The sequence below is a fragment of the Stenella coeruleoalba genome, assembly GCF_951394435.1.
Source record: "Stenella coeruleoalba genome assembly, chromosome: 17".
In the NCBI taxonomy this organism is placed as follows: domain Eukaryota; kingdom Metazoa; phylum Chordata; class Mammalia; order Artiodactyla; family Delphinidae; genus Stenella; species Stenella coeruleoalba.
In genome coordinates this window covers 44,433,145-45,009,860 of record NC_137163.1, presented here as the reverse complement: position 1 = coordinate 45,009,860, position 576,716 = coordinate 44,433,145, and the positions used below count along the sequence as shown (strand labels likewise).

The following is a 576,716-nucleotide window of genomic DNA, read 5'->3' as shown; positions in this document are numbered from 1 at the left end:
AAGGATTGCTCTCTCACTTTTAATGCTACAAAGGCAGACCTAATACTCCAGTGGGCACTAGTGGAAATGGAAAGAATGCCAAACAAGAGAACACTGTAGCTCTCCTAGGTATTGCTGAAGTTAACTTACTGTGCTCCAAACCTAGGGAGAGGGAGAAGGGGGAGAGGACAGACGCAAAGTGCTCCCCCACACCACTTTGCCCTGTCCTGCAAAAGAGGAGAGAGCCCTGTGGTGACGTGTAGTTTCTTGGAAAACTTTGACTCTTGAAAAAAGCAGCTTAATCAATATCCTATGATATTACTCTCCTCCTTAAAGGGACAAAAAGAGTATGAATGTGGAATGCCGTTCTACACCAAAGGAGCAACAAAATTATTTCAAGTATTTGAGTACATTTCCTGAAGAAAGCAACATATTGTTGTCTTCCTCTTTTCTGTTAGATCTTTGATACAAAGAGGTTTTGGAGGGACCCTCAATTCCCTGAAAAATCAACCATCTTCTTATTCCTTGGGGACCAGCGGAAAAGTCTAAGCACACACACGCATTCTTTACAATAAGTCTCTGTCTTTAACCCAGAGCCCTAATGAGCAAGGCTGAGTCATGGAGTTCTACAAGGACTCCTTTTGTGCTGTTGACCTAACAGCCTAAATGAAAAGAAAGCACAGAGACCTCTTTGACTCCTCTTTCCTGGGCCTATACCTGAATTTTTGCTTTCAGACTTTCTACTTCAATTATAAGAAGGGAGAAAAGGCAATTTTAAGAAAAGTAGCAGCAAAGGTAAAAGAGTTTTTCTACTTTATGCTTAGAACTTTAGAACTGATCTTACCTGAGTTACGAAGTCCTAGGCCACTGAACACTGGAGGTTGTGTATGTTGGGGAGCATTTTAATACAAAAATCACATGAAAGAACACACTGTGTATGAGACAAAGAGAAGCGAAATTGAGATCCTCACAGAACCCTAAAGATGCCAAAGTCAAAGCTGTTTACCTACCTACAAATCTCTTGGAAACCTTCAGCCAATGGCTGACTGGCTTTACTTCTTCATTATATTCCCCTTAGCTCCTCCTCTTGAGACATTTATCACATTTCATTATTCTTTAACAGCCATCTTTTTCCTAGACTGGAATCTTCTCAAGGGCTGAGACATATTTGTCTTCTTATTCTCTAGCACTTAGCAGGCACTCAATAGATTTTTTTACGGTTGAATGACATTTAATTGTGCCGCTGACTATAACCTCTTTTCAGAACACCACTGGGGAAGGTATTTTGGGGAATAGCTTCTTCACCTCCCCCAAAGCATAGACTGTTTAACCAACATTAGCTCTAGAAGTGTTATTATTTGAATAATTGGTGATTTTAAGAAAATTAAATCTCATACATTTTTTTAAAAATTGCTAACCCCTCAGGTTAGGTTTTATGTGTTCTATTCCCATGGACATCCTCCTTTCATACACTCACTTGCAGTTTCTTGATAAAATCTGCATTTCACCTAAGCTGTAAAGTACAGGAGTAAAGGAGACTGTGTCTAATTTGCCCACTGTTGGATTCCTAGTGCCCATCACTTGGGATAGCATACATTAGGTGTTCAATTGCATTCGTTGAATGAATGGAACATTTAGTCATTTCTTTTGTAGATACGGATCATTAAGTATAAAGTTACTTTGCTCATTTGATCACTTCCATGTTTTTAGTCCATTGGAAGACTAATGTGTATGCTACCTATTAGAGTTACTGCAGACATCCATGTTCAAGACAGTTTTAGTCTTATGCTTCAGCAATTCTTATATTTCATTTGAAAGACAAAGGGATAAGAAATGTTCTATCTACTATAGCTGAAATAAATTTTAGAAGAGCTCTGAAACTCAACTCTAAAACATATACCTCTAATTCTTAACATTATAAATTGGTGCACAGATCCATATATTTCTGGCACTATAATATAGTTTTTACTGCATAAAAATCTATATATATATTTATATATAACTAAATTTTTAGTGATAGATAAAACCCACTTTTGTATTTACATGTGGCCACAAATAACTCTTGGCTCAAAATGGTATTTCTGTTTTAGATAATCCTCACAGTTCCACTTATTTAAGGTACCTTATATCTTTATCAACACTTTTCAGTATTTAACCTAAACATACGTACCCCAAATGGCTATTAATTTCTTGAATCATTGAATTTCCAGAATATTATACCTTACGTTTAATCAAAAATGATAATAGAACTTGAAAAGTCAATTATAAAGCCAATTGCTGCCTCACAAAAAGTTTTCTATTTCTTTAATTTGGAAAATGGAGAGAGCAGAAGATATTGGTAAAATCATATTTAGAAACTATGTGTTTTCTTAAAAAAATTACTTACTGTATTTCATGTTAAGTATGTTTTAATTAACACTGTCAAATTAATAAAACCCTCAGAAGTCAAAGCAATACAGAAAGATTTTTCTTCTGAGAAAAAGTTGTTAATGTAGACATGTTGTTAATATTTAGTCCAGGAAAACTCAACTTTATTCAATAAAAATTTAAGCAGAATTTATTTCCATAATAAGAACAGCTGTGTGGAGGAGAAATGATAAGCAAAAGACAGGAAAAAAGGAACGTACAAAACAAAAATAGTGAATTTCACACAGAAGAAAAGGAGCAGAGGGTGAATAACTGAGATTTGAGTAAAATACTCTTGTCATATCTTGTTAGTCACTTGAGCTGTAATATCCAGCCTGTGACACAATTTGCCATACTTTTTGAAGTACTAATTACATGATTAAGTACTCTTAACCTTGACCCTGGGAGTTCCATGAGCTTTTCATTTATTATTCATTAATGGAGCTCAGACTCTTGGTATCTGAAGATATAAGGATGACTCTTTGCCTTCAAGGAATATGCAACAAGTTAGAGGAGACAGACAAGTAATTAAAGGATGCTAATATAGTTTAATATATACTATAATACTGGAAATGCTATATTTTTTGTGGCAAAAACATGCTAGGAAAATGGTCCAAAACTCTTTCTCAGGTTTTTGTATGTCAGATCCTAAAATGGCAATCAGATCCATTTTTTTAAACTGGTGTTAGTTGCACTTATAATAAAATATGCATTCTCTGGCAATGATACTTAAAATTATTTTTTATATCTCCCCATATAAAAAAATTAATACTGTTTTAGTCAGATTTTATTTCAAGTTAGTGTAAAACTTTTTTCTTCTCCCAGAACTAAAATGTGACCAGACTGTTTCATACCTGACATCTCAGAGTAAATGCAGAAGAAAACTGGGAAGCAATGAATTTAGCATTTAATATCTTGCTTTAGAGTATAGTTATAGTTAGAATATAGTTAAATAGTAACTCCTTTGAAGTTGCCTCCAGCTTTTTGTCTGTGGTGTTGAGTATGTATGTGGTTCTATCGGAGATGGAGCAGTGTTGCTGAAGGGAACCATAGGTAACACTGAACACCATTTTTGTACTTTTATTTATGTGATTGATCATGATGATCACTTTGATCTAAAGTTAGGTAAAAGTCTGGGTTCTTCAAAGGTGTCATTTCATTATCTAAATTTGACTGAGCAAAGAGTCTGTGCCAAGGCTACTCCAAGTAGTTTCTTGCAGAGGATACAGTTTGGTAGTTTACAGTTGGGGAATACCCAGGGAAAGCCAGAGACAGATGCAGGTACAAAATTTTGAAGGACATTCTATGTCATGTGAAGGAGCTTAGACTTTATTGTGAAGATAAAGTATTCTCTGTCCTGATGATATTTCAGTATCTAGTAAAGATTTAGACAGGGTCTTGCCGCCTAATTAATCTCATTAAGTATACATTAGTATTAATTACTCCAAAAGAAAAATCTCAGTTTGGGCCGACATCATCTCCTTTCCTCTGAAGGAGGCTGTATTACTTGCCAAAGATGAGGTGCAAGGTGATTATGTCAGGAACCTGAGGAAAGTATTAAAGATTCCCAGTGGATGTTGTGGGTAAAAGGTGAGGAGAGAACAGAGAACGATTGCTGAAATGAGGTCATGAATTTGTAAGAAAGTCAATCCATATTGCATGATTTTTCTCCAGGAGACCTCAGCAACATAGGAGAAGAGAAGGCAAATTTTCAAAAGGTTAGGATTTTGCTACAAAATGTAGCTGAGGTATCAGAGACAAAAGGCATTGGAAAGAGCAGTTATCTTATGATTTTTAATTTATATTTATAATATTTAAGATTTAAATAATAGTTGAGTGGTAAGAAAGATCCTTATTCCTGCCAGAGTAGAAAGACTAGAGTCCAAAGCGGGTAAACATGTATGAAGTCTGGACTGCTAAGATAATGATGGCAGAGATGAAGAACGGATTGATTTGAGTATAATTTTTATATAGAATTGAATGAGAGGTTTGAAGACGTGGGAAAAATGGGAGATAATTTCAGGTTCTTGACCAGGATGAATGGAAGATGTTAATATCCAGGTTTAAGGTGGAAGTTGATGAATTTAGTTTTGGACATGCTGAATTTCAGAGGCATCCATGGGAAGATATCAAGTAGATAGTTGGATATTTGGATATGATGGTTAGGAGAAAAATCTAGGTTAGATTTGGGAATCATTGTGTGCTGGTGATTTAGTATATTGGTGATTTAGGTTTAGATGTGTATCCAAGGAGATTATGTATAATTGGGAAAGAAAGGATCAAGGATGAATTCTAGGGGAATACCAATATTTATAGAGGAGATGAAGACACTTTTTAAGGAAGTAAAAAAGAAACAAATGGTTCTCATGGAAACCTCGGGAGGAAAGACTTTCAAAAATATAGAGTGGTGAAAACTATTATTCACTGTGAGTGTTCACGTGACATAAGGACTGACTAAAATCCATTGAATTTGGAAATTAGTTAAGAAGGGTTTCAGTTAATGGTGGAAGCAGATGTCGGATTTCAGTGGCTTGAGGAAAGAACAAATAATTAATAAGTGAATTCAGATTGTTCTTTCAAGGGGTATGTGATTATGAAGGTCAGAGCAGAGAATATACTATTGCTAGAAGAGAGTTCAGAGCCAAAGGAAGTTTTTCTTTAAAATGGGAAAGATAAATATATTTATTTGTGGAGGAGAAGTCAGTGGAGAAAAAAAAGAATCTTAAAGCAAGAGTGCAAAATTAACACTGCAGAAATTAGTATGAGCAGAGTTTTGAGGATTGGTGAAGGGATTAGCATTAGACTGAAGGGTAAGGGCTGGTGGAGAATTGGGGATTTTAGAAAATATCTTGTTTGGTTTGATTGCAGACACATGTGTGATTCCCTTATTTCTTACTCTTAGGAGGGAATGCATGCCAGGCTGTTTCCACTCCTTCACACACACCACCTTAGGGGAGGTGGAAATAATGATATATTTAATAAATTTGATTAGAATAACTGAGCATTAGGATCCTTGGCTGAACTCTAGCCATCCTTCCCTTTGGGAACAATCTACCTCCAGAGAGCATATGTTCTCCTGCTCCTCCAAAGGCAAGCTCTTCCCCAACACACAGGAGGACTTGCCTTTTTTCAGTGCCTTGAACTTGGTTACGTCTGACTCATTCAGAGATTCAGCATTATAAAACTCCTGTGGCTAACAGACATAAAGCCATATCCTCTAACCTGCCCTCTATATGTAATAAAGATGATATTTTACTCTCTTATTCCTTTCTTGTGTTTCTCAATTAGATCAGTATTGGGTGGGAGAGAAGAGTGTTATCTTGTATGCCAATTAATTGTTTACTCATCAAATATAGCATTGACTACATGACCATGGCAGACTGCTAGTGGTCCCCACGCTCTTCCACTTTTAATTGGAAATAGATGCCCAGCTTCTAAAGTAAGTTGCTGCTAAGTCCAATCAATATTGTGAACTGTCAAAAAAGTCTTCTGCAGCTGCTTGGCCCTGGTGAGTCTTAAAGCTATAGACAGCTCACAGATGGGAGAGATTTTGATTTTAGCTGAACCAATGTGCTGGAAGAAATAAAATTAAAAAATTGGCAAGAGATGGGTGCCTTCTTATTGGCACAGAGATGAGGTACCAGGGAATTGGAACAGATGTATATGACCTAAAAGAGCATCCTAAAATGAGTAGTAGATTGTTTCTTTTTCCTTGCAGAGCTAATCCCCACCCCCTTTAATCTTTATACCTGATGCAAGCTAGACTGACTCCTTTAGATACAAGAGTCCTTCTATGGTGGGTCCTCAGGTAACACCAGAGATAGAGTAGGGAGCAAACTGGAGATCCTTTCCTCATAATTCTGAAAGAGATACTACCTACCACCACCACCCCAACCTAGATAACCTCAGTCCAAGGAAAAATTGCTTTTGTGTGCGGGCATTCTCTCAAATGACAAACCCTGTACATCTGCTCCAACTAAGAGCTTCAATTTGGTGATCCCACTGTGTGTGTGTATGTGTGTGTGTGTGTGTGTGTGTGTGTGTGTGTGTGACTGAAAGCAAAGTTATCTGTTGAGAATAAGGGTGGTAAAAAATAAAAGGGACTTTGAAAACAGTAGTAGGTTGAGTAGGTGGTTGAAAAAGCTGCTATAAAGCGTTGGAGACAGAGCTGACTGAGACACTAAAGAACTGTGAGGAGGCCATGAGGGCCCAGGTGAGGTGATGTTGCAACAAAAATAGAAATGAGGTTTTTTCCTCTCCTGATAACCAGGAAAATAAAGGGAACAGTGAACAGGTTAGAGAAGAAACATAACTGGCCTTAGTTAATCAATCCTAGTTTTATTTTAACTGTTACTAATAGGTAGTGTCTTTAGTTAGATTTGTCCTTCACAAAGCTAACATGTCACCCCTAATCATGTGTAATTTAGGTAGTTTACATCCTGCACATGGTATTTACTCTTTACTCTCCCTATAATCTCCTGTAGCAAATCACCCCTTGTAGATGTTTGCATTTCAGAAATGAGGTTGCAGATTGATAACCCAGAGACTAATGGACCCAATTACTGGGCTGCCAGACCCAATTACCAGGTGGCCTGACTCCAGCGGTGACTGTTTCAAAATAATGCAAGAAGAAGAATGCAAGACCTTCACCATTTTGATCCTTATCACTCATTTCGGACTGTAAATTCCCCTATAAGAATCCCTTTAATTCCCCAGGAAGGGGAGGGGGCACGGTTCTTGAGGCACTAGCCTACTGTGTCTTCGCTTTGCCTGGCAAAGAAATAAAAAGACTCTCTATTTCTTATATTCCAAATTTCTGTTTCTGTATTATTTATTTATTTATTTTGCGGTACACGGACCTCTCACTGTTGTGACCTCTCCCGTTGCAGAGCACAGGCTCCGGACGTGCAGGCTCAGCGGCCATGGCTCACGTGCCCAGCCGCTCCGCGGCATGTGGGAACTTCCCGGACCGGGGCACGAACCCGTGTCCCCTGCATCGGCAGACGGACTCTCAACCACTGCACCACCAGGGAAGCCCTGTCTCTGTATTTTTATTTGGAATCGGAGCATAGGGAGCCAGATTTTGGCAACAGTGAGAGAAAACAAAAACATTGAGACATAACTGCACAATTATATGGTTTTTTCAAACAGCACTGCACTCTTGAAAAAGGGAAGAAAAAGCATATGGTTTTACAGAGCATGGGTGAAGGTTTTCCAGGAGAGTGGAGCAGAAGGACCAGAGTTCAAGTTGACTGGTGACCATGTGTTGGACCAATGAAGAAGGCAACATAGGCTGGACTGGGATGAAATCAGGGAACAGCAGGTATAATGTGATTTCTCTCAAGGAATTCATGAAACCAAAGAGTGAATGAAGTGAGAGCAAGACAGAGGGATGTCAAAGAATAATAGTAGTCCTTTGGCTGGGATACATCCTCATTCACTCAAGCAACATTATCCAGAGTCTAACCTCTAAAAGGGTGTTTTTCCTCCTCTTTGTTAGTTGAATAATCAGAAAGTTGATATCCTACCACACCACCCTAAGTGTCTTAGTTAGTTCAGGCTGCTATAACAGAATACAATAGATTGGGTGGCTTATAAACAACAGAAATTTATTTCTCACAGTTCTGAAGGCTGGGGAGTCCAAGATTAAGGTGCCAGGTGATTCAGTGTCTGGTGAGGGCCCACTTTCTATGTATGTTCTCATGTGGCAGAAGAGGATCTAGAGAGATGTGTGAAGTATCTTTTATAAGGGTACTAATCTCATTCATGAGGTGACTTAATTACCTCCCAAAGGCCCCACCTCCTAACACCATCATGGTTATGTATTACAACCTATGAATTTGTTGGTTTATGGTTTCAACATATGAATTTTGGGGGGACACAAACATTCAGTCCATACCACCATGCCAACGTTTACTGAAAGCTTACCATTTGGCAGTGACTTTTGAGGCTTTTACAAACATTCCCTCATTTGCTCTTCACAACTCAATGTGTGGGTTTTACATACCTTGCACAGAGTCACATAAACTGAGTGACAGAACTGGGATTCATACCTGGGCAGAACCCTGGCAGACCCCCTCTTAAGCATGGAAACCCCATGCTTGACCATTACTCAAAAGTGCCATCTTATCATGGGATGGAACTATGGAATATTGTTAACAAAAGTTGGATGGTTTGAAAATTATTATGGACTCATTCATAGATAATTTATGAACTTGGCAATAATATGTGAATCACATTAGTTGATTCATTTCTTTCTTAACAACCTTATGTTAAGCACCTATAATGTGTCAGGCAGCATACACCACAGACCCTGACACAACATAAATTATGAATTAGTATTTCCATCATCAGTTGAAATACCATATATTCAGTAGGGAGGAAATATTTTTTAGAATAGTGCATGTAACCTTATTAGAATAATGTAACTCTGGACCTTACAATTCAGATGATTCTGCTTGGCCATGAAAGTTTTTAAAGGGAAAAAGAGAAATAATCCCAGTTAATTATTGAGATGGTGGTCAGGGTCATCGCCATTTCACCCATTGTGTGTAGGCTTTTTTGTAGGCTTGTTGACTTCTTGTGATTTTTCTTTAGATGCTATCTTGTTCACACAGTTTGTTCACAAGATTACTGAGGGAGAAGCTAGGGAAGAAAACTTGTAACTGAGCAGGACCCTGTGAGGCCTTCCCAGGACAGGTCTTTCCCCCATATCCTCTGCTTTAGCTCCTCTCTGAAGTACCTAGATAACAGTATTTGATGCTCATTTCCTGAGTTGCTTTACAGATGTGAAAACCCCCCACCAAATGGAAGATGTTAACTACTTGATAACCATGAACACATAGCCCCAGGTCTCCTGGAGCCTGAGGACTGATAATATTAACTCCTGTGACACCACCCTGTTCCCTCACCATCAGCTAATCAGAGACTTGTGCACAAGCTGATCACATACCCTGTGACCACCCCCTCCCTCACCTGGCTTCTAAAAATGCTTTGATGAAACCCTTTGGGGAGCTTAACATTTTTTAGGGCATAAGCCACCCGTCTTCTTGCAGGGCCCTGCAATAAACCTTTCTCTGCTTCAAACTCTGACGTTTTGGTTTGTTTGGCTTCACTGTGCATTGGGCACACAAACTTGCACTAACAATTAACAGCTAACATCTGTTAATTACTTATTCTTCATTTCTGCTACTTTGATCTATGGAAAGAACCAACAAAAGATTTGAAAGGCATGCTAGGGCTAGAGATGAGTAGAGCATGGGTGTGCCTGATTTAAGGTTAGTGACAAAAGGGGGACCCCTGTAGAGAGCTCTTTCTGCCAAGAGCTCTTTCCTGCCAAAAGCTGCTTATAAATCACCACTTGTCAGAACATTATTCATTTCTATGGGATTATGGGCTAAGGTTGGTCTTCTGTAACTACTTCATGCTGACATAGGACACCGTATTCTTTTTTCTTTTTTGCGGTACGAGGGCCTCTCACTGTTGTGGCCTCTCCCGTTGCGGAGCACAGGCTCCGGACACGCAGGCTCAGTGGCCATGGCTCACGGGCCCAGCCGCTCCGCGGCGTGTGGGATCCTCCTGGACTGGGGCACGAACCCGTGTCCCCTGCATCGGCAGGCGGACTCTCAACCACTGCGCCACCAGGGAAGCCCAGGGCACTGTATTCTTAGAGTGGAAGTTGACGACTTGTAACATCTCTTTGCTGACAGTTGTAATTGTCTGTTTACATATACGGGCAGAACAAGCTACCATTATTTTGATGCCCACAAAGATATAGATTATTATGAGCAGTAGTGTGCTAACCAAAGATTCAGTATTGCTCAAGATGGAGCAATTTATGTCATGGCTGCAGTCTGGTCATCATGCAGTTAGCTTTTTCCCTTTGGTGGCAGTAACAGTATCTGTAAAACAACTCAGGAATGTGCATCAGACACTGTCTGTGACTCTACTGTCCTAATCATTAGCTGCCTGAGCCTGTTCTTTTGTGACTCAGGGAGACCTGGGAGACTTCAGCTTTCCTATAAATAAGAGGCAGGAGACATGAAGGGTCCTTTGTACTTGGGTGGGGGCAGGATTTTGCTTGGCTTCATTTATAAATGGATTTTAAAATAACTTAGTATAAATGGTAGCTTTGAAAGCCTGATTTTCAATTGCAAGACAAAGTTACTTACCTTTTTGAATTTAGAACTTGAAATTTTCTCTGTGTGTGTGTGTGTATGAGTATGTGTTTAATGAAAGTAGATTAATTATAAGATTATAAGTTTACAACTGTGCAGAAATGGAAGGACTTGTATGAAGTTCAGCTATAGACCAAAATTTTTAAAAGGTATATTTCTACACAAGAATGCCAGTGACTAAATTTTGACCTGCATAAATCAAAATGATAAAGGACAGTATGGCCTCCCCCTCCACTAGAGGTCACTTAGTTTAGTGGAGGACAGTGATTCCAAAACTAACAGCAAAGTAAACGGAGTAGAAAGCAAAAGTAACTCTGGAACTAAATTACACAGTAGATGCATATAGAGGCACAAAAAACTCTCTCCCTTGTTTCCCTAAACCCCACCTCCAAGTCACCTGCACTAGACCAACAGGAACTTTGAAAAGAGGAAGACAGGGTGAGGTCTTGCTACTCCAGGAATAGGGGCTGTTAGGTCAACACACTTGGATTTGGAAGTGTTGACTAAAGAAATGCATAACCTAAAAGTTGAGAATTACATTTATTCAGTGGACTTTCTGAGGACTTCAGGCCCGGGAGGCAGCCTCTCAGATAGCTCTGAAAGACTGCTCTGAAGAGGTAATGGAGGATCCAGGATATATAGGAGTTTTGCAACAAAAACCAGGGAGTCAGAACATCAAAAGATTACCATTAATTAAAGAAAACCAGACATTTCAGGTTAATGAATTTAGCGCTTTTCTGTGTGTGGAAAGATGCAAGAGTCTGGGCTCACTGAAATCATTCCTTTGATATGCACCTTAACCATCTAGAGCCAGTATCCTGTTCTTTCCCATCCTGAGATCCCTCAGGGTGCACTTTTGAGGGTGGCTGCAATGGCTTGATGGCTGCCACATCCCGTTTACTGATATGGCAGGCAACATTTTTCATTCACAGAGGGTATGGAAAAGAATGACATGCTTATGGGGCTTCCCTGGTGGCACAGTGGTTAAAAATCCACCTGCCAATGCAGGGGACAAGGGTTCAAGCCCTGGTACAGGAAGATCTCACATGCCAAGGAGCAACTAAGCCCGTGCTCCACAACTACTGAACCTGCTCTCTAGAGCCCGTGAACCACAACTACAGAAGCCCGCTTGCCTAGAGCCCGTGCTCTGCAACAAGAGAAGCCCGTGCACCACAATGAAGAGTAGCCCCCACTCGCCGCAACTAGAGAAAGCTGCACACAGCAACGAAGAACAAAAGCGGCCAAAAAAAAAAAAAAAGAATGACATGCTTATTTGTTTCTTTTTTAACTTAACAAATGCACTAAGAGAGTTTTAACACAAAACTATTAATGGCTGCATAATAATATCATTTTTTATTAAGGACAATATTGATATTTCAATGAACATGTAAACAACATATCTTATTCTTCCAAGATGCCTACAATGTGTATGTCTTTTTTTTTTTACATTTTTGCAATTATTGACTGTAAACTCTCCTATATTTGCTATTTCCACCAACCACTACATAATTAAGAATTCTCAATATTCCTCCTTTTATTTCAAAAAGAAATAATATTCTATTATGTTTATGTGACAAAATTTGTTAGAAACATTACCTAATGAAACATTCATATTGTTTTTCTTTCTTACTGGGAGTAGGGGTGGAATCCAGTGTAGAACTAGTATATATAATCTTTTGCTTTGAGAAATGGAATATTTCCTGCTATATCAGTAAACAAAGGATGTCACAGTCATCAGCGCTTGCAGCCCTCCAATGTGAGCTGGTGAGCCCTGAGGAAACTCAGGAAGGGAAGAATACCTAACATCTAGCAGCCATCAGACTGCAGCCACTCCCTAAGGTGAGCCCGGATGAAACACAGGATGTGAAAATATAGGATACTGGCCCCAGATAGCTGAGGTGCATATCAAAGGAATGATTTCAGTGAACCCAGACTCTTGCATTATCCCGTACATAGAAAAGCTCTAAATTCCTTAACTTGATATACCTGGTTTTCCTTTAATTAACAATAATCTTTTGACGTTCAGACTACCTGCCCTTTGTTGCAAAACTTCTATATAACCTGGCTTTCCCCCTCACCACCTCAGAGCAGTTCTCTCAGGGTTACTTGAGATGCTGCCTCCTTAGCTTGAAGTCCTAAAAATTCCCGTCAAATAAAATATAACTCTCAACTTCTAGGTTGTGAATAGTTTTTTTAGTCCACAACTTCTATTAAATTATTTCCTTTAAGTTTATTATTCTTTGAACTGACTGGGGTTGTAGGTGGTTGGCTTGCTTCCATTCCCAACATTCAATTGACTATAATAACAATTAACTTTTAAAAAAGAAGATAAAACTTTGATTCGCCATTTCGACAGCAACAGAATTCTCTTTAGCCAATAATTAAACAAAAAAGAACAAAATTTGAGAATAGAGCTGCACCAACATATTTTTTGTCATTTTTAAACAAACTTTTAGCTTTAGAACACTATTAGATTTACAGAAAAGTTGTGAAAATTATACAGAGAATTCCCTTATACCCTTCATCCAGTTTCCCCTTTTGTTAACATCTTATGTTAGCATGGCAGTCACAACTAATGAACCAATGATGATATATTATTGTTAACTAAAGTCCATACTTTATTCACATTTCCTTCCTTTTAGAGTATTTGTTTGAACCATTGTTATATATTTCTTTTTACAATAGGTATTTTAATTATATGAAAAATTGACTTTAAGAAATCAATTCATGCTAATACAAATGGATGCTCTGAATTAGCCATAGAAGACATGGGGGAAAAGAGGTTATCAAAAATCCTTTCTAACTTATCACACTATATCTAGGCAGGTGTCTTGTAGATAAAAAATAAAAGAGGAAAGTTCAATTCTTCGATTTCACCTTTCTTCTTCCTCTGGTCCCAATGTAGGACATTTCAACAGATGAGCATTTTCTGCTGGGACACTGTGAGGGGCAATGGTAGCCACAGTAATGACAGCTTTTAAATACTGGTAAGTCCTTTGAATTTCCACTATATGCCTGAGGGGTTGAGATGGATCTTAACACATTACTGGTGAAAGCAAGCTCTGCAAACATGAGAGCATTTTGACTACTGTGGTACATCTTCTCAAGTATTATAGATCTCCCTTATCTCATCCTGACCTCAGTCCCTAGGCATGGGGTTTATTCTGTCACAATGTGACCTGCTTCTTAGAATGATATGCTTCTCTTACATCAGAAGTATGGGCTTATTTCCCATTGGCTTAATTGATACTAAAACTCAATAAAAGAAGCAGATGGGGCCCATTTGGTTTCCTTTACTCTGAAAGCCAAAATTAATCCTGAGCATAAAAATTAAAACAGTATTATTGTAATGGGGAAGAACAAAATCTGACTCCATGTTGGATCTATTTCTTTTACTTTAACCTTTGCTCTGTGTTGCTTTTTGTTACTATAATCACTAAAATTATGTTGTCTATAGCTATTGGCATACATAATGACCTCCCTCAGGGAACCCTGCCCCTCTGCCTAAATGTTAATCTAAAGTGCCTTTGTTCAGCTCACAAGGAAACATTCTGACCCTGCCCACCTGTGAACGGCTGTAAGAGAGAAGAAAGTAACACATCCCCACCTGGCCAAACCAGGCAATGTTTTGCAAGACTTATGACCTTTTTACTTTACTTCCTCACATCCTCCCCCTCTCTGTTCTATAAAAGAAACTGGCATCCAGATCCTGATAAAATGGTATTCTGGGACGCTAGTCTGCCATCTTCTCGAACACCTGGCTTTCCAAATAAAGTTGTTATTCCTTGCCTCAACACCTCATCTCCTGATTATTGGCCTGTCATGCGGCAAGCAGACTGAGCTTGGATTTGGTAACGTTATGTCCAGTTTATGCTGACAATTGCAATGTTATCTCTAGATCATTAAAAATAGCTGACATGGGCCCATCACTAAAGCATTTTACACAGATTATTTTATTTAATCCTCTCAACAACCTTTGGGAGCTACTATGATTATGTTCATTTTACAGGTGAGGAAATGGAGGCATAGATGGTTCAATACCTAGCCAGAGTCAGTCACATATTTAGTGACTGGCAGAATTAGGATCCAAACCCAACCCTGTGATTTTAGTCATAAAATTTTCCCCTAGTTTTTGGGGTATAGTAAAGTCAATAAATATTTTATAAATGAGTGAGTGAATAAATAATGAATAAAATATTTTGGTAGTGTATCCCTGAGTGAGGCATGTCTTGTATGGGTTCAGTTTAGGGATTATTTAGTTTATCCTCATGTTTACCTTAGCTAAGTTATTCAGGACAGACTTCCTGAAGATATACAAGAATATTTTTGTGCAATTTTGAGTTTTGAATAGGAAGACTGACTTAAAACGTATAAAAGAGTAAATTAGTCTGTATGTAAAGGACAACATGAAAAAGTCATAGAGAAGAAAATAGAGAGAAGGGAAAATAGAACTAAACATTCCTTTGATTGAATTGAAAGTGCCACATGGGAATGGAAAACATTAAAGACCTTTGTCGGTATAAGTTATTTGAATGTGTGCAAAAAGCAATAAGGAATCATCTAAATTCAGTCATTGTTGAATGTTTTTATTGTTTGGCTACAGTCTTTTGTATTGATCAGGATGTAGAGAGAGACTGAAGGCAGGAAATGGGGAACAGAGGAGGCTTCATTCATTGGCAGCCTAGATAAATGACCATAGACACAATGCCAAAGGAAACATTTGAGGAGCTAATCCAGAGGGAGGAGACATGTTCCTCAATAGAAAATCATTTTGAATATGAAAGGAATAGCAGCATAATTTTTCTCTTCCTGACTTCTAAGATATTCCTTTTTTCTTTTCTTTCTTTAATTGTAAGTCAGAATTTTATATTAATTTTCCCAGTGAATATGAGGCTTAAAATTTTTTAAATGTGTATACTGTTAAGTCTAAATTATTTATGTTATGTAAGAAACAGTAACATAGAAAGTCTAAAACCATGCTTTTTTTTAAACTTCAATATTGCATTCAGTGTTTTGGAGTATACAAGGACAGATCATTCTAATTTCATTTTGCTAGGATTGATAGTGAAGTAGTTTTACATTCTCACAAAACACAAAACAGGCAATGAAGAAATAGTCTAAGAAGGAGTTTCAGAAATATTGTGTTTTCAGGGGAATACTGTTCTTGAGCCCAATTCATTGAGGCCAAACAAACCAAAGCATCAGAGTTTGGAGCAGAGAAAGGTTTGCTGTAAGGGCCATGCAAGGAGAATGGGGCAGCTCATGCTCAAAAGACCCAAACTCCCCAGTGGGTTTCAGGGATGCATTTTTAAAGGCAAGGTGAGGGAGAGGAGTCACAGAGTGTGTGATCTCTGATTGGTTGATGGTGAGGTATCAGGGTGGTATCACAGGGGTTAACACTATCAATCTTTAGGCTCCGGTAGATCTGCTATGTGCTTATGGTCACCAAGTAGTTAACTTCTTCCATTTGGTGGTGATTTCGGGTGCTCGCAGCAGTAAGTGGCAGCTTGCAGCGAGCAATATCTGGAAGCAAGTCTTTAGTTCCCAGACCGGGGGTCCTAACCACTAAACCACAGGGACCAGCAGCTAGGGCCTAGATCCCTAGTTCTTGCCTGCCTTGTCAAGAATGAATTCAGGTGAGGAGGCAGAAGATAAAGAGAAAGGTAAAAAGTTTATTGGAAAAGCAAAGTACATGCGGAAAGACGTGTGGGGGAACTCAGAGGGAGAGTCACGCCTTTAAGAAGTTTATATTCTTTTTAAAGGGGCAGTTTTCAGGGTCTTTGTCTTCCTTCTAGCCATTTATCTCGTTTTGTCCCCGCCCTGGCTAATATGTCTCAGAACCCTCCCCTTAGGTGCACACGCATCTCTCAGCCAAGATGGATCCCGATGTGAAGGTGTCTGGGAGAAGCAAGAATAACCATGGCCTGGAGTTGTCCCCGGACTTTTGACCCTCAAGGAGCCTTTCTGCGCATGTGTAGTGTCTCCCTTGCCCCAGGAAGTGGGGAAGCAGAGATCCCTTGATCCTTTTTTCAAACAAGGTTTTGCCACTCTGTTCTCACCATGACTGTTATCTTAAGGCATCCATAAGGGACAAAGCTTGGCTATTTACTCTGTTTCTGTTGTTACTTCCATTTCAGAGAGCAAACAGGAGACTGATTGTAAATGCCTAACTTGGAGCCCACCTATCTCCTGTCTCAGGAAATGCAAACAGGAGGCTAGCTGTTAAGTGCCCAGCCTGAAGCCCACTTCTTTCTGCTTCATGAAATGTAAATGGAAGGCCAGGTGTAAATGTCTAACCTGAGGCCCATCTATCTCCTGCCTCAGTGGGGGTTTTTAGTATCTGTAAAACACCTCATGAAATGTGAATCTAGGAGAAACTAAAGATTCTGTGGCTGTCATATGGCTGATTTACTATTTAAATTCTTACCAGTTCTCCAGGCCCAACTGCTATTTTTGTCACTACATGTTCACAACCTTTCAATCATTCATTCTTGAGACAGGCTTTTGTGACTCAGAGGAGGCCTGGGAGACAACAGCTTTTCTGAGGCAGGCAGAGGACATGGAGGGAGGGGTCTGTCCTGGGATGCCCTCATAAGGTCCTGCTCAGTTACAACATCAAACGGAAATTTTAAACTTTTTCTGAAAAATAAACTTAAGAATTAAGTGCCAAACAATAATATAAATGTAAAATAATTTTAAAATATTTAGGAGCCCTATCCCACTTATAGTTACTTTCCAAATATAAATTTTACTGGGTAACTTTGACTCCAGAAAATAAATTAGGCACATGAGAACGTAAAAGGACAAAGGTTAAAATTGTGCCATGTTAGGGGATAATTATAAAGTCACTGTTGCAAGTATGGAGGTAGCAGTGACTAAAACGATTAAATTTCTAACAAAGGTTACCCACCTCTTGGGGGACTTTTAACTGTATACACTTCTCTAACGTTTGAAATTTCGACAATGGACATACATTATGTAGGGAAAAATAATACAGTAATAATACAATACAATGAACATTGAGCCTTTTGCTTGATGATGTGTCCTTAAATTAATGTGGCTTATCTGAGCTATGTAAATATTGAATGACTGTTTAAGGAATTACTTTGAACACCATAAGGTACTCTATGATTTTCTATTAAGGACTCAGCTATTCTTTACACTAAAGAGAAATTGTATTGAAAAATTAAATGGAAGAATGACATGATTCCTATTTTCAGCAATATAATCCTCAAGGTCCTCTCTCACTCAGCACTCATCTTATATCCTTCTTCTCCCACACACATACAAATACAACTCTGAAATTTTCAGTAGGGAACTCTGATAGAGGGGAGAGTTCAATCATATAGCACATAGCAAAGCTTCTTTAAAATCTTTCTTTTCCCATTATTCCACTCTTTATGGAAGATATAATGTATTTCTTTTCTCTCTTCTAGAAAAATCCTTTTGGCTTTGCCAGTAAGTTTCCTGCCACTTACTTCCCTTACTTTACAAAAGTTTGTACAAAGTTCAAAATGTGCTTGCATAGCAGAATTAGCTAGACAAAAACACAACAAAACAGGACCAAGCCAAATCCACAGCCATTTATTATCACTCTAAACATGTCACTGAGGAAGCTCATTTTATCGTATCATATAATTTATAAATAATAATATAGCTGAAAGTAAGTTTCTTTTTCAGGTATAAGAACAAAGTGAAGCTTTCTCCTTCTTTATCCTAGTCCTATGTTGTAACTGCTATTTCTTTCCTAGTGATACTCATTTCACTCTTCATGGATAGGCAGAAGGTCACATACTAGTCCATCTGCAACACTTCTTTTTATGTGGGAAAATATTAAGCCACCAGCTGAGTCATTTACAGAAGAAGCATTTTTAACAGATACTGTGGAAAACTGAGACCCTAAATTTATAGGTCAGAGTTCTAGGAACTTGTTTAACTAAGAGATGATGTGTGCATAAGCCAGTCTTTAAAAAAAATTATTATTTTAAATTAAAGTATTAAATTTTAAATTGGCTGATGGTGAGGAGATACTTCAGCAACAGCTGTTAACCGGGGCAAGGAAGCTGCTTTGGAGAAAGTGGTAGTGAGTAGTGTTTTGGGATACAAGAGGAAAGGAAGCCATCTAGTTTCATGTTGGGCCAGGTGATCTGATATCCCAGGCACTATTACAATATTTTGCACAGTCCATAAAGCCAGAAATGAAAGAGAGAGAGAGAGTGCGGGAGAGAGAGAGAGAGAGACAGAGAGAGAGAGAGAGAGAGAATATGTGTGTGTATGTGAGTAAGAGGAGTATTTAGGTGCTTCAACTATCCTCCTCATTGCTACTCCAGCACAGCATTTGCATCCTTAGGTAATGAACATCAAGGGCATAACAAAAACAACATTGAACCATACCAGATGCAAAGTAAAAAATTCAACAATGATTAGTGGTTAGGTTAAGAGGGGAAGAATTTTTTACTTCTATGTAGACAGATGAATTGATGAAACAACATAATGTACATTACTGAAAAGTTATTATAGATGCTTTCTTGTCCTGATGGTTTAAGATATGGTTCCTATGATGAGATACAGCTCTCACTAGACTGTAAGCACAAGGAGGACGAGAACTAATTTACCATGTTTACCATGGAAACTAATTTATCATGGTAAATTAGTTTTCATTTACCATGTTACCACAATGTCTCCAGTGCCTGACATGCAACAAGCAACATAATAAACATTTGTTGGAAAAAATAATGATGTGAGGGTACATCATAGATCCATACATCATCTCTGATCTGAAAGACCTTTTAATAACATGGTGATGATGATGTTAATGATAAATAATAGTTATGATTTTTTGAATTCCTTCTTTGTGCCAGGGACTGCACCATCAATTTACACATAATATTTCACATTTCATTTAATCCTAGGAAGTATGTATTATTATCACCATTTTGCAAATGAGAAACCTGAATTACAGAGATAGGACTAAACCCCACCCAAATCAGCCTACATCAGGATCTGATCTTTTTGCTGTATGTCTTTGAACAAACACATTCTATACCCACATTATGAACATAGAACTAAGTTAAGGACAACAAATTGAAGGTAGCATATACTCTTTGCTCTTAAGGAGGCAGTATAAGGTACATAACAACACTGGAGGCATTGCAAGGCCAATTTGCCAGATAATCGGTACAGTAGGTCAGTGCAACAATTTCAAAGAGGAAGAATTTGCTGTGTCCTGAAGAGTTCAGAAAGTGCTTCATGGGAGAAGGAAGCTTGGACAGGATGTTGAAATAAGAATAGAATTTAAACAGGGAGAAAATAAGGGGAAGAATATGAACCAAGTTGAGAAGAAGGAACACACAATGTGTCTTTAGAAAACAATGAGGAGACTAATGTGGCTGGAGCAGACTTCTTTGGGGACAGTGCTCACTTAGAGAAGTGTTTGAAGATATAGTTGTTGGGACACCAGAAGTGGGTAGCACAAATACTCAGCTAAGAAGTTTGAAATTTATCCCATGATGACCCAAAATGTTTGAGATAGTATCTCATGGAAAACAATTATTTTGTTTTCATTAAAATTGTTTGCTCTCCATTAACATTTTGCTCTTATTCCTCCCAGTCTTAGTTCCATGGAGGTATCTTATAAATGGGGATCATTTTCTACAAACAGTTTGAAATGAAATACATCAAAATTATAATCGAGTCTGTATCCTGGCCAGAGAGGTGTCTCTTGCTGTTGCACCAAGGTGCGGGGGCTGAACTCTGGTGCTGGCAGGACATGGGTTCATAAGTAAACTACCCACGTGGCTTGAAGTTGTGTGCTTCTGTGAATGCTCTACAGTCATGATTTTTGTGAATGTGTTCTTAGAATTGTCGGGCTTCTGAGCTGTATCATGGACTACTGCAGATAAGAGGTAGGGACAGTGAGAACCTGCTGTCCTTTTTCAACCACTGCAACTCCTCCCCTAAATGTTTGTTAAGTTAGAGTTATATCTACATTTTTATTTGAAAGATAAATTCTACTGATAAAATATGTTTGAAAATTCTACTCCTTAACAAGCACCGACCCAGTCCCATCATTGCAGCCTCTGGAGCAGGAGCTCTTTAGAGATAAACAATACCATATTTAAGGTAAATTCTTTCAGTTTGTCAATTGGCTTAAAGGTTGCTTGTGATTTTTTGACATCTTAAATTTTTGAAATACTATGTTGTTAAATTTGATGTTTCCTTTGTGATTTCTTTCATAAGTTTTATTTGGAGAAAATGCTCTCATCATACAAGGGAACAGCTGCCTATATTTCTCCTAGGTTTTATGTGGTTTCTTCTTTTTCCTTCTAATTTCAATTTAGAAAATTTGGAAAATTTGAAATGTGATATGAGGATTTATCTAGTTAGTTATTTTATAAACAGCCATTTTACTAATTCCATTTATTGAATAATTTTTACATCACCATTAATGTAAATAATTCACACACAAAGGCTTTTTTATACAGTACCAATTATGTTTTATTACTTTTTGTCATTGCTTATTTTGTTCTGGGGAGTATCTGCAGTATCTGGCCCTATGACTGACTCAGAAAATAACTAGCTGTTTCAATTTATCTTTTCTTTTCCCAGATGAATTTGAGTCATTTTAAAGTTTCTCAACCCTTATCTTCACCCCCATTAACAAATGCATCCCCCAAATTGTGTTTAGAGTGATGATGAATAATTTTGGCAGTCTCATATAAGTTAGATCATTGTGAGCAAAATCTAGAGCAGTATTTCTCAAAGGGTTTTCCCGGAGTACTTTTTCAGAGTTAGTAAATCAGCACCTCTGGAGGGGGACCCAGGAATCTAAATTTCAAGTAAGCTTTCCATGGTTGAGAGCATCTGGTGTGGAGACGCAGGTACACATGAAGAGGATCCCACACAGCCTAGGCATGAAGTGATAAGGTCTAAATAAAAGTGGTGGTGATGATATAAAAAGGGACATGTATCTATTTCAAGGTAAGAGTTGATAGCATTTGTTTTGAGCATTTGAGTCTATTGAGTTTGAGTTGGGTGACTGTTAAAATGTAAAATGATATGCCACTGATAGAAGTAGTGAGTTGAGGAAGGATGTTTACCTTTTGGGGGAAGATGATTAATTCATTTGTAGACATGTCAAGTTTGATTAGATGTTAAGATTTCTAATCATTAAATAAGTTAAAATGTAGATTGACACATGTAATTTGTCTCAGACAAGAGAGGGCTCTGAGCAAAAGATGGATAGGGGTTAAAGCATGGGCTTTGGGAGTAGTGATGCATTCAGTTTTGCCACTTAAGGCTCCATGACCTGGAGCAGATTACCTAACTTCTCAAAGTCTCAGTTTTGATACATGCTCACAAATGGGAAGTGGATGCAATGATTGTCTACAGAGAGAAGATGATTGTGAAGAGAAAGTACAGTTAGAAAGAAAAAACTCTCTCTAGTCTCCTCATATTTCTCTGTTCCATGACAGACTTGGTTGGCCTGTGATTTCCATTCTGTTTTGTTAGCAGCAGGACTCTTGCTTTAAATGGCATCTGTGGACAAAGTCCAGTATGTAAGTCCAGTGTGTAAAGCAAGCAATGCTCTGTCTAAAGTGGGACTGGAGGCATGAGACGTAAGCATTGATCTCTATTGGCCTGAGCAACCAGAGCCTCCAGACATCTGCTTAGAAGCTTGAATGCCAGGGTGTGGGACAGTTGTAGCTGGGAGAACTACACTCTCTCTGCCTACAGAGTAGCAAGCTAAACCCTAGTATATCTAAAACTACAGGAAAAACATGATGTTTGGTATGTAAAAGTACTGACTGAGTACTGACCTTGAAGAATACAAGGTTTGAAGTCACAGCTTTGTCTATGCATGAAAGTGTTGTCATCTACATCCACTTTACTGCAGTCTCCCAGCAGTCCAGAAATGAGTTCTCCTTAGAACATTTATATCTTTTTGGTTCTATCCCCTTCTTGATATTTGTGTTATTTAATTTAAAATTATTATTCTTAGTTTAACAGACACTTGATAATAAAGGTGCTAGAAATAAATACAAGGAGGGCAGATGATTATAGATAAGCATGCAGGAAGTTCATGGGCATTTATCTTTTTATTTATTTCTGTATTAATTTTAACATCTTTATTGAGTATAATTGCTTTACAATGATGTGTTAGTTTCTGTTTATAACAAACTGAATCAGCTATACATATACATATATCCCAATATCCCCTCTCTCTTGCATTTCCCTCCCACCTTCCCTATCCCACCCCTCTAGGTGGTCACAAAGCACTGAGCTGATTTTCCTGTGCTATGTGGCTGCTTCCCACTAGCTAGCTATTCTACATTTGGTAGTGTATATATGTCCATGTCACTCTCTCACTTTGTCCGAGCTTAACCTTCCCCCTCCCGTGTCCGCAAGTCCATTCTCTACGTGTGCGCCTTTATTCCTGTCATGGCCCTAGGTCCTTCAGAAGCTTTTACTTTTTTGCACATTCCATATATATGTGTTAGCATACGGTATTTTTTTTTCTCTTTCTGACTTACTTCACTCTGTATGACAGACTCTAGGTCCATCCACCTCACTGCAAATAATTCAATTTCATTTCTTTTTATGGCTGAGTAATATTCAATTACATATATGTGCCACATCTTCTTTATCCATTCATCTGTCGATGGACACTTAGGTTGCTTCCATGTCCTGGCTATTGTAAATAGAGCTGCAATGAACAGTGGTACATGTCTCTTTTGGAATTATGGCTTTCACAGCCAAGTAGTGAGATTGCTGGGTTATATGGTAGTTCTGTTTTTAGTTTTTTAAGGACCTCCATACTGTTCTCTATAGTGGCTTTATCAATTTTCATTCCAACCAACAGTTAAAGAGGGTTCCCTTTTCTCCACACCCTCTCCAGCATTTATTGTTTATAGATTTTGTTTTGTTTTGGTTTGGGTATTTTTTGCGGTACGCGGGCCTCTCACTGTTGTGGCCTCTCCCGTTGCGGAGCACAGGCTCCGGACACGCAGGCTCAGCGGCCATGGCTCACGGGCCCAGCTGCTCTGCGGCATGTGGGATCTTCCCGGACCGGGGCACGAACCCGCATCCCCTGCATTGGCAGGCGGACTCTCAACCACAGCGCCACCAGGGATGCCCTGTTTATAGATTTTTTGATGATGGCCATTCTGACCTGTGTAAGGTGATACCTCTTTGTAGTTTTCATTTGCATTTCTCTAATGATTAGTGATGTTGAACATCCTTTCATGTGCTTGATGGAAATCTGTGTATCTTCTTTGGAGAAATGTCTACTTAGGTCTTCTGCCCATTTTTGGATTGCATTGTTTGTTTTTTTGATATTGAGCTGCATGAGCTGATTGATTTTGGAGATTAATCCTTTGTCAATTTCTTCATTTGCAAATATTTTCTCCCATTCTGAGGGTTGTTTTTTCATCTTGTTTATGGTTTCTTTTGCTGTGCAAAAGCTTTTAAGTTTCATTAGGTCCCATTTGTTTATTTTTGTTTTTATTTCCATTTCTCTAGGAGGTGGGTCAAAAAGGATCTTGCTGTGATTTATGTCATAGAGTGTTCTGCCTATGTTTTCCTCTAAGAGTTTGATAGTGTCTGGCCTTACATATAGGTCTTTAATTCATTTTGAGTTTATTTTTGTGTATGGTGTTAGGGAGTGTTCTAAGTACATTCTTTCACATGTAGCTGTCCAGTTTTCCCAGCACCAATTATTGAAGAGGCTGTCTTTTCTCCACTGTATATTCTTGCCTCCTGTATCAAAAATAAGGTGACCATATGTGCGTGGGTTTATCTCTGGACTTTCTATCCTGTTCCATTGATCTATATTTCTGTTTTCCTGCCAATACCATACTGTTTTGATTAATGTAGCTTTGTAGTATAGTCTAAAGTCTGGGCGCCTCATTCCACCAGCTCTGTTTTTCTTTCTCAATATTGCTTTGGCTATTCAGGGTCTTTTGTGTTTTCATACAAACTGTGAAATTTCTTGTTCTAATTTGGTGAAAAATGCCATTGGTAGTTTGACAGGGATTGCATAGAATCTGTAGATTGCTTTGGGTAGTATAGGCATTTTCACAATGTTGATTCTTCCAATCCAAGAACATGGCATATCTCTCCATCTGTTGGTATCAGCACTAATTTCTTTCATCAGTGTCTTATAGTTTTCAGCATACAGGTCTATTTTCTCCTTAGGTAGGTTTATTCCTAGATATTTTATTCCACTTGTTGCAATGGTAAATGGGAGTGTTTCCTTAATTTCTGTTACAGATATTTCATCATTAGTGTATAGGAATGCAAGAGATTTCTGTGCATTAATTTTGGTTCCTGCTACTTTACCAAATTTGTTGATTAGTTCCAGTCGTTTTCTGCTGGCATCTTTAGGATTCTCTATGTAGAGTATCATGTCATCTGCAAACAGTGACAGCTTTACTTCTTTTTTTCTGATTTGGATTCCTCTTATTTCTTTTTCTACTCTGATTGCTGTGGCTAAAACTTCCAAAACTATGTTGATTAATAGTGTTGAGAGTGGACAACCTAGTCTTCTTCCTGATCTTAGAGGAAATGGTTTCAGTTTTTCACCACTGAGAAAGATGTTAACTGTGTGTTTGTCACATATGGCCTTTATTATGTTGAGGTAAGTTCTCTCTATGTTTACTTTCTGCAGGGTTTTTATGATAAATGGCTATTGAATTTTGTCAACAGGTTTTTCTGCATCTATTGAGTTGATCATATGGTTTTTCTCCTTCAATTTGTTAATATGGTGTATTACATTGATTGATTTGTGTATATTGAAGAATTCTTGCATTCCTGGGATAAACCCCACTTGATCATAGTGTATGATCCTTTTAATGTGCTGTTGGATTTTGTTTGCTTGTATTTTGTTCAGGATTTTTGCATCTATGTCCATCAGTGATATTCACCTGTAGCTTTCTTTCTTTGTGAAATCTTTGTCTGGTTTTGGTATCAGTGTGATGTTGGCCTTGTAGAATGAGTTTGCAAGTGTTCCTCCCTCTGCCACATTTTGGAAGAGTTTGAGAAGGATAGGTGTTAGCTCTTCTCTAAATGTTTGATGGAAGTCACCTGTGAAGCCATCTGGTCCTTGGCTTTTGTTTGTTGGAAGATTTTTAATCACAGTCTCAATTTCAGTGCTTGTGATTTGTCGGTTTATATTTTCTATTTCTTCCTGTTTCAGTATCAGAAGGTTGTGCTTTTCTAAGAATTTGTCCATTTCTTCCAGGTTGTCCATTTTATTGACATATAGTTGCTTGTAGTAATTTCTCATGATCCTTTGTAATTCTTCAGTCTCAGCTGTTACTTCTCCTTTTTCATTTCTAATTCTATTGATTTGAGTCTTCTCCCTTTTTTTCTTGATGAATCTGGCTAATGGTTTATCAATTTTGTTTATCTTACCAAAGAAACAGCTTTTAGTTTTATTGATCTTTGCTATTGTTTGTTTTATTTCTTTTTCATTTATTTCTCATCTGATGTTTATGATTTCTTTCCTTCTTCTAACTTTGGGTGTTTTTTGTTCTTCTTTCTCTAATTGCTTTAGGTGTAAGGTTAGGTTGTTTATTAGAGATGTTTCTTGAGGTAGGATTTTATTGTTATAAACTTCCCTCTTAGAACTGCTTTTGCTGTATCCCATAGGTTTTCAGTCACCGTGTTTTGATTGTCATTTTTCTTCTAGGTATTTTTTGGTTTCCTCTTTGATTTTTCAGTAACCTCTTGGTTATTTAGTAATGTATTGTTTAGCCTTCATGTTTTTCTTTTTCTTTTTTTTTTTTTTACAGATTTTATTCCTTTAATTGATATCTAGTCTTATAGCATTGTGGTCAGAAAAGATACTTGATACAATTCCAATTTTAAATTTACCAAGGCTTGATTTGCTACCCAAGGTATGATCTGTCCTCGAAAATATTCTATGAGCACTTGAGAAGAAACTGTATTCTGTTGTTTTTGGATGGAATGTCCTATAAATAGCAATTAAGTCCATCTTGTTTAATGTATCACTTAAAGTTTGTGTTTCCTTATTTTCATTTTGGATGATCTGTCCATTGGTGAAAGTGGGGTGTTAAAGTCCCCTACTATGACTGTGTTACTGTCAATTTCCCCTTTTATGGCTGTTAGCATTTGCCTTTTGTATTGAGGTACTCCTATGTTGGGTGCATAAATATTTATAATTGTTATATGTTCTTCTTGGATTTATCCCTTGATCATTATGTAGTGTCGTTCTTTGTCTCTTGTAATAGTCTTTAGTTAAAGTCGATTTTATCTGATAGGAGAATTGTTACTCCAGCTTTCTTTTGATTTCCATATGCATGGAATATCATTTTCCATCCCCTCACTTTCAGTGTGTATGTGTCCTTAGGTCTGATGTGGGTTTGTTGTAGACAGCATATATACGGGTCTTGTTTTTTTATCCATTCAGCCATTCTGTGTCTTTTGGTTGGAGCATTTAATCCATTTACATTTAAGGTAGCTATCAATATTTATGTTCCTATTACCATTTTCTAAATGGTTTTGGACTTGTTATTGTTGGTCTTTTCCTTCCTCTTTTTTCCTTCCTTTAACATTTGTTGTGAAGCTGGTTTGGTGGTACTGAATTCTCTTAGTTTTGCTTGTCTGTAAAGGTTTTGATTTCTCCATCAAATCTGAATGAGATCTTTGCTGGGTAGATTAGTCTTGGTTGTAGGTTTTTCCGTTTCATCACTTTAAATATGTCCTGCCACTCCCTTCTGGCTTGCAGAGTTTCTACTGAAAGATCAGCTGTTTTCCTTATTGGGATTCCCTTGTATGTTATTTGTTGTTTTTCCCTTGCTGTTTTTAATACATTTTCTTTGTATTTAATGTTTGGTAGTTTGATTAATATGTGTCTTGGCTTGTTTCTCCTTGAATTTATCCTTTATGGGACTCTCTGTACTTCCTGGACTTGATTAACTATTTCCTTTCCCATATTAGGGAAGTTTTCAACTATAATCTTTTCAAATATTTTCTCAGTCCTGTTCCTTTTCTCTTCTTCTTCTGGGACCCCTATTCCTCAAATGTTGGTGCTTTTAATGTTGTCCCAGAGGTCTCTGATACTGTCCTCAATTCTTTTCATTCTTTTTTCTTTATTCTGCTCTGCAGTAGTTATTTCAACTATTTTATCTTCCCGGTCACTTATCCTTTCTTCTGCTTCAGTTTTTCTGCTATTGATTCCTTCTAGAGAATTTTTAATTTCATTTATTGTGTTGTTCATCATTGTTTGTTTGCTCTCTGGTTCTTATAGGTCCTTGTTAAACGTTTCTTGTATTTTCTCCATTCTATTTCCAAGATTTGGGATCATCTTTACTATCATTACTCTGAACTCTTTTTCAGGTCGATTGCCTATTTCCTCTTCATTTGTTTGGTCTGGTTGGTTTTTACCTTGCTCCTTCATGTATTGTGTGTTTCTCTGTCTTCTCATTTTGCTTAACTTACTGTGTTCGGTGTCTCCTTTCACAGGCTGCAGGTTCTTAGTTCCTGTTGATTTTGGTGTCTGCCCCCAGTGGCTAAGGTTGTTTTAGTGCATTTTGTAGCCTTCCTGGTGGAAGGGACTGGTACCTGTGTTCTGGTGGATGAAGGGACTGGTACCTGTGTTCTGGTGGATGAAGGGACTGGTACCTGGTCTTGTCTTTCTGGTGGGCAGGACCATGTCTGGTAGTATGTTTTGTGGTGTCAGTGACCTTATTACGATTTTAGGAAGCGTCTCTGCTAATTGGTGGGGTTGTGTTCCTGGTTTGCTAGTTGTGTGATGTAGGGTGTCCAACACTGTATCTTGTTGGTCATTGAGTGGAGCTGGTTTTTAGCATTGAGATGGAGATCTTTGGGAGAGCTTTCACTGTTTGATATTATGTGGAGCCAGGAGGTCTCTGGTGGACCAATGTCCTGAACTTGGCTCTCCCACCTCAGAGGTACAGGCCTGACACCTGGCCATAGCACCAGGCACATGGCTCAGAAGAAAACAGAGAACAAAGAAAGAAAGAAGGAAAAAAAAATAAAGTTATTAAAATAAAAAATCAAAAGCTTATTAAAAATAAAAAAAATTTGAAAGTTATTTAAAAAAAAGGAATAAAGAAGAGAGCAATCGAACCAAAAAACAAATCCACTGATGATAGCAAGTGCTAAAAACTATAGAAACACAAACAAACAAAAAAACATTGATAGGCAGAACCCTAGGATAAGTGGTAAAAGCAGAGCTATACAGAGAAAATCACACAAAGGCCTTCACCTCAATTTTGGGATGATTCGTTGTCTGTTCAGGTATTCCAGAGATGCAGGCTACATTAAGTTTATTGTGGAGGTTTAATCTGCTGCTCCTGAGGCTGACTGGGAGAAATTTCCCTTTCTCTTCTTTGTTCGCACAGCTCCTGGAATTCAGTTTTGGATTTGGCCCTACCTCTGCATGTAGGTTGCCTGAGGCATCTGTTCTTCACTCAGACAGGATGGGGTTAAAGTAGCAGCTGATTAGTGGGCTCTGGCTCACTCCACTGGGGAGAGGGAGGGCATAGAATGCAGGGCAAGCCTGTGGTAGCAGAGGCCGACATGACATTGCAACTTCCTGAGGCATGCTGTGTGTTCTCCTTGGGAAGTTGTCCCTGGAGCTCCAGACCTTGGCAGTGGTGGGCTGCACAGGCTCCCAGGAGGGCAGGTGTGGATAGTGACCTGTGCTTGCACACAGGTTTCTTGGTGGCTGCAGGAGCAGTCTTAGCATTTCATGCCCGTCTCTGGTGTCCACGCTGATAGGTGCAGATCGCGCCCATCTCTGGAGCTTGTTTAGGCAGTGCTCTGAATCATGTCTCTTCACACACCCTGAAACAATGGTCTCTTGCCTCTTAAGCAGTTCCAGACTTTTTCCCGGACTCCATCCCAGCTAGCTGTGGTGCAGTAGCCCCCTTCAGGCTGTGTTCATGCAGCCAATCCCGAAGTCCTCTCCCTAGGATCTGAGCTCCGAAGCCAGAGCCTCAGCTCCGATCCCCCACCCTCCCGGCAGGTAAGCAGACAAGCCTCTCAGGCTGGTGCATGCTGGTCGGCACTGATCTTCTGTGTGGGAATCTCTCCACTTTGCCCTCTGTACCCCTGTTGCTGCGCTCTTCTCCTTGGCTCCGAAGCTTCCCTGCTGCCACCCCCTGCCTCCACCAGTGAAGGGGCTTCCTAGTGTGTGGAAACTTTTCCTCCTTCACAGCTCCTTCCCCGAGGGGCAGGTCCCATCCCTATTCTTTTGTCTCTGTTTCTTCTTTTTTCTTTTGCCCTACCCAGGTGTGTTGGGAGTTTCTTGCTTTTTGGGAAGTATGAGGTCTTCTGCCAGCATTCAGTCTTTAGGAGTTGTTCCACATGTAGATGTATTTCTGATGTATTTGTGGAGAGGAAGGTGATCTCCACATCTTACTCCTCTGCCATCTTGAAGGTCTCCGCATTTATTTTTATGATCCATTATATCTTGTTCACTTTTTTATTGCCTTGTAAATAAATTCAGAATTTGCCTAATGTATATTTTAAATATCTGTCAACATAATTCTTATATCTATTGTGAATATTAACCTTACTTGTTACTCTGGCTCTGTAGGGCTACTAGTATTATATATTCCACTTAATAAACTCTTTGCCCTCTGTTGAGAACAATAACAATGCAACCAACTAATTTCCTTTATAAGACTGATTCTGGATTTTATAGTCTGGTCTTTTGGAAACTAAAATTAGACCACAAATTGTTTTAATAAAAAACACAAAATTCTGCTAGGCAATAGCAACTTCGTGTAATTTTCTGAGATTTAGGGATCACATTGCTGAGTTGACATAGACGTTCAAATCTTTTCCTGGAAAATTGGATCCATTTATAACTTACAACACTTGGGGAGTAATTTGGCTAAATCACTGAGTTGCAGTTGTCACATTTTTGTATGGATAGCAACCACTCAGTCTACTAAGTAAAACCCAAATTCCCAGGTTCCACTTTCTGATATTTTGATTTCAGTAGGTCTGAGGTAGGAACCAGGGCTCAGCCTTTTGAAGTATTACATAGGTGGTCCATAGATTGTACCTTGAGAAATTCTGGAGTATAGAGTAAGTTCACGTCAGGAAAATCTTTTAAGGGAAGAGTATGATGTTTTGTAAGAGTGGCTAAACCACAGAGAATTCCCGCTTCACCTAACACTCCTCTGTTTACATCAGTGCAGAGCTGCCAGGTAGTGAGTGGGTGTAAGTAACTCCATTTAAACATGGAGATGAGGAAGTAAATAATCAGCAATACTGTGGTTCCATTATAGTTATTCCAATTGTGTTGTTGTTTATGTTTTGGAAACTCCACAAGCTCCTCTGATATCTTAAATAACTTTCAGAAGACACACTTGTTTTTCCTTGAGTTTTGTAAGCCTTTTTAAAAAATATGAGTATTGGGCTTCCCTGGCGGCGCGGTGGTTGAGAGTCCGCCTGCCGATGCAGGGAACACGGGTTCATGTCCCGGTCCGGGAAGATCCCACATGCTGCGGAGCGGCTGGGCCTGTGAGCCATGGCTGCTGAGCCTGCGCGTCCGGAGCCTGTGCTCCGCAACAGGAGAGGCCACAGCAGTGAGAGGCCCGCGTACCAAAAAAAAAAAAAAAAAAAAATGAGTATCAAGCTCTGAAAATCCAACTGATCAGAAATTACCTTGACAATCATGTTTCCTATTTTAATTATGTGAAACTTGAAAGAAACTTTGTTTATTTTTATTATGTTTTTCCCTCAATATAACATCACATATTAGAATTTCCCTTCCAAAGACACTGAAGAAAACATAATCAAGTTGTTTGAGCTTGAAGCAGTTTTCTGAATTATAAAAGATTTGTCCTTGTAAGACACACACAAGTATAGACTCATTCATGGAAAAGGAAATTGTGTAAAGAGAATATTATTATCCTATAGGTTTCAACGATAACTGGGTGAGAGGGAAGGGTTACTGTCTCTTGTGTTGATCTTCAACTGTTAGTAGCTCTACACACTAGTCATTAGACAGGTGGTGAAGTAGTGCTGGAAGAACACCAGATGGTATTAGGAAGTGCAGACTTGAGATCTGGCTCCAATAACTCCCAACCATGACACCTTAGTAAATAAAGTTTACCACTTTCTCTCCCTTAGTTATAGATATTATCCCATCTTCACTCATATTTTTAGTCATTCAGTACATTTTATTTTCTACCTACAGTGTTCCACGTTCAGTGTTTTATACTAGGGATGTACTGATAGTACTTTAGAAGGGTGATGATTGCAGTGAAGATGGAGATAAGCAGATGAACTCACTGTGCTGTTCTAAAGTTTCCAATGAGATAATGCAAGCAAGCATTATTTAGAGATATAGAGTGCTACACAAATGTAAATTATTAGTATTTTGTTTCTTATTCCTTAGCTCTGTGTGCCCCTATAATTCCAGTGTCCTTAACAGCCCCGTAAATATAGATCTCCACTGAACACTGTATATAATATTTAAAGATTAGAAATAACCAAAATATATATCAAGGGGGAACTGATTAAATAAATTATGGTACTTCTATACATAGGAATATATAATAATAAATAATGACAATAAATAACCTTTTTGAGCACTTACTGGGTGCCAAAGATGGTTCTAAATTCTTTGTTTATAAATTAAATTACTTAATTATTGTAACACCACTATGAAGAAACTGAAGAACATGGAAGTTAATTTGCCCAAGGTTTCAGAGATAATAAGTGATAGAATTGGAATTTGAACACAGGTGGTTTGGGTCTTACTCTCCATACTTAACACTAGTCTTTTCAAGAGTCAGAATAAACAAAGCAGCTCTACATGTAGAAGAAAGGAAAGCTTTCTAAGATATACTATGAAGTGCAGAATGCATACTATTTTCTGGAAGAAAGGAAGGAAAGAAAGGGAAATTCAAATAAAAAACAAACATGCATGTGTATAGAATATCTCTGGAAGGATATATAAGAAAATGGTAAATGTGGTTGTTTTCTCAAAGGGCTTCTGGGTAGCTGAAGAACAAGGATTGAAGACTCAATCTTTAAACCTCTCTGGTGTCTTTTGATTTTTATGCTGTGTGCATACATTACCAATTTAAAAAGTAAATAGATTAAAAAATTGTAAAGTTCTCATAATGAATCCTCCTGAAGCACGTAACAACCTTGTAATGTACATCTTATCACCGAGTTGATATAGTCTGAAATCATAAGTTCATATTTGTGGTACCTAGAAGACTTCACTGCAGGATAACGATATCAGATTATTTCTGTGACTTGTATCAGCATGCAGTTAGAAAGCAACCAACGTTAAAAGGAACTAGTCTCAACCAGCCTGCTTACTGACAGATTTCCCCCAGCAGCCCAACCCAGGCTACCCAGAAGTCCTCTCTCTCTGGGGCCTCTTAGTCCAGGCCAGCACATTAAGGCTTAGGAAGCCTGAAAGAGCAGAGGGGAAGAGATTATCCAGTGATAGGCATATAGAGGTTGTCTAATACATTGTTTTGAATGAATAAGCCAAAAAGAGAAAAAAGGGAATAAAGAAGAAAAGGTAGTTCTATAAAGTTATATGCCCTATGTCTATACAGTGTGAGATTGATTTTTCACCTGCATCTAATAAAATGGCTTAAAAGAAGTTCCCAGAATGATTTGAGCAAGAGCCATTAGCTTAAAAGTCATCAGTGATACAAAGAATTCTGCTTAACTTACCTTTTCCCTTGGGAGTGGGTAGGTGGATGTGAATATGGGAATAAGATTTTAACTTTATCAGCATAACTTGTACCATTTATCAGTCCATAAAAAACTTTGAAAATAATAAAAGCAAAACATGCTGTTCCACTTAGGATTATAATTTTAAATAGGGGCTTATAGCACCTGAAATTGAGACAGAAAAAATTTTTAGTTGTGGTTTCAAGATCAGTTTGTCTACCAGGCAAGCCAGGTAGATATCCAGATTGGATTCATGCATTTAAAGGTGTTAGAGCCCAAATTAAGTCCCTGGTTCTGATGAGATGACACTTTAAGAAATCAGAGACATTCTACTTTTAAACCAAGAATATATCATAAATTGTATTATTCCCAAATTTTCTGTGTCCTCCTTGTGCATTGTCATGGAACTTGAAGTAGACCTTCTATTTGGAAGAATATCCTTCCCCACTACAAGTATTTCATGCTTGAGTATGTGACTAGTTTTGGTCAGTGGAATGTGAATGGAAGAAACATATGAGATGTATCAGTAGAAGTTAAGAGCTATCACATAGCTCTGCCATCTCTCTCTTTTCCCTCTGTCCCTAGGATGGCATGTACCAGAAAAACACTGCTCCTTCAGCCTAGATTCTGGAATAAAGAAGACATTTGGAGCAGACTCTGAGACAATCCCTAGCTGTTTTGTAACATAAGCAAGAAGTTAATATTTGTTTTAGTAAGTGCTAAGATTTAGGAGTTCTTTCTTACTGCAGAATAACCTACAGAAAACTGACTAATACAGAGTGATGACTTGAATAGCCATGCTTGCTATAGGAAAATTTTAAATGGTGAAAAAGAAGGCAGTAAAACATAAATATCTATACCAGCATCTTTACACCCTCAGGCTGGGTGGATGATGAGCCTTGCAGTGGGGTTGGCTCCTGGTGTGGCATGCCCAGGTCAGTGCTAAATGGAGGGATTACCTGGGCATCTGAGCTCCAGGCTGGACTACTCTCTGCCTTTGGCCTCTGGACTTGCATAGATGAGCATTTGGAGCTCAGAGAATGTACTTAGCCATCTATGGGACTCAGTCATCAAAGCTGCTGTGAGAAAATATTTGAATCCATGAATGCTGTGTAGGGGAAGTAAATGTTTTAAAGGAGATTTTTGATGGTCTTGGTGAGTTTAACAGGCACTTGGCCATCTTCTCAGTATCAGTTGGGGATTGCCCACTCTTGTGAAAGTGGTGAGACTTCAGATTGGAGGAAATAGTAGGTCTTTGACATACATCAAAGAACACATGTAAAGGGCCAGGTAATGAATATTTTATGCTGTCACAACTACTCAACTCTACCATTATCCTGTGAAAGCAGAAATTCACAGTAGGTAGTGAATAATTGTGGCTGTGTTCTAATGAAACTTTATATACAAAGGCAGGTGACTGGCCAGATTTGGCCTATAGGCTTTACTTTGCTGACCCTTGATGTAGTAGAAAAGAAAATGGAACTTTTTTCCACTAATATCACACTCAGAAATTTGGTGTTAGTTAAAGAGAGGTTCTTGTACACACCTCATCCATAGAAACTTGAAATGTTCTCGCTCAGTCAAGAAACCATCAAAACCATGAAGGGAATAATTCCCATGAAGGGAATTACCCTGGGGAACTATTTTGAAAGTTTAATGACAAATTCTATGTCATCAAACACAATGAAAGGTACAGATGCCTTGGTATGAGTGGCATCCACAGCCTTACCACAGTTTGAGGACCTAGAAGCACTAACCTATGATAGTGCATGAAACATACAGGAGCAATCAGGCAAATACAGGTTATGAGAGAATAAAATAAATACAGAAAAAATACAGAAGCAAGTGTTAACAGGAATTCATTATTCCACCTTGTATCACTGTGAAGTGTGCATACTCATTTTACATTTGGTTTGTCAGAAAGAACATTGGCTCTTAGCACATCTCAGGAGAGTAGTTATTAGTTGATTTAGGAAAAAAACACTAGAATAGAGATTTATTTGCTGTATCTTGGCCTTTTTTTGTTACTTTTCTTGAGATAAGAAATATTTTATGTCCCAAGAAAGAGTTTTTGTTTTGTTTGTTTGCTAAACAAAAAATGAATTTAAGTATTTGATATAGTTTCTTCAAAGTCCAAAACATTGAAGTATAAGTTTCCTTGGGAGTTTTGATCATCGTTTGTTGCATTCCTGGACAGAACATTCCCCTTGGCTTCTTCAGAAAGAATGGTATTCTCAGAGCCATACTATTACCTTTTAGAGACCTAAGGATAACCTGAGGAGTTTTTAGCTTTTGAAATTTGCAGCTTTATGGGCTTCAGAGATTCTATGAGTTCTATTACTTATCCCCAATGGGAGATGGCCCCTCAATGGATCCTTTGCCCTGAGTCACAAAAGCCAATCAAATGAAACCAGGTTAAGTATAGCAGAACAGAAACTTTATTCATTGGCTAAGGAATGGAGAAGGGAGAGTTTGTGCTCTAAAAACATCTTCTCCCTGAAGGGAGGAGAGTAATGGAATTTTAAGGGTTAGGAAGTAGACATGTCATTAGGGCTTTAGGAAAGGGGTGGAGATTTCCAGGGGTATCTGGGGGCAGATGGGGCATGTGCAGTCGTCTTCTATGCTTCTTTGCACAGTGCACAAATTGTTTAGCAGAGCCTTCCCATCACCACCACTTTGGGTGGAGATCTTAGCATGGTAATGTAGCAAAGGTAACTTTTGGACACCTCCAGGTCTCATCTGTGCAGGTGTGTTCCTGTGGTCAAGTCAGAGCCAGTTCGGGGCAGTTGACTACTGCATATCTCTTAAAGCACAGCAGCAAAACATCTCTGTCAAACACCAGGTGCTTTTGAAACAAACACAGAGGTAAATCAAGGCCAGGACTCTTTAGCTTTCAGATTTCAGGGGCTTGTATGGGTGACAGTTCTGGAGTATGGTTCCTTAATATGAACTTTGCCAAAATGCAGGTGATAGTGGTATAGGTGGTCACCAGATCATGCTGTGAGAAACACAGGAACACAAAAAGAAACACTTTTTGACTGTATCCAGGGTACAAGAATGTCCTCCTTCCTGTGTTGCTGCTATAGTTCTGGGACAAAATCCTACCTGCCAAGGCTGAAGTTGAGGTTCTACAAATGCTACGACCACATACAACATGTTTATTTACTAGTTTATTTACTGGATTTTATCTCCCACTGATCAGAGGTCTTACATTTAATTTAAGAAATGTTTAGTAGGTGATTTTAATTACATGTATATAACAAGTAGCACAAGATATATCTATGTCATTTTATTTTCTGAATATAAAATAAGATCTATATTTCCTAGTTTATGTTGTAACCAAACCAAACATTTTTGTTGTTTCAGAGGAAATGCAGGAAGAAAAAAGTTATTTCCTAATGTCATATTTTTGTCTGAGGTGTTATTTTATGTAAAAAATAATTTTGACAGAAGCATAGAAATAAAACCTGAATTCTGCAATGTTTCTTATGTTCTTAATTTCCAATGTTACATCTTTGTTAGTGTAGCCTTTGAATAGAACACAAATAAAGACTTTGTATAGTGGGATATAATACCATAAATTTGAATATATTAAGAAAAGATGCGGCCTGGGGTCGTATATAATTTAAATACAACTATATTCAAATTAACAATGGGTTCCATATAAATAACAGATATTTTTGGTACAATATACTGATATTTAATTTATAGTTAATTCGTGATGCTTTGGGTTATTTATATAAAAGTTATATCTCTTGTTCAGGAATGTAAAATCCAATTGTAACAGCGTTCCAAGGAGAAAATCAGTTACATGTGGAAACATAGCGAAACGATGATCAGAAGACTTGGAATCAGATAGATACAGGTCTGCTTGTTGGTTTTGCCATTCACAGTCTATTGACATTTCTCAGGTTAATTAACCTCTCTGACATTCATTCTCCTCTTGTATAAAGTAGGAAGAAAAATATCCACCTCTAAAGTTGCTATAAGAATTAAATAAGGCAATGTTTATAAAATATTGAGTTCAAGTGCCCATTGAGAAAATGGTGATTCCAATTCCTTTATACAGTTTAACTCATAGCATTTATGAACTCTGAACAGAAATACGTTTATTTTCCTATAAGAATTTAAGTATTCTATATTCCTTTTTATATCACTTCCCTCTACACCATGCATTTATTTCTGATATATTTCTTTTATAATACCAAAAATGTATGGATAGAGAGAAAAGTCATATTCATTAAATAAAATTTCATCTCTAATTCAAGTCTTAACAATGTAATGCTAATGCGCATTGCTTTTGGGTCACTGAATATTTAATCCAAATTATTCTGTATTTTTTACATTATCTTTAAAGGTTATCTTTAAATATTGCTTTACTTTATGAATCCTAGAAATGAAAAGCATAACTCATCTTGAATCCTGTAGCATAAGCCAATCCAAGCTATTATTTTATTTTTTTAAATTTTGATTTAAATACTGTGTGTACATTGTAGAAGGAATAGAAAATGTGGATTTAAAAGAGAAAAAAATACACACTGTCCATAAATCTATGAATCAGAGATAATCACTTATTACAATACATATATATAAAATATAATATTGTAAATATTTTGTCACTGTAAACTAAATGATGACCATCTCTCTCGGTCAAATATACTTCTATAATATAATTATTTTGCTGCATCATATTTAGTTGATTGCATATATTATAATTTAGGTAACAAATTCTTATTTTTGAGTATTTAATTACTTTTATTATGAAAATGCTGCCATTAGTATCTATCTTTTTTTTTTTTTTTTTGGCTGTACCACGTGGCATGTGGGATCTTAATTCCCTGACCAAGGATGGAACCCACACGCCCCTGCTTTGGAAGTGAAGAGTCCTAACTATTGGACCACCAGGAAAGTCCCTATTAGTGTCTATCTTTATAAAACTATTTCCTTGTTTGAATCCCTATGTGTAGAACTATTGCCTAAATTCAGACAGATTTAAAATTCAACATAAATTTTCATGTAGAGTCTCATAGCTAATTTCTCCACTAGAGGCTACTTTCTTTGTTTCTAAAATGTCATCTATGTAGATGTTAATTTACTGTAACTAGCATTGCAGACATGCAGTTCGTAAATTCTTTTTTGAACTGTTAGTGTTTCATAACATCCACCCTCCAATTAATACTTTCAAGGTTCTTTTTTTAAAACAATAGTAGTTTTCCCCAAATCAAGTTTTTTCCCTCCTTTGAATTTTTACGCTCTTTTATTTTCAGTAGTTATTCCAGTTATTTCAATATGTTTTTAATTTAGTACACTCTATTTTAAATTAATATTACAGTATTTCTCTGTAATGTAAGAACCTTCTAAATAATACTTTGATATATACTCTCCCTGTACTTTGTGCTGTTATTGTCATATATTGTTATTATTTGTACTTTAGTCTGTGTCTGAAATTTTACTATCTGGATAGTCTGTGAATATGTTATATTGTCTATTGTTTTGGGTTTTTTGGTTTCAGACACGTGCTTTTGTCTCTGTGTGCCTGATCTTTTAAATTCAGTGCCATTTGTTGTTTTTGAAAAATTATAGAGATAATTTGATGCCTAAGGTAGTTATTTTCATCCCAAATAAGATTTATATTTGTTTCTGGCAAATAGCATTACCAGATCCCCTTAATCCCAACAAGGATTGAAATGATGCAAATTGAGCTTCGGTCCTTGTAAGGGCTGGGCTATTTTAGCTTACCCTAACTCTTTAGGTGCAGCCCTTGGGGGTCCCAGTCTTAAATCTGGGGATTTGCCAGGACCTCCCTCTCCTTGCCAGGCTCTACATTTCAGTTTTTATCTTCTCTAATTCACAAGGCTATTTTAAGTACAGTTTAGCTTCTTAGTCTCTGGAGGAAAGTGATCCAAATGCCAGGCTTATCTTTCTAGATTTTCTTCTTCTCTTTACTTTTGGTCCAAGGATCCATCTCTGCCTTTGTAGCTCTTCAATGCTTTTAAATTTAAAAAAGAATACTTTGTCCAACCTTTGTTTAGGGTTATACCTATAATTATTTTGATACCTTCCTATGCTTTCAGTAATACTAGTTCTGAAAAACTTTAAATTGTGAAATATAATACATTTAGAAAAACAAATCAATAAAGGGACAACTTAACTAATTATTATAAAGTGAATATTCAATGAAACTAACACTGAGGTTATGACTTTTAATTTTGAGCAAAACTATTTGACTCTAGAAAGTTTACTGGTATTCACAACAATGATTGTTATAACCCAATAGAATATAGTAATCTTAATTAGAATGATAAGCACATAGAAACTAAAGGTTACAAGTAATACTTACATAGAAATGATAAATTTACCTCAAGAAATGTATTAGTTCTAAAATAGAGTGTACATTTTTCTTAACTGGGGAAAAATAAGGATATTCTGAAGCTAGTTCACTAATTAAGGTTTAAAGAAAACACACGTCATGGATAATTCAAAGAAGTAGGAAATTGATTACAGTTGACCCTTGAACAACATGAGTTTGAACTGCACAGGTCCACCTGCACATGGATTTCTTTAATAAATACTAGAGTACTACACGATCCATGATTGGTTGAATCAGTGGGTGTGGATCCTGGATGTGGAAGGCTGACTGTAAAGTTAGACACAGGTTTTCTACTGCACAGGGGTCAGTGTCCTTAACTCTTGCATTGTTCAAGAGTCAACTATATTATTGTTCATAACACTCTTTCTACCAGAATTAGCATAAGGATATTTGATTTGAATATACAAAAATGGGGCATTCTGATTTGAGAGAATAACTCAATATCATTTATTAATTTCACACCTTTTAAAAGTAACTACCTTACAATGGCCAGTGGCCAAAGCGGAGGATATAGTGCATCTGTGTAAATTTTGTAAAGATGGCCTTGTCCTCTCTCAAACTGATACTTTCAGGGTTAGGGTCAAGCATGGGATGACTGGAGAGAAAGTGAGATTTTATCTACTGAGGTGAGACACCGCAATGTCCTGACCTTTGTGGGAGAACAACACCCCTGACAACTGTGGAGGACATTCAACCTCAGGTATTGCAGGAAGAGGGTGAGAGCAATAAATTCTCTCTTTCATTTCAATATCTAACTCTACACCCATGTAAAACAATCACACCATATGTCTGGGTCATCAAGCAACATTTGCTGCTGGTGACATGGTCTCCCTTTGGGTTTGTCATCCAACCTAAGTGCTTGAAAGTGAAAAACTCATGTGACTCTGGCTGGTCCTGATAATGTGCACTGCTTGATGCCATCACTGGAAGTTCCCCATTGCTGCAGCTATGCCAGTAGCCATGAAAACTTTGTATGTTTTGTGAAATACCTTTTTATCTCATATTGAAAATGTAGCTTTTAAGTGGGTGTAGGATTGCTATAAGAAAGACATACATATAGATTCTAATATGATTCAAAATAAATCATTATATGACAACTTAACTCAAAAGGAAGGTGAAGGATCTAAAGTTGGAGAATTTAATGCCAGTAAAAATGGTTTGATAATTATAGAAAGAGGTTTGGCTTAAAAAAATGTTAAGTTAACAGGAAAAGCAATTTCTGCTGACCAAGAGTCAGTACACAACTTCCCAGAAGTCATTAAGAAAGACCTTGAGGGGAGATCAAGATGGCAGAATAAAAGGAACAAATACAACAAAAATACATCTACATGTGGAAAAATTCTCAGAGAAAACCTACTGAGTGCTGGCAGAAGATCTCATACAAACAACGCTACAAGAAAGATCTTACATAACAGTGTAGGACAAAAGAATAAAAAAGGAATTGGGATGGGACCTGCACCCCTGGGAGGGAGCTGTGAAAGAGGAAATATTCACTCACCTGCTGTTGCATGTTGGGGCTGGGTGCTGAAACTTGGACTTCAGCTGACAGACTCAGGGAAAGGAATGCATGGAGACAGTCCAAAGTGAATGGAATGTGGTCTGGGCCTCAAAAAGTGGTGCATGCAGGACAGACCTGGGTCTTAACAGAAGCCCCATTGTTAACTTGTGCATGAAGGGAGGGATGGGGCCTTGCCATAACAGCCTCATTCTTGGCTTACTCACAGCAGGTTTGGCTCCACCTCTACAAGCTCCAGGAGAACACAAGCCCCAATTGGTTGCCCACACACAGAGGTGGAACTGAAATCTGAGATGATCCCTGGTGGTTCTGCAACTTCAGTGGATTTATGCCACCAGTGATTTTGTAAGCTTGATGCATGCAGGACAACAGAGTGGATTACTGGGGTTCCCATGGCTGGAGCAGGTCAAAGGTTAGTAGTTCCAGGCTTTGAGGACATGTGCATGTGGAGGCAGGGCCAGGGTCTGGACTGATTCTGTAGCTCCCATGTCAGGTCCAGGTGCATAAGTATTCTGGGTGCCAGGGCCAGACTTTTGTGGATCTATGCCAGTGGCTTTGTGAGCACAGTGCTTGATGAACATCTGAACTGATTGCCTGGGTTCACATGGCTGAGGTGGGGTTAGGGCAGTGCCAACAACAGGGTACATTGTAAGCCTGTGCAACAGGTGACAGATGATGCCACCGAGCTGACTTCCCAGTGGACAGTCCTTGTGGAAGAATAATCAGTGACTTCTATACTAGTGTGAGTGCTCCAGTCCTGCCTACCTCTCACCACAACTTAGACCACATCTGGGGGCTTCCATTCCAAAAACTGGGGAGCAGACCCTGCCACTGACAGGGCTGTGACAACCACAGAGCAAAAAGGAGACCCACTCAACATCCACTGCAGGCTCTGATCACCACAACACCAATCACACCCCCTATTAAGGGAATAATTGTCATCACATACTGAGGAAAGACATGGAAGTCATCCATACAAAAAACAGCCCTTGCACCACAAATATTAGACTCACACAGGCTACACAGAGAGACTCCCACATAAAAAAAAAAAAAAAAAAAACCTTCAAGACCACACTAGATAACAGTTTCTCCTAAATGAATAGAGTCAGACAAAGGTAAGTACAATGAAGAAGCAGAGGAACCACTCCTAATTAAAAGAACAAGAGAATTCCCTTGAAAGAACAAACAATGAAACAACCCTGTCCAGTCTACTAGACGCTGAGTTCAAAAAGGAGGTAATAAAAATATTGAAAGAATTAAAAAACTATCAATAGAAATGCAGATCACTGTAACAAGGAACTAGAAACTGAAGAGGAGCCAATCAAAATTAGAAAGCTCATTTGCTGAGACATAAATTGAGCAAAAGGCAATAAATAGCAAACTAAATAATGCAGAAGAATGAATAAGTGATCTGGAAGATAGAATAATGGAAATCATGCAGTCAGAAGGGCAGACAGAAAGACAAATTAAAAAAAAGTGAAAGCAATAGACGAGATCTGTGGAATAATATAAAGTGAGCCAATCTACACATAATAGGGATCCCCAAAGGAGAAGAAAGAGAATAGGGGATCAAAAATGTATTCAAAGATTATGGCTGACAAATTCCCAAACCTAAAGAAGAAAACAGATATCCAGTTACAGGAAGCATAGAGGATCCTAAGCAAGATGAACCCAAATAGACCTACACCTAGACATATTATAATTAAATTGGCAAAAGTTAAATATAAAGAGAGGATTCTAAAGGCAGCAAGAGAAAAACAAAGGGTTAGTTACAAGGGAACCCCCCTAAGGCTATCAGTTGATTTCTCTACAGAAATGTTGCAAATCAGAAGGGAGTAGCAAGATATATTCAGTCATGAAAGGGAAAATCCTGCAATCTAGGATACTCTACCCAACAAGATTATAATTTAGAATAGAAGGAGAGATAAAGAATTTCTCAGAGAAGAAAAAACTAAAAAAATACAGCAGTATTAAAAATATCCTAAAATAAATATTGAAAGGTCTTCTCTAAATAGAAAAGAAGCAAGAATCTATAGGGAAAATAAAAATCACAATAGGAAAGTAAATCACTTAAATAGGTCAGTACATAGCTAAAAAAAATTAAAAATTTTCGTGAAAGCAATAATAACTAAAATGAACAGCAAAAGAATAACTTGAAGATGTAAAAGAGAACATCAAAATAATAAAATGTGGGGGAGGGGAGTAAGAAAATGTAGATTTTTTAAAAAGAATGTGTTTGAGCTTATATGACAACCAGTCTAAAGCAAGTAGATACAGTAATAGGATAACATACTTGAAAACCAGGGTAACTACAAATCAAAAACATGCGATAGATTCACAAAAAATAAAAAGAAGAGAACTCAAGCATAACACAAAAGAAAACCATCAAACTACAAAAGGAAAAAGAAAAAGAAAGGAACAAAGAAGAAATACAAAATCAACTGGAAAACAAGGTTTAAAATGGCAGTAAATACATATCTATCAATAATTACCTTAAATGAACTAAATGTTCCAGTTAAAAACAGAGTGGCAGATTGGATAATAAAACCTGAGTCTACAAGGCAGCTTATGCTGCCTATAAGGGACCCATTTTAGGGGGAAGGACACATATAGATTTAAAGTAAGGAGATGGAAAAAGATATTTCATACAAACAGAAATGACAAGAGAGTGGGGGTCATAATACTCATAACATACAAAATAGACTTTAAAAGAAAGACCATAAAGAAAGATAAAGAAGGACACTATACAATGATAAAAAGATCAATAAAAGAAGAGGATATTACACTTGTTAACATATATGCACCCAGTTAAGAGCACATAAATACATAAGACAAATACTAACCGACATAAAAGAAGAAATTGACAGGAACAAAATAAGAGTAGGAGACTTCAACATGCCACTTACATCAATGAACAGATCTTCCAGACAGAAAATCAGTAAGGCAACAGAGATCCTAAATGATACAATTGAACAGTTAGACTTGATATTTTCAGGACATTACATCCAAGAAAACAAAACAGAATACACATTCTTTTCAAGCACACATGGAACATTCTCTAGGATAGACCACATACTAGGACACAAAACAAGCCTCAACAAATCTAAGAGGATAGAAATTATTTCAAGCATCTTTTCTGACCACAATGGCATGAAGCCAGAAATCAACACAAAAAGAGAAACAAGAAAAAATAATTACATGGAGACTAAACAACATGCTACTAAAAGACTGATGGGTCAATGATGAAATCAAAGGGTAAATTAAAAAGTACCTTGAGACAGCACAATCATACAAAATCTATGGGATGCAGCAAAAGCAGTTCTGAATGAAATTCATACCAATGCAAACCTCCCTCAAAAAAACAAGAAAAATCTCAAATAAACAACCACCACCACCTAAGTGAATTAGAAAAAGAACAAACAAAACCTAAAGTCAGCAGAAGGAAGGAAATAATAAAGATCAGAGAGGAAATAAATAAAATCAAGATGAAAGAAACAATAGAAAAAGTAAATAAAAGCAAGAGGTGGTATTTTGAAAGGATAAACAAAATTGAGAAGCCTCTGGCCAGGTTCATCAAGAAGAAAAGAGAGAGAACCCAAATAAACAAAATAAGAAATGAAAGAGGAAAAATAGTAACTGATACCACAGAAATACAAAAACACATAAGAGAAGACTATGAACAATTACACACCAACAAACTGGACAATCTAGAAGAAATGGACAAGTTTCTAGAAACATACAGCCCACAAAAACTGAATCAAGAAGAAATAGATAATTTGAACAGAGCAATAAGTAGAAGTGAAATAGAATCTGCAATAAAAAAGAAACTTCCAGCAAACAAAAGTCTAGGATTGGATAGCATCACTGGGGGAATTCCACCAAACATACAAAGAAGAAGTTATACCAATCCTTCCTAAACTCTTCCAAAAGATTGAAGAGGAGGGAACACCCCCAAAGTCATTTTATGAAGCTACTGTCATCCTGATACCAAAACCAGACAAAGACAGTACTAAAAAAGAATTATTATTATTATTATTATTATTATTATTATTATTATTATTACAGGCCAATATCTTTGATGAATATGGACGCAAAAAACATCCAAAAAATGTTAGCAAACAGAATCCAACAACCTATAAAAAAGATCATACACTGTGATCAAGTAGGATTCATCCCAGGGTCACAAGGATGTTTCAACTTATGTGAGTCAATCAATGTGATACACCACATCAACAAAAGAAAAGACAAACACGATATGATTATCTCAATAGACGTAGACAAAGCATTTGATAAAGTTAAACATTTGTTCATGATAAAAACTCTTAACAAAGTTGGTATAGAGTGAACATATCTCAACATAATAAGCTATTTGTGACAAACCCACAGCCAGCCTAATACTCAATGGTGAAAAGCTGAAAGAGTTCCCACTAAAATCTGGAACAAGACAGTGATGTCACTCTCACCACTTCTATTTGATATAGTATTGGAAGTCCTAGCCACAGCAATCAGACAAGAAAAAGAAATAAAAAGTATCCAAATTGGAAGGGAAGATGTAAAATTGTCACTGTATGCAGAAGACATGATACTATATGTAGAAAACCCTAAGAACCCCTCACAAAAACTACTAGGTCTAATAAATGAATTCAGCAAAGTAGCAGAATACAAAATTAATATACAGAATTCTGTTACATTCCTTTACATTAACAATGAAATATCAGAAAGAGAAAGTAAAAAAAAAATCCCTTTTAAAATTACATCAAAACAAACAAACAAAAAAACCTAGGAATAAACCTAACCAGGAAGGTGAAAGACTTATAGGCTGAGAACTATAAAACATTGATAAAGAAAATTCAAGATAATTCAAAGAAATAGAAAGATATCCCATGATCCCATATTGGAAGAACTAATATCATTAAAATGGCCACAATATCCAAAGCAATCTACAGATTTAATATCAACCTTATCAAATTACCCATGAGATTTTTCATAGAACTAGAGCAAATAATCCTAAAATTTATATGGAACCACAGAAGACCCAGAATTGCAAAACAATCCTGAGGAAAAAAACAAAGCTGGAGGCAAAACCTTCCGAGACTTCAGACAATACTACAAAGTTACACTAATTATAACAGTGTGGCATTGACACAAAAACAGACAGAAAAATCAAAGGAATAGAATACACAGCCCAGAAATAAACCTACACACCCACAATTAATCTTTGACACAGGAGGAAGGAATATACAATGGAGAAGACAGTCTCTTCAGCAAGTAGTGTTGGGAAAGCTAGACAGCCACATGTAAATCAATGAAGTTAGAATACTCCCTCACTCCATATAAAAGAATAAATTAAATGGCTTAAAGACTTAAATATAAGACATGACACCATAAAACTCCTAGAACATGGACAAAACATTCTCTGACATATATTACAGAAATGGTCTCCTAGGTCAGTCTCCCAGGGCAATAGAAATAAAAGCAAAAATAAACAAATGGAACCTAATCACACTTCAAAGCTTTTGTACAGCAGAGGAAACCATAAACAAAACAAAGAGACAACCTTCAGACTGGGAGAAAGTATTTGCGAAGGATGCAACCAACAAGTGCTTAATATCCAAAATATACAAACAGCTCATACAGCTCAATAGAAAAGAAATGCAACCCAATCAAAAAAATGGGCAGAAGACCTAAATAGATATTTCTCCAAAGAAAACATACAGATGGCTAACATGGACATGAAAAGATAAACATCACTAGTTATTAGAAAAATGCAAATCAAAACTACAATGAGGTATCACCTCATGCCAGTCAGAATGGCCATCATCAAAAAGTCTACAAATAATAAATGCTGGAGAGGGTGTGGAGAAAAAGGAACCCTCCTACACTGTTGGTGGGAAAGAAAATTGGTGCTGTCACTATGGAAAACAGTGTGAAGATTTCTTTAAAAATTAAACATAAAGTTACCATAGGAGCCAGCAATCCCACTCCAGGGGCTATATCTGGAAAAGATGAAAATTCTAATTTGAAAAGATAGATGCACCCCAATGTTCATAGCAGCACTGTTTACAATAGCCAAGACATGGAATCAACCTAAATGTCCATTGACAGATGAATGGATAAAGAAGATGAGCACCAGAAGGTAATGCAGAAAGGGATAGTTTATCTCTACTGTTTTGTGCAAATGCAATTGGGTTTATGATTAGGACTGTCCTTCCCTGTATAGCTGTTAACTCCTGAGCCTTGAAGGGAAAAGTTAAACACCAGCTGTCAGTCTTTTGGTTGTACAGCAAAAAGGCCTGGGCAATGAGAATCCTTTTTCTGGATTGGTCTTATTGATGCTTTGTCCCCGAAGTCAAGAAGTATGTTGTCAGTAAGTCACTGCCTTTTAAAGTTCTTTTGATATTGGACAATATCATTGGTCACCCAGAACCCCATTCCTACACTGTTGGTAGGAATGTAAATTGGTACAACAATTATGGAGAACAGTTTGGAGGTTCCTTATAAACTTAAAATAGAGCTACTATATGAACCTGCAATGCCGCTCCTGGGCATATATCTGGAGAAAACCATAATTTGAAAATATACATGCACCCCAATATTCATAGCAGCACTATTTACAATAGCCAGGACATGGAAACAACCTAAATGTCCATCAAAAGAGGAATGGATAAAGAAGATGTGGCACATATATACAATGGAATATTACTCAGCCATTAAAAAGAATGAGATAATGTCATTTGCAGCAACATGGATGGACCTAAAGATTGTCATATTGAGTGAAGTAAGACAGACAGAGAGACAAATATCACATGACACTGTTTATATGTGGAATTTAAAAAATTGGTACATATGAACTTATTTACAAAGCAGAAATAGAGTCACAGATGTAGAAAACTAACTTATGGTTACATGGGGGGAAAGTGGGAGGAGGGATAAATTGGGAGATTGAGATTGACATATACACACTATTATATATAAAATCAATAACTAATAAGGACCTACTGTATAGCACAGGGAACACTTCCCAAAACTCTGTAATGACCTATATGGGAAAAGAATCTAAAAGAGAGTATATCTGATATACATTGCTGTACAGCAGAAACAACACAATATTTTAAATCAACTATACACCAATGAATTTTTTAAAAATATTTTTATTGGAGTATAATTGCATTACAATGTTGTGTTAGTTTCTGCTGTACCACAAAGTGAATCAGTTATATATATATATATATATATATATATATATATATATATATATATATATATACACATATCTCCTCCCTCTTGCATCTCCCTCCCACCCTCCCTATCCCAGTCCTCTAGGTCATCACAAAGCATCGAGCTGAGCCCCCTGTGCTATGCAGCAGCTTCCCACTAGCCATCCATTTTATATTTGGTAGTGTATATATGTCATTGCTACTCTCTCACTTCGTCCCAGCTTTCCCTTCCCTACTGTGTCATCAAGTCCATTCTCTGCATCTGCGTTTTTATTCCTGCCCTGCCACTAGGTTCATCAATACCATTTTTTTTTGATTCCACACATGTGTGTTAGCATACGGTATTTGATTTTCTCTTTCTGACCTACTTCACTCTGTATGACAGACCCTAGGTCCATCCAACTCATTAAAAATAACTCAATTTCATTCCTTTTTATGGCTGAGTAATATTCCATTGTATATATGTGCCACATCTTCTTTATCCATTCATCTATCAATGGACTTTTAGGTTGCTTCCATGTCCTTGCTATTGTAAATAGAGCTGCAATGAACATTTTGGTACATGACTCTTTTTGAATTATGGTTTTCTCAGGGTACATGCTCAGTAGTGGGATTGCTGGGTCATATGGTAGTTCTATTATTAGTTTTCTAAGGAACCTTCATACTGTTCTATATAGTGGTTGTATCAATTTACATTCCCACCAACAGTGCAAGAGGGTTCCCTTTTCTCCACACCTTCTCCAGCATTAATTTTTTCTAGGTTTTGTGATGATGGCCATTCTGACTGGTGTGAGGTGATACATCATTGTGGTTTTAATTTTCATTTCTTTAATGATTGGTGATGTTGAACATCTTTTCATGTGTTTGTTGGCAATCTGTATGTCTACTTTGGAGAAATGTCTATTTAGGTCTTCCATCCATTTTTGGATTGGGTTGTTTGCTTTTTAGATATTGAGCTGCATGAGCTGCTTGTAAATTTTAGATATTAATTCTTGTTCATTTCTTCATTTGCAAATGTTTTCTATTCTGAGGGTTGTCTTTTTGTCTTGTTTATGTTTTTCTTTGCTGTGCAAAAGCTTTTAAGTTTCATTAGGTCCCTTTTGTTTAGTGCTGTTTCTATTTCCATTTCTCTAGGAGGTGGGTCAAAAAGAATCTTGCTGTGATTTATGTCATAGAGTGTTCTGCTTATGTTTTCCTCTAAGAGTTTGATAATGTCTGGCCTCATATTTAGGTCTTTAATCCATTTTGAGTTTATTTTTGTGTATGGTGTTAGGAAGTGTTCTAATTTCATTCTTTTACATGTAGTTGTCCAGTTTTCCCAGCACAACTTATTGAAGAGGCTGTCTTTTCTCCACTGTATATTCTTGCCTCCTTTATCAAAGATAAGGTGACCATATGTGTGTGGGTTTATCTCTGGGCTTTTTATCCTGTTCCTTTAATCTATATTTCTGTTTTTGCACCTGTACCATACGGTCTTGATTACTGTAGCTTTGTAGTGTAGCCTGAAGTCAGGGAGACTGATACTTCCAGCTCTGTTTTTCTTTCTCAGAATTGCTTTGGCTATTCGGGGTCTTTTGTGTTTCCATACAAATTGTAAAATTTTTTGTTCTAGTACTGTGAGAAATGCCATTGGTCATTTGATAGGGATTGCATTAAGTCTGTAGATTGCTTTGAGTAATATAGTCATTTTCACAATGTTGAGTCTTCCAATCCAAGAACATGTTATATCTTTCCATCTGTTTATATTGTCTTTGATTTCTTTCATCAGTGTCTTATAGTTTTCTGCATACAGGTCTTTTGCCTCCTTTTGGTAAGTTTATTCCTAGGTATTTTATTCTTTTTGTTGCAATGGTAAATGGGCATGTTTCCTTAATTCCTCTTTCAGATTTTTTGTTGTTAGTGTATAGGAATGCAAGAGACTTCTGTGCATTAATTTTGTACCCTGCTACTTTACCAAATTCATTCATTACCTCTAGTAATTTTCTGGTGGCATCTTTAGGATTTTCTATGTATAGTATCATGTTACCTGCAAACAGTGACCGTTTTACTTCTTCTTTTCCAATTTGGATTCCTTTTATTTCTTTTTCTTTTCTGATTGCTGTGGCTAAAACTTCCAAAACTATGTTGAATAATAGTGGTGAGAGTAGCCACCCTTGTCTTGTTCCTGATCTTGGAGGAAATGCTTTCAGTTTTTCATCATTGAGAATGATGTTGGTTGTGGGTTTGCCATATATGGCTTTTATTATGTTGAGATATCCAATAAAAATTAAAAACAAAACAAACATTCTTCTATAAAAAATAGGGCTTCATTTAGCAAATTAATAAGACTTAATAAAAATTCTCACCTAGACACAAACAAAAAATAAAAATAAATAAATTTAAAATTAAAGTTCTTGTGATATTGAGCAATTTCACTGGCCACCAGAAACCATATGCATTCAACACCCAAGGTTGAACTTGCCCCCCCAAACACAATATCTCTAATTCAGCCTCTAGATTAGGGAGTCATAAAGACCTTTAAGCTTTATTACACATGGTACTCTATGGAAAAGATTGTGTATGCTATGAAGAGAAACCTAAGAGAACATCATAAAGGTCTCGAAGGATTACATTATTGAAGATGCCATTGTTGTTATAGAAAAATCCAAGAAAGCCATCAAACCCCAAGAATACATTCCTGGCGAAAACTGTCCAGATATTATGCATGACTTCATGGAATTTACAGCAGAGCCAATCAAGGAAATCATGAAAGAGATTTAGATATGGCAAGAAAGGTGGGGGATGAAGGGTTTCAATATGTGGATGTTAGAGGAATTCAAGAGCTAATAGACACCACACCAGAGGAATTAACAGAAAATTACTTGATGGAGGTGAATGATTCTGAACTAGTGCCAGATGATGAGGACAGAGATGTAGTGACATAAAACAAACTGACATTTGCATTCTGCCATAATTCAAAGCAGTTTTGTCTTCTTTTACGACATGAACCCTTCTATGATATGGGAACTGAAACTAAAGCAAACAATTAAAGAAGGACTTACCATATAGAAACATTTTTAGAGAAATGAAAAACCAAAAAAGTCAGACAGAAATTTTGATGTATTTCCACAACGTTGCACAGAGTATGCCTGTCTCTCCTGGCTCCTCTTCCATGTCCTCCACCTCTGCCACCCTCTGTTTCCTCCTCTTCCTTAGCCTGCTCAATGTGAAGATGGTGAGAATGAAGTCCTTTAAAATGATCCACTTCCACCAAATGGATAGTAAATAATCATAATGCCATACAATTGATAAACTTATTTGTTGTGTCTTCATGTGAAAATCTAATAACTGTAAGGCAGGATCTGTATGAGACCTTTTTGTCATCATCATCATCACCTTAGTATTCATTGTGGCAAGGCTTTTATTGAGTGAATAGTTTATTCTTACATAGGCATAAGGTAAATAATAGTTAATACATAATTAGAAAGTGCTGGTTTTCTTGCTGTTTTATAATTTGCTTTCAAGGAATTACAATATTGTACATTATACCTCTCTCTCTCATAATTAGATAAACTGCGTATCAGCATATCTTCACAGGTAAGTGGGTTTATCTTAATGTAACATTTGTAATATTGTATTATGAATATGACTATAATACTGTATACCATAAAAATGTTATAATGATTCATTCATTAGTGTATATGCTAGGTTACCATGAAGCAGTTTTATTGATTATCAGGCTACCATAAAATAATCATATTGCTGCTCCTTTATCAATGCATGAATCATTATACCTGTGAATAAATATGAATTTTTCACATTATCTTTTCATTGTTGATGTCTAGTAATACATATAGTATTACATAGTTAGTAATACATATAACATCTACAGTGTTTTGTATCATATAAGACAAAATTCATGTAGTACTAACAAACAGAGAATTCATCTAGTAAACAGATGACATAAATTTATGGTATCAATAAGTACAATGCAGTACTGTAAATGCATTTTCTCTTCCTTATGATTTTCTTAATAATGTTTCCTTTTCCCTTGCTTACTTTATTGTAAGAATACAGTATGCAATACATATTACATATAAAATAGGTTAATTGGCAGTTCATGTTATCAGTAAGGCTTCTAGTCAATAGTAGGCTGTTAATAGTAACGTTTTGGGGGAGTCAAAAGTTATATGCAGATTTTTTTTTTCCTGCGGTACATGGGCCTCTCACTGCTGTGGCCTCTCCCACTGCAGAGCACAGGCTCTGGACGCGCAGGCCCAGTGGCCATGGCTCACGGGCCCAGCCGCTCCACGGCATGTGGGATCTTCCCGGACCGGGGCATGAACCCGTGTCCCCTGCATCGGCAGGCAGACTCTCAAACACTGCGCCACCAGGGAAGCCCTATATGCAGATTTTTGACTGCATGTGGAGGTTGGTGTCCCTAATGTTCAGGGGTCATTGCTCAAGGGTCAACTGTAACTAGCAGAAAACTTCAACACAAAGCAGTAAGTGGGGTTTACAATGTAAACTACAGTATGTTGTGTGAATGCAGAGGAAATATGCCACCTCTTCCTGCCAAGTTTTCTGATATTGTCTTATATGTTAAATTAATTATGAATATAAACAAGAAAGATGGTACAAAAATATATAATCAATAGTGACTGAAACCAGAGAATAATTCATACCTCATATGGAGGACCAAGATGAGATAAGTGCTTTACTTTGCCAGTTCTCCACAAACAGCTGCTATACTAAGAGGCAGTATGATTTCACTGGAATATTTTAAAATAGAAATGAGGATAGCCAGAGTGGGAAGGGTATATTTAGGTTCTGAAGGGCAATGATTTTCCAAATGGCAGCTTAGAAGATAGACTTTCCTATCCAAAATCATAGAGCAACTATATTATCCCTCCCTTCTAACATGTAGAGAGGGAAGTCAATTCTTGTTTAGGTAAAAAGTGATGTTAACTGCTAACATCTGCTAAAACCATCTGATAATAACATGATGTTATTCAGAATCTGTGTATACAGTGAGAATGAGCAAGAAATATAAAGCAGCAATTGTTATGAGTAATTCACAGTTAAGGGTAGAAAAACTTTGTCTTACAACAATTAGTCACTGCGTAATGAACCCATAGTTTATGGTTCCCAGAAAGAAACACATGAAACTTAAAAACAAACAAACGAAAATGTTCAAAAAGCTCTGTACAGAGAGGACAATGCAAAAGAAAATCATGAGGATAAACTAAAGTCATTCAATCGTTGGGATACATTACTTGGCTATCTTGCTAGTTAGCTAAAACATCTAAAATAGTTAACTAAATCTATTTAGCCATACAGTCTGCCATTTGATTCTTGACACTTTTCCCCTCTGATATCTCAGTAAAGAATGTATTTAGGTACTGTGAAAATAAAGTTACCTGAATCCAGGTGGTATAGAGCCTTGCTCCTCAAAGAGTGGTTCACAGAGTAACAGTATCATTATTTTCTGAGAATTTTCCACTCTCCTTCCATATTGACTGAATTAGGATTTGCATTTCAACAAGATCTCCAGGTAATTTGTATGCCTCTCAAAATTTTAAAAGTATTGGCAGGAGTTTATTATTCTGGTGCCTTGTCAAGAACTTCCTTACCTCATATCTGCCAAGTTACTTATTATAAGTTTCAGGGGGAAAAATTCTTTACAGTGAAATGTTGATTTCTTTATAGAGTTAGATTTCTCCTCTGCATTTTTTCCTATGGCACAGCAATTTTGTTTTGCGCACTTAGACTCTTTCATAATAGATAATTTATATAGGTATAATATAAAATTAAAAAGTTGGAGAGTGACATCAGCAAAATGGTAGCATAGGAATTTCCAGTACTTTTCCCCTCCTAGAAATATCAATTTGTGCAACACAAAATACTTTAACAAGAGCCAAGGATTCCAAGTCAGGGATTATAGCACCTGGGTGAAGCACAGAAATTTAAAAGAATGTGAATTGAGAAGAGAAGAAAAAATAGATTCACATTATCCCTCCCCAAGCCCAGGGAGCTCAATTCAGAGAGAGACACCCTCCCCATTGGAAAAGAAGAGTGAACTGAGCTCCTGACTTCACTGTGTGCTGCAGAGCCAGCCTGTCCCAGCATAGGCTGACTGATTCTCTAGGTGGCTCCCTGTAGGACCCCAAAAATCCAGGCCTTTGGGTCACTTGATGCATCCAGTGGCCCAGGTGACTCCTACAGCCCCAAGCAGATTCCATGGCAGCAGGCTGCAGCAGGCTCCCATGAACCCAGGCTCTTGGCATATCCCAGCACTAGCTCCGAATCAGCCTTCATGAATTCGGGCTCCAGGCAGGCATCCATGAATCCTGGCTCCTGGTTGAGCCCAGCACCAGGCCAAATAACAAGAACCTAGGCTTTCACCCACCTCACCACAAGGCTTGTTTCCATGGACAAAGACTCACAACCCCCTAGCACCAGGCTTTCCCCCCACCATTGATCTAGACTCCAGACCAATTCCCACAGACCCAGGATTCTGGACTCCCCCAGCAACAGGCCAGCCCCTGCAGTCCTAAGTTTGAGACTGACTTCCAAGGACTGAGGTTCCCAGCCTGCTCCGGCCCTACACCAACCTCTCCAGACCCCACCTCCAGACTGGCCCCTCTGAGACCTCAGGTTAAAACTGACTCCCACAGTCCCAGGCTTCAAGATTATTGTAGTTCAAGGCCAGCTCCCATGACCCCTGCCTCCAGTCCAGCTCTTGCAAAATCAGACTCACAGCTCATCCCAGTACAGGAAGAGTCCCTGCAATCCAGAAGCCAGACTCCCCCAATGGTCCCTGCTGCCTTGTTAAACCCTGTGGGCCCAGGATACAGGTATGTACATGAAGACCTAAGGCCCAGGCTTACCACCACAGACTCAAGTGCCAGGACCACCCCAGTGAACCCAGGCTCCCCAGCCCACCTCAGTGGACACAGGTACCAGACCAGCCCATCTGCAAACTCAGGCACTAGATGTGCCAACCTAAGGACTCCAGCTGCAAGCTTACCTGTGGACACCACCAGATGACCCACTCAGAATCTCTGGATGGGTTCACTGGTGAAGGGTTTTGCCTGTCAAAGCCAATCTGTAGAAATTGGAAAAGATGTGTATTTCCTCAAATGCACTGACACCAACTCAAGGCCACACAAATCATCAGTAATCGAGGAAACATAACACCACCAAAGGAAACTAACAAAACTCCAGTGACTGACCCTAAAGAAATGGAGATCTATGAATTGTCTGACAAAGAATTCAAAATAATTCTCTTAAAGATAGGAACTACAAGAAAACATATATAGACAATTAAATGAAATTAGGAAAACAATACATGAATAAAACGAGATGTTCAACAAGAAATAAAAACAATATTTGAAACCTAAACTGATCCTGGAGTTGAATAAAATGACTGCATTAAAGAATACAAAAAGGAGCTTCAACATCAGACTTGATAAAGCAGAAGAAAGAATTAATGAACTAGGGGATAGATCATGTGAAATCATCCAGGTAGAGGAGTAAAAAGAAAAAAGAATGAAGAAACGCTGCATAAATTATGGGATATCATTAAAAGAAATAATATATGTATTATTGAAGTCTCAGAAAGTAAATAGAGATAGAAAGGAGCAGAAAGCTTACTTAACTTAAAGAGATTTTTGACATCCTAATTCAAAACGTCACCCCAAAACTTCAACCCAAAACAATCTTCTCTAAGACACATTATAATAAAACTGTCTAAAATAAAAAAGAGAAAATTTAAAAAGCAGCAAGAGGAAAAATTTCTCACATAGAAGGGAAACCTCATGAGGCTTTTAGCAGATTTCTCAACAGAAACCTTACAGGCCAGGACGGAGTGGGATGATATATTCAAAGTGCAACAAGAAAAAATCCTGCCAACCAAGAATGCTTTACTTGGCAAAGTTGTTTTTAAGAAATGAAAGAGAAAATACTTTCTCAAAAAACAAAAAAAAAAAAACAAAAAAAAAGCTGAGGGAGTTTATCACAACTAGATCTGCCTTACAAGAAATGCTGAAAGGAGTTCTTCAAGCTGAAAGGAAGGGACCCTGATTAATAACATGAAAAGATATGAAAATATAAACTATACCAGTAAAGGTAAATAAAGTCAAATTAAGAATATTCTACATCAAACTGTAATATGATGGTGTGTTAATCACTTAACTCTAGTATAAAGGTTTAAAGGACAGAATTATTTAAAAAAAACCCATAGCTACAATAATTTGTTAATGAATACACATTATAAAAAGGTAAATTTTAATATTAAAAACTTAAAATGTGGAGGAGACAGTAAAAGGGTAGATTTGTATGTGATTGAAGTTAAGTTATATATGTTATTATTATATATTGATATGCTATAAGATATTTTATGTAAGCATCATGGTGACTACAGAGAAAAACCTACAGTAGATACAAAAAAGATAAAAGAGAATCAAAGCATACCACTACAGAAAATAATCAATTTACAAAAAAAGTCAGCAAAAGAGAAAGGTAGGAACAGGGAAGCTCTAAAATAGCCAGAAAACAATTAATATGATAAATGGCATTAGTAAGTCTTTACCTATCAATTACTTTAAATATAAATAGATTAATTTCTCCAATCAAAAGACACAGAGTAGGGCTTCGCTGGTGGCAAGGTGGTTGAAAGTCTGCCTGCTGATGCATGGGACACAGGTTCATGCCCCAGTCCGGGAAGATCCCACATGCCACAGAGTGGCTGGGCCCGTGAGCCATGGCCGCTGAGCCTGCGTGTCCAGAGCCTGTGCTCTGCAACAGGAGAGGCCACAACAATGAGAGGCCCTCGTACTGCCAAAAAAAAAAAAAAAAAAGAAAAGACACAGAGTAGATGAATGGATAAAAAACAAGACCCAACTATATGCTGCCTATAAGAGACATCAGCTTTAAAGACACATATTGAAGGTATGCAAAAGATATTTTATGCAAATGGAAACCAAAAGACAGCAGGGATGACTACATTAATATCAGACAAAACAGATTTTAAGTCAAAACTGTAACAAGAGACAAGGTCATTAAGGTCAATTCATCAAGAAATTATAACAATTGTAAATATATGTACATCCAACATTGGAGCACTTAAATATATTAAACTAATACTAACAGATCAAGGGAGAACATGAAAAAACACATAAAAGTAGGGGACTTCAGTACCTCACTTTCAATAAGGGAGATAATTTCTATACAAAAAAATCAGTAAGAAACATTGGATTTGAACTGTACCTTAGACCAAATGAACCCAACTGAAATATACAGAACATTACACCCAACAGCAGCAGAATACACATTCTTCTCATTAACACACAGAATGTTCCTCAGGATAAATTATATGATGGGTCACAAAACAAAACTTAACAAATGTAAGAGGGTTGAAATTATACCAAGTAACTTTTTGAACAACACTGGTATGAACGTAGAAATCAGTAATAGCAGGAAAACTGAAAAATTCACAGATGTGTGGAATTAAACAACATATTCCTAAACAATTAGGTAAAAGAAAAATTCAAAATTATCTTTAAAAAAGCAAAAATGGAAACTAAAAATCCAAAATTTATAAGATGCATCAAAGGTAGCTCTAAAATGAAAGTTTATAGGATAAACACCTACATTAAGAAAAAAGAAAGATCACAAACAATCGAACTTCACCCCTCAAGAACTAGAAAAAGCAGAATAAACTAAGCCCAAAGTTAGTATAAGAAAGGAAATAACAAAGATCATAGCAGAAATAAACAAAATAAAGACCAGAAAAATAATAGAAAAAAATCAATAAAGCTAAGAGCTGGTGTTTTAAAAAGATATGCACAATAGACAGGCATTTAGCTCAACTCACTAAGAAAAAAAAGAGAGGACTCAAGTAAATAAAATCAGAAATTTAGGAGGAGATGTTAAAATTGACACCATAAAACTACAAAGGATCATAAGAGATTGGTATGAACAATTATATGCCAGAAAATGGACAACCTAGAAAAAAAATGGATAAATTCCTAGAAACATATAACCTACAAAGACTGAATCATGAAGAAATAAACAATTTAAAGAGATAAATGAGTATGAGACTAAATCAGTAATCAAAAACCTCCCAAAAGAGAAAAGCCCAGGACAAGATGGTTTTACTGGTGAATTCTACCAAACATTTAAAGAATTAACACTAATCCTTCTCAAACTCTTCCAGAAAATTGAAGAAGAGGGAACACTCTTAAATCCACTTTATGAGGCCAGCATTACCTTGATACCAAAGCCAAATAAGGACACCCACAATACAAGAAAACTAGAGGTCAATATCCTTGATCTGTATAGACGTAAAAATTCTCAACTAACAAATTGAGAACTAACTAACTAAACTAACTAACTAACTAAAATACTAACAAACCAAACTCAACAGCACATTAAAAGAATCATCATACATAAAGATCAAGTGAGATTTATCCCTGGGGTGTAAGGATGGATCAACAAATGCAAATCAATAAGTGTGAAATATCATATCAATAGAATGAAAGGTAAAAATCATATGATCATCTCAGATACAGAAGAAGAATTTGACAAAATTTGACATTTATTTATGATAAAGACTGAACAATTTGAGTATAGAAGGAATGTACTTCAACAAATAAAGGCTATATATGACAGACCTACAGCTAATATTATGGTCAATGATGAAAGGTTGAAAGCTTACCCACTACAATCAGGAACAAGACAAATATGTCTACTCTCACAGTTCCTATTCAGCATAGTACTGAAAGTCCTAACCAGAGCAATTAGGCAAGAAAAAGAAATAAAAGTCATCTAAATTGGAAAGGAAATAGTAAAATTTTCTCTGTTTGTAAATGAAATTATCTCATATACAGAAAATTCTAAAGACTCTACCAAAAAAAAAAAAAAACTGTTAAAACTAAATAACAAATTTGGTAAAGTTGCAGGATATGAAATTAACATACTTCTGTATGTTGCATTTCCATACACTAATAGCAAATTATCTGAAAAAGAAATAAAGAAAACAATCCCATTTATAATAGTATTAAAATAATAAAATACTTATTAATGAATTTAATCAAGGAGGTGAAATATCTGTACACTGAAAATTACAATACATTGATGAAAGAAATTGAGAAGACACAAATAAATGGAAAGGTATTCCACCTTCATGGATTAGAAGAATTAATATTGTTAAAATGTTTACACAACCCCAAATCATCTATAGATTCAATGCATCTCTATCAAAATTCCTATGGCACTTTTCACATAAATAGCAAAACAATCCTAAAATTGGTATGGAACCACAAAAGACTCTGGTTAGCCAAAGCAATCCTGAGAAATAGGAACAAAGCTGGAGGCATCACAATTACTGATTTTAAACTTTGTTACAAAACTATAGCAATAAAAAATTATGGTATTGACATAAAAACAGACACATAGACCAATGGAACATCATCAAAATCTCAGAAACATACCCACACATATACAGTCAACTAATTTTTTGAAAAGGGAGCCAAGAATATTCAATGGGGGAAAGATAGACTCTTCAATAAATAGTGTTGGAAAAACTGGATGCTTATATCTTAGGGAGTGAAATTGGACCCCTATCTTATACCACTCACAAAAATTTACTCAAAACGGATTGAACACTTAAATGTGAGACTCCAACTGAAAACTACTACAAGAAAACATAAATAAAAAGTTCCTTGACATTGTTCTTGGCAACGATATTTTGAATATGACACCAAAAGCACAAGTATCAAAAGCAAAATAAACAAGTGAGACTACAGCAAAATAAAAAAATTGTAGACAGCAAAAGAAAAGATCAACAAAATGAAGAGGCAATCCACAAAGTGGGACAAAATATTTGCAAAAAATTGATATGAAGTTATTGTCCAAAATATAAAAGAAACTCATATAACATAGCAAAGTCATCATCATCATCATCATCATCATCATCATTATCTGATTTAAAAATGGGCAAAGGACCTGAATAGACATTTTTCCAAAGAAGGTATGCAAATGTTCTTTAGGCATATGAAAAAGTGCTCAACATTACTAATCATCAGGGGCAAGCAAATTGAAATCACAATGAGATATCACCTCAAATCTGTTAGAATGGTCATTATCAAAAAGACAAGGGTTGGTGAGGTCGTGGAGGAAAGAGAATCCTTGTACACTGTTGGTGGGAATGTAAAATAGTATGTAAGTTCCTCAAAAATTAAAAATAGAACTACCATGTGACCCTGCAATTTCACTTCTGGGTATTTATCTGAAGGAAATGGAATCACTTTCAAATAGATATCTGTACACCCATGCTCATTGCAGCAATATTTACAATATCCAAGACATGGAAACAACCTGTTTCCATAGATGGATGAATGGATAAAGAAAATGTGGTGTACGTGTATTTATATGTGGATGGAATATTCTTCTGCCATAAAAAAGAAGGAAATCCTGCATTTTACAACAACGTGTATGGACCTTGAGGGCATTATGCTAAGTGAAATAAGTCAGACAGAGAAAGACAAATACTACATAATTTCACTTGTATCTGGAAACTACAAAAGCTAAACTCATAAATATAGAGAGTAGAATAGAGATTGCCAGAGGCTGAGGGGTGGGGAAAGTGGGGAGATGTTGACCAAAGGTATAAACTGCCAGCTGTAAGATGAATAGATTGTGCATATCTAACATAGAGCATGGTGACAACAACTTACATTACTGTATTATCTACTTGAAAGTTGAATAGTTCTTGCTTGTTACAGCCACAAAAAGATGGTAATTATGTGAGGGGCTAGTACTCACTGTTGTAATAACTTCACAATATATACTTTCATCAAATCATCATGTTGTACAACTTAAACTTATATATGTTATATGTCTATAATTTCTCAATAAATCTGGAGGAAAAAAACACAAAAATGAAATAAAGTAAAAAGGTATTCACAATTCCTTTATGTTTATTCTTGAAAAGTTTGTAAAAGGGGAGCTGCATTAGAATTTTAATCAGGATCCCATTTTAAATAAAACTCTCCATGCATCAGAGTTACATTGTGTTTTGTGATGATTGTAAGTAATTACTTCAGTGTCTACCTTGATTATGAATCCTACAATCCATACAAAGTAACCTTTTTCTAGCAATTACTTTTATCCAAATAATTGATCTACCTTGATGTCAAACAAAAATAAATTAATTTAACTTTTTTTAACATCTTTATTGGAGTATAATTGCTTTAAAACATTGTGTTAGTTTCTCCTGTATAACAAAATGAATCAGGTCTATATATACGTATATCACCATATCCCCTCCCTCTTGTATCTCGCTCAAATATTCTCTATCTCACCCGTCTAGGTGGTCACAAAGCACTGAGCCGATCATCCTGTGCTATGCAGTTGCTTCCCACTAGCTTTCTGTTTTGCATTTGGTAGTGCATATATGCCAATGCCACTCTCTCACTTCGTCCCAGCTTACCCTTCCCCCTCCCCGTGCCCTCAAGTCCATTCTCTATATCTGCATCTTTATTCCTGTCCTGCCCCTAGGTTCTTCAGACATTATTTTTTTTTTGGAATCCATATATATGTGTTATCATATGTTATTTGTTTCTCTCTTTCTGACTTACTTCACTCTGTAGGACAGACTCTAGGTTTGTCCACCTCACTACAAATAATTCAATTTCATTTCTTTTTATGGTTAATATTACATGGGAATATTATATAGCTGATATTCCATTAGCCATATAATATTCCATATGTGCCACATCTTCTTTATCCATTCATCTGTTGATGGACACTTAGGTTGTTTCCATGTCCTGGCTATTATTAATAGTGCTGCAATGAACATTGTAGTACATGACTCTTTATGAATTATGGTTTTCTCAGGGTGTATGCCCAGTAGTGAGATTGCTGGGTCATATGGTAATTCTATTTTTAGTTTTTTTAAGGAGCCTCCCTACTGTTCTCCATAGTGGCTTTATCAATTTTCATTCCAACCAACAGTGCAAGAGGGTTCTCTTTTCTCCACACCCTCTCCAACATTTATTGTTTGTAGACTTTTAGATGATGGTTATTCTGACTGGTGTGAGGTGACAGCTCATTGTAGTTTTGACTTGCATTTGTCTAATAATTAATAATGTTGAGCATCCCTTCATGTGTTTGCTGGTAATCTGTATATCTTCTTTGGAGAAATGTCAATTTAGACCTTCTGCCCATATTTGGATTGAGGTGTTTGTTGTTTTGATATTGAGCTGCATAAGCTGCTTGTATATTTTGGATATTAATCCTTTGTCAATTTCTTCATTGCAAATATTTTCTCCCATTCTGAGTATTTTCTTTTCATCTTGTTTATGGTTTCCTTTGCTGTGCAAAAGCTTTTAAGTTTCATTAGGTCCCATTTGTTTATTTTTGCTTTATTTCCATTTCTCTAGGAGGTGGGTCAAAAAAGATCTTGCCATGATTTATGTCATAGAGTGTTCTGCCTATGTTTTCCTCTAAGAGCTTCATGGTGTCCAGTCTTATATTTAGGTCTCAAATCCATTTTGCATTTGTTTTTGTGTATGGTGTTAGACAGTGTTCTAATTTCATTCTTTTACATATAGCTGCATAGTTTTCCCAGCACCACTTATTGAAGAGGCTCTCTGTCCTCCATTGTATATTCTTGCTTCCTTTATCAAAGATAAAGTGACTATAAGTGTGGGTTTATCTCTGGCCTTTCTATCCTGTTCCATTGATCTATATTTCAGTTTTTGTGCCAGTACCATACTGTCTTGATTGCTATAATTTTGTAGTATAGTCTGAAGTCAAGGAGCCTGATTCCTCAAGCTCCGTTTTTCTTTCTCAAGATTATTTTGGCTCTTAGGGATCTTTTGTGTTTCCATACAAATTGTAAAATTTTTTGTTCCTGTTCTGCGAAAAATGCCATTGGTAGTTTGGTAGGGATTGCATTGAATCTGTAGATTGCTTTGGGTAGTATAGTCATTTTCACAACGTTGAGTCTTCCAATCCAAGACCATGGTATATCTCTCCATCTGTTGGTATCATCTATAATTTCTTTCATCAGTGTCTTATAGTTTTCAGCATACAGGTCTTTTGTCTCCTTAGGTAAGTTTATTCCTAGGTATTTTATTATTTTTGCTACAATGGTAAATGGGAGTGTTTCCTTAATTTCTATTTCAGATTTTTCATCATTAGTGTATAGGAATGCAAAAGATTTTGGTTCCTGCTACTTTACCAAATTTGTTGATTAGTTCCTGTAGTTTTCTGCTGGCATCTTTAGGATTCTCTATGTGTAGTATTATGTCATCCGCAAACCATGACAGTTTTAGTTCTTATTTTCCAATTTGGATTCCCCTTATTTCTTTTTCTACTCTGATTGCTGTGGCTAAAACTTCCAAAGCTATGTTGAATAATAGTGGTGAGAGTGGACAACCTAATCTTCTTCCTGATCTTAGAGGAAATGGTTGCAGTTTTTCACCACTGAGAAAGATGTTGACTGTGCATTTGTCATATATGGCCTTTATTATGTTGAGGTAAGTTCCCACTATGTGTACTTTTTGGGTCTGTTTGCTAGTATTTTGTTGATGATTTTTGCATCTATGTTCATCAATGATATTGGCCTTCAGATTTTTTTTGTGACATCTGTGTCTGTTTTTTTGTATCAGGGTGGTGGTGGTCTTTAGAATGAGTTTGGAGGTGTTCCTCCCTCTGTTATATTTGGAAGCTTTTGAGAAGCACAGGTGTTAGCTCTTCTCTAAACGTTCAATAAAATTCACTTGTGAATTCACTTGGTCCTGGGCTTTTGTTTGTTAGAAGATTTTAAATCACAGCCTTGATTTCAGTGCTTGTGATTGGTCTGTTTATGTTTTCTCTTTCTTCCTGGTTCAGTCTCGGAAGGTTGTGCTTTCTAAGAATATTTCTATTACTTCCAGGTTGTCCATTTTATTGGCATATAGTTGCTTGTAGTAATCTCTCATGATCCTTTATATTTCTGTATTGTCAGTTTTTACTTCTTTTCATTTCTAATTCTGTTGATTTGAGTATTCTCTCCTTTTTTCTTAATGAGTCTGATTAATGGTTTATCAATTTTGTTTATACTCTCAAAGAATCAGCTTTTATTTTTATTGATCCCTGCTATTGTTTCCCTCATTTCTTATCCATGTATTTCTGATCTGATTTTTATGATTTCTTTTCTTCTGCTAACTTTGTTACTTTTTTCTTCTTCTTTTTCTAATTGGTTTAAGTGTAAGGTTAGGTTCTTTATTTGAGATTTTTCATTTTTCTTGAGGTACGATTGTATTCCTATAAACTCTCTTAGAACTGCTTTAGCTGTATCCCATAGGATTTGGGTCATTGTGCTTTCACTGTCATCTGTTTTTGGGTATTTTTTGATTTCCTCTTTGATTTCTTCAGAGTTCTCTTGGTTATTTAGTAGCATATTGTTTAGCCTCCATGTGTTTGTATTTTTTACAGTTTTTTCACTTGTAACTGATATCTAGTCTCATAGCATTGTGGTCAGAAAAGATACTTGATATGACTTCAATTGTCTTAAATTTACCAATGCTTTGTGACCCAAGATATGATCTAAGGCCGGAGAATGCCCCATGAGTACTTGAGAAGAAAGTATATTCTGTTGTTTTTGAATGGAATGTCCTAAAAATATCAATTAAGTCCATCTTGTCTAATGTGTCATTTAAAGCTTGAATTTCCTTTTTTATTTTCATTTTAGATAATCTGTCCTTTCGTGAAAGTGGGATGTTAAAGTCTCTTACTTTTATTGTGTTACTGTGGATTTCCACTTTTATGGCTATTAGCATTTACCTTATGAGGTGCTCCTATGTTTGGTGCATAAATATTTACAATTGTTATATCTTCTTCTTGGATTGATCCCTTGATCATTATGTAGTGTCCTTCTTTGTCTCTTGTAATCATCTTTATTTTAAAATCTATGTCTATTTTGTCTGATATGAGTACTGCTACTCTAGCTTTCTTATGATTTCCATATGCATGGAATATCTTTTTCCATCCCCTCACTTTCAGTCTGTATGTGTCCCTAGGTCTGAAGCGGGTCTCTTGTAGACAGAATTTATACGGATCTTGTTTTTGTATCCATTCAGCCAGTCTATGTCTTTTGGTTGGGGCATTTAATCCATTTACATTTAAGGTAATTATCAATATGTATGTTCCTATTACCATTTTCTTTGTTGTTTTGGGTTTGTTATTGCAGGTCTTTTCCTTCTCTTGTGTTTCCTCCCCAGAAAAGTTCCTTTAGCATTTGTTATAAAGCCGGTTTGGTGGTGCTGAATTCTCTTAGGTTTTGCTTGTCTGTAATCTTTTAATTTCTCCATCAAAACTGAATGAGATCCTTGCTGGGTAGAGTAATCTTCATTGTAGGTTTTTCCATTTCATTACTTTAAACATGGCCTGCCACTCCCTTCTGGCTTGCAGAGTTTCTGCTGAAAGATCAGCTGTTAACCTTCTGTAGATTCCCTTTTATGTTATTTGTTGCTTTTCCTTTGCTGCTCTTTATAGTTTTTTTCTGTATTTATTTTTTGATAGTTTGATTAATATGTGTCTTGTTGTGTTTCTCCTTGGATTTATCCTGTATGGGACTCTCTGCATTCTGGAGTTGATTGACTATTTCCTTTCCCATATTAGGGAAGTGTTCAACTATAATCTCTTCAAATATTTTTTTAGTCCTTTACTTTTTCTATTCTTCTTCTGGAACCTTAAAATTCGAATGTTGGTGCATTTAATGTTGTCCCAGATGTCTCAGAGTCTGCCCTCAATTCTTCTCATTCTTTCTTTCTTTATTCTGCTCTGCGGTAGTTATTTCCCCTTTTTTATCTTCCAGGTCACTTATCTGTTCTTCTGCCTCCATTATTCTGCAATTGATTCCTTCTAGAGAATATTTAATTTCATTTATTATTTTGTTCATTATTGTTTGTTTGCTCTTTAGTTCTTCTAGATCCTTGTTATATGTTTCTTGTATATTCTCCATTCTTTTTCCACAACTTTGGATCATCTTTACTATCATTACTCTGAATTCTTTTCCAGTTACACTGCCTATTTCATCTTCATTTGTTTGGTCTGGTGGGTTTTTACTTTTCTATTTCATCTTCTGTGTATTTCTTGGTCTTCTCATTTTGCTTAACTTACTGTGTTTGGGATCTATTTTTCTCAGGCTTCAGGTTGATAGTTGCCTCTGTTTTTGGTGTCTGCCCCTAGTGGGTAAGGTTTGTTGTGGGTTGTGTAGGCTTCCTGGTGGAGGGGACTGGTCCCTCTGTTTTGCTGGATGAGCCTGGATCTTGTCTTTCTGGTGGTCAGGACCATGTCCAGTGGTGTGTTTTGGGGTGTCTGTGAACTTATTATGATTTTAGGCAGCCTCTCTGCTAATGGGTGGTGATGTGTTCCTGTCTTGCTAGTTGTTTGGCATGGGGTGTCCAGCACCAGAGTTTGCTGGTCATTGAGTGGAGCTGAGTCATAACATTGAGATGGAGATCTCTGGGATCTCTCTCCATGGAGAGCTTTTGCTGTTTGATATTATGTGGAGCCAGGAGGTCTCTGGTGGACCAATATCCTGAACTGAGCTCTCTGACTTCAGAAGCACAGGCCTGACACCTGGCCAGAGCACCAAAACCCTGTCAGGCACAGGGCTCAGAAAAAAGGAAGAAAAAAAAAGAAATTAAATAAAATAGAGTTATTAAAATAAAAAATTATTTAAGAAATTTAAGGAGTAATAAAAAAAGAAGAGAGCAACCAAACCAATAAACAAATCCACCAATGATAAAAGCACTAAAAACTATGCTAAGATAAACATAGAAATCAGAAACTAGTCAGTCACATATAACAAACCCCAAGTCTACATTTGCTCCCAACTTCTACCACCTCAATTTTGGGATGATTCATTTTCTAGTCAGGTATTCATAGATGAAATGTTATCAAGTTGATTGTCAAGATTCAATCCACTGCTCCTGAGGCTTCACAGAGAACTTTTCCTTTCTCTTCTTTGTTTGCACAGCTCTTGATGTTCAGCTTTGAATTTGACCCCACCTCTGCATATAGGTTGCCCCCTGACAACTGTTCTTCACCCAGACAGGAGGGGGTTAAAGAAGCGGCTGATTAGGGGGCTCTCACTCACTCAGGCAGAAGGGAGAGAGGTGTATTGAATGTGGGGTGAACCTGCAGTGGCACAGACCAGCATGATATTGAAACAGCCTGAGACATGCCATGTATTCTCCCAGGAAAGTTGTCCCTGGATCAGAGGTCCCTGGCAGGGGCAGAATGCACAGGCTCCCAGGAGTGTGTGAATAGTGACCTGTGCTTGCATACAAGCTTCATGGTGGCTGCAACAGCAGCCTTAACATTTCATGCTGTCTCTGGTGTCCATGCTGTTAAATACTGTGCCCACCTGTCTCTGAAGCATGTTTAGGCAGTGTTATGAATTTCCTCTCCTCACACACCTTGTAGCAATTTTCTCTTGACTCTTAGGCAGTTCCAGACTTAGTACAGTTCTTAGTTTCAGACTCTTAGTACAGTTCCTGTACTTCGTCCCATTTAGCTGTGGAGCACTAGCTCCCTTCAGGCTGTGTTCATGCAGCCAACCCCAATCCTCTCCCTGGGATCTCACCTCCAAAGCCCGAACCTCATCTCCCAGCCTCCACTCAACTCAGTAGGTAAGCAGACGAGCCTCTAAGGCTGGTGGGTGCTGGTTGACACCGATCTCCTGTGTGGGAATCTCTCCGCTTTGCCCTCTGCACCTCTGTTGCTGTACTCTCTTCCATGGCTCCAAAGATTCCCCCCAGCCCACCCCCCATATCCATCAGTGAAGGGGCTTCCAAGTGTGTGGAAACTTTTCCTCCTTCACAGCTCCCTCCCAGAGGTGCAGATCCTGTCCCTATTCTTTTGTCTCTTTTCTTTTTTGTTTTGCTCTACCCAGGTACATAGGGAGTTTCTTGACTTTTGGGAGGTCTTAGGTCTTCTGCCAGTATTCAGTTGGTGTTTTGTAGGAGTTTTGTCCACAGGTAGATGTATTTTTGATGTATCTGTGGAGAGGAAGGTGATCTCTACATCTTACTCTTTAGCCATCTTGAAATTCCTCCTAACTTTCTTTTTATTTTAAAATATCTAAGCAATTTTAAAGTCATATATGTGAAAGCTCCATAAAAATCTTCATGATTGTTATGTAGGTTTTAATATGCTTGAAGGTAGGAAGATTTTATTTATGAGACATAGAAAATATCTAATCTCTTTACATCTTAAATAAATCCAACTGTTCATAGAAATATGCAAAAAAATAAATATGACAGCATAATGACTAAACAATCAGGGGTCAGCAAAGTATGGCCAAAGACCAAATCTAGCACACTGCCCATTTTTGTAAACAAAGTTTTATTGGAATACAGTTATGTTCATATTTTTATGAATTGTCTATGATTGCATATACACTACAAGGGTTGTGGAGTTGAATAATTAATACCAATACTTTATGGCTTACACAGCCTAAATATTTTTACTCTAAGACCTTTTATGAAAAAGTTTGCTCATCCCTGAAATGTATCATCAAAACTACCTAGACAGCAAGATTTTACATTTGTACAATATGGTATTATCCTTTGCCATTATGGTTAATTAAAATAAAAATAATGGAAGATTAATGTTGGAAGAATCTTTACAATTATATAATATGTAAAACTTTGTCCTGGACAAGATAAAAGACTTGCAAGTGACAGTTCTAGGATGTAAACCACAGCCATAATTTTTTAATAAGGGAAATCTCCTATATGATACTTTTTCCTAAGTACTTTGATCTCATACTTTTAAATATAGAGACAAACCTTGAGGAAGATACATACAAAGTAGGATAAATTTACCAGAATGATAACATCAATCTATGTGAAAATTATTAAGAAAGATAATGACAAAAGTGAAAGTAGATTTTTGGATTTTGGTAATGGAGAACTAGAATCTATTATATCATCTTTTCCTGTTAACAGCTCTACACTCTTGGCAAAATATGTTAAAAAGAAAAAAGACACTACCTTAAGTATTGAAGGGCAAATAAAAGCAGGCAGAAATGGGAGATGAAACTACATTTGGAGCTAACTGCTGAACAGCTGTCAACAAAGGAACACTGGAACCTACCAAAAAAGATACCTTACATCTAAGGACAAAGGAGAAGCCATGGCAAGATGGTATGAAGGGTGCATTTGTGATAGAATTAAGTCCCATACCTGCTGGGTGGGTGAACCACAGATGGCAGAACAATTGTACCACAGAAGTTATCTCACTGGAGTGAAAGTTCTGAGCCCCACATCAGGCTTCCTAGCCTGGGGGTCCAGAAATGGGAGGAGGAGTCCCCAGAGAGTCTGGCTTTGAAGGCCAGTGAGATTTGACTACAGGACTTCCACAGGACTGAAGGAAACAGGAACTCCACTCCAGAGGGCACACAAAGGGTCTTGTGTGCACCAGGATGCATGGGAAAAAAGCAGTATCACCATAGGAGAATGGGCCAGACCTGCCTGCTGGCATTGGAGGGTCTCCTGCAGAGGTGGCTGGTGGCTGTGGATCACTGTGTGGATGAAGACACTGGCAACAGAAGTTCTGGGAAGTACTCATTGGCTTGAGCCCTCCCAGAGGCTGCCATTAACCACACCATTAGCCTGTAGGCTCCAGTGCTGGGATGCCTCATGCCAAACAACCAACAGGGAGGGAACACAGCCCCACCCATTAGCAGACAAGTGGATTAAAGTTTTATTGAGCACATCCTTGCCCACAAGAGGGACAAGACCCATCCCAACCCACCACCAGACCCTCCCATCAGGAAGCTTGCATAAACATCTTAAATAGCTTCATCCACTAGAGGGAAGACAGCAGAAGCAAGAAGAACTACTATCCTGAAGCCTGTGGAATGAAAACGACAATCACAGAAAGTTAGATGAAATGAAAAGGCAGAGGATTATGTCCCCGATGAAGGAACAAGATAAAACCCCAGAAAAACAACTAACTGAAATGTAGATAGGCAACCTTCCAGAAAAAGAATTCAGAATAATGATAATGAAGATGATCCAGAATATCAGAAAAAGAATGGAAGAAAAGATCGAGAAGATACAAGAAATATTTAACAAAGACTTAGAAGAACTAAAGAGCAAACAAACAGAGATGAACGGTACAATAACTGAAATGAAAAATACACTAGAAGGAATCAATAGCAGAATAACTGAGGCAGAAGAATGGATAAGTGACCTGGAAGACAGAAAGGTGGAAATCACTGCCACAGAACAGAATAAGGAAAAAAGAATGAAAAGAAATAAGACAGTCTAAGAGACCTCTGGGACAACATTAAATGCACTAAGATTCACATTATAGGGACCCTAGATGGAAAAGAGACCTCTTTTAAGGACTACTCTTCAAAGAAAATATGCGAAGAGATAATAGCTGAAAACTTCCCTAACATGAGAAAGGAAATAGTCACCCAAGTCCAGAAAGCACAGAGAGCCCCAGGCAGGATAAATCCAAGGAGGAACATGCCAAGACACACAGTAATCAAATTGACAAAGATTAAATACTAAGAAAAATTATTAAAAGCAACAAGGGAAAAGCGACAATGAAAGACAAAGGAACTCCCAAAATGTTATCAGCAGATTTCTCAGCAGAAACTCTGAAGGCCAGTAGGGAACAGCATGATATATTTAAAGTGAGGAAAGGGAAGAACCTATAACCAAGAATACTCTACCCAGCAAGGCTCTCATTCGGATTTTACAGAGAAATCAAAAGCTTACAGACAAGCAAAAGCTAAGAGAATTCAGCACCACTAGACTGGCTTTGCAACAAATGCTAAAAGAACCTCTCTGGGCAGGAAAGAGACAAGCAACTTAAAACAACATTGTACATATATAGAATGCTGTATCAAAACCTCATTGGTATAGCAAATCCAAAAACTATGGTAGACACACACACAAAAGAAAAAGCAACCCAAACACAACACTAAAGATAGCCATCAAACCACAAGAGAAGAGAAAAAGAGAGGAAGGGAAGAAAAAATACCTACAAAAACAAACCCAAAACAAGTAAGAAAGTGGCAATAGGAACATACATATTAAGAATTACTTTTAACGTAAGTGGACTAAATGCCCCAACCAAAAGACATAGACTGGCTGAATAGATACAAAAACAAAACCAGTACATATGCTGTCTACAAGAGACCCACTTCAGACATAAGGAAACATACAGACTGGAAGTGAAGGGATAGAAGAGGTATTCCATGCAAATGGAAATCAAAAGAAAGCTGGAGTAGCAATACTCATATCAGATGAAATAGAGTTTAAAATCGAGACTGTTATAAGAGACAAAGAAGGACACTACATAATTATCAAGGGGTCAACCCAAGAAGAAGATATAACAATTGTAAATATATATGCACCCAACATAGGAGAAACTCAATATATAAGGCAAATACTAACAGCCATAAAGGGAGAAATCTACAGTAATACAATAATAGTGTTACTTTCATTAGTGGAGAAATTATCCTGACAGAAAATCAGTAAGGAAACATAGGCCTTAAATTACCAGATGGACTTAATTGATATTTATAGAACATTCTATCCAAAAGCAGCAGAATACACATTATTCTCAAGTGCACACAGAACATTCTCCAGGATTGACCACATGCTGGGCCACAGATTGAGCCTCTGTAAATTTAAGAAAATTGAAATCATATCAAGCATCTTTTCTGAGCATAATACTATGAGATCAGAAATATACTACAAGAAAAAAAAACTGTAAAGGTCTTCCCTGGTGGCACAGTGGTTAAGAATCTGCCTGTCAATGCAAGGGACGTGGGTTCAAGCCATGGTCCAGGAAGATCCCACATGCCATGGAGCAACTAAGCTCATGTGTCACAACTACTTAGTCTGTGCTCTAGAGCCCATGAGCCACAACTACTGAGACCATGTGTCACAACTACTGAACCTGTATGCCACAAATACTGAAGCCCATGTGCCTAGAGCCTGTGCTCTGTAACAAGAGAAGCCACCACAATGAGAAACCCGCACACTACAACAAAGAGTAGCCTTCACTCATCGCAACTAGAGAAAGACCACATGCAGCAATGAAGACCCAATGCAGCCAAAAGAAAAAAGGAACAAAAAACTGTAAAAAACACAAACACATGGAGATCAAACAGTATACTTCCAAACAACCAATGGATCACTGAAGAAATCAAAGAGGAAATCAAAAAATACCTAGAAGCAAATGACAATGAAAACATGATAACCCAAAACCTATGGGATGCTGCAAAAGAAGTTCTAAAAGGGAAGTTTATAGCAATACGGAAAGCAAGAAATATCTCAAAGAAACAACCTAACTTTACACCTAAAGCAACTAGAGAAAGAAGAAGAAACAAAACCTAAAATTAGTAGAAGGAAAGAAATCATAAAGATCAGAGCAGAAATAAATGAAATAGAGACAAAGAAAACAATAGCAAAGATCAATGAAACTAAGAGCTCGTTCTTTGACAAGATAAACAAAATTGATAAACCTTTAGCCAGACTCATCAAGAAAAAAGGGAGAGGATTTAAATTAATAAAATTATTAATGAAAATGGAGAAGTTACAATGGACACCACAGAAATACAAAGGATCATAAGAGACTACTACAAACAACTGTATGCCAATAAAATGGATAACCTGCAAGAAATGAACAAATTCTTAGAAATGTACAACATTCCCATACTGGACAAGGAAGAAATAGAAAATATGAACAGAACAATCACAAGAAATTGAAACTGTGATTTAAAAATTCCCAACAAACAAAAGTCCAGGACCTGATGGCTTTAGAATAGCCAACATCTATCCTTCTGAAACTGTTCTAAAAAATTTCAGAGGAAGGAAAACTCCCAAACTTATTCTATGAGGTCATCATCACCCTGATACCAAAATCAGACAAAAATATCACAAAAAAATGGAAAATTACAGACCAATATCACTGATGAACATAAATGCAAAAATAGTCAACAAAATGCTAGGAAACAAAATCCAACAGCATATTAAAAGGATTATACACCATGATCAAGTGGGATTTATCCCAGTGATGCAAAGATTTTTCAATATCCATAAATCAATCACTGTGATACAGCACATCAACAAATTGAAGAATAAAAACCATATGATCATCTCAATAGAAGCAGAAAATATTTTGAAAAATTCGACACCAATTTATGAAAAAACTCTCCAGAAAGTAGGCATAGAGGGAAATTACCTCAACATAATAAAGGCCATATATGACAAACCTACCACTAACATCATACTCAATGGTGAAAAACTAAAAGTATTTCCTCTATGTTCATGAATAAGGCAAGGATTTCCACTCTTGCCAGTCTTATTCAACATCGTTTTGGAAGTCCTAGCTATGATGATCAGAGAAGAAAAAGAAATAAAAATAATCCAAATTGGAAAAAGAAGTTAAATTGTCACTGTTTGTAAATGACATTATAATATACATAGAAAATCCTAAAGGTGTTACCAGAAAATTACTAGTGCTCATCAATGAATTTAAGTTGCAGGTTACAAAATTAATAAACAAATCTGTTGCATTTCTACACACTAACAACAAAGATCAGAAAGAGAATTCAAGAAGCAATTCCATTTATTAATACCATCACATCAAAATGAATAAAATACCTAGGAATAAACCTACCTAAGGAGACAAAAGACCTGTACTCTGAAAAATATGATATGCTGGTGAAAGAAATCAAAGACTACACAAACAGATGGAAAGATATACCATGTTCTTGGATTGGAAATCAATATTGTCAAGAGGACTATACTACCCAAGGCAGTCTACAGATTCAATGTAATGCCTTTCAAATTACCAATGGCATTTTTCACATAATTAGAACAAAACGTTTTAAAATTTGTATGAAAACACAAAAGATGACCAATAGCCAAAACAATCTTGAGGAAGAAAAATGGAGCTGGAGGTATCATGCTCCCTGACTTCAGACTATAGTACAAAGCTACAGTCATCAAAACTGTATAGTACTGGCACAAAAACAGAAATATAGATCAATAGAACAGGATAGAGAGCCCCAAAATAAACCCACACACACATGGTCTATTAATCTACTACAAAGGAAGCAAGACTACACAATGGAGGAAAGACAGTCTGTTCAATAAATGGTGCTGGGAAAACTGGACAGCTACATTAAAAAAATGAAATTAGGCCATTCTTTAACACCATACACAAAAATAAACTGAAAAGGGATTAAAGACCTAAATGTGAGACTGGAAAAAATAAAACTCTTAGAGGAGAACATAGGCAGGACACTCTCTAACATAAGTCACAGCAATATCTTTTTCATCCATCTCCCAGAGTAATGGAAATAAAAACAAAAATAAACAAATGAGACCTAATTAAACTTAAAAGCTTTTGCACAACAAAGGAAACCATAAACAACAAAAAAAAAGACAACCCACAGAATGGGAGAATATATTTGCAAATGATGTGACTGACAAGGGATTAGTCTCCAATATTTACAAACAGCTCATGCAGCTTAATATCATCAAAACAAACAACCCAATCAAAAAATGGACAGAAGACCTAAATAGACATTTCTCCAAACAAGCCATACAGACAGTCAAGAAGCACATATAAAGATGTTCAACACTGCTAAATATCAGAGAAATGTAATTCAAAACTACAATGAGATATCACCTCACACCAGTCAAAATGGCTATCATTAAAAAACTCCACAAATAGCAATTGCTGGAGTGGGTGTGGAGAGGAGGGAACCCTCATGCACTTTTGATGGGAATGTAAATTGGTACAGCTACTGTGGAGAACAGTATGGAAGTTCCTTAAAAAAACTAAAAATAAAGCTACCATACAATCTTGCAATACCATTCCTGGGCATACATCCAGAGAAAAATATGGTCTGAAAAGATACATACACCCCAATGTTCACTGCAGCACTGTTTACAATAGCCAAGACATGTAAGCAACCTAAATGTCTGAAAGAGGAATGGATAAAGAAGATGTGGTACATATATACAATGGAATATTACTCAACCATTAAAAAGAATGAAATAATGCCATTTGCAGCAACATGGATGGACCTAGAGATTGTCATACTGAATGAAATAAGTCAGACAGAGAAAGAGAAATATCATATATTGCTTATATGCGGGATCTACAAATAAATGTTACAAATGAACTTGTTTTACAAAACAGAAACAGGCTCACAGATGTAGAGAATGAACTTATGGTTACCAGGGGGGAAGAGTAGGGAGAAGTGATAGTTAAGGAGTGTGGGATTGACATGTACACACTGCTATATATAAAAGGGATAACTACGTCTCATTTTGAATTATGGTTTTCTCAGGGTATATGCCCAACTATGTTGTCCATAGTTGTTGTATCAATTTACATTCCCACCAACAGTGCAGGAGGGTTCCCTTTTCACCACACCCTCTCCAGCATTTATCATTTCTAGATTTTTTGATAATGACAATTCTGACCAATGTGAGGTGATACCTCATTGTAGTTTTGATTTGCATTTCTCTTAAAATTAGTGATGTTGAGCACCTTTTCATGTGCCTCTTGGCCATCTGTATATCTTCTTTGGTGAAAAGTCTCTTCATTTTTTAATTGGGTTTAGTTTTTTGATATTGAACTCCATGAGCTGTTTGTATATTTTGGAGATTAATCCTTTGTCCATTGTTTCATTTGCAAATATTTCCTCCCATTCTTAGGGTTGTCTTTTTGTTTTGTTTATGGTTTCCTTTTCTGTGCAAACGCATTTAAGTTTAATTAGGTTCCATTTGTTTATTTTTGTTTTTATTTTCATGACTCTAGGGAGTGGGTCAAAAAAGATCTTGCTGTGGTTTATGTCAAAGAATGTTTTTCCTATGTTTTCCTCTAAGAGGTTAGCACTATTTACAATAGCTATGGAAGCAGCCTGTCCATCAACAGATGAATGGATAAAGAAGATGTGGCACATATATGCAATGGAATATTAGTCATAAAAAGAAATGAAATTGAGTTATTTGTAGTGAGGTGGATGGACCTAGAGTCTGTCAATCAGAGTGAAGTAAGTCAGAAAGAGTAAAACAAATACCATATGCTAACACATATATATGGAATCTAAAAACAAATGGTGCTAATGAACCTAGTGGCAGGGAAGGAATAAAGACATAGACATAGAGAATGGACTTGAGGACACGGAGGGGGAGGGGGAAGCTGGGGCAAAGTGAGAGTAGCATTGACATATATACACCACCAAATGTAAAATAGACAGCTAGCGGGAAGCAGCAGCATAGCACAGGGAGATAAGCTTGGTGCTTTGCAGTGACCTAGAGGGGTGGGATAGGGAGGGTGGGAGGGAGGTTCAAGAGGGAGGGGACATGGGGATATATGTATGCATATGGCTGATTCACTTTGTTGTACAACAGAAACTAACACAACATTGTAAAACAATTATACTCCAATAAAGATGTATAAAAAATAAATAAAAGTAACTCTTGACAGGAAAATTAAATAAATAAAAAGTAAATAAAATGTATAATCAGCAAGGACCTACTGTATAACCCAGGAAACTCTTCTCAGTATTATGTAACAGCCTAAATGGAAATATGATTTGAAAAAAAATAGATACTTGTATATGTATAACTGAATCACTTTTCTTTACACCTGAAACTTTCACAATATTGTTAGTCAATTATAGTCTAATATATAACAAAAAGTTGAAAAAAGGGGAACTTGAAGAAGGGGAACAAAATAGCATTGCATGAATTTTTCATTTTTATTTGTTTTATTTAAAATTTTTGTATATTTATTTTTGCCTGAGGGCACACTCCATTCAACTCCAAGCAAGGTGGCTAAAATTTGGATGAAAAACTTGCAGTCTTTCTAGCTGAGGGACATAGAAGTCAGAATTTTCTGTGACCATAGCAACTGGAAAATGAGGAAGGATTTCTGAAACAGAGAGAGAGACACACAGGGGAGAGGCTCTAAGTTCTGTATGTAAAGTCTACCCAAATTATGGCTGACTCCTGCAACTTCAATTGTTACCCATGCGGGAATTACAGAGTTTGGAGATTTAGTTCAGCCATGTTAACGGCTTGTTGAAACAACAACAACAAAATGAATACTATTCAGAGGGATAAAACAAAAATTCAGAGTCTTTTCAAATCAAAATATCCACAATACAATCTAAAATTATTAGTCATATAAATGAGAATATGCGATCCATACTCAAGAGAAAATATAATCAGTAAATTTGGAGATAAGTATACCCAGATAATAAAATCTGCAAAGATTTTAAAGCAGGTATGCTCAAAGACATTAAGGAGAATATACTTATAATAAACACATTTTAAGTTTAAGCAGAGAAATAGAATATATTAAAAATAACAAAGGTAAATTCTAGAACCAATAACACACTGTATAATGTGAAAAAAATTACTGGTTGGACTTAATAGCAGATTACAGAAGAAAGAGTTAATAAACTACTATAAATTTATCCAATCAGAAGAACAAAGAGAAAAAAATTTGAACACTGCCTCAGAGATATGTCAGATAATAGGAATTCTAGAATAAAAGGAGAGAGATACTGGAGCATAAAAATTATTTAAAAATAATATCCAAGTTAGTTTTGCTTCTGTTTAGCAGGTAGAAAGTTACAAGAGCATATGGTCCCTATCTAACAATGAGTAATACTGGAAAATCTACAAAATCATAACTTTTCTTGTTTGCTAACAACTATTATAACTCTGAACTCTTCATGTTTTTCAAAATCAGTATAACCAAAATTCCCTGGGATGCACAGATGCAACATATGTGAAAGAAGCAAAATCAACATCACTTCTGTAGAGAGGGTCTTTGCCATAGAAACTCTGACACTAGAATTTCACCGGCCACGGAAGCTGTCCATGGGAACTAACAGTTCTCCCATTTGGATGAGTATAAAGTAGCAGATTCACTTTTTTACAGATTAATCTCCTCTTTTCTTCCCTCCAAGATGTGGGAAGTTGGGCACATCTTTGTTTTAAAATACAGTATGAAAATTAAATAATTCTTTTGGGTCCAGCTGGAATAATAATGGCCAATATTTATTAAGTGCTTACAACGTACCATGTTCTTTTAGTTGTTATTACACTTAATCCTCCTACTAAACCTATTAAGTAGTTACTATTATCATCCCCACTTCACAGATGAGGAAACTCATTCCCTGAGAGCGCGCGTCCCCAACCCCTGGGCCGCGGACTGATATATCGGTCCACAGCCTGTTAGGAACTGGGCCACACAGCAGGAGGTGAGCAGCGGGTGAGCGAGCAAAGCTTCATCTGCTGCTCTGTATAGTTCACATTACTGCCTGAACCATACCCCCTCCGCCCCCGCCCACCCCATCCGTGGAAAAGTTGTCTTCCACAAAACCAGTGCCAAAAAGGTTGGGGACAGCTGCCTGAGAGGACTTTCTTTCCTAAAGTCACAGAGCTACTAAATGGTGGTGCTAATATTAAGACCCGGGCGATCTTTGTGCTGAATCCACATTGTTAATTAACTTTGTGCTATGCTCTCTTCCCTCTAGAACAGAAAGTGTACAAGTCTAAAGCATTAGCTTATTGGATAGCAGTTTAGAAAGTTGGAAAAGTTAAGTAGGTAAGAGGTAGGAAAGAAATATCGGTCTCAATCATGTTTAGTGACTCAGCATACTTTAATGGCTTCAATATGCTTATATATCTCTTATACAATTTTGACTTTAAAAGACCCTATAAACATATTTAACTGTACTGGGCATCTTTATTTTGCTCAGTTGCTCAGAATATGTTGCTGTTCATACTCACTGATCATATGAAGTGTTAAAATATTACTGTCATTCCCCACAATTACTTAGTTAAAACTCCTATTATTATAATATTGTGGTTTTCAAAAAGAAAAAATATGCTACAGACCTAAAAGATTTAAAAAACAGTATAATTATCTTTACTGTCATTTCAGTAGTTTTAAAAATTGTGACTCCATTCAGATAAATATTGCCTTGCTTCTTTATTCTTTGATGTCTTTTAAATAGAAAGTAAACTGTGACATGAAATAAATAAAAATAAAACATAGAGACCTTGGCCTTGCTATAAGTGACAGACAAATTGAAGAACAAGGTGAAGATTAAACTCTAGCTTCATTTCTTCTTTATCATCTGCTCTCTATAGAGCCCTTCAAATCTTCTGCCCATATGGGCTGTCTCCATGTTCAGTACTTTCCTTGATCTTTGCCTTGGCATCTCTTATAATGATACTCCAGTTCACTGAGCAGATTGCTAGATTGTTCAGCCAACTTGGCATTGGCACCTGGAAGGTACTTGATTACGTGGCTCCCACTCTGTCCAACTTCTGGGTTTGTCTGTATAAAATAAGACTGAATTCAGCAGTGCAGCTATTCACTTACATTTGAGATGTATGAGTGTTCCATTTAATTGGAATTGAAAGCAAAAAATTAAAAGGATTAAGAAAAAGTTAAAAATCAGCAAAAGGAAACTGGGATCATTTTTCTGTGTGACGTCTTTGAGCTTCTCAATCAGAGGAAGATTATCAACATAGCAAATATAAGTGGAAAAAATAATTGAGAATCTTGTATAATAATCATAGCATTCAAGTAGAGAGAATACTAAAAATTATGCATTGAATTATGAACAGAGTTCCTCATTAACTAATACTATGTTGATTCAATAATTTGGTGTCTCTAACATTTCTTTGGGTGATATAATTTTATAGGCATGGAAGGAATCTCAGCAGTGCATATAAACATCCAAAAGAGACCAGGGGAAATGTTAGTGAAAGAGTTTGGGGGTTTTCAGGGTTCTATGTTTAAGTGCCAGACAGAATTAATTTTTATGTATTCCCCAGTGATCTAGTGATGGAATTAAAATAAAACATTCAATCAGAAGGGGAAAAATATTTATCTATTCATATGAATATATGCTATATAGAAATAAATCCATATTTCTAGAGTTACATACTCTTATTCATAAAATATATATACATATATTTATATTTCTAGAGTTAAGGAATATTAAAATTTTTAAATGAATTTTATTTTTTGAAGACATATTCACATTATTCAATATATTCCACAGTTATAAAAAATGGAATGATGTCCATTCATCTTGTCCTCAGATGTTACTGATTGCTTATGTATGCTTGCACAGCTATTCTGTACATGTACTAGAAAGTAAATATATAAACTTAAATATTTTCCCTTTTTACTCAATGGTATTTTACTACATGCAGCAATCTGCATCTTTGGAGGATTTTTTAAGTTTATAAACATATGTTTATGTATATTTATTTCATCAAGCTTCTTTATTAATTTTTTTAATGACTGAATATGGGTGAATCTTAATTAAACTAATTTTTCATTCAGCTTCTGCCAATGTGGCCATGAGGGAATGTGGATCCAAAGTGGTAAAATCTTACAATTCTCTAAAAGAAGCCAATGGTTAAAATTTTTATGGTAACTCTCCCACATTTTAAATGCAGGTACTAATTTAAATGTTTTTTTAGAAAACTAAGCAATGTATATAAATTACGTCTGCAAGTTAAATCTGACAAGTGGGTCAGTCACTGTCTACTTAAAAAAAAAATCTTTGCATTGTTAAATTTGAAAAATCAGTGGATGAAGAAGCATATGTGTAATATCCACTCTATATAAATGTGGACACAATACCCTATTGATCTTCTTTCATAAAAATAATTTAAATATGTGATATTATCACTGAACATAAATATTTTATTTTGAAACTAAACAAGTTACCAAATTGGGCCAGCAAGCAGGAGAAAAGCATACTGTTGTCTCTTTCTATAAGATGCTACCTTAGCAGCATATATAATAAAAGTTGTTTTTTCTTATTTTTCCAATTAATTTTAATTGTTAGCTTTATTTTCTCAAAAGTTACACATATGCATACTTTAAAAGGTAAAATGTTTCTATGATTCTTTTAATTTTGAAAAAGCTATTTCCTTTCCCATCCTACAGACACTCAGTTCTTATTCTTAGGAGGCAGCCACTTCAATTCCTTTGCTATTTTTTTCTAGTATTTGCCTTCTTTTCTCACAAAAAGCTTATACTAATACTTCTTGATTGTCTAAATTTTAGATATTACTTACTGACTTCCTATTTTGAATAATTATAATTTAGCTTGACACACACTTCCTTCATCCCTATTTTCCCAATTTCTCAATCATAATTTTTGGTGAGATCAGAGTTTGGTATTTACCATATCACCACTGAACTCTATAGTATACTATGATTGCCTATCCTTTCTTACCTTGCTTTTTGTTTTCTCAGGAGATTATTATCAGCTTTTTTTTCCCCAGCTGTTTACTGCTATGTATCTATTACTAATTTGTTTCTCTACCTCTCAAAGTAGTCAAACCTTTGGTCATCAATGAGTTTCTTCCTCTTTCTTTCCTATTTCTTTTTCTTTTCTCTCTCTTTGTCTTAGACATTCTCTCTGGAGCCTTCACTTCTGCTCCTGATGAACTGTTCTTTGGCTTGTTGTAAACCATCTCATCACTGGCACTTAATGTCTAGGTTGCTTGAAGCCTCTACTGCTTCTTCATGAAGTATCTGCTTTTGTAAGCCTTTGTCACTGACAAGGGAGTTTTCAGTTGTTCTGGTATCATGGAAAATGTCAGAGTAGAGAAATAAACCACCACGGGTATGGTGATTGGTTAGAAGACAGATATGGAGAAGAAATTTTGAGAATTTGAGAAGTTAGGTCAAGCTGACCTAAGGGAAGATAATAAAATACCTCAAATAACTTCACTCATCCTCTTTTGTCTTTATGTCTAGAACACTATTTTCCCTCTCTGCACAATGTCCCTTATTTTGTTTTCTTATTTTAAATCTTCACCAGTCTTGTGACATGGTTTTTAAAAATAGAAACACTTTATTTCTTTGAATGAAAGGAATGAGACTGCATTGGTATCAACAGATAACTTCTTTAAAGGCAATTTTATATGTTCTCTGACATAGAGAGGCAAATCAAAATAATGTTATTTTAAGCCAATTTCCCTCATATATTTTGGCTAAAAGACAGAAGAATATTTTCTGGTAAACTACCAGTGTAATGTTCTTATTAGAAAGGTATTTGGCAATGGATGAAGGGGAACACCTCTTATCTATACAATATAATACTTTAAAAAGAGAATAATAATATAAAAAATACTTGCTATCGAAAAATGGGATATATTTATATGTTATAAAATAGAAATAGAGTATCAGCTACTCTGTTTTCAAAAATGTCTTTTTGAAAAGAAAATTTCCATGAAGGCATAAATGTAAACAATTCTAAAAGTTAAATCTAAAATTGTGTAGATTATTTTCATTATGATAAATCTAAGGATACTTATATGTAATATATAAATGAATTATCACTAATATATAAGACAAAACACCCAAATAAGATTATACAACTAGTAACAAGTAAAAATTATATTGAAATATTTGTATGAGAGCACCAGATTTTGGAAACTTCTTAAAAAATAAAGTTTACCACAGTTTATCAGAAACTTATTCATAAGAAATTGAAGGTCATTTGGGTCACTCTATTTCTGAAGCCGATTTATCTCATTTAGCTGCTGACTATATCAGTCTGATCAAGTGGAAAAGAGCCTCTACTCCACCAGCATCAATCCCAGATGAATCATATTGACTTGCTTTTAAAGACATAATGGAAATGGCACAGGATACTACCACCTCAGGCTAGAGTTGAGAGTCTTGAAATGTCTTGGCGATTGGTCAAACACTCAATCAGTTCAGTAAAGTATCCCAATTAATATGTGTGAATTAAATACTTATTTTAGCCAAACAATCAGTTAGTAGAGCTGATGTCAACTTTTTGACACAATGATGACTAAGTCACTACTTTCCTCTCTATATAAAAATTTATAGGGCAAAAGTGTAGTGATTGATACAATATAGTAAGGAAGTGAATTGTTCCAAATCAGTTTTTAGACAAAAAGCTGAAGGTTAGTAGTTGAACATTTCTATTGACTATCTCATATAAGATTTTTTACACACCGTCCTGCCATAGGAGACAGAATATGGATTCCAGAATAAATGTTTCTTGATAACTGAGTGTTGCCATCATGACTGTATTTATTGGAATGCCACAGCCATAATTGTATAAGAAGAAGTGGATGTTGTGAAATTGTTGTCCATTACTTACCAGGGACACAACAGATCTCAAGTAATTGCTTTCTTAAATTTAGCTGATGAACATGTTACTTTAATAACTGTGTATTTCTAAGGTATTTGAGAAAAAGAAGAGTGTGCCCATGTAATGCTTATTTTTAAAAGCACATACACAGAACATTCTGGGAGCAAGTAAGCCAATATTATGAGGAATAATTTTACCCCTAGTGGGTAGTAATTATTATACTATTTTTTGTAACTTTTATACTTTTAAATTTCCACTAGGAAAAAGTTACTTGTTTTTTAAAAGAAAAATCCCCTTATTTCAGGCATAAAAGCAGAGTGAGACAAAGTATTTGCAGTAACATGGCCATGATGAAGACATAATATGAACCAAATGCAGAAACTCTTTTCTCCTCCTTATCTTCTTTCATTTTGTTTTGCTTTATTCTTTGTATTTATTCAGTCATAGACTTAAAAGTATTCATTAAGTATCTACTATGTTCCAAACACTGTCCTAGGTTCTCGGATTTTAATGATGATGAACCAAAACATGGGTTCCTCTTCTTATGCTGACAAATAAAGATGGTATTTGGACTAGTGGACAGATATTAATCAATTATGACACATACTCCAAAATAAATGTAGAATGACAGCTGTGATCCTATCTGAGGAAACAGGAAATGCTGTGAGCAAGGGGATAAACCATTCTATAGTCAATAGGAGAAAGCAGGGGTCTAAATTGAGTAGGAGGTAAGAATTACTTAGCAGATATTCTAGACTTCTCTTTTTGGACAAGACAGAGAGATGCTGGGAGCTGTCAGCTTTTGCACTTAAAGGGTTTTGGGTTGAAAGTCATCATCAGGAAATGAGATGATCTTTAATTCTGATTAGTGAGCCTAAACTTCAACATTATATCTTCTGAGTTCTCCACATCCATCTTTCAATCAATTTTGGTACTCAGAGTTTTATTCTCTCTGAGTCTGTGAAAATCCCTCACATGTGCTATGAGGGTGTCATTTTACTAACTCTCATCCCTTGTCTTAGCACATGCTCAGCACAGTTTTTTTTTTAAGCTCTAGAATATAAACTCTAGAATATTAAACAACTCCAAACAGCTACATTTTTTCTATCCTGGATATATTGGTTTTATCTTTCTCTGAACTAGATCTTTTATTATGTCCCTAGTGTGCAGACAACAATACATACTAATTTATAGGAATGTAGAAGTTCAAAAATAAGGAAGAAGGGTTAGAGGCAGTTGGGAAAGGTAGATATACAATGGAATATTACTCAACCATAAAAAGAAACAAAATTGAGTTATTTGTAGTGAGGTGTATGGACCTAGAGTCTGTCATACAGAGTGAATTAGGTCAGAAAGAGAAAAACAAATACCGTATGCTAAAACATATATATGGAATCCAAAAAAAAAAAAAAAAAAGGTTCTGAAGAATCTAGGGGCAGGACAGGAATAAAGATGCAGACATAGAGAATGGATTTGAGGACACCAGGAGGGGGAAGAGTAAGCTGGGACGAAATGAGAGAGTGGCATGGACATATGTACACTACCAAATGTAAAATAGCTAGTGGGAAGCAGCCGCATAGCACAGGGAGATCAACTCCGTGCTTTGTGACCACCTAGAGGGGTGGGATAGGGAGGGTGGGAGGCAGATGCAAGAGGGAGGAAATATCGGGATATATGTATATGTATAGCTGATTCACTTCGTTATAAAGCAGAAACTTACACACCATTGTAAAGCAATTATACTCCAATAAAGATGTTAAAAAAAGGAAAGGTAGATATTATTGTCTTTCCTTATTTAACAGGGATGAAATTAGGTAAATGAGAAGTTAAGTGAGTTTATAAAGATTACCTAAAAAATTAGTGGCAGAGATGACATTCAAAACTAGGCTTTTTGACTCCAAATCCTATGCTGAATAGAAATACATAATATAATTCTATAGTGTATCTAAATTAATATTTAAGATTACATTAATGTTATATTTTAGGTTTACATAGATTTATTCAAGAATGTATTTATTTCACTCTGTCTCTGAAGTTACATTTTGACAAAATTTTTCAATGTTCTCTTTCTGCTACATTAAACTTGCTTTATTTTATCATAGATTTTTAAGTTGTTGGCTTAAAATTTTACACTTGATATGTATATAGATATTAGACTCATAAGCAGGCTGAGTGAAGTATCTGAAATAACATTAAGGTACTAACCACTGATGCTAGACATTCCCAAATAGTTGGATTATATTTATACCAGAAGATGGCATAAGAGCTATAGCAATGGAAAATTACACACAACAGACCATGGACTTCTTAAAGGATTGCATTATAAACCAGTATGTAAATTATATAATTCTCTTCTTTTCTGATAAAAAGCATTCTTTTCCCTGTGAAAAATTCCCCTTCTTTTAAAATTATGTAATGATTATAGAATAATATAACACACACATACACAAAAATTAAAATTAAAACCACTCAAATTTCACAGTCCATAAACAGCTATCACCAACACATTACACATGTGGAGGGTCAATGTACATGATTAGAGGGCTAGGTTTAATGCCTAAAGGTCCAAGTTCTATGCCTTTAAGGTCAGGTGTCCCAGGGTGAACCAGATTGTATGCCTAGAAAAGCAAGATCCACATCTAGAAGACTTAAATCAATCCTGAAGGTACACATTTCACACACAGAGTGCATGTATAGCCAGGTTCCATGCTAGGAGATTGGTATTCCATATATGGAGTTTCCATTTCTATGTCAAGGAGGCCAGATTCCATTCTTGGTGAAGATATTCCACATACGGAGTGACAGATTCCATAGTTGTAGGGCCAGGTTCCATGCTTGGTGACTGAGATCCCATACATGGAGTACCAGGTTCCAGGTCCAGGAGACCAGGCTCCATGTTTTAGAGTGACATGGAGGGGGTTAGTTTGAAGGATTTGGGGCTGATCAGGAAAACGATATGACCACAAGAGGCAATGACACACAACAAGATTTATTGTGCAGTGTTTGGACAGGGTTGCATAAGAGGGGAAGTTCCTCACAGCATAAGTTCAGTCAGAGGCTTATGGTAAGTGGGCTAGCCCCAGAAGGGGAAAAGGGCAAGAGAACTTCTGGGGTAGAGGGAGATAGAAGTGGGAGCCTATGTGTCTAGGTGACGTCAATCAGTAGAATGGGGAAATCACTGGGTCAGAGAGCTCTAAAGGGCAGCAGCAGCTTGGAGTCTTATAACAACAAGCTTCTATCTTTTCATTGGCCAGGAGATACCAAGGATTGTGTTGGTCAAAAAGTTCTTGTTACATGTTATGGAAAATCCCGAACGAATTCTTTGGCCAAGCCAATATTTCACAAGATATACAAAGCAGGCATGGTCTAAGTGGCTAAAATTTGGCTTGTTTGGGCTATTTTAAAAATAACTGGATATGTACAAATTTAAGTGTGATGCTAGTGGGGTTTTGAGCTAACAGTTTATTTCTGCAGTGAAGAAATAAACAACTTAGGCATCAATACAAAGAGGTCATCTTTCTCTAATTTACATAGCACAACGTCTGTAATGAAAATTCAGGAACTACTCCTGGATTGACAGTTTCCACATTTGTAAGAACATTTTCTATGTTTGAAGAGTGAGATTCTGGACATAGAAAACCAGGTTCTTTGTTTGTAATGCCAGAATCCATATCTAGTAGAGCCTACTAAGACTGAACTGCTTGGTATCTTATATGGCGTGTCAGGTTCCACAATTTTAAGGTCATGTTACATGTTTAGAGATTGAGTTTCCACACACAAAGTGCCATATTTCATGTATGTAGGGTCCCCTAACATGGGTGGAATTTGAGACACCACACCGCAAGGGCCAGGTTCCATGTGTGTAGAGTTCTGTATTTGGAGACTGAGATGCCATATATAGAATGTCATGTTCCGTGCTTGGAGGGACACAAGTTTATTAATTAACTAATTAATTATTTTTTGTCAAAGTATAATTGACCTACAAAACTGTGTTAGTTCCATGTGCATGAACTACTGTTTCTATATTTCTATACATTACAAAAAGATCACCAAAATCTAGTTACCATCTGTCACAAAGTTATTTCATTATTATTATTATTATTATTAACATCGTTATTAGAGCATAATTGCTTTACAATGGTGTGTTAGTTTCTGCTTTATAGCAAAGTGAATCAGCTATAAATATACATATAACCCCATATCTATTCCCTCTTGCATCTCCCTCCTTCCTACCCTCCATATCACACCTATCTAGGTGGTCACAAAGCACTGAGCTGATCTCCCTGTGCTATGCAGCTGCTTCCCACTAGCTATCGATTTTATATTTGGTAATGTATATATGTCCATGCCACTCTCTCACTTTGTCCCAGTTCACCCTTCCCCCTCCCTGTGTCCTCAAGTCCATTCTCTAGTAGGTCTGCGTCTTTATTCTTGTCCCGCCCCTAGGTTCTTCAGGAGTTTTTTTTTTTTTTTTTTTAGATTCCATATATATGTGTTACCATACGATACTTGTTTTTCTCTTTCTGACTTACTTCACTCTATATGACAGACTCTAGGTCCATCCACCTCACTACAAATAACTCAACTTTTTTTCTTTTTATGACTAATATTCCATTGTATATATGTGCCACATCTTCTTTATTGTTCATCTGTCGATGGACACTTAGGTTGCTTCCATGTCCTGGCTATTGTAAATAGAGCTGCAGTGAAAACTGTGGTACATGATGCTTTTTGAATTATGGTTTTCTCAGGGTATATGCCCAGAAATGAGATTGCTGGGTCGTATGGTAGTTCTACTTTTAGTTTTTTAAGGAACCTCCATATTGTTCTCCATAGTGGCTGTATCAATTTACATTCCCACCAACAGTGCAAGAGTGTTCCATTTCCTCCACACCCTCTCCAGCATTTATTGTTTCTAGATTTTTTGATGATGGCCATTCTGACTGGTGTGAGATGATATCTCATTGTAGTTTTGACTTGCATTTCTCTAATGATTAATGATGTTGAGCATTCTTTCATGTGTTTGTTGGCAATCTGTTTTTCTTCTTTGGAGAAATGTGTATATATGTCTTCTGCCAATTTTTTGATTGGGTTGTTTGTTTTTTGATATTGAGCTGCATTACCTGCTTATAAATTTTGGAGATTAATCCTTTGTCAGTTGTTACATTTGCAAATATTTTCTCCCATTCTGAGGGTTGTCTTTTCATCTTGTTTATGGTTTCCTTTGCTGTGCAAAAGCTTTTGAGTTTCATTAGGTCTGGTTTGTTTATTTTTGTTCTTATTTCCATTTCTCTAGGAATTGGGACAAAAAGGATCTTGCTGTGATTTGTGTTATAGAGTGCTCTGCCTATGTTTTCCTCTAAGACTTCTATAGTGTCTGGCCTTACACTTAGGTCTTTAATCCATTTTGAGTTTATTTTTGTGTATGGTGTTAGGGACTGTTCTACTTTCATTCTTTTACATGTACCTGTCCAGTTTTCCCAAAACCAAAAGAAAAGGCTGTCTTTTTGCCATTGTGTATTCTTGCCTCCCTTATCAAAAATAAGGTGACCAATGTGCGTGGGTTTATCTCTGGGCTTTCTATCCTGTTCCACTGATCTATATTTCTGTTTTTGTGCCAGTACCATACTGTCTTGATTACTGTAGCTTTGTAGTATAGTCTGAAGTCAGGGAACATGATTCTTCCAGCTCCATCTTTCTTTTACAAGATTGCTTTTGCTATATGGGGTCTTTTGTGTTTTCATGCAAATTGTGAAATTTTTAGTTCTAGTTCTGTGAAAAATGCCAGTGGTAGTTTGATAGGGATTGCATTGAATCTTTATATTGCTTTGGGTAGTAGAGTCATTTTCACAATGTTGATTCTTCCAATTGAAGAACATGGTATATCTCTCCATCTTTTTGTATCATCTTTAATTTCTTTCATCAGTGTCTTATAGTTTTCTGCATACAGGTCTTTGTCTCCTTAGGTAGGTTTATTCCTAGGTATTTTATTCTTTTTGTTGCAATAGTAAATGAGAATGTTTCCTTAATTTCTCTTCCAGATATTTCATCATTAGTGTATAGGAATGCAAGAAATTTCTGTGCATTAATTTTGTACCCTGCTACTTTATCAAATTCATTGTTTAGCTCTAGTAGTTTTCTGGTAGCATATTTAGGATTCTCTATGTATAGTATAATGCCACCTGCAAACAGTGACAGCTTCACTTTTTCTTTTCCAGTTTGGATTCCTATTATTTCTTTTTCTTATGTGATTGCTGTGGCTTAAACTTCCAAAACAATGTTGAATAATAGTGGTGAGACTGGGCACCTTGTCTTCTTCCTGATCTTAGAGGAAATGGTTCATTTTTCACCATTGAGGATGGTGTTGGCTATGGGTTTGTCATGTATGACCTTTATTATGTGGAGGTAAGTTCCCTCTATGCCTACTTTCTGGAGGATTTTCATCATAAATCGGTGTTGAATTTTTTCAAAAGCTTTCTCTGCATCTATTGAGATGATTATATGGTTTTTATTCTTCAATTTGTTAATATGGTGTATCACATTGATTGATTTGCTTATATTGAAGAATCCTTGCATTCCTGGGATAAACTCCACTTGATCATGGTGTATGATCCCTTTAATGTGTTGTTGGATTCTGTTTGCTAGTATTTGGTTGAGGAATTTTGTATCTATATTCATCATGATATACGGCCTGTAGTTTCCTTTCTTTGTGACATCTTTGTCTGGTTTTGATATCAGGGTGATGCTGGCCTCATGGAATGAGTTTGGGAGTTTTCCTCCCCCTGCTATATTTTGGCAGACTTTGAGAAGGATAGGTGTTAGTTTTTCTCTAAATGTTTGATAGAATTCGCCTGTGAAGCCATCTGGTCTTGCACTTTTGTTTGTTGGGAGATTTTTAATCACAGTTTCAATTTCAGTGCTTGTGTTTGGTCTGTTTATATTTTCTATTTCTTCCTGGTTCAGTCTCAGAATGTTGTGCTTTTCTACAAATTTATCCCTTTCTTCCAGGTTGTCCATTTTCCTGGCATAGAGTTGCTTGTAGTAGTCTCTTATGATGCTTTGTATTTCTGTGGTGCCCATTGTAACTTCTCCTTTTTCATTTTTAATTCTATTGATTTGAGTCTTCTCCCTTTTTTTCTTGATGAGTCTGGCTAATGGTTTATCAGTTTTGTTTATCGTCTCAAAGAGCCAGCTTTTAGTTTTATTGATCTTTGCTATTGTTTTCTTCATTTCATTTTCATTTATTTCTGATCTGATTTTTATGTTTCTTTCCTTAAGCTAACTTTGGGTTTTTTTTTGTTCTTCTTTCTCTAATTTCTTTAGGTGTAAGGTTAGGTTGTTTATTTAGATGTTTCTTGTTTCTTAAGGTATGATTGTATGGCTAAAACTTCCCTCTTAGAACTGCTTTTTCTGCATCCCTTAGGTTTTGGGTCACCGTGTTTTCATTGTCATTTGTTTCTAGGTATTTTTTGATTTCCTCTTTGATTTCTTCAGTGATGTCTTGGGTATTAAGTAGTGTATTGTTTATCTTCCATGTGTTTCTATTTTTTTACAGAACTTTTCTTGTAATTGATATCTAGTCTCAAAGCATTTTGGTCACAAAAGACTTTTGATACATTTTCAATTTTCTTAATTTTACCAAGGCTTGATTTGTGACCAAAGATATGATCTATCTGGAAAATATTCCATGAGCACTTGAAAAGAAAGTGTATTCTGTTATTTTTGGATGGAATGTCCTATAAATATTAAGTCCATCTTGTTTAATGTATCATTTAAAACTTGTGTTTCCTTATTTATTTTCATTTTGGATGATCTGTCCTTTGGCAAAAGTGTGGTGTTAAAGTCTTCTACTATGATTGTGTTACTGTCAATTTCCCCTCTTACGGCTGTCAGCATTTGTCTTATGTATTGAGGTGCTCCTATGTTGGGTGCATATATATCTACAATTGTTACATCTTCTTCTTGGATTGATCACTTTTTCCTTATGTAGTGTCCTTCTTGTCTCTTATAATAGTCCTTGTTTTAAACTTCATTTTGTCTGATATGAGAATTACTACTCCAGCTTTCTTTTGATTTCAATTTGCATGGAATATCTTCTTTCATTCCTTTACTGTCAATCTGTATGTGTCCTTAAATCTGAAGTGGGTCTGCTGTAGACAGCATATATATAGGTTTTGTTTTTGTATCCATTCAGCCAGTCTATGTCTTTTGGTTGAAGAATTTAATCCATTTACATTTAAGTTAGTTATCGATATGTATGTTCCTATTACCATTTTCATAATTGCTTTGGGTTTGTTACTTTAGGTCTTTTCCTTCTTGTGTTTCCTGACTAGAGAAGTTCCTTCAGCGTTTGTTGTAAAACTGGTTTGGTGGTGCTGAATTCTCTTAGATTTTTCCTGTCTGTAAAGTTTTTAATTTCTCCATTGAATCTGAATAGATCCTTGATGGGTAGATTAATCTTGGTTGTAAGTTTTTCCCTTTCATCACTTTAAATATGTCCTGCCACTCCCTTCTGGCTTGCAGAGGGTCTGCTGAAAGATCAGCTGTTAACCTTAGGGTTTCCCTTGTGTGTTATTTGTTGTTTTTCCCTTGCTGCTTTTAATATTTTTTCTTTATATTTATTTTTGATAGTTTGATTAATATATGTCTTGGCTTGTTTCTCCTTGGATTTATCCTGTATGGGACTCTCTGCTCTTCCTGGAGTTGATTGACTATTTCCTTTCCCATATTAGGGAATTTTTAAACTATAATCTCTTCAAATATTTTCTCAGTCTCTTTCTTTTTCTCTTTTCCTGGGACCCCTATTATTTGGATGCTAGTGTGTTTAATGTTGTCCCATAAGTCTGTGAAACTGTCCTCAATGCTTTTCATTCTTTTTTCTTTATTCTACTCTGTAGTAGTTATTTCCACTACTTTATCTTCCAGGTCACTTATCTGTTCTTCTGCCTCAGTTATTCTGCTATTGATTCCTTCTAGAGAATTTTTAATTTAATTTATTGTGTTTTTCATCCTTGTTTGGTTGCTCTTTATTTCTTCTAGATCCTTGTTAAACATTTCTTGTTATTTCTCCATTCTTTTTCAAAGATTTTAGATCATCTTTACTATCATTACTCTGAATTCTTTTTCAGTTAGACTGCCTATTTTCTCTTCATTTGTTTGATCTGGTGGGTTTTTACTTTAATCCTTCATCTGCTGTGTGTTTCTCTGTCTTCTCATTTTGCTTACTTGCTGTGTTTGTTGTCTCCTTTACACAGGCTGCAGGTTCATAGTTCGTGTTGTTTCTGGTTTTCCCCCAGTGGGTAAGGTTGGTTCAGTACGTTGTGTAGGTTTCCTGGTGGAGGGTTCTGGTGCCTGTGTTCTGGTGGATGAGTCTGGGTCTTGTCTTTCTGGTGGGCAGAACCAAGTTCAGTTGTTTGTTTTGGGATGTCTGTGATCTTATTATTATTTTAGGCAGCCTCTCTGCTAATGGGTGGGGATGTTTCCCTCTCTTCCTAGTTGTTTGGCATAGGGTGTCCAGCACTGTAATTTGCCAGTCATTGAGTGGAGCTGGGTCTTAGCGTTGAGATGGAGACCTCTTGGAGAGCTTTCACCATTTAATATTACATTGAGCTGGGATGTCTCTGGTCAACCAATGTCTGACCTTGGCTCTCCCACCTTGAGGCACAGCCCTGACAACTGACCAGAGCACCAAGACCCTCTCAGCCACATGGCTCAGAAGAAAAGGGAGAAAAAAAAGAAAGAAAGAAAAAACTAAAATGAAGTTATTAAAAAAGTAAAAAAAATATTAAAAATCAAATAAAATTGGGCTTCCCTGGTGGTGCAGTAGTTGAGAGTCCACCTGCCGATGCAGGGGACACAGGTTTGTGCCCCGGTCTGGGAAGATCCCACATGCCACAGAGCGGCTGAGCCCGTGAGCGATGGCTGCTGAGTGTGCACGTTCAGAGCCTGTGCTCCACAATGGGAGAGGTCACAACAGTGAGAGGCCCATGTACTGCAAAAAAAAAAAAAAAAATTAAAAGTAATAAAAAGAAAGAAAGAAAGAAAGAAAGAAAGAAGAGAGCAACCAAACCAAACAACAACTCCACCAATAATAGCAAGCGTTAAAAACTATACAAAAAACAAACAAAAATAACCAGACAGACAGAACTCTAGAACAAATGGTGAAAGCAAATCTATACAGGCAAAATCACACAAAATCCACTGCCTCAATTTTGGGGTGATTCATTATCTATTCAGGTATTCCACAGATGCAGTGTACATCAAGTTGATTGTGGAGATTTAAGCTGCTGCTCCTGAGGCTGCTGGGAGAGATTTCCTTTTCTCTTCTTTGTTCACACTGTTCCTGGGGTTCAGCTTTGGATTTGGCCCCACCTATGCTCGTAGGTCACTTGAGGGCGTATGTTCTTCTCTCAGACAGGATGGGGTTAAAGTAGCAGCTGATTAGGGGGCTCTGACTCACTCAGGCTGGAGGGAGGGAGTTGTGCAGAATGCGGGGTGAGCCTGCAGTGGCAGAGGCCAGCATGATGTTGCAACAACCTGAGGTGCACTGTATGCTCTCCCAGGGAAATTGTCCCTGGATAATGGGACCCTGGCAGTGGTGGGCTGCACAGTTTCCCACGAGGGGATGTATGGATTGTGACCTGTGCTTGCACACAAAGTCTTGGTGACTGCAGCAGCAACTTTAGCATTTCATGCTCATCTCTGGTGTCTGCACTGATAACAGCAGCTTGTGCCCTTCTCTGGAGCTCGTTTAGGCAGTGCTCTGAATCCCCTCCCCTCGTGCACCCCAAAACAATGGTCTCTTGCCTTAGGCAGTTTCAGACCTTTTCCCAGACTCCATCCCAGCTAGCTGTGGTGCACTAGCCCCCTTCAGGCTGTGTTCACACAGCCAACCCCAGTCCTCTCCCTGGGATCTGACCTCCAAAGCCGGAGCCTCAGCTCCCATCCCCCACCCTGCCCGGCAGGTGAGCCAACAATCCTCTCAGGCTGGTGCATGCTGACCAGCACCGAACCTCTGTTTGGGAATCTCTCCACTTTGCCCTCTGCATCCCTGTTGCTGTGCTCTCTTCTGTGGCTCTGAAGCTTCCCCACTGCCACACCCCTGTCTCCACCCATGAAGGGGCTTCTTAGTGTGTGTAAACTTTTCCTCCTTCAGAGCTCCCTCCCATAGGTGCAGGTTCCATCCCTATTCTTTTGTCTCTGATTTTTCTTTTTACTGTTTCCCTGTGCAGTTACATGAGGAGTTCCTTACCTTTTGGGAAGTCTGAGGTCTTCTGCCAGCATTCAGTAGGTGTTCTGTAGGAGTTGTTCCACATGTAGATATATTTCTGATATATATGTGAGGAGGAAGGTTATCTCCATGTCTTATTCCTCTGCCATCTTGATAGTCTTCCCCCTGAATTCCTTTTATTTCTTTCTTTTTTTGTCTGAATGCTGTGGGTAGGACTTCCAACACTATGTTGAATAAAAATGGTGAGAGTGACCATCCTTGTTTTGTTCCTGATCTTAGGGGAAATGCTTTCAGCTTTCCACCAATGAATATGAGGTTAGCTGTGAGCTTGTCATATATGGCCTTTATTGTCATGAGGTATGTTCCCTCTATACCCACTCTGTTTAGAGTTTTTATCATAAATCAGTGTTGAATTTTATGTGGCACATGTATACAATGGAATATTACACAGCCATTAAAAGAAATGAAATTGAGTTATCTGTAGTTAGGTGGATGGACCTAGAATCTGTCATACAGAGTGAATTAAGTCAGAAAGAAAAAAACAAATACTGTATGCTAACAAATATGTGTATATATATATATATATATATATATATATATATATATATATATATATATATATATAATCTAAAAAAAAAAAAAGGTTCTGAAGAACCTAGCAGCAGTACAGGAATAAAGATGTAGATGTAGAGAATGGACTTGAGGACACAGGGAGGGGGAAATGTAAGCTGGGACAAAGTGAGAGAGTGGCATTGGCATATATACACTACCAAATGCAAAATAGATAGCTAGTGGGAAGCAGCTGCACAGCACAGCAAGATCAGCTTGGTGCTTTGTGACCACCTAGAGGGGTGGGATAGGGAGGATGGGAGAGAGATGCAAGAGGGAGGGGAAATGGGGATATATGTATACATATAGTTGATTCACTTTGTTACACAGCAGAAACTAACCCAACATTGTAAAGCATTTTTACTCCAAAAAAGATGTTATTAAAAAGAAAAAACCTATCCCATTTCCCCCCTAAGAAAGCAAAACAAAACAACAAAACAAAAACAACAACAGAAAAAGCTTTTTCTGCATCTATCAAGGTGATCATATGATTTTTATTTTTCACTTTGTTAATGTGGGGTATAACATGGATTGATTTGTGAGATATTGAACCATCCTTGTATCTCTAGGTTAAATTCCACCTGATCAGGGTGTACAATCCTTTCATTGTATTTCTGAATTCAGTTTACTAATATTTTGTTGAGGATTTTTGCACCTATGTTCACAAGTGATATTGATGTGTAATTTTCTTTTTTTGAGGTGTGTTTGTCTGGTTTTTGTATCAGGGTGATGGTGGCCTCATAGAATGAATTCAGAAACATTTTTCCTCTTCAATTTTTTGGAATAGTTTGAGAAAGATAAGTGTTAATTCTTAATATTTGAGAGAAATCACCTGTGAAGCTATCTGCCCTGAACTTTGGTTCACTGGGAGTTTTTTAAATTATTGATTCAATTTCATTAGTGGTAATTGGTCTGTTCATATTTTCTCTTTCTTCCTGATTTAGTTTTGGGAGATTGTACATTTCTAGGAACTTGTTTATTTCTTCTAGGTTGTCCATTTTATTGGTGTATAATTGTTTCTAGTACCCTCTTATGATCCTTGGCATTTCTGTGATATGGGTTGTAATTTCTCTTTGATTTCTAATTTTATCATTATGGGCCATTTTCTCTTGATGAGTCTGGTTAAAGTTTTATCAATTTTGTTTACCTTTTCAAAGAACTAGCTGTTAGTCTCATTGACCTTTTCTATTTGTTTTAGTCTTTATTTTATTTATTTCTGCCCTGAAATTTATTATTGGTACTTCTACTAACTTTGGGATTTGCTGGTTCTTATATTTATGTTTCCTTCAGGTGTAAGGTTAGGTTGTTTACTTAAAATTTTTCTTGTTTCCTGAGGTAAACTTGTATCATTATAAACTTCTCTTTTAGAACTGTTTTTGCTGTATCTCTTGATTTTGAAAAACTGGGTTTGTATTTTCAATTTGTTTCAGGTATTTTTTGATTTCCTCTTTGATTTTTTCAGTGACTCATTCATTTTTTAGTAGCATATTGCTTAACCTCCATGTGTTTTTTGTTTTTTGTAGTTTTTTCTCATAGTTGATTTCTAGTCTCACACAGTTGTGGTTGGAAGAGATGATTGATATGATTAAATTCTTCTTAAATTTATTGAGACTTGTTTTGTGGCCTAGCATGTGATATCTCCTGGAGAATGTTCTATGTGCACTTGAAAGAATATGTATTCTGATGCTTTTGGATAGAATATTGTATAATTACCTGTTAAATCCATCTTGTATAATGTGCTGTTTAAAGCAAATATTTCCTTATGGATTTACTATCTGGATGATCTGTTCCTTGATGTAAGTGGGGTGTTAATGTCTCCTAATATTATTGTGTTACTGTCTATTCTTTCATTTATCTCTCTTAATATTTGCTTTATGTATTTAGGTGCTCCTTTGTTAGGTGCATATATATTTACAATTATTATATTCTTGTTGGATTGACCCCTTGATCATTATGTAATATCTTTCTTTGTCTCTTGTTATAGTCTTCATTTTAAAGTCTTCTTTGTCTGATATAAGTATTGCTACCCTAGCTTTTTATTCTTTCCATTTGCATGGAATACATTTTTCCATCCCCACTTTTAGTCTGTGTGTGTCTTTAGATCTGAAGTGAGTCTCTTGTAGGCAGCATATATATTGTTTTTTATCCATTCAGCAACTCTCTGTCTTTTGATTGGAGCATTTAGTCCATTTACGTTTAAAGTAAATATTGATAGGTATGTACTTATAGCCATTTTGTTAATTGTTTGGGGGTTGTTTCTATAGCTCTTTTTTGTTCCTTTCTTCTTTTGCTTTCTTCCATTGTGACTTAATGGCTATCTTTAGAGTTATGTTTGGATTCCTTTCTCTGTTTTGTGTGTGTATCTGTGACAGATTTTTGATTTGCAGTTACCATGACTTTTAAATATAACAACCTGTGTATATCTGTGATTATTTAAAGTTGTTGATCTCATAAGTTGAAGCACATTCTAACAACTTTGCCTTTTTACTCTCTCACCCTATGTTTAATGTTTTTTATTTCATATTTTACATTTTTCTTTTGTGTGTCCCTTAACTGCTTATTGTCAATGTAAATTATTTTACTATTTTTTTATTTTAACCTTCCTACTACCCTTATGAGTGGTTGATTTACTGTTTTTACTGTATACTTGGCTTTACTAATGAGATTTTTCCCTTTGTAATTTTCATATTTTTAATGTGGTCTTTTCTTTTACACTTAGAGAAGTCCCTTTAACATTACTTGTAGGGAGGGTGGGAGGGAGGGAGACACAAGAGGGAAGAGATATGGGAACATATGTATATGTATAACTGATTCACTTTGTTATAAAGCAGAAACTAACACACCATTGTAAAGTAATTATATCCCAATAAAGATGTTAAAAAAAAAAACACATTACTTGTAAAGCCAGTTTAGTGGGGATGAGCTCTTTCAGCTTTTACTTGTTTGTAAAATTCTTTATCTGTTCTTAAAATCCAAATGATAGTCTTACTGTGTGGAGTATTCTTGATTGTAGATTATTTTCTTCATCACTTTGAATATATCATGTTTCTCCCTTCTGTCCTGTAAGGTTATGCTGGAAAGTCAGCTGATAGGTTTATGGGAGTTCCCCATAATTGGTTACTTTTCTCTTGATGCTTTTAAGATTCTCTTTTTATTTTTAACTGTGGACATTTTAATTTTTTTATTGAAGTTATAGCTGATTTACAATGTTGTGTTAGTTTCAAGTGTACAACAAAGTGATGAGTATATGTATATGTGTGTATATATATATATTAAATATTCTTTTTCAGATTCTTTTCCCTTATAAGTTATTACAAAATATTGAGTATATTTCTCTGTGCTATACAGTAGGTCGTTGTTGGTTATCAATTTTATATATAGTAGTCTGTATACGTTAATCCCAAACTCCCAATTTATCCCTCCCCTGCTTTCCCCTTTGGTAACCATAAGTTAGTTTTCTATGTCTGTGGGTCTCTTTCTGTTTTGTATATAAGCTCATTTGTATCATTTTTTAATAGCTTTCACATATGAGTGATATCATATGATATTTGTCTTTCTCTACCTGGCTTACTTCACTTAGTATGATAATCTCTAGGTCCATCTGACATTTTAATTTTAATGTGTTAGTGAGGATATTTTGGTTTCATCTTGTCAGGGATTCTCTGTACTTCCTAGACCCAGATATCTGTTTCCTTTCCCTGGTTAGGGAAGTTTTCGGCCTTTATGTCTTTATTTTATTTTATTTCTTTTTTAACATCTTTATTGGAGTATAATTACTCTACAATGATGTGTTAGTTTCTGCTTTATAACAAAGTGAATCAGTTATACATATACATATGTCCCCATATCTCTTCCCTCTTGCTTCTCCCTCCCTCCCACCCTACCTATCCCACCCCACTAGGTGGTCACAAAGCACTGAGCTGATCTCCCTGTGCTATGCAACTGCTTCCCACTAGCTATCTATTTTACGTTTGGTAGTGTATATATGTCCATACCACTCTCTCACTTTGTCCCAGCTTACCCTTCCCCCTCCCCATATCCTCAAGTCCATTCTCTAGTAGGTCTGCATCTTTATTCCCATCTTGCCCCAGGTTCTTCATGACCATTTTTTTGTTTTTTTTTTTTTTAAATTCCATATATATGTGTTAGCATATGGTATTTGTTTTTCTCTTTCTGACTTACTTCACTCTGTATGACAGTCTCTAGGTCTATCCATCTCACTACAAATAACTCAGTTTCATTCCTTTTATCGCTGAGTAATATTCCATGGTATATATGTGCCATATCTTCTTTATCCATTCATCCAATGATGGACACTTCAGTTGTTTCCATGTCCTGGCTATTGTAAATAGAGCTGCAATGAACATTTTGGTACATGACTCTTTTTGAATTATGGTTTTCTCAGAGTACTTTGTGTCTTTAAATAAATTCCCTTCCCTCTCTCTTTCTAAGGCCCTTAGAATGTGAATGTTAGTATACTTGATGTTGCTCCCAAGGTCTCTTAAGCTGGGCTATTTCTTTTTATCTTTTTTTTCTGTTCAGATTGAGTGATTTTCACTACTCTGTTCTGGATGGCTGATCTATTCCTCTCTATCATCTACTGTTGATTCCTTATGATGATTTTTTTTATTTCAGTTATTACATTCTTCAGCTCTGTTTGGTTCTTCTCTATATTTTCTAATTCTTGGTAAAATTCTCACTGTGCTCATCCAATCTTCTCTTTAGTTATTCGAGCATCTTTATGATTAGTACCTTGAAATATTTATTGGGTAGATTGATTATCTCCACTTTGTTTAGTTCTTTTCTGAGGTTTTGTCTTGTTCCTTTGTTAGTCTGTGTCTTCATTTTGTTTAATTCTCTATGTTTATTTCTATGTATTATGGTTGGTTATGTTTCCTAATCTTGGAGAAGTGGCCTTAAGTAGGAGATGTCCTATGGAGGCCAGCAGCACACTCCTCTCTGGTCACCAGAGCTATATGCTTTAGGGGTGCCCCCTATGTTGGCAGTGTGAGCCCTCCTGTTGTAATTGAATCAACTCCTGTGGACATGCTCATTTGTAGGACTGGCCCCAGGTGTGTTGGCTACCATGCTCTGTCTTGTGTGGAGGCTGCTAGGATGGTCAATGCCAGTCCTGGATGACTGGCTGCACAACTGAAGGTCCTGGTGCTGGTGCTGTCCTGCTTTTGGGTGAAGCCACATCCCAGAGCACCTGACTGTGGGGCCCTGGGAGTTCTGGTGCTGGTACTGGCCCACTAGTGGCAGGGCTTGGTCTTCATGAGGCAGGCTGCTCAGCCTGGGGGAGGCGTCCTAGGACTGGTTCTCACCGGCTCATAGGTGGGTAAGCTCACAACACTAACAGGCTCTAGGGAGGACTCCAAAATGGCTCTTGCCAGCACCAGTGTCCTTGTGGTAAAATAAGCTCCCCCAGATTGCTGCTCTCAGCATCCTTATCCCCATGGGGAGTCCAAGCTGCCTCCTGCTTCTCTGGGAGCCTCTCCAGGATCAACAATGGGGTCTAACCTAGGCTCCTTTCAAATTACAGCTAGTGTGTTGGGTCTTGGAGCATGTGAGATTTTGCATAAGCCCTTTAAGCGTGAAGTCTCCATTTTCTACAGCCCACCAGCTCACCTGTATGCAAGCTGCACTGACCTTTGAAGCCAGAATTTCTAAGGGTTCATCTTCCTGTTTCAGAACCCCTGGGCTGGAGATTGCAATGTGGTGCTTGTGTTCTTGGACAGCAGTGAGTGGTGGCTTGAAGCAAGATTGTATTTCCCTGCCCAGGAATTGAACCTAAGTATCCTGGATGAAAACCAGGAGTCTTAGGTTCCAGTCCACCAGGGGCTAGAGATTAGCAGCAAAGTAGCTCTGGCTCTTGCCCCCTTGTAATGAGAATGTTTCAAGGAGGCAAAAACTGCAAAAACAGGTGCAAAGTTTATTATTAGAGACACAGCACAATGTGTGGGATAGCACACAGAGAAACAGTTTATTTAAGACAAAGACAAGGCAGAAATACCCAGAGAGAAAGGGTGTGGGCATCCTCCCTAATGAGGAGGAGTTCAGTAAACAGGCAGTTAAATCATTTATATAAGAGCAGTTCTTCTGAGTCTTTGTTCTTCACTGGCCAATTATTTCACTTCTTTTTTCCACATCTGACCTGCCTTAGGGCTCTCTCCAGTATGTGTGTGCATTTTTTTTTTTTGCCAAGATAGATTCCAGAGCAGATGTTAATAGGAGGTTTGACAACACCTATTATGGGATGACACCCCCTCCCATTTTGACCCCCAGGAGCCTTTCTGCAAGTGTGCAGTCAGGGAAGTTTCCTTGACCTGAGGAGTGATAGATGTGGTAGTCTTATCTCTTTACTCTAGCAGAGCTCAGCTCCCACAATTAACTTTGTCCTTGGAGTGTCTAGGGAAAACAAACTTCCAATTTACTCTGCCTGACAAACTCCAGCTGCTCAGCCCAGGGGACCATCTACCTCCTACCTCACTTGGACCCATCTTGCCTTGGAGAGAACTCTGCAATTGTGATTATCCTCCCATTTGTGGGTTGTCTACCTGAGAGTGTGGGTCTTAACTATAGTGTGTCTCCACCCCTATTGCCCATCTTGTTGTGGTTCTTTCTTTACACCTTTAGTTGTGAAAAATCTTTTCTGCTTGTGTTCAGGTGGTTCTCATCGATAACTGCTCTGTAAATTGTTGTAATCTTGGCATGCAGGGGTGGAAGTGAGTTCAGGGTCTTCCTACTTGGCCATCTTGGCCACACCTTGGGTGGGGGCAAGTTTTATAAATAGAGCTAAGTTCAATGCTTAGCGCTTTTCACACTCAGAAATCCAGGTTTTACCCTTTGATATCCAGTTACAACCACGGAGAATCAGATTCCATATCTAAAATTAAGTGTCAAGACTGAAAAGACTTGTTTTTTTACTAAGAAACCCAGATTCAGTATTTCATACCTATACGAACTGATTCCACAGTTGATGGATTAGATATGACCATCCCTTTAGGCTTAAGTTTCACTCTCAGAAGGCTGTGTTGCAAGCCTGGAAAAGGAGATATCATACAGTCATGATTTTTCTGGAAGGCTTAGTTCCATGGCTAGAGGGCCCTGATCCACATATAGAAGCCCAAATTCTAGACCTAGAGGGAATGACTCCATGTCTGGAAAGGCAGGGTCCACATTTGGATTAACTTTTCATGCCTATAAAGTCAAATTCCATTTTGGATGGTCAGGATCCAATTTTAAATAGCTATATCAAAGCTTAAATGGCCAATATTCATCTTTTGAGGGGTAAGTTCCACCCCCAGAAACTTCAGACTCCAAGACTGTAAGGCTGAGTCTCATGTGCAGAACCAACTTTTATGCCTGGAAATGCAGAATTTACACCTAGAAATAAATTAATGACTGAAAGTCTAGATTTCACACAGAGGCAGCAGGTTCCAAGCCTGGGAGAACTAGGTCCTTGAAGTGTCAACTACTATGTCTCAAACCCTGGGTACAAAGTCTGGATTGCCATGTACCATGCTTGTAAGACCATGTTTCATGCGTGGGAAATCAGATTCCACACAGGGATCATGAAGTTCCATTCTTGTAAGGCCAGGCTTAATGCTTGGAGCTGGAGACTTCAAAGATGGAGTACCAAGTTTGCTGCCCAGAAATTCAGTTTCCATGTCTTGGGGAGCCAATATGATATCAAATTCTATGTATAAAGTGCCAGGTTTGTCACATTAAGGCAGTGTTCCATGCTTGGACTTTCAAACATGGAATATCAGAATTGATGCTTGTAAGACTGAGTTCCATTCTTAGAGATTGAGATTTCACATATGCAGTGTCACATTCCATGTTTAAAGGGTTAGGTTCTATGCTTAGAGACAGAGTTTCCACGCATGGGATGCCACGTTCCTTGTTTGTATGACAAATATCTGTGCTTAGGATTTGAAGTTCTACATATGAATTGTCAGCTTCCTTGCTCATAGAGTTGGGTTCTATGCCTGGAGATCGAGATTCCATACATGGTGTGATAGGTCACTTAGGAAATCAGATTTTGTGACGTGACAAGCTGAGTCTTTGATTAAAATACAAAGTTCCATTGTAAGGATGATAAGGCCAAGTTCCATATTGGGAGATTGAAATTCTAACATCATGCACATATTGCATGATGGATTTAGTGTTTCCTTATAGGGAATGAGTGTCCATGACTGTTCAGTTTCCATTTTTGAAGACTGAGATTTCACACATATAGAATCAGATTCTCTGCTTGTAGTTCCAGGTTTCATGCTTGGAGATTAAATGCCACAAGTGGAATGCAGTTTCCATGCTTTCAGGTTCAGGTTCATGCTTAAAGATGGATATTTCAAGTGTGGTGTTCCAGGTCTTATGTATTTAGAGCTAGGCTCCATGCACAGAGATTGAAATTCCACAAATGGAGGGTCAGATTCCACGGAGATTGAGATTCCATATGTGGTGTGCCAGGTATGATGTCTGAAAATCTATGTTCTATCTTTGGTAGAGGCAAGGTCTGTGATTAAATACCAGTTCCGATGACTGGAGTTCCAGTTTACACACATATCAAGTCTTGTTATATGCTTGTAGTTTGAGATTCCACACATTAATATCCAGTTTCCCTGTTTGAATCACAGAGAGCATGGAAATTCCACACTTGATGTGTCCAATCTCCATGCTTGGAGATTGAGATCTTATGTCAATGAGTGACAAGCAACTTTCTATGCCTAGATGCCATAATCTACACTTCTTTGGACAAGTTTTATATCTGGAGATTTAAAATACATACATGGCGTGCCATGCACCATCATTGTTGGTCCACATTCCATATGTGAATTTTATATTCCACACCTAGTGAGAAAGATTCCATACTCATAGTGAGGTAGGAGATAGATGGACCCCTGGCTGAACAGTTTCTCCCCTGTAGACAGAAACTCCATAAAAGCTGGGCCCTGCCCAGATAAGAGATAAAAGACCACATATACTTCATTCTTGAAGTCAAGGAGACCTCCCCAACTACACATGCACAGAAAGGCTCCTTGGAGGTCAAAAAAGGAGGGTGCCCTACCCCATAGTAAGTGATGTTAACTACCCATAGGCGTCTTCACTAGAATCCATCTTGGCTAAGAGATGCACATGGACCCAGGGGAGGATCCTGAGATATACCAAATACAGACTCAGAACCAGGTAAAGCAAGATGATTGGCCAAAGGGAAGAAATACTCCATAAAGGTGATTCAAATTATGGTAAGGGTGTGACTCTCTCTCTGAGTCTACCTGTGCGTCTATACACACATACTCTTTTTCCTTCTAATAAACACTTTACTTGCTTCACTACTTTCTATCTCTACATGGAAATTCATTTCTACACAGCTGATGGGCCAGGACCTTGTCACTGGCCATTGGTCCCTGGTGGTCTAGTGGCTAGGATTCAGTGCTCTCAGTGCTGTTGCCTGACCTCAGTCTCTGGCTGGGAACCAAAAGCCTGCTTCAAGCTAATACAGGATGAGACCACCTGAGATCAATAAGTCTATATTCCATCTAAAGACCTACATCTTTAGAATCCATTTGGGTAGTACCAAGTTCCATGCTTGAGACAAGTTTGCATATCTTGGAAAGCCAAATTCTAATAGCAAAATCCTATGTTCTTTGTCTGGACTGACAGATTTCAAACATAGGAAGGCAAGTTAAATGTTTGCAGGTAAAGATTCCAAACATGGTATGCCAAGTTGAATGCTTTTAGGGACAGATTCTAGCTTGAAGATTGAAATTTCTCACATGGAATGCCAGGTTCCATTGTTTTGGGGACCAGATTCCATGTCTAGTGATTGATAGTCCATATGTGAGGTTCCAGCTTCCATGTTTGTAAGGTCACATTCCATGTTTGGTGATTGAAATTCTACATACAAAATGTTATTTTTCCTGTTTTTAGGGCAAAATTCATGTTTGGATATTGAGAATACATATGTGTATTTAATGTTCCATGCCTGGGAGTGAAGGTTCCTTGTCTTAGAAAGCCAACAGCTATAACTCACATCAATGTCCAGTACCTAGAGTGCCAGGTTTCACCCATATTAGGTATGTTCCATGCTTTTAGCCTGAGATTATATATACTGAGTACCTGGCTCCACACTATTGCAACCAGGTGAAATTCTTGTAGATATAGTTTCCTTATATAAAATGCTAGTTTCCATTCTAATTGGACAAATTTCCATGCATAGAATTTGAGATTTCAGACATGGAATTCCAGGCAGCACACATATGGAGCCTAGTTCTTGCTTGGAGATTGAGATTCCTCACATAGTTTGTCAGTACCATGCTTATAGGGTCTGGTGTCATGTTTAATGATTGAGATTCCACACTTGAAGAGCCAGGTTGCATGATTTTAAGGTTAGGTTACACACTTGGAGATTAAAAATTCACACATGGAATAACAGGTTTAATTCTCATTGGGCCAGAATCCATGTGTAAAGATTGAGATTCCACATATGGTGGGAGGTGCTAAGCTTGTAGAGCCAATCTAAATGTTGGAAATTGAGATATTATATATGTACTGTGTAGAGGAGCAGAATTTGTCACCCTAAAATATGTCTCTTTGGCATATTCTTTTAAGCTGTTTATTTTCTAAGAAATAGCAGACATGGGAAAAACTCTGAAAACCAAATAGGATTTACACTTTTGTAAGAAACATTTGCATTTATAATGGAAATCTTCATTTGTAAGGACGTCTCCCTCCTTGTACCAGGAAGAAGAGGATGAGCAAATCTCTAGAAACTCTTATCAGTGGAGAAGACAATGATTTAAATATGCATAAAAACCTTACCTTTGTTTGCTGTGTTTTTCCTCGTAGCCTCCGCAACAGACTCTCCCCACCCTCAACATCCTCTTTTGTCTTTAGTTAAGGATGGTATTTAAGGTGAGGGCTTCAGCCGTTCTAGCAAGATACTCAGTTATCCTGGGTCTCTCCGATGTATACATGCTATTAAACTTTTGCTTGATTTGCTCCTGTTAATCTGTCATGTCAATTTAATTCTTAGGCAAGCCAGAAGAATCTAAATGGATAGAGGATAATTTCTTCCTCCCCGACACTACAAATATTATGCATAGTTTCACGTATTGTAGAGCCAGTCTCTATGACCTACACATCAGGTTCCATATCTTCAGGACAAGGTTCAGTACATTCAAGGCTGTGCTGTGTCTCATGCACAGAGATTGAGATTCCACACATGGAATGCTAGGTTCCATGCTTGGGGGTCCATGTTTGATCCCTGAATTTGAGATTCCACTTTGAGAAGCTGGAGTACCAGTTTCCATGTTCATAAGTCCAGGTTCCATGCTCAGAGACTGAGATTCCTCAGGTCCTTTGTAGTGTCAGGTTTCATGCTCAGAGATTCAAATTACATAAATAGTGTAGTGTGCCAAGTTCTATGCTTATAGTGTGGAGATTTAAATTCCTTATGGTGTACGTCTGTTTGGGTTGCCATAATAAAATACCATAGACTGAGTGGCTTAAACAACAGAAAAGTATTTTCTCATAGTTCTGGAGGCTAGAAGTCTAAGATCAACATGCCAAAAATTCACATTCTGGTGAGAGCTTTCTCCCTGGCTTGCAAATAGCCACCTTCTCACTGTATCTTCACATAATCTTTCCTCTGTACACACAGAGAAAGAGAATGAACTCTGGAGTCTCTTCTTCTTATAAGGACATCAGTCCTATAGGATTAGGACCTCATCATTATGACCTTGTTTAACCTTAATTACCTCCTTAAAGTCCTATCTCCAAAACCAATCACATTGGGAATTAGGACTTCAAAATATGAATTTGCAGGGGATAAAATTCAGTCAGTAACACATGGTGTGGCAGGTTTGGTACCTCAAAAAATAGTTTCCACTTTAGGAGAGCCAAAGCTTATGACTCAAATGCCAATTTCCTATGTCTGAAATGAGAGGTTTTAGACATGCCTAGTCATATTTCTTTTTTATAGTCCACACCTGGAATCCATGCCAAGTTCCATGCTTGTAGGTCCAGGCTCCACACTTGGAAATTGAGATTCCATAGATGGAATGCCAGTTTCTGTACTTAGAGTGCCATGCTCCATCCCTGGATGTTGAGATTTCATACATGAAGTTCTAGTTTCCTTGCCAGGAAGGTCAAATTCCATATGTGGTAAGCCAAAATCTATGAAAGAAATACAGGTTTCTATATATTGGATATCAAGATTCACACCCTGAAGGGGTCCAAGTTTGGAGATTGAGAATCCACACATGTGGTGCCATTATCCATGATTATAAGGCTAGGACCCTTGCTAGGACATTGAGATTACATACATGGAGTTCTAGATCCATTACTAACAGACCAGTTTCCAAGTTTTGGCAAGCCCATGTGTATGACTAAAATATAATGCTATATAGCTGTAGCATGCTCCACACTTGAGCCAAGTTCCATGCTTTGAGATTGATATTCCATACATGAAATGCCAAATTCCAAAACTTAAAGCCTAGTTTTTATACATGGAATTCGCAAGTCTATACATAGCAGATTAGATTTTATGCTTGTTGCATCAGTTTTCATGTTTGGTTGTTGAGCATGCATGCATGGAAAGTGAAGTTCCACACCAGCGAGACATGGGACCATGTCTTGCTAGGACAACGTCTGTGACTCAGATGCCAGATTCCAAGTCTGGGATACCACATTCACCATGGTAAGTCCAGGGAGATTCAGATTACACACATGGAATGCCATACGGCATGTTTCTAAGGCCAGGTACCATAATGGGAGATTGCATTTCTACATATGGAATGGCAGGTCCATGTTGTAGAGCTAACTTGCATATATATATATATATATATATTACAACTTTATTGGAGTATAATTGCTTTACAATGGTGTGTTAGTTTCTGCTTTATAACAACGTGAGTCAGTTATACATATACATATGTTCCCATATCTTTTCCCTCTTGTGTTTCCCTCCCTCCCACCTTCCTTATACCACCCCTCTGGTGGTCACAAAGCACCGAGCTGATCTCCCTGTGTTATGCAGCTGCTTCCCAATAGCTATTTTACATTTGGTAGTGTATATATGTCCATGCCACTCTCTCACTTTGTCACAGCTTACCCTTCCCCCTCCCCATATCCTCAAGTCCATTCTCTAGTAGGTCTGTGTATTTATTCCTGTCTTAACCCTAGGTGCTTCATGACATTTTTTTTTCTTAAATTCCATATATATGTGTTAGCATACAGTATTTGTCTTTCATTTTCTGACTTACTTCACTCTGTATGACAGACTCTAGGTCCATCCACCTCATTACAAATAGCTCAATTTTGTTTCTTTTTATGGCTGAGTAATATTCCATTGTATAAATGTGCCACATCTTCTTTATCCATTCATCCAATGATGGACACATAGGTTGTTTCCATCTCCTGGCTATTGGAAATAGAGCTGCAATGAACATTTTGGTACATGACTATTTTTGAACTATGGTTTTCTCAGGGTATATGCCCAGTAGAGGGATTGCTGTGTCATATGGTAGTTCTATTTGTAGTTTTTTAAGAAGCCTCCAAACTGTTCTCCATAGTGGCTGTACCAATTCACATTCCCACCAGCAGGGCAACAGTGTTATCTTTTATCCATACCCTCTCCAGCATTTATTGCTTCTAGATTTTTTGATGATGGCCATTCTGACTGGTGTGAGATGATATCTCATTGTAGTTTTTTTTTTTTTTTTGTATTTTTTTAAAAATCTTTATTGGGGTATAATTGCTTTACAATGGTGTGTTAGTTTCTGCCCCGTAACAAATTGAATCAGTTATACATATACATATGTTCCCATATCTCTTCCCTCTTGCGTCTCCCTCCCTCCCACCCTCCCTATCGCAGCCCTCCAGGCTGTCACAAAGCACTGAGCCAATATCCCTGTGCCATGTGGCTGCTTCCCACTAGCTATCTACCTTACTACGTTTGTTAGTGTGTATTTTTCCATGACTCTCTCTCGCCCTGTCACAGCTCACCCTTCCCCCTCCCCATATCCTCAAGTCCGTTCTCCAGTAGGTCTGCATCTTTATTCCTGTCTTACCCCTAGGTTCTTCATGACATTTTTTTTTCTTAAATTCCATATATATGTGTTAGCATATGGTATTTGTCTTTCTCTTTCTGACTTACTTCACTCTGTATGACAGACTCTAGGTCTATCCACCTCATTACAAATAGCTCAATTTCATTTCTTTTTATGGCTGAGTAATATTCCATTGTATATATGTGCCACATCTTCTTTATCCATTCATCTGATGATGGGCACTTAGGTTGTTTCCATCTCTGGGCTATTGGAAATAGAGCTGCAATGAACATTTTGGTACATGACTCTTTTTGAATTTTGGTTTTCTTAGGATATATGCCCAGTAGTGGGATTGCTGGGTCATATGGTAGTTCTATTTGTAGTTTTTTAAGGAAGCTCCATATTGTTCCCCATAGTGGCTGAACCAATTCACATTCCCACCAGCAGTGCAAGAGTGTTCCCTTTTCTCCACACCCTCTCCAGCATTTATTGTTTCTAGGTTTTTTGATGATGGCCATTCTGACTGGTGTGAGATGATATCTCATTGTAGTTTTGATTTGCATTTCTCTAATGATTAATGATGTTGAGCATTCTTTCATGTGTTTATTGGTAGTCTGTAAGTCTTCTTTGGAGAAATGTCTATTTAGGTCTTCTGCCCATTTTTGGATTGGGTAGTTTGTTTTTTTGATATTGAGCTCCATGAGCTGCTTGTAAATTTTGGAGATTAATCCTTTCCAGTTTCTTCATTTGCAAATATTTTCTCCCATTCTGAGGGTTGTCTTTTGGTCTTGTTTATGGTTTCCTTTGCTGTGCAAAAGCTTTGAAGTTTCATTAGGCCTCATTTCTTTATTTTTGTTTTAATTTCCATTTCTCTAGGAGGTGGGTCAGAAAGGATCTTGCTGTGATTTATGTCATAGAGTGTTCTGCCTATGTTTTCCTCTAAGAGTTTGATAGTTTCTGGCCTTACATTTAGGCCTTTAATCCATTTTGAGCTTATTTTTCTGTATGGTGTTAGGGAGTGATGTAATCTCACACTTTGACATGTACCTGTAGAGTTTTCCCAGCAGCAATTATTGAAGAGGCTGTCCTTCCTCCACTGTACAATCCTGCCTCCTTAATCAAAGATAAGGTGACCATACATGCATGGGTTTATCTCTGGGCTTTCTATCCTCTTCCATTGATCTACATTTCTGGTTTTGTGCCAGTACCATACTGTCTTGATTACTGTAGCTTTGTAGTATAGTCTGAAGTCAGGGAGCCTGATTCCTACAGCTCCGTTTTTCGTTCTCAAGATTGCTTTGGTTATTTGGGGTCTTTTGTGTTTCCACACAAATTGTGAAATTTTTAGTTCTAGTTCTGTGAAAAATGCCAGTGGTAGTTTGATAGGGATTGCATTGAATCTGTAGATTACTTTGGGTAGTAGAGTCATTTTCACAATGTTGATTCTTCCAATCCAAGAACATGGTATATATCTCCATCTTTTTGTATCATCTTTAATTTCTTTCATCAGTGTCTTATAATTTTCTGCATACAGGTCTTTTGTCTCCTTAGGTAGGTGTATTCCTAGATATTTTATTCTTTTTGTTGCAATGGTAAATGGGACTGTTTTCTTGATTTCACTTTCAGATTTTTCATCATTAGTGTATAGGAATGCCAGAGATTTCTGTGCATTAATTTTGTATCCTGCTACTTTACCTAATTCATTGATTAGCTCTAGTAGTTTTCTGGTAGCATCTTTAGGATTCTCTATATAATATATCATCTGCACACAGTGACAGCTTTACTTCTTCTTTTCTGAGTTGTATTCCTTTTATTTCCTTTTCTTCTCTGATTGCTGTGGCTAAAACTTCCAAAACTATGTTGAATTAGAGTGGTGAGATTGGGCAACCTTGTCTTTTTTCTGATCTTAGTGGAAATGCTCTCAGTTTTTCACCACTGCGGACAATGTTGGCTGTGGGTTTGTCATATATGGTCTTTATTTTATTGAGGAAAGTTCCCTCTATGCCTACTTTATGCAGGGTTTTTATCATAAATGGGTGTTGAATTTTGTTGAAAGCTTTCTCTGAATTTATTGAGATGACCATATGGTTTTTCTCCTTCAATTTGTTACTATGTTTAATCACATTGATTGATTTGCATATATTGAAGAATCCTTGCATTCCTGGAATAAACCCCACTTGATCATGGTGTATGATCCTTTTTATGTGCTGTTGGATTCCGTTTGCTGGTGTTTTGTTGAGGATTTTTGCATCTATGTTCATCAGTGATATTGACCTGTAGTTTTCTTTCTTTGTGACATCCTTGTCTGGTTTTGGTATCAGGGTGATGGTGGCCTCCTAGAATACATTTGGGAGTGTTCCTCCCTCTGCTATATTCTGGAAGAGTTTGAGAAGGATAGTTGTTAGCTCTTCTCTAAATGTTTGATAGAATTCGCCTGTAAAGCCGTCTGGTCCTGTGCTTTTGTTTGTTGGAAGATTTTGAATCACAGTTTCAATTTAAGTTCTTGTGATTGGTCTGTTCATATTTTCTATTTCTTCCTGATTCAGTCTTGGCACGTTGTGCATTTCTAAGAATTTGTCCATTTCTTCCAGGTTGTCCATTTTATTGGCATAGAATTGCTTGTAGTAATCTCTCATGATCTTTTGTATTTCTGCAGTGTCAGTTGTTACTTCTCCTTTTTCATTTCTAATTCTATTGACTTGAGTCTTCTCCCTTTTTTTCTTGATGAGTCTGGCTAATGGTTTATCAATTTTGTTTATCTTCCCAAAGAACCAGCTTTTAGTTTTATTGATCTTTGCTATCATTTCTTTCATTTATTTTTCATTTATTTCTGAGCTGATATTTATGATTTCTTTCCTTCTACTAACTTTGGGTTTTCTTTGTTCTTCTTTCTCTTATTGCTTTAAGTGCAAGGTTAGGTTGTTTATTAGAGATGTTTCCTGTTTCTTAAGGTAGGATTGTATCGCTATAAACTTCCCTCTTAGTACTGCTTTTGCTACATCTCATAGGTTTTGGGTCATTTTGTCTCTATTGTCATTTGTTTCTAGGTATTTTTAAATTTCCTCTTTGATTTCTTCAGTTATCACTTCGTTATTAAGTAGTGTATTGTTTAGCTTCCATGTGTTCGTATTTTTTACAGGTCTTTTCCTGTAATTGATACCTAGTCTCATAGCGTTGTGGTCAGAAAACATACTTGATACAATTTCAATTTTCATAAATTTACCAAGGTTTGATTTGTGACCCAAGGTATGATCTATCCTGGAGAATGTTCCGTGAGCATTTGAGAAAATGTGTATTCTGTTGTTTTTTGATGGAATGTCCTATGAATATCAATTAAATCCATCTTATTTAATGTATCATTTAAAGCTTGTGTTTCCTTATTTATTTTCATTTTTGATGATCTGTCCATTGGTGAAAGTGGGATGTTTAAGTCCCCTACTATAAATGTGTTACTGTTGATTTCCCCTTTTATGGCAGTTAGCATTTGTCTTATGTATTGAGGTTCTCCTATGTTGGGTGCATAAATATTTACAATTGTTATATCTACTTCTTGGATCAATCCCTTGATCATTATGTAGTGTCCTTCTTTGTCTCTTTCTAATAGTCTTTATTTTATAGTCTATTTTGTCTGATATGAGAATTGCTCCTCCGGCTTTGTTTTGCTTTCCAGTTGCATAGAATAACTTTTTCCATTCCCTCACTTTCAGTCTGTATGTGTCCCTAGGTCTGAAGTGGGTCTCTTGTAGACAGCATATATATGGGTCTTGTTTTTTTATCCATTCAGCCAGTCTGTGTCTTTTGGTGGGAACATTTAAGCCATTTACATTTAAGGTAATTATCGATATGTATGTTCCTATTCCCATTTTCTCAATTGTTTTGGGTTTGTTATTGTAGGTCTTTTCCTTCTCTTGTGTTTCTTCCCTAGAGAAGCTCCTTTAGCGTTTGTTGTAAAGCTGGTTTGGTGGTGCTGAACTCTCTCAGCTTTTGCTTGTCTGTAAAGGTTTCAATTTCTCCATCAAATCTGAATGAGATCCTTGCTGGGTAAAGTAATCTTGATTGTAGGTTTTTCTCCTTCATCACTTTAAATATGTCCTGCTACTCCCTTCTGGCTTGCAGAGTTTCTGCTGAAAGATCAGTTGTTAACCTTATGGGGATTCCCTTGTGTGTTATTTGTTGTTTTTCCCTTGCTGCTTTTAATATGTTTTCTTTGTATTTAAATTTTGACAGTTTGATTAATATGTGTCTTGACATGTTTCTCCTTGGATTTATCCTGTATGGCCCTCTCTGTGCCTCCTGGACTTGATTAACTATTTCCTTTTCCATATTAGGCAAGTTTTCAACTATAATCTCTACAAATATTTTCTCAGTCCCTTTCTTTTTCTCTTCTTCTTCTGGAACCCCTATAATTCGAATATTGGTGCATTTAATGTTGTCCCTGAGGTCTCTGAGACTGTCCTCAGTTCTTTTCATTCTTTTTTCTTTATTCTGCTCTGCGGTAGTTTTTTTCCACTATTTTATCTTCCAGGTCACTTATCCATTCTTCTGCTTCAGTTATTCTGCTATTGATCCCTTCTATAGTATTTTTAATTTCATTTATTGTGTTGTTCATAGTTGCTTGTTTCATCTTTAGTTCTTCTAGTTCCTTGTTAAATGTTTCTTGCAGTTTCTCTACTCTATATCCAAGTTTTTGGATCACATTTACTATCATTATTCTGAATTCTGTTTCAGGTAGACTGCCTATTTCCTCTTCATTTGGTAGGTCTGGTGGGTTTTTATCTTGCTCCTTTATCTGCTGTGTGTTTTTCTGTCTTCTCATTTTGCTTATCTTACTGTGTTTGGGGTCTCCTTTTTGCAGGCTTCAGGTTCGTAGTTCCCATTGTTTTTGGTGTCTGTCCCCCATGGCTAAAGTTGGTTCATGGGTTGTGTAGGTTTCCTGGTGGAGGGGGCTAGTGCTTGTGTTCTGGTGGATGAGGCTGGATCTTTTTTTTCTGGTGGGCAGCTCCACGTCTGCTGGTGTGTTTTGGGGTGTCTGTGGACTTATCTGCTAATGGGTGGGGTTGTGTTCCTGTCTTGCTAGTTGTTTGGCATAGGGTGTCCAGCACTGTAGCTTGCTGGTCGTTGAGTGAAGCTGGGTGCTGGTGTTGAGATGGATATCTATGGGAGATTTTCGCCAATTGATATTACATGGACCTGGGAGGTCTCTTGTGGACCAGTGTCCTGAAGTTGGCTCTCCCACCTCAGAGGCACAGCACTGACTCCTGGCTGCAGCACCAAGAGACTTTCATCCACACAGCTCAGAATAAAAGGGAGAAAACGTAGAAAGAAAGAAAGAAAGATGATTAAGGAAAATAAAATAAAGTAAGATAAAATAAAGTTATTATAATAAAAGAATAATTATTAAGAAAAAAAATTTTTTAAGTAAAAAAAAAAAAAAATGGACGGATAGAGCCCTAGGACAAATAGTGAAAGCAAAGCTATACAGACAAAAATCTCACACAGAAGCATACACATACACACTCACAAAAAGAGGAAAAGGGGAAAAAATAATAAATCTTGCTATCAAAATCCACCTCCTCCATTTGGGATGATTTTTTGTCTATCCAGGTATTCCACAGATGCAGGGTACATCAAGTTGATTGTCGAGATTTAATCCGCTGCTCCTGAGGCTGCTGGGAGAGATTTCCGTTTCTCTTCTTTGTTCGCACAGCTCCCGGGGTTCCACTTTGGATTTGGCCCCGCCTCTGCATGTAGGTCGCCGGAGGGCATCTGTTCTTCACTCAGACAGGACAGGGTTAAAGGAGCTGCTGATTCAGGGGCTCCAGCTCACTCAGGCCTTGGGAAGGGAGAGGTACGGAGTGCAGGGCAAGCCTGCAGCGGCAGAGACCGGCACGACATCGTTGCACCAGCCTGAGGTGCGCCGTGCATTCTCCTGGGGAAGTTGTCCGTGGATCCCGGGACCCTGGCTGTGGTGGGCTGCACAGGCTCCCCGGAAGTGGGGTGTGGATTGTGACCTGTGCTTGCACACAGGCTTCTTGGTGGCGGCAGTAGCAGCCTGAGTCTCATGCCCGACTCTGGGGTCTGCACTGTAGGCTGCGGGTCGCGCCCGTCTCTGGAGCTCCTTTAAGCAGCACTCTTAATCCCCTCTCCTTGCGCCCCAGGAAATAAAAAGGGAAGAAAAAGTCTCTTGCCTCTTCGGCAGTTAGATACTTTTTCCCGGACTCCCTCCCAGCTAGCCGTGGTGCACTAACCCCTTCAGGCTGTGTTCACTCCGCCAGTCCTCTCCCTGCACTCCGACCGAAGCCCGAGCCTCAGCTCCCAGCCCTGCCTGCCCCGGCGGGTGAGCAGACAAGCCTCTCGGGCTAGTGAGTGCTGGTCGTCACCGATCCTCTGTATGGGAATCTCTCCGCTTTGCCCTCCGCACCCCCGTTGCTATGCTCTTCTCCGCAGTTCCGAAGCTTTCCCCCTCCACCACCCGCAGTCTCCGCCTGTGAAGGGGCTTCCAGTGTGTGGAAACCTTTCCTCCTTCACGGCTCCCTCCCACTGGTTCAGGTCCCGTCCCTATCCTTTTGTCTCTGTTTATTCTTTTTTCTTTTCCCCTACTCAGGTACGTGGGGAGTTTCTTGCCTTTTGGGAGGTCCGAAGTCTTCTGCCAGCGTTCAGTAGGTGTTCTGTAGGAGTTGTTCCACATGAAGATGTATTTCTGATGTATCTGTGGGGAGGAAGGTGATCTCTGCATCTTACTCTTCCGCCATATTCCCCTCTAAGTTTCATATTTTGAGATTGAGATTCCATGCATGAGTATCAGTTTTCATGTTTGTAGTGCAAAATTCCACATTTGGAAATTGAGATTATACATGTGTTGCAAAGTTCCATGACAGGGTGACAAGTATTATTGTATTGAGTAGTCAACATCTATTCCATACCTACATGTCCAGTAGCGACATGTAGAAGTCAAGGTTCCACACCTAGAGGATCAAATTCTATGCCTAGAGAGTCAGGAGTCACATTTTAAACTAGTTTCCATGTCTGCAAAGTCAAATTCCATAGTTTATGTTCCATGATTAAAGGGCCATATTCTATACCTGGAGAGAGACGTTTCATGCTTAGGGGGCTAGTTTCCAGTCCTGGAGATCTAAGTTCATACCTGTTAGGCTGGGCCTCATTTTAAAAACCACGATTTATGCCTGGAAAAGCAGAATTAACATCTAAAAGTTTTAAATCAATGTCTGAAAGATCAGATTCCATAATTGGTTGGTCAGATTCCATTTCTCTGGGCTCATGTTGTACACAGAAAGTCCTAATGTCTTTATTTATTGGGTCCAATTCTATGTTTAGCGTAAGGTTCTACAGCTCGACTGTGAGGTTTCATGCCTGATGGCCAAGTTTTACAACTGGATAATTGTGCTTCATGCCAGGTAGTTTGGGTTATGTGTTTGGAAGTACAGGTTCCATGCCTGGTGTGCCAAGTTCCATAATGTACTATAGTTCCATGGTACAGGTTACATGGCTGTAGCAGCTGAAGTGCTTCTTTCCATGTCTGAAAGGCCGGATTTCATGCTGAAAGGACAGAATTCATGCCTGTAGGGGTTGAAGCCCTGTGTGGAAGATGTTCCATGACTGCATGCAACTCACCATGCTTAGAGAGTTCATTTCCACACTGGAGAGTCACATTCAATGCATGGGGCCAGGTTTCATACCTGGAGGTGAAGGGGAGGGAAGGTCTATTCCATGTCTGCAGAACCAGGTTCCTATGAGTGGGAGACTATTTCCAGGCCTAAAGGACCAGGTCTGGAGCCTGGGTTGCTTAGTTTCATAACTGGAACTTCAGAGTCCATGTGCCAAAAGCAGGTAGTGCAGACACAGCTGTGCTTTAGCGAGGAAAGATTTACCTTCAAATTTATTATTCCAGAAATGACCTAGATTGCCAAATTGAAGCTGTGTTGTGATATGTTACCCAAGAATAAACAGAAAAATTATAAAACTTGCCAGGCGTTTTATTTAGTGACACAGTAAAACAAAAACAAACAAACAAAAAACAACAACAAAATAAATAATGCTTCTACTGAATAAATTTATTTGAAGGGGACAGTGGTAGACACAAATCAAATATTGTGGTTACACACAATAGTTGTGACTGTTCAACTTAGTAGTGACACCAGAAATTACTGAGCACTATTTAAGTCTATACCTGCATTGCTAAGTCTATAACAGAGCTGTATCTTTTAAGTCCATAGGATATGTCCTACCTATTATCTGACAGATAAGAAAACTTTGGCACAGAGAGGTTTACTGAATTTCCCGAAGTCTCCTAAATGGTATACAGTAGAAGGAGAATATGAACTCTGCTAAATTTTATGTATTTTAAATGATAATTGTGTATGTCTGAAGTCTTGAATCAACCCAAAATGAGAAGTAGTTAGTGCTAATTCCCTGGCTGCACAACAAGACTCAGCTCTCCCTGTGGTATGAGGCACAAAATCTACATTTTGAACTAAAAAATAATTTTGCATAGTATAAGAAAAAAATGGTATATCAAGTCCAAAAACTCTTTCTTATAACAATAAAAAACAAATTCCATTCAACTTTAGAGGTGTGAATTTATGGCATGCGCATGGTGTGATTGTCATAATTAATTTTTATGAAGCAATTTTCATCCCTGAAGCATTTTATAAAATTAAGTAATTCATCTTCACCATATCTTTTAGAGAGAGATAATTGTACTCTGTCTGCAAAGAACCTCTGTCATGGGACTCAAAATACTTTATGAATATTATGTATAGTGAAGAGCAGACTTCAAGCACTTCAGATACATACAAGCTGACACTGAGGATATTAGAACTCATTCATTCACTAAGCAAATGTTTATTTAGTGTCATCACTAGAAATCTATAACTGTGTGGCTGATGTCCCCAGGAGGTACGACATTGTCTGCCTGGCTGAATGCAGTGGAGATTATAAGGGTGGGGTGTTCTCTTTAGAAAAGACAACAAATCCCTCTTGACTTCTTTGCCCCAGATAAAGAACTGATATCATGAGGGCAGTTCACCAAATGGCATAGTCTTCCCCTTCCTTCTGTTCACATTTCCCAACCTGTAGAGTTTATTTCTGAATTGGCTAAAGATTATGGATTGCCTCAAACTTGTAGCACAGACTCCCAATGTTTTCATTCCTCTACTCATCATAACTAGCAACATTTCCCACTGCCACATGTCCCCCTTTATTTTCAACCCTGTGTAAGTCTCTAACACCACTCTGAACTATAGTCTGAAAGAATTTCTAGCCCATTAATCTGAGGTTTAGTGAAAATTCAATCATCTTTTATTCTAGTAACACTTTTTGAAAGCTAGGCTTTTGTCTTATCTTAGGTGAGATTCCCTAGAAACAGAGTCTAATAGTGGATATTTGTGCAAGTGAATTATATGGGAGAAACCAGAGAGTGAAAAAATCAGTATATCAGAAAATCACAAATTCCCCAAGAAGTTCACTGAAAGTGATGGTGATTGGGGCCATTTCTGCTTCTGCACCTTAGTTTGCAGACCCATGTGTTCTATCTGTTGGGGACACAATACCATGTAATTGATGTTAATAGAGGGCATATACTGCATCCTTAAGAAAAATGCCCCCAAATCACAGATCCTTTGTATTTGTAAGATAGTATGTTGTAGGAGCAGCGGATCTCATCATCATGTACCCAACGCTATATCTACTTTTCTATAAAGTGAGTCTCTTGTCCCAAGACAATGTTATATATGATCCCATAAAGAAAAATCCATTACTCTGATTATGGTACTAGTTCAGACACTGTGGGAAGCAAAAGTAAATCCCTACTGCTACCTCAGGAAGAATTGCTGTCTTTCCTAGGGTAGAAGAGGTCCATATAATTAACTTGCATTATGGTCTCTGTTTGCAATTGAGTATCATTTTCAAGCAGGATTTGTTCCTGTCACAAGAAATGATAAATTTGTATATTTGGAACTGCAAATCTATTTGTTCATGCTTTATGTAAGCAAATTAAATTCTTCTTTGAGATTATTAGCAATTTTTAATACTATGAATTCTACTGAGATTTGAAGAAGAATTTAAATGATTACAATAAGTTATATAATGGGTTCATTGATCAGAAGACATTACCAAGAAGAGGTAACACAAGAACTGAGACTTGAAGGATGACTTCAAGTTCCCCAGGTGGAGATATGGGATTGGGGAGAGCAGATAGTTGGATATGTTGGAGCAAAGGTGTGGAAAAGGGAAAGAACAAGGTTAGTGTGAGGAATACCTACTGTCTAGTTTGACACAGTTGAAACAATAGCTATAAAGATAGTATGGTGACACATCTATAGAAGTACATGAATAGAATACTGGGTTTCAGAGTTGAATCTTCATTAAATGAATTCGTATATGATAATAATATCATAAGTGATGATACTGGTTATTGATATACATACCAAACCTTTTGAAGTTAGAGTCACAGTAGACCTACCAGGGCATGGCAGACTCAGAATAGAAATTCTTCTGTTCTTATTTATCATGAATGCCAGGGTATTATTATTTAAACATTTCTCTTAATATGAACTGTCTAAAAACTATAAATAACTTTGCAATATTTCTGATTATTGGATCTATAAATTGGATCTATATAGATGCATGCTGTATATTTTTCATAGCATGATTATAATAATATACAGTCATTATAGATTTTTAAATATAAGAAAATATTGTCACTTGAACTCTTATTATCCAGATAAAATAGCCAATAATATTTTGTATTTTGGTAACCTTTCTTCCCAATGTCTCTGGGTTTACACAGACACATGCACACCCACAGTCTCACTCTCTTTACATGCTTGCATACATTATATCATACATTAAATATCTTTTAAAAACTGATTTGATGCAGTTTTGAATATATCAAAATTGATTGGACCAATCCTCTGTTCATGAACATTTAGGGGGACATGATCTACATGGTGGAGTAGTAGGACGTGAAACTCACCTCCTCCCACAAATGCATCAGAAATACATCTACCTGGGGAACGACTCTCACAGAATATCTACTGAATGCTGGCAGAAGACCTCAGACGTCTGAAAAGCCAAGAAAATCTCCACATAAACAGGCAGGACAAAAGAAAAAAGAAGAAAACAAAGTGAGAAAGGAATCAGGGTCGTACCTGCACCCCTGGGAGGGAGCTGTGAAAGAAGAAATGTTCCCACACCCTGGGAAGTCCCCTCACCAGTGAGGAGGTCAGGTGGGACAAAGGGGGAGCTTCAGAACTTTGGAGGAGAATGCAGCAACAGTATTGCAGCAGCCAGAATAGAGACAGACCTGCACAAATGGTCAGTGCCACCATCCTGCACTCCTCAGCCTGACATGCATGTCCACTGGTGTGTGCAGGGGGCTGGATCCTGAAGCTCAAGCTTCAGATATCAGACCCAGAGAGAGGGCTGGGGTTGGCTGCACAGAAACAGGATGTGCAGGGGCTGGAGTCTGGTGTGACTTCAACTGAGGGTGTATATGGGGGAAGCCTGAGCCGCCTTAGAGGCCAGGTGCCATTGTTTGGAGGGGTTGCATGAGTGAGGGAGCAGGATCTGCCATTGCATCCTCTTTCCCTGTGCATGCTCTCATGTAGCAGGACACCGCGTACACAAGCCCCAGGAGCATTTGTGAGCCACTGACGCTACCCTCACAGACTCCAGGAGTGGTTGCAAGCCACCTCCACTCCCATCACATGCTCCAGGGGTGTGTGTGAGCCACCACTGTCACTGAAAACTCCAGGACCAGGCACCAACCAGTGCATCTGCCTACCCCTTATCAAGGGGATAACAACCAGCACATGCTGAGGAAAGAGGCAACAGGAATCTATACAAAACAGCCCTCACACCAAAAATTTTAAACCTACACAAGTGACACAGGGCTGCTTCCACATATAAATAGCCCTCAAAGACCACAGTAAATAATTGTTTCTTCTAAATCACAGACTATGAGAAATGTAGGTAAAATGAAGCAGAGGACCCACTCCCAGTTAAAAGACCAAGAGCATTCCCCTGAGAAAACAATGAAACAGACAACTTCAGTCTAATAGGCACTGATTTCTAAAAGGAGATAATGAGAATACTGAAGGAATTAAGAAAGGTTTTCAACAGAAATGCAGAGTACTATAAAAAGAAACTAGAAAATATAAAGAAGAACCAAGAAAAATTAGAAAACACATTTGCTGAGAAGATAGCTGAGCCAAAGGCAATAAATAGCATAATGAATAATGAATAAGTGAGCTGGAAGATAGAATAATGGAAATCACCCAATCAGGACAGAAGTTGGAAAGCCAAATGAAAAGAATATAAGAGACTTATGTGATAATATAAATATGAAGCCAAATGAAAAGCCAAATGAAAAGAATATAAGAGACTTATGTGATAATATAAATCATGCCAATATACACATAATAGGGATTCCAGAAGGGAAGAAGGAGAAAAGGGGATCAAAAATGTATTTCAAGAAATTATGGCTGAAAACTTCTCAAACCTAAAGAAGGAAACAGATATCCAGGTACAGGAAGCACAGAGGTTCCCAAATAAGATAAATCCAAACAGACCTACACCAAGACATCTTATAATAAAAATGGTAAAAGTTAAAGATAAAGAGAGGATTTTAAAGGCAGCAAGATAAAACAAAGAGTTCATTACAAGGAACCCCTATAAGGCTATCAGCTGATTTCTCTACAGAAACGTTGCAGACCCAAGGGAGTGAGAAGATATATTCGAAGCCCTGAAAAGGAAAAATCTGCAACCTAGGACACTCTACCCAGCAACATTATCATTTAGAATAGGAGAGAGAAAGAATTTCTCAGAGAAACAAAAGCTAAAAGAATACAGCAATACTAAACTTATCCTAAAGTAAATATTGAAAGGTCTTCTCTAAATAGAAAAGAAGTAAGAATCTATAGAGAAAAGAAAAATCACAATTGGGAAATAAATCACTTAAGCTAGTACACAGATTTTAAAGAAACCAAAAAAGTTTTCTGTGAAAGTGATGATTACCAAAATGAACAGCAAAAGGATGAACATGCCGATGTAAAAGAGGACATCAAAATCATAAAGTGTCAGGGAGTAGAGTAAGAAAATGTGTATTTTTTTCCTAGAATGTGGTTAAGCCTATATGACTACCAGTCTGAGGAAAGTAGATATAGGAAGGGGTTAATATGCTTGAAAAACAAGGTAACCACAAATTAAAAACATACAATAGATCCACAAAAACCAAAAAGAAGAGAACATAAGTATAACACAAAAGAAAATAACCAAACTACAAAAGGAAAAACAAAAAGAAAGGGACAAAGAAGAAATATCAATGGGTAAACAAGGTTTAAACTGGCAATAAATACATATCTGTCAATAATTAACTTAAATGTTAATGGACTAAATGCTCCAATAAAAAGACACAGAGTGGCAGACTGGATGAAAAACAAGAATGTACAATATGATGCCTACAAGAGACCCACTTTAGGGCAAAGAACACACATAGATTGAAAGTGAGGGTATGGAAAAAGATGTTTCATGCACATGGAAATGACAAAAAAGTGGAGGTCGCAATACTGACAAAATAGACTTTAAAACAAAGGTAATAAAGAGAGATAAGAAGGACACTGTATGATGATAAAAGGATCAACACAAGATGAGGATTTTATTCTCATCAAAATATATACACCTAATATAGGGGCACCCAAATACATAAAGCAAATACTAAGAGACATAGAGGGAGAAATTGACAGGAATACAGTAATAGTAGGAAACTTCAACACCCCACTCACATCAATGGGCAGACTTTTCTAGACAGAAAATCAATAAGGCAACAGAGATCCTAAACGATACAATAGAACAGTTAGACTTAATTGATATTTTCACAACATTACATCCAAAAAAACCCCCAAGAATACACATTCTTTTTAAGTACACATGGAACATTCTGTAGGATTGACCACATACTAGGGTACAAGAGAAGCCTCAACAAATTTAAGACTATAGAAATTATCTCAAGCATCTTTTCTGACCACAACAGCATGAAACTAGAAATCAACCACAGAAAGAGAAACAAGAAAAAACTATTACATGGAGACAAAATGACATGCTACTAAAAAACCAATGGGTCAATGATGAAATCAAAGGGGAAATTTAAAAATACCTTGAAACAAATGACAGTGAAAACAGAACCATACAAAATATATGCGATACAGCAAAAGCAGTTATTAGAGGGAAGTTTATATAGAGGGTGGGGGTGAAGTGGGGAGGCAAACTGATGAGGGACATACAAAAGATGGAAAGGAGATGATAGATGAATTTGCCACCCCCCTTCCTCTGTCCCAGGAGAGTTCCCAGGTACAGTGGGTCTACACAGCCAGACAAGAGAAATCTGGCATGAGCCAGTGACTAGGTGTATTTTCTTGTGAAACTGTGGCCACCTCACTAAGTATAATTTTTTTTCTTTCTCCTTCCTTTCCTGCCTGGCTTCCCTTTTCCATCACTTTTGCTGCCTGAGTATTGTAGCTGCCAAAAAAGTTTTCCCAAGTAAACTTTGCCTCAGACTCTATTATTAGACAATCTGTGCTAAGACATATTCTTTATGATGTTGTCTGCTCCTTAGAGGGAAGTGCCTAGAAGTAAAAGTACTGGGCTAAAGGGATCAACATTTTAACTTTAATACAAATTGCATAACTACCTTCCACAGAAGTTGAATTAGTTTACCCACCTCATGAAATTAATGCTGATTTCTTTTTGAGGCTGAAAATGATGGACTGTGAAATGAATTCTCTTTTCTCACCTTTAATCTTTTTTGTCTTTTCCTAAAATTAACACTAAAGTCATACTGTTTCTGAAAGAAAATAAGTTCAATAAGTTCAAAAGTTCAATAACTTTAATATGCAGTTCAGCCTGGGGAAAAGTGTTCCATGGTAAACTGCAACATTTTACTTGTTTACCAGTTGTCCTCATGCATTTTTCCCATGAAAGAAACTGATATATAACTCATCTAATTTAAATATTCCTTTTTATATGAGGTACTGATTTGCTGAATTTACTTATTAATTTAATTTATTTATTTCACCAATATCCCATTTTATTTAGTATTCATAACCATTTTCTCTTTTCAAGGTTTGTGTGTTTTCATCAGGTATATATATATATATATATATATATGAATGAACATGGCAGTTTTTCATGTAATAGATTTTTTCAATAATACTTGCTAAGGCACTATGAAGTGCTGGGTGCTTAATACACAGTGGAAATAAAGCAAGGTAACAGACCTCTGTCTTTTTTGAGTTTACAATCCACAGACACAACAACAGACAGGTTGCACGGTTTGAGTGTCTGCACTGGAAAAGTATTGAGTCATTGAAAGGCTGCCTAAAGCTTCCCAAGGGAAGTGAGCTCTAAACTGAAACCTAAAGAATGAATAGGAGTTGAGGAGGCAAAAGCATGGAAGTGAGGAACTGAAGCAAACTTGTGTGTTTGTGTGTGCACACAAATACATGTGCATGTGTGTGTCTGTAAATGCATGTATAAGTGCATGTGTCTAGAAGGTGGGCTCCTAGGGAGAGATGAAACTGGATTTTTCAGGATCTTGAGAATATCACAAAGGCCACAAATATTGAATCCTAAGGTTAATGGTGGTCACTGAATATTTGTGAGCAGGGAAAAAATTAAGATCATATAATCCAGGATCATTGCTCTGACATTGGTTGAAGCATTAATAGGTGAAGGAAATATGAGAGGTATGGAGTTCCAGAAAGAGGCTCTAGCTCCAGAGGGAGGATGTCCCTGGGGCAAGTTGGGACAGAAATGTATACAAATGTAGGGCTATAGATTCCAGAACTCTTTATGTGTTAGAATTCATAAGCCCTGGTGAATGCCTGGATTTCTGAGGGGTTAGGGAAGGCAAAGATGATTCCCATTCTTCTTTAAAAAGATTAATATTTTCCATCAAAGTGTGTCCTGTTCTTTTGGTTGTACTAACAGGAGCCATGAAGAGATTTATGTAACTGCTTGTTACTTAAATCAATGATTAACTTTTGTTGAGCAACTATTTTGAGCCAGGTATGGGATATTTCATTTAGTCCTCATAATTTTCCATGAGGTAAGTGCTATTATCAGTCCACCTTCAGATGAAGAAAATAGGCTAAATAATTTGCCTAAAGTCACACAGGTCAAAAGTGGAAAAGCCTGTGCATGACCCAGCCTTCTCTACCTCTCTCTCTCTCTCTCTGTCTCAATACCTCACATTATTATGATGACTTCTATTAGCAAAACTGAAAGAGAACCCAATAAAATTAGAAAAATATTTTAAACCTAAAGCAAGTTTTCCCATTGGAAGATGGGTAGTTCATTCAAAAGAATGTTAAAGGCCCAATATCTTAGAAATTGTCAATTAATGTAAGTAGGGCAGAACTTTACAATTACATATCAGTTTTTGTTTTTTCTTCTTTTTGAAGTGTGACTGAAATTGCCAATTTTTAAAGTGTCATTCCTTTAAGCCAAATCCTTCCCATTCCATATTTTTTCTAACAGACAAATTTGAAGCTGGGAAGGAAATTTGAAGGAGGAAGTCACTGCTGTTGTTAAGCTCTGAGAATTTTCCCAAGTATAATTCAGTTTGTAAATTGCTTTCGTAAATTAGACTGTTTTAAAAAATTTTCCTGATATAAATAAAATGGTGTATTTTATATGTTATTTAATAGGATTGAATCTACTTACCTCAAGGATGTACTACAGTCCAAAAGGACTAGTTTTCTTCATAAAAAGTTATAAGAGTTGTATGTTGTGGATTCTGAAACATGTACAAGAAGAATAGCTGTATGATTGGAATATGGTTTCCAACTTTTCCACAGTGAAAAGTAGTTTAATAATTTAAAAATCACTTTCAAACAATTGTTATTGTTTCAAACAACCTTGGCTCATCTACAAACTAGGTAACATATTTCAGTTTGTGGGGCTCTGTTTTGAAGAAATTGTTGAGTAATCAGTCTGTTTTTACATATTTCCTTAATTAGAGGCTAATCTATTTTTAAGGGGAAACGTCAAATGCATTTTGGAAGCTGCTATCATATAAGGGAGCAACAAAGAGGTGAAAATGCTAAAAAGTGTGAAACCGAGCACTTTTCATCCTCTACATGATTGTGGGCATATGATTACTAGGACAGTGCTTACAAGGTGAAGAGTGGGTACATTCACAGTGTTCACATTCTCTCTTTACACCTCTTTGAGGTTAGTAAAATTCACAGTGTTGCACACTTAATGAAGACCCTACTGTCTGCTGGTTACTGGCTTACTCAACCAGTATGACTGATCACTCTTTTGCTTCAAGAACAATGCTAAGTGCCGGGAACACAGTGATGAGTAAAAAATTCAGGGTGTGCCCACAAAGTGCTCACAGCCAGATTTATGTCCATTCTCATTAAGCCCACAAAAATCTTACAAAATGGCCATTAAGATTCAGACAGATTAAGTGCCTTGCTCATGACTCCAGAGTTGGATTTGGATCCCCCATTCCCACCCCTACTGCACTACCTAATACTGGTTCCTATGGGTTTAGTGACACATCACCAGGAATTCATTGTGAGATCCCGAAATGTCCACACTTGTAGAGTCTGAATCACAAGGGGATGAAGCCTGTTTCTAGGGCCTGGATAAAACCTTTGGGGCATCTACACAGAGTTGTCAAGTCCTCTTTCCCACGTCCCTACACGCCTGAATTTTTAAAATGTATAGATGCTTATTAAAATTATAATTTCCTATATTTTCTGATTGTGAAATGGTAGATAAATTGATCAACGTTTAACCTTTCTCTTTTTGGGGGGTTAAGGTGCCCCTGCTGTGTTTCCCTAAGCACACTCTTAGTCGGCCACTGATGACCCAGCACCAGTCCTGCCCAGATTTAGCAGCTTATGCTTACAAGGTTTCCTTCAGATATTGAGGCCCTTCTGCTTTGCCTCTGTATGTTTTTATCATCAACTCATGTGATTGGATATTATGACAAGGAAGCAACTAAGATCCTTCATTCTTTTAATCTGATTCCTATATTCAGTGTAAGAATCATTTCATCTTTCTTTCTTTTGTTCATTCATTTCACTTTTATTGAGTGCCTGCCATCTGTTTAGCAATTTGCCAGATATAAGATATAAATGAAAAATGCAATTCTTACTCTCTAGCATCTCAGAGTTTAGACAGGCAGGTAGAGAGGATACTAAAAAAAAATATTTTTTAAAAAATATAAGAGACATGAAAAGTATATATAAGAGTGCTATGGAAAGGAGGAGGGAAAACCAATCCAGCCCTGGGGATTGCTGGGGGCATTGGGAGAGGGAGACTCTTCTGGAGAGGAAATGATGTCTTCTTAAAACCCAGTGTTAGTGGGAATGTAAATTGATACATCCACTATGGAGAACAGTATGGAAGTTCCTTAAAAAACTAAAACTAGAACTACCATATGACCCAGCAATCCCACTACTGGGCATATACCCTGAGAAAAACATAATTCCAAAAGAGACATGTACCACAATGTTCACTGCAGCAGTATTTACAATACCCAGAACATGGTAACAACCTAAATGTCCATTGACAGATGAATGGATAAAGAAGAAGTGGCACATATATACAGTGGAATATTACTCATCCATAAAAAGAAACAAAACTGAACTATTTTTAGTGAGGTAGATGGACCTAGAGTCTGTCATACAGAGTTAAGTAAGTCAGAAAGAGTTAAAAAACACCATATGCTAACACACAAAATAAGGTTCCGAAGAACCTAAGGGCAGGACAGGAATAAAAATTCAGTCGTAGAGAATGGACTTGAGGACACGGGGAGGGGGAAGGGTAAGCTGGGACAAAGTGAGAGAGTAGCATTGACATATATACACTACCAAACGTAAAATAGGTAGCTAGTGGGAAGCAGCTGAATCACACAGGGAGATCAACTCCGTGGTTCTTTGTGACCACCTAGAGGGGTGGGTGAGGGAGGGTGGGAGGGGGATGCAAGAGGGAGGGAATATGGGGATATATGTATACATATAGCTGATTCACTTTGTTATACAGCAGAAACTAACACAACATTGTTATACTCCAATTATACTCCAATAACGGTGTTAAAAAAGAAAAACCCATTAAGTAATGAACAGGCCAGTTAAGGAAAACTGTATTCTAGGCAGAGAATGCCAAGGCAACAGCCCAGGAGCATAGGGTAATGGCTATTTTTTGGCCCAATGGCACTTACTACTCTCAAGTCCTAATTTTGTGATCTACAGTTACATAAATGGTCATGCAGAATAGGGGCTAATGGGGAGCTGTGCCATCCTCTGTCTTCTCTCAGCATTTACTGCAAGCCTCTGGTGATACTCTTGTCTCACTGTATTAAAGTTATCTATTAAAATAGTGTCTCTTTAAGTCACACATGTTCTGCAAGAGCGAGGACCAGTCTTTTTCATCATTTCCTCAGCTATGCGTGTCAGTTGGTGGCATGAAGCAGACACTTAACAGATATCCAAATAGAATTAATTTTTCTAACAAATTTTTTCCCCAATGACTTACCAAACCGTTCTCTTTAACAAGAAAAATTTAGATTGAACTTATCAGAGTTAAAGCATCAAAAACTAACTCTCACTAACTTTTCAGAGTTTTCTAACTAACTTTTCCATGGTGTAGCTACCACAAAAAATGGAGGTTCCTGTAAAAATTAAAAATAGAACTACCATATGATCTAGCCATCCGACTTCTGGGTATATATCCAAAGAAATGAAAACAGGATCTTGAAGAGATACTTTCATCCACATGCCCATTGCAGCATTATTCACAATAGCCAAGATATGGAAACAGCCTAAGTGTCCACTGATGGAAGAATGAATAAAGAAGATGTGGTTTATATATATAATTTAATATTATTCAGCCATGAGAAAGAAGGAAATCCTGCTGCTTGTGACAATATAAATGGACCTTGAGGGCATTATGCTGAGTGAAATAAGCCAAACAGAGAAAGATAAATATTCTGTATTTTGGATGGATACCAAGTCACTCAGAAAGTTGATAGGAAGGCTGGAGATTAAGCTTGGAGGACAAGACTGCTGAAATCACAGCCAAAGATCCCCTATTATACCAGTTAACTTGTCTTCGGGGGCTCCATTGGCTTTGTGGCCATTTGACACTACACTGCTTTTGCTCACTGATACTGTTTCCTTTCATGTACCTTGATACAGATTTAAAGTCCAAAGTGAAACATCCTAGATCTCAGACTCTGCTCCAGCTGCCAGCGGAAAGGGAGAGGGACCATCTTCCCTCCTTGGAAGAGGTGAGTCCTGCCCCTGAACAGGATCCATACCATGGAACAGGTGCCTAGATGAGGACGACGGTTTGATCTTAGGCTGCCTAAGCAACAAAAATGTCCACCAATCTGACTGAAAGGTTTCTGAGTCATCGTTCCAAAGGATGGCCTTCTGTAAAATTTTTAAAATATAAATAAGATAGATTCCTGGCTGTCTGAAATGGTTTAGATAATAGTTCCTCCATGAAGCAGAGACAGATTGAAATACAATACATCCTCACATGGATGGCTATCATCTCCTGAAATGCTAGAAATACCTTTGTGTCAAAGTCTTATTAGAAGCCCAAGAGCTGGAATTTAGAATGACATTCCTCTCCACCCACTCTGCCCCGCCAACCCCCCAACCATGATTTTGCTACAAGAAGTTGGTCAGAAGATGCATTTCCTCTCTCAAGTTGGTTGTCTTTTGTTTGTGACTGATACTATACACAGTGAAGCATCTGTGTTTCACAAAAATAATGTGTGAAAACAGTTTTCAAAAATGCACACTGTGTGTATAAAAAGAAAACCAAAAGTATGGTTACAACTTTGTAGTGCCTATTGAATTTGTCGGTGAATGGAAATCTAATTTCTACTGAAGCCTTCTATGAACATTACATTTCCATTAAATAGAGAACTCAGGTATAGCAATATGGTGTTCATGTTGAAATAGTAAAAATCATTACTGACTAGTTGTTTAAAAATTTATACTTCCTCTTGACAAATGGTTAGAGGAAATAACAGAAAATATCATTCATGTCAGCAAAGGTAAAAGGAACATATTTTCTGAAATGTTACAAATAGCTCCCTGGTTTTGAATGATGACTACAAATTATTCTCCTATTCTTCATTTATAATCACAGAAACTCTTCTTCAACACCTGCTGTTATTACCATGGGATTGGCATAAAAATATTATCACTTGCAGGGCTGAATTTATTATTTATTATCACTTGCAGGGCTGAGGGACCCACAGCTTGGGTTAGAGGGATCAGACCTAAACTGCACTTGTTGCAGAAAAATCTATTCAACACTCCATCCAACGGCAAGAACAAATAATATTGTATTTTTATAAACTTGGTAACAATGTTCATGATTAGTTCCCCTCCTCCTTCTCCTTCTGGTTTTTCTTCTTCAGTGATGTGAATGACCAGTATCCTTTTGATGAGTTGGTCAGTCGGTTTTTTAATGATTTTGTATTTTCTTTTGATGAATATTTGTCAAAAGAAAGGAGCAGTTCAGATAATGAGATTTACAGTTAATAAGCTAAAATCACAAAATGATGTTAGATTAATATTTCTAAAGTACAGCTCTAATCAATATCTGCCCTTAGTCTAAAGTCTTTCACGTCTCTATCTAATTAAGTGTAGAGTTCTGGACTTCAAATGTCTTCAAGCCTGTCTTCTGAAATTTTATTCTGTCCTGTATGTATAGTGCAGATCAGTTCAGTGGTTCTTAATCTTGGCTGTACATCATAATCACCTGGGAAGCTTTTCTTTTTCAAACACTGATGCCCAGGTGCAGCTGCGTGCTAATTGAATATGAACCTGGAGATGAAGCTCAGGCATCAATTTGTTTTTTCTGTTTTTTTTTTAAGGCTCCTTATTTTTGTTATCTATTGTCACAAAACAAACCCATATCAAGACTTATTTGTATAAAACAGTAACCATTTTATTATGCTCTTGAATTCTGAGGGTTAAGAATTTAGATAAGGCATGGCACTGATGGTGTGTCTCTGCTCTACGATATTTGAGATCCTGGCTGAGACAACAAAAATGGCTAGGTGTGTCTCAAACAGCTATGTGCTGGAATCATCTAGAGGCTTCTTTATTCACTTTTCTGCCACTTAGGCTGAGATGACTCAAAGGCTGAGTTCAGATAGTACTGTCAGTCAGGGTGTCTACTCTGTTCCTCCATACAGCTTGGGCTTCCTCAAAGCATGGTGGCTCAAGGTAGTTGGATTTCCTATAGGAATCCCAGGACTCCAGGAGCAAATATTCCACTGAAAAAGGTGGCATTGTGATGCTTTCTATATACCTAGACTCAGAAAGCATAGAATCACTTTTGCTGCATTTTATTCATTGAAGCAGTCACAATCCTTCAGATTCAAGGGGAGGGGACTTACGTCTCTACAGGAAGAGTGTCAATGAAATTGTGGCCATAACAAAAGTTGCCATACACCCCCTGGTAATTCCAATGTACAGCCAAAGTTGAGAAGAGCTGGATCCATTTCTTGCAAATACTGATCTACAGAGCAGGGCTGGGACTTGGGTGAGGCGAATGAGATACCTAGGGTGCAAAGGCAGTCACTCTCAGGATCATGCAAGTGCAGGGTAACACCTCCTTACATTTTGTGCCCAAGGCCATTTATCGGTCTCACACTAGTCTTGCCCCTGCTACAGAGCACCAGTGTATGAATCATGGGTGAAAGAAGGACTTAGATTCTTGGGTCTCATACTTTGATATTCTGATTCAGGAAGCCTGTGATGTAGACTGGGATTCTGTATGTTTTCAGAGATTCCAGTAGACTAATTACAGATTTCCATGTACTTTCCTGGGTGTCATGCCTTTGCTCATGCTGTTCCCTCTACCTGGAATGACCTTTCCTTCTATTTCTATCAACTATAGAATATCTACCAATTTTTAAGATTTAAGATCAGGAGTATTTCAAATACTACCTCTTTTATCGGGCCTCTCTTGGTCCCATAAGCTAAATTATAAACTGTTCCTCCTAAGAAACCCGTAGCACTTTTTTATATGCCTTAAGGAACTCACATTTTGTCCTGGTAGTTTGTGAACTTGTCTTATAGAAAAAACATGTTCTCTTTTCTTGGAGGCCACCAAACGGAGATCTGGATCCACCCCATCAATTCTCACAGGCAGAGTCTTGTTTGAAAAAAAGTGCTATTTTCTTTGACTCATCTTGCTCTGAGACAGTTCAACTTTGTAACCCACACAGCAACTGGTATGTACTGTGCACATTTTAGAAGCACAGTGGATATCTATCCTGATGGAAGGTGAGATTACCATTTTTGCAGACCTCAAATGTTGAATAATTGCCCTCGTTTACATTCTTAAGCATAGATAGGTATTGCATCCTTTATTGTGACTTCACCTTTGGAAAACTTGCTTGAACATTACCTGACAATCTTTTCCCCATAGAGAACTTTTTTTTTTTTTTTTTGATGCTCACTGTATGCAGAGTCCATACCCTTGACCATGGCACTACCACATTTAAGCCACAGAACCCTTTGAGGTAAGCACTGCTATTGTGATTCATTTTCCTGATGAGGAAAACCGAGGCTAAATGATTTAGTAACTTGCTAGATCACAAAATGACAAATTAACCAGGGCAGGTTCTGAACCTGGGCATCCAAGATTCCAAAAATGTGTGATTTTATCCTCACACTAATCCAGCCCCTCTTTGGTTGGTGGTATCCATTTACCGGTCTTTAGGGAGGGTAGGAAAGACAGGTGCACTTGTTCAAAAGCAAAGTTGGCAAAACCTCTTGGAATCTCTCAACTCATACGGTTTCTACCCGGGGTGAGCTTAGGGTCGTCCTTACTTTGTGCTCTTGCTTCTCAAGACACCTTTCCATCTGTTCCCCCTCTCTGTCTGGGCTACCTCCTTTCTCGCTGCATGTGGGACTGTTATGGAGTGGGCAGATACCTCAGTGTTACATTCAGCCAAGGCCAAGGGCGGCGCAGGAAGCGGGGGACGGTCATAGTCCACTCCCCCACAAAGTGGAGCAGCGCTTTGCTACGTGCAGGGATGAGACTGATCCAGTCGCTGCAGCCAAGGGAAGTGGGGGAGGCGCGAGTCAGAGCGCGTGGGAGCGCTGGGGGACAGAGGTAAGGAGGGGGAGAGCGAGCCAGAGAGAGACAGGAGTGAGGCTCGCCGGGAAGCGAACACCAGCTCCGGATCCCGAGCCCAGCAGCAGGCGGGGCAGAGACGGCAGTGCGGCATCCTTTGCCTGAGTCTGTGCAGCCGCCGAGCTCCACTCCCGCTCCCGGCCATCAGGGCTCCCAAGAATGGAGGATTCCCGGGAGACGTCGCCGTCCTCCAACAACTCCTCGGAAGAGCTCAGCTCTGAGCTGCAGCTGTCAAAGGGCATGTCGATCTTCCTCGAAGTAAGTACAGAGGGAAGGTGTTAGATCAGTGCCCCTCCCCGCCCCCACCCACCGCCATCGTCTTTTTTCTTACTCGGGAGGAGGCGTGTCGGCCCAGGAGCTGATCAGCCAGTGTTTTGCCCCCAGAACACCGGAGAGAACTACCTTCTACTTCGCTTCCCTCTCTCCCTGGTAAACCACCCAGTTAAATGCTGGAGAAATGACCACCACTCAACTTGTAAAAACGGCTGTCCCAGACCTAAAACCTGGGGCTTAACAACCCTTAATAAATTCCCAAAGTTAAATTTCTCAACAGCCTGGATTCCAATAGGGACTAGGTTTGTAAATACAACGGTCTCCATAGGGGTGGGGGGAGTTGTCCCAACTCATCTCTAGTGTGCTCTGTTTGCAGCACCCACCTCGCAGATTCTCTGTGGTGACCAAGGGAATCGGTAGAAGTGGCAATGCCTCACCTCCTCCTCCAGCCCCCTAGAAAACACTTTGAAAACATATTTGTTTTTCATTTTTACCAGCGGTGGCCAAGATCTCTTTCATAATGATCCTTTTTTCACTGCCATATCCTATTTTTCCATTTTCCTGCTCTGTTATTGGCCTTCTGTACCTCTCCAAGTTGTAATTACTGTCATTATCTTCATCAGTTCAAGCATTTAGCTGTTCTTCTTTTGGTCCTCTCCCTGGTTTCGGTATTGATTCTCTTCCTCCATTTCTCTGCTGTTGATCAGTTTTGTTCATTCTTTATTTCCCTTTCTCTGATATTTTTCTGCCTTCATGCTATGGTTTCTATCTCTATAGCAGTTTTATTTCTTATTTGTTTCTCGATTTTGCTTTACTCTCCTTCCTGCTGGTCTCTATATTTCTCACCCTTTTGTTCAGCTCTTTTCTCTGCCTTTAGGTTTTGTGGTTTTCCTATCCCTCAGTTTCCTGCGGGGCACCCAGCTCTCTCAGCGCCTCAGTTGTCACATTCATGCTGTCCCCTGAGGTAGTTTCTGGCTCAGTGGGGACAATTCTGGCATGATAAAAGATGGGCAAAGGGCATTGAAGAGTGATTCGTGCTCTTTCCTCTAACCTTCTCTGAGTTATCATTTCTTATTAAAATCAAGGTGGGGGGGCCAGAGGCCAAATACATTTATTTATTTGTAGAGCAATGAAAATATGAGGAAACCAAATTATTAGTATCATGATGGTGAAGCAGAAATGATGAATATAAGGGAGAGGAGGCAAGGAGCCCTCCCAAGTTTATTTTGAATGGATTAGCTTGAATTTTTTAATTGGGAGAGAAACCCCTATCAATAATTAAACCTAGTGTAAGGCAAAAATATAGATAAGGTTCAACTTTGTTGAACCTAGCAGCCTTCTCTTCTAATCACCATGCAACTGCAATTGGGGATACAGGCATTCTGGGCAGGCCATCTTCTTCCCACCAATACACATGTGGGATTCCAATTTCTTCCACTCAATAAGGTTGTTAATACCTCATTCTTAATGAGGTATTAACAATACTAATGAGCACTCATCTCTGCTTAGTTTGGGTCAATCAGATGATGTTATTGGTGCTAATGGTTAAACTGGCTGATATTATTCCTTTTAAGTCTTGCCATTCAAGGCAAAAAAGCCTCTGAGGAACTAAGCAGGTAGAAGGAGGAGGCACACAGCACACCAGAGAAGGAAATCCTCAGGGCCAGAGAGTCAGGACCCCTGAAAATCATCTCAGTTATAAGTTTGATGGCTAAACTGCCATGAAGTTGATTCAGAGAGAGAAAGAGGGGCTTCCATTCATTCTGAGCTGATCTTCAGCCTGTCCCCAAAGGATAACAAGTGCTTCCCTAAGACTTTTTTATTTTTCTGGAAAAAAGTGTATTTAATTTATTTAATTAATTTATTTATTATTTATTTATTTTTCTTCCAGTTTTATTGAGATATTATTGACTTACAGCACTATATAAGTTTAAGGTGTACAGCATAATGTACACCTTAATATATCCATAATGTGCACTTACGTACATCATGAAATGATTACCTCAATAAGTTTAGTGAACATCCATCATCTCGTATAGATACAAAATTTTAAAAATAGAAAGAAATTTTTCCTTGTGATGAAAACTCTTAGGATTTACTCTTTTAACAACTTTCACATATAACATGTTGATTATATTTATCATGTTGTTCATCATATTCCTAGTACTTATGTATCTTATAACTGGAAATTTGTACCTTTTGACCACCTCTTCCAATTTCTTCTCCTCCACCCCTGCCTCTGGTGACCACAAATGTGACCTCTTTTTCTATGAATTTGTTTGTTTGTCTGTTTTTTAATATAGTTGACTTATACCACTATGTTAGTTCCTATTTAACAACACAGTGAACTGACATTTCCATACATTTCAAAATGATCACCATGATAAGTCTAGTTAAGATCTGTCATACAAAGATATTACATAGTTATTGACTATTTCCCCACATTGTAGATTTCATACCTGTGACTCATTTATTTTGCAACTGAACGTTTGTACCTCTTAAACTCCCTTAGTTATTTTTCTTTCCCCCACCCCTCTCTCCTCTGTCAATCACCTTTTTGTTCTCTGTATCTATAACTGTTTCTCTTTTGTTATGATTGATCGTTTTGTTTTATAGATTCTACATATAAGTGATATCATACAGCATTAATCTTTCTCTGCCTGACATATTTCACTTAGCATAATACCCTCTAGGTCCATCCACTTGTCACAAATGGCAAGATTTCATTCTTTTTTTATGGCATATGTTTTTATATTGCATATATATACTACTTCTTCTTTATCTATTCATCTATTAATGGCCACTTAGGTTGGTTCCACATGTTGGCTATTGTAAATAATGCTGCAATGAACATAAGGGGGCATATATCTTTTCTAATTAGTGTTTTCTTTTTCTTCAGATAAATACACAGGAGTAGAATTTCTGGATCATACGATAGTTCTATTTTTAATTTTTTGAGGAATCTTCATACTGTTTTCCATAGTGGCTGCACCAATTTACATTGTCACCAATAGTGCATGAGGGTTCCCTTTTCTCCACATCCTCTCCAATACTTGTATTTGTTGTCTTTTTTGATAATAGCCATCCTAACAGGTGTGAGGTGATATTTCATGGTGGTATTGATTTGCATTTCCCTGATGATGAGTGATGTTAAGCATCTTTCCATGTGCCTGTTGATCATCTATATGTCTTCCTCGGAAAAAAGTCTATTAAGATCTCCTGCCCAGTTTTTAATTGGGTAATTGGTTTTTTGGTGTTGAGTTGTACAACTTCCTTGTATATTTTGCATATTAACCCCTTATCAGATATGTCATTTGCAAATATCTTCTCCCATTCAGTAGATGGAGCTTTTGTTTTGTCGATAGTTTCCTTCACAGTGCAAAAGCTTTTAAGTGTGTAGTACCATTTGTTTACTTTTGCTTTTGTTTCCCTTTACTGAGTAGACATATTCAAAAAAATATTACTAATAGTGATGTTAAAGTGTGTACTGCCTATATTATCTTCTAGAATTTATATAGTTTCAGTCTTACATTTAAGCCTTTAATTCATTTTGAATTTATTTTTGTGCATGATATGAAAGAATAGTCCAGTTTGATTCTTTTGTATGTAGCTGTTCAGTTTTCTCAACACTATTTTTTTTTTTTTTTGGCCGCATCATGCAGCTTGTGGGATCTTATTTCCCTGACCAGGGATCAAACCCGGGCCCCAGAAGTGAAAGAACTGAGTTTTAACCACTAGACCACCAGGGAATTCCCTTCAACACCATTTATTGAATAGGCTTTTTCCTCATATATATTCTTGCCTCCTTTGTGGTAGATTAATTGGCCATATAAGTGTGGGTTTATTTCTAGACTCTATTCTTTCCATTGATCTATGTGTTTGTTTTTGTGCCAGTACAATACTGTTTTGATTACTGTGCCTTTGCAGTATAGTTTAAAATCAGGAAGCATGATACCTCCAGCTTTGTTCTTTCTCAAGATTGTTTTGGTTATTTGTGGTCTTTTATGTTTCCATACAAATTTTAGAATTATTGTTTCTAGTTCCGTGAATGCCATTGGTATTTTGATAGGGATTACACTGAATCTGTAGATTACCTTTGGTTTTAACAATATTAATTGTTAATATTGTTAATATTAATTGTTAACATTTTAACAATATTAATTTTCTAATCCATAAACATGGTATATCTTTTCATTTGTTTATGTTGTCCTCAATTTCTTTTATCAGTGTTTTATAGTTTTCTGAGTACAGGTTTCTTACCTCCTTAGGTTTATTCCTAGGTAATTTATTCTTTTTGATGTCATTGTAAATGGGACTGTTTTCTTACCTTCTCTTTTAGATAGTTCACTGTTAGTGTATAGATATGCAACAGATTTCTATATATTAATTTTGTATCCTGGAACTTTGCCAAACCCATAATGAGTTCTAGTAGTTTTTTTGTGATATACTTAGGATTTCCTATATATAATATCATGTCATCTGTGAACAATGACAATTTTACTTCTTCCTTTTTTGTGTCAGCCTGCTGGTGGGCAGGGCCAGGGCCCAGGGTGTCCTGGGGTTGGTGCTAGCCTGCTGGTGCATGGGGTTGGTGGACACTTAGGTCACTTCCATATCTTGGGGATTGTAAATAATGCTTCTATGAACATTGAGCTGCATGTATCTTTTTTAATTAGTGTTTTTGTTTTTTTCAGATATATACCCAGGAGTGGAATTGCTGGGTTATATGGTAGTTCTACTTTTAGTTTTTTGAGAAATCTCCATTACTATTTTCCACAGTGGCTGCACCAATTAATATTCCCACCAACAGTATACAAGTGTTCCCTTTTCTCCATATCCTTGCTAGTATTTTTTATTTGTGTCCTTTTGCATAATAGCCATTCTGATCGGTGATATCTCATTGTAGTTTTGATTTGCATTTCCTTGATGATTAACAATGTTGAGTATTTTTTCATGTGCCTGTTGGCCATCTGCATTTCCTCTTTGGAATAATGTCTATTCAGCTCTTCTGCCCATTTTTAATTTTTTTTTTTTGATGTTGAGTTGTATGAGCTGTTTATATATATTGGTATAAATCTTTTATCAGTCATATCATTTGCAAATATTTTCTCCCAGTGAGTATTGTCTTTGCAATATGGTAAAGGGACATTTTCTTTGGTACTGTGTATAACATAGCTGTGTATTATATTATCCAGATTTTTTTTCTAGCAGTATACAGTATCATTTAGGGCTAATTTGATTGCTGTTAACAGAAAAAAATAACCCAAACTATTTTAAGATTTAAAAAAATAACAATTTATTGACTCTTGTAATGAAAAGCAGAAATCATCTTTTCAGGGTGGCTTGATCAGGGGCTCAGAGAGTGTCATCAAGATCCAGTTTCTCTCAGCCTCTGGATACTCCTTTCTTGAATGTTAGTTATTTCCAGGTTGTATATTATATTAACTTCCTAGGGCTTTTATAATAAAGTACTAAACAAATGGTGGTTTAAACAACAAAATTTACTCTCTCAGTTCTGGATGTTAGAGGGGTGAAATCAAGGTGTGGGTAGGACCATACTCCCTTTGAAGGCTCTAGGGGAGAATCTGTTCCATGCCTGTCTCCTAGCTTCTAGTGGTGACCATCAGCCCTTGGCATTCCTTGGCTTGCAGCTGTATCACTCCAATATCTGCCCCTGTTATCACATAGCCTTCTTCTTTGTGTCTCTGCATCTTTGAATTGCTCTCCTTATAAAGTCACCAACCATTGGATTTAGGGTCCAATCCAGTAAGGTCTTAGTTTGATTACAACAAAGACTGTATTTCCAAACAAGGTCACATTCACAGTTACTAGGGATTAGGACTTCAACATTTGTTTTGGGGCAATACAGTTCAACCCGTGACATATACAATTATAACAAAGCAGCTCCTTACCTATATTTTCCTAGGTTCAAAGTCAACAGAAGATAAAGTGTTTCTCTCTTGACAACTCAAGGAAATCCATGGCTTCATTGGCTTTATTGTGCTAATGCCTGAGTAATCACTGTAGCCAGAGGAGTATGACACTCTGTTTACTAGGCTTGAGTACTCTGCCCAACCCTGGAACACATGGTCCAAGACTGGAGGAAAGATTGGTTTCCCAGAAGAAAATTAGAAATCTTTACTAAAGATACTGGATGGTCAAGCAGTTCATATTTATCAAAGACAATTTAAGATAGTCTCAGATAATAAATTAACTCATAAAAGTAAGATATACTATAGACGCAAGAGCTCTTATTTATCCACAATTTATTATTTTTGTTCCTGTTTATTCCCCGTGTTATTATATGATTGACTTATATTAAATAGCACATATTTAAAGTGAAAGGTTGATGCATTTTCACATATTTATATATATGTGAAACTTTTACCACAATCAAGAAAATAAATATATCTACCATCCTAAAAAGTTTCCTCATGCCCTCTTGCAATCCAGCCCTCTCTGCCCTTGCATTCCTACACAACCCTTAATCTGCTTTCTGTTACTATTTGTATTTTCTAGAATTTTATATAAATGGAATAATATATCTTCTTTTGTGTCTAGGTTTTTTACTCAGCATAATTACTTTGAGATCTATCCAAGTTATTGTATGCATCAAGAGCTCATTCCTTTTTATTGCTCAGGAGTATTCATTGTATGGATACACCATGACTTGTTTGTCCATTCACTTGTTTATGGACATTAGGATATTTTTAATTTTTTACTATTGTAAAGAAATATTTCAACTAGGAAAACTTTATTTTAAATTGGAATTTCTTTCATTTAATAATGGTAAATTATGTGGGAGTATAATGTTTCCTGCAATACTTACAAAAATGGTGATAAAATGTTTACTTTTTCTTTTCCAGATACTGAGGAGAGCAGACAAAAATGGTAAGAGCAAAAGTCTACAGTTTTTACTTATTAATCTCTTACTGTTTAGATCACTTTATATAGAATAATATGGAAGAGAGAGGGGAACACAAGAAATTGACACATAAAATGTCAGTTTCTTGTACCAGTAAGAGTTTAAGAAGAGTTCATGGCTCCAGTTTAGGCGAGTTCATCAGAAGTTGACAGAGGTATCTGCATTTGACAGGAAGATGGAATTTATGCCTTTGAAGTGAGGAGCCATCATACTTGGGCTCTAGCTTTCCCTTTTGTGTTGTGCTTTAAACTAATTTTAAAGTAATAATAGCTTCTATTTGTTGAGTATCTACTGGGGTAAGTGCTTTGCATTCATTGTTTCTTAGAGTTATCAAATATAGATCTGAGACTTGAACTTTAGTCTGTGTGACACCAAAGTCCAGGCTCTCAACATTGAATTTTATAGTGGACTTGGGGCTAATACACTCTAAGATGGTTACCTGGAACTATGTATTACAGACTTATCTCTACTCCATGGCTCTTGAGCATAGCTCTCCTAGTCGAATTGTATGCACTGTGAGTGATAATCTATAGAGGCAGACAAGTAGCAGAAACCAGAAGGAAAAATTGTTTTGTCAAAAGAACTAAAGTTGAAATGACGCCTGCACAAAGTCCAATTATAAGCTGTCATAAACAATATCTTTTGAATCCTTCATTCCACTATAAATTTTGTTCCACAGAATACCAAATCAGAGATTATTGAATTTATTCTGCTGCTGTAGTATAAGTACATAACAGAGCTATACTCTTGACAAGAGTTTCTTGACAAATTTAGGGTTCAAAAAGTCCTTTTCTTGAATCCAGTTCTTATATATGGGGAGAAATTACAGGCAGAATCTAGATCTGACAGACATGTGTTGTAGTCTAGTTGCCCATTAAGCTGCCAGATCAAGGAAAGCTTGACTGGCACTCAACACCTTGCCACACAACAGAAAAGATATAAATCTAAGGAGCAATAAAATAGTGCCCCAAATCCTGATAATATTTAATTGTGCCTACCCAATTAAATGTTTTCTCAAACTATGTTGCAGTCAAAGGGGTTTTTTTTTTTCACTTGAACCACTTGATTAATTTTTAAGACAGACATAATGATGCTATCATCTTGTCTCCTCATTCTACTCATTGGCCTATGCTTGATATCTAGCTCCAGTGATGCTGAAAGCACAACTGAGTAGTCCATTTGTCTCCATGCTACCTGCCTCTACTTTGGCAGCCATTTTCAACTCAGAAATACCTTGTCTCCCTCTCTACCTAAGATCCTAATTCTCTCGAGGCTACACTTTCCTTTCCTTGGACCCCAGTGCTCTGATAGAGGGTCAGTATTACCTTTGTACCTATCACTTTTCTTTCCATCAAAACTTACCTCCTTGGCAGCCCACTATCATAACCCATGATATGGGTTATGCACACAATTTAACATAATTTCATATGTTATGCCATGTAGAGTGGTCATTGGCACTGGCAACCCCATGTGGTCCCATTCAGTTCCATGTTTCCTCACCTGTCTCATCCCCCCCATATGATACCTCTACCCTTCTTGTTCCCTTTCCTAGTGCCCAATCCCAATGTGTTGTCAAAGCTACCTGTCCTTCTGCTCTTGTTCCCACAATCTTCACCATGCATCCTCCTCTGCAGCCCTCTGAAGCACTTGGGGCTCCACGTGCCACACTTCTGTGGTGTTGTCCCTGCTTTCATCTCCACCTGCTCTGGCCTTTCAACCCTTAGTCAGCTTGAGAACTCTGAGGTATTTCTTACATTCCTGGTCAAAGGCACTTTATCTGGGAAGCACTCATCAACTCCACCAGAGAGAGCCCCACCCTCTCTCTCCATACTTTGGCATGTATTGATTATTGCCCTTTGTGAGGACTAAAATTGTTTGTTGGTGATTCTACTTCTGTAAACCAAACATGCCTTTCTATGGTAAGGAACTTGTCTTATGAGTAGACACTATGCCTAGGCAATACTAGGTGCTCAATGGATATTTGTTTAATGAATTAATAATAAAGTACATTCTACTCCATTATCCATCTCCCTTCCTGCTGTCCACTCTTCCCTCTGCCTTTCATCCCACTTACTCTTCTCCCTCATTCTCAGTGTAAAGTGAGGGGAGGACAGGGTCAGGCAGGTATGGGTTTAAATCACAGCTATGCCACCTAGTAGCTGTGTGACTTTGGGTAAGTAACAAACTCTGTACCCTCAGCTTTCTCATCTACAAAATAGAGATAATGACATCTACCTATGTCATGGAGTTTTAAACAATAAATGAGATAACATATGAAAATTTCCCAGGGCAGTGCATAACATATAGTAAGAATTTATACCTGCTCATTTTTCTGGTATTATTAGGATTAATGTGATCAGTATACTACTGAAAGCCTGAGTTGTTTTTGTGTTGTGGTGCTTTGGAGACACTTGGTGACATTCTAGTCATTTTTATTTCAGTGGAGTTTAGTTGGAAAAGCAGACTATTTACCATACAAGCAGAATTGAAAAACAGGAAAAGGATAGGGATAATCTAATGTAAATGAGAGGATATTAGCATAAAAAATCTTTCTGTACCATGTGCTCATCACATTCTGTATTGGCAAATAAACAGGTGCTACATGTACTTCTCACATGATAGAATACCTTATGGACTGCATAATTGGTGATGGAATAACACAGGGAATAAGGGACTATAAGCAGTATGATAGATAGCATGCCACAGTACAGATTTAATTTTGGAATCTATCTCACATGAAAGGGAAGCTTCTGGAGAAATTGGAAAAAAATAATACATGATTAGAGAGATCTTGGCGGGGGGTTGGTTGTTGTTTTTAAATCATAGACTAGGGTCCTAGACATAAAGATAGACCTTAAAATAGTATTGTATAACAGAGACACAAGTGCTTTGATCTAAAGAGCCTAAAATTAAACACAGAAATGCAAAACTTACTTCTATGCAGGTCGAATGAAAATGGAAATGATAACATGGGCATTTGTAAAATATACAAAAAGAATTTTTTTAACATTCTCAAAGGGCAAAATAAAAAGGCTCATTGTAATGAAAAATATCATCTAATTCCTCTTGTAGATGTGCATTTGCTAAGATCTGCTGCCATCCTTGATCTGCCTTTCTTGGTCAGCAAATAGGCAGGCTGTATGAATGACACTTTTGATCCCAATGTAATGAATGATCTCTTTAAGAGATCATTATAGTTCTCCTCAGTGGCCTTTAGACCACTCCAATAACCTGTACATTGTAAATCTGTGAGGGTAGAGACCATGCCTATTACACATAGCACTAGGCCCACAGTGGTGAGCCAAATGCCTGTCACAACATAGGTGCTCAATAAATATTTGTAACTTTATTTGTAAGAAGTGCATTACCAACAATTTGACCTTGAAAACTGAAGAAACTTAATCATATATATCAGTTAATCAAACTAAGCACTGTTATTGTTTATCTGTTGTTTATTAATCAATAGTATTTGTAAAATTTATTGAGGATATATTATGGGCTACACCCTACACTAGATGCTTTGTATATATTGTCTTCAGTTATTATGAAAAGTCTACAGAATAGCCAGTTTAGATCGGTGGTAAGAACACAGGTTTTAGTTTTATGACTTTGAGCAAGTTACTCAACTTCCCCTTGCCTCAGTTTCCTCATCTGTGAAAGAGGGGTAATATTATTTCTCTTATGCCTCTAAAACTCTTAGTCTTGATCTTGCATATAGTAGTAATTGTACAATATTTTTAGCTATTTTTAATATTTCTCCTTTTTTTAGGTGAAGCTCAGAGAGTTTAAATAATTTTCTGGGTTATATTGTATGTTAACAGCAGAATTTTGAACTCAGGTTTATCTGACTCCAAATTTGGTGATCTTTTCACTTTACTGTATATGGCACATATATATGTACTTCAGTCTACAAATATATAAATATAATTATAACCTGAATTTGCAAAGAGCTTGAATATGATATTCTGATTTCCCAATGCACTAGTTTTCTTGACTTAATGCACTAATTTTCTTGGTAATATGAAAGAATTATGACTCTTTGAATGACTAATCTACTTCAAGAAAATAATGCTGGCATTAAAACCCCTGGTCTAAGAACAGTTGTTGTATATGTGTGTTTAGAAATATTTTGAAGCTTTCATTGGATCATTATATAACTAATGTTATTAGATTAAATAAGAATTTCTAAGAGTCTTTTAATTTGGTTACCCAAAGTTTGGTTTATTCAGTTAAAATGTAAGAATATGACCTCAAGTAGAGGGGTGAAACAAAGGTTCTGGTAAGTAGGAATATTTTTTGAAGACAGAAACTTTCAGAGTACCATCGAGAGGCCAGATTCTGTTTCCTGTGTATTAATAACAAGGCTGTCCTTTGACAAGAGCTACTTAGTCAAGTTTCACTGGCCCCCCCACTGGATGCCACAGTCCCTCTGATCTTCTAATAAGGGATATGAGACACAAATAAAGATGACAAGATTAAGGACTGGGTGCTGTAAACTAGGATTACTGGCATAAGGCTGATTTTCATTTCGTAATGCCTCACTATTTCTCAAACATTTTGGTGAAAATTAGTGAAACTGAGAATCAGATAGCTTATTACAGAGGAGGGTTCTCAGAGAGCTCTAGATTCATGTTTGCTTTCAGGCATAGGCAAACTTGCAAACTCTTCCTTCACATCTGCCAGCTTGAAAGTCAAAGAAAAGTCTAATAAGAGTGATTCATTAAACAAACAAGCAAACAAGCATACAACAAACACCTCATACCCTAACAATGACCCTACTGGGAGAAGTGATTCATCAAGGAGTTCAATATGTGGGAGCGCACGAGTGAAAGTCCTGACTGTAATGATTTGTTTTAAATTAAAAAAAAATTTATTGAAGTATAGTTGATTGACAGTATCGTTCAGTTATACACATATATGTATATATATATATATTCTTTTTTTTTTTTTTTTGCGGTATGCGGGCCTCTCACTGCTGTGGCCCCTCCCCTTGTGGAGCACAGGCTCCGGACATGCAGGCTCAGCGGCCATGGCTCACAGGCCCAGCCGCTCGGCGGCACGTGGGATCCTCCTGAACCGGGGCACGAACCTGTGTCCCCTGCATTGGCAGGCGGACTCCCAACCACTGCGCCACCAGGGAAGCCCTATATATATTCTTTTTCAGATTCTTTTCACATATAGTTTATACATAATACTGTGTATAGTTCCCTGTGCTACATTGTAGATCCTTGTTGGTTATCTGTTTTATACATAGTAGTGTTATATTAATACATAGTAGTAAGGTTAATCCCAGCCTCCTAATTTATCCCTCCTCCCACCCATCTTTCCCCTTTGGTAACCATAAATTTGTTTTCTATGTCTGTGAGTCTCTTTCTATTTTGGAATTAAGTTCATCTGTGTCTTTTTTTTCTTTTAGATTCCATATATAAGCAATGTCATATGATATTTGTCTTTGTTTAGCTTACTTCACTTTGCATGATAATTTCTAGGTCTATCCATTTTGCTGAAATGGCATTATTTTATTCTTTTTTATGGTTGAGTAATACTTCATTTTGTGTGTGTGTGTGTGTGTATGTGTATATATATATATATATATATATATATATATATATATATATATATACACCACATCTTCTTTATCCATTCATCTATCAATGGACATTTAGTTTGCTTCCATGTCTCCACTATCATAAATAGGGCTGAAATGAACATTGGGGTGCATGTATCTTTTTAAAATATGGTTTTCTCTGGATATATGCCCAGGAGTGGGATTGTAAGATCATATGGTAGCTCTATTTTTAGTTTTTTAAGGAACTTCCATACTGTTCTCCATAGTGGCTGTACCAGTTTACATTCCCACCAACAGTGTAGGAGGGTTCCTTTTTCTCCACACACTCTCCAGCATTTACTGTTTGTAGACTTTTTGATGATGGCCATTCTGACCGGTGTGAGGTGATACCTCATTGTAGTTTTGATTTGCATTTCTCTAATAATTAGTGATGTTGAGCATCTTTTCATGTGCCTTTTGGCCATCTGTATGTCTTCTTTGGAGAAATGTCTATTTAGATCTTCTGCCCATTTTTGATTGGGTTGTTTGTTTTTGTGATATTGAGCTGCATGAGTTGTCTGTATATTTTGGAGATTTATTCCTTGTCGGTTGTATGATTTGCAAATATTTTCTCCCATTCTGTGTGTTGTCTTTTCGTTTTGCTTATGGTTTCCTTTGCTGTGCAAAAACTTTTAAGTTTAATAGGTCCCACTTTTTAATTTTTGATTTTATTTCCATTACTCTAGGAGGTGGATCCATAAAGATATTGCTGCAATTTATGTCAGAGAGTGTTCTGCCTATGTTTTCCTCTAAGAGTTTCATAGTAAACAGCCTTACATTTAGGTCTTTAATACATTTTGAGTTTATTTTTGCATATGTTGTTAGAGAATGTTCTACTTTCATTCTTTTACATGTAGCTGTACAGTTTTCCCAGCACCACTTACTGAAGAGACTGTCCTTGCCCCATTGTATACTCTTGCCTTCTTTGTCATAGATTAATTGACCATAGGTGCCTGAGTTTATTTCTGGGCTTTCTATCCACCTCCATTAATCTTAATTTCTGTTTTTGTGCCAATACCATACTGTTTTGATGACTGTAGGTTTGTAGTATAATCTGAAGTCAGGGAGCCTGATTCCTCCAGCTCCGTTTTTCCTTCTCAAGATTGCTTTGGCTATTTGGAGTCTTTTGTGTTTCCATACAAATTAAAATTTTTTTGCTCTAGTTCTGTGAACAATGCCATTGGTAATTTGATAGGGATTGCATTGGATCTCTAGATAGCATTGGATCTGTAGATTGTCTTGGATAGTGGAGTCATTTTGACAATATTGATTCTTTAAATCCAAGAACATGGTATATCTTTCCAGCTGTTTATGTCTTCTTTGATTTCTTTCATCAGCATCTTATAGTTTTTAGAGTACTGATCTTTTGTCACCTTAGGTAGGTTTATTCTTAGGTATTTTATTCTTTTTGATGTAATGGTAAATGGGATTGTTTCCTTAATTTCTTTCTGATCTTTCATTGTTAGTGTATAAAAATACAAGAGATTTCTCTTTATTAGTTTTGTATCCTGCCACCTTACTGAGTTTGATGAGCTCTCATAGTTTTCTGGTAACATCTTTAGGATTTTCTATGTAGAGTAAGTCCACTACATAAGAATGAGTTCCACTCCGAGAGTGTGTTTGTATGTCCAATTTGTTCATAACTCCAACGAAGTTAGCCTAGGTACTCAACTAATACAATCAGCTATATAGTACTGTACTGTAATAGGTTTATAATACTTTTAACACAAATAATACACAACAAACAAACACAAAAAATACAGAAAACATTTTTATTCTTACAGTACAGTACCTTGAAAAGTACAGTAGTATAGTACAACAGCTGGCATACAGGGGCTGGCATCATCAAATGAAGAGGCAAGAAGAGTTACTGACTGAAGGAGGGAGAGGAGGTGGGAGATGGTAGAGCTGAAGGATCGTCAGCAATAGGAGACGGAGTGCAAGCTACAATGTCACTCAGGCCTGACATTGATGGAATGCATGTTTGCATCTTTGGAAGTTCACAACTTGAAGGTTCGTATGTAGCAGACTTACTTATAGTATCATGTCATCTGCAAACAGTGACAGTTTTACTTCTTTTCCAATTTGGATCCCTTTTATTTCTTTTCTTTGATTGCCATGGCTAGGACTTCCAAAACTATGTTGAATTAAAGTGGTAAGAGAGGACATCCTTGTCTTGTTTCCAATATTAGAGGAAATGCTTTCAGCTTTTCACCATTGAGTGTGATGTTAGCTGTGGGTTTGTCATATGTTGAGGTATGTTCCCCCTATGAACATTGTCTGTAGAATTTTTATTATAAATGGATGTCGAACTTTATCAAAAGGTTTTTTTGCATCTATTGACATGATCATATGGTTTTTATTCTTCAGTTTGTTAATGTGGTGTATCACACTGATTGATTTGCAGATATTGAAAAATCCTTGCATCCCTGGGATAAATTCCACTTGATCATGGTATATGATCCTTTTAATGTATTGTTGGATTCGGTTTGCTAGTATTTTGTTGAGGATTTTTGTGTCTATATTCATCAGTGATATTGGCCTATAATTTTCATTTTTGTGGTATTGTTGTCTGGTTTTTTTGTCGGTGTGATGGTGGCCTCATAGAATGAGTTTGGAAGTGTTCATTCCTCTGCAATATTTTGGAATAGTTTTTGAAGGATAGGTGTTAACTCTTCTTTAAATGTTTGATAGAATTCATCTGTGAAACCATCTGGTCCTGGCCTTTTGTTTGTTGGGAGTTTTTAAATCACAGATTAAATTTCAGTACATATAATTGGTCTCATTTTTTGAGGGGTTTTGGTATTAAAGCCAGATTTATTTAGAGTAAATATATGACAGGTATCATTATTTTCTCAAATAGCAATCTCAGGATATCTCACCTATGAAGAAAAGTGATTATGTCATTTCCATAACTTCTGGAGGTTTAGTAACAGTTCTCTCCCCAATCTGATCATACTGACATTGATTCTAAATCAAGGCCAATATGGAAAGGCAAAGAAGATAGCTTGGTTTAGCCAGACAGACAACCTACAATAACAGGAAAAGACACTGTAAGTTACAGTGACCCTATCTCTGCAAAGGTATGAATTTAGACTACACAAGCAGCAACATCTGTAAATATTGAATATGCCCACAATGAGACACCTTTGAACAAGAGCAGCAAGAAATTCCATTGAGTGACCTTCACATTTTTCCTACAGCTCTGGTCCTACGACAACTTCAAAGTTAAGAATGTGGGAGTGAGAAGACATGCATTTTTACTCTGATCCTACCTCCTTGCAAAAATTCACAAGGTTTCCGGGCCTCAGTTTCCCCATCTGTAAAATGATTGTATTGGATTCATTCTAGTGTTACAATTTTGGAAGAAAATCCAGTTATCCAACTCATAGTTTCCAATTCAATTTGCTGTGACACTCTGTTGAACCAGCCATTTTTTATTCCTTTCAACATGTCCATGCTTTCAAAGTTCAGGTTCAACCATCATTTTTATTTTATTTTTTTAATTTTGATTTAAAGGATAATTTTAATAGTTAAAATGATCGAGTATCCTGTATATGTCAAGATTGCTCTGCATTTTTTTCTTTTTATAATCTCGACAAATCCATAAAGCACATTTTTATAAGACACATTATTGTTATCCCTATCTATATTAGTTTCCTAGGGCTGCTGTAATAAAATTATCACAAATGGTGTGGCTTAAAACAACAGAAATTTATTCTCTCACAGTTATGGATGACCAAAGTCCAAAGTCATGTTGTCGGCATAGCCATACTCCGGAGGCTCTAGGGGAGAATCCTTCCTTGCTTCTTCCAGTTTATGGTGGCTGTGAGGCCACCATAAACTTGGTCTGAGGCCACATCACTGTAATCTTTACCTTTGTCTTCACATTGCCTTCCCTTTATACCTGTGTCTTCTCTTTTTCTGTCTCTTTTTATTTTTTGAATTTTATTATATTTATTTAATTTTTATACAGCAGGTTCTTAATAGTTATCTATTTAATACATATTAGTATATATATGTCAATCCCAATCTCCCAAATCACCCCACCACAACCATCAACCCCCACCCTCACTTACCCCCCTGGTGTCCATACATTTGTTCTCTACATCTGTGTGTCTATTTCTGCCTTGCAAACTGGTTCATCTGAACCATTTTTCTATATTGCACATATATGCATTACTATACAATATTTGTTCCTCTCTTTCTGACTTACTTCACTCTGTGTGACAGACTCCAGGTCCACCAATGTCTCTATAAATGGCCGAATTTCATTCCTTTTTGTGGCTGAGTTATATTCCATTGTGTATATGTGCCACATCTTCTTTATCCATTCATCTGTTGATGGACACTAAGGTTGCTTCTATGTCCTGGCTATTGTAAATAGTGCTGCAATGAACATTGTGGTACATGAGTCTTTTTGAATTATGGTTTTCTCTGGGTATATGCCCAGTAGTGGGATTGCTGGGTCATATGGTAGTTCTATTTTTAGTTTTTGAAGGAACCTCCATACTGTTCTCCATAGTGGCTGTATCAATTTACATTCCCACCAACAGTGCAAGAGGGTTCTCTTTTCTCCACACCCTCTCCAGCATTTACTGTTTGTAGATTTTTTGGTGATGGCCATTCTGACTGGTGTGAGGTGATATCTCATTGTAGTTTTGACTTGCATTTCTCTAATAATTAGTGATGTTGAGCAGCTTTTCATGTGCCTCTTGGCCAACTGTATGTCTTCTTTGGAGAGATGTCTATTTAGGTCTTCTGCCCTTTTTTGGATTGGGTTGTATTTTTTTAAAATATTGAGCTGCTTGAGCTCTTTATATATTTTGGAGATTAATCCTTTGTCTGTTGATCTGTTTGCAAATATTTTCTCCCATTCTGAGGGCTGCCTTTTCATCTTGTTTATAGTTTCCTTTGCTGTGCAAAAGCTTTTAAGTTTAATTAGGTTCCTTTTTTTTATTTTTGCTTTTATTTCCATTACTCTAGGAGGTGCGTCAAAAAAGACCTTGCTGTGATTTATGTTAAAGAATGTTCTTCCTATGTTTTCCTTTAAAAGTTTTATAGTGTCCCATCTTACATTTAGCTCTTTAATCCATTTTGAGTTTAATTTTGTGTGTAGTGTTAGGGAGTGTTCTCGTTTCATTCTTTTGCTTGTAGCTGTCCAGCTTTCCTAGTCCCACTTATTGAAGAGACTGTCTTCTCCATTGTATATTGTTGCCTCCTTTGTCACAGATTCGTTGACCATAGGTGCATGGGTTTATCTCTGGGATTTCTATCCTGTTCCATTGATCTATATTTCTGTTTTTGTGCCAGTACCATATTGTCTTGATTACTGTAGCTTTGAGTATAGTCTGAAGTCAGGGAGTCTGATTCCTCCAACTCTGTTTTTTTCCCTCAAGATTGCTTTGGCTATTTGGTGTATTTTGTGTCTCCATACAAATTTTAAGATTTTTGTTCTAGTTCTGTAAACCATTGGTAATTTGATAGTGATTCCATTGAATCTGTATATTGCTTTGGGTAATATACTCACTTTCACAATATTGATTCTTCCAATCCAAGAACATGGTATATCTCTCCATCTGTTTGTGTCATCTTTGATTTCTTTCATCAGTGTCTTATAGTTTTCTGAGTAGAGGTCTTTTACCTCCTTATGTAGGTTTATTCCTAGTTATTTTATTCTATTAATTTTTTGCAGTGGTGAATGGGATTGTTTCCTTATTTTCTCTTTCTGATCTTTTGTTGTTAGTGTACAGAAATGTAAGAGATTTCTGTGCATTAATTTTGTATCCTGCAAATTTACCAGATTCACTGATTAGCTCTAGTAGTTTTCTGGTGGCATCTTTAGGATTACCTATGTATAGTACCATGTCATCTGCAAACAGTGACAGTTTTACTTCTTTTCCAACTTTTATTCCTTTTATTTATTTTTCTTCCCTGATTGTTGTGGCTAAGACTTCCAACACTATGTTGAATAATAGTGGTGAGAGTGTACATCCTTGTCTGGTTCCTGATCTTAGAGGAAATGCTTTCAGTTTTTCACCATTGAGAATGATGTTTGCTGTGGGTTTTGTCATATATGGCTTTTATTGTGTTGAGGTAGGTTCCTTCTGTGCCCACTTTCTGGCAAGTTTTTAATCATAAATCAATGTTGAGTTTTGTCAGAAGCTTTTTCTGCATCTATTGAGATGATCATATGGTTTTTCTCCTTCAATTTGTTAATATGGGGTGTCACATTGATTGATTTATGTATATTGAAGAATCCTTGCATCCCTGGGATAAATCCCACTTGATCATGGTGTATGATCCTTTTAATGTGTTGTTGGATTCTGTTTGCTAGTATCTTCTTGAGGATTTTTGTATGTATATTCATCAGTTATATTGGTCTGTAATTTTCTTTTTTTGTAGTATCTGTCTGGGTTTGGTATGAGGGTGATGGTGGCCTCGTAGAATGAGTTTGGGAGTGTTCCTTCCTCTGAAATTTGTTGGAAGAGTTTGAGAAGGATAGATGTTAGCTCTTCTCTAAATGTTTGATAGATTTCACCTGTGAAGCCATCTCGTCCTGGACTTTTGTTTGTTGTAAGATTTTTAATCACAGTTTCAGTTTCATTACTTGTGATTGGTCTGTTCATATTTTCTATTTTATCCTGGTTCAGTCATGGGAGGTTATACCTTTCTAAGAATTTGTCCATTTCTTCCAGGTTGTCCATTTTATTGGGATAGAGCTGCTTGTAGTAGTCTCTTACGATTCTTTGTATTTCTGTGGTGTCCACTGTAACTTCTCCTTTTTCATTTCTAATTTTATTCATTTGAGTAGTCTCCCTCTTTTTCTTGCTGAGTCTCACTAAAGGTTTATCTGTTTTGTTTATCTTCTTAAAGGACCAGCTTTTAGTTTTATTGATCTTTGCTATTGTTTCTAATTTATTTATTTCTTCTCTGATCTTTATGATATCTTTCCTTCTACTAACTTTGGGTTTTGTTTGTTCTTCTTTCTGTAGTTCCTTTAGGTGTAAGGTTAGATTGTTTATTTGAGATTTTTCTTGTTTCTTGAGGTAGCATTGTATTGCTATAAACTTTCCTCTTAGAATTGCTTTTGCTGGGTCCCATAGGTTTTGGATTGTTGTGTTTTCATTTTCTTTTGTCTCTAGGTATTTTTTGATTTCCTCTTTGAATTCTTCAGTGACCCATTGGTTGTTTAGTAGCATATTGTTTAGCCTCCATGTGTTTGTGGGGTTTTATGTGGTTTTTTTCCTGGTTGTTGATTTCTCATTTCAGAGTGTTGTCAATGGAAAAGATGCTTGATATTATTTCAATCTTCTTAAAATTACTCAGATTTTCTTTGTGGCTCAGCATTTGATCTATTCTGCAGAATATACCATGTGCACTTGAAAAGAATGTGTATTCTGCTGCTTTTAAATGGAATGCTCTATAAATATCAATTAAGCCAAGCTGGTTTAATGTGTCATTCAAGGCCTATGTTTCCTTATTGATTTTCTGTCTGGATGATCTGTCTATCGATGTAAGTGGAGTGTTAAAGTCCCCCACGCTTATTGTGTTACTGTCAATTTCTCCTTATGTCTGTTAACATTTGCCTTACACATTGAGACCCTCCTGTGTTGGGTGCATATATGTTTACAATTTTTTAATCTTCTTCTTGGATTGATGGCTTGATCATTATGTAGTGCCCTTCCTTGTCTCTTGTAGCATTCTTTATTTTAAAGTCTATTTTATTGATATGAGTTTTGCTACTCCAGCTTTCTTTTGATTTCTCTTTGCATGGAATATCTATTCATCCCCCTCACTTTCATTCTGTAATTGTCTCTAGAACTGAAGTGGGTCCCTTGTAGACAACATGTATATGGGTCTTGTTTTGTATTCATTCAGCCAGTCTATGCCTTTTGGTTGGAGCATTTAATCCATTACTTTTAATTATCAATGTATATGTTGTTGTTGCCATTTTGTTAATTGTTTTGGATTTGTTTTCGTAGATCTTTTTTCTTCCTTTCATCTTTTGTTCTCTTCTCTTGGGATTTTATTACCATCTTTAGTGTTGTGTTTGGATTCTTTTTCTTTTTGTGTGTATATCTATTATAGATTTTTCGTTTGTTGTTACCATGAGGTTTTGAATGATCAGTCTATATGTACACATGATTATTTTATAAAGTTGCTGATTTCTTAATTTCAAATGCATTTCAAATATCTTGCATGTGTACTCCTCTCCTCTTACATTTACTGATTTTGATATAATATTTTTGTGTGGATGATTTCCTACCTTTACTGTATGTTTTTTTTTACCAGTGAGCTTTCCCACTTTGTAATTTTCCTTTATCTAGTTGTGACCTTTTCTTTTCTGCTTATAGAAGTTTCTTTAGCATTTGTGTAATTCTGGTTTGGTGGTGTGAATTCTTTTAGTTTTTGTTGGTCTGTAAAGCTTCTTATTTCTCCATCAAATCTGAACAAGAGCCTTGTGGGTAGAGTATTTTTGGTTTTAGGTTTTTCCCTTTCAACATTTTAAATATATTGTGCCACTCCCTTTTGGCCTGTAGAGTTTCTGCTGAAAAATCAGCTGATAGTCTTATGGGGTTCCCTTCTATGTTATTTGTTGATTTTCCCTTGTTGCTTTTAATATTTTCTCTTTGTCTTTAATTTTTGAGAATTTTATTACTATGTATCTCTGCATGCTCCACCTTGAGTTTATCCTGCCTTGGGACTCTCTGTGCTTCCTGGACTCAGGTGACTGTTTCCCTTCTCATGTTAGGGATATTTTCAGCTATTATCTCTTCAAATATTTTCTCAAGTCCTTTCTCTCCCTCTTCTCCTTCTGGGACCCCTATAATGTGAATGTTGGTGTGTTTGACATTGTCCCAGAGGTCTCTTAAACTGTCCTCATTTCTTTTCATTCTTTTTTCTTTATTCTATTCTATGGCAGTGATTTCCACCACTCTGAATTCCAGCTCACTGATTAATTCTTCTGCCTCATTTATTCTGCTATAGTTTCATTCTAGTGTGTTTTTCATTTCAGCTATTGTATTCGTTTACTCTGTTTGGTTGTTACTTATATTTTCTATCTCTTTGCTGAGAACTTCCTGTAACTTCCTGATCTGTGCATCCATTCTTTTCCCGAGTTCTTGGATCATCCTTACAATCATTACTTGGATCTCTTTCTTGAGTAGATTTCCTATCTCTACTTCACTTAGTTGTTCTTCTGGGGTTTTATCTTGTTTCTTCATCTGAAACATATTCCTTTTCCATCTCAATTTGTCTAAATTTCTATTTTTATGTATGTAGTAGCTTAGTTACATTTCTCAGCCTTGGAGAAGTGGCCTTCTGTAGGGGATGTCCAATGTGCTTCAGCAGTACACTCCTCTCTCTTCACCCAAGCGCCAGGGACCAGCTGGTCCCAGGGTAGTTTCTGACCTGCATTTGCAGACTCAGTTCCACAGGCTGCAGGATTGTAGTTTCCTTCTTTTTGGTTTCTGCCCCTTGGTGGGGGAGGATGGTCTAGAGGCTTGTGCAGGCTTCCTGGCTGAAGGGGCTGGTGCCTGTCCATTGGTGGGTGGAGCTGGATCTTGGCCCTCTTGTGGGTAGGGTGGTGGCAATGGACATGTATAGAGGTGGCTGTTGGCTCAGGAAGTTTTAGTTAGGCTGTCTCATGATATGTGGGGTTGTGTTCCTGCCCTGTTGGCTGTTTGGCCTGAGGCATCCTGGCAGTAGAGCTTACAGGCTGTTCGGTTGGGCCAGGTCTCCATGCCAAGGATCCAAAATGTCTGCCTCCAGCCAGAGGTCACATAGGTGGCTGCTATGTCCACCACCAGCTTTTATGACCCCAGAGAGAACCACAGCTGTGCCTCGCCTCCCCAGGTGACCCTACAAGACCATCAGATAGGTCTGGCCCACACCCCTATGAAGTCACTACTTTTGCCATGGGTTTTGAAGTGCACGAGACCTTGTGTGCATCCTCCAAGAGTGGAGTTTCTGTTTCCCCTAGTCCTGTGGCTCTCCTGCAAACAAGCCCCACTTGCTTTCAAAGCCAGCTGCTATGGGGACTCATCATCCTGATGCCAGAACCCTAGGCTGGGGAACATGGCATGAGGCTCAGAGCTCTCACTCCTGTAGGAGAACTTCCACCGTATAATTATTCTCTAGTTTGTGTGTCGCCCACACAGGTCTTATGGGATTTGATTATATAATGAGTTCGCTCTTCCTCCCTTATCATGGTTTAGTCTTTAAGTCTTTGGATATAGAATATAGTTTCTTGGTATATTCCAGTCCTTTTGTTCAGCAGTTAGTTGTGATTTTGGTGTGCCTGTGAGAGGAGGTGAGCTCAATGTCCTTTTATTCTGCCATATTGTTGAAACTCCCCTGCTGAAACCTGTGATTCTCCAGTTTTAGATGCTCATTAACAAAGCCAGATGAAGAGATATGTAGGGTGAGGTCCTGAACAAAGTAGCTTCTGTGGTTATGGAGTTTAGGGACCTGCACAATGGCATGTGGAAGCATTCTGGTTCCCCAACCTGGAAGCTTGATTTATTTATTTTGTCTACAAAGTAAGAGAAAACAAATTTTCTATTTTCATAGTATATATATATATTAGTATATAGTATATACTAGTATATAGTATATACTAGTATATAGTATATACTAGTATATAGTATATATATATAAATGTAAAACAGTTTCACACTCATAATTATTTTTTTCTACAAAGTAGGGGGAAAAAATTTTCCATTTCTGTAGTATAGTTTTTTTCTAAAATGTAAAGCAGTTTCACACTCATAAATGTGTTACTTTTCTGCCAAAAGCAGAAAACTGTTAAAATTTTTATCTTCATGTAGCTGGGCTTATCAGTTGTCACAGAAACAAGTAGAAAATTTAGATTCAAATTACTGAGCTCATCATATGACTGTCATGGGCAGCCAAAAGCTGTGAAGTCAGACCCTGCTCCAATAACAGATCTTGAAGTATATAAAGCACAATGTCTACCCTAAAATGTGACTTCTTCCTTAAGCACTTTCTGTAATCCAGATCTATGGATTGGTAGCTCAACATTCCTTTCCCTTTCTGTTTTGAAATGTAATCATTTCCTGTACACCATCTATATCCAGGAGGCCTGTAGCATTGTAGTTAAACTTATGACTTTGCAGTCACATTTCCTGGGTTCAAATTCCTGTTCCACTTACTCTGTGAACTGGGCAAGTTATTTAACTTTCTCATCTGTAAAATGGAGATAAAGACAGTGCCTCTCTCACAGGCTTGTTGAAAGATTAAATGAGATAACACACAAATTTCTTGGAAAGGTGCTTGACCCTTAAGAAATTCTTAATAAGTGTTATCTATTTCCAGTTTTTATCTTAATGCTTATTCTTATTTGGTGGGACTGTCAATCATAGTGTCCTTCCCACCCTGCCAGTGGTGCTGAATTATTCACCTAACAGTGCCCAGATGTTCTGTCCCTGATAACCTTACTAAGCCCCCCGAGCTGCCCTGGTGCTTTTCCTACCTTTGTCCTGCTCATTCAGGTTTTCCTATTGTTTGCAATACAATAGTCTTAATATAATTTCTATCTGTGCTTGGAGATGCCCTATATGCATAAGACAGCCTTTGAGTTCTATACTCTACACTCCAAACTGAAGAAACTCATTTCATCTTTATTTATGGTTTTTAAATAAAATAAAGAAGTGAGAAAAAATCAAATATATGTGATACATTCAGTATATAAGGCTCTCCTTGACATTAAAAATATTGCAGTGCCGGATTATGTTGGCTATGTCTTCATGGTGTCAAAATAACCAGTGGATCAGTGTATTTCTTTAAGAGTAGAAATTTTTATTTTTCACGTAGTAGCTCAACTGATCATTACTTACACAGTGGATTTTTTTGTTGTTGTTTGTTTGTTTGTTTGTTTGCGGTACACGAGCCTCTCACTGTCGTGGCCTCTCCCGCTGCAGAGCAGAGGCTCCGGACGCACAGGCTCAGTGACCATGGCTCACGGACCCAGCCGCTCCACGCAGCATGTGGGATCCTCCCGGACCGGGGCACGAACCCGTGTCCCCTGCATCGGCAGGCGGACTCTCAACCACTGAGCCAGCAGGGAAGCCCCTAAACAGTGTTTTTAAATGTTTTATTAAATCTAATGAGAACTATGCATAGAAATGATAGTGTAAGATTTGGAGTTAGAAGGTCTTAAGTTTTAGCCTCAGCTCTCCCTCTTTTCCTCTACCTTTCCTTAATTCATTCAATCGTTACTAGGCAATGGTCTTATTTGCCAGATCCTATTTTGGGGACTAAAGATAGAAAATAAATAAGGCTTAATTAAGTCAGTACTATACACACACACACACACACACAGACACACACACACACACACACACACGCAGAATACAGGGAATGGAATGGAGTTCAGTTAAATTAAAGTTCATATTCTAGAGGGGGAGATAAACATGAATTAGAAAATAATAATATACGCTAATAAATGTTGTGATGTAAGTTTATATTAGGTTCTATATTGGAGTAATCTTCCTGTAGTATAAATCTGATTCAATCACTTATATGTTCAAAATCCTTAATTTGTTACCTATTGCCTGCAGGATAAAATCCAGACTCCTGAGCATAGTATTACCTGTCCAGCTTCCTCTTACCCTGTTACCTCTGAAGGATACTGCTTCTAACTCCCCCAGCCCTCTGTTAGGAATGGCTTTCATCTCTCTTGTTTCAACCCAAATTTATCCCTCCTATGAAGCCTCTTCTGAATTTGGTTTGGCAGAGAAATATCAAAGCAGTAGGCATTGATTTTTAAAGTAGTTCTGTCATATGCAAGTTTTATAACTTTGGGTAGGTATTTATACCTTTATGCTTGGCTTATAGGGTTGTTGTGATAATTAATTAAATCACACAATTAAAGTACCTTACATGTGACAAATACATAACCAATAAATATTTTGCCTGAGTACACACCACTCTCTCCACTTACCACATTATACTGAATAGTTTGTGGGTATGCTCCCCTACCTTCTATGAGATTGTAAGCTCTTTGAGGTCAGGGACTATACATCTTTACATAACTAGCGATTAATGCTTGATTCATGGTTAGCATTTCGTAAACATTACTAAATTCCTATGGGGAAATAGAGGAAGATAAGTCTAATTCTACCTGGGATGTTGTGGAAACCTCCAGTTGAGTTGTAATTCATTCGAGTAAGTGTGGGTTAGGTGGGGGACAGGTAATTCCAGGTAAAGGGAAAAGCAAGTACAAAGGCACACAACTTGAAAAAATTCTTGGGAATTTGTTACTGAACACAATTTCAAAATTTGTAAAAATATATATTGAATACCTACCATACTCATATCTCAAATTACACTCTTAATCCCAACTGCTTGACTTACTCCTTCAGCAGCATCCTCCATCACAGGAAACGGCACCACCATTCAGCAATTTCTCCAGCCAAATAGTTTCAGAGGCTTCCATGGTTATTCTCTTTCTCTGATAACTCCACATCTAATCCCTTTTGTCTTCTCTGTTAAAGTATCTTCAAACTCTAATCACTTTTCAGTACTTCCACATCTCCACCCTATTAAAGCCTCCATAATCTTGCATCTGGACTACTGCAAAACCCTCCATATTAGAGCTATTGAAAGCTTCAATAAAGTCATGATAAAGGTAAAAACCAAAGTTGATATTATTGGATGTATAATTAGCAAAAACTTGGAAAGTAATTGGAAATATTTAATGAATAAGATGAAGGTATTTAATGGCATGCATTTGAATGGGGAGGAGGGAGTCAGATTTCTAGTTTCTGGCTTGGGTAACTGCATGAGTAATGAGACTGTTAAATTCTTTATGTTGAGAGTGTTTTATGTATTAAAAACTTATTTTTTTTGTAATATTGGGGTCACTTTTAGTTATGAGAACTTGCTTATGAATATCTGTTGCTCTGGTGACATTTGTGTCTTTTCCCTTAATATTCTAAATCACTCCTAAATTGTTAAAAATATAATAGCTTGTACATTACCAAGACTTATATGGCTGTGAGAAAATTGATTTAGACTTCAAAAGAAAATAATATTATAGTAATAAGAGTAAATAACCCTAGAAAAGGATTACAATATACCAGATGCTATACTAGGCATACTTTCATTTAATCTCCATAATAATCTTTCAAGAGAGATGATATCATTATCTCAATTTTATCAATGAATAATTTGAGACATAAGTAACTTGTTCAGTGACCTAGAGTAAGTAAATAGAATTTATGTCTAGATTCCACTCTAACCCCAAAGTCCTAGTACTTAGCCCAGGATGCTTCATTTATTGAGTCTCATCTCTGTAGTAGGGTTATGCTGTTGAAATCTAGAAATATCAGTCTTTCCACATAAATAACACTAAGTGATTCAATGTAATTTAAAAACAAAAGGCAAAAATATGTGGAAATGTTTTGGCTATGATCCAGTTTGAAGGAAGCACGGCATAATGGAGATTTGAAACCAAAAAAGACAATCTTTAATCTTAGCTCTACCATTCATTATTTCATTTATTCATTTGCCTAGTATTTTATAAGTGCCTTTTTTATGCCAGACACTGTGTTAGGTGGAGAGATTAAAAAATAAAAATTAAAAAAACAGCTTCCTTTGTGGTGCAGTGGATAAGAATCTGCCTGCCAATGCAGGGGACATGGGTTCGATCCCTGGTCCGGGAAGATCCACATGCCACGGAGCAACTAAACCCATGCACCACAGCTACTGAGCCTGCACTCTAGAGCCTATGAGCCAGAACTACTGAAGCCTACGCACCTAGAGCCCGTGCTCCACAACAAGAGAAGCCACTGCAATGAGAAGCCCATGCACTACAATGAAGAGTAGCCCCCATTCGCCGCAACTAGAGAAAGCTTGTGTGCAGCAACAAAGACCCAACACAGCCAAAAATAAATAAATTAAAATTAAAATTAAAAAAAATTAGTATACATTGATTAGGATGTGATCTTGGACAAATTAACCTCTCTGAGCTTATTTTCTCATTTTTAAAGTAGGAATAATAAGACTAAATTAACACGATAGGTGAGGATTAAGCAAGGTAAATATATATAAAGCCCCAAGGACTTTGTTTAGTATATTATGAATATTCAAAACATACCAGTTCCATTTTGCCTTTATTAATTTCGTACAGGTTCTAAAGATATGATTTCTTCACTTGTGGATCAATTATGGAAGGCTGACTGAAAACTGTGAGCCCTTACAATGCTTTGTGTTACTAGGACAAATTATATGTTTGTGTAATGAAAGTAACTACCCTTAGATTTTGGACATAGATCTGGAGAACACTTAATTGATCACCTCTAAACTCTTAGGAACCTGAGGTGGGGAAGAGATATAGGACATGTTGTCCTCTGAGAGCTTAGCATCTTATTGATAAACGAGTGGTAAACACAGAGAAAATTGAATGATAATGTCATCAACAATGCAAAAGGTATCACTATGTTGAATGGTAAATAACCAATGTATAAGAGTTCAGAGAAAGAGGTCTCTGGGCTTTGGATGGCCTAGGTAATCTTATGGAATAATTGTCCTCAACTAAATCTCTGAAGGTGAGTGAAAATTGAGATAGCTATAAAAAAAGAAAGATGGTTATCATTCAAGACCAATTCACTTTAAAGTGACAAAACTCCAATTCAGATTAGTTTAAGTAAAGTTGGGAGTTTGCTGGCTCTTGTAATTGAAATACTCAGGAAATGGTATAGCTTCAGGCCCAGCTATATCTGGGTGTTCAAGAATCACTCTTTCCCTGTCTCCCTCCCTCTTTCTCCATCTCCTTTTTGGTTTTCCTCTGGTTGGTTTTACTTTCAGGTAGGTTTTCTTACTAGGAGTGACAAGATGGCTCCTGGAGTGGCTCCTACCAATTCAACAAGTCAGAATAGAGAGAGAGCATCTCTTTTAAAATGATTTTTGCAAAAATCTCAAGATTTTCTCCGAGTGATCATCTAGAGTCATATGCTTATCCTTGAAGCAATAACTGAGAGATGGAATGAACTGATTTTCCAGGCTTGGATTACATACACCCCCAGAGTAGGATGGGGTGCATAAATCCCCACATAAAATACTTAGAGTGAGAGAGAGGGAAGGTGATATCTCAAGTGAAAATCAAAGTATTTTAAGGGAAATTAGATGTTGATCAGGCAGAAAAAACAGATAATCTTATTTTGGAAGTTAAATTAACTTGGAAAGCAGTGATTACCCACTGGGAATGAAGGTATGGAGGAGGGGAAAAGAAAGCAATTCAGTTATGTATTGTATTCCTTTTTCTATATCTAACACCTGTATTAAAACATTTAATTTTTTATTTTGTAGCAAAATTTGCCTACAAATGGAGTATTCTTTACATTGCTAATTTTGAATCTACATTCTCTATAAATGACTAAAATTTCCTCCAACAAACGTTTCCTCTGTCATTCTACGAAGAGACTGAGTAAAGGGGGGTATGTTTTCTTGTTGCCTTTCTCCCAGTCTCGCATAAAATATTATTGTTAACTCTCCATGGAAGTGACATTAAACATATTTTTTTTTACTAAGTTAGAAGCACGTCCTTTCTAGTCATGAAAAACTAATAAACACTCATTTCATCAAGGTGAAGACAGGTTTTTTCATATTCAGAGCAAAATTCTGAGTGACAAAACTATTTTGATGAAAGAAATAAGCCTTCCTGATAAACCATCTAAATATTTGGTATCAAGTCAGTGAAAAGCCAGACATTTGACTCAATTATTTGATTTTTTACCCAATTTCTGGGTACTTGGTATATTTTAAACTGAAGGCAGCTTTAACGATCAGCTTCCAGAAATGTGTCACAGGAATGTGCTTTCAGGGACCATGTTTAACCTTGTATTTGTTTTCTTATGCTCCTAAAAAGAAAAGTTAGAATATGAAACTACTTCAGGAAATTATTGTGGTGAATATAGTCAATAAAATTTAGAGTAAAATTCTTTTCAAGATAACAGGTCAACATTTTTTACTCATATAACTCTGATACATAAAGCACAATTTATTCCCCCAAATAGTCTGTAGAAAACATGGCAGCCACAGTAGGATGTCTAGAGTTCGGAAAATTAAACTGTTGAGTTGATTATTGAGTTAAATGTGTTAGATTTCAAGATGTAATATGAATAAACATAACTGATTTTATCATGTTGATAACATGGCAAGTCAGTTTTTAATAAAGTATTTTAATTCTATATAACATATTCTATCATATATATATATTTAAATAAACTTTTTATTTTAGAATAGTTTTATATTTATAGAGAAACAGGGAAGCTAGCATAGAGAATTATTATATATCTGACATCCAGTTTCCCTTATTATTATAACATTTTATGTTAGTGTGGTACCTTTGTTGCAATCAATGTACCAATATTGATACATTAACTAAAGTCCATACTTTATTAGATTCCCTTTGCTTTTACCTAATGTCCTTTTTTCTGTTTCAGGATCCCATCCAGGTTGCCACATTACATTTAGTAGCCATATCTCCTTAGATTCCTCTTGGTTGAAACAGTTTCTCAGACTTTCCTTGTTCTTGAGATATTGACAATTTTAAGGAGTAGTAGTCTGGCATTTTGTAGAATGTCTCTTGATTGGGGTTTGTCTCATGTTTTTCTCATGATTAGACTGGGGATATGTGTTGTAGGGAGGAAGGTCACAGAGATAAAGTGCCATTACATCATATCAAAAGTATATACTATCAACATGATTTATGATCACTTAGGTGAGGTAGTGTTTGTCAGTTTTCTCCACTGTAGAGTTTACTCTTTCCTCCCCATTCCATGACTTGACTCTTTGAAAGGAAGTAATTTTGGGCAGCCCACATATAGGGAGTGCATAGTTGTGCTCTACCTCCTTGAAGACTTAGCATCTTCATGAATTATTTAGAATTCTGCATGGGGTTTTGTCTATTTTTTCTATTTATTGATTGATTAAATATTTATTTATAACATTATGGACATATGGATTTTTATTATGAACATTGTATTGTAATCCAATACTACTCAAATTATTTTGTTGTTCAAATATTTCCTATATTGGCCATTGGGAGCTATTTCAGTTGACTCCTATGTGCCTTTGACATACCATCATAATTGTGAGTGTTTTTTTAGCACTTCCTTACTTTCTGGAATTGTAAGAAGCTCCAGACTCATCTTTTGTAAGTCCTGCCCCAGTCCTAGAATCAGCCACTCTCCCAGGAGCTCTTATCTTTTTTATTGGAGAATGGCATTAGAAACCAAGATCTGAGTGATAGATGTGCTCATTGTTACTGAGGTGCTTCTAAGCTCTCTCAGCTGATGGAGCAAAGAAATATATGTATATACTTAACCCATATATATGTACATTTCTGTAAATATTTCCATTGGACCCATATACCCGTATGTATCTATATTAAGGTAAACCTGAGCTCATGTCAATATCTCAGACTCCAAATGATTACCACATGAATTATTCTAGCCTCCTCCTTTTGCTTATGAGTAACGTCTCACTCCAACAGTGAGAACACTGACTCCCCTATTCAACCATATATTTACATGATTATTCAACTCCAGTATATATGTATAACAATATCAGAATGTTTAACTTGTACTCCCACAGGAAACGATTTTATCAGCTGTAATATAGTGTGTATGAACAGTTTCTTTTGCCTTTAGCTTATAGATTCTACTCATTTCCAAAGTTACCCAGGTCAGAACATCTTTCCCTTTCCCTTACTCCCTTCAGTGAGGTTGTTTCTTACATTTCTGACACAGCTAAATTGTTTTGTCACATTCTTTATTCCATTCTGGGATGTCCTGAACTTAAATAATTGTTTAAGAATTTGCATACATTAAAATTCATTCTTTACACTGTAAATTTCTATGAGTTTCGACAAACGCATAATGCCACGTGTTCATCATACCATGTCACACAAAACAGTTTTCCTACCCTAAAAATATCCCCTGTTTTTGTCCTTTTCAACCCTCCCTCCTTGCCCTGAAATCCCAGCAATGACTGATCTTTTAAGTGTCTTTACAAATTTGTCTTTTCATAATGTCATAAAATTGGAATCATACTACATAACCTTTCAGACTGGCTTTTTTCAGTTAGCAATACACATTTAAGATTCAGTCTTTTTTTTTTTTTTTTTTTTGGCTACATTAGGTCTTTGTTGCTGCACACAGGCTTTCTCTAGTTGCAGCAAGTGGAAGCTACTCTTCGTTGCAGTGCACAGGCTTCTCATTGCGGTGGCTTCTCTCATTGTGGAGCACAGGCTCTAGGCACGTGCGCTTCAGTAGTTGCAGCATGCAGCCTCAGTAGTTGCGGCATGCAGGCCCTAGAGCACACGGGTTTCAGTAGTTGTGGCACGTGGACTCAGTAGTTGCGGCATGCAGGCTCTAGGGCACACAGTCAGCCATTTCTTTCCATGGCTTGATAGCTCATTTTTCCTTTTTAATTTTTATTCAAGTACAGTTAATTTACAATGCTGTGTTAGTTTCAGGTGTACAGCAGTGAATCAGTTATACATATACATATAACAACTCTATTTTAGATTCTTTTCCCATATAGGCCATTACAGAATATTGAGTAGAATTCCCTGTGCTAATAGGTCCCTATTAGTTATCTATTTTATATATAGTAGTGTGTATATGTCCATCCCAGTCTCTCAATTTATCCTCCCCCCCCACTTATCCCATGGTAACCATAAGTTTATTTTCTACATCTGTAACTCTATTTCTGTTTTGTAGATAAATTCATTTGTACCCTTTTTCTAGATTCCACATGGAAGAGATATTATATGATGTTTGTCTTTCTGTGTCTGTCTTACTTCACTCAGTACAACAATCTCTACATCCATCCATGTTGCTGCAAATGACATTATTTCATTCTCTTTAATGGCTGAGTAGTATTCCATTGTATTGGTTAGGCCAAAGAGTTCATTCAGTTAATGAACACGTTGTTCAATAAAGTTCTTTGTGAAAATGAAAAATGTGTCTTTTATTTTTACTTAAAACCAAATGACCTTTTTGTCCAACCCAATATATATGTACAACATCTTCTCTATCCATTCCCTTGTTGATAGACGTTTAGGTTGTTTCTGTGTCCTGGCTGTTGTAAATAGTACTGCAGTAAACAATGGAGTGCATGTATCTTTTTGAATTATGGATTTCTCCAGATATATGACCAGGAGAGGCATTGCTGAATCATATGGTAGCTCTATTTTTAGTTTTTTAAGGAAACTCCATACTCCATAGTGGCTGACCAATTTACATTCCCACCAACAGTGCAGGAGGGTTCCCTTTCTCCATACCCTCTCATGCATTCATTGTTTGTAGATTTTTTGATGATGGCTATTCTGATCTCATTTTGGTTTTGATTTGCATTTCTCTAATAATTAGTGATATTGAGCATCTTTTCATGTGACTCTTGGCCATCTGTATGTCTTCTTTGGAGAAATGTCTATTTAGATCTTCTGCTCATGTTTTGATTGGGTTGTTATTTATTTATTTATTTTGATATTGAACTTCATGAGCTGTGTGTATATTTTGGAGATTAATCCCTCATTGGTTGCTCAATTTGCAAATATATTCTCCTATTCCAAGGGTTGTCTTCTTGTTTTGTTTATGGTTCCCTTTGCTGTGCAAAAGCTTTTAAGTTTCATTAGGTCCCATTTGTTTATTTCTGTTTTTATTTTCATTACTCTGGGAGACAGATGAAAAAGATATTGCTGCAACTTATGTCAGAGAGTGTTCTGCCAATGTTCTCCTCCAAGAGTTTTATGGTAACTGACCTTACATTTAGGTCTTTAATCCATTTTGAGTTTACTTTCATATATGGTGTTAAGGAGTGTTCTAATTTCATTCTTTTACATGTAGCTGTCCAGTTTTCCCAGCACCATTTATTGAAGAGACTGTCTTTTCTCCATTGTATATTGCTGCCTCCTTTGTCATAGATTTGGTGACCATAGGTGCATAGGTTTATCTCCGGACTTTCTACCCTGTTCCATTGATCTATATTTCTGTTTTTGTGCCAGTACTATACAGTTTTGATGACTGTACGTTTGTAGTATAGTCTGAAGTTAGGGAGTCTGATTCCTCCAGCTCCATTTTTCTTTCTCAAGATTTATTTGGCTATTTGTGGTCTTTTGTGTTTCTGTACAAATTGGAAAATATTTTCTTCTAATTATGTGAAAAATGCCATTGGTAATTTCATAGGGATAGCACTGAACCTGTAGATTGCTTTGGGTAGTATAGTCATTTTCACAATATTTATTCTTCCAATCCAAGAGCATGGTATATCTCTCCATCTGTTTGTGTCATCTTTGATTTCTTTCATCAGTATCTTATAGTTTAGTCAGTATAGGTCATTTGCCTCCTTAGGTAGGTTTATTCCTAGCTATTTTATTCTTTTTGATGCAATGGTAAATGGGATTGTTTTTTATAATTTCTCTTTATGATCATTTGTTGTTAGTTTATAGGAATGGAAGAGATTTCTGTGTATTAATTTTTTATCCTGCAATTTTACCATATTCATTGATAAGCTCTAGTAGTTTTCCGGTAGCATCTTTAGGATTTTCTATGTATAGTATCATGTCATCTGCAAAGAGAGACAGATTTACTTCTTTTCCAATTTAGATTCCCTTTATTTCTTTTTCTTCTCTGATTGCCATGGCTAGGACTTCCAAAACTACATTAAATAAAAGTGGTGAGAGTGGACATCTTTGTCTTCCTCCTGATTTTGGAGGAAATGATTTCAGCTCTTCACCATTGAAAATGAGGTTTGCTGTGGGTTTGTTGTATATGGTCTATATTATTTTGAGGTAGGTTCCCTCTATGTCCACTTTCAGGAGATTTTTTATGACAAATGGGTGTTGAATTTTGTCAAAAGCTTTTTCTGCATGTATTGAAGATGATCATGTAGTTTTTATTCTTCAATTTGTTAATATGGTGTATCATATTGATTGATTTACATATATTGAAGAATCCTTGCATCCCTGGAATAAATCCCAGTTGTTCATGGTGCATGATCCTTTTAATGTGTTGTTGGATTCTGTTTGCTAGTATTTTCTTAAGGATATTTGCATCTCTGTTCATTAGTAATATTGGCCTGTAGTTTTCTTTATTGTTATATCTTTGTCTGGTTTTGGTATCAGGGTAATGATGCCCTTGTTGAATGAGCTTGGGCATATTCCTTCCTCTGCAATTTTTTGGAAGAGTTTCAGAAGGGTAGGTTTAACTCTTCTATTAATGTTTGATAGAATTCTCCTGTGAAGCCATCTGGTCCTGGATTGTTGTTTTTTGGAAGATTTTTAATCACAGTTTCCATTTCAGTCCTTGTTCACATTTTCTATTTTTTCCTGGTTCAGTTTTGGAAGGTTGTACCTTTCTAAGAATTTGTCCATTTCTTCCAGGTTGTCCATTTTATTGGCATAACATTACTTGTAGTAGATTTTTATGATCCTTTGTATATCTGTGGTTTCAGGTGTAACTTCTTTTTCATGTCTAATTTTATTGATTTGAGCCCTCTCCCTTTTTTTCTTAATAAGTCTGGCTAAAGATTTATCAATTTTGTTTATCTTTTGAAAGAACCAGCTTTAGTTTCATTGATCTTTTCTATTGTTTTCTTCATCTCTATTTCATTTATTTTTGCTCTGATATTTATTACTTTCTTCTAATAACTTTGGGTTTTATTTGTTCTACTTTTGTTAGTTCCTTTAGGTGTAATGTTAGGTTGTTTATTTGAATTTTTTCTTGTTTCTTGAGGTAAGATTGTATTGCTATAAACTTCCCTCTTAGAACTGCTTTTGCTGCATCCCAAAGGGTTGGATCATTGTATTTTCATTGTCATTTTTCTCTAGAAATTTTTTGATTTCCTCTTTGAGTTCTTCAGTGATCTCTTGATTATTTAGTGACGTATTGTTTAGCTTCCACGTGTTTGTGCTTTTTACCTTTTCTCCCCTGTAATTTATTTCTAATCTCATTGTGTTATGGTCAGAAAAGATGCTTGATAAGATTTCAATTTTCTAAATTTACCAAGGCTTGATTTGTGACCCAAGATGTGATCTATCCTGGAGAATGTTCTGTGTGCTCTTGAGAAGAAAGTGTATTCTGCTGCTTTCAGATCCATGCTCTATAAATATAAATTAAGTCTATCTGGTCTAATGTGTCATTAAGCTTTGTGTTTCCTTATTAATTTTCTGTCTGGATGATCTGTCCATTGGTGTAAGTGGGGTGTTAAAGTCCCCCATTATTATTGTGTTACTGTCAATTTTCCCTTTTATGACTGTTAACATTTGCCTAATATATTGTGGTGCATATATATTTACAATTGTTATATCTTCTTCTTCCTTGATCATTATATAGTGTCCTTCCTTGTCTCTTGTAACAGTCTTTAATTTAAAGTCTATTTTGTCTGATGTGAGTATTGCTACTCAAGCTTTCATCTGCTTTCCATTTTCATGGAATATCTTTTTCCATCCCCTCACTTTCAGTCTGTATGTGTCACTAGGTCTGAAGTGGGTCTCTTGTAAACAGCATATATACTGGCCTTGTTTTTGTATCCATTCTGCCCGTCTATGTCTTTTGATTGGCTCATTTATTCTATTTACATTTAAAGTAATTATTGATATGTATGTTCCTATTGCCATTTTCTTAACTGTTTTATGTTTGTTTTTGTAGGTATTTTTTCTGCCCTTCCTATTTTATTCTCTGCTCTTGCTGTTTGATGACCATCTTTAGTGTTGTGTTTAGGTTGCTTTTTCTTTTTTTGAGTGTGTATCTATTGTAGTTTATTTGTTTGCATTTCCCATGAGCTTTTGATAAAGCAGCATATATATACAAGGTTGTTTTAAGTTGCTGGTCTCTTAATTTCAAATGCAATCCCCATTTCCTGCATTTGTACTCTCCTCTTCTCATGGTCGCTTGTTTTGATATCATATTTGTGTATGGATGATTTCCTGCTTTTACTGTTTCATTGATCTTTTTTACCTTTACCAGTGAGCTTTCCCTTTAGTGATTTTGTTTCTAGTTGTGTCCCCTTTTTTTCCCTCTTCCTAGAGAAGTTCCTTTAACATTTGCTGTAAATCTGGTTTGGTGATGCTGAATTCTCTTAGCTTTTGCTCATCTGTAAAGCTTTTGATTTTCCATCAAATCCGAATGACAGCCTTGCTGGGTAGGGTATTCTTAGTTGCAGGTTTTTCCCTTTCATCACTTTAAATATATCCTGTCACTCCCTTCTGGCTTGCAGAGTTTCTGCTGAAAAATCAGCTGATAACCTTATAGGGATTCCCTTGTATGTTTTTTTTTTTCCCTTGTTGCTTTTAATATTTTTTCTTAGTATTTAATTTTTTGTAATTTTGATTAATATATGTCTTGGCATGTTCCTCCTTGGTTTATCCTGCCTGGGACTCTCTGTGCTTCCTGGATTTGGGTGACTATTTCCTTTCCCATGTTAGGGAATTTTTTGACTATAATCTCTTCAAATATTTTCTCAGGCCCTTTCTCTTTCTCTTCTTCTTCTGGGACCCCTATAATTCAAATGTTGGTGCATTTAATGTTGTACCAGAGGTTTCTGTGACTATCCTCATTTCCTTCTTTTTTCTATATTCTGTTCCATGATAGTGATTTCCACCATTCAGTCTTCCAGGTCACTTATGCATTCTTCTGCCTCAGTAATTCTGTTATTGATTCCTTCTAGTGTATTTTTCATTTCAGTTATTGTATTGTTGATCTGTTTGTTTGTTCTTTAGTTCTTCTATGTCTTTGTTAAACATTCCTTCTATCTTCTCAATCCATACCTCCATTCTTTTTCTGAGATCTTGGATCATCTTTACTATCATTACTCTGAATTCTTATTCAGGTAGACTGCTTATCTCCTACATTTAGTTGTTCTTGTAGGATTTTATCTTGCTCCTTCATTCACAACATATTTCTCTGTCCTCTCATTTTCCTTAACTTACTGTTTTTGTCATCTCCTTTACACAGGCTGTAGGACTGTAGTTCCTCTGGCTTCTGGTGTCTGCCCACAGTTGGTGAGGTTGGTCCAGAGGCTTGTGCCATTATCACCTTGATAGGGGATTTGACTGGTGTTTTGTTGACCAAAACCTGCCCTGTATAGTGAGCCAGGCCTCCCCTTTGCTCTGTGGTTGTCACTGCTCTGTCAGGGGTGGGGTCTGCTCCTTCATTTTTGGAGTAGAGTCCCCCAGATATGTTTCTTAGCTGTGCTTCTGATCTGTGATGTAATGTAGGCAGGATTGGAACAATCTCACTGGGAGAGAAGCCCCTGAGTATTCCTCCTCTTGAGCTGTTTACCTGTGACTGTGCTCTGTTGCGCCCCCTTTCTCCTGTTGTGCAGGCTCACAAAGTACACTATTGTTGGTGCTTAGCCCCACCTTAACTATGAGTATGCCAGCAGTTGGCCCTGGTAATTCTCAGGCATTGTTTTCACCAGGCCACCAGTGCAGATCCACTGAGGTCAGGTCCCAAGACAGCAGTAGTCATGCACCAGACTCTGGCATGGCCCAACCTCCGTGTGTACATGCCCACAAATCCACAGCTGCTAAAGCCAGATGCACCTCAACTGCAAGAGCACTTATTATCTGTACAGATGTTCTTCAGGCACTGAAGAATTTAGGAAGCCATCAGCAGAGGTGTAACTCCACAGTTCATGCAGCTGTGAGGAGAGATTTCAGCTTTTCTTCCTTAGTCACAGCTCAGCTGAGCTCAGCTGTGGTTTCAACCTCACTTCTGCATGTGTTCCTCTCACCGGAGTCTGCTCCAGAGGTTGCTGGGACACATGATCTCATCAGGTGGGAGGGGGCTAAGGTGGTGATCAGAGCGAATGGGCTGCCCAGACAGTAGCATACGGGAGTGGTGATCTGGACATGCTTGCCCTTTAGGAGGGAAGAAGCCAAAGTGGGGATTGGGGTAAGCAGGTCGCCCAGGCAGGGATGGGTGCAGAGGAGGCATTGGTGGTGTTGCATGAGCTGGCTCCAGCCTGAGCTCTTTCTAGTGCCCAAGGAGGCTGCAGCCAGTGTGTGAGGAGAGAGGCTGCAATGGCGGCCCCACCCTTTGTGTGCCACTCAACAGAGGTGCTTCATTTCTATGGAGGTCTGCGCTTCTGCCATGAGCTTTCCCAGTTGCAGAGCTCTTCACTCCCATCCCCCTCAGGCTGTCTGCTCACAGCCAACAGCAGTCCCCTCCCTGGGTATGCTTTCCAAACCCCATGTTCCAGCACCCAGTCCCCATGCACATTGGCAGACAGCCGTTTCAGGCTGCTGCATACAGAACTGGGGCATGGGCCATCTGTGTAGGTCTCAGTCTGTCCTACCTGCTACTGACAAGTTGCTGCACTCTCTTCTGAGCCCCTGAAGCTCCCCTTCTGTCCCAGCTGATCTTCCTGTCAGTAAGGGGGCTTCCCCAGAGCAGGAACCTCTCCTCACCTTCAACTCCCCACCAACGGGTCTCATCCCACTTCCTCTCCTCTTTCTTCTTCCTTCTTCCTTCTTTCATCCTACCTGGCTATATGGGGATCTTTCTTGTCCTTTTAGGTTTCTGAAGTCCTTTGCTACTGTTCAGCAAGTGCTCTGTAAGAACTGTTCCGTTAGTAGATGTATTCTTGAGCCGTTTGTGGGAGAGATGAGCTCCACATCTTCCTACTCCACCATCTTGAGAATCTCTTCTTTCAAATTTAATAAGCCATTTTTATTTGGGTGTGTTTCAGGGAGGACACATCCAAGGTCTTGTCTGAAGCAAGGTTTAATTCCAATTTTCACAAAATAGAGAGGTTGAGTGAGCTGATCCCATGCCCCCACTGGAAGAGCCTCAGGAGCTGGAACAGCCCTGGGCTTTCAGGAGCTCAGTTGCAGGGAGTTGAGGGAGAAAATGAAGTCAGAGAATCTGTGGTGGTAAAACAGCTACACTTCTCCCCCCCACCCTTTTTTAAAACTAGCTTTTCTTTTCTTTTTATGATATGGTAAAAGTTTCCATCTCCTTGATAGCTCATTTTTAAAAATCACTGAATAATATTCCATTATGTGGATGTGCCCAAATTACTTTTTCCATGTGCCTAATTAAGGATATCTTGGTTACTTCCATTTTTGGTGATTATGAATGAAGTTGTTTAAACACTCATATGATGGTTTTTGTATGGTCATAAGTTTTTAATCATTTGGGTAAGCGTGATTGCTGTATAAGAAAATGCCAAAATGTCTTCCAAAGCAGCTGTACCATTTTATTTTCCCACCAGCAATGAATGATTTTCCTGTTGCTCTAGATCCTAGCCAGGAATTGGTGTAGTCAATTTTGTTTTGGGTGAGAAGGGGTGAATTTTAACTATTACAAGGGGTATGTACTGGTATCTCATTAAAATTTAAATTATTAACTCCCTATGACAAGCTATTAAAAATATTTTCAAATGATTATTTAACATCTGTATATCATCTTTTTTTTATATTCACTAGTTTGTTGTACCTTTTAGATTCCACATATAAGTGATATCATACAGTATTTCTCATACATATGCACATCTTTATCCATTCATGTCTTGATGGCACTTATGTTGCTTCCATATATTGGCTATTATAAATAATTCTAACATTGGGATGCACAAATGTTTCTGAATTAGTGTTTTCATTGTCTTTGGATATATAACCAGGAGGTAGGTTGTCTTTCATTTTCTCAATGGTTTCCTTTGCTGTGCAAAAGTTTTTAAGTTTAATTAGGTCCCATTTGTTTATTTTTTGCTGTTGTTTCCTTTGGCTTAGGAGACAGATCCAAAAATTATTGCTATGATATATGTCAGAGAGTGTTCCACCTATGTTTTCTTCTAGGAGTATTATTCAAGAGACTGTCTTTTCTCCATTATATATTCTTGCATGTTTTGTTGTAGATTAATTGATCATAAATGCGTGGATTTATTTCTGAGCTCTCTATTCTGTTCCATTGATCTATGTGTCTGCTTTTGTGCCAGTACTATGCTGTTTTAATTACTGTACCTGTAGCTTTGTAGTTTAGTCTGAAGTCAGGGAGCATGGTACCTCCATCTCTGTTCTGCTTTCTCAAGGTAGTTTCAGCTATTCAGCCTTCTCTGTTTCCATAAATAAAATAATTCCAAAAATTATTTCTTCTAATTCTGTGAAAAATGCCACTGATATTTTGATGGGGATTGCATTGAGTCTGTAGATTGCCTTGTGTAGTATGGTCATTTAAAAATTTTTAATTATTTTAATCCACAAACCTTTCCATCTGTTTGTGTGGTCATCAATTTCTTTCATCAGTGTCTTATAGTTTTCTGAGTACAGGTCTTTTACCTCCTTAGATATGTTTATTATTAACTATTTTATACTTTTTGATGCAATTGTAAATGAGATTGTTTCATTAATTTCTGTTTCTGATAGTTTGTTGTTAGCATATAGAAATGTAACAGAATTTTGTGTATTAATTTTGTATCCTGCAGGTTTACCAAATTTATTGATGAGATCTAGTAGTTTTTTGGTAGCATCTTTAGGATCTTCTATGTATAGTGTCATGTCATCTGCAAGCAGGGATGTTTTAATTCTTTATTTCCAATTTGAATTCCTTCTATTTCTTTTTCTTGTCTGATTGCTGTGGCTAGGACTTCCAAAACTATGTTGAATGGTGAGAATGGGCATCCTTGTCTTGTTCCTGATTTTAGAGGAAATGGTTTCAGCTTTTCACCATTAAGTATAATGCTAGTTGTGGGCTTGTCATATATAATCTTTATTATCATGAGGTTTGTTCCCTCTGTACCCCCTTTGTTGGGAGTTTTTATCACAAATTGATGTTGACTTTTGTCAAAAGCTTTTTCTGCATCTATCAAGATGATCATATGGCTTTTATTATTCAGTTTGTTAATGTGGTGTATCACATGGATTTATTTGTGGACAATGAACCATCCTTGTATCCATGGGATAAACCCAACTTAATTTTGATATATTCTTCTTTTAATGTACTGTTGGTTTCCTAACATTTCATTGAGGATTTTTGCTTCTTTGTTTATTAGTGGTATTGGCCTGTAATGTTTTGTGTGTGTGATATCTTTGTCTCATTTTGGTATCAGGGTGATGGTGACCTCATTGAATGAGCTTGGGAGAATTCCTTCCTCTGCAATTTTCTGGAAGAGTTTCAGAAGTGTAGGTGTTAACTCTTCTTTCAATGTTTGATAGAATTATCAATGTTTGATAGAATGTTTGATAGAATTATCCTGTGAAGCCATCTGGTCCTGGGCTGTTATTTGTTGGTAGACTTTAATTACTGATTAAGTTTCATTAGTGATAATCGGTCTGTTCATATTTTCTGTTTCTTCCTAGTTCAATCTTAGGACATTGTACATTTCTAGAAATCTCTCTTTAAGGTTTTCGATTTTATTGGCAGGTGTTCATAGTAATGTCTTATGATCCTTTGTATTTCTTCAGTGTCTGTTGTAACTTCTCCTCTTCCACTTCTGAGTTTATTAATTTGGGCCCTCTCTCCTTTTTTCTTCATGAGTCTCACTAAACATTTTTCAATTTTGTTAAATTCTTTTTGAAGAACCAGCTCTTAGTCTCATTAATCTTTTCTATTGTTTTTATAGTCTCTATTTCTTTTATTTCTGCTCTGATATTTATGACTTCTTTCCTTCTACTAACTTTGGATTTTTTTTTGCTCTCCTTTTTCTAGTTTCTTTAGGTGTTAGGCTATGTTGTTTTTTTTGAGCTTTTTCTTGTTTCCTGACATAGGCTTGTGTTGCTATAAACTTCCCTCTTGGACCTGCTTTTGCTGTAGGCCCTAGATTTTGGATTATTGTGCTTTCATTTTCTTTTATCTCAAGGTATTTTAAAACTTTATTTCTGATTTCTTCAGTGACCCATTGGTTGTTTAGTAGCATATTACTTAACCTCCATGTGTTTTTGTTATTTTAGTTTTTTTTTTCTTGTAGTTGGTTTCCAGTCTCATAGTGTTGTTGTTGGAAAAGATACTTGATATGATATATTTTTTACATCTTTATTAGAGTATAATTGTTTTACAATGGTGTGTCAGTTTCTGCTTTATACCAAAGTGAATCAGTTATACATAGACATATGTCCCCATATTGCTTCCCTCTTGCATCTCTCTCCCTCCCACACTCCCTATCCCACCACTCTAGGTGGTCACAAAGCACCGAGCTGACCTCCCTGTGCTATACAGCTACTTACCACTAGCTATCTATTTTACGTTTGGTAGCATATATATGTCCATGCCACTCTCTCACTTTCTCCCAGTTTACCCTTCCCCCTCCCCATATCCTCAAGTCCATTCTCTAGTAGGTTTCCATCTTTATTCCCATCTTGCCCCAGGTTCTTCTCACCATTTTCTTTTTTATTCTTTTTTTCTTTAGATTCCATATATATGTGTTAGCAAACGGTATTTGTATTTCTCTTTCTGACTTACTTCACTCTGTATGACAGTCTCTAGGTCCAGCCACCTCACTAAAAATAACTCAGTTTCATTCCTTTATATAGCTGAGTAATATTCCATTGTATATATTGCATCTTCTTTATCCATTCATCTGTTCATGGGCACTTAGGTTGCTTCCAAGTCCTGGCTATTGTAAACAGAGCTGCAATAAATATTTTGGTACATGACACTTTATGAATGATGGTTTTCTCAGGGTATGCAGAGTAGTGGGATTTCTGGGTCATATGGTAGTTCTATTATAGTGATTTTAAGGAACCTCCACACTATTCTCCATAGTGGCTGTATCAATTTACATTCCCACCAACAGTGCAGTTCTCTTTTCTCCACACCCTCTCCAGCATTTTTTGTTTGTAGATATTTTGACGATGGCCATTCTGATTGGTATGAGATGATATCTCATTGTAGCTTGGATTTGCATTTCTCTAATGATTAATGATGTTGAGCATTCTTTCATGTATTTCTTGGCAATCTGTATATCTTCTTTGGAAAAATGTCTGTTTAGGTCTTCTGCCCAGTTTTGGATTACATTTTTTGTATTTTTGATATTGAGCTGCATGAGTTGCTTGTATGTTTTGAAGATTAATCCTTTGTCAGCTGCTTCATTTGCAAATATTTTCTCCCATTCTAAGGGTTGTCTTTTTGTCCTGTTTATGGTTTCCTTTGCTGTGCAAAAACTTTTAAGTTTCATTAGGTCCCATTTGTTTATTTTTGTTTTTATTTCCTTTCTTTAGGAGGTGGATCAAAAAGGATCTTGTGATTTATGTCACAGAGGGTTCTGCCTATGATTTCTGCTAAGAGTTTGATGGAGTCTGGCCTTACATTTAGGGCTTTAATACATTTTGAGTTTATTTTTGTGTATAGTGTTAAGGAATGTTCTAATTTCATTCTTTTACCTGTAGCTGTCCAGTTTTCCTAACACCACTTATTGAATAGGCTGTCTTTTCTCCACTGTATATTCTTGTCTCCTTTATCAAAGATAAGGTGACTATGTGTGCATGGGTTTATCTCTGGGCTTTCTATCCTGTTCCATTGATCTACATTTCTGTTTTTGTGCCAGTACCATACTGTCTTGATTGCTGTAGCTTTGTAGTATAGTCTGAAGTCAGGGAGCCTGATTCCTCCAGCTCCATTTTTCTTTCTCAGGATTGCTTTGGCTATTCGGGGTCTTTTGTGTTGCCATACAAATCGTGAAATTCTTTGTTCTAGTTCTGTGAAAAATGCCAGTGGTAGTTTGATATGGATTGTATTGAATCTGTAGATTGCTTTGGGTAGTAGAGTCATTTTCACATTGTTGATTCTTCCAATCCAAGACCATGGTATATCTCTCCATCTATTTGTATCATCTTTAATTTCTTTCATCAGTGTCCTATAATTTTCTGCATACAGGTCTTTTGTCTACTTAAGTTGGTTTATTCCTACATATTTTATTCTTTTTGTTACAATGGTAAATAGGAGTGTTTTCTTAATTTCACTTTCACATTTTTCATCCTTAGTATGTAGGAATGCAAGAGACTTCTGTGCATTAATTTTGTATCCTGCTACTTTACCAAATTCCTTGATTAGCTCTAGTAGTTTTCTGGTAGCATCTTTAGGAATCTCTATATATAGTATCATGTCATCTGCAAACAATCACAGCTTTCTTTTCCAGTTTGGATTACTTTTAGTTCTTTTTCTTCTCTGATTGTTGTGGCTAAAACTTCCAAAACTATGTTGAATAATAGTGGTGAGAGTGGACAACCTTGTCTTGTTCCTGATCTTAGTGGAAATGATTTCAGGTTTTCACCATTGAGAACGATGTTTGCTGTGGGTTTGTCATATATGGCCTTTATTATATTGAGGAAAGTTCCCTCTGTGCCTACTTTCTGGAGGGTTTTTATCATAAATGGGTGTTGAATTTTGTCAAAAGCTTTCTCTGCATCTATTGAGATGATCATATGGTTATTCTTCAATTTGTTAATATGGTGTATCAGGTTGATTGATTTGCATATATTGAAGAATCCTTGCATTCCTGAGATAAACCCCACTTGATCATGGTATATGATCCTTTTAAGGTGTTGTTGGATTCTTTTTACTAGTATTTTGTTGAGGATTTTTGCCTCTATGTTTATCAGTGCTATTGGTTTGTAGCTTTCTCTTTGTGACATCTTTGTCTGGTTTTGGTATCAGAGTGACAGTGGCCTCGTAGAATCTGTTTGGGAGTGTTCCTCGCTCTGGTATATTTTGGAAGAGTTTGAGAAGCATAGGTGTTAGCTCTTCTCTAAATGTTTGATAGAATTCGCCTGTGAAGCCAAGTTGTCCTGGGCTTTTCTTTGTTGGAAGATGTTTAGTCACAGTTTCAATTTCAGTGTTTGTCATTGGTCTGTTCATATTTTCTATTTCTTCCTGGTTCAGTCTCAAAAGGTTGTGCATTTCTAAGAATTTGCCCATGTCTTCCAGGTTGTCCATTTTATTGGCATATAGTTGCTTGTAGTAATCTCTCATGATCCTTTGTATTTCTGCAGTGTCAGTTGTTACTTCTCCTTTTTCATTTCTAATTCTAGTGATTTGAGCCTTCTCCCTTTTTTTCTTGATAAGTTTGGCTAATGGTTTATCAATTTTGTTTATCTTCTCAAAGAACCAGCTTTTAGTTTTATTGATCTTTGCTATCATTTCCTTCATTTCTTTTTCATTTATTTCTGATCTGATCTTTATGATTTCTTTCCTTCTTCTAACTTTTGGGTTTTTTTGTTCTTCTTTCTCTAATTGCCTTAGATGTACGGGTAGGTTGTTCATTTGAGATGTTTCGTGTTTCTTAAGGTAGGCTTGTATAGCTATAAACTTCTCTTTTAGTACTGCGTTTCCTGCATCCTAAAGGGGATGGTTTTGGGTCATTGTGTTTTAGTTGTCATTTGTTTCTAGGTATTTTTTGATTTCCTGTTTGATTTCTTCAGTGATCTCTTGGTTATTAAGTAGTGTGTTGTTTAGCCTCCACGTGTTTGTATTTCTTACAGATTTTTCCTGTTATTGATATCTAGTCTCATAGCATTGTGGTCAGAAAAGATACTTGATATGATTTCAATTTTCTTAAATTTACCCAGGCTTGATTTTTGACCCAAGTTATAATCTATCCTGGAGAATGTTTCATGAGCACTTGAGAAGAATATGTACTCTGTTCTTTTGGATGGAATGTCCTATAAATATCAGTTAAGTCCATCTTGTTTAATGTATCATTTAGAGCTTGTGTGTCCTTATTTATTTTCATTTTGGATGATCTGTCCATTGGTGAAAGTGTGTTGTTAAAGTTCCCTACTATGATTGTGTTACTGTCAATTTCCCCTTTTATGGCTGTTAGTATTTGCCTTAACTATTGACGTGCTCCTATGTTGGGTGCATAAATATTTACAGTTGTTATATCTTCTTCTTGGATTGATCCCTTGATCGTTATGTAATGTCCTTCTTTGTCTCTTGTAATAGTCTTTACTTTAAAATTTATTTTTTCTGATATGAGTATTGCTACTCCATTTAGCTGTTTAGCACTAGCCCCCTTCAGGCTGTGTTCACGCAGTCAACCCCAGTCCTCTCCCTGGGATCTGCCCAAAGCCCGAGCCTCAGCTCCCAGCTCCCACCTGTCTCAGCGGGTGAGCGGACAAGCCTCTCTGGCTGGTGAGTGCTGGTCAGCACTGATCCTCTGTGCGGGAATCTTCCCACTTTGCCTTCCGCACCCCTGTTGTTGCACTCTCTTCCATGGCTCTTAAGCTCCCCACCTCAGCCAAAAGCAGTCTCTGCCCACAAAGGGGCTTCCTAGTGTATGGAAAGTTTTCCTCCTTCACAGCTCCCTCCCACTGGTGTAGGTCCCATTCCTATTCTTTGTCTCTGTTTTTTCTTTTACTCTCCCCAGGTATGTGGGGAGTTTCTTGCCTTTTGGGAGGTCTGAGGTCTTCTGCCAGCATTCAGTAGGTGATCTGTAGGAGTTGTTCCACATGTAGATGTATTTCTGATATGTTTGCGGGGAGTAAGGTGATCTCTGCTTCTTACTCTTCCACCGTCTTGAAGCTCCTCTCACTTGTTATGATTTTAATTTTCTTAAATTTACTGAAGCTTGTTTTATGGCCCAGCATCTTGGTGAATGTTCCATGTGCACTTGAAAAGAATGTGTATTCTGCTGCTTTTGGATGGAATGTAGTACAGACATATTCAGTCCATCTGGAATTTAATGTCTGTTTCCTTTCCCAGGTTAGGGAATTTTCCAGCTATTATTTCTTCAAATATGTTTTCTGCCTCTTCCTCTCTCCCTTCTTCTGCTGGGACCTCTATAAAGTGAATGTTAGTATATTTGATGTTGTCCCAGATTTCTCTTAAACTGTCCTCATTTCTTTTTATTATTTTTTTCTGTTCAGCTTTAGTGATTTCCACTACTGTCTTCCAACTTGCTGATTCATTCCTCTGTATCATTTAATCTACTGTTGATTTCTTCTAGTGTAGTTTTCATTTCAGTTATTGTATTCTTCATCTGTTTGGTTGTTCTTTATATTTTATAACTCTCTGTTAAAAACATCTAACTTCTCATTCTCTTCTTCCATTCTTCTCTCAAGTTCTTTGATCATCATTACAATCATTACCTTGTACTCTTTCTTGGATAGATTGGCTCTCTCCACTTCATTTAGTTCTTCTGGATTATATCTTGCTCCTTCACTTGGAACATATTCCTTTGTCTCTTCATTTTGCCTAACTTGCTATTTTTATTTTTGTGTATCTGGTATGTTGGTTACATTTCCTGACCTTGGAGAAGTGGCCTTTTGTAGGAGACCTCTTGTGTGTCTCAGCAGTGCACTCCCCTCTGGTTGCTAGAGATTTATGTTGTAGAGGTTCCACGTATTTCAGCTGCTTGTGTCCTTCTGATTATTGTGGGTCCAGGCTGATTATTGTGAACACTCTTTTAGGCTTGGCTGGCCCCTGGTCTGGTTGCTTGCTGGGCCCAGCCTTGTGGGGAGGCTGCAAGTCACTGCTTGGGGGTGCTGGGTCACAAGGCAGCTGGCTGCAGAACTCCAGAGGTAGAGCTGGCTAATTGGCAGGGAAAGCTGTGTCCTGGGATTTGGATGCAGGGCCGAGGGGTACAAGAGCTTGTCACTTCTGGCTGCAGGGTCTGGGGTTCTCAAAATTTCTGTTGGTCTGCTGGTGGGCAGGGCTGGTGTCCAGCCAGTCCCAGGGCTGGTGCTGCCCTGCTGGTGATTAGACTGGATTTTCAGGCTGTAAAGCTGTGATTTTCCTGGGGCTGGGGTCTGCCTGCTGGTGGTTGGATCTGAGTCCTGGGGTCTCTGGCTGCAGAGCCCTGAGGGTCCTGCATCTAGTTCCTGCACACTGATATGTGGGGTCTGGGCCTGGGCCCTCTAGTGGGCAGGGCTGTGTCCAGGGGTGGATGGTGGCTCAGGTCATCTTAAGGTAACCTGTCTGCTGGTGGGTGAGGGCTGAGTCCATGTCCAGTTAGTTGTTTGGCCTGAGGTATCCCAGTACTCATACCTACAAGCTGGTGGGCATGGGTGGGGCTGGGACCTGAGGCTAGTAAACTAGAAGGAGGCTTCCAAAATGACACTTGCCAGCACCAGAGTCCACATGGTAGAACAAGCTCCCTCAAATGGCTGCCACTAGTGTCTGTGTTCCCAAGGGTGAGCTCTAATTGCCCCCTGCCTCTCTGGGAGACTTCCAAGATCAGCAGGTACATCTGACCCAGACTCCTTTCAAATTACTGCTTCTTCCATGGGTCCTGCAGCATGTGAGATTTTGTGTGCTCTTTAAGAATGGAGACTATTTCCCATGGCTCTCTGGCTTTTCTGAAATTAAGCTCCTCTGGCTTTCAAAGCCAAACATTCTGCAGGCTTGTCTTCCTGGTGCAGGACCCCCATGCTGGGGATCATGATGTGGAGCTCAGATCCCTCACTCTGTGGGCAGAACCCCTCTAATTGGAATTATTCTTCCATTTGTGGGTCACCCAAATGGGGGTATGGGTCTTGACTATACTGTGACTCTCCCCCTTCCACCTGACTGATGGTTTCTTCTTATTATTTTTAGTTGTAGATCTTTTCTGGTGGGTTCTGGTCTTTTCATTGATAGGTGTTCTGTAAATTGTAATTTTGGTGTGCCTGTGAAAGGAGGTGGGCTCAGGGTTTTTCTACTTCATGATCTTGGCCCATCAGTGTATATCTTCTTTAAAGTAGTGTCTATTCAGACTTTTTCCCTCTTCTTAATTGGCTATTTTTTTCCTTGTTGTTGAGTTTTAGGAGTTCTTTGTATATTAGGGCTATAATTCCTTAATTATATACATGTTTTGCAAATATTTTCTTCCACTGTGTGACTTCTTTTGAATTCTTTTAAAGGTAATTTTTTCCCACAGAGAAATTTTTAAAAATTTTAATAAAGTCCACTTATCAATTTTTTTTCTTTCATGGATTATAATTTTGGTGTTATATCTAAAAAGTTGTTATCCAACTGAAAGCAACATAGATTTTCTCTTTCTTTGCATTTTACACTTAGGTCTATATTCTATTTTGCGTTAATTTTTATTATTTCAAAAGATCAAGGTCTGTATGTAGGTTTATATTTTTGCATATGGGCAGGCAATAATTCCTGTGCCATATTTTTGAAATGACTAGTCTTTCTCCATTTAATTGCCTCTGCTCCTTTGTCAAAGATCTTGACTCTATTTGTGTGGGTATCTTTCTGGGTTCTTCATTCTGTTTCACTGATGTATACATGTATTCTTTTGCTAATGCAATACTGACTTAATCACTGTATTTATAGTAAGCCTTGAAATTCGGTAGTGTATGTCTTTTGTTTATCCTCTAAATTATTGTTTCTGTTATCAAGGTCTTTTGTCTTTCATATAAAAGCAAGATACTGCAAAGTATCTTGCTTAGATTTTGATTGATATTGCATTAATAAACAAAGATGGAATGAACTGACATCTTAATATTGAGTCTTCCAATCCATGAACATGGAATCTCACTTCATTTATAAATAAATCTTAGAGCCAAAATTCAAGATAGCAGAGGAGTAAGATGTGGAGATCACCTTCTTCCCGACAAATACATCAGAAATACATCTACAGGTGGGAAAATCTCCTACAGAACACCTACTGAAAGCTGGCAGAAGACCTCAGACATCCCTAAAGGCAATAAACTCCTCACATACTGGGTAGGGCAAAAGGAAAAAGAAAAAACAGAGACAAAAAATAAGGATAAGACCTGCACCTCCGGGAGGAAGCTGTGAAGGAGGAAAAGTTTCCACATTCTAAGAAATCTCTGCACTGGCAGAGACAGGGGATGGTTGTGGGGAAACTTCACAGCCATGGAGGAGAGTGCAGCAATAGGGGTGCATAAGGCAAAGTGAAGATATTCCTGCACAGAGGACTGGTGCTGACCAACACTCACCAGCCTGAGAGGGTTGTCTGCTCACCTGTCTGGGCGGGTGGGGGCTAGGAGCTGAGGCTCTGGCTTCGGAAGTCAGATCCCAGGGAGAGGACTGAGGTTGGCTGCCTAAACACAGCCTTAAGGGGGCTAGAGTGCTACAGCTAGCTGGGAGGGAGTCCAGGGAAAAGTCTGGAACTGCCTAAGAGGCAAGAGACAATTGTTTCATGGGGCATGAGGACAGGGGATTCAGAGCACCGCCTAAATGAGCTCCAGAGATGGGCATGAGCCACAGCTATTAGCGCAGACACAAGAGACAGACCTGAAATGCTAAGGCTGCTGCTGCAGCCACCAAGAAGCTTGTGTGCAAGCACAGGTCACTATGCACACTTCCACTCCTGGGAGCCTGTGCAGCCCACCACTGTCAGGGTCCCATAATCCAGGGACAATTTCCCTGTAAGAACACACTGTGTGCTTCAGGCTGTTGCAACATCATGTTGGCCTCTGCTGCCACAGGCTTGCTCCCCATTCTGCACCCCTCCTCCCACCACGGCCTGAGTGAGCCAGGGCCCCGTAATCAGCTGCTCCTTTAACCCTGTCCTGTCTGAGAGAAGAATAGATGCCTTCAGGTGACCTACACAAGAGGTGGGGCCAAATCAAAAGCTGAACCCCAGGAGCTGTGCAAGCAAAGAAGAGAAAGGGTTATCTCTCCCATTAGCCTCAGGAGCAGTGGATTAAATCTCCACAATCAACTTTATGTACACTGCATGTCTGGAATACCTGAATAGACAACAAATCATCCCAAAATTGAGACAGTGGACTTTGGGAGCAACTGTAGACTTGGGGTTTGCTTTTTGCATCTAAGTTGTTTCTGGTTTTATGTTTTATCTTATTTTGGAATTTAGAGTTTATTATCATTGTTAGATTTGTTTGTTGATTTGGTTGCTCTCTTCCTTTTATTTATAAATAGGTATATATTTTTATTCATTTTTCTCTTTTTATCAGTGTGTATGTGTATGCTTCTTTCTTTGATATTGTCTGTATAGCTTTGCTTTTACCATTTGCCCTAGGGTTTTGCCTGTCCATTTTTTGTTTGTTTCTTTTTTAGTATAGTGTTTAGTGTTTCTTACCATTGTTGGATTTGTCTTTTGGTTTGGTTGCTCTCTTATTTCTTTCCTTTTATAAATTACTTTTTAAAAAATAATTTAAAAAATTTATTTTGTAATAACTTTATTTTATTTATTTTTTCTTTCTTTTTTTCCCATTTTTCTTCTGAGCAATGTGGCTGACAGGGTCTTGGTGCTCCATCTGGGTGTCAGGTCTGTGCCTCTGAGGTGGGAGAGCCTAGTTAATGACATTGGTCCACCAGAGACCTCTCAGATCCATGTAATATCAAGCAGTGAAAGCTCTCCCAGAGATCTCCATCTCAATGCTAAGACCCAGCTCCACTCAAAGACCAACATCCTACAGTGCTGGATACCCTATGCCAAACAAGTAGAAAGACAGGAACACAGCACCACCCATTAGCAAACAGGGTGCCTAAAATCATAGTAAGGTCACAGACACCCCAAAACAAACCACCGTACACAGTCCTGCCCATCAGAAAGCCAAGATTCAGCCTCATACACCAGAACACAGGCACCAGTCCTCTCCAACAGGAAGCCTACAGAACCCACGGAACAAATGTTACCCACTGGGGCAGACACCAAAAACAATGGGAAGTATTAACCTGCAGCCTGAGCAAAGGAGACCCCAAACACAGTAAGTTAAGCAAAATGAGAAGACAGAGAAATACGCAGCAGATGAAGAAGCAGAGTAAACACCCACCAGACCAAAAAATGAAGAGGAAATAAGCAGTCTACTTGAAAAAGAATTCAGAGTAATGATCCAAAACCTTTGAAAAGGAATGGAGAAAATACAAGAAACGTTTAACAAGGACATAGAAGAAATAAAGAACAAACAAACAATGATAAACAATAAATGAAATTAAAAATTCTCTAGAAGGAATCAATAGCAGAATAACAGTGGCAGAAGAATGGAAAAGTGACCTGGAAGATAAAATAGTGGAAATAACTACCACAGAACCAAATAAAGAAAAAAGAATGAAAAGAATTGAGGACAGTCTCAGAGACCTCTGGGTCAACATTAAACACACCAACATTCGAATTATAGTGGTCCCAGAAGAAGAAGAGAAAAGAAAGGGACTGAGAAAATATTTGAAGAGATTATAGTTGAAAACTTTCCTAATATGAGAAAGGAAATAGTCATTCAAGTCCAGGAAGCACAGAGCCCCATAGAGGATAAATCCAAGGAGAAAAGCTCCAAGACACATATTAATCAAACCATCAAAAATTAAGTACAGGGCTTCCCTGGTGGCGCAGTGGTTGAGAATCCGCCTGCCAATGCAGGGGACACAGGTTCGTGCCCAGGTCCGGGAAGATCCCACATGCCGTGGAGCAGCTAGGCCCATGATCCATGGCTGTTGAGCCTGCATGTCTGGAGCCTGTGCTCTGCAACGGGCAAGGCCACAACAGTGAGAGGCCCGCGTACTGAAAAAAAAAAAAATTAAGTACAAAGGAAAAATATTAAAAGCAGCAAGGAAAAAGAAACAAATAACATACAAGGGAATCTCTATAAGGTTAACAGCTGATCTTTCAGCAGAAACACTGCAAGCCAAAAGGGAGTCACAGGACGTATTGAAAATGATGAAAGGGAAAAACCTACAACCAAGATTACTCTACACTGCAAGGGTCTCATTCAGTATTAATGAAGAAATTAAAATCTTTACAGCCAAGCAAAAGTTAAGAGAAATGAAAACTACCAAACCAGCTTTACAACAAATGCTAAAGGAACTTTGCTAGGCAGGAAACACAATAGAAGGAAAAGACCTACAATAACAAACCCAAAACAATTCAGAAAATGGTAATAGGAACATACATATTGATGACTACCTAAAATGTAAATGGATTAAATGCTCCAACCAAAAGACATAGATTGGGGCTTCCTTGGTGGCACAGTGGTTGAGAGTCCGCCTGCCAATGCAGGGGATATGACTTCAAGCCCCGGTCTGGGAAGATCCCACATGCCATGTAGCAGCTGAGACCGTGAGCCATGGCCGCTAAGCCTGCGTGTCTGGAGCCTGTGCTCCACAATGGGAGAGGCCACAACAATGATAGGCCCATGTACTGTGAAAAAAAAAAAAAAGTCTTAGATTGGCTGATGGATACAAAAACAAGACCCATATATATGCTGCCGACAGGAGACCCACTTCAGACTTAGGTACACATACAGACTGAAAGAGAGGGGATGGAAAAAGATACTCTATGCAAATGGAAATCAAAAGAAAGCTGGAGTAGCAATTCTCATATCAGACAAAATAGACTTTAAAATAAAGACTAATAGAAGAGACAAGGAAGGATTGATCAAGGGATCAATCAAATAAGAAGATATAAAAATTGTAAATATTTATCCACCCAATACAGGAGCACCTCAATACATAGGCAAAAGCTAACAGCCATAAAAGGGGAAATCGACAGTAACACAATCATAGTAGGAGCCTTTAACACCCCACTTTCACCAATGGGCAGATCATCCAAAATGAACATAAATAAGGAAACACAACCTTAAAATGATACATTAAGTAAGTTGCACTTACTTGATATTTATAGGACATTCCATCCAAAAATAATAGAATACACTTTCTTCTCAAGTGCTCTTAGAACATTCTCCAGGATACGTCATATCTTGGTTCACAAATCAAGTCATGGTAAATATAAGAAAATTGAATTTGTATCAAGTATCATATCCAACCAAAATGCTGTGAGGCTAAATATCAATTACAGGAAAAAATCTGTAAAAAATACAAACACATGGAGGCTAACCAATATGCTACTAAATAACCAAGAGATCACTGGAGAAATCAAAGAGGAAGTCAAAAAATACCTAGAAACAAATGACAATGAAAACACAACGACGCAAAATCTATGAGATGGAGCAAAAGCAGTTCTAAGAGGAAAGTTTAGAGCAATACAATCCTACTTCAGGAAACAAGAAACTTCACAAATAAACAACCTAAACTTACAACTAAAGCAATTAGAGAAAGATAAGCAAAAAACCCTCCAAATTTAACAGAAGGAAAGAAATCATAAAGCTCAAATCAGAAATAAATGAAAAAGAAATGAAGGAAACAATAGCAAAGATCAATAAAACTAAAAGCTGGTTCTTTAAGATAAACAAAATTGATAAACCATTAGTCAGACTCATCAACAAAAAAAGGGAGAAGTCTCAAATCAATAGAATTAGAAATGAAAAAGGAGAACTAACAACTGACACTGCAGAAGTACAAAGGATCATGAGAGATTACTACAAGCATCTATATGCCAACAAAATGGACAACCTGGAAGAAATGAACAAATTCTTAGAAAAGCACAAGCTTCTGAGACTGAATGAGGAAGAAATAGAAAATATAAACCGACAAATCACAGGCATTATAATTGAGACTGTGATTAAAAATCTTCCAACAAACAAAACCCAGGACCAGGTGGCTTCACAGGTGAATTCTATCAAACATTTAGAGAAGAGTTTACACCCATCCTTCTCAAACTCTTCCAAAATACAGAAGAGGGAGGAACACTCCCAAACTCATTCTATGAGGCCATGTTCACCCTGATACCAAAACCAGATAAAGATTTTACAAAGAAAAAAAGCTACAGACCAATATCATTGATGACCATACATGCAAAAATCCTGAACAAAATACTAGCAAACAGGATCCAGCAGCACATTAAAATGATCATACACCATGATCAAGTAGGGTTTATCCTAGGAATGCAAGGATTTTTCAGTATACTCAAATCAATCAATGTGATGCACGTATTAACAAATTGAAGGAGAAAAACCATATGATCATGTCAATAGATGCAGGAAAAGATTCTTACAAAATTCAATACCCACTTATGATAACAACCCTCCAGAAAGAAGGAATAGAAGGAACTTACCTCAACATAATAAAGGCCATATATGACAAACCCACAGCCAACATCATTCTCAATGGTGAAAAACTGAAACCATTTCCTCTAAGATCAGGAACAAGGCAAGGTTTTCCAGAGTCACCACTATTGTTCAACATTATTTTGGAAGTTTTAGCCACAGCAATCAGAATAGAAAAAGAAATAAGAGGAATCCAAATCAGAGAAGAAGAAGAAGTAAAGCTGTCACTGTTTGCAGATGACATGATACTCTACATAGAGAATCCTACGGATGCTACCAGAAATCTACTAGAGCTAATCAATGAATTTGGTAAAGTAGCAGGATACAAAATTAATGCACAGAAATCTCTGGCATTCCTATACACTAATGATGAAAAATCTGAAAGAGAAATAAAGGAAACATTCCCATTTACCAGTGAAACAAAAAGAATAAAATACCTAAGAATAAACCTACCTAAGGAGACAAAAGACCTGTATGCAGAAAACTATAAGACACTGATGAAAAAAATTAAAGTTGATACAAACAAATGGAGAGATATACCATGGTCTTGGATTGGAAGAATCAACATTGTGAAAATGACTATATTACCCAAAGCAAATTACAGGTTCAATACAATCCCTATCAAACTACCAATGGCATTTTTCAAAGAACTAGAACAAAAATTTCACAATTTGTATGGAAACACAAAAGACCTCAAATAGCCAAAGCAATCTTAAGAAAGAAATATGGTGCTGGAGGAATCAGGTTCCCAGACTTCAGCCTATAGTACAAAGCTATGGTAATCAAGACAGTATGGTACTGGCAAAAAAAACAGAAATATAGATCAATGGAACAGGATGGATAGCCCAGAGATAAACCCACGCACATATGGTCACCTTACCTTTGATACAGGAGGCAAGAATATACAATGGAGAAAAGACAGCCTCTTCAATAAGTGGTGCTGGGAATACTGGATGGCTACATGTAAAAGAATGAAATTAGAGCACTCCCTAACACCATACACAAAAATAAACTCAAAATGGATTAAAGACCTATGTGTAAGGCCATACACTAGAAATCTCTTACAGGAAAACATAGGCAGAAAACTCTATAACATAAATCACAGCAAGATCCTTTTTGACCCACCTCCTAGAGAAATGGAAATAAAAATAAACAAATGAGGTGTAATGAAAGTTAAAAGCTTTTGCACAAGAGCAAGATGAAAAGACAACCATGAGAATGGGAGAAAATATTTGCAATTGAAGAAACTGACAGAGGATTAATCTCCAAAATCTACAAACAGCTCAATATCAACCAAACAACCCCATCCAAAAATGGGCAGAAGACCTAAATAGACATTTCTCTAAAGCATATACACAGATTGCCAACAAACACATGATAGGATGCTCAACATCACTAATCATTAGAGAAATGCAAATCAAAACTACAGTGAGGTATCACCTACCCCAGTCAGAATGACCATCATCAGAAAATCTACAAACAATAAATGTGGGAGTGGATGTGGAGAAAAGGGTGTGCCCTGTTGGTGGGAATGTAAATTGATACAGCCACTATGGAGAACAGTAAGGAGGTTCCTTCAAAAACTACAGATAGAACTACCATACCACCCAGCAACCCCACTACTGGGCATATACCCTGAGAAAACCGTAACTCAAAAAGAGTCATGTACCACAATGTTCATTGCAGCTCTACTTCCAATAGCCAGGACATGGAAGCAACCTACGTGTCCACTGACTGATGAATGGATAAAGAAGATGTGGCACATGTACACAATGGAATATTACTCAGCTATATAAGGAAACAAAATTGAGTTATTTGTAGTGAGGTGGATGGATCTAGAGTCTGTCACACAGAGTGAAGTAAGTCAGAAAGAGAAAAACAAATACCACATGCTAATACATACATATGGAATCCAAAAAAAAAAAAAATGGTTCTGAAGAACCTGGGGGCAAGACAGTAATAAAGACACAGACATAGGGAATGGACTTGAGGACACGGGGAGGGTGTAGGGTAAGCTGTGATGAAGTGAGAGACTGGCATGGACATATATACAGTACTAAATGTGAAATAGCTAGCTAGTGGGAAGCAGCTGCATAGCACAGGGAGATCATCTCAGTGCTTTGTGACCACCTAGAGGGGTGGGATAGGGAGGATGGAAGAGAGACACAAGAGGGTGGAGAGGGAGGAGATATTGGGTTATATGTATATGTATAGCTGATTCACTTTGTTATACAGCAGAAACTAACCCACCATTATAAAGCAATTATAGTCCAATAAAGTTGTTTAAATAAATAAATAAAAATACAAAATAAATCTTAGATCTTATTTAATTTCTTTTATCAGAGTTACCTATTTTTCTGCATTTAGATTCTTTATATATTTTGTTAGATTTATACCTAAGTATCTCATTTTTGTAGTACTTTTGTAAATGGTAGTGTTTTAAATTTCAAGTTACAATTACTTGTTGCTGACATGTAGTAAAGCAATTGACTTTCATATATTAACCATGTACCCTGTGACTTTACTATATCTACTTTTCAGTTCCAGAGGGTTTTCTTTGTTTGTATGTCTGGGGTTTTTCTTTTGCTTAATTCTTTAGAATTTTCTACAGTTATGCCATCTGTTAAGAAAAACTGTTTTGTTTCTGCCTTCCCAGTCTATATACCTTTTATTCCTATTTCTTGTCATATCAATAGCTAGGACTTCCAGTATATTGTTAAATGGAAGTGATGAGAAAGGCATCTCTAAGATTTTTTTCTGATCTTAAGTGGTGCTGGGAAAACTGGACAGGTACATGTAGAAAAATGAAATGAGAACATCCTCCAACAACATGTACAAAAATAAACTCAAAATGGATTAAAAACCTAAATGTAAGACTGGATACTATAAGAGTTCTAGAGGAAAACATAGGCAGAACACTCTGACATAAATTTCAGCAATATTTTTTTGGATGTTTCTCTTAGAGTAATGGAAATAAAAGCAAAAATAAACAAATGGTATCTAATTAAGCTTTAAAGCTTTTGCACAGCAAAGGAAACCATAAACAGAATTAAAAGACAACCTATGGACTGGGAGAAAATATTTGCAAATGGTGCTACAGACAAGGGCTTAATTTCTAAAACATACAAATAGCTCATACAACTTAATAATAAAAGAAAAATCCAAACAATGCAATCAAAAAAATGGGCAGAAGACCTAAATAGACATTTCTCCAAAGAAGACATATACATGGCCAACAGTCACATAAAAAGATGCTCATTATTGCTAATTGTTAGAGAAATGCAAAGCAAAACTACAATGAGGTATCACCTCACCCTGGTCTGAATGGCCATCATTAAAAAGTCTACAAATAATCAATGAGGGAGAGGGTGTGGAGAAAAGGAACCCTCCTACACTGTTGGTGGGAATGTAAATTGGTGCAGCCACTATGGAGAACAGTATGGAAGTTTCTTAGAAAACTAAAAATAGAGTTATCATATGACCTAGCAATCCCACTCCTGGGCATGTATCTGGAAAAGATGAAAGCTCTAATTAGAAAGGATACATGCACCCCAATGTTCATAGCAGCACTATTTACAATAATGAAGACATGGAAGCAGCCTAAATGTCCATCAACAGAGAAATGGATAAAAAGTTGTGGTATATATATACAATGGAATATTACTCAGCTATAAAAAAAATGAAATAATGCTGTTGCTGAGTCCAAGCTCACTCTGCTTGCCACACAAAAGGCCAATGAATTGGAGTCAAGGTGTTGAGGCAGGAATACGACTTTATTTCGAAAGCCAGCAGACCAAGAAGATGGCAGACTAGTGTCTCTGAAAAACCATCTTATCAGGGTCTGGATGCCATTTTCTTTTATATAATCAGAGAGGGAGATCCAGTGAGGAAGTAAAGTAAAAAGGCAGAATAGAGAGGGAGAGGAGGTGAGGAAGTAAAGTAAAAAGGCCATCAGTCTTGCAAAACATGTCCTGGAATGACCAGCCTTGGTGAGGGGATGTGTTAGTTTCTTTTTTCTTTCAGCCATCCACAGTTGAGCAGGGTCAGATTGTCTCCCAGTGAGCTGAACAGCAGAGGAGCAGGGTTCCCTGTGGCAGGCCATTATATATGATTATAATGACAAAAGCAACAAAAAGCAGAGGTTAAAGTCAAAGAAACAGATCCAGCGTGGAGTCTGATTTAACTCTTCCCTGTTACAATGCCATTTGCAGCAACATGAATGCACCTAGAGATCACCATATTAAGTGAAGTAAATCAGACAAAGACAAATATCATATGATATCACTTATATGTGGAACGTAAAAAAGATACAAATGAATTTACTTATAAAACAGAAATAGACTCACAGTCATAGAAGACAAACTGATGGTTAACAAAGAGGATAGTGGGGGTGGTGGGGGAGACAAATTAGGAGTTTATGATTAACATACACACACTACTATATATAATATACATAAACAACAGGGACCTAGTGTAAAGCACAGGGAACTAAATATCTTGTAGTAACCTACGATGAAAAAGAATCTGAAAAAGAGTATATACATATAACAATTTTGCTGTACACTTGAAACTTACACAATATTGTAAGTTAACTATACTTCAATAAAAAAAAAAATCCTCAAAGATTTCCAAGGAGCTATGCATAGTGTGTCAGAACATTAACCCTTTGATCTTTGTGTTGAATTTTATAAACCTTCAATCAACAATAAATCTTATTCACTTCCATATTATTTCCTAGGATGGCACGGGCACTAGGTTTTTATAATGTAGTCTTACTTATGATGTAAATATTTTCAGTGTCTCTTAAGTCAATAAAATATAATGTTAAAAAAAAAGAAGCATCTACTTCCCCACTGTTTAGTATGTTGTTAGCTGTAGGGTTTTTGTAGATATTATCAGGTTGAGGAAATTCCTTTTTATTACTAGGTTGCTGAGAGTTTTTTTATTATTAATAGGTGTTTGATTTCATCAGATGCTTTTTCTTCATCAACTGATATGATCAAATGATTTTTTCTTCTTTAGTAGGTTGATATTGTGGATTATATTGATTGATTTTTGAATATTGGCCCCACCTTGCGCAACTGAACTAAATCCCACTTGGTTTTGATGTATAATTTTTTAAAACATTGTTAGAATAGGTTTGCTAATGTTTTGTTGAGAATTTTTGCATCCATGTTCCTGAGCAATATTGGTAGAGAGTTTTCCTTTCTTTTATGTCTTTGTCTAGTTTTGGTGTTAGGATAATTCTGGATTCATAGAATGGATTAGTAATGTTATTTCTGCTTCTATTTTCTGGATAAGATTGCAGAGAATTGGTGTCATTTGTTGCTTAAAAGTTTGATAGAATTTACCAGTGAATCCATCAGAGCCTGGTGCTTTATTTTCTGTGAGGCTATTAATTATTGATTCCATTGCTTTAGTAGATATAGACCTCTTGTGATTAACTGTTTTTCCTTGGGTGAGTTTTGGCAGTTTGTGTCTTTCAGTTAATAGTTCCATTGTATGCAAGTTATCAAATTTGTGGGCATAGAATTTTTCATAGTACTTCATTATTTTCCTTTCACTATTCCTAGGAATAACAGTGATAACTTCTTCATTTTTGATGTGGGTCATGTGTCTTCTCTCTTGTTTTCTTGCTTAGCTTGGTTAGAGCTTTATTTTATTGATCTTTTCAAGGAATCACTTTTTACTTCTGTTGATTTTCTCTATTGTTTTCCTGGATTCAATTTCATTGATTTGTGCTCTAATTTTTGTTGTTTAACTTATATTTATTTTCTCCTGTTTGTTTTAGGCTCAAATTACTCTTCTCTTTCTAGTTTCCTAAGGTGGAGGCTTAGATATTGATTTTAGGTCTTTCTTCTTTTATAATATATGCATTTAATGGTATAAATTTCTCTCTAAGCACTGCTCTCACTGCATCCTATAAATTTTGATTTGCTGTATTTTCATATTCATTTAGTTCAAAATATTTAAACACTTTTTCTTGACACTTCTTAACTCATGTATTATTTAGCAAGGTGATATTTAATTTCCAAATACTGGGGGATTTCCAGCTATCTTTTAATTATCGATCTTCAGTTTACTTCCAATGTGGTCTGAGAACATACTTTGTATGACTTCTATACTTTAAATGTGTTAATGTGTATTTTATGGCCCACACCTTAACAAGATATGTGGCATCTCTTGGTGAATGTTCCATGTGTGTTTGAGCAGATTACATATACTGCTGTTGTTGGAAGCAGTATTCTATAAATAAATATAGATGAAGTAATTGATAGTGGTGTTCAGGTCAACTATATCCTTGCTGATTTTCTACATGCTTGATCTATCAATTATTTAAAGAGGCATGTTAAAGTCTCCAGCTATAATAGTGGATTTCCTGTTTTTATTTTCATTTCTATCAGTATTTGCTTCATGTATTCTGACGTTTTATGGTTAGATACAAACACGCTTAGAATTGTCTTTTAGAAGTATTGACGCCTTTATAATTGGGTAATGTGCCTCTTTATACTTCATTATTTTGCTTGTTTTGAAGGCTATTTTGTCTGAAATTAATATATCTACTTCAACTTTCTTTTCATTAGCATTGAAATGCCCACGGTCGCGAGATCCCTCACAAAGCCACCAGAGTCGAGAGTCAAAGCCAAACAGCAAGGGTCATTTATTGCAGGTTCGAACCTGGGCCCCTGTGCCCTTGTTTCCAAAGGCATTCCGAGAGCCCCCAAAGGGGCCGTTTTAACTTTTTTATACATTGGTACAAACAAGTTCGGGACTTTCCAGTTGTGGGCAAAACAGATTGGCTATCTTATTTAGGGAACATTAATCCTGTATTCTGATTGGTTTAAAATTTATGGGGTAACCAGCAAGCATAGTTACAGAAGCGAGAACGGCTGATTGTGCAAACCAGAGTTTTGTGCTAAACAGGAAATTCAAAACCGGAGCAAAACCGGTATTGAGGTCTATTATGGCCCCAGTAGGTAGTTATTTTATTTTTAATTTTTATGTGCTCCTCATTCCCCCCTTTCAATAAGTGCTTTAAGGAGCCAATCTTGGGTCCTTATGTCTCGGTTTCCTCTATTTCTATGGGTTGATATTGAGTTCTTAATACCATTAATTGAACTGCATTTATCCTTTCACGTACAAAATCCATGATTTTACTGATTATACAGGGGCCTATGGTGAGTAATATAAGTATGTATAATAAGGGACACAAAACAGGAAGGAGATATGGGAGCATTCCATGAAGTCCTGTCCAGAGGGGATTGTCTAATAATTCTTTTCTCCGGCGCGCTAAATCTTCTTGCAGCTGATGAATTTTGGTTCTTACAATGCCAGATTTGTTTGCATAAAAACAACATTTTTCTTTTAAGGCAAGGCATATTCCTCCCTGTTCGGCAGTTAATAAATCTAAACCCCGTCTATTCTGTAAGACTACTTCAGCCAATGAATCAAGTTGGTCTTGTAAATCTTGGATAGTCCCGGAGAGGGTTTCAATATCTTCTATTAATTGTCTAGATAACTGATTATAAGAATAGAGGGAGTGTCCAAGGCCTGCCGCCCCAGCGGCTACAGCTCAAGTAATTCCTAGCCCCGCGATAAGGGGAATAAGAGGGACGGCTCGTTTAGATCTTCCAGCCCAAAGGTCCAAACTAGGAATAGGTAATGGCGTGTCTCCCGAAATTAAATCTATATTGGGTAAAATAGTGGCCAGGGTGCAAATCCCCGTCCAGTTTAGGGGCAAATAGGTGTAAGCTATATTGTTTCCACAAACAAAAACAGTAGTGTTAGAACTGCAAAGGGATGAATTTACAGTTATATATGATGTACAATTAACAGAAGACAGTATTCCCAAGTCAATACTGTCATTAATGGGGAATCATTTTTAACAAAACAGGTAGCATTTAAAGTAGTAGAGAACCCTGAAAACTGTGTGAGAAATGGTGCAGGCAATAAAGTAGGGGTGCACTGTTTGGCAAGGTGTGGACCATTACCAATGGGGATGGCTATCGGGCGGGGCGGTCCTTGAGGTAAACAAAGCCAGCAATCTTGTGCTAAAGTGGGGTTAGTCATATTTAGAAGTATAAATGTAGCTTTTAATATGGTCATAGTCTGGGGGTCTAATTCTGAGGGATCGACCTTGGGTCGAATTAGGGGATGATAATTAAGTTCTGGATAGAGATGTTGATAAATTTCTTCTATTTGTCTTTGGGTCTTTACCTGGCGCATCATATCTTGTGGCCCCCCTCCATCTGACATGTGTGTAGGTGCCCTGGTATTCCAGCATACCGGGATCCCGGGGGTGCCAGTGCATCCAGCCTGAAGGTATTTATTACCCTCATTAATGGTGGGGCTTTTATTATTCTGTAATATGGCTGTGAAATAAGTCATGGGTCTATCGGCTTGACGTGGGTGTAATGGATCCAGGCAGCTATGCTGTCTACCTTGACGGCCCTCGGCGTTGTCAAAATGATCTGGTAAGGTCCTTTCCACCTGGGTTCTAGGGTCTCTTGTCGATGGCGTTTGACAAGAACCCAGTCACCCGGCCGGAGCTGGTGTGGAGTAGGCGGGGGTCCTGTTGCATATAGCTCTTTTAGGGAAGACAGGAGATTATTTTCTAGGTCCAATTGGATAAGGTTAGTCTTTAGGTTAGGGATAATAGGAGGAGGCCTACCATGCATTATTTCATAGGGAGTAAATCCTAACTTATAGGGGGAATTTCGCACCCTAAACAAAGCGTAGGGGAGTAGGACTACCCAGTTAGCGCCAGTCTCCGTGGTCAATTTAGTTTAAGTCTCCTTTAAAGTTCTATTCATTCTTTCTACCTGTCCTGAACTCTGGGGGCGGTATGCACAATGTAATTTCCAATTAGCCCCAAGTATGGAAGCCAGATCTTGACTTACCTTAGAAACGAAGGCTGGCCCGTTGTCGGACCCTATCATAACTGGAAAACCATACCTGGGCAGGATCTCTTCTAGTAGTTTCTTAGCTACTATTTGTGCAGTCTCATTCTTGGTTAGGAATGCCTCAGTCCAACCTGAAAAGGTATCTATAAACACCAGTAAATATTTATACCCATATTTGCCAGGCTTTACCTCCGTGAAGTCCACTTCCCAGTAGGCTCCGGGCTGGTTTCCTCTTTCCCGAATGCCAGTGGTTGACGGGTGGGTGCTGGCATTATGGAGTTGGCAGACTGCACAGTCAGCAACCAGTCGTTCAGTCTTTTCAGAGACATTTTTAATTTTAAGTCCAGTCTGCCTGATAAGATCCTGTAGCCGTCGGGCGCCTAAGTGGGTGCTGCGGTGGATCCGTTCAAGGACTAGGGTTCCTAGTTTCTCAGGAAGGAGAATATTGTTTTTAGAGTCCCGCCACCATCCGTCTCTAACCTGGGTTAGAGGGAGCTTGTTCATCCATCTAATATCTTCCTCCGAATAGTCTGGTTGGGGCGGTAATTCTCGAGGCCCTGGATCCGGCAATTGTAGAGGAAGCAATGGTATTGGGGTGAATGCCGCTTTCCGAGCCGTCTGATCTGCCAAATTGTTGCCTCGGGCGACTGGATTTGTGGGTTTTTGATGCCCCGGGCAATGTACAATGGCTAGCTTTTTGGGTTCCCATATGGCCGCTAGCAAGGCCAGGATTTCCTCTTTGTTCTTGATGTCTTTGCCCTCTGCTGTGAGTAGTCCCCGCTCTCGGTATATTGCCCCATGTATATGTGCGGTAGCGAAAGCATACCGGCTGTCTGTATATATGGTGGCTTTTTGGCGTTTGCTCATCTTGAGAGCTTGGGTCAGGGCAATTAATTCAGCTTTTTGGGCTGAGGTCCCTGGGGGGAGAGTCTCTGCCCATATCACCTCAGTTTCTGATGTTACCGCTGCCCCCGCATACCTCTGACCTTGCTGAACAAAGCTGCTGCCGTCAGTGAACCATGTGACTTGTGCATCCGGTAGGGGCTGGTCACGTAGGTCTTCCCGAACCGCATGGATCTGGGCCAGTACCTCTGCACAATCATGGAGTGGGGAGTCCAAATCTGGGTCAGGTAATAAGGAGGCAGGGTTTAATGCCCGCGGCGGAGTGTAGCTGATTCTGAGGGGATTTAACAGTAGACCCTGGTAGTGGACCAGTCGAGCATTGCTCATCCATCGGTTGGGAGGTTGTTTGAGAACCCCGTCGATGGCGTGGGGGGTGGTGACATGCAACTCCTGTCCCATAGTTAGTTTGTCAGCATCCTTTACCATTAGGGCCGTGGCGGCGATCATCCGGAGGCAAGGAGGCCATCCGGCAGCCACTGGGTCCAATTTCTTTGACAGGTAAGCGACAGGTCTGGGCCAAGGACCGAGGGGCTGGGTCAACACGGCCTTAGCTATGCCTTTGCTTTCATCTACAAAGAGGTGGAAGGGTTTGGAGACATCAGGGAGACCCAGGGCGGGTGCGGATAGCAAGGCAGTTTTGATCTGCTGAAATGATTGCTCAGCCTCCTCTGTCCATTCAAAGGGCGTCTGCTCTTTGGTGGCCAAGTATAGCGGTTTGGCCATTTCAGCAAATTTGGGTATCCATAAACGGCAGAACCCCGCTGACCCCAAAAATTCCCTTACCTGTCGAGGCGTGGTGGGTCTGGGGATGCGGAGGACGGTTTCCTTCCGTGCATCTGTGAGCCATCGTTGCCCCCCTTTCAATAGGTACCCCAGGTAAGTTACCTCAGGCCTGCAGATCTGCGCTTTCTTGGCAGAGGCCCGGTATCCCAGGGTGCCGAGAGTCTGTAGGAGGTTTCTGGTTCCCTGCAGGCAGGCTTCAGCGGTCTCAGCAGCTATTAAGAGATCATCAACATACTGTAGGAGGGTTACATTGGGGTTTTGTCTCCGGTACTCACTGAGATCCTCGTGTAGGGCCTCATCAAATAAGGTGGGCGAATTTTTGAATCCTTGGGGAAGTCTGGTCCAGGTGAGTTGTCCGTTTATGCCTCTCTCGGGATCCGACCATTCGAAGGCAAAGAGTTCTTGACTTTTAGGCGCCAAAGTTAAACTGAAAAAGGCATCTTTGAGGTCCAACACAGTATACCACTGTTTTTCAGGACTAAGGGCACTCAAGAGAGTATATGGGTTGGGCACAGTGGGGTGAATATCTATGACCCGTCTGTTAACTTCTCTTAGGTCCTGCACTGGCCAATAGTCTTTACTGTTAGGTTTGTGAACTGGCAGCAAGGGCATATTCCAAGCTGACTGGCAGGGGCGCAATATTCCCAGATCAAGAAGTTGGCGAATGTGGGGGGTGATACCAGTTTTGGCTTCTAGGGGCATGGGATACTGCCGAACACGCACAGGGTCCGCTCCTGGTTTGATTTCTATGAATAGGGCTGGGCGATGTTTTGCCAATCCCATCCCGCCTGTTTCTGCCCATGCTTCGGGAAACTGCTGAAGCCATGATTCTATGTCTTGATTTTGGGAGGGTGGTTCCTGATGAAGTCGGTATTCATCTTCTAAGTTTAGGGTGAGCACAGATATGGGTTGGTTCTGAGGGTCTGTTACGATCGGCCCTTCTGGTCGAGAATGAATTTGTGCTCCCATTTTAGTGAGTAAATCTCTTCCCAGTAAGGGGCAAGGACTATCGGGAATGACCAAAAAGGAATGGGTCACCCTTCCAGTGCCCAAGTCTACAGTTCTCTGAGTAGTCCAGGGGTAATGTTTAACTCCAGTAGCTCCTTGAACCCAGGAGGACTTGTTAGAAACTTTCCCGTGGGGCTTAATCAAGACCAAATGCTGTGCCCCCGTATCCACCAGGAATTGGACTGGTTTCCCCTCCACTTGTAGGGTTACCCTGGGTTCGGGGAGGGGGTCCGAACCCCATCCCCCCTACTCTGCATCATGTGTAAATAGGACTGGGGTGGCCTTCGGTTGCCATTGCCTCTGGTTGGGGCGCGGCTGCCTTTTCTTGGGGCATTCTCGAGCCCAGTGGCCTTTTTCTTTGCAATAGGCACATTGATCTCTGTCCAATGGTCACCTGGGAGGTCGAGTGGCTGGGGGGCCCTCTTGGTCTTTCTGAACAATGGCAGCCAGGACCTTAGTCATTTTTTCAGTGGCTTTAAGTTGTTTATCCTCTGGGGCGTCTCGGTTATTAAAGACGCGCTGGGCGATACGGAGTAGATCCTGTATCTGTTTGCCCTCCAGATCTTCTAATTTCTGGAGTTTCTTTTTAATATCAGGGGCTGCCTGCTTAACGAAAGACATTACAACAGCAGCCTGATTTTCGGGGGCCTCTGGGTCCATAGGGGTATACTGTCTAAAGGCTTCCATTAATCTTTCTAAATAAGAGGAGGGACTTTCTGTTTTACCTTGTATAATTGAATATACCTTGGCCAAATTAGTGGGCTTGCGCGCGGCAGCCCGGAGACCCGCCATTAGAGTCTGGCGATAAATGAGCAGTCGTCCCCTACCTTCTCCGGTGTTATAGTCCCATTCATCTTGCGGGGGGCGAGTTAAGGGAAAGGCTGCATTGATGAGGTCAGGGTTAGCAGTGGGTTGACCATCATCTCCAGGAACCAGTTTTTTCGCCTCCAGCTGGATTCGCTCTCGTTCTTCGGTGGTGAATAGGAGCCGGAGGAGCTGCTGGCAGTCATCCCAGGTGGGCTGATGAGTAAACATAATGCTGTCTAGAAGAGCTATCAAGTCTTTAGGGTTATCGGAAAAGCGGGCATTCTGGGTTTTCCAATTATATAAGTCACTGGTAGAGAATGGCCAATATTGGAGCCGAGGGTTCCCTGTTTCATCGGGGGGGCCTATTTCTCGTAAGGGCAGGGCTATGGTGGAATCTGGAGGGTGGAACCTTGGATCGCGTTGGGTGCGTCCTCGGGTTCGGCCAGCTGGCCCATCGCCCTCAGGGGGTGAGGGACCTAGCAATGCTTCTGCCTCTCGATTATCTGGACTTGGTTCTGGAGGTCCTTCTGGGGGAATATCTGGAGGGTCCATTGGGGGGAGAGGATCAGGGCCAGGGGCAGGGATTGGAGCCAGTTGGGGGTTTAGAGGAGGAGGTTGATGGGGGGGGGGTCCAAAAGAAGAAGGTCTTGGCTATCAGAAAGTATAGGTGCAGTGGGAGGTTGTGGTTTGGGTGGCTTGGTTGGCTTAGCCGCAAGAATCCTACATGAATCTGGGGACAAAAAGGGTGTCACCCAAGGAGGAGGATTTTCTACTAAATCTTGCCATACTAAAATATAAGGGATTTGGTCCGGATGACCTTCTTGTCCCGACAAGAAAACTCTAGATTTAACTTTCAGAATTATAGGAAGGCAAAAGGTACCCTCGGTGGGCCAGCCAACCCCGAAAGTTGGCCATTCAGAGCGGCAGAAGGTAATTAGTTTTTTTCTCCGGATGTCTAAACTGAGGTTGTGTCCTCGGGACTTTACATCCCGAAAATTAGCCAGAAGAAGGGAGAGAGGGGTGCTCTGTGTTTGGCCCATGTTTAGGTCCTGGAAGAGATCAGTCAGAGAAAGTTATTTTAAAACAAAAGTAAATTAAGATCCGCTCAGATAATGAAACCTGTTAAGGAAGAAAGGTAAATTTTAGTAGCAATATCGCATGCGCGCACCTGATGGGCTAGGGAAAGGGAAAAGGGTTAGCAGCGATATCGCATGCGTATTCCAGATGGGCTTTTAGCCCCAGATGGGTTGTGGTGGACGTCTCCGACCACATCCGACTAGGCGTCCTATAGCGCGTCCGCCAGGACCGTCCTAGTTCCCAAAACAGAAAGTACCCTGAGCCGGCTTACTTACCGATTGATTATCAGTAATGACCCGTTGACCTGAGGTCTGGTGGGCTTGGGGGATATCCCGGACGAGCCCCCAAATGAAATGCCCACGGTCGCGAGATCCCTCACAAAGCCACCAGAGTCGAGAGTCAAAGCCAAACAGCAAGGGTCATTTATTGCAGGTTCGAACCTGGGCCCCTGTGCCCTTGTTTCCAAAGGCATTCCGAGAGCCCCCAAAGGGGCCGTTTTAACTTTTTTATACATTGGTACAAACAAGTTCGGGACTTTCCAGTTGTGGGCAAAACAGATTGGCTATCTTATTTAGGGAACATTAATCCTGTATTCTGATTGGTTTAAAATTTATGGGGTAACCAGCAAGCATAGTTACAGAAGCGAGAACGGCTGATTGTGCAAACCAGAGTTTTGTGCTAAACAGGAAATTCAAAACCGGAGCAAAACCGGTATTGAGGTCTATTATGGCCCCAGTAGGTAGTTATTTTATTTTTAATTTTTATGTGCTCCTCAGCATTATTATGGTATTTTTTTAAAGAGATAGGAAAAGTATCTTTTTCTATCCCTTTAGCTTTAACCTGTATGAGTGTTCATATTTAAAGTGGATTTCTTGTAGACAACATAGTTGGCTTTTATTTTATTTTTTTACTGACTTTCACAATCTCTGTCTTTTAATTGCTGTATTTAAACCATTCACATTCAGAGTGATTTTTGATATTGTTGGATTAATATCTACCATGTTAGTAGTTGATCTGTATTAGTTGTACTTGTTCTCCCCCCCCCCCCCCCCCACTGCTTTTTCTGCCTTATCTGGTTTTAAACAGTATTTTACCTAATTCTAGTTTACTGCCTCTCTTAGTAAATTAATTATATATATTTTTTAAAATAGTGGTTACTGGGCTTCCCTGGTGGAACAGTGGTTGAGAGTCCGCCTGCTGATGCAGGGGACGTGGGTTCATGCCCCGGTCCGGGAGGATCCCATATGCTGTGGAGCGGCTGGGCCCGTGAGCCATGGCCGCTGGGCCTGTGCTTCCAGAGCCTGTGCTCTGCAACAGGAGTGGCCACAACAGTGACAGGCCCGCGTACTGAAAAAAAAAAGTAGTGGTTACTATATACATTTTTCCCTAATGTAAGCTTGCAATATTCATTTTTCCCTAATCGAAATCTACCTTCAAATAGCACGGTACCACTTCATGGGTAATACAGGTAGGTACCTTATAACAGAATATTTCCAATGTCTCCTGTTCTTTATGAAATTGGCATAATTTATTTCACTTATCCATATGCTATAATTACCAATATGTTGTTTGTATTATTACTTTATACTGTTATCTGTTAATTAATTCAGAGTAAGAAAAGTAAAATATTTTATTTTACTTTTATTTATTCTTTCTCTGACATTCATCTTTTCTTATGTGGATCTGTGTTTCTCTACCTATATCACTTTCCTTCTACCTAAAGAATTTCTTTTAACATTTATTGCAGAGCAGTTCTGGCAATGAATTCCTTCGTTTTTGTTTGTCTGAAACGGTATTTATTTCTACTTTATTTTGAAGAATTATTTCATGGATATGAAATTCTGGATTGTGGTGTACTTTCTTTCAACAATAAGTATTTCACTCCACCTTTTTCTTGCTTGCCTGGTTTCCGATGAGAAGTACACTGTAATTGTTAATTCTTATTCTTGGTCCTATATAGATTATATTTTTCCTCTACCTCTTTCTAAATTTCCTCTTTGTCTTTGGTATTCTGCAGTTGGGTATGATATTCAAAGATACAGAGTTGCTTTGGGTGTGGGTGTAGAGGGGAGAATTTTTCCTGTTGGGTGCTGTCTGAGCTTCCTGGTTCTGTGTTTTGGTTTCTGACCTTAACTTTGAAAAGTTCCTGGTCATTATTATTTCAAATATTTCCTCTGCTCTATACTCTCTTTCTTCTTCTGGTACTCTAATTATGTGTATGTAACATTTTCTGAAATTTCTCAGAGTTCTTAGATGTTGTATTTTTTTTTTTAACTATGTATTTCAGCTTGAGACGTTTCTATTGACCTAGCTCAAGCTTACTGCTTCTTTCCTTAAGCTGTATCCTCCACTGATGAGCCCATCAAAGGCATTCATTTATGTTAGTGTCTTTTATGTCTAACATTTTATTTCAAGTTGTTTTAGAGTTCCATCTGTCAGCTTACATTACCCATCTCTTCTGCCTACATTTGCCTACATTTTCCATTATTGTCTACATTTTCCATTATTCCCATAACATATTAATCATAGTTATTTTAAATTTCTTGTTTGATAATTCCAATATCTGTGTCATAGCTGAGTCTGGTTCTTATGCTTTTTTGTCTTTTTAGACTGTGCTTTTCTTGCATTTTATCATGCCTTGTAATTTTTTTGTGAAAGCCAGATGTGATGTATCAGGTAATAGAATAAGTACTTAGGCTTCTAGTGTGAGAATTTATGTTAATCTGACTAGGAGTTGGGTTGTATTTAATGTTTTCTCTACTAGTAGTTGCCAGAGGCTTTAAATTTCTCTTGTCTTTTTTATTGACTTTGGGCTTCCCTAAGCACTCCTTCTCTGGAAGTGTGACAGTTCTTTCAGCTGTCATGTACTATTATTATTTGGCAGCCCTGTTGGTGTGATGGTAAAGAATGGGGGAGCAGATGTGTTCTATACTATTATGATTAAATACAAGTTTTTCAGTGGGTCTGTGTCCCTGGGCTGTGACCTTCCCAATGTCTTTTAGTTCCTCCTACTCTTAGTTGAGACAGGTAGGCTAGATGGGACTGCAGTGGGGAAATGCCCTTCCCCCAGGTGGGATATGTCTCTGGTAAAATCTTTGCCCCTGGAGAGTAGACCATTGTCATGGAAAACACTCATGTACATTTCACAATTACTCTTCCCCTTCCACTTCCAGATCTTTCTTGTCTCCTCAGTAAGAGCCTGGTAGGGTTTCTGGAGGTAAAACCCATTAAAGTATGGAAGCTCCCCAAAGACTAAAGCCCCAAAGAGTTTCCTCCTCTCATGCTAGTTTACACTCGGTCTCCAGCATTTCATCAAAACTACCATTTAACTGTTCCTATCAGTTTATGGTTCCCGTAGCTTCTGCTCTGGGGAAACAGATCTTGGCTGTGATTCTCTGGTTTTGCCTATTTCTCCAGATTTTGACTAGTGGTTTGCCCTTGACCTCAGTTCTCCAAAGAGTCCCAGAAAAGTAATTGATTTTGAGTTTGTTCAGCGTTCAGCTTTTTGTTGTTTTAAGGACAGAAGTGATGATGTCTAAGGTCTTTATATATCAGAGCTGAAATTGGAAGAGCTTCTATTTTATTTTTATTTACATAATGGCAGTAAATCATTAAATATATATATATATATATATGTAGAAGGTTGGAATAATAGGGGCTTTCATTCAGAGATGAGGAAGTTAATGAATAATGATACTAAATGACTTGTGCAAGGTGACATGTACATTTAACAGAAAGTATTTAATCTTTAAATTTAACAAAATAGTAATATATTATTAATTTTTCTGAATTTACAATTTAAGAACTTCAGTTTAGAATTGAGGTTGGTATTTTTAATTTCTGCCTCTAAAATTTGCATCCACATGCAAAGTATATGCTGTCCTTTGTGTATTAAACCCAGTAATGCTTTCCAGGTGTTCATTTTGTACCAGGATGGTTATTATTGAAGATGATCATGTTTTCGTATTTTAATCTTGACAAACTAAAATATTTAGAGTGTTCAAAAATGTTTTAATACATGAAAGAAAAGCCAGTGTTTTGAGAGGATAGTCATTTTAAATACAAAGACGAGATTTAGCTTGCAATAGAAGGAGGGGAAATACTGAGATTAGAACTCTAGTTGTTGGCATATTTGTGGACATGAAACTTGAAGGAGAAATTAAATGAATGTTTAAAGAATCTCTTTTCACAGAAGTACCAATTTTAGGATTTTCAAAACCTGATTACCTAAGAAAATAAATAAAAATTTCTATTTTTAAACAAACATGTTAAATATCGATTGTCTGTGTAAGGACTTTTCAAGGAAGAGAAGAAAATGAGAATTAAAAACACATAAATGATCTTCACTTACCAAGACTGAACTAGTAAACCTGTTTCCCAGATCACTATTGTTGAACTATGTGTTAGTTACCATGCTAAATGTTTTGTATATAGCCTCTCAGTTAATCCTTGCAACAGTTAAACATTTATAAAATCTGAAACATAAAGAATTTAGTTGGCATTTCCAAAGTCTGTTCTGGGGCTTTTTCTTCCTCACTGTAGGAATTCTTCTTGGGAGAACGAATTCCCTTACTTCTAGGACCTTTAATTCCCATGCATTGATAGCTCCCAAGCATACATTCCAGTCGGCCTTTCTCTTTCTTTCTCTCTACCTCTCTCTCTCTCCCCCTTCTTCTTTTCCTCCCCCCCTTTCTTCCCTCCCCCTTCCTCCCTCCCTCCTTCTTTCATTTACTCCTTCCCTCCCTGCCCCACCCTCTCCTTTTCTAGACTTGTATGACCCTACTGCTCACTGGGTGCCTCTACTTATTCCACAGAAACATCTAATTTTAACATGTCCAAAACAGCAGTTTACTTCACCCCACACTTTTTGCCCTGTGTTCTCTTTTACAATGGTGATATTGTCCATGTGATTACTCAGTCCTGGGAAGTGGGTATAATTCTTGATTTATTGTTCCCTCTCACCCATCACCTCTAACTGATCATCAGTTCCTGTTGATTCTTTTTCCTAAACAGATTGTAAATCTGTCTACTTCTCCTTGTTCTTACTGTCACCACCAAGGTTTATGCCAAGTTGATTCTTGTAGGAATTACTACAATGTCCTCTTATGGGTATTCTCTTCTAGTGTCTTACCTCTCCACTCCATTTTACTCACTGTAGCCACAGTAAGCTTTCCAATATGACAGTGCCTCTTTGGGTAAATTCAAAACTCTACCATGATTTTTCAGGTTTTTCATGACATTGACTCTCTGTTTCTCTCTGGCTTCTCCTCTCCTTCCAATATATATTCATTCTCTCCCCCAACCACCCCCAGCTTTATTGAGGTATAGTTGACAGTTTAAAATTGTACAAAGTATGCAACTTGATGATTTGATATACATATACATTGTAAAATATTAATCACTATCAAACTACTTAACATATGCATCACCTCACATAGTTACCATTTTCTTTTTTTATGTGTAGTGAGAACACAAGCTCTGCCCTTTTAGCAAATTTCAATTGTACAATACAATACTGTTAAGTATAGTCACATTGCTTACTTACTTACGTACTTATTTATTTATTTATTTTTAACATCTTTAATGCAGTATAATTGCTTTACAATGGTGTGTTAGTTTCTGCTTTATAACAAAGTGAATCAGTTATATATATACATATGTTCCCATATCTCTTCCCTCTTGCATCTCCCTCCCTCCCACCCTCCCTATTCCACCCCTCTACATGGTCACAAATCATCTACTGATCCCCCTGTGATATGTGGCTACTTCCCACTAGCTATCAATTTTACGTTTAATAGTGCATATATGCCCATGCCACTCTCTCACTTTGTCACAGCTTACCCTTCCCCTCTCCCATATCCTCAAATCCATGCTCTAGTAGGTCTATGTCCTTATTCCTGTCTTACCCCTAGGTTCTTCATGACATTTTTTTTTCTTCTTCTTAGATACCATATATACATGTTAGCATACGGTATTTGTTTTTCTCTTTCTGACTTACTTCACTCTGTATGACAGACTCTAGGTCCATCCACCTCATTACAAATAACTCAATTTCGTTTCTTATTATGGCTGAGTAATATTCCATAGTATATATGTGCCACATCTTCTTTATCCATTCATTGGTTGATGGACACTTAGGCTGCTTCCATGTCCTGGCTATTGTAAATAGAGCTGCAATGAACATTTTGGTACATGACTCTTTTCGAATTATGATTTTCTCAAGGTATATGCCCAGTAGTGGGATTGCTGGGTTGTATGGTAGTTCTATTTGTAGTTTTTAAGGAAACTCCATACTGATCTCCATAGTAGCTGTATCAATTTACATTCCCACCAACAGTGCAAGAGTGTTCCTTTTTCTCCACACCCTCTACAGCATTTATTGTTTCTAGATATTTTGATGATGGCCATTCTGACTGGTGTGAGATGATATCTCATTGTAGTTTTGATTTGCATTTCTCTAATGATTAATGATGTTGAGCATTCTTTCATGTGTTTGTTGGCAATCTGTATATCTTCTTGGGAGAAATGTCTGTTTAGGTCTTCTGACCATTTTTGGATTGAGTTGTTTCTTTTTCTCTTATTGAGCTGCATAAGCTCCTTGTAAATTTTGGAGATTAATCATTTGTCAGTTGCTTCATTTGCAAATATTTTAACATTCTGAGGGTTGTCTTTTGGCCTTCTTTATGGTTTCCTTTGCTGTGCAAAAGCTTTTTAGTTTCATTAGGTCCCATTTGTTTATTTTTGTTTTTATTTCCATTTCTCTAGGATGTGGGTCAAAAAGCATCTTGCTGTGATTTATGTCATAGAGTGTTCTGCATATGTTTTCCTCTAAGAGTTTGATAGTGTCTGGCCTTACATTTAGGTCTTTAATCCATTTTGAGTTTATTTTTTATCCATTTTGAGTTTATTTTTGTGTATAGTGTTAGTGAGTGTTCTAATTTCATACTTTTACATGTACCTGTCCAGTTTTCCCAGAACCACTTATTGAAGAGGGTGTCTTTTCTCCACTGTATATTCTTGCCCCTTTATCAAAGATAAGGTGACCATAAGTGCGTGGGATAATCTCTGGGCTTTCTATTCTGTTCCATTGATCTATATTTCTGGTTTTGTGCCAGTACCATAGTGTCTTGATTAGTGTAGCTTTGTAGTATAGTCTGAAGTCAGGGAGCCTGATTCCTCCAGCTCCGTTTTTCATTCTCAAGATTGCTTTGGCTATTCGGGGCCTTTTTGTTTCCATACAAATTGTGAAAATTTTTGTTCTAGCTCTGTGAAAAATGCCAGTGGTAGTCTGATAGGGATTGCATTGAATCTGTAGATTGCTTTGGGTTGCAGAGTCATTTTCACAATGTTAATTCTTCCAATCCAAGACCATGGTATATCTCTCCACCTATTTGTATCATCTTTAATTTCTTTCATCAGTGTCTTATAATTTTCTACATACAGGTCTTTTGTCTCCTTAGGTAGGTTTATTCCTAGATATTTTATTCTTTTTGTTGCAATGGTAAATGCAAGTGTTTTCTTAATTTCACTTTCAGATTTTTCATCACTAGTGTATAAGAATTCCAGAGATTTCTGTGCATTAATTTTGTATCCTGCTACTTTACTAAATTCATTGATTAGCTCTAGTAGTTTTCTGATAGCATCTTTAGGATTCTCTATGTAGAGTATCATGTCATCTGCAAACAGTGACAGCTTTATTTCTTATTTTCTGATTTGGATTCCTTTTACTTCTTTTTCATCTCTGATTGCTGTGGGTAAAACTTCTAAAACTATGTTGAATAAGAGTGGTGAGAGTGGGCAACCTTGTCTTGTTCCTGATCTTAGTGGAAATGGTTTCAGTTTTTCACCATTGAGGACGATGTGGCTGTGGGTTTGTCATATATGGCCTTTATTATGTTGAGGAAAGTTCCCTCTATGCCTACTTTCTGCAGTGTTTTTATGATAAATTGGTGCTGAATTTTGTCGAAAGCTTTCTCTGCATCTATTGAGATCATCATATGGTTTTTCTCCTTCAATTTCTTAATATGGTGTATCACATTGATTGATTTACATATATTGAAGAATCCTTGCATTGTTGGAATAAACCCCACTTGATCATGGTGTATGGTCCTTTTACTGTGCTGTTGGATTCTGTTTGCTCGTATTTTGTTGAGGATTTTGCATCTATGTTCATCAATGATATTGGCCTGTAGTTTTCTTTCTTTGTGACATCTTTGTCTGGTTTTGTTGTCAGGGTAATTGTGGCCTTGTAGAATGAGTTTGGGAGTGTTCCTCCCTCTGCTATATTTTGGAAGAGTTTGAGAAGGATAGGTGTTAGCTCTTCTCTAAATGTTTGATAGAATTAGGTTGTGTTCTAACTTCATTGATTTACATGCAGCTGTCCAACTTTCCCAACACCCTTTGCTGAAAAGACTCCTTTCCCATTGTACCTTCTTGCCTCCTTTGTTGAAGATTAATTGACTGCGGTGTGTGTGTTTACTTCTGGGCTCTTTCTTCTTTTCCATTGATCCATATTCTGTTTTTGTGCCAGTACCACACTGTTTTATTACTGTAGCTATGTAGTATTCTCTGAAGTCTGGGATGGTTATGCCTCCTGCTTGGTTCTTTTTTCAGGATTGCTTTGGCAGTTCTGAGTCTTTTATGGTTCCAGATGAATTTTAGGGTTATTTGTCCTAGTTCTGTGAAAAGTGCCATTGGTAATTTGATAGAGATTGTGTTAAATCTGTAGATTGCTTTGGGTACTATTGCCATTTTAACAATATTAATTCTTCCAATCCAAGAGCATGTGATATCTTTCCATTTCTTTGAATCATTTTCAATTTCCTTTATTAATGTTTTATAGCTCTCAGCTTATGAGTCTTTCACCTTCTTGGTGAGGTTTATTCCTAAGTATTTTATTTTGGGGGTTGTGATTTTAGAAAGTATTATTTTTTGTTTGTTGTTTTCTTTTTACATTCTTTCTGATATTTCATTGTTGTTGTAAAGAAATGCAACTGACTTCTGTATGTTAATCTTGTATCTTGCTACATTACTGAATTCATTTATCAGTTTTAGCAGTTTTTGTGTGGAGTCTTTAGGGTATCATACAGTGTATCATCTATATATAATTACAATTTTACCTCTTCCCTTCCAATTTGGATACATTTTATTTCTTTTTCTTGTCTGATTGCTGTGGCTAGGACTCCCAATACTGTGTTGAATAGAAGAGGTGAGAGTGGGCAATGTTGCCTTGCTCCAGATTTTAGCAGGAAGGCTTTCAGCTTTTCACCTTTGACTATTATATTGGCTGTGGGTTTGTCATAAATAGTTTTTACTATTTTGAGATATGTTCCCTCTCCATCCACTTTGGTAAGAATTTTTATCATGAATGGATGTTGAATTTTGTCAAATGCTTTTTCTGCATCTATTGAGATGATCATGTGGTTTTTGTTTTTTCTTTCATTTATATGGTGTATCACATTGATTGATTTGTGTGTGTTGAACCATCCTTGTAAACTTGGGATGAATCCCACTTGGTCACGGTTATGATCATTTTCATGTGTTGTTGGATTTGGTTTGTTAATATTTTGTTGAGAAGTTTCGCATCTATATTCATCAAAAATATTGGCCTGTAATTTTTTTTTTCTGATGGTGTGTTAGTCTGGTTTTATTATCAGTGATATGGTGGCTTCATTAAAATGTCCTTGGGAGTGTTCCCTGCTCTTCAATTTTCTGTAAGAATTTGAGAAGAATTGATATAAATTCTTCTTTGTATGTTTGCTAGAATTCACCTGTGAAGCCATCTGGTCCTGGACTTTTATTTGTAGGGAGTTTTTAAATTACAGACTCTATTTCAGTTCTAGTGATCAGTCTGTTCAAATTATTTATTTCTTCTTGATTCAATTTTGGAGGGCTGTATGTTTCTAGAAACTTGTCCCATTTCTTCTAGGTCACCAAATTTTTGACATATAATTCATAGTATTCCCTTATGGTTTTTTGTTATTCTGTAGTATCAATTGTTATGTCTCCTTTTTCATTTCTTATTTTGTTTATTTGGGTTTTCTCTCTTTTCTTCTTAGTGAGCCTGGCCAGAAGTTTGTCAATCTTGTTTATCCTTTCAACGAATCAACTCCTGGTCTTACTGATTTTGTCCTATTTTTTAAATTTCTATTTTATTCATTTCCTCTCTAGTTTTTATTATTTCCTTCCTTCTTCTGACTTCAGGTTTTGTTTTTCTTCTTTTTCTAATTCTTTTAAGTGGTTGGTTAAGTTGTTTATTTGAGATTTTTCTTCTTTTTGGAGGAAGGCCTGTATTGCTATAAACTTCCCTCTAAGAATTGCTTTTGCTGTATCCCATAGACTTTGTATGGCTGTGTTTTCATTGCCATTTGTCTCAAGGTATTTTTTAATTTCCTCTTTGATTTCATCATTGACCCATTGGTTTTTTAGAAGCATGTTGTTTAGTTTCCATGGAATCATTTTTTTCTCATTTCCTTTTCTGTGGTTAATTTCTAGTTTCATGTTGTTGTTGTCAGAAAAGATGCTTGAGATATTTTCTATAGTCTTAAATTTGTAGAGGCTTGTTTTGTGCCCTAGTATGTGGTTAATTCTAGAGAATGTTCCATGTGCACTTGAAAAGAATGTGTAATCTGATTTTTTGGATGTAATGTTGTGAAAATATCAATTAAGTCTAACTGTCCTATTGCATCACTTAGGATCTCTGTTGCCTTATTGATTCTCTGTCTGGAAGATTTGTCCATTGATGTGAGTGGGGTGTTAAAGTCTCCTACTATTATTGTATTCCTGTCAATTTCTCCCTCTATGTCTGTTAGTATTTGCTTTATGTATTTGGGTGCTCCTATTTTAGGTACATATATGTTGATAAGTGTAAAATCCTTTTGTATTGATCCTTTTATCATTATATAGTGTCCTTCTTTATCTTTCTTTATAGCCTTTGTTTTAAAGTCTATTTTGTCTGATATGAGTATTGGGACCCCCACTTTCTTTTCATTTCCATTTGCATGAAATACCTTTTTCCATCCCCTGGCTTTCAATCTATGTGTGTTCTTTGCCCTAAAGTGCATCTCTTGTAAGCGGTATACTGTACACTCTTGTTTTTTTATCCAACCTGCCACTCTGTCTTTTGACTGGAGCATTTAGTCCATTAACATTTAAGGTAATTATTGATAGATATATATTTATTGCCATTTAAAACCTTATTTTCCCATTGATTTTATATTTCTTCTTTGTCCGTTTCTTTTTCCTTTTGTTTTTCCTTTCATCATTTGATGATTTTCCTTTTGTATTATACTTATGTTCTCTTTTTGGTTTTTGTGAATCTATTGTGTGTTTCTGACTTGTGGTTACACTGTTTTTCATGTATGTTAACTCCTTCCTATATACAGTTGCCTTAGACTGGTAGTCATATAGGCTCAAACACATTCTAGGGGAAAAAAAAATCCACATTTTCTTACTCTCCTCCCCCACATTTTATGATTTTGATGTCCTCTCTTACATCTTCATGTTCTTCTTTTTGCTATTCATTGTGGTTGTCATCACTTTCACAGAAAATATTTTAAAATATTTTGATTAAAATTTAAAACATTCTGATTAATTTTGATTAAAACATTTCATTAAAATGTTTTAATCTGTATACTGGTTTCTTTAAGTGATTATTTTCCAATTGTAATTTTCTTTTTCTTATAGATTCTTACTTCTTTTCTATTTAGAGAAGAACTTTCAATATTTCCTTTAGGATAAGTATAGTATTGCTGTATTCTTTTAATTTTTGCTTGTCTGGGAAGTTTTTTATCTCTCCTCTTCTAAAGGATAATCTTGCTGTGTAGAGTATTCTAGTTTGCAAATTTTTCCCTTCCAGGACTTTAAATATATCTTGACACTTGCTTTTGGCCTACAACGTTTCTGTAGAGAAATCAGCTGATAGTGTTAGTGGGGTTCCCTTGTAATTAACTCTTTGCTTTTCTCTTACTGCCTTTAGAATCTTCTCTTTGTCTTTAGCTTTTGACATTTTTATTATAGTATGTCTTAGTGTAGGTCTGCTTGGGTTTATCTTGTTTGGGACCCTCTGTGCTTCCTGTACATGGATATCTGTTTCCTTCTTTACATTTGGGAAGTTTTCAGCCATAATTTCTTCAAACACATTTTTGATCCCTTTTTGCTTTCTTTCCCTTCTGGAATCCCTATTTTGCATAGGTTGGCATAGTTTATATTATCCCATAGGTCTCTTGTATTGCTTTCTTCTTATTTTTTTTTAATTTGGCTTTCTGTCTTGATTGGACGATTTCCATTATTCCTTATTCCATTATTCCAGGTCACTTATTTGTTCTTCTGCATTATTCATTTTGCTATTCATTGACTTTAGCTCAGCTTTTATCTTGGCAAATGAGTTTTCTAATATTTCTTGGTTCATCTTTCTAGTTTCTTTTTTCTGTACTCTGCATTTCCATTGATACCCCTTCTTAATTCCTTCAGTATTTTCATTATCTCCTGTTTTAAATCAGTGTCTATCATATTGAATAGGTCTGCTTCATTGTTTGTTCTTTCAGGGGAATGCTCTTGGTCTTTTAACTGGGAGTGGTTCCTCTGCTTCATTTTACTTTTATTTCTCTCTGTGAGTTTAGGAGAAGCAATTATGTACTCTGGTCTTGGAGGACTCTTTATACGTGGGAGCATCCCTGTGTAGCTTGTATGGATTTAGTATTTTTGGTCTGAGGGCTTTTTTTAGTATGCATGCCTGGCACCTCTTTCCTCAGCATGTGCTGGTCATTATCCCCTTGATAGGTGGTATGCAGATGTGGCTACTGGTGCCCAGTCCTGGAGTTCTCAGTGGTGGCAATGGCTCAGGAATGGCCCTGGGACACAGGATGGGAGCAGAGGTGGCTCACAACCACTCCTGGAGTTTGGGCAGGTGGCAGTGGGGGCTCTCAACCACTCCTGGGGTCTGCAAGGGTGGCAGTGGTGGCTTGCAACCACTCTTGGCTTGCAATGACTCCTGGTATCTGGGAGGGAGGTGGCAGGAGCCCACAACTACTCCTGGATTCCAAGAGGGAGATAGCAGAGACCCATGACCACTCCTTGGGTCTGGGAAGGAGGAGGTGGGGACCTGTGGCCATTCTTCGGTCTGGGTGGGTAATTATTTTTATTTTAAACACCTGAAATTGTTCTTCCTTTTTGAATACATGTATACATGCACAAACAAACCTGTTCAAGCATTTGATCAAAATGTTAAAAATTAAAAGATATAATAACATACAAAATTGAAATGATTTGCTTCTCTTTTGTTTGTTCTTACCATTTTAGATGATGGAAAATTGTCCTTTGAAGAATTCAAAGCATATTTTGCAGATGGTGTTCTGAGTGGAGAAGAGTTACGTGACCTCTTCCATACCATTGATACACATAATACCAAGTAAGGAACTTTTTTTAAATCACTACATTCTGTAAATAAAGTAGAGAGGGCATGAACAAGTACATACCAATGAAACAGAGATGGAGTAAAGCTGTAGAGGACACATTCTGTAACATGCCTATGTTCAGTTCTGAGATAGCCTCTAACAATTGAAATGCTGTGAAAAACTGAATTTTGAACTGGAAAATAAAGATTTTCTGTAGGAAGTTCTCATAAAGAGTTTGCAGAATTAAAACAAAGCATAGGTTATAAATAATTCTAATTCTGCCATTAATAAGAAAGTAGGATTTTACCTTGTTTCTTAGATTTCATCTCAGTTTGCTTCATTTAAAAATTGTTCTAAGTCCATTTTTATGTTACTGTAGTAAAATAGGAAATTGCAGCAATTATCTGGACAATTCAGATGTGTGTGCTGAACTCCAAATCAGTGTTACCTGAGAGATGTAGGTAATGCGGGACACAGAATTTTCTCTGAGCAATCAAAGTATATAGTGATCTACTTGATTTATTTTAAAATCTAGCAAAATAAAATATGAGCTCTGAAAATTTGTAGGTTTAGCTGATGGATTTTTTTGAGTCATTTTACAAGAAATGATTTACTTAATTTTTGAAATTTAAAGTGCTTTATTATGTTGCACTATAGGCACAGCTATGATTACATTTCTAAAAAATATTTGCTTCTCATGATCAAGCAAAATATTTTAAAAATATTATTTATGTGACAAAAGAGGAAAATTTAACTTGCAAGTTAAAGAGGAAAATTTAACCAACAAGATATATTTTCAATGTTTTCCTTCTTTCTTTCCAAATATTTTCAAAGTGGTTATGTCACTATATTTAAAGTGATAAAAGGAAAAAAATATATAATGAAAAATATTTTACCCAACAAGGGTAACATTCAGATTTGAAGGAGAGATAGTTTTAAGACAAACAAAATCTAAAAGAGTTTGGTACTACTAAAATGTCTGTACAATAAATGTTAAAGGGAGTTCTCTAAGTGGCAAAGAAAGACCACAAACAGAAATATGAAAATTATGAAGGTAAAGATCTCATTAGTAAAGGAAAATACACAGCAAAGATGGTAGATCAATCACTCACAAAACTAGTAGGCAGGTTAAAAGACAAAAGTAGTAAAATCATCTAATCCACCATAAGTAGTTAAGGGATATTTTTTTAAATGCAAAATGTGAAATAAAAAATATTAAATGTTGGGTGGGGGTGCAGGTCTGTTAGAATGCATTTGAACTTAAGAGATCAGTAAAGTATAATTATCGTGTGTGTGTGTGTGTGTGTATATATATACACATATATATATTGTTATATATAAACTACATGGTAACCACAAACACAAATCTATAATAGATATACACACAAAATAGAGAAAGGACTCCAAAAATAACACTAAACATAGCATCAAGTCACATTGGAAGAGTGCAAAAGAAAAAGGAAGGAACAATAAAGAATTATAAAAATGAACTGAAAACAATTAACAAAATGGCAATTTATATGTACTTATCAATAACTACTTTAAATGTAAATGGATGAAATGCTCCAATCAAACAACACAGAGTGCCTGAATGGATACAAAAATAAGACCCATATGTATGCTGCCTACAAGAGACTTACTTCAGGTCTAAAGACACACAAAGACTGAAAGTGAGGGGATGCAAAAAGGTATTCCATGCAAGCAGAAATGAAAAGAAAGCCAGGGTAGCAATATTTATATCAGATAAAATAGACTTTTAAACAAAGACTGTAACAAGAGACAAACTAGGACATTACATAATCATAAAGAGATAAATGCAATAAGGAGATATAACATTTATAAATATATTTAAATCCAACATGGGAGCACCTAAATATATACAGTTATATATACTAAATAACTAATGAGTCACTGAAGAAATCAAAGAGGAAATCACACAAATGAAAATAGAAACACAACAATCCACAATCTGTGGGACACAGCAAAAACAGTTGTAAGAGGGAAGTTTATAGAGATACAAGCCTACCTCAGGAAAGAAGAAAAATCCCAGAGAAACAGCTTAATCTTACACCTAAAGGAACTAGAAAAAGAAATGCCAACAAAAATCTAATGTTAGTATGAAGAAAGCAATAATAATGAACATAGGAGAAATAAATGTAATAGAGACTAAAAAAGAGACAAAAAAAATCAATGAAACTAAGAGCTGATTCTTTGAAAAGATAAACAAAATTGATAAAACTTTAGACAGACTCATCAAGAAAAAAGGAGAGGTCCCAAATCAATAAAATAAGAAATTAAAAAAAGAGAGAGGTCCAAAATCAATAAAATAAGAAATGAAAAAGAAGTTACAACCCATGTTATAGAAATAGAAAGGATCATAAGAGATTGCTAAGAACAATTATACACCAATAAAATGGACAACCTAGAAGAAATGGATGAGTTCCTAGAAACATAAATATCCCAAGACTGAATCAGGAAGAAATAGAAAATATTAACAGACCTATTACCAGTAATGAAAAATAATCAGTAATAGAACAAACATAAGTTCAGGACTAGTTGGCTTCACAGGTGAATTCTCTCAAATATTTAGAAGAGTTAATGCCTATCCTTCTCAAACTATTCCTCCCCCCCCCAAAAAAAAATTGAAGAGGAAGGAATGCTTGTGAACTCATTGCAAGAGGCCAGCATTACCCTGATACCAAAACTAGACAAAGACCCCACAGAAAAAGAAAATGATAGGCCCATATCTCTGGTGAACATAGGTGCAAAAATCCTCAAAAAAATTTTAGCACATTGAATTCAACAATACATTAAAAGGATCAAACAACATGATCAAGTGGGATTCATCCCAGATTTATCCCCCAGATGCAAGGATGGTTTAATATCAGCAAATCAATTAATAGGATACACCACATTAACAAATGGAAGAGTAAAAATCATATGATCATCTAAACAGATGGAGAAAAACTTTTGACAAAATTCAACACCAATTTATGATTTAAAACCTCTCGACAAAATGGGTGTAGAAGTAATATACCTCAACATAATAAAGGCGTAAATAACTAATGCACAGCTAACATCATATTCAACAGTGAAAGGTTGAAACTTTTCCCACAAAGATCAGTAACAAGAAAAGCATGCTCAATCTACCACTCCTATTCAACATAGTACTGGAAGTCCTAGCCAAGGCAATTAGACTAGCAAAGGAAATAAAAGAATTCAGATTGGAAGGAATAAGTAAAACTGTCATTGTTTGCAGATGACATGATACTATATATAGAAAATCCTATATAGTATAGATACTATATATAGAAAATTCTAAACACACTGCCAAAAAACTACTAGAACTTTCAATGAATTCAGTAAAGTTGTAGGATAAAAAATTAACATACAGAAATCTGTTGCATTTCTGTACACTAAGAACAAACTATCAGAAAGAGAAATTAAGAAAACTATCTCATTTACAGTGGCATCAAAACTAATAAAATTCCTAGGTATAAATCTAACCAAGGAGGTAAAAGACCCATTTGGAAAACTATAAAACATTGATGAAAGAAATTGAAGATAACAACATACAAAGGGAAATATATACTGTGCTAAGGAATTGGAAGAATTAATATTGTTAAAATGTCCATGCCACCCAAAGCAATCTACAGTTTTAGTGTAATCCCTATCAAAATACCAATGGTAATTTCCACAGAACTAGAACAAATAATTCTAAAATTTGCCTGGAAACACAAAGGACCCTGAATAATCTAAACAATTTTGAGAAAGAAAAACAACACTGGATGTATCCCACTCCCTCATTTCAAACTATACCTCAAAGCTACAGTAATCAAAACAGTATGGTACTGGCATGAAAACATAGATCAGTGGAACAGAATTAAGAGCCCAGAAATAAACCCATGTTTATATGTTCAATTAGTCTACAACAAAGGAGGAAAGGACATACAATGGAGAAAAGACAGCTTCTTCAATAAATGGTATTGGGAGAACCAGACAGCTACTTACAAAATAATCAAACTGGACTACTTTCTCATGCCATATAAAAAATATACTCAAAATGGATTAAAAACATAAATGTAAGGCCTTAAACCATAAAACCTTTAGAAGATAACACAGGCAGTATGCTATTTGACATTAGTCGTAGCAATATTTTTTTGGATTTGTCTCCTCAGGCAAGGGAAACAAAAGCAAAAATAAATAAATAAGACTACATCAAACTAAAAAGCTTTTACACAGTGAAAGAAAATATCAGAAAAATGAAAAGGTAGCCTACTGAATGTGAGAAGATATTTTCAAACTATATATTGGAAAAGAAGTCAGTATCCAAAATATACAAGGAACTCATACAACTCAACCTCAAAAAAAAACAACCAAGTAAAAAAGGGCAGAGGACTTGAATAGATATTTTTCCAAAGAAGAAATAAAGATGGCCATCAGACACATGAAAATATGCTCAAGGTCACTAATTATCAGCAAACTGCAAATGAAAACCACAATGAGATATCACCTCACACCTGTTGAAATGGGTACTATCAAAAATACAACCAATAGCAAATGTTGGTCAGGATGTGGAGTAAAGGGAAACCTTATGCACTCTTGGTGGGAATGCAATTTGGTACAGTTACTATGAAAACATAGTGTAGAGTTTCCTCAAACAATTAATGATAGAGCTACCATACAATCTAGCTATTTCACTTCTGAGTATTTTTCTGAAGAAAACAAAATCAAAAAGATACATGCACCCCCATGTTCACTGCAGCATTATTTACAATAGCCAAGATTTGGAAGCAACCTAAGAGTCCATCAAAAGATGGATGAATAAGGAAGATGTGGTACATACATACAATATAATACTATTCAGCCATAAAGAGAATAAAATTTTGCCATTTGCAACAATATGGATGGACTTTTGGAGGATATAATGCTAGATGAAATAAGTAAAATAAGGAAGGCGAATAATGTGTGATATCACTTACATGTGGAATCTAAAAATTACAACAAACTAGTGAATATAACAAAAAAGAAGCAGACTTACAGATGTAGAGAACAAAATAGTGGTTGCCAATGGGGATAGAGAGGGGAGAGCATCAATATAGGGTTGGGGGACTAGAGGTACAAAATATTATGTATAAAATGAATAAGCTACAAGGATATGATGACAGCATAGGGAATATAGCTAATATTTTATAATAACTGCAAATATTGTTAAAAATTGTGAATTGCTATGAGTCATGGGGATGAATTGTACTGCATGAGGAATACAGTCAATAATATTGTAATAACATTGTATGATGATAAATGGTAACTAGATTTACTGTGATCATTTAGTAATGTATAGCAATATTGAATCACTATGTTGTACACCTGCAACTAATCTAGTCAATTATTCTTCAACATCAAAAGAAGTGTTTTCACTTATCAGAAAGCCAGCATGTCCACATTTTTCAGCCAGTTAGAGGAATACATTAAGAAATTAGCATAATTCCTTGTAGAAGAGATTCACAGCACAGGCAGGGAGAATGATCCCCTGGAGGCAAAAATGATTCTTCCAGTATAGCAATTTGGAGTTCCAGATTGTCAGGATAGACCAAACAGTAGACCAGATGGAAGTTTTGCTGTTATATCAGACAGTGAACACACAGGAAAGTTTCTTGGGGCCTGCAGGTGGAAGCCTGTGATAGAGATGGACAACTGATGTCTTCAGATCAGGTGTTCCTTATTCCAGACTAAAATAATTTTTTTGGATGCTGAGCACTGGTATTTCAACCTAGTACTTGTTAAATCACTGAAGCACATTAAAGCAAACAAACAAACAAAAAAATTACCACCTACAAAAAATCATAGTTCATCTTGAGCTAGACTTGAAAGTTTAAAATTTTCTTTCTTAACCTAACATGAAACTTTTCTCTCTAAAGTTTCACTTAATTTGTTCAATTTCTTAGGGCCATGCAGAATATGAATATTTTATAACAAGTCTTTCTAATATTTGAAGACAGTTTTTATGCACCAATAATGAGATAAAGTCCCATAATAATTGGAGAGTAATAATATCAAAGGGTTTGTTTTAGATGATAGAATTTTATTCCTTCTGAAACAGGAAAATCCGTTCATTTTATACTTGTGCATAACAGTTAAATTTTAAAGCTTGATTAGTTGGTTGATGAAACCGCCTTCTCCCTTGAGTTACCCATTACCCTCCTTAAGTAGACACATTTTATGGGCATTAGGAAAAGAAGGCAGGATCAGTACCCAAGGAATAAGTATTTAGTAGGTTGGTCTGAAGACCAAAGCCTGCACTGCATTATGACTAGAAAGGTCATTCCAATTCCAATAGCTCCAATAGTGGGTAAGAGAGATCTCCCTATTAACGTAGCCTATACATCTTCAACTAGCACTGAACGCTAAGAGAGCAGCACCAAGTGCCTGGAGGATAGGGCAGACCCCAGTCCCAAGTGCTAAGCTAAGGAAGTATGGCATGACTTAGAGTCATGAAATCAGAAAATGGAAAAAGGTGGTGTAGCTGTATGTCAAGAGAGCACAGTGAAAATCAAAGTCCAAAGAATACAGGCTAAAGTGTGGTGGACACACTGGCTGTGTCAGGGTTGAGTTTTAGCAGTATAGATTGGGCAAAGGAACACTGGCAGAAGAGTACTCCAAATATTCAGATGAAGCCCAAACTGCCCATGAGCAAACTCACAGAGAACGAAGAGTCCAGATGGAGCATTTTATGATCAAGACTTACCTGTTAGAACCAGATGGTGGGCTGGCCTCTGTCCAGGCATTAAGTTGCCTCTTTGGCATAAGCAGACAAAGCCCAACAGATGTATACTGTTTTCCACAGAGAGGCACAAGTTAGCTGACACATGTGGTCAATGATGTTAGTTTAGCATGCTTATATGCCAAATGAGGCATGGCGCCAGAGGAGCCAAGGAAACTAAGGAGGGAGAGAATAACATTCTTTTTATAGATTTGCCTCAACTTCTCCTAAGCCTTACTTAGCAGAGTTCACAGCAGGGCAGAAGATGTACTAGGAAGGACTTTACTGGTTGTGAGTGACAGAAACATAAATTAAGCTGACTTAAAGAAATAATTATCTGGTTCATGTATCTGAAAAGTCCAGAGGTAGGCTTCATGTGTGTTGGAGTAAAGTGCCCAAACAGTGGTGCTAGGAATCTGTCTATCATCTCTCACCTCTTCTTTCTCTATGTTGGCTATTCTCTTGTGCAGACTCTCTTGCTGAGAGGTCAAGATGGTTACGAGAGGCTCAAGGTTCATATTGCCACCACCTTGGCAAACGCCAAGAGGCTGGTTTTCTTTCAGAGTAGTACCAGCAAAATTCTGGTCTTGAATTATGTTAGCCTGGCTTGGAGCTCATACACATCTCTGGAAAATCACTGTTTTCAAGGAAAAAATAAAGTGAAAAGGAACCAGGATGCTATTATCAAAATAAAGGGGAATAAATTCTGGGCAGGCAAAACTTGAGTCCCCTGTAGATCAAATAACCACCTACTTAGCCTCAAAGACTTCCACTTACCATCTCATATTTTAGAGGACAAGGAGCTTGGTAGAGTTTCAACTCCAGAGAGCTCCTACAAAGTGTGGAGTCAATCTGGAAAATCTGAAGCTATTTATATGGGAAAAGATTGAAGCCAGGGAGAAATCTTTGTTTTAATAGGCATCCTAGTTCCATTGAGCTATGCAGGACCCTAGCCCTCTACACCTGCCTCTCTTCTTGACCATCTGATTGTGTCTATTCTCAATGTTGCTGTTTTCCCATACTCCACTAGAATCATGCCTATAATCCCCCTTCTTTTTCCTTATGGTCCTACCAAGTCTCTGTATTTGCAGATACTGCAAAAAACTTAGGCAGACTTAGTGAGTAACACCTGGTCTTTTTTCTCTTAGTATTTCTCCATAATCACCTAACAGATTTTCTGGGCAGTTGTCACATATCACATTATCCTTATTTTTTTTAATTTAAAAATTAGAAAGAACTGAGTATATAACTAAGAGAAGCACTATTTGATTACATCCTATAGAGGTATACTTTTTGCCACATTCTTAGAGACTGAAAATAGAAGTCTTACAACCTTACCAAGACTCACTCTAATCTATAACCAGTTCTCCAGTTATTGATTCCATTTCGTCATTGGAACTAACCTGTAGTCATCAAATTTCCTTATTATTCACTCAATTTTTAAATGTGCCTTTCACTCCAATAATTTCTGAAATCCATTTATTTTCTTTGAGCATATCTACTTCATGAAGATATGGAGAGAATAAAACAAGCTACTTCTTAAGAGTTACATTTAAAATTATTTTCTTTCCTGTGAAGGCATTTCATTGGCACCACCACAATTTCCTCCTAAATCAGACCATTCCACAATTTGCAGTGCTGACTGGGGCTGAGGACTGTTCCTTGTAGGGAGAGTGAGGAATCAACAAAGTCTACATAATAATTAAGAAGATTAGCATAGTTTGAGGGATTTATAAAGAAGACAATTTTAAGGAGATTTTCTTTAAAGTGACAGGAAATGGTTTCTCCTTAGTTATAATTGCTGAAAAAATAATTGGTTCTAATTTTCTCTGACAAAGATGATAGACAAGCCAAATTTTGTATCAAGACAATATGTATATAATTTCTAAAAAATATGGAATTTCTAAAGGAAATGTTTAATTTTTAATTAAATAAGGAAATACATTTATTGAATGACTATATGGCAGGCACTTACTTGCATCATCTTATTTAATCTTCACAAAAAAACAAATAACAAGGTATTATTAGTATTATTATTATTCACAGCCTACAGTTAAGGAATCTGATACAGAAATTTAAGTGATTTGACCAAGGTTACACAGACAGTAGTGTAAGTCCTGGAGATTATTTCATGGCAACCTGAAAACAAAACTCAAAGCTCTTTCCATTGTCATGCCACCTCAGTAAATTTTCAGATTTTTAGCTATTTATTTTGTATATCAGAAATCAAAAGATTCCAAGGCCAGCTTTTAAACTCACTTTCAGGTATTTCATTCTTGATGAAAAGATGCTTGATTCTTTCCAGCAGTAGAATATATTTGGATGTGCAGCATAGAGGTAATTGCTTTAATTGCTGCCTTTATCTCTCCTCTTTTTATATCCATAATGTAGGATTTTTACAGTGTAGGAGTTGTTACAATGTAGCAATGTTATTCTTTTTCTCTGTGGACATTATTTCTTTCTTGGAACATTTCCCTCCCTCCATCCTACCTTTACATTTGGAATTTTGGACTTACTCCTCTTGGACTTACTCCTCTTACTACTCTCCATCCCATCACTCTGCACTTACCTCATTTTCTCCATTGTTCTTCAGAGCACTCACAGAGTTTTACTGTTTCAATTAGTCATTTTTATTAAAGACCTTTGCTTCCAAATTTTTTCAGATATTTTATATTTTTAATATTATCTAGAGAATTATTCTCTGCTTGTCACCTCTTCCTCCCAATAAAGAACTTGAATTCTCTTTTTATCTTTTGTTTTTTAATAAATTTATTTATTTTTGGCTGTGTTGGGTCTTCGTTGCTGCACATGGGCTTTCTCTATTTGCAATGAGCAGGGGCTACTCTTCGTTGCGGTGAGTGGGCTTCTCATTGCAGTGGCTTCATTGTTGTGTAGTACAGGCTCTAGGCACATGGGCTTCGGTAGTTGTGGCATGCAGGCTCAGTAGTTGTGGCTCATGGGCTCTGGAGCTCAGGCTTAGTAGTTGCAGCACATGGGCTTAGTTGTTCCTCGGCATGTGGGATCTTCCTGGACCAGGGCTCGAACCCATGTCCCTTGAATTTGCAGGTGGATTCTTAACCATTGCACCACCAGGGAAGTCCCCTCTTTCAATCTTAACTGTACTCTGTCTTCCCATCAGCCATGATAAAATTGCTAATGGTGAAGCAAAATCTATTACTGCTTAAAATAAAAATTGTCTACTGAGGAATCAAGGCGAATTATTTATTCACCTAACTGCAGTGTTCTTTCTTACTTGCCAATACCCACCAAGTGGGTGAAATCAAATCAGTAAAATGTTAACCCCAATCTTTAAAAAATATGTGATGCTCACTTCTTGGACAAGTCTCCATCTCTCATCTCCCATGTCCAATGCACCAATAAATTCTGTCCTTATTCCCCTCCAGTTTATTAATCCTATGAATCCAACTATTCCCTTTATTGTCACCACATTCCCTAAGTACCTTCTTTCTCTTTTTTACAACTATACTATTCTCAAAAATGATCTGTTTGATGGAAGAGTTACAATTGTTTTTCTCTGTGACATTTTGAGATTATAAAATTCTTGAAATAAATACAAATAACCTCAAAGTCATTGCTTACTTCTTCTCCGCGTATGCGGGCCTCTCGCTGTTGTGGCCTCTCCCGTCGCGGAGCACAGGCTCCGGATGCGCAAGCTTAGCGGCCATGGCTCACGGGCCCAGCTGCTCCGCGGCATGTGGGATCTTCCCGGACCGGGTCATGAACCCGCGTCCCCTGCATCGGCAGGCGGACTCTCAACCACTGCGCCACCAGGGAAGTCCCATTGCTTACTTCTTAAATGAATATTTTTAAAGAGCAATTTCTTTAGGAAAATACTTTCCCTCCACAATAAAATTTATATAAATAACATATGCTTCCTATAAAAAAAGAACTCAAACAGTATAGAAATCATAAGAAAGAGCAGAAAAGGACACCTGAAATTTCATCACTTTGAGATAACTACCCATAGCATTTAGTTACCATTACTTCCAATGTGTGCATTCAGTTTGTTTGTTTGTTTTCCACAAATGACTTTATTTTATTTTAACATCTTTACTGGAGAATAATTGCTTTACAATGGTGTGTTAGTTTCTGCTGCACAACAAAGTGAATCAACTATACATATACATTTATCCCTATTTCTCTTCCCTCTTGAGTCTCCTTCCCACACTCCCTATCCCACTCCTCTAGGTGGACACAAAGCACCGAGTGAATCTCCCTGTGTCATGTAGCTGCTTCCCACTAGCTATCTACTTTACATTTGGTAGTGTATATATATCCATGTCACTCTCTCACTTCATCCCAGCTTACCCTTCCCCCCTCCCCACGTCCTCAAGTCCGTTCTCTACATCTGCGTCTTTATTCCTTTATTCCTGTCCTTCCCCTAGGTTCTTCAGAACCTTTTTTTTTTTTTTTTTAGATTCCATATATATGTGTTAGCATACGGTATTTGTTTTTCTTTTTCTGACTTACTTCACTCTGTATGACAGTCTCAAAGTCCACCCACCTCACTGCACATAACTCAATTTTGTTTCTTTTTATGGCTGAGTAATATTCCATTGTATATATGCCACATCTTCTTTATCCATTCATCTGTTGATGGACACTTAGGTTGCTTCCATGTCCTGACTATTGTAAATAATGCTGCAATGAACATTGTGGTACATGACTCTTTCTGAATTATGGTTTTCTTAGGGTATATGCCCAGTAATGGGATTCCTGGGTCGTATGGTAGATCTACTTTTAGTTTTTGAAGGAACCTCCATACTGTTCTCCTTAGTGGTTGTATCAGTTTACATTTCCACGAACAGTGCAAGAGGGTTCCCTTTTCTCCACACTCTCTCCAGCATTGACTGCTTGTAGATTTTTTGATGATGGCCATTCTGACTGGTGCAAGGTGTTACCTCATTGTAGTTTTGATTTGCATTTCTCTAATGATTAGTGACGTTGAGCATCCTTTTATGTGTTTGTTGGCAATCTGTAGGTATTCTTTGGAGAAATGTCTATGTAGGTATTCTGTCCATTTTTGAATTGGGTTGGTTATTTTTTTGATATTGAGCTGCATGCGTTGCTTGTATGTTTTGAAGATTAATCCTTTGCCATTTGCTTCATTTGCAAATATTTTCTCCCATTCTGAGGGTTGTCTTTTTGTCTTGTTTATAGTTTCCTTTGGCTGTGCAAAAGCTTGTAAGTTTCATTAGGTCGAATTCCATTTCTCTAGGATGTGGGTAAAAAAGGACCTTGCTGTGATTTATGTCATAGAGTGTTCTGCCTATGTTTTCCTCTAAGAGTTTGATAGTGTCTGGCCTTACATTTAGGTCTTTAATCCATTTTGAGTTTATTTTTGTGCATGGTGTTAGGGAGTGTTCTAATTTCATACTTTTACATATACCTGTCCAGTTTTCCCAAAACCAAAAGAAAAGGCTGTCTTTTTGCCATTGTGTATTCTTGCCTCCCTTATCAAAGATAAGGTGACCATATGTGCATGGGTTTATCTCTGGGCTATCCATCCTGCTCCTTTGATCTATATTTCTGTTTTTGTGCCAGTACCACACTGTCTTGATTACTGTAGCTTTGTAGTATAGTCTGAATTCAGGGAACCTGATTCCTCCAGCTCTGTTTTACTTCACGATTGCTTTGGCTATTTGGGTTTTTTGTGTTTCCATACAAATTGTGAAGTTTTTTGTTCTAGTTCTGTGAAAAATACCATTGGTAGTTTGATAGGGATTGCATTCAATTTGTAGATTGCTTTGGGTAGTGTAGTCATTTTCACAATGTTGATTCTTCCAATCCAAGAACATGGTATATCTCTCCATCTGTTTGTATCATCTTTAATTTCTTTCATCAGTGTCTTATACTTTTCTGCATATGGGTCTTTTGTCTCCTCAGGTAGGTTTATTCCTAGGTATTTTATTCTTTTTTTTTGCAATGGTAAATGGGAGTGTTTCCTTAATTTCTCTTTCAGATTTTTCATCATTAGTGCATAGGAATGCAAGTGCATTCTGTTTTAATCACAGAGAACTACTTTCTTTTGAGTTTCTTCTCTTCCACTGTCTACCCCTAACCCACTCTTCATAACCAATCTTCATCAGCACCTAAAGTGTGATCTTCTGCATCTTTTTTCCATGCTTGTGTAATTGTATATACATCTATATGTCTCATGAAAGTATTCCCTGACCTTCCTTTTTAGGTTAAATTTCTCATTCTGCCTTCTCGTTGTAATATGTATCTCTTCTCTGCAGCTCTTGAATCAGCTACAATTTTATATTTGTTTTGTGTTTGATTAATGCTCATGTTGCCTGGCCTAAACTTCATGAAGGCAGAGGTCATGACTCTTTTGCTTTCCACTGATTCCAGGACCTATCATAGCATCTAGCACATATTACAAGTTCAATGAGAAGGGAGAGATTTCTCCTACCCCATACCTTATTCTAGGCATTTTGCTTGATTAGCCCTGCCCCTTCCCTCTGCCTAGTAAAGTTTTCCTGGCATCAAGGTCCACTGAACTCCATGAAAAGTAGTGCTGCAATATGGAAAGAACTCAGGAACTGGTCAAGGTTAAATCCTTCGACTATCTAGCTATGAGGACTATGGGTGGTCATTGTTCTTCATTGAACCCTAATTTCATTGGCTGTAAAATAGAGCCAATATAAAAACCCAGCTTTCAAAGTTTAGCAGTAATGTATATAAAGACCTGCCATAAAATAATAATTATTATGATGTAATCACTAACCTTTTCATCTTTCCTGTTCATCTTTTTTCTCCAAATTTCTATAAGTATGGTTTATACTTTCATAATGTACCACTAAATTATATGCCATCTCTTATATTTTGCTAATTGTTTCACTAGTATATTAATCTTGTCTCCAAATCTAAACTATAAACTCCTCTGAGGCAAGGACATTGTTCTCACTACTGCAGCAATTACTGGAATACATTCAATAACGACTTGGTTACTTGATGGATTGTTATAGAAGTCGGATATATTGATTAGGTAAAAGAAAGGCATGCAAAGGTATATTGCTTGTGACTTTTAGACTTTAGAACCTGCCGACTGACCACAGAAAAGGTGATGCCGCTGACAAATCCTGTTGAATAAAAAAGGAGAACTGACTCTTCTCGTTGGGGACAGAATAAATGATAAATCTGGCTTTGGACTCTCAGTTAAACAGTTTCAAAAGTTGTTCCTTTTTTAAAATAGTTATCTACTCCTATGAATTAAAAAACATGAAATGCAATGTTAAGATGTAAATGTGAATTATTTCCTTACTCTAACAGATTCAGAATATGTTCAAATTAAGAATTTCTTTTTGTCCCAGTATATTTAATACATTTACATGTAAAAATAAGTTTTCAATGCTTAAAAAGAATCTCCTACTACATAAAATAGTATATTCTCTTTTATGATCTTAAAAGGTTTCTCATGGAGAAAAAATAGACTAAATAGCAATAGCTTTTAGCAGTTAAACTGTAATAGGAAGAAAGCTGAGCATGGGTATCAGCTGAACATTATTGTCCTTTTTCATTCACTAATGGATTTAACGGTTTAATTTTATTTTTAAGTTTCCCTGGGAACCTATTTTTAATCAACTTCAGATTAAAAACAGTGATTCAGAATAATTAGAAATCTACTCATGGAGGGCCTTAGAATTGTGATCATTTGCACAAATAACTTTTCCTCTATCATCCCATCCTCACTGCCATCAGGTAGAAATTAGTAGATATAGACTTGAGACTGGCAAAAGAGTTTCTCTTTTCTCTCTTTCTTTCTTTGAATTGTGAACAGTTTCTAAGTGAAAACTCGGATTATCAAATTTGACAATTTTATTCCAGTTGAGATCATTGCTTCCAAGAAATTAGTCATTTTTTATCTACTTATTCATTTATTTATTCAACAAATATTTATTAACCAACTACAATGGGTACTATGTGCCATGTATTATACATAAATGAATAAATATTACTTTATATTTATGGGAAGCTGACATATTGATTGATAGAAAATTGTTTTCCAAATATCTTATGGGGGGTTGATTTTTTGCAAAAAAGGAGTCAGTGGCTCCTACTTAATATGTTTATTAATATTCTATTAATATTTCTATTTCTATGCTTGTCTTAACCTAGGATCTCTACAATAGTTATTTCTTGGTGATAAAATGCAATATAACATGTTCATTACTGTTTGAAAAACCTGTCCTTTAATAAAAATTAGTTTGTGTGAAAGTTATTAGTAGGAGACTAACTTTTAAAAAATGGCTTCAAAAAACCAGAGACTCCTAGGTTATGTGGAAATGAGTCACCTGTCTCACTTTGGCCAAAGGTCAACCATTTAAGGAAATAATATAGACAACGGAAATGATATCCTATTACTTGAAAAATAACTTATCAAGGCTCTTCCTGTGGACTCATCAAGAATCAAATAGGGAGAGTTACCATTTAACCTTTATTTCAAAAATATAAGTAGAAATAATGGAATTTTATCTACTGTCTCTGAGTCACTGTCTCTGCCTGGTTTCTTTCAATCTCTCTCACTCTTTCTTTCTGTCTTGGTCTGATCAATCCCCAAATTTGATGTAAAATTGTGTCTATATGAGACTCATAGAATGAATTGTAAGAGCTCTCCAGTGTTTGAATATTTGTTTTCCTATTTATTCTAAGTATCTCCTGGCAATTCTACATTTTTTTTAAACATCTTTATTGGAGCATAATTACTTTACAATGGTGTGTTAGTTTCTGTTGTATAACAAAGTGAATTAGCTATACATATACATATATCTCCCTATCTCCTCCCTCTTGAATCTCCCTCCTACCCTCCCTATCCTACCCCTCTGGTGGTCACAGAGCACCGAGCTGATCTCCCTGTGCTATGCGGCTGCTTCCCAGTAGCTATCTGTTTTACATTTGGTAGTATATATAAGTCCATGCCACTCTCTCACTTCATCACAGCTTACCATTCTGCACCGCCTGCCCCCCCACCCCGTGTCCTCAAGTCCATTCTCTACGTCTGTGTCTTTATTCCTGTCCTACCCCTAGTTTCTTCAGAACTTTTTTTTTTTTTTTTTAGATTCCATATGTATGTGTTAGGATGTGGTATTTGTTTTTCTCTTTCTGACTTCACTCTGTATGACAGACTCTGAGTCCACCCACGTCACTACAAATAACTGAATTTCATTTCTTTTTATGGCTGTGTAATATTCCATTGTATATATGTACCACATCTTCTTTATCCATTCTTCTGTCAATGGACACTTAGGTTGCTTCCATGTCCTAGCTATTGGAAATAGAGCTGCAATGAACATTGTGGTACATGACTCTTTTTGAATTGTGGTTTTCTCAGGGTATATGCCAAGTAGTGGGATTGCTGGGTCATATAGTAGTTCTATTTTTAGTTTTTGAAGGAACCTCCATACTGTTCTCCATAGTGGCTGTATCAGTTTACATTCTCACCAACAGTGCAAGAGGGTTCCCTTTTCTCCACACCCTCCTGAGCATTGATTGTTTGTAGATGTTTTGATGATGGCCGTTCTGACTGGTGTGAGGTGAAACTTCATTGTAGTTTTTTTTTTTAATCTCATTAATAGGATTTTTAAATATGATTTTTTAAATTTATTTATTTATTTTATTTGTTTATTTTTGGCTGCATTGACTCTTCCTTGCTGCGTGTGTGCTTTCTCTGGTTGTGGCGAATGGGGGCTACTCTTCATTACAGGGCATGGGCTTCTCATTGCAGTGGCTTCTCTTGTTGTGGAGCACGGGCTCTAGGCACATGGGCACCCATAGTTGTGGCTCACGGGCTCTAGAGCTCAGGCTCAGTAGTTGTGGTGCATGGGCTTCATTGCTCCGCGGCGTGTGGGCTCTTCCTGGACCAGGGCTTGAACCCTTGTCCCCTGCATTGGCAGGCAAATTCTTAACAACTGCACCACAGGGGAAGCCCCATTGTAGTTTTGATTTGCATTTCTCTAATGATTAGTGATGTTGAGTATTCTTTCATGTATGTCTTGGCAATCTGTGTATCTTCTTCAGAGAAATGTCTATTTAGGTCTTCTGCCCATTTTTGGATTCGGTTGGTTGTTTTTTTTTGATATTGAGTTGCATGTGCTGCTTATAACATTTGGAGATTCATCCTTTGTCAGTTGCTTCATTTACAAATATTTTCTCCCACTCTGAGGGTTGTCTTTTTGTCTTGTTTATAGCTTCCTTTGCTGTGCAAAAGATTTTAAGTTTCATTAGGTCCCATTTGTTTATTTTTGTTTCTATTCTCCAGGAGGTGGGTCAAAAAATATCTTGCTGTGATTTATATCACAGAGTGTTCTTCCTATGTTTTCCTCTAAGAGTTTTATAGTGTCTGGCCTTACATTTAGGTCTTTAATCCATTTTGAGTTTATTTTTGTGTGTGGAGTCAGGGAGTGTTCTAATTTCATTCTTTTACATGTAGCTGTCCAGTTTTCCCAGCACCACTTATTGAAGAGGCTATCTTTTCTCCATTGTACATTCTTGCCTCCTTTGTCAAAGATAAGGTGACCATATGTGTGTGGGATAGTCTCTGGGCTATCCATCCTGTTCCATTGATCTCTATTTCTGTTCTTGTGCCATTACCATACTGTCTTGATTACTGTAGCTTTGTAGTAATAGGCTGAAGTCTGGAAGCCTGATTCCTCCAGCTCCATTTTTCTTTCTTAAGATTGCTTTGGCTATTCAGGGTCTTTTGTGTTTTCATACAAATTGTCAAATTTTTTGTTTTAGTTGTTTGAAAAATGCCACTGGTAGTTTGATAGGGATTGCATTGAATCTGTAGATTGCTTTGGGTAGTAGAGTCATTTTCACAATGTTGATTCTTCCAATCCAAAAGCCTGGTATATCTCTCCATCTGTTTGTATCATCTTTAATTTCTTTCATCAGTGTCTTATACTTTTCTACATACAGGTCTTTTGTCTCCTTAGGTAGGTTTATTCCTAGGTATTTTATTCTTTTTGTTGCAATGGTAAGTGGCAGTGTTTCCTTAATTTCTCTTTTAGATTTTTCATCATTAGTGTATAGGAATGCAAGAGATTTCTGTGCATTAATTTTGTATCCTGCTACTTTACCAGATTCATTTATTAGCTCTAGTAGTTTTCTGATAGAGTCTTTAGGAATCTCTATATATAGTATCATGTAATCTGCAAACAGTGACAGCTTTACTTCTTCTTTTCTGATTTGGATTCCTTTTATTTCTTTTTCCTCTCTGATAACTGTGGCTAAATCGTCCAAAACTACATTGAATAATCGTGGTGAGAGTGGACAACCTTGTCTTCTTCCTGATCTTAGTGGAAATGGTTTCATTTTTTCACCATTGAGAACGATATTGGCTGTGGGTTTGTCATATATGACCTTTAGTATGTTGACGTAAGTTCCCTCTATGCCTACTTTCTGGAGGGTTTTTTTTCATAAATGGCTGTTGAATTTTGTCAGAACCTTTTTCTGCATTTTTGAGATGATCATGTTGTTTTTCTCCTTCAATTTTTAATATGGTTTATCACATCTCTTGATTTGCATATATTGAAGAATCCTTGCATTCCTGGGATAAACCCCAGTTGATCATGGTGTATGATCCTTTTAATGTGCTGTTTGATTCTGTTTGCTAATATTTTGTTGAGGATTTTTACATCTATGTTCATCAGGCACTTCTACTTGTATTAATTTTTTTAATCACAGATTTCTGCTTTTTATAGTTTATATTTCAAATATAGTTTATATTTTATATTTAACTTTGTTGCCCATGAAGCTAAATGTGTTTATGTCCTGGGTGGTGATGAACACTCAACGGGATTATGTCTTTAAAATAGTGTGTATTCAGAGAGACCAGTCCAATGAAAAAATCAGGGTGTGTTTTTCCTCTACTTTTGATAAATGTATTAAAAGTAATTATTCTCATTGTATTTGATTAGAACTCTTCTTTAATGTGAAGAAAATAATTGGATTTCAAAGCCCATAACAGAAATCCCCCTGTCATAGACCACACAACAAATTTCTGTCCTTGATTTATTACTTAAAGTTTTTGGCACAATCTTTCTTAATCCAGGTAACATTAATCCCTGAAAATTTAATATAAAATGTTATAGATATGAAGTATTTTTATTCTGGTAGGAAGGAAAGTGGGATGATTGATGCATTGTATCAGACATTCAATGTCCAGTCTCAAAACAGCAAAGAAACCCTACATGAGATTCATCATCCCTCTTAACTTCTAAATCAGATGTCATCAGTTTTTTGAAAATAATTTTATATCAACCTTGATACAGCAAAAAAAGAGTTTAGATATTGTAAGAGGCTACCACAAAAACTCACTGAAGGTTCTTGGGAATTTTAGGAAGGAGGATCCTGGAGATTAGGGCGAGAAGGCTATTAAGTTGAACTCGGAAGTCAACCCATGTCTAAGATTCTGTCTTGCCCATGCAAACTGAGATTGCATTCTTTCAACAGAGTAACTGAGTGTTTACTAAGTGCCAGATATTGTGCTAGGTACTGGGGATATAGTGGTGAACAAGAGATTTGTAGTTTAGAAGCAACATAGGAAAGTAATAGCTTGATTAATTATGACAGAGAAATACAACTGTTTTGGGGTTGGGGAGTTAGGGCAGACCTAGTCTAAAAGGTCAATCAAGACCTCATGGAAGAAGTGACTTCTAAGTCATGAGACATTATCAAGAAGAGGTATGGACATGAATGGGGATGCAGATGATAGAAGTTTCTAGCCAAAGAAAATAGCATATGTGGAAGTCTTTAGGTAAGAGAGAGTGTGGCATGTTGGAACAACTGAACACATTCAGCATGCCCATAATATCAAATTCAAGAGGGTGATGGTAAGAGGAGCTAGAGGGGCAAGCAAGGAGCCAAGTTGTGAAAGGCCTTGTGAACCAGTGGGGCTTGTGAATTTCCACCCTCAGGTCAGTGTGAAGTTGTCAAAAGGTCTTAAACATGCAAGTGACTGGATTAGGTTTATGTTTTATGATAGAAAATTGGATCCCCTCAAAATGAAGAGATTGATGACAGCTGACAAGTCTGAAGACAGAAACACCAATTAAGAGGCAGCTGCAGCTGTACTTGAAAAGTGTTTATATGAACCATAATTTTGAGAGTCTGTACTCTAGTCTTTCTGAGTTGGCTTAAATCTTCCTGATCCAGAAAGATTTTGGATGATAGTTACCCTGATGCTGCAGAGCAATAATCATGGTTAACCTTTATGGGTAATTTACCATGTGCAAGATCCTGTTTTAAGCACTTTACATTCGTTAACTTATTTAATCTTTACAACAAACCTATGATTGAGCCCAGTTTGCATATGAGAAAACTGAAACACAGAGAGATTGAGTAAGTGTCCCAAAGTCACACAGAGAGCAAGGGGTAAGGCTAGGCACTGTAGCTCTTAACCACCACTCTATACAGCCCCCTGTTAAATCAGTCTTTGTATGTACACTGCCTTGGTGTCTGGCAGAGTGGTAATCTTCATTTTGTTTCCAAAATCCCTGGCCGAGCAAACTTTTCAGTGTTTTACTATCTTTGAATATTAAGTGAGGCTAATAATATTTTCTGGCAGTAAATTGTAAAAAATTCATGACACAAATGTTAAGAAACAGTTTAGTCTGCCATCCAAGGAAGGTTCTACATAAATATGTGAAGTTTGTTTGACTTGGGTTAGTAGTACTTGTGAGTACAGAAGTACTTGTGAGTGCAGAACCACATGAAGCACCAATTCATTGCTCATTGCTGCTTCCTGGGTTTTAGACAGGAGAAAAATGATGGCAGCTGTGAAGCTACACTTTCATTCAGTTCTCTGAACACTGCCCTAAATTTTTTTTTTTTTTCGGTACGCGGGCCTCTCACTGTTGTGGCCTCTCCCGTTGCGGAGCTCCGGACGCGCAGGCTCAATGGCCATGGCTCACGGGCCCAGCCGCTCCGCGGCATGTGGGATCTTCCCGGACCGGGGCACGAACCCGTGTCCCCTACATCGGCAGGCGGACTCTCAACCACTGCGCCCCCAGGGAAGCCCCTGCCCTAACTCTTCTTTGGGAGATATTGCTGATATCTGTGGTGGGGGCACTCTCAATAAATAGAAATCTAATATTTCAGGAGGTGTTACCAAAATGGTGGTGATGAACCTATCAATTTAGTAACCAAGTAGCTGAAATAGCTGACTGGAAAATGTGTGTAGAAATGAACTATCTTTGGGAGAGAGCCTTTTGAGATTAACATCTCTCTTTCTGAAGAGCCTTAGTAATGTGAACTCTTGTTGACAGGATTTGCTTTTTTCCTAATCATGGTTTCAGGATGCAATAGTAGCTTGGAAAGTATCTTTTGAAAAAAAGATATTAGCATAGTATAGAGATATATGGGGGTCAAAAAGGCATTGACTTAGTAATAATAGAATACTGGAGGCCACTTCAGCCTCTGGGTATCATCTAAGAAAGGGATTTAAAAACTGTTTGGGACTGTGCCTCCATCTCTCTTTTCCTAGTGTTTAGTTTCTCAGCCGTGAAAATGGTCTGGGGACTTGTTTTCAAAGATTGCAAGGAAAGGGGGGAACTGAGCAGACTGAGTTTTGGTCTTGAGAGAGAAGAAACTTCTTGGTGGACAATGGGGTTGCGGCAGTTCTGAGAATTAAAGGAAAACAGTCTGGGTAGCTCAGGCCTGAGAAGTAATTTGGGGCACTTAACAGTCAGGACCCCATGCAATTCTCTAGAAGGTAGATACTAAGGAATTCCACAAGGTGGGCCACAGGGAGCCTCCTAAAAGGTCCATCCACCCTGACCTCAAAGGTCAAATTTTGTCCTTGAGCTTGAAGTTATATCCAGTACAGATCTATATGTCTGACAAATACATGCGATGCTACTTTTTAAATTTTTCCATTGTTTCTAATCCCTTAAATACAAGTACTGGGTAGGAGGGAAGATTGCTTAAGCTGCACCTCACATTGTATAAGCTGTATGCAGAGGAAACACATCAGCAGGCTCTCAAAGGCCTGGCTGTGTTTGTGGGGCTTCTTGGTTGCTGTTGACTGTTTGTTTGATGTAGGCTGGAACAACTTGTCTGCTAGAGCTCTTTGCTCTTCATACAAGTCCTAGGCTGTCTAGCCCTGCATTGTGCATGTTTGGAGCTTTTAAACCACACTCAGAGGTTTTTCTAATGTAGGAATTTTCTATAAAGCCACAGAATGCTGAGAGGATGCTATCACTTAGATGGCTAGAGGATTTCTTTGTTGTCTTGCTCGATGGATCTCAGAACTTGACACCTGATTTTTATGGTATGTGCTTTAAGAGTTTTGCTAAAGGTGCTAATGACTTTGGGGGCAGTATAAATGGTACATGATTGTAAGTGCTAGAAAAGTTGCCTTGGAATGTGGCAGATGAGAATAGACAGAAACATGTACATTTTACTGGTTTGTACCCCTTCCAGAATCATTCCTTTGGTTGAATGAGTGGATAATTACTGGTCTTCTTTTCCCTTTCATATCCAAGAGAGATATAGGTAAATACTTCCCTTATTAAAAGAAGGAGGAAAAAATCTTACTGTTTCCTCCTTGCGTTTTTTTTTTTTTTTATAATTTATTTCTGAAGCAGCTATGATTTGCAGGATGCTGAGTAGAAAATCTTTAACATTTTCTCAGCATAGAGTAGAAAAAATGAATTTGATGATTTTTCAATGGTCCCATTGTCTATTGTTAGTGGGAACTATTTACATGCTCACCAGTCAGAACAGTGACAAGACCCTGAGGATAATTTCAGCACTGAACCCTGGAAATTGTTTTATTTCACTCAAACAGATGTTTATCAGTACTGACTATGGGCCAGGAACTATACAAATGTAAAATCTAGCATATTTTTGGACAGAAGTGCTTCCTTCTGAGCTGGATGTTTCCTTTTACATTTTTAGATCACTGACATGTATGTCAAGGAAAAGAAAACAAAAAAACTTGCTTCTGCAGGGAACTTCTAGTCTAACTTTTTCATTTTACATTCAAGGAAACTGAGTTCAAAGAAGATAATTATGACTGACTAAGCCTAGACTAGGACAAATGTCTCCTGAACCCATCCCTCCCTCTTCTCTATTCTCTACTGCCACCCTAGCAGACCATGAAACCCAGGTGGATGGGAAATCTAAGGGTTTTTTTCCTATGACTTAATTTCTATTTTGAGCATCCATTCTGCCAGGTGGTGGAAATTTATTGTCAGTCAGTACAGGGTAATTCTCTTCCATTTCTGGGTGCTGTGCATAATTCTGGGGCCTTACCTAGTACAAAATCACGAGTGAAGAGTGGCATCTCTACCTCTCTGTTCACCTTTCCATGATGCATCTGTAGTATTATCTTCCTTTCCACCTGATTTTTGTTCATTAGTTCAGGAAGGTCCCTTTCATTCTCTCTTTTTCTCACGCCCAACCCTTTTCATATCTGCCAGCTCTCTGGGCCATGTCTCTACTGCTTTCAAATCCTGAGAGTCTCTGTAGTATTCCAAAATCAGTCTCTATGCAGGTAATTCTGTGAAACTGTTTCAGGTGATTCTGCTCAAACATACCACGTAGATGTGTTGGCTTGATGCTTCCCACCATGCCGATCAAGGAGAACACGGACTTTCTATCTGGAGATGCTAGATCTCAAACTTCTCTATGGTTCTACCACCAGACCACCTTTTTCACCTTACAGACGTAGCCTTGAGGGGAAGACAGGGTAAATGACCTCAGGGAAGATGACCCTTGAATCACTTTCCCTATGTCTCTTTTCCTCTTCTACTCTAGGAAATCTTATCCAGTTAGGGGGTGGGGACGATTAGCTATTAATGAGTTGTAGTCTTCCAAATCTTTCATCTTACCTAGGACTAGACTTTTGAATTTCAAAAATCAAGAGTCTGATCCCCTGTATTAGTCAAGGTTCTCCAGAGAAGCAGAATCAATAGGATGTATATTAATATAGAGATTTCTTTTGAGGAATTGGCTCTTGCAATTATGGATGCCAGTGAGTCCAAAATCTGCAGGGTGGGCTGGAGACCCAGGAAAAGCTGATGTTGCAGTTCAATTCAAAAGGCCACCTGCTAGAGAATTCACTCATGTTTGGGAGACGTCAGTCTTTTTTTTTTTTTCTATTCAGGCCTTTAGCTGATTGGATGAGGCCCACCCACATTATGGAAGGTAAACTGTTTTACTCACAGATTATTGATTTAAATATTAATCTCATCCAAAAACTGTCTCACAGAAATATCCAGAATAATGATTGATCACATATCTGAGCACTGTGGCCCAGCCAAGTTGACACATAAAATTAATTCTCACACCATCTCTTATTTATGGTCTGCCTTGTCCTTGCTTCTCCAAGACAATAGTAGCTTAGTCAGTAGGAAGAAATAATGGTAGGTACTGTGGAGGTAGAAGTGGATCGTGAGACTCTTTCATATTTTTAAAATACCTAACTTGCATAGTTATAGTATTTATATATTTACTTTGACTGTTATTAATTAGAATTTTTCAATATGCTACTTCATAAGTACATTTTCATTTTCACAGGTATTTATCTTCGGTCTTCCAAAAAAATAAAGTTTCTGTGAAAACATACACTGGTTTATCTTCAGTTGATTATAATTTTTTTGTATTTTTCATCAATAAACAATTAATGAATTCCATTAATTAAAAAAATTTGTTTTTAAACCACAAGGTAGGGCACTATATATTTAAGTGGAAACTATGCAATTTCTCATTAATATTTGTCACTGAGAAAATTGAAGTATAATTTCTTTCACTTAACTTGATTTTTTAAAATTTTCTTGAGATTTGCATATTTTGTCTTTATGCAAAATCAAAGGACACTAGTCTGGTAAAACTTTTAGACAAAATCTTCTAAAATGAAGCAATGTTTTTTGCTCCAAACAGCTGGGTGTTTTTTTTTTTTCTTTGAGTGACATCTATGTTCTAATTTTTTAGTAGATTTTCCCTGAGTGATTTTTGAAAGCCAGCAAAGTAATGCTTGTGACTCCCTTTGAGCTGCTGGGAGACCACAAGGTTTTCCAGAAGTTCCACTGGGTACATCCTAAGTTCTGTGAAGCAGAGATCAAGCTGGGCTAAGCGAACAAAAATGACATATCCTTAATTACCACAAAATGATACCTAATTACCTTCCTGCCAGATTTAATGTAACACAATATAGCTAAGATGGTGTTTGATTTCAATGTCACTTACAAAAGATAATCTTTTAGAACTGGAATGACTTCACCAATTTTACAGCTCGCATTTTAATAGGTGTCCCTTGGGTATGCATGCTGTCGATCATATTTTGGCCATTGATATCTAATGCTTTGCTAAGATTGTTATTACAACAAAATAGCTTTTTGTTTAACACCAAAATTGCAGGAGCAATTATTTTACAGTGTCTTTAAAGTTGCTTTTGATACCTTAAAAAGAAAGAAAATAACAGACATTTTAGTGTCATCAGAATGGAAACTGCAGTAATTATTTCATAATAGATTTATTCTATGAACTTTGCTTGATCTCTATTTAGATGGAACTATGATAATTGTCAAAGCCTCCAATCCAAAAACTTCTTCAGTGAATGTTTCAGAGTGTTCTTATTGTAAGAGACTAGCTATGACTGGTCTTCCATCTTTTAGAGCAAAAGATTCAAGACAGAAAATTTAGTTTTAAGTACTTTCAATGATGAGAATGCTTCAATCAAACATCAAGTATTTTTTTCAGTTTATGCTATTTTCTACTTGTTCATTTATTCTATAATTATGTGAATGCTTACCATAGCCCAAACTGTCCAGACTAGAATTGACCTATAGTTTAAAATAATATAATAATTTATTTATAATTATTTTTTCTTCCAACTTTATTGAAATATAATAGACATAATTGGCATACAGCACAGTATAAGTTTGTGTTCAGCATAAAGATTTGACTTACATATATCATGAAGTGATTATCATAATAAGGTTAGTGAATATCCATTATTTTATATAGATACAAAATTAAAGAAATAGAAAAAAACAATTTTTCCTGTGATGAAAGTTCTTAGAATTGACTCTTAACAACTTTTATATGTAACATACAGCAGTGTTAATTATATTTATCAAGTTGTACATCACATCCCTAGTACTTCTATATCTTATAACTGAAAGTGTGTACATTTTGACTGCCTTCCTCCAATTCCCCCAGACCCCACCCTCCACCTCTGGTAACTACAAATCTAATCTTGTTCTATGAGTTTGTTTGTTGGTTGGTTGGTTTATGAAGTATAGTTGACCTACAACACTATGTTACTTTCTATTACACAATATAGTGATTTGATATTTTGGTATATTTCAAAATGATCACCACAATAAGTCTAGTAAAGATCTGTCACCATACTAAGATATTGTTTATTGACTATATTCCACACACTGTACATTTAAATATTTTGTAACTGTAAGTTTGTACCTTTTAATCTCCCTCACCTATTTCTTTCCTCTTGCCTCCCACTCCCCTCTGCAACTACCTGTTTGTTCTCTGCATCTATAATTCTGTTTCTGCTTTGCTTATATTACATATAAGTGAAATTATATAGTGTTTGTCTTTCTCTGTCTGACTTATTTTACTTAGCATAATGCCCTCTAGGTACACCCATGTTGTTGCAAATGGCAAAGTTTCATTTTTCATGTCTGAGAAATGTTCCAGTGTGTGTGTGTGTGTGTGTGTGTGTGTGTGTGTGTATCTCACATATTCTTTTTTTTTTAACATCTTTATTGGAGTATAATTGCTTTACAGTGGTGTGTTAGTTTCTGCTTTGTAACAAAGCGAATCAGCTATACATATACATATATCCCCATATCTCCTCCTTCTTGCATCTCTCTCCCATCCTCCCTATCCCACCCCTCTAGGTGGTCACAAAGTACTGAGCTGATCTCCCTGTGCTATCTCACATATTCTTTGTCCATTCAGCTACTGCTGAACACTTAGGTTGTCTCTATATCTGGGCTATTGGAAATAATACTGTAATGAACATAGGGGTGCATATATCTTTTCAAATTAGTGTTTTCTTTTTCTTCATATATATATACTCAAGAGTGGAATTACTGAATCATATGATAGTTCTATTTATAATTTTTGAGAATTATCCATATTGTTTTCCATAGTGGCTGGACCAAATTACTTTCCCACAAACAGTATATAAGGATTCCCTTTTCTCCGCATTCTTGCAAATACCTGTATTTGTTGTCTTATTGATTATAGCTGTTCTGAATGATGTGAGGTGATATCTCATTGTGGTTGTCATTTGCATTTCCCTAATGATTAGTAATGTTGAACATCTTTTTATGTGCTTGTTGGCCCTCTGTATGTTTTCTTTGGAAATTTTCTATTCAGATTCTCTGCCCACTTTTTTTTGGTACGTGGGCCTCTCACTGTTTTGGCCTCTCCCGTTGCGGAGCACAGGCTCCGGACACGCAGGCTCAGTGGCCATGGCTCACGGGCCCAGCCGCTCCGCGGCGTGTGGGATCCTCCAGGACTGGGGCACGAACCCGTGTCCCCTGCATTGGCAGGCGGACTCTCAACCACTGTGCCACCAGGGAAGCCCCTCTGCCCACTTTTTAATCAGGTTGTTCTGATGTTGAGTTGCATGATTTCTTTGTATATTTTGGATATTAACCCCTTATCAGATATATCATTTGCATGTATTTTCTCTCATTTAGTAGTCTGCCTTTTCTTTTAATTGATAGTTTCCTTCACTGTGCAAAATATTTTTAGCTTGAAGTTGTCCCATTTGTTTATTTTTGCTTTTGTTTCCCTTGCCTGAGAAAACAGAGCCCCCCAAAATTACTAAGATGAATGTCAAAGACCATACCATCTATGTTTTCTTCTAGGAGTTTTATGGTTTCAGGTATTACATTTAAGTCTTTAATCCATTTTGAATTTATTTTTGTGCATGGTCTGAGAGAGTAGTCCATTTTGATTCTTTTGCATATAGCTGTCCAGTTTTCTCAACACCATTTATTGAAGAGGTTGTCTTTTGCTCATTGTGTATTCTTGCCTACTTTGTTATAGATTAATTGCCCATGTAAGTGTGTGTTCAGTTCTGAGCTCTCAATTCTGTTCCATTGATTTTTGTGTCCGTTTTAGTGCTAGTATTATAATGTTTTGATTACTTAGCTTTGAAGTATACTTTGAAATCAGGGGACATGCTACACCTGAATTTGTTCTTCTTTTTCAAGATTGTTTTGACAATTCAGGGTCTTTTGTATTTCCATACAAAATTTAGAATTAGTTGTTCTAGTTCTGTGGAAAAGGCCATTGGTAATTTGATAGGGATTGCATTGAATCTGTAGTTTACCTTGAGTAATATGGTTGCTTTAACAATATTAATACTTTCAGTCAACAAGCACATTGTATCTTTCCATCTGTTTGTATCATTGTCAATTTCGTTCATCAGTGTGTTTTAGTTTTGAAAGTGCACGTCTTTTACCTGCTTAGATTTATCCCTAGCTGTTTTATTCTTTTTGATGTGACTGTAAATGGTATTGTTTTCTTAATTTCTCTTTCTGATAGTTCATTGTTAGGGTATAGAAATGCAACAGACTTCTGCATATTAATTTTGTGTCCTGCAACTTTACTGAATACATTGATGAGTTCTAGTAACATTTTAGTGGCATTTTTAGGATTTTCTATGTATAGAATCATGTCATCTGCAAACAATGACAGTTTTACTTCTTTCTATCCATTTTGGATTCCTTTTATTTGTTTTTCTTGTGTGATTGCTGTGCTAGGTCTTCCAATACTATGTTAAATTAAAATGGTGAGAGTGGGCATCCTTGATTTGTTCCTGATCTTAGAGGAAACACTTTCAACGTTTCACCATTGGGTATGATGTAGGTGGGATTGTCATGTATGGCCCTTTATTATGTTGAGGTATGTTCACTCTATATCCACTTTGTTCAGAGTTTTTATCATAAATGGCTGTTGAATTTTGTCAAAAAGTTTTTATGAATCTATTAATATGATCATATTTCATTCTTCTATTTGTTAATGTGGTATATGACATTGATCAATTTGTAGTTATTGAACCTTCCTTACATCCTGGGATAAATCCCACTTGGTCATGGTATGTAATCTTTTTATGTATCGTTGAATTCTGTGAATTCCGTGTGCTAAAGTTTTGTTGAGGATTTTTGCATCTTCAGGATTATAATTCAGGATTCTTCAGTTATATGGGCCTGTAATTTTATGTTTTTTGTGATATCTTGGCCTGGTTTGGTATCAGGCTGATGCTGGCCTCATAGAATGAGTTTGGAAGTGTTCCTTCCTCTGCAATTTTTTAAAATTGTTTGAGAAGGATAGGTGTTAACTCTTCCCTAAAATATTGGCTAGAATTCTCCTGTGAGGCCATCTGGTTCTGAACTTTTGTGTTTTGGGGATTGTTTTATTACTGATTCAATTTCTTTTTTTAAAAAAATATTTATTTATTTATTTATTTAGACTGTGCTGGGTCTTAAGTGAGGCAAGTGGGATCTTCATTGCAGCATGCAGGATCTTTTAGTTGCAGCATGTGGGCTTCTTAGTTGTGACATGCAGACTCTTAGTTGTGGCATGCAAACTCTTAGTTGCAGCATGCATGCGGGCTCTAGTTCTCCAACCAGGGATCAAACCTGGGCCGCCTGCATTGGGAACATGGAGTCTTACCAAATGGACCACAGGGATGTTCTCCTCAACCTCATTAAGAGTAATTAGTCTGTTCATATTTTCTATTTCTTCCTGGTTCATTCTTGGGAAATTGTACATTTCTAGGAATGTGTCCATTTAATTGGCATTTAATTGTTTGTATTGATATCTTATGATTCTTTGTATTTCTGTGGTGTTGGTTGTGACTTCTATTTCATTCCTGATTTTATTTATTTAGGCCCTCTCTCTTTTTTTCCTGATGAGTCTGGCTAAAGGTTCATCAATTTTGCTTCTCTTTTCAAAGAACCTGCTCTAGGTTCACTCATCTTTTCTATTGTTTCTTTTAGTGTCTAGGTTTTTTTTTTTTTTTTCTGCCCTGACCTTTATGACTTATTTCCTTCTAACTTTAGGTTTCCTTTGTTCTTCTTTCTCTAGTTGCTTTAGGTGTAAGATTAGGTTGTTTATTTGAGATTTTTCTTTTGTTGTATCACTATAATCATCCCTATTAGAACTGCTTTTGCTGCATCCTGTAGATTTTGGATTGGTGTGTTTTCATATTTAGTTGTATACAGCTATTTTTAAATTTTTAAAATTTCTTTTATGATTTTTCAGTGGTTCATTGGTTGCTTAGCATCATAGTGTTTAGCATCCATGTGTTTATGTTTTTTTGTAGTTTTTTTCTTGTAGTTGATTTCTAGTCTCAGAGCATTATTGTCCAAAAAGGTGCTTGATGTGATTTCAGTTTTCTTAAATATACTGAGACTTGCTTTGTGATCAAGCATGTGATCGATCCTGGAGAATGTTCCATGTGCACTTGAAAAGAATGTGTATTCTGCTGCTTTTGGATGAAATGTTATAAATATATATGATCATGATGTAATGTCCTTCTTCATCTCTTGTTACAGTCTTTGTTTTAAGTCTGTTTTGTTGAAATAAGTATTGCTACCCTGGCTTTCTTTTCATTTCCATTCTCATGGAATGCCTTTTTCCATCCCCTCACTTTCAGTGTGTGTGTCTTTAGATCTGAAGTGAATCTATTGTAAGGATCATATATATGGGTCTTGGGTTTGTATCCATTCAGTGTCTCTGTGTCTTTTGATTGGAGGATTTAGTCCATTTACATTTAAAATAATTTTGGATAGGTATGTACTTATTGCCATTTAGTTCTTTATTGTTCTCTTCTTCTTTTGCTCTCTTTGTGATTGATGACTATATTTAATGTTATTTTTGAATTCCTTTTTCTTGTGTCTGTATCTATTATAGACTTTTGATTTATGGTTACTGTGAGGTTTATGAGAAGCATTATATATATTATATATATGATTATTTTAAGTTACTGATCTCTTAATTGTAAATATATTTTAATAATCATTCATTTTTACTCCCTCCCCCAGACAGGTTTACTGTTTGACATCATATTTGACATCTTTTTGTCTTGTGTATTCCTTAACTACTTACTGTGGATATAGACGATTATACTAATTTTGTTCTTTAACCTTCCTACTAGCTTTATATCTGGTTGATTTACTAACTTTATTGTATATTTGCCTTTACCAATGAGATTTTCTTTTCCTACTTCATATTTCTAGTTGTGGCTATTGTTTTTCACGTAGAGAAGTTCCTTTAACATTTCTTGTAAAACTGGTTTGGTGGTGCTGAACTGTTTTTGCAATTTTTTATCTGTAAAACTTTTCATCGCTCCTTCAAATCTGGTTGACACCCTGGCCAGATAGAGTATTCTTGTTTTAGGTTTTCTCCCTTTCATCACTTAAAATATATCATGTCACTCCCTCTGGCCTGCAGTGTTTCTGCTCAAAAGTGAGCTGATAGATTTGTGGGAGTTCCCTTGTATGTAACTTATTACTTTTTCCTTGCTGCTTTTAATAGTGTCTCTTTATCTTTAATTTTTGCCATTTTGATTACAATGTGTCTTGGTGTAGTCCTCATGGGTTGATCCTGTTTTGGACTCTGTGCTTCCTGGACCTGGATGTCTGTTACCTTTCCATGTTAGGGAAGTTTTCAGCTATTATGTCTGCAAATATATTCCCTGCCCCTTTCTCTCTCTGTTCTCCTTCTGGGACACCTAAATGTGAATGTTAGTATATTTGATGTTGTCCTAGAGGTGTCTTATACTGTCCTCATTCTTTTTATCCTTTTTTTTTTTCTTCTGTTCACCTTTAGCAATTTCCATTACTCTGTGTTTCAACTCACTGATCCATTCCTCTGCAACTTCTAAACTACTGTTGATTCCTTCTAGTGTATGTTTATTTCAATTATTGTATTCTTCATCTCTGTTTGAGTGTTCCTTATATATTCCAACTCTTTGTTTAAAACCTGTAACTTCGCACTCTGTGCATCCTTTCTTCTCCCCAGTTTTTTGATCATTTTTGCCATCATTATCCTGAACTCTTTCTCTGTAGACTGCAAATTTCCATTCACTTAGTTCATCTTCTGGAGTTTTAATTTGTTCTTTCATTTAGAATATGTTCCTCTGTCACCTCATTTTGCCTAAGTTGCTGTTTTTATTTCTGTGTATCTGGTAGGTTGCTTATGTTTCTTGACCTTCAAGAAGTTATCTTTTGTAGGAGACATTCTATGTGTCCCAGTAGTGCACTCCCCTCTGATCACCAGAGCTATATGCTCTAGGGGTGTCCCTTATGTTGGCTGCATGGGTACTTCTGTTGTGGTGGGCTGACTACTGCAAGCATTCTGGTAGGTGTGGCTGGTCCCTTGTCTGGTTGGTTCAGGACATGTGTTGTGCACAGGACAATGGTGGGCATTGGTGGGTCACAAGGTGGCTCTATTTTTATTATCACTTTTATTTTATTTTTAATTTAGTATTATTTTAATATAAATTTTCAAAGGTTACTTTCCATTTACAGTTATTACAAAATATTGGCTATATTCCCTGGGTTGTACAATACGTCCTTGGGCTTATCATATACCCAGTAATTTGTACCTCCCACTTCCTCATTCCTATATTGCCCCAATCACCTCATATTGGTAACCACTATTTAGCTATCTATATTTGTAGGTCTGATAATTTTTTGTTATATTCACTGGTTTGTTGTATTTTTTAGATTCCACATATAAGTGATATTATAAACTATTTGTCTCTCTCTGTCTGAGGTATTTCACTCAGCATAATGTCCACCAAATCCATCCATGTTACTGCAAACAGAAAAATTCCATTCTCTTTTATGGCTGAGTAGTATTCCACTGTGTGTGTGTGTGTGTGTGTGTGTGTGTGTTTGTATGTGTGTGTATATATGCCCCATCTTTTTAATTTTTTATTTATTTATTTTTTAAATTTACATCTATTGGAGTATAATTGCTTTATAATGGTGAGTTAGTTTCTGCTTTATAACAAAGTGAATCAGTTATACATATCTTCCCATATCTCATCCCTCTTGCATCTCCCTCCCTCTCATCCTCCCTATACCACCCCTCTAGGTGGTCACAAAACACTGAGCTGATCTCCCTGTGCTATGTGGCTGCTTTCCACTACCTATCTATTTTACGTTTGGTAGCATATATATGTCCATGCCACTCTCTCACTTTGTCACAGCTTACCATTCCCCCTCCCCATATCTTCAACTCCATTCTCTAGTAGGTCTGTGTATTCCTGTCTTATCCCTAGGTTCTTCATGTCTTTTTTTTTTCTTAGATTCCATATATATGTGTTAGCATACAGTATTTGTTTTTCTCTTTCTGACATACTTCACTCTGTATGACAGACTCTAGGTCCACCCACCTCACTAACAAATAACCATTTCATTTCTTTTTATGGATGAATAATATTCCATTGTATCTATGTGCCACATTTACTTTATCCACTCATCCAATGATGGACACTTAGGTTGTTTCCATCTCCTGGCTATTGTAAATAGGGCTGCAATGAAAATTTTGGTACATGACACTTTTTGAATTATGGTTTTCTCAGGGTATATGCCCAGTAGTGGGATTGCTGAGTCATATGGTAGTTCTATTTGTAGTTTTTTAAGGAAGATCCATACTGTTCTCCATAGTGGCTGTACCAATTCACATTCCCACCAGCAGTGCAAGAGTGTTCCTTTTTCTCCACACCCTCTCCAGCATTTATTGTTTCTAGATTTTTTGATGATGGCCATTCTGACCGGTGTGAGATGATACCTCATTGTAGTTTTGATTTGCATTTCCCTAATGATTAATGATGTTGAGCATTCTTTCATGTGTTTGTTGGCAGGCTGTATATCTTCTTTAGAAAAATGTCTATTTGGGTCTTCTGCCCATTTTTGTATTGGGTTGTTTGTTTTTTTGTTATTGAGCTGCATGAGCTGCTTGTAAATTTTGGAGATTAATCCTTTGTCACTTGCTTCATTTGCAAATATTTTCTCGCATTCTGAGGGTTGTCTTCTCGTCTTCTTTATGGTTTCCTTTGTTGTGCAAAATCTTTGAAGTTTCATTAGGTCCAATTTGTTTATTTTTGTTTTTATTTCCATTTCTCTAGGAGGTGGGTCAAAAAGGATCTTGCTGTGATTTATGTCATAGAGTGTTCTGCCTATGTTTTCCTCTAAGAGTTTGATAGTTTCTGGCCTTACATTTAGGTCTTTAATCCACTTTGAGCTTATTTTTGTGTATGGTTTTAGGAAGTGTTCAAATCTCATACTTTTACATGTACCTGTCCAGTTTTCCCAGCACCACTTATTGAAGAGGCTGTCCTTTCTCCACTGTACATTCCTGCCTCCTTTATCAAAGATAAGGTGACCATATGTGCATGGGTTTATATTTGGGCTTTCTATCCTGTTCCATTGATCTATATTTCTGTTTTTGTGCCAGTATCATACTGTCTTGATTACTGTAGCTTTATAGTATAGTCTGAAGTCAGGGAGCCTAATTCCTCCAGCTCCATTTTTCGTTCTCAAGATTGCTATGGCTATTCAGGGTCTTTTGTGTTTCCATACAAATTGTGAAAATTTTTTGTTCTAGTTGTATGAAAAATGCCAGTGGTAGTTTGATAGGGATTGCACTGAATCTGTAGATTGCTTTGGGTAGTAGAGTCTTTTTCACAATGTTGATTCTTCCAATCCAAGAATATGGTATATCTCTCCACCTATTTGTACCATCTTTAATTTCTTTCATCAGTGTCTTATAATTTCCTACTTACAGGTCTTTTGTTTCCTTAGGTCAGTTTATTCCTAGATATTTTATTCTTTTAGTTGCAATGGTAAACGGGAGTGTTTTCTTGATTTCAATTTCAAATTTTTCATCATTAGTGTATAGGAATGCCAGAGATTTCTGTGCATTAATTTTGTATCCTGCTACTTTACCAAATTCATTGATTAGCTATAGTAGTTTTCTGGTAACATCTTTAGGATTCTCTATGTATATTATCATGTCATCTGCAAACAGTGAAAGCTTTACTTCTTCTTTTTCAATTTGGATTCCTTTTATTTCCTTTTCTTTTCTGATTGCTGTGGCTAAAACTTCCAAAACTATGTTGAATAAGAGTGGTGAGAGTGGAAATGCTTTCAGTTTTTCACCATTGAGGATGATGCTGGCTGTGGGTTTGTCATATATGGCCTTTATTATGTTGAGGAAAATTCCCTCTATGCCTACTTTCTGGAGGGTTTTATCATAAATGGGTGTTGAATTTTGTCGAAAGCTTTCTTTGCATCTATTGAGATGACCATATGGTGTTTCTCCTTCAATTTTTTAATATGATGTATCACATTGATTGATTTGCATATATTGAATTATCCTTGCATTCCTGGAATAAACCCCGCTTGATCATGGTGTGTGACCCTTTTAATGTGCTGTTGGATTCTGTTTGCTAGTATTTTGTTGAGGATATTTGCATCTATGTTCATCAGTGGTGTTGGCCTGCAGTTTTCTTTCTTTGTGACATCCTTGTCTGGTTTTGGTATCAGGATGATGGTGGCCTTGTAGAATGTGTTTGGGAGTGTTCCTCCCTCCGCTATATTTTGGAAGAGTTTGAGAAGGATAGGTGTTAGCTCTTCTCTGAATGTTTGATAGAATTTGCCTGTGAAGCCATCTGGTCCTGGGCTTTTGTTTGTTGGAAGATTTTTTATCCCAGTTTCAATTTCAGTGCTTGTGAATGGTCTGTTCATATTTTCTAGTTCTTCCTGATTCAGTCTTGGCAGCTTGTGCATTTCTAAGAATTTGTCCATTTCTTCCAGGTTGTCCATTTTATTGGCATAGAGTTGCTTGTAGTAATCTCTCATGATCTTTTGTATTTCTGCAGTGTCAGTTGTTACTTCTCCTTTTTCATTTCTAATTCTATTGATTTGAATCTTCTCCTTTTTTTTCTTGATAAGTCTGGCTGATGGTTTATCAATTTTGTTTATCTTCTCAAAGAACCAGCTTTTAGTTTTATTGATCTTTGCTATCATTTCCTTCATTTCTTTTTCATTTATTTCTATCTGATATTTATGATTTCTTTCCTTCTCCTAAATTTGGGGGTTTTTTGTTCTTCTTTCTCTAATTGCTTGAGGTGCAAGGTTAGGTTGTTTATTTGAGATGTTTCCTCTTACTTAAGGTAGGATTGTATTGCTATAAACTTCTCTCTTAGAACTGCTTTTGCTGCATCCCATAGGTTTTGGGTCGTCGTATCTCCATTGTCATTTGTTTCTAAGTATTTTTTTGATTTCCTCTTTGATTTCTTCAGTGATCACTTCGTTATTAAGCAGTGTTTTGTTTAGCCTCCATGTGTTTGTATTTTTTACAGAACTTTTCCTGTAATTGATATCTAGTCTCATGGCGTTGTGGTCAGAAAAGATACTTGATACAATTTCAATTTTCTTAAACTTACCAAGGCTTGATTTGTGACCCAAGATATGATCTATCCTGGAGAATGTTCCATGAGCACTTGAGAAAATTGTGTATTCTGTTGTTTTTGGATGGAATGTCCTATAAATATCAATTAAGTCCATCTTGTTTAATGTATCATTTAAACCTTGTGTTTCCTTATTTATTTTCATCTGTCCATTGGTGAAAGTGGGGTGTTAAAGTCCCCTACTATGAATGTGTTACTGTCAATTTCCCCTTTTATGGCTGTTAGTATTTGCCTTATGTATTGAGGTTCTCCTATGTTGGGTACATAAATATTTACAATTGTTGTATCTTCTTCTTGGATGGATCCCTTGATCATTATGTAGTGTCCTCATTTGTCTCTTCTAAGAGTCTTTATTTAAAGTCTATTTTGACTGATAAGAGACGTGCTATTCCAGCTTTGTTTTGATTTCCATTTGCATGGAATATTTTTTTCCATCCCCTTATTTTCAGTCTCTATGTGTCTCTAGGTCTGATGTGGGTCTATTTTAGACAGCATATATATGGGTCTTATTTTTGTATCCATTCAGCCAGTCAGGGTCAATTGGTGGGAGCATTTAATCCATTTACATTTATGGTAGTTATCGATATGTATGTTCCTTTTTCCATTTTCTCAATTGTTTTGGATTTGTTATTGTAGGTCCTTTCCTTCTCTTGTGTTTTTTCCTAGAGAAGATCCTTTAGCATTTGTTGTAAAGCTGGTTTGGTGGTGTTGAACTCTCTCAGCTGTCTATAAAGGTTTTAATTTCTCCATCAAATCTGAATGAGATCCTTGCTGGGTAGGGTAATCTTGATTGTAGGTTTTTCTCCTTCATCACTTTAAATATTTCCTGCCACTCCCTTCTGGCTTGCAGAGTTTCTGCTGAAAGATCAGCTTTTAACCTTATGGGGATTCCCTTGTGTGTTATTTGTTGTTTTTCCCTTGATGCTTTTAGTATTTTTTCTTTGTATTTAATTTTTGATATTTTGATTAACATGTGTCTTGGCGTGTTTCTCCTTGGGTTTATCCTGTATGGGACTCTCTGTGCTTCCTGGACTTGATTTAACTATTTCCTTTCCCATATTAGGGAAGTTTTCAACTATAATCTCTTCAAATATTTTCTCAGTCCCTTTCTTTTTCTCTTCTTCTCGAACCACTATAATTCGAACGTTGGTGCATTTGATGTTGTCCCAGAGGTCTCTGAGACTGTCCTCAGTTCTTTTCATTCTTTTTTTCTTTATTCTGCTCTGCAGTAGTTATTTCCACTATTTTATCTTCCAGGTCAGTTATCCGTTCTTCTGCCTCAGTTATGCTGCTACTGATCCCTTCTAGAGTATATTTAATTTCATTTTTGTGTTGTTCATCATTGCTTGTTTCATCTTTAGTTCTTCTAGGTCCTTGTTAAATGTTTCTTGCATTTTCTCTATTCTATTTCTAAGATTTTGGATCATCTTTACTATCATTATTCTGAATTCTTTTTTAGGTAGACTGCCTATTTCCTCTTCATTTGTTAGGCTTGGTGTGTTTTTATCTTGCTCCTTCATCTGCTGTATGTTTTTCTGTCTTCTCATTTTGCTTATCTTACTGTGTTTGGGGTCTCCTTTTTGCAGGCTGCAGGTTCGTAGTTCCCATTGTTTTTGGTGTCTGTCCCCAGTGGCTAAGGTTGGTTCAGTGGGTTGTGTAGGCTTCCTGGTGGGGGAGACTAGTGCCTGTATTCTAGTGGATGAGCCTGATCTTCTCTTTCTGGTGGGCAGTTCCACGTCTGGTCGTGTGTTTTGGGGTGTCTGTGGACTTATGATTTTAGGCAGCCTCTCTGCTAATGGGTGGTGTTGCGTTCCTGTCTTGCTAGTTGTTTGGCATAGGGTGTGCATCACTGTAGCTTGCTGGTTGTTGAGTGAAGCTGGGTCTTGGTGTTGAGATAGAGATCTCTGGGAGATTTTTTCTGCTTGATATTACGTGGAGCTGGGAGGTCTCTCGTGGACCAGTGTCCTGAAGTTGGCTCTCCCACCTCAGAGGCACAGCACTGACTCCTGGCTGCAGCACCAAGAGCCTTTCATCCACAGGGCTCAGAATAAAACGGAGAAAAATTAGAAGGAAGGAAAGAAAGAGGACACATAGAACCCTAGGACAAATGGTGAAAGCAAAGCTATACAGACAAAATCTCACCCAGAAGCATACATACACATACACACTTACAAAAAGAGGAAAAGGGGAAAAAATAATAAATCTTGCTCTCAAAGTCCACCTCCTCAATTTGGGACAATTCGTTGTCTATTCAGTTATTCCACAGATGCAGGTACCTCAAGTTGATTGTGGAGATTTAATCCGCTGCTCCTGAGGCTGCTGGAAGAGATTTCCCTTTCTCCTTGTTCGTACAGCTCCCGGTTCTCAGCTTTGGATTTCGCCCCGCCTCTGCGTGTAGATTACCTGAGGGCATTTGTTTTTCGCTCAGACAGGATGGGGTTAAAGGAGCCGCTGGTTCAGGGGCTCTGGCTCACTCAGGCCGGGGGAGGGAGGGGTACGGAGTGCGTGGTGAGCCTGTGGTGGCAGAGGCCGGCGTGACGTTGCACCAGCCTGAGGCACACCGTGCATCCTCCTGGGGAAGTTGTCCCTGGATCCCGGGACCCTGGCAGTGGTGGGCTGCACAGGCTCCCGGGAGAGGCGGTGTGGATAGTGACCTGTGCTCACACACAGGCTTGTTGGTGGCGGCTGCAGCAGCCTTAGCATCTCATGCCCGTCTCTGGGGTCCGCGCTTTTAGCCACGACTTGCGCCCATCTCTGGAGCTCCTTTAAGCAGCGCTCTTATTCCCCTCTCCTTACGCACCACAAAACAAAGAGGCCAGAAAAAGTCTCTTGCCTCTTCGGCAGGTCCAGACATTTCCCCGGACTCCCTCCTGTCTAGCTGTGGTGCACTAACCCCCTGCAGGCTGTATTCACGCCACCAACCCCAGTCCTCTCCCTGCGCTCCGACCGAAGCCCGAGCCTCAGCTCCCAGCCCCGCGTGCCCCGGCAGGTGAGCAGACAAGCCTCTTGGCTGGTGAGTGCCGGTTGACACCGATCCTCTGTGCGGGAATCTCTCTGCTTTGCCCTCTGCACCCCTCTTGCTGTGCTCTCCTCCGCGGCTCCGAAGCTTCCGCCCTCCGCCACCCGCAGTCTCCACCCACGAAGCGGCTTCCTAGTGTGTGGAAACCTTTCCTGCTTTACAGCTCCCTCCCACTGGTGCAGGTCCCATCCCTATCCTTTTGTCTCTTTATTCTTTTGCCCTACCCGGGTAAATGGGGAGTTTCTTGCCTTTTTGGAGGTCTGAGGTCTTCTGCCAGCGTTCAGTAGGTGTTCTGTAGGAGTTGTTCCACATGTAGATGTATGTCTGATGTATCTGTGGGGAGGAAGGTGATCTCCGCGTCTTACTCTTCCACCATATTCCCCCTCTCTCCTGTCCCACCTTATTTACCCATTCATCTGTTAATGGACACTTAGGTTGCTTCTGTATCTTATGAATTGTAAGTAATGCTGCTATGAACATTGAGCTGCATGTATCTTCCTGAATTAGTGTTTTTTTCAGATATATAAATAGGAGTGGAATTGCTGCATCATATGGTTATTCTCTCTTTTTTTCATTAAGTATCTTTATTGGAATACAATTACTTTACAATTGTGTGTTAGTTTCTGCTTTATAACAAAGTGAATCAGCTATACATATACGTATATACCCATATCTCCTCCCCCTTGCGACTCCTTCCCATCCTCCCAATCCCACCCTCTCAGCTGGTCAAAAAGCACCGAACTGATCTCCCTGTGCAATGTGGCTGTTTCCCACTAGCTATCTATATTATATTTGTCAATGTATGTATGTCCATGCCAGTCTCTCCCTTCGTCCCAGCTTACCCTTCCCCATCCCTGTGCCCTCAAGTCCATTATCTACATCCACATCTTTATTCCTGTCCTGCCGTTAGGTTTTTCAGAAACTTTTTTTTTTTGGATTCCATATATATGTGTTAGCATACAATATTTATTCTTCACTTTCTGACTTACTTCACTCTGTTTGACAGACTCTAGGCCCATCCACCTCACTACAAATAACTCAATATCATTTCTTCTTATGGCTGAGTAATATTCCATTGTATATATGTGCCACATCTTCTTTATCCATCCATCTGTCAGTGGACACTTAGGATGCTTACTCGTCCTGGCTATTGTAAACAGAGCTGCAATGAACATTGTGGTACATGACTCTTTCTGAATGATGGTTTTCTCAGGGTATATGCCCAGTAATGGGATTCCTGGGTCATATGGTAGATCTACTTTTAGTTTTTGAAGGAACCTCCATACTGTTCACCATAGTGGCTGTATCAATTTATATTACCACTAACAATGCATGAGGGTTCCCCTTTCTCCACACCCTCTCCAGCACTGATTATTTGTAGAATTTTATTGATGGCCATTCTGACTGGGATGAGGTGATACCTCATTGTAGTTTTGATTTGCATTTCTCTAATGATTATTTGAGCATTCTTTCATGTGTTTGTTGGCAATCTGTATGTCTTCTTTGGAGAAATGTCTATTTAGGTCTTCTGCCCATTGTTAGATTACATTGTTGTTGTTGTGGGATTTTCTTTTTTCTGAGCTGCATAAGCTGATTTTAAATTTTGGAGATTAATCCTCTGTCAGTTGCTTTCTTGGCAAATATTTTCTCCCAATCTGGGGGTTGTCTTTTCATCTTATTTTTGGATACCTTTGCTGTGAAAAAGCATTTAAGTTTCAGTAGGTCCCATTTGTTTATTTTTGTTTCCATTTCCATTCCTCTAGGAGGTGGGTCAAAAAGGATCTTGCTGTGATTTATGTCATAGAGTGTTCTGCCTATCTTTTTCTCTAAGAGTTTTATAGTGTCTGGCCTTACATTTAGGTCTTTAATCCATTTTGAGTTTATTTTTGTGTATGGAGTTAGGGAGTGTTCTAATTTCATTCTTTTATATGTAGCTGTCCAGTTTTCCCAGCACCACTTATTGAAGAGGCTGTCTTTTCTCCATTGTATATTCTCGCCTCCTTTATCAAACATAAGTTGACCATATGTGCATGGGTTTATCTCTGGGCTTTCTGTCCTGTTCCATTGATCTATACTTCTGTTTATGTGCCAGTACCATACTGTCTTGATTACAGTAGATTTGTAGTATAGGCTGACATCAGGGAGCCTGATTCCTCCTGCTCCATTTTTCTTTCTCATGATTGCTTTGCCTATTCGGGGTCTTTTGTGTTTCCATTGTAATTGTGAAATTTTTTGCTCTAGTTCTGTGAAAATTGCCATTGGTAGTTTGATAGGGATAGCACTAAATCTGTAGATTGCTTTGGGTATTATATTCATTTTCACAATGTTGATTGTTCCAATCCAAGAACATGGTATTTCTCTCCATCTGTTTGTATCAACTTTAATTACTTTCATTAGTGTCTTATAGTTTTTTGCATACAGGTCTTTTGTATCCTTAGATAGCTTTATTCCTATGTATTTTATTCTTTTTGTTGCAATCATAAAAGGGGCTGTTTCCTTAATTTCTCTTTCAGATTTTTCATCATTAGTACATATGAATACAAGAGATTTCTGTGCATTAATTTTGTATCCTGCTACTTTACCAAATCCATTGATTAGCTCTAGTAGTTTCTAGTTGCATCATTAGGATTCTCTATTTGTAGTATTGTGTCATCTGCAAATAGTGACAGCTTTACTTCTTTTCCAATTTGGATTCCATTTATTTCTTTCTCTTCTCTGATTGCTGTGGCTAAAACTTCCCATACTATGCTGAATAACAGTGGTGAGAGTGGAGGTCCTCTTCCTGATCTTAGAGGAAATGGTTTCAGTTTTTCACCACTGAGAATGATGTTGGCTGTGGGTTTGTCATATATGGCCTTTATTATGTTGAGGTAAATTCCTTCTATGCCTACTTTCTGGAGGGTTTTTATAATAAATGGGTGTTGAATTTTGTCGAAAGCTTTTTCTGCAACTATTGAGATGCTCATTTGGTTTTATTCCTTCAATTTGTTAATACGATGTATCACATTGACTGATTTGCCTATATTGAAGAATCCTTGCATTCCTGGGTTAAAACACGCTTGATAAGGTTGTATGATCCTTTTAATAGGCTATTGGAGTCTGTTTGCTAGTATTTTGTTTAGGATTTTGGCATCTATGTTCATCAGTGATATTGGCCTGTAGTTTTCTTTCTTTGTGACATCTTTGTCTGGTTTTGTTGTCAGGGTAATTGTGGCCTTGTAGAATGAGTTTGGGAGTGTTCCTCCCTCTGCTATATTTTGGAAGAGTTTGAGAAGGATAGTTGTTAGCTCTTCTCTAAATGTTTGACAGAATTCTCCTGTGAAGCCACCTGGTCCTGGTCTTTTGTTTGCTGGAAGATTTTTAAACACAGTCTCAACTTCAGTGCTTGTCATTGGTCTGTTTATATTTTCTGTTTCTTCCTGCTTCAGGCTTGGAAGGTTGTGATTTTCTAAGCATTTGTCCATTTTTCCCAGGTTGTCCATTTTATTGCCATATAGTTGCTGTAGTAATCACTCATGGTCCTTTGTACTTCTGGAGTTTCAGTTGTTTCTTCTCCTTTTTCATTTCTAATTCTATTGATTTGAGTGGTCTCCCTTTTTTTCTTGATGAGTCTGTCTAATGGTTTATCAATTTTGTTTATCTTCTCAAAGAACCAGCTTTTAGTTTTATTAATCTTTGTTATTGTTTCCTTCATTTCTTTTTCATTTATTTCTCAACTGATCAATATGATTTCTTTCCTTCTGCTAACTTTTGCGGGTTTTTTTTGTTGTTGTTGTTCTTCTTCTTCTTTCTATAATTGCTTTAGGTGTAAGGTTAGGGTTTTTTTATTTGAGATGTTTCATGTTTCATGAGGTAGGATTGTATTGCTGTAAACTTCACTCTTAGAACTGCTTTTGCTGCATCCCATCAGTTTTGAGTTTGTGTGTTTTCATTGTCATTTTTTCTAGTTTTTTTTTTTGATTTCCTCTTTGATTTCTTCAGTGATCTCTTTGTTCTTATATAGTGTATTGTTTAGCTTCCATGTGTTTGTATTTTTTACAGATTATTTCCTGTAATTGATATCTATTCTCATAGCGTTGTGGTTGGAAAACATACATGATACAATTTCAATTTTCTTAAATTTACCAAGGCTTGATTTGTGACCCAAGATATGATCTATCCTGGAGAATTTTCCATGAGCACTTGAGAAGAAAATGTATTCTGTTGTTTTGGGATGGAATGTCCTATAAATATCAATTAAGTCCATCTTGTTTAATGTATCATTTAAACCTTGTGTTTCCTTATTTATTTTCTGTTTAGATGATCTATCCATTGGTGAAAGTGGGGTGTTAAAGTCCCCTACTATGATTGTGTTACTGTCGATTTCCCCTTTTATGGCTGTTAGCATTTGCCTTATGTATTGAGGTGCTTCAATGTTGGGTGCATAAATATTTACAATTGTTATATATTCTTCTTGGATTAATCCCTTGATTATTAGGTAATGTCCCTCTTTGTCTCTTGTAATAGTCTTTATTTTAAAGTCTATTTTGACTCATATGAGAATTGCTATTCCAGCTTTCTTTTCATTTCCATTTACATGGAATATCTATTTCCATCCCAGCTTTCTTTTCATTTCCATTTACATGGAATATGTTTTTCCATCACCTCACTTTCAATCTGTATGCTTCACTAGGTCTGAAGTGGGTCTCTTATAGACAGCACATATACAGGACTTGTTTTTGTATCCATTCAGCCACTGTATGTCTTTCGGTTGGAACATTTAATCCATTTACATTTAAGGTAGTTATTGATATGTATGTTCCTTTTTCCATTTTCTTAATTGCTTTGGGTTTGTTATTGTAGGTCTTTTCCTTCTCTTGTGTTTCCTGCCTAGAGAAGTTCCTTTAGCATTTGTTGTGAAGCTTGTTTGGTGATGCTGAATTCTCTTAGCTTTTGCTTTTCTGTGAAGGTTTTAATTTCTCTGTCAAATCTGAATGAGGTCCTTGCAGGGTAGAGTAATCTTGGTTGTACATTTTTTCCCTTTCATCACTTTAAATATGTCCTGCCACTCCCTTCTGGCTTGCAGAGTTTCTGCTGAAAGATCAGCTGCTAACCTTATGGGGATTCCCTTGTATGTTATTCATTGTTTTTCCCTTTCTGCCTTTAATATTTTTTCTTTGTATTTAATTTTTGATATTTTGATTAATGTGTCTTGGCATATTTCTCCTTGGATTTCTCCTGTATGGGAGTCTCTCTGCTTCCTGGACTTGACTATTTCCTTTCCCATATTAGGGAAATTTTAAACTATAATCTCTTCAAATATTTTCTCAGTCGATTTCTTTTTCTCCTCTTCTTCTGGAACCCTATAATTTGAATGTTTGTGCCTTTAATGTTGTCCAAGAGTTCTCTGAGACTGTCCTCTATTCTTTTCATTCTTTATTCTTTATTATGCTCTGCAGTAGTTATTTCCATTATTTTATCTTCCAGGGCACTTATCTGTTCTTTTGCCTCATTTATTCTGCTATTGATTCCTTCTAGAGAATTTTTAATTTAATTTATTGTGTTTTTCATCCTTGTTTGGTTGCTCTTTAGTTCTTCTAGTTCCTTGTTAAATGTTTCTCATATTTTCTCCATTCTACTTACAATATTTTGGATTATCTGTACTATCATTTCTCTGAATTCTTTTTCAGGTAGACTGCCTATTTCCTCTTCATTTGTTTGGTATGGTGGGTTTTTAACCTTGCTCCTTCATCTGCTGTGTGTTTCTCTGTCTTCTTATTTTGCTTAACTTACTCTGTTTGTTTTCTCCTTTTTGCAGGCCACAGGTTCGTAGTTCCCATTGTGTTTGTTCTGCCCCCAGTGGCTATTATTGGTTCAGTGGGCTGTGTAGGCTTCCTGGTGGAGGGCATTGGTGCCTGTGTTCTGGTGGATGAGGCTGGATCTTGGCTTTCCGGTGGACAAGACCACATCCGGTGGTGTGTTTTGGCATGTCTGTGATCTTATTATGATTTTAGGCAGCTTCTCTGCTAATGGGTAATTTTGTGTTCCTGTCTTGCTAGTTGTTTGGCATATGTTGTCCAGCACTGTAGCTTGCTGGTCATTGAGTGGAGCTGGGGCTTAGCATTGAGTTGGAGATCTTTCACCATTTGATATTACATGGAGCCAGGATGTCTCTGGTGGACCAATGTCCTGAACTCTGCTTTCCCACCTCAGAGGCACAGGCCTGACACCTGGCTGGAGTACCAAGACTGTGTCAGCCACACGTCTCAGAAGAAAAGGGAGAAAAAAAGAAATAACTTAAAAAATAAAATAAGGTAAAGTTATTAAAATAAAAAAATAGTCTTAAAAAGTAAAAAAAATTAAAAAGTAATTTAAAAAAATGGACAGGCAGAACCCTAGGACAAATGGTAAAAGCAAGACAAAAGTCACACAAAGAAGCATACACATACACACTCACAGAAAGAGAAAAAGGAAAAAGTATATACGTATGTATACATAGGAAAAACAGGAAGAGAGCAACCAATTCAGTAAACAAATCTACCAATGATAATAAACTCTAAATACTAAACTAAAGTAAACATGAAACCAAGAACAGATTAGATGCAGAAAGCAAATCTCAAGTCTACATTCGCTCCCAAAGTCCACTGCCACAATTTTGGGATGATTCATTTTCTATTCAGGTATTCCAGAGATGCAGGGTACATCAAGTTGATTGTGGGGTTTAATCCGCTGCTCCTGAGGCTGCTGGGAATGATTTCCCTTTCTCTTCTTTGTTCTCACAGCTCCTGGGGTTCAACTTTGGATTTGGCTCCACCTCCGTGTGTAGTCGCCTGAGGGCATCTGTCAAAGTAGCAGCTGATTAGGGGCCTCTGGCTCAGTCAGGCCAGGCGGAGGGAAGGGTACGGAATGTGGAGTAAGCCTGCGGCGGCAGAGGCCAACGTGATGTTACAACAGCCTGAGGCACACTGTATGTTCTCCTGGGGAAGTTGTCCCTGGATCATGAGACCCTGGTAGTGGCGGGCTGCACAGGCTCCTGGGAGGGGAGGTGTGGATAGTGACCTGTGCTTGCACACAGGCTTGTTGTTGGCTTCAGCAGCAGCCTTCGTATTTCGTGTCCATCTCTGGTGTCTGCACTGATAGCCGCAGCTTGCGCCCACCTCTGGAGCTCTTTTATGTGGTGCTCTGAATCCCCTCTCCTCGCGCACCCCGAAACGATGGTCTCTTGCCTCTTAGGCCGTTCCTGACATTTTCCCAGACTCCCTCCTGGTTAGCTGTGGTTCACTAGCCCCCTTCAGGCTGTGTTCACACAGCCAACCCCAGTCCTCTCCCTGGGATCTGACCTCCAAAGCCCAAGCCTCAGCTCCCAGCCCTCACCCACCCCTGCTGGTGGACAGACAAGCCTCTCGGGCTGGTGAGTGCTGGTTGGCACCAGTCCTCTGTGTGGGAATCTCTCCGCTTTGCCCTCTGCACCCCTATTGCTACGCTCTCCTCTCTGCCTCCAAAGCTTCCCCCCTGCCACTCCCCTCTCTGCCTGTAAAGGGGCTTCCTAGTGTGTGGAAACTTTTCCTCCTTCATAGTTCCCTCTCAGAGGTGCAGGTACTGTCCCTATTCTTTTGTCTCTGTTTTTTCTTTTGCCCTACCCAGGTACGAGGGGAGTTTCTTGCCTTTTGGGAAGTCTGAGGTCTTCTGCCAGCATTCAGTAGGTGTTCTGTAGGAGTTGTTCCACATGTAGATGTGTTTCTGATATATTTGTGGGGAGGAAAGTGATCTCCACGTCTTAATCCTCTGCCATCTTGAAGTTGTCTCCCACATGGTTGTTCTATTTTTCACTTTCTGAGAAACTTCCATACTGTTTTCCACCGTGGCTGCAACAATTATATTCCCACCAACAGTGTTCTGTTTTCTCCACATCCTTGCCAGCAGTTGTTATTTGTGGTCTTTTTGATGAAAACCATTCTGACAGGAGTCAAGTAATATCTCATGATTATTTTGATTTGCATTTACCTGATAATTAGCTACACTGAGTGTCTTTTCATGTGCCTGTTGGATGTCTACATTTCGTCTTTGGAAAAATGTCTATTCAGTTCTTCTCCCATTTTTTAATTGGGTTGTTTATTTTTTTGATGTTGAGTTGTGTGAGCTGTTTATATATGTTGGACGTTAATAGTTTATTAGTCATATCATTTGCAAATGTTTTCTCAAGTAGGGCTACTTCTGACTCACTGGTGGGTGGAACTGAGTTCTGGGGTGGGTGTTTGTGGGGTTGAGGGTCCCATGTGTACTGTTGACCTGCTGGCTGGTGGGGTGGTTCCTGCTAGCTGCAGGGTCCATGATGTCTCATAGCTGTTTTTTGCCTGCTGTTGAGTGAGGGTGGATCTCTAGTTGACTGGCTGAGTGGTCCAAGTTGTCCTAGAGCAGGTATTGGCCTGCTGGTAGGCAGGGTTGGGGTCCTTGGGTCCAGGGGCTACTGCCAGCTCACTGATTGGTGGACCAGGTCCTGGGGTGTTGACTACAGGGCCCTGGGGGTCTAGTAGCTGGAGTTGATCCTTTGGTGGGCAGGACCAGTTTCATACAAGGCTGGCTGCAGGGTCCTGGGTTTCCCAAAGCTGGTGTTGGCTCACTGGTGTGTGCGGCTGAATCATGGGTAGCTGGCTGAGGTGCCTAAGGTATCCCAAAATTGGTATTGGCCTGATGATTGTCCTGGCTGTGGTCCAGATGGTCCTGGTGCTGGTGCCTGCACACTGGTTTGTGAGGCTGATCCTGGAGATAGTGCCAGCCCACTGGTGGGTGAGGAGGGGTCTCAGTGGCTGGCTGTGTCGTTCCAGGTGCCCTGGGGATAGTGCCAGTGAACTAGTATGAGGGGCCATGTTCTGGGCCCTCTGGTGGGTTGGACTGGGCTCCAGGGTGGCTGTGGGCTCAGGGGATCTTAAGGCAGCTAACCTGCTCTGGGTGGGGCTGTGTCCCCATCTAGCTATCTGCTTGGCCTGAGGCATCCCAGTACTGGTGCCCACAGGCTGGTCAGTGGGGCCAGATCCCAGTGCTAATAGGCTAGATGGAAGATTCCAAAAGGGCACTTGCCAGCCCCAATGTCCTCATTGTAGAATGAGCTCCCCAAAATGACTTTGGCCAGTGTCTATATACCCAGGATGAGCTCCGGTTTCCTCTTGTCTCTCCAGAGGCTGTCCAAGAGCAGCATGGGGTTTGTCCCAGTCTTCTTTCAAATTACTGCTTCTGTCCCGGGTCCCGGGGCATGTGAGATTTTTGTGTGCCCCTTTTAATAGTGTGGTTCCTATTTCAAACAGCCTTCTGACTCTCCTGAAAATAAGCCCCATTGGCATTCAAAGACAGGTGTTCTTGGGGGTTCATCTTTCTGGTGCAAAGTCCCCAGTATGGGGAGCTCTTTGTGATGCTGACTCCTTGTTCCTTGAGGAGAACTTCTGCAATTGTAATTATCCTCCCATTTGTGGTTCACTACTCAGGGATTGGGTCTTGACTATATTGTGTCTCCACCCCTCATACCCATCTTCTTGTAGTTCCTTCTTTACATCTTTAGTTATAGAAAATATTTTCTAGTCTTAGTCTTTCTCATCAATAGTAGCTCTGCAAATAGTTGTAATTTTGGTGTGCACATGGAGGAGGTGAGCTCAAGGTCTTCTTAAGCCTCTACCTTTGGCCACTTATCCTTAGAATAATTTAGATTATTACCCAGATTTGTTATTTTATGGTAGAATACTCAAAAAACAAGTTAAAATTTCCCTGTATTATTCATTTTTAATAAAGCTTTTAACAAAACAGCCATAGTTGATCATTGCAAGTAGTAATAATTTCCATCTTTGTAATAAAATTATTTTCTTTTGTGTTTGAACTCTCCAGAGCAGAAAGAGAAGGGACTAGAATAAACTATAGTCTAGAATTGATTTAATATGCCAAAATTATGCAAGGAAAAAGGGAATGCATTGTGACCTGTCAAACAAAGTAGTTGCTAATTCACTTCAAACCATTTAAATTTTCTCTTATGGATGTCAGAAAGGAACAGAGAGAGGAAGATAGAAATGGAGATGTGGAAGGGAGAAACTAGACGGTTTAAAAGAAAGGTAAGTAAGGTAAGAAAGGGATAGGATAAGCAATGCCCCTTGATATTCATTTCAATAACTTAAATATGTTTTTGTGCACAAAGCAGCACATTTCCCCAAAGCATGTTATAAATTAATGGAGAATAGGAAGAAGATTTAAGCTTGAAGAAATCTGGCATAATGTCAAAGATGCTGGGGGAACTGGCAGTCTGGAGCAGATAGTGAATCCTGGAGAGAAGGGAAAAATGAATCAGGTAAAGATCATTTGTCATAAATACAAAGAGCTGATAAATATGTAATACATGATACAGAAACACCATAAAAATCGCAATGTATGCTTTATTGGACAGCTCAGAGGAAAGAGTACTGGATTAGGAAACAGGAGATCTTGGGTTTTGTTACTTTGTCTATATCTTATTAGTGGAGTTCAAGTCTCTTTTTTCCATTGAAATCATTAAATTATTATTTAGTTTTTAATTGTGTTTATTTCTTTCCTTCCCCAGTACACAGGATCCAGTGTCTCCTTCATTACATTTAGTTAAAATGAATGAATATACTTTTGTTGTTGTTGTTTATAGTTTTATTGCTGGGGAAGGAGTGTTCTGAGAGAAATGTATCCGTTAAAGTCTCTCCTGGATACCTTACTTGCATTGTGGAGAAATATCTGATTACACCTTAAATGAATGTTTGTCAGGAAGAATACAAGCTAACATTTGTCAAATTCCTACTTTTTGCAAAGCACTGTTTTAAATGTTTTATACTTTTACCTCCTTTTAAATTACCACCACTTATCAAGGCCCTGAAAAGTTCAATGTGACCTTCAAAAGTTCAAGGGTCACATAGCTTGTAAAGGATGGATCAGGGAATCAAACCAGAACTTTGTAGTTTCAAAATTTAAATTTTCTCATAATAACATGCTTTCCCACTCATCTCTCACTTAACCATTTTAAACAGAAAAAACTAAGGCTGTGAATGATTGACTAATTTTCCTAAGCCATGCTCTTTCATTCATAGCAAGTCACTGATACTTCTTAGAGTATTTTTTAAAGATTTTTGGGAAGGGGATACAAGATTAAAAACCATACTTAGTTTTATTATTTATTTATTTTTTTTAAGTTTTAATTTTATTTATTTTTGGCGGTGTTGGGTCTTCATCACTGCGCACAGGCTTTCTCTAGTTGTGGCGAGCAGGGGCTACTCTTCTTTGCAGTGCGCATGCTTCTTGTGGTGGCTTCTCTTGCTGCAGAGCACAGGCTCTAGGCACACAGGCTCAGTAGTTGTGGTGCACAGGCTTAGTTGCTCCGCAGCATGTGGGATTTCCTGGACCAGGGATTGAACCTGTGTTCCCTGCATTGGCAGGCAGATTCTTATCTACTGCACCACCAGGGAAGTCCCTGATTTTATTTTTTAAATTGCATCTATAAAGAAAGCTATTAGGAAACTAGTATCATTCAACCCAACTGAAACAAAGATCACAGTTTTTTCTAATGATCTGTGTATTTAATATATTATTTCTTTGCCTGTTCAAATTTGCAATTATCCTAAAATATAATACCATTTGAAGCTGAGAAAAACATAGTTATACATGGATTATTATTTGCACAAAAATGTTCCCAAGGAATTAATCTCCCCTGAAGCCAAACTCCCACAGCAAAATGCTTAAAGAAGGAATCTCAGAGAGTGCTATGAAGGCATATGCTCTGTGAATACACCTGCTGAAGTTCATTTGGTGGTATCATCAAGTCAAGGATGCTAACTCAGATAGACCATTACAGTCTATATTGTACCTGTCCCAGCTTCTTTCACTTATTATCTCCATTGGAGCTTTCTCTGCTGTTTCTACTGCCTCACCTAGAAACAGATCTTATGATATAGCTGAGCTGTAGCACAAAAACATGGAAACAGCTCCCTGGGAATAATGGCTAGAAGGATGGCACTTATAATTAAATGGGAATCACCTGTGTTGTTTCTAAGAGGGTAAGGCACTTAGGTCTTTGTTGTGAGGTGTATACCAAAGTATCTGTGTGTGTATGTTTATTATTTAAAGTAATAGTAGCAGCTGATATCTATTGAGTGCTTACTCTTTGCCTGACCCTGTCAAATGTTTCAAGATTTATCTCCTTTAATTCTCAGAACAACCTATAGGGCTAAATTTATCATTATCATCACTTTACAATTGAGTAAACTGAGCCTCAGAGCAGTAACTTGGCTAAGATCATGCAGCTACAATGTGTAAGAGTTCGATTCAAACCTAATCAGTCTGATTCAGGAGAGTTTACTATTAGTCACCTACTGGTGGATCTCAACCTTGTCTGCCTATTAGAATTACCCTGGGAGCTTTTAAAAAAATTACTAGGCCAAGGCTGTACCCAAGACCAAATAAATAAGAAGCGGTGGCATCAGTATTTTTAAAGCTTTCTAGGTGATACTAATGTGCAGCCAAGGGTGAGAATCACTGCACAATGACCCATTGCTGTTCCTGATATGCCCCTCCCTTCTGGGAGGCACCTCTATTTGTGATATTTATAGAACACTGAGAATGATACCAATAAGTTAAGAATTTTACTACCCATGTGCTCAAGAATTTACTAACCTAGAAGGGAGATAATACATGCATTACATTTACCAGCTAAATAACAGTATAAGGCAGTACCAAGTGGGTTGATTTGGAGAAAAATGCTAAGAACCTAGGATTTCAATGATAGGTCTTGAGGGTTCTCAAACTACCAAACTAGTTTTGTGTATATTTATATGCCATTTCTAGGTGGCTAAGTAGTTGGAGATGGTTCCTGGTTTTAAAGATTCTCAATAGGGTCAGTATGCACAAAAGGCTAAGAATGACAGTTGACGGTTCAGAAGAGTGAAAGTCAAAGATTGGCTGGAGTGGTCAAAAACAGCATTGTAAAGAAGATGGAACACACGTAGGGCATTGCAGGGCCTAACATAATGATATGAGAGGAAGGAAGTTGTCTTTCCAGGTCCAGGGAAGAGAAGGAGAAACTTATGGAAGTAGGAATATGTCTGCTGGTAGAAGAGTATTATGAGAGAAGTTAGGCTTTGGGCTCTTTGGGAGAATTTTTAAATTAGACATCAAGGATGATTTTTTTTCTTCCTTATAGATCTCGAACTAATTAATAGCTTCCATTTATGAGTAAAAATTTCAGAATTCTAAGAAGATGCCATCAGTCAGTCCAAAGGGGTTTCTACAAATCCCTTTATTTTCTGTTCAAGATAGGATTAACAATCAGGTATCACCCTGACTGGCTCTTCAGATTTCTACGATGGTGAAGTCTCTGTTGGAGCTGTTTTTATGCCCAAGGAGAATTGAATACACTCCCCACAATGTCTTCTCTGATCTTAGGAAGCACAGTCAAGGAAAGTTTCACCCACAGTCAAGCTCTGAAAACAGGAACTTCTCTCCCTCAAGGTAACCCAATGTGACTGGCAATGATGACATACAGTTTCACCTTTCTCTTCTTCATTTGAGCTTCTGGCAAATAAACAAGCATGGAAAATTTCCCTGACATAGGGAAAGATATAAAGTCTAAAGAGTATCTCATGCATTTATCCTCTTTCCCTTGTCATAATATCATAATATTACCTGGAAATAGAAAGACCTAGTCCTTCAAAATGGTGTCATTCTCTCCTAATAATAGGTAATCAGTTCTATATGGTTAAGGGTAAAGGAAATGCTGGCACATGGTAAATGACTAAGAATCCTTCACCCCTTTGGTATGCTAAAGCATAATTATCTAAGTGTCCCTTGGAATGAGAGCTACCACTTTGGGGGATACTAGTTATGTGCCAGGCAAGGGGCTAAAGGCATTATATATATTAGGTTATTCAATCTTCACAAATAATCCATTGAGAAAGGTATAATTATTTCTATCCCTAATTTATACATGAGGGAACTCTAGCTTAGAAATCTAAGCAACTTATTTAAGCTCAGTAGCACATCTAGTCAACGGTGGATCCAAGCAAAAACTCACGTCTCCCGATTCTCTGCTGCTACAAGATACAGCCTCACAGTACAGATTTAAACCCAGGTTTCAAACATGAGACTATATATTGAGAATGGGATGTCATCTGATAGCAATGAATTGGAGAGGAAATTGCCTGGACTTAGGAGGAGTAGTTAGAGATGAGCGCACTGATGTGGGACTTCTTTATATGTAAAATTACCTTTCAGTTAGTTTGAAGGTAGCCTGTCTTAACAGTTATACTCATTGAGTAGGGCTTTTATAAATAAATTACGGTACGTTCATTTGGTAGAAAACCCCTATAATAAAATAGTGAGACAACACTATATATAATGAGACAACACTATATGTATGGATAAGAAAGGTGTCCAAGATACATTGTCATTAAATCAGCAACATATAGAATAAACTGTACAGTATGCTACTTTTTGATTAAAAAAGAAAAATATATATGCATGAGTTTGTTAGTTAATATAGGAATATTCTTGGAAAGATACACGTGAAACTGGAAATAATATATGCCCTACCAGAAGTGAGCTGTGTGGCTAGGAGTTGAGGTAGGAGGAAGACAGAGTTTCACTGGAGATGCCATTTTACCTTTTGAATGTTATGTCTTGTATGTATAATTATTACCTGCCTAAACAAACAAGGACACTGCCTGCATGATGACAAAGACAAAGTTCTCAATGGCAACAGGGATATTTGAAATAAGCTTGCAAAACTGAGTTTTAGAAATCTTAGTAAAATGAGATATTTTATGAGGCAAACCAGTGAAACAGGTTCATGTACTGGTCCTGAAGGGGGATAAGCAGGCCATTGAGGGAATATATTGCTCAGCACATGTATGCAGACTTTTATATGTGATTATGTTTAAATTTGTATGGATTTTCTTTGAGTCTGATTTTTTTAAATATAGGATCACTACCCAGCCATATTTTTGAATGGTTAAATTAATCAGTGGAATGGAAGAGATTATATTGGATATAGGTGATATAAAATGTATGCAAAGTCCAAAATGTTTCTACAAAGTATTTATTTTCCCTCCCCTAACTCACATACAAAATTCAGAACATCATATAATTGCTAATAGTACCTCAGAATGTTGGAATAGATCCCATGTGTCTTGGTTCCACATAATAACCTCCCTCTTTTTTCACTTATAATTAACATTTTGCTGAATTTTTGTAATTTCTGCTCTTTCCAATAACATAAATATATATAAACTCCCAAACAATTGATTTTCCCCTCATGTCCATATCAAGCACTTGAATGGATTTTGATGAAAACACAATATTGATTTTAAGAAAAAAGAAAAAGAAAAAAGGGAAGAATTCATTTTTCACTAATAAAGCTTTCTCCACTGTATTGAACAATTTTCTGGAATGTTTCTTCTTGCCTTTCTTATACTGCCTGTCTGATGACAGAGACTGAATTCTCAAAGCAAAGTGATATTTGAAATAAGCCCTCAAGATTGAATTTTAGAAATATTAATAGAAAGATCAAGGATTTTATGGGGCATGCTAGGTTCAGAATTATGCTTAACAATGCATTTCATTGCATAAAAAGGAAGGTATAAACATGCTGCAAACCCATCATTTTTCCTACTCTCCAAAGTAACCATTTTATTTCTCTGAATTTTTCTTTTCATTTTTTGAAAAGATTGAAACATTGCTAGTCATATCAAACTTTCTTGAATTTGGACAATTCAAGAATGTCCAAATTGTCTTGAATTGGACAATGCTTTTTGTATATTTACAAAAAAGGGTGTGCAAGTTTTCTAAGAAATAGTTTATTTGATTTGAGAGAAAGTGTTAAAGGTAGAGTATTGAGAGGGAAGGACTGACTACCAAAATCACCTTGGCAACTTCTTTAAAGAGATTCCTAAGTCACACCTTGAACTTTAAGGGTTTGGCCTGGAAATCTGCATTTTAAAAATTCTTCATGTGGTCCAAATGCTTAGCCAGATTTAGAAAACTCTAAACTAGAAAATAGACATGGTTGTGAACTGATTAGATTTCTGCCTTTAAAAAAAGTTTTTTTAGGCTAGGAGAAAGGAATATGCCTTCTCGGCTTCGAGGTTACAGCTGTGCTTCAAACCCCTCCTTCCTGTCTCTGCTTGGCGTCTCTCCATCTGTTACCTCCTCTTTCCACTCAGTGTCTTGGTTCCAGTCTGTAAATATAACTTTCTCCCTTCATTTGAGTCCATCTCCCTAAGTCTCCACAGCCCTACATTATTTGTCCTTTCATGCCACATTTCTCCAGAGAGTGATTGTTATGCTATGCCTGCATTGCCCTCGCTCCAATTTCAGGAAAGGACTGAAACTATTGTTTCAAAAGTTGCCAAAAACAGTAAGTGTAAATTGCAGTGGTTCTTCTTCATACCTTATTGTGCTCTTCTTCAGTATAGTGAACTCCTGGAACTCTCTTCTCCTTGACTTCTGAGATAACAATCTCCCCTGGCCATTCTACTTAGGCTACTTCCCAGTAGATCTTCCACTGAAGATTTGTTTGTTTGTTTGTTTTAATCACCATAGTTCATTTTCCCCCAGTTTTGTAGAGAAATAATTGACACACAACATTGTATTAGTCCAAGATGTATAACATATTGGTTTGATATGTGTATATATTGCAAAATAATTACCATAAGTTTAATTGACGTCTATCGCCTCGCATCATTACATTCTTTTTTTCTTGGGTATAATTTCAAATATACAATACAGTATCGTTAACTACAGTCACCGTGCTATATGTTACATCCCCTTAACTTAAATCTTAACTGGAAGTTTTTACCTTTTGACCCCCTTCACCCATTTCCCCCACCCCACACCGCTCACTCTGGCAACCACCAATCTGCTCTCTGTATCTAAGAGTTTGGTTTTTTTTAGATCCCACATATAAGCACATATTTGTCTTTCTCTGTCTGACCTATTTCACTTAGCTTAATGCCATCAAAGTTCATCCATGTTTTTGCAAATGGCAGGATTTCTTCTTTTTATAGTTGAATAATATTCATATATATATGTATATATACATACACACACATCACACTTTCTTTATTCATCCTTCTACAGGCACTTAAGGTGTTTCAATATCTTGGCTATTGTTAATAATGCTAAATTGAACATGGAGGTGCAGATATCTTTTCAAGATAGTGATTTCATTTCCTTTGGATATATACCCAGAAATAGAATTGCTAGATTATATAGCAGTTCTATTTTTAATTTTTTGAGGAACCTCCATTCTGTTTTCCATAGCGGTTGTACCAGTTTACATTCCTACCAACAGTGCACAAGGATTCCCTTCTCTCCATATCTTCATCAACACTTATTTCTTATTTTTTTGATGACAGCCATGCTGATGGTATGAGGTGATATCTCATTGTGATTTTGACTTGATTTCCCTAATTAGTGAGGTTTAGTACCTTTCATGTGTCTGCTGGCCATATGTGTGTCTTCTGCGGAAAAATGTATAAGTCCTTTGATGACATTTTAAACAGATTTTTTTTTCTTTGCTGTTGACTTGTATAAATTCTTCACATATTTTGGATATTAACCCCTTATGTATATACGATTATATATAATGTATCATGATACATGATTTACAAATATCTTCTCCCATTGTGTAGATTGACTTTTCATTTGTTCATAGTTTCCTTTGCTGTGCAGAAGCTTTTTAGTTTAATGTAGCTCCATTTTTTTCCTCTTTTTTTCTTTTGTTGTCTTTGCATTTGCATTTTTTAGTTTGTCAAATTAAAAAAAAATCATTGCCAAGACCAGTGTTTAGGAGTTTACCCCATATGGTTTCTTGCTGGAGTTTTATGGTTTCAGGCTTATATTCCAGTCTTTAATACATTTTGAGTTGATTTTTGTGTATGGTCTAAGATAGTGGTCTGGTTTTGTTCTTCAGCATGCCATCATCCAGCTTCCCAACATCATTTATTGAAGAGACTGTTGTTTCCCTTTGTATATTCTTAAACTCCTTTATCACAACTTAATTGACCATATGTGAATGGGTTTATTTCTGGGTTCTCTATTCTGTTTCATTGAGCTACATGTCTGTTTTTATGACAATACCATACTGCTTTGATAACTATAGCTTTGTAATATAGTTTGAAATCAGGAAGTGTGATACCTCTAACTTCATTCTTTCTCAAGATTATTTTGGCTATTCGGAGTCTTTTGTGGGTCCATACAAATTTTAAAATTGTTTGCTCTATTCCTGTGAAAAATGCTATTGGAATTTTGATAGGGATTGCATTGTATCTTTTTTTGCCCTTTTTAACATCTTTATTGCAGTATAATTGTTTTACCTTGCTGTATTAGTTTCTGCTGTACAAAAAAGTGAATCACCTATACATATATCCCCATATACCCTCCCTCTTGTATCTCCCTCCCACCCTCTCAATCCCACCTCTCTAGGTGGTCAAAAAGCACAACGCTGATCTCCCTGTGCTATGCAGCTGCTTCCTACTAGCTATCTATTTTACATATGGTAATATATATACATATATACATATATATATATGTCAATGCCGCTCTCTCACTGCTTCCCAGCTTACCCTTTCCCCTCCCAGTTTCCTCAAGACCATTCTCTATGTCTGTGTCTTTATTCCTGCCCTGCCACTAGGTTCATCAATACCATTTTTTTTGATTCCACACATGTGTGTTAGCATACGGTATTTGATTTTCTCTTTCTGACCTACTTCACTCTGTATGACAGACCCTAGGTCCATCCAATTCATTAAAAATAACTCAATTTCATTCCTTTTTATGGCTGAGTAATAATTCCCTTGTATATATGTGCCACATCTTCTTTATCCATTCATCTATCAATGGACTTTTAGGTTGCTTCCACGTCCTTGCTATTGTAAATAGAGCTGCAATGAACATTTTGGTATATGACTCTTTTTGAATTATGGTTTTCTCAGGGTACATGCTCAGTAGTGGGGTTGCTGGGTCATATGGTAGTTCTATTTTTAGTTTTTGAAGGAACTGCCATACTGTTCTCCATAGTGGCTCTATCAATTTACATTCCCACCAACAGTGCAAGAGGATTCTCTTTTCTCCACACCCTCTCCAGCATTTATTTTTGGGAGATTTTTTGTTGGTGGCCGTTCTGACTGGTGTGAGGTAATACCTCATCGCTGTTTTGATTTGCATTTCTCTAATGATTAGTGATGTTGAGCATCCTTTCATGTGTTTGTTGGCAATCTGTATGTCTTCTTTGGAGAAATGTCTATTTAGGTCTTCTACCCATTTTTGGATTGGGTTGTTTGCTTTTTTGATATTAAGCTGCATGAGCTGCTTGTAAATTTTGGAAATTAATCCTTTGTCATTTGCTTCATTTGCAAATTTTTTTTCCCATTCTGAGGGTTGTCTTTTCATCTTGTTTATGGTTTCCTTTGCTGTGCAAAAGCTTGTAAGTTTCATTAGGTCCAATTTGTTTATTTTGGATCTTGCTGTGATTTATGTCATAGAGTGTTCTGCTTATGTTTTCCTCTAAGAGTTTTATAATGTCTGGCCTTACATTTAGCTCTTTAATCCATTTTGAGTTATTTTTGTATATGGTGTTAAGGAATGTTCTAATTTCATTCTTTCATTCTTGTCCAGTTTTCTCAGCACCACTTATTGAAGAGGCTGTCTTTTCTCCATTGTATAGTCTTGCCTACTTTGTCAAAGATAAGTTGACCATATGTGCGTAGGTTTATCTCTGAGCTTTCTATCCTGTTCCATTGATCTATATTTCTGTTTTTGTGCCAGTACCATACCATCTTGATTACTGTAGCTTTGTAGTATAGTCAGAAGTCAGGGAGCCTAATTCCTCCAGCTCCATTTTTCTTTCTCAAGATTGCTTTGGCTGTATGGGGTCTTTTTTGTATTCATACAAATTGTGAAATTTTTTGTTCTAGTTCTGTGAAAATTTCCATTGGTAGTTTGATAGGGATTGCATTGAATCTGTAGAATGCTCTGGATAATATAGCCATTTTCACAATATTGATTCTTCCAATCCAAGAACATGATATATCTCTCCATCTGTTTGTATCATCTTTAATTTCTTTCATCAGTTTCTTATAGTTTTCTGCATACAGGTATTTTGTCTCCTTAGATATGTTCATTTTAGGTATTTTATCCTTTTTGTTACAATGGTAAATGGGAGTGTTTCCTTTGCACTGAATCTTTAAATGCCTTATGTAAACAGCTAAATAAGGTAATGTTTGAGGTGACAAACACTTTAGTACTTTAATAGTTTTTTATTGTGGAAATACTAGAGACCAGGAGGCAATTGGAGCTCATGCTAGGGACCTAGACATTGGCCGCAGATATTTTTTGGAACCCATTCTACCACAAAGTGCTGGCAAGTACCCTCTTGGAATCCTCTGTCTAGCTTTTTAGCAATGGGACCTGACCCACTGACAAGTCTGTGAAACCAGTACTAGCAGATCTCAAGAAACAAAAATATCCAGTTGGAGAAACAGCCCCAGCTACCAGGAGGCTGGTTGCATTAGGACACACACCAAGACACATAATTAAAATATAAAAATTAAAGAGACACTATTAAAAGCAGCAAGGAAAAAGCAACAAGTTACATACAAGGGAACTCCCATAAAACTATCAATCAGTTCACTTTTGAGGAGGAACACTGCAGGCTGGAAGGGAGTGGCATGATATATTTTAAGTGATGAAAGGGAAAGACCTACAAGAAACTCTATCTGGCCAGGCTTACTCCAGATTTGAAAGAGAGATGAAAATTTTTACAGACAAGCAAATGCAAAAAGAGTTCAGCACCACCAAACCAGTTTTACAAGAAATGTTAAAGGAACTTCTCTAAGTGAAACACAATGGCCAAAACTAGAAATATTAAAAGTATAAAAGGAAAAATCTCATTGTTAAAAGCAAATTACAGTAAAGGTAGTAAATCAACCAGATATAAAGATAGGAGGAAGGTTAAAAGACATAAGTAGTAAAATCATGCCTGTCCACAATAAATCCCTTATCTAAGGGATACAGAAGATAAAAATATGTAAAATATGATGTCAAAAACAGTAAATGTGATGTGGGGGGCAGTAAAAATGTATGGTAGTTAAAATGTATTTGAAATTAAGAGATCAGTTTCTTAAATGAATCATAGATACATACATACATACATAGATGGCTACATAGAAACCTTACAATAATCACAAACCAAAAATCTATAATAGATACACAAAAAATAGAAAGGAATGCAAACATAACCCTAACAATTGTCATTAAACCACCTTGGAAGAGTGCAAAAGAAAAAGTAATAAAGAACTGCAAAAACAGACCAAAAAAAATTAACAAAACAGCAATAGGTACATACCTATCAATAATTATAAATGTAAATGGATGAAATGTTCCAATCAAAGGACATAGAGAGGCTGAATGGATTCAAAAACAAGACCTATATCTATGCTGCCTATGAGAGACTCACATCAGATCTAAAGACACACAAAGACTGAAAGTGAGGGGATGGGAAAATGTATTCCATGCAAAAGGAAATGAAAGCCAGGGTAGCAATATTTATGTAAGAAAAAATAGACTTTAAAACAATGATTGTAACAAGAGACAAGGAAGGACATTACATATTGATCAAGGGAACAATCAAAGAAGAGGATACAGCAATTATAAATATATATGCACCCAACATGGAAGCACCTAATTACATAGGAAATATCAACAGGCATAAGAAGAGAAACTGACACTAATAAAATGTTAGTAAGAGCCTTTGACACCCTACTTAGATCAATGGACAGATCATTCAGACAGAAAATCAATAAGGAAACATTGGCCTTAAATGACACTTTAGGACAAATGTCCATTTCATCTCCAAACAGCAAAACACACTTTCTTTTAAAGTGCACATGGAACATTCTCCAGGATAGATCACATGCTCAGTCACAAAACAAGTCTCAGTACATTTAAGAAAATTGAGATCATGTCAAGCATATTTTCTGACCATAACACTCTGAGACTAGAAATCAACTAAAAGAGAAAAACTGCAAAAAACACAAACACGTGGAAGCTAAACAAAATGCCACTAAAGAACCAAAGGTTCACTGAAGAAATCAAAGAAGAAATTTAAAAATACCTGGAGACAAATGACTATGAAAATATAATAATCCAAAATCTATGAGATGCAACAAAAGGAGTTCTAAGAGGGAAGTTTACAGTGATACAAGCCTGCCTGAAGGAACAAGAAAAATCTTAAATAAGCAACATAATTTGACACCTAAAGGAACTAGAAAAAGAAGAATAAAAGAAACCCAAAGTTAGTAGAAGGAAACAAATCATAAATATCATAAATATCAGATCAGAAAGAAATTAAATAGACTAAAAAAGAAAAAAAGATAAATGAAACTAAGAGCTGTTCTTTGGAAAGGAAAACAAAATTGATAAACTTTAACAGTCTCATCAAGAAAAAGAGAGAGAGGGTCTAAATCAATAAAACAGAAATGAAAGAAGAGAAGTTACAGCCAACATCACAGCTATTACAAAGGATCATAAGATATTAATTACTATGAACAATTGCCAATAAAGTGGACAATTTTGAAGAAAGCTTATGTCTAGAAATATACAATCTCTCAAGAGTGAACGAGGAAGAAATAGACAATATGAGCAGACCAACTACTCTTAATGAAATTGAATCAGTAATAAAAAATACTCCTGACAAACAAAAGTTCAGGCCTCACAGATGAATTATACCAAACATTTAGAGAAGAGTTAACACCTATCTATTGCAAACAATTCCAAACAATTGCAGAGGGAGAAACATTTCCAAACTTATTCTATAGGACCAGCATCATCCTGATGCCAAAACCCAAAAAGATATCACAAAAAAATAAAATTAAAGGCCAATATCACTGAAGAACATAAATGTAAAAATCCTCAACAAAATTTTAGCAAACCAAATTCAACAATACATCTAAAAATTCATGCACCGTGATCAAGTGAGATTTATCCCAGGGATGGATATTATCAATCCATGTGATAAAACATATTAACAGGTTGAAGAATAAAAATCATATGATCATCTAAATAGGTACATAAAAACCTTTTGACAAAATTCCACATTCATTTATGATAAAACTCTCAACAGTGTGGTTATGGAACACACATACCACAACATAATAAAGGGCCATATATGACAAGCCCACAAGTAACATCATACTCAATGGTGAAAATCTCTAAGAACAAGATCAAGAACAAGACAAGGATGTCCAATCTTGCCACTTTTATTCAACATAATATTGGAAAACCTAGCCACAGCAATCACACAAGAGAAAGAAATTAAAAAAGATCAAAATTGAAATGGAAGAAGTAAAAAGTCACTGTTTGCAAATGACATGATACTGTGCATAGAAAATCCTAAATACACTACCCCAAAACTACTAGAACTAATCGATGAATTTGGTAAAGTTGCAGGATACAAAATTAATACATAGAAACCTGTTGCATTTATATACACTAACAATGAACTATCAGAAAGAGAAATTAAGAAAATAATCCCATTCAAAATCATATCAAAAAGAATAAAAAACCTTGAAATAAATTGAACTAAGAGGTAAAAGACCTGTACTTGGAAAACTATAAGACACTGATGAAATAAATTGCTGATGACACAAACAGCTGGAAAGATATACCATGTTTCTGGGTTGGAAGAATTAATATTGTTAAAATTGTCATACAAATCAGGGCAATCTACAAATTCAATGCAATCTCTATCAAAATACCAATGGCATTTTTCACTGACCTAGAACAAATAATTCTAAAATGTCAAGGAAATGCAAAAGACACTGCATAGCCAAAATAATCTTGAGAAAGAACAAAGCTGGAGGTATCACATGCCCTGATTTGAAACTATACTGCAAAGCTACAGTAATCAAAACAATATGGTACTGGCACAAAAACAGACAAATAGATCAATGGAACAGAATAGAGAGCCCAGAAGTGAAACTACACTTATTTGGTCAAATAATCTATGATAAAGTAGGCAAGAATATACAATGGGCAATAGACAGCCTCTTCTATAAATGGTGGTCAGAAAACTGGACAGCTACATGCAAAATAATCAAACTGGACACTCTCTCACTCTGTGCACAAAAATAAATTCAAATGGATTAAAGAGTTAAATGTGTGACCTGAAGCCACAAAGCTCCTAGAAGAAAACACAGGCAGTAGGCTCTTTGACATAAACCTTAGTAAGTTTTATCAATCTTTCTCCTCAGGCAAGGGAAATAAAAGCAAAAATAAACAAATGAAACTGAAAAGCTTTTGTCCTGTGAAGGAAACTATCAACAAAATTAAAAAGCATTGTACTGAATAGGAAAAGATATTTGCAAATGATATGTCTGATAAGGGCTTAATACCCAAAATAACAAAGAATTCATACAACTCAACATCAAAAGAGCAAACAACCCAATTAATAATGGGCAGAGTATCTGAATAGACACTTTTCCAAAGAAGACATACAGATCACCAACATGTACTTGAAAAATATTCAACATCAAATCATCAGGGTAATGCAAAGCATAACCACAATGAGATATCACCTCACCCCTGTCAGAATGGTTATTATCAAAAATACAATAAATAACATGTATTGGTGAGGATGTGGAGAAAAGGGAACCTTCATGCACTGTTTGTGGAAATGTAAACTGGTGTAGCCACTGTAGAATGCAGTATGAAGATTCCTCAAAAAATTAAAAATAGAACTAATTCCACTCCTGAAGAAAACAAAAACACCAATTAGAAAAGATATATGCATGGTCTCTCAGACCCACCCTGGTGTAACATGTGAGGGCACTTACACAAAATATGAATACCAGGAGGCAGGGGTCAGGGGCCACCTTGGAGGCTGGCCATTAGACTCCAGGGTTTGAATCACTCAATAACATTTGCCTCAGTTTACACATATGTAAAATGGGAATAATAGTAGTATCTGCTTTTTACGACTAAAATAGCTAATATATTTTAAAAGTTAAGAATGTATTTAAGATATTTATGAGTGAATTATAGGACATCTGTCATTTTCTTTAAATACTCCAGAAAAAAATTGAGGGAGGAGAATGATGGTGGTTAATAAAACATATATGGCAAAATGTTAAAATGTTGATGATAATGATTTAAAGTGGACAATACATACATAAAGCTTTTTTAATGATCTTTAATTTTTTAAAAAAATTATTGATGTATGGTTGATTTACAATGTTGTGTTAATTTCTGCTGTACAGCAAAGTGACTCAGTTATAGATATATATATATATTCTTTTTCAGATTCTTATCCATTATGGTTTATCACAGGATATTGAATATAGTTTCCTGTACTATACAGGAGGACCTTGTTGTTTATCCATAATGACCTTTTCTTTATTTCTTAAGTTTAAAATTTCCCATAATAAAAAGTTACATAATTTTTTACATAAAATGTTTATAGCAGTACCTGGAACATAGTAAACAGTCAATAAATGCTGGTTATTATTTTTGGAAAAAAGAAAATATATATGCAGCCCTATGTTCATTGCAGCATTATTTACAATAGTTAAGATATGGAAGCAACCTGAGTGTCTATTGATAGAGGAATTGATAAAGGATGTGACATATATACATAAATATACATGAATATTAGCCATTAAAAAAGAATAAAGTCTTGCCACTTGAGACAACATGAATGGACCTAGAGAGTATTATCCTAAGTGAAGGAAGCAGACAGAGAAAGACAAATATTGTATGGTTTCACTTATATGTGGAATGTAAGAAACAAAACAAATTAACAAACATAATAAAACAGAAACAGATGCAGAGAACAAACTGGTGGTTGCCAGGGGGAGGGAGTGGGGGGAGGAAAGAAATAGGTGGGGGAGATTAGGAGGTATAAACTTACGGTTGCAAAATTAATGAGTCATGTGTATGAAATGTATAGCGTGGGGTATATAGTCATTACTTATATAATATCTTTGTATGGTGACAGAACTTAACTGGACTTATAGTGGTGATTATTCTAAATGTATAGAAATACTGAATCACTATGTTGTGTAACAGGAACTAACAGTGTTGTAGGTCAATTATACTCCCAAAACAAACAAACTCATAGAAAGAGAGATCAGTTTTGTGGTTACAGAGGCAGGGTGTTGGGGAAGGGGGAATTGGAGGAAGTCAGTCAAAAAGTACAAACTTTCAGTTACAAGGTATATAAGTACTAGGGATATAATGTACTACATGGTAAATATAATTAACACTGTGTATATTATATATGAAAGTTTTTAAGAGAGTAAATTCTGAGTTCTCATCACAAGGAAAAAAAATTAGTTTCTTTAATTTTGTATCTGTATGAGATGATGGATGTTCACCAAACATATTATGATAATCATGTCCTGATGTATATAAGTGAAATCATTATTCTGTATACCTTAAATTTATACAGCACTATACGTCAGTTATATCTCAATGAAAATCTAGGAAAATAAATAAATAAAATATATTTTTCCAGAAAAATAACAATTATTTATTTTAATCTGTTTAAAGACAAAATCTGACAATCATTGCTAATATTTGGTTGACTACTTCAACAGTGTAGAATCTATAAGAGAAAATACCATAACTACATATCATCTATTAATATAACAATACAGATTGGGGAATAACTTTATTTACCTATTTAAAAACTTAAATATTACCAAAATAATAATACTTTTTTTCATCTTTTCAGCAACCTTGACACAGAAGAACTATGTGGTAAGTTTATTTAAAGCCAATCAAACCCATTACTTGCTTTAGAATAAAAAAGAACACTGTCTTACATATTTCTACAAACCCTGAAATTAATGTCATAGATTAGGAGTTCTGGAATAAAGTAAAAGATAGTTGAGATCTCAAGGAATTTATGTTTATCCATGAGTTTTGTTCAAGCATGTATTTCACTGAAGAAAGAGTTGGCCCTTATTAATTTGTTCATAGCAGGAGAATTATAATTAGTACAATAAGTTTCACAAGAATATATTCCACCAGCTTGAATATATTTTTAAAGTGTTGTTTAATACAACTTCATTATTCACTTCAAATATATTGTGCAGAGGCTTTGGTTACTTTTTTGCAAAGCTGATCCCTTGATATGTAAAAACAACTTTGTCCCATACCTTGCCTAAACCATTCTGGAATGTCACTTGCAAAACAAATGATTCAGTGGGGAGAGATGTCTTAACAAATTCCTGATTTAGTGGCCTCTTCATTTACTTTCTTCATTTTTGTGGGTGGAAACAAAAGTAATAGGCTAGAAATATGAAAAGGCAAATACTTTTGAGATTTATTCTTCGTTCTCAAAAATTTGTCTTCTCTAATAATAGAACTAGATTAAAGACCTATTCTATATTTATTTTGAAAGCTTTGACTCTGATTTTCCTGCATAATTTTAGTTAGGGAACTAGTTAAGGGGTTTTAATTCAACAGAATTGCTCTATATCTTTAAACCCAGTGATTGTACTCCTAATTCTGTGTTGTAATACTCCCTCTCAGTTCAAGAATATGCATTTTAATTTCCAGAGTGAAGTTTCATTTTTCATTATTTTGTGAATATAAAGTAAACATATTCTAATCAAAATGGATTCTAATTAAAACCAAAGTTTTCAGTGCTAGCAAATGAAATATGTAGACTCACACCCAGCAAAAATACTCCCTTTTATGTGGGAGGGGCAGTGTTCGATTGACATGGAAAATGGATTTCTTGTGCTCTTTAGTAGAAGCCAATTAACAGGTCCAAGTATCTAAAACTTTCATTCTGTTGCTTTTATTTAGTTTATCAGTTTACTAAATTATGGACCTAGAATTCAAAATACTTTAATAAATACTTTATTAAAATAAAATATAGATATTTCTTATTTTATTTATGAAAGTAATATTTAACTTTTTTTTTTTAATTTAGCAACACAGAATTATATAGGTGTATAAGAGAAAATGTCAAAGGCTCTCACTCACTTCTCTTTCCCCTGATACTGATCTCCACTGCTAACTTCTTGGAATGTATCCTTCCAAACATTTTTACACATGTAATGACATTGATATATATGAGTATGTTTTTTTCCAACAATGTGTATACTATATGATCAATAGAAGTGCACACTGTTCTATATCATTTTATTACAAAGGATGCATAGTGTCCCATTTACCTTAAAATTTTTAACCAAATCCCTTTCAGTTGTTTTGCGTTTTCAGGTTGTTTCCAAATTTCCACTGGGACAAACAACACTGAAGTAAATATCCTTGTTTGTATTCTCTTTGCACTCTTATACAAGTAGTTCTGTAAGATAGATTCCCAAAAGTGTAGTTACTTGGTCAAAGATTCTTCCAGTGTGCACGCCCAGCAGCAGTATATAGGCAAGTCAAGATTACTCACTTTCCTAAATAGCAGCTTTAGGCCATAACTTATTCCGACCAGTCAATACATAACTTGACTTTAATTAGGTAATTGTGTATGAACTTTAGCATTGGGTCTTTGGTTTCCTATTTGTGCCATCTTTAGCTCTGATCTAAAATCTATTGGGAGCAAATTTATTACTTTCCTGATCTTACACAGCTTATAACTGTTTTTGTACTCTTACCCAATTTTTTATTAGTGTATAATTGCTTTACAAAGTTGTGTTAGTTTCTGCTGTACAAAGAAGTGAATCAACTATATATATATATATATATATATATATATATATATATATATATATATATATATATCCCCTCCCTCTTGGACCTCCCTCCCACCCCACCACCCCACTCATCTAGATCATCACAGAGCACCGAGCTGAGCTTCCTGTGCTATGCAGCAGGCTTCCACTAGCTATCTATTTTACATATGGTAGTGTATATATGTCAGTCCTAATCTCCCAATTCATCCCACCATCTCCTTCCCCCTCTGTGTCCACATGTCCATTCTCTATGTCTGCAATTCTGTTCCTGACATGGAAATAGGTTCTTCTGTACCATTTTTCTAGATTCCACATATATGCATTAATATACGATATATGTTTTTCTCTTCCTGACTTACTTCACTCTGTATGACAGACTCTAAGTCCACCCACATCTCTGCAAATGACCCAATTTCATTCCTTTTTATGGCTGAGTAATATTCCATTGTATATATGTACCTCATCTTCTTTATCCATTCATTTGTTGTTGAACATTTAGGTTGCTTCCATGTCCTGGCTATTGTAAATATTGCTGCAATGAACATTGGGGTACATGTGTCTTTTGAATTATGGTTTTCTCAGGGTATATGCTCATACTGGGTCATATGCTAGTTCTATTTTTAGTTTTTAAAAGGAACTTCCATACTGTTCTCCACAGTGGCTGTATCAATTTACATTCCCACTAACAGTGCAAGAGGGTTCCCTTTTCTCTACACCATCTCCAGCATTTATTGTTTGTAGATTTATTGATGATGGCCATTCTGACCTGTGTGAGGTGATACCTCATTGTAGTTTTGATTTGCATTTCTCTGAATATTAGTGATGTTGAGCATCTTTTCATGTGCCTCTTGGCCATTTGTATGTCTTCTTTGGAGAAATGTCTATTTAGGTCTTCTGCCCAGTTTTGGATAGGGTTGTTTGTTTTTTTGATATTGAGCTGCATGAGCTCTTTGTATATTTTGGAGATTAATCCTTTGTCCATTGCTTCGTTTGCAAATATTTTTTTCCCATTCTGAGAGTTGTCTTTTCGTCTTGTTTATAGTTTCCTTTGCTGTGCAAAAGTTTTTAATTTTAATTAGGGCTCATTTGTTTATTTTTGTTTTTACTTTCATTACTATAGGAAATGGGTCATAAAAGATCTTGCTGTGGTTTATCTCAGGGAGTGTTTTCCCTGTGTTTTCCTCTAAGCATTTTATAGTGTCCAGTCCTACATTTAGCTCTTTAATCCATTATGAGTTTCTTGTGTATGGTGTTAAGTAATGTTCTAATTTCATTCTTTCACATGTAGCTGTCCAGTTTTCCCAGCACCACTTATTGAAGAGGCTGTCTTTTCTCCATTGTATATTCTTGCTTCCTTTGTCAAAGATAAGGTGACCACATGTGTATGGGTTTATCTCTGGGCTTTCTATCCTGTTCCATTAATCTGTGTTTCTGTTTTTGTGCCAGTATCATACTATCTTGATTGCTGTAGGTTTGTAGTATAGTCTGAAGTGATGAAGTCTGATTCCTCCAGATGCATTTTTCTTTCTCAAGATTGCTTTGGCTATTCGAGGTCTTTTGTGTTTCCATACAAGTTGTAAAATTTTTTGTTCTAATTCTGTGAAGAATGCCATTTGTAATTTGATAGGTATTGCAGTGAATCTGTAGATTGCTTTGGGTGGTATAGTCATTTTCACATTATTGATTCTTCCAATCAAAGAACATGGCATATTTCTCCATCTGTTTGTGTCATCTTTGATTTCTTGCACCAGTGTTTTATACTTTTCTGCATACAGATCTTTTGCCCCCTTAGGTAGGTTTATTCTTAGCTGTTTTTTTCTTTTTGTTGCAATAGTAAATGGGATTATTTCCTTAATTTCTCCTTCTGATCTTTTGTTGTTAGTGTATAGGAATGTGAGAGATTTCTGCACATTAATTTCATATCCTGCAACTTTACCAAATTCATTAATTAGTTCTCATTGTTTTCTTGTGGCATCTTTAGAATTTTCTATGTATAGTATCACGTCACCTGCAAACAGTGACAGTTTTACTTCTTTTCCATTTTGTATTCCTTTTATTTCTTTTTCTTCTCTGATTTGCATGGACAGGACTTCCAAAACTATGTTGAATAAGAGTGACGAGAGTGGACATCCTGGTCTTTTTCCTGATCTTAGAGGAAGAGATTTCAGTTTTTCAGCATTGAGAATGATGTTTGCTGTGGGTTTGTCATATATGGCCTTTACTATGTTGAGGTATGTTCCCTCTATGCCCAGTTTCTGGAGAGTTTTTATCATAAATAGGTGTTGGATTTTGTCAAAAGCTTTTTCTGCATCTATTGACATGATCATATGGTTTTCATTCTTTAATTTGTTAATATGGTGTATCATATTGTTTGATTTGCGTATATTGAAGAATCCTTGCATTCCTGAGATAAATCCCACTTGATCATGGTGTATAATCATTTTAATGTGTTGTTGGATTCTGTTTGCTAGTATTTTGTTCAGGATGTTTGTGTCTATGTTCATCAGTGATATTGATCTGTAATTTTCTTTTTTTTGTGATATCTTTGTCTGGTTTTGGTATCAGGGTGATGGTGGCCTTGTGGAATTTAGAAGTGCACCTCCCTCTGCAATTGTTTGGAAGAGTTTGAGAAGGAAAGGTGTTAGCTCTTCTCTAAATGTTTGGTAAAATTTGCCTGTGAAGCCATCTGATCCTGGACTCTTGTTTGTTGGAAGATTTTTAATTACAGTTTCAATTTCATTACTTGTGATTGGCCTGTTTATATTTTGTCATTCTTCCTGTTCAGGCTTGGAAAGTTGTACCTTTCCAAGAATTTGTCCATTTCTTCCATGTTGTGCATTTTATTGGGATATAGTTGCTTTTAGTAGTCTCTTATGATCTTTTGTATTTCTGCTGTGCGCATTGTAATTTCTCCTTTTTCATTTCTAATTTTATTGATGTGAGTCCTCTTCCTTTTTTTCTTGATGAGTTTGGCTAAAGGTTTATCATTTTATTTTTTATCTTCTCAAAGAACCAACTTTCACTCTTAGTGATCTTTACTATTGTTTTCTTTGTTTCTATTTCATTTATTCTTCTCTAATCTTTATGATTTCTTTCCTTCTACTACCATTGAATTTTGTTTGTTCTTCTTTCTCTAGTGGCTTTAGCTGTAAGGTTAGATTGTTTATTTGAGATTTTTCTTGTTTCTTAAGATGAGGTTGAATCTCTATAAACTTCCCTCTTAGAACTTCTTTTGCTGCATCTGATAGGTTTTGGGTCATCATCTTTTCATTGTCATTTGTTTCTATGTATTTTCTTTTGTTTCCTCTTTGATTTCTTCAGTGATCTCTTGGTTATTTAGCAGTGTACTGTTTAGCCTCCTTGTGTTTATGATTTTTACAGGTTTTTCCTGTAATTTATTTCTAACCTCATAGTGTTGTGGTCAGAAAAGATCCTTGATATGATTTCAATTTTCTTAAGTTTTATGAAGGTTGATTTGTTCCCCAAGATGTGATCTATCCTGGAGAATATTCTGTTTGCACTGAGGTGAAAATGTCTTCTGCTGCTTTTTTGTCAAACGTCTATAAATGTCAATTAAATCTATCTGGTCTATTGTGTCATTTAAAACTGTGTTTCCCTATTTATTTTCTGTCTGGATGATCTGTCCTTTGGTGTAAGTGGGGTGTTAAAGTCCCCCACTATTATTGTGTTACTGTTAATTTCCTCTTCTATGGCTGTTAGCATTTGCATTATGTATTTAGGTGATGCTATGTTGGGTGCATATTTATAATTGTTATATATTCTTCTTGGACTGATCCCTTGATCATTATGTAGTGTCCTTATTTGTCACTTGTAAAATTCTTTATTTTAAAGTCTATTTTCTCTGACATGAAAATTGCTACTCCAGCTCTCTTTTGATTTCCGTTTGCATAGAATATCTTTTTCTGTCTCCTCACTTTCAGTCTGTATGTGTCCCTAGGTCTAAAGTGGGTCTCTTGTAGACAGCATATATATGAATCTTGTTTTGTGTTTGTTTTTGTTTTTTGTGGTACGTGGGCCTCTCACTGTTGTGGCCTCTCCCGTTGTGGAGCACAGGCTCCGGACGCGCAGGCTCAGCGGCCATGGCTCACAGGCCTAGCTGCTCCGCGGCACATGGAATTTTCCCGGACCAGGGCACGAACCCATGTCCCCTGCATCGGCAGGCAGACTCAACCACTGCGCCACCAGGGAAGCCCTGAGTCTTATTTTTGTATCCATTCAGCCAGCCTGGGTCTTTTGGTTGGAGCATTTAATCCATTTACATTCAAGGTAACTATTGATATGTATGTTCCTCTTACCATTTTGTTAATTTCTTTGGGTTTGTTTTTGTGGGTCTTTTTCTTCTCTTGTGTTTCCTGCTTAGAGCATTTCCTTTAGCATTTGTCGTAAAGCTGGTATGGTGGTGCTGATTCTCTTAGCTTTTGCCTGTCTGTGAAGTTTTTGATTGCTCCTTCGAATGTCCATAAGATCCTTGCTGGGTAGAGTAATCTTGGTTACAGATTTTTCCCTTTCAACACTTTAAATGTGTCCTGCCACTCCTTCTGGCCTGCTGAGATTCTGCTGAAAAATCTGCTGATAACCTTATGGGGATTCCCTTGTATGTTATTTTTTGCTTTTCTTTGCTGCTTTTAATATTTTTTCTTTGAATTTAATTTTTGTTAGTTTGATTAATATGTGTCTTGGTGTGTTTCTCCAAGGGTTTATACTGTTTGAGACTCTCTGCACTTACTTGACTTGAGTGGCTATTTCCTTTCCCATGTTATGTAAGTTTTTGACTATAATCTCTTCAAATATTTTCTCATACCCTTTCTCTTTCTCTTCTTCTGGGACCCCTGTAATTCGAATGTTTGTGCATTTAATATTGTCCCAGAAGTCACTGAGACTGTCTTCAATTCTTTTCATTCTTTTTTCTTAATCTATTCCTCAGCAGTTATTTCCACCATTCTATCTTTCAGCTAACTTATTTGTTCTTTTGCCTCAGTTATTCTGCTATTGATTCCTTCTAGTGTATTTTTCATTTCAGTTATTGTTTTGCTCATCCCTATTTGTTTGTTCTTTATTTCTTCTAGTTCTTTGTGAAACATTTCTTGTATTTTTTTATCTGTGTCTCCATTCTATTTCTGAGATTTTGGATCACCTTTACTGTCATTACTGTGAATTCTTTTTCAGGTAGGTTGCTTATTTTCTTTTCATTGATTTGGCCTTGTATGTTTTTACCTTGCTCCTTCGTCTGTAACATATTGTTTTGTCATCTCATTTTTTTTTTTTGAGGTACGTGGGCCTCTCACTGTTGCAGCCTCTCCCGTTGCAGAGCACAGGCTCTGGACACGCAGGCTCAGTGGCCATGGCTCACAGGCCTAGCTGCTCTGCGGCATGTGGGATCTTCCTGGACCGGGGCACAAACCCGTGTCCCTGCATCTGCAGGTGGACTCTCAACCATTGCGCCACCAGGGAAGGCCTGTCATCTCATTTTTTTGATGGGTGGGGCTGTGTTTCTTCTTACTGGTTGTTTGGACTGAGGCCTTCCTCACTGGAGTTTGCAGGCAGTTGACTAGAGCCAGGTCTTGGTGCTGAGATGAGGACCTCCAGGAGACCTCTCTCCAGTTAATATCCCCTGGGGTCTGAGGTTCTCTGTTAGTCCAGCAGCTTGGACTCAGCGCTCCCACCAAAGGAGCTCAGGCACTACCCCTGGCTTGCTTATCACTGAATTCCTTAACTGAGATTTGGTACTTTATTTTCACCTTGCAGAGCTATTCTCAGAAGACACATAGAATGTAGTTTCAGACCCTCTTGAGTGGTTCTTTTAAAATCTTGAATATCTTCTGTTCATAAACCAGTGCAGTTGCACTTCTCTCTCAGCCAAAAAGTCCTCTCTACTCTTACTCATTTTTATTGAACTATTTTGCAAATCTTCAACTTGGTACGTGAATATTTTAAGATACTTATGGATGGGTGATGAATAATTGCAATGAAAGTTCATATAGCTAGAGTGCTTGATCTGAAAGCATATAGAAAGCTTTATGAGCAAGTTTGAATATATTCAGTAGTCTAAGTTTTCATCTAGTTAGTTTTTGCCTACCAATTACTTTAAAAGTTAGCTAAATTCTGTAAATAAGATTGATAAAACTGAGGAATCTCCCATAAGAATTGTATAAGCCTTATATGCAAGGTTCCTTTAAGTTGCTGTGCTCAAATTCCCCCTAGTCAGACTGTATAGGAGCACCACCTTGCATTGCCAGATCCTGGGCAGTGCTGAGGGACTTGTGCCAGCTGAGTCTGGGTACTAGAAAATCAAATCTCTACTCCAGACTTTCAGAGCTGTGACTACTTGGCATATTTATAAAATCACCTAAAGGAGTTGTAGAACAGTTTGAATGACACTGATCTGTATCCTCTCAAAATAACTCATTCTTAGATTTTTGACTGATGCCTTTATTCACAACATGGGTGTTCTAACTCTCTTTTTTTGTCTTGGTCATCTCAGTTGTTTTCTTTCCTATCTAATACAATTCTTGGGAAGTTACAGCAAGGTACACACTGTGGGCCTCATCTAAGCTCATGAAAATGCTTTGTGAGATTAGTTCCCAGTGTGATCTTTGTGGAAGCTAGTTCTCTGGTTCTGACTTGGAATTCTTGGGTCAGATCCAAAAACTCAACAACTTGGAGGACTGAGATGCAGAATAGAAAACTCTGTAATCTGGTGATGTGACACCACCAATTAAGTACAGTAGTGAAGGAGGAAGGGAGAAACTAACCTTTGGTTAGCATTTCTTTTTCTTGTTTTGGCCATGCAGCTTGTGAGATTTTAGTTCCCTGACCAGGGATTGAACCCGTGCCCTCAGCAGTGAAAGTGCAGTCCTAACCACTGGACAACCAGGGAATTCCCTTGTCAGCATTTTAATAGAGAAGATGTTACATTGAACATCCATGAGGAGATAATTTCCTTTCTGACAGATAATTTATTAAATGCATCTGTTTATAACTCTTGCTCTATTTTTTAATTATACTCAATACCCAGACTCTTACTTTTCAGAGCCTCTTCTCTTAAACTGAGGAGAATTGGTTTTCACACATTTCCATATGTGCTATACAGTTTTCTTTTGCTCTTGCCCATGAAACCCCATTGGTTTTCAAATTGGCCCTTGTACACAGAGGGCACAGGGAAACCAAAGAAAGAGGCAGACCACTCCACATTGGTAGGTGGCAGGTTTAGTAGACAAGGGAACTTACCCTTCCATACAAGGTTTACATACAAGGCTTGTCTTGGGCAGGTAGAAAACGAGTAGATCTCTGCACCCTCCCACCAGAATCTTAAGTTTATATAGAGGTCTTAACTGGATTGAGTCACATACAACAACGTCCAGATTGCTCTCTCAAGGTAGTGTCCTTGAAAATGGCTCCCACTGTGGGAATGTTGGGGAAAGCATACACTCCAAGGACAGGAAAGTGGATGAGGAGCCTCCAATTGCCCAGGTGTAACTTGCAGTTCAACCAGTGGTCATGTCCTCTACATTACCTTCTCCAAACCCACATATAGGTTTCAATAAAAGTAGGTCTTTTCTCCTGGAGGTTATCCCAGTTACAAAGGACAAGAGTTTGAAAGAGTAAATATTTGTTCTAAATTTTTCTCTGTCTAATGCTAAACACATTTGTCCAGCTCACATTGGTAACATGATTCAAATAAGGAACATGAGTCATAGTAATAGGAATAAAACATTAATTAGTTCAAGCTTAGCCACTTCCAAAGCCACCCCTGACCTTCCCTCCCTGCTTGCCATATTTTGGGGTATAAAGATATACTGCTGAAATTTCAGGCTCCTACCCACTACCACCTCAAAGCTTTGATATGACCTATGGTCCTTTTTCTGTGACCAACTTACTCCTGGCAATTGATTCTACTCTTGTCTCTCCTGATGGTGTATCACCAGTATTCCCCAAACCTTCCATAGTGTGTTCAGATAACACTTTTAATAGAAAAAATTGAGGATGTCATTCTCCTTTTCAAAATTGCTCTGTGGCTCCCCATTGCACATAGTGGTTCTCAAATCTAATATGCCATATAATCTCCTAGTGAGCCTGTAAAAAAAAAAAAAAAAGAAAGAAAAATGATGAGGCCTGGGCCTCAGCTGAAAGATTCTGATTTAATAGATGAGAACTATCAATAATATTCATTTCTAACAAGTATATCAGGGCAGTGCTTCTCAAACTTCAATGTGCCTATAACTCACCTGGGGGCTTATTAAAATGCAGATTCTGATTCAGTATGTCTGAGGTGGCATTCTAACAAGTTCCCAGATGCTGCTGATGCTGCTGGTCTACAGGCCAAATTTTGAGCAGTGAGGCTCTAGGGAATTCTCTGGAGGATCTGATGAAGATGGTCAGAAACACTGACCTAGACTTCAGGATAAAACTTAGAGCACCTAGCAAGGAATATTTCCAAATATTCAGCTTCCTCTCTCATAACTGATTTGTAGCATCCCGCTTCCTTGCTGTCTCTTCTTAAATATCTCCCAATCCTGTCCCTTATATCCTACCAATGCTGAACAACACATACTCCTACAAACATGAGAAGATATCATCTGCTTCCATGCCTTTGTTTACCCTCCCTCTGATTATCCAGCAGATTACTATTTATTTGTTAATTCAGGCCTTGTTGATGTGTCCTCTGTGAAGCTCTCTCTGACTTACTCCACATGAACTTGGGCATTCTTTGCTCTGTATTTAAATTGCACACTGTACCTGGCTCTTGAACCATTGTCTTGAACAATGATCATGTGTATGGCAGTTGCTTGTTGGAGTGTTTATTTCCCCTACCTACCTGATTGTAGTCTTCTTAAAATAGAGGCTCTGTCTTTTTATCATTGTATTCCAAGTTCCTAGCATAGCATTTGACACATAGAAGGCACTAAGTGTGTGTGTTAAGTCATGGAATGAGTAAATGAACCCTGATCATGATGAAGTGAAGAGGGAATTATCTCCTTTCATCTATGTTAAATGTCCCTGACTTTTCCACCTAACTTCCCTCTTTGAGTTCATTGGACCCCTACTCGCCCTGGCACATGTCCTGCAGTGTGTAACTTTAAAACAGTTTGAATGACACTGCACTCTACCACCTCAAAATAAACATTACAATTAGATCAGAGCTTGTTCAGAGCTTGGGTGTTGTAATTCTCTCTTCTCAGTTACTTCCTTTGTAATTGGGGAGTGATTTTTTTTTTCCTAACTACTTTGAATAGGTGAGAAGAACAAATGAAAGGAGGGAAGGAAGGAAGGAAGGAAGGAAGGAAGGAAGGAAGGAAGGAAGGAAGGAAAGAATGAAGGAAGGCTACATAGTCACCTCTGAATCCTCTAATTATTGTCTTCTCATGTGCTTTATCAGCACATGACTGCATAGATTTGATTTCAAATTGGAAAGGCAACTTATGTTCTTTCCAGGGATCTTTACTGATTGAGCCAAATATCTTCTATATGAATTGAAATATTTATTTTATTTATGTTTTAATTGAAGTATAGTTGATTTACAATATTGTGTTAGTTTTAGGTGTACAGCATAGAGATTCAGTATTTTTGCAGATTATATTCCGTTATAGGTTATTAGAAGATAATGGGTATAATTCCCTGTGCTATATATCTTTGTTGCTTATCTATTTTATATAGAACAGTTTGTATCTGTTAATCCCATAACCCTAATTTGCCCCTCCCTGCTTCTCTCTCCCCTTTGGTAACCTCAAGTTTGGTTTCTATGTCTGTGAGTCTGTTTCTGTTTTATATATAGATTCATTTGCATTATTTTTAGATTCATACATAAGTGATATCATATACTATTTTTCTTTCTCTAACTGACTTATTTCACTAAGCATAATGTTCTCTAGGTCCATCCACATTGCTGCAAATGTCAGTATTTCATTCTTTTATATGGCTGAGTAATGTAGTACTGTGTGTGTATATATATATATATATACACACACACACACACACACACACACACACACACACATCTCCTTAAGCCAGTTGTCTGTTAATGGGCATTTGGGTTGCTTCCATGAATTAGTTATTGGAGACAGTGCTGCCATGAATATTGGGATGCATGCATCTCTTTGAATTAGTGTTTTTGTTTTTTCTGGATGTATATCCAGGAGTGTAATTACTGGATCATATGGTGTTCTATTTTTAGTTTTTTAAGGAACCTCCATACTGTTTTCTGTAGTGGCTACACCAATTTACATTCCCACGTGCAGTGTATGATAGTTCTCTTTTCTCCACATCCTCTCTAACATTTGTTATTTGAAGACTTATTGATGATAACCATTCTGACAGGTGTGAGGTGATACCTCCTTGGGGTTTTGATTTGCATTTCTCTAATAATTAGTGATGTTGAGCATCTTTTTATATGTTTTTAACCATCTGTGTGTCTTCTTTGGAGAAATGTCTGTTTAGATATTCTGCCCATTTTTTGATTGGATTGTTTGTTTTTTTGATATTGAGCTTCATGAGCTGTTTATATATTTTGGATATGAACTCCTTGTCAGTTGCATCATTTGAAAATATTTTCCCCCATTCCATAAGTTGTCTTTATGTTTTGTTCTGGTTTTCTTTGCTATGAAAAAGCTTTTAAGTTTAATTAAGTCCCATTTGTCTATTTTTGCTTTTATTTCTTTTGACTTAGGAAACTGTACCAGGAAAATATTGCTATGATTTATGTCAAAGAATGTTTTGCCTATACTCTCTTCTAGGAATTTTATGGTTTCATGTCTTACATTTAGGTCTTTAAACCATTTTGAGTTTATTTTTGTATGTAGTGTGAAGAAATGTACTAATTTCATTGTTTTACATGTAGTTGTCCAGTTTTCCCAGGACCACTTATTGAAGAGACTGTTTTTCCTTCATTGTATATTCTTGCCTCTTTTTTCATAGATTAGTTGGCCACATGTGAGTTTATTTCTGCACTCTCTATTCTGTTACATTGATATATGTCTCTGTTTCTGTACAAATACCACACAGTTTTGATTACTATAGCTTTGTAGTATAGTCTGAAGTCTGGGACAGTTATATCTTCAGCTTTGTTCTTTTTTCTCAGGATTGCTTTGTCTTTGGGTGTTTTGTGGTTTCATATAAATTTTAGGGTTATTTGTTGCAGTTCTGTGAAAAATGTCCTGTTTATTTTGATAGGGATTGCATTAAATCTGTAGATTGTTTTGGGTCGTATGGCCATTTTAACAATATTAATTCTTCTAATCTAAGAGCATGGGATATCTTTCCATTTCTTTGAATTATCTTCAATTTCCTTCATCAACTTTTTATAGTTTTCAGAGTATAGGTATTTCACCTCCTTGGTTGAATTTATTCCTAGTGTTTTTTTGATGTGATTATAAATGGCATTTTTTTTTACTTTATCTTTCTGTTAGTTCACTATTAGTGTATAGAAACAGAATAGATTTCTGTATATTAATTTTTATCCTGCTACCTTGCTGAATTCATTTATTAGTTCTAATAGTTTTTGTGTGGAGACTTTATGGTTCTTTAGATAGAGTACAATGTCATCTGCAAATAGTGACAGTTTTACCTCTTTCCTTCCAATCTGAATTCCTTTTATTTCTTTTTCCTGTCTGATTGCTGTAGCTAGGACTTGCAATACCATGTTAAATAGAAGCAGTGTGAGTGGGCATCTTTGTCTTTTTCCTAAATTTAGTGGGAAGGCTTTCAAGCTTTCAGCATTGAGTATTATGTTAGCTGTGGGTTTGTCATAAATGGCCTTTATTATGTTGAGACATGTTCCCTCTGTACCTACTTTGATGAGGTACATGAATCATCATGAATGATGTTGAATTTTGTCAGATGCTTTTCCTGTGTCTATAGAGATGATCATGTGGTTTTTGTTTTTCCTTTTGTTAATGTGGTCTATCACACTGATTTATTTATCATTATATAATGCCCTTCTTTGTCTTTTGTTATAGCCTTTGTTTTAAAGTCTATTTTGTCTGATATAAGTATTGCTATCCCCACTTTCTTGTCATTTCCATATCTTTTTCCATCCTCTCACTTCAAGTCTCTGTGTATCTTTCTTCCTGAAGTGAGTCTTTTGTTGGCAGCATAATGGAGGATCTTGGTTTTTTATTCAATCAACCACTCTGTGTCTTTTGACTGGATCATTTCCATTATTTCATCTTCCAGATCACTTATGTATTCTTCTGTGTCATTTAGTTGGCTATTCATTACTTCTAGAGTGTCTTTTTATCTCAGAAATTGAATTGTGTATTTTCGATTGGGTCTTCTTTATAGTTTACAGTTCCTTGTTAAAATGGTCTGAGTTTACTCTTTTTTTCTTTTAAACTAAATTAAATTTATTTATTTTCAAACAGCATGTTTAAAAATTGTGGTGTTGAAGGAGTGTTTTTATGTGGGAGCATCCCTGTGTAGACTCTTTGTGTCCACTGTCTTTTGTGTAAGGGCTGGTTTTGATATGGATGCCAGCCACATATTTCCTCAGGGTGTGCTGGCTGCTATCTCTTTTAGAGAGGGTATGTTTGGTGTTGGAGTACCTAAAACCTGTGCAGAGTGTGAGGCAGGACTTCCTCTCGGCTCCGTGGCTGTCTCTGCCCTGTCAGGGGTGGGGTTGTCTCCCAAGTTGCTGGAGTAGAAGCCTTGAGGGTCAGGCTGGAGCTGGCTCTCTTCCCTTTAAATGTGTGTTTTTCCTTCTCCCTGTACTGAAACCTTTGCCTCAAAGAAGTGGAGTGCTGAAGTAAGTGGGACTCATGCACTTATAGTGGTCTGGTATGCTGCCTGTGTGTGCATCTGCAGCTCCCCTCATCAACATGTTAAAGTCACATATTTTCCCCTGCTGTGGTTATCTCAGATCTAGTGCAAGTTTGTGGTTAAGATTGCATATGACAGGAGAATTCACTAGGCTAGGACTTGGGATAGGGGCATTGTGGTTAGAGGAATTGAAGTGGCTGAGCTGCTGGTAGAGGTCTGGACTGCTTCTGGAGCACTCTTTGGGTAAGTGGCAATGCTGGCTGCTGCTGTCCCACCTGGACCACACCTCAGGCCCCCAGGCAATCTGTGTTGCTAGATCAGGTCTTTTCTCAGGACGTGGCTGCCCTAGGAGCCAGGCCCTATACCAAGCTCAGAGCCTGTACCAAGGCTGTGGCATGGAGTGAGTGGGCTGGGATATTCGCCTAACTCAGATTGGGGAGTGTGGTGAGGCATCAGCTGCTAGGGCAGACTTCTCTCTGCCCTGTCTGTTGGCAAGCCAGCACACACACATCCTCTTTGTGAGTGGAGTCTAGGCTTCTCCAGCCTTTCTATCTGTCCCAATGGTTCTCCCAGCAGCCAAAGGAAGATAAGATGTGCTTATCTCCTCCACATCAGACCCAGGATGGGGACACCTAGTCTGTGGCTTGATCCCCTGACTCCCCAGGGCAAGAGTCTGCCTATGCAGTCTTTCTTTTCCTCTTAAATCCTTCCCAGGGGCACAGGTCCCAACCGGACAATATTTTTCCCATCCTACCCAGTTACAGGGGACTATTTCTTGAATCCTTTGTTGTATAAGAGTTCTTCTACCAGTTTCCAATTAGTTTTCTTATGAGAATTTTTCCACATGTAGGTGTATTTTTGGTGTGTTTATGGGGGCAGGTGAGCTCCATGTCAACTTATTCTGCCATCTTTATCCTCCTCCCTGAGATATTTATTTTGAAAGCTGGCTTTCCTTCTTTTTTAAAACAACCATGCCATTAACCAATAACCATTTCAGAAAAATATTGATTTCTCTAAGCAAATATAAGGTTTTGCATTCATGTCTATTATATTTCAACTTACTACCTTGGGATCAATATATATTCCATACCTTTAATTTTAATTGTAACATCCAATATAATATTTATTCTAACCAACTGAAAAATGTGTTAACCATGCCTTTTCCTCTGTCTAAATTATTTAAAAATAATTAGATAATGACAGGAATATTTACATGGAAGTTTCCATAGGAGACTGCCCTTGTGTTTAATTCTTACCTTTGAAGAGAGCATACCTTTCTAAAATGTCTCCCAGAAGAAACCATAACATTTCACTTAATTTCTCAAAAATTACTGACCTAGAGAAGTTTATAATGATATGCTTTTGGGAACAGCTATTTTTTTTTTTTTGCTAGCATCCTTACTGGAGTATAATTGCTTTACAATGGTGTATTACTTTCTGCTTTATAACAAAGTGAATCAACTTTACATATACACATAACCCCATATCTCCTCCCTCTTGCATCTCCCTCCCATCCTCCCTATCCCACCCCTCTAGGTGGTCACAAAGCACTATGCTGATCTCCCTGTGCTATGCGGCTGCTTCCCACTAGCTATCTATTTTACATTTGGTAGTATATATATGTCAATGCTACTCTCTCACTTCATCCCAGCTTACCCTTCCCCCTCCCCTTGTCCTCAAGTCCATTCTCTAAGTCTGCATCTTTATTCCTGTCCTGCCCCTAGGTTTTTCAGAAATATATTTGTTTGTTTTTTAAGATTCCATACATAGGTGTTAGCATACAGTACTTGTTTTACTCTTGCTGACTTACTTCACTCTGTATGACAGACTCTAGGTGCACCCAACTCTCTTCAAATAACTCAATTTCGTTACTTTTTATGGCTAAGTAATATTCCACTGTCTATATGTGCCACATCTTCTTTATCCATTCATCTGTCAATGGACACTTAGGTTGCTTCCATACCCTGGCTATTGTAAATAGTGCTGCAATGAACATTGTGAACTTTTTCAATTATGGTATTCTCAGGGTATATGCCCAGTAGTGGGATTGCTGGGTCGTATGGTAGTTCTATTTTTAGTTTTTGAAGGAACCTCCATACTGTTCTCCACAGTGGCTGTATCAAATTACATTCCCACAAACAGTGCAAGAGTGTTCCCTCTTCTCCACACCCTCTCCAGCATTTATTTGTTTGTAGATTTTTTGATGATGGCCATTCCGACGGGTGTGACGTGATACCTCATTGAAGTTTTGATTTGCATTTCTCTAATGATTAGTGATGGTGAACATCCTTTCATCTGTTTGTTTACCATCTGTATGTCTTCTCTGGAGAAATATCTGTTTAGGTCTTCTGACCACTTTTGGATTGGGTTTTTTGTTTCTTGATATTGAGCTGCATGAGTTGCTTATAAATTTTGGAGATTAATCCTTTGTCAGTTGCTTCATTTGTAAATATTTTTCCCATTCTGAGGGTTGTCTTTTCATCTTGTTATGGTTTCCTTTGCTGTGCAAAAGCTTCTAAGTTTCATTAAGTCCCATTTGTTTATTTTACTTTTTATTTCCATTTCTCTAGGAGGTGGGTCAAAAATGATCTTGCTGTGACTTATGTCACAGCAAGAGTGTTCTGCCTAACTTTTCCTCTAAGAATTTTATAGTGTCTGGCCTTACGTTTAGGCCTTTAATCCATTTTGAGTTTATTTTTCTGTATGGTGTTAAGGAGTGTTCTAATTTCATTCTTTTACATGTAGCTGTCAGGTGTTCCAGCACCACTTATTGAAGAGGCTATCTCTTCTCCATTGTGTATTTTTGCCTCCTTTATCAAATATAAGGTGACCATATGTGCATGGGTTAATCTCTGGTCTTTCTACCCTGTTCCATTGATTTATATTTCTGTTTTTGTGCTAGTACCATACTGTCTTGATTACTGTAGCCTTGTAGTATAATCTGAGGTCTGAGGTCTGATTCCTCCAGCTCCTTTCTGAAGATTGCTTTGGCTATTCGGGGTCTTTTGTGTTTCCATACAAATTGTGAATTTTTTTGTTCTAGTTCTGTTAAAAATGCCATTGGTAGTTTGGTAGGGATTGCATTGAATCTGTAGATTGCTTTGGGTAGTATACTCGTTTTCACAATGTTGATTCTTCCAATCCAAGAACATGGTATATCTCTCCATCTGTTTGTATCATCTTTAATTTCTTTCATCAGTTTCTTATAGTTTTCTGAACACAGGTCTTTTGTCTCCTTAAGTTGGTTTATTCCTAGGTATATTATTTTTGTTGCAATGGTAAATGGGAGTGTTTCCTTAATTTCTCTTTCAGATTTTTCATCTTTAGTGTATAGGAATGCAAGAGATTTCTGTGCATTAATTTTGTATCCTCCTACTTTACCACGTTCATTGATTAGCTCTAGTAGTTTTCCGGGAGCATATTTAGGATTCTCTATGTATATTATCATGTCATCTGCAAACAGTGACCCCTTTACTTATTCTTTTCCAATTTGGATTCCTTTTATTTCTTTTTCTTCTCTGATTACTGTGGCTAAAACTTCCAAAAGTATGTTGAATAATAGTGGTGAGTCTGGACAACCTTCTTTGTTTCTGATCTTAGAGGAAATAGTTTCAGTTTCTCACCATTGAGAAGATTGTTGGCAGTAGGTTCGTCATATATGGTCTTTATTATGTTGCCATAAGTTCCCTCTATGCGTACTTTCTTCAGGGTTTTTTTAATCATAAATGGGTGTTGAATTTTGTCAAAAGCTTTCTCTGCATCTATTGAGATGCTCATATGCTTTTTCTACTTCATTTTGTTAGTATGGTGTATCACATTGATTAATTTGCGTGTCCTGAAGAATCCTTGCATTCTTGGGATAAATCCCACTTGATCATGGTGTATGATCCTTTTAATGTGCTCTTGGATTCTATTTGCTAGTATTTTGTTGAGGGTTTTTGCATCTATGTTCATCAGTGATATTGGCATGTAGTTTTCTTTCTTTGTGACGTCTTTGTCTGGCTTTGGTATCTGGGTGGTGGTGGCCTTGTAGAATGAGTTTGGGAGTGTTCCTCCCTCTGCTATATTTTGGAAGAGTTTAAGAAGTATAGGTGTTAGCTCTTCTCTAAATGTTTGATAGAATTTGCCTGTGAAGCCATCTGGTCCTGGGCTTTTGTTTCTTACAAGATTTTGAATCACAGTCTCAATTTCACTGCTTGTGATTGGTCTGTTTATATTTTCTATTTCTTCCTGGTACAGTTTTGGAAGGTTGTGCTTTTCTAAGAATTTGTCTATTTCTTCCAGGTTGTCCATTTTATTGCCATATAGTCACATGTAGTAATCTCTCATGATCCTTTGTATTTCTGCAGTGTCAGTTGTTACTTCTTTTTTATTTCTAATTTTGTTGATTTGAGTCTTCTCCCTTTTTTTCTTGATGAGTCTGCCTAATGGTTTATCAATTTTGTTTATCTTCTCAAAGAACCAGCTTTTAGTTTTATCGATCTTTGCTGGCATTTTTTTTTCATTTATTTCTGATCTGATCATAAAGGTTTCTTTCCTTCTGCTAATTTTAGGGTAATTTTGTTCTTTTTCTCTAATTGTTATAGGTGTAAGGTTATGGGTTTTTTTTGTTTTGTTTTTTTTGTTTTTTTTCACAGTACGCAGGCCTCTCACTGTTGTGGCCTCTCCCATTGTGGAGCACAGGCTCCGGACATGCAGGCTCAGCGGCCATGTCTCACGGGCCCGGCCGCTCCACAGCATGTGGGATCTTCCCGGACCCGTGTTCCCTGCATTGACAGGCAGACTCTCAACCACTGCACCACCAGGGAAGTCCAAGTTTATGTTTTTTATTTGAGATGTTTCTTGTTTCTTGTGGTAGGATTGTATAGCTATAAACTTCCCTCTTAGAACTGATTTGCTGCATCCCATAGGTTTTCGGTCATCGTGTTTTCATTGTCATTTGTTTCTAATTATTTTTTGATTTCCTCTTTGATTTCTTCAGTGATCTCTTGGTTATTTAGTAGTGCATTTTTTATCCTCCATGTGTTTGTATTTTTTACAGGTTATTTTCTGTAATTGGCATCTAGTCTCATAGCGTTATGTTTGGAAAAGATACTTGATATGATTTTAAATTTCTTAAATTTACCAAGGCTTGATTTCTGACCCAAGATATGATCTTTCCTGGAGAATGTTCCATGAGCAGTTGAGAAGAAAGTGTATTCTGTTGTTTTTGGATGGAATGTCCTATAAATATTAATTAAGTCCGTCTTGTTTAATGTATCATTTAAAGCTTGTGTTTCCTTATTTATTTTCAGTATGGATGATCTGTCCATTGGTGAAAGTGGGGTGTTAAAGTCCCGTAAGATGATTGTGTTACTGTCAATTTCCCCTTTTATGGCTGTTAGCATTTGCCTTATGTATTAAGGTGCACCCATGTTGGGTGCATAAATATTTACAATTGTTATCTCTTCTTCTTGGATTGATCCCTTGATCATTATGTAGTGTCCTTCTTTGTCTCTTGTAATGGTCTTTATTTTAAAGTCTATTTTGACTGATAAGAGACGTGCTATTCCAGCTTTGTTTTGATTTCCATTTGCATGGAATATCTTTTTCCATCTCCTCATTTTCAGTCTGTATGTGTCCCTAGATCTGAAATGGGTTTCTTGTAGACAACATACATATGGGTCTTGTTTTTGTATCCATTCAACCAGTCTATGTCTTTCGGTTGGAGCATTTAATCCATTTACATTTAAGGTAGTTATCAATATGTATGTTCCTGTTACAATTTTCTTAAGCGCTTTGGGTTTGTTATTGTCAGTCTTTTCCTTCTCTTGTGTTTCCTGCCTTGAGAAGTCCCTTTAGCATTTGTTGTAAAGCTGGTTTTGTGGTGCTGAATTCTCTTAGCTTTTGCTTGTCTGTAAAGGTTTTAATTTCTCCATCGAATCTGAATGAGATCCTTTCTGGGTAGAGTAATCTTGATTGTTAGTTTTTCCCTTTTATCACTTTAAATATGTGTTGCCACTACCTTCTTGCTTGCAAAGTTTCTACTGAAAGATCAGCTGTTTACCTTATGGGGATTCCCTTGTGTGTTATTTGTTGTTTTTCCCTTGCTTTTTAAATATTTTTTCTTTGTATTTAATTTTTGTTAGTTTGATTAATACATGTGTTAGCATGCTTCTCCTTGGATTTATCCTGTGTGGGACTCTCTGCGCTTCCTGGACTTGATTGACTATTTCCTTTCCCACATTAGGGAAATTTTCAACTATAATCTCTTTAAATATCTTGTCTGTCCCTTAGTTTCTCTCTTCTTCTTCTGGGAGCCCTATAATTTGAATGTTTTTGCATTTAATATTGTTCCAGAGTTCTGTGAGACTGTCCTCACATCTTTTCTTTTTTCTTTATTCTGTTATGAGGTATTTATTTCCACTATTTTATCTTCCAGTTCACTTATACGTTCTTCTGCCTCAGTTATTCTGCTATTGATTTCTTTTAGAGAATTTTAAATTTCATTTATTGCGCTTTTCATCATTGTTTGTTTGCTCTTTAGTTCTTCTAGGTCCTTGTTAAATGTTTCTTATATTTTCTCCATTCTACTTCCAAGATTTTGGACCATCTTTACTATCATTACTCTGAATTCTTTTTCAGGTAGACTGCTTATTTCCTCTTCATTTGTTTGGTGTGGTGGGTTTTTACCTTGCTCCTCAACTGCTGTGTGTTTCTCTGTCTTTTCATTTTGCTTAATCTACTATGTTTGGTTCTCCTTTTCATAGGGTGCAGGTTTGTAGTTCCTATTGTTTTTGTGTCTGCTGCCAGTTTCTAAGATTTGTTCTTTGGGTTCTGTAGGCTTCCTGGTGGACGGGACTGGTGCCTTTGTTCTGGTGGATGAGGCTGGATCTTGTCTTTCTGGTGGGCAGGACCACGTCTGGTGATGTGTTTTGGTTTGTCTGTTACCTTATTATAATTTTAGGCAAGCTCTTTGCTAATGGCTGAGTTTGTGTTCCTGTCTTGCTAGTTGTGTGATATAAGGTGCCCAGCACTGTAGCTTGCTGGTTGTTGGGTGGAGCTGGGTCTTAGCATTGAGATGGAGATATCTTGGAGAGCTTTTGCCGTTTGATATTATGTGGAGCCAGGAGGTCTCTGGTGGACCAATATCCTGAACTCAACTCTCTCACCTCAGGGGCACAGGCCTGACACTCTGGCGGGGCACCAAGACCCTGTCAGCCCCACAGCTCAGAAGAGAGACAGAAAGAAAGAAAGAGAGAAAGAAAGAAAGAAAGAAAGTTATTAAAATATAAAAAATATAAAAATATTAAAAATGAGAAAATGAAAAAGTAATAAAAAAAGGAAAGAAACAAAGAAAGAAGAGAGAAACCAAACCAAAACACAAATTCACCAATGATAACAAGTGCTAAAATCTATACTAAAAAAAAATAAAAATAAAAGGACAGACAGAACCCTGGGACAAGTGGTAAAATCAAAGCTATACAAGCAAAATCACACAAAGAAGCAAACACATATACACTCATAAAAAGAGAAAAAGGAAGGCTCCCCTGGTGGCGCAGTGGTTGAGAGTCCACCTGCCAATGCAGGGCCAAGGGTTTGTGCCCCAGTCCGGGAAGATCCCACGTGCCACGGAGCGCCTGGGCCCGTGAGCCATGGCCACTGAGCCTGCGCCTCTGGAGCCTGTGCTCCGCAACGGGAGAGGCCACAACAGTGAGAGGCCCATGTACCACAAAAAATAAAAAAAAAAATGAGAAAGAGGAAAAATATGTATATATATCTAAAAAAAAAGGAAGAGTGTAACCTAATCAACAAACAAATCTACCAATGATAATAAAGTCTAGATACCAAAAAAGATAAACCTAAAACCAGAAAAACTTTACAGATGGAAAGAAAACCCCAAGTCTACAGTTGCTCCCAAAGTCCACTGCCTCAATTTTGGGGTGACTCGTTGTCTATTCAGGTATTCCAGAGATGCAGGGTACATCACATTAACTGTGGAGATTTCATCCACTGCTCCTGAGGCTGCTGGGAGAGATTTCCCTTTCTCTTCTTTGTTCGAACAGCACCTAGTGTTCAGCTTTGGATTTGGCCCCGTCTCTGTGTGGAGGTCGCCTAAGGGCATCTGTTCTTCACTCAGAGAGGATGGGGTTAAAGGAGCAGCTGATTAAGGGGCTCTGGCTCACTCAGGCTGGGGTGGGAAGGAGGGGTATGGAATGTGGGGCGAACCTGCGGTCTCAGAGGCTGGCGTGATGTTGCCAGAGCCTGAGGCATGCCATGTGTTCTCCCAAGGAAATTGTCCCTGGATCATGGGACCCTGGCAGTGGCAGGCTGCACAAGCTCCTGGGAGGGGAGGTGTGGATAGTGACCTGTGCTTGCACCCAGGCTTCTTGGTGGCTGCAGCAGAAGCTTTAGCATTTCATATCCATCTCTGGGGTCTGCACTGATAGCCGCGGCTCGCACCCGTCCCTGGAACTCATTTAGTCAGTGCTCTGAATCCCCTCTCCTCATGCACCCTGAAACAATGGTCTCTTCCTCTTAGGCAGTTTCAGACTTCTTCCCGCAATCCGTCCCAGCTAGCTGTGGTGCACTAGCCCCCTTCAGGCTGTGTTCACACAGCCAACCCCAGTCCTCTCCCTGGGATCTGACCTCCGAAGCTGGAGCCTCAGCTCCCAGACCCCACCCGCCCCGGTGGGTGAGCAGACAAGTTTCTCAGGCTGGTGAGTGTTGGTCGGCACTGATCTTCTGTGCGGGAATCTCTCCATTTTGCCCTCTGCACCCCTATTGCTGTGCTCTCCTCTGTGGCTCCGAAGCTTCTCCCCCACCCTCAACTCTGCCCATGAAGGGGCTTCCTAGTGTGTGGAAACTTTTCCTCCTTCACAGCTCCCTCCCAGAGGTGTAGGTCCCATCCCTATTCTTTTGTCTCTGTTTTTTCTTTTGCCCTACCCAGGTACATGGGGAGTTTTTTGCGTTTTGGGAAGTCTGAAGTCTTCTGCCAGCGTTCAGTAGGTGTTGTGTAGGAGTTGTTCCACATGTCCATGTATTTTTGATGTATTTGTGTGGAGGAAGGTGGTCTCCACGTCTTACTCCTCTGCCATCTTGAAGGTCTCTTGGGAACAACTTTTTATTGAAGCAGTTGTGTATGTAAATCCAGCTTCATTTTTTCCCTATTTTTTGTAAGATAAAAAGAATAATGGTAACCCTCCAGGATTTTTTCTTTTTTAATGAAAGTATATTGACACTTTAGTTAGTCTCATCTGAAAATTTGTCAGTTTTATCCATTTGTTTTACTCATTTATTGTGTAAATCTTCAGTTGATATTTTGTTTTATCATTACCTAAAGGCAAACAAGTATTTATTTCAATATGTTTACTTTTCAGAATATTTTTCTCAGCATTTGGGCGAGTATGAGAATGTACTAACAGCACTTGAAGATTTAAATCTTTCCATCCTGAAGGCAATGGGAAAAACAAAAAAAGTAAGGAAATTTGATTATTATCTATAAAATCTCTTCAAAGTATCTTTCTCTTGAAAATCATAACTAGTTCCTAATGTATCATGGAAGTACAGATTTGTTTTAATCACTGATAATTTATTTTTTTGATATAAATGAGCTTTTTTATTCATTCACAATACAATTACAAAAAACTTACCAGATTCTAGATACTGTGCTTCAATGCTAAGGATACAAAGAGCTGTTCAAATGGCTCTTATTCTGATGGGGAGATGAGTGTGTAAACAAGTGATTACAACATAGCACAACAGAGAGAATTACAAGATAGAACACCTTATTCGTGCTGCAGGAGATGACATCTAAGCAATTTGAATTAAAAGAAATAGTTATAGCTAGGCCAAGGAGAACCAGATACAAGTAACAACAGGTACAAATGCCCTCTTTCAGGAGGGACACAGGGCATTCTAGGAATTGAAGATGTCCAATAAGGCTAAAATACAGAAAATCCAAGAGTGGCAATGTGTGAGGTAAAACTGGTGTTGTAGGGAGGGGTCACATCTTTCACAATGTCGCTGGTAAACCTAAAGATTTAGACTTGTATCCTTAGTGCAAATAAATTACCCATTTTAAGCAGAGGTATGAAAACTCATGTAGTCTTTTTGAAAAGACTGTGTAAGAATTAGCTTGGGATTAGGGTGGAGAATGTGGAAGAACAGAATTAAGAAGATGAGTAGGAGGCTAGTTCACTAATCCAGCTGAGAGATGTTGGTAGTTTGGCAGTACTGGCAGAGCAAATGGAGAAACGTAAGTGAATTGTACATATATTTGAGATCCCGTCAATAGAATTTGGAGAAGGATTGAATATGCGGACTGGGAGGGAAGGAATTGTCAAGAATGAATCTTAGTTTTCAGTTTGTGTTCCTGGACAGTGGCACTATCTAGACAGAGAATGCTAAAAGAGGGCCAAGTTTAATGAGATAAGATCATAAGTTATTTTTTAGACACATTGGGTCTAAACTACATTTGAGACATCTAAGGAAAGTCAAATAAACCATTGGATACATAGGTCTAGACCTGAGAAATGAAGTCTAGACTGGAGGTATACAATATGTGAACTGTTAGTGCTTAGGCAAAGAACTTGAGTGATATGTCATCTGAAGAGAGACTATAAAGTTAAGAGAGGAGGGAACCTAACACTGAGCTTTAAGGAACTTCAGCTCTGATGGTGAATAGAGGGGAAAGAGCTAGCAAGCATGTCTGAGATGGAATGGGAAGAAAGGTGGGAAGAAAGACAGGAGAGTATAGTGTCCAGAGTTGAAGAAGAGAGTTTCATAAAGTAGGAGGTGGACAATAGTGTTGACTTCTATGAAGAGGTCAAGAGAGATGAGAATTAAGATTTCCACTATCAGTAAGTCAAAAAAGACATTTTAGCACATAGAGTGCATAACAAGAAATTTAAAAAATTAAAGAATATACAGAATTTCTGGATAAAGACACCACAGATTAATACATACAAGTAGTTCAGCTTGCTCTTGAAGCTCCATGAAAAAGACTGAAATTAGATATTTTAATGGGGAAATTTATAGCAGCAAAATTTGGAAACTGAAAAGCAAATGGACAACCAATAGTTGATAGAAGACCTGAGATATTTGACTGCTTGGCCTGGACTGAGCTAAAGGAGAAAACCACCAACTTGATTTGTAGAAAGGCTCAGGAATTGGTGGCAGTAGTTGCCACTGGGAAACAAGGGGAATACTAAGGCTAAAACAAGGTGACCTATTAGAAATCTAATAGTAGTAGGAAGTACTTAGAAAGTACTAGTAGTAGGAAGCAGTTAGATTCCCCCGATCCCCTGTTCTTCTCTACCCAGCTAAGCAACTGTCTTTATCAATCCAGGTAGAAAACATACCCTTGCTCTCTGAAAAGGTAAAAGAGAGCCCTGAGGTGGCATCAGTCATAGCTGAGGGATTAAATAAAAGTTTATATACTGCATGAAAAGACATCCAGCTCTTTTCCATAACTTAACTCCGAGTGTGGCAACCAGACATATATCCTCCTGGCAGAAAGGAAGAGGTTGTCTCTGAGAAGTTTAACCAATACAAGAGAAAAGACCTATGAATCCTCCAGTGATGGAGCTTGGCCTGATCTCTCCTCCCATTGTGTAATCAGCTTGTTTGTACCCCATCCTTAAATATGCAGTCAGCCAAGTGCCATCAAGCTTCTTACAGGAAAGAAAGAGACCAAAACAAACTGAAAAAGAAGAAGGAGGGAGGGAGAGACTAAGACAGCATTCTATGCAGGAAGATGAAAACTTCAAGGTAATATCCTCAACCTCTTCCAAGAAATAAGAGAAGATATAGCATCCATGAAGCAAGAATAGTATGACAAACAGTGGGCAACCAGAAAATAAGAAAGTGCTTTTGGAAATTTAAACAAGAGAGCAGAAATAAAGACTTAACAGAATTTTGGAAAATAAAGTTTAAAAAGTCTGCCAAAAAGTAAAGCAAAATAGTAGATGAAAAAATGGAATATCAGTCTAGGATCTCTATATCCAAACAACAAATTTCAGAAAAAGAAAACAGGAAAAAGAAATCTAAATACATTTTCTCTTGACCTCTTCAGGAACATTTGGAAACTGTATAAAATTTTATCCCTTGGGACCGTCTTTCCAGAAATGGTAATTTTTAAAACCTCTGCTTGATATGGCTGGCTTCTCTTTGTTTAGATCTTATCTTAAATTCAATGTTCTCATAAAGGTCTTCTCTGATCATCTTGTCTAAGAGAGGCTGTCTTTTTAGAGTAACTCATTTGTTCCTTGCTGGCAATTATCAGCATGAGTAACTATATATTTTTTTGTTTATTTGCCGTCTATAAGGAGGGAGAAAGGCAGGGTCTTTTTTGAATACCCAGAGTCTAGCAATTGAAATGAACCTGACAATTAAAATGAACTCAATAAAAATTTATTGATTGGCTAAATAATTGATGAAATAGATATTCATACAGCTCCAAAGGCTAAATAATTTTGTGCCTAAAAGAAAAGTTGTTCCTAAGTTCATTTAGGAAGCTTTCAAATTTCTACTTAATCAAGGATAAGCTATTTGATTTAAAAAAAGAAAGAAAGAAAATCAGAAATAGTCAAAAATAAAATTAGAAAGGTTACTTGCATGATATCTCAAAATGAGTGAAACACAGGAGTTTTGACATTTTTCAAACCACTGTTAAACTGACATTTTCTCCATACTGTCTAGCACAAAGAACCCTTCTGACTGAGAAATCCAGTATTTCTCTTTTGAGAGTTCTTATATATTTTTACCCAGATGAAAAGTCCTGTCTCAGTAGGAAGGGCTGACTGTTCTAGGTTTTTAAGAGAAATAAAATTGTGGTCTATCTTCACTGGCAATACATTTGTCTGCTGTGTGAGAGAATGGACAAAATGGGTTCCAGCTGCTTAACTTAAATTCCAGGAGGTAACTCAGGACAGATATAATCTGTTAACATTATTTTCCCTTCCTCCTCCTCCTCCTTTAACCCCAGCCCTTTGATAGATCCTTAAAGAGTTACCTGGATTATTTTACTTTGCTTATTTTTCTGGAACAAGCACCACAGGTCAAGTTTCAAATGGTCTTGAAAGCTTTGAAGGTAGCTAAAACCAGAACTTCCTGAATTTGAATTACACACACACACACACACACACACACACACACACACACACACACACACATGCAAATTGGATTTGTCAATTTGTTTTTCTTCTTTCTATAATGGAGTGATAAGTAACCTATACCATCAGTATGTGATGTGCTTGTAATCTCAAAGCACATGTAGAATTCTGATGCTTAAGCTAAAATTTAAATGGGGTATCCTTAAGACTTATTAGTAAGGCTTAAAAGGAGATTATCATAAGCTAAAATGAAGAATGGTGTTCTTAAAATAATTATTTAGGGTGTGATGGTCACGTTGCTGAATGAAGCTACATCTATATAAAAAATGCATATATATACTATTTAGTTTTCTCCTAAAAGTTATTTTTCAAATAAGCACATCCTCCAATACATCAATGATTTTAAGAAAAAATAGACTTGAGTCCTAGCATTGCTGAGCATCTGTCTCTCCCCTGCTTCTTATATCTGCCTTTGGGATCCAAGTTGTTTGTCTCCCTGGCATCTGTAGATGTCTTCATTTCAACCTTTCTATCTCTCCTCTATCCCTATTTCCTTATATTTAGCATCTGGGCCTCCCAGGGCTCCATAATTCTTTCACTAGTTAAAAATTATAATCATTTCATTTATGAGAAGTCTTATTATAAAGAAAAGAAGAAATAGCAATAGGTCTCAGAATTCCTATCTGGGTAAAATATCATTAATTACTATTTTTATATTGGATTTATCCTTATAAATTTCCCTTATTTCAGGCAAAGTATAGGTGCTAAAATACTACCATGTATGGAATAGTGAAACCCTCTTAAGCTCATGGAAGAAACACCCTCTTAGGCTTATAGAAGTCAGGCACTTTCATTCTTCATTATAGTTTCATTACAATCCTTTTAAGTATTCATTAAAAATAAAATGAAAAATATATTCTTAGACTTCAGAGCAACCATAGGAAAACATTTTCCAAAAAGCTTATTTGACATCCCATTTGCTCTTTAAAATGATCTTTCGTGTAATGTGTTTAGGGAATGGGAGACAGAGACTCGGGGCATGGAAAATAGGAGAGAAATGTCTTGAGGTTGCAAATTTGGCTCTATAGCAGAGTAGCCCTCTGTCAGGCCTAAGCCTTAGAATCTCTTTCAAACTTGGCCAGACTTTTGCCCAGCCTGAAAAGGGGAATCCCAGGTCCTTGGAAAGCCTGCTTCATTAAGTCATGGATGACAGAGTCTGCTAGGAGACCCAGGTCTCCTGAAGGAGTCTGAAGTATTTGCTGACTTATAAAGTGAGAATCCTGGGCAGAGGAACTTGCCATCTCTGTCTGGGGAAGGAGGGAGCAGAACTGAGATCACCTGACCCAGCTCATGTGAGTATGACTTTTGGGGTAATTTAAAGGTGAGATTACGGGTAGGGTACAGACCATGGGGTGGGTGATTAGTTCAAGCAAAGAACATCAACAAAGTGGTAGTTAGGAAGGTAAGGGACAGAAGCTCACAGTGAAGTCAGAGCAGGCTCAGAACTTGGATTGGCACCCACTTGGCAACCGTATCATTAGTTTTTTCTATTGCCGCAGCCCTGCCAAATTACCTGACCACTGACTTACATCTCTAAGCCAAGTTACCAAAGTCCAATGTGTCTTCTTTCCTATTAGTTTAAGGCTAGAGTAGCTTTGACCAAAAAGGGAATGAGAATTAACAATAAGTTCCAGCTAACATTTATATAGTGCCTTAGAGTTTTCAACATCCTTTAATACACATTATTTCATTTATTTTTTGTAATATCCTAGTGAGGAATGTTAGGCAAATGAAAATAGACTTATTTCAAAAATGTGGAAACTGAGTCACAAAGTGCTTAGTTGATTTATTAATAAAATAAATTTAGTGAGATTTAAGCCAAGTGATTTTCATTTGAAATTTTTTGAGGTTTATGTGACTCCATATTGAACGTATTACAAACATGTAATTCTAAGTTGTATCATGGCACAAAAAATTTCTGTTGTTAGATAAATTTGCTCTTTGAAACGATTAAGCTCTTCAGAATTTGGCTGTGGATCAGCAAAGGCTGGAGACTTCCAGCTTCTCTGATAAAGTTACTTTCAATTTTGAAAGTGAACAAATAGGTGTCCAGAGCCTAGGGTAATATATGAAAGAAGTATGTAAGAAATTATAGACAGAAGTAGATGATAATTAAATGCTAAAATAATTAAATGCTAAAATCAAAAGATGAATGGTACATATGCAACATTCTAGACAAGGAAGTTCATACATTTTAAAATACATAGTCTAATGTCATCAGAGAAATAGATGTAGCTTTAATTGGAAAACAAGGGAAGTTACATGCCATATTTAGCTTTTTACTTGGAGAATAAATATATCCAAAAGAAAAGCTAATATACCTGAGACCAATAAGCAAAAATATTGGTGGCCCTCTGAGCTCTGGGTAGATTTATAAAGGATCCAATAGCATCCAAGTAGAAGTCCAACTGATTTTTTTCCAAATAGCCACCTAACTATTTCAACGCTTTTCATTCTTTGTCTACTCACTTAAAATACCACATTTACCATTTGCTGTATACATATTTATACTTGAGTCTATGTCCAAGCTAAATGTCCTGTTCCACTGATAAAACTGTATATTCTAATTTTATTAACACATTGAATTCTTGCTTGAATACTTGGGTATATTTGGAAATGTGAAAGTACGAGTCTACCCTGGTTGTTCTTCTTCACCAAAGAATTGTCTTTTTTTGGTTTGTTTTGCCATTATATAAGTTTTATATTGTTTTTTCCAATTCTAAGGAAAAATTCCATGAGAATTTTTATTGGATTTGCATTCCTTTTGTAAAGTGATTTTGAGAGATTGTCATCTTATGCCTTCCTGTGCAGGTACATATATATTTCTTCATTTATCCAAGCTTCCTTTTAGGTCTCATTAAATTTTTTGATACTTCATATAGTTTCAAAACTTGTCTTGTTCAGTCAACTTATAGATATTCTATATTTTTGTCGCTTTTATAAATGGTCTGCCTCTCCATATTCCTACCTTTATATTGGTGGTATATTGGAAAATGATTGATTTTTTTGTATATAAATTTGGTAACTAGGTTAGCTACTATCTTGAGTAGCTGCTCCATCTGTGACAGTCTATTTATCTTCATTAACTGGTATTACAGGCTTGAACACTGAGATCCATTGCCATTTAGTGAAAGGACCAACCTATCTCATCTGTCTTCCAGAGAAATCTAACCAGTCGCTACATTGTCTTGAGCTTTCTGGCTCACTGTATCCCATTTTTCTAATCTGAACTTTAAAGCTTCACTTTATGCCTATTGTTATTATGTAAAGTTTCAAAATCTTCTTCAGTGCCACAAGGCCATAATAAGTTGTGACTCTACATGTAAAATCTTATATCTTAGTGGAACAAGATAATTTCCCCGATTATAAAATAAAGCTTTAAAATGGTTTCACAAAATACTACAAATACAAACTTGTAGAAAGCATAAATAGATTCTTTATATTTTTATTGGAAGAGGAAAAACAAATAATAAAGCCGTGAACAAATAACATATTTAATTAACTGATAATGCATTAATATAGGCTATGAATGAACTTGATGTTCAAAAACAATAGTCAGATAAAACTTCAGTGGGTGGAGGTGAGACTTAAGCAAGAAGGTGAGAATGGGCAGGACTTTAATAGAGAAAGAAGCTAGAAGAGCCTGCAGGTCTTTGACCTTTTAAGTAGGCAGTTTTGGAGCCTGGTTCTGCCAAAGGCCTTCATTCATGTCCACAAGAGGCTATGGTTTATCAGTGGATAGAGTCTGGTTATGTTGACTGCAGTTTGTTACATTTTACCTTATTTACTGTTTCCTGAATGAGTGTGTAAGCAGCAAGCAGTGATCTTGCATATAATCTTGAGTTGAGAGGACTTGAAAAAAACAACTTAACAAATTCCTAGAACTGTGACAGTTAGAGGCTCCAGGTAAATCTCTGGTGTAACCCAACGCCATAGGGATCCTTATAAATAATCCCTTCTTTTTCATGATCATTTTTTATTTTTAGACAATCCTACCAATCCTTTCAACTCTACTCCCTTTCCTTCACCAAACCAGAAAAAAGATATGGTGAGAAATTATTGTATTTTGTGTCATGTACTTCTTATAGTTTTGGAGCTGTTTATTTCCTTCATGGGAATCTTTTAAAATTTAGCTTTATTAAATCGCTGACTGGAACACTTATGTTCTTAATAGAAGTTGGGAGTTAATTTTCAGCTTAACGAAGTAATGAGTACAAAGTATACTACTTTATTTAAACAGAAAAGGAGGTTTGCTTAAGGATATATCTCTGAACTACAGTTGCCTTCATGAAGTAATAACCCTATTTCTGAGGAACTGATCTTTGTAATGTTCAAAGCTAGATAAGGTAAAGAGAAATTAATACAAACATTTTTAAAGGATACACAGCTCAGCATGTGATTCCTTCTGTCATGAGAGTAAAATTTGATATGACTCATTTATTTTGCCTAAAGTGTAAAAGTGCAGAGGGAAAGATTAAAACTTGGTCTGTGCTGTATTTCTCAGATCCAACAGGCATCAGTTATTATCATGTTGAAGTTGTTCTTTCCCTTTCTTGTTTGCTATTGCATACAAAAAATGCTAAATATTATTTGAAGAATATTTACTTTTTCCAAAGCCCTTATTTGAATAGTATATTCAAAAACAAAATAAATATGTAGTACATTATACCTGTGCTTCCTGTGTAGCTACAAGGCTCATGACCACATAGTGTTGTATGATGTCCCCTTTGGAATGATTTATTTAGTGATCTGACAGTTGTGTACTAGCACATGGCCTGTAGCTCTAATGGCCCTATAGGGCTGTAGCATGGTCTGAGATCTCTGGTGTGGTTCAAAAGTGACACACTCTTAGAGTTTCTTTGAACATGGACAGTATTCAGTTTTAATTTCTGTTATAGATCATATTCACTTTTCAAGACATTCACTAGCCCTGTAAGTGGCTTGACTTCTGACAGTATGGGAAGGAGTTTGTTTTCATTAATTTTACACATATGTGTCTGAATACTAGCTGTGTGTTTTACTCTGTGAGATTGAATGTCTATTCAGGCAATCTCTTAGCTTTTCTTTTTAAACCAGAATAATAATAATAAAGCTAACATTTATTGAGCAATTACAACTTACCAAAGACTTTGCCAACACTTTTAGTTTAGTATCTTATTTAATTCTAATATTTTATTAGGTAGGTTCTGCTTTGTTCCTGTAGTGAATAAAGAAACTGAGGAAAAAAGTGTTAGGTCATACAGCTAAGATGTAGACAGTAATCTCAAAACTGATGCCCTATGAATTTCTTCATAGCTTTTTTGGCTTGAATCTACCATGGTTTCTAGTCAATTTCTTGAAAAGATGACAAAAAACCATGATTGGTTAGAGAGAAAAGAAAAAATATTTTAGGACTTGTTAGTTATAACAGTTATCTACTGCTGTGTAACAAATTTTTTCCCTAAATTACCAGTTATCTCATGCAGTTTTTGAGGGTCAGGAATTCAGGAGTTGCTTAACTGGGTGATTCTGACTCAGAGCTTATAGTCAAGATTTGAGTAAGAGACTGCAGTCATCTGCAGGAGCTTGAGGAACTGCTTCTGAACATCTGTTGGCATATTCAGAGGGAATAGAGAGTCAGTCATGTAGCTTTAGTTCCTCATCATGTGAGCCTCTCCTTAGTTCAGCTCATATGACACGGCAGCTGGCTTTCTCCAGAGCAAGACCCAAAAAGAGGAAAAGACAAAGACAGGCAAAAAGACATACAGAGAGAGATTAAGATGAGAGAGAGACTATGATTATAATATAACCTTGGCAGTAACATCCTATCACTTCTACCACATTCTGTTCATTAGGAGCAAGTCATTAAATCTAACCCTCCTCAAGGGGAGGAGAATTAAATTCCACTTATTCAAGGGAAATGTATCATAGAGTGTGTGTACATATCTTTAAAACCACTGTAATAGTTAACTTTTAACTGTGTTTGTTGAGATGGAGTGGTGAAAGGGAATCTTTACCTGTTTTTTTTCTCTATTAATATTTGCCTCCATTAAAAGAAACCAAATAGATTTTTTAAAACCAACATACATGTCCATTCCTCATCTTAGTTGAGTATTAATAATGCTGAAAGATAGTGAGAATCAATTATGTTTTTAGAACTGTGCCTCAAGCCACATATACAAATGTATGTATGATGAAATAGGTATCAAAAGAGCCAAAACATGCATAACAAGAGAGGAAATACATGTTTATGTGTTTGAATTAATATTAAAGATGACTAGTCTAAAATAAGCTTTTAAGGAAGTACTTCATAAGTACCAGCTTTCAAAGAGTGTTTCAGTTTTTTTTTAATAACTGAAAATCCATGACTTTTAGGAATGACTCCATTCAGTCACTCATTCAGCAGAAATGCTGTGCTAGGAAGTAGAAAGGAATCTAAGTTTTACCACACAATGTCCTCAAGAGGCTTACCATAGAGTAGAATGGGTAATGCAGGACTGTCGTAATGCAAAACTGAACAGATTTGATAAGAATGGTTCAAACCATGTGGAATGGTTCAAACCATGTGGTAAGAATAGAAAATAGGAATGCATCTCTTTGTCCAGCTAATCTGGAAAGTTACCAAGGAGTAAATGACATTTCAGCTGAACTTCAAAGAACAGAAATCTCTGTCTATGGGTAGAGATTGCTGGAGTAATAGTGGGAATGGAATTCACTTTCAGGAAAACAAATAACATAAGCACATGTGTGAGAAACAGTGTATTTTCATGGAAATACAGGGAATCATGCATGCTTGAAGCATAAGGCTATTTTGGTTGCTAGTGGGTGTTCAGGCTGAAAGGCAAACTGGTTGGAAATTTAGTTTAATTGTTAAGCAGTGGAGGGATATTGAAAATTTAACTGAGGGAATATTCAGTACAGTGGAGGTCAATTAAGAGAGCTCTTACTTCTCTCATATATATTTATTTGGTTTCCCAGCTGTAACCTCTAAATTCAGGATAATATTTACTCCAGTCATAGTACTGATTTTTATTCTTTTAAAGAAAAGTTACTGTCCATTCTGCAATTTTGTGCATATTTATGTGTCTGTGAATTTAGGTGATTTTTATGAATTCTACAAATTTTTCAACAAGAATTACATATCCACGCGGAAAAAATATAATGCAACTATTTTTTAAAATAACTATTTTTAAAAAGTGTTATTCTCGATCTGATTATTTTTTTCATTGTTAACAGTCAAAATGAATTAAGACAAGGTTGCCAGCACTGTTTTCCTATTTGGATATATTTTTGTGTGCTCCAAAAGTAGTGGATAAAGACCAAGAATTTTTGGCTTACAACAGCAAAGTTATGCAAAATGTTCAGAAAATATTTATGTGAGGATTTTTCTTTCTTTTCTCAGGAATATCAAAATATGTAAGTGATCATTCTTTCTTCCTCACATGGTCATATCATTTTTCTGTATTACTCTGAAAATCAGTATCTCAATTACATGAAATGTGGGTAGGTGAGGGAGTAACTCACAGGTATTATCTCTATTAAAGCAGAGAAATGCATTTTGACTTGCCTTATGATTCAGTCAAATATGGGCAATAATAACAATCTTATTGTAGTAAACATGTGTTAGCATCATGACTTCTATCTTAAGAAAAACATTATATCACTAAATATCACACCTATCAAATTTACTTTGTAATATATACAATATTTAAAATGACATTATAGCAATAAAAATATAATTTAAATGAAAAAAATCACCCATATGACTAACACTCAAATGAAAGGGTTAATTTCAAATTTGTGTCCCCTTCAGTTCTTTGTCACCTTCCACTCTTTCTTTTATCCCCTGTGGTAGAATCAATCACCTAGTCCCAATGATTTAATCTCTTTAATATTGTTCACATCCTCCTCTCTCAACGCACTCTCTGGACCATGCTCGGCAGAGTTGCCATGATTCTAACTGGAATTATTTGCCACAGACACCAAATTCATTATTCTGTTCCCAATGTTGTCTTTAGGTCATGCTCCATCCTGCAGGATGAGAAATCTTTCTAAAAAATAAGACTTTCCCTCATTTGCCTAAAACTTTGCAATGGCTCTCCACTGCTCTCAGGAAAAAATCCAGACTCTTTGCCCAGGGCACACAAGACTTGGCCCTCTTGTCCATCTGGCACTGCTGTTCATCTTTCCAGTCCCACCTTTAGCCGGTCCTATGTGATTTCTGTCCCAACCATACTCAGCCATTTACTATCTTGAAGCATCTTACAGTGCTAGGGCTAGTTAAGCCACTCAGTAACATTTTTTGAAATATATTAGATCACAGGAAAGGCTGTGCTGCAGGTCACTGCTGATCTTGTATCAGGTGGAAGGGAAGAGGGGATCAGTGACTGCAATACAGTTCTTGTCAAGCTGAGCGGCAAAGTGACTGTTCATTCCAAGGAACCAGGGAAAACGTGAGGAGGGAGCAGATTCACAAAATTTCCACCAAAAATTGTTTCTAAAATTTGGAATGTTTAGCTGCCCAGGGCAGCAACATACTGTTTCTGAATTTACCAAAATGTGAAGTGAGAACTGCCTGTCTCTAGCCTGCCTGTGTTCCATTGGTGCCAGAGACATTCAGGGCTCCCTGGCAAGGGGCCAGAGACATTTTGTAGCCAGCTGGAGAGGACTGAAAAAAAGAAAAGGATTAGCAGTTTTAATTTTAGTGCTCATACAGTTTGTATTTTGTAAAGGATGCCTTTTTTTTTTTAATTAAGTCAACATCAAGTTTTCTCGTGGTTGGATTTTTTTCCTTAGTCCATTATGTTGAACTTGCCTTTAAAACAGTTTTTTCTATGACACATCTTCAGTTCATGATCTTCTGTTCTGATATTTGAGAGCTATAACCAAGATTATAATGTGGCAGAACAGGGTAGGTGCAGGTGAGTAATATTTTTAGAGTTTCTTAGAAACAGAAGCCTCATTTTCATGCTGATAAAAAGCAAGGAGGAAAAAGAGACATATAGCATAAATTTCCTATAAAGTACATTGATAACATATTTAGTTATATGTTTCTTAACAGTTCTAAACACTTTTTTCCCACATAAATATTTTTAATAATGATGAAGTAAAATGAGCTTGTTTCTGGGAGAATTTCAGTCTGGTGAATGCATAGAAGTGCATGTATATCCCTGAGTGCCAGGCCAAACTGCTACTTATGGGTAGAGACACACATGAGTATGTGCAGGTACAAATGTCTGTCAATAACAGAATTATCAAAATCCAACAGAAATTAATTCATAACAATATAGGAGAATAACTGAAAAGGAAGCACAACTCTTAGTCAGCCATCTCTTCCTTTATGTGATCAAAACAGATCATTTGCAGTGATAGATTATATACTCCTACAACCCCCTTGGAAGTACAAAGGATATAAATATCTTCAGGAGCAGAATCCAATGCCTCTGAATCCTAGAGAGAAAACAGGAAAAGTAGCTTCAACAATAGGAAACACAGACTTCTTTTGAAAAGCAATAAGCAAACAAACAAACAAAGGGTGTGGTGCGAAGGGCATAAGGATGCTTTCTCAATCCAATTTAATAAGCACACTAGGAGCACCTACTACATTCAAGGTGTAACCAGGTCTTAAGCACCAAGAAGATTGTAATAGGAAACAAAAGTTACCCAAGAGTGATGATAACAAGAACACTTTTATTAATAACTATTCTACTATCTTGATCATTGTGTTACCAGATTTTTTCGGCTGATAGAAAAAGTGATTGTTGATCTAATAAAGAGAAACAGTAGGAAATTTTGTAATCCCCCTTCCCTGTGCCGCAAAGTATTAATGCAAAATAGTCAACTCTTCAGCCTCTTTGCAAAGATGAGACTACTGTGAGGATGGACCTGTGGCCATAGGAAAAGGGCAGTAACTGGAAGGAGCTGTTTTCTTCCTTTAATTCTTACTCTCCACTCCCTTTTATATTTTCTCATGCATATCAGAGTCACAAGTAAAGCTCAATGAGCTGATTATCGGTAAAAGAATAATTCGTCCAAGTTACTCATTTTAGACAAACCATTATGTAGAGAGTCCATATTTTATGTAGCCTAAGAGAAATTTTGAAAATGAGTCTTAAAGAATTAACAGGTAGAAAGTAGCAATAAATGTCCCCTACTTCAATTTCAAGCTAAATTCTTGGCAACTCTTTCTCTTCTGTTCCCAAAATCTTCATGGAGATTGTTTGAGGAGGAGTTAGGATGCAAAGTCACTACCACTCCTATTTGCAATTCCGAAATCCATAAAGTTCTGCAAACTGAATGCTTTGGCTTTCTTTTTCTTGTTGTTTGTTGTTGATGCTGTTTGATAAGTTTAGCACCTAAATTCACTTGGTAGCAAAACCTATTTTAATATTCAGTATTGTGCTGCAAAAATATCAATATAGTCATTGGGTGCTGGGTGCTGCCCCAGACCCTGATAAGGATATTATATGATACATGGTATATACTATTACCTTTCTAGATTCTGAAAATTTCTGAATTTTGAAACACATTTGGCCCTGATAGTTTCAGTAAAAGATCGAGTTGAGATGGCTATATCATTGTATATGGTATGGTAATAGATTTCCTAATTAGTCTTTCAGACCACCAGACTGTATATTTCAGCAATGCTGAAATGCAATACTATCTTACATTAGAAACAAACTACCAATTCTTTGAGAAACTCATTGCATTTCAAGAGCAGCATAACACATCATGAATAGGCAAATTGAAAACTGACCCCTGGGGCGATGGGGTAAGCATGGATGGATCTATTAACCTTTCAAAAATGACACCCTTATGAGACTGGACTAATTATGTTTGTGGCAGGTGTACTGGCATGTAATGAATTAAGAATGCTTTCACTTGTAGGCTTAATTTACTAAGAGGAATCAGGAGCTACCTTCTGAAAGTCACTGATGACAGATCACTTAGATGGCTTTGAGCATAATCAATTGGTCTAAAGAATAATTCCTTTTATATTGCTACAAGATGAGATTAATTATTGCTTCTTTACAAGTTTTTTATCCTCTGTAGTATTCTGGAGGAACTTTTCTACTTATAACCTGTATCTTCTTAGGAGGTAAAGAATGTGACCTCAAAATTGTGTCTTACATCTGGAAAGTCTCTTTAATCAAACTACAATTAAGAAAAGCCCATAATCACACACCTAACTATGGAGCTGCATTTTAAGCAGATGAAAAAGCTAACTGCTAAGCCTTAGAGCTCTCAATGAGAATAAGTTCAGATAGAAAGGAAGTCAAGATCTCACACCAAGGCCCTGTATGCTCTCTCTTCCCCTCTTCCACCCACCACCACTCAGGGCCCCAAATCCGAATTTAAAAATATAGCCTTGTAGGACCACTTATAAATTGATACCAATAGTTCCTCATTCACTGAAATCAGACACTATATTAACAATTAGGGACCTGCATAATCACAGAACCCTGAAAAATGAAAAAAAAATAATATTTGGGTCCACCAAGGGTGAATATTCCCAGAAGGTCTAAAACTTCATTAGTAACTGCAGCTCCTAAGGAGTTCTTCTCAGCCATGCCAAGATGACTGAACCCAGATTACTGCTTGGACTATACTCCCTTCAGATCCCTGACCTCTTTTCTTGCCTGATTCTTTGCCTCTTTCATGACTCTTGATATCTCATACCCACCTGACCTTTTCATACAGAATCTAATGTAACTCTTTATAATAAGGATATCTGCTATTTATTGAGCATTTAATACATATCAGCTACTGAGCACACATTATTTCAACTAATCTTTTAGTCCAACTGCATGAGTTTCTCTTACAGCTAAGCACCTGGCAAATGGTAGGTACTCAATCTTGTTTCCTCACAGCTCACTTCACCTCTTCTAATAGTTCATGTATTTCATCCTGAGATTCCTTTATCTGACCCAACCAATATTTATGGAGTGCTGTGTCTGCTCAAATCCTCTGGAAAGCAGATGCCAAGATGGATCTAGGAGTGCAAGAAATTTGTTGGGAGAAATGCCTCTGAAGGGTAAAGGGGAGAGGAAGCAGGAATAGTGGGAAGAAGCTTTGCACTATGATGCTGATCTGACATCTGGAAAAAGACATGAAAGTTGAGCATGAAATACCTCTAAGTCCTGACCAGGCCAATGGGGAGCCCCAGAGCAAAGCCTGCCCCAAAAGGAGTTCCACATCAGGCAGAAATGGCCCAGCTCTCTAACCTTCACTATGTTCAATCATTAGTTAGGAATAGCCTGGAGAGAATGTGGCTTCAGCATTAACATTTCAGAGGCTCCCTAAGGTATAGTAGCTGAAGGCTGTCAAATAAGTATGTTCTTTTGACAGGTTTTCTCTGGTAGCACCTCTATGGCTGCCATAGTACCTACTATATACCAGAATATGATTTCAGGATCATGGGCAAAGATTCACAAATTCTTAAAAATTCACCTTTAGCAATCCATTTCTCTTAAGTCTCAAAAGCAAATGTCCATGGGAAGGGAAAGACCTAATATCTTTGTTATCTAATAACTTAGCAAAGGATAGTGGGAAGCTTGCTAAGAGTAAAAGGATGGGATCCAAAGTTTCTGAGCTGGAGAAACTCTGAGACAGAGAGAGATGTGCAGAAAGGGATAGTGACTGCATCAAAAGCAAATTGCCTAGGTCTATATCTACTGATGCTCATATATCATCCTTGGTGTATATAATACTATATAGTACATTTGATTTTTGTGTATATTTATTATACCCTGGTTTGATCCAGAAAGGTTTACAATGCTTTTTTTCTTTGTCATAGGAAATATGTAACTCAGGTAGGTCCTTATTCTTGATACAGTTTTATAATGAGGATGAACATTATAGTTCTTAGAATATTCTGGAAATATTCTGAGACCCAGTGTTGACAGTATGGGAGAAGGAAACCTAACATTCCTCCCTAGAGTCAAATACACTAGTAAGAATAATCAGTGTTGCTACGCAAACACTGACTACCTGATGTGAAGCTTTGAAGACGACATTAGTATTTAACTGGGTACTATAAAGGTATCCTCTCTAATTAAAAGGAATAAAACCTTCCCTGTGATTTTCTCTGGGATTCTACTGTTTGCACATTTTCATTATTAGAGTTATTTTCTTCGTTTCATTAAGAAAATAAAAAGTTGCTCATCAGCAAAGCAGCTGACTTTAGTTCTTATTTACCGAAGTGGTAAGATTCAAGGATCATGTGAAATATCAAGATGCACGCAACAGAATGATCATAATTCTGTAATCTGTATCTCCCTGCATTGACCTTTTTTGAGACCATAGAGCAAGAAGAGAAGGGTAGAGTGGGTACAAGAGAATTGCTTCAGCTATGCAAAGAAGAGGAAAAATAGGTTCTTTTCTTTCCAACCAGCATTAGACGAACCAGTGAACACAGACTTAGCCTGTTCTGGGGTGGAAGCTGAGCCCAGTGCTCCCATTTCATAGATTTGAGGAAACAAGCACATGAGAGTTAATGGACTTACCCAAAGTCACACTGTGAGTTCATGGCCAAGCCTGTCAACATGGAATCATGTCCTCCATGAGGATCAAAAAATATTATTCAGAATTTGGTAGAAATACTCAAATCAGTTCCTTGCAGTCCAATCACTAAACTGTTAACATGGGGCCACTTCTGAGCATAATGAAGATTATTAACCTTCCAACTACAGGACTCTACATCTGTTGTCATAGCAAAGGAGCAAACTCTAAGCTTCTGATTAAAATGTATCCTTTTGTAAGAAACCATCAAGATTCTTATGAGTTTCATCACTGTCTTATAGTCTTTTCATTTTCCATAGTACCCCAAGTCTGGAGCTCAAAATGCCTAATCGAAATTTGCTTTTTGTTGTTTACATAAAAAATGAATTAATTTTGCTCTATCAGTTTCTTGTTTTTTTTTCAGCAACATACTTTAATCATTCTAAATATTTAAATGTTTTTATTTCAGTGATGAAAAATAGATTGATGGATAATAAGGTTATAACTTTTTCATTTCTTCTAAAATCTAAATTAGCATCTAATATTAAGGTTTTTGAGTGTTTGATTCAATACAGAACACAGAAAATCTATCTCAAATATGAAAGAAGAATATGAAATTATAATTGAAATAACTGGCAGCCTGGAGATACTCAGTTCAGCATGGACTTTGATGAATCTTTACGTGAAGGCCTTAAATGTTTCTGAGAAAAACCTTCTGAAGATGACATGATTTGTGTCTGTGATCAAGAAAAACTGATTTTCAGAAATTTATGCTGCCTTTTTGCTACTATCAGCTTAAATAGAAGTTTAGCTGCAATTTAGATGACATTTCCCCTCCATTTTAATTGCTCGTTCTTCGCTCTGAAAAGCTTTCCTTCCAGAAGTGCCCTTAAGGGCAGTTTTAGAGTCAAGAGCCTCTGCCCTTCACAGCCTCAAGAGGCTGGAAATTGCTGTTTCTCTCCACAGACCCAGAAATGATCAAGAGGAATTTTGTGTTTTAAACACTTTTTGATATGAAGCAGCAGGAAAAAGACAACTGTATTCTAGTCTACTCTAGGAGGGCTGTGTGAACTTGAACAAGTATCCTTAATCTATACCTCATTTTGGAAATGAGAAATTTGTATTCAGTGCTCCCTTTTAGCTCTATAATATGTTGTCTTTGATTAGCTGCTTGCCTATGAAATTCAGTGACTTTCTGATACTGAAGTTTGTTTCTCAGATCAACAGACTATAGATACCATGTTCTTGTTAATAATTAAATATCTCTCTCTCATGCCAAGTGAGACTTTTAGTAGTTAATATTCATTTTGTAGGGGAATGGAAATGTGTCCTAATTAGTAAACCCTATGCGTAGTTAGTGTTTGGCTAAAACCTCATCTGTACTTTATCAGTGTTTTCTGTGTGTTAATGTAAGATAAGTGTTCGTGAAATGAATGCATTTTAATCTATAACAACTGCAAAATCAGGCTGTTTTATTTCCTTTTTAAATGCACCTTACACAGTTGTATTTACAAAGGGATATTCAGTAAATAATAGAGTTACTAATCTACAAATTTTATTCTTTTTTTCCCCAAAGTAAAGATTAATCAAGGAGCTTGAAAGTAAAGCTTTACTTTTTTTAAAAAGAAGATGCTCTGTGTGTGATAAAAATCAATTTGAAAATAGAGGTTTGGAAATGTTTCTTCTTTTTAGTGTTTCTCAGACTTTTAAAAAATGTATCCACTTATTTATCTATTTATTTATTTTATTATGGTAGTAACATGGGATCTATCCTCTTAAATTTTTAAGTGTACAGTACATTACCATTGGCTATAGGTACAATGTTGTACAGCAGATCTCTAGAATTTAATCATCTTGCTTAACTGAAACTTAGGCCTGTTGACTAGTAACTCCCCATTTTCATCTCCCCCGCTCCAGCTCCTTACAACCACCATTCCACTCTTTCATTATTTTAATTTGCATATTTTAGATACCTCATATACATGGTGTTTAGGAGGAGAAAAATTACAAGTGGATGTTACCCTTGAGGTATTTCATGTGCTTAAAAATGACATTCAAAAGAAAGTGTGTGAGCAGTAATGTGGAAAGCACCCTATTTTGGGAGAAGAAATTTTGGTTATATTTTATTATCAATATCAACAAATATATTGAGCTCAATTTATGCAGAAATATAGCTCTGGGCTCTTTATACTGAAAAAAAAAATGACATTTGTTTCTGTGTTACACTCCAGAAAAATGCAGACCAGCAGTTAAGAAGACAGTATATGAGAAGTGGTAAAAGTTACTAATTTGTATGTATTTCTACTGCTTGCCAAACAGTCCTGTATTTTACAGCCCATATCTGTCTATTCCCATAACCTCTCAAACATGAGAATAGTGTACCTCCACCAGACTGGTTCGTACACATATCTTAACCCTTTTGTTGTAAAATAAAAATGAGAAAGAGAAAAGCCACAGAAATCAAATGTGGAACTTAATAATTATACCCTACCACTCAGATCAAAATTACAAACTTACCAACCACCCTAGACCTTCCATGTGCCTTGTCCCAATTATAATCCCCTCCCTCCCCTGTAAATAATGACCAAATTGATCTCTCTAGTAATCATTTCCTTGCATTTTATTATGGTTTCATCATACAAATGTTCATCCCTAAAAGCTATAGTTTATTTGTGCCCATTTTTATGTCTGTTAAACTCTTTTAATTTGCAGGTTACCTTGAAATCCTTTAGAGAGATGCTCACCATCTAGACTGCTGTTGACTTCTGATGGTACAATTCATCATGTTCTTTTGAACTCTGTTTTTACTTCAAATTGTCAGCTGAATCCAAAGTCTCATTTGACAAGACTTTACCTGATAGTGTGTTATCTCATCAGGAAGCACATACTATCTGATTGTCTCTTTTGATGTTCAGTGCCCAAATTAGGGGTCAGAAAACTTCAGCCATCTGCCAAAATCTGCCAAGCACATGTTTAATATGGTCTACAAACACAGCCAGACTCATTCATTTAATAATTATCTATGGCTGATTTCATGCTATATTGGCAGGATTTGTGGCCTCTTGGTTCATAAAGTCTAAAATATTTACTGTGTAGTCCTCTCCAAAATAGTTTGCCAGTACCTGGCCTACATCATTGGTCTTTATGTTGAACACTCTAGTAATTTAGGCTGTATGAAGCTCATTCTCTAGTTGATTCCTCAGGAAGAGATCATGTGAACAATTTAATCTAAGTTTTTACATATTGACAATTTTTCTGTGCACCTTACACTTAGAAGTCAATTTTCCTGATGTAAAATCGTTGGCTTCATTTTCTTATTGTATACCTGAAATATGTTTCTATACTTTCTTCTGGTAAAAAGGCATTGCTTTTGTAAAGCCTCAACATAATCTAGGTTTTTTTAACTCTGAGACTCATTTTCTCTTTATGTGTAAGTACACAAAGACTTTTTTCTTTGCGTTTAAAGTCCAGTAATTTCACTAAAATATGTCTTGATGTGTTTGTTCTGAGTTGGTATTCTTACACATGTAGTATGGCTTTATACCTAATTTCAAATCTTTTTATTTCAGAAAAACATTCTTGAATGTTAGATTCTAGTATTTGTTCTGTTTCTTTGTTGATTTCTACACTTATTCTTTAGGAACTCTAAGTATTTTGGATCTTCTTTGCATATCTACAATATTCGTTACTTCATCTCAAATCCTTTTTGTTTCTTTTCCTTATTTTCTTTTTTCTTCAATTTTTCATTAATGTCTTTTGTCTCATTTTAAAATAGTTGGTTATACTTTTGATCTTTTTGGTGGGCTTGTCTTTCTGGTGTGCGTTCACTGTCTGCAGGAATGTGATTTTGCTCATATCCCTTTTTTATAATAAAATTATATAGAATTTGACCTTAATAATTTTCTATTGCCTACTTTAAAAAAATACTAATTTTCCTGGATTTTTCAAAGAAGGTTGTATTCAGAATAGTTTTTCTGAATTCACAGACCTCCCTCTTGGTTATCTTGTAGTATTGAAAACTATAGTGTCTTTTCTTCTGAGATTTCTGGCTCTGTACCTCTCCCTGACTTTTATTTGAATCTTCTCTTCTTGATCTCTGTGAACCTGTCCTGCTCAGTTTTGATTTGACTCCCTGCAGTTTATCTTCAGTGTGGCAGCCTCCTAGCATACCATCTTAGCTACTTAATTTCAAGAGTTCACAGGGGCTCATGCTTCCAACCTCTCTAGATTTTACTAAGATTTTTATGCTCACCTACTTTGGGATAAAAATCCTCCCAGGTTTAGCTGTTCTCAAGCTAGCCAATTATCCTTTCTTGTGAACATTTGTTGGCTATTTTGAAGTTCTCTTGTTTTCAGGTGTGTCACATATCCCATTGCTTCCCTTTGTTTCTTCCTATACATCCAGCCAGTAATACCATGCAATGCAGACCTTCTGGCTATCAGTGATTTTGTCCTTAACCACTTGTAACTTGTGGTTCATGATGATACCTTAAACTCTAGTTTTGTTGTTATTTGTTGGCTATGGAGTTTTGTTGTTGTTGTTATCTATTTGCACTATTGTTTTTTATGTGAGAATTCCTGGAGTTTCAAAAACAATGCCACCAACATGGACATCTTCCCCATATCCTCCTGCTATTATTTTTCTGGTTTCTATGTTCCTATGAAGCAGAATAAAGAAATGGGCCCGGATGAATAGAACCACACTCATAATGACTTGAGGAGAAGGGAAGAAATCTTAGCCAATATACATAAAAAGATCTGGGAGAGAAAAGAAAAAGAGGGAGTAAAATCACATTAGAGACTGAGAAAGAATTTTGAACAGATTCTGGAAAATGAAATGGTCTGGAAGTGGATATGGTTGACAGAATTCAGAGTAGATAAAAGAGATAGTGCAAGAAGTGTTGTTTAGATTTATAAATTGGATCTCATATGCTATCCTTGATGAGAAACAAGTCAAAGACAGAAACACTTTTAAATTAATTTTGCAGTTGAACTATATATTTGTAACTCTACATTGTAACTCCTCAAAGACCAAATTTCATGGGCCACAGCTTCAATGGGGTAACAAATATGAATGTAAAAATTATACATTTCTGAAAAATCAAGGTAACAGATGTGCAATACTAACTATATGTAGAAAAAACTCAGAAAAATTAATATTTGTAGAAAGCCTGTTACATACCAAACGAACCATATATTTATCCTAGCAATAATTGTGAACTGAACTATTATCACACCATTTAAACCCAGGCCTTGTGAGTTTTAGGCCAATGATCTGTTCATTACACTTTGTAATATCCTTCCACCAATGGATTTATAACAATAGTGAATATTCATTTATCGAAAACTACAAGCTAGACATCATACAGTGCACTTTACATGCCATGTATTTTTCATTTACTTCTCACAGCAAGCTATGAGATTGATACTGTTCTTATCTTACAGTTAGGAAAATAGGAACTTAGAAGTTTTTAATTTTTTTTTAATTTTAATTTTTCCCAAGTTCACAATGCTGTTAAGTGGTACAAGCACATATTAGAACTTCAGTGTAAATATCTCCAGACCCAGTTTCTTTTTATTATTATTTATTTATTTAATTTATTTTTGGCTGCATCAGGTCCTGGTTGTGTCACACGGGCTCTTCATTGTGGCTCATGGGCTTCTCTCTAGTTATGCCGTGAGGATTTTCTCTTCTCTAGTTGTGGCACACAGGCTCCAGGGTGCGTGGGCTCTGTAGTTTGTAGCATGCAGCCTCACTAGTTGAGGTGCGCAAGATCAGTAGTTGTGGCATGCAGGCTTAGTTGCCCCACGGCATGTGGGTGTTGAGTTCCCCAACCAGGGATCGAACCTGCGTCCCCTGCATTGTAAGGTGGATTCTTTACCACTGGGCCACCAAGGAAGTCCCCAGACCCAGTTTCTTAACTACCACACTATGTTGTCAGATGCACATGAATGTGATCTGTGTCTTCATCTGTTATTAATCTCCAAGTTTGGTTAACTCTATATATGTTCCCATTTTCATACCCATGCATATTTTCCTGAAATTCTACTTGTTTGAAGAGGGTTACTTTGAGGTTACTTTGGCATTGTTCTCTGAGCAAAGACATTCAAGGGGCCATATGTTCTTGTTAGGGGCTGCTGGTGTGAGACAGAGCAATAGAAGGAGCCAGAGGAAAGAAACCTACATGAAAAAAATCCTTGACAACTCCAGGATGAGCCCTTTATAATGGAGTTTGTCAATTTAAAAGTCTTAAATAATATAACATCTCTACAGTATTTTCTGATTTCAAACTAGAAAATATCTAGTTATGATAGGATTTAGATTTTTAAAAATTTCTTGGTTATTTAATAACATTTTATTACAAAATTAGAGCCTTGTTTCCTCTTTCACTAAACTGCAAAACTATAATTCTCTTAATACATGGGGATCTGCAGTTTGAAAATATTTTAATCTCTTGCTCTGTCTTCTAAGCTTTCCAAAGACCTATCTGGAATTAACCTCAGTTCATTTTTAAGGCACGTAATTAAGGACCAGATTTTTTTCTCAGTTTTATAAGAATTAAACTTGATATGGTGTTCTCCTAGTTTAAAAAGTGTATCATTTAAAATGAAAGAGTACTGCGATTTATGTCTAAGGGTGTTCTGCCCATGTTTTGCTCTAAGAGTTTAATAGTGTCCAATCTTACATTTAGGTCTTCAATCCATTTCAAGTTTATTTTTGTGTATGATGTTAGGGAGTGTTCAAATTTCATTCTTTTACATGTAGCTGTCCAGTTTTCCCAGCACCATTTCTTGAAGAGGCTATCTTTTCTCCATTGTAGAGTCTTGCCTATTTTGTCACAGATTAGGTGACCATAGGTGTGTGGGTTTATCTCTGGACTTTCTATCCTGTTCCATTGATCTATATTTCTTTTTTGTGTGTCAGTACCATAATGTTTTGATGACTGTAGGTTTGTAGTACAGTATGAAATCAGGGAGCCTGATTCCTCCAGCTCCATTTTTCTTTCTCAAGATTGCTTTGACTATTCATCGTCTTTTGTGCTTCCATACAAACTGTAAAATGTTTTATTCTAATTCTGAGAAAAATGCCATTGGTAATTTGATAGGGATTGCATTGAATCTGTAGATTGCTTTGGGTAGTATAGTCATTTTCACAATATTGATTCTTCCAATCCAAGAACAGGGTATATCTCTCCATCTGTTTGTGTCATCTTTGATATCTTTCATCAGTGTTTTATAGTTTTCTGAGTACAGGTCTTTTGCCTCCTTAGGTAGGTTTATTCCTAGGTATTTTATTCTTTTTGATGGGATGTTAAATGGGATTCCTCTTTCTGATCTTTTGTTGTTAGTGTATAGGAATGCAAGAGATTTCTGTCTATTAATTTTGTATCCTGCAACTTTACTGAATTCATTTATGAGCTCTAGTAGTTTTCGGATAACATCTTTAGGATTTTCTGTGTATAGTATCATGTAATTGGAAACAGTGACAGTTTTACTTCTTCTTTTCCAATTTGGATTCCTTCTATTTCTTTTTCTTCTCTGACTGCCGTGGCTAAGACTTCCAAAACTATGTTGAATCATAGCAGTGAGAGTGGACATACTTGTCTTGTTCCTGATCTTAGAGGAAATGCTTTCAGTTTTTCACCATTGAGAATGATGTTTGCTGTGGCTTTGTCATATATGGCCTTTATTATGTTGAGGTAGGTCCTACCTCCTAGAGTAATGAAAATAAAAACAAAAATAAACAAATGGGACCTAGTGAAACTTGAAAACTTTCGCACAGCAAAGGACACCATAAACAAAACAAAAAGACAACTCTCAGAATGGGAGAAAATATTTGCAAGTGAAGCAACCAACAAGGGATTAATCTCCAAAATATTTAAACAGTTCATGCAGCTCAACATCAAAAAAACAAATAACCCAATCAAAAAATGAGTGGAAGATCTAAATAGATATTTCTCCAAAGAAGATATACAGATGGCTTAAAAGCACATGAAAAGATGTTCAACACACTAATTATTAGAGAAATGCAAATCAAAACTACAATGAGGTATCACCTCACACCAGTCAATGGCCATCATCAAAAAATCTACAAACAATAAATGCTGGAGAGGGTGTGGAGAAAGGGGAACCTTCTTGCGCTGTTGGTGGAAATGTAAATTGATAGAGCCATTATGGAGAATAGTATGGAAGTTCCTTAAAAAACTAAAAATAGAACTACCATGTGATCCAGCAATCCCACTCCTGGGCGTATATCCAGAGAAAACTATAATTCAAAAAGATACATGCACCCCAATGTTCATTGCAGTTATTGACAATAACTAGGATATGGAAGCAACCTAAATGTCCATTAACAGAGGAATGGATAAAGAAGATGTGGTACATATATACAATGGAATATTATTCAGCCATAAAGAAGGAAATAATGCCATTTGCAGCAACATGGATGGACCTAGACATTGTCATACTGAGTGAAGTAAGTCAGACAGAGAAAGACAGATATCATATAATATCACTTATATGTGGAATCTAAAAAAAAAAGGGGACAAATGAACTTAACTACAAAACAGAAATAGAGTTACATATGTAGAAAACAACCTTATGGTTACCAGGGGGTAAGCCGGGGAGGGATAAATTGGAAGATGGGGGATGACATATACACACTAATATAAAATAGGTAACAAATAAGGACCTACTGTATAGCACAGGGAACTCTACTCAGTACTCTGTAATGGCCTATATGGGAAAAGAATCTAAAAAAAAGGGTATATATATATATATATATATATATGTATATATATGATTCACTTTGCTGCACACCTGAAACTAACACAACATTTTAAATCAACTATACCGCAATAATTTTTTTAATAAAAATAATAAAATGAAAGCCTAAGAATGTTTAAAGAAATAGGACATAGATAATAGTTAGTATTAGTATATTAATAGATAAGCCAGTTAGTATTTACAAAGTAACAGTTTGGGGGAAAGTAGGAAAGGAGAAAAAAACAGCACTATTTTTGTAAAAGTAAATTTTTTCCTGTTATAGAAGCTGGCACAGATGTCTCACACAACAGGTAGAGCAGCAGGAGCTTAGATTAAAAGGCAGTCAGAAGTAGTACCCCCTGCTAAGTGTGATTGTGTCTGATTTCATAAACAAGAAGACACTGAGATGGGTTGTCACTGACTTGATTAATTTTCAAGTAGGACAAATACAAACAGGGAAGACTATGCACTCATTTTCATAATTAACTGAAGTGATTCATAGTGGGTTAATAGCTAAGATTTCCACTCTTCCATCACCCAGATGGGAAAGAGCTTGCTTTCTGATGATGACCTGACAGTAAAAATGCACAGTCAGTCCTCTAAGAAACCTGATTTTCAAAGTACCATGCTTCTAATGCTAAGGATTTTACTTGAATGACTCCTAGCCTTGTTCCAGCTCCACACAAAGTAAATACGTGGATTGAAATATTTACGTTCTGACTTTCCAAAGGCACAAATGGAAATATTAATGCTACTTTATTGACAATTTCCACTTGATTATCACTTGAACAATTATCAGTGAATTCAACGAACATTATTGGAATCTGAGAAACATGCTCTAAACCTTCATTTGCCCATATCCTTTTTAATAGACATGAAAGAATAACCTGTGTTTGGAAAAAGAGGCAGAATTTGAATATCAGGTACCATTTGTATATTTTTTTTACTGCTTTATTAGTTCTTTCTACCTATCTCTCAGATTCCAGGTTTTGCCCAAAGGAATATGTGCCTTAAGCCAATATATCAGTCTTCCGGGAGTTCAGTATGCAAAGATCCCTTTCTGTACCTTCTCAGCCAACACATTTGTTGAGAATAAAAAGGGCAAGGCTTTGACATTTCCCAGCTTGTTATCTATTTAATTTTCCATCTGCTTCTTTTGCCACTGCCTTCCAAAGGAACATCTGCTGCATATCTGAGGGAAGGAAAGGAAGATTGGATCTAAGCCACCTGGGTCTACAGTCCTAAACCTTGGGATCCAGATTAAGGGAAGGGAAGAAGATGAACAAATGGTCTAGAAAATGAAATGAGGACAATCTGTTAAAAATAAAGCTGTATTTCTCTTTATTCTAGAGCCCACATGACTGGACAAGCTGCACAGCAGCATCTACCACCAGCAAGGGCTAGATGTAGGGGAAGGCATCTGGTAATTGGGGAGAGGCAAGAGGAATTTCCAGAACTGACACTCCCTCTGGTGCCTGAATCTCCATGTGATTCCCTGTACCTCACGTAGTCTTTAAGCATTTAAGGATCAGCTGCTGTGAGCCAGGCTTTGTTCTGGGTATTCTGGAGGCAGAGATGATCAAGACATGTTAGTAAACAACATATTACAATATAAAATGATAAAATTATACCCTAGGTAAGGAAACATTGTTACAAGAGCATACAGAGTGAAAGGATGTGTGCCTAATCCTGTGAAAAGAAATAGTGGTTCAAGGGGAGGAAAGGCAATACACAGATGATACCATGAGCTGAGTTTGGAATGATAAATATTAGAAAACAAGCTCTTTTTTCTCCTTATCATCAAGGGCAGCACATAACAGCAAATCTTCATAGTTGACTCAAAAACCTAATCCCCCAAAGCCTTAAACCCACCCACCACTCCTCTCAATGTCAAGGCATCAACATTTCTGTCAAATGTACCATTTGGGTTGTGCCATCTCTTAATGTTATCTGGAGAGTTACTAATGAGGATAACAAATTCTCAAGGTAAGATGCAAGTCTCAGCATAACAATTTCTTAATTTGCTATGATAGAAAATGACAGAGTAGCCAGTTGACTGATTTTAGCTGTCCTCAAAACTCTAACATCACCACAGTCTTTATATGTAAGACCAAAATAGCAAACACAAACAATTCTCAGTTAGCTTATCTGCAAACATTCAAGTGTTGGATGAGTATTTGCTCTGGGCACCATGGGGCATACAGAAGAGTAGACCTTTGTGTCTCTGAAGCTAAAGTCTAATCTCAGTGACCAGAGTGTTTAAATTGGATAACCCAAAAAACAAAATCTCCTTTCTATAGATAGTTCTGACATGACAAATATTTAACACTTAAATGAGAAAAGAATAAGGCCAATGTAGTGCTGCATAGCTCAATAAATGCATAGTTCCTTCACTTTTACCTGCTCTCCTCAAATAAGTACAATATCATTTGCTTTAGATTAGTGCAGTGTATACTGAGGTGCAAATACAATTGGTATGATCTCTGACTACACAATTACATCTTCTCATCGTCTTAATACATTTTATTTTAAAAATATGCTTTAGCAAAATGGAATAACTGCAGGGAATGGATCAAACACAATTTTTCCTGTCATCATGTTTCCTTTTCATCTCAAAGGAAAGCTTTACTCAATTTTAAAAAAACACATTGAGAAATAATTTTTGAAACTTTTATTGCTGCTGAGTGGCAAGCTATTTGATCAAATTAAATATTTTGTATATTTTTTATCTTGAATTAACTCACCAAAAATCCTAATGGCTATTATAGCATGTGATGTTTCATTTTATGGTTAGTTTGTTAGGTGGAGTTTAAAGACATTAAAATTTTTAATTTTTAAATAAGATATGGTGATAAGAAAATCTCCTGTGCTGTTCAGCTGCAAAAAAAATGAACTTAGAAAAGGGATTGATGATCGAAACCTTCTATGATTTCACATTAGGAAAGAAATGAAGTTTTCTACAACATTAGGTTGTTCCGTTAACAGAAGAAAAATAACAAAGTAACTTGTATCAGGAGTCCAGAAGCTCAATATTTCCTAATTTAGAATTGATAGAAGTACAGAATGTTTTTGAGTTGGAATGTATGCCAGAGTGCTTAGTCTGATTTGTAAGTGAGAAAGCTGAGACCCAGAGAGATTAATTAAATCTTGTTTGCTTGGATTTGCAACCATGCCCCAAGATTCCCCAGCATGCTGTATTTCCTAGCATTATCTTGTCACCATCATTCCTTTCAGTTTTGTATTTTCAATCATGAGATAATCATGTTGTTTAGGAATGGAGCCAAATAAATCCTTTCCTTGGCTGAACTTTTGTCTATTGTTCCCACCTGAGACTCTAGGAAATCAGGTTTAGCTGGCTGGTCCCATGACCTGAAAAAGTGGTTCTGTCACCGTTTCATTCCATGCCAACCTGATTTTATTTTCTGCCTTGGTTCTCTCTACGACTTTAGAAGGCAAGAGCGGGCTTCTCTGGTGGCTTAGTGGTTAAGAATCTGCCTGCCAATGCAGGGGACATGGGTTCGAGCCCTGGTCTGGGAAGATCCCACATGCCGCGGAACAATTAAGACCATGCGCCACAACTACTGAGCCTGCGCTCTAGAGCCTGCAAGCCACAACTGCTGAGCCCATGTGCCACAACTACTGAAGCCCACGCTCCACAATAAGAGAAGTCACCACAATGAGAAGCTCACGCACCACAACGAAGAGTAGACCCCGCTCGCCACAACTAGAGAAGGCCCGTGTGCAGCAAAAAAGACCCAACGCAGCCAAAAATAAATAAATTAAATAAATAAATTTATAAAATAAAAAAGAAGAAGACAATAGCAACAAGTAGCACCATCCACAATCCACCTGTATACCTAGACTAAGTTTGGCAGGTATAGTGATTATGTTTCTGATGATCTCTGTGTAGACTTGGGGTTGTTTGAGTGAAGGTGCTTTTGTGGCTGAGGTGTTGTACTAGAAGTTAGATGCAGCTGAGCTTCGGGTAAATTTCCTGAAGGAGGGACGTAAGCAGATTTAGTAAAGTGTTTAAGTATTCCAAGCCTAACATTTTCTGAATTTTGAAATAACAACACACAAGTTCCTTTGGCTTCAGTGTAATACAGATCAAGCATAATAAATACATCAAGAGAGAATTAAGCCAACTGTCAACATTTGAGTACATTTAGTTGGTAAGAGAAAAAAAAACACCCAGAATTAGTCACGATCCAAACTTTTCTCCAGGTAATTTTCTTCCTTTTCTACATATGTCTATTCCATAATTTGACTGGTTTTTGTCATTTTTTCTAATCTTGAAGCAGGTGCAATGGGATATGAGATATTCAAGTCATTTCTGCAGCTTTCTTATTCAACTTCTGGTGGGTAGATAGAATTCTGCCCCAACCTCCAGGACCCAACATGTTTTCTCTCCTCTTTGTCTATTTTTCTCAAGGATTAATCTGAGATTGATGGGTACATGGGGAAAAAAACACTCCTGGTTATTTTTTCCTACCATATTTCTAATTGCATTTGTTTTGTCATCCTTAGGATTACCAAGAGGCTTCCAATTTGAAACAATTTGTAACTCGATTTTTATTGAAAGAGACCTTGAATCAACTGCAGTCTCTCCAGAACTCTCTGGAATGTGCCATGGAAATTACTGAGGAGCAAACTCGTCAAGAAAGGCAAGTTAAATGCTTTCATATGATGTGTCTTTAGTGACTCCATGTTTATGAAAGACCAGTTGAAGGGCATCATACTTAAACTAGTAAAAACTAAAAATGAGAATGAATAGATTTAAATGGAATGGCAGGGACCTCCAATGGATACTAGCCTTATATTTTCCTCTAGAAAAGACCATTCTCCTTTTTCTTTTACTATCCATCATTTATTCAACAAATTTTAATTGAGAATTTAATAGATGGAGAAGACTTTACAATTTGCTGTGATAATGTAAAGATACATTTTACAAAGTCCCAATTCTTAAGGAGGCTAAAGTCTATTACATAAATAAAATATGAACACTAAAACTATAATGCAAGCTACAAGTGATAAATACCACAGAGAAGGGGAAATATATTGCCAAGAGATTTCAGAAGAGTAAAAGATTTAGTATAGATAGACATGAAAGACAGTTTCATGGAGTTTCCTGATGACATTTGAGCTAATCTTCTTAATGAGTATACTTGAAAATTACGGAAATGATGGAGAAAAATCTTATAGGCTCAGTGAATCTAGATATAGCAGGAGACTTGAGAATTCAATAAGCCTAATTATTTAAGGAAATAAAGAAAAGTGAATGATGGGAGAAACTTTCAAAATTCAATGCCACTAATTGAGAAGATAAGTAGTGATAATATAGTAGTTGTATAAATAATGGTACTAATGCTAAAGATAAACTTGAATTAGAAATGTGTAAAGCAGACATCAGAATAATTCCAAACAACAGTTGGTAATTTCTTGAGTTATAATTTTTACCTTGCAAGCCAGAGAAGAGCTTGGCAAAACTCTTGCTTATGCAACAAACTTTTGCATGTGCAATGCAAAAGTTCTGCATTTTAAGTTATAGAGAACCACACAGTAAGTTTTTTGAACAGGCTGATAAGAGACTGCTCAGTAGGCCAATTTTTTAAGACAAATTAATGGGTACATAATTATTAGGACGTATCAGAAAAACAGTGGAATTTTCAATTTTATGTTTATAATGTCAAAATGAGTGAGCACCACCAAATTCTAACAAAAAAGCCTGTAATCTCAGATCTAATGAGCTTGTGCAGCTGATGAACATTGATATGCACTCTCCAATGGATCTGCATGGCATTTCACTTATAAACTTAGTATTTTCTTCACTGTATTGGGTGATTCCATATCAAATGACAAAGTGTAACAATTAGCTTTAGAGAAGCAACAACCCATCTCCTCAGGTTTGAACAGAGGATAACTGAATATCTTGAAGCACAATGAAATTGATTTCATGTTCCTGATGAGAAAATGAGGCCTGATTTGTTGTCTTTTGTTCAGGTTTTCTTGAGGTAAAATGGATTGTCCATTTTTAGACTCAATCTTTTGCCACCTGAGAAGAGGCTTGAAAAAGGATTCTGTTCCCTTTCTTCACCTGCACTTTGGTTTTTATTTTCTATAGTCACCTTGTACAAATTTGCATTCTACATTCACCACCATAGAGTGAATGCATAATGAACAACTATTCCTTGTGTTAGGCCACAGGCTAGCCTTGAACTCCTGCGACTGCTGCCAACAGCTGCACTGCAGCTGTGTTTAATGAGAAGGAGCATAAGAGTTTAAGGAAATTAGAAGACACTAGAGAATTAATGAATCTTTTATTTCTAGGTTTCTAGCTCAAAAACAGCTTAGAAGAATGGAAAATATTACAGATCTAATATCAGTTTGGGAGAGTGCTATTGAATAGAATTTGGCTAAGGCACCCAGAGATGCCCAAATCTCACCACAAATCCACGATACTCTTCCCAGGGAGGTTTCTAGAAAAAAATACACAAACAAGCAAATAGAAAACAAAGTTCCACTATGGGTTTGTGTCCATAATATCCAACGTGAAGTCTCTGGTTACTCTGACTGAAGCATGTTTGTGTCCATAATATCCAATGTGAAGTCTCTGGTTACTCTGACTGAAGCATGTTTGTGTCCATAATATCCAATGTGAAGTCTCTGATTACTCTGACTGAAGCATGCGAATTAGGCCCAAGCATACAGGGACTCTATCTCTGTTCCCAAGGCTCCATCTTCCTATCAGCTAGCCACCAGAAACCAAAGTGAAGAGAGCCCCAGGGGCCTCATCATTGGAAAAAAGACAAAGAGAAGAAAGATGGCTGCCCTTTTTCCTATGATATCAAATAAGAAACAAGTGAAGGAGCCTCATAGGGAGATAAGACCTGAATTGGATCTTTTGGGTAGATTTAATGGCAGAATGATATCTCCCTGAAGGGAGGGTTGTCCTCATCTACGCTATATTACCCATCTTCTCTCATCTGGCTAACTCATCCTCCTACTTTGTTTGGTCTCTGTTTGGACAGAACTTTCTCTAGGAAGCTTTCACTGCTCACAAAACAGAATTTTATACCTACCTCCCACTCCACTACTCCCGTTAGTACCCTCCACTTATATCTACTTACGATCTCAGTTCCTTAATTATCTCCCCCATTAGACTTTGAGTTTCTAGATGGCAGGGACTTTTTCTTGTTTCCCTATACCTGGCACAGCTACATGTTAAATATATAAAACTGAATAAATCAAAGGGGATTCCAGGTAAAGTGAGCCATATAGAAGAGCAGTGGATATGGACCTGGGACAGTGGAAAGACCAACTTACCTGGAATCTAGGGTCAGGATAGGTCTTCAAAGCTAAACAGATGCGTTTAGACTTCATATGATCAGAGATTATCATTGGTGGTTGTAAAGAAAGGAGAAATATAGTAAAAATGGAGTTTAAGGGAAATAGTCTCATAGTAGTATGTAGTAAAGATTTGGGGGAGAAGAGAAGAAGCTCAGAGAGGAGAGGTCAAATAAGTATATCCAAAAATTCATTAGTGTTTTTATACCATAAAGGAAGATTCCATGAGGCTCTGTGCAGTCAAAAGTTGCAACCCACAGATATCTTTAAAAATTCCACATTTGTAATAATTTGCTACCTCTCAGCATCAATATTACCTCGGGGCTTAACACTTGTGAAACCTAAGGATACAATGACTTGCTGAAATATAGAAAAAATTGAGAAGTCATCTATTCTAGCTATCAACTCCAAGGAGGAATCACACAGTATCATTCATCCTGCAGTAATGAGTTAGACATGCTGTCTTGAGCAATATGTCTGTGTGTATTCATGTGAAAATGGCAATTCAGAAAGAAGAGATGCATACAGCTGGAATGCCACAGAAGTGAGATTTTTCAGATGGCGTTCTACAACACTCTTTATATCTGTCCTGGCCAGCTGGCTAAATGGAAGCCACTTTAATCCCATGTCGTTTGAAAGTACCCAATAGACGACAAGAATTATCATTAGTTTATACTAAAGTTTTCCTCTAGAGGACCCTTGTCTTCTTATATAAACCATTCTTCCTCAAACAAACTAGGTTTCTAGGAACACAGTTTAATTATATGTGAATTTCTTTTTTATAATGAAATCTGCAAGTTTGTTCTATTTTCCAAAGTTCTTCTTTATTCAGAAAAACAACTAATTCCTTCTGGCTTGGAAGTTATTTTTCTCCTTTTCATGGTTGTTTATTAAAGAAGTAAGGGAAGGCTTTAATTTCACATATAGGTGATTATAAAGTTCAGACAACTTAAATTCCCTTATCTTGAACATAAAGAAGGAATGCTCTAAATCACTTCCTCCTATGTAGTAAAGATTTGGGAGAGAGGAGAAGTTACTAGAAAGTTGATTTTTTTTTAATATGCCATAGGAAAATCTAGAGGGAAGGGTAGTTAGATTGGAGAGTAAACATAGAATATTAGTTTTGCTCCCTCCCTAAACCCTTCAAAAATGGCATTAAGAGTGTCTGGATAAAAAGGAGTCATAAACCCACAAAGATAAGAAGGATAGAAGAAAAATGATATAGAAGCTTGGAACATGAAAAGAAGGTGAATCTAGCGGTAACTGATTTAGAAGATCTGAGAAAGCTGAAACATAAGCAGCTGGTGTAAGAAGCCAAGATGCAATCCAACTGGTATCACAAAACCTCAGAAAGCCTCAAGAATTAGCTTCAGGGCTTCCCTGGTGGCACAGTGGTTGGGAGTCCGCCTGCCGATGCAGGGGACATGGGTTCGTGCCCCGGTCCGGGAAGATCCCACATGCCGCGGAGCGGCTGGGCCCATGAGCCATGGCTGCTGGGCCTGCGCGTCCGGAGCCTGTGCTCCGCAGCGGGAGAGGCCACAACAGTGAGAGGCCCACGTACCGAAAAAAAAAAAAAAAAAAAAAAAAAAAAGAATTAGCTTCACCATGTGCAACTGATAGTGGGGATGAAAGTGAGGTTGACATATTGTTGAAAGCTCCACCCAAAGCTTTATATTGACTGCCTCTCCCCAGCCCTTGAGGAAGCCTAGAGGTATACTCTTTGGAGTAGGTGAACAGATTTACACTGGCACAACTGGGTGTCAGAGCACAGTTCTAAAAAATGAGGCATTAACTGAAGTCTCCATACTGAACAGTGAGATTTGAAACCCCCTCAGAATCCTGTGTTCCCAGAGGACTGGCAGTTGGGCTTATTCCCTCCAGTTGGGACCTCCTTCTTTTAGCGATCTCATCAGTCTTAGAGAAAATACTTAAAAGTACTGGGAGTCAGTGTCCTCCAATGAACAGGCCAAGCCAGGCCACCCTACAATGGAGGCTGCAAGTTGGCAGTCCCCAACATACACATATAGATTCCAATCATTCCTGTGGTTCCTTCCTCTGAGATAAGCAGGGACAACCAAGAGAACAAGTCAAACACAAGAAACAAAACTTGAAACAGAAATATCCAGGGAGCAGAAAACTTCAGAAAGTAAATCATCAATACCCTCAAAAATCAGAGAAGATATTGCATTTATGAATTAAGGGCAGGATGTTATTTTAAAAAAAGAATATTGAAAGCACAGAAAACAGTTCTTGGAAATTCTGATTGTAGAAATGAAAACCTATGAGGAATATTTGGAGATAAAAGTGTGATGACATTTTCTAGAAATAGAACACAGGAGAGACATTATCAAAGAAATAATTTTCAGAACAAGGACATGAGTTTCCAGGTTGATAGAACAGACTAAGAGCCATTATAACGAATAATAAAAGTCACACGCCAAGTCATGCCATTATGAAATTTCAGAGTACTGGAGATGAAGAGAAGTGTCTAAAAACTCCCAGAGAGAAAAACCCAAATGATAAAGAAAACACTATATTTTTCAATAATGAGACTGGAAGCTAAAATTCAATCAAGCAACTTCAAAATTTGAATGGAAAAGATTTGCAACCTAAAATTCTTTACTCCATAAAACCACTAATAATGCTGGAGGAAAAATTAAAGTATTTTTATACATGCAGTGTCTCAAGAATTTTGCCTCTCATGGTATTCCATTTCTTCTGAAGCAATTGGAGGCATTTTCTCTCCAAAACAAAGGAATAAACTAAGAGAAAAATGAAATCCAGTTTAAAAAAAAAAGAAAGATAAAGGCAGAGGTGGGGTGGGGAGGGAGAATCCAAAATAGGAGAGAGGCTAAAGGAATCTTATTTTGGGTGTGGGGGGTTGCATATAACAGAGGGCGAAAAGTGGCTTAATCACATAAGAGCTTATTATTTCCTGCTAAAGAGCCTGGTGGTGGGCAGTCTAAGGCAAGTATGGCAGCTCTACAGATTTATCATAGATTTCCTCTCTTTTTCACATCTTCGTACATGACTTACATTTGCAAGTTTACCTCATGCCAAAGCTGGTTGTTGGAATTCCAGATACCATGTTCATATTCCAACCAGGAAAGAAGTATAAGGAAAGAATAGGCAGCCTCTCAGCTCAATTCTTCCTTTTAAACAGCCTTCCTGGAAGTTCCTTACATTTCCATGTATATATCTTTGGCCTGAGCTTTTCATATAGGGAATTTGATACCTAAAGCCTAAAACTGAAAAAGAAAGAGATAGCAAAAAGTTCACCACAATAAGTCTAGTTACCATCTGTCACCATATTGTTATTACAATATTATTGAATATATTCCCCATGCTGTACATTTCATCCCTGTGACTCATTTATTTTGTAACTGGAAATTAGTACTTCTTAATCTCCCTCACCTATTTCACTCTTCCCATCTCCCCTCCCCTCTGGCAACCACCAGTTTGTTCCCAGTAACAGAGTCTGATTCTATTTTGTTATGATTGTTCATTTTGTTTTTGAGATTGCATATATAAGTGAAATCATATGGTCTATCTTTCTCTGACATACTTCACTTAGCATAATTCTTTTTTGATGACTGAGGAATATTCCATTGTGTGTGTGTGTGTGTGAATATATATATATAAACACAAATATATATACATATGTATGTATATATATACATATGTCATATATGTAAATAGACACACACAGACACACACACACACACATATCCATTCATCTACTGATGGACACTTAGGTTGCTTCCATATCATGGCTATTGTAAAAAAAAAATACTGCAATGAACACAGGGGTGTGTATATCTTGTCAACATTTTTTAAAGTTAATTAATTTATTTATATTTTATTTTTGGCTGTGTTGTGTCTTCATTGAGGTGAGCGGGGGCTACTCTTCATTGTTGTGCATGGGCTTCTCATTGCAGGGGCTTCTCTTGTTGTGGAGTATGGGATCCAGGCATGCAGGTTTCAGTAGTTGTGGCTCATGGGCTCAGTAGTTATGGCTCACAGGCTCTGGAGAGCAGGCTCAGTAGTTGTGGTTCATGGGCTTAATTGCTCCATGGCTTGTGGGATCTTCCCGGACCAGGGCTCAAACCCACGTCCCCTGCATTGGCAGGCAGATTCTTAACCACTGTGCCACCAGGGAAGTACCTCTTTTCAACTTTTCAAATTATAGTTTTTTTTCCTTTGGAAAAACATTCAGATGTGGAATTGATAGATCATATGTAGTTCTATTTTTAATTTTTTGAGGAGCATCTATAATATGTTCCATAGTGTCTGTACCAATTTGCATTCCCACCAGCAGTGCACGAGGCCCCCCTTTTCTCTACAACATTACTAACAGTTGTTTATTGTTGCCCTTTTGATAACAGCCATTTTGAAGGGTGGGAGGTGATATCTCATTGTGATTTTGATTTTCATTTCCCTGATGATTAGTGATGTTGAGCATCTTTTCATATGTCTGCTGGCCATTGCTATGTCTTCTTTCAAAAAATGTCTGTTCAGGTCCTCCACGCATTTTTATTGACTTGTTTGTTTTTCTGATGCTGAGGAGTTGTACGAGTTAGTTGTGTATTTTGGATATTAACCCCTTATTAGTTATATCATTTTCAAATATCTTCTCCCATTCAGTAGGCTGCATTTTCATTTTGTTGATAGTTCCCTTCACTGCACAAGTTATTTAGTTTGATGCAGTCCCATTCATTTATTTTTCATTTTGTTTCTCTTGCTGAGGATACAGGTATGAAAAATATTGCTAAGAATGATGTCAAAGAACTTACTGCCTATGTTTTCTTCTAGGAGTTTTATAGTTTTGGGTCTTGCATTTAAGTCCTTAAACAATTTTGATTTTTCTTTATTTTTCTTTTTGGTATATGGTGTTATAAAGTAGTCCAGTTTGATTCTTTTGCATGTAGCTGTTTTCCCAACATTTATTGAAGAAGCTGTCTTTTCTGCCATTGTATATTCTTGTCTCCTTTATCCTAGGTTAATTAATCATGTAAGGGTGAGTTTATTTCTACCTCTCTATTCTGCTCCATGATCTAGCTGTCTGTTTTTGTGCCAGTACAATATTGTTTTGATTACCATAGCTTTGTAGTACATTTTGAATTCAGAGAGCATGACACCTCCAACTTTGTTCTTCTTTCTCAAGATCGTTTAGGTTATTCAGGGTCTTTTGTGTTTAAATACAAATTTTAGAATTATTTATTTTAGCTCTGAGAAAAATACCATTTTTATTTTGATAGAGATTGCACTGAGTCTTTATATTTCCTTGGGTAGTATGGTCATTGTAACAATATTAATTCTTCCAATCATTGAGCACAGTATATCTTTTCATTTGTGTTATCTTCAGTTCATCAATATCGTACATTTTTCTGACTGTAGTACTTTTACCTCTTTGGTTAGATATATTCCTAGAAATTTTAATCTTTTTGATACAATTGTAATAAATGGGCTTGTTTTCTAAATTTCACTTTCTGATAGTTTGTTGTTAGTATATAGAAACATTGTTAGTGTATAGATTTCTGTATAGTATTTTTTTTATCCTGCAAATTTACTAAGTTCATTTATTAGTTCTAGTAGGTTTTCTGGTGGCATCTTTAGGATTTTCTATATATAGTATCATGTCATCTTCAGTGAAAGTTTTCCTTTTTTCTTTACAATTTGGATTCCCTTTTTGTCTGATTGCTTTGGCTACGATTTCCAATACTATATTGAATAGAAGTTGTGAGTGGGCATCCTTATCTTGCTCTTGATCTTAGAGGAAATACTCTCAGCTTTTCACCATTAAGTATGATGTTAGCTGTGGGTTGTCATATATGGCCTTACTTTGTTGAGGAATATTCCCTTTATATCCACTTTCTGGAGAGTTTTTATCATAAATCGTTGTTGAATTTTGTTAAAAGACTTTTCTGCATCTATGAGATGATTATATGAATTTTATTCTTCAATTTCTTAATGTAGTGTATCACATAGATTGTTTTGATATTGAATCATCCTTACATACCTGGGGTAAATACCACTTGATCATGGTGTATGAGTTTTTTGTTGAATTTAGTTTGCTAATACATTGTGAAGGATTTTTGCATCTATGTTCATCAGTGATATTGGCCTGTGATTTTCTTTTTTCAAGGTATCTTTGGCTGGTTTTGGTATCATGGTGATGCTGGCTTCATAGAATGAGTTCAGAAGCTTAACTTCCTCTGCAATCTTTAGAATAGTTTGAGAAGGATTGGTGTTGATTCTTCTTTAAGTGTTTGCTAGAATTCACCTGTGAAGCCATGTGGTCCTAGACTTTTGTTATTTGGGAGGTTTTTAGTTTTTTTGATTGCTGATTTAATTTTATTACTGGTAATTTGTCTGTTTATATTTTCTATTTTTTCCTGATTCATACTTGGGAGATTGTATGTTTCTAGGAATTTGTCCATTTCTTTTAGGTTTCCCAATTTGTTGGCAAGTATTTGTTCTAGTAATCTCTTAATGGTCCTTTGTATTTCAGTGATGTTAGTTGTATCTTCCCCCCTTTTTTTTTTCTTCTGATTTTATTGGTTTTATTGATTTGGGCCCTCCTTTTTTTCTTGATGAGTCTGGATTAAGGTTTATCAATTTTGTTTATCTTTTCAAAGAACCAGCTCTTACAAGTTCCCTAGTATTATTGTATTACTGTCAATTTCTCCCTTTATGTTTGTTAATATTTGCTGTATGTATTTAATTGCTCCTATGTTGGGTGTGTATACATTTACATTTGCTATATCTTTTTATTTAATTGATTTTTATCATTATGTAATGTTCTTCTTTGTCTCTTTTTTACAATCTTTGTTTAAAGTCTATTTTGTCTGATGTAAGTACTGCTAACCCAACTATCTTTTCATTTCCATTTGCATGGAATACTTTTTCCATCCCTTCACTTTCAGCAGCTGTATCTTTAGATATGAAGTGTGTCTCTTGTAGACAGCATATACAGGTCTTGTTTTTTTTTTTTTTAATCTATTAGGCCACTCTCTGTGTTTTCATTAGAGGATTTAGTTCATTTACATTTAAAGTAATTATTGATAGATATGTACTTATTGCCATTTTGTCAATTGTTTGGGGGTTTTGTATAGTTCTTTTTAGTAACTTAGCTCTTTCGCTATTTTCCCTTTTGATTTGATGAATATTTTAATGCTATGTTTGGATTCCTTTCTTATTTGTGTGTGTATATCTCTTTATAGATTTTTGGTTTACAGTTCCCATGGCATTTATATATAATAACCTATATATATCTGTGATTATTTAAACGTGCTGATCTCTTAAGTTGAAACACATTCTAACAACAACGCATTTTTACTCCCCCTGCCACATTTAATGTTTTTGACTTCATATTTTATATCCTTTTCTTTTGTAAATCTCTTAACTACTTATTGTGGTTATAAATGATTTTACTACTTTTGTCCTATAACCTTATTACTAGCTGTATAAGTGGTTGATCTACCACCTTTACTGCATATTTTCCTTTACCAATGAGATTTTCTTTTCATAATTTTCATATTTCTAGTTGTGGTCTTTCCTTTTTCACTTAGAAAAGTCCCTTTAACATTTGTTGTAAAGCTAGATTAGTGACGCTGAACTCTTAGGTTTTGCTTGTCTGTAAAACTCTTTATCTCTCCTTCAAATATGAATAATAGCATTGCCGGGTAGAGTCTTCTTGATTGTAAGTTTTTTCTTTCATCACTTTAAATGTATCTTACCACTTGCTTGTGGCCTGAAAAGTTTCTGCTGAAAAGTCAGCTGATAGTCTTATGGGAGTTCCCTTGTGCATAACTAGTTGCTTTTCTCTGGCTGCTTTTAAGATTCTCTTTTTATCTATAATCTTTTGCCATTTAAATTACAGTTTGTCTTGGTGTGGATCTCTTTGAGCTCATTTTGTTTGGGATCCTCTATTCTTACTAGACTTGGATGTCTGTTGTTTTTTCTCAGATTTTGGAAGTTTTTAGCCTTTATTTCTTCAAGTAAGTTTTCTTCCTCTGTTTCTCTTTTCCTTCTGGGCCCTCTGTAATGGTAATGTTAGTTACCTTGATGGTGTCCCAGAGGTCTCTTAAACTATTTTCATTTTCTAAAATTATTTTTCCTTTTTTCTGTTCAGCCTTGGTGATTTCCACTACTCTGTCTTCCAGGCACTTATCCATTTCCTCCTGTATCATCTACTCTACTCTTGATTCCCTCCGTGTATTTCTATTTAAGTTATTGTATTCTTCAGCTGTGTTGAGTTTTTTTATCTAACTGAAATTCCTCACTGTGTGCATCCATTCTTCTCCTGAGTTTGTTGAGCCTCTTTATGATTATTAGCTTGAACTCTTTATTGGGTAGTTTGCTTATCTCCACTTTGCTTAGTTCTTCTTCTGGTGTCTTATCTTGTTCCTTCGTTTGGAATATATTCCTCTGTCACCTCATTTTGCCAAATTCTTTGTTTTATTTCTATGTATTAGGTAGGTCAGTTATGTTTCCTGATCTTGAGGAAGTGGAGTTCTATAGAAGACATCATATTGGGCCTGGCAAAACACTTGCCTCTGTTCACCAGAGCTATATACTCTAGGCATACCCACTATGTGGGCTGCATGGGCCCTTCTGTTATAGTGGGACCAATTACTATGGGTGTACTGGCAGGTGGGGCTTTTCTCTGGCCCAGTTGGCTACTAGGCCCAGCTTTGTAGTAGCTGATGGGCAGGGCCAGGTCCCAGTGTGGCTAGCTGCATGGTCTGGGGAGTCCCAGGGCTGGTGCCAGTCCACTGTTGGGCAGCATTGGGTTTCAGGGCAGATAGCTGTGTGGTCCAAGGTACCTGGGACTGGGACAGACCAGGTCCTGGGGCAGATGGTGGGAAGAGCTGGGTCTCTTGTGGCTGGCTGCTGGGTTTGTGGTTCCCAGGATGTATGCCAATTTGCTAAAGTACAGGTAAACCCCCAGCACTAATATGCGAGAGGGAGGATTCCAAAATGGTGCTTGCCAGCACCAGTGTCCTTGTGGTAGAGCAGGTTCCTAAAAAAGGTTGCTACCACTCTCTGTGTCCCTAGGGAGAGTTGCAGTTACCTCCTGCCTCTCTGGGAAGCTCTCCAAGATCAGCTGGAGAGTTTGGGTATGACCCAGGATTCTTTTAAATTACTCTTTCACTGTGGATCTCAGATTGTGTGAGATTTTGTTTGTACCCTTTAAGAATGGAGTCTCTGTTGCCTACAGCCCTCCAGGTCTCCTGTATGCAAGCACCACTGGTTTTCAAAGCCAGATGTTCTGGGGGCTCATCTTTCCAGTAAAGAACCCCAGGCTTGGGAGCTCAATGTGGTAGTTGGACCCCTTTCTTCTTGGCAAGAACCTCTGCAATTGTGGTTTTCTTTCTCTTTGTGGGTTGCCTACCTAGGGGTGTGGATCTTGACTATACTGCATCTCCATTTGTCCCACTCATCTCATCGTGGTTCCTTTAGTGGTGGAAAATCTTTTCTTTTAGTCTTCAGATTGTTGCTGTCAATAGTGGCTCTGTAAATTGTTGTAAGTTTGTTGTGCCCATGGGAGGAGGTGAGCTCAGAGTCTCCCTACTTTACCATCTTGGTCACACCTCCCCAAGAGATAGTATTGTTATATATAGATAAACACAAATAAACACTTGTTGAAAAGTGTTGCCTTTGTATAAGGAGAATGAGGGCACAATATGGTGAAGGGGAGAACCTGTTTGTAGAAAAAAGTTTATAGAATTATTTGACTTTTTAACTATATGGATATTTAGCTTTGATTTAAACAGTTAAGTTAAAAACTGAATAAAAGGAAAAACAAACTCCATAGGTGTTCTCAAACTAAACAAAATACTATGGAAGTGTACAAATAAGCATTCTTTCCATTGATAATTTGGGCAATAAAAGAAACTAGTTTTTCTTAAATTACAAATCAAGGTATGATTTTTTACTCAAACTTTTAAATTACAAGAATAAAAAAAGCCCAATGTATTTTCTTTTTTTTTCTGCTTAATAACTTTAAAAATAATTTATTGAAGTATAGTTGATTTACAATGTTGTGTTGGTTTCAGGTGTACAGCAAAATGATTCGGTTATATATATATATATTTTTTTCTTTCTCAGATTCTTTTCCTTTATAGGTTATTACAAAATATTGAGTTTAGTGAGAGGAGGTGAGCTCAAGGTCCTTCTACTCTGCCATGTTCCCCCCTCTTTTCCTTAGTTTCACTTATAATGCCACATTACCAGGTATCTCTAGACCATGTTGCCAAACCATAGTTCTCATAAATTTTCATTTCACTACACTAGAAAATATTTGTGTCTGATCTTTGAAGATGTGTTCCTTGAGGTAAAAGACTGAAGCCCTGACACTGAGGTTAAATATTGTCTTTGTTGTTCAAGACAAGGGCCAACCAAACCAGAAGTCCTGTCGATTCAATGGCCTGGAAAACGATCAAGTCGTCGAGTCCAGAGACACAAAATCTTCTCCCCCAACAGCCCTCAGTTTAATGTCTATGGTGCAGGTAATGAAACTTTGTCATTTTTCTTGAAGTTGACTCAATTGTATCTTCATATTGACTTATTTAAAAAGGACCAAAAGGCAGCTAAAACAATAATAATGGAATGCTTTTCTTACACCGAACAAGCTTGTCTGAAACCAAAGTGGTAAAGGTCTAAGATATTAAGAACTAGGGTGGTGATCCTAATCATCAGTTCTGTCAGAATCCTAGCAGTTGTACTTGGGCAGTACACAGAGACATGTTGGGTAGGGAAGAAAGTGACTCAATCACCTAATATGTGAAAGACTTAAGACCTATAGAAATCATCATCATCTCCAAGCAAAGGAGGTGCCCTTTAGTCTGCACCCTAATCCCAGATCCCCAAGCCTGGTTAAGCATACTCTAAATTCATTTTAGAAAAAGGTTATTGTTTCCTTTCATAACAGGACTAAAATTATAGTGGCTTTTGAAGTGCATAATGTAGTATATGATTGAGACCTCAATAATATTCATTAGGTCATCATATTTTAACCATGTAATTTATATTAATTACTTTAAAATACTTTGAAATATGAAAATTTATGTTGTTAAGTAGGGTAATTTTTATAAAGTATGAATATATATGCATATGTATGTATATATGTATCTGTATGTACCTGCACATATCACTTGAACATGTCATTTTAACATAAATGAATATTTAAATATCTACCATTTCAGAAAATCAATGTATAGATATAGTCTGTATTTACACAGATTGTACTTGAAAGATTTCAAAGTGCTTTCTTGAACACTGTCTTATTTTATCCTAACACCTTATAAGATAGATGTTAGTATCTCCATCTCCCCAGAAAGTAAAGCTATTTGTCTAGGGGTAATGGATCATTAGTCATTTTTTACAGTGAAACAACCTCAAAATCTCAGTGATTACAACTGGAAATATTTGGTTCTTTTCTCTCATGGGTCTATGTTTGACTGTGATTTGAGTGATCTCAGCTGGATGTGGCTCCAGCTTGTAGGTTGGATTCAGCTCTACTCCTCATGTAGCTTCTTAGGATCAGGGACTACTTGGGGCAATATCTTCTCCTGGTCAGTATCAAAAGTACAGGAAAAATCATGAAGCTCATTTAGAACCACTGTAGGAGTGGCCACGATGGTGGAATAGGAAGACACTGAGCTCACCTTCTCCCATGGTCACATCAGAATTACAACTATTTACAGAGCAACTATTGATGAGAAAGACAAGAAGACTAGCAGAAAAGATATTCCACAACTAGATACATTAAAAGGAATCACAACAAGATGGGTAGGAGGGGCAGAGAAGTGGTATGGTCAAGATCCATATACCTAAGAGGGTGACCCACAAATGAAATGATAACTACAATCACAGAGCTTCTCCACAAGTGAGCAAGGGGTTCAAACCCCACATCAGGGTCTACAGCTTGGGGTTCTGCACCAGGAAATCAAACCCCCAGACATTTGACTTTGAAGGCCAGGAGGGTTCACCTTGGGGAGAGCCAGAAGGCTGTAGGATATAGAGACTCCACTCTTAAAATGTGCACAAAAATTCTCACATGCTCTGGGATACAGATAAGAAGTAGTGACTTGAAAAGAGAATGAGTCAGACCTACCTGCTGATCTTGGAGAGCTTCCTGGAGAGGCAGGAAGCAACTGTAACTCATCCTGGGGACACAGACACTGGTGGCAGCTATTTTGGGGAGCTCATTCTACCACAAGGACACTAATGATGGCAGGCACCACTTTGGAATCCTTCTTCTAGCTAATTAGTGCTGAGACCTGTCCCTGCCCACCAGCTTGTGAGCACTAGAATTAAGACGCCTCAAGACAAGCAGCTAGTCAGGTGGGGACACAGGCTCACCCACCAGCAAGCTGGTTGACTTAAGAATCCCTGAGTCTACAGTGGCTCCAGGACCCAATCCTACTCACCAGAGGGCTCAGGACCTGGCCTCACCCACCAAAGCACTGGCACTAGCCTCAAGAAATCCCTGGGCCCCACAGTCTGCCATTGGGACCCAACCTCATCCACAGTGGGTTGACACCAAATCTGGGAAAACCCCCCCACCAGGGGTCTGCAGCCAGAGACCCTGAGACATAGTTCTACTGACCAATGGGCTGGCACTAGCCCTAGGACTAGCCTCACCCACCATTGAGCAGGCACCAGCCCCAGGATCCCCTGGGACTTAGACCCGCCCACCAACAAGCCTACACATCAACTCTGGTACCCTCAGGACCCAGAATTCAGAGACCCTGGAACCCGAGTCTGCCCACCAGTGAGCTGGAATTAGGATTGGTATGCTCAAGGCCTCATTGCAGCCCACTAGTAAGCTGACTCCAACCCTTTAGGCCTCAGCTCTGAGACACCAGCTCTGAGACACCTTGAACCCCTCAGCCAGCTGCCCTGGGATCCAGCCCCACTCACGAGCAGGCTGACACCAGCTTTGGGACATCCTGGACCCTGCAGCAAGCCATGTCTGGAACTTGACTCATACACGAGTAGGGCAAGACTAGATCTGGCACCTGTGGCCCTACAGCCACCCACCCCAGCACCAAGATCCACCTGCCACTGGTCCAGCACTAGCCCCAGGAATCCCAGGACACTGTGGTCAGCCATGTCATGACCAGCCCTTGCCCACAAGTAGTTGGCATCCTCTGCCCAAGGCAAGGCCTGGCAATCAACCAGACAGGGGCTAGCCACACCAACTAGATCAGCCACAGTAGTCAGTCAGCCAAAATGGAAGGACCCGCACAACACAAAAAGGGGGCACTCCTAAAGCATGTAGCTCTGGTGACCATAGAGGAGTGCACCACAGGTACACATAGGACATCTCCTACAAAAGGACACCTCTTCAAAGTCAAGAAATGTAACAAACCTCCCAAATACTTAGAAATAAAAACAGCAAATTGGGCAAAATGAGGTGATAGAGGAATTAGTCCCAAATGAAGGACCAAGATAAAACTCCAGAAGAAGAACTAAGTGAAGTGGAGGTTAGTGATGTATCTGATAAAGAGTTCAAGTTAATTATCATAGAGATGTTCAAAGAACCTGAGAGAAGAGTTTGGATAAACAAAACAGAGGGAAATGTCAGAAGTCAGAAGTTTTTACGAAGAGATAGAAATGTCAGAAGTTTTTACATAGAGATAGAAAATGTAAAGAAGAACCAAACAGAGATGAAGTATACAAAACTGAAATTAAAAATGCACTAGAAGGAATTAAAAATGCACTAGAAGGAATCAACAATAAATTGGATACTACAGAGGAACAAATCAGCAAGCTGGAAGACAGAGTAGTGAAATCACTCAAGCTGAATGGAAGAAAGGAAAAAAAAGAAATAGAGCTATTTATGAGACCACTGGGACTACATCAAGTGTACTAATATTTGAATTATAGGGGTCCCAGAAGACAATAGAGAGAGAGAAAGAGAAAAGAAATAGAACTATTTATGAGACCACTGGGACTACATCAAGTGTACTAATATTTGCATTATAGGGGTCCCAGAAGACAACAGAGAGAGAGAAAGAGAAAGAGGCAGAGAACATAGTTGAACACAGTACTGACACCTTCCCTAATTTGGGAAAGGAAACAGTAATTCAGGTCCAGGAATGACTGAAAGTTCCAAACAGGTTCAACCCAAAGTGACACACTGAGAAGCATTATAATAAAATGGCAAAAATTAAAGATGAAGAGACAATATTAAAAGCAGTAAGGGAAAAGCAACAAATTACATATAAGGGAACTCCCATAGGCTATCAGCTTACTTATCAGCAGAAACTCTTCTGGCCAGGAAAAGTGACATGATACATTTAAAGTGATGAAAGGGGAAAACCTGTAAACAAGAATATTCTATACAGCAAAGCTTTCATTCAGATTTGAAGAAGAGATCAAAAGTTTTACAACAAGAAAAAGCTAAAAGACAGCATCACCACCAAGCCAGCTTCACAAGAAATGTTAAAGGGACTTTTCTAAGCAGAAAAGAAAAAGCCACAACTAGAAATATGAAAATTATGAAAGGAGAAATCTCATTAGTAAAGGGAAATATGTAGTAAGATAATAAATCAACCACATATAAAGCTAGTAGGAAGGTTAATGGATAAAAGTAGTAAAATCATCTATATCCACAATAGTTAGGGGATATAAAATACAAAAATGTAAAATATGATGTCAAAAACATTAAATGCGGGCATGGGAGTAAAAATGCAGAGTTGTTAAAATGGGTTTGAACTTAAAAGATTAACAACTTTTAATAGTCACGGATATATATATATATATATATATATATATATGACTATTTAAAGTCACGGATATATATATATATATATATATATATATATATATATATATATATATATCCATGACTATTTAAAGTCACCTATATATATATATATATATATATATCAATATATCAGTGTATATATATATATATATATATATATATATATATATATAAAACTCATGGTAACCACAAGCCAAAAATCTATAATAGATGTACACACAAAAAAAGAGAAAGGAATACAAACATAACATTAAAGATCAAATCACAAGGGAAGTCATCAAATCATAAGGGAAGGGAGCAAAAAAAAGAAGTAAGGAACAAAAAAGAACTTTAAAAATCCCAAAACATATACACACTAACAAACGTAGTAAGGTAGATAGCTAGTGGGAAGCAGCCGCATGGCACAGGGATATTGGCTCGGTGCTCTGTGACAGCCTGGAGGGGTGGGATAGGGAGGGTGGGAGGGAGGGAGATGCAAGAGGGAAGAGATATGGGAACATATGTATATGTATAACTGATTCACTTTGTTATAAAGCAGAAACTAACACACCATTGTAAAGTAATTATACCCCAATAAAGATGTTAAAAAAAAAAAAAAAAAAAACAATAAACAAAATTTTTTAAAAATAATAAAAAAAAAAAAAAAATCCCAAAACAATTGACAAAATGGCAATAAGTACACACCGATTGATAATCTCTTTAAATGTCAATAACTAAGTGCTCCAATCAAAAGGCATAGAATGGCTGCTTGGAAACCAAAACAAGATCCATAGGTATGCTGCCTATAAGAGACTCACTTTAGATCTAAAGACACAGACAGACTGAAAATGAGGGGATGGAAAAAAGATATTCCATGCAAAAGAAAATGCAAAAAAACCTAGGGTAGCAATACTTATATTAGACAAAGTATGCTTCAAAACAAAGACTGTAAAAAGAGAAAAAGGACATTACATAATGATCAAGGGATCAATCCCAGAAGAAGATATAACAAAAGTAAATATATATAAACCCAACGTAGGACACCTAAATATGTAAAGCAAATATTAACAGACATAAAGGGAGAAATTGATGATAACACAATAATACTAAGGGATGACTTAAACACCCTATTTACATCAATGGACAGATTATCCAAACAGAAAATCAATAAGGAAACACTGACCTTAAACAACACCTTAGACAAGATGGATTTAACAGATGTATATATGGGACATTCCATCCAAAAGCAGCAGATTACACATTCTTTTCAAGGGCACATGGAACATTCTCCAGGATAGATCACATGCTAGGCCAGAAAATAAGTCTCAGTAAATTTAGGAAGACTGAAATAATATTAAGCAACTTTTCAACCACAATGCTATGAGACTAGAAATCAAGAAAAAAAAGTGCAAATAAACACAAACACATAGAGGCTAAAGAATATGCCTATAAAAAAACAATGGGTTGCTGGAAAAATCAAAGAAGAAATCAAAAAATAAATGGAGACAAATTAAAATGGAAACACAATGATCAAAAATCTATGGGATGCAGCAGCAGCAGTTCTAAGAGGAAGTTTATAGCAATACAAGCTTACCTGAGGGAACAAGAAAAATCTCACATAAATAACCTTACCTTACACCTAAAGGACTAGGAAAGGAAGAAAAGACAAAACCTGAATTTATTAGAAGGAAAGAAATCATAAAGATCAGAGAGGAAATAAATAAAACTGAGACTTAAAAACAGTAAAAAAAAAAAAAAAAAAAACCACCAAAAACAAAAGACCAATGAAAGCAAGAGCAGGTTCTTTGAAAAGATAAACAAAATTGATAAACCTTTACCAAGACTCATCAAGGAAAAGAGAGAGGACCCAAATCATTAAAATCAGAAATAAAACAGAAGTTATAACCAACACCAGAGAAATACAAAGGATCATAAGAGGTTACCATGAACAATTATATGCCAATAAAATGGACAATGTAGAAGAAATGAACATATTCAGAAGAAACAGAAAATATGAACAGACCAAATACCAGGAATGAAATTGAGACAGTAATAAAACTGCCCCCAAGAAACAAAAGTCCAGGAGCAGTTATCCTCACAGATGAATTCTACCAAATATTTAGAAAAGAGTTACCACCTATTCTTCTCAAGATATTCCAAAAAATTGCAGAGGAAGGGGCACTTTCAAACTCATTCTGTTAGGCCAGCATCACCCTGATACCAAAACCTGAAAAGATATCACACACAAAAAGAAACCTTCAGGCCAATATGAACATAAATGTAAAAATACTCAATAAAATGTTAGCAAACAAATTGAGCAATACATGAAAGGAATCATGAGCCATGATCAAGTAATATATTTATCCCAAGGATGCAAGCATGCTTCAATATCTGCAAAACAATCTATGTCATACATTATATTAAGAAACTAAAGAATAAAATTCATATAATCATCTCAATAACTGCAGAAAAGTTTTTGACAAAATTCAACATCCATTTATGATAAAAACTCTCCAGAAAGTGGGTATAGAGGGAACATTTCTCAACAAAACAAAGGCCGTATATGACAACCCACATCATACTCAAAACAAAGGCCATATATTACAACCTACATCATACTCAATGGGGAGAAGCTGAAAGCATTTCCTCTAAGATGAGGAGCAAGACAAGGATGCCCACTCTCACGACTTCTCTTTAACGTAGTATTGGAAGTCCTAGTCACAGAAATCAGACTAAAAAAAGAAATAAAAGGAATGCATACTGAAAAGGAAGAAGTAAAACTGTCAATATTTGAAGATGATATGACACTATACATAAGAAATCCTAAAGACACCACCAAAAAGCTACCAGAACTCAACAATGAATTTGGTAAGGTTTCAGGTTACAAAACGAATATACAGAAATCTGTTGCATTGCTATACACTAAAAACATAGTATCAGAATAGAAATTATGAAAACAATTCCCTTTATGGTTCCATCAAAAAGAGTAAAATGCCTAGGAATAAATCTAACTAAGGAGGTACAAGACCTGTACTTCAAAAACTGACGAAAGTAATTGAAGATGAGACAAACAGATGGATAGACATTTCTCCAAAAAAGATATACAGATTGCCAACAAACACATGAAAGGATGCTCAGCATCACTAATCATTGGATAAATGCAAATAAAAACCACAATGGGGTATCACCTCACACCAGTCAGAATGTCCATCATCAAAAATCTACAAACAATCAATGCTGGAGAGGGTGTGGAGAAGAGGGAACCTTCTTGTACTGTTGGTGGGAATGTAAATTGATAAAGCCACTATGGAAAACAGTATGGAGGTTCTTTAACAAACTAAAAATAGAACTACCATACGACCCAGCAATCCCACTACTGGGCATATACCCTGAGAAAACCATAATTCAATATTCATAGAAGCATTCATGGAAGCATTATTAGAAGCATTCATAGAAGCATTATTTACAATAGCCAAGATATGGAAGCAAACTAAGTGTCCATCAACAGATGAATGGATAAAGAAGATGTGAGATATATATATATATATATATATATATATATATATATATATATATATACACATACACACACATATGTATGTATACAATGGAGTATGACTCAGCCATTAAAAAGAATGAAATATTGCCATTTGCAACAACATGGATGGACCTGGAGTGAAATAAGTCAGAAAGAGAAAGACAAATACTAAATATTATCACTTGTATGTGGAATATAAAAAATTAAACATGGGATATATGTTTATGTATAGCTGATTCACTTTGTTATACAGCAGAAACTAACACACCATTTAAAAGCAATTATACTCCAATAAAGATGTTTAAAGAAAATTAAACCATAGATTGTTCTTTCCATTTTTCATTTAGAAAACAGTATTAAGCCCAAAATATCCTTTTATGGGACTTTGTTGTGATAGCTGCCTTAAATTCTTTTAGGAGCAACCTAGAATGGAAAGATGTTAACTACTTTGCAAATTAAAATATAAACATAAACTTTGTTTACATATTTATAATATTTTATTGTAAAAGCACTCATTTTTAGTAGCCACTTCTTTGTGGCAATGCTACTGCTTCTTTTTGCATCATAATTTATTTGGTGGGCTTTGAGAGGAGCTTCACTGAAGACGGCAGGTGGAGAAGTGAATTCTAATGTAAAGTACTACCCCCTTATAATTTAGGTCTTATCTTCCTAACATTCAAAGCTAAAACAAGGCTTTATAGTCTTAAATTCAATCACATTCTTCTATCAGGAAATATTAAAAACTATTACTTCAGCAAATTTCTGTGAAAATATTTTGAGCAAGCTGCCATAAGGATACACAAGGATACCAGGATGTTTGTGCAGGGGCTCACACCACAACTTACTCCTTCTTGCCTTTGCATAATAACATATATAACAGCAACAATAATAGCAGCAGAACTTACATAATGTTTATCCTGCTGTTAGATAGAGATGTGTGTGTGTATACACAGACATATTAAAAATACTAGGGGGCTTCCCTGGTGGAAGTGGTTGAGAGTCCGCCTGCCGATGCAGGGGACCCGGGTTCGTGCCCCGGTCTGGGAAGATCCCACATGCCGCGGAGCGGCTGGGCCTATGAGCCATGGTCGCTGAGCCTGCGCGTCCGGAGCCTGTGCTCCGCAACGGGGAGGCCACAGCAGTGAGAGGCCCGCATACCGCAAAATAAATAAATAAATAAAAATAAAAATAAAAAAATAAAAATACTACATACATAGTACATGTATGTTTGTGTGTTATATATACACATATGTATGTATGCATATGTGTATATATACACAATCCTCACAGTGAGGCTTGTGATATTATTATGCCCATTTAAAAATAAGAAAAGTGAGACCAGAGATGTTAAGTAATTTGACCAAAATCAGCGGGCTCCAGAGTTTGTACTCTTCACTCCTATGCCATGAACATAGTGTCCACTCAGGTTAGTCCCTAGGGAAGGAGATACCAGCTACCTTGCTCTTCTACTTCTTTTTGATTAATAATTTATCCCTTGCTGTGTTCATGGCTATGATTTCCCTGGCTCCTGCCACTGCCCCAGAAGTAAGTTTAGAATTGTTTCTTGGTGCTTTCCTTTTTCTAAAAGAAAAATCAGCTACATTATGTGGTGGTAAAAATGGCTCAGCAGGATCTGTTCTTTTGAATATCAAAGGCCAGTGTAGGCAACAACATAAAAAAAATAGACATAAAAATGAACCCACTGGGATACATGGATCTATGGAAATCAATAACTTAGAAAGAACTCATGTGAATCTATCTATATAGATAAATATAAATATATATATATATTTAAATGTGGTGATTAGCCAGTGACACTGTGTTCTTCCTTCAGGGTAAAAGAAAAGCTCTGAGACACCAAAGCATTCCTGCTCTGTCTAGAGTTTAATATATTGCCCTCATGGTTTTCCCCTCAAGGCTTATTAGAAGAAGATAACCAGTGGATGACCCAGATAAACAGACTCCAGAAATTAATTGATAGACTGGAAAAGAAGGTGAGTACTTCCTTTTCTTTCTTCTCCCTCTTAGTTTTCAGTAGATTATGACTCATTATTCCTTATTCCCCCAATATTCATGTCTGCCTGGATAGAATAGCAACCAGGATCTCCGTTATACTGCTTGATAGTTATTTGGGATTTTTGTTAAAGCAAATATAATGTTAATTCTCATTCCCCCAATGCCAATCCCTAATTATAGTTAAAATAGTATATAGGGTTTAAAGTTAAATAAATCTACTGCATGGTCTGACTTTTAGGTTATCAATCATGTAAGGTAACAGTGTGCTTGAATGATGCAAATGGCAGCTCTTGGGAATGACCTGGTTGATGTCTTGGGAATGTTTCAAAGTGATTCAGGGAAATGGCTGTGTGGTACACTAAAAGATGATATTGTACACTCAACTTCTAGAAATTAGCATCTTAACTGATGATTTTTAGCATGAAAACTACCAAGTTAGCAAGCAAGTTAAGATATGATGAAGAGTTCTTCAGAACTATATTTTATGTTTCCAGTTATTGTATTTTTATTGACTAATTCAATTAACACCAAGTAGTCCTGATATTATAGTTATATTCCTCTTAAGCAGATTTAATGGAAGAAGCTGCTTTTGTTAATCAGTAAGAATATGTGTTTTCTGTGCATGCCAAGCATGAAAGAAGGAACCTTTATGCTTGAGAGAGAGTTTCTGACTTTGAAGGACCCAGAGTCTACCCGTAAAAATATTCTATATTCATAAAATGAGTTAACAGATTTTTAAAAGTATGCAGTTGCACAAAACCAAGCTCATTGTTAATGCTCAGTAAATACTTAGTGACTGACTGAGACATGCCAAAGGAATGGAGCATATACTAAAATTTACAGTTGCTAACCTGAAGGAATGATCACTGCAAGCTGGGAAGGACCACTTGTGTCAGGAAGGGCTTAAGGGGCCTTTAGAAATGATGACAATTAGGAATTTTGAGTGCAAGTAACAGAAATTACCTCTTTAATAAAAAAGAAATCTCTAGAAGGAAATGGGAGTGTTCACAAATCAACAGACAGTCTAGAGATCTAGACTTAGGAAGTCAGTAGACAAGATAAGTCTAGAGATGTAGGTAAGCAAGAAATACTCACCAGTCTCTCAGGTTGTCTCCACTGTAATAAATGAGTTTCAACAATTTCCAGTCTATGGACATTCTGCTCAAGATTCCACTTTCCAGGAGGGAGAGTCTGGTTTGTCTTGTTACGGTTGCATGCAGGTCTCTTAGATAAGGAAGGAGAGAAAACCTTGGTTAACAGTCAAGTATTAAAATGAGATGAGATCATTCACTGAAGGAAATTGTATTGTCACTAAAATCAGAATAAATGTTAGTCAGCTAACAAACTAATAAGTATTTGCTATGGGAAAATAAATTTTTAGTAAACAGAGAGCAGTTGGAGAGGGCATTCAGGTAAGGTGATGGCATGAGCAAAGGTTAAGTAGACCAACCTGGTTAGAGTCTTCCATTTAGGGACATAGTGACAAATAAGATTATATGAAAGGGTGGGGCTGAATTATGGATGGCCTTAAATAACAGACTAAGGAATTTGGACTTGATCTTGGAGACAACAGGAGGCATTTATTATTTTTCAACAGATAAGTGACATAATAAAAAAGATCCTTTAGATAGAAAATTGGACAGCAAGAATATGAAATGGATTCAAACAAGAAGATTCAAAGTCAGAGCTACCAAAGCCAGCTATAACAGTGACATTAAAGGGCAGGCTGTATACCTGAGCCCACTGGGATCAAGTATAGTAAAAGATGGGCCTGGACTAAGTGACTAAAAAGAAAATGGCAGATTTGAAAGACTTGAGGTGAAATTAACAGGACCGTTGAATGGGTATGATGTGTAAAAGGGTAGTTTCAAATAGGAGTCTGAGGATTTGAGCCCAAGTGTCTGAGACAATTATACCACTAACAGACAAGGGAGAGACAGTGAGAGATAATTGGTGAGGTAAAGTGAGGAGGTGAACTGGTTTATTAAATTTCAAGATATAATAGGACATCTAAGTAGAAATATCCAGTTAGATTAGTATTTAAGAAGCCAGGACAACAGATTGAGATCTTGAGAGCCATCTCCCAGAGGTGAAACCTCATGTCCTAAGGATGGGTAAGGTCTCTGAAATGGAGATTCTGTACAAAGAAGAACCACGTCTAGAGGAAACAACTTTGGAGAGTTCCAGTCCCTCTGCCACCACATCACTGTTCACTAAATTTAAATTGACCACTTATGGGGACAAATAACGTAAACTAAGAGTTTGCTGCAAGTCAACTTTCCTCCTTTCTAATTTCATTAATTGATGTGTGAATTGAGATTAAAATGCTTGATAATAAAAATAGTGGCCATACAAATTAGTTTTCCAATGGTGGAAGTCTTGGAAATGCAGGACCCTATTTAAAAACCAAACCTTGTTAAAACATAAAGATTCAGTTGTTAAATAAGTTTGGATTCATTTAAAGAATACAAATACCTCTTTTTAAAATGGTTTGGAAGTCCTTGGCAAAGCTCTTTCTTCTGGTGTCATAAATGTATGTCATTCTTTTTAAAGGGGTAGCTCAAACACAGGTCATGGCTTTTTTTCCAACTTAAAATCAAAGTATTGTCATGTCTCCTTCTTTTCTAGGCTTTTTTCTCCCTTCATTCCTATGAAAGCATTTCATTATGAGAACAGTGGCTGAGAGGTTTGCTGAAAGTACAATGTGATGGTCTTAAACATGGGGCTCCAGCTGTGTGGGGCTCAGCATGATCTGTCTTAATGAAAGGAGAAGCAGTGCAAGTTGGGTTTTTTTCTACAACTTGTTCTGTACTATGCTGAATTAGGTTTTTAGAGGAAAAACTTCCAATTGACAAACAGAAGCTAAGTGCATATTATATTTTACTGATGGCTGTCTTGTCTTCTCAGTTGTTAGCACTAGGTTTGATCTCCACATTAAAAGGGAATGTACTTACAGTGGAAGCCATACTGTCTTTTCTCACCACTAAGTATCTATGATAAATCTTTCCTGCACTGTAAACCAAGCCCAATACCATTTATGTGGGGGAAAAATAACCTTTGAAATTTCTACAAGTCTCTTCAGACATTCCTTTTTTCCACTTCAGCCTCTCTGAGTATTTATGGGATACATTGAGATTATATCTCATGTTTTGCTTGAACTCTGCAGAAACCAGTGTTCAATGCTTAAACAAAACAACAACAAAGTCCCTTTAATCTTCATGAAGTCTTAAGTGTACCATCAGATCACAGGATATCCATATTTAAAGGGATATAATTAAGGATGTCACACTCATACAACTTGTTTTAAGTTTTTTACCTTAGATTAAAGAAAGTAGAACTGAAAAGTGTGCCTGAGTTGTTATTAGGGAAACAGCAGTCAAAGAGATCACTATTGTTACAGTTTCTATATGCAGAGTACTTTTAAAGATTCAATTCACATCTATATGCATTATATGTTTGTCTTCACAGAAGAGCTAGGATTTAAATGGGCATTCATTCAGCCACTTGTTTATTCAACTAACATTTTTTGAGTACCCACTTTATGCAAGGTACTATTCTGTCAGTGAGAATACAGCAGTGATCAAAACAGGTAAGGTCCTTGGTCTCTGGAGAGACAGACAAACCCCAAGTAAACAAATTCATGAAATGAAGTAATTTCGGATAGTGTAAAGTACTATGAAGAAAATGTAGGACAATGTGATGAAGATGGAGGGTTGGATACTTAAAGTGAGTAATCTGAGAAGGTCACTTTAAGGATGTGATATTTGAGTTGAAGTTAGAAAAATAAGGAAGAGCCAACTAGAGGAAAACCTAGGGATAGAGAATATAAGGCAGTGGAAATAGTAAAAGTGAATTGCAGAGAAGTTAAATAACTTGCATAAAGTTCACCCACAAGAGAACTGCATAGCTAGAGCTATGTAGCTCTGTTATTAACAGGCTTATACTATTTCAGGCAGTCTGGATTTCTATAACTTTCTATTTATTTCTTATCTATTTGAAGGAATTATTGTGCATAATCCTCACTTGTTTTCCAGTTTTGAGAAATAATTGACATACATCACTATTTAAATTTAAAGCATACAGCATGATGGCTTTATTTACATATAAGGTGAAATAATTACCACAATACGTTCATTAACATCCATCTTCTCATACAGGTACAATAAAAAGGAAAGGAAGAAAAAAAGAAGGGAAAAATGTTTATCTTCTTAGGATTTACTCTTTTAACTTTCTTACATGCCATACAGCAGTGTTAACTATAGTCATCATGTTGTAACATTACATCGTTAATACTTATTTATCTTATAGCTGGAAGAAGTTTGTACCTTTTGACTATCTTCATCCTATTCCCCTCCTCCCACTCTCTACCTCTGGTAACCAAAAATCTGATCTCTTTTTCTATGAGTTTGGGGTTTTTGTTTTTATTTTTTTTAGATTCCACATATAAATTAAATCATACAGTACAGTATTTGTCTTTCTCTGTCTTATTTCTCTTAGCAAAATATCTTCAAGGCTCATCCCTGTGGTCACAAATGGTAGGATTTCCTTGTTTTTTGTGGCTGAATAATATTCCATTATATATATATATATATATATATATATATATCACATGTTCTTTATCCATTCACCCATCGATGGACAATTAGGTTGTTTCCATGTCTTGGCCTCTATAAATAATGCTGGTATGAACATAGGGGTGCAGATATCTTTTCAACGTAGTGTTTTCATTACCTTTGAATATACTTCAGAAATGGAATTGCTAGATCATATGGTAGTTCAGTATTTAATTTTTTGAGGAACGTGAGAAAGCCATACTGCTTTCCATAGTGGATGCACCAATTTACAATCTACCAATAATGCACAAGCATTCCCTTTTTCCACATTCTTGCCATCATGTTATCTCTTGTTTTTTTTTATGATGGTCATTCGAATAGACATGAGTGATATCTCAGTGTGGTTTTACTTTGCTTTTCCTTAATGAGTAGTGATGTTGATCATCTTTTCATGTACATGTTGACGTTTCATATATCTTCTTTGGAGAAATGTCTATTCAGGTCCTTTGCCCACTTTTTTTTTTTTTTTTTTTGCTATTGAATTATATGAGTTCTTTGTGTATTTTGAACGTTAACCCTTATCAGATATATGGTTTTCAAATATTTTGTTCCCATTCCAAAGTTTGTCTTTTCACTTTATTGATTTATTTTCCTGTTGTTGTTGTTTACTGTGCAGAAGCTTTTTAGTTTGATGTAATCCCACTTGTTTATTTTTTATTTATTTGTTTGTGCTTCAGGTGACATATCCAAAAATCATTACCAAGAATCATGTCAGGGAGCTTTATTACTATGTTTTCTTCTAGGAGTTTCATGGTTTCAGGTCTTACATTTAAATCCTTAGTCCATTTTGAGTTAATTTTGTGAGTGGTGTAAGATATGGGTCCAATTTCATTCTTTTACATGTGAATATCCAACTATCCCAGAATCATTTATTAAAAAGACTTTCTTTTCTCCACTGAGTTTTCTTCCCTATTAAATATTAGTGGATTGTATATGCTTGGTCTTATTTCTGGGCTCTCAATTCTATTCCGTCAGTCTTTTGTGTGTTATTATGCTAGTAGCATACTGTTTGATGGCTTTAGCTTTATAGTATTGCTTGAAATCAGGAAGTATGATCTCTCCTGCTCTTTTCTTCTTTCTCAGCATTTCTTTGGCTATTCAGCGTTTTTTGTGGTTCATATAACTTTTAAGAGTGTTTTTTCTACCTCTGTAAAAGATGCCATTGGAATATGGATAGGGATTTTATTGAATCTATAGATGGCTTTTGGTAGTATTGACATTTTAACAATATTAATTCTTCCAATTCAGGAATACAGAATACCCTTCTATTTATTTGTATTTTTGTATGTTCTTTGATTTCTTTCATCAATGTCTTTCAGTCTTCACAGTAGAGAAATTTCACTTGCTTAGTTAAATGTATTCCTAAGTATTTTTTTATGCTGTTGTAAATAGGATTGATTTCTTTATTTTTTTTCAGAAAATTCACTGTAGGCATATAGAAATGCTACTGATTTTTGTATGTTAATTTCATATCTTGAAACTTTATTGAATTCCTTGATTAGATCTGACAGTTTTTTTTGTTACATCTTTAAGATTTTTGTTTATAAAACCAAGCCATCTGCAAATAGAGATGGTTTTACTTCTTCACTTACTTTTATTTCTCTTTCTTGCCTGATTTCTCTAGGTAGGATTTCTAGTACTATTTTGAATAGGAGTGGTGAGAATTGACACCCTTGTCTTATTCCTGATTCTTAGAGGAAAAGTTTCACCCTTTCACCATTAGTATGATGTTGAGGAAGCTGTGGGCTTGTCATATATGACTTTTATTATGTTGAGATATGTTCCTTTTATGACTTTTTGTTAAGGGCTTTTATTATGAATTTATGTTACATTTTATCAAATGATTTTTCCGTGTCTATTGAGATGATTATATGACTTTTTTCTTTCTGTTAAGATGATGTATCACACTGATTTATTTGCATATGTTGAACCATCCTTGCATCCCAGGGATAAATCCCACTTGATCATGATAAATGATTCTTTTAATGTGCTGCTGAATTTGGTTTGCTAGTATTTTCTTGAAATTTTTGCATCTATAATTATCAGGGGTACTGACCTATAGCTGTCATTTCTACTAGTGTCCTTTTTTGGTTTTAGTCTCACGATAATGCTGGCCTCATAAAATAAATTTGGGAGTACTCTCTCCTCTTCTATTTCTGGAAAAATTTGAGAAGCATTGGTGTTAATTCTTCTTTAAATGTTTGGTAAAATTCACGAGTGAAGCCATCTGGTCCTGGACTTTTGTTTGTTGGGAGGTTTTTGATTACTGATTCAATCCCTTTACTAGTAAATGGTCTATTCAGATTTTATATTTCTTCCTAATTCAGTCTTGGTAAATGATATGTTTCTAAGAATTTTTCCATTTATTCTAGGTTGCCCAGTTTGTTAGCATATAGTTGGCTGTTATGATCCTTTGAATTCTGTGGTATCAGTTATAATGTCTGCTTTTTCAATTATAATTTTGTTGATTTGTTTCCTTTCTCTTTTTCCCTTGGTTAGTCTAGCTAAGGGTTTGTCAATTTTTCTTATCTTTTCAAAGAACTAACTCTTAGTTTGGATAATCTTTCCAATTGTTTTTCTGTTCTCTATTTCATTTATTTCTGTTCTAATCTTTATTATTTTCTTTCTTCTGTTAACTTTGTGCTCTGATCTTCTTTTTCTAGTTTTTGAAGCTGTAGAGTTAGGTTGTTTATTTGGGATCTTTCTTACTTCTTAAGTAGGTGTTTATTGCTATGAACCTCCCTCTTAGAACTGCTTTTGCTGCATCCCACAGGTTCTGGTGTGTTGCATTTTCACTTTATTGTCTCAAAAATTTTATTTCCTCTTTAACTTCTTCTTTGATCCATTGGTTGTTTAAGACAATGTTGTTTAATTTCCTTGTTTTCATGAATTTTTCAGTTTTCTTCTTATTGATTCCTACTTTCATGCCATTGTGGTCACAAAAGATACTTGGTATGTTTTTTTTTTTTTTTTTTTTTTTTTGTGGTATGCAGGCCTCTCACTGTTGTGGCCTCTCCCATTGCGGAGCACAGGCTCCGGACGCGCAGGCTCAGTGGCCATGGTTCATGGGCCCAGCTGCTCTGCGGCATGTGGGATCTTCCCGGACCGGGGCACGAACCCATGTTCCCTGCATCGGCAAGCGGACTCTCAACTACTGCGCCACCAGGGAAGCCCACTTGATATCATTTTAATCTTCTTTAATTGCTAAGACTTGATTTGTGGCTTAACATATGGTCCATTCTAGAATTTTGTTGTACACCTGAGAAAAATATATATTCTGCTATTGAGAGATAGAATGATCTATATATGAATATTAGGATCATTTAGTCTTTAATGTTGTTTGAATCTGTTGTTTTCTTACTGATTCTCTGTCTGCATGAAATGTCCATCGACAGATGAATGGATAAAGAAGATGTGGTACATATATACAATGGAATATTACTCAGCCATAAAAAAGGAACAAAATTGGGTCATTTGTAGAGATGTGGATGGAACTAGAGTCTGTCATACAGAGTGAAACAAGTCAGAAAGAGAAAAACAAACACTGTATATAAACGCATATATGTGGAATCTAGAAAAATGATACAGATGAACCTATGTGCAGGGCAGAAATAGAGACACAGACATAGAGAACGGATGTGTGGGCATGGGGTGGGGGAAGGGGAGAGTGGGATGAATTAGGAGATTAGGATTGACATATATACACTACCATGTGTAAAATAGATAGCTAGTGGGAACCAGCTGTATAGCACAGGGAGCTCAGCTCTTTGCTCTGTGGTGCCCTAGATAGGTGGGACTGGGAGTGGAGGAGTGGGAGGGAGGTCCAAGAGAGAAGGCATGTATGAATATATATAGTTGATTCACCTCATTGTACAGCAGAAACTAATACAACATTGTAAAGCAATTATACTCCAATAAAATAAATAGATAATTAAAATAAAAGTAGGGTAATAAAGCCCCCAGCTAGTATTGTATTACTGTCTATTTCTCCTTTTAGCTCTGTCAGTTGGCTTTATATATTTAGGTACTCCAATGTTGGGTGCATAAATATTTACAGTTCTTACATCTTCTTGATATATTGATCTTTTTATCATCATATAATGACACCCTTTGTCTTTATTCACCATTTTTCGTTTAAAGTCAATTTTGTCTAAGTATAGCTACCTCTGCTTTCTGTTGTTATTATTTGCTTGAAATGTCTCTTTCCATCCCTTAACTCTCAGTCTATATGTGCTTTTAAGGCTAAAGTAAGACTCCTGTAGGCAGCATATTATTAGATCTTGGGTTTTTTTAAATCCATTCAGCCATTCAATGTCTTTTCTTTTTTATCAGATTATAATCGCTTTACAATGTTGTGTTAGTTTCTGCTGTACAATGAAGTGAATCAGCTATATGTATACACGTACCCCCTCCCCCATGGACCTGCCTCTCACCACCCCATCCCACTCATCTAGGTCATCATAGAGCAAAAACCTGAGCTCCCTGTGCTATAAAGCAGGTTCCCACTAGCTATCTATTTTACACATGGTAGAGTATATTTGTCAATTCTAATCTCCTAACTCATCCCACCTTCCCCTTTCCCCCCTTGGTGTCCATACATTTGTGCTCTACATCTGTGTCTCTATTTCTGCCTTGCAAACCAGTTTATCTGTACCATTTTTCTAGATTCCACATATATGCATTAATATACAATATTTGTTTTTCCCTTTCTGACTTACTTCACCCTTTATGACAGACTCTAGGTCCATCCATATCTCTACAAATGACCCAATTTCATTCCTTTTTATGGCTGAGTAATATGCCATTTTATATATGTACCACATCTTCTTTATCAATTCATCTGTTCTCCAAAGTGGCTGTATCCATTTACATTCCCACCAACAGTGCAAGAGGGTTCCCTTTTCTCCACACCATCTCCAACTTTTATTGTTTGTAGATTTATTGATGATGGCCATTCTAACCAGTGAGAGGTGATACCTCATTATAATACTGATTTGCAGTTCTCTAATAATTAGTGAGGTTGAGCATCTTTTCACGTGCCTCTTGGCCAACTGTATGTCTTCTTTGGCTAAATGTCTATTTAGGTCTTCTGCCCATTTTTTGATTGGGTTGTTTGGTTTTTTTATATCAAGCTCCATGAACTGTTTGTATATTTTGGAGATTAATCCTTTGTCTGTTGTTTCATTTGCAAATATTTTCTCCCATTCTGAGGGTTGTCTTTTTGTCTTGTTTATTGTCTTTGCTGTGCAAAAGTTTTTAAGTTCAGTTAGGTCCCATTTGTTTATTTTTGTTTTTATTTTCATTACTCTAGGAGGTGGGTCAAAAAAGATCTTGCTGTGGTTTAAGTCAGAGAGTGTTTTTCCTATGTTTTCCTCTAAGAGTTTTATAGTGTCTGGTCTTATATTTAGGTCTTTAATCCATTTTGAGTTTATTTTTGTGTATGGTGTAAGGGACTGTTCTAACTTCATTCTTTTACATGTAGCTGTCCAGTTTTCCCACCCCCCACTTCTTGAAGAGACTTTCTTTTCTCCATTGTATATTCTTGCTTCCTTTGTCACAGATTAGGTGACCATAGGTGCATTGATTTATCTCTGGGCTTTCTATCCTGTAGAAATTTATCTATATTTGAATTCATCTATATTTGAATGTCTGTGTCAGCACCATACTGTCTTGATTACTGTAGCTTTGTAGTATAGTCTGAAGTCAGGGAGCTGATTCCTCCAGCTCCGTTTTTTGTTCTCAAGATTGGTTTGGCTATTCAGGGTCTTTTGTGTTTCCATACAGGTTGTAAAATTTTATGTTCTATTCTGTGAAAAATGCCATTGGCAATTTGATAGGGATTGCATTGAATCTGTACATTGCTTTGGGTAGTACAGTTACTTGCACAATATTGATCCTTCCAATCCAAGAACATGGTATATTTCTCCATCTGTTTGTGTCCTTTTTGATTTCTTGCAACAGCGTTTCATAGTTTTCTGACAACAAGTTTTTTGCCTCCTCGGGTAGCTTTATTCCTAGATATTTTATCCTTTTTGTTGCGATGGTAAGTGGGAGTGTTTCCTTAATTTCTGTTTCTGATTTTTCATTGTTAGTGTATGGGAATGCAAGAGATTTCTGTGCATCAATTTTGTATCCTGCACTTTACCAAATTCATTGATTAAGTCTAATAGTTTTCTTGTGGCATCTTTAAAATTTTCTATGTAGAGTATCATGTTATCTGCAAACAGTGACAGTTTTACTTCTTCTTTTCCAATTCATATTACTTTTATTTCTTTTTCTTCTCTGATTGCCATGCTAGGACTTCCAAAACTATGTTGAATAAGAGTGGTGAGAGTGGACATCCTTGTTTTGTTCCTGATCTTAGAGGAAATGATTTCAGTTTTTCACCATTGAGAACAATGTTGGCTGTTGGTTTGTCATTTATGGCCTTTATTATGTTGAGGTAGGTTCCCTCTATGCCCACTTTCTGGAGAGTTTGTTTTTTTTTGTTGTTGTTGTTGGTTTTTTTTTTGAGGTACACGGGCCTCTCCCTGCTGTGGCCTCTCCCGTTGCGGAGCACAGGCTCCCGACACGCAGGCCCAGAGGCCATGGCCCACGGGCCCAGCCGCTCCACGGCACACGGGATCCTCCCGGGCGGGGGCACGAACCCGTGTACCCTGCATCGGCAGGCGGACTCTCAACCACTGCACCACCAGGGAAGCCCCTGGAGAGTTTTTATCATAAATGAGTATTGAATATTTTCAAAAGCTTTTTCTACATCTATTGAAATGATCATATGGTTTTCATTCTTTAATTTGTTAATATGGTGTATCACACTGATTTGCATACATTGAAGAATCCTTGCATTCCTGGGATAAATCCCACTTGATCATGGTGTATGATCCTTTAAAATGTTGTTGGATTCTGTTTGCTTGTATCTTGTTCAGGATTTTTGTGTCTATGTTCATCAGTGATATTGGTCTGTAAATTTTTTGTGTGTGATCTCTTTGTCTGGTTTTGGTATCAGGGTGATGGTGGCCTCGTAGAACAAGTTTGGGCATGCTCCTCCCTCTGCAATTATTTTGGAATAGTTTAGGAATGATAGTTGATCACTCTTCTCTCAATGTTTGATAGAATTCGCCTATGTAGCCATCTGGTCCTGGACTTTTGTTTGTTGAAAAGTTTTTAAGTATAGTTTCAGCTTCATTACTTGTGATTCGTTTGTTTATATTTTCTAATTCTTCCTTGTTCAGGCTTGGAAAGTTGTACCTTTCCAAGAATTTGTCCATTTCTTCCAGGTTGTCCATTTTATTGGCATAGAGTTGCTTGTTTTAATCTCTTATGATCCTTTGTATTTCTGCAGTGTCTGTTGTAATTTCTCCTTTTTCATTTCTAATTTTATTGATTTGAGTCCTCTCCCTTTTTGTCCCTTTGAGTCTGGCTATAGGTTTATCAATTTCGTTTTCTCAAAGAAGTAACTTTTAGTTTTATTGATCTTTGCTATTGTTTTCTTCATTTTTATTTCATTTATTCCTGCTGTGATCTTTATGATTTTTTTCTGTCTACTAACATTGAGTTTTGTTTGTTCTTCTTTCTTTAGTGGCTTTAGGTGTAAGGTTAGATTGTTTATTTGAGATTTTTCTTGTTTCTTGAGGTAGGACTGTATTGCTATAAACTTCCCTCTTAGAACTGCTTTTGCTGAATTCCATAGCTTTTGGGTCATTGTGTTTTCATTGTCATTTGTTTCTGTTTATTTTTTAATTTCCTCTTTGATTTCTTCAGTGATTTCTTGGTTATTTAGCAGCACAATGTTTAGCCTCTGTGTGTTTGTTTTTTAGTTGTTGTTGTTGTTTTTTCCTGTAATTGATTTCTAATCTCATAGCATTGTTGTCGAAAAAGATGCTTGATATGATTTCAATTTTCTTAAAATTTCCAAGGCTTGATATGTGATATATCCTGGAGAATAGTGTGCACTTGAGAAGAAAGTGTATTCTGCCACTTTCAGGTGGAATGTCCTATAAATATCAATTAAATCTATCTGGTCTACTGTGTCATTTAAACTCTGTGTTTCCTTACTTATTTTCTGTCTGGAAGATCTGTCCATTGGTGTAAGTGGGGTGTTAAAGTCCCCCACTATTATTGTGTTACTGTTGATTTCCCCTTTTATGGCTGTTAGCCTTTGCCTTATATATTGAGGTGCTCCTATGTTAGGTGCATAAATGTTTATAATTTTTATATCTTCTTCTTGGATTGATCCCTTGATCATTATCTAGTATCCTTCCTTATCTCTAGTAACAGTTTTTGTTTTAAAATCTATTTTATCTGACATGAGTATTGCTACTCCAGCCTTCTTTTGATTTCCATTTGCATGGAATATCTTTTTCTATCCCTTCACTTTCAGTATGTATGTGTCCCTAGGTCTAAAGTGGGTCTCTTGTAGACAGCACGGGTCTTGTTTTTGTATCCATGCAGCTAGTCTGTGTCTTTAGGTTGGAGCATTTAATCCATTTACATTTAAGGTAATTATCGATATGTATGCTCCTATTACCAATTTCTTAATTGTTTGGATATGTTTTTGTATGTCTTTTCCTTCTCTTGTGTTTCCTACTGGAGAAGTTCCTTTAGCATTTGTTGTAACGCTGGTTTGGTTGTGTTAAATTCTCTTAGCTTTTGCTTGTTTGTAAAGCTTTTGATTTCTCCTTCGAATCTGAATAAGATCCATACTGGGTAGAGTAATTTTTGTTGTACGTTTTTCCCTTTCATAACTTCAAATATATCCTGCCACTCCCTTCTGGCCTGCAGCGTTTCTCCTGAAAAATCTGCTGATAACCTTATGGGGATTCCCTTGTATATTATTTGTTGCATTTCCCTTGCTGCTTTCAATATTTTTTTCTTTGCATTGAATTTTTGTTAGTTTAATTAATATGTGTCTTGGTATGTTTCTCTTAAGGTTTATACTGTTTGGGACTCTCTGCACTTCCTGCACTTGGGTGGCTATTTCCTTTCCATGTTAGGGAAGTTTTTTACTTATAATCTCTTCAAATATTTTCTCATATCCTTTCTCTTTCTCTTCTTCTTTAAGGACTCCTATAATTCGAATGTTGGTGCATTTAATGTTGTCCCAGAAGTCTCTGAGACTGTCGTCAATTCTCTTCATTCTTTTTTCTTTATTCTGCTCCTTGGCAGTTATTTCCACCATTCTGTCTTCCATCTCACTTATTCATTCTTTTGCCTCAATTATTCTGCTATCGATTCCTTCTAGTGTATTTTTTTTTTTTTTTTTACCGGTACGTGGACCTCTCACTGTTGTGGCCTCTTCCATTGCGGAGCACAGGCTCCGGATGCGCAGGCTCAGCGGCCATGGCTCATGGGCCCAGCTGCTTCGCGGCATGTGGGATCTTCCCGAACCAGGGCACGAACCCGTGTCCCCTGCATCGGCAGGCGACTCTCAACCACTGCGCCACCAGGGGAGCCCCCTTCTAGTGTATTTTTCATTTCAGTTATTATGTTGTTCATCACTGCTTGCTTGCTTTTTAGTTCTTCTCTGTCTTTGTTCAACATTTCTTGTATTTTCTTGATCCATGCCTCCATTATATTTCTGAGATTTTAGATCATCTTTACTGTCGTTACTGTGAATTCTTTTTCAGGTAGGTTGTCTATATCCTGTTCACTCGTCTTCTAGGTTTTTCCCTTGCTCCTTCATCTGTAACATAACTTTTGTCATCTCATTTTTTTTGATGGGTGGGGCTATGTTCCTGTCGTACAGGTTGCTTTCCCTGGTGCTTTCCACACTGGAGTTTGCAGGCAGTTGCGTAGAGCCAGGTCTTGGTGCCGAGATGAGGATCTCCAAGAGACTTCACTCAGATTAATATTCCCTGGGGTCTGAGGTTCTCTTTCAGTTCAGCGGTTTGGACTCTGTGGTCCTACCACAGGAGCTCAGGCCTGAACCCTGGCCTGTGAACCAAGATCCTGTAAGACAAGCAGTGCAGCAAAAAAAGAAAAAAAAAAGGAGCAGAACAATAACAAAGAATAAAAAATAAAATAAAAATAGAAAAATATATTAGAGAAAATAAAAATATAAATGAAACACCACCACCAAGGGGGGTGGGGCTTAGGCAGGGGTGGGGCTTAGGCAGGGTGGGGTTTAGGTGGGAGTGGAGGCTAGTCTCAGAATCCACACAGCTGAAAAGGTCTTGGGGTTTTGGGGGGTAGGGTTTAGGCTCAGCGTGGTCCATTCTATCTCTTTTCATTGGAGAATTTAATTCACTTATGTTTAAAGTAGTTATTGATAGGTAAGGACTTACTATTGCCATTTTGTTAATTGTTTTCTGGTTGTTTTGTAGATTACTGTGCCTTGTTTCTCATGCTGTTGTCTTTTTGTGTGTGTGTTTGATGTCTTTTGGTATCAGTATGCTTTGACTTCTTTATCATGTTCTTTTGTGTAATTTATACAAGATTTTCACTTGTGGTTACCGTGAGGCTTACATAAAATATAACACCCTATTTTAAACTGATAACAACTTAACTTCAATAGAATTTGTAAACTTTACACTTTTACCTCCACCTCACTTTTTAGGTTATTGCTGTTATAATGTATATGTTTTCATATTATGTAACTGACAACAGATTACTACAGTTATGGTTATTTTTGCTATGCTCTTTTACAAGTTTTAAACAAAAGTTAAGTGAATTATGCATCACTATTACCATATTGGAGAAATAATGACTATATACTTATTACCAGTGAGATTTACACTACCTTTTTATGATGTTATTAACATTCTTTCACTTCCACTCAAAGAACTGCCTTTAGCATTTCTTATAAGGCAGGTCTGGTGGTAAACTCCCTCAGCTTTTGATTGTTCAGTGAAGTCTTTATCCTTCCTTTGTTTCTGAAAGAAAACTTCACCAAGTATAGAATTCTTAGTCGACAGTTATTTTTTTTCAATATTTCTAGTATGTCATCCCATTCTCTCCTGGTCAGAAAAGTTCTGCTGATAATCTTATGGGGGTTCCCTTGTATGTGGCTTCTCTCTTTTCTCTTGCTGCCCTTACAGTTCTTTTGTCTTTGACTTTTGACAATTTAATTAATGTGTCTCAGAGTAGCCCTATTTAGATTCAATCTATTTGAGGTCCTTTGGGCCTCATGGATCTGGATGTTCATATCTCTCCCAAAATTTGGAAAGTTTTCAGACATTATTCCTTTAAATAGGCATTCTGTCTCTTTCTCTTTCTCTTCTTCTGGAATTCCCATGATGTGAATACTTTTTCCCTTTCAGTGTCTCCCAAATTCCCATAGGTTTCCTTTACTCTTTTTCATTCTTTTTTATTTTTGCTCCTCTTCCTGGGTAACTTCCAGTGTTGTATCCTCCAGGTCACTGATTCTTCTGCATGGTTGAGTCTACTTTTGAAATTCTCTATTGAATTTTTCAGTTCAGTTATTGTATTTTTCATCTCTAGGAGTTTTGTTTATTTTGGTTTGTTTTTGATGGCTGCTATTTCCTTGTCAAACTTCTCATTATATTCGTGCTTTGTTTTTCTGATTTTGTGTAGCTGTCTGTTTTTTCTTGCAGTTCCTTAAGAGGAATTTCCTTAAGAGGATCTTATTGAATTCTTTCTCTGGCATTTCACAGGTGTTCATTTTAAGGCCAGTTATTGAAGTTTTATTAATTTCCTTTGGTGATGTCATATTTACCTGACTTTTCATAATCTTTGATTCCTTACATTGATATTTGTGCATTTGAGTAATTAGGCTCCCCTTCCAGACTCTACAGGTTGGCTTTGGCAGAGACAGTTCTTCAGTAGCTCAGTTTGGGTTTTGGGGTATGTCTGCTGGTAATGTTTTTGAGCAGGTGGGGCCTGCTATTATGCTTTATTGGGGGCAGGGCAATTGTTTCAGCTCTGAGGATAGGGATAGGGGTTGTGCCATTGGCTGAGAACTGTTGGATAGTACTACTGGCTTGGTTCCCTACACAAGTGAGGCTGTAGGATGGGCTCCATGGTTGCCTGGATTCTCTGGTCAGACTTACTAGATGGTTGGGACTGGTTACTATATACAGTAGTAAATGGGACTTCTGTGCCCTGGCATGGCAGCAGTACAGGACCCAGGGCCTATACAGCTCATTGTTTGGGGACCCAAGCCAGTCCATAGTGTGCACTGACTTCCCTGGTCAGGTGAGGCCACTGGTTTTGCTCTGCAGATGGGGGAAGCCATGGTCTGTGCTCTCTGTTCAAGTACCACTGCATGTAGGGGTGTTGAATGAGCTGTGTAGCTTCCTGTGTGCTCTAGTTAGGTTCCTTGCTTGGACACATTGGAGACTGTACCAATGAACAGGGCTATGAATTAGAATAATTGCCTGCATGTAGCAGGACAAGCAGCTCTAAAGCTGGTGAAGCTCTTTGTTGTTTTAACTCAAGCCGACCCACACCCCAAGTTCCCTGACTGAACATGGCTGCTGGCTTTGCTCTGCAAACTATTGGCTTTGCCTGCTTCTCAGCTCAAGTGCCACTGGGATGCACAACTTCCAGGAGTTGTCACCAGCCCTTCTGGTGAGATGGGGTCAGAAGACATTCTCCATAGCAGGTGGGGCTGTGTCTCACCTCCCCTGCCTAGGCAAGAGGGGGAGGTTTAGCTCCAGGCTATTCTCAGTTTCCCAAATAAGGTCCCAGATAAGGAGATGCCAGGACCTACCCTCAGTTTTGGCTATGAATTAATCCATCTGTTTGTGCATAGCACGGGAACATTCCACACCTGCTACTGGTTTTGCTTCGTGGGTAATCAGCTTTGCTCACCCACCTCTTGGCTTGAGCACCACTGGGCCACACTACTTCCAGAAGTTATTGCCAGCTCCTCTGGTAAGATCGGCCTGGAAGACACTCACCATAGTGGGTGGGAATATGATTCAGCTCCTTGCTTGGGCGTGGGCAAACTGGGCTCTAGGGCCAACAAAACTCCTTTGAAGATCCGAATCAGGCAGATCTGCTCTCCCCCAAGTTCCCAGCTTGGTTCTGCAGATGAGCAAAGCTGCTGGCTGGGATTACTACTTGGGCACTGCAGTATGAGCTTGGTCTGCCAAGATCTATGTGCTGGTTGTTGCGAGCCCCTCCCCCTCTTCTCTGTCACAGTCAGATTTCCTGTGGTTGAGCCCTGCAGATTTCCCATCTTTGTGGTACAAGATCAGAGTAGGGGCTTTCACAAAATGACCCAAAATACTGGATCGGGCTAGTTGTCTCTCCTGGGATCTCTTTTCCCACTGAGGGAACCAGAGGCTCAGGGAAGATCTGTCCAGGTGGTGCTGTGCTGGCCTGGTGATGGGGCAATGCTGTCAATGTATAGCCACCTCTCTTACCTTCTAATGAAGTCTGTCTTGGTCTCTGTGGTACAGGAGGTTGCTTCAGCCTTTTTCTAGGATTCCCTCAGAGGTGTCTTGTTCTCAATAGTTGTTAGTTGTTGTTCTTGTGAGGGGGAGCAAAGCCAGGAACAACTTATGTCACCATTTTGGTGATGTCACTCTCTAGGATATATATTCTTAGAATGAAGTCCTCAGATATTACAGTCTTGGTTTCAGTGGAGCCATTAGCATTATACATTGATCACTGCAGAAAACTCTGAGGTCTTTTTGGTAACCCTTCATTTTTAACAAATATCAATAGTGGTTTCATTTGCTTTTTATTTCACTTCTTAGCAAAGCAAAATTAGCACTAGAGTGTAAATGTCTATCATGATATCTCAAGTATATTGCCATATAACCACAGGAAAAGAAATCAGCCTAGTCATCCTAACTTTTCCTTTTTACTGTTTCTATCCTTTCCCTCTCTGCTTTAATGAATCTTCTCTCCACTTTGTTCTCTTTTAATGGCATCAGTGATGTACACTCAAATTAATAAAAAATTGAACACATCTGAGATAGCTCCTTACAATTGATATAATGGGTAAAAGAATCTTTATTGGAAGAGCCCACTTTAAAAAATCAGAATTATTTCATCTCCATTCAGATCATGAAGTTCCTTCGGTTTAATGTTAGCCCAAAAGTGCTACCATTCAAATATATGATGTTTTGTTTAATTAACTAATTTCTTGTTTTCTACCCATTTCTTACTCTAACCAAAGGATCTTAAACTTGAACCTCTAGAAGAAGTTATTGAAGGGAATACTAAACCTGTAAGTACTTTCCCTAGGTCAAAATTTTAGAAATATGTACTTTGAAAACATAATTTAATTTCTTCAAAATTAGTTACTATCTCAGTGAAAATTAAAAAAAAACAATACATGGGCATATTTCATTATGTGTAGCTAAGTAGGATTTTCTAAATTGTGATTTGTGGAAAACTAATGCCTACTTCACAGGGGTTTTCTGAAAGAACCTGTTATGTAATATGTGAAAAGTGAAATTTTTATGCATGTATAAATCAATGAGTTATTGAATAATTGAATGAATATGACTGGCAGAGAAGGGCAACATTCAAATTGTATCATCAACTAGGCTGAAGGGTACACCTGAGCTGAAACTTGGTCCTATTAATTATTGTATTTTCAGCATATAGCCCAGGGACAAGATGCTCAGAAATCATTTTCCAAAGAAAAAAATTGATGTTTAGAGAAAAGTGAACGTTTATGCTTGTGGGGAAAATATACCCATCCAGAAGGGTGGCAATTGATGGAGACTGAAAGAAAATGGACAGTGATCCTAATAGGTTCATTATATGCACCAAAAAGGAAATTAATGTATAAATTAACTAACTGAAAAGCAGCACATACCATGCTTTATTATTTTATTTTGTTTTGAGGCAAATATTTATAGCACATAATGCTTTGGGAAATTGGATGTTTGCATTTACATTTAGCGGAAATTTGGATTTTAAAATCTTGGGTATCTACAGAAAATCACTTTTTTCTTAATACCTTAAATATATTATATATTGTATAGATCTTGTAGGATCAGTCACATTTACATGAAACAAGGATATGAAATACCTTCCATCTCTGTATCATGTACTTATTCTATAGGCACTGCTTGTGTGATAGAAGGTGAGACTCACCTGCATGTCAGCTCCTGTTCATCTGTCCAAACTCACAGCACAAAGGAAATTTTCATAGAGGGAGCTTTTTCTCAGAAAAGTTTAATAATGGCTGTTGTGATTAGAATCCTATAGATGTAGACACAATTCCTAGCTATACTACATGTTCAGTGCTCTTATTACTCCAAAGACAGGGATGTGGTCTGTGTTAATTTATCAGGCACCCAGAATTTTAAAGTGATAGGTTTTGGCACGAAGGTGAGGGCAGAGGGCTGTTGAGCACAGATATTATGCAGGTCTTCTGTGCAGTCCCATAAGCACAGGATTATGACCTTGAGGTCTTGCATCTGTGTTGTCTCTTAGGTTTGCATGTAGAGAAAACTACACTCCAGTCAAGAAACATGAACATAATTTTTCTAATGTTAGGAGAGATTATTGTCTATTCTTAAATAATTTCTTAATATAAGTATTCTCTCTCACTAGCTGTGAAGGAGAAAAATTTCTAAGGATTATTTATGAAAAGTGACAGACTCTTCCATTCTCTGGTCCCCGACAGAAAAGAGAGATCTATTTTAAGAGATCTATCAACCCATGCAGTATTGCCAATTCAATAGTGCATGGAAGTACTTTAGAGAAAAAGAACTGGGCAAAGTAGTTCGATAGTCAATATCATTTAAAAGCAGGAAAGAATATTCTTTAACTATTTTTAACCATATGTAAAAGTAAAAAATTATGCTCTTTGGGAATATACACATAGTAATAGTCTGAGCTGGTTTGTTTTTTCATATTTGTCATCAAAAGTTGTATTTTTTACTAGTGGTAGTATATGTATCACTATCAATTCCTATAAAACCTCTATATTCATAATGACAAAAACAATTTTTCACCGTTATTTCACAGCTAGCACACATAATTGTATGTTACTTTTTGATCAGTGATTTTTCCTGGTGACCAAAAACCAATTCTAGAATTCATTGACTGGAGAGGTATTTTTCCTTTTCCATTAGTGAATGCATGAGAACTTTGAAAAATAAATCCTACATCAGAATGCAAAAAATAAATTTTTATTATATACTTTATTTTTAAAAGTTAATCTTTATTGAGCCTTTGCTATGTGCAAGTGTTGTGTTAAACCCACACATACGTAACTCAGTCTTCACAATAGCCATATGAGGTGGTGCTGTTATTAGCTCCATTTTACAGATGAAAAAATTAAGTTGTAAAAAGGTTTAAATACCACAGCTGAAGTCCAGAAGTTCTATGCCAGACCTACAGTACTCACCACACTGTAATACTCCAACTCTAGTGTTTGGTGCACTTTGGGAAGTAGAGTTGCTTTTGCTAGTGAGGTTATGAGCTAATGGATGACTTTTTTTCATGAGATTTCCTACCACTAGAGCAGAAAGTATTATCTGGTAGACTTATTTAAGCACACAGCAAAAGTCCTGAACCCTAGTATCTGCCATACTAGTTTTCTGGTACGTGAGCCATTACATAATGATGAATGTAGCATATAATCTCTGTTTAAGTCCATTTCTTTTCTCAGCCTGGAGTAAGAGAAGTAACATTTATTGAATATCTATCATGGGCAATATCTTTACATACACTATTTCATTCAATTTAACCTTCCTCAAAACTCTGTGATATAAGTACCTTTATTCCAATTTTGCATATCAGAAGACTTGAGAAAGATTAAGTAACTTGTTCAAGGCCACAGAGCTAGTAAAAGTGAAGCCAATTTACACCTCCTGGTCTAAAAGGAGAAAGAAAAAAGAAAAGAGGGCAAGATGATGGAGGTAGATAAAAGAGCACCTAACAGTGCTCAGAACCACCTCAAATCCTTTTCTGGAATGGATAGTATATAAATAAAATTTACTAAAGGAATTTTAAGAATAGTCAATGGTTAAAAGCAAAAGCACCTTTTATTTTTAACTTGATCACTAACTATGTGCTGGGCCCTGAGGGAGTGTTTGTAGATAAAGTGGTGAATATTACAGACAAGAAGACAGACTAGAAGGAAATATAGGCAAATATAACTAGGATCTACAATAGGATGTGATGAGTATTATTATAGGAAGGTATAGATTTTCATAGCTAGGGAACATGACCTAATTTAGGGGCCAGGAAATGCTTCCAGAATGACATAACATTTAAGATGAAATCAAAAAGGATAAGTAGGAGTTTCTAAAAATGATATCCATATATCTCTTACAACACTGAATTGTTCTAACCTTTCACTAAAAGAATAGGTGCTACATGGGAATATTAAAATATTCCAGATGATTTATATCAAGCATGTCATAAAAACAGCAACCTTAGGAATTCACTATTTTATTATTTCTTAATAAAATAGGAAATAAATGCACATCAGGGATAAATGCAGATCTAAAGTCCAAGACCTTGGTTTTATGACTCACTGAAAATTTAGGGATAATTTATTGTCTTCTAGCTATCAAGTACTAAGAAGTGAGTATGAATCACTGAAAGGTTAGTATGATTTTTGAAGGGAATTGCATCAACCAGACCATACATCCTGGATCTGGCCAGGTGTATTGATCCACCTGAATACTTTCTGCCTGGTGCAATTGTGTGCTTTGTGTGGTCTCAAATGACTCAAATAGTCTCAAATGACTATTGGGGGAAAAAATGATCATTTTCAGATATTTTCTACTTTCAAAAGGAGTTTTTAAAAAGTCAATATGGGGAGGACCTTCAAGATGGCGGAGGAGTAAGAAGACCTCAGACTTCCAAAAGGGCAAGAATATCCCCACATACCTGGGTAGGGCAAAAGAAAAAAGAAAAAACAGAGACAAAAGAATAGGGATGGGACCTGCACCAGTTGGAGGGAGCTGTGAAGGAGGAAAAGTTTCCACATACTAGGAAGCCCCTTCACTGGTGGGGACAGGGGTGGATAGGAGGTAAGCTTCAGAGCCACAGAGGAAAGTGCAGCAACAGGGGTGCAGAGGGCAAAGTACAGAGATTCCCTCACAGAAGATCGGTGACGACCAGCACTCACCAGCCTGAGACACTTGTCTGCTCACCTATAGAGCGGGTGGGGGCTGGGAGCTGAGGCTCAGGTTTCAGAGGTCAGATCCCAGGAAGAGGACTGGGGTTGGCTGCATGAACACAGCCTGAAGGGAGCTAGTGAGCCACAGCTAGCCGGGAGTCCAGAAAAATGTCTGGATCTGCCTAAGATGAAAAAGACCATTGTTTCCGGGTGTGCAAGGAGAGGGGATTCCTTCCCTGTCTGCCCACAGAAGGCAGATCACCGCCTAAACAAACTTCAGAGATGGGCGTGAGCCGTGGCTATCAGCTCGGACACCAGAGATGAGCATGAAACGCTAAGGCTGTGGCTGCAGCCACCAAGAATCCTGTATGCAAGCACAGGTCACTATCCATATCCACCCCCCACCCCGGAAGCCTGTGCAGCCCACCACTGTCAGTGTCCCATGATCCAGGGACAACATCCCCGGGAGAACACACAGCATGCCTCAAGTTGTTGCAACGTCACACTGGCCTCTGCCGCCACAGGCTCACCCCACATTCCAATTATAACTACAGTACACTTCCCTCCCCCGCCGGCCTGAGTGAGCCACAGCCCCCTAATCAGCTGCTGCTTTAACCCCATCCTGTCTGGGTGGGAAGAGATGTCTGAGGGCAACCTACATGCAAAGGTGGGGCCAAAACCAAAGCTGAACCCCAGGAGCTGTGCGAACAAAGAAGAGAAAGGGAAATTTCTCCATGAAGCCTCAGGAGCCGCAGATTAAATCCCCACAAACAACTTGATGTACCCTGCATCTGTGGAATACATGAATAGACAATGAATCATTCCAAAATTGAGGCCATGGACTTTGGGAACAACTGTGGACTTGGAGTTTGCTGTCTATGAAAGATGTGTTTCTGATTTTTATGTTTATCTTAGCATAGTTTTTAGCACTTGTTATCATTGGTGGATTTCTTTATTTGTTTGATTGCCCTCCTTTTTTATTATTATTACTTTTTTTTTTACATTTTTATTGGAGTATAATTGCTTTACAATGGTGTGTTAGTTTCTGCTTTATAACAAAGTGAATCAGTTATACATATACATATGTCCCCATATCTCTTCCCTCTTGCATCTCCCTCCCTCCCACCCTCCCTCTCCCACACCTCTAGGTGGTCACGAAGTGCCGAGCTGATCTCCATGTGCTATGTGGCTGCTTCCCACTAGCTATCTATTTTACGTCTGGTAGTGTATATATGTCCATGCCACTCTCCCACTTTGTCCCAGCTTACCCTTCTGCCTCCCCGTATCCTCAAGTCCATTCTCTAGTAGGTCTGCATCTTTATTCCCATCTTGCCCCAAGGTTCTTCATCACCTTTTTTTTTTCTTTTTAAGTTCCATATATATGTGTTAGCATATGGCATTTATTTCTCTCTTACTTCACTCTGTATGACAGTCTCAAGGTCCATCCATCTCACTGCAAAGGACTCAGTTTTGTTCCTTTTTATGGCTGAGCAATATTCCACTGTATATATGTGTCATGTCTTCTTTATCCCTTCATCTATTGATGGACACTTCGGTTGCTCCCATGTCTTGCAAATATTTTCTCTGATTCTGAGTGCTGTCTTTTTGTCTTGTTTATGGTTTCCTTTGCTGTGCAAAAGCTTTTAAGTTCATTGGGTCCCATTTGTTTATTTTTGTTTTAATTTCCATTTCTCTAGGAGGTGGGTCAAAAGGAATCTTGCTGTGATTTATGTCATAGAGTATTCTGCCTGTGTTTTCCTCTAAGAGTTTGATGGTATCTGGCCTTACATTTAGATCTTTAATCCATTTTGAGTTTATTTTTGTGTATGGTATTAGGGACTGTTCTAACTTCATTCTTTTACATGTACCTGTCCAGTTTTCCCAGCAACACTTATTGAAGAGGCTGTCTTTTCTCCATTGTATATTCTTGCCTCCTTTGTCAAAGATAAGGTGAATTTTGTGTGTGTGTTTATCTCTGGGCTATCGATCCTGTTCCATTAATCTATATTTCTGTTTTTGTGCCAGTACCATACTGTCTTGATTACTGTAGCTTTGTAGTATACTCTGACATCAGAGAGCCTGATTCCTCAAGCTCCGTTTTTCTTTCTCAAGATTGCTTTAGCTATTCGGGGTCTTTTGTGTTTCCATACAAATTGAGAAATTTTTTCTTCCAGTTCTGTGAAAAATGCCAGTAGTATTTTGATAGGGATTGCAATGAAACTGTAGATTGCTTTGGGTAGTAGAGTCATTTTCACAATGTTGATATTTCCAATCCAAGAACATGGTATATCTCTCCATCTATTTGTATCATCTTTAATTTCTTTCATCAGTGTCTTATAATTTTCTGCATACAGGTCTTTTGTCTCCTTAGGTAGGTTTATTCCTAGATATATTATTCTTTTTGTTGCAATGGTAAATGGGAGTGTTTTCTTAACTTCACATTCGATTTTTCTTCATTAGCGTATAGCAATTCAAGAGATTTCTGTGCATTAATTTTGTATCCTGCTACTTTACAAATTCATTGATTAGCTCTAATAGTTTTCTGGCAGCATGTTTAGGATTCTCAGTGTATACTATCATCTGCAAACAGTGACAGCTTTAACTCTTCGTTTCCAATTTGGATTCCTTTTATTTCTTATTCTTCTCTAATTGATGTGGCTAAAACTTCCAAAACTATGTTGAATAAAAGTGGTGAGAGTGGGCAACCTTGTCTTGTTCCTGATCTTAGTGGAAATGGTTTCAATTTTTCACCATTGAGGACGATGTTGGCTGTGGGTTTGTCATGTATGGCCTTTATTATGTTGAGGAAAGTTCCCTCTATGCCTACTTTCTGCAGGGTTTTTATCATAAATCGGTGTTGAATTTTGTCGAATGCTTTCTCTGCATGTATTGAAATGATCATACGTTTTTTCCCCTTCAATTTGTTAATATGGTGTACCACATTGATTGATTTGCATATATTGAAGAATCCTTGCATTCCTGGGATAAATCACACTTGATCATAGTGTATGTTCCTTTTAATGTGCTGTTGGATTCTGTTTGCTAGTATTTTGTTGAGGATTTTTGCATCTAGGTTCATCAGTGATATTGACATGTAGTTTTCTTTCCTTGTGACATCTTTGTCTAGTTTTGGTATCAGGGTGATGGTGGCCTCGTAGAATGAATTTGGGAGTGTTCCTCCCTCTGCAATATTTTGCAAGATTTTGAAAAGGATAGATGTTAGCTCTTCTGTAAATGTTTGATAGAATTTGCCTGTGAAGCCATCTGGTCCTGGGCTTTTGTTGCTTGGAGGATTATTAATCACAGTTTCAATTTCACTGCTTGTGACTGGTCTGTTCATATTTTCTAGTTCTTCCTGGTTCAGTCTCGACTGGTTGTGCATTTCTAAGAATTTGTCCATTTATTCCAGGTTGTCGATTTTATTGGCATACAGTTGCTTGTAGTAATCTCTCATCATCCTTTGTATTTCTGCAGTGTCAGTTGTTACTTCTCCTTTTTCATTTTTAATTCTATTGATTTGAGTCTTCTCCCTTTTTTTCTTGATAAGTCTGGCTAATGGTTTATCAATTTTGTTTATGTTCTCAAAGAACCAGCTTTTAGTTTTATTGATCTTTGCTATCATTTCCTTCATTTATTTTTCATTTATTTCTTATCTGGTCTTTATGATTTATTTCTTTCTCTTAACTTTGGGTTTTTTTTGTTCTTCTTTCTCTAATTGCTTTAGGTGCAAGGTTAGGTTGTTTATTTGAGATGTTTCCTGTTTCTTAAGGTAGGATTGTATTGCTATAAACTTCCCTCTTAGAACTGCTTTTGCTGCATCCCATAGGTTTTGGGTCATTATGTTTTCATTGTCATTTGTTTCTAGGTACTTTTTGATTTCCCCTTTGATTTCTTCAGTGATCTCTTGGTTATTAAGTAGTGTGTTATTCAGCCTCCATGTGTTTGTATTTCTTACAGTTTTTTTCCTGTAGTTGATATCTAGTCTCATAGCATTGTGGTCAGAAAAGATACTTGATATGATTTCAATTTTCTTAAATTTACCAGTGCTTGATTTGTGACCCAAGATATGATCTATCCTGGAGTATGTTCCATGAGCACTTGAGAAGAATGTGTATTCTGGGTTTTTTTTTGGATGGAATGTCCTATAAATATCAATTAGGTCCATTTTGTTTAATGTGTCATTTAAAGCTTGTGTTTCCTTACTTATTTTCATTTTGGATGATATGCCCATTGGTGAAAGTGGGGTGTTAAAGTCCCCTACTATGATTGTGTTGCTGTCAATTTCCCTTTTTATGGCTGTTAGTATTTGCCTTATGTATTGAGGTGCTCCTATGTTGGCTGCATAACTAGTTACAATTGTTATATCTTCTTCTTGGATTGTTCCCTTGATCATTATGTAGTGTCCTTCTTTGTCTCTTGTAATAGTCTTTGTTTTAATGTGTATTTTGTCTGATATGAGCATTGCTACTCCAGTTTTCTTTTGATTTCCATTTGTACGGAATATCTTTTTCCATGCCCTCACTTTCAGTCTGTTTGTGTCCCTAGGTCTGAAGTGGGTCTCCTGTTGACAGCATATATATGGGTCTTGTTTTAGTGTCCATTCAGCCTATCTATGTCTTTTGGTTGGAGCATTTAATCCATTTAAATTTAAGAAAATTATCGATATGTATGTTCCTATTACCATTTTCTTAATTGTTTTGGGTTTATTATTGTAGGTCTTTTCCTTTTCTTGTGTTTCCTGTGTAGAGAAGTTCCTTTAGCATTTGTTCTAAAGCTGATTTGGTGGCACTGAATTCTCTTAGCTTTTGCTTGTCTGTAAAGGTTTTTTGTTTTGTTTTGTTTTTCTTTTTGTGGTATGCGAGCCTCTCACTTCTGTGGCCTCTCCCACTGCAGAGCACAGGCTCTGGTAATGCAGGCCCAGCAGCCATGGCCCACGGGCCCAGCCACTCCGCGGCATGTGGGACCCTCCCAGACCGGGACACGAACCCGTGTCCCCTGTATCGGCAGGCAGACTCTCAACCACTGCACCACCACGGAAGCCCCTGTCTGTAAAGGTTTTAAGTTCTTCATCAAATCTGAATGAGATCCTTGCTGGTACAGTAATCTTGGTTGTAGATTTTTCTCTTTCCACTTTAAATATATCCTGTCACTCCCTTCTGGCTTGCAGAGTTTCTTCTGAAAGATCAGCTGTTAACCTTATGGGGATTCCCTTATGTGTTATTTGTTGTTTTTTCCATTGCTGCTTTTAATATTTTTCCTTTTTATTTAACTTTTGATAGTTTGATTAATATGTGTCTTGGCATGTTTCTCCTTGGATTTATCCTGTATGGGACTCTCTGTGCTTCCTGGACTTGGTTAACTATTTCTTTTCCCATATTAGGGTAGTTTTCAACTATAATCTTTTCAAATATTTTCTCAGTCCCTTTCTTTTTCTCTTCTTCTTCTGGGACCCCAATAATTCGAATGTTGGGGCATTTAATGTTGTCCCACAGGTCTCCGAGACTGTCCTCAATTCTTTTCCTTGTTTTTTTCTTTATTCTGCTTTGCAGTAGTTATTTCCACTATTTTTTCTTCCATGTCACTTATCCGTTCTTCTGCCACAGTTATTCTGCTATTGATCCCTTCTAGAGAATTTTTAATTTCATTTATTGTGTTGTTCATCATTGTTTTTTTTTTTTTTTTTTTTTGGTCTTTAGTTCTTCTAGGTCCTTGGTAAATGTTTCTTGTATTTTCTCCATTCTATTTCCAAGATTTTGGATCTTATTTACTATCATTATTCTGAATTCTTTTTCAGGTAGACTGCCTATTTCCTCTTCATTTGTTAGGTCTGATGGGTTGTTGCCTTACTCCTTCATGTGCTGTGTGTTTCTCTGTCTTCTAATTTTGCTTAACTTACTGTGTTTGGGGTCTCCTTTTTGCAGGTTGCAGGTTCATAGTTCCCATTGTTTTTGTTGTCTGTCCCCAGTGGCTAAGGTTGTTTCAGTGGGTTGTGTAGGCTTCCTGGTGGAGGGGACTAGTGCCTGTGTTCTGGCGGATGAGGCTGGATCTTGTCTTTCTGGTGGGCAGGTTCATACCTGGTGGTGTGTTTTGGGGTGTCTGTGGCCTTATTATGATTTTAGGCAGCCTCTGTGCAAATGGATGTGGTTTTGTTCCTGTCTTGCTAGTTGTTTGGTCTATGTTGTCCAGCACTGTAGCTTGCTGGTCATTGAGTGGAGCTGGGTCTTGGCACTGAGATGGAGATCTCTTCTGGGAGATTTTCACTGTTTGATATTACGTGGAGCTGGGAGGTCTCTTGTGGAGCAGTGTCCTGAACTTGGCTCTCCCACCTCAGTGGCATAGCCCTGATGCCTGGCTGGAGCACCACGAGCCTTTTCTCCACATGGCTCAGAATAAAAGTGAGGAAAGAAAGAAAGAAAGAAAGAAAGAGAGAGAGAGAGAGAAAGAAAGAAAGAAAGAAAGAAAGAAAGAAAGAAAGAAAGAAAGAAAGAAAGGAAGAAAGGAAGAAAGGAAGGAAGGACGGAAGGAAGGAAGGAAAAGAAAGAAAGGAAGGAAGGAAGGAAGGAAGGAAGGAAGAAGAAAGAACAAGATAAAAAATAAAATAATATAAAACTATTAAAATAAAAAATAATTATTAAGACAAAAAAAAATTTAATTAAAAAAAAAAGGGACAGACAGAACCCTAGGACAAATGGTAAAAACAAAGCTATACAGACAAAATCACACACAGAAGCATACACATACACACTCACAAAAAGAGAAAAAGGGAAAAATATATATATATCATTGCTCCCAAGGTCCACCTCCTCAATTTGGGATGATTCATTGTCTATTCAGGTATTCCACAGATGCAGGGTACATCCAGTTCCTTGTGGAGATTTAATCCACTGCTCCTGAGGCTGCTGGGAGAGATTTCCCTTTCTTTTCTGTGTTTGCACAGCTCCTGGGGTTCAGCTTTGGATTTGGACCCGCCTCTGCATGTAGGTCACCTGAGGGCGTCTGTTCTTCACTCAGACAGTACAGGGTTAAAGTAGCAGCTGATTCGGGGCCTCTGGCCTGCTCAGGCCGGGGGGGAGGGAGGGGTATGGATGCAGGGCAAGCTGCAGTGGCAGAAACCAGCATGACATTGCACCAGCCTGAGGCGCACCATGCATACTACCAGGGAAGTTGTCCCTGGATCATGGGACCCTGGCAGTGGCAGGCTGCACAGGCTCCCAGGAGGGGAGGTGTGGATAGTGACCTGTGCTTCCACACAGGCTTCTTGGTGGCTGCAGCAGCAGGCTTAGCATCTCATGCCCATCTCTGGTGTCCGTGGTGATAGCCGCGGCTTGTGCCCGTCTCTGGAGCTCATTTAAGCATCTCTCTTAATCCCCTTTCCTCGTGCACCAGGAAATAAAGAGGCAAGAAAACGTCTCTTGCTTCTTCGGTACCTCTAGACTTTTTCCCAGACTCCCTCCCAGCTAGCTGTGGCGCACTAGCACCCTTCAGGCTGTGTTCACCCAGCCAACCCCAGGCCTCTCCCTGGGATCCGACCGAATCCCAAGCCTCAGCTCCCAGTCCCCAACTGTCCCGGTGGGTGAGCAGACAAGCCTCTCATGCTGGTGAGTGCAGGTCTGCACCGATCCTCTGAGTGGGAATCTCTCCACTCTGCCCTCCACACCCCTGTTGCTGCACTTTCCACCATGGCTCTGAAGTTCCCCCCTCTGCCACCCACAGTCTCCACCCATGAAAGGGCTTCCTAGTGGGTGGAAAACTTTCCTCCTTCACAGCTCCCTCCCACTGGTGCAGGTCCCCTCCTTCTTCTGTTGTCTTTTTTTTTTCTTTTGCCCTACCCAGGTACGTGGGCAGTTTCTTGGCTTTTAGGAGGTCTGAGGTTTTCTGCCAGCGTTCAGTAGGTGTTCTGTAGGAGTTGTTCCACATGTAGATGTATTTCTGATGTATCTGTGGGGAGGAAGGTGATCTCTGTGTCTTACTCTTCCGCCATCTTGAAGCTCTCTCTATTATTACTACTTTTAAATTTTGTTATTTTAATAACCTTATTTATTTTGTTATCTTAATTTTTTTCTCTCTCTATTTTTCCTGCGTTTTCTTCTGAGCTGTGTGGCTAACAGTGTCCTGATGATCTGGCCTGATGTCAGGCCTGAGTTTCTGAGCGGGGAGAGTTGAGTTCAGGACATGGGACCACCAGAGACCTCCTGGCCCCATGTGATATCAATCAGTGAGAGCTCTCCCAGAGATCTCCATCTCAACACTAAGCCCCAGCTCCACCCAACCACCAGCAAGCCCCAGTACTGGACTCCTAATGCCAAACAACTAGCAAGATAGGAAAACAACCCCACCCATTCACAGAGAGGTATCCTAAAATCATACTAAGTTCACAGACACCCAAAACACAACAGCAGACATGGTCCTTCCACCAGAAAGACAAGATCCAGCCCCACCCACCAGAACACAGGCACCAGTGCCCTCCACCAGGAACTCTACACAAACCACTGAATCAACCTTTCCCACTGGGTCAGACACCAAAAACAGCTGGAACTACAAACCTGCAGGCTTTGAAAAGGAGACCCCCAAACACAGTAAGTTAAACAAAATGGAAAGACAGAGAAATATGCATCAGATGAAGAAGCAAGGTAAAAACCCACCAGACCAAATAAATGAGGAGGAAATAGTCAGTCTTCCTGAAAAAGAATTCAGAGTAAGTATAGAGAAGAAGATCCAAAATCTTGGAAATAGAATGGAGAAAATACAAGAAACTTTTAACAAGGCCTAGAAGAACTAAAGAGCAAACAAACAATGATGAACAACAAAGTAAATGAAATTTAAAATTCTCTAGAAGGAATTAATAGCAGAATAAATAGGCAGAAGAACAGATAATGACCTGGAGGATAAAATAGTGGAAATAAATACTGCAGAGCAGAATATAGGAAAAAGAATGAAAAGAATTGTGGACAGTCTCAGAGACGTCTGGGACAACATTAAATGCACCAATATTCAAATTATAGGGTTCCCAGAGAAGAAGAGAAAAAGAAAGGGACTGAGAAAATATTTGAATAAATTATAGTTAACAACTTCCCTAACATGGGAGATGAAATAGTCAATCAATTCCAGGAAATGCAGAGAGTCCCCTATGGGATAAATTCATGGAGAAACATGCCAAGACACATCTTAATTAAACTATCAAAAATTAAATTCAAAGAAAAAATGTAAAAGCAGCAAGGGAAAAGCAACAAATAACATACAAGGGAATCCCCATAAGGTTAACGGCTGATCTTTCAGCAAAAACTCTGCAAGCCAGAAGAGGGTGGAAGGACATATTTAAAATGATGAAAGGGAAAAATCTACAACCAAGATTACTGTACCAGCAAGGATGTCATTCACATTCAAGAGAGAAATTAAAACCTTTACAGACAAGCAAAAGTTAAGAGAATTCAGCACCACCAAACCAGCTTTTCAACAAATGCTAAAGGAACTTCTCTAGACAGGAAACACAAGAGAAGGAAAAGACCTACAGAAACAAACCCAAAACAATTAAGAAATTGGTAATAGGAACATACATATAGATAATTACCTTAAATGTAAATGGATCAAATGCTCCAGCCGAAAGACATAGACTGGCTGAATGGATACAAAAACAAGACCTATATATATGCTGTCTACAAGAGACCCACTTCAAACCTAGTGGTTCATACAAACTGAAAGTGAGGAGATGGAAAAAGGTATTCCATGCAATGGAAATCAAAAGAAATCTGGAGTAGCAATTCTCATATCAGACAAAATAGACTTTAAAATAAAGACCATTACAGGAGACAAAGGACACTTCATAATATCAAGGGATCATTCCAAGCAGAAGATACAATAATTGTAAATATTTATGCACCCAACATAGGAGCGCCTCAATACATAAGGCTAATGCTAACAGCCATAAAAGGGGAAATCGACAGTAACACAATCATAGTAGGAGACTTTAACACCCCACTTTCACCAATGCAAAGACCATCCAAAATGAAAATAAATAAGGAAACACAAGCTTTAAATGAAACATTAAAAACGATGGAGTTAATTGATATTTATAGGACATTCCATCCAAAAACAACATAATACACTTTTTTCTCAGTAGCTCATGGATCATTCTTTAGGACAGATCATATCTTGGGTCACAAATCAAGCCTTGGTAAATTTAAGAAAACTGAAATCGTATCAAGTACCTTTTTTGACCACAACGCTATGAGACTAGATATCAATTATAGGGAAAAAAAACTGTAAAAAGTATGAAAACATGGAGGTTAAACAATATGCTACTAAATAACCAAGAAATCTCTGAAGAAATCAGAAAGGAAATCAAAAAACATCTAGAAACAAATCACAATGGAAACACAATGACCCAAAACCTATCGGATGCAACAAGAGGGAAGTTTATAGCAATACAATCCTACCTCAAGAAACAAGAAAAATCTCAAATAAAAAACATAACCTTACACCTAAAGCAATTAGAGAAAGAAGCACACACACACACAAAAAAAAACCCCAAAGTTATCAGAAGGAAAGTAATCATAAAATCAGATCAGAAATAAATGAAAAAGAAATGAAGAAAACAATAGCAAAGATCAATAAAACTAAAATCTGGTTCTTTGAGAAGAAAAACTAAATTGATAAACCATTAGCCAGGCTCATTAAGAAAAAAAAGAGAGAAGAATAAAATTAACAGAATTAGAAATGAAAAAGGAGAAGTAACAACTGACACTGCAGAAATACAAAGGATCATGAGAGATTACTACAGGCGACTATATGGCAATAAAATGGACAACCTGGAAGAAATAGACAAATTCTTAGAAAAGCACAACCTTCCGTGACTGAACCAGGAAGAATTAGAAAATATAAACAGACCAATCACAAGCACTGAAATTGAAACTGTGATTAAAAAATCTTCCAACAAACAAAAGCCCAGGACCAGATGGCTTCACAGGTGAATTCTATCAAACATTTAGAGAAGAGCTAACACTGATCCTTCACAAACTCTTCCAAAATATAGCAAAGGGAGGAACACTCCCAAACTCATTCTATGAGGCCACCATCACCCTGATACCAAAACCAGACAAAGATATCATACAAAACAAACTACAGGTCAATATCACTGATGAACATAGATGCAAAAATCCTCAACAAAATACTAGTAAACAGAATCCAACAGCACACTAAAAGATCATACACCCTGATCAAGTGGGGTTTATCCCAGGAATGCAGGGATTCTTCAATATACACAAATCTATCAATGTGATACACCATATTAACAAATTTAAGAATAAAAACAATATGATAATCTCAATAAATGCAGAAAAACTATCAACAAAATTCAACACTGATTTATGATAAAAACCCTCCATAAAGTGGGCATAGAGGGAACTTACCTCAACATAATGAAGGCCATATATGACAAACCCACAGCCAACATCATTCTCAATGGTGAAAAACTGAAACCATTTCCACTAAGATCAGGAACAAGCCAAGGTAGCCCACTCTCATAGCTATTATGCAACATAGTTTTGGAAGTTTTAGTCACAGCAATCAGAGACAAAAAGAAATAAAAGGAATCCAAATTGGAAAAGAAGAAGTAAAACTGTTACTGCAGATGACATGATACTATACATAGAGAATCCCAAAGATGCTAGCAGAAAGCTACTAGAGCTAAACAATGAATTTGGTAAAGTAGCAGGATACAAAATTAATGCACAGAAATCTCTTGCTTTCCTATACACTAATGATGAAAAATCTGAAAGAGAAATTAAGGAAAGACTCCCATTTACCATTGCAACAAAAAGAACAAAATACCTAGGAATAAACCTACCTGAGGAGGCAGAAGACCTGTATGCAGAAAACTTACAGTTTATAGACACTGATGAAAGAAATTAAAGATGATACAAACAGATGGAGAGATATACCATGTTCTTGGATTGGAAGAATCAACATTGTGAAAGTGACTATACTACCCAAAGCAGTCTACAGATTCAGTGCAATCCCTATCAAAATGCCAATGGCATTTTTCAAAGAACTAGAAAAAAAAATTTCACAATTTGTATGGAAACACAAAAGACCCCAAGTACCCAAAGCAATCTTGAGAAAAAGAAACAGAGCTGGAGGAATCAGGCTCCCTGACTTCAGACTATACTGCAAAGCTCCAGTAATCAAGACAGTATGGTAGTGGCACAAAAACAGAAATATAGATCAATGGAACATGATAGAAAGCCCAAAGATAAACTCATGCACATATGGTCGCCTTATCTTTGATAAAGGAGGCAAGAATATACAATGGAGAAAGATAGCCTCTTCAATAAGCGCTGGGAAAACTGGAGAGCTACATGTTAAAGAATACAATTAGAACACTTCCTAACACCAGACACAAAAATAAACTCAAAATGGATTAAAGACCTAAATGTAAGACCAGACACTATAAAACTCTTAGAGGAGAACATCAGCAGAACACTCTGTGACATAAATCACAGCAACATCCTTTTTGACCCACCTCCTAGAGAAATGGACAAAAATAAACAAATGGGACCTAATGAAACTTAAAAGCCCAGCAAAGGAAACCATAAACAAGATGAAAAGACAGCCCTCAGAATGGGAGAAGATATTTGCAAATGAAAAAACTGACAAAGGATTAATCTCCAAATATACAATCAGTTCCTGCAGCTCAGTATCAAAAAAACAAATAATCCAATTCAAAAATGGGCAGAAGACCTAAATAGACATTTCTCCAAAGAAGACATACTGATTGCCAACAAACAAATGAAAGGATGCTCAACATCACTAATCATTAGGGAATCCAAATCAAAACTACAGTGAGGGGGCTTCCCTGGTGGTGCAGTGGTTGAGTTCGCCTGCCGAAGCAGGGGACACGGGTTCATGCCCCGGTCTGGGAAGATCCCACATACCGTGGAGTGGCTAGGCCCGTGAGCCATGGCCGCTAAGCCTGCGCGTCCGGAGCCTGTGCACCGCAACGGGAGAGGCCATAACAGTGAGAGGTCCACGTACTGCAAAAAAAAAAAAAAAAAAACACCACAGTGAAGTACCACCCAACACTGGTCAGAATGGCCATCATAAAACATCTACAAACAATAAATCCTGCAGAGGGTGTGGAGAAAAGGGAACCCTCTCTCACTGTTGGTGGGCTAATGTAAATTGATACAGCCACTATGGAATACAGTATGGAGGTTCCTTCAAAAACTAAAAGTAGAACTACCATATGACCCAGCAATCCCACTACTGGGCATATACCCTGAGAAAACCATAATTCAAAGAGAGTCATGTATCAGAATGTTCACTGCAGGACTATTTGCAATAACCAGGACATGGAAGCAACCTAAGTGTTCATTGACAGATGTGGCACATATATACAATGGCATATTACTCAGCCATAAAAAGAAACGAAATTGAGTTATTAGTACTGAGGTGGACGGACCTAGAGTCTGTCATACAGAGTGAAGTAAGTCAGAAAGAGAAAAAAAATATGCTAACACATATATATGGAATCTGAAAAAAAAAAAAAGTTCTGATGAACCCAGGGGCAGGACTTGAATAAAGATGTAGACATAGAGGGCAGACTTGAGGACATGGTGAAGGGGAATGGGAAGCTGGAACGAAGTGAGAGAGTAGCATTGACATATATACACTACCAAATGTAAAATAGATAGCTAGAGGGAAGCAGCTGCATTGCATAGGGAGATCAGCACATTGCTTTGTGACCACCTAGAGAGGTGGGATAGGGATTATGGGAGTGAGACGCAAGAGGGAAGTGTTATGGGGATATAAGGTTATGTATAGCTGATTCGCTCTTTTATACAGCAGAAACTAACACAACATTGTGAAGCAATTATACTCCAGTAAAGATGTTAACAAAAAAGTCAATATAATTTTAAACAAAGTTTTATCACTTTCTGATGCTTTTCAAAAACTGTTAACTTTTCTTGAGCACATTATTTTTGTATATATACACTAGAATCCCTTTTCATACAATAGGAGTTTACAAATCTAATATCTTTTTTTTCCTTCTGTATCCTCATTAAACCTATGAATAATATTTTGTGAGTAAATTAATTCTGCCATGCACTTTAATGTGTTTTGTGGACTATTGCCAACTAATATGTCTGAGACTTTCAAAACATAGTCTTGCTTTGCAGTAGCTGTTAAGAGACTCCAACAAGAACACACAAGGAAGGCTCTGATGTTTCTGAAGAATGCTTGGAACACAGTTGTAAATGTACTAAATAGAGACAGAATAACATAAAACAAATTGGTTGTGTTTAAAACATTTCTTTGTCTCCAGTTATTTAAAAAGCTGATATTTCTTGGAATAAAAAGATCCAAGAAATCAGAGGTACACTCAACTGTAATGTAACGTCACTGGCAAATACTATTCAGTAAACCTGGATTAACCTTTCATAATTAGCACTTCTCAGCCCAAGAAATCCCTAATATTCCACCCTAATCCATTGTAACAAAATCCCTCTAAGGTAAGTCATAAAAGCAACACTAACCCCTTCTAAAGCAGAGAAACAAAAATGTAGCACTATTTTCTACCGTGAAAGAAAGTTCTGGGCTGGCCATTTACATTATAGGATCTCAGATTTCAGTAAGGATTAAAGGCTGTATATTTTAAACAAGAGACATATAGAAATATCATGAAGATATTAGGACCCCTTCCCTACTTCTCCCATACTCCATATACCACATCTTAACCTAGCCAGCATAGAAAAATATAAGGATTTTCTTTGGACCTCAGAAAGTCTACCTTAAATTACCCAAGATTCAAAAAGCTCCACTTGTCACAGTAGTCATAAAATGCAGGCAGATTATCTGGGCCCCTTTATAAGTTTATTTCTTTGTGTACATATCTGAGGAAAAGTGGGGAAAGAAGTGCCTTGTTTGGATTGCAAAGTAAATTTAATTTTTCCAAATCATATTCACATCCATGTATATAAGTAAATGAACCATTTAGCTATTGCTATATAGCAAACCACCCAAAAGTGAATGGCTTAAACCACAGTTCTGCATGTAGGCAATTTAGGGCGAGATCATCTTGGTGGTCTCAGCTGGCTCCCTTTTGGCGTCTGTAATCAGCTGCATGCCAGCTTTACTGATCTTAGCTGGGCTTTCTCATATGTCTAGGTCCTCAGCTAGGATGAATCCACTGACTCAACTTTGTTCTATGTGGTTTTAATCCTCCAGCATAGGGGTTGGCAAAACTACAGCTCACTGCCTGTCTTTATATATAAGGTTTCACTGGAATAGAGCCATACCCATTTGTTTATTTATTGCCTATGTTTGCTTTCACAATAAAACAGGGGAGTTGAGTAGTTGTGACAGGAACCATATGGCCTTCAAAGGCTAAAACCTTTACTATCTGGCCCTTTACATAAAATGTTTGCTTGGGGCTTCCCTGGTGGCACAGTGGTTGAGAGTCCGCCTGCCGATGCAGGGGACACGGGTTCGTGCCCCGTTCCGGAAGGATCCCACATGCCGCGGAGCCGCTGAGCCTGCGCATCCGGAGCCTGTGCTCCGCAACGGGAGAGGCCACAACAGTGAGAGGCCCACGTACCGCAAAAAAAAAAAAAAAAAAAAAAAAAAAGTTTGCTGACCCCTGCTCTAGCAGGGCTCATTTACATGGCAATGTCAGGGATCCAAGCAAGAGTGGAAACTCACAAGGTCTCTTGGGGCCTAAATTTGAAACCACCACAGCGTCACTTCTGCCATGTTCTGTTGGCCAAAGCAAGTTAGAAGTCCAGCCCAGATCCAAGAAAAGGGGAAATAGAATCCATGTCTAGATGGAGAAGTAAAAAGTCACATTTCAAAGGGCATGGGTTCAGGGAGCAGTGAAGGACTCTGGTCATATTTACAACCTGCCTCACTAGATCACATAACAATTGCCTTCAGACTAAAAGAATTGTGATGGAATAGGTGGATATATTTATAATATTTCATCAGGAAAGCCCATAAGAATCATGTGAGTCACTGTTCATCAAATACCTGACCTGTAGATTTTTGTCAAAAGGATGTATCCATAATTATTTTGGTAGAGATTATCTTTAGCACGAAGTGAGAGAGTGGCATGGACATATATACGCTACCAAACGTAAAATAGATAGCTAGTGGGAAGCAGCCACATAGCACATGGAGATCAGCTCGGTGCTTTGTGACCACCTAGAGGGGTGGGATAGGGAGGGTGGGAGGGAGGGAGACGTAAGAGGGAAGAGATATGGGAACATATGTATAACTGATTCACTTTGTTATAAAGCAGAAACTAACACACCACTGTAAAGCAATTATACTCCAATAAAGATGTTACAGAAAACAAAAACAAACAAACAAAAAAAAAACCTAGGCCCTGGGAGAGTCAGATAGGAGGCTGATTGTTCATTATACAACCTTAGGAGATAGTTATTGACTTTGATTCCTGATCCTGAAGGGAAATAAGATAAAGCTCAATTAAAATTACTGAACTCATTTAGGTGACTAGGTTATGAAAACAAATAGACCCAAGATGTAGGATGATTCCAATGCAATAAAAGTTTTCCTAGTAAATAGTCCACACAATGATTCAGGGACACAGACTTCTCTCACCTATGGGCCTGCCAGTCCTAAGGCAGGTCTTCATCTTACTAGCAGAAAAGAAAAAGAGAAGGTGGAGGAGGCTCACATCTTTCCTGAAAGTCTTGGCTCAAAAGTAGTACACAGCACTCCTGCTCATATTCTGTTGGTGAGAACTCATCAGTTGGCTACACCTAACTGCAAGGGATAATGGAATTTGTAAGTCTAACTCTATATCTAGAAAGAAGAAAGAAATGGATTTTGATGAACAGTTTGGAGTCTGTGCCATAGTCTACCTTCTGGTCATCAGATGTTCATTTGCATCTTTCTTTTCACATTTATAGAACACATTACCTTCACAAGGGAGACCGCCCAAAGTCTCCTCCAGTTACTGCTTCTAGCTCAAATCCAGGATCCCTGGATGATGTTTAGTCTTATCTGTAAGGTCAGGATGTAGCCCTTTAAGGTCTGAAATGCCCAACCCCTGCACACACACAGATAAAACATACAATGATAAAACTAGGCCAGGATAAATGCCATAAAACTGCCGCTCAGAAAACAGATGAATAGGAAATACACAACATTCACAGGTTAGTTGCAACGATGAGTTCATGCTGGGAAGGTATTTTAATGAAGGAAGTTCCACTATTAGACACCAGATCTCCATTCTGAGAGGAACCCTGTTTTCTGTTCTTCTTTAAGAGTTTCTTCTTGGTCCATTACCATCCATGACCACACCTGAGTCAGCCCATTGTGGAACATTACCTTTCTTGGGGGTTATGCAGTATTCACAGCGTGCTTCCTGCTCATATGAGTTTGGGGGCCCAAATATTATTTTAAGCCTTAAATAGTCAAAGGATTTTAACACAAGGATCAAAATTTATTTGGCAATACAGTTGGTCAAAATTTTAGTAGAATTCTGATCAATTTACATACAATAAGTTTCATGGGCCATACCTAAAATTACTTCTTAGACACAGTGTTCAAGACTTGTTTATTTCTTTGCTAAAACCTATGAAGACAAGAATTCTATCTTAATCCATCACTGTATACTAGAATCCAGCATTTACTAATTCCCTGTAGGAACACAAAGTAGGAACATTTGTTCAATATAAAACGTGCCTAACATAATACCTACAATATAATTAGTGTTCATCCAATGGTAGCTGTTAACATTAAGAGAGAAGCTCATTGGAATTGGAGATAGCAAACCAGGGGCTTAATTCTAGCTCTACTTCTACATAGCTGGGTAAGATCATGCAAGTTAGCTTCCTCATATTCTAAATCTTTCTCACATTATTGTTGTTGCTTTGCACTTTTATAATTCACCTCCAATCCTTGTTTTTTTTGCACTTTTATGATTCACTACCAACAATTGATGAGGAAAGGACTAATCTTGAGATCAAAATACCATGAGAAGCCCATAGGCATAGCTTTAGGAAAGTATTCAAACTACAGGTGCTATAAGGGTAATAGGATTTGTTACAAGAATCAGTTGTCATCCAACCCAGCATGATCCATTAAACACAGGCTTCATCTAATGCCATGAGATTTGAGTGGGGCCTATTATAGGTGGTTAATTGTTTGAGAACCCTGTGATGGTTTATGTAGCTTTGGAAATGCGTCAGTGAACACATATTTTTTGAAATTTGGTTGTTTGTAATGAAATTCATAATATGTCTAATATCACAAAATAGCCAAGGAGACGCTGGAGCTGTGCACTGTGTACAATAAAACTTCTCTTTAAAATTTGGTAAGTGACTTTAGGTCAGTGATTCCAACCCTGGCTGCACATTAAAGTCATTTGGAGGGGTTTTTATGAATACCAGTGCGTGAACCTCACTCCAGAGATTCTGATATAAATGTAATTTTAAAACCTCCCCAGTGATTCTGATGGAGAACCACTGCTTTTAAAAGGGAAATATGTCATCATGAAGGACACCTTTTTTAGTGCCTGTTACTAGAGGCAAGAAAATATCCTGCCTATACTACAGCTTTTATACAGTGTTATTACTTGGACTAGTCATGGGCTTTTTAGTCATTTTTAGATGAAAAATTGTTTGTTTTGTGAGGAGGGATGGGATGAGCAGTAGGGGGTTGGCTTAGGGAGGCTCCATGATAGTCAACAAAGTAACACTTGCCCCTTCCTCTGCAGCACATCATGCTTGTGCAGCGTCAGATGTCTGTGAGAGAAGAGGACTTGGAAGAATTCCAACTCGCTCTGAAACACTATGTGGAGAGCGCTTCCTCCCAAAGTGGTTGCTTGCGGTAAGTGCTCCTGTGCATGTGTCTTAGATGAAGGTGGGGTCTGGAGGACTGGTATTTGAGAATCTTCATCTAAAGTTATGCTGGTCATTCTAGCCCTCGGGGTGATACATTTTGCAGAGTTAAACAGGCTGTTTTCTCTTTTATCATTGGACTCTGTGTGGATTTGAGCATTAGGAGCACCAAGGGAAGTCAAATAGATTGAAATTCCTCCTTTTGCATCCAGGCAGACTCACACTCTGATTTAAATCATCTCTGGTATATGAGGCCTCAACTCTAGTGCATCTAGCTCTGATTGCTACCTTGAGAGTGCGCCCTATGGCCTAATAACCACCATTTCAGCCATTCATTATGAAATTGCACCATCTCTGAAGTCTTGATGGCAGGACTTTGTCATTTAAAAAAAAAAAAAAAGTTATTTCCATGGCCACTCCAGCTCAGGCTTCTGTTATCTCAGGCTACTAAAATATACTACCTATACCTCATCTTCAGTTTCTCTACTCCATGTAGTCTGAGAAACAACTACTACAATTATAATTTCCCGGAAACAATTATCATAGAATTCTCTTATTCAGAAACCTGCAATAACTATCTAATGAGTAGCTTATCAAATGCCAGAAGTTTATCCTGACCCTACAATTATACTACCAACAGACCCCAGAGATGCATAGCACTGCTACCATTTGTTCTCCCTCACCTGAACACTATGCCTCAACAGTGCCCAGCTGCATATTGCCTTTCCAGCATAATCTATTGTCTTACCGCTGTGCCTTCGATCTGGCCACTCTCCTTCCCAGAAGTGTGCACCCAGCTTCAGGTCTCTGCCAGACCATGCTCTACCTTATGCCAAAGATCAAACTCACCTGCTCCTGGAAAACTGCCACAACCAAATCCACCCCTACCTTAGGAGCTTGTTTAAATTGTATTTCACAATACTCTTAGAACATTGGGAAAGCTTTTTAGCACATGTATGCATGCATGTATGTGCACATAGAAACACATACTTTATGTCTCTTTGGTGTTCCTCCCAGTAATTACTAGTTATATTTTATTCACACTCTGGCAGAATACTTCTGCAGCTAAGAAGTCTGGCTCTGGAATTAAACATGGGTTGTATTAACTTTGTGGGTTTGGGAAAGAGAAAACAAATACCGTACGCTAACACATATATATGGAATCTAAAAAAAAAAAAAAAAGGTTCTGAAGAACGTAGGGGCAGGACAGGAATAAAGATGCAGACGTAGAGAATAGACTTGACACAGGGAAGGGGAAGGGGAAGTTGGGATGAAGTGAGAGAGTAGCATTGACATATATACACTACCAAATGTAAAATAGATAGCTAGTGGGATGCAGCCTCATAGCACAGGGAGATCAGCTCGGTGCTTGTGACCACCAGAGGGATGGGATAGGGAGGGTGGGAGGGAGATGCAAGAGGGAGGGGATATGGGGGTATTATGTATACATATAGCTGATTCACTTTGTTATATAGCAGCAACTAACACAACATTGTAAAGCAATTTTACTCCAACGAAGATGTTAAAAAAAAAATTACTGAAAAACCCAAGCAGAGCAATTGTGTGACCCATGTATAACACACACACACACACACACACACACACATTTTTTGATTACTCTTTTTGCATATTTTGTAATCATGAAGGCTTATTTAATCCCTGTGTTTGGCACGGGGAGGTACCAACTGAATATATATGATGCACACAGTGTATTCTCAAAACCATGCATGACTTCGGAAAGTTGAGAATAGTTTCTGCTTCCAAGGATCTAGGAAACCAGTTGGGAAAATAGGATACTCATTCATGAACAATTAAAGCCATGTTCTTGGCCTTAATTTCACAGCTGTTAAGTAGAATAAAATGATTTGTGAAGTCACTCTCAGCTACCAAATTCTAGAATTTGTATGTATTCTGAACTCCATGTCAAGGATGTAGGGAAGATGAATGTGGAACTGCATTGTAAGAATCAACCCTGGGAGTTGTACTATGGCCAAAGAAACATCCTTAAGAACTCATGGTACCCTGTGGCACATTGAACCATTAATTTATCAGCATTTTTATATAGACAAAATAAATGGGTGGCCATAGTGTGGTGGAGAATTGTAGGAACTATCCCTCCTGTGTGCCCCTTACTCCAGTGATTAGGCTCTGTGAGTTAAGGTAGGCCACCTGGGGAACAGAGGAAGCCAAGATGAAGTGTGTCCTGTTCCTGATGAGCCAAGCTACCTTAGGTAAGATGTTTAACCCCAACCGTTCCTGAGCTACATCATTTTTCCCCATTTCACTGACATTTTCCAGTTCCTGGAATGTTCAAAGTGTCCTGGAGCTCAGGGCTGAAGCTCTAAGTGACCTTATCCAGAGACAGCTTAGCCAAAGAACTCTTGCTTTAGCCAGTGAGTTTTTAAGTGCCACAGGAAGTATGAATACATTGAGGAGGAAGACTGAGGGTGTTTAAGTTAGTACAGTCACAAAGCAAAAGCTCAGAGTTACATCATGTAATTTTAAGTTTGCAAATAATTGAAAGCTAATCATTCAAGCCCTAAGCCCTTTTAACAGAAATATTGCTGACTGAAGTTTCTAAAAATTTTATCATTAACCTTTTCTTGCTGTCTCAGTGTCATCACTGCATATGTATTGTTATTGTACAGTCTCAAATATCAATGTCCTTAAATGTCATTGCTGTGTATTGGTCAGTTTTGCCCTTAATTGAAAGCACCCAGTCTGTAGAACAATTTTGATTAGCATTTTCACCCATAGTCCTTTGAGACACAATCTGAACTGGTCTTTCAACTCTTCCATCTGGCTCTTGACCAGATGGCCTACAGTCAGGAAGAAGGAGAAAGGAGCAACACCAACAAGCCATCCTCTCATGTCTGAACCTAAGGACAGAAAGTTTCCCAGAAGTCCTTGCTTCTCAGCATACTTCCCTTGGCATCTCATCGGCCCAACTCAAGTCACATGGCTATTCCTGGTTACAGCGGAGGTTAGAAAACAAATATTTAGCAGAAAGGAGATTGTGATGACTGTCTCAGCCCAGCACTGATTGGTACATTGGATATATTGCAAAATGAACAATGGCAGGGTTCGGTTAGACAGAGGGGAATAACAGTTGGGGAGGCAACAGACAGTATCTACCATATGATTCCCAGAGTGACTGTGAAGGTAAAATGACTTAATCCATGGGAAATGCTTAAACCAGGGCCTGGAACAGAGCAATACATGTTAGCAACCATCGCCATTGTTATTAGTATGTATAATAATGTAATAATTGTTATCATCATTATTATTGGCTTGCTGCTCCTCATTGTTTTCAAAGATTTGTCTTTTTCCCTCAGTTTCTTTTCTGTTCCTTTTAATTCTGTCATGTTTCTCAACTTTGATACCATTAAGGCTTAGCTTTCACTCACCTAAGTAAAGTGCTACTTTGTTTTTCACTATTGAGCTAACAGCTAACACACACACACACACACACATATACACACATACAATATACCAATTACTGGGCAAAACATTCTACATATAATGCTTTATTTAGTACTCAGTACTATTATTACCACCATTTAACAGGTGAGGAAACAGGTTAAGTAATGGGCCCAAGGTGACAAAGCTCTAATACATGGTGGATGAAGGTAAGCCTGTATGGCTATACTTCAAACCACTACCTTATCACACTGTGTTATCTTCTTCAGTCCTTCAAAACTTGAGCATCAGGCTAAAATTTCGTGAATTTCTTGTGGCTAGTCTGGAAAATGGCAGGTTCAGATAGCAGGATAAGTGATTTTTATATGTAATAAGTAATACAAATGAATTAGTTTGTAGGAGGCAGTTCATAGCCATGGATTGAAATTTGACCATTACATTGTCAGATTACATTTGGGGATTACAGATCCTTTTAGACTATGATGAGAACTATGGATTCTCTTCCCAGGAAAAAGTAGATATGCACAGTAATTTTCAGCTCATTTCTGGGATTTCAAGGAACCCCCCCAAAAGCCCATCTATAAACTCCTGGGGTTAGAAAATCTCCAGTTTCACTTTCTGTTCAATTCCTTTGATTATGTTATAAACCTTTCCCGAGAAAATCTGAAATTGAACTAAGAACAATACTTGCTACATCATATCTTAACTGAAGCAAGCTTGATCAATAGCTCTGTGAAAAACACCAAACTACAAGCCAAATAAGTATTACAATTTCGGTGTAGTTACCACCATCTGCTGGCCACACTTAGGTAAATCCTAAATTTACACTGAGCTTGGCTATTTTACCGTATGTTTGCTCTTAAATCAATATTCTATTCTCCCAATTTTTCCCAATCTCTCAATTTATTGGGATTGAGATATACACACTACTATATATAAAATAGATAATAAGGATCTACTGTGTAGCACAGGGAAGTCTACTCAATACTCTGAAATGACCTATATGGGAAAAGAATCATAAGAGTGGATATATGTCTATGTATAACTGATTCACTTTGCTGTAAACCCAAAACTAACACAACATTGTAAATCAACTATACGCCAATAAAAATTATTTTAAAAAATTTAAAAAAGAGTAGTTTATACAAACTACTATGTATAAAATAGATAAGCAACAAGGATGTATTGTATACCACAGGGAATTATAACCATTAACTTGTAATAACATTTAATGGAGTATAATCTGCAAAACTACTGAATCATTATGCTGTATACCTGAAATATAATGTAAATCAACTATACTTCCATTTAAAAAAGCACCACACCGGGCTTCCCTGGTGATGCAGTGGTTGAGAGTCCGCCTGCCAATGCAGGGCACACGGGTTCGTGCCCCGGTCCGGGAAGATCCCACATGCTGCAGAGTGGCTGGGCCCGTGAGCCATGGCCGCTGAGCGTGAGCGTCCGGAGTCTGTGCTCCGCAATGGGAGAGGCCAAAACAGTGAGAGGCCCGCGTACCACAAAAAAAAAAAAAAAAAAAAAAAAAAAGCACCCCATCTGATTTGTTTTTTTAAATCCTTATTGTTTTTCTAACCTCTGATTTTGATTTATAATCTGAATATACTGTGAAACGTTAGGCTGAACAAGCTGGACTTGTGGAATTAATTTTTTAAAGGAATCTTTATATTTGTATCCTACTCTCCCTTAAATTTATGAATCTATCCCCTCTCCCTTTCTTTCTACCTTAATTTGGATCTTCATCATCTCTCACCTAAGCTAGTTTCACTACCTCTCTAACTTTTCTTCCTGCTTTGAACTGTTCTCCATAGGCTACCTCACACGGCCATCAGAAGGATCTTTTAAAACCCAGCTTCAACAATGAGACTCTCCCTGCTTTAAACCCTTTTGTGTCTCCTCATTGCTACCGGATTAAATCCAGTCTTCACCTCAACTTGTCTTTTCACCCACCTCCTCTCTCTTCACTACTCCAAAACATATTATATAGGCTATTAGCCACTCTCAGGCTAGTCCAGAAGGCTGGAAGGAACAAATTTGTCTTCCCTAAATTGGAAAAGCAATTACAAAAAAACTACAATTATGGCCAGAATATGGACTCAAACTTGATCTGGACAGCGAGAAAGTTGAGAGGTGTGAGTGTGTAAAAGAGAAAGGAGGAGGACCAACACTGGGCACTGGCAAAGTTGGAGTTAGTTGTGTAGCAGTGTGGTCCAGGTGACTTAGCTTACAGCAGGACCCCAAACAAAAACTGTCAATCCAGAGATAGAGGTAAGGGCAAGAGCTTTGGAGGCTGATTGGACTGATCCAAAGAGCAACAGCTGAGGGCAAGGAAGGTGGCATGCACTCACATTCTTCTGAACCCTGGCAAAACAGAACTCACAAAATCTTTTTGAATAGATATATGAAGGAAATTTTACAAAGTTATATTTGTGATTTCTGAAATATACTGAGACAGTATTCATGATGCCAAACCAGAAAACTAAAAACGTATATTAAACAAACAGACATGTTAATCAATTATTGACAAAACTTCAATTTTCATGCAGGAACCATAGGTGTTTCTTATACAAATGGATAAGATTAGAGGTGATTAGAAATATTAGTTTATTTCTTGTATTTAATTTCCTGTGGCTAATTACACCTTTCCTTTTCCATTTCAGTATTTCTATACAGAAGCTTTCAAATGAATCTCACTACACGATTTACGAGTTCTGGGAGAACAGTAGTGTGTGGAATAGGTAAGTTATGAGCAGGCCTTATTTTTTTTATTTTTTTGCCAGGGAGGTGGCAATATACATGATATAATTTTAGAACCTGTAGAAAAAACTCCATTCCCTTTACCTCACCTTAAAACCTGTCTTATTTGCTCATTTTCCTAAATCTCACTCTTTTTATGGATTTGAAATCACTTTCCTTTTGAAGCACAAAAACTTTTGATTATGATCACACTTTAAGAATTACCATTTTACTGATGCTTTCAGGTAAACAGATTTAGATGTGGGTCATGGGTGTCTAAGGTGTGCAGGGGTGGGAGACAAAGGATGCAGAAAAAGATGAAAATAATTTTACTTCCTAATTTTTCTTAAGCTCTGTGGTTCTTATTTTGCAATATAGCTATATATAATGGTTAAGATCATCATAGCTTAACAGCTTTTTGAAATGTCTTTACTTACTGCAAATAAAAGGGAAATTCAAGACATTGTTTGGAAAAGATTAAAAGCAAGTCAACTTCTCTTGTAATCATTCAGTTTTGTATATAATTATATTTGTTAACTATTCCTCGATAAAGTTAAAAGATAAATCAAGTTCTTTGAAATTAAAATAATTATTAATAAGTAACAAATATATAATTAGAAAAATGAGATGAAGGAAATTTTGCTATTCTGAGATTATATAAATAGTTCTAGTTGGCTTTAAGTGGCACAGAGAATATAGCTCTCCAATAAGTCCATATTTTGGGGTGTTAAATGATGGTAATGAAACAAATACCTGGAAATTTATTTGATACATATTTCACCTAAAATTTTTATTTTTGTGGCTATTTTAAACACTGTGCTATAATGCATAATGACATCAACAGAATTTCAGGCACAAAAGGGAGCTTTAAAGGCAACTTATTCAACTCTGTAGTTCCAGGCCTATACTTTTAGATGATTTTTCTTTCTTTTTATCCTCTAGAGATGGAAAATCTATAGTCCTTCTTCTTAGCTATCCTATTTTTTAAACATCCTGATGCCCAAGATAGTCTTCCTTCTGTTTAAACTTCTTGCTGCAATTACAGTTATCTCCTTTTGTTTTATCTTCTCTAGAGAATTAGTGCTCTCCTGTTTTAAAAAAAAATTCTGGTGATACTTGTTAAATTACTCCTTAGTCTTTTTTTAAGGGTAAATAACCAAGAAAAGAAGTCCGTATTCAGGCACTTAATCTAAATCATCCGAAACCTTGCCACCTTGAGTGAATTTGAACTGTGCTACATTCTACTCAGGAAGATTGTAATAAATTGCACAGCCATAACCTATAATTATTTATACAGCCACCGTCAGATGAATTATAGCAAGACCTTCCAAAGAAGTAATGTGGATTTCTTGGAAACTCCAGAACTCACATCTACTATGCTAGTTCCTGGTAATTATCCTGGGTTCACAATTCTTCTATGTGCTTTTGTATTGCCTTTCTCTGTTTAAAAGACAGTATGTTCTAGCCCTTTCCCCTTCATCAACTGTACTCTATTTTTTTATCTATCTTAAAATTGGAGAGTGGGGGTAGGAAATAAGAGATCTATATATTTTTTCTATTGCCTTTAGTCCTTAGTTGACCCTATTTGTATTCCTGGCTGTATTAAACCTAATATTAGTCATTTGCTGGTCACCTTTTAACAATTTGAAGTACAAATCATGACATTTCAAAAAATTATTCAAATTCTTTACTATATTATAGTGTATTGAATAAATTTGAAATAGGTGACCATAGATTGGAGATTAGAATTATGTTAGAAATATCTTTATTATAATAATTGTTAAAATATTTTTTGTAATTGGAGAAAAAGGAGAAGGGAAAGAGAAATTTGAAATGAACTTGCCTGAGAAGTCTGGCCTAGCCAAACCTTATTTAAGATAATTGAGAACAAAAATTATTTGTTCATCTACCCATCCATTCAATTACCAATTAAACATACTTTTACTGAATGTTAATAAGTGCTAAGCACTGGGGATACTGGGGTTCCTAGCCTGTTTACTAGCACTGATTGAGCTCCAGTTATGAACAAGCATTGTGTTGGGAGCTATAGAGGGTACAAAGTAAAAATACAGTCCCTACCTATAAAATGCTTTCTGTCCAGTAGGAAAGACAAATGTTTGCAGAAAAATAACAAGCTCAGGACATACATAATAGTTACCTATTAGAGTCATAATGTGCTATGTGAATTTAGAGGAGTGGATTGCCTCTTTAACAGTTTTTAATGAGGAGATGATCCTTGAGCTGGACTTTAAAAAATTAGATTTGGACAAATAAAGATGGAGAAGAAGGGTACTTAGAGGTAAATTGTAGACATGAACAAATGTAAGAAATGTTAAATGTGCTGTGTTAATTGGTGCAAAGATATGATTAAAGCATAAGGCTTGTATATGGTACATGTGCAAAGAGAGGAGAGAGTAGGAAATGGGAGTTGAAAATATAATAAGGAATTTTAACTTTCTTCTTACAGTATTATGGAGCCATTAAAGGTTTTTGAGAGGGCTAGTGAATGCTCTAATCAGTAGTAACTGTGGCAGGAGGGAGAAAGGTGAATGTCATGAGAGGAGAGAAATTGGTCAGGCAGGGCAATAATCTAGGCCAGGAAAAAAAAGCATCTGAACCAAGACGATATCCATAGAGTTCCCTTGCAGACAGAATTTTCAGGAGTTAACCATAGCAAGATGATGGTTGAAGCCGGGCGTTGGTGAGAAAGTGTGTAGGTAAGAAGAAAATATCTAACAGAAGCCTGAGGAACTGCCTTTATTTAAAAGGTTGGGAGAGAAAAGCCTCCTTTCATTAAGGAGACTGAGGGGAACCAGAGATAGGAGAGTCACAGTTACAGAGTATCAAGGAAACCAAAAGAGGAGTAACATGCAAAGTACAGTGCTCCTCAGGGGGCCTATGTAGGAGAGCATGACTGAAGAGAATGGCACTGAAAATTGGATTTGACAAGAGAAGTTTTAATAAAATGGTAGGAATTTTAAAATTAGGGTAGATTTTGATGGATTGGCAATAAATGGAAAATGAAGAAGTCAATTCTGGAATTGAAGCTAGGTGAGGAGATGGGGAGATCAGATGTGAATGCTTTCAAGTTGGCTGACTCTGACAGTCTCAGCCTGATTTTTTATATTTACTCTAGATCTTAAGGGCAGGTTTATGCACTATTAGTATCATTGGTACATGCATTCTATTACTCTTTCTCTCTCAGAGCATTTCCTAATTTAGAGAGAAAAACTGAGTACAGATAAAACTGGATCAATTCCTGTTCTCAGAATTCAGAGTGAATACAATTTAATGCCTTTTAATTGCTACCCTATTTTTCATGTGTGTGTGATTTTCACATCACATCTAATTTCTACAACCACTGGAATTTGATAGAAAAAAAAGTTAGGCTTGATTCTAACACAATTTTAAAAACCTACTTCAAACAAGATTTTTAACATCTATTGGGTCATCCTACTCTATTCTAAACTGAAAGTTCTATCACTGTTAACAGCTGACTTCCCTTGGGAACAAACAGCAGATATATCTCCCTGGACAAAAAGCTGAAATTAGCTTATAAATATTATTTATGATTTTAATGTCCATATGACTTATATTTGTAACAACTAGTTTTGTGCATTTTGTTTATGTAGTTTTGAAATGCTGCATATATTTTGACCTAAAATAAAAATCTGAAAGTTATTACAGTTAGAAACACACAATGAGTGGGTTTGTATTACTAATTCACAAATAACAATTTCTAATAAGACTTTTTTTTTTTTTTTTTTTTTTTTGTGGTACACGGGCCTCTCACTGCTGTGGCCTCTCCCGTTGCGGAGCACAGGCTCAGCAGCCATGGCTCACAGGCCCAGCCGCTCCGTGGCATGTGGGATCTTCCCGGACCGGGGCACGAACCTGTGTCCCCTGCATCGGCAGGCGGACTCTCAACCACTGCACCACCAGGGAAACCCAATACTGCTTTTTAATTAAGATTTCTAAGTGGTTTACTTAAGATACATCTTAAGAAATAAAGCAGGGACTTCCCTGGTAGCACAGTGGTTAAGAATCTGCCTGCCAATGCAGGGGACATGGGTTCAAGCCCTGGTCCGGGAAGAGCCCACATGCCACAGAACAGCTAAGCCCGTGCACCACAACTACTGAGCCTGCGCTCTAGAGCCTGTGAGCCACAACTACTGAGCCGCGTGCCACACCTACAGAAGCCCATACGCCTAGTGCCCATGCTCCATCCGCAATTAGAGAAGTCACCTCAGTGGGAAGCCCAAGCACCGCAATGAAGAGTAGACTCCGCTTGCCGCAACTAGAGAAAGCCCGTGAGCAGCAACAAAGACCCAACTCAACCAAAAATAAAAATAAATAAAACAATTTATTTAAATAAATAAAGCAAATAAACCAGTCTTCACTAGATACAAAAATATAAACCAAAATATATTCCTATGAACTCTCAAATATAAAAATCACTTAAATGAGGCATACTGGAATATGGAGCCTATGCTGATAAGCTATCATAAAACACCCAGATAAAAAGAGTATGAGAATTGGTCTGTGGAGCAGAATATCCCTTGGCAACGGAGAAAGCCTTATGGTTATGGGAAAAAAGGATACATAAGAAAGTAAGATCCTATTGCCAGTCAGTGTATTATTTAAACAGCTTTGAAAACAAATTTTAATCCTTCACATTTGTCTGTTTCTCACCTCATTCCACCAATCTTACTTCTTTGACATAGGTTTGTCTTTGGGATACTTACATTTACTGGGGAAAATATTCCTAATTTTACAATACAGATATACTAAAAAAATATTATTTAAAACACATCCACTTACTTATACCCAAACTTTCTGAACTGGGAAGATTAAAACAACAACAACATGATTTTATCTTCAGGGTGTTTATAATCTCATTGCCAAGACAATCTCTATTCATATATAACAAAAACTTTTTAGTTAAACTGCAACCAAGTGCCAAAAGCTATGGTACAACTAACAAGTGCACAGGAAAGTTCAATCAAGTCAGGAAACAGTAACTTGAAAGATAAGTAATTATACAGACTAAAGATGAGGGAAAATAGTCTCTTTAAGAATGACTTGCACCTTGAACTAACTTAGCCCTAGCAGTTATTTTCATTATTTAAAAAAACTCTTTTTCTCTTTTCAGCTTCATGGTGGATCCTGAACAACTAGCTGTTCCTTAACATTTTCTTTATGGTTCCAAGTAAAAAACAACTGTTCTTATCTGAAATGTGAATTAGAAAATTCTCTGTACTTATTAATCTACTCTCTACTTTTGTTTAAATATATTTACCCTAAGATGTGCACTCTTCTTAAATGTCTTCTATCATTTTATCTTTCATGTAAATTTTAGCTCAACTTTCAAAGTTCACTATTATCCTCAATATTTGCTGCTGTATTGCTACATACAATAAACCTAAAACCCTTTAGTCTCAAAATCATAATATATGAAAAGTATACATATAAAGTAACAAAATTGTTATGATAGAGAAAAAAACATTTAAAGTGAGAGCTTTTAGACTATTACTTCATAGAACAGCTTCTGTAGATCTGTCATAAACTATAAAGGTTAAATCAGTGTTTTGTGATTTTTTAAGTATCTGCTTTACCATGAGTGAAATGTATTCTTCAGTAATACCTACTCCATTCCCAACTCAGGATCCTATAACTATTCACTTTATGTTACTTAAAAAGCTAATACATGATCCAATATGACTGGTATCCTTATATGCAGAGAGAGAGAGCAGGGATGCAGTGCATCCCTGTTGTTTAAGCTTAAAAAAACATTAATACATGAGCATAAACCAATCTTCATTATAACCAATAGAATCTCTATCCATCTGTCAAGTTATAAACTGGTTTTTCATAAGTGAGCAATTCTGTGACAGGGTACCATTTAGTAATGTAACACCATTATATCATTTGTTAAGAAAATGTGGTTCAAAATTTTTGGCACATGATCCAGAGGTCTAACTTTACTTATGAAAAATAGACATTTGCATTTAAATAATGATTTCAAAATATTTTAAAACCAAAATTTTAACCTAAGTGAACAAAGAATTATAAAACAAGTATAAACTTTAGGGAAATAATAAAATATGTACTGGACAAAAAACATCTATTTTTCAGTTTCAACACTAGAATGACTACAATCCCAGTTTCACTAGAAAAACTAAAACTATGTACCTTATATATTCTGCTGTACAAGCTCATAAATTAAATATTTTTAATAAAATCTCTTTTATTCTGATAAATGCTGCTAATGAAAATGCAATGCATATAGAAATTTGTTTATTCTCTAGGCCAAATTCCTCTGAAAACACAGGTCTTCCAGGAAACAAACATAAGGTGAATTTTTCCTTTTCTTTTTTTTTTTAACTCAGACAAAAAGGAAGGTTGAACTAAAATTTTGTTTTTTAAATATAAAAGTTAACCTAACATATTTTCTCAAACTAACTTTTACCAACACCTTTGTGTACTCTCAGTCCTCATTTAGTCTAAATAAAATTAAAGAATTTTTAATAGCTTCTACTAGAAATAGGTAGTAAATATTGACACACACACGTGTGTGTATATGTTTGTGTGTGTGTCTGTGTGTGTGTGGTCATTTCTAAAGATGATAAACACTATGAAACAACACCTGGCTCAACTCTTTTAATTTATATACAAAGCAAAGAACAACATGAATGGAGATGTACAATGATTATTCAAATAAGCTATACATATGTACAAAGGCAAATAGATAATAAAACAGTCTTTGCAGTCTCACTCTGATTATATACAGTAAGAAAGGATCAAAAGACTTTGAAACCTCGGGGACTTCTACTATACAAACTCTTCTTGAAAACGCTGGTTATAAATGATTTCAAAAATAGAAATTATAGCTAATCAATATATTGTTCTGGCCAGTCCATTTCTGTATCAGATTCAGAAAGTACATCAAGTCTTTTGGATACTAGGCACTTTCCAAAGTTAGGATGGTAGTATGACTTTAAATGGGGTCTGCCCTCAGTAACAGTGCTAAATGGAAGGGCTCTTTGGATTCCAAATTGGAATAGGTTCGATCATATTTTTTTTAACTAAAGTCAACAGACTTGGATAATAGGCAAATAATAAAGCAAACCAATTTAATTATATGGTAATTCTGACCCCAGCTCTTTTTAAATTATTTTTTTATTGAGATGACCCCAGCTCTTATATAAATTACATGTATTTTTGTGTATGTGTGTGTAATCATACACATATAAATACTAGAAGCTATAATATAAAGGGAAATAGTAGGGCAAAAATGAGTGTAAAAAACTGGGCCGTAGGTGTAAACTCATTTTTAAGTAACCAATAAATTTATGGCTAGTGAAGGTTCTTTTTTTTTTCCTACTTGAAAAGCAATCTTTTTCTGGTGAACAAAGCAATTAAAAGTAGTATACTAAAGACCAAGTTGGGAAATCTGCCATGGACTAAAGTTTGAATCTGGGTAACAAGTCTAAAGACCAGTGAAGAAAAAGGTACTTGTTTTAGGAGTTCAGAATTCAGTTTAAGATAAACTTTCTGCCAAATGATGTCCTTGAATGCCTTGCCAATAGACCCAGGGATCTGAAAGAATCTGAGGATAGAACTAGGGAGAGTTTACACTTACCTTTATATGAGCAATTCTTTGTGACACTGTGCTGGAACAAACTTTTCTTTTTAACAAGAGTGACAAATTGCAGGAGATTTAGTGTATAGAATTTCTAGGAGCTAAAAGTTTAAACCTCCAAATTCTTCATCCATACACTTGTTATAAGAAATTACAGCACTGAAACTTAATGCACCTCAATTATTTGCAAATGCCTCAATTATTCCTCTTTTGGAAATAAAAGAATATTAGACAATGTTGTTATTATCACAAACCTACAGAACAATCATATATTTGAAAAGAAATACTTCTTAAAATATTATCCCTCCTATCACTGAGAACTATTCATTGAACATCCTGAATCATTCTAAACCTCTAGAGAGATTGTAATGATCCTTTCAAGTGCTGGTATGAAATCAGTGGGAAACAAAACAAAAGCAACTTTAAAAGCAACAAGAAATTATGTATCATATATACATCATAGCATATACTTTATATCTGAGAATCCTTACAGCTTACATTTTCATTCCATTATTACAAGTGATGAAAAACAAAAATTGCAAGTAGCATGCAAATTATAAATACAGTCTTCCCATTTCACTAACCAAATTCCTACTTTCCAGTGTTACTTCCCAATTTATGCAAGAAACTGCCTGCAAAGCTGAAACTGATTAGAAAATTCTTTATTGTTTAAAGTATCTCTTTCTCATTTTAGGAGAAACCAAATATCCAACCATCAAAATTAAAAATAAATTGAATTGTTACAGTCTGTTACAGTTATTGTTACTAGATCCACTTCATTTGCAGGTGTCCAAAATATAAAATTAGTAATTCTTTATCTTGAAATACATACATTCTCAAAATGCTACTTAAAGCTTTGGTTGTTTTCCTGTAATAGAGAAGAAAAAGTTAACTTATCAATTAGATTGAATGAATGTACCTTTTACTAATTAGTTTATCAAACCAAATGTTGTGACCTATTGTTTGCAGATCTAAATGCATGTTACTATAGAAACTATTAAGTAACTGGAATTTGTCAAATAAAGTAGTTCTTCTGTGTTTAGTAAAACTTATATAATACATATATTATATTTAAATATATTAGATTGTATTCAAAACCCGTTGTTCTGTTTTTGTGGTACCTAATTTTTAGAAAATATTATTAATGCATAAAACAAAAGTAAACTCAAAATAATGCGTAGGTCAAACTTCTATTGACAAAATAAAATGTTGTTAGAAGTGGAAAGCCTTCAAATGAGAAAGCGACTATATTTTATATAGCACTGAAGTTTAGATTTATTCTTATAGACCAAGGATTATATGCCCTTAAGATCTCTGAACAGGTAGAAAAATTCAAATAACATCAAGGATGCTTTACCTCATTAAATATTCCTGTGAGCAAGGTATTATGAAAAAAACTTCTAAATTTATGCTTTAATTTTAAAAAGAATTGGCTGGATGTCTGCAAGGTAGTGAGTTTAAATTAAGAGCCATTGATACACTATGAATAAACTAAAATACAAAAAATTGTAATTATGAAAAAAAAGCTATGGATTCCAAAGGGTAAGAAATCCCCCAAATGGAGAACACAGGAGGTATTTTATATCTCACATTTGACCCATTCTTAGCATACCTATATTCTGAACTCATCTCAGTAGAATACTACAGGCATTCCTCACTTTACTGCTCTTTGTAGATACTGTGTTTTTTACAAATTGAAGGGTTGTGGCAACCTTGCATCAAACAAGCCTGTGGGTACCATTTTTCCACACCATCTGCTCACTTTGAGTCTCTGTGTTATATTTTGGTAATTCTCCCAATATTTCAAACATTTTCATTATTATCATTATATTTGTTATAGTGATCTGTGAACAGTTATCTTCAATGTTACATAGTGAAAAGATTACAACTTGCTGAAGGCTCAGATGTTGGTTAGCATTTTTTAGCAATAAATAACTAAATTGTTTTTTAATTAAGATACGTAAATAGTTTTTTTTTTTCCAGACATAATGCTATTGCACAACTAAGAGCAGTATAGTGTAAACATAACTTTTATATGCACTGGGAAACCAAAACATTTGTGTGACTCCCTTTATTGCAATATTTGTTTGGAACCAAATTTGCAACATCTCTGAGGTATGCCTGTATACCTTTTATACACCTTTACCTGTATAAAATGGTGTTTATGAAAACTATAAATAAAAGAAATTCAAATTCCAGTCAAAATGGAAGTAAAGACCATAAAAGATGAAAATCAACACCTACTGAGTACATAATGAGAGATAAGTACCATGCTAAAAGCAATTTCATACATTTCATTTAATTCTAACAATTAGAAATCATCCCCTTATCACAATTGCAAAACTGAGGCTCAAGAACGTTAAGTGACTTGCCTAAGTTTGAACAATATACCAGTACACAGGTGGAGCTACAACTTGAACCCAAGCCTGACATGAAACCCATGTCCTTTCCAATCAATATCCTGAAAGATACATGTATGTATTTACTGTGTGTATTTACTTTGATAGAATTTGATGAGGTGACACAGAAATATAAAGGGCTAAGAAACAGCAAAGATGTGTCGAAGAATAGTTGTGTTGTTTTACTGTATAAAAGGAGTAACTGAACAGAACAGAGCGCCCAGAAACAGACCACATGTAAATATATTGCCACAAAGGTGGCAGAGGACTATCCTTTTGCTAAATATTGCTCGGGTGACTGGATATCCATGCAGAAAAAAATAAAACTTCACCCCTACCTCACACCATATAGTAAAATCAATTTCAGGTGAGTTATAAAACTTAATTGAAAAACAAAAATATTTCCTAAAATATGACAATTCCATTCTATTTTTGACAGAGTGGTAATTACTTGCAGTAATTGGTTATACTATACATTTAGATTTATGTACTTTTCTGAATTATATTTCACAATGAGAACATTAAAAAGGTTTAAAAGACACATATTTTAGAATTAAAACAATACAAAAATCTTTAAAAGATAAATATTTAGGATTAAAACAATACAAAATTAGAAAACTACTTACTGGTTTTTGAAGTACAATGGGATGATCAGGCAGAAAGTCTGGTTTTTTTCTGCAGATGGAAACACTTGAGAGCTTCAACAGAAAATCTCTGCTGTATTTGATTCTCTCTGTAGATATCAAAACATCAAATGTAATGTTATAAAGCACAGAACTCTCCCAGAACACTTTTTGGCTCATTTCTTTCTGGATGTTCCTTAACTGTCCATTATTTTATAAAATGGTAAGTAGTTTTTATGTAAAAGAGAAGTGGGGAAAAAGCTCGGACAAACATCTACTGCCTCCAATTTTCCTTTTACATAGAAACAAAGCCAATTAACCAAGGAAACATTTCAGAAACTTGGTAATGCATTGCTTCTTTTATCTGGTTTATTCATATCTAGTAAAGAAATCTTCTTTTATAAAATATAACAGGTATAACACCTATTGGGCAATTCAGATCCTAATAAGCCTATGGAAATGGAACCCTAATAAGCCTGTCTAGTCTTTATATTAACTTACTAAAAATTTAATACAATCCAATAAATTCAAGAAACATTTATTGTAGATAATGGTGAAAAAGGTCCAAAATAGGGTCCCTATCTTCAAGGGGAGCAATGATTCAAATATTTGCAGATTTCTCATCAGAGACTATCACCATCTTGGTCTATATGAGACCATTTGCTGGGCCAGAAATAGTGGAGCTATAATCTTTAAATTTCCAACAGAAAAGGACTGACAACCTAGGTTCCCATATTGTGAAATAATAGAAAAAATATATATATGGGTTTCTGTCCCTGTTCCTGGCACAAACATCCTTTCCCTTGTAATTTCCTAAGTGATAAGAGCACTAGGGGCGTCTTTTGTTCTAATATTTGTTCCTTGACACTAGTTCCTGACACAGAGCTGCTAAATCTCTTAAAATTTTCTGGGTGATTTGGTCTTCTGTTCTAATGAGGTGACTCTTGGTGGGCTCCTGGATGGGGGCTGATCACCAGAAAGACCAAGCCATGATTAGAAGCTTGGAACTTTCAGCCCCACCCCTACATCCTCTGAGAAGGGGAGAGGGGCTGGAAATTGAGTTAAGGATCGATGGTGCCTACGTGTTGAAGACTCCATAAAAATCAAAAAAGTAAAGGGTTTGGAGAGATTCTGGGAGGGTGAATACATCCATGTACCAGAGAGTGGTGTAACTCAACTCCACAGAAGCTCTTGCACTTGCGACCCTACAAAACCCTGCCCTATGTATATCTTCATTTGACTATTCATCTATATTCTTTATCATACCCTTAATTATGCAATAAACTGGTAAATGTAAGAAAGTGGTTTCCCTAAGTTCTGTAAGCTGTCCTAGAAAATGACAGAATCCAAGAAGGGGGTCTTGGGAACCTTTACTTGTAACTGTCATCGGAAGTGGAGGGTAGTCTTATGTGACCAGGCCATTACCCTGTGGCATCTACATTAATTCCAGTTTATATCAGAATTAACTTGAATTATAGGACACCAAGCTGGTTTTGCAATGAATTGCTTGATATGTGGAAAAACCTCACATCTAGTGTCAGAAGTGTTGTGAGTATAATAGAGTATTGAGAGTAGAGGAAAACACAGGAGGAGTGTAGTTTTTCCCTTATACATAGCCAGTGAAAAAAATCCTTCAGGAATGCATATGAAGTAAAAAACATTTTCAGATGAAAGAAAACTAAAAGAATTTGTCATCAGCCGACCTGATCTATAAGAAACACTAAAGTCCTCCAGGTTGAAGGGAAATGATACCAGACAGAGTCTTTCATCTTAAGATTTAAAGGAGAACAAAAGAGAGATGGCAAATAGCTGAATAAATATAACAGACTCCTTTTTCCCCCCTTATCTAAGTTTTATGAAAATATGTATGATTGTTGAAAAGCAAAACTTCTGACACTGCCTGGTGAGATTTCCAAGGTATGGAGATATAATGCATACAGCTATAGCAAAAAGATCAATGCAGGGGAATAAAGGAAAGGAAACTACATATGGTTGCAAAGTTTTGCCATCACTGTTTTGCATGAAGTACAATATTAACAAGTACACTGAGAAAGTTAGATATTATAACCCTAGATCAACCACTTAAAAACACAAAGAAATACAGCTAAAAATACAATAGATATAATTAAATGCCAAAAATTAAACTTAACAAAATCCAAAGAACAGGGGGAAACAAAAACAAACAAAAATGAGGACAAACAGAAAACAAATAATAAAATTATATGCCTAAATTCAACCATATCACATTAAATCTTAATGGTCTAAACCAGGGTCAGCAAAATTTTTCTGTAAATGACCAGAAAGTAAATACTTGAGGAGTTTGGGACATATAATCTCTGTCACAACTACTCAACTCTGTCTTGTAGCAGAAAAGTAAACACAGATAATAACTAAATAAAGCATGTGGCTGTATTCCAATAAAATTTAATTTCCAAATTGGGCATTTGGCCTGAGGGCCATAGTATACTCACTCCTAAGATAAACACTGCAATTAAAGGCCATAAATTGACACAACAAATAAAAAGAGACACTGTTACATGCTGCCTGCAAGAAATACATATTAAACATAAAGACACAGATAGGTTGAAAGTAAATGGATATAAAAAGATATACCACACAAAGACTAAGAACAGGAAGGCTAGAGTGGCTCTTAACATTAGATAAAGAGATAACAATTATCAATGTGTTGTGCCTAAGGACAGAGTTTCAAAATGCATGAAGCAAAAATTGACAGAAATAAAGGGGACAACACACAATTCCACAAAAATATTAGGTAATGTAAAAACCCTTCCCTCAGCAACTGATATAACTAGACAAAAGAAAACCCAGAAAAGACACAGATCTTAACAATACTATGGACCACCTTGATTTAACTGACAATTATAAAAGTTACATCAACAACTGCAAAATACAAATTATATTCACAGAGATATGGTACAGTAACCAAGACAGACTATATGTTGGCTATAAAATAAGTTTCAATAAATTTAAGAGGCTTGGAAAAAAGAGGACTCAAATAAATAAAATCAGAAATGAAAGGGGAGACATTACAATTGATACCACAGAGATACAAAGGATAAGATTATATTATGAACAGTTATACGCAACAAATTTGACAACCTCTAAGAAACTGATAAATTCCTAGAAACATACAACCTACCAAGACTGAATCATGAAGAAATAGAAAATATGAAATTGAATCAGAATCAAAAACCTCCCGACAAACAGAAGTCCAGGACCATATGGCTTCACTGGTGAATTCTACCAACCATTCAAAGGAAAATCAATACCAATCCTCAAACTCTTCCAAGAAACACTCCCAAATTCAATTTATGAGGCCAGCATCACCCTGATGCAAAAACCAGAAAACGATGCCATGAGAAAAGAAAATTACAGGCCAATATTCCTGATGAACATAGATGCAAAAATCCTCAACAAAATATTAGCAAACCAAATTCAACAATACATTAAAAGGATCATACAGCATGATCAAGTGGGATTTATTCCAGGGATGTAAGGATGATTCAATATCCACAAATCAATCAATGTGATATACCACATCACAAAATGAAGGACAAAAATCATATGATATCTCAATAAATACAGAAAAAGCATTGGACAAAATTCAACATCCGTTTATGCTTAATACTCTCAACAAAGCAGATATAAAGGGAATATACCTCAACCTAATAAAGGCCATATATGACAAGCCCACAGCTAACATACTCAATGGTGAAAAGCTGAAAGCTTTACTTCTAAGAGTAGGAACAAGACAAGGATGGCCACTCTTACCTCTTTTATTCAATATAGTATTAGAACTCCTAGCCAGAGCAATTTAGCCAAAAAAAGAAAAAGGTATTCAAATTGGAAAGGAAGAAGTAAAACTGTCACTATCTGCAAGTGACATAAAGAAAACGCTGAAGTCTCTACCAAAAACTGTTAGAACTAATAAGTGAATTGAGTAAAGTTGCAGGACACAAAATCAATATTCAAAAATTTGTTGTGTTTCTATACACAAATAAACTATCAGAAAAAGAAACTAAGAAAACAATCCCAATTGCAATTGCAACAAAGAATAAAAAAACCTAGGGATAAATTTAATCAAGGAGGGAAAGACCTGTATGCTTTAAGACATTAATTAAAGAAAATGAAGATGACACAAATAAATGGAAAGATATTCTGTGCTCATGGATCACAAGAATTAATATCATTAAAATGTCCATATTACCCAAAGCAATCTACAGATTCAATGCAATCCCTATCAAAATTCCAATGGCATTTTTCACAGAAATTGAACAAAAATTCCTAAAATTCCTAAAATTTGTATGGAATCACAAAAGAACCCAAATAGCCAAAGCAATCTTGAGAAAGGACAACAAAGATGGAGGTAACACACTCCCTGATTTCAAACTATATTACAAAGCTATAGTAATCAAAACAGTACGGTATTGGCCTAAAAACAGATGTATAGATAAACGGAACAGAATAGTGAGCCCAGAAATAAACCCACTAATATATGGTCAATTAATATACAACAAAGGAACCAAAACTATACAATGGGAAATGGACAGTCTTTTCAATAAATGGTATTGGGAAAACTAAACAGCTACATGCAAAAGAACGAAACTGGACCCTTTACTTTACACTATACACAAAAATTAACTCAAAATAGATTAAATGCCTGAATGTACGACCTCAAACCATAAAACTCCTGGAAGAAAATATAAGCAGTAAGCTCCATAACACTGGTCTTGGCAATGATTTTTTGGATTTGACACCAAAAGCAAAAGCAACAAAAAGTAAAAATAAATCAGTGGAACTACATCAAACTAAAAATCTTCTGTATAGTAAAGGAAAACATCAACAAAATGAAAAGGCAGCCTACTGAATAGGAGAAAATATTTGCAAATCATATATCTGATAAGGGGCTAATATCCAAAATATATAAAGAACTCATAGAATTCAATAGCAAAAAACCCCAAACAACCTGATTTAAAAATGGGCAGAGGATTTGCACAGACATTTTTCCAAAGAAGACATACAGATGGCCAACATATACAAGAAAGGATGCTCAATATCACTAATCATCAGGGAAATGCAAATCAAAACCACAATGAGCTATCACATGTTAGGAAGGCTGTCATCAAAAAAACAAGAAATAACAAGTGTTGGCGAGGATGTGAAGTAAAGGGAACATGTGCACTGTTGGTGGAAATGTAAATTTGTGCAACCATTAAGGAAAACAGTATGAAGGTTCCTCAAAATCAAAAACAGAACTACCACATGATCCAACAATTTCACTTCTGGGCATTTCTAAAGAAAACAAAAATACTAATTCAAAAACATATATGCACCCCCATGTTGATTGCAGGACATCTACAATAGCCAAGACATGAAAACAATCTAAGTGTTCACTGATGGATGAACGGATAAAGCAAATGTGGTATATATATATATATATATATATATATATACATACACACACACACACACACACACACACACACACACACACACACTGGAATATTATTCAGGCATAAAAAAAAGGAAATCTTGCCACTTGCAACACATGGATGGACCTTGAGGGCATTACGATAAATCAGACAGAGAAAGACAAATACCGTATGACCTCACTTATATGTGGAATCTTAAAAACAAAACAAAACACCCCACAAACTTACAGATGCAGAAAACAGATTGGTGGTTGCCACAGGTGGGGCTAAGGGGTAGGTGAAGTAGGTGAAGGGGGTCAAAAGGTACACATTTCCAGTTATAAAATAAGTCCCAGGGATGTAATGTATACAGCATGGTGACTATAGTTAATATTACTGTATTGCATATTTGAAAGTCACTAAGAGAGTAAATCTTAAAAGTTCTCATCACAAGAGAAAGAAAATTTTGTAACTATGTATGGTGACAGATGTTAACTAGACTTACTGAAGTGAACATTTCACAATATATACAAATGTCAAATCATTATGTTGTACACCTGTAACTAATATATATGTCAACTTTAAAAAAATGCTAAAAATAAAAAAATAAATTTAAGAAGCTTGAAATCATATAGACTATATTCTCTGACAACAAAGTAAATTAAGAAATCTATTAAGATATCCAGAAAAATCTCAAATATCTTAGAAATTAAATAACATACTTTATAATAATTCACAAGTCAAAGATAATAAGGAAGTTAAAAATAGTTTAAACTTAATGACAATTAAAATATAATGTAGGGCTTCCCTGGTGGCGCAGTGGTTGAGAGTCCACCTGCCGATGCAGGGAACATGGGTTCGTGCCCCGGTCCGGGAAGATCCCACATGCCGCGGAGCGGCTGGGCCCGTGAGCCATGGCTGCTGAGACTGTGCATCCGGAGCCTGTGCTCCACAATGGGTGAGGCCACAACAGTGAGAGGCCCACGTACAGCAAAAAAAAAAAAAAAAAAAAAAATGTAAAAATTGCTGCAGTGCAACTAAAGTAGTGCTCCAAGGAAAACATAAATTCTTTATTTTAATTGAAGTATAGTTGATTTACAGTATTGTGTTACTTTCAGGTGATTATATATATATATAATATTGTGTATAATATAAAAACATAAGTATATAAATATACAAAATATATATTTTTTCCCATTATTTTTCATTATAGGTTATTATAAGATACTTAATATAGTTCCCTGTGCTGTAGAATAAATCTTTGTTGCTTATCTATTTTATGTATAGTAGTTTGTATCTGTTAATCCCATACTCCTAATTTATCCCTCCTCCCCTTCCTTTCCCCTTTGGTAACCACCAGTTTGTTTTCCATGTCTGTGAGTCTATTTATGTTTTGTACATAGATTCATTTGTATTATTTTTTAAACTACATATATAAGTGATACATATAATATTTGTCTTTCTCTGTCTGACTTACTTCACTTACTATGATATTATCGAGGTCCATTCATGTTGCTGCAAATGGAAATATTTCATGCTTTTTTACGGCTAATATTCCATTGTGTATATATACCATATCTTCTTAAGGCAACTGACTGTTGATGGGCACTTGGGTTATTTGCATGTCTTGGCTATTGTAAATAGTGCTATGAACATTGGGGTGCACATGTATCTTTTTGAATTAGAGTTTTCATCTTTTCCAGATACATACCCAGGAGTGGGACTGCTGGGTCATATGATAACTTTATTTTTAGTTTTTTAAGGAACCTCAATACTATTTTCCACAGTGCCTGTACCAATTTGTATTCCCACCAACAGTGTAAGAGAGTTCCCTTTTCTCCACACCCTTTACAGTGCTTATTATTTGTAGACTTTTTGATGATGGCCATTCTGACCAGTGTGAGGTGATATCTCATTGTGGTTTTGATCTTCATTTCTCTAATAATTAGCGATGTTGAGCATCTTTTCATGTGCCTGCTGGCCATCTGTTATGTCTTCTTTGGAGAAATGTCTGTTTAGGTCTTCTGCCCATTTTTTGATTGAGTTGTTTGTTTGTTTGATATTGAGTTGTATGAGCTGTTTGTATACTTTGGAAATTAAGCCCTTGTCTGTAGCATCATTTGCAAATATCTTCTCCCAGTCCATAGGATGTCTTTTTGCTTTGTTTATGGTTTCCTTTGCTGTGAAAAGCTTTTAAGGTTGACTAGGTTCCATTTGTTTACTTTTGTTTTTATTTCTTTTGCCTTGAGAGACTGATCTAAGAAAATACTGCTATGATTTGTGTCCGAGAATGTTTTGCTTATGTTCTCTTCTAGGATTTTTATGGTGTCATGTCTTATATTTAGGTCTTTGAACCATTTTTGTAAATGCTGTGAAGGAGTATTCTAATTTCACTGACTTACATGTAACTGCCCAGCTTTCCCAACACCACTTGTTGAAGAGACTGTCTTTTCTTCATTGTATATTCTTGTCTCCTTTGTCATGTATTAATTAACTGTAGGTGTGTGGGTTTATTTCTTGTCTCCTCTGTCATGTATTAATTAACCTTAGGTGTGTGGATTTATTTTTGGCCTCTCTATTCTGTTCCATTGATCTATATGTCTGTTTTTGTGCCAATGCCATGCTGCTTTGATTACTGTAGCTTTTTAGTATTGCCTGAAATCTCACAGGAGGGTTATTCCTTCAGCTTTGTTCTTAAACATTCCGTTTTTTTAGGTTTGTAATTTTTTTTTAAAATTTAAGTACAGTTGATTTACAATGTTGTGCCAATCTCTGCTGTACAGCAAAGTGACTCAGTTATACACATATAGACATTCTTTTTTTATATTCTTTTCCATTATGGTTTATCATAGGATATTGAATATAGTTTCCTGTGCTATGCAGTAGGACCTTGTTGTTTATCCATCCTATATATAATAGTTTATATCTGCTAATCCCAAACTCCCAGTCCTTCCCTCCCCCATGTCCCTTCCCCTTGGCAACCACAAGTCTGTTCTCTATGTCTGTGAGTCTGTTTCTGTTTTGTAGATATGTTCATTTGTGCCACAGTTTAGATTCTACGTATAAGTGATATCATATGGTATATGTCTTTCTCTTTCTGACTACCATCACTTGTTCTTATACATTCTTATAAGAGAATATCTACAACATATGACCTAACAATCCACCTAAAAATGCTATAAAAAGGAGAGCAAACTAAACCCAAAATAGAAGAAAGGAATTCATAAAAAGGAAAAATCACCAAAATAGAAAAAATATATAAAATTAAAATGCCAAAAGTTGGTTCTTTGAAAAGAGAAACAAAATTGACAAATCTCAAGCTAGACTAACTGATAAAGAAAAAGAACACAAATGATCAATATCAAAGATAAGAAAGGGGTTATCACCACAGTCCTATAGACATTAAATAGAAAATAAGAGAATACTATGAACAACTTTAAGCCAACATTTGACAACTTGGATGAATTGGATATACTATAAGTTCTTGTGTGGACCTATTTTTTCATTTCCCTTTGGTGGAAAACTAGGAGTGAAACTGCTGGGAGGAAAGGAGAGATTGCTGCTGCACAATGTGGAAGAAGTGAAAGAATTTTCCAGTGATGGAAATGACTTGTGGCTTTTAAAAGAACTAATGGCTAATACTCAATTCCAAGTTGTTCTCTGGACTATGCTGCCAAATAAAGAAATTGAGGAAGGCTATTAGGAAGTAAACCTGAAAGATGAGAAGATGAAAAATAAGAAATAAAATATATGAAAATTAGAGAAACAATCAGAGTCAAGTAGGCTAATGTTACTAATATATTACTAATATAATAGTTTTAGGAAGAGAACACAAAGAAAATGGACATGAGAAACATTATCAAAGAAATATCCACAAATTTCCACATCAGAAGAACCTAAGTCTTGAGATCGAAGAAGTTCACCAATTGCTCAGGAGAAAACTTTGAGTTAAAAAAAAAAGACTACAAAAAGAGACAAAACAATAGGAAATTTCAGAAAACCTAAGGTAAACACACAATCCAAAATACTTCCAGAGCAACAATGGCAAAACAAAACAAAACAAAAAAACAGAAATAAAAGACAAAGCCATTTACTAAGGGCCTTGGAGAACTGGGGATCAGAATGGCACTGGACTTCATAGAATTAAGAGCCAATTAACATAGACTGCTAGAAAATAAAGCAAAATGCCTTAAAATTTTAGAATGAAAATAATTTTCAACCTGGAAATTTAAAAAATCAAATTCTATATTTAATCAACACAAGGGAAACCCAGCTTGTTCTTGTGAGTTCCCAAAGCACAGGCTCCTGAGGTTGAAGATTCACTCACTGTGTTTCACTCAGCAGGTTTTGACAGCACTACCAAGCAGAGCTCTACTAATTCTTATTTTCATCCTCTTCCTCTTCCTCCATAGCTTTATTGAGGTATAATTTACATAGTATAATATTCACTCATTTTGAGTGTACAATTGAATGATTTTTAGTATATTTACAGAGTTGCGCAACCACTGCCCCAATCTATTTTTGTTTTTTCGATCTAGGCAGTGAAGGAAATCTCTGCCAAATCATTAGCTGACCATGAAGATATCGCAAAAGAGACCTGAGTGGCCACAAATGAGAAATATAGAACTTTTACAGCAACTATCATCAGATACCTCACTCTCATTTGTTGTCACTCTCCATTCCCAATCCAATCTAGGCAATCATTACTCTGTTTCTATAGATTTGCCTTTTCGAGACATTTTATATCAGTGGAATCATATGATATCAGATCTTTTGTGTCTGGCTTCTTCATTTAGCATAATGTTTTTAAGGTTCATCCTCAACTCAGCATTTTCTATCCAACCAAACTACCAATCAAGTGTGTAAGTAAATACACAGATTAAAAGAATTCACCAACCCAATGTCCTTTACAATGAAGCTCCTGGAGAATGCACTTGAGCAAAATGAAGAAAGAAGAAAGCAAAGGAATTAAGAAGAGAGTGATGTCAGCGAAAATTGCCAAGTAGGGAACTCTAAAAGTCCTTCCCTCCACAAAAGCAACAAATAAAGTGTCAAAAACTTCCAGAATCAACTTTTTCCTAAATTCTGGAATTTAATCAAAACCTTGCAAAAAACAGGGGAATGCTTAGTGAAGAAAAAATCAGCTAAATTTGGTAAAGAGTTTTGTGGCATTTTAACTTGCCTGGGAACATCTCCACCAACCCACTTTGGCTGTGGCCTTGAAAATAACAGGTCTCATTCCTGATTTAGGTTCCCACTACTAGAGAGAGAAATACAGACCAGTCTCAAAGAATAGTGGTGGCATTTTTTTTGACCTCTCTGGTGGCTCCCCGAAGAATCATCTCAAAGGACTTGCCTATATTTCACCTAAGAACTCTCCCAGGTCTGAGGCTACTATCTGAATCTATTTGTCAAAACTTTTATATGGAAATGTATTAGCCACTTCCACCTAGGAAGGGATAACAACTGGAGCAAACAATAGGCAAAACAAAAAGCTCAGGAGGAAAGGCTAGGGAAAGAGATGTGTTGGGGAATAAAGGTACTGAAAGACTCTCAGATGTTCCAAGGAATTTAGAAGGCTACATGCATGCTAAAGGCTAGGCTCATGCTCACAGAAAGGCTTGAGGAGTTCCCAAGCTCTCACCACTGGCTGACCTTCAGGTTCCTCACAAGCAATAAGTGAAGGCAAAGGCAGAGCTGTAAACTTCCAGACTGAGTACTGAAGGCACACCTCAACACACACACAGAGGTCATATGCAAAGACTGGGAAAGGGCTTTTTTTCTTTTTTTGGTTCTAGGTATTAAAGGAAATCTGTGCCAAATCATTAGCTGACCATGAAGATATCAAAAAGACACTTGAATGGCCACACATGACAAATAAAGACTTTATACTATTAGTTCAGAAAACTCATTAAGCAAAAAAAACAACAATTACAACAAGCAAGAACAACAGACCCTGGGAAGGGGGGAAAATCTGATTTCCACAGTTAGCACATTATAATACTCAAAATACCCGGTTTCAACAACAACAAAAAATACAGGGCATGGAAATAATAAAGTATGGCCCACACACAGGAAAAAAGAAATTAATAGAAACCTTCCCTGAGGAAGCAGAGATATTGGACTTACTAGAGAAAGACTTCAAATAAACTAATTTAAATATGCCCAAAGAGCTAAAGGAAACCATGAGAAAAGTGTCTTGCCAAAATATCAATATCATTAAAATATCAATAAAGAAATGGAAATTATAAAAAGGAATCAAATAGAAATTCTGGAGAAGAAAATTACAATAACTGAAGTGAAGAATTCACTAGAAAGGTTCAACAGTAGATATGACCAGGCAGAAGAAAGAAGCAGCAAACTTAAAGATAAGTCAATGACATTATCCAATCTGATGACTGGAAAGAAAAAACAATGAAGAAAAATGAACAGTGCCTAAGGTACCTGTGGGACTACACAAGAATACCAACAAATGCATAATGGAAGACCCAGAAGGATAGGGGAGAGAGAAAGGGCAGAAAGAATGTTTGAAGAAAAAATAGCAGAAAATTTCCCAAATTTGATGAAATACACACACTGACACATCCAAGAAGCTCAACAAATTACAAGCAAAATACACTCAAAGAGATTCACACTCAGATGCATTATAAGCAAACTGTTAAAAGACGAAGAGAAAATCTTGAAGAAAAGCAGCAATTTATCACTTACAAGGGATTCTCAATTGGAGAAAAGGCTGATTTCTCATCAGAAATCATGGAAGCCAGAAAGCAGTGGGATGACAAAGTTACTAAAAGCAAAAAACACGTCAACCAAGAAATCTATATCTGGAATACTACCTTCAAATGAAAAGAAATCGAGACATTTGTAGATAAACAAAAACCGAGAGAGTTCATTGCTTGTAAACCTGCCTTACAAGAAATGCTAAAGGAAATCCTCAGGCTGAAATAAAAGGACAGTACACAGTAATTAGAATTCACACGAAGAAATAAAGAACACCAGTAAACATAACTACATAGGTAAATATAAATGTCAGTATCAATGAATTTTTGGATGTGAGTCCTCTTTTGTCCTGTATGATTTAAAAAACAAATACATAAAAATGCAAATCTAGGTTGATAGATTATGCAATGTATAAAGACAATAACAACATAAAGGTGGGATATAGCTATATAAGAGTAAAGTTTTATATAATTTTGAAACTAAATTGATATTAATTCCAACTAGATTGTTGTAAATTCAGTTATTCCCCAGTGCAACCACTAGGAAAATAACTAAAATATATATGACAAGGGAAATAAAAAGGGAATAAAAATGATACACTAGGAAGAATCTATTAAACATAAAAGAAGGCATTAATGGAGGAATTGAAGAATAAAAAAAGATAAAAGACTTATAGAAGACAAATAGCAAAATGGGTAGAGCTGTTCTTCCTTATTAGTTATTACATTAAATGTCACAAACAATTAAAAAGCAGAGATTGGCAGAATGGATTAAAAATATGATCCAATTATATGTTGTCTAAAGATATTCACTTTAGATCCAATCACAAAATAAGCTGAAAGTGAAAGAATGAAAAAGATATTTGATGCAGACAATAACCAAAAGAAAGCTGGAGAGGGTATACTAACATTAGATGAAAACGAACTTTAAGACAAAAATTGTTAAAAGGGAAAAAAAAGGATATTATGTAACGATAAAGGGGTGAATTCATTAAAAAGAAAACAATTATAAACATATATGTACCTAACAACAGAAGGAAAAACTGACAGAATTGAAAGAAGAAACACACAGTTTAACAATAACAATTGGAGCCTTCAAAACCCCACTTTCAATAATGAATGAAAAACTAGACAGAAGATCAAAAAGGAAAGAGAAGACATGAACAACACTATAAGCCAAATAGACCTAACAGACTATACAGAACACTTCAGTCAATGACAGCAGAATATACATTCTTCTTAAGTACACATAAAACATCCAGGACAAACTATACGTTAGACCACAGAAGTCTCAAAAAGTTTTAAAACACTGATATGCAAAGTATTCTCTCTGACCACAATGGAATGAAACTACAAATCAATAACAGAAGTAAAACTGGAAAATTTACAAATATGTGTAAATTAAAAACATATTCTTAAACAACCAATGGGTCAAAGAGAAAAATAACAGAAGACTGAGAAAACACGTTGAGACGTGAAAACAAGGAGACAACATACCAAAACCTATGGGATGCAGCAAAAGCAGCACTCAGAGCAAAACATACAGCTATAAATGCCTATACTAAAAAAATTGCTCAAATCAATATCTAACATTAAACATTAAAGAACTAGTAAAAATAAGAGCAAACTAAATCAAAAGCTACAAGGATGAAGGAAATAAAGATTAGAGTGGAGATAAATGAAATAGAGATAAAATAGCAACAGAGAAAATCAACAAAACAAAAAGTTGGTTATTTGAAAAGTTTAAAATTGATGAAGACTAAGAAAAAAAGACTCAAATTACTAAAATCATAAATGACTTTGTATCCTGTAACTTTGCTGAATTCATTAGGTCTAAATTTTTTATGTGGATTCTTTAGGATTTCTACACATAAGACCATGTCATGTGTGACTGGAGAATACTTTGTCCTTTCCTATTTGAATGTCTTTTTTCTTTTTCTTGACCAATTGCTCAAGTGACAGCTTCCATAATGTTAAGTAAAAGTGGTGAGAGTGGGCATCCTTGACTTGTTCTTATCTTAGAGGGGAAAGCTTTCAGTCTTTCACCAGTGAGTACAATGTTAGCTGTGGGTTTTCCATATTTCCATATTTCCAATGTTAGCTGTGGGTTTTTACCTTTTGTCATGTTGAGGAAGTTCCCTTCTATTCCTTGCTTCTGAGATTTTACCAAGAAAGGGTATTGGGTTTTGCCAAATGCTTTTTCTGCATCAAATGAGATAGTGATGTATCCTCTTTGCCCCTGCCTTCTGTTAATGTGGTGTATTATACTGATTAATTTTAAACTGTTGAACCACCTTTGTATTCTTGGGATTAATCCCACTTAGCCATAGTGCATAATCTTTTATTGTGCTGCTAAATATGGTTTTCAAGTATTTTACTGAGAATTTTTGCACCCGTATTTTAAGAGATATTGGTCTGTAGTTTTCTTTTCATGTGATATCTTTGTCTGGCTTTTATATCAGAGTAATATTGGTCTCATAGAAGAGTTGAGAAGTGTCCCTTCCTCTTCAATTTTTTGGAAGAACTTGGGAAGGACTAGTATTAATTCTGCTTTAAATGTTTGGTAGAATTCACCAGTAAGGCCAACAAATCTTAGACTCTTCTCTGTTGGGAGATTTTGTATTACAAATTCAATCTCCTGATGTTTTATAGGTTTACTCAGATATTCTATTTCTTCTTGAGTAAGTTTTGGTAATTTCTGTGTTTCTAGTAATTTTTCTATTGCATCTAAATTACCTAATTGGCATACAATTAATTATTCATAATTTTCTCTTATGATCCTTTATTTCTTTAAGCTCATAGAAATGTCCCCACACAAAATCAGCGGTATTTTATACACAATTAGTAAATAACACAAAAAGGAAATTAAGAAAACCAGTTTTTTAGCATCAAAAATAATATGTAGGAATACATTTAACCAAAGAGGTATAAGGCTTGTACACTGAAAACTGTAAGAAACTGCTGGAAGAAATTAAAGAATACCTAAATAAATGGAAATATATCCCATGTTCACAGATTGGAAGATTCAATATTGTTAAGATGGCAATAATCCCCCAAAGTGACCTACAAATGCAATGCCATCCATATCAAAATTCCAACAGTCTTGTCTTTTTCTTTTTTTTTTTTTGCAGAAATGGAAGCACAGATTCTAAAACTCACATAGAATTGCAAGGGATCTCAAATAACCAAACAACCTGGCAAAAGAACAAAGTTGGAAGACTCATACTTCCCAATTTCAAAACTTAATATAAAACTATAGTAAACAAAACAGTGTGGTACTGCAATAAGGGTAGACTTACAGATCAAGGGAACAGAACTGAGAGTCCAGAAATAAACACATAAACCTATGGTCAAAGGTTTTCTACAAAGGTGCCAAGATTATTCAATGAAGAAAAAAACTGTCTTTTTAAGAAATGGTGATGAGAAAACTGCATACCTAATGCAAAAATATAAAGTTGGTGTCTTACAGTTTTCAAGTACAGGTGTTTTTTTTTTTTTTTTTGCGGTACGCGGGCCTCTCACTGTTGTGGCCTCTCCCATTGCGGAGCACAGTCTCTGGGCGCTCAGGCTCAGCAGCCATGGCTCACGGGCCTAGCCACTCCATGGCATGTGGGATCTTCCCAGACCAGGGCACGAACTCGTGTCCCCTGCATCAGCAGGCGGACTCTCAACCACTGCACCACCAGGGAAGCCCCCAAGTACAGGTCTTTTATCTCCTTAGGCAGGTTTATTCCTAGGTATTTATTCTTGTTGACGCAATTGTAAATGGGACTGTTTCCTCAATTTCTCTTTCTGAGCATTTGTTGTTAGTGTATAGAAATGCAACAGACTTCTGTATATTAATTTTGTATCCTGCAACTTTATCAAATTCATTGATGAGCTCTAGAAGTTTTCTGGTGGCATTTTTAGGATTTTCTATGAATAGTATCAGGTCATCTTCAAACAGTGACAGTTTTACTTCTTATTTTCCAATTTGGATTCCTTCTATTTCTTTTTCTTGTCTGACTGCTGTGGCTATGACTTCCAATACTATGTTGAATAAAACTGGTGAGAGTAGGCATCCTTGTCTTTTTCCTATCTTAAAGGAAATGATTTCAGCTTTTCAAAATTGAGTATGATGTTAGCTGTGGGCTTGTCATATACAGCCTTTATTATGTTGAGGTATGATCCCTCTATGCCCACTTTCTACAGAGTTTTTATAATAAATGGATGTTGAATTTTGTCAAAAGCTTTTTCTGTGTCTAATGAGATGATCATATAATTTTTATTCTGCAATTTGTTAATGTGGTGTGTCACAGTGATTGATTTGCAGATATTGAAAAATCCTTGCATCCTGGAATAAATCCCACTTGATCATGGTGTATGATTCTTTTGATGTATTGTTGGATTCAGTTTGCTAATATTTTGATGAAAGTAACTGAAGATGACACTAATATTTGGAAAGATATACCTTGTTCATGGACTGGAAGAATTAATATTATTCAAATGAGCATTCTGCCCAAGGCAATCTACAGATTCAATGCAATCCCTATGAAAATATCAATGGCATTTTTCACAGAACTAGAACAAATAATTTTAAGATTTGTATGGAAACACAAAAGACCCCAAATAGCCAAAACAATCTTGAGAAAGAGGAACAGAACTGGAGGTATCATGCTCCCTGACTTCAGACTATATACAAAGCTACAGTAATCAAAACAGTATGGATAAACAAAAAGGTCTTACTGTATAGTACAGGGAACTATATTCAATATCCTGTAATAAGCCATAATGGAAAGAATATGAAAAAGAATATATATATATGTGTGTGTGTATGTATAACTGAATCACTTTGCTGTACATCAGAAACTAACACAACATGGTAAATCAACTGTACTTCAATTTAAAAAAAATAACAGTAGGATACAAAACATACACATAGATCAATGAAATAGAACAGAGGGACCAAGAAATGAACCCATGAATTTATGGTCATTTAATCTACCACAAAGTAGGCAACAATATACAATGGAGAAAAGAAAGTATCTTCAATAAGTGGTGCTGGGAAAACTGGATAGCTACATGTAAAAGAATGAAACTAGAACACTTTCTAACACCATATACAAAAATTAACTCAAGATGGTTTAAAGACCTAAATGTAACACTGGAAACCATAAGATTCCTAGAAGAAAACATGGGTGAAACACTCTTTGACATAAATTGTAGCAATATGTTTTTGAATCTGTCTCCTAAAGCAAAGGAAATAAAAGCAAAAATAAACAAATAGGCCCTATTAAACTTAAAAGCTTCTGCACAGCAAAGGAAACCACTGACAAAACAAAATGATAACCTACTGATGGGAGAAAATATTTGCAAATGATATGACCAATAAGGGGTTAATATCTAAAATACATAAACAGCTCATACAACTCAACATCAAGAAAACAAACAACCCAATTAAAAAATGGGAAGAACACCTGAATAGACATTTATCCAAAGGAGACATAGAGATGGCCAACTGGTACATGAAAAGATGTTCAACATCGTTAATCATCAGAGAAATGCAAATTAAAATCATAACAAGATAGCACCTCACACTTGTCAGAATGTCTATCATGAAAAAGAACACAAATAACAAATGTTGGTGAAGATGTGAAGAAAAGGGAACCCTGGTTCACTTTTGTTGGGAATATAAATTAGTGCAGCCACTGTGGAAAACAGAATGGAGATTTTTCAAAAAACTAAAAATAGAACTACCATATGACTCAGCAATTCTATTCCTGGGTATTTATCTGAAAAAAATGAAAACATACATGCATCCCAATGTTCACAGCAGCATTACTTACAATTGCCAAGATATGGAAGCAACCCAGTGTCCATCAACAAATGAATGGAATTAGAAAATGTGGTATACATATACTATGGAATATCACTCAGCCACAAAAAAGAATGGAAGTTTGCCATTTGTAACAACATGGATGGACTTGGAGGGTATTATGCTAAGTGAAATAAGTCAGAGAAAGACAAATACTGTATGATATCACTTATATGTGGAATCTGAAAAATGAAAGTAACTATTAAATATAACACAAAGAAACAGACTCACAGATATAGAGAACAAACCAGTGGTTACCAGTAGGGAGAGGGAAGGGGGAGGGGCAATATGGGGGCAGGGAATTAAGAGGTACAAACTACCATGTATAAAATAAGTAAGTTACAAGGATATATAGTATAACACAGGGAACATAGCCAACATTTTATAATAACTATAAATGAAATATAACCTTTAAAATTGATTCAGTATTCTGCATACCTGAAACTTACATAATATTGTACATCAACTATACCTCAATTTTAAAAAGTGAATGTTGGCTTATAACTCACACCATATACAAAAATTAATTCAAAATGGACCTAAATGTAAGAGCTAAATGTAAGAGTTAAAACTGTAAAACTCATAGGGATAAACCTTTATGACCTGAGATTTGGCAATTTCTCAGAAATGACATCAAAGGCAAGGGCAACAGAAGAAAAAACGATAAATTGGACTTCAACAAATTTAAAAAAATGTGTACATATAAGTATACTATCAAGAGAATGAAAAGACAAAGGAAAAAGTCCTTGACAATTATATATCTGATAAGAGTCTAGTGTCTATTATTACATATCTGATAAGGGTCTTATATACACATATCTAATACCTAATAAATATATGTATATATTTATTACACACACACATTGACACACACACACATACATAGGGAGAGAGAGAAGGGGAGGAAGGCAGAAGGGAAGTGGGAGAGAGAGGGAGAGAACAGATGAGGGTCTAGTATCTAGAACTCTTAAAACTCAACAACAAAAAGAAAACAACCTAATTAAAATATGGTCAAAGGACATGAATAGACCTTTCTCCAAGGAGAAATACAAATGGCCAATAACACATGAAAAGACACTCAAAATCATTAGTCATTAGAGAAATAAATATCAAAATCACAATGAGATACCACTTCACACCCACTAGATTGGTTATGATAAAAAAAAAGATCCTAACAAGGATGTCAAGGAATTGGAACCCTCACACATTGCTATTGGGAATGTAAAGGGGTACAGCCACTGTGGAAAACAGTTCGGCAGTTCCTCAAAATGTTAAACACAGAACTACCATACGACCTGTCAAATCTACTCACAGGCATATATCCAAGAGAAATGAAACCAGGTGTTCAAACAGAAATCTGTACACAAATATTCACAGCAATATTATTCATAACAGCCAAAGAGTAAAAACAACTGAATGTCCATTAACTGAGAAATAAATAAAATGTGGCTTATCCATACAATGGAATATTATTCATCCATAAAAAGGAATGAAGTACTGGTACATGCTACACAGGGATGAACTTTGAATACCTTATGGCAAATAAAAGAAGCCACAAACAAAAGGTAATATATTTTATAATTATATTAAATGAGATGTCCAGAATAAGTAAATCCACAAAGACAAAAAGCAGATTAGTGTTTGCTGGTGGCTGGGGAGAGGACTGTATGAGGGAGTACTGCTTAATGGGTATGAGGTTGCTTGGGGGGTAATAAAAATGTTCTGGAATTAGATAGTGGTGATGGTTGCATGATATTGTACATTTATAATGGTTTAAATGATGAGTTTTACTTCAATCAAAAAGAAGAAAAAAGAAACCTGAGAATTGCAAGGGGAATATCCCCAGATAACAGTAGAAGTCCATTCCAGGAAAACAGCTTCACAGCAGTACTGAAGAGTAATTAATCCATACTGGAACAGGATAATGGAAGATTCTAAAAGGAAAGTCTCCTTCAGGGGAAAAACTGCCAACTGATATATATGACCATAAGGAAAATATATATAAGTGTGGCAGAGTTGTTGGAGCAACTGATGCACAAAGTTAACAACAGTTGCATAGAAAAACAAGACAAACGTTAACTCCAGGAAAAAAGACGGATTGTATGAAACGGAGGTATGCACCTCTCAGCCAAGCAACTGTATTTATATAGTCATATAATATAAAGAGTGATGATGCTCTAAATGAAATTTAAATAACTATGTGATGGGGAGGGGGTAGATAGAAGGGTTGAAGAAGTGAGGGGACTGATGTGAAAGACATAAATTCTCATTTTCCAAAAGACGCTTTCAAAATATAATATAAAAAATGAGAAATATGGAAACAATTTAAATATTTTCTTTAGAATATGGAGTTAAATACTAGAAGAAAATGCTAATAGAGTATTTTTTATAACTTGTAACTTTTAAATTACATACACAGATTGGTTGACAAAAATTTGGAAACTAAATTAATAAATAATCTTTACTTTATTAAAAAGTAGCTGGTGTGGGAAAGACTACTTGTTCTTCGCAAGAGCAATTCTTCCTTTCTGCTTCAGCAATAGAATTAGCTGGCTGGAAAACTAAAGATTATATTTTCCAGTCTGCTTTGTACAGCATGACTAAGTTCTGGCCAATGAGAAATTAAATAGAAGTTATATATGCAACTTCTGGGTGATACTTTTTAGAACTTTCTTCCTCCTTCCTTCCTGATGGCTAGAGAGGGGACATGTGGCTGGAGCAGAGGCATTCATCTTGTGCAATAAGATAGAAGCCATGTATTGAGGATGGTAAAGCCATAGGACAGTATAATACAGGGGCTGGTAGCAACTTCACAAACCAGAATGAGTACACCAGCTCAAAATTTTACATGATACAGAAGATACAGAAATAAACTTCTATCTTGTTTCAGTCACTGTTATTGTGGTCTCCCCTTTAGAGCAGTCAAACCTATAACCAAATATAGACAGAAATCAACCAAAAGAATATAATAAAATTTCTTATGTACCTAAGGTTTGCAGCTAAGCAAATATTAACTTTACATGAGTGCTAAAACTCTCTTATGAAAGTTGAGAATTATGATAAAAATTTACCTTTTTTAACTGGAGACTGATGTTGTTGTTCATTAAGACCTTGAGAAAAGGCTTGCATTCCACTCGTCTTACACTATTGAAAGAAGAAAATACACTTTTTATCTAAGATTTTAAAATTTTATCTAACACTGTGTTTTTAATCCATTTTTAGTTTATTTTTGTGTATGGTGTTAGGGAGTGTTCCAATTTCACTCTTTTACATGTTGCTGTCCAGTTTTCCCAGCAACACTTATTGAAGAGACTGTCTTTTCTCCATTGTATAGGCTTGCCTCCTTTGTCATAGATTAGGTGACCATAGATGCGTGGATTTATCTCTGGACTTTCTATCCTGTTCCATTGATCTATATTTCTGTTTTTGTGCCAGTAGCATACTGTTTTGATTCCTGTAGCTTTGTAGTATAGTCAGAAGTCAGGACACCTGATTCCTCCACCTCCATTTTTCTTTCTCAAGATTGCTTTGGCTATTTGGGGTCTTTTGTGTTTCCATATAAATTGTGTGTGTTAATTAATTTGATTGTGGTAATCATATCACAATATGTATGTATATTACATCATCAGGTTGCATAACTTTAAAAAAAATCATGTTGTTCAAGCTAAATAGATTAAATTTGCATTTGTCAATCATATCTCAATAAAGCTGAAAAAAAGTAAATTTACTTTGTCATGCCTGCACATATTAACAACTGAAAATGTAGATTATTTCAAATCTTTCATAGCATGTAAGAAAGTACACCTACTAAAATTTTATAAGGTGATTAGCTATGTCTTATCTCATTTAACTGTCATAATCTTACAAGGAAATAAAGAAAGTGTTATGATCACCATGTTACAGGCAAGGGAAATCAAGACAAAAAGTGTTTAGTAACAAATCCAAAAGTACATAGATAAGAGGTAGTCAAGCTAGCTTTTGAAACTCAGGGCTACTGCATATAGTCATGAAGAATGTGGATCTAAAGGGGTACCATTCACAGCACAGATGTGGCAGATATCCTAGCAGGTGGCAGCAAGGTATCTTATTCTAACAAAATCTGTATTTTTATAAAATTTTTTGTTCTTCTTCTAATTCTTGTAAAGGCACCAAATGGATAGCAGTGGCCCTATTAAACCCACTCATTTAACAAACACAGAGTGCCTACTACATGACTGGCACTGTGCTTTGTATTGGGAATACAAAGATGAACATAGGGCTTCCCTGGTGGCGCAGTGGTTGAGAGTCCGCCTGCTGATGCAGGGGACAGGGGCTCGTGCCCGGTCTGGGAAGATCCCACGTGCCACAGAGTGGCTAGGCCTGTGAGCCATGGCCACTGAGCCTGCGCATCTGGAGCCTGTGCTCCGCAACAGGAGAGGCCACAACAGTAAGAGGCCCACGTACCGCAAAAAAAAAAAAAAAAAAAAGATGAACATGACATTCCAGTATATGTTCTGGAGGGATCACAAACTAAAAGGTAGAAAAATAAAACACTAAATGACAATAAAACTTGAGAAGTTCTATAATAATGATATGCAGAAGGTGCAATGGAAGGAAGGGGTATCAAATTTGACTTAGAAATTTCAGGAAACACTTTACATAGGAAGTGATGCTTAAACAACACTTACAGGATTAATAGGAGTTAGGCTGGCTGACCGGTGAAAAATGAATGTTTATGGAAGAAAAGCAGCCTTTGAGCTGCAAAACATGGGATAATATGGCTAGTTTAGGAAACGAAAAATGTTGACTAGGCTTGAGTAAAGCAAAATAAACACCATTTTTTTTTCAAGTCAAGGTTCTTTGCAATTTGTGGTAAAATACCCAATCTGCACACCTAGATATTCTATTTAGCCTTTTCATTTTTATAGCAAAAATGTTCCCAGACCCTGTCACTTATCTTAAACAAATGTACACCACTGAGATAAGGAAGGAGAACAGGAAGAGACAAATTCATATCAACATCCATTCCTAGGATGAAAATTTAAAGAGTAAGATTTATAAACACTCTCAAAAGGCAAAATGTAAACCGGAAAAATACTGTAACTCATAAAGAACTAATTTCTGTAGTATAAAGGAGCTCCTAGGAAACAATGGGGAAAAAAGCCTATAAAAAAGAATGGTGCATTTAATATTGTCCCAGAGGTCTCTGAGACTGGCACATATATGCAATGGAATATTACTCAGCCATAAAAAAGGAACGAAATTGGGTCATTTGTAGAGACATGGACAGACCTAGAGACTGCCATACAGAGTGAAGTAAGTCAGAAAGAGAAAATCTAGAAAAATGGTACAGATGAACCTGTTTCTAAGGCAGAAACAGAGACACAGTTGTAGAGAACAAATGTATGGACACCAAGGGGGAAGGAGGAAGTGGGATGAATTGGGAGATTGGGATTGACATATATATATATACTAATACATATAAAATAGATAACTAATGAGAACCTGATGTATAGCACAGGGAACTCCACTTCACTCGCTATAAAGCAGAAACTAACACAACGTTGTAAAACAACTATACCCCAATAAAACTTTTTTTTAATTAAAAAATATAAATAAATAAATAAATAAAAAGAATGGGTGAAGGCCATGAATTGGTAATACAGATGAAGGGAAATTCATATTATTCTTAAACAGATCAAAGATGGCCACAAATTCTTGACATTCTTTTATCTCCTCCCCTTGAATCTGAGCAAGCTCTATGATTGCTCAGACCAATCTAATATGACAGGCCTCTGCTGGTTTCCAGGCCTTAGTCTTGAAATCCAGATGTGGTGCTGTAAAGAGCCCAAGCCATTTGGTGAGGTCATTTGTAGGTGCCCCTTCCAGTCTACAGGGGCAGCTAAACTCTAAACCAACAGCCAGCATTAACTACCTGCCATGTGAGTGAGCCATCTGGCCATCCAGTCCAGTCAAGACTTTAAAGCACTCCAGACCTAGATGTTATCTGATTGCAACCACATCTTTGAGAAATGGTCACCTAAGACCAGTCAGCCCACAGACCCATGAAAGATAATAAGTTGTTGTTAAGCCAAAGTTTTCAAGTGCTTATTTATGAGGTAATAATTTAAAAAAACAGATTAAAAGAAGTTGTTCAGGCAGAAGAAAGATAATACCAGTAATAAACATGGATTTACACAAAGAAATTAAGAGTGCTGGAAATGGAATAAATGAAGGTAAAATAAAATTAATTCTTTTATTTTAAAAAATTATTTTAAAATATAATATACAAAAGCAAAAATAGTAGCAATGTGCTGTGTATTTATAGCACAAGCTAAAGTAAAATTATGACAATAGAGCAAGAATGGGAGGGAATACACTACAAAAAGGCTATGAGATCTAAGTGAGTTTAGCAAGGTCAATATACAAAAATCAATAGTATTTCTATATCCTAGTATCCAAGATGTGGAATTTGAAATTTACAAAAAATACCACTTAACAATAGTATCAAAAAATACAAAATGCTTATAAATTTGACAAAAGATGCTCAAGACCCCTATGCTGAAAAAAACAAAGCACAGAGAGAAATGTCATGTTTATGGATCAAAAACTCAAAATTAAGATGTTAATTCTTTTCAAATTAATTTTTAAACTCAATCAAAATTCCAATAGGCTCTTTTGTAGAAATTGACAGCCTCATTTAAAACTTATATGGAAATGCAGAGGACCCAGAATAACAAATTTGAAAAAGAATAAAGTTAATGAACTTTCATTAGTTGATTTCAAGACTTATCAGAAAGCTACAGCAGTCTGTAAAGTGTGATGGCGACCAAGAGATAGACATATAGGGAATCTAGTATATAGCATGATAACTATAGTTGACAATACTATATTGTATATTGAAAGCTGCTAAGAGGGTATATCTTAATGTTCTCACTACAACAAAACAACAACAACAAAATAGTGATTATGTGAAATGAAGGATATGTTAACTGAACCCATTGTGGTAAACATTTTACAACATACACATGTATTAAATCATCACATTCTATACCTTAAACTTACACATTATATGTCAATTATATCTCAATAGAAAAAAACAGACATATAAATCAGTAGAACATAATAGAGTTTAGAAATAAATTCACACATATAGGATATAGTGATTTGCTTTTGTATATTATCTTTTAAAATAATTTTTTAAAATAAAAGAATAAAAAGACAACTCAAATATTAGAAACATGCAAAGGATCTGAACAGACACCAAAAAGAAAAAAGAAAACTACAGATGATAAATAAACTCATGATAAAATGCTCAATCTCATTAATTATTAGGAAAATGCAAATATAAAATACGATGAGATACAACTACTCACACACTAAAATGGCTAAAAATGAAGACTGACTATACCAAGTGTTGACAAGGATGTGAAGCAACTGGTACCTCACACACTACTAGTGGGAATGTAAGAAGGTACAACCACTTTGGAAAACATTTTGGCAGTTTCTAAACCAACTTAACATATGATCCGTCAATTCCACTCCTGGGTATTGTGTGCATGTCCGCACAAAGATGTGAACACAATTATCCACAGCAGCATTATTCATAATATCCCAAAACTAGATACAATCCAATGTCCATCAACTGAGGAATAAATAAATTGTCCTATATTCACACAGCAGAATACTATTCCAAATTAAAAACAAACCAACTACTGCTATCTACAAGGACATGGAAGAATCTCAAAAACATTATGCTGAGCAAAAAAAATCTAACACCAGGGCTTCCCTGGTGGTGCAGTGGTTGAGAGTGCCTGCCAATGCAGGGGACATGGGTTTGTGCCCCGGTCTGGGAAGATCCCACATGCCGCAGAGCGGCTAAGCCTGTGAGCCATGGCCGCTGAGCCTGCGCGTCCAGAGCCTGTGCTCCGCAACGGGAGAGGCCACAACAATGAGAGGCCCGCGTACCGCAAAAAAAAATTTAACACCAAAGAATATAGACTGTGTGATTTCATTTATATGAAATTTTAGAGCAGCCAAAACTAATGTATAGTTAAAGAAAGCAGATCAGCAGATGCCTGGAGGAGGGAGCACCAGGATTAGTGGAAGTGGGGATGGTGAATGACTATAAAGGAATAAAAGAGTATTTTGGGGGAAGATGAAACTACAGCTCTATAGCTTCATTGTGGGGTTAGTTACATGAGGTATATATTTATCAAAACTCTTTGAACAAATGGGTTCATTTTTCTGTATGTAAATTATACCTTAATAAAGTTGGTTTAAAAAAATACAGAGAGTTAGTAAAAAGTGTCCTTCATTATAAATTATGTGATATATCTCTGACATAGAGTCTGGTCACTTTTGCATTATAACTGAAGCAGCAGACAAAATTTTAAACTTAGAAGTATATCTAATTAACTGATTTTTCTCTATAAAATTTACAATATTAATATACTCCTTTTTACTTATAAAGTTTCTAAAAGAAGGTCAAGGGTTCCAAAGAGAGGTATGAATATTATTATTGTATTAATTAGGGAAATGCTAACTACTGGAACAGATAAAACAAAACATTACAATGGCTTAAAAAATTAATATAAAGCAAGTGTAATTAAGATATCATGGTACTGACACAGAGATACACAAATAGATCAATGGAAAAGAATTAAGAGTCCAGAAACAGGCCCTATTTATCTGAAAACTTATACAGTAAAGATGGCATAAATCTGAATGGAAAGAATAGGTCATTCAATGAATTGTGCTTTACAACTGGTCTTCTATATGAAAAAAATAGATTTCTATCTATATCATACAAAAATTAACTTCAGGTAGACTATACACTTAAATATTAAAGCAAAACTTTAAATCTTTTTGAAGAATATGTAGGAAAAATATCCTTTGATCTTAGGGATGAGAAAACTTCATAAACAATGACACAAAGAATGAAATCATAAAAAATTTAAAATATGACTACATTAAAATTTTAAAGTTTGAAAAAAACACACACACACACAAAAAATTCTCTCATAGACAAAGAGAAATGGGCAAATGATATGAACTGATAATTCACAAAAGAGAAAAACCAAATGGCCAAATTAAACATAAGAAAAGATGCTGCACTCAAAGTAATAAAGAATTAAAAATTAAAACCGACAAGATACATTTCTCACCCATTAAACATGAAAAAAGAGTGAAAGTCACGGGCTTCCCTGGTGGCGCAGTGGTTGAGAGTCCGCCTGCCGATGCAGGGGACACGGGTTCGTGCCCTGGTCCGGGAAGATCCCACATGCCGCGGAGCGGCTGGGCCCGTGAGCCATGGCCGCTGAGCCTGCACGTCCGGAGCCTGTGCTCCGCAACGGGAGAGGCCACAACAGTGAGAGGCCCGCGTACCGCAAAAAAAAAAAAAAGAGTGAAAGTCTGACAATAACAGGGTAAGGATGCAGAAAAATCAGAGTACTTCATGCATTGCTTGTACAAATCACTTTGGAGAGAAATTTGACAGTATATAGCAATTCTACTCCAGGTTTATACTACTGAGAACCTCTCAAACATGTATTAAACATAACATATAGATGGGTGTTTATTGTAGCATTTATTATAAAATATTTCTATTTCTATTATAAAACAGAAACAAGTGTCATGCCCATGACAGAAAATGGAACAAGAAATGTGGTAGCTTAATATATATATATAAAGAGATTATTCTGTATCAGCACATATTGAACTGCTTTACTCATTTTAACAGTTGCCTAGTATTCCATTTGTAAATATATTTATGCTTGTCTATGCATAATGTATTTCTGAAAGTTTCTAGATAAGAAAGGGGTACAATGGTTACTTCTGATCAGAGGAAATAGGTGACCGGGGGATAGAGATTGGAGGGAAACTTCACTAAATGTCATTTTGTATATTTTGAATTTTTAAATTTGTGACTATTTTATTTAGTCAAAAAATTAAATGAGAAAATTTTAAATATAAACCTAAATGTGAAAAAACATAGCAGAATATGTGTAGGTAAAATATTATTTATATAAAATTGTAGAACAGTTAAAACAATTCTATTTGTTATAGCAAAAGTACTAATACATTCACGAAAACAATAATAAATTGAGGACAGTTATCTTGGGGAAGTATGGGAAGGAAATGGGACGGTGCAGGGATATATAGGTTTTTAAAATTTTACCTGTAAGGTTTTTTGCTTTAACATTTTCTAAAACAAATAAAATAAAATATTTAGATTTGAAAACGGTGAGCAATGGGTATTAATAAGTGTTTATTCTCTTTAATATATGCTTGAAATAGATCATAACTTTTAAAAAGTATATAAAGCACTTAGTATAGTACCTGGCACACAACAGCCATCTAACAAATGTTACTTTCCAGTTGTAATGCTTTATTTTATCATAACTTCTAAGACTTACTCTGCTAACTCCACTTTGTAAGTACTGGGTGTTGCATGGATATTCGTTTTGGAAGTTGAAAGGGAATACTGTTCCTGTTAGGAGAGAAAAAAAAAAAACGTTTTAAATATCTATTACTTCAATAAATGGTATACCACCACCTAAAAACCTTAAGTACCTAGGATATTCTAGGCACTGTTTTGAAATGTTTTCTGATAGTTCATTTACTCAACACAATGAAATGTCAGCCACCATGTTAGGAGGTGGGTTTATAAGCATGAAAAAAGCTCAGAGATAAAAGAGTTCATAGCTTATTTTTAAAAAAGAAGCTCATAAATAATGACTATAATAAAAATAAGTTATGTGACAGGTACAGAGAAGATACCAGGGGAGAGTAGAGTGGGCTTTGGGGGTATCAACTAAGGCTTCACGAAAAGAAATAATTCAATCTGGGTCTTGAAGAAAAAGTAGATTTCTTTGAGGATGTGAGTTGTCCAGAGAGTACAGAAGTATGCTGAGAAAGGCTAAAATTAATTTCTGATTTACTTAACTTTTCTGCTTAATAAACCCCTACTCCTGTCCAGATCTTAAGAGGATATAATTAAATGAGAGATCAGGGCTACCAGCCCACTCCTACCTACCCCTGAAATAGCCTTCAAGGGAAAGGATCAGTGGAAAACTGAACCTGTACAAATGAGGGAGGGACGAGTACTGTAAAAAGGCTAGTCACAGAAAGAAGCGGCTGCCAATGGTTTTATTTCCCTCACTTTAGGAAAAAATCTGAGACTTCGCCCTACACAACTGCTTCTTCAGTGCACCAGAAGGATACAGCTTCAGCATTGCTAAACTATGGTCCAGAAGATCCCTTAATTTCATTTTGTCTGTCCTAAGTCACAGCCATCTTCAAAGGAAACATTACCAAAGTAGAGACAATCTTCTTTGTAGGAACCAAAGATAGGAGAAAAAATGGAGGACTGAGGAGCTGTGTCATTTCTATATTTTCTGATTCATCTTTGTACCCAGTAAAAGGGCTATATTTTCCCTTTTCTAAGTAGCCAGTTATTCAGTTGAACACATGGACTAAACAGAATTTAAATAACTTTTATATTTTATGTATACATGTATAGACAAATATACATAAAATATAAATATATATACTAGTAATGAAAATAATAATAAAAAATTTAGAAATTAAATACCAAGTATTTCAAGAATTTGTCCAAAAGTTTAGTTTTATGGGCAAAAGAAAATATTTTAGAAAATTTAGATTTCCTGAAAAATTAGATTTTATGTTCCAGCTCAAGCACAGCCTTAATCTGTAAGTGTTGCTTGGTACTAATTTTTTTCAATTAGGTATATTTTTTAAAGTCTAATGCTCTCTCCAGATGACTGCTCTGCAGTGATCATAATCACAGGACACAATTTGTATTGAGAGTATCATTCTGAGCAGAAGCCAGTTGTTAACCATGAAAATGAGACATGAAAAAAAAAAGATACACAAGTTGCTCTCAGGCAAAAAAAATACACAGGTTCTTCCCACCTTTGCTGGTCTGGTAGACCATTAAGAATTTTCTTAATGTAAGTCCAAACCACAATGAGGTATCATCTCACACAGGTCAGAATGGCCATCATCAAAAAGTCTACAAATAGGGCTTCCTTGGTGGCGCAGTGGTTGAGAGTCCGCCTGCCGATGCAGGGGACACGGGTTCGTGCCCTGGTCCGGGAGGATCCCACTTGCTGCAGAACGGCTGGGCCCATGAGCCATGGCCGCTGAGTCTACGCGTCCGGAGCCTGTACTCCACAATGGGAGAGGCCACAGCAGTGAGAGGCCCGCATACCACAAAAAAAAAAAAGAAAGCCTACAAATAATAATTGCTGGAGAGGGTGTGGAGAAAAGGGAACCCTCCTACACTGTTGGTGGGAATGTAAATGGGTGCAGCCATTATGGAAAACAGTATGGAGGTTCCTTAAAAACTAAAAATAGAGTTAACATATGATCTAGCAATCCCACTCCTGGGTATATATCCAGAAAAGACAAAATTTCTAATTCAAAAAGATACATGCATCCCAATGTTCATAGCAGCACTATTTACAATAGCCAAGATATGGAAACAACCCAAGTTCCCATCAACAGAAGATGTGATATATACACAATGGAATATTAGCCATAAAAAAGCATGAAATAGTGCCATTTGCAGCAACATGAATGGACCTAGAAAATATTATACTTAGTGAAGTAAATCAGACAAAGATAAATATATGATACCATTTACATGTGGAATCTAAAAAATAATACAAATGAATCTATTATAAAACAGACTCACAGACATAGAAAATAAACTTATGATTACCAAATGGGAAAGGGAAGAGCAGAGGGATAAATTAGGAGTACGGGATTAACAGATACAAACTACTATACACAAAATAGATAAGCAACAAAGATTTGCTGTATAGCACAATTAACTATATTCAATCTTATAATAACCTATAATGGAAATAATCTGAAGATATATATATATATATGTATATAACTGAATCATTACTGTATACCTGAAACTAACACAATATTGTAAATCAACTATATTTCAATAAAAAAAGAATCCTTCTCTTTCGTAATACTTCTAAATTCTTCAAACAGTGGAGATCATTGGTTTTCATTATTTTTTAAACATCCACCATTTATATATTTATTTACTTATATATTGTATATACATATTATTTATATATTATTTGGCCTTTCAAATACTAATTAGCCATTAACCAATTAATTTTTTAAAATGTGTACCCTAGATTACTCACCAGGAGGAGAAGTCAGATGACGAACAGGTCTTGCTGGTTGAAGTGGTTTACCAATCAATTTTTTGGTTTCCATTGTCTCAAAGACCTTGAGGTTCCATACTTTAGGTGGGAAAAATACATTTTATCTTCTAGACAAGATAATCAAGTTGCTTTAACATATATACAAATAACCATGACATTCATTTGAAGAGAACTATTTTATAAGTTAAGGTGGAAAACACAAAACAAAGCATTTAAAATAACATGCAACAAACCATAGACCCCTTTACAGCATCTGTCACAACTGAATATTCCCTCTTTAAAACATTTTCCTCCCTTAACTCTCCTGACTCTTTTCTTTAAGTTTTGTTTCCTATTTCTTTGACTGCCTCTTCTAACTTCCTTAGCTGATTCCTACTTTTCTCCAAATAAACTTAGGGATTCGTCCAAATTTGGCTTTGGTCCTCTTAGCTACTCTCATCTATTCTTATGATTGCAAATACCTATCTGCATGATAAATATGCCCTAATTTACACATCCAGCATCTACCTCTCTTTTAAATTCCAGTTTTATCTTTCTAATTGCCAAAAGATATTTCCATTTATATTTTACTATAGGTACCTCAAGTTTAACATATCCAAAATTGCAGTACTATTTACAATAGCCAGGACGTGGAAGCAACCTGAGCGCCCATCGACAGATGAATAGATAAAGAAGATGTGGTACATATATACAATGGAATATTACTCAGCCATAAAAAGAAATGAAATTGAGTTATTTGTGGTGAGGTGGACAGACCTAGAGTCTGTCATACAGAGTGAAGTAAGTCAGAAAGAGAAAAATACCATATGCTAACACATATATATGGAATCTAAAAAAAAGGTTCTGAAGAACCTAGGGACAGGACAGGAATAAAGATGCAGATGTAGAGAACGGACTTGAAGACACGGGGAGGGGGAAGGGTAAGCTGGGACAAAGTGAGAGAGTGGCATTCACATATATACACTACCAAATGTAAAATAGATAGCTAGTGGGAAGCAGCCGCATAGCACAGGGAGATCAGCTTAGTGCTTTGTGTCCCCCTAGAGGGGTGGGATAGGGAGGGTGGGTGGGAGATGCAAGAGGGAGAGGATACGGGGATATATGTATACGTATAGCTGATTCACTTTGTTATACAGCAGAAATTAACACAACAATGTAAAACAATTATACTCCAATAAAGATGTTAAGAAGAAAAAAAAGACTACTTGGCACAAGGCAAGTGCTAAATACATGCTATTACTATAAAAAAAAAATCAAATTCATTACTTTGACTCCAGAGATGTCCCTCCTCCTGTATTCCTTAAGTCATCACCAACTCCCTCATATCACCCTCAGTTAAAGACTCCTTAAATTTGTCTATATTAGAGCCCCCACACCATAATCAGTCTCTAATTCCTATCCATTCTACTTCCAAAATATCTCTAAAATATATTTTCTTTACTCCCACCACTACTCTTTTAGTCCCACAGTAGTTCTTAATTCATCTCCCTGAACACCTAGACTGATTTAAATACTCCCTCTCCCTATGTACCTATGTACCTGGGACACAGTGAATATGCCCTTATCATGCCACTTAGAGAACACTGTACTGTACTATACTATATACCACACTATAATGGCTGATTTGTCTTCCATACTAGGCAAAAGTGAGGAACAGAGTCTTCTTAAAGTGAGGAACAATATTTTCATTCCTCCTGTGTCCCCTACAACTAACTCAGTACTTGGACTGGATCCAAAGTAGGTGTAAAACAAGCATCTGCTGAACAAATGGGTGAATATAGTCTCCAAACTATGATCTCCTTACACACATACCTGCTTAAAAAACTTCAGTACCCCATCACCTCCTGAATTATTAACAGAAACAGGACCCAACATCCATGTGTCATACACAGTAAACCACTTACCTATGTCATATTATTTAATATTCAGAACAACTTTATAAATTAGGCACTATTAACAGCTAGAGCTCAGGTCTTGGGTCAGTCTACCTAGGTTCTTATCATAGCTCCACCACTTAGTTATGTAATTATGGAAAACAATAACCCCTATCTCCTAAGTTTGATGTGAAGACTAAAAAAGAAAATCTGTATAAAGCATTAGCACAATGCCTGGTACATAGTAAAAGTTAAATAAATGTTAATTTTATCATTTTTTTTATCCTCATTTTACAGAGAAGGCTTAGGGAAATCAGGTAACTTGCCCAAGGTCATGAGTCTAAAAAGTGATGGGTATGCTCATCCCCATGCTTTTGGACAAGATGCTATGATCAAGCTAGCCCCATATTCTCTTTCCACCTCCCACACAGGCAGAACTGTCCAAGTTTCATTAAGTACCCTTCTTATGTGCTCATAAATCACCCCTGTATCCTCTTCCAGTGTGTTGCATTAGTTTCAAATACCTATTATCTGACTATAAAATTATAGCTCTATCACTCAGGTATATCTCTAATGGCTAGCACAGTGTCTAATACACAGTACACGTTCAATAAGTTGTTGAATTCATAAATGTTATTTTGTTTCATCATATATATTCAGGTGCTCTGTTTGGAGTTCCCTCACACTCCCTGCTGCTCTTCTCCCAAATTGCTATTCATCCTTCAAAGCCAAGGTCAAGTTCCCTCTACTTCCGTGGAAAGTATCCTCATGTCTCAACGCTAACATTAAATAAACTGGTTCACATGAAGTTCTCTAGTTCCTAACAAATAGTTGATAGTAAAATAACAATAGTGGTAGCAACAATAATGATTTTTCTTTCTTCCTCCAGTGGTCCATATTGTATTGGGTTGGCCAAAAAGTTCATTCGGGTTTTTCCATGACTTCTTATGAAAAAGCTGAATGAATTTTTGACCAACCCAATATTTTGCCTATTAATTTTTCTAAAATGTATCATACAAAAAATCTATTATATGCCTAATTGGTTAGACTGTGAGTTAGTTTAAGCCAAAAAAACTAGGCTTTATTTATCTTTGTATCTTAGTAGCTGCAACATAATTAGTTTTACTAAATAAATCTATAAATTTAAATACCTCCTATTTAATGAAAATCTTCTGATGCCTGAATGGACCAAAAGCTTTCCAAATTTTGATACCTATCAAGACAAAGTCAAAAGTAAAACTCCACCTGATTTTGCACTTGCTCATCCAGAAATTGATTGTAACCCATGATTTTAAGCAGAGGTTGGTCTAAGTGACTGTTTCCCTAAGTATAAAATAGGGTTAATCACTTTCTTTATGCTCCAAAGAAATGCTTTCATCTTAAAAAAATGCCTTTGGACATAATTCAAGTGTTAAAATCATAAATTTATAAACAATCTCTCAAAGTTAGCAATGATAACTAAGCACAAAATAGTTACTTTTTCTTGAAATTCGGAGAGATGCAAGCCAGTACTCTAAGTTAACACCCATCTAGATTTGTAATGTGTATGTTAACTGGTATTTCAGCACAGTGATTAACAACCTTCTAAACAAAACTAATGCACTACTTTGATATAATAGGAAAAAAAAAAGTTATAAGCATATGTAGCAAAAAAACCCACTTCAAATATTTATTGAATATTTTCTATGTGGAAGGGAATATTTTAATATGGACCAAAGAACAGTCTAATATTGCATTATTTAATGTTTATCCTAGCCATTTTAATTAGGACACTAATACTAGTAGTAGTAATTTTCCATCCTGTTTCCCATATGAAAAGAATACAATAGAGTACTTTGGCACACACTTTTTTATTTTTCATTGCTCAGCTGAAATCGAATTGGTAGAGGTTGTAAAGTCTTTCCAGTTGCTGAGCAATGCAAATCCCCAGTATTCAATGCAAATCCACAGTTTTCAAGAGTTGGAGAGTTACAGAACTCTTATATGATTTTACAACACATGTAAATAAACAAGCAAACAAACGAAAAGATTTTTCAGTACCACCTACCCTTTCAATTTGTAGTATGAAAACTACAGCAAAGTCCCCAGATACATAAATCCACATCAGTTAAGGAAATTATTAAAGTAAACTATGTCTGCATAGAGACAGTGACATTATAGGGAATAAGTTTGGGATGCATACTATATAACAGCATCATGTCTTAAACAGTGTTATTAATGGAAAAGTATTTACCTTATACAATAATAAGCAATTATTGTAAAACTGATCTAGGATCAGAATCTATGAAGGACAGGGCTCCACAAACCAAAGCCTAATTCTCTGGGTTACAAATAAAGACAGCTGAACGACACAGTCAGCATATAAAATAACTTCAATCTTAAACTCTAATGTCTGCTCACTCATTGAATGTAGAACTCCTTTCCTTTGAAGCTACCTAGGTTAGGCATTTATGATATCAAGTGTTACAAAGAACAGTTGCAAAAAAAACATAACCCTACCTACAACATTGGGTAGCAAGTAGTGGGCCTGTCATAAAGTTGTCTTTGAAATGTAAATATATAGTTTTGTGGTATAAATATTTTTAAAGGACATTTTGATCCAATGTCTCAAAAATTCATTATATTAACACATGCTGAGAAATGGTTACTAACTAAAGTTGTTTTTCAAGTTTACACAAATCATCTTAAAATGCCAAGTGGTATGAACGGAACACTGGTTTGCAAGTCAGGAAACCTGTGTAAGTGCTATTCTTCATCTAGAATACTAACTATATCTTAGGTTGTTTGTTTAAAAAAATATATCAAACTAAATATAAGGGCCCACCAATTCTGAAATTACAAATTAACCTAAAATTTTCTAAAATATAGTACCATGAGATAAGTATATATACTGATCAATTGGGGCAAATTTTCTTTACCCAATATATCCTATTCTTTTTTAATTAAAACTCCATTTTTTGAGATCCTACTACATGTTAAATGCTTTACATATACTATCTCATTTAATTTTGAGCCATACATTAACTGTTGTAGAAAATCATTATTAGCTACTTTACAGATGAGAAACCTGAGGCTAAGAAAAATAAGAGATGTGCTCAAGTTCACACGGTTAGTAATTGGTAGAAATGAGGTTCCGACTATAAAGTTCACGCCCTTGTCTCTAAACTTGTGTGTTTGGTAAGTAAAGACACCTCACTCTCCACTATTCCATGTGGACACTATTTGTATGGAAAAAAAATTAATTATGAGAAGGAACATTTATGTATAAAACCTTGCTGAATAAAGTGGTGTGTGCTAATAATTTTCATTTCCTCAATTTTCAATTTTTCTTCAACTACTAAATAAATTGTGGGATTACTATGCTTTCCTCACTCTGCAGACATGGTACACTGCCATTCTAATCCACAGAATGGATTAGATATATGAAACATAATATGTATTATACTTAAAAGCTGAATATTATACTTAAAATTTACAACTTAAATTCTAAATTTCTTTAGAAACTGCTGATGGTTCTGCTGCAATTAAGAAATAAAAGCATATAAAATTAAAGAAATAAGCTGAGAGAAGAAGTGAAAAGACCATGCTTTCATTTACCTCATGTATATTTCCCATATAGGATTATACCAGATAGGATTTAATCTTAATTTTCAACTTCAAAATATCTCTTTTACAAAGTTAGGATTCCTTAAAGCCAAATGCTGCTTGTAAGTAAACAGCAGAAACTGATAACCTGATAGATGAAAAATAACATAAAGGAAATATAGAGGAGTATAGGATAAACTAATTATGACTTACATGATGAAAGACACTTTATACTCCACAAATCGTGTTGCCATATGCAGGAAAAATTAAAACTAAAATATCAAAAAGTTATAAGCCTAGAGTGTCCCCTTATATTTTTCCATTTCATGCTTTCTGACCCAAAATTTTTGTTTTCTCTGTGAAGCATCTTTCAATACAAGCACAATTTAACATTGAGGTGGGATAAAACTGTCCAGGTAATGGGTGTTGGTGGTTGTCATAACTGATGTAACTGTCCTTTTTCAGGTTTTTTTTTTTTTTAGTTTTGCTAAAATATCAGCAATTATAAAATTTTGATACAAATATGTTGTACACCTGAAACTATTATAATGTTATATGTCAACTTTTGTAAAACAGAATACCTTTACATACAAGTTGCATAGAACATCTTCAAATACGTTCATTAACCATTTGCTTTCCTTCTGTGAAGTGACCACACATGTCTTTTGCTTCTTTATTCTTACTGGGTTTTCTTTTCTTATTGAATTTAATTTATTATTAATAAAAACAACTACAGTAATCTCAAAAACAAAAACAAACTGTTGCCCAAAATTAGTAAGGATGATTCTAGGGCATGGGAAACAGTCTTCAAACCATCCCACTACCTAGGACCAGGTCCTGGGACAGCGGGCGATGTGCACTTCCTTTTCGGGGCTTTTCATGTGTTTGTTTTGTTTTTGTTTTATCAATATCCCTTCAGCAGTGTAATTCCCTTGGCCACTGGCCCCTCGCCCGGTTTTCCACACCGGCCCCCACCCCTTTCCTTCCGACCTGCTCGCTCCCTTCACACTCTAAGAACCACCTTGGGGACCCTGTGGAGGCCCTGCCTGATTTGCGCCGACTGACCCCAGAGGTTCTCTCCCTCACCTCAACTTCCCCCGTTTCCTCCCTCGGAGACGGCGTCCACTGGCCTCCTCACACCCCGGGACCTGACTTCTGTCCCCGTATGGCTCGTCATCCCCGGCCACCTACCGCCTAAAGATCCGGGAGGATTTCGGGACAAGCAGCCGCGTCGCGGCGCTCAGCCCTAGACGCGGCGGCCGAGCGCCCGGCTGCCCGTCCGTGAACAGCTGCAGCCGCGAGTCCGCTCCAGGCCCAGGGTGGCGGCGACGAGGGCGGGGCAGACAGCGGCTCCCAGGGGCGTTGGGCGGGCGCGGGGCGGGGCCTCGGGCGCCTGGGGCCCAGAGCGCGGCGCAGCCCGGCGGGAGCAGAACCGTTAAACTGGCGGCGTGCGTTTCTCGGGATGTGCAGGGCGCGAGGGGCGGGCGCAGCCTCTCGGGAGCCGCGCGTGGTGCGGAGGCTTCGCCGAGGTGCCTTTGGGACCCCAGCCGGCGGTCCTGCTTGCCCGACACGGGGAGGCGCGAGACGAGACGTCTGCGCGATGCCGGGCGGCGGACTCCAGGCAGCGTCTGTGAGCTATGCAGCCTCTATGAGCGAGGCCTCCGGTGAGCTGACGACTGAGCCCCTCCCGCGTCGGAGCTGCCGGCGGATCCCGCAGGCGCTGGCAGCTGTCCCTGGCCTGAGTCTAAGTGGTGCTAGGATTCGGGCTGTTATGGAATAAGGGAAATGGTTAACTTCTGACAGGAATACATATCGCACACAGACTGCCGTCCTGAAAGGAACAAAATTCGTTGAGGCGACTCCATCTGAATCCGAATCCTTTATTTTTAATTTTCACTTTTATTCTTTTACTCAATTTTTCACTGTTATTTTTGAGAGTCCCCACTTGGTACTACCACTATACTAGGGGGACGTGGAGGCGGAACACGGGTGAACACGGGTGTAATTACAGGGCTCACAATCCGGTGGGCCCCTGGGCTGGTGAACAAATTCTGTGGGCTGTGCTAAGTATTGCGATAGGGGAGTAGATTTAAGTTGGGAGCATAGTGTAAGGAATGCCTAAACTGACCCTTAGGCTTGGAATGTTAGAGCCGTTTTCGGAACAGCTTATGCTTGGTTTCTTCCAGCTGGCTGGAGGAAGAAGGCAAGGAAGAAGAGACGGTGCAAAGGGAAAAGAAAACTTGTCTGGCGTACAGTAGTTGGAGTAGGGGAAACTGTGTGGAAAGGAAAGTGAAGAAGTGGACATGAATCAAAAGTTTGAATCTTTCATAACTTATCTTTTTGAATATTGGAAGGGTCGTTCTCACAGCACTATGGAGGGCAGATTGTGTGTGTGGGGTGTAAGATATAGCAATATTAAACAGGCCACAGAAGGCTTCCCTGGGGGTGTCTGCAATAACTCCAATAAAAAATAATGATGTCTGAGATAAGTACCAAAGAAGAAGGGATAGATCTGAGAGATGCTGCTGAAGTGAAATCAATAGTTTTGTGACAGACTGGGTGGAAGGAGTGAATAAGAAGAGAATCTAGGGTGACTCGGGGTTTCTGAATTGGGTGAACAAGTGAATAGGTGGTGATGACATAAGATAGGGAACACAAGAGGCAGAACAGGTTTAAGGAGGGAAATGATGAGTTCAAACTGGGACTTGTAAATATGAGATTATAAAAGAATATTTAAGTTGAGGTTTTCAAACAGCTTTTTTATGTACACACACAAAAAAATATGTACCCATACATATATAACATATACATACACGTTATAGATAAATTGGAACATTAGGAAAGGGATGCTGATTAAGAAAACCCATTCCAGAAAAAAGTATTTAGAAAGAGGACTCAAAAGGCAAGTACTGCAAAGGAGGCTGTGTAAAGGCAAAGAAAGCTTGACTGGAATGGGATAACTGAAGATGAAATGCCTCTTTGAAAAGGGATCATCTAAGCTAGGGCTGAATGCTGATATAGAATAGGAAAAAGGTATTTAGGGAAAGGGAACTGTAGGTATTAATGTCCTGGGGTGAGAAAAAGTTTAGCATATTTCAGAAACTGATTAAGACCAGTATGGTTGAATAGAAAGCAAGAAGAGAATGCTGAAGATGAGTTTGGAGAGACAGGAAAAGCTGAAATCCTACAGTGTTTTGTAGGCTCCAGTAAGGAGACTGAATTTTATTTTAAGAGCAATGGGAAGCATTGAAGTGTTTAAGTGGGACAGTAATATAGTAGGATTTACCATTTTAAAAGGTGTGGAGTTTCACAATCACTTCCATGCATAGTCAAGTTATTGCTATTTAGGTGTAGAAAAGGCTTCCAGCAACATTCCTACCTTCCACTGAGACAGCTCACCTGGCTTCAGAGACTAAAGTGCAGGTCAGAGGAGGTGTCATGATAAGAACATGTCCTATGGCATGAAGCACCAGAAGTCTGTGGATAATGAAGTCAGTAAATCCTTTCAACCCCCAGATGTAAAAAATTGTAGGTGTAGGATTCAGTTCTCATTAATCTAGTCAAAACAGAAGTTTTCTTCTTGAGGAATATGTTTAACAATGTAACATATACAATTATATATACATCATACAATAAAATTAGTTTTTACATATTACTAAATGAAATCAATAGAAATTATGATAAAAAAGTGAGATGGAAGAAAAAATTTTTTTTCAAATAAAACCAAAATCAGTAATCTACTTCAAGGTATAAATACATTTTAAATATAGTTAATAAGCAGACTCCTAATTTTTTTGGATAATTGATGAAGAAGAATAAATTATATAAACACATTGAAATTTTAAAAAATCTCTTGTTGATTTGGTAAGAAATATTGGCATCTACAAGGATAATCCAGAACTTATAATATACATCTACAAAAAGAGCTTAACAACAGGTTAGTGAGCAATTTAAATACTAATTACACTGCCCAAGGAAACTTGAAATGCCCTGAAATCATTGAGCTTACATAAGAAACTCATGACAAGTTTCCCCAAATTTAACAACACTAAAAATTGACACTACAAGTTGTTACTGAAATTAACTTTTCTAAACTTTCAATAATAAAAATAAATTTTGATTGCCTATCCTGGAGAAAATACCAAATTATTTACTCTCACAAAGAAAATGCACTATAAAATTGTTTTCAAATGAAGAGGCAATCAAAAAACTAAAAATACAGGCAGTTAATTTAAAATATTTTTTTGGATTTTTTGATGTTTGTGGTATTCGTCAGCTTTTTAAAATTTTTAATTTGTTGTCATTGCATTGTTTTTCTCATTGTAAATAAATATTTACTTTGGTTCAAAAAAAAAAGGTTTGGAGACTGTATCAAGGAAAATACAAAAGTGGAAATAGGAATCCCAGTTCCCAATTAGAAGGATAATAATTAAGAGTTAAATGTGTCTTACTACTTGTAAGTAGAGGTTTTATTTACAATTGTATTTTCTTAGCTTATTTAACTTTACCTTCACAATACCTTACATTTAGTTAATAAAACCTTGTATGGTCACAAGTAACCTTGTATGAGCACAAGTAACACGCACACAAACTGGTTTCTGGTTCTCATGGTAGATACTGTCTAGTTAGGGTGCAGTTACAGAGACAATTCCAATTCAATAGCTAATTGTTAAGATAAAGGCATTCATGGTGTGCCTGTGTAGTTCTACTGAAAGCCTGGGAGTTGGGAAAAGCTGAAGAGGTAGCATTACCTAGTATTTACCAAATGATCTCCTTACCAACCTCCTGTCAGTATTCTTCCTCTTATTATTCCACAAACATCTACAAAGCATTTTATGGAAGATACACATATACACACCCCCAAATACAGATAATCATTGAAACAATGCATGAAAAGCTATAATAGCGATTTGGCTCCACTCAGCTTAGTTCAGAAAAAAAAAAAAAAAATTTTTGAAAGTCTATGCCTATTATGTGCCAGGCACTGAGGATATAAAAACCAAACTGAGATACGACTTGCATGACTGAGGCACAACTAGTAAGAAGAGAACAATAGTCTAAGAGTACCTATAAACCTGTAAGTACAATAGAGGGTAGTATATGTGGCAGAAGTATTTACATGGAATAGAAGTAGTACAAGGAAAGAATTCTGTCTGGGTGGAAAGGAGGAGAGGAAGGATCATGGAAGAGTTTGCAGGGGAGGTAATGCCTAAGGAGGATTTTCAAGGATAGAAAGGAGTTTACCAAGTTAGACAGGGATATTCCTTGCAGGCAGAAGGACATGTCCAAAGGCATATAGAAATAAAACAGAAGTCAATACCAAAAACTATCAGTAATTCAATACTGCAGAAACACAAAATATGAGACACTGCTTGGGTAGTGGTTCAATATTAGGCTAAAGAAGAATGAAGAGCCTTTTATCTCCCTTATAAGCATGTGGAGAGATGCTGAAGGACTGTAGGTAGGGTATGATAAGATCTTATGTGTATCTAAAAAATAATCACTTAGGTGACTAATGTGGAAAATGGATTGAGGAGAGGTACAGGCAGCAGACAAGGCAAAAATAGAAGCAGAGGGACCTGTTCATAGCCTTTTACAGGAAATGTTGATGAGAGCCACAATTAAGATAGGGAGGAACCATGAAGAGACGTGCACATACTTCAGAGAATAGGGAGAACTGATGGATTGTAGAGGGTGTGAGATGAGAAATAAAAATGGTGATGCCAGTTATCGATTTAGGCAGCCAGGTGGATCTCAGAAACAATGAAAAGATATTGTGAGTTCCCTGAGGAGGAATGAGGGAATGGAATGAATCTAGAGTGTAGGTGGAGGAATGAAACAAAGGTAAGAATAGGTGAAATAAGAAAACAACCACTGTAAGAGGAAGGGAGTCTCTGTGAAAAGTGTGGTAAGGGGCTTTAGGACTAAAGTTTTCATATGGTATCTGTGGGAAATTTACAGAGAGCGCTGAAGACAGGTAAACAATGTTGAGGTGCAATTGAAGGTAAAGATCAAAAATATGTAGTGGCATTTGTGGTTATGGGATTCATTGGTAAATATAGAAGATGATAGATTGGAATAATCAAGAAATTAGAAGTGTTGAAGGTGATATTCAGGAATGGTAGTACAAAAAGGGTCAGAATTTTGGATAGAGGAAGCATATGTTCAGAGAGTGGATATCTGAGTATGAGTTTGGAGATGGAGTGGTTCTAACTATGGGCGCCCAGAGTGCAGCTACAGTGGTGAATAGCAGACGTGTAATGGAGATAAAGGTCACTGGACTTGAGGGAATCAAAGAAATGAGTCCAGACCAGAGTATTAGAGAGGCCATTCACATTGACATTTAAATCAATGGCATGTGATAAGAATGAAAACCAGATACTGAAGTCTGCATTAATTATGGGGGAGTAAAAGAAGACCTGGGGATGGCAGATGGTAGGCAGAGAGGAACTTTTAAAGGAAGGAGTCATACAGCAGGTGTGTAGGAAGAGGCCAGGAAAAAATAAGGCGTTACATAATCTAAGGAATTCTCTACAAATCTCCTAAGCTTATTCTTGCTAAAGGCTTAATGACTAATGAAAATGTAATGCATTTTCTCCAAGATTATTTAAATATCAAATATCTTAAGCCAATGGTATATTTGGCATAGAGTATCAGACACTGTGGCAAGGTTTTTCAGAAAATTTTATTTAAACACTGGGAACTTACAGTAGTTCTATATCCAAACATTACACATACACATAAGACACTTAAAAACTTCAGAGCAATGTGTGTGATCACTTCCTTTTTAGCAAGTTACCTTAAATGAGTTTTAGTTACATTTACAAAACTGAAGACTATCTCTGTGGAGGATCAAAGACTCTCACCTGTTAAATTACAAACTGTACTCAGATATTTAGCCTTACCTAAAAACTTATTTGGGAGGCAGTCCCAAAAGAATATGGGCTTCTCATTTTTGTTTTTCAATGGTATTCCACCTAAGGTCAAACACATGCGCATTTATCAAACATAAAGAACCTTAGTATTTATTTAAATTTGTAACCGAACATGTAAAATAAATTTAAAAATTAAAAGCCTTTACAAACTTTTTTAGCATTTTGTGCTATTTAACAATCATTTTAATAAATATTGCTATTACAAGAAAGAGAAGTTATATTAATTAAAATTCATTGTATGTCAATTTCCTTATATTTAATATGTAATATTCCTACTTATTTCCTATGATTTTGTTAATTATAAAAAAGAAAATAAATACATGTAATAATATTTAAGATAAAATGCTATAAAATTAATAATGATATAATAAAATCAAAAAATGTTTTTTAAACTAGAGTATTCTATTCTTTGTGAAATGAATACTTAGGGCAAATATTTTATTTTCTTCCCAGAGATGAGTTACACACAAGTATAGCTAGATCAAAAATAAACAAAAACTAAACAAAAGAAATGGTGTTATTACTCAAATACAATCAAAGCTTTTTCTATATTAGAAAATGTGAATGCCAGAGAAAGTGCATGTGAACATGTGTATATTTTCAGCATGGTTTAGTACAGTGTTTCTCAGAGTATGACTCAGGAAAAAACAACATCAGAATCATTAGTGCTTGTTTTGAATGCAGATGCCTGTTCTACGCAAAATCTTTTTCAGGTCTGTGGGAGTGGCACCTCAATTTCCTCTGGCAAAGCAGAAACAAGAATCCTTTTCTTAGGATTTCTGTGAATATTAAATAGCACATATTGTAAGGCTAGCACCATACTTGCCACCTATCATTATTAGGATTCTTTCTTTTCTGCCAAAATGACATATGTATACTCACAAATGACTTGCTCAAGAATACCTGATCATGGTTCTATTTTTCTCTTTTCTAAGAACTAAGCCTTTTTTTTTTTTTTCCTACCTTGGACCACAGGGGACAAATAAATCCTTCCTTTTCTGATGAGTGGCTATGTTATATTCTTTCCAATAATGTTTTCCCAGCACTTTCTGTGTTCTACTTCTGTACTAGTCACTGGAAGGCTAAGTATAAACTGTCATGAGTTTGGATGTAGTTAATTAAAAATTTATGGTAATTCATATAAGACTAAGCTTAAATATATAATATGTTAACTTTAAAACTTAAGGTTTTATGGATGAAACTCATTGGTTTGGATTTTAATAAATTTAAAACTCAAGAATCAAATGACAATGTAACAAATACTGATGTGATCATCTCTTAGCATTCTTATCTGTTTATCAAAAGGAAACTTAACACTTTCCAACTATTAGTTAATCTAGCACAGAAATAAAGTAAAAATCATTTATCTTCTATCACTCATAGATAACTATTCTTAATGTTTAGTGCTTAATTTTCCTTAGTTTTTTCAACACATAACATGTAAAATCATTTTTTTAAAGTGAATTATACTCTACATATTGATTTGTGATCTGATTTTGTCCCACAATATTTTGTAAACCATTCCAACTGAACAGATGAAAAATTTCATCATATTTTTAATGACTGCCTGTTGTTTTACAGTATAGGTGTACCATAATTTATTTCACCTAGTCCACATTATTGAATTTTTAGACATTTTTTTTCTTTTTAACCCCCATTATAAATAAAAATGTGATAAACATTGTTGTACATATATATTTGTTATCTTATCCATAACACCTTTAGGATAAATTCTTAGAGACAGAATAACTAGGTCAAAGAATGTGTGTGTGTGTTCGTATGTGTGTGTGAGTACCTTCCCATATCTTCAAAATTGCAGGAATATTACTGCTTTTTAACTTTTGTTAATATGGTAGGTGAAATTCTTAGTTTTTAACGTATAGTCTTTCATCATTAGCAAATTTTTTAAAAAGATGGTGTTTATTAATTATTGTATTTCTTTTGTGAATTGCTTTTTCATGCCTTTAGTCTCTTCCCGTATTAAAAAAAGTAATTCTTTATACTATTTTGAAAAGATCTTCACCAGTTTGTCTTTTGGCTTTACTTATGATTTTTTTTCTTTTAATCATACAATCTATTAATCCTTTCCTATTAATGTATTTTTTTAATTGAAGTATAACTGACTTACAATATGGCATTTCAGGTGTACAACATGATTCGATATTTTAATACATCACAAAATGATCATCATGATAAATCTAGTTACCACCTATCACTATATTGTTATTAAACATTATTTACTATATTCCCTATGTTATACATTACATCCCTGTGACTTATTAATTTTCTAATGGGAAGTTTGTACCTCTTAATCTCCCTCATCTATTTCACCCATCCCCCCACAAACCTACCTTTTTGTTCTCTGTATCTGTGCCTCTGTTTCTGCTTTGTTATGTTTGTTTTGTTTTTTAGATTTCACATATAAGTGAAATGACATGGCATTTGTCTTTCTCTGTCTGCCTTATTTCACTTAGCATAATACTCTCTAGATCTATCCATGTTGTCACAAATGGCAACATTTCATCCTTTTTATGGCTAAGTAATATACCATTGAATATATATGCCACATCTTCTTTATCCATTCATCTGTTGATAGACACTTAGGTTGCATCCATGTCCTGGCTATCATAAATAATGCTGGACTGAAAATAGGGTTGCCTATACCTTTTGAATTAATGTTTTTGTTTCCTCCACAAAAATACCCAGAAGTAAAATTGCAGCAACCTATGGTAGTTCTATTTTTAGTTTTTTTGAGAAACCTCCATAATGTGTTCCATGGTATCTGTACCAATTTGCTTTCATACCAGTAGTGCTCAAGGGTTCTCTTTGCTCCACATGCTCACCAACACTTGCTATTTGTTGTTTTTTTTATAATAAACATTTTGACAGATGTGAGGTGATATCCTGTAGTTTTCCCTGATATTAGTGATGTTGAGCATCTCTTCATATGTCTGTTGACCATCCATATGTCTTCTTTGGAAAAATGTCTATTCAGGTCCTCTGCCCAATTTTTGTTTTGTTTTTTTTTTTTTTTTGGTGTTGAGTACTATGAGTTTTTTTTTTTTGTATATTTTGGATATTAACCTATTATTAGATATATTGTTTGCAAATATCTTCTCCCATTCAGTAGGTTGCCTTTTGTTCTGTTGTTAGTTTCCTTTGCCATGAAAAAGCTTTTTAGTTTGATGTAGTCCCATTTGTTCATTTTTGATTTTGTTTCCCTTGCCTAAGGAGACATATCCATAAAAACATTGCTAAGACTGATGTCAAAGAGCATTCTGCCTATGTTTTCTTCCAGGAGTTTTATGGTTTGGGGTCTTACATTTAAGTCTTTAATCGATTTTGAGTTTATTTTTGTATGTGCTGTGAGAAAGTAGTCCAGTTTGATTCTTTTGCATCTAGCTGTTCACCATTTATTGAAGAGGCTGTCTTTCCCCATTGTACATTCTTGCCTTCCTTGTTGTAGATTAATTGACCATACATGTGGGTTTATTTCTGGCTCTTGGTTCTTTTTTTTTTTGGCTCTTGATTTTTGATTCCATTGATAATGTGTGTCTCTTTTTGTGCCAGCACCATACTGTTTTGATTACTGCAACTTTGTAGTATAGTTTGAAGCCAGGGAGCATGATATCTCCAGTTTTGTTCTTCTTCTGCAGGATTCTTTTGGCTATTTGGGGTCTTTTGTGTTTCCATACAAATTTTAGAATAATTTGTTCTAGTTCTGTGAAAAATGTCACTGGTATTGTGATAGGGATTACAATGAATCTGTGGTAATTTTAATAGTATTAATTCTTCCAATACATGAGCATGGTATATCTTTTCATTTGTTTTGTTGTCTTCAATTTCTTTCATTAATGTCAGTTTAATGAGTATAGGTCTTTTACCTTCTGTAAAAGATTGGTTAGATTTAGTCCTAGGTATTTTATTCTTTTTGATGCAATTGTAAATGGACTGTTTTCTTTCTGATAGTTTGTTTTTAGTGTATAAAATTCAACAGATTTCCTTATATTAATTTTGTATCCTGCAACTTACTGAATTCATTTATTCTAGTAGTTTATTGGTGGTGTCTTTAAGATTTTCTATATATATAGTATCATGTCACTGGCAAACAGTGACAGTTTTACTTCTTCCTTTCCAATTTGGATTCCTTTTATTTCCTTTTCTTGTCTGATTGCTGTAGCTAGGACTTCCAATACTATGTTGAAAAGAAGTGTGAGAGTGGACATCCTTGTCCTTTTCCTGATCTTTGAGGAAATGCTTTCAGATTTTTGCTGTTGTGTATGATGTTGCTGTAGGTTTGTCATATATGGCTTTTATTATGTTGAGGTATGTTCCCTCTATACCCACTTTGTTGAGAGTTTTTCTCATAAATGGATGTTGAATTTCTTTCTTATTAATATCTGCTTTGGGCTTCTACTTAGAAAGTTTTTCATTAGCATAAGATTATATAAACATTTACCTATACATTCTGAAACAAACGTAAATTCCAAACCCAAGCACATTTAAGAATTTAACATACCAATTCATTCAATCATTTATTCATTCATGCAACAAGTATCTATTGAACACATACACACTAGGCATTCTTCTAAATGCTGGAAATAAAGCAGCAAATAAGACCAAGGTTCCTGCTATCATGGAGTTATATTCCAAAAGGAATATAATCATGTAGCATATAATTTAATGTGGGATTTCAAGTTACTGGGGAAAGAATGTATTACTCAATATACAATGCTGCTACAACTAATCAACCATTAAGAAAATAAACAAATTAGATTTTCATTTCATAAATCAAGTATATTACAAATGGATAAAAAAATCTTTATTTTTAAAATAAAAGCATGAAAATACTGGAAAAAACATAAGCGAATATTACATAAAGGAACATTATATGCATTCTTGAACATGAAAACTTTAGAGTAAGATCTCAAGGCAATTTTAGAAAAACCTCTTATTTTTTAAAAATGGAATAGAACAAGGTAATTTTTGAACAATAATCTTTATTAGTATATTTTTAAAGGTACATATAATCCTGAGCAACTGCATTTATACATTTATCATTTACTCTTTGAAATTTACATGTAGTTTGTTCCAAACTCTCTGATGAGTACATTTTTATACTAATTAGGAACATAAATAATTAAAAATATTATTCTTATCCATGGAATAGCCAATTAATTTACTCAGAGCATCTCATTATCTAATTCTACTACTTCAAAAGCTTTAGAATATTACCTCTCAGTTAAGCAATTTCTTTTTCAAAACTGCAAAGATGGGCAGTGCAAGAGCTGATTCCTTAAATCCTAGTGAATTCTTAGAAAACTATGTTGCTTTTTGTCTTTGATCTGTATTTTGAATAAATTTGGTAATTATTTAACCAGCTATATTTGAGAAGAATGGTAAAAGTAACTGCATCTCATCTCAATATTTTAGCCAGTGTAAAATGTTACAGGGTCCCTTCACATATAAGTATTCCATAATTATCCCAATAAGAAAAATTTACCATGATCTAATGAAAAGGAGGACAACCTAATATAGATACATCTTTGTAAATGGTTAAATATTGTGAAATATGTGAAATACTTCAGTCTCCATAAAGGAATACATAGAGATGATTAACATTAAATTTCAAAAATCTAGGCCAGAACTTTCATAATTAGTAAATTAAAAAATGACAAAAATAAAAGACAAAAAGATCCTATGACAAAGACAAAGATCCTGTGATCTTTGAGAAAAAAACATTTACCCAACATATCTCCAGCTGTGGACAAATAAATATTTTTATTCTTGTATTTTAAATTACTACCAAAATATTATATCTTTCTACAAACAACATAAAACAAGCATACAGTATCTAGAAATGGTCTTTATCTGACAAGAATGTCAAGTCTTTGAAGGTACACTAAATTTTTTTTTCCTGAATAAGGTCACTATGATCTTAGTTAAAGTTACAGTAAGCAGTTCAAGCAAAATGTGTATTGCTTAGATTTTAAAGCAAGCAATTGTGTTACTGTTTAATTAAAATATAAGTATAAATGTGAAGCTATTATACCAACATTTATAAACACTTCTTAGAAATACAGATCAGAAAGTAATGGAATAACTGATTTAAAAATAATGAAAGGTTGATGTTATATGTAAAATTTGGGAACAAATCAAAAATATATTTAAGAGATGTAAAAGAACATGAAGACCAAGATTTATTATTTGGAGCTTGAAAACTTAGCAGCAAAACAACCTATCTGCATATAATGTAGTACAATGAGCATTTGTTCATAAAAGACTCCCAAAGTCTTAAAACTTCATACATAAACCAGAATGAAATCCATTAGGTAAATGATTTAAAGATGCCAGAGTAGTTTATCCAGAACTGCTAGATACTCTCACCTGCATTACCAAATCATAAACAAGCTTATGCAAAACTGTGTTCTGGATAACTCACTCTTATAGCTCCCCAATAACAAGCTCGGATAAGGCAGATCAAACCTAAGAAATAAGCAACTGCCCAAGAAACATAGGTTGCATGAAATCGCCTTGCAAAACCTTGGGTGCCAACCTAAAATAAAAAGCAATATAAAAATAAAAGGTTAGAAACTGAGAACTTGTGTTGGCTTACATGCAATTTTTATGAAGTATATTCCTAAGATGACAAAACCCCAACAAAATATGAGTTGCTGCATTTGTTGGCTACCACTAACAGAGTAAAATTTAATAAAATGACATTGCTAGCTACATTAACTATAAACTTTATAAAGTAAACAAAAATTCCATTAAAATATCTTATTTATAAAAGGAATTTAATCTATATAACCCCAATGTCATCCCCATATTGATAATAAATCTCTGTTTCACTTGAATAAAAAGAAGAATGGTTTTTCAGACCTTCATAGCTGAATGAGCATTGCTTCAGCTTTGGCCATGACAAAATTGGTTCTGGCACTAAGTAAAAACAAATGGGCTTTTGTTAAATGGAGGGTAAAATTCCCAATGTCAAGGACCTTCAGAGGGATCCCAAGACATGATTTCACCTGGATGGGCAAGCTCCAGGCCCATGGATTGGCTTCAGATTGCTCATAGTTTTTCAGAAGCTTCTGGGCCTGATATGCGAGGGAGGCAGGTTCTTCAGCGATCAATGAAGGCTGTTCCAGACCTCACCATTTACTACTGATAAAGTTAAGAGGAAAGAATTCTAACAGCGAGTAGAGTAATACTCACAGTTAATCCAACTCCAATGAAAATACATATCATTCCAATGGTAATATATGCACAGCAGCGTCTTCGAGGAAGTGCACTACCCACAGAGGAACTGCAAATTCATGAGAACAAAACAGAATATTAAGTATTTACATGAAGATTCTCCATTTCATCTTTGTGAATACTTATCTATGGCTTTAGTAATACATATACTTCTATTTATTTATTCAACTTGAGAGACAAGAACGTACATAATTTTTTTAATGAGTGATCTAAATCATACCTGGTGAATTTGTGTGTGAATTATTGTGGCTTTAAACAAAATTCAGGTGTTGATCATTGACAAAGTCCACAAAAACTCACTATGGTCAATAATGATCATCCAAGATAAAAATTTATTTCCAAAACAATCTATTCCAGAATGGAAAATCAGTGCTGTCTTACAAATAGAAATTGATTTTTTTTTACATTTATAACCATTGTTATATGTTTAGTGTAGAAAATTTGGAAAATAAGAATAAAGAATAGAAAGGAAAATTACCTGTAATTCCACTACCATAAATACCGCTATTTTTCTCCAGCCATTTTTTACAACTTATCAATTTAGCATAAACATTTTCTTACATCATTAAGTATCCTCAAACTGGAATTCTGATAGATGAATATAACATAACTTAACCAATTCCCTAGTATTGGACACTTTTTTCTTCTTGGAAATAATGCCAGGTAAGCAACATCTAAAAGCACTGTGCTTATTTTTTTTAATGAAAGTATAGTTGATTTACAATGTTGTGTTAATTTCTGCTGTACAGCAAAGTGATTCAGTTATACATATATATATATTCTTTTTTATATTCTTTTCCATTATGGTTTAACACAGGATATTGAATATAGTTCCCTGTGCTACACAGTAGGACCTTGTTGTTTATCCATTCTATATGTAACAGTTTGCTTCTGCTAACCCCAAACTCCCAATCTATCCCCCTCCCCCACCAACTACCTTGGCAATCACAAGTGTGTTTCTGTTTCATAGATGGGTTCATTTGTGTCATATTTTAGATTCCACACATAAGTAATATCACATGGTATTTGTCTTTCTCTTTCTGACTTACTACACTTAGTATGATAATCACTAGTTGCTGCAATCACCATGTTGCTGCAAATGGCATTATTTCATTCTTTTTTATGGCTGAGTAGTATTCCATTGTATATATGTACCACATCTTCTTTATCCATTCATCTGTCAATAGACATTTAGGTTGTTTCCATGTCTTGGCTATTGTGAATAGTGCTATGAGCATAGGAGTGCATGTATCTTTTTGAATTATAGTTTTGTCTGTACATATGCCCAGGAGTGGAATTGTGGGATCATATGGCAACTCTATTTTTAGGTTTTTGAGAACCTCCATACTGTTTTCCACAATGGCTGCACCAACTTACATTCCCACCAACAGTGTAGGAGGGTTCCCTTTTCTCCACACCCTCTCCAGCATTTATTTGTAGCCTTTTTTTTTTTTTTTTTTGTGGTACGCAGGCCTCTCACTGTTGTGGCCTTTCCTGTTGTGGAGCACAGGCTCTGGACACGCAGGCCCAGCAGCCATGGCTCACGGGCCCAGCCGCTCCACGGTGTGTGGCACAAACCCGTGTACCCTGCATCGGCAGGCGGACTCTCAACCACTGTGCCACCAGGGAAGCCCCTAGTTGTAGACTTTTTAATGATGGCCATTCTGACAGGCATGAGGTGGTACCTCATTGTAGTTTTGATTTGCGTTTCTCTAATAATTAGTGACATTGAGCATCTTTTCATATGCCTGTTGGCTATCTGTATGTCTTCTTTGGAAAAATGTCTATTTAGGTCTTCTGCCCATTTTTCAATTTGAGTTGTTTGTGTTTTTGTTGTTGAGTTGTATGAGCTGTTTGTATATTTTGGAAATTAAGCCCTTATCAGTCACATCATTTGCAAATATTTTCTCCCAGTCTGTAAGTTTTCTTTTCACTTCCTTTATGGTTTCCTTTGCTGTACAAAAGCTTGTAGGTTTGATTAGTCCCATTTGTTTGTTTTTGCTTTTATTTCTATTGCCTTGGGAGACTGACCTAAGAAAATATTGGTACAATTTATGTCAGAGAATGTTTTGCCCCTGTTCTATTCTAGGAGTTTTACAGTGTCATATCTTATGTTTAAGTCTTTAAGCCATTTTGAGTTTATTTTTGTGTATCATGTGAGAGTGTGTTCTAACTTCACTGATTTATATGCAGCTGTCCAAATTTCCCAACACCCCTTGCTAAAGAGACTGTCTTTTTACCTATTATATATTCTTACCTCCTTTGTCAAAGATTAATTGACCATAGGTGTGTGGGTTTATTTCTGGGCTCTCTATTCTGTTCCATTGATCCATATGTCTGTTTTTGTGCCAATATCATACTGTTTTGATTACTGTAGCTTTGTAGTATTGCCTGAAGTCTGAGATGGTTATGCCTCCAGATTTGTTCTTTTTCTTCAGGATTGCTTTGGCAATTCTGGGTCTTTTATGGTTCCATACGAATTTTAGGATTATTTGTTCTAGCTCTGTGAAAAAGGTCATGGGTAATTTGATAGGGATCACATTAAATCTGTAGATTGCTTTGGGTAGTATGGCCATTTTAACAATATTAATTCTTCCCATTGTGATTATTTTTCATTGTTTTCTTACGATAAATTTTTAGAATCAGAATTACAAAATTAAAGAGATTAAACTTCTAAAAATCTTTTAATACATACTGCAAGAAGCCTATGGGAAATTCATAAAATATATATCTCAATTGAAATTCCAAATCCAATAGTTTTCAGTTCTCTCTACTTCTAATTTTTTTAATTTTCAAAATGATAAAAGTATAGCAAAGATCAAAAAGCCAATTGGTACTTTCTTCTCTTCCTAAATAAACATATATTAACACATATCATATATCACACATTGTGTTAGTGGATGATATAATTATCTGATTTGTTTGTGTATGGCCAGTGTCCACATTATGCCTACCACATGGTAAATTACTCGTAGAATGTCTACTGAATAAATGAAACACAGAAATGCATCACTTACTAGGCATAATTTAGAAGTGTGCTATTCCAAAAGGTTAATTTTGCATAACAGAAAAATAGCTTCAATTCCCAAATCTTTTTTAAAATTGATGAATATTATTGCAAATATGTATCATAAAAATTCCTGAATAGTTGAAGAAAAATAGAAACATGTGGATGACCTGGGGGGTCATCATTAATTGCAGTAGTGTACAACCTGCTATCTGGAGTTATTAGGGCATCTGTGATTCATTGCCTTTATGTTACATTTAGCCTTAGACTGCTTTTAGTTTTAATAACTATGTCTGCATTTGGTGATTTTTCCTGCCTTATATCTCACAGCTGGCCACCATTTCTCATTTACCTATGTATCTGCCTCTGGCAGTCTAATCTACCATGGATTAGAAGGCAACAAATTTGCTAGAATATACTCAATAATTCAAAAGGGTCTAAGTGAATACCAGAGTAGCTTTTCTGTGAGCCAAAGGAACACACTTTAGTATATTAATTTCAGTGCATGAATTCTACTTAGAAAACCCATGCTCATTTTTCATCACTCAACTTAAATAGTCACTACCTCTGGAAAATCTTCCCAGGAAAGAAATAACCTACTGCTAGTCTACAACCCAAGTGCCATCTTATCATAGGGAGAAGGCAATGACAAAAACACCTATCACATGCACAATAAAATCTCATACATTTAATACAAATATGGTATCTGTATGCAATATATAGTATTGTTTTGCAAGTGTTAAAACTTTATACGTACATGTGTTAAACTGTATGCTTCTGTGACTTGCTTTTTTTCCTCAGTACTCTACATGAGACTCTTCTACAGTCATATGTGGAAACACTTACTTCATTCATTTGCACACCTATCTTCCATTATATGGAATAACACAGCTTACTCATTCTCCCTGTTGATGGACAGTCAGGGTTTTGTTTTGTTTTGTTTTAAATGTTTTTACTATTATAACAAGGCTACTTTGAATTTGCTTTTACATGTTTCCTTATGTACATATGCAGGAATTTCTCAAACATATACCTAGGAATAGAATTGCTGGGTAGTACTGTAGACATGTTTTTAATTTTAACAAATGCCAAATTTCTATCCCCACCAACACTATTTGAGAGCTTCCACTGCTCCACCTACATCCTCATTAACCCTTCAACACCTGGTATTGTTCTCATGCTTGACAATTTCACGAGTGTGAATGGTATTTCGTTGTGATTTTATTATGTATATCCATAATTTGCAGTGAGGTTGGACATCTTTTCAAATGCAGGTTGACTACTGGTTTTATTTTTCTACTAATCGCTTGTTCATACCTATTGTCTCTGTCTTGGGCTGTCTTTAACTTACTGATTCATAGATGACATTTATATAATCTGCATACTATTCCATGCAGCTATATATACTGAACATATTTTCTTATAGTCTGTTTTTATAAATTCAACTTTAATAACATATTTTGATCATGAGTATTTACTAATGATACTAATGTAACACAAAGTACTTCTAATATAGTCAAAGCTATCAATCTTTTCCTTTAAGGTTCATACTTTTTATGCCTTGTCTAGGAAATTCTTTCCTACTTCTGTCATAAAAATATTTTTTTTATCTTTTCTTCTAAAAGTATTACAATTTTGCTTTTTGTATTGCCAGCTACAAATTGGCACTTGCCTTCTACCTCTACAAGGATTAAATCATGAGTCACTGCAGCTGCTGACCTTCAACATCCCCTGAAAAGGAGTTCAGGGTGGAGTTCAGGAATGAGGCACTTTGTGCTCTGGGAAAAACTGGCGGAACAGGTCTTCAGATAGTTAGATATTTTCAGGAGATTTTATGAGCCCAATTCTTGTATCTCCTTGTATCTAGAAAAGTACTAAAATCCTTCATGGTGATGTCTGCTCCTTGTGACTAGTGGTAATCTTCATGAGACTAGCAGCAACCTCCTGCAAAAAATATGTGCTTGCCTGCATGTACTCCCCCTTTGCCAAAATTGCATTATACTGACCTTCCCCCCTCCCTCTTTGGAGCAGTTTCTCAGGGCTATCTGAAATGCAGTCTCCTGGGCTATAATCCTCATTATGCCCCCAATAAAAACTCACAGCTCTCACATTGTGTATTTTTTTTCAGTCAGTAGTATTTATGTCGATCTATAAGAGCAGATTCCTTATAATTATCTATTTTTATTTTACATATTTCAAAGTTAGATTATTTGTTGCACTCAAGTTCAAAATTTATATTTCTGATGAAGTGACCATAATGATAATAATTCTTTTTACATCTGTTCTATGATTGCCATTGACTCAATATGGTAACAAGTCTTCTGCTGCAGTTGCCTTTTCCAAGCAATTGGAGGAAGGGAGAGAAAAGGAGGCCAAGCAGCTTTTGTCTTTAAGGAGAGTATCAGGAAGATGTATTCATCACTTTGTTCATATTCCATTGGCCCTAACATAAACACATGGTCACAATTATCTGCAAGAGAGGTTAGGAAATGCAGTCTCCAGCTGGGTGGCCATTAAGACTGACAGTTCTACTGCAAGGAAAAAGAGAACAGCAGTCTTTGCTATTTTAACTAATATTACTATTGCTATTTTATTGTTGGTTAGTGTTTGCCTGGTATATCTTTCATTCTGGTTAGTGTTTCATGGTTTCACCTTTTACTTTCATTCTATGTTCTCATATTTCATGTGTTTCTTCTTCAAATTGCATACAGATGTACTTAAATCTAGTCTGATAATTTCTTGCAAGTTTTATTGACAAGTTTAGTCTAATTATATATATTCTGACAACTAATATATTTTGATTATCCCTTCTACCGTATTTTGGCTTTCTATTGTTTCTCTATCTGCTTTTCTACCCCCTTTTCTGGACTTCTTTTGGATTGACTATGATTCTTTTATTTCATTTTCTACCTACTATTTAGAAAGTTTTACAATTTATTTTTATTCATTTAGCATTCCACTCCCATCTTACATGTTCTTGTTCTTCAATATTTCAGTTCAATTCTTTTATCTATCTATCTATCTATCTATCTGTTTATTTATTTATTTATTTAATTTTGGCTGTGTTTGGGTCTTTGTTGCTGCATGCAGGCTTTCTCTAGTTGAGGCAAGCAGGGGCTACTCTTTGTTGCAGTGCATGGACTTCTCATTGCGGTGGCTTCCCTTGTTGTGGAGCATAGGCTCTAGGGGACACATGCAGGCTTCGGCAGTTGTGGCACGTAAGCTCAGCAGTTGTGACTCGTGGGTTTAGTTGCTCCGCATGTGGGATCTTCCTGGACCAGGGCTTGAACCCATGTCCCCTGCATTGGCAGGTGGATTCTTAACCACTGCGCCACTAGGGAAGTTCCAATATTTCAATTCAATTCTATTTTTGTTTCTCCAAATTTGTTAGCATTAATACTATTACTGTTATGTTTTTGGTATTTTATATAGTTAGTGTTCCTGATGAATGTTTAGAATTTCTTGGTTTATACTTTCTTTATTCTTACAGAGCAGAAATTTCTTCAGGGATATTTTCCCTAAATTCATCTTTTATCAATTTTTTAGTGAGGGTATCAGAATGGTAACCACTCTGTTTTGGTTGTTACTGCTGGTTAGTTGGTTCTGCATCTGCAAATATCTTTATTTTACCTTCATTAGTCTGTGATGGTTTAGACACTTTGACAGTTAATTTCTCTTAGAACTTTGAAGTATTTTTAAACTTTTTGGCTTCCATTGTTGTAGTTGAGATGTTTGCTGCTATCTTTTTCATACTAAAAATCTGACTTTTCTGTCTCTGCTTTTAATATGTTCTATTTATTTTAGGTTGTCTGCAAACTCACTATAACATATTTGTTTATTCTGCTTGGATTTCATTGTTCCTTTTGAATCTACAGGTTCATATCTTTCATAGATCTGAAAATCCTTAGGGATTATCTCTTCAAAATGCCTCTATCCCATTCTCTAGTTTTTCCTTCTAGATCAGAAATATATCAGATGCTCTTATATATATTTATTTCAATATTATTTTCATCTTTGTCTCTCTGATGGAGTCTAGGTAATTTACTTTACTCTATCTTCCAATCCATAACTTTAGTTGTCAACTTAATCTGATCTGCTGTTTAGCTTGTTCCACTGTACTTTCATTTCTGTAATTTTTAATTTCCAGAAGTTTTACTGTATCTTTCAAAACCTGCCTGCTTATTGTTTGGGTTAATTAATTTTTTATTTTTAAATAATTGTAGACTCAAAAGCAGTTATAAGAAATAATACAGAGCGCTCTCATTCATCCTCTACCCAATTTCCCCCAGTGGTAACATCTTGCAAACTACAGTACAATATTATAACCAGCGTACTGACATTAATAAAATCCACTGATATTCATATTTCCTGTTTTACTTATATTCATTTGTGTGTATGTGTATATTTAATTCTGTACAATTTATCCCATGTGGAGGTTCATGTACCCACCACCACAGTTAAGATACAGAAGAGTTCCATCACTGCAAGGATCCTTTTATAACCACACTCACCTCCCTCTTGCCTACCCACCCCCTGTACTCACCACACCATCACACACCTGTTCTCCATTCCTAAAATTTTGTCATTTCAAAACTGTTATATAAAAGGAATCATGCTGTAAGCCACCTTGTGTGACTGGTTTTCACTCAGCATAAATTCCCAAAGATTCACCCAAATGGTTGCATGGATGAACTGTTGTTCATTCCTTTGACTGTTGAATAGTATGTCAAGGTCTGGAAAAATCACAGTTTGTTTAACAATTCAACCATAGAAGGACATCTAGGTTGTTTCCAGTTTCAGGCTATTAAGAATAAAGTTGCTATGAACATTTATGTACAGATTTTTGTATGTGCCCAGTTCGTTTCTTATAGACTCTTATCTGTCTTCTCTTATTTCTATTAAAAAAACCATTTTAGACATGGTTATAACATATTCTATAGCTAACATTATAATATCTGAAGTTCCTAGAAGCCTAATTATGCTGTTTGTTATCAATGCCAATTCTGCTTATTGTATCTTGTTTCCTCATGTTGGTATTTTTGTTAAGAACTTATTTTGACAGACCTTAATATAAGAAACCCTAGCAGGCATGGTTTAGGAATGTCTTCATCCACAGAGAATTTTCATTTGCTTTTCCCAGGCTCCCTAGAATGATACCAATCTTAAACTACTTTAAAATGATTTCTGGGACTGGGTTTTCTTAGACCATATAAACCAGGTAAAATATAAACCTGAAATTCACTGTTCTTATAAAAATTTCCATTTGTATTCTTCCTTTTCTGGTGGGCATTTTCCTTGACCTACTCTATTCATGAAGAATAGTCCTTTATTGGGGGTGGGGATGGATGGTATTCCAACTCTCCACCTTCTGCAAGACCAAGGCCTTCTCTCTCATTCTTCATTTGAACACTGAAACCCAAGTATCTGGGTCCCTAGTATTGATAAATACCCTTAGGACAGCCCTGGTAGTCATTTGCTCTCCATTTTTGTTCCCTGGGGATTTACTTAACTTTCATATGAGCTGAACAATGCATTTAAAAGGATATTTGTAATGGTTAACTAGTCTTTCATATTACTGGATGTGAAAGTCAAGAGCCTCTAATATACAAAAATGTGGACACTGAATATCCAAGAGGAAAAGATCATGCAAGGTTTCTCAAACATCTGATTATTCACCCTTCAAATTATTTACCTTCCCCTTCATAACACTCCCCTGTGAAACACTAGCATTGTGAAGGACACCTGGAAAATAAAGATGGAGCCAAGCAGTGTTATTTAAGCACTATTTTAAGATGAGGTAGCCAGGGAAGGCTTTATTAGGTGAAACTTAAGGGCAGGGTAAGATGTGAATAGGTGGGAGAGTAAGTCATCTTAGCTGCTAACAGTAGCTAGAAAAAATAATACTTTTGTTCAAGGAACAAGCAGCAAAATAACCTTTCTTCCAGAGAAGGTTTCTGTAAGTGAGTAAAATTAAAGGGATTTTCAGCTAATTTGTGAGGTTAAGTAGTTATTTTCCAAGTAAACAGGAATGAGAAAGGGACGAGCCAGGTCACTCCAGGCCTAGCAGGAGATTAAGGGACAAAAGCAAGAAACTCTATTGTATATTTATGGAAGTAGAAGAATTTGTTGAGGCTGGTGGTGTGTGTAGAGGTAGAAGAAAACATAATAAAGATACCACTAGAGAAGTTAGGCAAATATCTAAACTTGGAGGGTTGTATAAATCTTGATAAGAAGTTTAGAGTTTGAGTTTGGATTTTAGGCAATGGGCCTGTAATAATCTATATGGTGCATTTATGTCAATAAGTATAAAATATCTTTCCTTAGCATACTTCATATGGCACTAATAGAAAAACCTAAAATAACAATGGCAACGGCACCTCCTTGGGTTGTGCAATATACAACCTGCACAGATGTATGCTATGGCCATGAATTTGGGAGCTACAAAAAGGTTTCAAGCTGGAGAGTTTGAAATCATATTTTCACTTGGAGACCTTTACTCTAATAAACTGGAAGAGAACTATAAGGCTGAAGACCAAGAGATAAATTAGAAAGCTATTGCAGTAGTCCTGGTGAGAGATCCTGAATGCTTGAACTATATATAATAGAAATAGTAAGAGTAAGGTAACAGAATTGAAATGTCAAGAGACAGAATTGACAGGACCTGTTTCCATTTGGATATTGTGAATAAAGATACACTCAGATTTCTGGCTTGGTCAGCTGAGCAGATAGCAAAACATTCATTAATGTAAGTTATTCATCAACACACAAGGACGATTAGTTTGCAGAGTGAGGTGGGCAAGTTGGATACATTCTGTTTGAGATGCCTATGGGACACCAGGTTGAAATAACTACAGGCAAATGGTGAATACAGATTGTATATTTACATCTGAAGGTCTGAAGAGAGATCTGGGGTGATTTAATGATATATTGGTTATGATTTAGTGGCATATAAATGATATAAAAACATATGAGAAAGCACAGATATATTGTGATTAGGTTCCAATCCTGGAGAATAGCAATATTTAATGAGTTGGAAGAGGAAGTGGAGCCAGGAAAGGAGATAGCAAATGAATGTTCTGAGAAGTGGGAGAAAACCAGGAGAAAGTGATGTCTGAAACCAAAAGAAGAACAAATTTTAAGGAAAAAAAGCAGGGTAATCAACAGAACCAAATATTAAACAGAAAACAAGGAAATGAAGATTGAACAGATATATTAAACTTTGCAAGTGGGGAAAGCAATCAAGATGGCAAAGTACTCAGACGTGAAGCTCACCCTCTTTCACAAATACAACAAAAGTACATCTATACATGGAACGATTCTCACAGACTATCTACTGAATGCTGGCAGAAAACCTCAAACTGCTGAAAGGGCAAAGAAAATCTCCATGTAACCAGGTGGGAAAAAAGAAAACAGGAAAAAAAAAGAAAAAGAAAAATGAAAATGAAAAAGGAGTCGGGACCAGACCTGTGCCCCTGGGAGGGAGCTGTGAAAGAGGAAAGATTCCTGCACCCTGGGAAGCCCTTTCAGCAGCTCCCCGGACAGACGTAAGGGGAGCTTCAGAGCCTCTGAGGAGAACACTAGTAGCCAGTTTGCAGCAGCCCAGCCTGAGACGCCCATCTTTGGTTCTGGCAGGGACTGTGTGCTGGAATTCGGGCTTTAGAGATCAGAACCAGGGAGAAGACTGGGGTTGGCTGTGTAGAAACAGATTCGGGGGGCTGGAATCCAGAGTGGCCATGCTGGGGGTGTACACCAAGGAAGCCTGGGCCACCTTAGAGGCCAGTCGCCATTGTTTGGGGGCTGCTCTAGGGAGGGGCGGGACCTGAATTGTAGCTTTTTTCCCTGTGCATGTGCTTGCAGAGGCAGGATACTGCCTGCACAGGCTCCAGGGGTGGTCCCGAGCCTCCACTGCAGCCCACCCAGACACCAGGAGTGGTCACCGGGCCACTGCGGACACCCTCCCGGACCCCAGGAGTGTTTGCCACCCCCTGCTGACTCCCTTCTGGACCGCAGGAATGGTCATGGGCCCCTGCTGATGCCCTCCCGGACTCCAGGAGTGGTCATGGCCCCCCTACCGACTTCCTCCTGTACCCCAAGAGTAGTTGCGGGCTCCCACTACCACCCATCCGAACTCCAGGAGTGGCTGTAAGCTGCCTCCATTCCCATCGCATGCCCCAGGGGGTGTGCCTGAGCCACCCGCTGCTGCCAAAAACCCCAAGACCAGAAACCAGCAACCTCAACCAGCACCCCCTATCAAGGAAATAACAATGAGCGCACACCGAAGAAAGAAGTAACAGGCATCCATATTAAAAACAGCCTTGCACCAAACATACTAAACCCACGCAAGCTACACAGGGACAGCCCTATATATAAATAGCCCTCCAAGACCACAGTAGATAATTGTTTCTCCTAAATTCACAGAGTAAGAGAAATATAAGTAAAATGAAAAAGCAGAGGAACCACTCACAGTTAAAAGACCAAGAGTATTCCCCTGAAAGAACAAACAACGAAGCAGACCTTTTCAGTCTAATAGATACAAATTTCAAAGAGGGGATAATGAAAATACTGAAGGAATTAAGAAAGGCTATTGACAGAAATGCAGAGTATTGTAAAAAGGAACTAGAAACTATAAAGAGGAACCAAGAAAAATTAGAAAACTCATTTGCAGAGACGAAAGCTGAGCTAAAGGCAATACATAACACAATAATGCAGAACAAATAAGTGACCCGGAAGATAAAATAATGGAAATCATGCAATCAGGACAGAAGACAGAAAGTTAAATGAAAAAAAACTGAAAGCGATGTAAGAGACCTATGGAATAATATAAAGCATGCCAACCTATGCATAATAAGGATTCCAGAAGGGGAAGAAAGAGAAAAGGGGATCAAAAATGTATTTGAAGAAATTATGGCTGAAAACTTCCCAAACTTAAAGAAGGAAACAGATATCCAGGTACAGGAAGCAGAGAGGGTCCCAAACAAGATAAACCCAAACAGACCTACACCAAGACATACCAAAATGGCAAAAGTTAAAGATAAAGAGAGGATTCTAAAGGCAGCAAGAGAAAAGCAAAGAGTTAATTAAAAGGGAACCCCCAAAAGGCTGATTCCTCTACAGAAGCGATGAAGGCCAAAAGCAAGTGTCAAGATATACTCAAAGTCCTGAAAGGGAAAAATCAGCAAATAATCTCTACCCAGCGAGATTATCATTTAGAATAGAAGGTGAGACAAAGAATTTCTCGGGCAAGCAAAAACTAAAAGAATACAGCAATACTAAACCTATCCTAAAGGAAATATTGAAAGCTCTTCTCTAAATAGAAAAGAAGTAAGAATCTATAGAAAAGAGAAAAATCACAATTGGAAAATAAATCACTTAAATAAGCCAGTACACAGATTAAAAAAAAAATTATGTGAAAGTTATGATAACCACAATGAACAGCAAAAGGATGAACATGAAGATGTAAAAGAGGACATCAAAATCATAAAATGTGGGGGAGGATAGTAAGAAAATGTATATTTTTTTTCCCTAGAATGTGTTTGAGCCAATATGACTACCAGTCTAAGGCAAGTAGATATAAGAAGGGGTTAACATAGTTGATAAACAGGGTAACCACAAATCAAAAACATACCATAGATTTACAAAAAACAAAAAGAAGAGAACATAAGCATAATACAAAAGAAAATCATCAAGCTACAAAAGTAAAAACAAAAAGAAAAAGAAAGGAATAAAGAAGAAATATGAAATCAATGGGAAAACAAGGTTTAAAATGGCAATAAATACATATCTATCAAGAAGTACCTTAAAAATCAATGCACTCAATGCTGCAATCAAACGACACAGAGTGGCAGATTGGATTAAAAAAAAACAAAAGCCTATGATATGCTGCCTACAAGAGACTCACTTTAGGGCAAAGGACACAATAGATTGAAAGCGAGGGGATGGAAAAAGATATTTCATGCAAACCGAAATGACAAGAAAGTGGGGGTCACAATACTTACACTAAATAGAATTTAAAACAAAGCCATAAAGAAACATAAAGAAGGACATATATAATGATAAAAGGACCACTACAAGGAGAGGATTTTACACTCATCAACATATATGTACCTAATACAGGATCACCCAAATACATAAAACAAATACTAACAGACATAAAGGGAGAAATTGACAGGAATACAATAATAGCAGGAGACTTTAACACCCCAGTCACATCAATGGACAGATCTTCCAGACAGAGAATCAATAAGGCAACAGAGAAAATAGATGATACAATAGTACAGTTAGACTTAATTGATATTTTCAGGACATGACATCCAAAAAAAACAAGTGCACATGTAACATTCTCAAGGATTGATCGCATATTAGGGCCAAAACAAGCCTCAACAAATTTAAGAGTATAGAAATTATCTCAAGCATCTTTTCTGACTACAAAGGCATGAAACTAGAAATTAACCACAGAAAAAGAAATGAGAACAAAATGATTACATGGAGACTAAACAACATGCTACTAAAAAACAAATGGGTCAATGATGACATCAAAGATGAAATTTAAACAAAATACCTATATAGTACTACCATATGACCCAGCAATCTCACTACTGGACATATTCCCAAAGAAAACCATAATTCAAACAGACACATGAACCCCAATGATCATTGCAACACTATTTATAATAGCCAGGACATGGAAGCAACCTAAATGACCATCAACAGAGGAATGGATAAAGAAGATGTGGTACATATATACAATGGAATATTGCTCAGCCATGAAAAGGAACAAAACTGGATAATTGGTAGAGATATGGATGGACCTAGAGTAGAGTAAGTCAGAAGGAGAAAAACAAATATTGTATATTAATGCACATATGTGGAATCTAGAAAAATGGTATAGATGATCTTATTTGCAAAGCAGAAATAGAGACACGGACATAGAGAACAAATGTATGGATACCAAGGGGGAAAGAGGAGGTTGGGGGAATTGGGAGATTGGGATTGACATATATACAGTATTGATACTATGTATAAAATAGATAACTAATGAGAACCTACTGTATAGCTCAGGGAACTCTACTCAATGCTCTGTGGTGACCTAAAGGGGAAGGAAATCCAAAAAATGGGGGATATATGTATAGCTGATTCACTTTGCTATACAGTAGAAACTAATACAACATTGTAAAGTAACTATACTCCAATAAAAAAATAATTTAAAAATAAGTAAAAAATAAAAAAAATACCTTGAGACAAATGATGATGAAAACACAACCATACAAAACCTATCAGATATAGCAAAAGCAGTTATCAGAGGGAAGTTCATAGAGATACAGGCCTTCCTCAGAAAACAAGAAAAATCTCAAATAAACAACCTAACATACCACTTAAAAGAATTAGAAAAAGAACAAATAAAATCTAGAGTCAGCAGAAGAAAGGAAATAATAAAGATCAGAGAGGAAATAAACAAAACAGAGATTTAAAAAACAGAAAAATTAATAAAACCAGGAGCTGATTCTTTGAAAGGATAAACAAGACTGACAAACCTCTGGCCAGGCTCACCAAGAAGAAAAGAGAGAGAATACAAATAAACAAAATAAGAAATGAAAAAGGAGACATAAAAACTGATACCACAGAAATACAAAAAACCATAAGGGAATACTATGAACAATTATATGTCAACAAATTCGAAGACCTAGAAGAAAAGAACATTCTTCTAGAAACATACAGCCCACCAAAACTGAAAGAAGAAATAGATGATTTGAACAGACCAGTCACTAGAACTAAAATAGAATCTGGAATTTAAAAACTCCCTACAAACAAAAGTCCAGAACCAGATGGCTTCACAGGTGAATTCTATCAAACATACAAAGAAGAACTTATACCGATCCTTCTCAAACTCTTCCGAAAAGCTAAAGAGGAAGGAACACTCTGAAGGACATTCTATGAAGCCACAATCACCCTGATACCAAAACAAGACAAAGACATCATGAAAAAAGAAAATTACAGGCCAATATCTTTGATGGATATAGATGCAAAAATTCTCAACAAAATATTAGCAAACCAAATCCAGCCACACATAAAAAGATGATAAACCACGACCAAGTGGGATTCATCCCAAGTTCACAAGGATGGTTCAACATACACAAATCAATGTAATATACCACATAAACAAAAGAAAGGACAAAAACCACATGATCATATCAATAAATACAGAAAAAGCATTTGACAAAGTTCAACATCCATTCATGATAAACATTCTTACCAAAGTGGGTACAGAGGTAACTATCTCAAAATAGTAAAAGCTATTCATGACAAACCCACAGCCAACATAAAATGAAATGGTGAAAAGTTGAAAGTCTTCTTGCTAAAATCTGGAACAAGACAAGGATGCCACTCTCACCACTTCTCTTCAACATAGTATTAGAAGTCCTAGCAACAGCAATCAGACAAGAAAAAGAAATAAAACATATCCAAATTGGAAGAGAAGAGGTAAAATGTCATTATATGCAGATGATATGATTCTATGTATACAAAACGCTAAAGACTCCACACAAAAACTACTAGAACTGATAAACGAATTCAGAGAGATATCAGAATATAAGATTAACATACAGAAATTAGTTGCATTTCTTTAGGCCAACAATGAAATATCAGAAAGGGAATGTAAAAAATACAATACCTTTTAAAATCACAACCCAAAATATAAATACTTAGGAATAAACCTCACCAAGGATGTGAAGGACTTATATGCTGAGAAGTATAAAACATTAATAAAGGAAACTGAAGGTGATTCAAAGAAATGGAAAGCAATCAACACATTTAATGTGATCCCTATCAAATTACCCATGACCTTTTTCACAGAACTAGAACAAATAATCCTAAAATTCATATGGAACCATAAAAGACCCAGAACTGCCAAAGCAATCCTGAAGAAAATGAACAAAGCTCAAAGCACAACCATCCCAGACTTTAAGCAATACTACAAAGCTACAGTAATCAAAACAGCATGATATTGGCACAAAAACAGACATATGGAACAATGGAACAGAATAGACAGCCCAGAAATAAACCCACACACCTACAGGCAATTAATCTCCAACTAAGGAGTCAAGAATATACAATAGGAAAAAGTCTCTTCAGCAAGGGGTGTTGGGAAAGTTGGATGGCTGCATGTAAATCAATGAAGTTAGAACATGCCCTTACACCATACACAAAAATAAACTCAAAATGGCTTAAATTCTTAAACATAAGACGTGACACCATAAAACTCCTAGAAGAAAGTATAGGCAAAACATTCTCTGACGTAAATGGTACAAATGTTTTCTTAGGTCAATCTCCCAAGGCAATAGAAATAAAAACAAAAATAAACAAATGAGATGTAATCAAACTAACAAGCTTTTGCACAACAAAGTAAACCATAAACAAAACAAAGAGACAACTTACAGAATGGGAGAAAATATTTGCAAACGATGCGACTGACAGGAGCTTAATTTCCAAAATATACAAACAGCTCATACAACTCAACAACAAAAAAGCAAACCCAATTGAAAAATGGGGAGAAGATCTAAAGAGACCTTTCTCCACAGAAGACATACAGATGGCGAATACGCACATGAAAAGATGCTCAACATTATTAGAGAAATGCAAATCAAAACTACAATGAGGTACCACGTCACATCAGTCAGAATGGCCATCATTAAAAAGTCTACAGGTAACAAATGCTGGAGAGGATGTGGAGAAAAGGGAACCCTCCTACACTGTTGGTGGGAATGTAATTTGGTGCAGCCACTTTGGAAAACATTATGGAGTCTCCTCAGAAAACTAAAAATAGAACTACCATATGATCCAGCAATCCCACTCCTGGCATATATCCTGAAAAACTCTATGTCAAAAAGATATATGCACGTCTATGTTCATAGCAGCACTATTCACAATAGCCAAGACATGGAAACAACCTAAATGTACATTGACAGATGAATCGATAAAGAAGATGTGGTACAGGGACTTCCCTGGTGGTCCAGTGGTTGAGAATCCACCTTCCAATGAAGGGGACACAGGTTCAATCCCTGGTCGGGGTACTAAGATCCCACATGCTGCAAAGCACTCTAGAGCCTGCGCACCACAACTAAGACCTGACGCAGCCTAATAAATAAATATTTTTTTTTAAAAAAAGATGTGGTAAATATACACAATGGAATACTGCTCAGCCATAGAAAAGAATGAAATAATGCCATCTGCAGTAACATGGATGCAACTAGGGATTATCATACTAAGTGAAGTATATAAGAAAGAGAAAGACAAATACCATATGATATCACTTATATGTGGAATCTAAAATATGACACAAATGAACCTATCTATGAAACAGAAACAGAATCAGGGACATAGGGAATAGACTGGTGGTTGCCAAGTGGGGAGAGGGTTGGATTGGGAGTTTGGATTAGCAGATGCAAACTGATATATATAGAAAGGATAAACAATAAGGTCCTACTGTATAGCACAGAGAACTATATTCAATATCTTGGGATAAACCATAATGAAAAAGAATATGAAAAAGAATGTATATATATATGTATAACTGAATCACTTTGCTGTACAGCAGTAATAACAACATTGTAATTCGACTAAACTTCAATTAAAAATAAATTTAAAAAATAAAATTTGCAATTGGGACATGAATTTTGTCAGAGCAAATTTCAGTGGCCTAGTGGGGACTGATGCTAATTCTACTTTACTCCTGGAGAAATGTGGCACCATGATGAACTAAAGAGATATGCCTTGAAAGGAAGAGACATGCATCCCTCTAAGAAGAAATAAAGTGAGCATAGATATAAAAAATGTTTAGAGGTAGGAAGTGTGAAGATGAGGGAGTTCACAGATAGCCTTAAACATCTGAGAGAGACAGGAAGAAGGCAACTCATTTGCTGAGATAGAGAAGAGGGTATGAGGGATGGGGGTTTAAGAGGAACAGAAAATATCTGGAGATAACCACTTTGAGGAATGGGGGAGAGAGTTAATCAAGGACACTTAAATAGGGAATATCAAGCAAGGGTTTAGCTGAAATGTAAAGCTCTAGATTTGTAAAGAGCTAATCAACATAGAATTTTTTCAGCTCTCAGTTGTCTTGGTAAAGGAAGGAAGAAGCCATGGCCATATTGATGCAAGATTGGTGGTTTGAAAAGCAGGTAGATGGATTTGAATTTCAAGGGATGATGATCTAGAAAACCTAGGAGTCTCTCTATACCTACATTCAAAATGAGCTTATCATCTCTCTGCTGGACACAGTTCTTCTAGATCTTTCATTCCCTATCTTAGTGAATGGTTCTACAGCCTCTCAGATACAAGGTCATTCTTGACCCCAATCTCTCTTTTGTCCCTTCACATTAAACCCTATCTATTCCATTTCCTTCATAGCACACCTATACTTTGACTCCTCTGTACCTCTAAACCTTTGCACAGGTTGCTCCTTCTACAAGGAACCATTGGCCCTTTTTTTCATATCACTCCAAGTCATCTTTAACATCCCTCCTTCCTGGAAGCCTTCTTTCACATTCTCTTTCCCTCCAGTCTGGATTAGGGGCCCTTCAGAGCAGAGCATGCTGGGTATACCCTTCCAAAGCGCTTAAAACTTTATTGTAATGGTCTATTCTCTTCCATATACCCACAAGACTAAGTCCCTTGAAAACAAGGTTATATCTTTATTTTGAGCACCTAGTACCTAGCACAGGACGTTGAATTAATGAATAATTATAAAAGAAAGCACTAAACAGAAAAATAAGAGGATAACTTCTGAGAATGAGTCTGCTATTGATTAAAATGACTGGAAGAGATCCCCAAAGTACCTCAGTGATGTAGGAGAAATGATATTCATTGATAATTATCATGGATTAAATCATCATGTCTACTAATCTTAAATCCATTAAAACATCTTCATGGAAATATCGTCCAAGTTGTCATTTCAGAATGCTAGGACTACATCTCCTGCCCAGCAGTAGCTACAAGCTGCCCAATTGAAAGAGAAACCTCACCTTCAGCTACAATAGCCTCAGTGATTGCATGAGTAAAAATACAGTGAGATAAAAAATGCTTCTTGGTCTCTGGAGCCCTGGGGGAAGGTATTCCCCACTTGTTTTGTGAGATATAAAAATAACACGCTAGTTTCATAGCAATGATTTAGTAACTTTTATAACTTAAAAATAATTTCAGGACATTTGCTATTTGAGTTTAAAGAAATAAAAATCTCAGAATCTTACTTCAACAGATGACTCATCAGTTTTTTAAGAAAAACATTCAAAAAGAAAAGAAATCTAGATATGACCCCTGAGTGTTCATGTAATAACAGCATTTTTGCTCAAATAAGTAATGCATGCCCTAAGTCCTCCCAAGCTCAGCATGTGATTCCAATTCTACACACATTCCTCTAAGAATGATATTTAAGCTGATTTATTTCATGTGAATTTCAAAGCAAGTTGTTCCTTAAGTAATTGATAAATTCTTCTCCACATTAATACAGTCTTGTGATACCTTAACCAATGGTAGAATATCTAGACATTCAATACTTCTTTATTATTAGCAAAATATTGCCATTGTTCTAAAATAATTAATCAACCAAGCAAATCACTTGAGCAAAATCCTTACCCTTTCTAACAGTTCCTTATCTATAAAATGAGGATAATAATTCTTGCTAGCCAGGATTTTTGTAAAGATTACAGCTAATATATATGTGTACGCAAAGCAACAATCACTGTGCTTAGCACACAATCTGCTAATCATTAGAAGTTTTTTATTTTCTAAAAGATTTTTAAAATCTAATTTAATGTTCTTCATAAAGATATATGCAATTTAATTGTCTTCATTTGTGAAAATACAGATAACATACAGAAATATGGATTATTCACACACACGTGTATTTGGTATGTCCCTGAAGTATATATTTTTCTGTGCACTTATTTTGGGTTATCCACTTTGCTTCTCCATGTACAGACTTGTCCTGGATTCAGCTAAGTTAAGCATTCATATGATTAATTTCACAAATAAATAAAAAAGGAAATATCTGTTCCTTTGAAGCTAGAAATGTGCTGTAAAGAAGTTATTCCCACAGGATTATATTTAGCTGGAATCAGATCTAGCACAAATAAATGGAGATATTTTGTTATATATATTCTACTTCTCAGACACTTTTTAATTCTTTCCTCTTATAAACCACTCTTAGGATTATTTTACTCTCAAAATAGATATAGTATTTATATTATTCTAAGGATCACAAAAATGTAACTATGAGCTGATATTTTTTATTTTAAATATTAATTATCAAAACATTCCAGTCTAATTTCCTTTGCTTACTTTCCACACATGTAAGTGGAAAACAGTAATTTTTGAATTAAAATTTCATTATCAAAATAGATGCTGTGGGGGCTTCCCTGGTGGCACAGTGGTTGAGAGTCCGCCTGCCGATGCAGGGGACATGGGTTCGTGCCCCGGTCCGGGAAGATCTCACATGCCGCAGAGCGGCTGGGCCTGTGAGCCATGGCCACTGAGCCTGCGCGTCCAGAGCCTATGCTCCCCAACAGGAGAGGCCACAACAGTGAGAGGCCCGTGTACCGCAAGAAAAAAAAAAATAGATGCTGTGCAGAAAAGAGTATAGCAGGCCTAACACTGCTATCCTTAGACAAGTTGGCTTGTAAGGTAAGCCCTTGGCTGACACCTGGGAACTTAGATTTCAAAAAAGTTCTAACTATTCCCTTACTGATAAGAGTGGGTTGCTATACCTAAATTACTTGTACAACCAATATGGCTTATGCCAAATACCTGCTTTCCTTCTGGGAATATGGAATTGTGGCATGCGCTATGCAGCAGGTGCCTATGTGACCAGCTCCAATTAGACCTAATAAGCTTCTCTGGTCAAAAACATTTCACATATGTTGTAACAATTCATTGCTGGAGGAATGAAGTCCTGTTATGACTCCACTGGGAGAGGACTCTTAGAAGCTTGCTCCTGGTTTCCTCCAGATTTTGCCCCATATGCCTTTTTCTTTTGCTGATTTTGTTTTGCATACTTTCACCATAAAGCTGTGAGTATAACTGTATACTAAGTCCTATTAGTTCTCCTAGAAAGTCAAAAAATCTTAGGGTGACTTGGGGTCTCCCAACATAGATGGCATAAAATGTCTTTAATCAAAATGTCTTCTAGTTTCTCCCATTTTTATATTGCCTTTTGTTATTTTCCTTAGGTACACCATTTAGGAATACAGAGAAATTGACTGAAGAGAGATAAATAATTATAAAAACTTTGCCATCCAGCTTCCTAATTATAAACCCCCCCAAAATTTGGTTTTCTCCAAGATTACAGTCCATTTTTTTTATACAGTCCATTTTAAAAATATAAATTTTAGATTATTTGCAACAGATTATAACCACTTAGCACATTTGAAAATCATTACCAGGTTACTGATAATTTTAGTAATTTTCACTTTCTCTAAAGGTAAATTGATTTACCTTTAGAGAATAGATAATCCCAATCATTTCAATTTCAAAATGGAACATATTAATCAGTCCAAAGACGTCTTTTTTTTAGTCTTGAAAAGCATAAACATGTTAACCATACATTCATCCCATAGTATGTCTTAAAGTCAAAATTTACTTAAGTGAGAATTCTGAACTCTTTAAATTTTTCTCAAATATTTCCCAACATTATTTCCAGTGGTACAGAACTTACATTTTTTTGCAGTGTGGGCATTTTGCCAGAGTGTTGAACCTCAGTTCCATCCACTGTAAAACAAATAAGAAGAGAGGTTGAAAACAAAAACTGAAAACTGTCCAATCTGATAAGATGTTTCTTTTAGTTCAAATGTCCTCAGGGATCACAGCAGAAGCCATCAACCTTTTCATAGTTATATGAGCTTTTCCCCTCCAACACATCTCCCCCTCCCTTAAAATAAAGGTTGGAATTCCCCTCTGAAACAGTTCCCATGATTTTTTCAAGGTTCTGATGCAATCTAGGTTTGCTTTACAATGAAAGCTGGATGTAATGTTGAAATTCGGGTCATTTCATTCACCTTTATGTTTCAGTCCACTGCCAGAAAATAAAAACGTATTTCATGTACCTTCAATGTTGTTTTTCCTCTAAATATTGATGATTAGCTTTTTAAATACATGAGTATTCAGACTAAAATGCAACTATTCTATTTATGTAGAAAATGCACAAAGTAAATAAACTAAACAAATTAGATACAGGTAGAACTAATGTCAGGAAGCTGCTTTCTGTTCTATAGTAGCTTATTCTATGTAACAAAATACATTTCTTCTACAGACAACTTTCTTTCAATTTTCTTCCCTGTAATGTAGGTAATAAAATGGGTTACCTTCCTCACAGTATTGTTATTCAGATGCTTGAAACAGTTTACTGGTAGTAAAGTCTTTGAAAGGAGGTACAATATACATTTAAAGTAAAACTTAAAAATTAAAAAAAAATAAAGTAACTCTTTACTACAAAAAATATATTTCAAAATACTTTCCTCACCTTCCATCATTTGCTTTTCTATATATCTTCTTATAAAGTGTATATTTCTTTTGTATAATTCCGTTTAGTACATTAGCAGTTTTATCATCAACATAACTTTTCTTTCACTAAAATTAATTTTTGCTTAGGATTCCAGGTCACTCAGTTTTCTTCATAACTCTCAAGTTCTAGGTATAGTAGGGTTTCAATAAGTTATGCATATTCAAATGTTTTCCACATAATAGAGGAAAACTTTCAGAAAGTGTCTGTTACTTGACTATTTTTTCTTTTTAATTTTTTAATGATTAGCTTTTAAAAAAGAACAAAAATAAATCTGAGTTTGTTTGGACTTCTTTTTCTTCATTTTTATTTCAAACCTCCTGAAAGTTACTTAACCTTGAAATAATCTCTCTCAGTCACAGTAGGAATATAGAGTCCCAAGGTAAATAAACTAGAAATGAAACTTTACATGAATGTTCACTCTTTTCACAATGATTATTTTTCAATATCTAGAATGTCAAATGAAGGCTACATTGTTTTTCAGGAAGCCTTAACTCTTTCTTTTATCATTTATTTTATAACAAGTTAATTTATTCTTAATAGTAAAAATGCTTAAATTAATATGCTAAACAGATTTACATAGATTTCTACAGAAATTGGCACAGAACAGTAAGAAGTGAAGAATACAGAAATCTTACTAAGTACTTTTTCATGTTTTTGAAATTAGTTTTAGGATAGTTGTTGAACTTGTAATGTCATTTCAAATTTTATTTCTAAATAACAAACTTAAGTTTTTCATTGTTAAGAGAAGCAAAGTGGCTGAGGAAGCAATTATGAAACCCTTAAGAGAAGAGTAACTCAAAATCCAAGCTTGAAGGCTAACACACTGGCACAGAAAATCTAGAATTTTAGATGACCAACCTATGGGAGATTATTTAGTCCAATTTTATCATTTTAGCACAGATTATATATGATAAATTCAATTATTACTAACAAACAACTAAGACTCTGTTGTATGATTAGTAAGTTATACAGCCAGTAACCTAACACATCTGGTTTTGTTGTTATCTGTAAGTACTCATTTAAATGCAGCAAACTAAAAATAGAAAAATATTTATTATTAGAAATGTTTGTCATAATCTATTTGAATGAATGCAAATACCTGTGCTTTTGAAAGGATTTACTACTATTCTCTTGTCTAAAATGCAGCCTCTGCACTCTTAAAATTTTACTGCCAAACCTTGAAGTGACAATAGAAAAAAAATCTAATTTTCCTGTTTTTTAATTGGATAAATTTGATATGTAACACTGTACAAATTTAATGTATATAGTCTACTACTTTGATATATATATATCTTGTAACGTGGTTGCCGCTATAGTGATATTTATCAATTACATAATTATAGTACAATATTATTGTCTCTATTCATTATTCTGTGTATTAGATCCCTGTGACTTATTTATTGTTACAAGTTTGTACTATCAATCTTATCCTCCACCTCCCATTCTCTGGTAGCCACCATTTTCCTGTTTTTCACAGGTTTGATTTTTTTTCTATTCTAAATATAAGGGGTATCATACAGTACTCGTCTTTCTCTGACTGACTCATCTCGCTTAGCAAAATGTGCTCAAGGTCCCTCTATGTTGTCACAAATGGCAGGAGATCCTCCTTTCCCATGGCTGAATAATATTCCATTGTGTATATATGTACCACATCTTTTTTATCCATTTATCCATTGTGGACATTTGCGCTGTTTCCATATTTTGGTTATTGTGAAAAATAGATAGATATTTTCTATCAGAACGATTAAAAGCAACTTCTCTAAAACCCAATTATTTTTAGTAGAGGTCTTCCAATATTTGGCTTATTTCTAACCATTCTGTATAACAGATAAACTTAGTTTCCCCAAGATATATTTTTAAATCGATTTTAGAAGGCACGTAAGAAAGGTATACTGCTAAAACTAGTACCCTACTAGGTTTTATTTTTTAATGGATACAATAGGCAACTGGTGTGATTATTTTAAAGTATGTTCAAGTTAAAACTGCTGCCACTCTCTGCTAAGCCACCAAACCATAGAACCCTATGAACTAGTGAAGAAAATCTGAACCTGTCTGAAGGTACTACACTGGCCCACTTCAGGGCAAAGTTTGAGCCACCATCTATGATTCAGGCACATATTGTAGATTTTATTGGAAAATGTCAACTCTACACAGAATGTGGACCTGCCTTTCAACAGCAACAGTGAATACCTGCCCCACATAGATGCAATATTAAACTCTCTGCTGTTCAGTTGTCTTAAGAAACTTCTTTACATTCATGGAGGACTAGCTTGCATTATTACGGTACGCGGGCCTCTCACTGTTGTGGCCTCTCCCATTGTGGAGCACAGGCTCCGGACGCGCAGGCTCAGCGGCCATGGCTCACGGGCCTAGCCGCTCTGCGGCATGTGGGATCTTCCCGGACCGGGGCACGAACCCATGTCCCCTGCATCGGCAGGCGGACTCTCAACCACTGCACCACCAGGGAAGCCCCTGGAAAATTATTTTCTAAGCAATGTCTCCTAAAACATTGGTCTGGCTAGGCAATCCCCTCAAAATTGCTTGCACATACTAGATAAAACAACTTCTTGGACTTTAACATTATTTATTTAACATAAGAAATTAAGTTTAATTAATTTAATTATAATAATTAAGTTAATTATTATTTAACATTGTTTAATTATTATTATTTTAACATATTACATAATAAAAGTGCTAAAGAATATAACTATAAAAATTCTGCTTGATTTTTTTTTTTTTTTTTTGGCGATACGCGGGCCTCTCACTGTTGTGGCCTCTCCCGTTGCGGAGCACAGGCTCCGGACTCGCAGGCTCAGCGGCCATGGCTCACGGGCCCAGCCGCTCCACGGCATGTGGGATCCTCCCGGACCGGGGCACGAACCCATGTCCCCTGTATCCGCAGGCGGACTCTCAACCACTGTGCCACCAGGGAAGCCCTCTGCTTAATTTTTTTATCCTAGCAATTCCCAATGATCCTGGAACTCTTTACTGGCATAACACTTATTATTATCCTATAAAATGAGTGTTCTAATGAATACACTTTGGAAAACACAAATCTAGCTTTTCTCAACATTATCCATGGTTCCAGCCAGGCTGTTAAATGAATACTGTGAAGTGAATTCCTAGTAAATTTAATTTTAGCATTAGAACAGTGATAATTATATTACATTGTATTATGTTATTATAAATGAAGAATATTGTTGAGGACACAGTCCATTATAGTGTTGTTTTATCTTAATCCATGGGAATAATTCTCTCTTAGGTCTCAGTATTCCAGTAAAAGCTCCTATGGGAACTTTTATGAAAACTTCACAAATATCTTATAATACAGCAGTCCCCAACCTTTCTGGCACCAGGGACCGGTTTCGTGGAAGACAATTTTTCCATGGACCGGGGGGAGGGGGGGAAGGGATGGTTTCGGTATGATTCAAGCACATTATATTTATTGTGCATTTTGTTTCTATTATCATTACATTGTAATATATAATGAAATAATTATACAACTCACCATAATGCAGAATCAGTGGAAGCCCTGAGCTTGTTTTCCTGCAAATAGATGGTCCCATCAGGGGGTGATGGGAGACAGTGACACCGGAAGTGTGTTGCTTCTGTCCAGTCTACTCTGTAATCTCGTTTTGGTTGCTGTCACTGCAGAAAACCCTGCTTCACAAAGACAGGATGTTGGAAATGGAAGCAGGCTTTTCAGTGCTTTTGTGGCAATCTCAGGATATTCTGCCTTGACTTTAATCCAGAACGTATGGAGATTTGAAATTGTCTCAAACATACTTTTAAGGCCACCGTCATCTTCAGTCTGAAGCAGTTGATCCTCTTCTAGCACGGACAAAATTGATTCATCTGGCTTATTCACAAATGGGTCACAGATCCATTCCTTCCCAATTCAGGGGTCTTTTCTGGTTGGCAAGTAATGCTCAAACTCTTTTGATCATTTTGAGATAGGTGATCATGCACCAGCTGGGAAAAAGAAGGCCCTGGCTCAGTCTCTTTCAAAATTTCTGCTAATGTTTGAAACATGTCAAAAACCCCAATGTTCACTCGTCGCCCCCATAATTCCAGTTTGGCTTTGAATGTAGCCACTTTATCTGCCAAATTGAACACAGTTGTCATTCTCCCCTGAAGTGACAGATTGAGTTCGTTGACCAGGTTGAATATGTCACACAAGTAAGCAAGTTTTGCAACCCATTCTGTGTCACTGAAATGTGCAGCCAGTGGTGGCTTTTTCTAAAAGAAATCTCTGGAGCGGCTCTTGTAACTCAGAAACTCTGGTCAGTGATCTACGTTTAGAAAGCCATCTCACTTCTCTGTATAAGAGAAGACCTGTGTGCTCTGTATCCATCTCCTCACAGAGCCACGCAAACAGATGTGAGTTAAGAGCATGTACTTTAATGTGGTTGATAATTTTAATCACATCCTGCAAAACGTTGTTAAATTCAGGTGATATTTTTCAGCTAGCCAGCATTTCTCTATGGATGACACAGTGTGTAGACTCACATTCAGAAGCGACCTCCTTGACCAGAGTAGTGAAACCAGAAAGCCGTCCAGTCACTGCAGCTGCTCCGTCTGCATATCCAGACACAAAATGACCAATTCAGTTTTCCTGATATATAATCATTCAAAAACTTGAATAGTTCTACGGCTGTGGTGTTGACTGGCAACAAAATTGCACATAACATACACTCATGCACATCCTCCTGAAAAATATATCACACAAAAGCGATCATTGTTGCCTTGCTGTCAACATCGGTAGACTCGTCAACCTGGATTGCATACCACGGTGACTCATTAATTCTCTCTGACAATTGTGCCTCAATATCCTCTGCTAATTCATCTAGTTATGGTATTAGCTGAAAGAGGAACACGCATCACCCTCTGAATTGCAGCCTCTCCTAAAAGTTCACGACAAACGTCCTTATCAGTAGGCAGGATCAACTCTTCACCAATAGTAAAGGGCTTCTTAGCTTTAGCAATGCGGTTAGCCACTAAGAATGATGCTCTCAATGCAGACACATTTGATGAAGTGGTGGCCTTCAATAATTGCTTCTGTTCTTCATGTTCACATTTTTTTCTTTTGAAAAACTCCAAAGACTTGTCTTTTAATGCAGGGTGCTTGGTCTCCCTGTGGTGAAGCAGCTTTGAAGGTTTCATGGCTTCGCTTGTCGCCACATATTATACAAAGCAGACTTGCAGAATGTGAATCACCTGTGGCAATGAACCTATAATTTAAGTAGGACTCTTGGTATTTTCTTTTAAATGCAGCTTTCTTTTCGTTGGCAGTATTGGAGTCTTCTGCTGTCTAATCATTGGGTCTCTCCCCCTTTTCAAAGAAGCTCTCCAGCAACGTTTGTTTTTTACTCATTTTGGCTAGGGTTAGCTTGTGGGCTTACCAAAACTGTGACTGAGACAAGTGTGCAGCGTGAGAAAGAGGCGCAGATGGAAGTGGTAGACAAAATAATGGGCGGGCCATGCACGGACTAAAATAAGTGTAAGATTCTGACTTAAAGCCTGCCATTAGATGCAGCTGTACAACTAAAGTACACCAACTCACTTGCCACTATAATGCCTGCCACCAGATGCAGCTTAATTGTCACTTGCCACTCACTGATAGGGTTTTGATATGAGTCTGCAAGCAATTGATTTATTATGGTCTTTGTGCCATCAAACTTCTCTGCTAATGATAATCTGTATTTGCAGCCACTCCCCCGCGCTAGCATTGCTGCCTTAGCTCCACCTCAGATCATTAGGCATTAGATTCTCATAAGGAACTCGCAACCCAGATCCCTCGTGTGCGCAGTTCATAGTAGGGTTTGCACTCCTGTGAGAATCTAATGCTGCTGCTGATCTGACAGGACGCAGAGCTCAGGCAGTAATGCAAGCAATGGAGAGCAGCTGTAAATACAGATGAAGCTTCTCTCGCTGGCCTGCTGCTCACCTCCTGCTGTACGGCCCAGTTCCTAACAGGCCACAGACGACTATCAGTCCATGACCCGGGAGTCGGGGACCCCTGTTGTAATAGATTATGTTTTCCTCTTTTCATTAACCATAGAAGGCTCATAGCTAACATTCAGTAAAATTTTAACAACTGCACAGGAATAAATATTATGCATACTTATACACTTATGCATGACTTCATCATATTTCTGTCCTATTTTTCATTCTCCCTGACCATTTCATATTTTATTTTTCAATGCTATTGGACTTTGTAATTTTTCTCAATTGCTTTTGGGCCTTGTAAGCCAAGGCTGAAACAAAGTATGGAATAAATAGATGAATTATCCTATTAGTTAAAAACTTGAAGGGCAAAGAATACTACAAAGGATATAAGATTACTTGGATCAGCATAATAACAAGGATAAGGTGAAGTTCTCAGGTCAAAATTAAGAGTTTCCAGGTCTGTTTATTTTTTATTTTTTTTGTTGTACGCAGGCCTCTCACTGTTGTGGCCTCTCCCGTTGTGGAGCACAGGTTCCGGATGCGCAGGCTCAGCGGCCATGGCTCATGGGCCCAGCCGCTCCGCGGAATGTGGGATCTTCCCGGACCGGGGCACGAACCCATGTCCCCTGCATCGACAGGCGGACGCTCAACCACCGCGCCACCAGGGAAGCCCCAGGTCTGTTTATTTTTTGTAACACTCAGTATCTCTCATTAGTCTGAAACTCTCCAAGGTAATAGCCACCCTAAAGGTATGTACTCTGTTCTAGTCACCAAAAACTTTGTTTTCTGGGAATTTTGAAATAATCTTTAAATACCACATGTTAATCCAAAACACCCTTTCCTGCCAAAGACTTTAAGTTTTAAAATCATAATTACTGTGCTAATATGATTCAGGTGCCTGCACTGAATATTAAGTAAGAAGGAGCTTACTTTTAGAAGTTCATTTCTGACTTGCAAATTACTTTAGTAATTTTCTTCTGTGGAGAAAATATCTAAATGCATATATTTTAATAAAAGCCATGTCACACACATCTATCTAACCTCTCAACTTGGATCATTCTCTAGAATTCACTTCCAGATGATTTCAAAAACTTAAATATAAACCTTTGTAAGAGTTGTCTTTAATTTTACTTTTTTCCTCATTCCCTCATCTATACTAATATCAGTATAGCCAATTCTTTCTCAAATTCTTTATGGTATTCATGACCATCATCATCACTTTTCTGAATAATAAAACCTAAATATCTGGTCTTGTGTTTCTTCAGGCTTGCCCATATGCAATCTATTATAGTCATAGCATCAATACACACAAAATTAATTATAAAGCCCTGCTTTAGCTTTCCATTACTCTTAGGATAATTTCACTTCCTCTAGTCTAGATGCTTCCACATGTACACTAAGAACACTCCATATTTCTCTGCTTTAGCCTAACTAGATTTCATATAATTCTTGTTTTAATTGTCTTTCTCCTATTAGACTGGAACAATCCCATAAGGGCAGGGACTTCCTGTTTCCCCAGCATGTAGCCCAGTATCTGGTACACACTTAATATATATGTTTGAAAAAATGAAATCGGCTCACTTACAATGTATCTTATAAGGACTATCCATGCCAAGGATTTGGAATATAAAACATAACTGGGCAAAAATGCAAATGCAAGGTAATTGTGGAAGGGAACTCACTGAAGTAAGCTGAAAAAATCTATTATGAAGAGTGTTAAATGATATTTCAAATGAAATATGCTTGCATATAATAAAGAAAAAGATAGTAAATATATTTTATTTATATTTAAATTAGTCAATTAATTCATATATATCAATACTTACAGAAGGAGTAATCCTATAGTAAATCAATGGTGATTTCTTTTTCTTTTTTTAACATCTAAATGTTTTCCTTTTATTTATTTATTTATTTTTAAACATCTTTATTTGAGTAAAATTTCTTTACAATGGTATGTAAGTTTCTGCCTTATAACAAAGTGGATTAACTATACATATACATATATCCCCATACCTCCTCCATCTTGTGTCTCCCTCCCACCCTCCCTATCCCACCCCTCTAGTTGGTCACAAAGCACTGAGCTAATCTCCCTGTCCTATGTGGCTGCTTCCCACTAGCTATCTATTTTATATTTGGTAGTGTATATATGTCCATGCCACTCTCTTTGTCCCAGCTTACCCTTCCCACTCCCTGTGTCCTCAAGTCCACTCTCTATGTCTGCGTCTTTCTTCCTGTCCTGTCTCTAGGTTCTTCACAATCAATTTTTTTTTAGAGTCTATATATATATGTGTTAGCATATGGTATTAGTTTTTCTCTTTCTGACTTACTTCACTCTATGACAGACTCTAGGTCCATCCACCTCACTACAAATAACTCAATTTCGTTTCTTTTTATGGTTGAGTAATATTCCTCTGTATATATGTGCTACATCTTCTTTATCCATTCATCTGTCGATGGACACTTAGGTTGCTTCCATGTCCTGGCTATTGTAAATAGTGCTGCAATGAACATTGTGGTACATGACTCTTTTTGAATTATGGTATTCTCAGGGTATATGCCCAGTAGTGGAATTTCTGGGTCATATGGTAGTTCTATTTTTTGTTTTTTAAGGAACCTCTATACTGTTCTCCATAGTGGCTGTATCAATTTACATTCCCACCAATAGTGCAAGAGGGTTCCCTTTTCTCCACACCCTCTCCAGCATTTATTGTTTGTAGGTTTTTTTGTTTGTTTGTTTGTTTTTTTGCGGGACGCAGGCCTCTCACTGTTGTGGCCTCTCCCGTTGCGGAGCACAGGCTCCGGACGCCCAGGCTCAGTGGCCATGGATCACGGGCCTAGCCGCTCCGCGGCACGTGGGATCTTCCCGGACCAGGGCATGAACCCATGTCCCCTGCATCGGCAGGCAGACTCTCAACCACTGCACCACCAGGGAAGCCCCTGTTTGTAGGTTTTTTGATGATGGCCATTCTGACTGGTGTTAGGTGATACCTCACTGTAGTTTTGATTTGCATTTCTCTAATGATTACTGACATTGAGCATCCTGTCATGTGTTTGTTGGCCATCTGTATGTCTTCTTTGGAGAAATGTCTGTTTAGGTCTTCTGCCCATTTTTGGATTGGGTTGTTTGTTTTTTTGATATTGAGCTGCATGAGCTGCTTGTAAATTTTGGAGATTAATCCTTTGTCAATTGCTTCATTTGTAAATATTTTTCCCATTCTGAGGGTTGTCTTTTCATCTTGTTTATGTTTTCCTTTGCTGTGCAAAAGCATTTAAGTTTTATTAGGTCCCATTTGTTTATTTTTGTTTTTATTTCCATTTCTCTAAGAGGTAGGTCAAAAAGGAACTTGCAGGCTTCCCTGGTGGCACAGTGGTTGAGAGTCTGCCTGCTGACGCAGGGGACACAGGTGCATGCCCCGGTCTGGGAAGATCCCACATGCCGGGGAGCGGCTGGGCCCGTGAGCCATGGCCGCTGAGCCTGCGTGTCCGGAGCCTGTGTTCCGCAACGGGAGAGGCCACAACAGTGAGAGGCCCACGTACCCCCAAAAAAATAGACCTTGCTGTGATTTATGTGATAGAGTGTTCTGCCTGTGTTTTCCTGTAAGCGTTTTATAGTGTCTGGCCTTACATTTAGGTCTTAAATTCATTATGAGTTTATTTTTGTGAATGTTGTTTAGGAGTGTTCTAATTTCATTCTCTTACATGTACCTGTCCAGTTTTTCCAGCCCCGCTTATTGAAGAGGCCATCTTTTCTCCATCATATATTCTTGTCTCCTTATCAAAGATAAGGTAACCATATGTGTGTGGGTTTATCTCTGGGCTTTCTATCCTGTTCCATTGATCTATATTTCTGTTTTTGTGCCAGTACCATACTGTCTTGATTACTGTAGCTTCAGTATAGTCTGAAGTCCAGGACCCTGATTCCTCCAGCTCCATTTTTTTCTCAAGTTTGCTTTGGCTGTTCGGGGTCTTTTGTGTTTCCATACAAATTGTGAAATTTTTTGTTCTAGTTCTGTGAAAAATGACAGTGGTAGTTTGATAGGGATTGCATTGAATCTGTATATTGCTTTGGGTGGTAGAGTCATTTTCACAATGTTGATTCTTCCAATCTAAGAATATGGTATATCTCTCCATCTGTTTGTATCATCTTCAATTTCTTTCATCAGTGTATTATAGTTTTCTGCATACAGGTCTTTTGTCTCCTTAGGTAGGTTTATTCCTAGGTATTTTATTCTCCTTTCATCACTTTAAATATGTCCTGCCAGAACCTTGTGGCTTGCAGAGTTTCTGCTGAAAGATCAGCTGTTAACCTTATGGGATTCCCTTGCATGTCATTTGTTGTTTTTCTCTTGCTGCTTTTAATATTTTTTTCTTTGTATTTAATTTTTGATAGCTTGATTAATATTTGTCTTGGCGTGTTTCTCCTTGGATTTATCCTGTATGGCACTCTCTGCACTCCCTGGACTTGATTGACTATTTCATTTCCCATACTAGGGAAGTTTTCAACTATAGTCTCTTCCAATATTTTCTCAGTCCCGTTCTTTTTCTCTTTTTCTTCTGGGACCCCTATAATTCAAATGTTGGTGCATTTAATGTCCCAGAGGTCTCTGAGACTGTCCTCAATTCTTTTCATTCTTTTTTTCTTTATTCTGCTCTGCAGTAGTTATTTCCACTATTTTATCTTCCAGGTCACTTATCCATTCTTCTGCCTCAGTTTCTTGTATTTTCTCCATTCTATTTCGAACATTTTTGATCATCTTTCCTATCCTTACTCTTAATTCTTTTTCAGGTAGACTATCTATTTCCTCTTCATTTGTTTGGTCTGGTGGGTTTTTACCTTGCTCCTTCATCTGCTGTATGCTTCTCTGACTTCTCATTTTGCTTAACTTACTGTGTTTGGGGTCTCCTTTTTGCAGGCTGCAGGTTCGTAGTTCCCGTTGCTTTTGGTGTCGGCCTCCAGTGCTTTTGGTGTCGGCCTCCAGTTCAGTGGGTTGTGTAGGCTTCCTGGTGGAGGGGACTGGTGCCTGTGTTCTGGTGGATGAGGCTGGATCTTGTCTTTCTGGTGGCAGGACCGCATCCAGTGGTGTGTTTTGGGGTGTCTGTGACCTTATTATGATTTTAGGCAGCCTCTCTGCTAATGGGTGGGGTTGTGTTCCTGTCTTGCTAGTTGTTTGGCATAGGATGTCCAGCACTGTAGCTTGCTGGTTGTTGAGTGCAGCTGGGTCTTAGTGTTGAGATGGAGATCTCTGGGAGAGCTCTCGCCGTTTGATATTACATGGAACTGGAAGGTCTCTGTTGGACCAATGTCCTGAACTTGGCTCTCCCACCTCAGAGACACAAGCCTGACACCCAGTCGGTGCACCAAGACCCTGTCAGCCACAAGGCTAGCTTCCACTGTCACAAACTTTGGACAAATGTCTTTGCTACTGCTCTCAGCAATCTTGTGAATATGCTATTATTCTCCCCATTTTCAGATGAGGAAATCAGAATTTAGCAAAGTTACATAACTTGCCCAGCATCACATAGTCAGGCTTTAGTATGGCCGGGACCCAAATCCAAACCTAATTCTCAATAGTGATTTTTTAAAAAGAAATTTTTAAACAAAAAATCTTTTCACTATCCCCACCAAATATATCCCCTAATTGATGTACTTGGTCACTGACTTAATCAATAAAATATAAATGCAAGGAAGAAGATTTATCTTATCCTAGTAGATCAGAAAAATCATAGAAATTCTGGTTAAATGTAATAAGTTGGACAAATGCATGCATTTCTATTTCCTTTCCCAAACCTGACTAAAATGACAGTAAATTGTATTTACAAATGTATAATACCATAAGGACAAGTAGAATCCGAAGAGAAATGACCTTGAATTTTCAGACAGTGGAAAGCTGATGGAGACTTGGTAACAAACTGAAAGGGATGCTGAAACCTGATTGCCTAAAGAGAGATATCCAATGAAAAGCAGGCTGATTCAACTGAAGAACTACAAAATAGTTCAGACCTTGGGACTCCAAGGTGCTTTCAAAGATAGGAGTTAGGGGTAGTGATAAAAACAGGAGTATCAGTTCTAGACTCTTTCCTCCATATCACAAAACCAAAAATCCCTCCCTCCCCAACACATTCAAGAGAAGAGTGATTTATTCTCTCAAAGAAACTGAACTAGAAGGACTGTGAACTTAGGAACACCAGGCACAGCAGAAGGCAAGAATAAGACACCATTCTAAAAACAAAGGAGTTAAATAAGTCTACAGTCTGAACAGTAGATGAGACCTTCATCCCTATTATCCTTTCTTAGCTCCTAGAATGCTGTCTCCCAGATACACCTCTTACAAGAAGTTAGAGGATTATTCCCCAGAGAAACTTGCCCTAAAAGAAAAAAAAGACATTGATACTAATAGTTGGCAGTTCTTCAAGAAAAGAGAAAAAGGAGAAGAGGAAGAAGAAAGATGAGGAGGAGGAGGAGAGAGAAGAAGAAAGGAAAAAGGGAGGGAGGGAGGGAAGAAAGGAAGGAAGGAAGGAGAAAAAGTTTAGCCCCTGCTGCATACTTAGAGATTCCAATCAGTAACTTGCTCTCATATATAAATGAGCTCCTCATTAAAACCTCTATCAGAAAATAAAAACAAATAGAAACAATGGAGAGAAAATAGAGACAAGGCATAAAGAAGAAGAATACCTCAGAAAACATAACTAATAGCTTCAGAAAGATGCCATAAAGAAGAGAATGTGATTTAGAAAAAAGAAAAATTAATCAGAGAACACAGGAGAACTCTTAGAAATTAAAAATTAATTTAGATCATCTGAAATTTAAAATTTTAATTAAGTTTAGAAGATATAGTTGAGGAAATTTCCCTGTAAGTAAAAGAAAAAGCCAAAACTGAAAAGTATGTTAAAAAAAAATGAGAGAGAGAGTGTGTATGTCAATTCAGGTGATCTAATCTCAGGGGTTGTAGAAAGATGGAAGAAAGAAAATGGAGTGGACTATAAAAGGATTCACTGAGTAGCCAGACAATGAGGTCAAAAAGATTCTCCCTAAGGCACATTCTAATACTATTTCAGAACCTTGGAGAAATGAAAGAGGAAAATAAGAGAAAATAAAGAGAGAAAAATAGGTCACATGGTAAGGGTCAGGAGCCACAACAGCAGTTGATCTTCCCATCAACAGTGGAGCAAAGCCCTCAAATTTCTGAGGAAAGAATTGGCAACCTATAATTCTACATCTGGACAAATTATAACGTGAAAATAGGGTTAGATTAAAAACTGTTTAAGAAGTAAAAGGTTCAAATTTATTTCTCTGCATCTTTTCTCAGAAAGCTAAGAGAGGATATGCTCCAACAAAATAAAGCAATAAACCAAGAACTGTAAGGATGGCAGAGGATCCAACACAGGAAAGAGGTAATAGGAATTCCTAAGCTAAGATGAAGGGAAGTCACAGGATGACAGCTGTGTAGGAGGAAGTCTAAATAATAGATTCCCTGACCCATTTGACTATATTGACAGGAATTTTGTTGTTCTATGAAAGAATATGAGAAGAACTAGTGATTTGTACATAAAAAATTAAAACAAATCTAAAAGAGGGAGGGACAATTATTAACAAATCCAAGAAATATTTAAGAGCCATACAGGAGAGAAATGTAATATATTACTTGGCTCAGCTGTGAACACAATTTACCTAATCATAAAAAATGTAAAGACTAAGTATTAATCAAATAAAATATTATAACTCTACTGGGAGTATGAAAGTGGAGAAAGGACTATGAGAGGAGGCAGGGTGGTAAGAGTGCTAAATCTTCAACCTGCGTTTTACAAAGTAATAGGTAATATCTAAAACTGCTTAATCAAAAAGAAAAAAATAAGCAAACAATTTAAACACATGGAAGTACATACCAGAATAGCAGCTGAAAGAGTCAAAAGTATTTGGGGGATGAAAATTGGGGTTGTGTTAGGTAAAGAGATGACCACCATTTTCCCTTTAAGCTTTACAGTCCTATTTGACATGTGAAGTTATTATACATGAATTACTTTATCAAAAATAAAAATTAGAAGGGAAAAAGAGCAAACAGTCTACACTTTCTTAAGCTCATTCATCCCTTAGTGACAGCAGGTCTTGTTTATAAACCACTGCAACCTCAGCTCTCCCCATGCCTACACTCTGGAAGGTTCCTTTAGTACTTAGGTTCCTTTAGTACTTAGGTTCTAAGACAAAATCTTTTGTCTCCTTTGGAGGCTAAATAACAAAAGAAAACCTGTTCTTATTCTTCCTGATGGGGTAAGTCATTATGAAATTAACATTTAAAAATCAAGCTTAGGGTTAAAGTTAAAAGTAGTAAAACAAGAACTCCTATAACTTTTGTTCATGTCAAACTACTTATACTTTATTTTTTATCCAATAACTTATCTAATTACAGATACCACAGTAATTCCCGTTACTCCAAGTTTCATATACAAAAATCAGAAAAATTTTGATAAATTATAATGAGAATATTTCTTGAATCCAGAACCATGAAACAAGGCCACTGCATGAGAGTGTGCATTTTGCGCTCTGCTGAGGAGACGAGGGTAGGAGGTAGATTCAGTTACTCACTAAGCCAGGATACCCAAGTTGCTCTGCCTGGAGCACAGGGTTTTTGTTTGTTATTAGCCTACCCAGAGAGGCCCTTTTTGCAAATCAATCAGTCAGGGGATGCACCTTATATGTAATTCACAAACAATGCAGTACATCCTAGTCGCGGCTCTAATTAACTGTCTTTCTAACAAAGGCTCTATTTTAATCTTTTGATCAATTTGCACTTGGACAAACTATAAGACTATGAGCAGTGGTCAAATCTGTGTGATCAAGACCTACATTTACAGATTGATGTCCCTGTCACAAATGTCTTGTTACGTACCAAGAACGTATTTCCACAGTGCCCACACACAACTCTTGTACCTTCTGGTTGGACTGGCAATGCAGGTTGAGCTGGCTGTTCTTCAGAAATAAGCATTACTGGGCCAAGGTTAATTATGCGTCTACTGTGGAAACAGAGAGGAAACAACTTCATTATCCCACAAATGGACTGAGAGCGAAACCTACACTATGGGGCCAAAAACGTGGAATATAGCATTGAAAATAGGTTATACTTGTTTTATAAATTAAGTGAATTAAATGTCAGCCTTTAGAGCCAAAATCACAGAAAACAGCAATAGTCAATATTTCAAAAGCAAAAAAATTAGTTGGAATTGGACCTAATCAAATCACCTTGGGAACCATTTAACTACTGCTTCCAAGTTTTTATAAATTCAAATCTTATCATTACTTACCTTATCTTACCCTATCTAGGAAGACAACTTGAGTAAAAGACTAAGTAAGTTAAAAAATTGTACATTAACAGATATATGTGTGCCATGAAGGTACCAAAGTGCTGAGTCACAACCAAATTTCTCTGGATAGGCTGGTACTCCTTAATGTCTGTTTAATTGGAGTTGGACAGAAAGGACAATGGTAGGCTCCTTTCCTTTCCATTTCCCAGGTTACCATCAGATGGGGTTGCAAATGATTCACATAATGGTCAAAAAGACAGAAAACACAGAAACAAAACACAGTTAAGGTTTTGATATACTTCTATCTGTGCACTTCCATACACCATTTGGCAGAGGCACATGACTACAGAATTTATTGCATAGCTTATACTCAGCAAAGACTAGTGTAATAACACAATTTAAAGTATACAATGATTACTAAAACACTTCCAACTTAAGATGAAATATGTCAAAGATAAACTAGTTGGTTATTTTTAATAAAATATGAGTCACTGATTTATTACAATCTATTAAGTAGTTATGTAACATCAAGAAAACTTCCATTGCTTATTCAAGAACATTAGTTTACAAATAACTGTAACCAGAGGAGATTCAAGATGGCGGAAGAGTAAGACATAGAGATCACCTTCCTCCCCACAAATACATCAGAAATACATCTACATGTGGAACAACCCCTACAGAACACCTACTGAATGCTGGCAGAAGACCTCAGACCTCCGAAAACGCAAGAAACTCCCCACGTACCTGGGTAGGGCAAAAGAAAAAAGAAAAAGCAGAGACAAAAGAATAGGGACAGGACCTGCACCAGTGGGAGGGAGCTGTGAAGGAGGAAAGGTTTCCACACACTAGGAAGACTCTTCGGGGGCGGAGACTGCGGGTGGTGGAGGGGGGAAGCTTCAGAACCACGGAGGAGAGCGCAGCAACAGGGGTGTAGAGGGCAAAGCGGAGAGTTTCCCACACAGAAGACCAGTGCCGACCAGCACTCACCAGCCTGAGACGCTTGTCTGCTCACCCGCCGGGGCAGGTGGGGGCTGGGAGCTGAGGCTCCAGCTTTCGTCGGATCCCAGGGAGATGACAGGGGTTGGCTGCGTAAAACACAGCCTGAAGGGGGCTAGTGCGCCACAGCTAGCCAGGAGGGATTCTGGGAAAAGGTCTGGAGCTACCAAAGAAGCAAGAGACTTTTTCTTGCCCTTTTGTTTTGCGGTGCGTGAGGAGAGGGGATTAAGAGCAATGCTTAAAGGAGCTCCAGAGATGGGCACGAGCCACGGCTATCAGTGCAGACCCCAGAGACGGGCATGACATGCTAAGGCTGCTGCTGCTGCTGCCACCAAGAAGCCTGTGTGCGAGCACAGGTCACTCTCCACACCTCCCCTTCCATGAGCCTGTGCAGCCCGCCACTGCCAGGGTCCTGTGATTCAGGGACAACTTCCCTCGGAGAACATACGGCATGCCTCAGGCTATTGCAACGTCATGCTGGCCTCTGCTGCCACAGGCTCACCCCACATTCTGTACCACTCCCTCCCTCCCTCACTCAGCATGAGTGAGCCAGAGCCCCCGAATCAGCGGCTCCTTTAACCCCATCCTGTCTGAGCGAAGAATAGATGCCCTCAGGTGACCTACACTCAGAAGCGGGGCCAAATCCAAAGCTGAACACCAGAAGCTGTGCGAACAAAGAAGAGAAAGGGAAATCTCTCCCAGCAGCCTCAGGAGCATCAGATTAAATCTCGACAGTCAACTTGATGTACCCTGCATCTGTAGAATACCTGAATAGACAATGAATCACAACAAATTGAGGAGGTGGACATTGGGAGAAACAATATATTTTTTTTTCCGTTTTTCACTTCTTGTGAGTGTGTATGTGTATGCTTCTGTGTGTGATTTTGTCTGTATAGCTCTGCTTTTACCATAAGTCCTAGGATTCTGTCTGTCCATTTTTCTTTTTTTTTTCTTTTCTTTTTTTAGTATAGTTTTTAGTGCTTATTATCATTGGTGGATTTGTTTTTGGGTTGGGTTGCTCTCTTCCTTCTTTCTTTATTTTTTATTACTTTTTAATGTTTTTTAACTTTATTTTATTTCATTTTATTTGACCTCTTTTATTCTTTCTTCCTCCTCCCTCCCTCCCTCCCTCCCACCCACCCTCTCTCTCTCTTTCTTTCTTTCTTTCTTTCTGCATTTTATTCTCAGCTGTGTGGATAATAGGCTCTTGGTGCTCCAGCCAGGCATCAGGGCTGTGCCTCTGAGGTGGGAGAGCCAAGTTCAGGACATGGTTCCACCAGAGGCCACACAACTCCAAGTAATATCAAATGGGGAAAATCTCCCAGAGATCTCCATCTCAATGCCAAGACCCAGCTCCACTCAACGACCAGCAAGCTACAGTGCTGGACACCCTATGCCAAACAACTAGTAAGACAGGAACACAACCCACCCATTAGCAGAGAGGCTGCCTAAAATCATAATAAGGTAACAGACACCCCAAAACACACCACCAGACGTGTACCTGCCCATCAGAAAGACAGGATACAGCATCATCCACCAGAACACAGGCACCAGTCACCTCCACCAGGAAGCCTACACAACCCACTGAACCAACCTTACCCACTGGAGGCCGACACCAAAAGCAACGGGAACTATGAACCTGCAGCCTGCAAAAAGGAGACCCCAAACACAGTAAGTTAAGCAAAATGAGAAGACAGAGAAACACAGAGCAGATGAAGGAACAAGGTACAAACCCAGCAGACCTAACAAATGAAGAGGAAGTAGGCAGTTTACCTGAAAAAGAATTCAGAATAATGATACTAAAGATGATCCAAAATCCTGGAAATAGAATGGAGAAAATACAAGAAACATTTACCAAGGACCTAGAAAAACTCAAGACCAAAAAAACAATGATGAACAACACAATAAATGAAATTTAAAATTCTCTAGAAGGGATCAATAGCAGAATAATTGAGGCAGAAGAATGGATAAGTAACCTGGAAGATAAAATAGGGGAAATAACTAATGAAGAGCAGAATAAAGAAAAAACAAGGAAAATAATTGAGGACAGTTTCAGAGACCTAGGGGACAACATTAAATGCACCAACATTCGAATTGTAGGGGTTCCAGAAGAAGAAGAGAAAAAGAAAGGGACTGAGAAAATAATGGAAGAGATTATAGTTGAAAACTTCCCTAATATGGGAAAGAAAATAGTTAATGAAGCACAGAGAGTCCCATACAGGATAAATCCAAGGAGAAAGATGCCAAGACACATATTAGTCAAACAATCAAAAATTAAATACAAGAAAAAAGATTAAAAGCAGCAAAGGAAAAACAACATATAACATACAAGGGAATCCCCATAAGGTTAACAGCTGATCTTTCAGCAGAAACTCTGCAAGCCAGAAGGGAGTGGCAGGACATATTTAAAGTGATGAAAGGGAAAAATGTACAACTATGATTACTGTACACAGCAAGGATCTCATTCAGATTTGACAGAGAAATTAAAAGCTTTACAGACAAGCAAAAGCTAAGAGAATTCAGCACCACCAAACCAGCTTTACAACAAATGCTAAAGGAACTGCTCTAGGCAGGAAACACAAGAGAAGGAAAAGACCTACAATAATAAACTCAAAACAATTAAGAAAATGGTAATAGGAACATACATATCGATAATTACCTTAAATGTAAATGTATTAAATGTTCCCACCAAGAGACATAGACTGGATGAATAGATAAAGAAACAAGACCCATATATATGCTGTCTAAAAGAGACCCAATTCAGACTTAAGGACACATACAGACTGAAAACGAGGGGATGGAAAAAGATATTCCATGCAAATGGAAATCAAAACAAAGCTGGAGGGCTTCCCTGGTGGCACAGTGGTTGAGAGTCCGCCTGCCGATGCAGGGGACACGGGTTTGTGCCCCGGTCCAGGAAGATCCCACATGCCGCGGAGACGCTGGGCCTGTGAGCCATGGCCGCTGAGCCTGCGCATCTGGACCCTGTGCTACCCAACGGGAGAGGCCACAACAGTGAGAGGCCCGTGTACCGCAAAAAAACAAAAACAAAAAAAACAAAGCTGCAGTAGCAATTCTCATATCAGACAAAATACACTTTAAAATAAAGACTATTACAAGAGACAAAGAAGAACACTAAATAATGATCAATGGATCAATCCAAGCATAAGATATAACAATTGTAAATATTTATATACCAACATAGGAGCACCTCAATACATAAGGCAAAGGTTAACAGCCAAAGAAGGGGAAATCGACAGTAACACAATATAGTAGAGGACTTTAACACCCCACTTTCACCATTTGACAGATCATCCAAAATCAAAATAAATAAGGAAACACAAACTTTAAATGACACATTAAACAAGATGGACTTAATTGATACTTTTAGGACATTCCCTCCAAAAACAACAGAGTACACTTTCTTCTCAAGTGCTCATGGAACATTCTCCAGGACAGATCATATCTTGGGTAACAAATCAAGCCTTGGTAAATTTAAGAAAATTGAAATCGTATCAAGTTTCTTTTCTGAAAACAACACTATGAGACTAGGTATCAATTACAGGAAAAAATCTGTAAAAAATACAAACACATGGAGGCTAAACAATACACTACTTCATAACCAAGAGATCACTGAAGGAAACAAATAGGAAATCAAAAATAGCTAGAAAGAAATGACAATGAAAACATGACAAGCCAAAACCTATGGGATGGAGCAAAAGCAGTTCTAAGAGGGAAGTTTATAGCAATGCAATCCTACCTTAAGAAACAAGAAACATCTCAAATAAACAAACTAACCTTACGCCTAGAACAATTAGAGAAAGATGAACAAAAACACCCAAAAGTTAGCAGAAGGAAAGAAGTCATAAAGATCAGATCAGAAATAAATGAAAAAGAAATGAAGGAAATGATAGCAAAGATCAATAAAACTAAAAGCTGGTTCTTTGACAAGATAAGCAAAATTGATAAACCATTAGCCAGACTCATCAAGAAAAAAAAGGAGAATACTCAAACCAACAGAACTAGAAATCAAAAAGGAGAAGTAACAACTGACACAGTAGAAGTACAAAGGATCATGAGAGATTACTACAAGCAACTATATGCCAATAAAATGGACAACCTGGAAGAAATGGACAAATTCTTAGAAATGCACAACCTTCTGAGGCTGAACCAGGAAGAAATAGAAAATATGAACAGACCAATCACAAGCACTGAATTAAAACTGTGATTAAAAATCTTCCAATAAACAAAAGCCCAGGACCAGATGACTTCACAGGTGAATTCTATCAAAGATTTAGAGAACAGTTAACACCTGCCTTTCTCAAACTCTTCCAAAATATATCAGAGGGAGGAACACTCCCAAACTCATTCTACGAGGCCACCATCACCCTGACACCGAAACCAGACAAAGATGTCACAAAGAAAGGAAACTACAGGCCAATATCACTGATGAACATAGATGCAAAAATCCTCAACAAAATACTAACAAACAGAATCCAGCAACACATTAAAAGGATCATGCACCATATTAAGTAGGGTTTATGCCAGGAATTCAAGGATTCTTCAAAATATGCAAATCAATCAATGTGATACACCATATTAACAAATTGAAGGGTAAAAACCATATGATCATTTCAATAGATACAGAGAAAGCTTTTGACAAAATTCAACACCCATTTATGATGAAAACCACCCAGAAAGTAGGCATAGAGGGAACTTACCTCAACATAATAAAGGCCATATATGACAAACCGACAGCCAACATCGTCCTCAATGGCGAAACACTGAAACCATTTCCATAAGGTCAGGAACAAGACAAGGTTGCCCACTCTCACCTTTATTATTCAACTTAGTTTTGGAAGTTTTAGCCACAGCAATCAGAGAAGAAAAAAATAATAAAAGGAATCCAAATCGGAAAAGAAGAAATAAAGCTGTCACTGTTTGCAGATGACATGATACTATACATAGAGAATCCTAAAGATGCTACCAGAAAACTACTACAGCTAATCAATGAATTTGGTAAAGTAGCAGGATACAAAATTAATGCACAGAAATTTCTTGCATTCCTATACTCTAATGATGAAAAATCTGAAAGTGAAATTAAGAAAACACTCCCATTTACCACTGCAACAAAAAGAATAAAATACCTTGGAATAAACCTACCTAAGGAGACAAAAGGCCTGTATGAAGAAAATTATATGACACTGATGAAAGAAATTAAAGATGATACAAATAGACGGAGAGATGTATCATGTTCTTGGATTGGAATAATTAACATTGTGAAAATGACTATACTACCCAAAGCAATCTACAGATTCAATGCAATCCCTATCAAACAACCACTGGCATTTTGCACAGAACTGGAAGAAAAAAATTCACAATTTGTATGGAAACACAAAAGACCCCGAATAGCCAAAGCAATCTTGAGAAAAAAAAACGGAGCTGGAGGAATCAGGCTCCCTGACTTCAGACTATACTACAAAGCTACAGTAATCAAGACAGTATGGTACTGGCACAAAAACAGAAATATAGATCAATGGAACAGGATAGAAAGCCCAGAGATAAACCCATGCACATATGGTCACCTTATCTTTGATAAAGGAGGCAAGAATATACAACGGAGAAAAGACAGCCTATTCAATAAGTGGTGTTGGGAATATTGGACAGCTACATGTAAAAGAATGAAATTAGAACACTCCCTAACACCATACACAAAAATAAACTCAAAATGGATTAAAGACCTACATGTAAGCCCAGAAACTATGAAACTCTTAGAGGAAAACATAGGCAGAACACTCTATGACATAAATCACAGCAAGATCCTTTTTGATCCACCTCCTAGAGAAATGGAAATAAAAACAAAAATAAACAAATGGGACCTAATGAAACTTAAAAGCTTTTGCACAGCACAGGAAACAATAAACAAGACAGCCCTCAGAATGGGAGAAAATATTTGCAAATGAAGCAACTGACAAGGATTAATCTCCAAAATTTTAGAGCAGCTCATGCAGCTCAATATCAAAAAAACAAACAACCCAATCCAAAACTGGGCAGAAGACCTAAGCAGACATTTCTCCAAAGAAGACATACAGATTGCCAACAAACACGTGAAAGAATGCTCAACATCATTAATCATTAGAGAAATACAAATGAAAACTACAATCAGATATCATCTCACACCAGTCAGAATGGCCATCATCAAAAAAATCTCCAAAGAATAAATGCTGGAGTGGGTGTGGAGAAAAGGGAACCCTCTTGCACTGTTGGTGGGAATGTAAATTGATACAGTCACTATGGAGAACAGTATGGAGGTTCCTTAAAAAACTACAAATAGAACTACCATATGACCCAGCAGTCCCCCTACTGGACATATATCCTGAGTAAACCATAATTCAAAAAGAGACATGTACCACAATATACATTGCAGCTGTATTTTCAATAGCCAGGACATGGAAGCAACCTAAGTGTCCATCAACAGATGAATGGGTAAAGAAGATGTGGCACATATATACAATGGAATATTAGCCATAAAAAGAAACAAAATTGAGTTATTTGTAGTGAGGTGGATGGACCTAGAGTCTGTCATACAGAGTGAAGTAAGTCAGAAAGAGAAAAACAAATACTGTATGCTAACACATATATATGGAATCTAAAAAATATATATATATATATATATATAGTCATGAAGAACCTAGGGGCAAGATGGGAATAGACACAGACCTACTAGAGAATGGACTTGAGGACACCTGGAGGGTGAAGGGTAAGCTGGGACAAAGTGAGAGAGTGGCATGGACCTATATACACTACCAGATGTAAAATAGATAGCAAGTGGCAAGCAGCCGCATAGCACAGGGAGATCAGCTCGGTGCTTTGTGACCACCTAGAGGGGTGGGATAGGGAGGGTGGGAGGGAGGCAGACGCAAGAGGGAAGAGATATGGGGATATATGTATATGTATAGCTGATTCACTTTGTTATAAAGCAGAAACTAACACACCATTGTAAAGCAATTATACTCCAATAAAGATGTTTAAAAAAAAAAAAGAAAGAAAGAAAAAAGATAAATGGACAGAAACAGAGTAAGTAAAATATGAAAAAATCTGTGTGCACTGCACATAGCAAAAGTAAATTTTCTTTGTGAAACTTTTGTTTCAAATATATGAGTGTGTGTATGTATGTATGGAGATGAACACATGTGAATTTTGGGTTGTAAAATAAAATGTATTTTACACTTGGCATCACAGCCAAAAGTTTAAAAACTGTGACAAGCACTGATTTGAACTATTTATTTTCTCTCTCAGAGCTTCAGATTTGTCACCTATAAGCTGGAAATAAAAATAACAGCAAATAAAAAAAAAAGCAAATAACTGTAACCATTAATTTCAAACTAAGCAGTATTATTCCTTTAACAAAGAAAAAAATGCTGTAGGTCATATAATTACTTTGAGGAGAAAGACTGTTTAGAACAAACCTGCCACATAATGAATCTTTAATAAGTACTTGTTGAATGAACAAATGAATGAATGAATGAATCTTCATGTCTTACCAGTTGGGTCTTGGACATCCTATTCGCCGTGATGTGTCCTTACAAATGAGGAGACAATTACAAGGGCATCTAACATACTTCTTCCCTGTTGGGGGGTTTTTGATTGGCTATATAATAAGAGAAGAAAATATAAACACAGCAAATTAACCAAAGTACAAATTGCCAAAACTTGTTTGTATATAAAATGGAAATTATTCTTAAAATCTAAGGCTCCCCATAGTGCTACCAAAGTACACATTGAGGAAAAGTGCATCGTAAGTGATTTTTTAAATTTTATTGAAGTATAGTTGATTTACAATGCCGTGTTAATTTCTGCTGTACAGCAAAATGACTTGGTTATACATATACATATTCTTTTTCATATTCTTTTCCATTATGGTTTATCACAGGATATTCAATATAGTTCCCTGTGCTATAAAATAGGACCTTGTTTTTTATCCATCCTATATATAATAGTTTGCATCTGCTAGTCCCAACCTCCCAATCCTTCCCTCCCCAATCCCTCTGCCCCTTGGCAGCCACAAGTCTGTTCTCTATGTCTGTGAGTCTGTTTCTGTTTCATAGATAGTATCATATTTTAGATTCCATATATAAATGATGTCATATGGTATTTGTCTTTCTCTTTCTGACTTACTTCACTTAGTATGATAATCTCTAGTTGCATCCATATTGCTACAAATGGCATTATTTCATTCTTTTCAATAGCTGAGCAATATTCCATTGTATATACATACATATATATATATATATATATATATATATATATATATATATAAAATAACACATCTTCTTTATCCTTTCATCTGTCAATGGACACTTAGGTTGTTTCCATGTCTTGGCTATTGTAAATAGTGCTGCTATGAACATAGAGGTGCATGTACCTTTTCGAACTAAAGTCTTGTCTGGGTATATGCCCAAGAGTAGGATTGCTGGATCATATAGCAACTCTGTTTTTAGTTTTTTGGGGAACCTCCATACTGTTTTCCATAGTGGCTGCACCAATTTACATTCCCACCAACAGTGTAGGAGGGTTCCTTTTCCTCCACACTCTCTCTAGCATTTATTATTTGTAGACTTTTTAATGATGGCCATCCTGACCAGTGTGAGGTGATACCTCATTGTAGTTTAGATTTGCATTTCTCTAATAATTAATGATGAATCATAGGTGATTTTAAATAGCCCAAATGTTGGTAAACACTCTATAAAATTTGGGGAACTGTAGAGATTTAATTAGAAGGGCATATTTCAAAATTAGTTTGTATTGGCCTGGAGTTGTTTTCCATTTAAAGTTCACAGGACAAGGTCATTTATCTGCCTGGCCAGGGGCAAACATTCACTGAGGATTCTTGCACATGTCTGAGAAAAGCAAGCTCAAAGAGAATAATACGGAAAGAGGAGTATATCACAAATTTGAATTTTTCTTAAACTTTACTCACTAGAATACAAGTGATTAATTTTATGGCATCTTTTAGCTTAAAAAACACTTATTATAGCTCCTAATGCTAGCATTTCCTTTTTCCTTTAACTTTACAGTAAATTTAAAAGTTAGAATAAATAACACCAAAGAAAACACTCCTCTCATTACTAGGACTTAAGCTTGTTAAAGCAAATAAGCGCTGATGCACTGAGAGGAATGGAACACCACTCCTGTGGCATGCTTGCCAAAATGTATAACCTGAATTTAATCACAAGATAACATCAGACAAACCCAAATGAGGAACATTCTACAAAATATCTTAACTGTGCTCTTCAAAACTGTCAAGGCAATAGAAGACAAAGACTAAATTTCAGATTAAGGGAGATTAAAGAAACATGATAATCAAATGCAACATGTAATTCTAAATTGACTCCTGGACCAGATTTTTTTTTTAATGGAACAATTGGGCAAACACGAATTAAGTCAAAAGATTAAATAACAGTATTGTATCAATGTTAATTTCCTGAATTTGATAACTGTACTGTGATTGTATAAGTGAATGTCCTTTTTTTTTAGGAAAATTTACACTAAATTTTAGTAAATTTACACTAAAATGTTTAGGGGTAGAAGAGCACCATGTCCACAATTACCTTAAAAGGTTTTGAAAAAAATATTTATTTATTTAGAGAGAGAAAGCTACTTTGGAAAAGTGTCAATGTTTGTGGAATGTGGGTGAGCGGCCCACATGGGAATTCTCTATACTATGTACTACTATTTTTCTAACTTTCTGTAAGTCTGCAACATATTTTTTTTAAGATTTAAGAATTTTAAGTAAATAACCTTGGTAGAAATATATATAAGTTAGCAATAAGCCATCTGCAATTTATTAAACTATATTATAGATAGAATATGACAATCTAAAATTCACAAACATCCAGAATGTGTTCCTATATAATCTAAAGTATCAAGAAGCAGAATTTGTCTTAATTTCTCTGTATACATATTTTACCATTAAGTAAATGTGTGTTGGGCAAATGACAAGATTTATTTTTATACAGACATACCTCACTTTACTGTGCTGTGCTTTATTGTGCTTTGCAGATACTGTGCTATTTTACAAATTGAAGGTTTGTGGCAATCTTGCATTAAGGAAGTCTATCAACATCATTTTTCAAATAGCATTTGCTCACCTTGTGTCTCTGTGTCACAATTTTAGTAATTCTCACAATTCTGGAATGTTTTTCATTATTATAATATTTGTTATGTTGATCTGTGATCAGTGATCTTTGATGTTAGTACTGTGATTATTTTGGAGTGCCACAAATTTTGCCCATATAAGACAGCAAACTTAATCGATGAATGTTGTATGTGTTCCAACTGCTCCACCTAGTGACCCCTTCTCTCTCCCTCTCCTTGGGCCTCCCTATTCCCTGAGACACAACAATATTGAAATTAGGCCAGTTAATAACCCTACAATGGCCTCTAAGCATTGAAGTGAAAGGAAGATTCACACATCTCTCACTTTAAATCAAAAGGTGGAAATGATTAAACTTAGTGAGGAAGGCATGTCCAAAGCTGAGACAGGCCAAAAGCTAAGCCTCTTGCACAAAACAGCCAAGTTGTAAATGCAAAGGAAAAGTTCCCAAAGGAAACTAAAAGCGCTACTCCAGTGAACATACAAATGATAAGAAAGCAAAACGGTCTTATTGCAGATATGGAGTAAGTTTTAGTAGTCTGGATAGATGATCAAACCAGATACAACATTCCCTTAAGCCAAAGCCTAATCCAGAGCAAGACCCTAACTCTATTCAATTCTATGAAGGCTAAGAGGTGATAAAACTGTAGAAGAAAAGTTCCAAGCTAGCAAAGGTTAGTTTATGAAGTTTAAAGAAAGGAGCCATCTCCAAAAAATAAAATTGCAAGGTGAACTGCCAATGGCCCAGCTCACAAATTCCAGATATCAGGATCAGCTCTGACCTGGAAACTCTAATCCAAATTAATCCAACTCATTAGGTGCAAGTCCTCTGCACAAGGTCCCTGAAGCTAGACTAAGGGTGAAAGAAGAGGTATAAATTCCATGAAGATAGAGAAATTAGCTGTCAATCACATAGAGGTTAAAGGAAAGAAGCTGAATCTGAACCCCAGCAGTCTGACTCCAGGGCTTGTGTGCTTAACTGCATAACCAACAGTATGTGTCATGCAAAACTGCAGAATTTTTCAATTCCTGTCCAAGATGGCAGAGTAGAAGGGCCTTCAGCTTACTTCTTCTCACGACTAACTGCTGAACAACCATCGATTAAGAAGAGTGGAACCTACTAAAAAAGATATTTTACAACCAAAGACATAAGAAGAACCACAATAAGACAGTAGAAGGGGTGCACTCCTGATATAATCGAATTCCATACCCCCCCAGGTGCGTGGCCCACAAACTGGAGAACAATTATATCGCAGAAGTTCTCCCATAGGAGTGAGAGTTCTGAGCCCCACATCAGGCTCTGCAGCCTCGGGGTCTGGCATTGCAGGAGGAGCCCTCAGACCATTTGGCTTTGAAGGCCAGAAAGGCCTGATTGCAGAAGCTCCATAGAACTCCTGCAGAGACTTTGGAGACTCAGAAACAGAGACTCCACTCTTAGAGCGTGCACACAAGGTCCTGTGAGCACTGGTAGCCAGGGTAAAAGCAATGACTTCATAGGAGCCTGGGGCAGACCCACCTGCTGGTCTTGAAGGGTATTCTGGGGAGGCGGGAGGGTGGCTGTGGCTCACTCTGGGGACAGCAACACTGGTGACAGTGTTACCAGGGGACATTCATTGGTGTGAGCTCTCCTAGAGGCCAACATTTTGGCATCGAGACCTGGTCCCACCCAACAGGCTGTAGGCGCCAGTGCTGGGATGTCTCAGGCCAAACAACCAACAGGGTGGGAACACAGCTTCATCCATCAACAGACAGGCTGCCTAAAGGGTTCCTGAGCACACAGCTGCCTCTAGACACACCCCTTGATACAGCCCTGCCCATCAGAAAGCCAAGACCCAGCTCCACCCACCAGTGGGTAGGCACTGGCTCCACCCACCAGGAAGCCTGCATAAACCTTTAGACCAGCCTCACCCACAAGGAGGCAGACACCAGAAGCAAGAAACCACAGTCCAGCAGCCAGTGGAACTGAGTCTACAAACACAGGTCAGAATCTACCCTGGGACCAGCTGGTCCCTGGCCCTCGGTGATGAGAGGGGACTGTACTACTGGGACACACAGGAAATCCCCTACAGATGGCCACTTCTCCAAGGTTGAGAAACATAACTAACCTTCTATATACATAAAAATACAAATAGAATTTTAGACAAAATGAGAAGACAGAGGAATATGTTCCAGACGAAGGAAAAAGATAAAACCCCAGAAGAACAACTAAGTGAAGTAGAGATAGGCAAACTACCCAAGAAAGAGTTCAGAGGAATGATAGTAAAGATGATCCAAGAACTCAGGAAAAGAATGGATGCTCAAGCAAGAACTTACAATAACTTTTTAACAAAGAGTTAGAAAATATAAAGAACAACCAAACAGAGTTGAAGAAAACAAAAATGAAAAACACACTAGAATCAATAGCAGAATAAATGAGGCAGAAGAACAGACAAGTGAGCTGGAAGACAGAATGTTGGAAATCACTGCTGTGGAACAGAATAAAGAAAAGAGAATGAAAAGAAACAAAGACAGTTTAAGAGATCTCTGGGACAACATCAAATGTACCAACACTTGCAATATTGAGGTCCCAGAAGGAGAAGACAGAGACAATGGGCCTGAGAAAATATTTGACGAGTTAATAGCTGAAAACTTCCCTAACATTGGAAAGGAAACAGGAACCCAAGTCCATAAAACCACAGAGAGTCCCATACAGGATTAACCCAAGGAGGAACATGCCAAGACACATAATAACTGAACTGATAAAAGTTACAGATTAAGAGAAAATATTAAAAGCAACAAGGGAAAAGCAATAAATAACATACAAGGGAATCCCCAAAAGACTATCAGCTGATTTTTCAGTGAAAACACTATAGGCCAGAAGGGAGTGGCATGATATATTTAAGTGATGAGAGGGGAAAAACCTACAACCAAGAACACTCTACCCAGCAAGGGTCTCATTCAGATTTGACAGAGAAATCAAAAGCTTTACAGACAAGCAAGTAAAAAGAATTCAGCACCACCGAAAACAATTTTACAACAAAAGTTAAAGGAACTTCCCTAAGCAGAAAAGAAAAGCCCACAACTACAAACAAGAAAATTATGAAATGGGAAAGCTCACTGGTAAAGGCAAACATAAAGTAAAGGTAGAAAATTATCCACACACAAATATGATATCAAGACAAGTAATCATAAGAGGAGAGTACAAATGCAGGATATTTGTAATGCATTTAAAATTAAGAGACCAGCAACTTAAAACAATCATGTATATATAGAGAGACTGCTATGTCAAAACCTCATAGTAACCACAAATCAAACATCTATAATAGATATACACACCAAAAAGAAAAAGAAATCCAACAAACACTAAAGTTAGTCATCAAATCACAAGAGAAGAGAACAAAAGAGGAAAGGAAGAAAAAAGACTTAACAAAAACAAAACCAGAACAATGAACAAAATGGCAATAAGAACATATGTATTGATAATTACCTCAAATGTAAACAGATTAAATGCTCCAACCAAAAGACATACACTGCCTGAATGGATAAAAAACAAGATACAACAGAGACCCACTTCAGATCTAGGGACAAATACAGACTGAAAGTGAGGAGATGGCAAAAGGTATTCCATGCAAATGGAAATCAAAAGAAAGATGGAGTAGCAATACTCACATCAGACAAAGTTAGACTTTAAAATAAATACTGCTACAAGAGACAAAGAAGGACACTACATAATGATCAAGAGATCATTGTAAGAAGAAGATATAACCATTTAAAATATATATTCACCTAACACAGGAGCACCTCAATATATAAGGCATATGCTAACAGCCATAAAAGGAGAAATTGACAGTAACACAATAATAGTGGGAGACTTTAACATCCCAGTTTCCTCAATGGATCATCCAGAAAGAAAGTCAATAAGGAAACACAGGCCTTAAATGACACAGTAGATCAGATGCACTTAATTGATATCTATAGAGCATTCCATCCCAAAACAGCAGAATACATTCTTTTCAAGTGCACATGGAACATTCCCCAGGATAGGTCAAATGCTGGGCCACAAAGTAAGACTTGGTAAAGTTAAGAAAACTGAAATCATATCAAGCCTCTTTTCCAACCACAACACTATGAGATTAGAAATCAACTACAAGAAAAATACTGTAGAAACCACAAATACATGGAGGCTAAACAATAGGCTACTAAACAACCAAGAAAAAAAGAAGAAATCAAAAAATATCTAGAGATAAATGAAAACGAAGATGCAATGATCTAAAATATATGGGATGCAGCAAAAGCAGTTCTAAGAGGGAAGTTTATAGAGATATAAGGTTATCTCAGGAAAAATCTCAAACAAACAACCTAACCTTACACTTAAAGCAACTAGAGAAAGAACAAACAAAACCCATAGTTAGTACAGGAAAGAAATCAAAGAGATCAGAGCAGAAGTAAATGAATAGAGATGAAGAAAACAATAGAAAAGATCAATGAAACTAAAATCTGATTCTTTGAAAAGATAAATAAAATTGATAAACCTTTAGCCAGACTCATCAAGAAAAAAGAGGGGAGAGAGGCCAAATCAATAAAATTAGAAATGAAAAACAGAAGTTACAATGGACACCACAGAAATACAAAGGACCATAAGAGACTAGTACAAGCAATTATATGCCAAGAAAATGGAAACTTAGAAGAAATAGACACATTCTTAGAAAGGTGCAATCTTCCAAGACTGAACCTGGAAGAAATAGAAAATATAAACAGACCAATTACAACTACTGAAATTGAATCTGTGATTTAAAAACTCCCAACAGACAAAAGTCCAGGACCAGATGGCTTCACAGGCAAATTATATAAAACATTTACAGAAAAGTTAACACTATCCTTCTGAAACTGTTCCAAAAAACTGCAGAGGAAAGAACACTTCCAAACATTCTATGAGGCCACCATCACCCTGATACCAAAACCAGACAAAGATACCACAAAAAAAGAAAATTACCTGCCAATATCACTGATGAACTTAGACACAAAAATTCTTAACAAAATATTAGCAAAATGAATCCAACAATACATTAAAAGGATCACACCCCATGATCAAGTCGGATTTATCCCAGGGATGCAGGGATTTTGAATACCCACAAATCAATCACTGTGATATACCACATGAACAAATTGAAGATTAAAAACCATATGATCATCTCAATAGATGCAGAAAAAGCTTTAGACAAAATTCAACACCCAGTTATGATAAAAACTCTCCAGAAAGTGGGCATAGAGGAAACATACCTCAACATAATAAAGGCCATATATGACAAACCTACAGCTAACATCATATTCAATGGTGAAAGCTGAAAGCATTTCCTCTAAGATCAGGAACAAGACAAGGATGTCCACTCTCATCAGTTTTTTTTTTCAATATAGTTTTGGAAGTCCTAGCTGTGGCAATCAGAGAAGAAAAAGAAAGAAAAGGAATCCAAGCTGGAAAGGAAGAAGTAAAACTGTTACTGCAGATGACATGATACTATACAAAGAAAATCCTAGATATGCTACCAGAAAACTATCAGAGCTCGTTAATGAATTCGGTGAAGTTGCAGGATACAGAATTAAAACACAGAAATCTGTTGAATTTTTATACACTAACAATGAAAAATCAGAAAGAGAAATTAAGGAAACAATCCCATTTACCATTGCATCAAAAGGAATAAAATACCTAGGCCTAAACCTATCTAAGGAGGCAAAAGACCTGTACTCTGAAAACTCTAAGATACTAAAGAAAGAAATCAAAGATGACACAAACAGATGGAAAGATATACCATGTTCTTGGATTAGAAGAATTTATATTTTCAAAATGACTATACTACCCAAGGCAATCTACAGATTCAATGCAATCCCCATCAAACTACCACTGGCATTTTTCACAAAACTAGAACAAAAAATTTTTAAATTTGTATGGAAACATAAAAGACCCCACATAGTCAAACAAATCCTGAGAAAGAAAAATAGAGCTGGAGGAATCAGGCTTCCTGAATTCAGAGTATACTACAAAGCTATGGTAATCAAGACAGTATGGTACTGGCACAGAAACAGAAATTTAGATCAATGGAACAGGATAGAAAGCCCAGAAATAAACCCATGCACCTATGGTCAATTAATCTATAACAAAGGAGGCAAGACTATACAACAGAGGAAAGACTTCTCTTCAATAAATGGTGCTTGGAAAACTGGACGGCTACATGTAAAAAAAAATGAAATTAGGACATTCTTTAACACCATACAGAAAAATAAACTCAAAATGGATTAAAGACCTCAATGTAACAACAGATACTATAAAACTCTTAGAGGAAAACATAGGCAGAACACTCTGACATAAATTGCAGCAATATCTTTTCTGAGCCGACTCTTAGAATAATGGAAATAAAAACAAAAATAAACAAATGGGACCTAATTAAACTTAAAAGCTTTTGCACAGCAAAGGAAATCATAGACAAAATTAAAAGACAACCCACAGAATGGGAGAAAATATTTGCAAATGATGCAACAGACAAGGGATTTGTCTCCAAAATTTACAAACAACTCATGCAGCTCAATATCAAAAAACAAACAACCCAATCAAGAAATGGGCAGAAGACCTAAATAGACATTTCTCCACAAAAGACATACAGATGGCCAAGAGGCACATGAAAAGATGCTCAACATCACTAATTATTAGAGAAATGCAAGTCAAAATTACAATGAGATATCACCCCACACATGTCAGAATGGCCATCATCAAAAAGACTACAAATAGGGCTTCCCTGATGGTGCAGTGGTTGAGAGTCCACCTGCCGATGCAGGGGACACGAGTTCGTGCCCCAGTCCAGGAAGATCCCACATGCCGTGGAGTGGCTGTGCCCATGAGCCATGGCTGCTGAGCCTGCGCGTCCGGAGCCTGTTGCTCCGCAACGGGAGAGGCCACAACAGTGAGAGGCCTGCGTACCGCAAAAAAAAAAAAAAAAAAAAAAAAAAGACTACAAATAACAAATCCTGGAGAGGGTGTAGAGAAAAAACCCTCCTACACTGTTAATGGGAATGTAAATTGGTGCACCCACTATGGAGAACAGTATGGAGATTCCCTTAAAACTAAAAGTAGAGCTACCACATGATCCTGCAATCCCACCCCTGGGCATATATCCAGAGAAAACCATAATTTGGAAAGATACATGCACCCCAATGTTCATTTCAGCACTATTTACAACAGCCAAGACATGGAAGTAATCTAATTGTCCATCAGATGACACATGAATGGATAAAGAAGATGTGGTATATTGGAATGGAATGTTACTCAGCCATTAAAAAGAATGAAATAATGCCGGTTGCAGCAACATGGATGGCCCTAGAGATTATCATACTAAAGTGAATAAGTCAGACACAGACCCATAGCATATAATATTGCTTATATGTGGAATCTAAAAAAAAAGAACTTATATGCAAAATATAATTAGACCCACAGACATAGAAAACAAACTTATGGTTTCCAAAGTAGAAGCGGGGATGAGGGATAAATTAGGAGTTTGGGATTAACATACACATACATACTAATCATAAAATAGATAACCAACAAGGACCAACTATATAGCACAGGGAACTATATTCAATATTTTGTAATAACCTATAAGGTAAATGAATCTGAAAAGGAATATATATATATGCGTGTGTGTGTGTGTGTGTGTATACATATGAATCACTTTGCTGTACACCTGAAACTAACACAACATTGTAAATCAACTATACTTCAATAAAAAAAAAATGCAAGTTCGGATGTTGAAGCTGCAGCAAGTTATTCAGAAAATCTAGCTAAGCTAATTAAGAAAAGTGGCTACACTAAATATTTTCAATGTAGATGAAAAGCCTTTTAGTGGAAGAAAATGCCATCTAGGACCTTCATAATTAAAGAGGAGAAGTCAATGTCTGGCTTCAAAGCTTCAAAGGACAGGCTGACTCTCTTGTCAGGCTGATGCAGCTGGTGACTTTAAGTTGAAGCTAATGCTCATTTACCATTCTGAAAATCCTAGGGCCCTTAAAGAATTATGCTAAACTACTCTGCCACTACACTATAAATAGAGAAACAAAGTCTGGATGACAGCACATCTGTTTACAATATGGTTTATTGAGCATTTTAAGGCCACTGTTGAGACCTACCACTGAGAAAAAAAAATTCCTTTCAAAATATTACTGCTCATTGATAATGCATCTGGTGACCCAAGAGCTCTTATGGAGATATACAATGAAATTAATGTTTTCACGCCTGCTAACACAACACTCATTCTGCAGCCCATGGATCAAGGAGTAATTTTGACTTTCAGGTTTCATTTTTTACGAAATAGATTTCATAAGGCTGCCATAGATAGTGATCCCTCTGATAGATCTGTGCGAAGTAAACTGAAAACCTTCTGGAAAGGATTCACCATTCTAGAGGCATTAAGAACATGCCTTCCCATGATTCATGGGAAGAAGTCAAAATACCAAAATTAACAGGAGTTTGAAGAAGTTGATTCTAACCCTCATGGATGACTTTGAGGTGTTCAATTTCAGCGGAGGAAGAAAATGCAGAAGTGGTGGAAATAGCAGGAGAACTAGAATTATAAGTGGAACCTGAAGATGTGACTGAATTGCTGCAATCTTATGATAAAACTTTAATGGATAAGGAGTTGCTTTTTATGGATAAGCAAAGAAAGTTGGTTTCTTGACATGTAATCTATTCCTGGTGAAGATGCTGTGAAGATTGTTAAAACGACAACAAAGTATTTAGAATATTACATAAATTTAGTTGATAAAGCAGCCACAGGGTTTGAAAGGATCGACTCCAATTTTGCAAGAAGTTCTACTGTGGGTAAAATGCTACCAAACTGCATTGTGTGTTACAGAGAAATGGTTCATGAAAGGAAGAATTGACTGATGCAGCGAACTTCACTGTTGTCTTATTTTCAGTAATTACCACAGACACCCTAACCTTCAGCAACCACCTCCATGATCAGTCAGCAGCCATCAAAAGGGAGTCAAGATGCTTCACCAGCAAAAGGATTATGACTTGCTGAAGGCTCAGATGATGGTTAGCATTTTTTAGCAATAAAGTATTTTTTAATTAAGATATATCCTTTTTTTAGACATAATGCTATTGCACACTAACAGAATAGTGTAAACATAACTTTTATTGCACTGGAAACCAAAAAATTTGTGTGACTTGCTTTATTGCAATATTTGCTTTATTGAAGTAGTCTGGAACTGAACTTGTAATGTCTCTGAGGTAGCCTGTATTTTATTCCCACCATACTTCTAGACCTCAGTTCTCTCATTTGTAAAACAAGATGATTGAAATAGAAGATTTCAAGCACTGGTCCTCAATGCCAGTCCACACCATGTCATGTCTGGTCTACAGTAAAACGGTGGAGCTGGGGTGGGGGGGCAGCAGGGGAGATGACATTGTTCATATGCATAAGTTTTAATAGTCTTACTTGGCAAAATAAGCTTACATGTTCCAGGAACTGTGCTGGGCACTTTACCTCTGTAATCCCAACAGCAACCCTAAGAGGTAGGTATTATTACTATTACACCTCTTTGCATGAAGAACCACAGTTTAGAGAAGTCCCCAAGGATATATAGCTACTAAGTGGCAGATTCAAACCCCAGTCTATTAGTCTCCAAATCTCAGACTCAATCAAGTATGCAGCCAACTAGCTCCACTCTTTCTCCAGGACTTCTCAAATTTTCCATTAACTAGTCATAGATATTGCTTCTCCTTTTAACCTTAAATTCTGTGTCCTCCAAGTGTTGCTAAAGTTTGTCCATATTCTTCCTCTCTCTCATATACAGACACACACACACAGACACACACACACACACACACACACAACACACAACACACACCTTACTTCCCTTCTTAATTCTATCTACTGAAGTAAAAAGGACTTTTATTAACCTTGATTTTTTTGTTTTGTTATGTTTTATTTCTTTCAATCTCCACAGGAATGTCCAGTTCCTGTTAAAAGTGGCTACCCAAGAGAATAGATACACTGACATCCTGTTTTAGGTGACATGAGGAGAATGAATAACCGGTTAAATTGAGTAGGAAACAGTGATAGTGAACATAAGAGAACTGTTCTCTTGGGCCCTGGTCCACTATATCTGTCTATTATATCTGTTCTTTTCAACATAGAATTTCTCCAGAGAAGCTGCCAGTTGCCTAACCTCTTCATTCATAAATTTAAGATCACATTACACTGTAAACATTAGCAGGTCATATGTTACAGCATTCCTCAAAGGCTTTTTTTTTTCAATTTTTTTCTTCCCTTGTAATGTTACTAATTCCATACAAGGCAATCTGATTAAATACTATTCATATTCTCTAGAATATTCACAATTATTTACATTTCTTTACTTAACAGGGATAGTAATGATATAAAAATTTCAGCACAATTTTCTTTATGTCCAAAAGTAGCTAGCTTATTTGTAGCCAAATTTTATTGACCCTATATGAACTCATCACTTCTAAGTAACCAGCTTGAGGCTGCTGGTTAAATCCATAGTGACTTTGAGATTCTTTCATAATTGACCTACTCTGTTCTGTTTACTTCCACATGTAAATATAAAGCTTTAAATCTCCTTTCTTTCTTCTCATTAAAGAACAAAGTTTGTATGGGTAAAGTAAGAGGTGAAAAAATTCAACACTAGTGCCAAATCCAAGGAAGCCTTTAAGACACTTTTATTTTTTTAAATTGTTATTTGTGTCTAACAATTCTTATTTGCTTGCCAACTCTAAAAGGAGCACTAAGGAAGTTGATATTAATTAAATTTACTATTTAAGTGTTCAACTGAAAAAGAAAATAGCTAGTTTTGTAGGTATCATCTATTTACACAATAAAGTTCTCTAAAAGATGTCCCTTATAGAAAAAGTATTTACAATGATATATATTGCTTCATGACTTAAGGTTTTAGCTTATGACTTTTCCATAAAACATATTATAAAGCCCCCAGTATTCATCTTTCAGGGTTCTTAGAGATACAATAATCATTGGCTGACTTTTTTTTAGGCTTTTTCTAAAGAGGAAAAACTACAAATACCAAAAATTAAATTAATATTTAATTTCAAATTTTGAGACAGATTGAAATTTTAAAAATAAAGCCTAACCATGAAAGTAGAAATATATTTAATTTAACCAGTATACTCTTTATACCAGTTTATTACTTAAAACTGTAAAAATCTTACTTAAAATTTAGTTGCTCTTCCCAAAGTTCAGTAAAAAAATGTCTTTCAAGTTTTTTTGAATATTTCACTGAATTAATATCAAATAAATGGAATAAGATACCAAGCTGTTAATAAACACTTCGACACAAATGCCAATAATAAATGCACAATCACGAAAGCCCAGAAAAATTATATCAACATCCTACAGACGTAAAACAAGTTTAAATAATTTTCCACATAATAAGTACAAAGTCCACATTTGTAGTGAAGTTCAGTATATTTCATTTTAGTGATAATCAGAATGGATTTCGTTGAGATGTGGATAGACACTGAAGATAATTGTAAATGACTGTCCATGGTCAGTCTCATTTTAGAAAGAAAAGAGCCAAATGGCATTACATTTAAATTCCTCATGAAATTTTCATAATGGAGTTAGCTTTAAACACCTGGAGGCATCCTTGTATGATAAAAGAGAAATAGCCAGAGGGAAGAAAGGATAAAAAAATGGCCGTTTCGGTATCCAGCCCACATCTACTTGTAAGTAACATTATTGGAGTACTTTTTTAGGGAGATGTCAGATAATAATTTCTGCTTTTATTAATGAAAATCTCCACTTACCGTAGCTTCATTGCAAACCGTGCACTTAACCACATGCTGGTGAAGCTTGCCATCCAAATTGATGAGAGATTGGCACACGCGGCAGTTTATTACTGGAATACCACTGGCATCTGGACTGGCAATGGCTGTATACGGAGGTGGGAGTTCCGCTAAAAAGATATTAGCCACTGAATCAGAGTCTCAGAGATATTACGGCTGGTTTGAGCAAATAAGCAATAGAAGTAAAGAAGGAAAACTATCAAAATTCTCCTGTTCTTTATGTTTTTAAAGCTGGCCAACATAATATAGTTTCAGAGCAGAAACACATATAGGACTATATTGTGAAATAGAATAATTCTTAGCTCCTAAAATCCAAATCACACCTGCCTAGGTTTACACCTTTTATTAACCTATACTCGAAATATTCACTCCATTTCTATGTGCAAATTCATAGAGTTTGTAATAGGAAGGTGATAATTTATGCCTAAAAGTAAAAATCTTACACTAATGATCTGACTCCCAAGAAATAGAAATAGTCAATGAAGACAAAACTTTAAAATCACTTACATATATACATATACATAAATTGTGTAGTTGTCGTGCTCTGTTTATACTAGAAGCAGTATAATAACTGCTGAGTATGACAAGAACAAAATAGGGTTTTGGTGGCAGTCAAGGAGAGACAAAAACGAACCCAGGAAAACTAAACATATCAACATGGAACATGTTCTAATTAGAATGGAATTATGCTAATTTCAGAGAAAAAACAAGAATGAAGTAAATTTAACAATTTTTGTCTCAAACTTTCACCTAACATTAAAAATCTAGAAAATGTATCAAAGTATTTATGGGTAAAAAATATATTGTCTGGGATTTAATTTAAATACTCCAAGAAAAAGATGGGTTAATAGATGCAACAAGAGTATATTTATGAATATAAAGACACAGAAGGTCATTTTGCTCTTACTACTTTTGTGTATGTTTGAAAATTCTGAAAATACAAAGATACACACACACACACACACACACACACACACACACACACACACACTGCTTTTTGAGAGTCCTTAAGTCGACTGATTGGGTAGAGGGTAGAAGCTCAGTTTCAGAATTGTGTTCATATACCAGAAGTATATATTTGTTACAAAAGTTAGAGAAAAAGAATCTAGATATACTATTCCAGAATGGGATTTCTAAAGGGGACTGCCTAGCCTAATTTTGTAGCTATCTTAATTATAGGAATAGGAGCCCCTTTCAAGGTAAGATTTTGTCATAGCCCATCTAGAAAAGGCTACGCCTCAACACATGATTGAATCCCCACTAAAGAGAACTGATAGTTCAAGGGGCTACTGTGACACTATAAAATACAATAACAATAACTAATCATGAAAAGAGCTATTTTTGAAATAGAGATTTTTCTATCCACTGGATTAGATTCTGAACTCTATGATAGTCTGAAATGAGTTAGAGCACAGCACATTATGGTATGTTTAAAATCCGCATATTACCACCTGGCATCCTTAGGGTATATCAGGTAGATTTTTTAGACTTGCAAAGAATTAACAACAAGTGTTATCCATTCAAATATTCATAATAAACCAAATTTCTGCAGCAGCCAAGGCTCTGAAAGAGGTCACATTGAAATGACAATATGCACACATCCCTGGAAGTCTTATACCAGAACACTGTCAAACACTGAATTTATAAAGAAGCTATAGATGTCTAAATTATAAAAATAGTTTTATAATTTATAAAACTATAAATTAGGTACACGAAAAGCTGCTCAACATCACTAATTATTAGAGAAATGCAAATCAAAACTACAATGAGGTATCACCTCACACCAGTTAGAATGGGCATCATCAGAAAATCTACAAACAATAAATGCTGGAGAGGGTGTGGAGAAAAGGGAACCCTCTTGCACTGTTGGTGGGAATGTAAATTGATACAGCCACTATAGAGAACAGTATGGAGGTTCCTTAAAAAACTAAAAATAGAATTACCATATGACCCAGCAATCCCACTACTGGGCATATACCCAGAGAAAACCATAATTCAAAAAGACACATGCACCCCAATGCTCATTGCAGCACTATTTACAATAGCCAGGTCATGGAAGCAACCTAAATGCCCATCAACAGATGAATGGATAAAGAAGATGTGATACATATATATGATGGAATATTACTCAGCCATAAAAAGGAACGAAATTGAGTCATTTATAGAGACATGGAACGGCCATAGAGCCTGTCATACAGAGTGAAGTAAGTCAGAAAGAGAAAAACAAATACCGTATATTAACGCATATATGTGGAATCTAGAAAAATGGTACAGGTGAACCAGTTTGCAAGGCAGAAATAGAGACACAGATGTAGAGAACAAATGTATGGACACCAAGGGTGGTGGGGGTGGGATGAATTGGGAGACTGGGATTGACATATGTACACTAATATGTATAAAACAGATAAGTAATAAGAACGTGCTGTATAAAAAATAATAAATAAAATTCAAAAAACAAACAAAAAAATAGTTTTAAATCCTTGAAAGAATTTAAGGTTGATGCAGAATGACCTGTAATGTATTAATCAAGAAGAAAAAACAGGTTAAAGGATCAATGTGTCAAAATACATTTGAGCCTGTGCAACTTGCAGATTATTTTATCAGATCTTGGTAAAGAAGGTATTGTTCTGGGAAAAAGCATACACACCTCACTAGAAATTCAAGACACACTGCCTGGTGTGTAATAATAATTTTTTAAAAATAATTATTAGCAATAGCATTATTAATAAAAGTTTCTTCTTTTGCCTTTTCCTTGAGTTATAAAGTAACATAAAGTAGGTCTCCCATTAATTCCAGGTTTCCACCTTACATAGTGTGATAGAAAAGAAATTTAAAGGCAAGATAATTTCACAAAGAAAACAAGGGTATTGAGGGTGAGGGGAAGAGGCCACACATTGCAGCTACATATAAGGATGGTAAAACCCACGCACTCCAACAGGCAAAAGTTTTGTTCAGTGGAATCTCCTAAAGATTTCAACGGTTTATCTTTTTTGGTTCTGATACATTTGAAGTGTATCAGAACCAACAAGACCCTGTGAACTTTTCCTCTAAGATTTGTACTATATAATTTTTAACCTGTAAAAAAAGAAAAGCTTTCAATGACAAAAATATGCCAGAATCTTCTGGAGGCTTGGGAAGTGGAAGGAGGGGGAAAGAATGAGTGAGGATTAGAAGTCTAAAATGGGAAAGACTATAAGCTCCATGAGGCCAAGGTCATGTTTGGCTTGTTCAGGACTGATACAGCACTTGTTATAAGTGCTTGGTCTATGATAGGTGCTCACTAAATATTTATTGAATGGATGATGGATGAATAAATGAATGAATAACTGAATCACTGAAATTTATCAGGCTCATCTATTTCTCCTGGGAAAATGATACTAAGTATATTACCACTACTCTCCTTGGAGAGGAGCTAGGGTCCTAGCAGGGGAGTACAGCATGACTGAAAAAAAGGCTCTCTTCTATATATAGAATACCCTCTCCAAATCATGCACTGAGAGAGGGAAGTGGACAGGGGACACTGGCCTGGCCCACCAGATAAGTACAATCAATCCAAGAGATCAATAGAATAACAGATGTTGCAGCCTAACTGCTCCACTAAACAGTGCTTTCAGGCATATAATTTCAATTTTCTGTCCATTAATTACTTTAGCACTAAACTGATTTAGAGATATTTCTTGTACTTTTATCCCAAGGAAACCTTGACCTACAACTCCATCTCCTCTTGTAAAGGACTTGTAATTACAGAAATTTATTTCACTGTCAGTAAACCTGCAATGATTAACAACTTAGATTGTTCATTTTGTCTCTTTTCACTTTAAAACAGTCAACAGATCACCACTATTATACCTATTTTAAATTTCTGCCCTGGATAAAAAGTCCACTGTAATCTCAGAACTTGGGATCATTGGATATTAAGAGTCACAAAAGTTCTTCATTTTGGAAGAGTCTTACTTGTTATTTAAACAATGATAATTTTCTCTATGGGGTTTGCCTAAGTGAAAAATCTTTTTTCTCCAAGTGAGCAGTATTTGTTAGACCAGTAGTCCTCAAACCTGAAAAACCCCCTCAAAGTTCCAGAATTATACAGTGTTAGAAATTCAAGCAATCTTAGTCTAGTATTTAGTCTAATTTCTTCATTTTATGGAAGAGTAAACTGAAGACCAGGGATTCTGACTTCTTAGTAGACTTTTATATAGCACTTCAGCAAAGCCAAGAGCTGACTCTTCTCCCAGAGGTCACTCCATAATGACAGCTGCCTCTCTTAATGAATAATGATTTAATATAGGGAAAAGATGTAAGGACTAATGGGGATTCTGCACAAATACTTAGACAAGAATCAGATCTGAGTTAAAGGGGATTAGGAGGAGGAGAAAGAAGAGTCAGGGAAAATGAAAATTAGAACATAATATGAAGAAAGAATTAGTTCATGATAAAAAGTTCACAGGGCTTCCCTGGTGGCGCAGTGGTTGAGAGTCCGCCTGCCGATGCATGGGACACGGGTTCGTGCCCCGGTCCGGGTAGATCCCACATGCCGCGGAGCGGCTGGGCTCATGAACAATGGCCGCTGAGCCTGCGCGTCCGGAGCCTGTGCTCCGCAACGGGAGAGGCCACAACAGTGAGAGGCCCGAGTACCGCAAAAAAAGGAAAAAAAAATTCACAGTAAAACTGAGATTCGTAAAAGAGACAAGACAAAATAACATAGATCACAAGGCATACATAATGGTCTTCCTTAAAACACTCAAAAGGAACCATTATTATTCTATAAACCCACAAGTGATCAAATTACACTTTCCCATCATAAACATCAACTTAATTTATCTATTTTATGCCCAAAAGCTCCTCTTTCCTGCTAATTCATGCTGGTGTAATAATCCATACTTCATTTTTTACCAGATATACCCAGATATAGCATTTTAAAGGTTGCAAATGTTTTGCTGGATAGCTCTGATCTTTGTTATCTCAGTTATTCCTTTATAAATCTCTGCAGTGACAATATTTTCCAGTTTAATTCACTTACTTCACTAATACAGTCTTATATGCAGTCCTGGCCCTTGACAAAGATGTACCAAAGTTGAAAAATGACATCAGATTAAAAAGAGAGATCATTTAGAACACTATGATTATAGGATGAGCAAGAAAAGTATAAAGGACCAGCCTGTGAGGAAAGCTCTGGCTTTTTCTCCTCCATAGGATTTTTGTGGAGAGTATGGTTAGGGACAGGTTGCACTTCGCTGCTATGGGATATCTACTTCCTGTGTAAAATCTCTCCAGTCCAGTTCAACACAGAGAAAGGGGAGACCACCTTCTGTTCCTCCCCTCCCTGAAACCAAAGAAATAAAACTATTCCAGGAGACTCTTGGATTCTTCTAGAACCATTATACCCTCATAAGGATCCATCTGGCTAAAGTCAGTTTGGAAGGTAAATGTGCCAGCTATTAGGCTACTGACTCTCAGCTCCAAATCCACCCTTCTATGCTTTGTCATGCTGGTGCTAAAACTCTCCAAACCACATTTTTTCTTTGTCAGCTGGCTGCAGGTTATGTTTTGTTAATAGGAGGTGATAAACAGAACCTGCAAGGTTGAAGGAGGAAGAAGGGACTTGTAGCCCTTTCTCCAGGTGTACAAAATCTTTCTCAAGGGCTCAGAGACATCACCACCAGTGGGCTGGTGCCTCTGAGAAGTCATGTTTCAGTTATGTTCCTCTAAATTACTAAATTTTAATAATTCCAATCTCTTCCCTTTGTTCTCACCACCCTAGAGGTAATAGCTGCTTCCTGCATTTAATACCTATTTGATGTTAGAGTAATATCTTTACCTTTTAGTTACCTACTTAACAACTTTATACCAAATTAATTCTTTCTGTTATATTATATTGTTTGGTTTCTATCTTCAGGTCCTAACTGTTATAAAACTCATACCAGGTGTAATCCCAGGAAACAGACCCTCAAAAATGGGATTGGAGAAATGGGTTGGTCATGCCTTGGGCTTGAATGCAGTGCTGAGCTCCTTTACCAGTGAGACATAGTATGGTAGTGATTGATGGCATGCAGTGGCATCCTGGTGAATCAGATTATCTCCTATAGATGATTGTGATATTTGAGGCGCCTTTACTTGACCATTATGGCAGTAATAATTACTGTGTGGATTGTGATATGGGGTAAAATGAGAATCTCAGGTCTTTAAACTCTCAGCACAAGTCATGGTCAGAGAACTTCTATTGCAGCCCTAAAAATATTGCTTATTTATAATTGTCACAGGGCTTATATTGCTGAAAATCAAATACAAAATTTATTTGTATAGATAGCTAAATTATAAGGTCAGGGAAACCCACAGCCTTACCAAGTCTGCCATGTGAAACTTAGGACACTGATTGCAAAGAAGTGGAACTCTGAAACTTGGAATGGGGCCATCTAGTTGTACCCAAACAGAGCTGAGAATCTTACACTCCTGAGTCACTCTGAGCCTCCCCTGTGAGTGGAGCACAACATTTCTTCTTCTATCTGAGAATATGAGCCTCCTTTTAATGGAAAACTGTAATAACCTCACCTGAAGTAGTTGTCTTACAAGGAAATGACCATTTTCCTTAAGACCCATCATCAAACCCCTTATTGCCTCAAGACCCATAAACTAGGATGAAATCTCAACAAGCCTTAGGAGGACAAGTACAAAGTGTGACTCAGAAAGAAGCAACTAATACATCAAGAGAATTGCAATGTTTTGATAATATATATTGTCAGAAACCTGGAGAATATGTGTGGGAATGAATCTTATGGGGGTTAAAGCAAAGAGGATGGAATATAACACTGAGTTGAGCCAAATTTAATAATCCTGGTGTACTTGACAAATGTTCTGGTTTCAATGTTTGTTTTAAATCTGGAAGTGGCTCTATCAGTTTACTTGTTGGTTTGATGAGACTTGGCCTTACATTCAATGAGGTTGAAATGTCAAAACATCCCTAGCATGATGCAGAAGAAGCAATCAAAGGTTTAAGGAGTCAGGAATGTTAGAGTGAGTTTATCATATGAAATCTGCATCCCACACCCCACTACATCCCCTGAGAGGACCCAGAAGATATGCCTTTAACTAAGGCATTGATTTATACGTTATTTAGGGGAACACAAGCATTCTGCTGTGGTGGCTCTCCTACATAGGCCAGGCATTACAGTGCAGGATGACTCCAATAGAGATCATGGAATCCCAGAGTAACAGAGGCCAAATGGCAGCACTTAAAAGTCAAAGACAAAGTGGGTACATTTAATGTAATGGGAAATAGTGGATATTAGAAAATTTTGATCCATAAGGACCTTTGGCAGTGGCTCATTGAAATAAGCCTAAGAATGAAATGGATGGGTAACCTACACAAATGTTACTTGGTTATATATGATAGAAAAATCTAGGTCTTAAAACCAGCAACATGACTTGAGTAGCCACAGTGATGAGTCCTAGTTTTTCAACCAGTTTCCAACAAAGCTAATTCACAGACCCAGAGCATCTTCATTGAGGGTTTGTTGATGCCTCTGACAAATGATCCAGCAACACTACTATAAGTATACATTATAAATCTCCAAGTCTCCCCAAAGACCTGAGATCATTTACTAGAGTGACTATTCACTGGGGAAAAAGAAAATACCCAGATATTTCAGTTATCACTAGAAACTGGCTCGTAAATGGTGCTAATTCCTCAAGACTCAAAACTCCAATGTGGGCGACCTGTCAGAGAGGTTATATAGATGGTCATCAGGTTACAGATGGAGTCTTGCCCCAGATCCACCCATAGTGGTCCAGTAAATCTGGGTACCCACGCTGAAGTTATTTTCCCAGTTTCTGAATATATTATTGGAACAGACATTCTTGTCAACCAGCAAATACCTAAATTGTTTCTCTGGCCCACAGATTAAGGTAGGAAGGGTCACACAGAGGGTCCCTGGATCTTCTACCAAGAGCAGCTCCACATAGGCAGTGCTACTATGAAAGATGTAGGAGTGGTAATAACTGTCACATCTTCATTTAACTCACTCATTTTCTAAGTCTGACTGCTGCTCCAGGGCAATTCTAGTTTTGTAACTGAGGGGATGTGATATAAGCCCCCTCTATGAGCTCTGATGCCAGAGGAAGTCAAGAGGTCTTCAGCTATAGTTAGGCAAAAAGCAGCAGCCAGCCAGGCCCTCTATGGTGGATTTCCAAGAGTTAGTTAGCACTCAGTCACAAGTACTTAGCATCTGTTCTGTACCAGGTACTGTACTAGATGTATGTCAGGGATACTATGGAGAAGAAGGCATACCCCAGGGCTCAAAGAGCTCACATTCTTAACATGTAGAAAGACAGTAAAACTACAAGTACAACTTGGTGTGGTAAGTGTTCTAACAAGGATATACATGCACGGGACTTTGGGAGTATAGAAGAGGGCGTATAAATCTGGCTAAGGCGCAGTGTGTCAGGAGCGAGGTGTAGGGGAGGGAAGAGAAAAGTCACTCTAGCACAATTTAGCATTCAAGTACTGCAATCTTTCTATATATTTTAACCATTAACTCCTTTCTCCAAACTGCAGCTCTAGAAAAACAGCTATACCTTATTAAGTTTGGTCGTGTAATCAGCTTGGCACCAATACCAATCTACATCCTAGTGCCTCTAGTATTGCTTGTAGGAGCTTATGTGGGTCCATGGTAGACCCCAAGGCAACAACAAACTGGGTATTCTTATACAGCTGGTGATGATGAGTACTGAATTCCACTATGGGTAGTTTATCTGCTATTTTTCCCTCCCTTAGTGGTCTTAGGCATTTGGGTTGTATCAAAATGCTGCCATATAACTGGAGATACTGGCAAGAAATGCCCAGTGACCTGCCAATGACAAATTCCCAGATAACAAAAACTTCTGCTCTGTCTTTTCTATTTCTCATTAGGCAATATTTTTACCTCATTCTAGTGCATTTCATTTGTGGTACTAGTACTTCCTTCCAGTATTGGCAGTTAATAAGTTACATATTCTCTCATTTTATCAACTACTGTGTTTATTTTTATTGAAAAAAATACAATTTTTTCTGACACGATTTATGTGAAATCATATTGTTTGTATATGCATGGCTCCATTCTTAATTTTTTATTTACAATATTGCTTCCAAGAAAGCATGTGTTTCAAGAAAAATATAGAGATACTAATTTTTAGTACAGAAAAACAAATTGTTTCCAAGGCAAAAAATGTACCTGCCTAGAAATTTAGAAACTCTTGCCATAGCCAGAGGAGGTAACAGATTCCTACTCTGTCACTCTTCCTAGACAGCTCATTTTCACTCTTACAGACTTGCTTTTTCTAAGAGAATGCAAGACACTCCTTTGCATATACCTACTATACACACTAAATGATAACTTGCAGCTTACAAGTATTCATGAATCACAGTTATAAAATATATTTAAATATAACTGAACCCAAAATTTGTTTTAAGACATTTTAGATGAGAAAATATGAGGGGGGAAATTACCTCAGTATATGGGGAAGGGAAAAAGTTCAACTGGATTTGCAATGTTTTATTTGCTTCAATATATGAAACAGTATGGCATAATGTTAAGGTCTGATAGAATTAGATGATGATATATGAATGATTATATTATACTCAGTATTTTTCTATCTTGAAATATTTCACTCATTTTTTTAAAAAATGACCTAGCGATTAATAGATTATAGATAAAAGTCACCAGTTTAGTAATTTTAGAATTTGGGACATATTCATCATAAATCTAAGCAAAATCAGATAGATACAATATATGGAGTGAACTGAACCTCTTAGAAACAGTATTTATTTTTTAAGTATATTTAGTGAATAAATCCCTTCAATTCTAGTGCTTAGATATTTCTACCACATGGGTCAATTAAATTTTATTTTAAAATATAGTGATTAATAAAAAAAATCCAGAAGTTAATCCATTAAGAGGAGAGTTCCTCATTGTAGCCAGCAGGAAGTATAGTGATGGAGATCCTTCCTTTGCTATGTGGGCATTTCTAATGAAACAAATGGATTCAGCTACATGCTCTGCTGGATCACTTCCATCTTTTGTTCTCATGTTCTTCTGTAAACCTGTAAAACCTTCACTCTCTAAGTGACTTCAAAATCACCATGATGGCATCTTTCTTTATTTTCTCACTCATTCATTCATACGACTGATCCTTGTTGAGTACCTAGAAATATAAGATCAAGTGCAAGAGACTATGTAGGACTCACAGATAAAAGATACAAGAATCCTGTCTCCCTCCTTGTCTCCCTTGATAAGGTCATGTCCACAAAGAAGTATTAAAATATATAGTAGAAATGTTGAGAGATATTGCTTCGGGAACATATATCGTCCAGTAACAGAGATTAGAAAGGATTACATGGAAAGAAAGGACTTTGACGAATGGGTAGAATTTGAATGTTTCAGTTTCTAAAATCCCTTTCCTACTTATCTACCCATAGGAAGCAAAAAGTAAATCCTCATCTAGAGAAGACCAGAAGTGCCTAATAAATGATACTGGTATGAGGCAATGAGCATGGTCTTAGGAAAAAGCAGATACACATAGTGATACATTTCCCATATCAAAACAGGATTCTTCCTATTAAGATCTTGACAAGTGGGAGTAATGGACCAAATCAAACACAATGAAATATAAGGTTCCACTGCAAGGACCTGTAGAGAGATGTGGGGACATGGTCTAAAAAATAGCATTTGTTACATTGTTCAGGGTCCTAGTCAAGGATAAACTCTACAAGGATCAATAACATAATGTGGCCAAAGTGCTTTCTGATACATTAAATTTTTATTAGTAACATATTTCTATGGCTCAAAAATCAATATTAATGTAAAAAATATATGCTTAGAATTGTTACTCCAATTTCTGTGCCAATCTACCATGCCCCACTTCAGAGATTTCCACTTAAATTACTATTTTTTTAATCCTTTCAGTGTTTCTTTAGCCTGGTACAGGTAATATATACCTGTAATATGTAATACACATATTCTTTTTTTCTCCATCTTTCATACAAAAAAAGGGAATATGGGGCTTCCCTGGTGGCGCAGTGGTTGAGAGTCCGCCTGCCGATGCAGCAGACATGGGTTCGTGCCCCGGTCCGGGAAGATCCCACATGCCGCGGAGTGGCTGGGCCCGTGAGCCATGGCCGCTGAGCCTGCGCGTCCGGAGCCTGTGCTCTGCAACGGGAGAGGCCGCAACAGTGAGAGGTCCGCGTACAGCAAAAAAAAAAAAAAGGGAATATGCCTTCCTCATTCTTCATCTTGCTTTTTTCACTTTATTTTATATCTTGGCAACCTTTCCACAATGGTACGTAGAGTTTCCTCATTTCTTTTCCAGCTGCACAGTGTTCCAGTTTGTGGGTATATCACAGCTTATTTTGGTGATTTTAAAATATTAAATTTTAAAATGCAAATTCTTTGATACTCATCCCATTAGAATTGAAGTCTATGTTCCTTCACCTTACGTGCAGGTGTTTGGACCAATAGAGCATGGCAGAAGTGACACCATATTTGACTTTTTTTTTTTTTTTAACATCTTTATTGGAGTATAATTGCTCCACAATGGTATGTTAGTTTCAGCTTCACAACAAAATGAATCAGTTATATATATACATATATTCCCATATCTCCTCCCGCTTGCGTCTCCCTCCCTCCCACCCTCCCTATCCCACCCCTCCAGGCGGTCACAAAGCACCGAGCTGATCTCCCTGTGCTATGCGGCTTCTGAGACTAGGTCATAAAAGGCCATATGGCTTTCACTTAGGTCATCTTGTGTTCAGGCATGTCTGATAGTTTTAATAATAACCTATGTCCTCATTAGGGACTGGCAGTAAATATAAATACTACTTTTGTTGAGCAAGGCAAAGCATTCTATACAGAGAAACAGGATCCCTGAATTCTGTAAACTTGGAAAATGGTTTTCTTATAAATAACTTTGTATTAATTGGCAGAATCCATACAGCTCAGTAGAAATCAATGTTTATTTGGGAAATTCCTATGGTCTAAGATTAATAACTCAGGCGTCTGTGAAAGTCTTCTACTTTAAATCTGCTCACTATCCTTTCTATGTATTGCTGTTCCTCTGGATGGTGAATCTTAGCACTTTAATCTCTGAAACTTTAAAACTTCACATGTTCAAATGATGAACTATTAGAGGCTTTCTTGTATACTGTGTTTTGTTGTTTTTTTTTTTTGCTGTACGCGGGCCTCTCACTGTTGTGGCCTCTCCCGTTGCGGAGCACAGGCTCCGGACGCACAGGCTCAGCGGCCATGGCTCACGGGCCCAGCCGCTCCGCGGCATGTCGGATCTTCCTGGACCGGGGCACGAACCCGCGTCCCCTGTATCGGCAGGCGGACTCTCAACCACTGCGCCACCACGGAAGCCCTGTATACTGGTTTTAAATCCATATTATGGATCTGTGAAGCTTAACTATCTCAACTTGACAAAGCATAGGAGGAAAAAATATTTTGCCATTGCCTTTAGAAATACATGCTTTGAATAGAATGCCCTGACTGGTCATGTGGCACATACAAATACTTCCTATGGAAGAAAATATTATTGCACGCTAGTTGGTCTTCTGATGCTTAAAAGAGCCATGTAACACTCCTTAATGTTCAATAATACTGTCTTTGCAATTTTCAAAAGAGTATTGGAAGAAATAGAAATTTAAGTACAAAAGGGACATTGGAAGTAAAAGAATGAGGTAAAAAAAGATAATCATCATCTATATTTTAAAGTCACAGATATATTCTCTTAGGTGTATCCAGATTCCTTACCAAGAACAACTGTGTTATGGAATATAAAAGCGAAAGGGAACACACTACACCATTCCTTCTCAGGTGGAAAACTGAGGCCCAGAGATGTAAAGTAACTACTCTGAGGTCAACAGCTAGTAACTGGCAGAAAGAATTCAAGTGTCAGGTCCCCCAGGCCAAACTACACCTGGTGGCAGATCATTTCTGAGACTATACAGGGATTTAGTTATATAATGCTTGAGAAACACATGAAGACCAGGAAGAGGAGATACACTTTTCACTTCTTTTTCACATATTTATTTTTATTCTTACAAAGAAAAAGAAGTTCACTTTATAACAGCAACCAGGGAAAGGAAAAAAAATCTAGAAAAGTGCCAAAGCAAAACAAACTCTGATGCACTCCCTACTCAATCCACCAAAAAAAAGTATGGAAGTTCTCTTGAAAGAATAGCAGGCAGAATGTGTTCCCTTTTAAGAACCATTAAAGGGTTGTCATTCTCAGGTTATGCAATATCTCTTCATCCTTATAAAAATGGAACTCATAACAGCTGAGTGTAAAGCTGTACTCAGGGTTGTCTGCTTTTCCCCAAAGTGGAAGGATTAGCATTTCCATTGATCACTTCGCAGACAGTAGCTTACTGCCTTCAAATATAGTTATGAACATCCGTCCTGCTAACTCTCCTCTCTAACGTCTGAGCTATCTAGCTAACATCTGTATGCATCTGGCAAATCTTGCAAGATTTTTACAGAATGCTCTGTCCTAGAAGTTTGACATTCCTGAAAAGAGTTTGAAGAATCCTTGGAAATAAATGAGAAGCCGAAAGCATCATCGCCCACTACAGTGAAGTATTACCATACATATAATAAATAATTGTTGAATGAAATGTACTCCTCAGGCCTGATCTCTCCCCAGACTCCAGACTTGCACATCCAATTGCATACTGGACATTTCCAATTGAATGATGACTAAAGGTATTTCAAACTCCACTTGTCTGAAACAAAATATTTATTTCCACTGTCCTTCTCCTCACCACCCCCGCAACACACACCCAACTCCTTCTGTTTGCCCATTTTAGAAAAAAGTGCAATTTTTTACCTAGCTGTTTAGGTCATTTTTGAGATTTGTGATTCCTTTCTTTCCACTGATTCAATCCATCAGCAAGTCCTTCTGCTCTATGCATAAAATATGTCCTGAATCTAACCACATTTCACTGCTTCCATCACCTATACCCTGGCTCAGAACAACATTACCTCTTGCCTATTCCACTGTAACAGCCTCCTGATTAGTTTCATGTCTTATTAGCCTCTTATCATTTTTCACCCAATAATTCATTCTCCAAACACCAACCAGGATGATCTACTTAAATGTAAAACATTTAATATCTCGTGTCTCTCGTCTGCTCCAAGCCCTTCATGGCCTCCCATTATCCTCCGCACACAATCCCATTTCTGATGGTGGCTTACAAAGCTGCCATAAAACTTGTCACCCACCATCTGCCTCTACAAGGATGAAGTACTAGCCACTGCAGTTGCTGACCTTCAACACACCCTGAAAGGAGTTCACGGCAGAGATCAGGAATGAGGCACTATGTTCCTCGGGAAAAACTGGCAGAACAGGCCTTCAGAGAGTTAGGTATTTTCCAGGAGAAGATATTATGAGCCCAATTTTTTGCATCTTCTCATATCTAGAAAAGCACTAAAATCATTAAAGGAGACATCTGCTCCTCATGACTAGCAGCAACCTTCTGCCAAAATGTGTGCTTGATTGCATGTACCCCTTTCACTAAAATCACATATATACTGACCTCCCACCTTACCTCTTTGGAACAGTTCCTCAGAGGTATCTGAGGGGCTGTCTCCCAGCCTATATTTCTCATTTTGCCCCAAATAAAACTTAACTCATAACTCTCACATTGTGCATTTTTTCAGTTGACAAAGCTCTCCTGGACTTCCTAGTCTAGTCCTCTAACTTCTTCTACCACACTCCCCTAAGTCACCACACTCTAAACAACTGTCCTCCTTGTTTTATAACAGCATGTTTTGTGCCTGTTGTTCCAGCTGCCTGACACACGCCTCCCCTAAATCTTCCAACAGCTGATTCCAACTCATTTTTCACGTCTCTGAGCAATTGTCATCTTTGAGATATCTTTCCTGAACACACTACCTGAAATACTCCCCACACCACCATTTACTCTATCCTCATGCCCTGCTTTATTCTCTTCACTCTCTGGAGTTATAATCCTTACCAAGTGTATCTCTCACTGAAATGTAAGCTCCCTAGCATCTGGAACAGTGTAACAGGTGCTCAAATATTTGAAATGATAACTGACTGAATGAAACATTTCTTGATTAATGTTTTAAAGATGTTTGGTAGAGCCAGGAAAAATGTGGGCATTATAAAATAGAATAAAAGAATCATAGAGCTTGATGCCTGCTGAATAACAGAAAAGGATTATAATAGGAAATGGGCTTGCCATAATATTGGAAAACTGGAAGCAGATATACTTCAGCAACGTTTGGGCTCTATTTTCCCTTCATAAGGATGTGGTCTCACTGAAGGAGATTTTGATTCAAGAACAATTTTGTACAACAAGTATCTACTGTACAGCACAGGGAACTATATTCAATATCTTGTAATAAACTATAATGGAAAAGAATCTTAAAAAGACTATATATATATAGTATAACTGAATCACTTGGCTGTACACCTGAAACAACATTGTAAATCATTTGTACTTCAGTAAAAAACAAACAAAAAAGTACCATTTTGAAAAAAAAAAAAAAACTCCCTTAAATGGAGCATCAGCTTTAGCACACAGCACAGTATCAAGCTTCCCTACTTTCTCAGTATCACAGCAGGTCCACACCCATATTGGGACCTTCACGGAGCTTCCGGTAGTAGCTCGCAAATATGCTGCATCTATTTCCACTCATTGTGACAAACTGGTTTCTAGTGGGTTTCAGAAACCTTGGCAAATATTGATAAAATGAGAATTTAATTTAATCTTACAGTTGGTTGTGCATATAGTGTGGGTCCCTGGGTCTGCATCATCTCTTCCTGCCGGTCCACAGCCAATCTTAAACTCTGCAAGGATGCAAGGAGGTTCCAAAATTTAAAAGACTGCCCAGGGCTTCCCTGGTGGCGCAGTGGTTGAGAGTCCGCCTGCCGATGCAGGGGACACGGGTTCGTGCCCCGGTCCGGGAAGATCCCACATGCCGTGGAGTGGCTGGGCCCGTGAGCCATGGCCGCTGAGCCTGCGCGTCCGGAGTCTGTGCTCCGCAACGGGAGAGACCACAACAGTGAGAGGTCCGCGCACCGCAAAAAAAAAAAAAAAAAAAAAAAAAAAAAAAAAAGACCGCCCAAATAGATTCAAGGACTCTAACTCAGTGCAATGGACTGAATGTTGTGTCCCCTCAAAATTCATATGTTGAATCCTAACCCCCCATTAGGAGGCGGGATCTTTGGGAGGTAATTAGGTCATGAAAGTGGAGACCTCATGAATGAGACTAGTGCTCTTATGAAAAGAACCCATAAGAGCCCTCTTGCCCTCCTCTGCCACATTAGGATACAAGGAGAGGTTGTGGGTCTGCAACCCACGCGTTCTCACTAGACACCAAATCTGCTGGCACCTCCATCCTGGACGTCCCAGACTCCAGAACTGTGAGAAATAAATGTTTGCTGTTTAAGCCACCCAGTCCATGGTATTCTGTTATAACAGCTTGAACCAGGACACTCTAGTGCCTAGTAAAACTCTAGTCTAGTGTAGAACATAGTTCCAAGTGAAATAAAACTTTGCCTCACTTTAAAGTAAGGCACCATTTTTAACTTTCGATTTCTTCAGGTAGAGGATCAGTAAAAATATACTTTATTTATTGTACAATTTCTAAGAAGTACAAAAGTTCATATTAAATAACATCTCTCAAACCAGGAGTCAATTTATTTTCTAGTCACTGAAAACATTTCCTCAAGCAACTTCGAATTTACACACTTTTTAAAGTGAAACAAGGTGAAAAGGAAATGGCAATGCCTTCTAAACTGCAATTATGTTTCATAGGAAATCTAAGTGTGTTTCAGAATAAAGGAATATTAACCTCTTCATTGAAGTTAAGTTGCTTTGAGGTAATTTTACAATTAAAATAAATGCGCATTAGAGTATTACATTAGATGGAAATGAACAGTTCTTCAATTCTTTAAAAAGGATTTGAATATAAACATCTTTTTTTTGAATTTTATTTTATTTATTTTTTACACAGCAGGTTCTTATTAGTTATCCATTTTATACATATTAGGGTATATATGTCAATCCCAATCTCCCAATTCATCACACTACTACCCCCACCCCCACCCCCCTTGCCGCTTCTAAACAAACTCTCACTAAGGTCACTAATAACCTCCATGGCACTAAGTTCAAATGACATTTTTTTAGACCTTATCTATTTGCTCTTTCTTGTAGCTTTTGACATGTTTGACCACCCCTTTCTCGAAGTGTTTTCTTCCCCTTGATTCTGTGATATTACAGTCCCCTGGCTTTCATCCTACCTCACTGGAAGACACTTATCAGCCTTTTGGCAGGCTCTTCTTAATCTGACTGCTCATTAAATTTGGGAGTTTCTCAAAGCTTTGTCCTAGGCTCTCTCTTCTTTTATGTTATTCTTTCTCCCAGAGTGGTCTCATATAAAGCTTCCCAAACTTTTTCACATTTTGGTACACAGAGAAAACAACAATATTTGTATAGCTACTCAGAGCTGGAGGCCACTGGACTAAAGGCTTCTGCTACTCCAAGGACTGAGAATAATCTTAACACATGTATGTTCTATCTCGTCACATTCCGTGGAACACTGATGGGGCTTTGGGAAACTCTAAATCAAGATCCATGTATTTGGCTATCACCAATATGTAAATAACACAGGTTTATATTTTCAGCCCAGATCTCATTTCTTAGCCCTACACCCGTAAATCCAATTGCTTATCTGACATCGCTTCTTGGATATTTGAAAGCACCTTAAATGTATCATGTCTAAAACTAAGCTCATGATCTGTATTCTTCAAAACCTAGTCTTCTTCTGGTGTTTTGCCTCAGTGAAGGCAATCACACCAAGTTGTAGAAGCCAGAATTCTAGGAAATATCCTTTCCACCTCCCTCTCATTCCTACATTCAATCTATCATCAACCCCTCTTCAGTAATTCTTAACATCTACATATCTCTCCACTTCTACCACCACCTGGGTCCAAGTTATCATCACAGTTTATCAGATTTGTCCAAATCATTATAGTAGCCACTCAAAGTCATCTATCCTCATCTACTCTGGCCCTTCTCTAATTCATTCTCTAATCAATAGATAGAGTAATTAAAAAATAATAAAAGATCTAACCAGATCATCCCTTTGCTTAAGGCAAAATTCTTCAACATGACCCATCATCCCTGCATGCACTGATTAATACTTATTGTTCTGGTCATCTGTTGCTGCAGAACAAATCACCCAAAAACTTAGGGCTTAAAACAACAATTTAATATTGGCTTTCATGATTCTGTAGCTTGTTCAGACTCAGTTGGGATGTTAATCACCTAGAATTTGCCATGCAGGTGCAGTAAGAATTTGGCTTGGCTTGGAGTCATCTGAAGGCTCAAATGGGCATCCAAGATGGCTTCTTCACTCACATGTTTGAGGGCTGGTCAGGCAACCCTCTCTCCATATAGCCTCTGCAGGTGGCTAGTTAACGGTTCCTCAAAGCATGGCAGTCTCAGGATGTTCAAATTCTTATATAAGTTACTTTCCTCAGAGTGTACTTTATAAGAGACCAAGGCAAAAGCTGCAAGACCTCTTGTGACCTAGTCTCCGAAGTCATTCAGCTCTCTATTATCTTATTCTGTAGGCCAAAATCAATCACAATGTCAGCCCAGATTCAAGAGAAAAACTATCTAAGGACTTGAATATCAAAAAGCATAGTTCTAAGGAGAGTCTCTGGAGAATATGAACCACACCAACCTCTCCACTCCCATTTTGCAGCACCTTCCCTATTGCTGTTTCTACTTTGACCACACTGGCTTTCTTTCAGTTCCTAGTACTTACTATACTCTATCCTGCTAAAGGCTTTTGCACATACTTTTTTTCTTTTTGCTTAGAGTGTTCTAATCCCCTCCTTGCCAAGCTAACTACTGCTAAGCATTCAGAGCTAAATCAAGTCTCAGGAAAGCCTTTCCTGACCAGGTTAAATCTTTTCATTATATACTCTCACGGCGCTGGATATATTTTTAGCACTGTCCTCATCCCCACTGCACTTTTGCATTTGTTTGAATGATTATGTAATTTATGTCTCAATATCCCCCACTAGACTGGAAGAGGAGCCATGTCTGTCTTTCCCTTCTTACCACAGAGCTTGGCTAGTACTCCAATATTTATTTGCTGAATAAATAACAGAAACAAAGTAAGCAAGTGAAACTATCTCTGTATAACAAAGTACTCTTTTCCCTATAGAATTATAGTGAAGTAGATAATCACATTCCCATATTCAATACATAATCAGACAACTCAAATATAAACCATTTTTCACAGATGACGTCTCATAAATTTAGAGGTCATATTCATTTGCCACATCCTTCCTATAAAATTAGCAGATGTATAAAGAAACCAAACAAATATAGCCAAATTGTAGGTTTTGTGGTATTTTTTCCAACCTCCTTTCAAATGAGCCTAAAACTCTCTTTGATTTTAATTTCTATGATTTAACAAAAACTGACAAATATACCAAATGGGGCACTGTGATCACAGGAGAGGTGATGTCCTCCTACTCTATGCAGGAATCCAGTACTGACAGCAAAGACCACTAGAAGCATTCCACTTAGAAACCCAGGAGGATTTGTTACACAAATGAAACCAGATGCAAAATACTAACTGCTCCCTCACTACATTATCGATAACTTGTCTATAAATAAACACTCCATCAACTTTCAATTTGAAGTGGAATATTTCATCTTGGGGTGGGATCTCACATTCCTGTTCTTAGAAGGTTACACAAATAGCGAAGAGTTGAATTGGAGAAAGTCCCTAGTTATGGCTATTAACCACTTCTATGAATTTTTTTTAATGTCTGGGTAATTATAGATTGTAATTATCATAAACCAAAGTTCTTTCCCAAAAAGTACATTCTATTTCTGGTCTTTTGAATCCCAAGCTTCAACTCTACTGTTGTCAGCTACTGAAAATATTTGGTCTAGTGACAGACTGTTTCTTACATTCTGAAATGATTCAACTTATTCTTTTTCCTCATGTTCCATGAGGGCATGGATTTGGTTACTCTTGTTTACCTAGAGCAGTCTCCGGCACGTTGTCCCACCTGATGAATTACTGAATGAGTAATTAGCACTGTTCTTCTAGAATCAGATCTTGTGTATTTACTCAAAATATTTATCAAGATTCTTATTTGCTATTTATTAAGAAAAGATATTTTGCCAAAAATGCCTTTTACTTCTCATTTATGCTTCTTGCTTCATATGCCATATGCCATGAAATTAGTGTTTCTAATTATCTAACCTGTCTCATTCACAGTTAAGAAAAAAAAAATTGTTCTACAATAGGCAGAAAGAGCTTTTTGCTAAAACATTGTTACAAACAAGACAACAGACCCAAAATGGAGTCACTTATGCCTCTCTCAGAAATGGACTCTTAACCCAATCAATCAGGAATCTCCTGATCAGCACTAGTGAGGTCATCTGCCTAATAGGCCCCTGCCATCCCCTAAAGAAAAGTGACCTTGCCACAACCAATCCACATTTTGCTAGTATAACTTCCCTGTCCCACTCCCTTCTGCCTATATGAGTCTTTAATTTTGTACAGTTCCTTAGAGCTCCTTTTTATCTGCTAGGCGGGATTCTGCCTGATTCATGAATCACGAAATAAAGCCAATAAGATCTTTAAAATGTACACAGTTGAATTTTGTTTTATAACACATTGAATTTCTTTGGTAAAAGTTTTCTGGAATGAAACTTCTTCTTCTTAGTGGCTGAGCTGAAACTTGTACCATATTTTGTGCTTTGAGAAGTCTTATCAGAATAACAACTATTTGGCAAATGATAAAGAAGTCTACAAGCAGGTCCGTGAGTATGACCATTTTTGTGGGATAATTTAGCCACTCTCTGACTAAAAATAAAAAACACAGATGCAAGATAGAGAGCATGAAAATCTGTTATGGGACAGTTTCTTAAATCTAAATTCTGTCTCTCAATAAATCATCAAATATTTTGTCTTAAAAGGGTGAATTGATGAAATTGAAACAGTCATTAAATAAGTGTTTAAACCTGTTGTAGACCATACAGTTTAGATAACAGTAAACACATTAACATCAAATTTGCCTTTTAAGGAAATTCCCCCAAGAGGTGTCCTCTGACACGTGTTTAATGCTGACCAACAAACATGACTTGTGGGTTTTCTATGGGTGAGTATCTGTACCATTTTGCACCTTATTTCTCAACTCATTAATCACACTAAATTATTCACAGCTAAACATCCTTTTCCTTTGTCCTGCTTCTTGTTAAGTGTGGATTAAGATCTAGATTGTTGCTTTTCAAGTTATAAAGTATTAAATGGAAATTTTAAATACTTGACAAGTTCGACCTGCTCTACAGCTGCTCCAATTCCAGACTTGAACGTAGAAAAAGTTGTGCTACAGGAAACAGGATCCACCCACATTTTCAAAGGCATTAATGTTTGCCTCCTTGGGTTTTTAAATGTCTCACATTCAGCCAAAAAGGAGAGATGCATTTAACCTACATTTGCAAGTACCATATTTGACCAACCTTTTCACTGCTCTAAGTGGTTTTTTAAAGTCTTGCCTTCCATTTTCTATAACTACTGACTCCGCCTTATTTCTACTATAGGAATCAACTAAAAGGCTTAGAACAAGGATAGATCTTGGAATAAATTGAATAGTTTGGTAAATAGATTTCCCCCTTCTTTCTTCAGACCCCATTGCCATCAAATCTTTCTTGATTCCATTTTACGAAGAGAAATAAATAGAAATATTTATTTTATTAACTTGGGTTACTTTTAAAAGTCAATTTCAATCTCACTCAATGCACTCAATCTCACTGCATTTTTGATATGCATCAAAAATATTCCATCTTCTCTTCTATTCCTCATTTTACCACTAAAACTAACACATACTCCTTACAAGTAGAAGCAATAAGGAAGGGCAGAGATTTCAGACATGTTAGGAATATTGATTAACTCTTCTCCTTTTGCTAAGGCAATTCCCTGATTGAACAGACTACTGGTGGGTGAATGGTAGAAAATGCATATTTTTCAAGCTAAGCCCTTTCAAGGGCAGATGCCAAGGTGAGCAGTACTCCTGGTTTCTCAGCAACGTGGAAGAATTTGTGAATGACTGTGAAAGATTTGCACAACCATCCAGCTGCACTTAGGAGCTGCTCTAAAACAGCAAAGCCCAACCTGGGAAATTCATGTCACATCCTGTACCCCTGGGTCAGAAGTGGTGAAATACACACACACACACACACACACACACACACACACCAACAGCAGTGGATAAGACACGGTACACACACACACACACACACACACACACACACATCCCATACCCGTGGGTAAGAAGGGGCGAAATACACACACACGCACACACTCACACACCCCACACTACACCACGAGAAAGCCCTGCGGTGAAGCTCTCAGGCAGGCAGGCTCTGCTTCAGAAGGCACAGTCAGCATCCCTCTCTCCCAGCCCAAGTGAGAGGCTGGCCTCCGCCTCAGAACTCCCTGGTCTTTACATCCTAGGCTTTTTCTTACAAAGTAGAAAGATCTATGCTGGCCTTACCTCTGGGGCTGCTTTCTTGTAAGTATGGTGGGGCCGTGGGAGTGACATTTCCAGAATGGGATGCGGAGAGCAGAGGCGAGCGTTCGTCCACCCCATCAGCAGCCATGACTGCAGCAGTGGCGCCGGGGCCGGGGTGGAGGCTGAGTCTGGGGTTGCGGCTCCGGTTGGAGGCGCTGTTAGTGCTACTGCCGCTGCAGCCGCCTCCGGGAGGACCCGGGATGTGTCACAAGGTAGGAGGCGGGCAGGGAGGGGGGATGCGGGATCGAGAGGCGGGGAAGAGAAGCGCGCTGGGAAGCACGCCTAGGGGAGGGGAGCGGATGAAGAAAAAAAAAAAAAAAAGAAAGGGCCCGGGAGAGCTGGGGGAGGGGAGAATGGGAGGAGCAGGAGCCCTGGGAACTTAGTAGGGCTGACTGGGAAACGCTGGGAGGGGAAGGTGCCAAGTAACCGAACGCAGAGAGGAGGTAAGTGGGAGGGAGGGGTTACAACTCTTTCTTCTTTGTACTTCACATTTCCTTAACTATAAGGAAAAAGAAGAGTGAAGGGCAGCCTGAAAGGGGGCAAAAGGCCTGTGGCTTGATTACAGGAAAACTACAGCAATCACAAATCCAAGTTTAACTCCTCAAGGGAGGAAGAGGAGTTCTTTGCTGTCAAACTTCGCAGCAATTATATAAAGAAAACTTATTCCTAGGGTTATCAATTCCTTCTCGAGGGCTGCTGCTTTTGTTAGGAAATCATTTTTCAACATCTGTTGTCTAAGAGGACGTAAATTTTTGTATGAGCAGTGCCATTTCCTGCTTTTCCTTGTTAATTTTTACATATCTGTTTGGCACTCTAGTAACTGTATCTTATTGAAACTATGCATAGTGTGTTGGTTTTTACAAGTTTAATTTAACAAAATAGGTTGTCATTTTAGTTTTGTTTTTGTACTGTATTGTCCCTGACACATATATGATAATAAAGTTTATGAATAATGTAAGACAAATAACTATTTTCTTTAGTAATGTCTTAAAATAATCATTCACATGTAAAACAGTATTAAAAACAAGCTAAGTACAGTTCTCATCTTGCTTTTTGTGTTTATTTTTTTCTTTTCTTTTTTTGGTGGCTTGCTAGAGTGGTTTTAAAATCAAAGTTTTGAACATGCCCAGATAAAAAAATGCAATGGGAAAATAGTCATGGTCTCAAACCGATCATTTTTCTGCAATAGTTCTTTGAGTCATTCATCACATATTATCATGTGATTACTGGTCTACACATATGAATGGGGGATGGTCCTGGTCTTCAAGATGTCTGTTATATAGCACAGCCAAAAACAAACCAAAAATGAGGCTGGTAGTCTTTAAAGGGGCTGGAGATTTAAAGGGGCATGAGTAAAAGCAAACTGTAGACATTTGAAACTACCTCTTATATTACGTGCCCTCTGAAGATACTCTTTATTCTGAAAATTCCATTTAGGCACCAGCTGGAAATCCTAAGGGAAAATCAAAGAATAATGTTTTCTATTATGCAGCATCCTTTGTGGATCAGTAGCATCAGGAGACAACACAATATAAGGATTCCCAGGGACTTCCCTGGTGGTCCAGTGGTTAAGACTCCGCACTCCCATGCAGGGGGCCCAGGTTTGATCCCTGGTCGGGGAACTAACACCTCACGTTTGGCAACTAAGGCCACACACTGCAACTACTGAGCATGCGTGCGTTCTAGACCACCCGCACCCCCACCCCGCCGCACTCTGCAACTAGAGAAGCTGGCACACCACAACAAAGAGCCCTTGCCCTGCAACAAAGACCTAGTGCAGACAAAAATAAATAAATAAATAGGATTCCCATAGGATATAATCCAAGGGCATTTATAGGTCTCTAGGAACTTGGAATGTGAGGGGTAAAGATGTAGCACTCCCTGCAAAAGTGAACAATTTACAAAAGAAACAACAGTGTTTTTACAGTTGCAGCCTAGAAGCTATTGAGATAAAGAAACTTTTAAAAAGAATCAACAAAATCCTATTTCTATACAGTCAGCCCTCCATATACATGGGTTTCCGCATCCACAGATTCAACCACAGGTGAAAATTTTTTGCAAAAAACAATTTCAGAAAGTTGCAAAAAGCAAAACGTAAATTTGCCATGCTCAGGCAACTATTTACATATCATTTACATTGTATTAAGTATTATAAGTAATCTAGAGATGATTTAAAGTATACAGGAAGATATGCATAGGTCATATGCTGTACTGTGTAATACTACGCTATTTTATGGAAGGGTATCCAAAGATTTTGGTATCCTTTGGGGGTGGCGGGGAGATGGTGGTCTGGAACCAATCCCCCAGGGATACGGAAGGACAAAGGGCGATTTTATTGTCCTATCCTGTCACCTATCACACTTTATTGTAGCAGTGTATTTACATTTCCATTACCCACCCACCTTTTATCCCCAACTGACTTTGTGAGGTCAGAAACCAAATCTATCTCATTCACTATTATATCTCCAGTATCTAACACAATGCATGACACATTAATAAGCACTTGATAAATGTTTGCCAAATAAATAACAAATGAGTATATGAACAAATCCTACACAGTCCCAGAATCTTACTAAAACAATTGTTAACGGGAAGAAAGTTAAGAGCATTTCTTGACTTTTTGATGAAGATGAGAGTTTTGCCACCTGACTATTTTATTGTTCCATTTTATCTTTACAGCTAGACTTTCTTTATTGCCCAGGTAATAATGATCAGTATAAAGGTTTTTTTTTTTCATTCTTTACTTCTTTATATGACTTCTCTATTAATTTCAGAATTCAATTGAGGGTGATACAGTTAATGGGTATATTGAGATTATATTTGCAACAATGCCAAATTTCACAAAAAGTAAAAAACTTATTAGATGAGTATCACTTCATTCTAGTTTAAAGATAATTCTATAGTTTATGGTTACTCAGTAAATTTTAAATAATACTGATCAATCTAAGGCCTTTTATGATTATGATACTTTGCCATCACTATTCATTTTCACTTTTGGAATAATTGTATGATTAAACAGATAATGTATGAGCTAGTAAGAGATATATCTTACTACTTACTTAAGCTGCTTAAACTACAGTTCCAGTTATCTACTACTAAGTAACAAATTATATCAAAACCCAGTGGCTTAAAATAATGTGATTTGTTATTTTTCATGATTCTGTTGGTTGACTGAGTAGACATTCTGTTGCTCTTACCTAGCCTTACTTAGGCAGCTGCATTCAGCTAGCAGGTTGGCTGGGGGCTGGGCTCAGCTGATGAGACAGCTTGGATGGCCACGAGTCTCTCTCCATATAGTCATTCAAACAAGGCTTCTTCACATGCTTAGTAGTCTCAGAGCAGTGTTCTAAGAGGGCGATTGTGGAAGCTCTGGCGCCTCTTAAGATCTAGGCTCTGGACCTCAAATAATGTTACTTTCACCACATTCTTCCACCTCCTTCAGCCTGCCTCCTGCCCAAAGAAAGCTGGAGGCCCAGAGACCTCTTTTCATGGTCAAAGGTAGTCACAAGGCCAGTGGAGGAATAGATTCCATATCTTCATGGATGGAGTGACAATGTCACAGTGCAAAGGGCTGTGGAACACAGGAAGGCATGATTCATTGCAGGCCATTACATAGCAAGCTACCATAGTCTATCCTCTGGCCACAATGGTTCATGTCCCTCTCATGGGCAAACTACATTTGCCCATTCCTAAGACCCCAAGGTCTCATTTAATCACCAAAGTCATGTTTGTATATCTTGTCACCTAAATCAAGTACAGGTGCAGACAAAGTTCCTTGGGTATGATTCCACAGGCTCAGCTCCTTGGGTACAGCACCTGTTGATTCAGAGAACTGTGAACTAAAAAGACAAATTATGTGCCTTCCTCATCTCCCCCTGCCCCATCCTCCAACATTTAACAGTGAAACACGAGCAGCATAACAGCAGTAAACACTCCAATTTCATAAAGTGAGGGGAGGGAGCTGATGTGCATTTAGAATGGAAAGAACATAGTGTAACATTGTGTACACTGAACCACAGAATTCTGAAATCCAGTTGAGCATATGTCACTAGCTCCCTTGACACTAGAGCCAGGGAACGCTTCTTTATTAGGGCATAGTTCTGCTCTTAGTGTTACTGGGTTTCCTCATCTATTGCTGTCCTTGGCTCTCTGCCCTGCCACTGAGTCCTTTCTTTTCCATAAAGTACGACTCCTGTTTGTAGTTGAGTAGCTTTCCCAGTCTGCCTCCGGCCCAAACAAAGTTGGAGGCCCAGAGGCCTTTTTAAAATTTTGAACTGTCTCTGTTCCTTTTAATCCAAGTTAATACAATTCCCTTAAAAACTTTGCAGGCTTCTTATAAATCTGACTGGGGTTTACTTCCTGCCCCCAAAGCCACAGACATAATTCTTTTTGAGATAGGCATCTCTCTACATTGGGCCACATTTGAGACCCTTCAGATTTGTAGAAACCCCTTTGTCTTACCTAAGGAAGTCTTCAAATCACTGATTGAATCTTTCAGAGGTCTTAACAAGGAGTTTTATAGCCATCCCCTTGGATTAAAATTTTATCCTGAGGCCATTTCTTATGTTAAAAATCTTTTGCTGGACTGTTCTGAGTCCTCTATATTTCCTCTAAATTCTGTTGTAAACTGAAAGTTCTTTTTTAGTTCATCTCTGTGGTAGGGAAAATAATGACCCCCAAAAGATGTCTACACCTAGTCCCTAGAACCTAGGAAACCTTACATAGCAAAAGGGATTTAGCAGATGTGATTAAGGGTTGCAGATCTTATGATGGGGAGGTTATCCTGGGTAATCCAGGTGGGCCAATGAGTCTTTAAAAGCTGAGAACCTTCTTGGCTGTAACTAGTGATATTCACAGAAGAAGAAGGAGGAGAGATTAGAAGTGTGAGGAGGACACAACCTACCATTGTTGACTTTGAAGGTGGAGGAAGGGAACCAAAGAGTGTGGGTGGCCTTTAGAGCTAGGGGTGACTCTCAGCTGACAGCAGCAAGGAAATGAGGATTTCAGCCCCACAAACACAAAGAACTGGATTCTATAAACAACTTTAATGAGCAAAGAAATTGTGAGCAAAGAAGAACATAGAGCATCGCTCATCACCCAGCTATATAAGAGTTAAGTTGAAACCCACTGCAGTCTCCCCTGAGAGGAATTCAAGATGAAAAACAGGATAAGGCACTCTGTGCTTTCAATAAACAGGCCCCTAGATAGATTCATGTCTCAGGAAGAATTTCAATGACCCCAAATTCTTGCATCTTCTATACATAGAAAAGCATTAAAATCATTAACTCGAGGCTGTGTTCTTTGTGATTAGCAGCCATCTTTTACCAAGATATATGCGTGCCTAACATGTATTTTCTGGCCAAAAAAATCATATATTCTGTCTCCTCCCCTGTCTCTTTGGAGCACTTCCTCAGAGCTGTCTCCCAGGCTATACTCCTCAGTAAGACCCTGAATAAAACTTAAACTCACAACCCTTTATGTTGTGTGTTTTATTTTCAAGTCAACAAATAGATCTTCCCCTAGAGCTTATAGGCAGAACACAGCCTTGCTGATCTCTTGATTCTGGTCCAGTGAGAATTATTGGACTTCTGACCTATGGAAATGTTAAAATAAAATAAAATAGAGGGCTTCCCTGGTGGCGCAGTGGTTGAGAGCCTGCCTGCCGATGCAGGGGACACGTGTTCGTGCCCCCGTCCGGGAAGATCCCACATGCCGTGGAGCGGCTAGGCCCGTGAGCCATGTCCACTGAGCCTGCGTGTCTGGAGCCTGTGCTCCGCAACGGGAGAGGCTGCAACAGTGAGAGGCCCTAGTACTGCAAAAATAAAAATAAAAATAAAAAATGAAAATAAAATAGAGACTAGGCTTGAAAATCCTACAAGCAGACAAAAATCATTTAAGTTACATAAAGAAAATAAATCTAGCTTATTTCATGAACATAAGTAAAAATCAACATAGTTTTTTTCTTCTAAGTGCCTCTGATAATCATCTTCCTGAAATGGTATAAGTTAATCACTGTTAATGAATCCCCTACCATCTGGAAACCCCCATTGTAATACCCGATCATTGTAAAGGTTAAACACCTTTCTTACTTCTACTTTACAAAGCCATCCTGTGACATCATGCCTCTGAGTTTCATCTCAGTGTTGGACTTGAAGACTCCCAGTTTGCAAAGTATCCTTCTGTACACCATAAACTCTTACTTAATACTATTTTACTGACCTAGTCTTAATTTTTACTATCTCTAAATTTTGACAGAACTATAAAATAATAAACTTATGTTGTTTAAACTGCTAAGTTTGTGATAATTTTTTATGGCAGCAATATAAAATACCACCTCTCATCAGACAAAGCTAAAAGAAGCTAATTGTTATTTTCTATACCCTACATGGAAATTAGTGAGATCAGTAAGTTCATTAGGTGCATTTTCTACCTTCCAAGTTACCATAAGCAATAATTAATTGGTAGACTTCTGTTCTCTGCTCTCCCGTAGCAATTTCCTCTCTGCTTTTTAGCTTCTACTAACAGTATCCCCTCTACTCCTTTCAGCATTCTCAGGCTGCCTAGTCCTGAAGACAGTGCCATATACTTGGGTTTATTTTAGAGCAATACTAATTTCTATTATATTTATCTATTGCTTTGTACTTTCAGTACCAACTTCTGTTGGATTTACCTATTGCTTTGTACTTCCAGTACCACTTTCTGCTTTGTTATTGCTTTTTAAGAATCCATCATCTTACAACTTAGTGGATTAAAACAACAATGTATTATTTTTCAGAAAGATGCGTCCATCTGGTGGATCAGCTGGGGCCTGAGCTCAGCTGAGAAAGCTGCATTGGCTGAACCCCTGTCTCCAAATGTACTTTTACCCTGGGCTTCCTCTTTACATGTCAGTCTCAGAATAGTACACTTAGAGGGCAAAGGTAGATGCTTCCAAGGCCTTATAATGTTACAGGGAAGAACAAAATCTGACTACATATTGGATCTGTTTCTTCTTCCTTAACCTCTTCTTCCAGTTGCTTTTGTTCACTAAGAGGATACTGTCTATACATAACGGCCTGCCTCCGGGAACCCTGCCCCTCTGCCTGAATGTTAAACCAAAGTGCCTTTGTTCAGGGAAACATCCTGACCCTGTCCACCTGTGAATGGCTAGGAGAAAGAAGAAATTAACACATCCCCTTCCTGAGGCTGGCCATTCCAGGAGATATTTGCAAGACTTATGGCCTTTTTACTTTATTCCCTTACATCCTCCCTGTCTCTGTTCTATAAAAGAAACTGGTATCCAGACAGCAATAAAATGATTCTTTTGAGACACTAGTCTGCCATCTTCTCGGTATGCTGGCTTTCCGAATAAAGTTATTATTCCTTGCCTCAACACCTCATCTCCTGATTTATTGCCCTGTCATGCAGTGAGCAGAATGAGCTTGGACTCAGTAACAATACGCCCAAGGTTTTGGAACGTGTACAAGTTTACTTCTACCACATTCTATTTGTCAGAGCAAATCACAAGGCCAGGTCACATTCAAACAGGCAGAGGGATAAATTCAGTCTCTTGATGGAAGATGTGGCAGTTTCACATGCAGAGGAGCATGGATGCAGGGAGACGTGATTCATTGGAGGTCATTTTAAATTGATCAATCACAACCACAAACGATATTTTGTGTAAAAAAGGCATAAAAACAAAGGAGAGTTCTTCAAGGGACATGATGCTTTGGGGAAGTTTAATTTGAAATTCTAAAGTCCATCTGAGAAGGCTATTTTATGAATATCTATGCAAGATATCTATGATATTTAATGAATATCTATCATAGATTTTATGAATATCTATGAATATTTTATGAACCTCTATGTAAAGTATGTTCATATTAAATATGTACTCGTAAGGGTTATAACTGCTTTCCTTAGCACATGCCAGGGTACCACCTCTACTCTCTCACCCTGACCTCTGTTTCTCTACTCTGTGCCAGGAGAGCCCAGGCTTGGAAATCAAATAAAATTATACTTGAATTCACTACCTCTGAGTAATGATCTTATTTAAGTTAGTTTAACCTTTCAAAACCTCAGTTGTCTAACTAGTCTGTAAAACAGAGTAATAATACCTACCTTATGGAGTATTTATTATAATTTAATGAGAAAATATATGGAATGTAACTATCAGTGACTGGCATATAGACTTGCCATAAACATAAGCTTTTTTATCACTCTCCTCTTTTAGCTCTATTGGAAGGAAAACCAGGGGACAGGCATCACTGAACTAGGCTAGAAGCACAATGGGCCAGAGCATGTTTGTATTTTTAACTCATTAATTCATCTACATTCGCCTTACAGTTATTATATAGTACATCTCAGGTGTGTAGTCTGTATGCTTAATTCAAGAACTCTAGGGTATCTCAGCAGGCCTGAGGGAGTTGTATTTATGCATGAATGGGGACTTCTCTGGCAGTCCAGTGATTAAGACTCAGCACTGCCAATGCAGGGGACACATGTTCAATCCTTGGTCAGGGAACTAATATCCCACATGCCACGTGGCGTGGCCAAAAGAATAAAAAAATATGCATGAATGTTCCTAAGGTTTTTGGAAATGCCCAGTAAAAAGGACTTTGAGGAAATAGAGATTTAGATTTCACACGAAGGATGAAATATGAATGCCCCTTCATTATATGCATACCCTGAAAAAGCAGGAAACTGGTTCTTAAGTGAGGAAAACTTGAAGGATGGGTACACACTCTGCTAAGACTAGGGTAAATATGTTTACCTTCAGCTCTGAGGGATTTTGTTTACTTCTCCAGCAAACAGAATTATAACTCTGAGAAAATAAGGCCATGTTCTGAAGTTGAAAGAGTGCAACATTTTGCAAAAACAATAGAGGAGGGTTGAAATCTTGACTATAGTCATAGAAGAGTTGTTTTTTTCAATTAATTAGTCCTAGATTGTCTCTTATTGTCTCAGTTTCATCAGCAAAATGGGAGATAGCTATCCTACATCTCACAGGATGCTAATAAGAGTAAAATAAGGTCCAAGCTCTATAAGCACACCACAACAGAACAGAGTGAAATGCAAAGTTCCATAGACAAAATTTGACTTGAAGTTGTGTGGAACTTTTCTTGTTGATCCAAAACTGATAGTTAGGGTCCAAAACTGAGGCCAAAAAAAAGCAGTAAGTATCTCCACATACTAAATCAGCAGAACTGGCCCTTCAATAACCCAATACCCCAATCCGTATAAACAGGAGAATGAGAAGGAGGAAAATGGAAATTATTGAAGTCATGAATTGTTGGCTTAGGGAGTTCTTCTGTGGCTTCTCCCTGCCCTTTTCTGAAAAGTCAAGTGAGAAGTGCTCTAATAATAATTTGCAAAGTTTGGATGTATCTGCATAAAAAGAAAACTAACACCTCATTTTCAAATTAGGACACAGATTACCTGCTCTTCCCAAAGTCTGTGTGAACAGGAAAAAAAGAATTGGTGAATTATGGCAGGGCAAACAGAAAGGCCTGTGGTGTAGCTCAGCTATCACTCCTGCTTTGATGAGAATGTGAGTTTCTTGTAGGCCAAAGTAGCACCACAAAAATTAGCTGGGCTTGTGCCATCATGATGGCAGCAACAAAAGAGGCTAACTGCTGGGTGAAAAAACTCCAGCAGCCAGAGCCCATGGGGTATTCCACTGAGTACAAGAGCTGAGGAGGACTGGAAGAAGTTAAGCAGGACACCATAGATTGGGAAGGCCCTAAAGAACTCACATTTGTGCCTCCTCTAGAAATCCAGTATTTGAGTGCCTGCTGTGGAGAGAGTATGGTCAATGGCCAGCCAGTGTTGGCCCAAGAGTTACTATCAAAGAACACAAGGAGGACTACAACAGCCCATTGACTCCCTCCAACTCCTCCCTGTGTCCACTTCTTGGAGGAGGTAGAAACTAGAAAAGGGTGGAAGGACCTGAAGCCCAGAGGTAAACTACATTCTTTCCCCCAAGGTGGAAAATGGGAAAGAGGCAAAAGGAAGACCATACCCCCTCCCCATTTCAGGTCCTTCAAGCCACAATACTAGCAGATGACAGAAAAGAGGAAATCTTTGATTTGGATATGAAATTGGAGTTTTAGACTGGATGGATTTTTAATGACTGAAATTGACAAGGAAGTTATAGAACCTACCCAAGATATGATGATGTGATAAGATATGTTACAGGAGACAAGTGAGAATTTAAAATGGCCCTATTAGGGGCAGTATTTGTAGGAAACTATAATTGTTTCTTATCTATACCTTGGTAAGTTCTGTTTGTTTAATAACTTGTAGAGATAGATGATTAGATCGATAGATAGATATGGATAAATGTAGAAATATATATGATTGTTGCCTCAAATTCAAGCTTTTCCTTGATTCAAATATTTTTGATAAATAAATATAAGAGTTTGGTACTAAATGCTGAGGCTACAAAGATGACAGGGCATTTAAGAGGTAATTGGGGTTAGGACTTCTTTGTTAGTCCAGTGGCTAAGACTCTGCATACCCAGTGCAGGGGGCCCAGGTTCAATCCCTGGTCAGGGAACTAGATCCCACATGCTGCAACTAAAAGTTGCTGCAACGAAGATCCCTCACACAGCAAGGAAGATCCCGTGTACCACAGCTAAGACCTGGTGCAGCCAAATAAATAAATACTTTTTTAAAAAAAGAGGTAATTGAGGTTAAATGAAGTCCTAATGGTGGGACCCTAATCCAATGACATTCATGTCCTTATAAGAAGAGCCACCAGAGAGCTAGCTTGCTCCCTCTTTCTTTCTTTCTCTTTCTCTCTCTGTCTCTCTCTTTCTCTCCATGAATTTGCACTGAGGAAAGACCATGTGAGGATACAATGAGAAGACAGCCATCTGCAAGCCAGGAAAAAGTTCTCACCAGAAACTGAGCCCTTGATCTTAGACTTCCAGCCTTCAGAATTGTGAGGAAATAAACTTCTGCTGTTTAAACCATCTGTGGCATTTTGTTATGGCAGCTTGAGCTAATAAAATCTACATAGAATAAGATTGCTTTTTAAAAATCCTTTTAGCCCTTGGAGGTACACATACACACATTTCACGGATAAACCTATTTGAGACCATAGAAGCAGTTGATTAATGTAAAAACACATTTTATGATAAGAAACCTACTTTTCCTATGGTTTCAGAAAACAGTTGGGTAAGAAAAATACCTATTACCTCTTTAGAAGTTGGTATTCCCAGCATTTCTTCCTGTGAGATACAGAACCACATTCTAGTTTTCATTTCCACACTTCTAGGCTTTTTTCATTTCTACTTCTAGCCCTTTGAATGGTCTATCTGCCTGATACTTAAGTGCAACATCCCAGTTTATTTAACCAGTCCTCTATTTTTTAATTTTTCAGACTTGTTGCAGTATTTTTCTATTCATTCATTCAGCAAATGTTTATTAGGTACCTTCTATGTGCCAGGCACTGTTTAAGGAGTTACAATATCCCTGACCTCATTATAATGAAAAATATAGGTAACAGTTTAACAAGGATATATAATATATCAGATGGTGATAAATGTTGTAAAAGAAATAAAGCAGGGTAAGGGAAAATGGCAAAGATGGGTGGAGGAAGCACATTGCTTTTTTACATGGAGGAGCTAGGATAGGCTTCATTGACATTTAAACAGGTATGAACAGCAAGGCCCTGAGAAGGGAGCATGCTTGGTATATGCAGGAACAGCAAGGAAGCCTGAGCAAACTGAGCTGGGGGGTTGGGGTAGGGGGTGGGGGAGTAAAAGATGAGATCAGAGAAGTTTGGCATGTACCCCAGATGGGGCAGATCATATGAGGCCAGTTTGGTATATCTTCTGAGTTGAGAAAACTTTGGAACTCTTGTTGGCTTTTGAGCAGAGGAGTGATGATATTGTAAAGGAGCAGGACCCTATAAGCCCTTCCCAAGACAGACCTTCCCCCATATCCTCTGCTTTAGCTCCTCTCTGAAGTACCTAGATAACAGTATTTGATGCTCATTTCCTGAGTTGTTTTATAGATGTGAAAACCCCCCACCAAATGGAAGATATTAACTACTTGATGACTGTGAGCACATAGCTCCAGGCCTCTTGGAGCCAAAAGATTGATAATGTTAACCCCTGTGACACCACCCTGTTCCCTCACCATCAGCCAGTCAGAGACTGTGCACAAGCTGATCACATACCCTGCAACCACCACCCTCACCTGGCTTTTAAAAATGCTTTTCCAAAATTTTGGGGGAGCTCAGGCTTTTTCAGGGCAGGAGTCACCTGTCTCCTTACAGGGCCCTGCAATAAACCTTTCTCTGCTCCAAACTCCAACATTTTGGTTTGTTTGGCCTCACTGCGCACTGGGCACACGAACTTGTGCTAACAATATGACATAGACTTTATTTTTTTTAATATTTATTTATTTTTATTTGATTGTGTCAGGTCTTAGTTGCGGTAGACAGGCTCCTTAGTTGTGGCTCGACGGCTCCTTAGTTGTGACATGTGGGCTCCTCAGCTGTGGTATGCGAACTCTTAGTTGCGGCATGCATGTGGGATCTAGTTCCCCAACCAGGGATCAAACCCAGGCCCTCTGTATTGGGAGCGCAGAGTTGTAAACACTGCACCACCAGGGAAGTCCCAACATAGACTTTATAAGGATCACAAGGGCTACTATGTTAAAATTGGACTCTAGGTAAGAAAGACAGAAGCAGTGGAGGTGGAAAAAAAGGGATCAGATTCTGGATATCTTATGAAAGCAAATCTAACATGATTTCCTTATGGATTTCACATAGTTTATGAAAAACAGAAGTTAAGGATGACATCAATCTATCTTAGAACACTTTTCTGATTATTTATTCCTGAAAAAGGTTTTGAAGTGGTAGGCTGGATCAAAGGATATGCACATTTTATTTTATTTTTAAAATATTTGTTTATTTGGCTGTGCCAAGTCTTCGTTGAGGCACACAGGATCTTCATTGCCGCATGCAAGATCTTCATTGGGGCATGTGGAATCTTTAGTTGTGACATGCAAACTCTTAGTTGCAGCATGTGGGATCTAGTTCCCTGACCAGGGATTGAACCTGGGCCCCCTGCATTGGAAGCATGGAGTCTTAGCCACTGGACCACCAGGGAAGTCCTCAAAGACTATGCACATTTTAAAATCTTTGGATATATATTGTCAGTTGCTCTTTAGAACCTGAGAACAATTTTTTACCCTCACTTGTGGTGTCTCACACTGTACATTTTTCAGCAGCCAACGAAAATAACATTATTTTTACTGTGGATAGTTTAATAGGAAATATGTTATTTTTGTAATTTACTTTATTCTTGATGATTCTGAATATTATTTTTGATCATTGGTATTGGACATTTTTCCACTGGGGAGTTCATCTTTTTGTTATCATTTATAGTTTTATTTATAAATTTAATATACATTTTATTTATTGATTGATAAAACCTATTCCCTTTTCCTCCTGGGAATTCAGCTAAACTATACTTCCCAGCCATCTTTGCATTTAGGGTCTTCATATGTCCAAATTTTGGCCAATGGAAGGTTGGTAGAAGTGTTATAGACTACTTTTAGACCAGGCCATAAAAACCTCCCTTACATCATCCTCCATGCTCTTTTCCCCTCTAAGATAGAATGTAGGAGATGACTCCCAAGGAGACTGGGGGAGTTACATGTTGAAAATGGCACAAGGAAGGAAGGATCTTGAGATACTACATCATTGCATATAGAAGAATTGCCCAGAAAGAACACCAGTTTTGCAGTGTTTTATGAGCAAGAACTATACTTCATTGTGTTAAGCCACTGAAATTTCAGAGTTTATTTATTACAGCAGGAGGTGTTTTTCCTAATTAATAAAGACATATATATTAAAGAGTTATAAAGAATTTATCTTCATATAGTAAATATATTTATCTTTTGTCTGTGTGAAGAACTGTAAAATTTTCTTCTCTGAATGTATACTGACATCCATGCTCCCTCATACTGAGAGACTAATCCATTCCTCTAAATTCTTTCTTTGAGTTGACAATTCCAAGAACAGGACACAATGGACTGAAAATGGCCAAATGCTCTCATGCATGCACACACATGCACACACGTGCATGCATGCACACACGCACGTATTTTCTGAAAGACTACCACACTTGCCTGAATGGTCACCAGAATTGCAACTGGAGCTCTGCTACTTTTGTTTCTTTGCCATATAAAACCCCCCTTGTTTCCCATTTTCCAGGAAACACTTCCTTTGGTTATTCTTCCTATTGCAACAGCCTGAATAACATACCCATCCTTGAGTCCTGGACAGCTTTTAAAAGTTAGACACGTAGTAAATACAGTATATATTTTTCCTAGCTTATTGTTTGTCTTTTGATTTTGTCTGTGTTGAAAATACGTTTAATGGTTGTCTAATTTTCCACTATAAGCTGTCTCTGTATCTGATCTTTCTTTATATTCTCTGTAATTTAGAGCCCATGAAATATTAAACTGTCTTCTTTTGCTGGTAGAACTCCTATCCTCATTCTTTCTCAATTTGGTTACACCCAGAATATAGGATGCATGAGAGAACAATGTGCCATTTCTTGCTTTGTCCCTCTCATGCTTCATTCACTCTCAAGACTATTCTCCCTTTTGGTTATCTAACTCTTAAGGGTATGCTTCAGGTCACTCAGTCTTTCAGAGGGATCCTGCCTTGTCTGGCTGGTCAGTTTGTCATTGACCTCACTTGTCACATATTCTCACCGATCGTCCTGTTCACTCTAGTCAACACTAACAGGTCAAGCTAGTTAAACTCATCACAAAAGCTGCCTGCATGAAGTATAAAATGGCTTTCACTAGGCTAAAATAAAGCTGTCAGCAATACTGCATTTCTTTGTGAAGCCTCCAGGGGAGAATCCAGTTTCTTACCTTTTTCAGCTTTAAGAGACCACCAGTATTCCTCGCTTGTGTTCCTTTCTTCCATCTTCAAAGCCATCATCTTCAAATCTGTCCCTGACTCTCCTGCCTTCTTTCACTTACAAGGACCCTTGTGATTATTCACTTGGCTAATAAAGGATAACCTTTCCATCTCAGTATTCTTAATTTGATCATATCTGTAAAGTCCCAATTGCCATGTAAGGTAACATAGTCATATGTTCCGGGGTTTATTATATGGGCAGACATCCATTATTCTACATCTCACAGGAGAATTTCAACACAATGCAAAGCCTTCTGCATGATCTCTTCCTGACTCTGAAATGGTGTCTAGTCATGGACCACTCAGTGTAGAAATTTTTTCAGACAAAAATCTTTCTTCTTTACTTCTTCATTTTTTTCCCTAATTACTATGAGTTGGTTAACATAAGTTAAAAAAATCTAGCAGAACCTAAAATATATAAAAACAAAAGTCAGAATATTGCACAAGAAATAACCCCTTGATAGAAACAACATTAACTTCAATTCAGAGTTATAATTAGAGATAAATAGGTAACTTTTGGTTGGGCTGATACAAGAAATATCTGTACTTACATATGATTTGCTTTTGGTTTCTTAAAGTTTTAAAGTCTCTCTTGAAGATAATAATATAAATTTCCATTTAGGAAACATTGATTAAAAGAAAGCATATAAACTCTAAATAATATTTCCTCCATTTTGTTTTCTCCTATTTCAAATGAACCAGAGGATCAGAAACATAAATCAATATTATATTTGCAGGATCAGTACAACAATATAAAATTTTAAAATATTAGAAATATTAGAAATTCTTTCATTAAAAATAATATTAGAGAGAGTTTCAAATTCAACCATGTAGTTTGTTTGTTTTCTCCTAGAAGCTATTGTTATCATCTACCCTTTTCTACATTTATAAAAATCACTTATTGATTGCTTACTTAGTACCAAGCACTATCATTAGTGTGGGTACATGAAAATAGATAAAGCATGAGTTCTAATTATGAGAAGTTTACAGTCTAGTGTGACATATACTTTAAAAATTAAATATTTCTGCACTGATGGATACATGAAAAAAACATCATGGAAACACAGTTAAGGGAACATCTAATTCTTAAGCAATCATACCTTAGAAAATAATGTACTCATTCTCAGCTAAAATTCCTATTACTAATACGGAAAAGAACAATGAAGAGAATGGACCCATATGTATTATATAGCCAGTAGTGGAATGAAGGAATATTTAGGGAAGAAAAATGAATTGTAAGCACAGACTGCAGTAAAATTATTGTTGTTGATACCCATAATTTGATTACTAACCTTATCTCTTTCAAAAAGATATGATTGCTCTTTTGACCAACAGGTATCTTCTTATCCAAATGGTTTTTACTTACATCAATCTGGATAACTAGAAGGATTTATTTGACTGAATTTAACTTCCATGTTTAATTTGAACAAATATGAACTACATATACAGAAAAGAACTTCATAGAGCAGGTAGTTGCATGCTCGTCTTTTACAAATTTGCTGTGTAATCTGTAAGATAAATGTGCCTTTTAATGCATCATTACTCAAAAACATTTAAGAATGGGCCTACTTTTAAACAAAACATACTCTAAACAAGTTTATTCTTGGAGAGGTAAGGAATTAGTGTAACGATACTCTTGTAATTGGAAAAGTTATGTCTCTATGAAGAACATACCAAGTCTACTCAACAAGCCTAGCAGCAGCCACTTATTACCATAAGAGTTATTAACTAAGCAAGAGAAAACATACAACAAACTTCTTTAGAAAACTCAGGAGAGTAAATACAGATGACAGAAGAACAGATAGGTAGACACATATAAATGGAAGATAGAGAGACAGACAAGTGGTCAGATAGACGATAGATAGTGAAATAGCTAGATAGATAGAGTTAATTTAAGAAAATATATACTGGCTGGCAAGACGATGGACTAGACAGAAACGAGTTCACCCCTTCTTACAAAAACACCAAAATCAAAACTAACTGCTGAGATTTCTCAGCTTGCGCAGTGGTTAAGAATCTGCCTGCTAATGCAGGGCACATGGGTTCCATCCCTGTTCTGGGAAGATCCCACATGCCACGGAGCAACTAAACCCATGCGTCACAATTACTGAGTCTGTGCTCTAGTGCCTGCATGCCGCAACTACTGAGCCTGCATGCCACAACTACTGAAGCCTGTGCACCTAGAGCCCATGCTCTGCAACAAGAGCAGCCACCACAATAAGCCCGCACACTGAAACGAAGAGTAGCCCGTGCTCTCTGAAACTAAAGAAAGCCCATGTGCAGTAACGAAGACCCAACACAGTCAAAAAAAAAAAAAAAGAATTAAAAACAACCTAACTTCTGAACAACTATTGACAGAAAAAAAAAAAAAATGCTGGGACCTTCCAAAAAAGATACCCTAACACTCAATTACAAAAGAAAAGCCACAATGAGATGGTAGGAGGGATGCAATCATGATAAAATCAAATCCCATTCCTGCCAGGTGGGCAACCCAAAATCTGGAAAATAATTATACCACAGAAGTTATCCCACAGGAGTGCAAATCCTGAGCCCCATGTCAGGCTTCCCAACCTGGGGCTCTGGCCATGGGAGGAGGAGCCCCCAGAGAATCTGGTTTTGAAGGCCAGTGGGGTTTGATCACAGAAGTACCATAGGACTGAGGGAAACAGAAACTTGGAGGGCTCTCACAAGGTCCTATGTGCACAAGGACCCAGGGGGAAAAGCAATGATTTCATAAGCGACTGGGCCAGACCTACTTGCTAGTATTGGAGGGCCTTCTGCAGAGGCAAGGAGTGGCTGTGGCTCACTGTGGGGACAAAGACACTGGTAGCAGCAGCTCTGGTGAGTATTCATTGACATCAGCCCTCCTGGAGGCAGCCATTTCCTTCCCAAGACCTAGTGCCACCCAACAGCCTGTAGGCTCCAGTGCTGGCATGCCTCCGGCCAAACCACCAACAGGGCAGGAACACTGCCTCAACCATCAGCATACAGGCTGCTTAAAGTCTTCCTGAGCACAGCCCTGCCCACCAGTGGGACAAGACCCGGCTCCACACACCAGTGAGCAGGAGCCAGACACTCCCACCAGGAAGCCTGCACAAGTCTCTTAGCCTCATCCACCAAAGGGCAGAGAGCAGAAGCAAGAAGAACTACAATCCAGCAGTCTGCAGAACAGAAACAGATCTGAGGTAGAAGAACAGATAAGTGAGCTGGAAGGCAGAATGGTGGAAATAATTGCCATGGAATAGAATAAAGAAAAAAGAATGAAAAGAAATTAAGGCAGTCTAAGAGACCTCTGGTACAACATTAAATGCACCAACATTCACATTATAGGGGTCCCAGAAGGAGAAGAAAGAGAGAAAGGACCTGAGAAAACACTGGAAAATATAATAGCTGAAAAATTCCCTAACGTGGGGAAGGAAACAGTCACCCAAGTCCAGAAAGCACAAAGAGTCCCAGGCAGAATAAACCCAAGGAGGAACACGCTGAGATACATAGCAATCAAATTAACAAAAATTAAAGACAAAGAAAAAATATTAAAAGCAACAAGGGAAAAGCAACAAATAACATACAAGGGAACTCCCATAAGGTTATCAGCCAATTTCTCAGCAGAAACTCTGCAGGCCAGAAGGGAGTGCCATGATATAAAGTGATGAAAGGGAAGAACCTGCAACCAACCCAGCAAGACTGTCATTCAGATTCAACAGAGAAATCAAAAGCTTTACAGACAGGGAAAGCTAAGAGAATTCAGCATCTCCCAACCAGCTCTACAACAAATGCTAAAGGAACTTCTCTAAGTGGAAAAGAAAAGTTTGCTACTAGAAACAAGAAAATTATGAATGGAAAAGCTCACCAGTAAAGGCAAATATAAAGCAAATGTAGTAAAGCAATTATACTCCAATAAAGATGTTAAAAAAATAAAAAGAATGTTCTATAATAAATAAATAATAAAAAATAAAATAAATGTAGAAAATCAACTGAACACAAATATTATATCAAAACAAGCAATTGTGAGAAGAGGAGAGCACTAATGCAGGATATTGGAAGTGCATTTGAAATTAGAAGACCTGCAACCTAAAACAATCTTCTTTATATATAGACTACTATATCAAAACCTCATGGTAACTGCAACCCAAAAATCTACAGTAGCTACACACACAAAAAAGAAAAAGGAATCCAAACACAACACAAAAGTTAGTCATCAAATCACAAGAGAAGAGAACAAAAGAGAAAGGGAAGAATAAAGACCTACAAAAACAAATTCAAAACAATTAACAACATGGCATTATGAACATACATATTAATAATTACCTTAAATGTAAATGAATTAAATGCTCCAACCAAAGACATAGTCTACAAGAGACCCACTTAAGATCTAGGGACACATACAGACTGAAAGTGAGGGGATGGAAAAAGATACTCCATGCAAATGGAAGTCAAAAGAAAGATGGATAGCAATACTCATATCAGACAAATAGACTTTAAAATAAAGACTATTACAAGAGACAAAGAAAGATACTACATAATGGTCAAGGGATCAATCCAAGAAGAAGATATAACAATTGTAAATATGTATGCACCCCGCATAGGAGCACCCCAATATATAAGGCAAATACTAAGAGCCATAAATGGAAAAATTGACAGTTACACAGTAATAGTGTGGGACTTTAACACCCCACTTTCATCAATGGACAGATCATCCAGACAGAAGATCAATAAAGAAACACAGGCCTTAAATGACACATTAGACCAGATGGACTTAATATTTATAGAGCATTCCATCCAAGAGCAGCAGAATACACATTCTTCTCAAGTGCACATGGAACATTCTCCAGGATTGATCACATGATGGGCCACAAAGTGAGCCTTGGTAAATTTTTTAAAAATTGACATCATATCAAGCATGATTTCCAACCACAATGCTATGAGATTAAAAATCAACTACAAGAAAAAAACTATAAAAAACACAAATACGTGGAGGCTAAACAATATGCTAATAAACAATGAATGGATAACTGAAGAAATCAAAGAGGAAATAAAAAAATATCTGGAGACACATGAAAATGAAAGCTGGATGATCCAAAACCTATGCAACATGGCAAAAACAGTTCTAAGAGGGTAGTTTATAGCAATACAATCTTACCTCAGGAAACAAGAAAAATCTCATATAAACAACCTAACCTTACACCTAAATCAACTAGAGAAAGAAGAACAGGCAAACCTAAAGTTAGTAGAAGGAAAGAAATCATAAAGGTCAGAGCAGAAATAAAGGAAATAGAAACAAAGAAAACAGTAGCAAAGATCAATGAAACTAAAAGCTGGTTCTTTGAAAAGATAAACAAAATTGATAAACCTTTAGCCGGACTTATCAAGAAAAAACGGGAGAGAGAACAGATCAATAAAATTGGAAATGAAAAAAGAGAAGGTACAACAGCCACCACAGAAAAAAAGCATCATTAGAAACTACTACAAGCAACTATATACCAATAAAGTGGACAAACTGGAAGAAATGGACAAATTCTTAGATAGGTACAATCTCCCAAGACTGAAACAAGAAGAAATAGAAAATATGAACAGACCAATCACAAGTACTGAAATCGAAACTGTGATTTAAAAACCCCCAACAAACAAAAGTTCAGGACCAGATGGCTTCACAGGTGAATTCTATCAAACATTTAGAGAAGAGTTAACACCTAACTTTCTGAAACTCTTCCAAAAAGTTGCAGAGGAAGGAATACTCCCAAACTCATTCTATGATGCCATCATCACCCTGATACCAAAACCAGACAAAGATACCACAAAAAAAGAAAATTACCTGCCAATATCACTGATGAACAAAGACACAAAAATCCTCAGCAAAATACTAGCAATCCAAATCCAACAATGTATTAAAAGGATCATAACCCAAGATCAAGTGGGATTTATCCCAGTGTTGCAAGGATGTTTCAATATCCACAAATCAATCACTGTGATACACCACATTGAGAAATTGAAGAATTAAAACCATATGAACATCTTGATAGATGCAGAAAAATCTTTTAGTAAAATTCAACACCTGTTTATGATAAAAAAAAAAAAAAACTCTCCAGAAAGTGGGCATAGAGGAAACTTTTGCACAGCAAAGGAAACCATAAACAAAAGGAAAAGACAACTCTCAGAATGAGAGAAAATATTCGTAAATGAAACAACTGACAAGGGATTAATCTCCAAAATATACAAACAGCTCATGCAGCTCAATATCTAAAAACAACCAACCCAATCAAAAAATGAGCAAAAGACATAAATTGACATTTCTTCAAAGAAGACATACAGATGGCTAAAAAGCACATGAAAAGATGCTCAACATCACTAGTTATTAGAGAAATGCAAATCAAAACTACAATGAGGTATCATCTCACATTGGTCAGAATGGCCATCAACAAAAAATCTACAAACAATAAATACGTGAGAGGGTGTGGATAAAAGGCAACCCTCCTACACTGTTGGTGGGAATGTAAACTGGTGTAAACACTCTGGAGAACAGTATGGAGTTTCCTTTAAAACTAAAATTAGAGCTAACATATGATCCTGTGATCCCACTCCTGAGCATATATGCAGAGGAAATATTTATTCAAAAATCTACATGCACCCCAATGTTCATTTCAGTACTATTTACAATAGCCAATACATGGAGGCAACCTAATTGTCCATCAACAGAGGAATGGATAAAGAAGATGTGGTATATATATCTACACAGTGGACTATTACTCAGCCATTAAAAAGAATGAAATAATGTCATCTGCAACAACATGGATGGACCTGGAGATTATCATACTAAGTGAAGTCAGTCAGACAGACAAAGACAAATATCATATGACATCACTTATCTGTGGAATCTAAAAAAATGATACAAATGAACTTATTTACAAAACAAAAAAAAGACTAACAGAGAGCAAACTTATGGTTACCAGAGGGGAGGAGCAGGTTGGGGGAGGGATAGATTGAGAGTTGGGGATTGACATGCACACACTGCTATATTTAAAATAGATAAATAACAAAGCCCTACTGTATAGCAGCAGGAAACTCTTCTCAGTATTCTGTAATAACCTAAATGGGAAAAGAATTTGAAAAAGAATAGATACATGTATATGTATAACTGAATCACTTTGCTGTACACCTGAAACTAACACAACATTGTTAATCAACTATTGCTCCAAGATAAAATAAAAATTTTAAAAAGAGAAGATATATTTACTTTAAGATATGGAAACCAGCCATGTGTTAAAAAATAAGAAAAGTGAAACTTCTAAGGAACTAAGCTCAATTGAACTCCTGAATTTTTGGAAAAATGTTTTTTTTTTATTTTAATAATGTTTTCTAATTTATTATTATAGAAGAATGTTTTTTCATATTTTAACATTTAGATAATGGAGAAAGGACAGAGAAGACAACATAAACCACCTTAATCTCATTACTCAGTGATATCCACTCCAAACACTTTCATGTATTTCCTTCATTATTTGTCTATGCAAATGTGTCTTACACATGAGCAAAATTAAGATCCTTCTGTAAAATTTGTTTTGTAACTTGACTTTTTGTTTAAACATTTGTTATTACATTTCCTATGTCATTAAATAGAGTTCAAAAATTTAAGGCTATTCCTTGATTTATTTACCTAATGTTGGAATTATTTCCATTTTTTGCTATTAAAATATTATAACAAGTATATTGTAATAATTATATGAAATTTATTTCTTCAGTATAAAATTTTAGTAATAAAATTGGAATTGCTGAGTCAAATAACCTTGACTCTTTTAAAAGACTATAAATGGTGTCAATTTTTTTAGCCTTCCCTACAACAAAGGTAATACATGAGGCATGTATATCCCTTTTTTTAAAACATAAATTGAATAATTCTATATACATTTTTCTGTATTTTGTTTTTACCTTGATAATCTACTTTGGAGATTTTTCTATATCAACATATAAAAATAAGTTTCACTCTTTTTAGATTTGCATTTATTTCCATTGTATGAATATACCCACTATGTCCCAAGCCTTGACTTGTTCCATCTCATCATGTGCAAGTTCTCCTGGAATGGCACAGAAATTCATCATCAGGTACAATAGGAGATAGTGTAAAAGCCCATCTGAGAGAGGCACTAACATCTCCCTGCTCCCCACAAGAAATAGGAGCAGCCTATTGGATGAAAATAAAAAAGTATAAAGGACATGAGGGGTGAAGGAAGTGGAAGGTAAGAAAGAAAGAGGAAAAAAGGATAAGAAATGTAATGAGGTAGCCATATCAGGGAAACAAAGGCATGACAAGAAAGGCAGAGGAAGGGAGAGCTGGAAACAAAAAAGGAACTTCTGTCCATTATCATTATAATGTTATAATTTAGATTTTAAAATATGCTTTGTGTATAGACTTTCATTTTACAGTAAACCTGTGAAATTAATAAGTAGGACAGTTAATACCATCGAGCCATGTGACATCCAAATCCCAATTTCTTACTTTATGAAACATCTCCATGTTTTCTATACCACAATTCAGACTAGCTTGGCATTGATGCATCCTGGGAAATACTAATTATTTTGAAAGGTAAAGGTGGGGTGTCAGAAGTAAGAATAAATAGGCGAATTGATATGAGCATAGGGTAGGCTCCTGCAATATAAGTTAACACTGTCCAAATGGTCAGGGAAAACTGAAGCTTGTTCCAAATCAAATCAGTACCAAGGGGCTTCTGACCTATCTGTTAAGGTATAGCAGCAAGAGAATCTAGGAAGAACTGAAATTCTATATTAGGAGAGCAGTGATCTAGCTGACGAAGGGTTAGAAACTAATCAGAGGCACATGTTCAGTTCCTACGGAGAAAGGGCTAGCATTGGCTCTGTAGGTTGTTGAGTACTAGTAAAGCAGGCTTAAATTCAAGGAAGGGCTACTGTATCAGCATCAGAAATCAGAAGGCTAATCAAGAGCTGGGGGCAAGTAGGGGCAGACACTCTGTCATACTGACAAATATAATATACTGGCAAATATAGGGGAAGCCTGCAGCTTGGAGGACACAGTTTTATAAGCTCAGAGTTCATAAGCAGATGCCAGATGGTATCCTAACCACAGCCCTCGTTGATGCGGGTTTTTTAATCTATTTCTTGCCCTGGTCAGTAATGGCAGAGATACAAAAATAAGCCAATTGGGAAAGTCAGGGATAATTTA

General features: G+C 37.0%; 3 protein-coding genes across 6 annotated transcripts; 1 reads left to right on the top strand and 2 right to left on the bottom strand.

The window, feature by feature from the left end:
* The first annotated feature begins 133,617 nt into the window (after window positions 1-133,617).
* Window positions 133,618-413,106, top strand: NECAB1 (N-terminal EF-hand calcium binding protein 1). Of its 2 annotated transcripts, XM_079901334.1 has the most exons (13): window positions 133,618-133,936; window positions 140,818-140,842; window positions 216,094-216,202; window positions 282,226-282,251; window positions 306,319-306,416; window positions 336,886-337,022; window positions 350,095-350,216; window positions 359,919-359,995; window positions 378,720-378,770; window positions 401,371-401,483; window positions 407,590-407,667; window positions 408,963-409,054; window positions 412,818-413,106. In XM_079901334.1, exons 1-13 carry the CDS (start codon window positions 133,838-133,840, stop codon window positions 412,841-412,843), a joined length of 1,053 nt encoding a protein of 350 aa, XP_079757460.1. In that variant the 5' UTR covers window positions 133,618-133,837; the 3' UTR covers window positions 412,844-413,106. The 2 variants fall into 2 exon arrangements, with proteins under 2 accessions (XP_079757460.1, XP_079757461.1); XM_079901335.1 differs by lacking the exon at window positions 378,720-378,770 and having other exon boundaries at window positions 412,818-413,105.
* A 20-nt stretch (window positions 413,107-413,126) lies between these two features.
* Window positions 413,127-456,558, bottom strand: LOC307175801 (uncharacterized protein C8orf88). Of its 3 annotated transcripts, none has more exons than XM_079901338.1 (6): window positions 456,076-456,160; window positions 449,510-449,608; window positions 446,732-446,805; window positions 439,406-439,478; window positions 418,333-418,439; window positions 413,127-416,175 (listed from the first exon to the last, which is right to left on the bottom strand). In XM_079901338.1, exons 2-6 carry the CDS (start codon window positions 449,580-449,582, stop codon window positions 416,152-416,154), a joined length of 351 nt encoding a protein of 116 aa, XP_079757464.1. In that variant the 5' UTR covers window positions 449,583-449,608; window positions 456,076-456,160; the 3' UTR covers window positions 413,127-416,151. The 3 variants fall into 3 exon arrangements, with proteins under 3 accessions (XP_079757464.1, XP_079757463.1, XP_079757462.1); XM_079901336.1 differs by lacking the exon at window positions 456,076-456,160 and adding an exon at window positions 456,181-456,558 and having other exon boundaries at window positions 413,142-416,175; XM_079901337.1 differs by lacking the exon at window positions 456,076-456,160 and having other exon boundaries at window positions 413,135-416,175; window positions 449,510-449,955.
* An 11,368-nt stretch (window positions 456,559-467,926) lies between these two features.
* PIP4P2 (phosphatidylinositol-4,5-bisphosphate 4-phosphatase 2) lies at window positions 467,927-552,734 on the bottom strand. The gene is made up of 7 exons (XM_079901823.1): window positions 552,574-552,734; window positions 529,948-530,096; window positions 515,524-515,630; window positions 506,572-506,695; window positions 490,892-490,944; window positions 469,140-469,230; window positions 467,927-468,480 (listed from the first exon to the last, which is right to left on the bottom strand). Exons 1-7 carry the CDS (start codon window positions 552,677-552,679, stop codon window positions 468,337-468,339), a joined length of 774 nt encoding a protein of 257 aa, XP_079757949.1. The 5' UTR covers window positions 552,680-552,734; the 3' UTR covers window positions 467,927-468,336.
* Between the last annotated feature and the right edge of the window lie 23,982 nt (window positions 552,735-576,716).

Coding starts and splice junctions, on each gene's coding strand:
- NECAB1 (XM_079901334.1), top strand. CDS start 133,838: ATGGAGGATTCCCGGGAGACGTCGCCGTCCTCCAACAACTCCTCGGAA. Junction 337,023..350,094: donor GAGCAAACTCGTCAAGAAAG/GCAAGTTAAATG, acceptor TTGTTGTTCAAG/ACAAGGGCCAACCAAACCAG. Junction 407,668..408,962: donor AACAGTAGTGTGTGGAATAG/GTAAGTTATGAG, acceptor TTATTTATACAG/CCACCGTCAGATGAATTATA.
- LOC307175801 (XM_079901336.1), bottom strand. CDS start 449,582: ATGGAAACCAAAAAATTGATTGGTAAACCACTTCAACCAGCAAGACCT. Junction 446,806..449,509: donor TCATCTGACTTCTCCTCCTG/GTGAGTAATCTA, acceptor CTCTCCTAACAG/GAACAGTATTCCCTTTCAAC. Junction 418,440..439,405: donor TCAGTCTCCAGTTAAAAAAG/GTAAATTTTTAT, acceptor TGATATCTACAG/AGAGAATCAAATACAGCAGA.
- PIP4P2 (XM_079901823.1), bottom strand. CDS start 552,679: ATGGCTGCTGATGGGGTGGACGAACGCTCGCCTCTGCTCTCCGCATCC. Junction 530,097..552,573: donor ACAAGAAAGCAGCCCCAGAG/GTAAGGCCAGCA, acceptor ATATCTTTTTAG/CGGAACTCCCACCTCCGTAT. Junction 506,696..515,523: donor GGATGTCCAAGACCCAACTG/GTAAGACATGAA, acceptor CTGTTTCCACAG/TAGACGCATAATTAACCTTG.